This window comes from Stegodyphus dumicola, chromosome X2 (genome assembly GCF_044657685.1).
Source record: "Stegodyphus dumicola isolate Sdum_Otavi_A_Nest chromosome X2, ASM4465768v1".
NCBI lineage: Eukaryota > Metazoa > Arthropoda > Arachnida > Araneae > Eresidae > Stegodyphus > Stegodyphus dumicola.
Window position 1 is genome coordinate 74,067,776 of NC_140781.1, and position 576,716 is coordinate 74,644,491.

Consider the following 576,716-nt stretch of genomic DNA (forward strand, 5'->3'; position numbering starts at 1 on the left):
ACAAAAATTTTATCAACAGATGTAGGGGCTTCCCTTATTTCATAAAACCGCTGAGTATAAAGACCTCTTTTAAACTCCGTGGTCTAAACGCATGGAAAAATTTATCAGTACATAAGATGAGTAACCATAAAATCAACTCTTTCCACACACATACAGATCGTATTTTATTCTCGAGTGTCAAGATGTAGGAACATCTTTTTACTCGACTTCTGATAAGACTCAGTTAGGAGGAGAAAGAGTAGTGCGGAAGGAAGTGTGGGAGGCGGAGAAAGAAAGTCAGGTCCGCGCTAGCGGCGGCGAAAAAAAAGGGGTGTAAGTTCGGTGTCGTTATAAGATGTAGCCGCGGATGGTAAACCGCGGAGTCAGTTTAGCGTGAATGAGTCAATTAAGGTTGTAATTCATATGTGGGTAGGATGTCACATGGGTACCGATGGTTTTCACTCGGATGTTGGGAGTGTCTGAGAGTGCTAATAAGGCTATTACTGTGGATTTGTACTGAATAAAAGAGGTTGACCGCTAATCGTTTAATATACTCTTGAATAAGTTCGATTTAAAGATCTCTGTGAATGTAGATGTTTGGAATATACCAAGGAGCATTGATAATTTCTCGTAGAATTTTATTTTGCAGAATCTGTAATTGTTTAATATTGGTTTTAGCTGCATGTCCCCAGATCAGAGTTGCATAAAGGAGGGCTGGACCGATATAAAATTAATTTGTTTGTAGTAGATAAGTTGCTTTTTCTACCAAGAAGAGGTCGTATAGTAGCTGTGGTGATTTTAAATTTTTGTACTACGGAGCGGAAGTGTGTTCTGAAGGTAAGTTTTTGGTCAAGGGTGACTCCAAGGTATTTGGTTTCATTAATCCAGTCTATTTCTTCGTCAAATATTTCAGGGGGTGGAGGATAGTATTTAATGTTTCCTTTACGGAAAATTATTGCCTTGGTTTTTTTTTTCAGTGTTAATTTTAATCCTCCAAAGGGTGAGCCATTTTTCCAGTTTTATGAGATAGTTTTGGAGTTGGTTTCTTACGGCGATAACTGTGCAGGCTTTAGTAAGTATGGCGGTGTCATCGGCAAAGATTGCAAGATGGACAGAAGGGTCTTTAGGAATGTCTTGTGTATAAATATTAAAAAGGTACGGCGAAAGTGCCGACCCCTGCGGTACACCAGCATTGATTATTCTGGTGGTTGAGTAAGCAGTACGGATTTTGATTCTGAATGTTCTGTTGCTGAGAAACGAGGCTATTAAGCGAATAAAATGATCTGGAAAATTGAGAGTGATTAGTTAGTAAATAAGGCCTCGATGCCATATCCTCTCAAAAGCTTTCGCGATATCGAGGAATATAGCACCGGTCGGAAGCTTGCAGTTGTAGCCTTCAGTGATAATGTTGATAACTCTAAGAAGTTGGTGGCAAGTGCTATGATGATTACGAAAACCGAATTGTTCTTCTGGGAGAAAATTCATGGAAGGGTGAATTTTTTGGATGTGGAAAAGTAGGATTTTCTCAGCAACTTTAGACAGATGGCTAAGTAAACTGATAGGGCGATAGTTCTGTGGGAAGGTTAGATTTTGTTGCGGTTTAGTAAAAACAATTATTATTGTTCGAGATTTGCAAGAACTAACCGTTCTCCTTTCTCCTAATAAACTTAAAATAAAATAACTTTACATATAAAATTCTACAGCGTCATATTTATTTTCAAAATCCATAGAACTACAAGAAACTACAACAAAGATCAGATGATTGCCACTCTTACAGTGATAAACTATGAAAAGAAAAATAACAACTGAGGCTGGGTTCTAACAATACTTCCTTTTGATTGATGACATATACTTAATCAATCAAAACAAAATATAATAAAAAAAATACTGTCCATACAAATATTAAGGCTAAATAGTAAACAAAAGAAAAAAAATAAGTTTTTAAATTTCTACTCTAAAATAACTCAAGTAGTGTTCAGGTTAGAAATCTAGATGGAATTTTAATTTGTCGTCCACTTCTAGTCACGACAGTCTTAATGTCCTTTGGTAAATCTGCAGCTGAATTATTCTTTGGTAATTTTGAGACTAAACTGTCTTCATCCTGAGTCTCAGTTTCATTGCCTCATCTGACTCCAAAGGTAAAGGTATTTCGAGAGGGAATATTCTCTGGATTGGTCGAATTAATTCTCCAGACATGGTTTTGACACGAACTACTCGAATGTTGCCGGTTATTGATACCTCAATGCAAATTATGCGTAACGTTTTCCAAAAGCATAGAGTTTATATGGATATCAATAAATCATGGATTATTTCTCATGTAACTTTCTTAACATTTTTATTCCAGAATTTTTCTTTCACACTGTAGCGTTTCAATAAACATTTGCATGTTTTTATAATTTCACGCGAATGAAAATGATTATTTAACTGCATAAGCTTTGCTGAAAGATAAACGAGAAAACCAAATTCTATCACTTGCGGTCAAGAGAGTGTTTGATGTAATAATTCTTACATATTTTTCTTTGATAGTTTTATTTATTGTCTTTCATTTATGCAATAATACATAGTTTTTTTTTCAAAAATATTTTTCTGTGCCCTATGTCCGCATTTCAATTTCAAGGAATGCGTGCTCCGCGTAGGGTATATAATGCTTAATAAACTCATGATATGACAGAGATCTAAATTCTCTTCTCATTTCTACTGTATGTTTTAAATTTCAACCCCTAAGAAATTTACTCTAGAAATCGTTTTCCATGATTTCATATTTTACACTTATTTATTTATTTTATTCATACTTTAACATTTTCTTTAAGTTTATTTTTTTATCCTGCTAATCTGTTTTTAAATACTTTTCTCAATACTTTTGTAATTAAAATTATTATATTTATTATGATATTTCACATTCATTTGTTTGAATACAATAGATTGCAATAATTAGCTTACAATTTTTGGGTAACATGAAAAACTTCTTAGTAATTCTAATCGTGAAATCATTCCATACCTGCGTTTGTTAAGTAAATCCTTGATTCTTTCCTTTCTGTTTGCATAATTCCTGTTTTTTATTTTTTTATGCTGCTTCATCCCATTTATTTCAGCGTATATATATATCTATGTGAATTTCAAGAATTACATCTGTGAAGACAAATATATTAGGATGGGAATGATAAAAATTCGCTCTGAATTTTGAATGAAATGCTTCACATGCATTCGTTGTCCTTTCCGATGAAATATCAGCGCAAGCCCAAAGTATCGGGGTAAATTTTGCATCCTCATCTAGGTAGTTCTCGGTTATATAATCAGTAAAGCGTGTGATGTTTGCATCCCGTGGTTGCTCTGACATCAGGTCTTCAACGAAGCTATCCGAAACTTCAGTAGCATCCAAAAACGGTAATCCAAATACCAGTCGAAGCCATCAGCCAATTTTTGAATTACCATTCCTATATTGTTGCTGCAATCCGCACTGCTGAAGTTTTCGCCGCCAAGCTTCAGTCGAGTGGAATCTACATCCTGTAATAGACATTTAGGCCACATTTTTCTCACAGCTTCATGGATTGCATATTCAAAAGCTTTCTGTTTAACACCTTTTGAAACAACCTGTCTAGAAATAGTCTTGCAACACTCATGATTGTGACACAGATAAGATTTTGATAACACGTTATTTGTCTTATCAAGATAAAGTGTTGTTTTGAATTTTTTACTTGTACAAGGCCATTTTTGGTACTCTGCTTTGTGATATTCCTTATAAAATTTATGTCCTGAAAAAAGGACGAGAATTTTTCCTCTCTGACTGCGAATAAACTCCATCATAGGTAAATATGCTTAAATAACCCAGTTTTAATTCAAGGTTGAATTTATAACAGAAGTAAACATATTTTTCACTAAGATATTTTTTTCTTTGCTCGAAAGTCAAAGAATAGTTCGGAACAGATTGAAAATTTAGCTATTTAAGGAATGTACACTGACTTCCGGTTGTAGGGGTGAAAAAGGTCAGAGCCAATAGTTGTGCTCATGAAAAGTGCCTTCTAGCCCCACATGTTGTTACAAAGATGAATTTATTGCCTGCAAGAGTATTACGAAACCTTCTGTAAGTCGTCTAAAAATTTCTTTTGTGTTACAGAGCAATTAACAAAAGTAAATCTAAAGCGATGTATAAAAGAAATTATACAAACAGAAAAAGAAACGGTTTTTCAGAGACAATTTAGTGTTTCTCATTCAATTAATTCAGTTCTCACTTCACGACAAGGTAAAAATACATAAAAACTCAAAATATCTGTATTAAAAATTACGAAGTAAATCTTAAAAACTTATTTCCTCGAATAAACTCCAGAAAGGATTAAGCATGATCTTTGTTGTTGCCGAAGCTTAGTTTCTCTAGATTGGCAAAAAATCCACTATTCTGCTAAGTTTAAAATGTAAACAAATATGGCTGCTAGAGTAAAAATAATTAGGTTTTGCCGCACTTAAACACTTTTAAATTGTTGATAAAATATTGCATGCATATTTAATAAAGGCATAAAAACCTTAACCGGAAGATAAGACCAACATAATTCAATCATTTCTAAAGCACAAAATGCGCAATTAACAACATATAAGAATAAAAAAAAATGAGTTCATTCAGCCGAGTAACAAAGTGGGTATATATATATATATATATATATATATAATTTATTTACTTAAGAAATATTGATTATATTATCTCCTAATATAAATTTAGTAGAAGTATCAAAAAAGAGGGAACCCATAGGTAAGAAGTTTAAGTCCGAAAATTGTGTTTTAAAGTAACTTGAATGTATATTATGAAAAAAACGTTTTACGGGGACTTGAATTTAAATCATGAATAATAAAATTTCAATCTTTGAAAAAGAAATTAAAAATTCAAAACAACTAATTATCGCTATTGATCGGAAATTAGTTGACTTTTCAAGGGGAACAAACCAACTCCCATTCAATGAACAATAATTAATAAATGCGAAGGTGTCTCGTCTTTTACTCAAGTAAGAATGATGATGCCAAACTGGCAAATTAAGTTAGGCCAAAATTGTAGTTCCGTGAAGTGATGGGATTTATAACCAAAGCAGAGTACCAAAGAACTCATTCTGAATGAAGCATTTTCGCTAATACACGATTCTTTATAAATTTTGAGTGAAAAGCAATTTATGCAGTAAAATTTACAAAATACTTGAGTAAATGTCCTCCGACACCTTCGCTTTTATGCATGTTAATTCAAGACTATTTGTATAAAAAAAACAGTAGCAATCTTAATTGGAATTTAATTGAAATAAACATGAGAAAATTAAGAAACATAACAATGCTATCTTTGCAAAAACAAATCAAATAAATTGAAATATATATAATAAGAAAGTAAAATGTGAAATGTGCATGAAGATATAGAAGGCCAGAAAATGCATTAGTTAACTTATGTTCTTTCTAGTGGGGATGTCGGTAAAGCGTTTTCTTCTGTGTTTTACTGAGAAGGGGTGTGTGTCCGAAATTCCGTTATTGGCAGCGGGGATACTTTGAATTATTTCAGGCGATGAAACTTGTGAGAAGTAATTTATGGGACGTGGGAGGGACTAGGAATGTTTGAGGGACGTTTGTTGCGGAGTTCTTATGTGAGTGAAAACGTCTGTTAAAATTTTGAATATACTAACTAGTGAATGGAAATTAATTAATTGCTGCCTAATTGTCGTGTCTGAACGAGGAAGAAAATTAGAAAAGGAAAAGTAACTTTTACTGTCAATGAGCTATTTGACAGGCTAAAGATTATGAAATAGGCTCATTAAGATCATTCAATATATATATATATATATATATATATATAATTAAAGAAAGGAGAGTATACTAAAAAAGACCTTTGCGGTCAAGAATTTTGCGCATTGAACTGCAAAAGTTAGAAAAACTAAGTAAAAAGAAAATTCTTAATGCTTCCGCTTAAAAGTCGTTGTGATACTGTGGTTCCGGTGAAAACTTTTTTAACATAAATTAAAATAAAGTGCAATGAAAAGTGAAAATACAAAATAAACGAAATTATCCCTAGAATACTTACAAATAAAAAGCGTATTTAAAACTCAAATCAAATTGGAAGTAATATGTTGATTAAAGTTAAGACAAGCTTTAAACATTTGAATAAAAATACAATTGTGATATAAGACATAAGCAAAAATACAAAAATAATAATAATAATAAAAAGGTAAATGGTAAATTAGCCCAATTTGGATCTCATTATTGACTCTTCAGGGGGAATACATAATGGTTTTCGAATCCAGCTAGTTCCATATCGCGTTTCGTCAAAACAGAAAATTGAAACTGTACTCAAAACTTTTTGAATATTTAACTGAAAAAAATAACCTAGATAAAAACTTTAGTTTCAATTTCTCTGTTTCATTTCCCGACGCGTCCGCTTGTAAAAGTAAATGAAATACACATTAATGGTGTAAGAAAAAACTCTGCATGTTATAGCAGTCCTGTATACAAAATTTCAGCGTTCTGAGGCTACTCGTTTTCGAGTTATGAGAGATACATACACACATACGTACAGACACCATGAAAAAATTTCTTCTAAATCCAATTTAAGTCAGTTTCATAATTCGTTTGGGGAAATAGAGTCCTTTATTCTCTGTCCTTACGTACAGATGTCAGGCAAAAACATCGTTAAATTAGATTCGATAGCTGTCAAAATGGATATTTTCGTTGAAATATGGTACCGAAAATTTTTCTTGAGTACAATACTTCATTTACAAGGAAGTAAAAAGTATAAATTAAAACACCCCGCTAATGTTATTCAGATATTTCCAAGTATATTACACAAACTTTTGCATCAAAATTTTAAATTTTTGGTTAAAAAATAAGGTTTTATTTATTGAGACTGATTGATTATATTAATTTGCAGTACTGTTTATCTAATTCCTTCTTCTAGATAAATTTTACAAAAAACTTCTTATTATGATAATTACAATTTATTTACAATTTATACGTCAGAGTTCCAAACGCATACTCACCAGCGGCCGAGCTCACCAGCGGCCGAGCGGTAAAGTCGCTGAACACTGGTAGTTCGGTCCGAGGTTCGAATCCCGCGAACGGGCTGGCTTCATGGGTGTTATTGTGGTTTTTCCCATGTGTAACGTATATACGAGACAGTTTCCCTTAGAAAGTCCTCCCCGAAGGCATCCCTCCCCTTAGGCAGATAGCCCTAGTGCGCTTTGCCATAATTAAATATAACACACACATACTAATGTTGTTATAATAGATTTCATGTTAAACTTTTTTTTTCTAATTTAACTATTAATTTCTACAAACATTTACATGATTACTTTAATTAGCAAAAAATATTTCTAGCACACTTTGATACGGAATAATCCAGTGATACTGCACGCCAGTGAGCTATAATAAATTTTCCAGTCTAGTTCAGACATCATGACTATTATTGATGTCATTTATAAAAAATACAATTGGTATGCTTTATAATTATTTAATTTATGATAATATTATTATAATATTCCTTGCTGTACTATTGTAATTAATGAAAGATGTTTGTAATGCTAATATGTATGTTTTACTAATACCTTTTATTTGTTAGCTCTCGCATTTATTACTGTTATTCAAGTAATTACCCTGCTTGTTAAATATTCTTTACTTGTTCTTGTGATTGTGATATGTAATTCTATTTCTTTATTTTTATTATCCTCTTGGCTACAAATGGCTTCGAAAAGTAAAATTGTAACCCTGTAGGAAACGGGGGGAAGAAAGTTCTCGTATTTGATTCGCGCAGTTGGAGTACACTCTCTTATATATATACAATTATAAATCAGATTGCGACTTTTAGTCACATGTACTTTAGCTACTCTCACGTATTCATGCTCATTTCAGTTAACGAAGTTCCTCAGTATGTTAAACTGCTCCAGCACCTTCTCAAAATTTTTACGACCATTTATTGCTATGTTCTACTGTGATTTAATTTATCTATAAAGAATACCTTCCCCTTATTACTTGCCACTTCGACATTTTTCGCCTGCGGGCGAGGTGCTAATGCACCCTTACTAAGTAAAATTAAAAAGTTAGCGGGCTTCGGCCTTACTATAGGCAAAAACTCTTATGTAGTTGATACCTAGAAAATGAAAAGGATGATCTTGATCTTGATCTATATACATATATATGACTATCTGCCCCATACATATACATATTTATGACGCAGATAGGTTGTCGTTGGAAGCAGACAAAACAGTTGAATTTAGTGTTGTATATACCCGAACTTTAACTACGGGTTCATTGTGAAAACAAGTTTTGAATTTCTTGAGTTTACCAGGTGACAAAAATGAAGGTACAGGAAGAGCCCCCCCCCCTGAAGTTCACTGCAATTTCCAGTTTTAGGAAATGATTTTATATTGCCACCACATGTCAAATTTTCTCGCAAATACGAAGAGTGAGTTGACTGATGTAAAAATTATTACTTCTACGTGGTTATAAATATTAATTTATTTATATATATCTCATGAAAATGATTCACATTAGAAGAAAATTTTTTAAAAAAATTAAAATCTCTCTTCTTCCTTTCTTTCTATTACGTTTCGTACTTTCGCAGTTTTTTTTTTTTTTTCCTTCTCTCCAGCTTTTAAGATTTGACTTCTAACGCAAATTGATTTCAATAATAGGTTTTACGCATACAATTTTAGGAAATAATATTTAAGTCTCTTTGCTTTGTAGGGTTTATATTTATTTTAACTAACATATATTTTAAGTTTAAGCTATCTTTCCTGTCAAGCCTTTACTTTGCCCTGGAATTGCCAAATGCCAGAGTATGTAAATTTTAGTAGAACGCGCAGAGTATTCAAATTTTCAGCGGAAGTATTTTGAGTTAAATAGAAGGGAAACGAGTTTGTAGGGGTGCTTTCTTGATTCACGAGCGTGAAGGTTGCTAGGTAGAAATTTAAGAACCGCACGTTTCGGCCTGTGTGCCTACTTCGGCAGTTAGTTGAATCTTTCAACTTATTCAGAAAGTTTGCTGAAATCTCAGCTGTATCTTAGAACGCGGTTAAGTTAGTCACGTTTATAGAGCCTCGTAGGTAGTGTCCTCTTCATTTATTCAGCCTGTTATTTATTTTTAGTTGTACTTTCTGATTTTTATTTAACCGCCGGGTCGGCATAGTTTGTGAGCGTCAAGCGAACGCATCTGTAACTTCTAAAGTGGAATAAAAAGGGAGTTAAACCCTTCTTAAGAGTTTGTGTAATTTCCAGTTCATAGCAGTCACTACTACGGTTGCGGGCAAGTTGGGGCCACGCAACACCACATTGGCGCCCGAACACTTTTCGAACTGAAATGGCCAAAAACTGGATGGAAGCTCCGGGACAATTCCAACAACCAGAAATGGCAAGCCAATTGGAAGGATTTGGATACCTGGTCCAGACGATGAGAGCATCAATCAAGCCAAACGTCAATTTCGGCGGAATAAATTCGGTGGCGATATTCTTAGAAGGTCTCGAAAATCATTTCCAGCTATACCCTGTGCCTGAAAGACAAAAAGTTGCCATTGCCACGTCTGCACTAAGAGGACAGGCCTCGTTATGGTGGAAGAATATAGGTAAATTTTTATTAGGGGAATTCGGAGGCCAAACATATACCTTTGAAAATTTCAAAAAATCATTATTAAAGGCCTTTCCCATAGTGAAAGACCGAGCAAAGCTAGAAGCCGAACTGTATAGTTTTTATCAACGTAATATAGAAGAGTTGACGGACTTTATTCTGCGAAAAATTAAGCTGACGGATATGCTGTATGGGAAGAAACCCGACGCGGAGATTATTGAAATAATCTTACCAAGATTGCTACCTGCTGTTCAAGATTACTTCGAAATTCGGAAACTAAGCACCTTGCAGGAACTCTTCGAGTTGGCGGTCAAGTTCCAAAATCGCAGAATAGCGGAAAAAGCTAGAGGGGCATCGTATTCTCAAGGTCTCCGAAGGCAAGCCTCAAATGAACAGACCAGAAACACAAATCGCTCTTATGGGGAAAAGAGCTATCAAGTCGTTGATAGTCGCTGCGAATATTGACCTAACATAGACTCTCATCAGTTGTAGGCCTTTCCACTGGTCATTATAATAGAACGGCCTTTAAAACAAACGTGGATTGTGCTAACATTTCTAGCATGTTTTTCTTAGAATCTATTTAGGCGTTCACTTTTCAAATCATGAAAAAATAAAGGGGGATGAAACAGCAATCAGCTCTTTTACATAAACAAAGAATGTTTTCCCGAAAACTGAAGGGGCCCAATCGAAGCTTTTCATATTGTTATAGGCCAAATAAGAATACTATTCCCTAAAAACTTCCTATAAAGTTTTTTTTTAATTTTCCATAAGTGTTTAGTCTTAAGAAGACTTTTGTGCACATTCGTATTAGATATATTTTATGCATACGTCTAATCAGAGTTATGGCAAGGTTTCGCCGAATAACGTAGAAAACGAGAAGAGCGAAATTAAATTACAAGAAATTAGCTCGTTGAATGTGATGATCGAAATAAAGGCCAGAGTTGAAATATGTTAAAAAAAAACGCTCCAGCTGAAATATCGACTTGAAAAATTCTGCCGCATTAATTCCTAATTACACTTTGGGGATATTTATTGTCCGATGACATTCGCGCTACTCACAAAATCTATACCAGTTTTGTAAATTCCCTTTCATTTCCGGGCCCACCAGCGGCCGAGCGGTAAAGTCGCTGAACACTGGTAGTTCGGTCCCAGGTTCGAATCCCGCGAACGGGCTGGCTGTATGGACGTTTTCGTGGTTTCCCCATGTGTAACGTGCATGCGAGCCAATTTCCCTTAGAAAGTCCTCCACGAAGGCATTCCTTCCCTTAGGCAGATAGCCCTCGGGGCTTTGCCATAATACACAAACACACACCCTTTAATTTCCCGTCAACAGTGCAATGCCGGAGCAAAAAACGTTGAGCGTCTTTCGCATAATTCACTTGCTGTCTAGAATTCTGCAGTAATACTCCCATCTGAAAGATTACAAAATGAAATGAACATACAATGAAAACATTATCAAAAAAGAAGAGAGAAAGCTACTGTCACAAAAATGCAAGAAAGGAAAAGGAACAGTGATAAGGTTTGAATGACGAAGTATTTGATACAATACAAAGGAGAAAAAATAATATACTTTTTTCCTTTTAAACTAAATGAGAATATCGAAAAGAATACTCAAATAAAAAGAAAAAAAGATGCTAATATCACAAAAATGCGAAAAGATTTGGGTTATATATATGTAGTATACAGTTAAAATTGTTACTCGATTTTCATACAAAAATGAAAGCGAATTGCCCATTTGGGCATGAAACAAATGGCCAAAAATTATTTCCGTGTTTAAATTAAAACTGTTAATGAATGCATGTATTTCTAAGCTATATTCAGTTTGAAAAACAAACTAAAACTGATTAGAATATGTGCTGATGTTAGGAGACCTAGTAAATATTTCCTACCAAAGCCTCTTTTTAATATAAGGCAGTGTTTGCAAAAATTCATGTTCCATCATTCCATTATGAAATAGCAACCTCACAGGTTTAACTAGTTTAGGAATAAGAGTCAGCAGAAAATAGAGAAAGTTTCTTTGTATTCGCCAGTATCTTATCTGAAAATTAACAAAGGCGACCTCCCAAAGGAAAGGTTTCAAAAGCCTTTGGCCTTTACAATTCCCAGCTCAAAAGAAGGTGGAAGTGCATTCCTATTACCGGTCTTTTTAAATAAAACATTTCTAAACTTTATAATCTTCCTGGTCTCTAATCTTTCTTACATCATGGTGTAATTGGAAGCATACTCGAGAGCTCAGGGGGTTTGAGTCCTGGCGAGGGTATTGCGCATTTTCACCTTTGATCTTTCCCGTACACCGTTCAGACTAATTTACCCTACGGGCCTTCTATGGCATTTCATTCATTGAGCCGGATATGTTTCCCGTTTACAATCTTTTGAAGCTAAGGGATATTTATAATCAAGGAAATTCTAAGAGATTCCCTGGGCCAAGCAAGTTCCTTGTTTTGGGGTGATGCTCAATAAGTCACTTACATGGTCCCCGTGCATTACATCTATTATCCAGAAGTTTTGAGTTCGTAAAGCCAAACTTATTCTTAATTCTTCGAAACAGTATATTATCTATTGACAACAAGTTACAAGTCCATTCTACGTCCACTTTTGTGTTATGCAAGTCCAGTTTAGGCATATACCAAGAAAACTAAAAGGAAAAGATTGCAAGTCTGCCAAAATACTGTTCTACGATAACTTGTAAATGCTGAAGGGTATGTAAGGAATAATAGAATACATGAAGAGTTAGGCATTGAGTTATTGCGCACTCATTATTATAACTTAGCCAAAAACATTTTGTGAAAGGCAGCAAAATATTGATAATCCCAGTATTAAAATCTGTGATTACAACTATAACAGTTTGGAAAATACGGGTAGGTCTATAGCCCAACTAAATGCATGGATCATGTAATATGCAACTCTAATAATTTGACATATGTCTTTATTTTCATTCCTCTTATCTGCTACACTTCAAATTTTCTGTCTGCATTCTCACTTTTGTGTATGTTACAGATGTATGAATATAATTATTCCAAGTTCATGTCTTAATATTTTATGCTGTGTATGTGATAATTCTTAATGGATTCAATTTGCCCATGTTTGCACTACGTCATTCTTGTCACAGTCACCAGTTTCTCGATTTTTCTGGTCGCATTATTTTAGACAGCAACTCCATTGTTATTAATACGTTAAACAATATTCTTATCTGACATTAACAAACAAAAAAACTATTCGATTTATCTTTCGGTTATTCTATACCACCTTTTCGAAATGATCAAACTGTTCTACAAGCGGTAGAGCCTTGGCTCAGGCACCCTGGTCAAAGAAGCTCTAAGAGATTTTTTTGCCCTGGTGTCTCAAACACCGTTCTACAGAGAAAAGAGAAATTCTAAATGCAAGGTCGCTTAGATTCCAAAAAGTATTCGTCCCCTACTAAACCTTCGCAAAGTTTGCGCGTAATGGTATGGAAGTTTTTATTTAATTAATTAAAATGCAATGAATTATTTATTAATTGGGAATTTGTGTCGATGAGGATCCGTATAAAAATTATTAGTGCGTTTATTAGTTTTGCACAGGAAGGGTTGTGTAAATAATTTTATATAATTATATAAATTAGCATATTATGTGTTCTAAGCAATTTCGTGTTTGAATGTATAAGAACAGAATCAATGTGTAATAAAATAAGTCTGCAGAAAAATTTTTGAACATTCTCTGTACAGCAAACAAATTAAAACTTTCCAGCTTTCCAAATTTTGTGAGAAAACGTTTCGGTGAATTCGAAATAGTTATTCAGTCTGCTTTCAGTGATAATAATTTTTACAAGAGATATTTGGGCAAATTTTTTAAACAACTGATTTTACTTATGTTGCATAAGATATAAGTAAATATTCATTCCAGAATCGAACGCAAGATTAAACTAGGGATTTTTAGTAATCGTACTTTCTCAATTAATCATTATGTTTCTAGTGGTATCTAAAGTAAATTCATTGAGTGAGAAATGCATAAAACATTTGATATTAACCTGCAGTAATAAGTTTTAATACATATGAAATGATTCGTAAAGCTGTATAACTTTTAACAAAATAAAAACCACATGGAACTGACATCATTAACAGTAGATTTTATACAAAATAATTAAATTAATGATTTCGCTTTACTAAAGAAGACTAATCAAGTTACAAGTACAAAATTATTTAAATTACAAGACGATGAAACAGACATAATATTTTTTTTATTACACCAGTGTTATTTTATTTTTAATCAGTTACTGTGTATACTAATTTATTTCTATATAATTCATTATTGTGATCGAATAATCATTAGATATATTTTTAAAATATAAATTAAAGACGTAGCTAAGCACGACTCGGTTACTTAATTTGAAATAAACTTTGCAACTTAAAAGAGAAATCATGGTATATTGTTGCAGTTCTCAGTTTTTGGAACATGTCATTTGCAGCATTTAATTTTGTTAATATGTTAAATCTGTTACTAGTACTCCCATTAAACCAAACTCCAAAAACCATTCTTAATATCAAACGTAAAATTGAATTTATTAATATGAATGATTCTTACAGTTTAGCATAACGTGTATTGCTTTCGTTCACCATAAAAGGCATACCACTTTTCAAGTTGTTACCAACAAATTTTATCGCCTTTTATTATTTTTAAAGAAATTAAATAATGTGTGTGTGTGATTATGGTAAAGCCTCGAGGGCTATCTGCCTAAGGGGAGGGATGCCTTCGTGGAGGACTTTCTAAGGGAAACTGCTCGTATATACGTTACACATGGGGAAAACCACGAAAACGCCCATGCAGCCAGCCCGTTCGTGGGATTCGAACCTCGAGCCGAACTACCAGTGTGCAGCGACTTTACCGCTCGGCCGCTGGTGGGCCGAAATTAAATAATGAAGAATCTGCATGTGTGAATACATGTTTCTTTCACTGTGAAAAAACGGCGGTACCTAGAGCTATCAAATTATGAATAGCGTAGTTATCCACCAGAACACTTGCATCTGGAAGCCCGAATTTGGAATTTCCAATTTGTTTTATTATTTATTTCATATTTAGTAAAACTTTAATGAAATTTTAAGTAACTAACTCAATGGTTTGAAAGCGAGCTCTAATAACGCTGTTTGAAATAAAACATTATCTGCAGCGCGCGAGACAGTTGCCATTTCGAAAAAATGTAAGATATTTATCTTTCAATTTTAATTAACAAACCTGACTGTATAAAAGCAATGCGTTGTCGTTGCGGAAAGTAAAATTCTTTTAGCTTCCATGCGACAGCGTGTTGCCATTCATCAAAGCCTAAGATACTTTCAAATTTAATCCGGAAGATTAGCTAAACAATAAACTAAGTGATTTCTAAGCAATAAACACAGTTCTAGCCTGCGAGCGGCTAGTTTTTAAAGAAACAATATAGCGAACGTAAAAAAATTATGTGGCAGACTCTAACCCTGGATTGGGAATTGATATGTCGTTTTCAAATATGTTTTCATTTCGCTGTTGAATTGAATTTTATATAGCATAAGTGAGATCAACGTGATAGATAATAAATAAACTTAACGGATAAAAAATAATAATGAAAAGACAGAAAAAAAAATTACCCATCTTACTAAGGTAACTAAATGTTGATATGATAAACTTAGAAAAGACTTCAAAAATATAAAAGTGTTGTATTGCCAGCACTTAAAATACTGCATCGGGAATTTTAAACATATGCTTGCTTTTCAGCTTAAAAAAAAATTGTGATTGTCGGTGTTGAACTGTATGTGGCGTAAGTGTGAAGAAAACGATGCTTAATAATAAAGCTAAAAAGAATAACAAAAAAGGGGGGTTAACAGGAGGGAGAGCAACAAATGTGCGGTTAGAGTGAAAAACTCTTACGAGAGCATAAAAAACCTTAGCAAACTCTTTTGGGCGGGAGTTAAAATCTGAAAACTTTCAGATTTTTTTCTTTTCTTTTTTTTAGGGAAGAGTACTATAAACTTATTGAAGGGGGTCCCATGAAAATTTTTTGCATAGTGGCCCAAGAGCTCTAGTTACGCCACTGTTTGTTATCCATTATGTTTTTTATCATGCATACTAACAGGATTTCCCTCACTTAAAGAATTGTAGAAAGCTATGGAAAATACAAAATATATTCAAAAAGTCAGGAAGGGATTTTCCCAGAATGTCAGGAACGTTGAGTACATATAAGACAAACTTTTCAATGTTGATAATTAACTATATATAAAGTAAGATTGTTTCAATCAGTCTCAGCACATTTACGGATTTATTTCATTACATTCATAGAAAATGGTATTTAGTGTTGTACACTTCCTAACAACCGATGAAGTGGCTGTCGTCAAAGCAAATGGGTATCAGATGATAAAAAGACATGTGTTTGGCCATCCTATAAAGAAAGAAGTCACATGGAAAGAGCAGTTCTGGAACACAGAGAACCAGATGCATCCTGGGAGAATTTTGAAATTGGGAGAGAATATTGAGAGTATTTTACAAATGATTTTTAACTCTATTTTTTCATGTTAGTTTAATTGATAAAAAGTTTTCCGAGAGCATAGAATTGAAATAATTTGTTTTCTGAAATGAAACAATTAAATTAAAAAAAAAGCTTTGATGCGTAGGAAAATGTATTTGGCATACTCTAATTTTTCTAAAAAAATATTATTTATTCTTATTTCTAATTAATTGTGCCCATATGACATCAGTTTATGTTTTAATAGTTTTGCTCCGAAATAGATCATGTGTACATTCTTAATTAAGTTTCATTGTAACCCTCTAATATTCAATATTTTTTTTTATTTTGTGAATTTTAATACAACCTCTTACCCATTTATAAACCCCCTTAAACCCCCTTAAAGCTTACCCATTTATAAAATAATGGATCCTCAAAGAGAGACTGAATGAGAGATTTTAGCCTGAGAAACAATATTAATGCCAAATTTAATCCCATTGAGTGAATTTATGAATCAGGCTCCAGAATGTTAACAGTGTGTTTAAATTCATTAAAAAAAACGCCTATATATTTTATTTAAAAATCTGAATAAAAATATAATTTTCAATAATAAGATTTGAGTTTTCTATAAGAAATTTTAAAGTGATAACAATGCCTGTAGAGACAAAAACAACATCATCCTAAATGATAGAAAAGAGGTACTCCACAGGTGGAATGAGCCCTTTAGTAACTTGTTGAATGACCATACACAGGATGGGTCTTTAACCTACACAACTACCTTTGTAAACACCGATAGTACCCCGCCACCATCTTTGGCAGAAGTTCGAGAAGGAATTAAAAAGCTAAAAAATAACAAGGCCCCGGGCCCTGACTTAATTACTTCAGAACTTATTAAAAGTGGTGCAGGTCAAAAAATTGAGGAAATACACCACATCATCGAATCAGTTTGGAACCAAAAAGGTCTACCCCAAGATTGGAAACGGCATCATCTGTCCTATATACAAAAAAGGAGAAATTTTGGAATGTACCAACTACAGGGGAATCAATCTCCTTTGTGTTTTCTACAAACTATTTTACAAAACTTTTTTCCAATATACTAGTAACTTATACAGAAAATATTGTAGGTGATTACCAATGTGGTTTACGCAAAGGAAGATCTACAGAAGAACAAATCTTTAACATTAGGCAAATTTTGGGAAAAAACTAATGAATATGGCATTGCAACGCACCACCTTTTTGTCGATTTTAAAACTGCCTACGATTCAGTAAACAGAAAATATTTAACTGAAGTTATGAGAGAATTTGCAATACGTGAAAAATTTATAAATTTGGTCACCATTACTCTTACTAAGACAAAACTTAGGGCTAAAATCCAGAATAATTTTTCTGAGCCTATTGTTGTTTCAAATGGGCTCAGACAGGGCACTGGCCTGCTTGCTTTTTAACCTTGCCTTCCAAAAAATCACAAAAGATTCCAACATTAATACTCGTAGAACTATATTTAACAAGTCTGTTCAGATTTTTGAGTTTGGCTGACAATATTGACATAGTCGCATGCACTCCCTAGTCACTTAGAGAGGTTTTTACATCTCTAGAGGCTGCAGCCAGCAAAATGCATCTAGCAATCAACCAAAATAAAACTAAATACATGTAGTAATAATAGCAGCCCCTATTTTGAAATTGGAAATTACAAATTTGAAACTGTTAGCAAATTTAAATATTTAGGATCAGAAGTTAATGCTCCTGAATTAATCCCTTCCTGAGGTGGTGTATTTCCTCAATTATTTAATGCCCGAGATCTATAGTAGAGTCACAGATGCTAACCGGTGTTTTTCCGGTCTCAAAAAATACTTGAAGTCTAATTTCACTAGCAGAAAAACGAAGATTTTAATATACAAAAGCTTAATCAGACCCATTCTTACATACTTTGCTGAGACCTGGGCATTGACAGAAAAAGCTAAAAGTATCATTTCTGTCTTTGAAAGAAAAATTTTGAGAAGTATTTTTGGTGGCCTAAAATGTAACAATATCAGGAGAAGAAGAACTAACTCTGAACTCTATAAATCCTTTAAAGAAATAGATATACTAAAATATATAAGGATTCAGAGAATTAAATGGGCAGGACACCTGTACAGAATGGATGAAAATCGAGTAACTAAAAAGATCTCGGCCAGATCATTCGGCACCCGAAAAAGAGGGAGACATAAACTTAGGTGGCTCGACTGTTTGGAAACAGACTCAAGAATTTTAAAAATAACCAAGTGGATGTCCATGGCCAGGGATAGAAGAGCTTGGAATTCGATTCTGAGAAAGGCAAGGACCCATCCTGGGCTGTCTGGCCATTGTAGAAGAAGAAGAACGATTCTAAACATAAAATATGCTATTGAGTTAAAGATAAGACTTTGTCTAATGTGTGTGTGTGTGAGTATGGCAAAGCCTCGAGGGCTATCTGCCTAAGAGGAGGGATGCCTTCGTGGAGGACTTTCTAAGGGAAACTGGCTCGTATACACGTTACACATGGGGAAAACCACGAAAACGCCCATGCAGCCAGCCCGTTCGCGGGATTCGAACCTCGGACCGAACTACCAGTGTTCAGCGACTTTACCGCTCGGCCGCTGGTGGGCCTTTGTCTAATGAAAAATGTATGTATTTTTGTAGCTAATTACGCTACAGTTGAAACTAAGTCCAAAAAGGCTTCGGAGACATTGAATTTAGATACAATTTCGGACTCTGAAACACCGAAACAGAAGCAAAAGAGGCCTAATATATATAGGTATCAGAATGTTGATTCTTCTGATGAAAAATTAAATACAAAAAGAAACAAAACAGAATTACCTCCTGTTAAATTATAAAAAAATCCGTTTCAATTTTCCCCCATGAGGTAGTGAATTAAATTTTACTACACTTTTCTAAGCTTCTTTCTTTATATTAATTGCAGTAGTAAAAGATGTTTTTAATAATTTATTTCAGTTTTTTTTATAATTATTTCGAATTTATAAGTTTAATTTCATTATATTAATTTTGTTTGCTGATTGTTTCTTCCTTTATATAAGTTAAATTTTATTTTGAAATTTTATATTTTAACAATTGCACATTATGAACGTTTGGGCAATTTTGCCTGTTATAAGGTTTTTGTATTTTACATTTGTCTTTTTCTTGGTGGCTTGTGTTTTATGTTATTGCACTTTTTTAAGTTACTGTTTTATAAAAGTTACTAACTTTCAAATTAACAAAATTTCCTCCTTTCAAGAAAATTTTGACTTTTTAATACATTTAATACATTGCGTAACTAATTTTGAATCACGTCAGAAATAATTAGCTAGTTAGTCATTTAATTTTATTTTTCAAGAATATTCAATTCAGAGGCACTTAGCGCTATATTTAATTCCTCAACATTAACTTTGCTTATCAGCTGTTTTTTTCATCTATCTAGATTAATGATTTTTTTTTTAATTTGATAAGTTTACTGAGTCCATATTTGCAAGATTTGGGTGTTATTATTTTTTTTTCTTGTACATTATGTCATTCCTATTTTCCAAGTTATTAATTTAAAAAAAATTTTGAACTTAAAGTTAATAAATTTATTTTCTCTTATTCTTCAAAACTTCTGAAGAAGGTGCGTTTAAAAAAACACTTCAAAACGAGTCTACTCTATTTTGTTATTTATCTACGCAATTTTGAGTCACATCGAAGTAAGTTATATCGTGATAAACACTGATTTCAGATAATTGTAGGTTTTTATCATTATTTTAATTTGTTTCATCAGTGGCTAAATGTTTCATCAGTGGCCACTTTGAAGACTGGGAGTTCCTGTTTAATTAGATACTTGCGCAAATTTAATACTAATAAAGCACATTTAACAACATATAATGACACAATTCTAACTAATCAATGGAAAACCTCTAATACTAATTTAAATTTGAATAAAACACTATGATGAAAAGCTATTCAGATTACTGAAATGTATTCATAAATGTAAAATGTAAATAGAAAGTAATATTTCAAATTAAATTTCTCAATTTGATATTTATATTTACTATATATATATAATTAAATTTAAAAATATTTGGGGAAAAAGTCATTGTAAGATATTTTTGTTTGTGAATCAAAGCAAGAGGCAAGGTTTTTCTTTCAAAATCTTTTTGTTCTACTTAATTTCTTTGACATTCGTATTAAATACATATATAATGTGTATATGTATATATATGTGTAAAACATTTATCTTTACATACATATACACTTGAAGTTAAATTTTTATCATAGTTGCCCTGTAGTCTGTTATCGTGGTAACATATGTGTTGCCATCCCTTCAATGAAATAATTTTTTATACTCCATGACTGTAGCTCATATCAACCTTTATGAGTGCGGTTTATCTTATTGCCGAAATAAAGGGAAATTAGGAAAAACAAATCTCCAGAATCGAATCTATTCTGCAGCACATGTTACCATTGTTTACTAAAGGGGTTACTAATGGGTAACTAAATGGGAAAAAAGCGACACTCACAGCTACTTGAAAAAAACAGAATTTGACATTTTTTGTTTGTAATCTTAAATTAAATAATTTTATGACTATTTCATTCTTTTCAAATATATTTAACTAGACCAGGAGTCGCCAAACTTTTTTGATCATCGCCCCCTATATAATTTTTCGAAATCTCCATAGACCCCCACAATGGTAATTTTCAGGTAATTAAAATAAAACTATATATTAGTCTAAATATTTAATAAATCAGAAACAGTAAGTAAAGTAGCTACAGATTTTTTACTTCTTAATGAGATGAGTGTGCCTGGTGTTTCTTGGCAAGGTTCGCTATATTGGGTTCGAAATTAGTCAATTTTAACCGTAAATCCCCTCGAAGCTCCACATTTAATTTATTTCTGTTTTTAGTTAAAATTGAATTAACGTGACTGAAACCGGCTTCAACCATATACGAACTTGGAAACGCCAGCATAAATGGCTGAGCCATTTCGTAAAGTTTCACATATTTTTGCTTTATATTTATATTAGTCCAAAATTTATGTATTGTCAAATTTTTAATAAGCGTTTTTGCTTAAAGATCGGACAATAGTTCAGCAAGCTCATCTTGTATGTTGATGTCGACGTTATCAATTTGCGCCGAAAATGGCGCCATAACCCAATCAGGGATGTCGATGTTTTCCAAATCAACAAAGCGCAGTTTAAAATCGTCGCTTAATTTTTGAAGATGATTTGTATATATTTCCAAGTCTTCTTCTTTTATTTTTAATTGTTGCAGATTTGAAAAATGCTTATAATCCTTACGATGAAGATCTAAATAAATTTAATTTTACTTGGAAGCCTAACAGTATTGTCCGAGCTTGGATAATTGTTACATCTTTTCCTTGCAGTTTTGTTTGAACGTCATTAAATTTTCCAAATAAGTCTGCTAAATAAAAAATATGGATCTTATTGTTTTGGAGTTCATTGTTTAGAACAGGATTTATTTCGTTCAGAAATTCTGTCGTGGAGTCAAATAAATTGACGAGCCGTTGCAAGCATACACCTCTAGACAACCATCTAACCTCGGTGTGCAGAAGTAATTGGTTAAATAACTCATTGTTTTCCTCACAAAGTTTGGCAAATAATCTTGATTTAAGAGGTTGAGCTTTAATTTGATTAATAGATTTAATACAAAACTGTAAAGCTTCATGTAACTCTGAACTCAGATATTTTGCTACTAAGTTGTGTCTATACAACACACAATGAATAGTACGAATACCGGACACTTTTTCTTTGAGGCATGTAGCAAAACCTCGGTAACGCCCTACAATAGAAGGTGCGCCATCTGTGGCTACTGCTATTATATTTTCAAGCGGAATGTCATATTTATTTAAATATTCTTGTAAACATCTAAAAATTGTCACTCCTTCCCATCGGTTTCAAGATATTTAGCAAATAAAAATTCATCAATGACTTTTCTCCTTTAATTTTACTGAAATATCTAACATACGCCATAAGAATAGCAGAAACGCCAAAAACAGATTCATGAAGTTGTATAGAGAAGTTGCAATTTTAGCTCCGAAACTACTGTGTTTTCTATTTCTTCGGCCATTTCGTCAATACGCCGTTTTACAGAATTTGCACTTAATGGCAAAGACTTTAAAACATTAGTAGAGTCTTTTTTCATCACATTCTCAATGACGCACTTTAATTGCAGGTACTACAATTTCTTCTGCGATTGTGTGGGGTTTTCCCCTCTTTGCTATATTAAGCGAAATCTTGTACGAAGCAATTAATCCTCCTTCATTTTCAGTTTCAGTAGACTGTTTCATAAAACTTTTTAGAGTTGGTCGACATGTGAATTTTTCTTTGAGTTTTTTGAAAAATTCTAATTCTTCATTTTTTTTATCTGAATGAAGCCTTTCAAGATGATCTTTCATTTTTGACGGTTTCATGTATTCATTTCCAAAAGTTTTTTCGCATATAAGACACATAGGAATAGTTTCATTTGTCGGTGAACAAATAAATCCAAATTTTAAGTAATCCAATGAATAATACCGACATTTCTTTTTAGAATACTGAAGCTGTCATTTTTAAATTAGTGTTCTGTAAATAAGTTAAAATTAAGTTGGTATATTATACTAATCCACATTATTAAAGCTTACCTTTTCACAAGTAACAATAATTAAAATTGATATAAAAACTAAACGAATAGTTTTATAGAAACAATAACTAATTATCCAATGGTAGATATAATAGTAGTAATAATGACACTACGAGCATTTAATACTGTTCACAGTTCACAAAGGTAGCTTAAAATGCATATGATATTTGCGTTTGTAGCATCCAGTGTAGAATTGGACAAGCGCACATATGCATCTGACTCATATGCAAGGCTCGTATGGTTTGCGATGGAGACAAAGGGCGAAACAACGACACGATGCGTAACTGCCGTATAAAAAAGAAAAAAAAAAACTAAAAGAACTAAAACCACACACATAAGAAAGTATGTGTGTGTGTGTGTGATTATAGCAAAGCCTCGAGGGCTATCTGCCTAAGGGGAGGGATGCCTTCGTGGAGGACTTTCTAAGGGAAACTGGTTCGTATACACGTTACACATGGGGAAAACCACGAAAGCGCCCATGCAGCTAGCCCGTTCGCGGGATTCGAACCTCGGACCGAACTACCAGTGTTCAGCGACTTTACCGCTCGGCCGCTGGTGGGCCACATAAGAAAGAAAACGGAGTACTGAAGATTCTCTTCGCGCTTAATGAATAAAAAGCCAACGGCAGTGTCGTCGCTCGCCAAGTCTGCGCCAAAGGCTCCTAATTTGTTGATGGGTTCGCCAGCAAGAGACACGGATAAGCCTCAATCGCTCTTCTGGCTACATACTATGAGTCGTGCAAATTACAAACTGGTCACAAGGTCAAGTTGTGACGTCACGGTATACATACGAAAACCCACAAGGAAAAAAGGGGGCAGATTGTTTTCTGATTTATTATTTTATTTTCTATAAAGAATATAATATTAAGTCAATTATAAAAATATTTTAAATTTTTACGTACTAGACCATCATTTCATAATTTAAATAATCATTTTCAAAATCTTCAACACATAATATCTGCTAAAAAAATCCTTTTTCTTAATTCCAATGCATTTTTAGTTCCCATTTTGTAAATGACAGTTCAATTTACAATCGTCTAATTCGTAAAAAAATTTAAATTTATGTAAAATTTTGATTTTTTTAAAAATCAACTCTAATGGCAAAATTTCAAATACTAAATTTTTGTAGCATTATACTATAATACTATTTAAAGATAACATATATTTACAATAAAACAGCGCACCAGCGGCCGAGCGGTAAAGTCGCTGAACACTGCTAGTTCGGTCCGAGGTTCGAATCCCGCGAACGGGCTACCTACATGGGCGTTTTCGTGGTTTTCCCCATTTGTAACGTGTATACGAGCCAGTTTCACATAGAAAGTCCTCCACGAAAGCATCCCTCCCCTTAGTCAGATAGCCCTTGAGGCTTTGCTATAATCACACACACGTACATTAAACCAACCACATAGCATGAAGCAGCATCGCTTTTATTAAAAACTGAGACAATTCATTATTTCTTGATTATTTAGTTTAAAAAAAATATTTTTTTATTTTTTTAGGTGCCTTCAAAGAAAATCGGGCCACCAGAGAGGTATTATAAAATATGTTGAAATGTTATTGAATTATTATAAATCAATGTTATTGAAAATATTGTAAAAGACTGGTTGAACCATGCTTCCTTTCCAGAAAGTATCATAAACAAAAAGTAAAATTTACTACAGAAGGAGCTTTGTAAACAATGGAATAAAACATGTGTGTATTATTTTGTACGAAAGTACTGTAATTAAAATTATTTATTGTTCAGTTTGTTTCATAACTTTCATAAAGACTTGGATTGCTGGAGGATACTTAGCTTAAGCAAATATTCTGTCTTATGCATTACTGAATATGAAAATAATTAGTTTATCGGATTTGAATGCTTGATTCTAGAAGAGAAATTTATTATATGAATATGCAACATGGAAATTGATTTCAATGCATTTCCTTTAATACTTTAAATTTTTCTTTAAAATTTTACGAAATACAAAACTATCAATTTATATATTTCGGAAATTTAATGCTTTCTTAATAGCTGAATTAAATTAAAAGTAAACTGAAAATTTCTGCAATAACCTCTTGAGAGGTCCGCGGTTCGATTCTCGGCGAAGGCGTTGCTAATTTTTCATCGCTCCGGCTTTTCCAACTAACCTAATGTCTCTATAGTGGCACCCGAACTAAAAGGGTGGTGGATGATGAATCTCCACACCCAGGATTTGTCGATTGGGTTCCCTGAAAAACCCCAGTCGCCCTTTAAAAGGAGGAGTATATAAGGCATTTCTCCCATCTTTCTAGCGTGCCTTCGTGGGGTAGTGGTTCTGCACGCTGAGCCAGTATTCCAGAGGTCCGTAGTTTGATTCCCGGCGAAGGCGATTGCAAATTTTTCATCTTGCCTGCTTCCAAAAATACCTAATGTCTCTACAGTGGCGCCCGAACTAAAAGGGTATCGGATGATAATTCTCCTCACCCAGGATTTGGTGATTGGGTACTCTAAAAACCCCAGTCGCCCTCTAAAAGGGGGAGTATATAAGGTATTTCTCCCGCCTTCTTTGCGAGCCTTCGGGATGCGTAATTGAGAGGTCCGCGGTTCGATTCTCGGCAAAGGCGCTGCTAATTTTTCATCTTGCCTGCTTCCCCCCCCCAAAAAATACCTAATGTCTCTACAAACTGTAACAAATCTTGTTTTTATATGTAATTAATAAGTATTGCAAGTAAAATTTTCATGGAAATATAAGGTCTAGATAACATTACATTGGAGGAATGACATATAAATGTAGAGGAAAAAGTGTAAAATTTCATTAATAAATGGCATGTATATAATGAATTAAGAAAATGTAAAAAAATAGCAGAATTTGAGTTTTGATGCATATATAAAGCATGACACATATCTGTAAATGTAACATTTCAAGATCAACTCTTCAAACAAGTAATGTCTTTTCCAGAAAATTGCAGAAATGTAAATTATTATGTGAATTATTATGTAAATTATTATGTGAATTCACAATTTGGAAACTAAGTTTCTGGCACATCAGACGTAAATATTACAAACACAAATATTTCACGTACTGTTGTCCTTCAGAATCTATACATATAGACGGGATGCAGAACGTTCTAGTTAGACGTAACTCAGAACTTTCTATTTAAAAGTGATTCAGAACGTTCTAGTTAGACGTAACTCAGAACTTTCTATTTAAAAGTGATTCAGAACGTTCTAGTTAGACGTAACTCAGAACTTTCTATTTAAAAGTGATTCAGAACGTTCTTTGCAGATTATACAAAAAGTGTTAACAGTACAAGTATTTGACGTGCTATTGCTCGTTATGAACCTGTAATCTATAGACAACATTCAGAACGTCTACTCAAATGTTAAGAGAACGTTCTGCTAGCACGTTATAGAAATTTTCATAGAACGTTCTAGGAACGTTATATAAAATTGTTACTAGTACCACATTTTTACGTTCTAATGTCCATTAACGAATTATATCTTAAATTCAGAACGTTCAGAAATTGTAATTCAGAACGTTTTGCCTGAACGCTAAAGAAACGTTCTGCTAAAACGTTGAAGGAACGTTCTACTAGAAGATTACCGGAACTTCCATAGAACGTTCTAGGGATGTTTTACATAATTGTTAGTAACACCATTTTTTGACGTTTTACTGCCCGTCAGTGGCGTAGCGAGAGGGGGGCAAGGGGGTGTATGATGCCAAGGGCGCCACTCTCAGAGGGGCGCCAAATGGTCTCCAAACAATATTTTCCGGAAAATTTCAGTTTTTATTTTGATCGATTTCTGGAAAATATATTTAAAATTAATAATTATTATAATCTAATTAATTATTTATGTAGAAGAAAAGAAAAGGAAAAGAAAGGAAAAGAAAGGAAAAAGAAAAAGGGAAAGAAGAAAGGAAAGCATAAATTCTGGAGTTAGCAATTGATACTTACGTATGATTTCCCCCTCCAGATTATTAGTCTAAAAAAGAGAAAAAAAAATTGTCCGCCTTTAAACATTACCATTTTGGAATGTCCACACTTCTAAATCAAAAATTTTTTCCTTCCGTATACCCTGCCTCCTGGTGCGACTGCACAGGTTGCAAGTACCGTCGTTTTTTACATTGTGAGAATCATACATTCAAACATGCAGATTCTTCTTCATTATTTAATTTCCTTAAAAATAATACAGAGTGAAATTATTTGGTGGCAACAATTTGAAAAGTGATACGCCGTGAACCAACGCAATACATGTTAAATTGTAAGAATCATTCACTTTAATAAATTTAATTTCAAGTTTAGTTGGGCTTTGGTTTGATGGAAGTGCTAGTAACAGATTCAATATATGAACAAAATTAAACGCTGCGGAATGACGTACTATGAAAATTGCGAACTCCAAATAATATACCATGTTTCCTCTTAACTTGCAAAGTTCATTCAAAATTAAGTACCGGAATCCTGCCTAGTTACTTCTTTGATTTTTACTTAGAAAATGTGTCTATTGATTATTCGATCATAATAACGAATTATATAGAAATACATTAATATAGAAAAAATTACATTATAATAAATAGTTACATGTAATTTCCCCTTCCACCCCATTTTGAGTTGGGATTGCAAAGAGGGAAACCTTGCTTTTAGGGGGTCGCCTTTAATAGTCTTTATGTATATAAGCGGCTAAAGTGTGTGTCGCCGACAGTTTATTGTTGCCACTCGGAAAAATGAGCGCGGAAATTAACGTTTCCGCTGTTTTTAATTAATATCTCAACCGATTAAAGTCGTATGAAGATGGGAACAGTATCGATGGATTCGGAGAATTTTTTGGAATCCGAGGATACGCGTCTCGAATTTCAACTCGGCACCATTCCGTAGATATTCGAGGAAAAAGAATTTGGCAGGTAGCCAAATCCCTCTAATAGGGAAAACACAAGAAAGAAAGTGGAAAATGTAGGGAAAACGTAGAGTAAAAATTAGTTTTTAATTAATATCTCGGCTAAGTCCCAATAAGACGCGAATGGCCAAAATGGCGTGCGACGGACCTGCGGAATACAACGGTGTGCTTTGCTAAGCCCGGGAGCCAGCCGTTTTGGAGGAGATGATGTTATTTCACCCCATATACATATGCAGCTTAAGTGTCTGTTTGTCACCGATAGTTTATTGGTTGCTTGCGTAACTGTACTAGCCAATGGGGTGAAGTTGCCACGGCACAGGGTTGCCGTTTCAATTGAGACGTAGACAATTTCCTGTAAAACTTGCCATTGCTATGACCATCAATAAGTCTCAGGGTCAAACGCTTAAGCGTGTTGGTCTTTTTTTTCCTGAGCCTGCATTTGGACACGGTCAGCTTTATGTTGCCTGTTCAAGAGTTCGTGAAAGAATGGACGTAAAATTAAAAATAATGGATGGTCCTCTGCAAGACGAGCTTGAAAATGATGGAAAGATCTACACAAGAAATGTTGTGTACAAAGAGATCTTTGACATGTGAATTAACATTTTATTGACCTAGCGGTGGCTCTTAAGAAATGTACCGCCAGTGGTTTCCTTCATTGCACTCTACTTTAAGCAATTAAGCAAGTAGAAGGGGGAAACCCCGTGGGGGCAGTAAGCAAAGGGGCGTCCTCGCCGCCTGACCTCGGTAATTCAGTTTAAATCAGCAGACACCTTTGCACAAGTCATTTTAATTACAATTTATAATATCTAGAACAGCGGTCATTTCGTATGACCGCCGGGCGTTCTAGTTTTCAGGTATGAGACTAAGAAATACAAAGGAACGTTTCCTATTTTCTGCTGACTCCTATCCTTGAACAGGGGTAGATCACGAAGCTACTATTCCATAATCGAATGATGGAATATATTAACTTTTGTAAACACTAAATTTAGCTGTTTCATGTGCTTCCAAGGGCTCCTTATCATCGCCATATAGGAAACTGCGTCACTGCACCATACAGGTAGGCGGTCGTTAAAAACTTAAAAAAAGACGAATTCTATTATGTATATATATATAGTATATACTTAAAGATTCTAAAATTGGTGATTTTCGCTTCTTCGTGCATCTTTTACCACGTGCTACGACGGATTACGGGGTTATGCTGTAATGTGAAATTAATGTGATTCTTTGATTTTCGAGCTTGAGATCTTCATTTTTTTGGGTATTTTCAAGCATGGCAGGGAATGATACTTCCCCATGTGTTTCTACTCCTCTGGCTACCGCGATCCTAAATATGGCTTATGAATTAGATAATGAAATTATTGGATATGGAAATGCAACTCTAGGTGACGATTGAACAAATTTAATTACTAAATATGATTTCGGACTTAATGATTATGTTCGTTCTATGCATCTGTGTGAAAGGATCATCTATGATATTAACTCGCGAGGGCAGGAATGTGTTACAACTCTGATATTGGTTGACCACGAGGATACCAGGATTAAAATTGACACCAAGTTCCAAACTACCAGGAAGATTGCCGAAAGACTTTTGGATATTTTGAAAGGTAAGTGCGAATATTACGGCAAATTGAATCCAAATGCCACTAATATTTCATTAACTTATGTTGTGTTAAATAGTATTGAAAATGAGTTAAAAATGCTAATGGTAACTTTAAAAATAATTCTCAAAAGGATATTAATTCTGATGTATATGTTAAATCTCAACCTAAGGCTAAACGAAATTCTAAAAAAGTTTACAAACGTTCTATAAATGATTCAAGGGATGAGGATGGATTTATCCTACCCAGGAACCCCTCACGCCCAGCAAAAATTGTAAAAAGTAATGTTGATGTACCACTTGCTAACAAATTTCAAAAGTTGTCATGCAATAATGCTGAGAATGATGATGTTCAAATTATTGATGGGAATTTGGATAATGATAATATGGATACCCAAACTGGTCCTGCAAATGATAATAATGTTACTGTTCAACCTTCTAAAGTGAGGCCTATCATGGTCAAACCTGATGAAAAATACAGCGACTTCCTAAAAATTCTTAAAGCAGATACTAAGCGAGATTTCGCTGGTAAGGTTAACGGCGAATTTAAAAAAATTTTTTCCAACTACTGAAGATGATCACAGGGAAATTACTAGATACCTAGACATAAAGAAAATTGATCACTATGTTATCCTTACCAAGCACGATGGGCCTATTAAAGTTGTAATAAGGGGTTTGCCAATTGACTGTCCCACTGATGAAATTAAAGATGAATTATCTAATCTTGGTTATACAGTAAGACGTGTAGCCCAAATGCACCGTGTGAAAACAAAAGCACTAATGCTATTATTTCAGGTGCAGCTTGCTAATAATCCTGGGGATGAAAAAGTTTATGATGCAGTTAAGTTCATGGGTTTCTTTGTGAAAATTGTGACATATCAAGCTAATGGAAGTGTTCTGAAGTGTCACAACTGCCAGCACTTCCATCATTCGTCAGAAATATGCAAACTTAAACCGAGGTGTGTAAAGTGCGCTGGTCCGCACAGAACAAATGAGTGTTCAGCCGAGAGGCTAGATACAGTTAGGTGCTGCAATTGTATGCAAATCGGTCATACCGCCAATTATAGGGGGTGTCCGAAATTCCCAGCAAACAACGCAGTTAAAAAAACCTATGTCTTCGAAAAATGAACTGTCTTCTGTTAGTATGGCTGCAAGCCAAAATGTAAACATGCAAAGCAAATCTAATGTTGTTAATGGTGTTTCTCATGCTAATGTTACTAAAAATGTGGAATATGAAATACATAATAAAAATACTAATTTATGTGATAATGTCTAATAAGCAAAATGCTACTAGTAAACAAACTCAAAATGATTTTAGCCTATGTGGTTTTGTTGATATAATGAGATTTTTCAAAGAAATCAGCAATATGTTTAAAGAGCTATCCCTTGGAAGTATTATTCGTAAAGTCACTGACAAATTGGTTGAGTTACGGGCAGCTACTAATGCCATAGACAAACTGTTTGTAATATTTAATATATGTGAAGAAATTTTTGGTTCATTGAATAATGCAAATGAGTAATTCTGTATATAGTTGCTTACAAATTTATACGTGGAATGCTAATGGACTGTCCCGAAAAGTTAATGAGCTTCGGGACTTTGTAAATGAGTACGATCCCGATATTTTCTTCCTACAGGAACACAGACTTGGCCCTGCCACACCAACATATGTGCAAAATTATGCTGCTCATCGGTACAACAGACCTGCTATTGTTATTAATCCTGGAGGAGGAGGCACAGCCCTTCTGATTAAGCGCTCCATCCCTCACTATCCTGTTCCAATTCCACAGCTTTCAGCCATTGAAGCTTCAGCTATCTCACTCACAACAAGCACTTCCGCTACTTACATTTTCGTCTCCACATACATTCCACCTACTCGAAGGCCTCACTTAGTCCTCGCGGACTTACAGGTTCTACTCTCACTTGGGACTCACGTTATTATTGGTGGAGACTTAAACGCTAGAAACAGTGCTTGGAAATGCTGCAAATCAAATGACATAGGACGCGTAATTTTCAACTTAGCCAACTCAGCGAATTTACGAATAGAAGCTCCAGAAACGCCAACACGGTATACTGCCCGTTCATCAGGAATCATTGACTTCTTCCTGCTCAGAAACACCAGCGTTCCGCTGGATGTTTCTGTGCTGGATGAACTCTCATCTGACCATAACCCGGTCAGAATGATTCTGGACATTCGCAGCTATACCTCACCAGACACCAGAGCCTTTACTACTGACTGGCGAAAGTATGCCAAAGCTCTCAATAACATTCAGTACACCATACCCACAATACATACGAGGGATGATATTGATAGCTTTATTCAGACTTTCACAACATCTATTATTAGAGCCCATGCCAACGCTCAGAAAGAGGTTCCCAAAAGACATATCTTCCGAAGCAAGGAGCTAAAGCAGCTGATCAGCCAGCGGAAAGAAGGAAGGAGACGATTTCAACGTACCCTTAACCGGGAAGATAAACAATTATTCAATCGTCTCTCAAATGCTGTCAATTCTCTATTTGACACCCAGGCACAGCAAAGCTGGACCAGATACCTCAATGCACTCTCCACAGATCATAACTCACTGTGGAAAGCCATTAAAAAGTACACGAAATGCTACAATAAAATTCCGCCTCTTAAAGGCCCTCAAAGGACCCATTACACAGAAATTGAGAAAGCAGAACTGTTACCTCAGAATCTGCAAACTCAATTTCGGACAAACAACATTGATGACACTACAACAGAAAACCTTGTTCACCAGTTTCACTCCACCTTCTCAACAAATTCATGCACAGACAACATCATTCCAGCCTTACCGTCAGAGGTATATGCCACCGTCAAAAGACTAAGAAAAGGAAAAGCCCCGGTATTGATGCCATCACAAATAGCATGATCAAGAAATTCCCTGTCAAGACCATCTTCATGCTAACTAAAATCTGCAATAATATCCTCACCTGGCAATACTTTCCTCGGCAGTGGAAAATAGCTAAGATTATACCTATCCTCAAGCCTGGTAAACCTGCGTCGGGACCTGTATCTTATAGACCAATAAGCAATCTTCAGTAAGCAAAATATGTGAAGCTATCATACTCAAAAGAGTCAACGAATTTCTGGACTCCAACAATGTTATTATTCCGCATCAATTCGGGTTCAGACGACATCTCTCCACTACGAACCAACTCTTTTAAGTGGTAGAAACTATTGCAGAGGGAATGGCTAACGGAAAGTGACTGGTGGTTTATTCTTCGACATTGCCAAGGCTTTTGATCGAGTTTGGCTGGATGGCCTCACTTACAAATTACACATCCTGGGCTTTCCGGGCTACATCATAAACATTATTAATTCCTACCTAACAGGTAGACACTTTGTTCTTCACGTCTCTGGCACAAATTAAACAAGCCATGACACCATTGCTGGCGTCCCGCAAGCATCTTTGCTCGGACCTACACGTTTTAATATTTACGTGAACGACATACCTTGCACACACGACACAGCATTAGCTATGTATGCAGACGACACAGCGGTCCTCGCACAAAGTGCATTTTCAGGTCCAGTTATACAACGTTTACAAAATTACATACACACGCTAGAGACTTGGCTCTCCAGGTGGAAGATCCTCGTGAACGTGGAAAAAACAACAACTATTATGTTTGCGAAGAAGACTAACTTCAAAAAAAAAAAACTTATTAAAAAAAGGGGGAAAAAACCCTATTCGAAAGTATCTTTCGGTTATTGTATAATACCTTTCGAAATGATCAAGGGGTAGAGCCTTGGCTCAGGCACCCTGGTGTCTCATACACCATTCTATAGAGAGATTCTAAAGTTAAAAAGTTCATTGGCATGAAAGCAAGGTTATTCCTTAACCAGCGACGTAAATAAGGGTACTCAAAGAATGCTGTCGCATAGGGGCCGAAAGAATTATGGGCTCTTGAATGTCCTGCTGAACTAAGTTTATATGTTTAAACTTAAATGACGGCGGATTTTTTTATAAATACTATACATATAATTTATTTACTAATGGAATATTGAGTATATTATCTCTTTAGATAAAGCTAGTAGAAATGTATCTGAATGATGTAACCTAGAAGCATACAATATGCTCAATATTCCATTAGTAAATAAATTATTATTATATTAATTTGCAGCTATTGCGCAAGTATTAGGAAATTTATTTCGATATCAATGTATTTTAATTAATTAATTCAATCTTTGATATATATATATATACATGAGGCCCGGTGGCGCAGTGGCTAGCGCATCGCGCAGCCCATAACTGGGGACAGACTGTTGTTCTGAATTATTGTGAGAACAGTTCGATAATTTTTTTAGGCTAGCATGTGACAGCAGACGGCAAAAATGAAGGACTCTTGAAGTCCACTAGAATTCCCAGATCTTCCACTTTTAGAAAACAATTTTGCATTGTAGCCACAGGTCAAATTTTTTCGCGAATACAAAAAGAATGTGTTTGCTGAGAGTAAGAATTACTATTTTTCTTGCAAATTGTAGACTTTACACCAATTCTTGTTTTAAAGCTTGTTTATGATATTAATTTATTTACATAAATCTTATGATAATGATTTAATCTCGTATTAAAGTTGTAAAAACTCACTCTTTTTGATTTCAAAAATATTACTAGATCTTACTTAGAATAGATCATGATTCTTAGAATAGAACAGATACTGTTTGCAGTCTCAATATATTTGCCCGATGAAATTTGTTTGCATGTTCTTAGTTAATCAGCTTGGTAGAAGGCTTCAAGCACCTATCAAGTGAAAAGTTCTGTTTGAGGTTTTGAACAAGGAAGATTGACTTTGTTTTTTATATGTACGAGTTTTTCAATTTTATGTAGATTAGGTAGGATTTTTCACATAATTTAAATTTGATTTGTCATTGTTTTACTTGAAATTTCAGGAATTTGATAGGAAACACAAATGTACTTTACAACCTTTACTAGGCTTTTAAACTCCTTTCTTTAATATATATATACACACCCCTTACCCAGTCTTTATTTTCACAATCGTTAGTCATATCTTCTCATTACAGGAGTATTTTAAATGATGAAAAATGTCATTTATGTCATGCTATGTCAAATTTAAAAAGTCATAATTTTCGACAAATAACGAAATTTAACTTTTCATGCGGTCTCCCGGTTCCTATACTTGGGAAAGTTTTATACTCGTTATGAAAAATAAATTAGAAGTAGTTTTACTCCTGTACGACAAATCTGACCGGGATATTTAATTCAAAATTTGCAATTTTTTATGCCAATTTCAACTTGCTTTTAGGGATAGGTTAAGTTAGAATCATTGCAGGAAATAACTTTAAACGAAGTGCTGCAAAAAATGCGTCTAATTTAATAGGCCGTACAAGGAAGTCGTGTGTCCACATCGGATTTTTAACTATTAATCCTGATCTGATAAAAATCATTATCAAAATGAATCTTCGGAAAACCTCGATTGGGGAGGGGCAAGAAAGTTTTTTTGCATAGGGGCTCAAGAGTTCTAGTTACGCCACTGCAAAGAATATGTACATACTTTCTTTGGCCACTGTCCTCAACTGTACTAATATTAGCAATCGTCTAAAAGAGATTTAACACAAAATCCAGACACATCAAAATTAATTAAAAATTCATAGTAGGACAAACTCTAAAAGTAAAAATCAAAATCAAAAGAGGAAAAAATTAAAAGGGGAAAAAATCAAAAGGGGATTTATATGAAAAATATAAAAATAATAATTAATCTCCTTTTACTGAAATTCCAATTCCGAATTCATCAGGGGGATATGAATTAAAGCTTCTATATATTTATGTCACACGTGACGGCATTCCTTGCATACCTTTATTTACGCCACTGCCTCTATGGCTACATGCCTAAATGGCAGGAATACCTTCATGAAGGACTTTCTAAGCTTGTGTGAATTATGTATTCCAAGCTTTAGTTCAGCCATGCTTGATCTGTATATAAGGCACATGGCATATAATCATAAAAAATTAACTTCTTAAGAAGCAGTATATTCCTATCAATCGCTGCATTTCTTAATTTATTATATGAAAATATTCTGAACATTATTAAGTTTTTTTTTTTTAAGTTTTTCACAGTTTATTTTTAAAAGCAACACTTTTTAGCCCAAAGAAGCTTTGTTCCTGAAGGACTATTGTTTTCGTTTTGCGATTTTGTGCTGGTTCACTATAAATGTCCGTTTTCCTTTTCAAACTGTTGCCACCAAATGTTAGACTTCTGCATTATGTTTGAAAAAATTAAATAATGAATAATCTACATAAATGTATGTATATTTCTCGAATTGTGATAAAATAACGGTACATAGAGCTGTCGAATTTTGAATGACGTAATCCTACTGCGAATATGGGCATATGGAAGCCCAAATTTGAAATTTGTTTTATTATCGGTTTCATATTTTGTAAAACTTTAACGAATTTTTGATAAACAAACTCAAGAATTTTAAAGCTAGCAGTGGCAACGTTGTACAGAAAAAAAAAATTTTATCTCCAACGCGCGAGACTCTGTATCGGAAATTCTAAAGGTATGATCAATGTAAAACTATTTTGCGATGTTGCTCTTGAACTGAATTTTATGGTTTAAGTGCGAAGAACGTGATATTTAATAAATAAAAGGTACCAGACAAGATGTTAAAAAAAAAAAAAAAAGTCCCTTTCGACGTAATCTCTTCAGATATTTTTTTTTTTTTTCAACTTTCGTAATATATATAAATTGCTACTTTAGCGTCTGTGAAGTATGACTTTCAATACTGGGCCACATAAAAAACTTCTAACATTTTTATCGGCAGATTTTTTTCACATATAAAAAATTTTACTCCGATATATCTGTTCTGCTTTCCCACTTAGCTACACTTACTACTTTCGTAAATTTTTTGGCATGAGCTACGTATTCACATTATTTTGAGTTTATCAACTTTCTTTATCCAGTTGCATGTGTAGTCTTCCTTTTATTTTTTGTTTATTATCTCTAGCTTTAAAAAAAATATATACTGAACTTGCCTTTTCTATATTTATTATATATTTTTATGAAAATGAGTAGTTAGGCAAAATAATGCATAAGAAAATTTAATGAACATTATATAACATTAGCTTCCTTCTTTCGGTACAGCACTTTACCGGAATTCGCTGTTTGCGAAATTCAGTGCTTTTGATACGGAAAAGTTCTCTTTCAGTGATAAGTTTATTTGTATAAATTTTCTACTGGTAATTCAATTAATTCGAATGTCTTCTGGGTTGATCTTTGGATTATGGTAACTTGGCGATTTTTTGGCGAAAATTTGGCGACCAACTCTGCTACAGCAACCCTCTATTTTTTTTTTCGCCGCCATTTTGTCTTCACGAAGTAAAGACATGTTTCTTTTCTTTTTATTTACTCAACACTTTTTCCAACAATCTGCTATACGAATTACACTTATGCTAGAAATTTTATCTAACAAAACTGCTTAATCATGACAAATATTAACTGCAAAATTGGAAAAAAGTGCAGAATCGCAAACTCCTTGCGCGTTTTTCAGAATAGCACATACACATAAACCATTTACACGTCGACTTATTTTTACTTAAAAAAACATCCCAGAATTGTACAAAAATGGCATTGCACACACTCTTAACTTTATCCATCTACACTGCTATTTTCTCATAAATTACAAAAATTTGCACGAAAATGCAGGAAAATTTTCTTAATCTTTAAACTCGATAAAAAGCACATATATGAAATCACCTGATCGCGAAAAAGTACATACCCTTTTCAAGGATGAACATTTCCACGTATAAAATAAATAAAATATCCAAAAGCTTTTACCTTTAAATTATCTATTATATTATAAACGTCACTAACGAATTTATACGCAAACATTAAAAATAGTTACAAATACTTAGTGTCAAATATTTAAATTATTTCCATACACGTTTACTTCAACTGAAACGTATACCCAATTCCTACAAACATAAAATTCACAAAATAACTACCATTTAATTAAAATATCACTAAACCATGTACACATCGACTAATTTTTACTTAAAAAAAAACCCAGAATTGCACAAAAGGGCATTGCGCACACTCTTCACTATATCCATGTACACTCCTTTTTTCTCATAAATTAGAAAAATTTCACGAAAATGCATGAAAATACTCCACGTATACTACTCAAACGTATTCCAAAATACTACAAATATATAACTCACAAAATCACGATCATTCAATTAAAATATAATTAAATTAAAAAACACTACTTAAAATATAAATAAGCACATACATTAAATTATAAGGATCTTAAGTTTTACTAACGTTTATTTTATTTTAAATCTTTACTATCACTTCTTATTTTCTACTTCTGGCCAGAATTATAAGCATGAAGTTTTTTATGCAAAGTTTGTCTGGCGAACGCCAAGTATTTAAGTTGTGGCCTTTTGCCAAGCGAGAGAGAGGAAGCAGTGAGTCAAAGCAGGCCGCTTACCTCAGAAGTTACTTAGTTGCTGTTTGCCTTCCGGGCCAGAGGTTTTAATCCTCTTGATAAATTTAAACGTATTGTAGTGTTCACAGTCTCTGTACTACATACGCTTCCTGTTAATATAAGGCCAATCTTCCACGTTTATTAGTTTAAAGTTAAATTAGAGTTTAGTTTTATTTTTATACTTTTACGTTAGACCCAAGTGGCGGGTCAGTGTATTCCGAAGTACGGAAGTTATTGTATATAGAGAAAAATAAAGGGTTTTGTATACCCTTCATGTGTATCCTGTCTACTTACCACAATTAGTGAACATAGCTTTAGTAAGCTCTCTGTTCCGACTCAGGTCCTTGTATGTTCCCGAAGAAGGTTAGAAGGAACACTGACCCTGATAGTGGCGCCCAACGAAGAAGAATAACCATGGCCGAGTTTCAAGAAGAACCTGTGCTGCCTGCAGAAACGGCTCAGAATCCAGAAATGCCAGCTGCCGCCCTGGAAGGATTCGGTTACATCGTCCAGACCATGCGCGCTTCGATGAAACCAGAAGCAACGTTTAATGGAAACTCACCGGTAACCAGTTTTTGGAAAAATTGGATGACCACTTCATGCTCTACCCCGTGCACGAGTTTCAAAAAGCTACCTTAGCTACCAGCGCTTTGAGGGGCCAAGCGCTTAACTGGTTCAAATGTATAGGCAGAAGTCTCTTGGGTCAAGCAGGAAGTTCCACCTATACTTACGAAAATTTCAAGACTGTCCTGCTAAAAGCCTTCCCTGTTGTAAGGGATCGTGCGAAATTAGAAACGGAACTTTTCAGTATATATCAACAAAGAATCGAAAACCTCTCGAGCTTTATTTTAAGAAAAATTCACGTTTTCAAACTCTTGTATGGAAACCGTCCGGATCCTGAAATAATTCAAGTGATTTTGCCGAGGTTACTACCCCAAGTGCAAGACTTTATTGAATTAAGAAACCCGACTACACTGGAAAAGTTATTTGAGCTAGCAATCCAGTTTGAAAGTAGAAGAACGGCGGACGTCGAAAGAAGACGCCAGTATCAACAGCGAAACCAATTTGGTACGCCAAGACTACAGCAAACTCAAGCACATGGCTACGGAGAAAAAGCGAATCAGTGGGCAAGGAAACCCGAGCATTCAAAAACAGCCGGCGAACGTCGACAGTTCAATAGCAACCCAGGAAAAAAGTCTCAAGGCCAGGGGAAAAAGAAGGAAAGCACGGAAAGGAAAAATAATTTAAACTAAAACGGATTTCTGCTGACGAGAGGGTGCGGAAATCCGAAGGCCACGAAAACCCCTCTTCCTACAAGTTAAATACAGTAATGGTGAAAAATTTGACTCTTCCGAAGATTGAAGTCTTGGTGAATAATATCCCAGCCACCGCACTCCTGGATACCGGCGCGCAGTGTTCCTGTGTGGCAGAAGAGTTTTTTAGGAAGTATTTTCGCAAATACTGCATATATAATGCGGATAATACGGCAGTGTTAGCGGCGCAAGGAGAAAAATGTAAGTGCGTAGGTAGAGTACCTTTGTATATCTGTATCAAGGACGAACAAATAAAGGTGATGTTTTTTATAGTAAAGAATCTGCAAGCACATTTAATTTTAGGAATAGATTTTCTTTCAGAAGCCCAAGCTACGTTGGATTTTAATGAAGCGTCCCTTAAGCTGACAATTAAACCAGTTCGTACTGAAAACGCTGAACCGCCGATGTTAAAACTTGACCACCTGCCTAATGACGAGCAAGATAGAATCCGACAAGTGGTAAGTGAATTTGCTTCGTTATTTAGTGATATTCCAGGATTTACTCAGGTTACTAACCATAGTATTGACACCGGAGATGCAATGCCAGTTCGCCAAAAACCATACCGGTATGATAAGGATAAGGAAAAATTATAGAATGGCATATTACCGATATGCTACGTAAAAGGATCATAACGCCCATCTCAAGTAGTTATGCTAGCCCGGTGGTTTTATGTAAGAAAAATAATGACTATCCTTTGGAGCATCCAAAAAGGTGGAGATTCGCTATTGATTACCGTAAACTAAATTCCATAACGAAATATCCCGTATATCCGTTACCGATCATAGAAGAAATTTTAAGGAACATAAAATCAACCAAATTTATGACGACTTTAGACTTAACGACTGGTTATTTTCAAATAGGGGTGAGGCCTGAGGACGTGCCTAAGACTGCTTTTATAACCAAGTCTGGCACTTATGCATTTTTGCGTATGCCGTTTGACCTTTCAGGGGCCCCGGCAACATTTCAGCGATGCATGGACATTGTGTTAAGACCTGTTCTTGGAAAGTCCACATTTATCTATTTAGACGATATCATTATTACTAGTGATAATCTCGACCAACATGTACAGGATTTAAGACAGGTGTTTTCTTTATTAAATGAGGCCGGTCTAAAAGTTAATGTCGAAAAGTGCAAATTTGCAGCCCCTGAATTAAAATATTTAGGTTACAAAATATCTCAAAAAGGGATCGAGACAGATGAATCAAAAATAATCGCTGTACAAAAGTATCCGACTCCAAACACGGCAAAGAAGCTCTCTTCTTTTCTAGGACTTTGTTCATATTATAGGTCCTTTATAAAAAATTTTGCAGCTATTGCTGAACCATTGTTAAAATTAAAAAGGAAAAAGGCAAGATTCTCGTGGACGGCCGAAGCCAATAGGGCTTTCGAAAAATTAAAACAAGCATTAACGCAAGCCCCTGTGTTGAAATTTCCTGAAAAGGATGAGAATTTAGAAATTTCAGCGGATGCTTCGGATTATGCGGTAGGAGCGGTACTTTCGCAAAATCAGCAGCCCGTGGCATTTTTTAGCCGAACTTTAAATCAAACACAAAGAAACTATTCCGCGACCGAGAGAGAAGCACTTGCAGTTCTGTTAGCAGTGCAAAAGTTCCGAGTCTATTTTGGAAAGGCGCCGATAACAGTGTACAGTCGGTCACAAAAGTATACGAACACCGGTACCCTATCAGAAAATGACAAAATGGCTTTTTTTTCCCTCTTTCTCTCTGTGTGTCGTGTTATTCCATCCTAGGTTTTCTTCTCCCCCCCATCTTGGAAAAAACTGGAAAAAATTGATCACGATCTCTTTTTGAATGGGGAGATGCCATTTTGAGAAAAAGCTGACGACCCTATCTTGGAGAATGAACATGACCGCTCTACACACCCTTTGTCTCTCTCTCTCTCTCTTTGAATTGGGAAGCCATTTTGGGAAAAATGCAGACGACCCTATCTTGGAGAATGGAAATGAACGCCTCTCCCTCTTTCTTTGAAATGGAAAGCCATTTTAGGACCCTCTATTCTTGGGGAGGGAGAAAAACTGAAGTCTGCACTTCGCTGTCTCTGAAAAGCAGACCCTCTTCTTCTGATCTTGAAGAACTGGAAATGAACGCTCTACACGATCTCTCTTTGAATTCAGAAGGTATTTTGGGACCTTCTAATGTTGGAAAACTGAAATGAACGCTCTACGCATTTTCTCTCTCTCTCTTTCTCTCTCTCTTTGAGATGAGTAGCCATTTTGGAGGATTCTCCACCACCATCCTAACCTTGGAAAACTGAAATGAACGCTCTACACCTTCTCTCTCTCTCTCTCTTTCTCTTTCTCTCTTTCTCTGAAATGGGTAGTCATTTGAAAACTCCCTAACTTTGGAAAAAAACAGAAATGAACGCTCTACACCATCTCTCTTTGAAAATGGGGGGGGTGTCATTTTGAGACCTCCCTCCCCTAAACTTGAAAAAAAAACTGAAATGAACGCTCTACACTTTCTCTCTTTGGACATGGGTAGCCCTTTGGGGACCCTCTCCTCTTGGTATATATATAAAAAAAAAGAACTGAAGTGAAGGCTATACACAATCTCTCTTGGAATGGGATCCATATTTCGGGAAACGTGGATCACCTCATGCTGGAAAACTGAAGTGAACCACCAAGATTGGACTCTATATAATATTTTTTTTTAATTGACATCATGACCCTCCTCCAATTTGTTATTAAAAAAGTTTTTTTTTTGTTTTGGTTTTTCTCCCATTTCCGATGTGATTTCAGAAATGCAATTCCATAACAGTTCAATTTCATTCGAGGTTAAATGATCTAAACAGTCTTTGACCCACCCATCCGTATGATTATTTTCTTCTCCTTCCTGTTGCACCAAATTTTGTAAGTCCATATAATCATTCCATACGGGAAGGGCTGGATCCTCACAAGGCTGTCTTGAAACACTTGGAGTCTCTTTGGGATGAGTGGAGGGATCTAGGATGTCTGGACCCGGCTGCGATTCTACCTCCATGATTTCTGGACCCGTTGGAACTTGTTTACCCGGCTGAAATTCTACCTCTACGATTTCTGGACCCGTTGGAACTTGTGAACCCGGCTGTGATTCTGCCTCTACGATGTCGGGACTTTTTGAAGCTTGTGGACCCGTCTGACATTCTACCTCTACGATGTCGGGACAGGTTGGAGGAGAAGAAGAAGAAGAGGATACTGGAAGAGGTTCTGTCTGTGAGGAGTCCGAAAGAGGTTGCCTGTTGGAACAAGTCGGGGAAGAAGAAGAAGAAGAAGCTTCTGGATTCTGAAGCGGATCTTGCACGCCAGGTAGGTTCCGGTAAGTCGACCGTTTTTTAAGAGGTAATTTTTTTTCTTCCTCCTCATCTTCAATTGTGATGACTTCAATTTCATTCCGTTGCCGGGTCGATTTTGTTTCGGGAAATAACGGTTTGGTCCAGCTCCTCTTATCATCTAAGGAAGGGATGGGTAAAGGTGGCGGAGGGTTTTCTTCTTCTTTTTCTTGAAACATCATCGGCGATTGGAAAGAAATCTCCTCTTTCAATTGTTTCCAAAGCGAGTACGAGCACCGATCGACGAGAAAGAGACTCTTCTGGGTTGTGACGATGAGATATTGCGTTTTCGGGGGAACGACATAGTTTTGAAAAGGTCTTAGAATATATTTCTTATATTTCATCCTGTCGCTGACTTTAAAACTTCTTTCCTTCAGATTGGGGGACGATGATTCGTAATAGGCGAGAGGAGCGGCTGTGGTTTGAACAATATGAACTTCGTCCTCAGCCGTCGTTCTCACTCCAAACGTAAAATATCGTTTCGTGAGAAAAATATTCTTCCACCGAAAACTCGTGCGCGGATCTGTATATCGCCGGTCTGTTTGAATGGGCCGTCTCAAAGCTCGATCCATCCGATTCCAAGAGAAGGGAGATTCCTCTTTCGTTTGTTGCGATTCGAATAAATTTCTGTATATATTCTGAACGAGCAGGTTGGAGGATTCGACATCTTGGTTGAAAGAAACGATCGCTTGATGAGGTGGTAAATGCGGAATAAATGTCGCACAATGACACGCCAAAAAAATTTTCAAGTTGGAGATTTGCTTTAGCGTCTTCAAATCCTCCCCGTTCGAAATCCGTTGAGTTGGAAAAACGTCTAATAGCGACATGGCTCCCAATGGAAAAGAAATGATCTCGCCCAGTACTCTCGCGTTTTTATATATAGACACACACAGACACACATAGAGGCTCTATGACGGCCGTTTTATTTGTTTTTTTTTGTTTCTCTCTCTCCCTTCTCTCCAAGAAATCTTATCTCCATGACCTCTTTTTCTTTTCTTAAAAGATGAATGTGTGTGGGAATGAGGAAGTGAAAGTAATAATTTAATAAACAAAAAATTATCCAACCATGACCTTTTCTTTTTTTTTCAAAGTCATCCTTTCCAATCCAAGGACGTCCAGAGATAGAGGAAGCAGGGAGAGAGGAGGACGAGGGAAGGGAAGGTCACACTCTCTTTCTCTTTATAAATAAAAGGGGAGAGCCCCAAAGTCGTATTTTTGTCCAAGTGGATCATGAGGAGGCATCCCCAGCTCACTACGTGTATTCCTTTCAAATATAAATATGTTGATCTTTCCTTTTATATCATCCAAGGAGTCGTTTACTTGAAAACCTCCGATTTTTCAAAATGTGCGGGTTATCATACCGTGGGGAGTTATCAAAAGATGCGGGACGAATTTTTATCCGACGAAAACGTGTTGATGGCTCGTGACATTCCACCTTTGGATGCACAAATTTTGTTAATGAAACGAGCCAAATATTTTTACACGTCCCACTTTCTAACCGTCTCGCAAATGAATAGGATTATGGATCGTCTTGAGAAGACAAAAGGGATTCTCGTTCATTTTAGTGAATGGTTGCACAAATGTTTGCACGAACCTTTCTCGATCGAGAAGACTTTGAAGAATATCTATTATATTCTTCTCGAGGACTCTCCTCCTTCGTCTCATCTTAAGGAGGCCACGACTTTTGAAAAAATCCTCGAGCAAGAAAAAATAGAATGGTGGAACAACTACCCCATCCCTCTCCCCGAGCATCAAGAGGAGCCTGTTCAGAAGAAAAAGAAAAAACCTTTCCAAAAGCCTATCCTCATCCTCCTTGATAATGATGGGGATGAGGAGAAGGCTGTTCAGATTCCTCTCCGTTTGTCAAAACCCGTCGAGGATGAAAAACCTCTCCCTTCCTCAAAACCCCTTGAGGAAGAGAGACCCCTCGAGAAGGAGAGATCTCTCCCATTGTCAAACCTCCTCGAAGATGAAAAACCTCTCCCTTTCTCAAGACCCCTCGAGAAGGAGGGACCTCTTCCTTTATCAAACCTCCTCGAAGATGAAAAACCTCTCCATTTATCAAGACCCCTCGAAAATGAGGGACCTCTCGATTTGTCAAAACCCCTCGAGGATAAGGGAACCAAAACTTCTCTCTCTTTCGAAGAGGAGGGACCTCTCAATTTGTCAAGACCCCTCGAGAATAAGGGAACCAAAACTTCTCTCTCTTTCGAAGAGGAGGGACCTCTCAATTTGTCAAGACCCCTCGAGAATAAGGGAACCGAAAATCCTCTCCCTTTCTCAAGACTTCTCGAGGAGGAGGAGAAGAGACCGCTCCATGTCTCAAGACAGGACCCCCCTCTATCTCTTGAGGATCCGAGGGAAACGATTCCTATTGAAAAACCATCTATCGACGATCCCCAGAAAAGGTCTTCGGAGGAGATTAGACTTCCATGTAGAAAACGAATCTGCCCCAATCAACATCATCGTCATAATAATAATAATATACCCCCCTCTCAACAACAGAATCCTACAACATTTGCAGATAAATGCATTCAAACCAATCCCTTTATAGTAACCCTTTTGATTGGAGAACCCGTGCATTAGCCTCGAAAAAAAATGAGATTGTAGACTGTTTGTATGACCAGAATGTTAAGCCAATAGATAGGTCTAGCTCAGAATTTTTCTTAAAAGAAAATAAATAAATAATCCAAAGACTATTCGTAAATATAAATGGTAAAGTCTCGAGTCGGCTGGAAAAAAATTTTCAGAGCTGAGAAAAATTCTACAACTCAAAAAAAAAAAAAAAAAAAAAAACTTTTTGTTAATTTTTATCATGTCTTAGACATGATAAAAATTAACGACCCCCTTCCCTTTTCGTCTGGGAATGTTGTCTCACTCTTTTGAAAAACAAATCGTGATTCATTCATGGAATGATTGCCATTAGAGAAAGGATGAGTCATGGTCTATTTTTAGAAAGGGTGAGACATCCTTCCCAGACAAAAAGGGAGGGTCATTAATTTTTATCATGTCTAAGACATGATAAAAATTAACCAAAAGTTTTTTTTTTTTTTTTTTTTTTTTTTTTCATTAGAAAATTTTATCTCAGCTCTGAGAAGTTTTTTTTCTCCCAGCCGATTCGAGACTTTACCATTTGTTTTTAAGAATGATTTCTCCCTGATCTATTATTTCAAAATTCCAAGTTTCGCTTCAGAACCATCTGTGCTGTTGAAGAAGTAACGTGATATATGTATTTTTTTAAATGAATTCTGTCAAGATTGAATTGTGCAGGATCGACCTTGCGAATTTTTTCTCTGTGTCTTTAAATAATAATGATACCGAACCGCTTTTTGTAGAGCGCAATGGAAAAAACCTTTTGTATGGTTAGGACAACTCATGTGTTCGATCCCATTGTATTTGAGAATCTCTTGCGTCGATCCCGAAATGCAATAAATGGATCTTTGCAACCATTTCTCTAAAAACCGCCGTTTCATTTCTCCTCGCACCCAAATCATGGAAAAGGGTTCCGTCAACATCGTTAACACCCATGGAAAATAACTGTACGGAATTTCTCCTTCGTACCACGACAAGCCGTGATAATAATCACTCGCCCACACAGCGGTTCGTTTTTCTTTCTCGGTGAGCATTTGCCATGGAAACGGGGGTTTAAAAACAAATACCCCTCGAGAAGTACCGTCCAATGTGACGTAAGCCAATTCTTTCACAATAAAGGCTCCTTGAGAATACTAGAAACCTTCAAAGTCGAGCACGAGTTCCATGTTTTTTATTTCTTTTTCTTTCTAAGGTGACCTTTATTATTATTATGATGATGGATGTATATTGAGATACGCACGATATTATTCAAAAACAAATATATATACGAATGTGACCTTTCCCAGAATTCATACGACCTGTCACGTGCAACCTTCTCTCTCTATATATATAAAAGAGGAGACGGCGAGAGAACGCTATCCATTTTTTCCTTCAGGACACACAGCGAGAGAGAGAGAGAGAGAGAATTTTGTTTTCTTTTTTTCCTCAATTGAAGAAGATGGACATTTTGAGTGCCAAACCTCTCAAAGATTCCTACATTGTTCTGGACATGGAATACTTTCATTGTTATGATCCAAAGACGGGAGATATATGTTTCATCTTGAAAGAACTGGGCTACATCACTTGCGATTTAACCTTATGCGGATCCATGATTTTTCTCCCTCCTGTCCATTACGATGACTTATCGTCCCGCAATCAAGCTGTGGTCAACCAGACTACAAATAACCGACACGGCCTGCAATGGACCGAGGGTCGTCTTTCCTACGAGCATCTTCCTACAATCCTGAAAATACTGACCGAAAATGTGGAGGTGATCTACGTCAATGGATACGATAAAGCCGAATTTTTCAGCAAGCTCTGCCAGCGATCCGTTTACGAGTTTTACATCCCAGGGAAAACCGAGTGGCGGAACAAGTCGAAATGCACGCGACACCAATATTTCCAAAAGATGATTCATTGTGCCGAGAACAAGGTGAGAAATTTTCGATACCATTTGATGGAGGGTAGTTACGTTTTCCGGAAATTACATTGTTACCCCTCCGAGAGCAAAGCTGTCGAAGACGAAGAGGAGGCGGAAGAATCTCCCCAGGAGAACTCGTGCGACGATGAGGAGGAGGAGGATGAACTTTCTAATAATAATAATAATAATAATAAATGTCTAAGTTGGGATGCTTTAGAGACCCACGAATATTGGTCTCAACCCTTATCTCACCTAGATCTGAAAGAGGATATTCAAGTGTACTCTTTGTGGTCCTCTTCTAAAATTTGGTCTTGGAGAGAACCCTTGAATGTTCATGAATGAAATGGTATGTAAATCCCTAGAGGAAAAAAAATAGAAAAAAGAAGTTCTTTTTTTTTTTGTAATATGTTGATTTCTTTCCAATCCCATTTCTTTTCCATAACTCCACCCCAATCGACGAGAAGAAGAAGAATTTTCCAAGTTACACAAGACGAATCTTCCAAGTTACACAAGACGTAGAAAGATTTCATAAGGATTTATAAATTACACGCTCCCACATGATATATGTATAGAGAGAAAAAGACCCTCTGTTCTCTAGCCAATACGTCAAGAGTTCCCTAAACTAAGAGAGATCATGAGTACCGAGGAAACCTTAGCAGAGCAAGTGGAAAGACTTTCAAAGAGATTAGATGAGTTAAGACGGGATAGATTTACAGTTCCGCCGACTAAAGAGGAAATTATCATCGATTTCAACAAACCGCTGTACTTTCATCCCCTACCCCAAAGAATGAGACGAATGGACTCGCCGTTGAACAGTTCCAATGAGAAACAAAATGTCACTTATTTGAATAGTCAATTTCAACACATGAATATTTCATAAGTATTTTTTTGTTTTTTTCCCTAAAGCGTAGGGAGATCGGATCAGTAGTTTTTCCCTTTTCATCGTCGAAAAAGATTGGGAGGAAAAATCTTTCTCAGCTCTCTCAGAAAAATTTTTCAGCCTTTAAAAAAAAAAAAAAAAAAAACTTTTTGTTAATTTTTATCATGTCTTAGACATGATAAAAATTAACTCTACCCCCCCTTTTGTCTGGGAATGTTGTCTCACACTTTCTAAAAATAGACCATCACTCCCCCTTTCCTAAAGAATAGAATTCCAAGAATGGGATCTGGTCTATTTTTAGAAACGGTGAGACCCTATTCCCAGACAAAAGGCGGGTAGAGTTAATTTTTATCATGTCTAAAGTTCAGGGTCCATCCATCTTCTTATGTGAAACGGTGACCCTGACGAGATCGAGATAAACAAGTCCTGTGAGTTGTTTTGTAATCTTGACGCGATCCAAGAAAGACTTTTTATTTTTTTTTTGAAATAGGCGGGGGGTGGGGAGAGAAAATATTCTCACGACCCTCAGATATCTTTTCATAAATATATTTTTTATCAAAGTGTTTCTTTCATTCCGATCCTTTTAAGAGGTTGGAATGACCCTGACATTTAGATGGGGTCGCGATCCCGACAGATTTCGCGCGAGTATAAAAATGTGTATCCTCCACGAGATTTCTTCAGAGAACAGAAGAAGACGTGAACTGAGCTGGTAAGTCCCTTTGGTCCTATGAATATGGTTATCTATAAACTCGATTTGATTCTTTGTTTCTTTTTTTAATAATCATAATAATCATAACTTCATTTAAAAAGAACTCTCTTCTTAACCCTTTGAAAAGAAAAATGTCTCTTTCAAGACGACGACTCTAAAACGTTTTATTGTTTTTTCCCCCCTTTCTAGATCTTCCCTGTTATACATATATACCTTTTCGATTCTTTTTTTTGCTCCTGTTTGTGGAAGACATCACCGTATTCATCGCCATGGCGTGTTCAGAAAACTTTATCGTGCTCGATCTAGAGGGTTTCCAGTCCTACAACCACAAGAAGGGTGAATTTACCTACGTTTTAAAAGAATTGGGCTATGCGACAAAAGATTTTTTGACCGTGGGATCGTTGACGTTTGCTCCTCCTCACCCCTTCCACCAACTGAAGGAAAAAAACCAAAAGACGAATGCCTGGCTGACGAGAAACCGGCACGGACTTCGTTGGAACGAGGGTCATATTCCCTACAACCATTTAGGACGCATTCTCCAATCGCTCACTCACAGCTTGTCCACGATTTATGTGGTGGGATGTCAGAAAGCTAAATTCTTTGCTAAAGCCTTGGATTATCAAAAACCCGTGACGGAAATTCATGTGCCAGATGGAATCATTTGGAAGTATCGGGAACAATGTGCCCGACATCATCAAAGGAGGAAATATTTCCATTGTGCCGAAAACAACGTGCGCAACTATCGATGGCATATTATGGAAGGAGATTTTCATATCAATCACGTCTATCCAGACGGAACGGAGAAAGAGGAGAGGATTCAGGAGGAAGCAGACAATCCTCTGCAAGCTTTTGATAAGGCCTACGATCAGTTAGAGAAGGATCCGTCCCCAAAAGCGTACGATAACCTCATCCAGAAATGGGATAATCTGTCCTGTTTCCAAGTGATGGAACATCCGGATGAGCATACGCCTTTAAACTTGATGGGCTCTTCTTTGTCGTCAACTTCCTCCAATAACTCGAGGAAGACGGAGGGTTGGGGAGACATACCTGAAAATATTCCCCATTACGATCCAGCAGCCTGTTGGGACGAACCTTCCAAAGAATCTCATGAGACCCCCAAAATATCTTCAGAGGATCCAAAGACAAAATCCACTGAGTGTTGGGACGATGAACGGACGACTCATGCTCTAAAATCCACTAAGACTATGTCCACTGAGTGTTGGGACAATGAACAGACGACTCATGCTCTAAAATCCACTAAGACTATGTCCACTGAGTGTTGGGACAATGAACAGACGACTCGTGCTCCAAAATCTACTGAGACTAAGTCCACTGAATGTTGAGACAATGAACGGACGACCCATGCTCCAAAATCGACTGAGACTATGTCCACTGAGTGTTGGGACGATGAAACCGAAAAGACGACAGAGAATTGGGATGACCGTTCTCAAAAGTATTTGAATTGATATATACATAAACTCAGGAGGAAAAAAATAAAGAAAAGATTTTTAGAAATAAGTAGGGAAAGGTTCTCCGCTTTCCCTATATTTATGGAAATGGACTAAGAAGAGAGAGAGAGAGAGAGAGAGACGAATCAGGAGACCAAAAAAAATGGGTCTTGGAAGGAATGAGTGCAAATGCATTCGATTCCTTCCAAGACCCATTTTTTTTGGGTCCCTCTCTCATCCAATCTTGGAAAAGAACTTTGTCCTATTTTTCTAGGTCCATTCAAAAAGAAATGAATCTATCCATAAATTTTCTTAAAAGAAAAAAAAAACAAAAAGATCCTTTACCTCTTGACGGTCCAAAGTCGAGAATCTTGGAAAAAGTCATCCACTCTCCATCCAGTCAAGCTTCTCTGTAAAAAATCTAGTAGGTGCATCTGCATTCTTGAACACCCGGCAGTTATTATTGGACGCGAAACGTCGAATGCTGAAATAGTTAACAGTGAGCCCATTCTAAAGAAACGGGGATGTTTTATGCATCCAGTCGAGTGCGGAAAAATTTCTGAGAGCCGGAGAAAAATTTCTCTAGCTTTAAAAAAAAAAAAAAAAAAAAAACCTTTTAGTCTAAAAATTGATGTCTTCAAATTTTCAAATAAAACAACTTTATAATCATCTCTCTATGACCTTCACAAACACTCATTTCGTTATCATTTTTTTTTATTTTAGAATTCATCAACCTTGTTCCTCCTCCCCTCTCCCTCTCTCTCTCTCTGAGGAGTCTATATAAACGGATCGCCAGCGAGCTCTTGTTCATATCAGACGAGTGTTTCGCCTTGAGAACGAAAAAAAAAAACACAAAAGCCATGCTGCTCAAACTGGAATATAACGATGACTATTACGTGCACGCGTATGTGGATCTAGGATTCCTGTACTGGAATGCCAAAGATATCTTGACTCTCTTACCTACGAACGTCTCGCATACGACGAGTGTTCTCCAAGTCTTTTTTCCTAATCGACACCATTTTCTTCGACTAGGCGATTTGGACAACTACTCCAAAGAATGGGGTCAACCTAACCAGATTGTCCTCACTTCGAATGAAGCGGCCTTCGTCGCTTCGAAATCCCTGCATAACAAGTCGCTCTTCCCTTGGATGTGTAAAATATTCATGAGACCTCTGACGATAATTGAGGAGGACGGGGAAACGTATATCACCCTCCGAGAGACTGTGCAAGACGAACAAGAAAGGAAAAAGAGTCCTCTCTTTTTCATCACTCAATTCGGGATCCATCATCTCCCCAAAATCATCCAGAGACATCAAGCCTTTGTTGAAAAGTATCAGAAAGACGATGATGGTGATGATGATGATGATGATGATGATGCGATAAGGTCTCCAGTTGCTTAAGGAAGGGGAAACGTTCTCCGCTTTCCCTATACCATAGACTGGAGAGTTGAATCAGGAGATCAAAAAAATGGGTCTTGGAAGGAATGAGTGCATTTCAAAATGCATTCGATTCCTTCCGAGACCCATTTTTTTTGGGCCACTCTCTCTTCCAATATTGGGAGAGAGAGAGAGAGAAAAGAAATTTATCATCTCCTGTCCACCCAAAAAGGAACTATGTATTTTTGTTTTTCTGGATGCGGCTGAATTTGTAGAGGAATCGTCGAGAAACCGGCCCTCAAGCCCATTTTCAGACTATTTCTATACATATTCGGTCATCAAGATGGTCCGGGGACGACTTTGTTTGGACATCATCTCTATATAGATGGTGAAATTTGTATAGCCATTTCTAAAGAATCTCAGAGAAAACTAAAAGCGAGATTGCAAAAAAAGAAATAGCCTCCAGTGAACACAATTCCAACGACAGTGGATAGGAAAAGTGAAGAGTTGAAAGTGAAAGTCGAAAAACGAAATGGGATCGGCTAGGAAAAATTTCTCAGAGCTCAGAAAAAAATTCTGAGAGATGAAAAAAAAAAAAAAAAAAAACTTTTTGTTAATTTTTATCATGTCTTCTAGACATGATAAAAATTAACTCACCCCCTTTTGTCTGGGAATGTTGTCTCCCACTTTCTAAAAATAGACCATGACTCATCCTTTTAAAGAATAGAATTCAAAGAAAAGAGGGGACGACTTTGTCCGGAGACGACTCTGTTTGGACTCAACCATAACGTCATTTTAATATAGTGGAATGTGTGCAGAAATAGTCGGAAAAAGGACTCGAACGCCCGTTTTCAGTATATTCCAATACAAAATTGATTGTCCACAACATAAAAAAAGACATCATTTTTTTCTTGGATAGAGCTCCATTTGTATTGGAATATACTGAAAACCGACTCGAACGCCCGTTTTCAGTATATTCCAATACAAAATAGGGCAGTCCACAACATAAAAAAAAGACATCATTTTTTTCTTAGATGGAGCTCCATCTGTATTAGAATATACTGAAAACCAACGTGAACGCCCGTTTTCAGTATACTCCAATACAAAATTGGCTGTCCACAACATAAAAAAAAGACATCATTTTTTTCTTGGATCGAGCTCCATTTGTATTGGAATATACTGAAAACCGACGTGAACGCCCGTTTTCAGTATATTCCAATACAAAATTGGCAGTCCACAAAATAAAAAAAAGACATCATTTTTTTCTTGGATCGAGCTCCACTTGTATTGGAATATACTGAAAACCGACGTGAACGCCCGTTTTCAGTATATTCCAATACAAAATTGGCAGTCCACAAAATAAAAAAAAGACATAATTTTTTCTTGGATCGAGCTCCACTTGTATTGGAATATACAGAAAACCGACGTGAACGCCCGTTTTCAGTATATTCCAACGAACGCCCGTTTTCAGTATACTCCAATACAAAATTGGCTGTCCACAACATAAAAATAAGACATCATTTTTTTCTTGGATGGAGCTCCACTTGTATTGAAATATACTGAAAACCAACGTCAACGCCCGTTTTCAGTATATTCCAATACAAAATTGGCTGTCCACAAAATAAAAAAAAGACATCATTTTTTTCTTGGATGGAGCTCCACTTGTATTGAAATATACTGAAAACCAACGTGAACGCCCGTTTTCAGTATATTCCAATACAAAATTGGCAGTCCACAAAATAAAAAAAGACATCATTTTTTTCTTGGATGGAGCTCCACTTGTATTGAAATATACTGAAAACCAACGTGAACGCCCGTTTTCAGTATATTCCAATACAAAATTGGCAATCCACAAAATAAAAAAAAGACATCATTTTTTTCTTGGATCGAGCTCCACTTGTATTGGAATATACTGAAAACCGACGTGAACGCCCGTTTTCAGTATATTCCAATACAAATTGGCAATCCACAAAATAAAAAAAAGACATCATTTCTTTCATGGATCGAGCTCTATTTGTATTGGAATATACTGAAAACCGACTCAAACACCCGTTTTCAGTATATTCCAATACAAATTGGCAGTCCACAAAATAAAAAAAAAGACATCATTTCTTTCTTGGATCGAGCTCCATTTGTATAGAAATAGCCTAGAAATCAGTTCGAACGCCCGTTTTCAGTATATTGTAATACAAATGAAATGACATGAAAAATGCAAAAAGAGGAAAAGTAGCCTGCCTACCTTGACGGAAATTCTATTCCAAAAGGGGAAAACTTGTATCCAGGTGGGCCCACAGCACGGCCGGAACTCAAGCGAAACTCGATAGGTTGAAATCGATCCATTAAATAACATTCTTAAAAAACAGTAAAGTTTTATTCTATTCCAAAAGGGGAAAACTTGTATCCAGGTGGGCCCACAGCACGGCCGGAACTCAAGCGAAACTCGACAGGTTGAAATCGATCCATTAAATAACATTCTTAACAAAGAGTAAAATTTTATTCACATCGAGTCGGCTGGGAAAAGTTTCTGAGACATGGAAAAAATTTCTGTGGTTCAAAGTTAGATATAAAAAAAAAAAAAAATACCCCCCTTTTAGTCTGAAAATTTGAAAATTGATGTCTTCAATTTTTGAAAAATTGAAGACATCAATTTTCAGACTTAAAGGGGGGTATTTTTTTTTTTTTTTCAGCCAGAGAAATTTTTCTCCGGCTCTCAGAAATTTTTCCGCACTCGACTGGATGCATAAAACATCCCCGTTTCTTTAAGAATGGGCTCACTGTTAACTATTTCAGCATTCGACGTTTCGCGTCCAATAATAACTGCCGGGTGTTCAAGAATGCAGATGCACCTACTAGATTTTTTACAGAGAAGCTTGACTGGATGGAGTGTGGATGACTTTTTCCAAGATTCTCGACTTTGGACCGTCAAGAGGTTAAGGATCTTTTTGTTTTTTTTCTTTTAAGAAAATTTATGGATAGATTCATTTCTTTTTGAATGAACCTGGAAAAATAGGACAAAGTTCTTTTCCAAGATTGGATGAGAGAGGGACCCAAAAAAATGGGTCTTGGAAGGAATCGAATGCATTTGCACTCATTCCTTCCAAGACCCATTTTTTTTTGGTCTCCTGATTCGTCTCTCTCTCTCTCTCTTCTTAGTCCATTTCCATAAATATAGGGAAAGCGGAGAACCTTTCCCTACTTATTTCTAAAAATCTTTTCTTTATTTTTTTCCTCCTGAGTTTATGTATATATCAATTCAAATACTTTTGAGAACGGTCATCCCAATTCTCTGTCGTCTTTTCGGTTTCATTGTCCCAACACTCAGTGGACATAGTCTCAGTCGATTTTGGAGCATGGGTCGTCCGTTCATTGTCTCAACATTCAGTGGACATAGTCTCAGTAGATTTTGGAGCACGAGTCGTCTGTTCATTGTCCCAACACTCAGTGGACATAGTCTTAGTGGATTTTAGAGCATGAGTCGTCTGTTCATTGTCCCAACACTCAGTGGACATAGTCTTAGTGGATTTTAGAGCATGAGTCGTCCGTTCATCGTCCCAACACTCAGTGGATTTTGTCTTTGGATCCTCTGAAGATATTTTGGGGGTCTCATGAGATTCTTTGGAAGGTTCGTCCCAACAGGCTGCTGGATCGTAATGGGGAATATTTTCAGGTATGTCTCCCCAACCCTCCGTCTTCCTCGAGTTATTGGAGGAAGTTGACGACAAAGAAGAGCCCATCAAGTTTAAAGGCGTATGCTCATCCGGATGTTCCATCACTTGGAAACAGGACAGATTATCCCATTTCTGGATGAGGTTATCGTACGCTTTTGGGGACGGATCCTTCTCTAACTGATCGTAGGCCTTATCAAAAGCTTGCAGAGGATTGTCTGCTTCCTCCTGAATCCTCTCCTCTTTCTCCGTTCCGTCTGGATAGACGTGATTGATATGAAAATCTCCTTCCATAATATGCCATCGATAGTTGCGCACGTTGTTTTCGGCACAATGGAAATATTTCCTCCTTTGATGATGTCGGGCACATTTTTCCCGATACTTCCAAATGATTCCATCTGGCACATGAATTTCCGTCACGGGTTTTTGATAATCCAAGGCTTTAGCAAAGAATTTAGCTTTCTGACATCCCACCACATAAATCGTGGACAAGCTGTGAGTGAGCGATTGGAGAATGCGTCCTAAATGGTTGTAGGGAATATGACCCTCGTTCCAACGAAGTCCGTGCCGGTTTCTCGTCAGCCAGGCATTCGTCTTTTGGTTTTTTTCCTTCAGTTGGTGGAAGGGGTGAGGAGGAGCAAACGTCAACGATCCCACGGTCAAAAAATCTTTTGTCGCATAGCCCAATTCTTTTAAAACGTAGGTAAATTCACCCTTCTTGTGGTTGTAGGACTGGAAACCCTCTAGATCGAGCACGATAAAGTTTTCTGAACACGCCATGGCGATGAATACGGTGATGTCTTCCACAAACAGGAGCAAAAAAAAGAATCGAAAAGGTATATATGTATAACAGGGAAGATCTAGAAAGGGGGGAAAAAACAATAAAACGTTTTAGAGTCGTCGTCTTGAAAGAGACATTTTTCTTTTCAAAGGGTTAAGAAGAGAGTTCTTTTTAAATGAAGTTATGATTATTATGATTATTAAAAAAAGAAACAAAGAATCAAATCGAGTTTATAGATAACCATATTCATAGGACCAAAGGGACTTACCAGCTCAGTTCACGTCTTCTTCTGTTCTCTGAAGAAATCTCGTGGAGGATACACATTTTTATACTCGCGCGAAATCTGTCGGGATCGCGACCCCATCTAAATGTCAGGGTCATTCCAACCTCTTAAAAGGATCGGAATGAAAGAAACACTTTGATAAAAAATATATTTATGAAAAGATATCTGAGGGTCGTGAGAATATTTTCTCTCCCCACCCCCCGCCTATTTGAAAAAAAAAATAAAAAGTCTTTCTTGGATCGCGTCAAGATTACAAAACAACTCACAGGACTTGTTTATCTCGATCTCGTCAGGGTCACCGTTTCACATAAGAAGATGGATGGACCCTGAACTTTAGACATGATAAAAATTAACTCTACCCGCCTTTTGTCTGGGAATAGGGTCTCACCGTTTCTAAAAATAGACCAGATCCCATTCTTGGAATTCTATTCTTTAGGAAAGGGGGAGTGATGGTCTATTTTTAGAAAGTGTGAGACAACATTCCCAGACAAAAGGGGGGGTAGAGTTAATTTTTATCATGTCTAAGACATGATAAAAATTAACAAAAAAAAGTTTTTTTTTTTTTTTTTTTTTTTTTTTTTTTTTAAAGGCTGAAAAATTTTTCTGAGAGAGCTGAGAAAGATTTTTCCTCCCAATCTTTTTCGACGATGAAAAGGGAAAAACTACTGATCCGATCTCCCTACGCTTTAGGGAAAAAAACAAAAAAATACTTATGAAATATTCATGTGTTGAAATTGACTATTCAAATAAGTGACATTTTGTTTCTCATTGGAACTGTTCAACGGCGAGTCCATTCGTCTCATTCTTTGGGGTAGGGGATGAAAGTACAGCGGTTTGTTGAAATCGATGATAATTTCCTCTTTAGTCGGCGGAACTGTAAATCTATCCCGTCTTAACTCTTCTAATCTCTTTGAAAGTCTTTCCACTTGCTCTGCTAAGGTTTCCTCGGTACTCATGATCTCTCTTAGTTTAGGGAAGTCTTGACGTATTGGTTAGAGAACAGAGGGTCTTTTTCTCTCTATACATATATCATGTGGGAGCGTGTAATTTATAAATCCTTATGAAATCTTTCTACGTCTTGTGTAACTTGGAAGATTCGTCTTGTGTAACTTGGAAAATTCTTCTTCTTCTCGTCGATTGGGGTGGAGTTATGGAAAAGAAATGGGATTGGAAAGAAATCAACATATTACAAAAAAAAAAAGAACTTTTTTTTTCTATTTTTTTTCCTCTAGGGATTTACATACCATTTCATTCATGAACATTCAAGGGTTCTCTCCAAGACCAAATTTTAGAAGAGGACCACAAAGAGTACACTTGAATATCCTCTTTCAGATCTAGGTGAGATAAGGGTTGAGACCAATATTCGTGGGTCTCTAAAGCATCCCAACTTAGACATTTATTATTATTATTATTATTATTAGAAAGTTCATCCTCCTCCTCCTCATCGTCGCACGAGTTCTCCTGGGGAGATTCTTCCGCCTCCTCTTCGTCTTCGACAGCTTTGCTCTCGGAGGGGTAACAATGTAATTTCCGGAAAACGTAACTACCCTCCATCAAATGGTATCGAAAATTTCTCACCTTGTTCTCGGCACAATGAATCATCTTTTGGAAATATTGGTGTCGCGTGCATTTCGACTTGTTCCGCCACTCGGTTTTCCCTGGGATGTAAAACTCGTAAACGGATCGCTGGCAGAGCTTGCTGAAAAATTCGGCTTTATCGTATCCATTGACGTAGATCACCTCCACATTTTCGGTCAGTATTTTCAGGATTGTAGGAAGATGCTCGTAGGAAAGACGACCCTCGGTCCATTGCAGGCCGTGTCGGTTATTTGTAGTCTGGTTGACCACAGCTTGATTGCGGGACGATAAGTCATCGTAATGGACAGGAGGGAGAAAAATCATGGATCCGCATAAGGTTAAATCGCAAGTGATGTAGCCCAGTTCTTTCAAGATGAAACATATATCTCCCGTCTTTGGATCATAACAATGAAAGTATTCCATGTCCAGAACAATGTAGGAATCTTTGAGAGGTTTGGCACTCAAAATGTCCATCTTCTTCAATTGAGGAAAAAAAGAAAACAAAATTCTCTCTCTCTCTCTCTCGCTGTGTGTCCTGAAGGAAAAAATGGATAGCGTTCTCTCGCCGTCTCCTCTTTTATATATATAGAGAGAGAAGGTTGCACGTGACAGGTCGTATGAATTCTGGGAAAGGTCACATTCGTATATATATTTGTTTTTGAATAATATCTTGCGTATCTCAATACACATCCATCATCATAATAATAATAAAGGTCACCTTAGAAAGAAAAAGAAATAAAAAACATGGAACTCGTGCTCGACTTTGAAGGTTTCTAGTATTCTCAAGGAGCCTTTATTATGAAAGAATTGGCTTACGTCACATTGGACGGTACTTCTCGAGGGGTATTTGTTTTTAAACCCCCGTTTCCATGGCAAATGCTCACCGAGAAAGAAAAACGAACCGCTGTGTGGGCGAGTGATTATTATCACGGCTTGTCGTGGTACGAAGGAGAAATTCCGTACAGTTATTTTCCATGGGTGTTAACGATGTTGACGGAACCCTTTTCCATGATTTGGGTGCGAGGAGAAATGAAACGGCGGTTTTTAGAGAAATGGTTGCAAAGATCCATTTATTGCATTTCGGGATCGACGCAAGAGATTCTCAAATACAATGGGATCGAACACATGAATTGTCCTAACCATACAAAAGTTTTTTCCATTGCGCTCTACAAAAAGCGGTTCGGTATCATTATTATTTAAAGACACAGAGAAAAAATTCGCAAGGTCGATCCTGCACAATTCAATCTTGACAGAATTCATTTAAAAAAATACATATATCACGTTACTTCTTCAACAGCACAGATGGTTCTGAAGCGAAACTTGGAATTTTGAAATAATAGATCAGGGAGAAATCATTCTTAAAAACAAATGGTAAAGTCTCGAATCGGCTGGGAGAAAAAAAACTTCTCAGAGCTGAGATAAAATTTTCTAATGAAAAAAAAAAAAAACTTTTGGTTAATTTTTATCATGTCTTAGACATGATAAAAATTAATGACCCTCCCTTTTTGTCTGGGAAGGATGTCTCACCCTTTCTAAAAATAGACCATGACTCATCCTTTCTCTAATGGCAATCATTCCATGAATGAATCACGATTTGTTTTTCAAAAGAGTGAGACAACATTCCCAGACGAAAAGGGAAGGGGGTCGTTAATTTTTATCATGTCTAAGACATGATAAAAATTAACAAAAAGTTTTTTTTTTTTTTTTGAGTTGTAGAATTTTTCTCAGCTCTGAAAATTTTTTTCCAGCCGACTCGAGACTTTACCATTTATATTTACGAATAGTCTTTGGATTATTTATTTATTTTCTTTTAAAAAGAAAAATTCTGAGCTAGACCTATCTATTGGCTTAACATTCTGGTCATACAAACAGTCTACAATCTCATTTTTTTTTTCGAGGCTAATGCACGGGTTCTCCAATCAAAAGGGTTACTATAAAGGGATTGGTTTGAATGCATTTATCTGCAAATGTTGTAGGATTCTGTTGTTGAGAGGGGGGTATATTATTATTATTATGATGATGATGTTGATTGGGGCAGATTCGTTTTCTACATGGAAGTCTAATCTCCTCCGAAGACCTTTTCTGGGGATCGCCGATAGATGGTTTTTCAATAGGAATCGTTTCCCTCGGATCCTCAAGAGATAGAGGGGGGTCCTGTCTTGAGACATGGAGCGGTCTCTTCTCCTCCTCCTCGAGAAGTCTTGAGAAAGGGAGAGGATTTTCGGTTCCCTTATTCTCGAGGGGTCTTGACAAATTGAGAGGTCCCTCCTCTTCGAAAGAGAGAGAAGTTTTGGTTCCCTTATTCTCGAGGGGTCTTGACAAATTGAGAGTTCCCTCCTCTTCGAAAGAGAGAGAAGTTTTGGTTCCCTTATCCTCGAGGGGTTTTGACAAATCGAGAGGTCCCTCATTTTCGAGTGGTCTTGATAAATGGAGAGGTTTTTCATCTTCGAGGGGGTTTGATAAAGGAAGAGGTCCCTCCTTCTCGAGGGGTCTTGAGAAAGGGAGAGGTTTTTCAGCTTCGAGGAGGTTTGACAATGGGAGAGATCTCTCCTTCTCGAGGGGTCTCTCTTCCTCAAGGGCTTTTGAGGAAGGGAGAGGTTTTTCATCCTCGACAGGTTTTGACAAACGGAGAGGAATCTGAACAGGCTTCTCCTCATCCCCATCATTATCAAGGAGGATGAGGATAGGCTTTTGGAAAGGTTTTTTCCTTTTCTTCTGAACAGGCTCCTCTTGATGCTCGGGGAGAGGGATGGGGTAGTTGTTCCACCATTCTATTTTTTCTTGCTCGAGGATTTTTTCAAAAGTCGTGGCCTCCTTAAGATGAGACGAAGGAGGAGAGTCCTCGAGAAGAATATAATAGGTATTCTTCCCAGTCTTCTCGATCGAGAGAGGTTCGTGCAAACATTTGTGCAACCATTCACTAAAATGAACGAGAATCCCTTTTGTCTTCTCAAGACGATCCATAATCCTATTCATTTGCGAGACGGTTAGAAAGTGGGACGTGTAAAAATATTTGGCTCGTTTCATTAACAAAATTTGTGCATCCAAAGGTGGAATGTCACGAGCCATCAACACGTTTTCGTCGGATAAAAATTCGTCCCGCATCTTTTGATAACTCCCCACGGTATGATAACCCGCACATTTTGAAAAATCGGAGGTTTTCAAGTAAACGACTCCTTGGATGATATAAAAGGAAAGATCAACATATTTATATTTGAAAGGAATACACGTAGTGAGCTGGGGATGCCTCCTCATGATCCACTTGGACAAAAATACGACTTTGGGGCTCTTCCCTTTTATTTATAAAGAGAAAGAGAGTGTAACCTTCCCTTCCCTCCTCCTCCTCTCTCCCTGCTTCCTCTATCTCTGGACGTCCTTGGATTGGAAACTTCCTCATTCCCACACACATTCACTTCCGCATTCCCACACACATTCATCTTTTAAGAAAAGAAAAAGAGGTCATGGAGATAAGATTTCTTTGAAAGAAGAGAGAGAGAGAAACAAAAAAAAACAAATAAAACGGCCGTCATAGAGCCTCTATGTGTGTCTGTGTGTGTCTATATATAAAACGCGAGAGTACTGGGCGAGATCATTTCTTTTCCATTGGGAGCCATGTCGCTATTAGACGTTTTTCCAACTCAACGGATTTCGAACGGGGAGGATTTGAAGACGCTAAAGCAAATCTCCAACTTGAAAATTTTTTTGGCGTGTCATTGTGCGACATTTATTCCGCATTTACGACCTCATCAAGCGATCGTTTCTTTCAACCAAGATGTCGAATCCTCCAACCTGCTCGTTCAGAATATATACAGAAATTTATTCGAATCGCAACAAACGAAAGAGGAATCTCCCTTCTCTTGGAATCGGATGGATCGAGCTTTGAGACGGCCCATTCAAACAGACCGGCGATATACAGATCCGCGCACGAGTTTTCGGTGGAAGAATATTTTTCTCACGAAACGATATTTTACGTTTGGAGTGAGAACGACGGCTGAGGACGAAGTTCATATTGTTCAAACCACAGCCGCTCCTCTCGCCTATTACGAATCATCGTCCCCCAATCTGAAGGAAAGAAGTTTTAAAGTCAGCGACAGGATGAAATATAAGAAATATATTCTAAGACCTTTTCAAAACTATGTCGTTCCCCCGAAAACGCAATATCTCATCATCACAACCCAGAAGAGTCTCTTTCTCGTCGATCGGTGCTCGTACTCGCTTTGGAAACAATTGAAAGAGGAGATTTCTTTCCAATCGCCGATGATGTTTCAAGAAAAAGAAGAAGAAAACCCTCCGCCACCTTTACCCATCCCTTCCTTAGATGATAAGAGGAGCTGGACCAAACCGTTATTTCCCGAAACAAAATCGACCCGGCAACGGAATGAAATTGAAGTCATCACAATTGAAGATGAGGAGGAAGAAAAAAAATTACCTCTTAAAAAACGGTCGACTTACCGGAACCTACCTGGCGTGCAAGATCCGCTTCAGAATCCAGAAGCTTCTTCTTCTTCTTCTTCCCCGACTTGTTCCAACAGGCAACCTCTTTCGGACTCCTCACAGACAGAACCTCTTCCAGTATCCTCTTCTTCTTCTTCTCCTCCAACCTGTCCCGACATCGTAGAGGTAGAATGTCAGACGGGTCCACAAGCTTCAAAAAGTCCCGACATCGTAGAGGCAGAATCACAGCCGGGTTCACAAGTTCCAACGGGTCCAGAAATCGTAGAGGTAGAATTTCAGCCGGGTAAACAAGTTCCAACGGGTCCAGAAATCATGGAGGTAGAATCGCAGCCGGGTCCAGACATCCTAGATCCCTCCACTCATCCCAAAGAGACTCCAAGTGTTTCAAGACAGCCTTGTGAGGATCCAGCCCTTCCCGTATTGAATGATTATATGGACTTACAAAATTTGGTGCAACAGGAAGGAGAAGAAAATAATCATACGGATGGGTGGGTCAAAAACTGTTTAGATCATTTAACCTCGAACGAAATTGAACTGTTATGGAATTGCATTTCTGAAATCCCATCGGAAATGGGATAAAAACCAAAACAAAAAAAAACTTTTTTAATAACAAATTGGAGGAGGGTCATGATGTCAATTAAAAAAATATTATATAGAGTCCAATCTTGGTGGTTCACTTCAGTTTTCCAGCATGAGGTGATCCACGTTTCCCGAAATATGGATCCCATTCCAAGAGAGATTGTGTATAGCCTTCACTTCAGTTCTTTTTTTTATATATATACCAAGAGGAGAGGGTCCCAAAAGGGCTACCCATGTCCAAAGAGAGAAAGTGTAGAGCGTTCATTTCAGTTTTTTTTTCAAGTTTAGGGGAGGGAGGTCTCAAAATTACACCCCCCCATTTTCAAAGACAGATGGTGTAGAGCGTTCATTTCTGTTTTTTCCAAAGTTAGGGAGTTTTCAAATGACTACCCATTTCAGAGAAAGAGAGAAAGAGAAAGAGAGAGAGAGAGAGAAGATGTAGAGCGTTCATTTCACTTTTCCAAGGTTAGGATCGTGCTGGAGAATCCTCCAAAATGGCTACTCATCTCAAAGAGAGAGAGAGAGAGAGAGAAAATGCGTAGAGCGTTCATTTCAGTTTTCCAACATTAGAAGGTCCCAAAATACCTTCTGAATTCAAAGAGAGATCGTGTAGAGCGTTCATTTCCAGTTCTTCAAGATCAGAAGAAGAGGGTCCGCTTTTCAGAGACAGCGAAGTGCAGACTTCAGTTTTTCTCCCTCCCCAAGAATAGAGGGTCCCAAAATGGCTTTCCATTTCAAAGAAAGAGGGAGAGGCGTTCATTTCCATTCTCCAAGATAGGGTCGTCTGCATTTTTCCCAAAATGGCTTCCCAATTCAAAGAGAGAGAGAGAGAGAGAAAGGGTGTGTAGAGCGGTCATGTTCATTCTCCAAGATAGGGTCGTCAGCTTTTTCTCAAAATGGCATCTCCCCATTCAAAAAGAGATCGTGACCAATTTTTTCCAGTTTTTTCCAAGATGGGGGGGGAGAAGAAAACCTAGGATGGAATAACACGACACACAGAGAGAAAGAGGGGAAAAAAGCCATCTTGTCATTTTCTGATAGGGTACCGGTGTTCGAATACTTTTGTGACCGACTGTACTCTGATCATGCGGCGGTAACTAGATTGTACTCAGGAAAAAATTTATCCCCAAGGTTAATAAGATGGGCACTCAAGCTGCAAGAATATAATCTGGTAATCAAGCATACCCCGGAAAGGAAAATATCGTAGCAGATGCCCTCTCAAGAATTAAAATAGATGAACAAGGGAATACCGTAAAGGTGGCAATGCTCACAGCATATACAATAAATTCCCGAGAAACTGTAATAACTGAACTGGGTAAGGATCCTGAGTTTGGAAGCATTTATGAGTATTTGAAGGATCCTGAAAATTTTAGCCACCAAGATATTGTGGCGATAAGAAATAGGGCGGCCCATTACGAACTAATAGATGGTCTATTATTTTATACAAAAACTACGAATTCCAACAACGAATTTCGACCTGTTATCCCAGCTAGTCTTAGATTAAATATCCTGCAGGAGCTCCATGACAGCCCTTTAGCTTCTCATGCTGGTATTCGAAAAACTATCCAACGCGTACGCGAGGCAGTCTACTTTCCTGAACTGCAAAAGTTAACAAGGGCGGATGTTCAGTCCTGCCCAACATGTCAAGCAGTTAATTATATTAATTTCCGCCCGGCCGGGTTTCTAAATAGTATTAAATCCGAATTTCCAAATGAAATAATTGGCATCGATTTATTGGGCCCTTTCCCAAAAAGTCAGTTAAATAAAAGTCGCTATCTCCTTGTTATGGTTGATCATTATAGTAAATGGACCGAAATTGTTCCCTTATAACGAGCCTCCGCGAAATTAGTTACTGATTCTATTTTAAATAAATATATTTTAAAATACGGGGCGCCCCTAAAAGTTATATCGGATAATGGTCCTCAATTAGTAAGTAATATATTTGAAGACATGTGCCAAAAACTGGACATACGTCATTTAAAAATGGTCCCGTATCGGCCGCAATCAAATATAGCGGAACGGGTAAACAGAAATATAGTGAAAATTATCCGTAGTTATGTTAAAAATTTTCATAAAAGCTGGGATAACTATGTCAATGAATTTGATTTCGCCCTTAGGACCGCAAAAAATGATACAACGGGCAAAACACCTGCTGAGTTATTTCTAGGCAGAAAGATTATAACACCGTTAGATAAATTATTTTATGTGCAACAAAGAGCTCCAGAATTTAAAATGGGTGATATAGAAAAACTAATAAAAGAAGCAAAAAAGAATACGGAAGTAGCACAAAGAAAACAGAAGCTCTATTATGATTTGAAACGACGGGGAGTAACTTATAAAGTAAGGAATGAAGTTTTAAAAATTAAGCATTCACTTTCTTCAGCACCAGAAGATAAAACTGCCAAATTTTTTCAACGATTTGAAGAACCATTTGTTATAGAAAAAATAACTCACGCTGTAGTAGTGTTAAAAGCCAGAAATGGTGAAACCTGTTCCGCAAACATTGATCAAATCAAGCCCTACTTCGATCGTAATAAAATGCAAATCTTTTCAGATCTTTTGCAGGATCCGGCACGGCAGACACCACGGGAACAAGCTCCAGAGGTGGAAAAACGACAAGTACAAGGGCAAGCCAATAAGAGGCATTAGCAAGTGAAAAGAAAATTTCCCCGCGAAAAAATTAAAGGTAACAAGAAAAAGAAGCCGTTCCACCGTCCAGAAAAGAGAGTTCACGAACACCCCCAGAATGAAGGAGAAGGACGACGTATGTGAAGAGAACCAGGAGAAATGACGGCAACTATAACCCGGCTCTAAAACGGAAGATTGCCTCATCCGACTGGACTCTCCGCAGTAAATGTAGCCGAACTGCGGAAGGGCCATCAGCGGCGGAGGAAAAGTTACAAGGAAAATTTGAACGGCCAACAACGAGGTCCAAGCAGGAACACGACAGAAGTTTCCCGGTTCCGCCAAGACCAGCTGCCATCAAACGGCCAAGACCACAAGCAGAGGAGAAAAGGAAGGTATTCAAGGGTGGCCGAACTGGTGAAAAAAGGAAGCTTCCAGAGGAAAGCACTGAAGGGCGAGCCCGTACAGTCGGTCACAAAAGTATTCGAACACCGGTACCCATTCAGAAAATTTACTTTTCCGTTGAGAAACAAAATTGTCTCCAGAGTCCATCTTGGTTCGATAGAAAAAAAAACAAAAGGATGGCTCATGTCCAAAATTGGCTAGGTGTATGAAACAAAATACAACATGACCTATCTGGGTGAGATGGGAAACAAAATGGTTGCTCACGTGATCCATTATTGCGCTCAGAGAAAACTCAAGGTGTGGCTGCGGCTCATCTCGGTTCGCGAAGAGTGAAAACCCAAAACGGTCTGCAGTGTCTATCTTTGTTGGATGAGAAAACAAAAGGATGGCTCATGTCCAATTTATTTAGGTGTGGGAAAAAATATAACGTGACCTATCTGGATGAGATGTCTCCAGCGATCCAGTATAGACTTTTTCCCCATCTGCAATAGGTGACATCTATAAACAATTTTATTGAAATCTCCTCGAAATATAAGAAACAGCTAGCTCGTGAAATTGTAAGGTATTCCCAAAAAATTCCACTTCTTGAAGAAGGAAAAACATCCTAGATGCAGATGAGGTAGAGAGAGAAAAAGCATGTTGCACTATGGAGAGCCCGCACGGTTCTGAACAGAAAAGTCAGCTCGATAACCCAACTTTCGTATATTTATTTTTTAAGTCACTCGAGTTTCGACTTCCCATCCGTGTGTGCTGTGCATTCAACCTGGAGACACATTCCCTGAGCTCTAAGAAAATGTTTCCCAGTACACTCAATCCCTGAAATGGATTAAAAAAATTCTTTCATACATTTTTAAAGCTCAAGAGTGTTAGGTGTCATGGAAAGAACCTTTTTTTTTCCCTGAGCTCTAAGAAAATGTTTCCCAGCAGAATCTATCGCTGAAATGGATTAAAAATAAATTTGTTCCTATATTTTTAAAGCTCAAGAGTGTTAGCTGTCATGGAAAGAGCCTTTTTTTCCCTGAGCTCTGAGAAAATGTTTCCCAGCAGACTCAATCGCTGAAATGGATTAAAAATAAATTCTTTCATACATTTTTAAAGCTTAAGCGTGTTAGCTGTCATGGAAAGAGCCTTTTTTCCCCTGAGCTCTGAGAAAATGTTTCCCAGCAGACTCAATCGCTGAAATGGATTAAAAATAAATTCTTTCATACATTTTTAAAGCTTAAGCGTGTTAGTTCTCATGGAAAGAGCCTTTTTTTCCCCTGAGCTCTGAGAAAATGTTTCCCAGCAGACTCAATCGCTGAAATGGATTAAAAATAAATTCTTTCATACATTTTTAAAGCTTAAGCGTGTTAGTTCTCATGGAAAGAGCCTTTTTTTCCCCTGAGCTCTAAGAAAATGTTTCCCAGTCCACTCAATCGCTGAAATGGATTAAAAATAAATTCTTTCATATATTTTTAAAGCTCAAGCGTGTTAGCTGTCATAGAAAGGGCCTTTTTTTTCCCAGCCCACTCAATCGCTGAAATGGATTAAAAATAACTTCTTTCATACATTTTTAAAGCTCAAGTGTGTTAGCTGTCATAGAGCTGCAGATGAGGTAGAGAGAGAAAAAGCATGTTGCACCATGGAGAGCCCACACGGTTCTGAACAGAAAACGTGGAATACTTTTATAGAAAAGAGTTGAAAGTGAAAGTAAAAGCCGATTGGAAAGTTTTCACTTGGTTGTCGACTGGGAAAAAATTTTCAGAGCTCAGAAAAAAATTATGAGATGTAAAAAAAAAAAAAAAAAAAAAAAAAAAAAACTTTTTGTTAATTTTTATCATGTCTCCCCGACATGATAAAAATTAACCCTACCCCCTTTTGTGTGGGAATGTTGTCTCACTGTTTCTAAAAATCGACCATGACTCATTCTAGGAATTATATGTTTAAGAAAGGATGAGTCATGGTCTTTGGGTTTCTCCATTCCAAAGTAAACAAAGTGAAGACATCAATTTAATAGAAAAAAAGGAAAAGGGTTTTTTTTTTTTTTTTTTTTTTTTTTTTTTAATATTTTTCCCATTCAACAGCCAAGAAATATTTCCAGCCAATACAATTTCATTTTTACTTTCACTTTCAATTCATTTCTTATATCTATAAAAACATTTCATGTTCCTGTTCAGATCAGTGTGGGTTGTTCAACATGCAACATGTCTACTCCATCCCACAACCACGAAAAAAAGATGTTCTTTCATGAGGAATTTTTTTGGCTTTCGAAAACAATGATGACATGATGATTGTAATACATTTGTGTTCTCATGTCCCATGATTGAACTCAGAATTATTTCCAGAACTCTGAGAATTTTTCCTAGTCAGCTCGATGAACCAAATTTCGTATATTTAGTTTTTAAGCCACTCGAGTTTCGACTTCCCATCCGTGTGTGCTGTGCATTCAACCTAGACACACATTCCCTGAGCTCTAAGAAAATGTTTCCCAGCCCACTCAATCGCTGAAATGGATTAAAAAAAATTCTTTCATACATTTTTAAAGCTCAAGCGTGTTAGCTGTCATGGAAAGAACCTTTTTTTCCCTGAGCTCTAAGAAAATGTTTCCCAGCCCACTCAATCGCTGAAATGGATTAAAAATAAATTCGTTCCTATATTTTTAAAGCTCAAGCATGTTAGCTCTCATGAAAAGGGTCTTCTTTTTCCCCAGCCCACTCAATAGCTGAAATGAATTAAAAACAAATTCTTTCACACATTTTTAAACCTCAAGAGTGTTAGCTGTCATGGAAAGAGCCTTTTTTTCCCCTGAGCTCTAAGAAAATGTTTCCCAGTCCACTCAATCGCTTAAATGGATTAAAAACAAATTCTTTCATATATTTTTAAAGCTCAAGCGTGTTAGCTGTCATGGAAAGGGCCTTTTTTTTCCCCAGCCCACTCAATCGCTGAAATGGATTAAAAATAACTTCTTTCATACATTTTTAAAGCTCAAGCGTGTTAGCTGTCATAGAAACTGAAATTTATGTCATGGTTTGTGTCTCACACGTCGTCAACGGTATGGTTTGAGGTGTCTTTCAACATCATGACATCTCCTTTCAACATCATGACATCTCCTTTCAAATAGGATTTTTCTTAAACTATGTTGAAATATTGTTGCATCCAAACCACGGATGGGAAATTCTGATTCATGGATGGATCATCCAATTTCGCTAGAACCTGATAAACGGTTGCTGATGAAATCCAAACGAGGGGTCCTAGCTTTTCAAAAGGGAAACATTTTCCCCTAAACAGAAGAATGATTTCTATTCTGTGAGACATTAAAAAGTGGAAAGAAACTTGTGTTCACAGAAGCTCTTTCTAGAAGAATGTTCCTGGGTCCAGATGAGATAGAGAAAGAGAAAAAGCATGCTGCACCTTGGATAGCCCGCACGGTTCTGAATAGAAAACGTGGAATACTTTTACAGAAAAGCGATGAAAGTGAAAGTAAAAGCCAAATCGTCTTCGCTGAAACATTTTCACTTGGTTGCCGACTGGGAAAAAAATTTCAGAGCTCAGAAAAAAAAATCTGAGATGTAAAAAAAAAAAAAAAAAAAAAAAAAAAAAAAAAAAAAACTTTTTGTTAATTTTTATCATGTCTTTTAGACATGATAAAAATTAACCCTACCCCCCTTTTGTGTGGGAATGTTGTCTCACTGTTTCTAAAAATAGACCATGACTCATTCTAGGAATTATATGTTTTATGTTTTAGAAAGAATGAGTCATAGTCTTTGGGTTTCTCCATTCCAAAGTAAACAAAGTGAAGACATCAATTTAATAGGAAAAAAGAAAGAGTTTTTTTTTTTTTCCAGCTTTGGAAATATTTTTCCCATTCAACAGCCAAAAATATTTCCAGCCAATACAATTTCATTTTTACTTTCACTTTCAGTTCATTTCTTATATCTATAAAAACATTTCATATTTCTGTTCAGATCAGTGTGGGTTGTTCAAGATGCGGCAACTCTACTCCATCCCACAACCAGGAAAAAAAGATGTTCTTTCATGAGGAATTCTTTTGGCTTTCGAAAACAATGATGACATGATGATTGTAATACATTTCTGTTCTCATGTCCCATGCTTGAACTCAGAATTATTTCCAGAACTCTGAGAATTTTTCCTAGTCCACTCGATGACCCAAATTTCGTATATTTATTTAAGCTACTCGAGTTTCGACTACCCATCCGTGTGTGCTGTGCATTCAACCTGGACACACATTCCCTGAGCTCTAAGAAAATTTTTCGAGCCCACTCAATCGCTGAAATGGATTTAAAATAATTTGTTTCATACATTTTTAAAGCTCAAGAGTGTTAGGTGTCATGGAAAGAGCCTTGTTTTTCCCTGAGCTCTAAGAAAATGTTTCCCAGCCCCCTCAATCGCTGAAATGGATTAAAAATAAATTCTTTCATACATTTTTAAAGCTCAAGAGTGTTAGCTGTCATGGAAAGAGCCTTTTTTCCCCTGAGCTCTGAGAAAATGTTTCCCAGCAGACTCAATCGCTGAAATGGATTAAAAATAAATTCTTTCATACATTTTTAAAGCTTAAGCGTGTTAGTTCTCATGGAAAGAGCCTTTTTTTCCCCTGAGCTCTAAGAAAATGTTTCCCAGCCCACTCAATCGCTGAAACGGATCAAAAATAAATTCTTTCATACATTTGTTTTGTCTTTTTCTGTTCTATTCCGTGGGGTTTGAGGAAAATACATTCTCGGTACGCAATCCCCCACCCAGGAAGAACAGAAAATGTTTTAAAAGGAATACCTTGGCCTGACTTTTGAAAAAAACAATGATCACAGGGCTGTTGGGATAAGATTGAGAACCCATGATGATGTTGTGCGATGGGGCTAATCGTTGTTACTTAAACGGATCTTCTTCTAAACATCCAAGATATGATTGTTTACCTAGATGAAAGAAAACAATACTTTTTACCTTTTTTACAAGAAAAGTATCCTCAATAATGTTACTGAAAAGATTAAAGCGATATTTTGTCATGGAACTATTGGACCGCTCGTCTATAGTCATGTTGCACCTTGGACAGCCCGCACGGTTCTGAACAGAAAACGTGGAATACTTATATAGAAAAGAGTTGAAAGTGAAAGTAAATCGCGTTGGCTGGAAACATTTCTGTTGGCTGTCGACTGGGAAAAAAATTCTCAGAGCTCAGAAAAAAATTCTGAGATGAAAGAAAAAAAAAAAAATCTTTTTGTTAATTTTTATCATGTCTTCTAGACATGATAAAAATTAACTCTATTCCCTTTTCTCTGGGAATGTTGTCTCACCCTTTCTAAAAATAGACCATGTATACCAATATACTACAAACGGACTTGAACGCGTCTTCTCAGTATGTAGCTATACAAATTTGAATCTAAAATTAAAAAAAAAAGACATCTTTTTGGGGAAAAGGGAGTAAATTTGTATAGGAATGTACTACAAACGGAATTTAAGGCCTGTTTTCAGTATATAGCTATACAAATTGGAAGGTAAAAAAAAATAAAAAAAAGACATCTTTTTTTTTCGGAGGAGGGAAGGCAGTGAATTTGTATAGGAATATACTACAAACGGACTTTAAAGCCTGTTTTCAGCATATAGCTATACAAATTGGAAGGTTAAAAAAAAATAAAAAAAAGTCATCTTTTTTTTTCGGGGGGGAAGGCAGTGAATTTGTATAGGAATATACTACAAACGGACTTTAAAGCCTGTTTTCAGCATATAGCTATACAAATTGGAAGGTAAAAAATAAATAAACGGGAAATTAAGTGAATTTGTATAGGAATATACTACAAACTGACTTTAATGCCTGTTTTCAGTATATAGCTATACAAATTGGAATGTTAAAAAAAAATAAAAAAAAAGACATCTTTTTTTTTTTCGGGAAATTAAGTGAATTTGTATAGGAATATACTACAAACTGACTTTAATGCCTGTTTTCAGTATATAGCTATACAAATTCGAAGGTAAAAAAAAAATAAAAAAAAGATATCTTTTTTGGGGAAAAGGAGTGAATTTGTATAGAAATATACTACAAGAACATCAATAAAAGAACATAGTGGGTCCAAGAATTGAAACTGAAAGTCCAAAAACGAAATGTTAACGACTGGGAAGAAAATTTTCAAAGCTGAAAAAAGATTTAAAAAAAAAAAAAAAAATACTTCCTTTTTCTTTCTTAATTTGATGTCTTCATTCTTTTGACCTTGTAGAAATAAAAAAAGTGAAGACATCAAATTAAGAAAGAAAAAAGGAAGTTTTTTTTTTTTTTTAATGTGTTAAAATTTTTCCAGAGCTCTGAGAATTTTTCCCAGTCGGTTTCTAGAAGCAACTCGTTAATGTATTTAAACCACTCGCGTTTCAGTTTCAGATCAGTCTGTGCTGTGCACTCAACGTGGATACACGCTTCTCACTCTCCTGGGAAGAGCTTCTGTGAAGGTATGTGAACATTTTTTTCTTACTCTTTTGTATTTCATAGACAACAAATATTTATTGAGTCACCCATTTTATAGAAATGTATTCTTATTTCCTTTCAATACTTTGAGGTAGGGTAATATTTTTCCCCGTGCTACTGTTTTTGCTTTTCAAGGCTAGAAATGTTTTACTCAATAGCTGTTTTTATAGAAAACAGGCTATTATTTCGTATACTGATATATTTTGTGAAACTTTAACAAATCCTTTTCAACAAAGCAAGATCATGTGATCCACAGCTGGCTAGACTCGTCAGTGTAATCGGATCACGATTGTTCCATCCTATACTGATATATTTTGTGAAACTTTAACAAATTCCTTTCAAGAAGCCAAGATCTGGTGATCCACAGCTGGCTAGACCCGTCAGTGTAATTGGATCACGATTGTTCCATCATATACTGATATATTTTGTGAAACTTTAACAAATTCCTTTCAAGAAGCCAAGATCTCGTGATCCACAGCTGACTCCATTAGTCAGGAAAAACGGATCAGGATTTTATCAATCGTATACTGATATATTTTGTGAAACTTTAACAAATCCCTTTCAACAGGGCAAGATCTCGTGATCCATAGCTGGCTAGAGCAGTCAGGATCAATGGATCACGATGGTTCCCTTGTATACTGATATATTTTGTGAAACTTTAACAAGGCAAGATCTCGTGATCCACAGCTGGCTAGACTAGTCAGGATTAACGGATCACGATTTTATCAATCGTATACTGATATATTTTGTGAAACTTCTTTAACAAATCCTTTTCAAGAAAGCAAGATCTCGTCATCCACAGCTGGCTAGAGCAGTCAGTATAATCGGATCACGACTGTTCCCTCGTATACTGATATATTTTGTGAAATTTTAACAAATGACTTTCAAGAAGGCAAGATCTCGTAATCCAGAGCTGACTCAATCAGTCAGGATTAACGGATCACGATTGTTCCACTGTATACTGATATATTTTGTGAACCTTCTTTAACAAATGACTTTCAAGAAGGCAAGATCTCATGATCCACAGCTGACTAGACTTGTCAGAATTAACGGATCACGATTGTTCCATTGTATACTGATATATTTTGTGAAACTTCTTTAACAAATGACTTTCAAGAAGGCAAGATCTCGTGATCCACAGCTGACTAGACCCGTCAGAATTAACGGATCACGATAGTTCCATTGTATACTAATATATTTTGTGGAACTTTAACAAATCCTTTTCAAAAAAGGCAAGGTCTTGTGATCCACAGCTGACTCCATCAGTCAGGATAACGGATCACGATGGTTCCATCTTATACTGATATATATTTTGTGAAACGTTAACAAATGACTTTCAAGAAGGCAAGATCATGTTATTCAATAGAATTGTTCAATCGTATACTGGCATATTCTGATAAAACAACAGAATGATCCAATTTTGAATACGATCCCAATATGTTTTTATAAAATCCATTTCATATTTTGTTAAACGTGAACGACTGACTTTCAAGCTGGCTGCATGGGTGTTTTTTTTCGTGGTTTTTCCCCATGTGTAACGTGAATACGAGCCAGTTTCCCTTCCAAAGTCCTCCACGAAGGCATTTCTTAAGGCAAATAGCCCTCAAATGCTTTACTGTCCTCCGAATCGACTTGACCTCTCTCCAACTTCCACGGTGTCATTTGAACTATCGAGTCGGCTGTTGGAAAAAAATGTCTGACAGCTGAAAACAATTCAGCTCCAGTGTACAGCACAGACTGATTTAAAGCTGAAACGCGAGTGGTTTAAATAGATGAGAACCCTCTATAGAAATAATTTGAATATATCTGGTTTTGTGAATCAAGCCGACTGGGAGAAAATTCTCAGAGCTCAGAAAAAAAATTCTGAGATGTAAAAAAAAAAAAAACTTTTTGTTAATTTTTATCATGTCTTCTAGACATGATAAAAATTAACTCCCTTCTCTTTTTGTCTGGGAATGTTGTCTCACTCTTTCTAAAAATAGATTATGACTCATTCTTGTGGAATTCTGTTGGGATTTTACTTTCGATTGGCTTTTCACTTTGTTTCAATAACTGGGGATAACTGGACATGATCAATAGATAACTGGGGAAGTTATCTATAAAAGCATTCCGCGTTTCACTTCAGATCCGTGTGGGCTGTGGAAGAGGCAACACGTCTCTCTCTTTACCCAAACTCATGATATTCTTTAAGAATTTCTTAGCCATTTGTCAAAGAAGGGGACTATAATTGAAGAATTTATGAATTTGGGAACATGTCACCCATGGCAAATCTAAAATCTTGGAAGTGGATACTGGAAAGCCCCGCTTTGATTATAATTCTGAGTTCTAGCATGGGACATTTTTTAAATCAATAAGCTAAACTATTTTTCTAGTCTCATATTCTCTCGTGACTAGGGTTCCAGATTTGGGTAGAGAGAGACATGTTGCCTCACAAACAGCCCGCACTGTTCTGAACAGAAACGTGGAATGCTTTTATAGAAAAGTGAAGAGTTGAAAGTGAAAGTCGAAAAACGAAATGGGATCGGCTAGGAAAAATTTCTCAGAGCTCAGAAAAAAAATCTGAGATGTAAAAAAAAAAAAAAAAAAAAAAAAACACTTTTTGTTAATTTTTATCACGTCTTCTAGACATGATAAAAGTTAACTCCCTTCTCTTTTTGTCTGGGAATGTTGTCTCCCACATTCTAAAAATAGACCATGACTCATTCTTTCTAAAGAATAGAATTCCAAGAAAAGATTGGATGAGTCATGGTCTATTTTTAGAAAGAGGGAGACAACATTCCGATACAAAAGGGGGGGGTGAGTTAATTTTTATCATGTCTAGAAGTCATGATAAAAATTAACAAAAAGATTTTTTTTTTTTTTTTTTACATCTCAGAATTTTTTTCTGAGCTCTGAAAATATTTTCCCAGCCGATTTCATTTCGTTTTTCGACTTTCACTTTCAACTCTTCTCTTTTCTATAAAAGTATTTCGAGTTTCTGTTCAGAACACTGTGGGCTGTTGAAAAGGTAACACGTCTCCCTCTCTACATTAATGGGGAATCCAAGATGTTCTAAAGAAGAATTCTTTGAGAATCTCTTAAGCTTTCTGAACTTTAGAAGAGCTAGCTGGATATTTCTTCATTTCTTTTTCAAGTATGGGTTCAAAGGATCCTTTTAAATAGTTGCAAGTAAGACGTTGTATCATTTTCTGTTGATCATGAATCTATTAAAAAAATTTCAATGCCTAGTTTTAGGGCTACCTATACCCGGCATGATTCATATGTTTTACTCTACGTTTTAGATGAGACCCTCTCTTAAAAACACTATTTTCCTATTCAAAGTTGAAATGAGTTTCTAAAAGCATGATTCTTTTAAAAAAACATGTGTGTTTGTGTAGGTGTGGTGGGACGGTTAGATTTCTTCTCTTACGAAATAGTCATCTCCACCCTCTCGTGGTCGCTGAAATCTCGTGATGGCTCAAGTGAAAAGAGTTCATTTATTTTGACTCACAACCACGTTATATTTTTTTGGATATCTCCTCCAACGACTCGTGGAACTCTTTTCCCTGAAATGAGGTATGTTTAGCAGTGCACGCCCTCTGAATTGAAGCTCGGAATACTTTGACAAATCCTGTCGAGTGGATTATGAAACCATTTTTAAAGGACCTCAGAGAAACACCCATGAAGACGATACCAACGTGTCGTTTTTCAGAAAGCATGAAGGTGGTTCATGGTGAGAGATGAGATGGTAAAATAGTTTTTTTCTTAGAAAGTTGAAAAAATGGAGAGTAGTAAGACACAGTCTCTTTTTTTCGAAACTGAGTAGGAGGTTCATTTTGAGATGAGCTGGAAAATATTTTCTGAGAGATTTGAAAAAAAATTTTAAAAATAAAAAAATATATATATTATATAATATATATATTATATAATATATATTATAAATACTTTTTGTTCATTTTTATCATGTCTTCGGACATAATAAAAATGAACGACATCTCTCTTTTTTCTTTGAAACCTCTTTCAACCTATCTCGTCCTGTTTCTCAAGTAACATTCCTTTCCTGAAAAGCTAATTTCTTTAGAAACCTAAGACAACTCCTTTCCTGAAAATCTAATTTCTTTAGACACGTAAGACAACAGGTAGAGACATCCTTCGAACCAAAAATGTGAGTAGAGATCCTTTTGAATAATGTCGAATAGACAAAAGACGAGTAGCCATTTCAGTTCTATGCTTTTTCCTAGGGACGATCCACGAAAGGGTCCTCTTTTGTTCACGAAGCGTGGTTCACCCATGAATGAAACACGTAGGCTCGAAACTTTCTAACATCTCTACCTCCACGGTGCAGTTTGAAAGGAAGGTGACCCACCCATCACCCCAGCTATGAAATGAAACGTCAAAACAGTGCACACGTTCTAGAATAAGAACCCTTGTAGACATTTGGAGGCTCTACAGCATAGACTCAACAGAAACAAAACGATAAAAACTTTCATAGATCCCAGAGAGTGGATGCTTAAAAATAAGGTGATGTCTCGTCGATCAAATAAGCTGTAAATAAATGTCTAAGAGCTGTGAAGAATGGATGGCCTACCTTCACAAAAGCTCTTTCTAGGAGGGAAAAGTATGTATCCAAGCAGAATACACAGCACAGACTGATGTTAAGTCGAAACTGGAGTGATTTCAATAGACAAGTATGAATTCGTTCTAATAACCCTTTAGATAGTTCTTGTTTGACTCATCGAGTCGAGGGGGAAAACATTGACGTGTTGCTTTTCCAACAGCCCACACTGTTCTGAACAGAAACGTAGAATGCTTTTATAGATAAAAGAAGAATTGAAAGTGAAAGTAAAAAAACGAAATCGGATCGGCTGGGAAAATTTCTGAGCCAGGAAAAAATTCTGAGAAAAAAAAAAAAAACCTTCCTTTTTTCTTTTTTAATTTGATGTCTTCACTTTTTGACTTTCTACAAGGTCAAAAGAGTGAAGACATCAAATTAATAAAGAAAAAGGAAGAGTTTTTTTTTTTTTTTTTTCAATTTCAGAACTTTTCCTGAGCTCTGAAAAGTTTTTTCCCAGCCGATCCCATTTCGTTTTTTGACTTTCACTTTCAATTCTTCTCTTTTCTATAAAAGTATTCCACGTTTTTGTTCAGAACAGTGTGGGCTGTTGAAAAGGTAACATGTCTCCCTCTCTCTTTACCCAAATCTGGAACCCATGATGATCTTAAGAAGAATTCTTTAAGAATCTCTTACAATTCCTGAATCTTAGACAAGCTGAATGTTTCTTTTTCGTATTTCGAAGCTATTGATGGATCAAAGAAGAAGATTTCAATGGACTGACTTCATCGTTCTAGGATAGAATATTTTTCGAAATCTCTTCCTACTTTCGTCTACACAGAAATGCTTTCAACGAAAGTTAGGTCCTCTTTTACATTTCCTTTTTAAATAGTTGTTCAAAGGGATTTTCGTTCTGCTGATTCAGGTTTCCCGCGCTTCACGCTACCCATCCTCACCCATTCCTAAAGGATCTCAGAGAAAATTGAAAGGGAGATCGCGAAAAAGAAATACCCTCCAGTGAACACAGTTCCAACGACAGTGGATAGATTTTTTCGGTCCTTCCAGAGATATCCCCGGTGACCGATAGGTTGTTCAGCCGCATGGGTGTCACGAAAAGGCACACCATGCCTGTTTCCCTCCCTAAAATGTTTCTTCGGAGAAGGGAAAGTTTTTTTCCCACCCCTTTGGAGATTCCTTTTCCGAATCGATACCCAAACCCATCGGCCAGAAAAATAAATTTTTTTAAGAACTTGCCGTTTCTGAAATATATTACAAATATACGTATTCATTCTAATATTGTTAACAAATTATGCATACATGTATTTTACGAGGTTATTTATTGTTTCTTACAATGCTTCGTGAATCTTACGTAAAGTAGCTTGGAAGAACCGTATTATTATTTCTTTCTTCTAACCTCTTACAACTATATTGTTTAAAGTTTCTAAGGAATTTCTAATACATTGTGTATTTAGCTAAAGCCTGTGACAAGATGAGTTTAACTCCCCAAAACAATTTATATATAGGCAGTTTGAGTTAGCTTGATCCGTGGAAATAATTAGATAATATTTATGTCACGTAAATATTTGCTAACACGTGTTTCGTTTCATTCTTATCATGCTATTTCAACCATTTTGTTTAGCAATGATCCATCTCAAATAAAAAAGATTTGACGAGACACAAATAGTATTTAAAAGATTGATGAAATAACACTAAAGTCTCATGTTGTTGGAATCAGTTAAGAAATTTAGAGTTTACAGACTAGTTCATCCAATTTGTTAACAATATTAGAATGAATACGTATATTTGTAATATATTTCAGAAACGGCAAGTTCTTAAAAAAATTTATTTTTCTGGCCGATGGGTTTGGGTATCGATTCGGAAAAGGAATCTCCAAAGGGGTGGGAAAAAAACTTTCCCTTTTCCGAAGAAACATTTTAGGGAGGGAAACAGGCATGGTGTGCCTTTTCGTGACACCCATGTGGCTGAACAACCTATCGGTCACCGGGGATATACCTGGAAGGACCGAAAAAATCTATCCACTGTCGTTGGAACTGTGTTCACTGGAGGGTATTTCTTTTTCGCGATCTCCCTTTCAATTTTCTCTGAGATCTTTTAGGAATGGGTGAGGATGGGTAGCGTGAAGCGCTGGAAACCTGAATCAGCAGAACGAAAATCCCTTTGAACAACTATTTAAAAAGGAAATGTAAAAGAGGACCTAACTTTCGTTGAAAGCATTTCTGTGTAGACGAAAGTAGGAAGAGATTTCGAAAAATATTCTATCCTAGAACGATGAAGTCAGTCCATTGAAATCTTCTTCTTTGATCCATCAATAGCTTCGAAATACGAAAAAGAAACATTCAGCTTGTCTAAGATTCAGGAATTGTAAGAGATTCTTAAAGAATTCTTCTTAAGATCATCATGGGTTCCAGATTTGGGTAAAGAGAGAGGGAGACATGTTACCTTTTCAACAGCCCACACTGTTCTGAACAAAAACGTGGAATACTTTTATAGAAAAGAGAAGAATTGAAAGTGAAAGTCAAAAAACGAAATGGGATCGGCTGGGAAAAAATTTTTCAGAGCTCAGGAAAAATTCTGAAATTGAAAAAAAAAAAAAAAACTCTTCCTTTTTCTTTATTAATTTGATGTCTTCACTCTTTTGACCTTGTAGAAAGTCAAAAAGTGAAGACATCAAATTAAAAAAAGAAAAAGGAAGGTTTTTTTTTTTTCTCAGAATTTTTTCCTGGCTCAGAAATTTTCCAAGCCGATCCGATTTCGTTTTTTTACTTTCACTTTCAATTCTTCTTTTATCTATAAAAGCATTCTACGTTTCTGTTCAGAACAGTGTGGGCTGTTGGAAAAGCAACACGTCAATGTTTTCCCCCTCGACTCGATGAGTCAAACAAGACCTATCTAAAGGGTTATTAGAACGAATTCAGACTTGTGTATTGAAATCACTCCAGTTTCGACTTAACATCAGTCTGTGCTGTGTATTCTGCTTGGATACATACTTTTCCCTCCTAGAAAAGTAGCTTTTGTGAAGGTAGGCCATCCATTCTTCACAGCTCTTAGACATTTATTTACAGCTTATTTGATCGACGAGACATCACCTTATTTTTAAGCATCCACTCTCTGGGATCTATGAAAGTTTTTATCGTTTTGTTTCTGTTGAGTCTATGCTGTAGAGCCTCCAAATGTCTACAAGTGTTCTTATTCTAGAACGTGTGCACTGTTTTGACGTTTCATTTCATAGCTGGGGTGATGGGTGGGTCACCTTCCTTTCAAACTGCACCGTGGAGGTAGAGATGTTAGAAAGTTTCGAGCCTACGTGTTTCATTCATGGGTGAACCACGCTTCGTGAACAAAAGAGGACCCTTTCGTGGATCGTCCCTAGGAAAAAGCATAGAACTGAAATGGCTACTCGTCTTTTGTCTATTCGACATTATTCAAAAGGATCTCTACTCACTTTTTGGTTCGAAGGATGTCTCTACCTGTTGTCTTACGTGTCTAAAGAAATTAGATTTTCAGGAAAGGAGTTGTCTTAGGTTTCTAAAGAAATTAGCTTTTCAGGAAAGGAATGTTACTTGAGAAACAGGACGAGATAGGTTGAAAGAGGTTTCAAAGAAAAAAGAGAGATGTCGTTCATTTTTATTATGTATGAAGACATGATAAAAATGAACAAAAAGTATTTATAATATATATTATATAATATATATATTTTTTTATTTTTAAATTTTTTTTTTCAAATCTCTCAGAAAATATTTTCCAGCTCATCTCAAAATGACCCTCCTACTCAGTTTCGAAAAAAAGAGACTGTGTCTTACTACTCTCCATTTTTTCAACTTTCTAAGAAAAAAACTATTTTACCATCTCATCTCTCACCATGAACCACCTTCATGCTTTCTGAAAAACGACACGTTGGTATCGTCTTCATGGGTGTTTCTCTGAGGTCCTTTATAAATGGTTTCATAATCCACTCGACAGGATTTGTCAAAGTATTCCGAGCTTCACTTCAGAGGGCGTGCACTGCTAAACATACCTCATTTCAGGGAAAAGAGTTCCACGAGTCGTTGGAGGAGATATCCAAAAAATATAACGTAGTTGTGAGTCAAAATAAATGAACTCTTTTCACTTGAGCCATCACGAGATTTCAGCGACCACGAGAGGGTGGAGATGACTATCTCGTAAGAGAAGAAATCTAACCGTCCCACCACACCTACACAAACACACATGTTTTTTTAAAAGAATCATGCTTTTAGAAACTCATTTCAACTTTGAATAGGAAAATAGTGTTTTTAAGAGAGGGTCTCATCTAAAACGTAGAGTAAAACATATGAATCATGCCGGGTATAGGTAGCCCTAAAACTAGGCATTGAAATTTTTTTAATAGATTCATGATCAACAGAAAATGATACAACGTCTTACTTGCAACTATTTAAAAGAATCCTTTGAACCCATACTTGAAAAAGAAATGAAGAAATATCCAGCTAGCTCTTCTAAAGTTCAGAAAGGTTAAGAGATTCTCAAAGAATTCTTCTTTAGAACATCTTGGATTCCCCATTAATGTAGAGAGGGAGACGTGTTACCTTTTCAACAGCCCACAGTGTTCTGAACAGAAACTCGAAATACTTTTATAGAAAAGAGAAGAGTTGAAAGTGAAAGTCGAAAAACGAAATGAAATCGGCTGGGAAAATATTTTCAGAGCTCAGAAAAAAAATTCTGAGATGTAAAAAAAAAAAAAAATCTTTTTGTTAATTTTTATCATGACTTCTAGACATGATAAAAATTAACTCACCCCCCCTTTTGTATCGGAATGTTGTCTCCCACTTTCTAAAAATAGACCATGACTCATCCAATCTTTTCTTGGAATTCTATTCTTTAGAAAGAATGAGTCATGGTCTATTTTTAGAATGTGGGAGACAACATTCCCAGACAAAAAGAGAAGGGAGTTAATTTTTATCATGTCTAGAAGACATGATAAAAATTAACAAAAAGTTTTTTTTTTTTTTTTTTTTTTTTTTACATCTCAGATTTTTTTTCTGAGCTCTGAGAAATTTTTCCTAGCCGATCCCATTTCGTTTTTCGACTTTCACTTTCAACTCTTCACTTTTCTATAAAAGCATTCCACGTTTCTGTTCAGAACAGTGCGGGCTGTTGATGAGGCAACATGTCTCTCTCTACCCAAATCTGGAACCCTAGTCACGAGAGAATATGAGACTAGAAAAATAGTTTAGCTTATTAATTTAAAAAATGTCTCATGCTAGAACTCAGAATTATAATCAGAGCGGGGCTTTCCAGTATCCACTTCCAAGATTTTAGATTTGCCATGGGTGACATGTTCCCAAATTCATAAATTCTTCAATTATAGTCCCCTTCTTTGACAAATGGCTAAGAAATTCTTAAAGAATATCATGAGTTTGGGTAAAGAGAGAGACGTGTTGCCTCTTCCACAGCCCACACGGATCTGAAGTGAAACGCGGAATAGTTTAGCTTATTGATTTAAAAAATGTCCCATGCTAGAACTCAGAATTATAATCAGAGCGGGGCTTTCCAGTATCCACTTCCAAGATTTTAGATTTGCCATGGGTGACATGTTCCCAAATTCATAAATTCTTCAATTATAGTCCCCTTCTTTGACAAATGGCTAAGAAATTCTTAAAGAATATCATGAGTTTGGGTAAAGAGAGAGACGTGTTGCCTCTTCCACAGCCCACACGGATCTGAAGTGAAACGCGGAATGCTTTTATAGATAACTTCCCCAGTTATCTATTGATCATGTCCAGTTATCCCCAGTTATTGAAACAAAGTGAAAAGCCAATCGAAAGTAAAATCCCAACAGAATTCCACAAGAATGAGTCATAGTCTATTTTTAGAAAGAGTGAGACAACATTCCCAGACAAAAAGAGAAGGGAGTTAATTTTTATCATGTCTAGAAGACATGATAAAAATTAACAAAAAGTTTCTTTTTTTTTTTTTTTCTTTCTTTCTTTCTTTTTTTTTTACATCTCAGAATTTTTTTTCTCAGCTCTGAGAATTTTTTCCCAGTCCACTCGATGATCAAAACAAGACTTCCAAATTGTTTCTAGAAAGATCTCTCACTTAGCTATTTAAACCACTCCAGTTTCAGCTTCAGATCAGTCTGTGCTGGGCAGTTCACCTGGATATAGGCTTTTGGATTACAAAAATGGTTTTTCTCAACTCGCAGAAATTTGTTTCCAACCGACTCGTTTTCACTTTCCCATTCAACTCGTCTCTTATCTATAAAAACATTCCGAGTTTCAATTCAGTTCGGAACGGGCTGTTGGAGATGCAACACAAGATCATTCTCGTCCAAACCTGAAAAATACTTACCTATTAGGAAGATAAAGATACGTAAAAGAATAAGCTGTTACGTTATTATTGATCCCATCTCCTTTTTAGCTTCTTCTCGCATGTGTTTCCGATACTTTGCAATTTTCATAGAACGTTTAATGATGGTATAGGAAGGATTAAAGAGTCGATACGGGAAATACTTTCGGAAGAATCGTTTTAACTTTCTTGAGCAACTATCTAATGATCGAGGGAAAAGTGGGCCGGCAATAACCCAAGCCAAAAATTCATACAAATACCGATTACGTTGATCCCATATATTGGACGATGCCATTTTCTTTTCTGCATAATGTCGTCGAAGATCTGTTTCGTTCAGAAGTTTTAAAATTTCGTTTGCTTTTAAGTCAGTTTCAAGAATGACAAGAATAAATAAAGGCATCTCTTCATATTCATAACGATCTATAACTATTTTTCTAAGTTTTTTTAGGTCATTTAATGTAAGAAGAGGACCTTAACACCTTTTAATATGAATTTCTTTCTAGCGCTCCCTTTTTTCACCGAGCAAACGATACAAAAACACGATTTTATTTTTTATTTTATTATACGATTTCCTCTTTTCCTCAGTCAGATACTTTTCATATTGGTCTAATGCTGTTTTATAATAATACTTTATACCGTCACCATGTTTTCGATACCATTCATAGATTCATTAAAATAAAATTCATACTTAGCTCGTGTTCGTTCCGAAACATTCATACGTTTAATAATGTTTTGACATTCCTCCATTGTCGGACATTGTTTGAATACTGTGTTGTCAGGCTTACGTCTATGTTTAGGAAGACCATTATCCCAACATTTCCATCATCTCATTCGTTGGTATTCATTTTCTTTGAATCGGACGTTTGGATCTTTTCGCCTTTCTCGTTTTCTCCATCGATTTGCTTCTTTTACTCGTTCCAGTGACCAATAATGTTTCAAATATGCTTTTCTTTTTCTTTTCCTTTCAGATAAAGTTGTAGGTTCCTCAGTATCCATCTTGATTCCTACCCTTCATTATTAATAATTATCTATTATTTTTCACTTCGTCTTATATTTTTTAATCTAATCCTATTTTGGCACCTAAAAATTAAATTGATTAAAAAAATATAAGAATTCCATAAAACTTTTAAAATTTCCTTGACCGTAAAATAAAAGAAATCCTAAACTCCTTACCTTTTAAATCTAGTGTGTCTCATAGGACAAACCGGTTTGTCCTATGAGACACACTAGATTTAAAAGGTAAGGAATTTAGGATCTTTTTTATTTTACTAAAAATTGATAAAAAAAGGTTTATACTAGAAGGTTTCAAAATTGTATTAATGATATTAAATTATTATTAATGATTTTTTGAATGGGTGCCAGGATCAGGAGATATTGATAAAGAAATAACTTAATCAATAATATATATGTCTGAAAGATAAATACCATGAAGGGAGGCATAGTTTTTATAATGGCTAGCTTGCTATGTTTAATAATAAATCATGTAAATGGTCAAGCAAATCACTTATCTAATGACAAATAAATAGTAAAGCTGGACAGTATGAAGGAAAGGCATAAACTTACCCCACCTGTAATCAAAGATTTGAAAAGGATGGAATACGTCATCTTCTTTAAGTTGAAGAGATTCAAACCGTTATGTTCCACCTTGAACAGCACGCATAGATTGGAAATCTGAATATTGTTATCAATAACAAGGATCTTGTGTTGCATCTCCAACAGCCCGTTCCGAACTGAATTGAAACTCGGAATGTTTTTATAGATAAGAGACGAGTTGAATGGGAAAGTGAAAACGAGTCGGTTGGAAACAAATTTCTGCGAGTTGAGAAAAACCATTCTTGTATCCAAAAGCCTATATCCAGGTGAACTGCCCAGCACAGACTGATCTGAAGCTGAAACTGGAGTGGTTTAAATAGCTAAGTGAGAGTTCTTTCTAGAAACAATTTGGAAGTCTTGTTTTGATCATCGAGTGGACTGGGAAAAAATTCTCAGAGCTGAGAAAAAAAAATTCTGAGATGTAAAGAATAAAAAAAAAAAAAAAAAAACTTTTTGTTAATTTTTATCATGTCTTCTAGACATGATAAAAATTAACTCCCTTCTCTTTTTGTCTGGGAATGTTGTCTCCCACTTTCTAAAAATAGACCATGACTCATCCAATCTTTTCTTGGAATTCTATTCTTTAGTATTATTTACATCTCAGAATTTTTTTTTTCTGAGCTCTGAGAATTTTTTCCCAGTCGACTCGATGATCAAAATAAGACTTCCAAATTGTTTCTAGAAAGAACTCTCACTTAGCTATTTAAACCACTCGTGTTTCAGCTTCCAATCAGTCTGTGCGGGGCACTCAACGTGGATACACGCTTCTATCTCTCCTGCAAAAAGCTTCTGTGAAGGTATGTTAACGTTTTTTGTTCCACTCTTTTGTGTTTTTGCTTCTCTGACAGGTTTTTCCCCTTCTAGCCGATGTTATTATCCTATTCTATTGATGGTATTTACTATGTTGTTGACTTGTTTACGTTTAAAATATTTTGCGGGGTGAGATTTGAGAGACCAGCTCAATAGATTTGCTTTACCATTTTGTTGATATTGTTTACCACGTTTTTTTATTTGTGGACCGTTTTAATTTCTAAAAAAACCATTGCCCAGCCAACTCGATGGATGAGTCCTTACCCATTTATTCTCTTCGGAATTTCACTTTAGACGGGCTGTTCATTTAGCCTTCTTTAACTGTTTTTTGGAACCCAAGCGTATGTTGTTGTTTTTTCCGAATTTTGAAGAAGAAAATAGTTTCCAACCTATTTTAAAATCCTTTCTAACTTTTTGAAAGAAGATGCGTTTGTAGGTTGTGAGACTAGATACCCTTTTCCATGTTGGAAGAAAAGCGGAACGGCTCTTCTTTTTAATCCGAAACCGACCCCAGTCGAATCTGTCTGCCTTTTCAACCTCTCTAGAGTCCACTCGACAGGTTGTGAGATTGGATGCCCCTTTCCCTCTTGAAAGAAAAGTAGTACGAATATTGTTTCCATCCCGAAAGAAGAATAATCTCCCTCCCATTGAATCCATCTTCCTTTCCAATCTCTCTAGGGTCAGCTCGATTGGTTTCGGGACTCGATGTCAATTGTAAATCCTATCATTTTTGAGATTTGGGGGTTGTAATAGTATCTTCAGAATTCCTAGGAGGAGCTAGGGATGACAGGTCTCCCTGCGTCTTACCGTAGTCAACTGTAAAACCCATCCATTTTGAGATTTCGTGGTTGTAACAGTATAATCAGACAGTCGGTCACAAAAGTATTCGAACACCGGTACCCATTCAGAAAATTTACTTTTCCGTTGAGAAACAAAATTGTCTCCAGAGTCCATCTTGGTTCGATAGGAAAAAAAAAAACAAAAGGATGGCTCATGTCCAAAATTGGCTAGGTGTATGAAACAAAATACAACATGACCTATCTGGGTGAGATGGGAAACAAAATGGTTGCTCACGTGATCCATTATTGCGCTCAGAGAAAACTCAAAGTGTGGCTGCGGCTCATCTCGGTTCGCGAAGAGTGAAAACCCAAAACGGTCTGCAGTGTCTATCTTTGTTGGATGAGAAAACAAAAGGATGGCTCATGTCCAATTTATTTAGGTGTGGGAAAAAATATAACGTGACCTATCTGGATGAGATGTCTCCAGCGATCCAGTATAGACTTTTTCCCCATCTGCAATAGGTGACATCTATAAACAATTTTATTGAAATCTCCTCGAAATATAAGAAACAGCTAGCTCGTGAAATTGTAAGGTATTCCCAAAAAATTCCACTTCTTGAAGAAGGAAAAACATCCTAGATGCAGATGAGGTAGAGAGAGAAAAAGCATGTTGCACTATGGAGAGCCCGCACGGTTCTGAACAGAAAAGTCAGCTCGATAACCCAACTTTCGTATATTTATTTTTTAAGTCACTCGAGTTTAGACTTCCCATCCGTGTGTGCTGTGCATTCAACCTAGAGACACATTCCCTGAGCTCTAAGAAAATGTTTCCCAGTACACTCAATCCCTGAAATGGATTAAAAAAATTCTTTCATACATTTTTAAAGCTCAAGAGTGTTAGGTGTCATGGAAAGAACCTTTTTTTTCCCTGAGCTCTAAGAAAATGTTTCCCAGCAGACTCAATCGCTGAAATGGATTAAAAATAAATTTGTTCCTATATTTTTAAAGCTCAAGAGTGTTAGCTCTCATGGAAAGAGCCTTTTTTTTCCCTGAGCTCTACGAAAATGTTTCCCAGCAGACACAATCGCTGAAATGGATTAAAAATAAATTCTTTCATACATTTTTTAAACCTCAAGAGTGTTAGCTGTCATGGAAAGAGCCTTTTTTTTCCCTGAGCTCTAAGAAAATGTTTCCCAGCAGACTCAAGCGCTGAAATGGATTAAAAATAAATTCTTTCATACATTTTTAAACCTCAAGAGTGTTAGCTGTCATGTAAACAGCCTTTTTTTCCCCTGAGCTCTAAGAAAATGTTTCCCAGCAGACTCAATCGCTGAAATGGATTAAAAATAAATTCTTTCATACATTTTTAAAGCTTAAGCGTGTTAGCTGTCATGGAAAGAGCCTTTTTTCCCCCTGAGCTCTGAGAAAATGTTTCCCAGCAGACTCAATCGCTGAAATGGATGAAAAATAAATTCTTTCCTACATTTTTAAAGCTTAAGCGTGTTAGTTCTCATGGAAAGAGCCTTTTTTCCCCTGAGCTCTGAGAAAATGTTTCCCAGCAGACTCAATCGCTGAAATGGATTAAAAATAAATTTATTCATACATTTTTAAAGCTTAAGCGTGTTAGTTCTCATGGAAAGAGCCTTTTTTTCCCCTGAGCTCTAAGAAAATGTTTCCCAGTCCACTCAATCGCTGAAATGGATTAAAAATAAATTCTTTCATATTTTTAAAGCTCAAGCGTGTTAGCTGTCATAGAAAGGGCCTTTTTTTTCCCAGCCCACTCAATCGCTGAAATGGATTAAAAATAACTTCTTTCATGCATTTTTAAAGCTCAAGCGTGTTAGCTGTCATAGAGCTGCAGATGAGGTAGAGAGAGAAAAAGCATGTTGCACCATGGAGAGCCCACACGGTTCTGAACAGAAAACGTGGAATACTTTTATAGAAAAGAGTTGAAAGTGAAAGTAGAAGCCGATTGGAAAGTTTTCACTTTGTTGCCGACTGGGAAAAAATTTTCAGAGCTCAGAAAAAAATTATGAGATGTAAAAAAAAAAGAAAAAAAAAAAACTTTTTGTTAATTTTTATCATGTCTTCTAGACATGATAAAAATTAACCCTACCCCCTTTTGTGTGGGAATGTTGTCTCACTGTTTCTGAAAATAGACCATGACTCATTCTGGGAATTATATGTTTAAGAAAGAATGAGTCATGGTCTTTGGGTTTCTTTATTCCAAAGTAAACAAAGTGAAGACATCAATTTAATAGAAAAAAAGGAAGAGTTTTTTTTTTTTTAAATATGTTTCCCATTCAACAGCCAAGAAATATTTCCAGCCAATACAATTTCATTTTTACTTTCACTTTCAATTCATTTCTTATATCTATAAAAACATTTCATGTTTCTGTTCAGATCAGTGTGGGTTGTTCAAGATGCAACATCTCTACTCCATCCCACAACCACGAAAAAAAGATGTTCTTTCATGAGGAATTTTTTTGGCTTTCCAAAACAATGATGACATGATGATTGTAATACATTTGTGTTCTCATGTCCCATGATTGAATTCAGAATTATTTCCAGAACTCTGAGAATTTTTCCTAGTCAGCTCGATGAACCAAATTTCGTATATTTATTTTTTAAGCCACTCGAGTTTCGACTTCCCATCCGTGTGTGGTGTGCATTCAACCTAGACACACATTCCCTGAGCTCTAAGAAAATGTTTCCCAGCCCACTCAATCGCTGAAATGGATTTAAAAAAATTCTTTCATACATTTTTAAAGCTCAAGCGTCTTAGCTGTCATGGAAAGAACATTTTTTCCCTGAGCTCTAAGAAAATGTTTCCCAGCCCACTCAATCGCTAAAATGGTTAAAAAATAAATTCGTTCCTATATTTTTAAAGCTCAAGCATGTTAGCTCTCATGAAAAGGGCCTTTTTTTCCCCCAGCCCACTCAATAGCTGAAATGAATTAAAAACAAATTCTTTCATACATTTTTAAACCTCAAGAGTGTTAGCTGTCATGGAAAGAGCCTTTTTTTCCCCTGAGCTCTAAGAAAATGTTTCCCAGTCCACTCAATCGCTGAAATGGATTAAAAACAAATTCTTTCATATATTTTTAAAGCTCAAGCGTGTTAGCTGTCATGGAAAGGGCTTTTTTTTTCCCCAGCCCACTCAATCGCTGAAATGGATTAAAAATAACTTCTTTCATACATTTTTAAAGCTCAAGCGTGTTAGCTGTCATAGAAACTGAAATTTATGTCATGGTTTGTGTCTCACACGTCGTTAACGGTATGGTTTGAGGTGTCTTTCAATATCATGACATCTCCTTTCAAATAGGATTTTTCTTAAACTAAGTTGAAATATTGTTGCATCTAAACCACGGATGGGAAATTCTGATTCATGGATGGATCATCCAATTTCGCTAGAACCTGATAAACGGTTGCTGATGAAATCCAAACGAGGGGTCCTAGCTTTTCAAAAGGGAAACATTTTCCCCTAAACCGAAGAATGATTTCTATTCTGTGAGACATTAAAAAGTGGAAAGAAACTTGTGTTCACAGAAGCTCTTTCTAGAAGAATGTTCCTGGGTCCAGATGAGATACAGAAGGAGAAAAAGCATGCTGCACCTTGGATAGCCCGCACGGTTCTGAATAGAAAACGTGGAATACTTTTATAGAAAAGCGATGAAAGTGAAAGTAAAAGCCAAATCGTCTTCGCTGAAAAATTTTCACTTGGTTGCCGACTGGGAAAAAAATTTCAGAGCTCAGAAAAAAAAATCTGAGATGTAAAAAAAAAAAAAAAAAAAAAAAAAAAAAAACTTTTTGTTAATTTTTATCATGTCTTCTAGACATGATAAAAATTAACCCTACCCCCATTTTCTCTGGGAATGTTGTCTCACCCTTTCTAAAAATAGACCATGTATACCAATATACTACAAACGGACTTGAACGCGTCTTCTGAGTATGTAGCTATACAAATTTGAAGGTAAAATTAAAAAAAAAGACATCTTTTTGGGGAAAAGGGAGTAAATTTGTATAGGAATATACTACAAACGGAATTTAAGGCCTGTTTTCAGTATATAGCTATACAAATTGGAAGGTAAAAAAAAATAAAAAAAAGACATCTTTTTTTTTCGGAGGAGGGAAGGCAGTGAATTTGTATAGGAATATACTGCAAACGGACTTTAAAGCCTGTTTTCAGCATATAGCTATACAAATTGGAAGGTAAAAAAAAATAAAAAAAAAGACATCTTTTTTTTTCGGGGGGAAGGCAGTGAATTTGTATAGGAATATACTACAAACGGACTTTAAAGCCTGTTTTCAGCATACAGCTATACAAATTGGAAGGTAAAAAAAAATAATAAAAAGACATCTTTTTTTTTCGGGGGGGAGGCAGTGAATTTGTATAGGAAAATACTACAAACGGACTTTAAAGCCTGTTTTCAGCATATAGCTATACAAATTGGAAGGTAAAGAAAAATAAAAAAAAAGACATCTTTTTTCTTTCGGGAAATTAAGTGAATTTGTATAGGAATATACTACAGACTGACTTTAATGCCTGTTTTCAGTATATAGCTATACAAATTGGAAGGTAAAAAAAAAATAAAAAAAAGATATCTTTTTTGGGGAAAAGGAGTGAATTTGTATAGAAATATACTACAAGAAAATCAATAAAAGAACATCATGGGTCCAAGAATTGAAACTGAAAGTCCAAAAACGAAATGTTAACGACTGGGAAGAAAATTTTCAAAGCTGAAAAAAGATTTAAAAAAAAAAAATACTTCCTTTTTCTTTCTTAATTTGATGTCTTCATTCTTTTGACCTTGTAGAAATAAAAAAAGTGAAGACATCAAATTAAGAAAGAAAAAGGAAGTTTTTTTTTTTTTTTAATGTGTTAAAATTTTTCCAGAGCTCTGAGAATTTTTCCCAGTCGGTTTCTAGAAGCAACTCGTTAATGTATTTAAACCACTCGCGTTTCAGTTTCAGATCAGTCTGTGCTGTGCACTCAACGTGGATACACGCTTCTCACTCTCCTGGGAAGAGCTTCTGTGAAGGTATGTGAACATTTTTTTCTTACTCTTTTGTATTTCATAGACTACAAATATTTATTGAGTCACCCATTTTATAGAAATGTATTCTTATTTCCTTTCAATACTTTGAGGTAGGGTAATATTTTCCTCCGTGCTACTGTTTTTGCTTTTCAAGGCTAGAAATGTTTTATTCAATAGCTGTTTTTATAGAAAACATGCAATTATTTCGTATACTAATATATTTTGTGAAACTTTAACAAATCCTTTTCAACAAAGCAAGATCATGTGATCCACAGCTGGCTAGACTCGTCAGCGTAATCGGATCACGATTGTTCCATCCTATACTGATATATTTTGTGAAACTTTAACAAATTCCTTTCAAGAAGCCAAGATCTCGTGATCCACAGCTGGCTAGACTCGTCAGTGTAATCGGATCACGATTGTCCCATCCTATACTGATATATTTTGTGAAACTTTAACAAATTAATTTCAAGAAGCCAAGATCTCGTGATCCACAGCTGGCTAGACCCGTCAGTGTAATTGGATCACGATTGTTCCATCCTATACTGATATATTTTGTGAAACTTTGTGAAACAAATTCCTTTCAAGAAGCCAAGATCTCGTGATCCACAGCTGACTCCATTAGTCAGGAAAAACGGATCACGATTTTATCAATCGTATACTGATATATTTTGTGAAACTTTAACAAATCCCTTTCAACAGGGCAAGATCTCGTGATCCATAGCTGGCTAGAGCAGTCAGGATCAATGGATCACGATGGTTCCCTCGTATACTGATATATTTTGTGATACTTTAACAAATCCCTTTCAACAGGGCAAGATCTCGTGATCCATAGCTGGCTAGAGCAGTCAGGATCAATGGATCACGATGGTTCCCTCGTATACTGATATATTTTGTGAAACTTTAACAAGGCAAGATCTCGTGATCCACAGCTGGCTAGACTAGTCAGGATTAACGGATCACGATTTTATCAATCGTATACTGATATATTTTGTGAAACTTCTTTAACAAATCCTTTTCAAGAAAGGAAGATCTCGTGATCCACAGCTGGCTAGAGCAGTCAGTATAATCGGATCACGACTGTTCCCTCGTATACTGATATATTTTGTGAAATTTTAACAAATGACTTTCAAGAAGGCAAGATCTCGTGATCCAGAGCTGACTCAATCAGTCAGGATTAACGGATCACGATTGTTCCATTGTATACTGATATATTTTGTGAAACTTCTTTAACAAATGACTTTCAAGAAGGCAAGATCTCGTGATCCACAGCTGACTAGACCCGTCAGAATTAACGGATCACGATAGTTCCATTGTATACTAATATATTTTGTGGAACTTTAACAAATCCTTTTCAAAAAAGGCAAGGTCTTGTGATCCACAGCTGACTCCATCAGTCAGGATAACGGATCACGATGGTTCCATCTTATACTGATATATATTTTGTGAAACGTTAACAAATGACTTTCAAGAAGGCAAGATCATGTTATTCAATAGAATTGTTCAATCGTATACTGGCATATTCTGATAAAACAACAGAATGATCCAATTTTGAATACGATCCCAATATGTTTATATAAAATCCATTTCATATTTTGTTAAACGTGAAGGACTGACTTTCAAGCTGGCTGCATGGGTGTTTTTTTTTCGTGGTTTTTCCCCATGTGTAACGTGAATACGAGCCAGTTTCCCTTCCAAAGTCCTCCACGAAGGCATTTCTTAAGGCAAATAGCCCTCAAATGCTTTACCGTCCTCCGAATCGACTTGACCTCTCTCCAACTTCCACGGTGTCATTTGAACTATCGAGTCGGCTGTTGGAAAAAAATGTCTGACAGCTGAAAACAATTCAGCTCCAGTGCACAGCGCAGACTGATTTAAAGCTGAAACGCCAGTGGTTTAAATAGATGAGAACCCTCTATAGAAATAATTTGAATATATCTGGTTTTGTGAATCAAGCCGACTGGGAAAAATTCTCAGAGCTCAGAAAAAAATTCTGAGATGTAAAAAAAAAAAAAAAAAAAAAATCTTTTTGTTAATTTTTATCATGTCTTCTAGACATGATAAAAATTAACTCCCTTCTCTTTTTGTCTGGGAATGTTGTCTCACTCTTTCTAAAAATAGACTATGACTCATTCTTGTGGAATTCTGTTGGGATTTTACTTTCGATTGGCTTTTGACTTTGTTTCAATAACTGGGGATAACTGGACATGATCAATAGATAACTGGGGAAGTTATCTATAAAAGCATTCCGCGTTTCACTTCAGATCCGTGTGGGCTGTGGAAGAGGCAACACGTCTTTCTCTTTACCCAAACTCATGATATTCTTTAAGAATTTCTTAGCCATTTGTCAAAGAAGGGGACTCTAATTGAAGAATTTATGAATTTGGGAACATGTCACCCATGGCAAATCTAAAATCTTGGAAGTGGATACTGGAAAGCCCCGCTCTGATTATAATTCTGAGTTCTAGCATGGGACATTTTTTAAATCAATAAGCTAAACTATTCCGCGTTTCACTTCAGATCCGTGTGGGCTGTGGAAGAGGCAACACGTCTCTCTCTTTACCCAAACTCATGATATTCTTTAAGAATTTCTTAGCCATTTGTCAAAGAAGGGGACTATAATTGAAGAATTTATGAATTTGGGAACATGTCACCCATGGCAAATCTAAAATCTTGGAAGTGGATACTGGAAAGCCCCGCTCTGATTATAATTCTGAATTCTAGCATGGGACATTTTTTAAATCAATAAGCTAAACCATTTTTCTAGTCTCATATTCTCTCGTGACTAGGGTTCCAGATTTGGGTAGAGAGAGACATGTTGCCTCATCAACAGCCCGCACTGTTCTGAACAGAAACGTCGAATGCTTTTATAGAAAAGTGAAGAGTTGAAAGTGAAAGTCGAAAAACGAAATGGGATCGGCTAGGAAAAATTTCTCAGAGCTCAGAAAAAAAAAATTCTGAGATGTCAAAAAAAAAAAAAACAATCTTTTTGTTAATTTTTATCACGTCTTCTAGACATGATAAAAATTAACTCCCTTCTCTTTTTGTCTGGGAATGTTGTCTCCCACATTCTAAAAATAGACCATGACTCATTCTTTCTAAAGAATAGAATTCCAAGAAAAGATTGGATGAGTCATGATCTATTTTTAGAAAGTGGGAACAACATTCCCATACAAAAGGGGGGGTGAGTTAATTTAACAAAATAAAAATTAACAAAAAGATTTTTTTTTTTTTTTTTACATCTCAGAATTTTTTTCTGAGCTCTGAAAATATTTTCCCAGCCGATCTCATTTCGTTTTTCGACTTTCACTTTCAACTCTTCTCTTTTCTATAAAAGTATTTCGAGGTTCTGTTCAGAACACTGTGGGCTGTTGAAAAGGTAACACGTTTATTTTTCTGGCCGATGGGTTTGGGTATCGATTCGGAAAAGGAATCTCCAAAGGGGTGGGAAAAAAACTTTCCCTTTTCCGAAGAAACATTTTAGGGAGGGAAACAGGCATGGTGTGCCTTTTCGTGACACCCATGTGGCTGAACAACCTATCGGTCACCGGGGATATCTCTGGAAGGACCGAAAAAATCTATCCACTGTCGTTGGAACTGTGTTCACTGGAGGGTATTTCTTTTTCGCGATCTCCCTTTCAATTTTCTCTGAGATCCTTTAGGAATGGGTGAGGATGGGTAGCGTGAAGCGCGGGAAACCTGAATCAGCAGAACGAAAATCCCTTTGAACAACTATTTAAAAAGGAAATGTAAAAGAGGACCTAACTTTCGTTGAAAGCATTTCTGTGTAGACGAAAGTAGGAAGAGATTTCGAAAAAATATTCTATCCTAGAACGATGAAGTCAGTCCATTGAAATCTTCTTTGATCCATCAATAGCTTCGAAATACGAAAAAGAAACATTCAGCTTGCCTAAGAATCAGGAATTGTAAGAGATTCTTAAAGAATTCTTCTTAAAATCATCATGGGTTCCAGATTTGGGTAAAGAGAGAGGGAGACATGTTACCTTTTCAACAGCCCACACTGTTCTGAACAAAAACGTGGAATACTTTTATAGAAAAGAGAAGAATTGAAAGTGAAAGTCAAAAAACGAAATGGGATCGGCTGGGAAAAAATTTTTCAGAGCTCAGGAAAAATTCTGAAATTGAAAAAAAAAAAAAACTCTTCCTTTTTCTTTATTAATTTGATGTCTTCACTCTTTTGACCTTGTAGAAAGTCAAAAAGTGAAGACATCAAATTAAAAAAGAAAAAAGGAAGGTTTTTTTTTTTTTTTTTTTTTCAATCTCAGAATTTTTTCCCGGCTCAGAAATTTTCCCAGCTGGCCCGATTTCGTTTTTTACTTTCACTTTCAATTCTTCTCTTATCTATAAAAGTATTCTACGTTTCTGTTCAGAACAGTGTGGGCTGTTGGAAAAGCAACACGTCAATGTTTTCCCCCTCGACTCGATGAGTCAAACAAGACCTATCTAAAGTGTTATTAGAACGAATTCATACTTGTTTATTGAAATCACTCCAGTTTCGACTTAACATCAGTCTGTGCTGTGTATTCTGCTTGGATACATACTTTTCTCTCCTAGAAAGAGCTTTTGTGAAGGTAGGCCATCCATTCTTCACAACTCTTAGACATTTATTTACAGCTGATTTGATCGACGAGACATCACCTTATTTTTAAGCATCCAGTCTCTGGGATCTATGAAAGTTTTTATCGTTTTGTTTCTGTTGAGTCTGTGCTGTAGAGCCCCCAAATGTCTACAAGGGTTCTTATTCTAGAACGTGTGCACTGTTTTGACGTTTCATTTCATAGCTGGGGTGATGGGTGGGTCACCTTCCTTTCAAACTGCACCGTGGAGGTAGAGATATTAGAAAGTTTCGAGCTTACGTGTTTAATTCATGGGTTAACCACGGGTCGTGAACAAAAGAGGAACCTTCGTGGATCGTCCCTAGGAAAAAGCATAGAACGGAAATGGCTACTCGTCTTTTGTCTATTCGATATTATTCAAAAGGATCTCTACTCTCTTTTTGGTTCGAAGTATGTCTCTACCTGTTGTCTTAGGTGTCTAAAGAAATTAGCTTTTCAGGAAAGGAGTTGTCTTAGGTTTCTAAAGAAATTAGCTTTTCAGGAAAGAAATGTTACTTGAGAAACATGACGAGATAGGTTGAAAGAGGTTTCAAAGAGAAAAGAGATATGTTGTTCATTTTTATCATGTCTGAAGACATGATAAAAATGAACAAAAAGTATTTATAATATATATTATATAATATATATATTATATACTATATATATTATATAATATATATATTTTTTAATTTTTTAAAAATTTTTTTCAAATCTCTCAGAAAATATTTTCCAGCTCATCTCAAAATGACCCTCCTACTCAGTTTCGAAAAAGAGACTGTGTCTTACTACTCTCTATTTTTTTTTCAAATTTCTAAGAAAAAAAAACATTTTACAGCAACATCTCTCACCATGAGCCTGCTTCATCCTTTCCGAAAAAAAGACACGTTGCTATTGTCTTCATAGGTGTTTCTCTGAGATCCTTTAAAAATGGTTTCAGAATCCACTCGACAGGATTTGTCAAAGTATTCCGAGCTTCAATTCAGAGGGCGTGCACTGCTAAACATACCTGATTTCAGGGAAAAGAGTTCCACGAGTCGTTGGAGGAGATATCCAAAAAAATATAACGTGGTTGTGAGTCAAAATAAACGAACCCTTTTCACTTGAGAGCCATCACGAGATTTCAGTGACCACGAGAGGGTGGAGAAGATATCCAAAACACATCTTGTGGAGATGACTATCTCGTAAGAAAGAAAGCTAACCGTCCCACCACACCTACACAAACACACATGTTTTTTTTAAAAGGATCATGCTTTTGGAAACTCATTTCAACTTTGAATAGGAAAATCATGTTTTTAAGAGAGGGTCTCATCTAAAACGTAGAGTAAAACATATCAATCATGCCGGGTATAGGTAGCCCTAAAATTAGGCATTGAAATTTTTTAATAGATTCATGATCAACAGAAAATGATACAACGTCTTACTTGCAACTTTTTAAAAGAATCCTTTGAACCCATACTTGAAAAAGAAATGAAGAAATATCCAGCTAGCTCTTCAGAAAGGTTAAGAGATTCTCAAAGAATTCTTCTTTAGAACATCTTGGATTCCCAATTTATGTAGAGAGGGAGACGTGTTGCCTTTTCAACAGCCCACAGTGTTCTGAACAGAAACTCGAAATACTTTTATAGAAAAGAGAAGAGTTGAAAGTGAAAGTCGAAAAACGAAATGAGATCGGCTGGGAAAATATTTTCAGAGCTCAGAAAAAAATTCTGAGATGTAAAAAAAAAAAAAAAAATCTTTTTGTTAATTTTTATCATGTCTTCTAGACATGATAAAAATTAACTCACCCCCCCTTTTGTATGGGAATGTTGTTTCCCACTTTCTAAAAATAGACCATGACTCATCCAATCTTTTCTTGGAATTCTATTCTTTAGAAAGAATGAGTCATTGTCTATTTTTAGAATGTGGGAGACAACATTCCCAGACAAAAAGAGAAGGGAGTTAATTTTTATCATGTCTAGAAGACATGATAAAAATTAACAAAAAGATTGTTTTTTTTTTTTTTTTTTTTTTTTTTGACATCTCAGAATTTTTTTTTTCTGAGCTCTGAGAAATTTTTCCTAGCCGATCCCATTTCGTTTTTCGAATTTCACTTTCAACTCTTCACTTTTCTATAAAAGCATTCCACGTTTCTGTTCAGAACAGTGCGGGCTGTTGATGAGGCAACATGTCTCTCTCTACCCAAATCTGGAACCCTAGTCACGAGAGAATATGAGACTAGAAAAATAGTTTAGCTTATTGATGTAAAAAATGTCCCATGCTAGAACTCAGAATTATAATCAGAGCGGGGCTTTCCAGTATCCACTTCCAAGATTTTAGATTTGCCATGGGTGACATGTTCCCAAATTCATAAATTCTTCAATTATAGTCCCCTTCTTTGACAAATGGCTAAGAAATTCTTAAAGAATATCATGAGTTTGGGTAAAGAGAGAGACGTGTTGCCTCTTCACAGCCCACACGGATCTGAAGTGAAACGCGGAATAGTTTAGGTTATTGATTTAAAAAATGTCCCATGCTAGAACTCAGAATTATAATCAGAGCGGGGCTTTCCAGTATCCACTTCCAAGATTTTAGATTTGCCATGGGTGACATGTTCCCAAATTCATAAATTCTTCAATTATAGTCCCCTTCTTTGACAAATGGCTAAGAAATTCTTAAAGAATATCATGAGTTGGGGTAAAGAGAGAGACGTGTTGCCTCTTCCACAGCCCACACGGATCTGAAGTGAAACGCGGAATGCTTTTATAGATAACTTCCCCAGTTATCTATTGATCATGTCCAGTTATCCCCAGTTATTGAAACAAAGTCAAAAGCCAATCGAAAGTAAAATCCCAACAGAATTCCACAAGAATGAGTCATAGTCTATTTTTAGAAAGAGTGAGACAACATTCCCAGACAAAAAGAGAGGGAGTTAATTTTTATTATGTCTAGAAGACATGATAAAAATTAACAAAAAGATTTTTTTTTTTTTACATCTCAGAATTTTTTTTCTGAGCTCTGAGAATTTTTTCCCAGTCGGCTTGATTCACAAAACCAGATATATTCAAATTATTTCTATAGAGGGTTCTCATCTATTTAAACCACTCGCGTTTCAGCTTTAAATCAGTCTGTGCTGTGCACTGGAGCTGAATTGTTTTCAGCTGTCAGACATTTTTTTCCAACAGCCGACTCGATAGTTCAAATGACACCGTGGAAGTTGGAGAGAGGTCAAGACGATTCGGAGGACGGTAAAGCATTTGAGGGCTATTTGCCTTAAGAAATGCCTTCGTGGAGGACTTTGGGAGGGAAACTGGCTCGTATTCACGTTACACATGGGGAAAAACCACGAAAAAAAACACCCATGCAGCCAGCTTGAAAGTCAGTCGTTCACGTTTAACAAAATATGAAATGGATTTTATAGAAACATATTGGGATCGTATTCAAAATTGGATCATTCTGTTGTTTTATCAGAATATGCCAGTATACGATTGAACAATTCTATTGAATAACATGATCTTGCCTTCTTGAAAGTCATTTGTTAACGTTTCACAAAATATATATCAGTATAAGATGGAACCATCGTGATCCGTTATCCTGACTGATGGAGTCAGCTGTGGATCACAAGACCTTGCCTTTTTTGAAAAGGATTTGTTAAAGTTCCACAAAATATATTAGTATACAATGGAACTATCGTGATCCGTTAATTCTGACGGGTCTAGTCAGCTGTGGATCACAAGATCTTGCCTTCTTGAAAGTCATTTGTTAAAGAAGTTTCATAAAATATATCAGTATACAATGGAACAATCGTGATCCGTTAATCCTGACTGATTGAGTCAGCTCTGGATCACGAGATCTTGCCTTCTTGAAAGTCATTTGTTAAAATTTCACAAAATATATCAGTATACGAGGGAACAGTCGTGATCCGATTATACTGACTGCTCTAGCCAGCTGTGGATCACGAGATCTTGCTTTCTTGAAAAGGATTTGTTAAAGAAGTTTCACAAAATATATCAGTATACGATTGATAAAATCGTGATCCGTTAATCCTGACTAGTCTAGCCAGCTGTGGATCACGAGATCTTGCCTTGTTAAAGTTTCACAAAATATATCAGTATACGAGGGAACCATCGTGATCCATTGATCCTGACTGCTCTAGCCAGCTATGGATCACGAGATCTTGCCCTGTTGAAAGGGATTTGTTAAAGTTTCACAAAATATATCAGTATACGAGGGAACCATCGTGATCCATTTATCCTGACTGCTCTAGCCAGCTATGGATCACGAGATCTTGCCCTGTTGAAAGGGATTTGTTAAAGTTTCACAAAATATATCAGTATACGATTGATAAAATCGTGATCCGTTTTTCCTGACTAATGGAGTCAGCTGTGGATCACGAGATCTTGGCTTCTTGAAAGGAATTTGTTAAAGTTTCACAAAATATATCAGTATATGATGGAACAATCGTGATCCAATTACACTGACGAGTCTAGCGAGCTGTGGATCACGAGATCTTGGCTTCTTGAAAGGAATTTGTTAAAGTTTCACAAAATATATCAGTATAGGATGGAACAATCGTGATCCGATTACACTGACGAGTGTAGCCAGCTGTGGATAACGAGATCTTGGCTTCTTGAAAGGAATTTGTTAAAGTTTCACAAAATATATCAGTATAGGATGGAACAATCGTGATCCGATTACACTGACGAGTCTAGCCAGCTGTGGATCACATGAGCTTGCTTTGTTGAAAAGGATTTGTTAAAGTTTCACAAAATATATCAGTATACGAAATAATAGCATGTTTTCTATAAAAACAGCTATTGAGTAAAACATTTCTAGCCTTGAAAAGCAAAAACAGTAGCACGGGGAAAAATATTACCCTACCTCAAAGTATTGAAAGGAAATAAGAATACATTTCTATAAAATGGGTGACTTAATAAATATTTGTAGTCTATGAAATACAAAAGAGTAAGAAAAAAATGTTCACATACCTTCACAGAAGCTCTTCCCAGGAGAGTGAGAAGCGTGTATCCACGTTGAGTGCACAGCACAGATTGATCTGAAACTGAAACGCGAGTGGTTTAAATACATTAACGAGTTGCTTCTAGAAACCGACTGGGAAAAATTCTCAGAGCTCTGGAAAAATTTTAACACATTAAAAAAAAAAAAAACTTCCTTTTTCTTTCTTAATTTGATGTCTTCACTTTTTTTATTTCTACAAGGTCAAAAGAATGAAGACATCAAATTAAGAAAGAAAAAGGAAGTTTTTTTTTTTTTTTTTTTTTTTTAAATCTTTTTTCAGCTTTGAAAATTTTCTTCCCAGTCGTTAACATTTCGTTTTTGGACTTTCAGTTTCAATTCTTGGACCCATGATGTTCTTTTATTGATTTTCTTGTAGTATATTTCTATACAAATTCACTCCTTTTCCCCAAAAAAGATATCTTTTTTTTATTTTTTTTTACCTTCCAATTTGTATAGCTATATACTGAAAACAGGCATTAAAGTCAGTTTGTAGTATATTCCTATACAAATTCACTTAATTTCCCGAAAAAAAAAAGATGTCTTTTTTTTTATTTTTCTTTACCTTCTAATTTGTATAGCTATATGCTGAAAACAGGCTTTAAAGTCCGTTTGTAGTATATTCCTATACAAATTCACTGCCTTCCCCCCGAAAAAAAAAAAGATGTCTTTTTATTATTTTTTTTTACCTTCCAATTTGTATAGCTATATGCTGAAAACAGGCTTTAAAGTCCGTTTGTAGTATATTCCTATACAAATTCACTGCCTTCCCTCCTCCGAAAAAAAAAGATGTCTTTTTTTTATTTTTTTTTACCTTGCAATTTGTATAGCTATATACTGAAAACAGGCCTTAAATTCCGTTTGTAGTATATTCCTATACAAATTTACTCCCTTTTCCCCAAAAAGATGTCTTTTTTTTTTTAATTTTACATTCAAATTTGTATAGCTACATACTGAGAAGACGCGTTCAAGTCCGTTTGTAGTATATTGGTATACATGGTCTATTTTTAGAAAGGGTGAGACAACATTCCCAGAGAAAAGGGAATAGAGTTAATTTTTATCATGTCTAGAAGACATGATAAAAATTAACAAAAAGATTTTTTTTTTTTTTTTTTTCATCTCAGAATTTTTTTCTGAGCTCTGAGAATTTTTTTCCCAGTCGACAGCCAACAGAAATGTTTCCAGCCAACGCGATTTACTTTCACTTTCAACTCTTTTCTATATAAGTATTCCACGTTTTCTGTTCAGAACCGTGCGGGCTGTCCAAGGTGCAACATGACTATAGACGAGCGGTCCAATAGTTCCATGACAAAATATCGCTTTAATCTCTTCAGTAACATTATTGAGGATACTATTCTTGTAAAAAAGAAAAAAAGTATTGTTTTCTTTCATCTAGGTAAACAATCATACCTTGGATGTTTAGAAGAAGATCCGTTTAAGTAAAAACGATTAGCCCCATCGCACAACATCATCATGGGTTCTCAATCTTATCCCAACAGCCCTGTGATCATTGTTTTTTTCAAAAGTCAGCCCAAAGTATTCCTTTTAAAACCTTTTCTGTTCTTCCTGGGTGGGGGATTGCGTGCCGAGAATGTATTTTCCACAAACACCACGGAATAGAACAGAAAAAGACAAAAAAATTCCTCATGAAACCACATCTTTTCTTCCTGGTTGTGAGATGAGGTAGACATGTTGCATCATCCACAACCCACACTGATCTGAACAGAAATGTGGAATGTTTTTATAGATATAAGAAATAAACTGAAAGCGAAAGTAAAAATGAAATCGTGTTGGCTGGAAAGATTTCTTGGCTGTCGAATGGAAAAAAATTTTCAAAGCTTAAAAAAAAAAAAAAAAAAAAAAAACTCTTCCTTTTTTCTATTAATTTGATGTCTTCACTTTGTTTACTTTGGAATGAAGAAACCCAAAGACCATGACTCATCCTTTCTAAAACATATAATTCCTAGAATGAGTCATGGTCTATTTTTAGAAACACTGAGACAACATTCCCACACAAAAGGGGGGTAGGGTTAATTTTTATCATGTCTAGAAGACATGATAAAAATTAACAAAAAAATTTTTTTTTTTTTTTTTTTTTTAATCTCAAATTTTTTTTTAGATTTGAAAAATTTTTCCCAGTCGGCAACCAAGTGAAAATTCTACAGCCAAGACTTTTACTTTCACTTTCAACACTTTTCTATAAAAGTATTCTACGTTTTCTGTTCAGAACTGTGCGGGCTGTCCAAGGTGCAGCATGCTTTTTCTCTCTCTACCTCATCTGGACCCAGGACCACTCTTCTAGAAAAAGCTTCTGTGAACACAAGCTTTTTTCCAATTTTTGACGTCTCACAGAATAGAAATCATTCCTCCATTTAGGGGAAAATGTTTCCCATTTGAAAAGCTAGGACCCCTCGTTTGGATTTCATCGACGGACATTGAAAGATATTTTCCCATGACGAAATCTCTCTATCCCACACCTTCTTCTAAAGTGAAGTTAAAGAGATTTTTCATACCGGGTTTTCAATTTTCACCTCAAATCATACCGTTGACGACGTGTGACACACAAACCGTGACATAAATTTCAGTTTCCATGACAGCTAACAGTCTTGAGGTTTAAACAAATGTATGAAAGAATTTATTTTTGATCCGTTTCAGCGATTGAGTGGGCTGGGAAAAAAAGGCTCTTTCCATGACAGCTAACACGCTAGAGCTTTAAACATGTATGAAAGAATTTATTTTTAATCCATTTCAGCGATTGAGTGGGCTGTGAAAAGAAAAAGCTCTTTCCATGACAGCTAACACGATTGAGCTTTAAACATGTATGAAAGAATTTATTTTTAATCCATTTCAGCGATTGAGTGGGCTGTGAAAAGAAAAAGCTCTTTCCATGACAGCTAACACGATTGAGCTTTAAACATGTATGAAAGAATTTGTTTTTAATCGATTTCAGCGATTGAGTGGGCTGTGAAAAGAAAAAGCTCTTTCCATGACAGCTAACACGCTTGAGCTTTAAACATGTATGAAAGAATTTATTTTTAAACCATTTCAGCGATTGAGTGGGCTGTGAAAAGAAAAAGCTCTTTCCAGGTCCTTTCCATGACAGCTAACACGCTTCAGCTTTAAAAATGTATGAAACAATTTATTTTAAATCCATTTCAGCGAATAAGTGGGCTGTGGAAAGAAAAAGCTCTTTCCATGATACCTAACACTCTTGAGCTTTAAAAATGTATGAAAGAATTTATTTTTAATCCATTTCAGCGGTTGAGGGGGCTGGGAAACATTTTCTTAGAGCTCAGGGAAAAACAAGGCTCTTTCCATGACACCTAACACTCTTGAGCTTTAAAAATGTATAAAACAAATTATTTTAAATCCATTTCAGCGATTGAGTGGGCTCGGAAAATTTTCTTAGAGCTCAGGCAATGTGTGTCCAGGTTGAATGCACAGCACACACGGATGGGTAGTCGAAACTCGAGTAGCTTAAATAAATATACGAAATTTGGGTCATCGAGAGGACTAGGAAAAATTCTCAGAGTTCTGGAAATAATTCTGAGTTCAAGCATGGGAATTACAATCATCATGTCATCATTGTTTTCGAAAGCCAAAAGAATTCCTCATGAAAGAACATCTTTTTTTCCTGGTTGTGGGATGGAGTAGAGTTGCTGCATCTTGAACAACCCACACTGATCTGAACAGAAATATGAAATGTTTTTATAGATATAAGAAATGAACTAAATGTGAAAGTAAAAATGAAATTGTATTGGCTGGAAATATTTCTTGGCTGTTGAATGGGAAAAATATTTCCCAAGCTGGGAAAAAAAAAAAAAATCTCTTTCTTCTTTTCTATTAAATTGATGTCTTCACTTTGTTTACTTTGGAATGGAGAAACCCAAAGACTATGACTCATTCTTTCTAAAACATAAAACATATAATTCCTAGAATGAGTCATGGTCTATTTTTAGAAACAGTGAGACAACATTCCCACACAAAAGGGGGTAGGGTTAATTTTTATCATGTCTAGAAGACATGATAAAAATTAACAAAAAGTTTTTTTTTTTTTTTTTTTTTTTTTTTACATCTCAGATTTTTTTTTCTGAGCTCTGAAATTTTTTTCCCAGTCGGCAACCAAATGAAAATTTTTCAGCGAAGACGATTTGGCTTTTACTTTCACTTTCATCGCTTTTCTATAAAAGTATGCCACGTTTTCTATTCAGAACCGTGCGGGCTATCCAAGGTGCAGCATGCTTTTTCTCTTTCTCTATCTCATCTGGACCCAGGAACATTCTTCTAGAAAGAGCTTCTGTGAACACAAGTTTCTTTCCACTTTTTAATGTCTCACAGAATAGAAATCATTCTTCTGTTTAGGGGAAAATGTTTCCCTTTTGAAAAGCTAGGACCCCTCGTTTAGATTTCATCAGCAACCGTTTATCAGGTTCTAGCGAAATTGGATGATCCATCCATGAATCAGAATTTCCCATCCGTGGTTTGGATGCAACAATATTTCAACATAGTTAAGGAAAAATCCTATTTGAAAGGAGATGTCATGATATTGAAAGACACCTCAAACCATACCGTTGACGACGTGTGAGACACAAACCATGACATAAATTTCAGTTTCTATGACAGCTAACACGCTTGAGCTTTAAAAATGTGTGAAAGAAGTTATTTTTAATCCATTTCAGCGATTGAGTGGGGTGGGGAAAAAAAAGGCCCTTTCCATGACAGCTAACACGCTTGAGCTTTAAAAATATATGAAAGAATTTGTTTTTAATCCATTTCAGCGATTGATTGGACTGGGAAACATTTTCTTAGAGCTCAGGGGAAAAAAAGGCTCTTTCCATGACAGCTAACACTCTTGAGGTTTAAAAATGTATGAAAGAATTTGTTTTTAATTCATTTCAGCTATTGAGTGGGCTGGGGAAAAAAAAGGCCCTTTTCATGAGAGCTAACATGCTTGAGCTTTAAAAATATAGGAACGAATTTATTTTTAATCCATTTCAGCGATTGAGTGGGCTGGGAAACATTTTCTTAGAGCTCAGGGAAAAAAAGGTTCTTTCCATGACAGCTAACACGCTTGAGCTTTAAAAATGTATGAAAGAATTTTTTTTAATCCATTTCAGCGATTGAGTGGGCTGGGAAACATTTTCTTAGAGCTCAGGGAATGTGTGTCTAGGTTGAATGCACAGCACACACGGATGGGAAGTCGAAACTCGAGTGGCTTAAAAAATAAATATACGAAATTTGGTTCATCGAGCTGACTAGGAAAAATTCTCAGAGTTCTGGAAATAATTCTGAGTTCAATCATGGGACATGAGAACACAAATGTATTACAATCATCGTGTCATCATTGTTTTCGAAATCCAAAAAAATTCCTCATGAAAGAAGATCTTTTTTTCGTGGTTGTGGGATGGAGTAGAGATGTTGCATCTTGAACAACCCACACTGATCTGAACAGAAACATGAAATGTTTTTATAGATATAAGAAATGAATTGGAAGTGAAAGTAAAAATGAAATTGTATTGGCTGGAAATATTTCTTGGCTGTTGAATGGGAAAAATATTTCAAAAAAAAAAAAAAACTCTTCCTTTTTTTCTATTAAATTGATGTCTTCACTTTGTTTACTTTGGAATGGAGAAACCCAAAGACCATGACTCATCCTTTCTTAAACATATAATTCCTAGAATGAGTCATGGTCTATTTTTAGAAACAGTGAGACAACATTCCCACACAAAAGGTGGTAGGGTTAATTTTTATCATGTCTAGAAGACATGATAAAAATTAACAAAAAGTTTTTTTTTCTTTTCTTTTTTTTTTACATCTCATAATTTTTTTCTGAGCTCTGAAAATTTTTTCCCAGTCGGCAACCAAGTGAAAACTTTCCAATCGGCTTTTACTTTCACTTTAAACTCTTTTCTATAAAAGTATTCCACGTTTTCTGTTCAGAACCGTGTGGGCTCTCCATGGTGCAACATGCTTTTTCTCTCTCTACCTCATCTGCAGCTCTATGACAGCTAACACGCTTGAGCTTTAAAAATGTATGAAAGAAGTTATTTTTAATCCATTTCAGCGATTGAGTGGGCTGGGAAAAAAAAGGCCCTTTCTATGACAGCTAACACGCTTGAGCTTTAAAAATATATGAAAGAATTTATTTTTAATCCATTTCAGCGATTGAGAGGACTGGGAAACATTTTCTTAGAGCTCAGGGGAAAAAAAGGCTCTTTCCATGAGAACTATACACGCTTAAGCTTTAAAAATGTATGAAATAATTTATTTTTAATCCATTTTAGCGATTGAGTCTGCTGGGAAACATTTTCTCAGAGCTCAGGGAAAAAAAAGGCTCTTTCCATGACAGCTAACATGCTTAAGCTTTAAAAATATATGAAAGAATTTGTTTTTAATCCATTTCAGCGATTGATTGGACTGGGAAACATTTTCTTAGAGCTCAGGGGAAAAAAAGGCTCTTTCCATGACAGCTAACGCTCCTGAGGTTTAAAAATGTATGAAAGAATTTGTTTTTAATTCATTTCAGCTATTGAGTGGGCTGGGGAAAAAAAGGCCCTTTTCATGAGAGCTAACATGCTTGAGCTTTAAAAATATAGGAACGAATTTATTTTTAATCCATTTCAGCGATTGGGTGGGCTGGGAAACATTTTCTTAGAGCTCAGGGAAAAAAAGGTTCTTTCCATGAGAACTATACACGCTTAAGCTTTAAAAATGTATGAAAGAATTTATTTTTAATCCATTTGAGCGATTGAGTCTGCTGGGAAACATTTTCTCAGAGCTCAGGGAAAAAAAAGGCTCTTTCCATGAGAACTAACACGCTTAAGCTTTAAAAATGTATGAAAGAATTTATTTTTAATCCATTTCAGCGATTGAGTCTGCTGGGAAACATTTTCTCAGAGCTCAGGGAAAAAAAAGGCTCTTTCCATGACAGCTAACACGCTTAAGCTTTAAAAATGTATGAAAGAATTTATTTTTAATCCATTTCAGCGATTGAGTCTGCTGGGAAACATTTTCTTAGAGCTCAGGGGAAAAAAAGGCTCTTTCCATGACAGCTAACACCCTTGAATTTAAAAATGTATGAAAGAATTTATTTTTAATCCATTTCAGCGATTGAGTCTGCTGGGAAACATTTTCTTAGAGCTCAGGTAAAAAAAAGGCTCTTTCCATGACAGCTAACACTCTTGAGGTTTAAAAAATGTATGAAAGAATTTATTTTTAATCCATTTCAGCGATTGAGTCTGCTGGGAAACATTTTCTTAGAGCTCAGGGAAAAAAAAGGCTCTTTCCATGACAGCTAACACTCTTGAGGTTTAAAAATGTATGAAAGAATTTATTTTTAATCCATTTCAGCGATTGAGTCTACTGGGAAACATTTTCTTAGAGCTCAGGGAAAAAAAAAGGCTCTTTCCATGACAGCTAACACTCTTGAGCTTTGAAAATATAGGAACAAATTTATTTTTAATCCATTTCAGCGATTGAGTCTGCTGGGAAACATTTTCTTAGAGCTCAGGAAAAAAAAAGGTTCTTTCCATGACACCTAACACTCTTGAGCTTTAAAAATGTATGAAAGAATTTTTTTAATCCATTTCAGGGATTGAGTGTACTGGGAAACATTTTCTTAGAGCTCAGGGAATGTGTCTCCAGGTTGAATGCACAGCACATACGGATGGGAAGTCGAAACTCGAGTGACTTAAAAAATAAATATACGAAAGTTGGGTTATCGAGCTGACTTTTCTGTTCAGAACCGTGCGGGCTCTCCATAGTGCAACATGCTTTTTCTCTCTCTACCTCATCTGCATCTAGGATGTTTTTCCTTCTTCAAGAAGTGGAATTTTTTGGGAATACCTTACAATTTCACGAGCTAGCTGTTTCTTATATTTCGAGGAGATTTCAATAAAATTGTTTATAGATGTCACCTTTTGCAGATGGGGGAAAAGTCTATACTGGATCGCTGGAGACATCTCATCCAGATAGGTCACGTTATATTTTTTCCCACACCTAAATAAATTGGACATGAGCCATCCTTTTGTTTTCTCATCCAACAAAGATAGACACTGCAGACCGTTTTGGGTTTTCACTCTTCGCGAACCGAGATGAGCCGCAGCCACACATTGAGTTTTCTCTGAGCGCAATAATGGATCACGTGAGCAACCATTTTGTTACCCATCTCACCCAGATAGGTCATGTTGTATTTTGTTTCATACACCTAGCCAATTTTGGACATGAGCCATCCTTTTGTTTTTTTTTTCTATCGAACCAAGATGGACTCTGGAGACAATTTTGTTTCTCAACGGAAAAGTAAATTTTCTGAATGGGTACCGGTGTTCGAATACTTTTGTGACCGACTGTACAAGAAGGAGGATAAATCAAACTACTATCTGCAGTACCTTTAAAGACTGGGCCTAGAAAAGATGTCCGAATATTACAAAGATAAGTAAAATTTTATGTTACTTTGCAAAGTTAAGTTAATCTTTCATTCTTACTGCAAGTGGCAGATTTCAAGAAGTTTTACCTCATGCGAGGTCTACCTTTACCGCCAAAAGGGCGAGAAATGAGTTGTGACCGATTTTCGTATTATGTTTTTCAATTACTCGTGCGTAAAACTAAAGTTGATGTATAATAGCGTTGTGTAAAGACTTGAATATTGTAAAAGGTTATTGTATAAATTTTATTTAAAACATTCTAGCAAGAGAGAAGTTTTAGTCTGAAAGACTTTTTGAAATGTAGTATTTCAATGTAGAAAGAATTGGCACTTGCTTTGAAAAGAATAGAAGTTAACAATGTACTACTAATGTATGTTTTCAAATGTGTAAAATTAACGGCATGTTGATATGTTCTTATATACATGTGAACTGTTATTTTAAATGTTAAGAAATACCGTGATATGGTAAAAGTGAAAGTAATGTTAAAAATTTGTTATTCGTGTGACTGTAAAGACTAAATCATGGCGAATATGTGTTAAAGGTTGAATGATGTAGTTAGGCTCTCTGACGCTACACTTTAGAGTTAGCCACTTTTAGAATAGTACCTCAGGGCTTAGAGTTGAAATTAGGCTGTGTTAAGAGGTCTCGTTATGTTGAAATTTAACACGTTAGTGTTTTGATTGTAGGAGGAAGTGTGGCACACGTAGACAGAAACACATTCGTGTTTGGTGTTCTTTTACAACACATGTCAGAGAGCACGGCGAGAGATATTTAAAATAGTCATGAATGAAATAAGAATGTTAAGAGAAGTATAATTGTATATGTTACTTGCCATTTCATTGTGTAACATTTCATCTCTGGAAGGAACCAGAATTGAATAAAAGCTCCTGTTTAGATGCAGTACAGATGAAAAAAAATTGTTGTATATCCTGGGAGCTGCTATTGTAACAAATTTCTTTCTTTTAAATTTCTAGTTTCTAGCGAAGTATGTTTGTAAAAGATTGGCCTCGCGTTAGATTCTAGAGCTAAAAGTTTTCAACAAGGTCGTTTTAGACCTCAGTTTCAAACTAATTAACTCTGGCGGGAAGTATGTAAGGATCTTAAGTTTTACTAACGTTTATTTTATTTTAAATCTTTACTATCACTTCTTATTTTCTACTTCCGGCCAGAATTATAACCGTGAAGGTTTTTATGCAAAGTTTGTCTGGCGAACGCCAAGTATTTAAGTTGTGGCCTTTTGCCAAGCGAGAGAGAGGAAGCAGTGAGTCAAAGCAGGCCGCTTACCTCAGAAGTTACTTAGTTGCTGTTTGCCTTCCGGGCCAGAGGTTTTAATCCTCTTGATAAATTTAAACGTATTGTAGTGTTCACAGTCTCTGTACTACATACGCTTCCTGTTAATATAAGGCCAATCTTCCACGTTTATTAGTTTAAAGTTAAATTAGAGTTTAGTTTTATTTTTATACTTTTACGTTAGACCCCAAGTGGCGGGTCAGTGTATTCCGAAGTACGGAAGTTATTGTATATAGAGAAAAATAAAGGGTTTTGTATACCCTTCATGTGTATCCTGTCTACTTACCACAATTAGTGAACATAGCTTTAGTAAGCTCTCTGTTCCGAGTCAGGTCCTTGTATGTTCCCGAAGAAGGTTAGAAGGAACACTGACCCTGATAGTGGCGCCCAACGAAGAAGAATAACCATGGCCGAGTTTCAAGAAGAACCTGTGCTGCCTGCAGAAACGGCTCAGAATCCAGAAATGCCAGCTGCCGCCCTGGAAGGATTCGATTACATCGTCCAGACCATGCGCGCTTCGATGAAACCAGAAGCAACGTTTAATGGAAACTCACCGGTAACCAGTTTTTGGAAAAATTGGATGACCACTTCATGCTCTACCCCGTGCACGAGTTTCAAAAAGTTACCTTAGCTACCAGCGCTTTGAGGGGCCAAGCGCTTAACTGGTTCAAATGTATAGGCAGAAGTCTCTTGGGTCAAGCAGGAAGTTCCACCTATACTTACGAAAATTTCAAGACTGCCCTGCTAAAAGCCTTCCCTGTTGTAAGGGGTCGTGCGAAATTAGAAACGGAACTTTTCAGTATATATCAACAAAGAATCGAAAACCTCTCGAGCTTTATTTTAAGAAAAATTCACGTTTTCAAACTCTTGTATGGAAACCGTCCGGATCCTGAAATAATTCAAGTGATTTTGCCGAGGTTACTACCCCAAGTGCAAGACTTTATTGAATTAAGAAACCCGACTACACTGGAAAAGTTATTTGAGCTAGCAATCCAGTTTGAAAGTAGAAGAACGGCGGACGTCGAAAGAAGACGCCAGTATCAACAGCGAAACCAATTTGGTACGCCAAGACTACAGCAAACTCAAGCACATGGCTACGGAGAAAAAGCGAATCAGTGGGCAAGGAAACCCGAGCATTCAAAAACAGCCGGCGAACGTCGACAGTTCAATAGCAACCCAGGAAAAAAGTCTCAAGGCCAGGGGAAAAAGAAGGAAAGCACGGAAAGGAAAAATAATTTAAACTAAAACGGATTTCTGCTGACGAGAGGGTGCGGAAATCCGAAGGCCACGAAAACCCCTCTTCCTACAAGTTAAATACAGTAATGGTGAAAAATTTGACTCTTCCGAAGATTGAAGTCTTGGTGAATAATATCCCAGCCACCGCACTCCTGGATACCGGCGCGCAGTGTTTCTGTGTGGCAGAAGAGTTTTTTAGGAAGTATTTTCGCAAATACCGCATATATAATGCGGATAATACGACAGTGTTAGCGGCGCAAGGAGAAAAATGTAAGTGCGTAGGTAGAGTACCTTTGTATATCTGTATCAAGGACGAACAAATAAAGGTGATGTTTTTTATAGTAAAGAATCTGCAAGCACATTTAATTTTAGGAATAGATTTTCTTTCAGAAGCCCAAGCTACGCTGGATTTTAATGAAGCGTCCCTTAAGCTGACAATTAAACCAGTTCGTACTGAAAACGCTGAACCGCCGATGTTAAAACTTGACCACCTGCCTAATGACGAGCAAGATAGAATCCGACAAGTGGTAAGTGAATTTGCTTCGTTATTTAGTGATATTCCAGGATTTACTCAGGTTACTAACCATAGTATTGACACCGGAGATGCAATGCCAGTTCGCTAAAAACCATACCGGTATGATAAGAATAAGGAAAAATTATAGAATGGCATATTACCGATATACTACGTAAAACGATCATAACGCCCATCTCAAGTAGTTATGCTAGCCCGGTGGTTTTATGTAAGAAAAATAATGACTATCCTTTGGAGCATCCAAAAAGGTGGAGATTCGCTATTGATTACCGTAAACTAAATTCCATAACGAAATATCCGGTATATCCGTTACCGATCATAGAAGAAATTTTAAGGAACATAAAATCAACCAAATGTATGACGACTGTAGACTTAACGACTGGTTATTTTCAAATAGGGGTGAGGCCTGGGGACGTGCCTAAGACTGCTTTTATAACCAAGTCTGGCACTTATGCATTTTTGCGTTGGCCGTTTGACCTTTCAGGGGCCCCGGCAACATTTCAGCGATGCATGGACATTGTGTTAAGACCTGTTCTTGGAAAGTCCACATTTATCTATTTAGACGATATCATTATTACTAGTGATAATCTCGACCAACATGTACAGGATTTAAGACAGGTGTTTTCTTTATTAAATGAGGCCGGTCTAAAAGTTAATGTCGAAAAGTGCAAATTTGCAGCCCCTGAATTAAAATATTTAGTTTACAAAATATCTCAAAAAGGGATCGAGACAAATGAATCAAAAATAATCGCTGTACAAAAGTATCCGACTCCAAACACGGCAAAAAAGCTCTCTTCTTTTCTAGGACTTTGTTCATATTATAGGTCCTTTATAAAAAATTTTGCAGCTATTGCTGAACCATTGTTAAAATTAAAAAGGAAAAAGGCAAGATTCTCGTGGACGGCCGAAGCCAATAGTGCTTTCGAAAAATTAAAACAAGCATTAACGCAAGCCCCTGTGTTGAAATTTCCTGAAAAGGATGAGAATTTAGAAATTTCAGCGGATGCTTCGGATTATGCGGTAGGAGCGGTACTTTCGCAAAATCAGCAGCCCGTGGCAATTTTAGCCGAACTTTAAATCAAACACAAAGAAACTATTCCGCGACCGAGAGAGAGGCACTTGCAGTTCTGTTAGCAGTGCAAAAGTTCCGAGTCTATTTTGGAAAGGCGCCGATAACAGTGTACTCTGATCATGCGGCGGTAACTTGATTGTACTCAGGAAAAAATTTATCCCCAAGGTTAATAAGATGGGCACTCAAGCTGCAAGAATATAATCTGGTAATCAAGCATACCCCCGGAAAGGAAAATATCGTAGCAGATGCCCTATCAAGAATTAAAATAGATGAACAAGGGAATACCGTAAAGGTGGCAATGCTCACAGCATATACAATAAATTCCCGAGAAACTGTAATAACTGAACTGGGTAAGGATCCTGAGTTTGGAAGCATTTATGAGTATTTGAAAGATCCTGAAAATTTTAGCCACCAAGATATTGTGGCGATAAGAAATAGGGCGGCCCATTACGAACTAATAGATGGTCTATTATTTTATACAAAAACTACGAATTCCAACAACGAATTTCGACCTGTTATCCCAGCTAGTCTTAGATTAAATATCCTGCAGGAGCTCCATGACAGCCCTTTAGCTTCTCATGCTGGTATTCGAAAAACTATCCAACGCGTACGCGAGGCAGTCTACTTTCCTGAACTGCAAAAGTTAACAAGGGCGTATGTCCAGTCCTGCCCAACATGTCAAGCAGTTAATTATATTAATTTCCGCCCGGCCGGGTTTCTAAATAGTATTAAATCCGAATTTCCAAATGAAATAATTGGCATCGATTTATTGGGCCCTTTCCCAAAAAGTCAGTTAAATAAAAGTCGCTATCTCCTTGTTATGGTTGATCATTTTAGTAAATGGACCGAAATTGTTCCCTTATAACGAGCCTCCGCGAAATTAGTTACTGATTCTATTTTAAATAAATATATTTTAAAATACGGGGTGCCCCTAAAAGTTATATCGGATAATGGTCCTCAATTTGTAAGTAATATATTTGAAGACATGTGCCAAAAACTGGACATACGTCATTTAAAAATGGTCCCGTATCGGCCGCAATCAAATATAGCGGAACGGGTAAACAGAAATATAGTGAAAATTATCCGTAGTTATGTTAAAAATTTTCATAAAAGCTGGGATAACTATGTCAATGAATTTGCTTTCGCCCTTAGGACCGCAAAACATGATACAACGGGCAAAACACCTGCTGAGTTATTTCTAGGCAGAAAGATTATAACACCGTTAGATAAATTATTTTATGTGCAACAAAGAGCTCCAGAATTTAAAATGGGTGATATAGAAAAACTAATAAAAGAAGCAAAAAAGAATACGGAAGTAGCACAAAGAAAACAGAAGCTCTATTATGATTTGAAACGACGGGGAGTAACTTATAAAGTAGGCGATGAAGTTTTAAAAATTAAGCATTCACTTTCTTCAGCACCAGAAGATAAAACTGCCAAATTTTTTCCACGATTTGAAGGACCATATGTTATAGAAAAAATAACTCACGCTGTAGTAGTGTTAAAAGCCAGAAATGGTGAAACCTGTTCCGCAAACATTGATCAAATCAAGCCCTACTTCGATCGTAATAAAATGCAAATCTTTTCAGATCTTTTGCAGGATCCGGCACGGCAGACACCACGGGAACAAGCTCCAGAGGTGGAAAAACGACAAGTACAAGGGCAAGCCAATAAGAGGCATTAGCAAGTGAAAAGAAAATTTCCCCGCGGAAAAATTAAAGGTAACAAGAAAAAGAAGCCGTTCCACCGTCCAGAAAAGAGAGTTCACGAACACCCCCAGAATGAAGGAGAAGGACGACGTATGTGAAGAGAACCAGGAGAAATGACGGCAACTATAACCCGGCTCTAAAACGGAAGATTGACTCATCCGACTGGACTCTCCGCAGTAAATGTAGCCGAACTGCGAAAGGGCCATCAGCGGCGGAGGAAACGTTACAAGGAAAATTTGAACGGCCAACAACGAGGTCCAAGCAGGAACACGACAGAAGTTTCCCGGTTCCGCCAAGACCAGCTGCCATCAAACGGCAAGACCACAAGCAGAGGAGAAAAGGAAGGTATTCAAGGGTGGCCGAACTGGTGAAAAAAGGAAGCTTCCAGAGGAAAGCACTGAAGGGCGAGCCCGTACAAGAAGGAGGATAAATCAAACTACTATCTGCAGTACCTTTAAAGACTGGGCCCAGAAAAGGATGTCCGAATATTACAAAGATAAGTAAAATTTTATGTTACTTTGCAAAGTTAAGTTAATCTTTCATTCTTACTGCAAGTGGCAGATTTCAAGAAGTTTTACCTCATGCGAGGTCTACCTTTACCGCCAAAAGGGCGAGAAATGAGTTGTGACCGATTTTCGTATTATGTTTTTCAATTACTCGTGCGTAAAACTAAAGTTGATGTATAATAGCGTTGTGTAAAGACTTGAATATTGTAAAAGGTTATTGTATAAATTTTATTTAAAACATTCTAGCAAGAGAGAAGTTTTAGTCTGAAAGACTTTTTGAAATGTAGTATTTCAATGTAGAAAGAATTGGCACTTGCTTTGAAAAGAATAGAAGTTAACAATGTACTACTAATGTATGTTTTCAAATGTGTAAAATTAACGGCATGTTGATATGTTCTTATATACATGTGAACTGTTATTTTAAATGTTAAGAAATACCGTGATATGGTAAAAGTGAAAGTAATGTTAAAAATTTGTTATTCGTGTGACTGTAAAGACTAAATCATGGCGAATATGTGTTAAAGGTTGAATGATGTAGTTAGGCTCTCTGACGCTACACTTTAGAGTTAGCCACTTTTAGAATAGTACCTCAGGGCTTAGAGTTGAAATTAGGCTGTGTTAAGAGGTCTCGTTATGTTGAAATTTAACACGTTAGTGTTTTGATTGTAGGAGGAAGTGTGGCACACGTAGACAGAAACACATTCGTGTTTGGTGTTCTTTTACAACACATGTCAGAGAGCACGGCGAGAGATATTTAAAATAGTCATGAATGAAATAAGAATGTTAAGAGAAGTATAATTGTATATGTTACTTGCCATTTCATTGTGTAACATTTCATCTCTGGAAGGAACCAGAATTGAATAAAAGCTCCTGTTTAGATGCAGTACAGATGAAAAAAAATTGTTGTATATCCTGGGAGCTGCTATTGTAACAAATTTCTTTCTTTTAAATTTCTAGTTTCTAGCGAAGTATGTTTGTAAAAGATTGGCCTCGCGTTAGATTCTAGAGCTAAAAGTTTTCAACAAGGTCGTTTTAGACCTCAGTTTCAAACTAATTAACTCTGGCGGGAAGTATGTAAGGATCTTAAGTTTTACTAACGTTTATTTTATTTTAAATCTTTACTATCACTTCTTATTTTCTACTTCCGGCCAGAATTATAACCGTGAAGGTTTTTATGCAAAGTTTGTCTGGCGAACGCCAAGTATTTAAGTTGTGGCCTTTTGCCAAGCGAGAGAGAGGAAGCAGTGAGTCAAAGCAGGCCGCTTACCTCAGAAGTTACTTAGTTGCTGTTTGCCTTCCGGGCCAGAGGTTTTAATCCTCTTGATAAATTTAAACGTATTGTAGTGTTCACAGTCTCTGTACTACATACGCTTCCTGTTAATATAAGGCCAATCTTCCACGTTTATTAGTTTAAAGTTAAATTAGAGTTTAGTTTTATTTTTATACTTTTACGTTAGACCCCAAGTGGCGGGTCAGTGTATTCCGAAGTACGGAAGTTATTGTATATAGAGAAAAATAAAGGGTTTTGTATACCCTTCATGTGTATCCTGTCTACTTACCACAATTAGTGAACATAGCTTTAGTAAGCTCTCTGTTCCGAGTCAGGTCCTTGTATGTTCCCGAAGAAGGTTAGAAGGAACACTGACCCTGATAGTGGCGCCCAACGAAGAAGAATAACCATGGCCGAGTTTCAAGAAGAACCTGTGCTGCCTGCAGAAACGGCTCAGAATCCAGAAATGCCAGCTGCCGCCCTGGAAGGATTCGATTACATCGTCCAGACCATGCGCGCTTCGATGAAACCAGAAGCAACGTTTAATGGAAACTCACCGGTAACCAGTTTTTGGAAAAATTGGATGACCACTTCATGCTCTACCCCGTGCACGAGTTTCAAAAAGTTACCTTAGCTACCAGCGCTTTGAGGGGCCAAGCGCTTAACTGGTTCAAATGTATAGGCAGAAGTCTCTTGGGTCAAGCAGGAAGTTCAACCTATACTTACGAAAATTTCAAGACTGCCCTGCTAAAAGCCTTCCCTGTTGTAAGGGGTCGTGCGAAATTAGAAACGGAACTTTTCAGTATATATCAACAAAGAATCGAAAACCTCTCAAGCTTTATTTTAAGAAAAATTCACGTTTTCAAACTCTTGTATGGAAACCGTCCGGATCCTGAAATAATTCAAGTGATTTTGCCGAGGTTACTACCCCAAGTGCAAGACTTTATTGAATTAAGAAACCCGACTACACTGGAAAAGTTATTTGAGCTAGCAATCCAGTTTGAAAGTAGAAGAACGGCGGACGTCGAAAGAAGACGCCAGTATCAACAGCGAAACCAATTTGGTACGCCAAGACTACAGCAAACTCAAGCACATGGCTACGGAGAAAAAGCGAATCAGTGGGCAAGGAAACCCGAGCATTCAAAAACAGCCGGCGAACGTCGACAGTTCAATAGCAACCCAGGAAAAAAGTCTCAAGGCCAGGGGAAAAAGAAGGAAAGCACGGAAAGGAAAAATAATTTAAACTAAAACGGATTTCTGCTGACGAGAGGGTGCGGAAATCCGAAGGCCACGAAAACCCCTCTTCCTACAAGTTAAATACAGTAATGGTGAAAAATTTGACTCTTCCGAAGATTGAAGTCTTGGTGAATAATATCCCAGCCACCGCACTCCTGGATACCGGCGCGCAGTGTTTCTGTGTGGCAGAAGAGTTTTTTAGGAAGTATTTTCGCAAATACCGCATATATAATGCGGATAATACGACAGTGTTAGCGGCGCAAGGAGAAAAATGTAAGTGCGTAGGTAGAGTACCTTTGTATATCTGTATCAAGGACGAACAAATAAAGGTGATGTTTTTTATAGTAAAGAATCTGCAAGCACATTTAATTTTAGGAATAGATTTTCTTTCAGAAGCCCAAGCTACGCTGGATTTTAATGAAGCGTCCCTTAAGCTGACAATTAAACCAGTTCGTACTGAAAACGCTGAACCGCCGATGTTAAAACTTGACCACCTGCCTAATGACGAGCAAGATAGAATCCGACAAGTGGTAAGTGAATTTGCTTCGTTATTTAGTGATATTCCAGGATTTACTCAGGTTACTAACCATAGTATTGACACCGGAGATGCAATGCCAGTTCGCTAAAAACCATACCGGTATGATAAGAATAAGGAAAAATTATAGAATGGCATATTACCGATATACTACGTAAAACGATCATAACGCCCATCTCAAGTAGTTATGCTAGCCCGGTGGTTTTATGTAAGAAAAATAATGACTATCCTTTGGAGCATCCAAAAAGGTGGAGATTCGCTATTGATTACCGTAAACTAAATTCCATAACGAAATATCCGGTATATCCGTTACCGATCATAGAAGAAATTTTAAGGAACATAAAATCAACCAAATGTATGACGACTGTAGACTTAACGACTGGTTATTTTCAAATAGGGGTGAGGCCTGGGGACGTGCCTAAGACTGCTTTTATAACCAAGTCTGGCACTTATGCATTTTTGCGTTGGCCGTTTGACCTTTCAGGGGCCCCGGCAACATTTCAGCGATGCATGGACATTGTGTTAAGACCTGTTCTTGGAAAGTCCACATTTATCTATTTAGACGATATCATTATTACTAGTGATAATCTCGACCAACATGTACAGGATTTAAGACAGGTGTTTTCTTTATTAAATGAGGCCGGTCTAAAAGTTAATGTCGAAAAGTGCAAATTTGCAGCCCCTGAATTAAAATATTTAGTTTACAAAATATCTCAAAAAGGGATCGAGACAAATGAATCAAAAATAATCGCTGTACAAAAGTATCCGACTCCAAACACGGCAAAAAAGCTCTCTTCTTTTCTAGGACTTTGTTCATATTATAGGTCCTTTATAAAAAATTTTGCAGCTATTGCTGAACCATTGTTAAAATTAAAAAGGAAAAAGGCAAGATTCTCGTGGACGGCCGAAGCCAATAGTGCTTTCGAAAAATTAAAACAAGCATTAACGCAAGCCCCTGTGTTGAAATTTCCTGAAAAGGATGAGAATTTAGAAATTTCAGCGGATGCTTCGGATTATGCGGTAGGAGCGGTACTTTCGCAAAATCAGCAGCCCGTGGCAATTTTAGCCGAACTTTAAATCAAACACAAAGAAACTATTCCGCGACCGAGAGAGAGGCACTTGCAGTTCTGTTAGCAGTGCAAAAGTTCCGAGTCTATTTTGGAAAGGCGCCGATAACAGTGTACTCTGATCATGCGGCGGTAACTTGATTGTACTCAGGAAAAAATTTATCCCCAAGGTTAATAAGATGGGCACTCAAGCTGCAAGAATATAATCTGGTAATCAAGCATACCCCCGGAAAGGAAAATATCGTAGCAGATGCCCTATCAAGAATTAAAATAGATGAACAAGGGAATACCGTAAAGGTGGCAATGCTCACAGCATATACAATAAATTCCCGAGAAACTGTAATAACTGAACTGGGTAAGGATCCTGAGTTTGGAAGCATTTATGAGTATTTGAAAGATCCTGAAAATTTTAGCCACCAAGATATTGTGGCGATAAGAAATAGGGCGGCCCATTACGAACTAATAGATGGTCTATTATTTTATACAAAAACTACGAATTCCAACAACGAATTTCGACCTGTTATCCCAGCTAGTCTTAGATTAAATATCCTGCAGGAGCTCCATGACAGCCCTTTAGCTTCTCATGCTGGTATTCGAAAAACTATCCAACGCGTACGCGAGGCAGTCTACTTTCCTGAACTGCAAAAGTTAACAAGGGCGTATGTCCAGTCCTGCCCAACATGTCAAGCAGTTAATTATATTAATTTCCGCCCGGCCGGGTTTCTAAATAGTATTAAATCCGAATTTCCAAATGAAATAATTGGCATCGATTTATTGGGCCCTTTCCCAAAAAGTCAGTTAAATAAAAGTCGCTATCTCCTTGTTATGGTTGATCATTTTAGTAAATGGACCGAAATTGTTCCCTTATAACGAGCCTCCGCGAAATTAGTTACTGATTCTATTTTAAATAAATATATTTTAAAATACGGGGTGCCCCTAAAAGTTATATCGGATAATGGTCCTCAATTTGTAAGTAATATATTTGAAGACATGTGCCAAAAACTGGGCATACGTCATTTAAAAATGGTCCCGTATCGGCCGCAATCAAATATAGCGGAACGGGTAAACAGAAATATAGTGAAAATTATCCGTAGTTATGTTAAAAATTTTCATAAAAGCTGGGATAACTATGTCAATGAATTTGCTTTCGCCCTTAGGACCGCAAAACATGATACAACGGGCAAAACACCTGCTGAGTTATTTCTAGGCAGAAAGATTATAACACCGTTAGATAAATTATTTTATGTGCAACAAAGAGCTCCAGAATTTAAAATGGGTGATATAGAAAAACTAATAAAAGAAGCAAAAAAGAATACGGAAGTAGCACAAAGAAAACAGAAGCTCTATTATGATTTGAAACGACGGGGAGTAACTTATAAAGTAGGGGATGAAGTTTTAAAAATTAAGCATTCACTTTCTTCAGCACCAGAAGATAAAACTGCCAAATTTTTTCCACGATTTGAAGGACCATATGTTATAGAAAAAATAACTCACGCTGTAGTAGTGTTAAAAGCCAGAAATGGTGAAACCTGTTCCGCAAACATTGATCAAATCAAGCCCTACTTCGATCGTAATAAAATGCAAATCTTTTCAGATCTTTTGCAGGATCCGGCACGGCAGACACCACGGGAACAAGCTCCAGAGGTGGAAAAACGACAAGTACAAGGGCAAGCCAATAAGAGGCATTAGCAAGTGAAAAGAAAATTTCCCCGCGGAAAAATTAAAGGTAACAAGAAAAAGAAGCCGTTCCACCGTCCAGAAAAGAGAGTTCACGAACACCCCCAGAATGAAGGAGAAGGACGACGTATGTGAAGAGAACCAGGAGAAATGACGGCAACTATAACCCGGCTCTAAAACGGAAGATTGACTCATCCGACTGGACTCTCCGCAGTAAATGTAGCCGAACTGCGAAAGGGCCATCAGCGGCGGAGGAAACGTTACAAGGAAAATTTGAACGGCCAACAACGACGTCCAAGCAGGAACACGACAGAAGTTTCCCGGTTCCGCCAAGACCAGCTGCCATCAAACGGCAAGACCACAAGCAGAGGAGAAAAGGAAGGTATTCAAGGGTGGCCGAACTGGTGAAAAAAGGAAGCTTCCAGAGGAAAGCACTGAAGGGCGAGCCCGTACAAGAAGGAGGATAAATCAAACTACTATCTGCAGTACCTTTAAAGACTGGGCCCAGAAAAGGATGTCCGAATATTACAAAGATAAGTAAAATTTTATGTTACTTTGCAAAGTTAAGTTAATCTTTCATTCTTACTGCAAGTGGCAGATTTCAAGAAGTTTTACCTCATGCGAGGTCTACCTTTACCGCCAAAAGGGCGAGAAATGAGTTGTGACCGATTTTCGTATTATGTTTTTCAATTACTCGTGCGTAAAACTAAAGTTGATGTATAATAGCGTTGTGTAAAGACTTGAATATTGTAAAAGGTTATTGTATAAATTTTATTTAAAACATTCTAGCAAGAGAGAAGTTTTAGTCTGAAAGACTTTTTGAAATGTAGTATTTCAATGTAGAAAGAATTGGCACTTGCTTTGAAAAGAATAGAAGTTAACAATGTACTACTAATGTATGTTTTCAAATGTGTAAAATTAACGGCATGTTGATATGTTCTTATATACATGTGAACTGTTATTTTAAATGTTAAGAAATACCGTGATATGGTAAAAGTGAAAGTAATGTTAAAAATTTGTTATTCGTGTGACTGTAAAGACTAAATCATGGCGAATATGTGTTAAAGGTTGAATGATGTAGTTAGGCTCTCTGACGCTACACTTTAGAGTTAGCCACTTTTAGAATAGTACCTCAGGGCTTAGAGTTGAAATTAGGCTGTGTTAAGAGGTCTCGTTATGTTGAAATTTAACACGTTAGTGTTTTGATTGTAGGAGGAAGTGTGGCACACGTAGACAGAAACACATTCGTGTTTGGTGTTCTTTTACAACACATGTCAGAGAGCACGGCGAGAGATATTTAAAATAGTCATGAATGAAATAAGAATGTTAAGAGAAGTATAATTGTATATGTTACTTGCCATTTCATTGTGTAACATTTCATCTCTGGAAGGAACCAGAATTGAATAAAAGCTCCTGTTTAGATGCAGTACAGATGAAAAAAAATTGTTGTATATCCTGGGAGCTGCTATTGTAACAAATTTCTTTCTTTTAAATTTCTAGTTTCTAGCGAAGTATGTTTGTAAAAGATTGGCCTCGCGTTAGATTCTAGAGCTAAAAGTTTTCAACAAGGTCGTTTTAGACCTCAGTTTCAAACTAATTAACTCTGGCGGGAAGTATGTAAGGATCTTAAGTTTTACTAACGTTTATTTTATTTTAAATCTTTACTATCACTTCTTATTTTCTACTTCCGGCCAGAATTATAACCGTGAAGGTTTTTATGCAAAGTTTGTCTGGCGAACGCCAAGTATTTAAGTTGTGGCCTTTTGCCAAGCGAGAGAGAGGAAGCAGTGAGTCAAAGCAGGCCGCTTACCTCAGAAGTTACTTAGTTGCTGTTTGCCTTCCGGGCCAGAGGTTTTAATCCTCTTGATAAATTTAAACGTATTGTAGTGTTCACAGTCTCTGTACTACATACGCTTCCTGTTAATATAAGGCCAATCTTCCACGTTTATTAGTTTAAAGTTAAATTAGAGTTTAGTTTTATTTTTATACTTTTACGTTAGACCCCAAGTGGCGGGTCAGTGTATTCCGAAGTACGGAAGTTATTGTATATAGAGAAAAATAAAGGGTTTTGTATACCCTTCATGTGTATCCTGTCTACTTACCACAATTAGTGAACATAGCTTTAGTAAGCTCTCTGTTCCGAGTCAGGTCCTTGTATGTTCCCGAAGAAGGTTAGAAGGAACACTGACCCTGATAGTGGCGCCCAACGAAGAAGAATAACCATGGCCGAGTTTCAAGAAGAACCTGTGCTGCCTGCAGAAACGGCTCAGAATCCAGAAATGCCAGCTGCCGCCCTGGAAGGATTCGATTACATCGTCCAGACCATGCGCGCTTCGATGAAACCAGAAGCAACGTTTAATGGAAACTCACCGGTAACCAGTTTTTGGAAAAATTGGATGACCACTTCATGCTCTACCCCGTGCACGAGTTTCAAAAAGTTACCTTAGCTACCAGCGCTTTGAGGGGCCAAGCGCTTAACTGGTTCAAATGTATAGGCAGAAGTCTCTTGGGTCAAGCAGGAAGTTCAACCTATACTTACGAAAATTTCAAGACTGCCCTGCTAAAAGCCTTCCCTGTTGTAAGGGGTCGTGCGAAATTAGAAACGGAACTTTTCAGTATATATCAACAAAGAATCGAAAACCTCTCAAGCTTTATTTTAAGAAAAATTCACGTTTTCAAACTCTTGTATGGAAACCGTCCGGATCCTGAAATAATTCAAGTGATTTTGCCGAGGTTACTACCCCAAGTGCAAGACTTTATTGAATTAAGAAACCCGACTACACTGGAAAAGTTATTTGAGCTAGCAATCCAGTTTGAAAGTAGAAGAACGGCGGACGTCGAAAGAAGACGCCAGTATCAACAGCGAAACCAATTTGGTACGCCAAGACTACAGCAAACTCAAGCACATGGCTACGGAGAAAAAGCGAATCAGTGGGCAAGGAAACCCGAGCATTCAAAAACAGCCGGCGAACGTCGACAGTTCAATAGCAACCCAGGAAAAAAGTCTCAAGGCCAGGGGAAAAAGAAGGAAAGCACGGAAAGGAAAAATAATTTAAACTAAAACGGATTTCTGCTGACGAGAGGGTGCGGAAATCCGAAGGCCACGAAAACCCCTCTTCCTACAAGTTAAATACAGTAATGGTGAAAAATTTGACTCTTCCGAAGATTGAAGTCTTGGTGAATAATATCCCAGCCACCGCACTCCTGGATACCGGCGCGCAGTGTTTCTGTGTGGCAGAAGAGTTTTTTAGGAAGTATTTTCGCAAATACCGCATATATAATGCGGATAATACGACAGTGTTAGCGGCGCAAGGAGAAAAATGTAAGTGCGTAGGTAGAGTACCTTTGTATATCTGTATCAAGGACGAACAAATAAAGGTGATGTTTTTTATAGTAAAGAATCTGCAAGCACATTTAATTTTAGGAATAGATTTTCTTTCAGAAGCCCAAGCTACGCTGGATTTTAATGAAGCGTCCCTTAAGCTGACAATTAAACCAGTTCGTACTGAAAACGCTGAACCGCCGATGTTAAAACTTGACCACCTGCCTAATGACGAGCAAGATAGAATCCGACAAGTGGTAAGTGAATTTGCTTCGTTATTTAGTGATATTCCAGGATTTACTCAGGTTACTAACCATAGTATTGACACCGGAGATGCAATGCCAGTTCGCTAAAAACCATACCGGTATGATAAGAATAAGGAAAAATTATAGAATGGCATATTACCGATATACTACGTAAAACGATCATAACGCCCATCTCAAGTAGTTATGCTAGCCCGGTGGTTTTATGTAAGAAAAATAATGACTATCCTTTGGAGCATCCAAAAAGGTGGAGATTCGCTATTGATTACCGTAAACTAAATTCCATAACGAAATATCCGGTATATCCGTTACCGATCATAGAAGAAATTTTAAGGAACATAAAATCAACCAAATGTATGACGACTGTAGACTTAACGACTGGTTATTTTCAAATAGGGGTGAGGCCTGGGGACGTGCCTAAGACTGCTTTTATAACCAAGTCTGGCACTTATGCATTTTTGCGTTGGCCGTTTGACCTTTCAGGGGCCCCGGCAACATTTCAGCGATGCATGGACATTGTGTTAAGACCTGTTCTTGGAAAGTCCACATTTATCTATTTAGACGATATCATTATTACTAGTGATAATCTCGACCAACATGTACAGGATTTAAGACAGGTGTTTTCTTTATTAAATGAGGCCGGTCTAAAAGTTAATGTCGAAAAGTGCAAATTTGCAGCCCCTGAATTAAAATATTTAGTTTACAAAATATCTCAAAAAGGGATCGAGACAAATGAATCAAAAATAATCGCTGTACAAAAGTATCCGACTCCAAACACGGCAAAAAAGCTCTCTTCTTTTCTAGGACTTTGTTCATATTATAGGTCCTTTATAAAAAATTTTGCAGCTATTGCTGAACCATTGTTAAAATTAAAAAGGAAAAAGGCAAGATTCTCGTGGACGGCCGAAGCCAATAGTGCTTTCGAAAAATTAAAACAAGCATTAACGCAAGCCCCTGTGTTGAAATTTCCTGAAAAGGATGAGAATTTAGAAATTTCAGCGGATGCTTCGGATTATGCGGTAGGAGCGGTACTTTCGCAAAATCAGCAGCCCGTGGCAATTTTAGCCGAACTTTAAATCAAACACAAAGAAACTATTCCGCGACCGAGAGAGAGGCACTTGCAGTTCTGTTAGCAGTGCAAAAGTTCCGAGTCTATTTTGGAAAGGCGCCGATAACAGTGTACTCTGATCATGCGGCGGTAACTTGATTGTACTCAGGAAAAAATTTATCCCCAAGGTTAATAAGATGGGCACTCAAGCTGCAAGAATATAATCTGGTAATCAAGCATACCCCCGGAAAGGAAAATATCGTAGCAGATGCCCTATCAAGAATTAAAATAGATGAACAAGGGAATACCGTAAAGGTGGCAATGCTCACAGCATATACAATAAATTCCCGAGAAACTGTAATAACTGAACTGGGTAAGGATCCTGAGTTTGGAAGCATTTATGAGTATTTGAAAGATCCTGAAAATTTTAGCCACCAAGATATTGTGGCGATAAGAAATAGGGCGGCCCATTACGAACTAATAGATGGTCTATTATTTTATACAAAAACTACGAATTCCAACAACGAATTTCGACCTGTTATCCCAGCTAGTCTTAGATTAAATATCCTGCAGGAGCTCCATGACAGCCCTTTAGCTTCTCATGCTGGTATTCGAAAAACTATCCAACGCGTACGCGAGGCAGTCTACTTTCCTGAACTGCAAAAGTTAACAAGGGCGTATGTCCAGTCCTGCCCAACATGTCAAGCAGTTAATTATATTAATTTCCGCCCGGCCGGGTTTCTAAATAGTATTAAATCCGAATTTCCAAATGAAATAATTGGCATCGATTTATTGGGCCCTTTCCCAAAAAGTCAGTTAAATAAAAGTCGCTATCTCCTTGTTATGGTTGATCATTTTAGTAAATGGACCGAAATTGTTCCCTTATAACGAGCCTCCGCGAAATTAGTTACTGATTCTATTTTAAATAAATATATTTTAAAATACGGGGTGCCCCTAAAAGTTATATCGGATAATGGTCCTCAATTTGTAAGTAATATATTTGAAGACATGTGCCAAAAACTGGGCATACGTCATTTAAAAATGGTCCCGTATCGGCCGCAATCAAATATAGCGGAACGGGTAAACAGAAATATAGTGAAAATTATCCGTAGTTATGTTAAAAATTTTCATAAAAGCTGGGATAACTATGTCAATGAATTTGCTTTCGCCCTTAGGACCGCAAAACATGATACAACGGGCAAAACACCTGCTGAGTTATTTCTAGGCAGAAAGATTATAACACCGTTAGATAAATTATTTTATGTGCAACAAAGAGCTCCAGAATTTAAAATGGGTGATATAGAAAAACTAATAAAAGAAGCAAAAAAGAATACGGAAGTAGCACAAAGAAAACAGAAGCTCTATTATGATTTGAAACGACGGGGAGTAACTTATAAAGTAGGGGATGAAGTTTTAAAAATTAAGCATTCACTTTCTTCAGCACCAGAAGATAAAACTGCCAAATTTTTTCCACGATTTGAAGGACCATATGTTATAGAAAAAATAACTCACGCTGTAGTAGTGTTAAAAGCCAGAAATGGTGAAACCTGTTCCGCAAACATTGATCAAATCAAGCCCTACTTCGATCGTAATAAAATGCAAATCTTTTCAGATCTTTTGCAGGATCCGGCACGGCAGACACCACGGGAACAAGCTCCAGAGGTGGAAAAACGACAAGTACAAGGGCAAGCCAATAAGAGGCATTAGCAAGTGAAAAGAAAATTTCCCCGCGGAAAAATTAAAGGTAACAAGAAAAAGAAGCCGTTCCACCGTCCAGAAAAGAGAGTTCACGAACACCCCCAGAATGAAGGAGAAGGACGACGTATGTGAAGAGAACCAGGAGAAATGACGGCAACTATAACCCGGCTCTAAAACGGAAGATTGACTCATCCGACTGGACTCTCCGCAGTAAATGTAGCCGAACTGCGAAAGGGCCATCAGCGGCGGAGGAAACGTTACAAGGAAAATTTGAACGGCCAACAACGAGGTCCAAGCAGGAACACGACAGAAGTTTCCCGGTTCCGCCAAGACCAGCTGCCATCAAACGGCAAGACCACAAGCAGAGGAGAAAAGGAAGGTATTCAAGGGTGGCCGAACTGGTGAAAAAAGGAAGCTTCCAGAGGAAAGCACTGAAGGGCGAGCCCGTACAAGAAGGAGGATAAATCAAACTACTATCTGCAGTACCTTTAAAGACTGGGCCCAGAAAAGGATGTCCGAATATTACAAAGATAAGTAAAATTTTATGTTACTTTGCAAAGTTAAGTTAATCTTTCATTCTTACTGCAAGTGGCAGATTTCAAGAAGTTTTACCTCATGCGAGGTCTACCTTTACCGCCAAAAGGGCGAGAAATGAGTTGTGACCGATTTTCGTATTATGTTTTTCAATTACTCGTGCGTAAAACTAAAGTTGATGTATAATAGCGTTGTGTAAAGACTTGAATATTGTAAAAGGTTATTGTATAAATTTTATTTAAAACATTCTAGCAAGAGAGAAGTTTTAGTCTGAAAGACCTTTTGAAATGTAGTATTTCAATGTAGAAAGAATTGGCACTTGCTTTGAAAAGAATAGAAGTTAACAATGTACTACTAATGTATGTTTTCAAATGTGTAAAATTAACGGCATGTTGATATGTTCTTATATACATGTGAACTGTTATTTTAAATGTTAAGAAATACCGTGATATGGTAAAAGTGAAAGTAATGTTAAAAATTTGTTATTCGTGTGACTGTAAAGACTAAATCATGGCGAATATGTGTTAAAGGTTGAATGATGTAGTTAGGCTCTCTGACGCTACACTTTAGAGTTAGCCACTTTTAGAATAGTACCTCAGGGCTTAGAGTTGAAATTAGGCTGTGTTAAGAGGTCTCGTTATGTTGAAATTTAACACGTTAGTGTTTTGATTGTAGGAGGAAGTGTGGCACACGTAGACAGAAACACATTCGTGTTTGGTGTTCTTTTACAACACATGTCAGAGAGCACGGCGAGAGATATTTAAAATAGTCATGAATGAAATAAGAATGTTAAGAGAAGTATAATTGTATATGTTACTTGCCATTTCATTGTGTAACATTTCATCTCTGGAAGGAACCAGAATTGAATAAAAGCTCCTGTTTAGATGCAGTACAGATGAAAAAAAATTGTTGTATATCCTGGGAGCTGCTATTGTAACAAATTTCTTTCTTTTAAATTTCTAGTTTCTAGCGAAGTATGTTTGTAAAAGATTGGCCTCGCGTTAGATTCTAGAGCTAAAAGTTTTCAACAAGGTCGTTTTAGACCTCAGTTTCAAACTAATTAACTCTGGCGGGAAGTATGTAAGGATCTTAAGTTTTACTAACGTTTATTTTATTTTAAATCTTTACTATCACTTCTTATTTTCTACTTCCGGCCAGAATTATAACCGTGAAGGTTTTTATGCAAAGTTTGTCTGGCGAACGCCAAGTATTTAAGTTGTGGCCTTTTGCCAAGCGAGAGAGAGGAAGCAGTGAGTCAAAGCAGGCCGCTTACCTCAGAAGTTACTTAGTTGCTGTTTGCCTTCCGGGCCAGAGGTTTTAATCCTCTTGATAAATTTAAACGTATTGTAGTGTTCACAGTCTCTGTACTACATACGCTTCCTGTTAATATAAGGCCAATCTTCCACGTTTATTAGTTTAAAGTTAAATTAGAGTTTAGTTTTATTTTTATACTTTTACGTTAGACCCCAAGTGGCGGGTCAGTGTATTCCGAAGTACGGAAGTTATTGTATATAGAGAAAAATAAAGGGTTTTGTATACCCTTCATGTGTATCCTGTCTACTTACCACAATTAGTGAACATAGCTTTAGTAAGCTCTCTGTTCCGAGTCAGGTCCTTGTATGTTCCCGAAGAAGGTTAGAAGGAACATTGACCCTGATAAAATTAATAAAAATTAGATTACAATCCTAATTACTTTAAACTAAATCCTTGCTAATAACAATTTTCCAATAATACCACATTAATTTATTTACTCCTTACATTTAGAACAATGCATAAAAATAATATCCTCAAATGATTAAAAATACTAACTTACCCAATCTTCTTCAGAATCTTCATTACGTGGCTGCAGTACTACTGCTAATTTCTAAATCCGAAATCCAGTAGTCAACTGGAAGTCTATTCACCAAGTAATAAGAAATTAATAAAATTTCACCTATACTTAAACTACTTTCAGCAAACCACGTACCCTTCCTTACACTCCGTTTCACAAAATGTCCATTTTCACCAGATTTCTTGCACCGCCATTTAAACTTAACTGTAATATCCTTCCTTTCACACAATCTCAACTTATTATTATTATCAGATAAACGCATTAAAAATTTAGAATTCGCTTTACATAGCGCTATGCAATCCGAAAATTAATCAACACTATTTCACACAACACACAATGAAGCTTAATACAAAATAATTTTTCCAAACTAACCCCCTTTTCCGATTAAAGAACTGTAATTCGTCCATTAATGTCACATGACATATCTCATGATCTCTCATTTCCCTCACACAAAATAATGCGTAATCGGAACAGTACCTCTCACATTATTACCAAAGTCCTAGGTAGTAACCTTTATCGCCTCCAAAATGTCGCCAAACTACCTGTTACCATATTCCAAAGATTAGCCGTATTCTGTTTCCAGAAGAATTGTTTGGGATTATGCCTAGTGAACTTAAGCGTAAACAGATAATGACATGGACTGTGGCAATAAATAGAGGAAAACAAATGGGAACTTTTATAGCGCGGACACAATCCGCTATTGACAATGTCAAAATAGCTTTTAAAAATGGCACAAAAAAGGTAAAAATTGTTCTGAAAGGAATTGATTCTGGTATCCCGATTGGTAAGTTGTTCAAAAAAGGTTCTATTTTAAACGAAATTACTGATAAAGAAGATAATATTTATATTACGAGAGAGAAAAAAATCATCATTTCCACGAAAAGAATCAAAACTATAGAAAACGTCTGTAAAGTAAAATCCTTGGAAGGTCTCGGAGTAAAGGCCTCTATAATTGAAGATACGTACACAACTAAATATGTAGTTAAAAATGATGATACTCAACTTAGTTTAGAAGACATAGCAGCTGGCCTAGAAGAAAGTGAAATTAAACTTTCATATATTATAAGATTCACTAAGCCAAGGTCGGACGAAAGGTGCCAATAATTCTGATTAAGGAACTTGGTTCCTGTAATCGGTCTGATATCAAAATAGGTCGAATAAATTTTGCGGTAAACAAATATATTGAAAATACCATAATATCCTACAAATGCTGTAATATATGCTACAAGTCGAAACTCTGCAAAAGCAAAGCGAGATATGCGAACTGTGGTAAAAATGACTGCAACGACCCATGTAAAAATAATACCAGTTGTTTTAGATGTGGAGGCGAGCATAAATCTTTAGAAAAATCTTGCCCAAAAATAAATATAAAAAAAAAGGGGAAGTGAACGGTCAGAAGCGTGAACCTGCATTGAAGAAACCTCTCCAGACTTCCAGCTATTCTTCCTGGGCAGAAGCTGTCCAGAAAGAGGAAGATCAAAACTACTAACACCCACACAAATATATATACTAAAGGCTCGGTATCGGAGAAGCCAGGGGAAAATGTTTTAAGTAAGATAGTCGCAACATTAGAAAATCTCGAACGGAAAATTGATTCTCTTTATGTAGATAATTTAAATCTTAAGGAAGTCAATATCAAACTTAAAACTGAAAATACACAACTTAGAAGCTTGTATGAAAACTCCCTAAAACAGATCCAAAAATACAAGGAAGATCTTGAAAAGACCTGCCTTGCATATGAAAATCTTCAAACAGAACATCTAAATTTGAACACTATTCATCAGGCTAGTCCTCTAATATCTTGGAATAATGGGCCAGACATGCTTCAAGAAGAGGAAATTCCTCGAATTGATGATGATACTTTCTAATTTCATGTGTTTTATCATTAGTTGGAATTGTCGAGGTTTCGAGGCGAACTTAAGTTTCTTGACTTCTTTGTTTCTTGGTTAAAACCTTGTGTCTCCAGGAGACCTGGAGTAGGAACATTAGGGTTCCTTTCCTTTCTGGCTAGAATAGTTTTTTAAAGGAAAGAATTTTTCCCAGTAAAGGCGGTGGCCTTGCCATTTTTGTGTTAAAAAATCTACCTGTTTCCAAACTTCCAGATACTGGAATTAAATCTGACATGGAAGTTCTAAGAATCAAAGTGCGTGCTTACGGTAAAACATTTACCATTGCAAATTACTATAGGCCTTCCGGAAGATTTAAACTAGAAGACTCAATGATATTGGATTCCTTTAAGGATCCGTTCACGATCTTGGTTGGCGACTTTAACGCCCGCCATAGAAATTTTGAAGTTAGTATTACATCGCCCAGCGGTCAAAAGCTCATGAATTGGCTAATTGACTCTAATATGATCATTCTAAATAATAAGAAATCTACTCATATTTGTCGTGGCCAAGAAGGAGGAATCCCCGACCTTTGTATGGCAAATGTCAATATTGCGTCCAAGCTGTCGTTCCAGAGACTTGATGATACGGCTCAAAGTGATCATTTCCCTGTGTATCTTAATTTTAATCATAGTTTTAAGAAGAGACCTGGAAAAACTAAAGGCTATACAAATTGGCGAGATGTCAGTCTATCACTGTCACGCTTGCCTGTGAGCCACGCTGGTAATATAGAAGATAAAGCTTATACCTCTGTAATTAACAGCACTATCAAGATACACTCCAGAGAAATCATCTACAAGGTCGAGCCGAAAAACCCATGGTTCAGTTTGGTGGAGTATAAGGGTGCAAACGCCAAATACAAAAGAGAGGTAATAAAAGCAAAACGAAAGTACTGGGCAAAGATTTCCTAGGAATCCAATTCTTGCAAGCAAATCTTTAAAAATGTAAAAAACCTAAAAAAATATCTATTGGTCTCTTCTTTGGAGGTAAATTTTGTGATCACTCACTCCAACGCAGATGTATTAGACAAGGCTGCTCAGGCGGATATTTTCGCGAATATTACAGCGCCAAAGACAGTACTACCCAGTCGGCTCCTATCGACTTTCTTTCGGCTAAAATTGAGCCATTTCCGCCAAAGAATTAATGTACGCACTAAGGAATAGGAAAAACTCCTCTCCGGGTCCCGATGGAACTACTTACAACAGTCTGAGAGTCGCTTCTAGATATACGCAGAAAGCCCTTCTTGAGATGTATAATGAAAGTCTGCAATCGAGCGATATTCCAACAATCTGGAAAACATCCCGGGTTATTCCGATTTTAAAACCGAATAAAAATGGGAGACAGATTGTAAATTACAGGCCAATTTCTTTAACGTCTGTCATTGGGAAAACCCTTGAAAAAATAATCATGCGACGCTTAGAGTGGTGGGCTGACACAGAAAATATTTTTCCTTCAAATATTTATGGCTTTAGAAAAGGCATCAGCATAACTGACTGCCTTAGGGACATTTATGAGTCTATCTGGTCAGCCAGAAGCAAAAATCTGGAAAATTACTTAATTTGCTTAGATATCAAAGGTGCATACGACAATGTGCAACATAAGATTTTGACTGAAAGGCTGGAAAAGATGGGCATGAACACTACCCTGGTGCTTTGGATCTACAATTTTATTACTAATCGTACTATTTTTGTAAAGTCGAGATCTATCCTTTCCGCAGAAAAGCTCATCTCCAAGGGCCTTCCACAAGGAGCCATTTTATCGCCTTTCCTCTACAATTGTTTCATGTTGGAATTTTGTAAACTGAATGATAGGAGCTTTTCATTTACGCTGATGATATCTATGCGCATGTTACTGTTAGGAAGGGCAACCGGTATTCCTGCTTACAAGACACTCTCAAGAAGATCCTTAGCTGGTCTGCTGAAAACAAGGTTGCTTTCTCCTTTTGAGAAATGAACACTAATTGACTTTTCAAGAGGAAGAAAGAAATACTCCTTCCCCATTAGAATAGGTGCTCTCAGTATTGGATGGAAAAAAGAGCATAAAATACTTGGCGTTATTTTCGAACACAACCTCAGTTAGCGAGCACACGAGGCTTATCTAGTTAAAATATTAAATAACACTTTAAACTTGATCAAAATCCTCTCCCACCCAACTCAAGGAATGAGAACAAAAAACTTACTAAAAATCACCCAGCAAATCGTGATTCCCCAACTCATATACGTATGTGAAATCAGGTGGGGAGAATATCTCTCCTCCCAAAATAAGTACGATATATACATCAATAAAGCGATTAGAAAAGCCTTAGGGGTATGTCATTTTGCTCCCAACGACGTTATTAGGAGAATTGCAGCTATTCCGCATTACAATAAGTTAAAAAAATGGTAAAGAACATTATCCATCATAAATAAAAAATTTCGGGGAACCGCTTACTTTTCCCCCGCCACTAAAGGCGGAAGGTTTAAGAAAGAAAGAAAGGATTTAGGAGCTGTTCTTGACAGCTATGAATCTAAATGGATTTTAGATAATAACTTTGTCCGAAAAAAAAAACGGGTTCCGCCTTGGATAAATTTTAGTAAATTCTGTAACACTGATTTAAAGAATCTTCACGATTTTGTCACTGATTATGCTCCTTTATCAAAAATTTGACTGGAGATGTTAAATCAGAAAACGTATGGGGATCAGACGGCTCCAAAAACTTGGACGGAACTGGTTTTGGAATAACAAATCTACAAAATACCATTAACAGAGCCATCAAGATTCTAAGAAATGCTTTTATATACACTGCGGAAGTTTCAGCAGTTTGGTACACTTTGAAATATCTAGCTAACCTTTCCGAAGCGATGATAATTTTCACTGACAGTTTTGCGGCAGTAGAAGCTATTGCCTCCTTCGAAGAATCAAATAACAACATAATTGAGAATATTCGATATGAAATTTACAAAAACATGCCAAATAGTAAGATTATAATTTGTTGGATACCTGGTCACAAAGGCATCGAGATCAACGAAAGGGCATATTTTTTGGCTAAACAGGCGGTAAATTCACGCAATACTCCAATCCTCCCTGTATATACATGGCAGGATATCAAAAAAGAAATTGGGGAAGACAGGGAGGGGGAAATCGATATCATCTGGCAGAATACCAAGTATTATTGTTATTTTAAAAATGTTTTAAATACCAAATACTTGAATATTAATTGGCCCGACTCAAGGAAAATGGAATGTAAAATTAACAAAATCCTCACTCGAAGTATCCTCACGAACTACCTTAAATTCAAGTTAAAACTTTCAAGCACTCCTTTTTTTTATGCGTAATTTGCAAAGTACAAGATGATTTTGAGCACAGACTGAATGAGTGTGAAAAATACAATCATCTAAGGAAACTATATCGCCAAATTCTGCGATAAAGAAAATATTCAATACTTCCTTCCTGCAGAATTAGTTAACAATCTAAGAATTCCGAAGTTGGGTCGTTTACTCGCCAACTTCTTCTAACTTACCGAGCCTCACGGACTGGAGGAAACGGCGTTCGCCAAAGTCCTCACCTCCTTTCTTCTTGCTCAAAGCAAGACTTCTACAGATTGCTACAGATATAACATTACAGAACCAAATCTAGAATGGCTGCTAGAATGTGGAAGGCTATCAAATACTACATTTCAAAGTAAATAATAGAAGCATATATCTATCGTAATTATACGAGAATTTTAATCAGAAATATTTTCGCAAGCATACACATAAAGTTTCAGTACTTAGGTGTCCAAAGCAGAAAAAGTTGTAAAATAATATACTTCCAGAACTAAGTGACAAAAGTAGATAGTTAATTGATACATACGAAGATCATATGAGCGTGAATGTCATATATTAATACATATATGAAATCGGATACAAAGGTAATTGTCCTGCGTTTTCATCATAAATGCACATTACTCGACTTTTAATGCTAATTTAGCTAGTTTAACAGAACGAAATTAGCAATCATTTACCAAACAAATGTAAACAACTTAACCCGGTTTTCAAGTTATATTTTCCTCTTCTCCCTAGCTGCTATTCCAAAGAACGTCTATGCATATTCTTTGCCAATGCCAATGATTAAAAAATTCCTCACATTATATTTACTTCCGTTGGCATAATAAAATGTCGCCGAAGTCCTTAAAGGAGCCAAATTCGCGTCTTTGTCCGCACTTCTATTTTTTTTTAAGTTGCATTGCGCATGCGTAGGAGCCCAAGGCGCTGTAGGCAAAGAATATGTATTGTTTTAGACAAGGAGGTTAGAATAGAAGGAGGGAGGGTTCGCAGTTTCCTCCACTGTCGGGGAATGAAACTCCGCCGAACAAGCGGCGTCCATGTTTGTGACTTCAAAACATTGCATTACGGCAGTGACATGTACGTGTTTCTAAGCTGTTCCGTGCATTTATTTTCCAGTAAAAATATGTTAAATTTATAATGAAATCCCTCGCTATTGTTGAATATTTGTTTTAAAGTAATAAAGATGATATCCATAATTTACTATGTACAGCAAATTATTAAGAAATAGTTCGAAATCTAAATGCATGCGCATAACATTAAAGCCTTTAAAAAATGATGTTTCTGCATATTTCACGAATTTGCTTAGGTTAGAAAATAAATCTTAATAAAATAAAACAGATTTATGTGAATTCATTGATTTCAGTTTATGCGCATTTCATATTTATTAATCTCAAAGAAACTGCCTTTAATTAAGTTGAATTACAGAAATACACCTATATAAGTTTTTGGATACATCTTTCCACATGTTCAATTGTGTAAATATTTTACTTAATTTTATCACTATACTGCCCAGAAATTTGTAAGTTTATGCAAAAAATTTTTAACAACAGAACAGTTTATCTTAACTTAAAAAAATGAATAATAATTAATATATAAAGAAAAGCATTGCTTTATTTAACACCTTTACAATTAATAAAAGTAGTAACAATTGATTTATTACTTTTCATGAAAGTTATAAAACGAATTAAGTAAAACGTTCAAATTATACAATTTAAATCCTACCATATAGCATTGTATCTTAAGGAACGAAGATACCAGCTATAAACAGAAACATTAAAATGTATTTAATAAATTTTGATTATAGTTATATTAAATAACCTATTTTAAGTACTTTTTTTTCACATCTGGAAAGAAAACCACATGACATTGTGATATTTTTGACATAGTTGTCATATTACATAAAAAAAGAAAATTAATACTTACGTGTGAAAAATAATGCCCGGAATTTTTTTCGAGAATCTATTTGTGCATTAATATGCAATACAAGCTGACATGCTTCAAAAAGAAAAGAAAAAAAATGTTGTAATGACAGACTTCCTTGCACAAGTCACGGTGATAACAGGAAGATGGCCGCCAAGCTTCACCGTTTGAGTTGAAACTTCCCTCCTTCTATTCTAACCTCCTTGGTTTTAGACAAGGAGGTTAGCCTCCTTGTTCTAGACGTTCATTGACGAACGAAGAAGGAGAAGGAGAAGAAGCGCGAACGTTGTATTTTGATAGCGATAGGTGCGTGAAGTTGAGCGCTAACTTACTTAATTCATTGATTTCCATTAATTCAAGAAATATGTTTAATATTTTATGCATTTAATAATACAAGCCAATTTTTTTTTTTTTTTTGTTGTAAATTTCAGGTGCGAAGTAGTATTATAGTTCTGGTTTCGTGAAATCTGACTCTGACATCATGCCTTCACGAAAAAAAGCACGACAAGGTACGGATTGTATTGCGTATTAGAAATTTATAATTAAATATTTTTTTAAATTAAATTAAAAAATACTGGGTTTAATCCTAGTATCCGGTGCACACTGGATTATGCTACTTTTGGCGACTTTATGATGAGCAGTAAAAGCGGGACATATACGATGAGTAGTTAACGGGTCATTCAAAGAAAATATATAGTTAAACATAGTATATACTATGTATACACACATAGTATATAGACGTTCTTTGGATCATTTTTGATGTTGGCGATAATTTTCAAAGTCGCGCCAAGGCTGCACCGTATACTAGGATTTTACCAAATACTGTCTTCCAAAAGTGTTTGTACATTTATAGAATTTGCAAAAAAAAGCGCCATAACCCGGAATTGAATTCAAATACAAAGGCCCAGTATTTTTTCATATCATCATCATCTCCATGTGATTTTGAATAAAACTAAACTTTTTAATTTTTAATACATACTTATTTTTTCCTCTAAAATTGATAATGTAAGTAGGCATAGATAAATAGTATACCGCAAAAGTGATAGTATACTGAAACATTTTCGTGAAATATCATAAATAAAATTATCGTCTACCAATTTTTTTATATTTTTGCATTTTGGTGACGTTTAAAAACTGTCTTTATTTTATTGCTTGCTTACTTTGATATATTTTATTGAATGTTTAAGATTGGCTATTCATCGTAAGGAAACAACAAACAGCATTCGAAAATTAATCCTTTTTTTATCAGAAAGTTCGAAATTCAATTGGGGATATTGCTAAATTAGTAAGTTTATAGTATTCAATAGTACCGTATATGATGAAATGCTTTAAAGAAGAAAATCGAATGCAAAATAAAGTAAGATGAGGTCTGTCAAAGAGGATTCAAAGTGATCAGAGATTTATTGTTAGAAAATATGTGAAAAATCCATGTTTGAGTGTTGTAACAATTTCTCCAGAGTTTGCTGAAAAATTTTCTGCTTTAATTTCTCTCAAAACTGTTCGTCGAGTACTCGGATCAGCTGGATTACGCTGCTTGAAGAAAGTTTTTTGAAAGTTTAAAAATTAGTAAGTTTAGGCTTTTCTTATTAAAATTGAGGGTAAATAAGTCCGAAGCATATTGGAATCGTGTTATTTGCAGATGAAAGCAAATTTAAATTTTGGGTTCATTTGGGTGTATAATTGTATGGAAAAAGAAAATGATGAGCTTAATCCCAAGACCTTGGCTGGAACAGTAAAGCAAAGCTGTTGAGGTATTCTTGTGTGAGGGTGCATGTCAGCATCAGGATTAAATAATTTAGTATTTATTGATGGCACAATGAATAGTGCTCTTCATTTAAATATTTTAAAGATAATTTAAAAGTATCTGCCCAAAATTTGAATACTGGAAACAACTTTATTTTTATTAGGATAACAATCCTAAGCCCACAGCCCTCGATGATCATCTTTTGGGTGTCTATAATTGTCCACAAGTTTCGAAAACACCACCTTAGTAACTAGATTTTAACCTAGCAGAACGCATTTGGAAAAAATTAGAGGTTAGAGTATGAAAAGACAACATTAAAACAAAAACCGAAGTAAAAACAGTAATGATGGAAGAACATTCATGCAGGTATTGCAAAAAAACTGTTAAACTCTATGCCCAAATGTTTGAAAGCTGTCATAAATGCTGCAGGATATACTATAAAATACTAACTGACGGGAATGCTACAGTATTTATTAATACGTGCAGATTTCTTTAAAGCGTACGAAGACTTTTGTCAGGTAACTTTTCTATTACTTTTTTAGTATTGATTTTCAAAAGAAAGAGTTCTATTATTTTCATAAAATAATGAATGAAGTTTTGATAAGACAAATTCAGATTGATAGATATTATTAAAAACTTTTCATTTAAAAATATTAACTTTTATTAATGAATAAAGCAATATTTCTCTGAAACTCTAATGTATGAACACTTTTGGGAGCCACTGTAGCTTTTGAAACTATGTTATAAGATGGGCATAGCTAAACTGCTGCTTCAGAACCGCATACAGTTTTTTCCCTCCTTAAATGCGGCTTGGGTTTTAGCAAACAGTAGTTATATTTAATTTATCATTATAACTTGAAACAAAAGTGATGGTACAAGACACCATTTTTAACACTTAGTAATTTCATGTTTTAAATTATATGTATTATAATTTTTAAAAATTTCAAGCTGTTCAAAATTTCTGCGACTGCTTACTAACCATCCTAGTATCTATATTCTAATATATAGTTTTGTAACGCACGCGGCACTTAATAATGTGCCTCACGTCTAACTGAATACACTGGTTCTGAAATTTAGCCTGGAAGGAAATAAATGAGTTTAATGATCCAGTTTGAATTTAACAAATTAATTAAATGTTGGTTTTAATCTCCATATGTTGAACTGATGTCAGTTTTGTAGGAAAATTGAACTGTTATTATTATTTTTTTTTTTCTGTAAAAAGCGTGCTAAACTGGCAGTTTATTTAAAATAATTTTAATTTTTCAAGTAACAGTTTTTATTGTAGAGCCGTTTATTCCCAGTTTCCTTAGTTTTGGAGCAAAGAAAAACCACTAGCTTTGTTCTTCAGTTAACTGTGTTATATAGCATGGTTTGAAAAGCTTTTTAATTACCGTAACAAACACTAACCTGCTTTCTTTCCCTTTTTTTGTTTTTTGTTTGTATCTATTAGAATCATTTGCAACTGCAATCAGAGAGATTTAATTGGGAAAAAAGTGTCATTATCTGAAAAATAATAATAATAATAAAAAAAAAGACAAAGTGTTATCTGGAAATTGTTTTAGTATATCGTGCGAAAGTTTAAAGTTTGGATACTGCAGGAACATACTTTCCTCAAAGACAAGAGAAACAATTATTTATTTATAGTTATGCTAAGTAATTCCATAATTAATAATGATATTCAACAGAATTCTTTAAAAATACCTTCTGTGTAGAAACTGCTGAACTGTTTTGAAAATAGTATTGATGCCTGTTTGTGGCTGTTGTTGAATCAGCTTGCAGTTTTTTTTCAATCCTTATTGTTTTTGAGAATGCATTAGTAAAATGTATTTATGAGTATACAAGTTCAATATAATTATAAAGAGTTTTTTAAGATCCCTGAAAAAAACATTTATGTGTTTGGTTATGAATGAATTGCATGTACCTTTTTTTAACAAACATTAAAAATAAATGATAAACATTAAATAAAACTTAGTTACTTTAGAGTGGGATTATACTAATTATTAAAATTTATAGGAAAGAGGTATTTATACATTAATCCTGCCGACTGTGAAAGTCGGCTACCATTGAACTATGGAAGTTGGCCGAGATCTTATGCAAATTGCACCAATTATTTCATGCTGAAGTCTGAACTGAACTTCTGTCTGCAACTCTTATCTACAATATTGTCACTCTCTGCACAGTCAACCAAATAGCCACTGATTCAGAAGTATTTCCGCTTGTGTTTTTGCTTCCGAAAAGGCCTTTGATTTCTGTTATTTTGTTAGGCCATGTGATTTTGCCAAAAGTTTTGTTTATAATATTCTGAGTACAAACTTCCTGTAGGTGATTGTATCAATCTATTACGACACTAGAGTCCCTCAAACTCGACACAGTATGGGCTGCGAGACCTTTCCGAAAAGTCAAGTTTTACGGAATAAGAGGCGATTTTTTCAGAAGTCGTAATATTTAACTGTAAATTGCTCTAGACATTTGTAGCACAGTATTGAACACAGAAAAGTACAGCATGTAATTAAATTAATGTTGATTTTTTATGGCAAGTTCTAGCATGATAGGAGTCATAAAAAGAGCAAACACCCTAATATAATTGAGTAAAATAACTTGCATACAAAAAATGAAGAAAAAATATTAGTAGTTCTTGGTAGGAAAATATCGTGTGATGGTAGATTGTCTCTCACACTTATTCTACTGTACTGTAGCTTCATCCCTTAGGTGACAGTGGAACAAAATGTCCATACCAGACACATCTTGTTCCTCATAGCATAGAGGCCTTCAGTCCTTTACTATGGGTCATCATTTTAGCTTTTCCATTGCCTTTAATCTCTTAGTTTTCTGATTCATCTTCATTTTTATCTGCATTGTCTTTCACCGGTAAAACTATTTCTTGTATGTTCTAAAATCTCACCATTTTCATCTTGTCCCATTCATTCATCAACATCTTAACTTTTTCGCCGCCAGGAATTTTCTTACATATGTCAACTATTTCAAAATTTTCTGTCTCTTCTCTGTTTTCGTAAAAGTCGTTTCCTGAAATGGTCTAGCAACTTCCAGAAATGAACGAGGCTTATCTGCTTGCTTTTACTCCAAGAATGAGCTATCTATCCAGCATATCTATTTTCTTCAGTTTCTTGATCATATCGCACCCTTTCTCCATGGCTAGGACAAGAGACGAAGGAAGTTTGTGTCTGTGATTTTTCTTCAATGCCTCCGAAACACCCTGGTCCATCAGCTGACACATTGAAGTAATGTAAAGAGGTTATCACATATGGCTACAGTCCCTGCTAGACAGGACTTTTCTAAGAAATGAAATTCTGGTAGCATTCGTTAAAACGGGAGAATTCCTAGGAAGAAAGAGCCCCTCTCGAAGAGAAGTCCTGCCTAACTACGAAAAGGATGTTGCGGCTTGGCAGGATTTTTTAAAACCTCATTGAAATGTCTCAGCTGGACCTCTGTCCCAGGTAGAGATAACCAATTAGATGAAAGTTCTGCTTCTGAAGGATCATGTGATCCGAATTTGAGCGATAATTGATTACTGTTTGGCGTTCCAAGTCTAAGTGAAAATGGTAACCTAGCTATGTGGGTTCTGAGAATTGTCCCGTTCAACGTCAAGTCCCGCGTAGCCGAAACATAATGTGATTGGGACCTAAGAAAGGAGAAACGTGGCTTTTATATCTTTGTCTTGTATCTGTTCTGCATCAGGATAGGATGAGACATTGTCTAGAATGAGAATCATTCTCCTTGGTAGACTTTTTTTATTTTAAATCCTTTCTACTGATTGTACAGACAGGTGCACGTCGTTCTATTGGTCAAAGAATTACGAAAGCGGTAGACATTCCGGTAAACTGTGTGTTCTTTTGCTCCCACCCAATGCAACACACATTTTTCCCCTGTACCAAAGCTGAAACTAAATAAACAACTTTTTTTCCTTATATGGATCGTCAGATGGTGAATCACTCCCAGAATTTGCTTTTCGCCCCTTTCTCTGCATAACATAACCTTTGTGCCCAAGTACAGACAGGTGCACATCATTCTATTGGTCAAAGAATTGCAAAAGTGGTAGAAATTCCGGTAAATTCTGTATTTTTTTGCTCCCACCCAATACTACACACGTTTGAATTTCTATTAAGATTTTAATAATTTACATTCTCGTTCCACATGGTCAGCTCATATTCGCATTTATTATGATTGGTATGTGTGAATCGGTATGTATATGTGTGAATATTTATAATGTATGTACAGTAACTGTTGAAGTATAGATAAACTTCAAAAATGGGTGTGTTTTAACACAGATTAGAATGGCATAAATAAAGTGAAAGTAATCAAATAGTCAAAATAAGTTTTTTTTTTTTTTTTTTTTTTTTGGCCAATGCATTAAACAGTACGCAAGTTGGGTGTTCTCAACTTTCTCCACAAAATCTCGAATATTGAAACCGTTACAGTTCACAGCAAAGCAAGCAACAGACTTTTTTTTTTTTTTTTTGGTCACTTTCCAACCTGGATTGAATAGGACTAAAAGCTTTGTGATCTACCAATCCAAGCAAAGAATAATTCTATTCCGAAAATGTAATGCAGCTTGTTCAAAATTAGAATGAAAAACACCTCATATTGGTAAATCTCTTTATTAATCAATATGAGTGTAGTATGGATATTGCATTGAGTGGCAACATGTCCTGCTCAATGATAAATATGCCACATGGGCGCATTACGGTCCAAATGCCGGCAGCTGTTGATTCTGATTGCGTAACAACACGTGCGGAAGAATTAAGGCTCACGTATTGTGCAATAATGTTTGCCATATTTCGCAGAGATAAAACAGTTTTACTGTGCTTGCTAAGCGGATTATTTTTCAGTTCCATTGGACTATTTTTTATACAATTCACATATCGAAATGTCAAAAGCATTATTTAGCTGAAAAATCTAAAAAACGGCTCCAATCTACCCCTTTTCCTCTTTTACCAGTTACGCTTGACTATCCAGAATTTTCAGATATTTGGCAATTTCCGAGTATGCCGGTTAGTTAAGCTTTTACTTTTAAAGAATTACTGCATGAAGCAATTTCCCGCCTTCTGATTTCAGAAAAGTTTTTTTTTTTTACTTATTTTTACTTAAATTACTTTGCTTGCAATATCTGTTAACTTTCTTAAGCCGGCAGTACAACTGTAGTACCACAAAATTTACTTGCCCTTAAGCCGGCTGTGGTACAACTGCTGTACCAAGCTTTCCGTTCCCCCTTTTAGAGTAATCGCCTATCTTTAGATTCTCTGGGTGGTCTAGTTTTCTCTTCAGAGCAGCCTCTGGCTATGTAATGTTTCCCACTTCTTATCTCTTTGGCTAGGTTTTGGCGAAGACCGTAGGTTTCGTCTCCTGCCAGCGTGCTTGAGAAAAAAACAGATGCTATCTCTCTTTCAATAATTAGAGCTTTTTATCGTGATTTCTGTGTAACTCGCGCTCTTATTCAGTTCTTTATAATGGCACCTTGTTTCAAAGGTGTCAGTCATGACGAAATTAATAAGTTGCTAAGAGATTTAGAAGAGGAAACTTTTGCTGATACAGATTCGGACTGTTCAGATACAGAAGAAATATGTTTTAATCAATCTTTTAATGAAGATAAAGTTGCCGATAACTTAAAAAGCAACGCTAATAATTTGTTTGAATGGAGACAGCCAAGTGAGCATGACAAAGCAAACATGTTGACCTTTACTGGTAAACCTGGCATAAAAACTGAATTTTCGGAAATTCATCTTGCTGTTGATTTTTTTAAGTTATACTTTTCAGATGAATTTTTAAAAATGCTAACCATAGAAACTAATCGATATGCTTCTCAAATCTTAGAGTTGCGGCCAGATATAAGCGGAAAAAGAAAACATGAAACCGACTGGACGCCAATTACATCTGATGAGCTTCAGAAATTTTTTGGATTAGTCTTACTCATGGGACATGTTGAAAAGGACAGCATTCGAGATTATTGGTCCACAGATGATTTAATTGACACACCAATTTTTCGTAAAGTAATGTCAAGAGGCAGATTTTTAATGATTTTAAAATTTTTGCATTTTGAAAACAATAAAGAAAAACCCGATAAAATTATGAATTATGACAGACTGTGGAAAATTCGAAAAGTTTTTGATCATTTAAAAGCAGCGTATAAACAGATTTACAGCCCCACAGAAGAACTCGCGATAGACGAAATTATTGTCAAATTTAAAGGGCGAGTAATATTTAGACAATATATCCCAAAGAAACGCAAGCACTGGGGTATAAAATTATACAAGATCGCTGATAAGGAAGGGTACACCTACGATATGGAAGTTTACCTTGGGAAAGATAAATCTAAGGATCCCAACTTCTCAGCGTCTTATAATGTCGTTAAAGAAATGAGTGGGACTATTAGAGACAAAGGCCATAAATTATTTATGGACAATTTCTTTTCCTCGCCTGAACTTTTCGTTTATTTATTAAATGAAAATAAAATAAATTCATGTGGAACTATTCGTCCGAATAGGAAGCATTTCCCAAAAGATGTAAGCAAAGAAAAATTGAATACAGCAGAAACCACTGTGCGTTTCACAAATGGGATGACAGCTCTACGCTGGAAAGATAAGCGTGACGTTTTCATGCTGTCAAATATGCACAATCCAATGATTATAGCCGATGAGCAGACAAAGCCCGAGATCATAACATGTTACAACAAAAATATGGGCTATGTTGATTTAAGCGATTGCATGGCCAATAGTTATACTTTTGGCAGAAGAACTTTGAAGTGGATGAAAAAACTATTTTTTCATCTACTTGACCTAACAGTGCTAAACACGTACATTCTAAGCAAAATAAGTAATATCGAAAACAATCACAAAGTTTTTCGCATGAATTTGATTAGAGAGCTGATTCATTATTCTGATCTTCAAGTTCATACACTGTCTCCATCAAGTCGAAAAAAACAATGCAAGTATCTATGCTCCCATTTCCCTTTTGATACAAAGAAAAGACGAAGATGTGCTGTTTGTTCTGCAAAAGGTTTACAGCGGAGATCAACTGTCATATGTAAAGCATGTGATGTAGCACTCTGCATAAACTGTTTTGAAGCTTATCACACGTCATTTCAGAAAAACAGTTAAGAAAAACAGCAATAGTTAATTAAATGAAAGCACCTTCCTATAATAGCAAAAACAAAACAAAAAATAATTCATCTTACATCAGAAAACAAAATCAGAATTTAATAGAGCATGTCTCTATTAAAGGCCTTTTTATAAGGGCCAAAAATTTAAAAAAAAAAAAAAAAACTACACTCAGATGATCACAACGAACATAACATTGAATATAAAACTCTGAATTTTTCATGTGAAAACAACTCGGTTTAGATACCGGTGAATGAGCTATCTGTATGATCCTTTAAGTAGTTTTCCCGTTAAAAACGTGAACGTGAGCCAGTTCTGTCAGTCTTTCACGAAACATCACTTTTCAGCAAATTGTACTATTATACTTAATTAAATAATCCGTCTGACGTTTAAGCTTCTTCCCTTATGCCAGTAAATATGGGATTTAGTTACATCGCTACACTCAGTTGTTATGTAGATAAAACTATTAACGATTTCGTTTGGTAACAGATAGTTCAATATAGGTTCAGTACAAGCGAATAAACAGGCTCCATAGGATTCCCCCCCCATGTGTAACGTGATTATAAACCGCTTTCTCTCCAAATGTTCTCGACTAAGGTTACATTTATTAATTCAGAAAAGCAACTCGAGGGCTATCTCTCTATGGGTAGAGATGTTATCGTGGAAGACTTTCTAAGGGAAACTCTCTCGCATTCAAATTATACATTAAGAAAGCCACGAAATCTCTCTTGTTCGTCTGGATTTTAATCCAAGTTGAACTACCAGTGTTTAGTGATTTTACTGCTCTTTCATCTGGTGGATTCCTCCACGATGGCATTCATATTTTGAGGCAACTTATAAGATATTTTCTTCCTCCTTTCTGCATGCCTTCGTGTGTGCCTTCGTGGTGTAACGGTTAGCAGACTTTTCGAGTATTTCGAGAGATCCAGATTCCTGTCCCGACGAAAGCATTGCACATTTTTTCATGTCTTCTGCTTCAAAAAATAACCTAATGACTCTATAGTGATGCATGAACTAAAAGGTGATGGATGATGATTCCTCACCACCGCAATTTAGCTATTGGGTCTCCTAATCACCTGTCGTCCTTTAAAAGGCAAGTATATAAGGTATTTTCTCCCTCCTTCCAGCATGCCTTCACGGTGTAATGGTTAGCACACTTGGCGCATATTTCGAGAGGTCCGGGTTTGAGTCCCGAGGAGGGCATTGCTCATTTTTCACGTCTCCAGTATCAAAATAACCTAATGACTCTAAAAATTAATCTTAGCTTGCTTTAACAACCTCGAGTAAGCAATAAGCATTTCTTTGTTATAATAAACTCCATAAAATAAATAAAAAGGTTTTTCACTTGGCTAATAACATTTGCTAAAGATGCATATATTTTTATATTATGCTTCAAATATCAGCGATCTTGCACTCTGTTTGAGATTTAATGTTCCTAAAGCTCCTTTTACAAAGTAGGCAAAACTACTTTTTTAGTGCTTGCTTTACACTTGAGGCTTAAATCTAATAAGATGTTACTTTGGCCTTTCTTGCTGCCGAGGTCATAAAACTGTTCAGTAATGTTAACTCCGTTCGAACTTCTACTATTATGCATGCAACTTTCTCTCATTTATCCTTTTGTGATTTTCATTCATTCTTAAGTAAATAAAATGGAAAAATCCACATGTAACCAACCTGTTCTCTGGGATTTGATTTGCCTTATTTGGTTCGTTCACTGGATTACACCAAAGCACTCGACAGCTATCTGCTATTGCTCAGTAAAGCTGGCTTGTACGGACGTTACGACAAAAACCATGAAAGCGCCCATGAAGCCTGTGATTCGAACCTGAGAAAACTACCAGTGTTCAGCCACTTTAGAGCTCTCCGCTGGTGGGCCCGTAAAAAATAGACCAAGAAAAATGATTGAAATAACCGATTTAATTTTCTAACCTATATTTATCATTCGGCAATACATAAATTAAAAATTGTAGGTGATTGTAAGTAAACTATATTGCAGTTTTCTCCAATGTTTCATATTACAATTTTACATAGATTTTTCAATGTTTCATTTTACGATTTTACATGGAAATGCAGCACTATGGAATTATTTCTCATGCATTTATTTCGCTCCATTCATCATTCTGATTCTTTATTCTGCCAAAGAGAAGATTTCACACTTAAAAAAAAAAGACACATAAGAGGATACTTTATGAAAAAATTTGTCGGAAACAATTTTCTTAATTTTGCTTTGAAAATATTCCTAGGTAATCGTTTTGATCACTGAAAGAAATATGAAAAACATATTTCCTACACTGTAAATGTCAATAACCTGCATGCCCTTATTCTTTTGAAAGTATAAAAGATTAATCTTTTTTAAAATAAATTAGAAAATTTATTATGTTTATTTATTTTGTATTTATTATTTTATTATGTATATCCATTTCACTTAAAATCAAGAAAAAATCAAGCTTTGGATATAACGATGGTTTTGAACGAAATCCGCCTACTATTGACGAAGAAATTGAAAATTGAAAATTGACGTAGAATTCTTTATACTCATTTAAAACTGTTCTGAAAAATATTTTTGATAAATTTATATTTTCTAAAATTTTAAATCATACATTAAAATTCTACTGAACACATATTAAAAAGAAGCCTAAAAGTGCTATCTCTCTCTCTCTTTCTACGGATACCGCGAAAATGCAAAGATTTAAGAAATTATCTCTTCAGACTTCACTTCACATTGCAGCTATAAAATGGATTGCAGATATGGGTATTCAGAGAATTTTTTAACTGCTAACATAAACAAAATCCAGTTTTATAAAGAAAATTCTCTCTACAGATATACCTCCTTTGCCCGATAGTCCGAAGTAATATTTGTTAAAATTATATAATCAAACGCAACTAATATATCTCTGATTTTCTTTTTTATATTACAATAACGTAATTATGAAAAAAAAAGTTTTAAAGCTTTATTGGTATAAGTTCATCTCAAAATCTAATAGTAATGAATCATATTCTAAACATCTAACAGTAATGAATATTATTAATAAATTCATTATTATTATTTCATTAAATTATTCATTACTGTTATTTTATTAATGAAAATAAATTATCAAATATCACATTTCGACCTGCAGGCATACAAAGCTAGTTCATATTTGTTTTATTTTGTCATATTCTGTTCTCTTTTCCTAATTTCTAGTAAAAGCAAAAAATTTACATAAAATTCACAAATTATTACCGAGATTGATCAGAATTAGTAAATGTTATATAAACATTTTATACATTTTGCTCTTAATAAATAAATGCAGTTTAATTTAAATTAAATCAAAATAAAACTCGAAAAAGCCGCAAATATGGTAAACTATTCCAAACTATTGTCCAGCATGCGACAAACATGTAAATTTTACTGCTTCTATGGAGGGGACAAATGACCACCCTAATGACTTTTCTCATTAGAGGGGGAAACAGTTTTCTGGATCGCGCCGTCCTAAAGGTTATATTATGAGAATTTAAAGCCGATTTTAGAAGGTTAAGGGAAAACTGTTATACAATGAAAATTTAGAAAATGTTCAGAATTTTGATTTAATTTAAATTATTTAAATATTAATAGGATTGGAAAAATAAATTGTATTTATTTTTAGGTGCCAAGTTAATATAATAAATATGGCTTATTATTATTTATTTTTCTCTATTTTGAACTTAACACTATTTTGAACATCATTAAATCTTGTAATATAATTTAGTTCTGGATAGTTTCCCCCCCTCTCATTGTAAACTAGTTCTGTAAATTGAACTGTTATTCAAAATTAAAAAAAAATAATGTAATTGTTTTCCATGGTTGAGTAATTCTCATTCTCTCGTAGTAAATATTGAATTTCTCATATTTTAAATTACAAGTCTCATTTTTCTTTTAATATGAGTTGTATTTAATATGACTGTTATGCAGTTGTGTATATGTAATTAGATAGGTGCTTATTTTTTTTCTTAAAATGTGCTTATAGGTGCTTATTTTTTTTCTTAAAATGTGCTTATAGGTGCTTATTTCTTTTCTTAAAATGTGCTTGAAAAGTGCTTATAGGTGCTTATTTTTTTAACTAAAATGTGGCTGCGAACCCTGAGTGATTAGCTCCATAGAAGAAATTGTGAATACTATTGGTGAGACATTTGCTGCTGTTTCTTCCAGCAGAAACTATTCACCTGCATTTCTCTCTATCAAGCAGCACTCTGAAATAAATCCCATCGCATTTAGCTCTTCCAAATCTGAGCCTTACAATAGAGACTTTACTATGTTCGAATCAAGGAGAGCTTTGTTGCAGACACATAGGTCTTCTCCGGGTCTTGATGGCTTGAATTACGAAATGCTGAAGCATCTGACTGCCCTTCTCACTCTTTTTTAATAGAGTGTGGAAGGAGCATACTTTTCCCAGTGCATGGAGGAGAGCTGTTGTGATTCCTATTGCTAAGCCAGGGAAAGACCCGAGGAATCCCTTGAACTATCGGCCAATTGCCCTTACTAGCTGCATATGAAAACTGTTTGAGAAAATGGTAAACAACCGATTAGTCTATTTCTTGGAGAAGAATAATATAATTTCTTCCTATCGAAGCGGTTTTCACAAGGGAAGATCAATGATAGATAACTTGCTCCTTTCGGAGACATCTATTCGTAAAGCTTTTCTAAGAAGAAATCACCTTGTCTCAATTTTCTTTGATATAGAGAAATCCTATGATAAGGCATGGAGATATGGTATACTTTTTGATCTTCATGATAGTGGCTTGCATGGCAGCCTACCATTTTTTATTCAGAATTTTTTTGAAGCTAGAACTTTTCAACAGAATCGTAGCTAGGGTTTTCAGCACCCAGGGACAACTGAAGATTTCGCGCCGCCTACTGCTTGCCAAGGATGGAAAACATTTAATTCTAAAATGTCGTAACATCATTTTGGCGCCCCTTGGATTCTGCGCCCAGGGACAGATGCCCCCCTTGGCCCCCTCTAGCTACACCCCTGCTTTTCAAGTAAGAATTGGCTCTGTTTTGTCAGAAATTTTCAAACAGAAAGAGGGTGTGCCTCAAGGCTGTATGCTTAGTGTAACCCTGTTCAGCCTAAAAATAAATTCTGTATTAAAACAACTTTCTCCCACCATTTCAGGGTCTTTATATGATGATGATCTACAAATTAGCTGTCGAGGTGCGGATATGAGACATGTAGAGGGGTAGCTCCAGATTACTTTGAACAGGATCTAGGAATGGGCAAACAGACAAGGATTTATGTTTTCGAAACAGAAGACTGTATGCGTGCACTTTTGTAGAAAGCGATGTCTCCATCCTGAGCCTGAATTATACTTCAATGGGTCAGTGATTCCAGTTGCGTTTGAAGTAAAATTTTTAGGGGTGATGTTCGATCGAAAATTGACTTTTCTTCCTCATGTCCTAAACTTGAGAAAGAAGTGTACAAAAATTTTAAACATTTTAAAAGTCCTGGCGAACACCTGGGGTGCAGAGCATTGCTCCATGCTTTGCATTTACAGAGCTCTTGTTCGCTGTTGACAAGGCTACTGCTCGATTGTTTACGGATCCGCTCGGTCTTCAGTGTTGTTAAAACTAGATCCTGTTTATCATCAGGCTGTGCAGATTTGTTCTGGAGCCTTCAGGACATCTCCTGTCCAGAGCCTTTATGTCGACTATTATGAACGATCACTCCGTTTGAGGCATGAGGAGTTGTCTCTTGTACAGTGTTTTAATATATTGTCTCAACCTGACCATCCTTATAAACTGTGTTTACTTGATGATAGCTGTGACCTTTTATTTGAGGCATGTCCATCCAGTGTGCCTTCTTGTCCTGTCAGAGTTAGTCCTCTCATTGAAGAAGTGTCCCTGTCTGATATGTCCCCACAAGCACTGGCTCTTGACCGTTTAAATGAAAGAGAGGTCAATACCAATGTGTTTCAGTACCTGAAAGAAACAGATCTCTATTATTTAATTTGATTTTATCTTGAGATTTTATGCTATATATTTTAATGAATCAGATTTGCTATGATTTTAAATCCAAACTGCATATATCATTATCTGTATCTTTATCAAAATTTCATCCTACCATTTCATTATCATACAACTTGCCTCGATTTTATAAGTGTGCTGTTGTTTTTTAATCCTTTATAATAAATCCTGTGTTTGGTGCATATGGCCTTTAGAGCTTTGTGCCATAAATCTGCTACTACCACCACCTTGTTCCACGTGTTGCTCAAGGATTTTCTTTATTTCAAACCAGAAGTGCACATAAATTTTTGTAATATAATTGGATAGTAGCTTCAGGTTGTCTGTTGGTTCAGTGGCTGATACATAGAGGCAAATAATTCTGTTGGCTGTAGTGATCTATCTTGAATGGACCATCTTCCCAGGACTTCTGTTTGCAAGGTCTGAAGGGGTCTTCCCTGAGGATACTGCCTTAGAAATATCAAGGAAGTATTTTTGGTCAGTACTGAGGTCTTTTCTGTCAATTTTAGATCAACTGGAATAAGGACATAACTTGTCACAGGAAGGGTTTCACAAGTTTATATGGATTTTCCTATTGTTCCAGAAAACTGTTGTGGCCCAGATATGTTTCCTTCAGTCTTCTAGAAAAGATAAATAGGCAATTCATTGGTGTGCAACTAGCATACAAACCAATGCAATTTATGACTTGACAAAGAACTCAAAAAAGATCCACTTCTAGTTGACTCCATCTTAGTCCAACATAAGCAATGACTGATAAAGCAAGATTGACAAAACACACCGAACAACCAACAGATTAACAATTAAAAGTCCTCTAAAGCTCATGAAAGCTACATGATTGCTTGTCCCAAGTTAGAACCAATAGTCAGATAAGAACCCGTTCTGCATCTAGTAGCGTATTTTGTCATCAAGTATGATATTTTAGTGTAGGAAGCAATTTCTCCTGCTAATAATGGCATTTTTTGACAAAACAATTCAGAAAAAAGCATAAAACTGTTAAAGTCAGTACAGATATTCATTTGAGGTGTGTAACCTCAAGATGTCAATATTTTGGGTTAAAATTTGAATACAATTTGTTATAGCCTATTTGGAGCCATATAATTACTTGGGCAATATGAATTAAAAAAAAAAAAAGATTTTTCACTGTACCTTAATGCTCTGCCCTGAGCATAGTCCCTCAAATATTTGACTAACAAACTATTGGCCATTATCTAAAAGCACTTTTACTGCAGCTGCGTGTTTTAGAATTGATAATTATTAATTTTTTCCCTGAATGCTTTTTATAATATATTATTGCCATTTTCATTATTTCATACTACAGTTTTATATCATGTGCAGAGCTTCTTTTTCTTCTGTATTTATGTGTTATGATAATATGTAACATTCCACATGTATTCATAAAATTACAGCACACAGTTTCTGAGAAATCATGCTTTCATGCACCTAAAGATAATTTTGGACATGAGTGTAATTTTTACCAAAATTTTTATATGAGAAAGTATTCAGTTAAAATTTTTTTCTGGCATATTTTATTTAGCTTGATCTTTAGGTGATATGGGGGGGGGGAATATTGCAGTAGCAGTTAATTTATATTCTTGTTCATAAAAATGAAAGTTGGCTTATTAAGAATCAATCAGGGTTACATCAAACGAAAGCATAGATGTTATACGTGTGGTGTGTTATCATAATTGGCACTAAATTAAGCTGCTTGGTGACAGTTTTGTGGTTGACAGGATAATGTGCAAGTACCCTTATGTTCTGTTTAAAATGCACTGGTGCTGTATTGTGCTAGAACATACATGCTGCTGGAACATCTAGAATTTGGCTAAACCTGCTTTCGGGAAAATTGTTGAAGGTATGCCTGGTTCATTTGTTTACTATTGCAACTTCGATAATTCAAGACAAGCAGCTAAGTAAAACGAAATTAAAAATTTTTACCTTGATAAAGTGTAATCCATGCTGCGGATGTAAGGAATACAATCATTATTATTAGCACACACAGAATAACATATTTATTAGGTATTAGAAGAAAAAAATATCTAGTGATTATTACAAGCGTTGTTTACTGTTCATTGCATAACGCGAGAATGAGTCAATATAGAACTGTTTAAATGGGGGGAAAAAAACAGAATATAATTCTAATGGAAGCTTCTTTCTAAAACAAATAATTGGGCAAGTATATTTTATAAACAGAACATTAAAGTGAATTGAGAAATCAGTGATTGTCATCCTGCTAAATAAGGCAATGATGATTATTTGGTTCATTCATTATACCAGAGCATTAGAAAGCATTTAAAATTTTTTATATGTATATTATAATATTCTTTGGAAAAAAGGCATTGCTTTTATTAAATTTATTATTATTAGATTTTGATTAAATTTATTATCATTATTAGATTTTTTAATGTTGCCTTATTTAGTACCTTAAAATAAGATGTATAATTTTAATATTTATTAATTAATGTATAATAGATAGGAGGTTATTATAAAATGAAGTCAATAGTCATTGGCAACTTACTGTAGAGTCCACATAGAGTAAAAATTAGCAAAATTTTTAATCTGTGGTAGTTAAGTCCTAAACATTTTGTGCTTTCATTTGCAAAATTCAGGTAACTACATTCTATGAAAATTTCTTTCTAAAAATTACTGGGCTTGCTGCAAATTAATGACACACGTTAGAATCATTTGCCAAATTGCTGTGTAACTCTTACTTAAATCTATTGCAAATCTTTAAGCAGATAATGGACATGAAAAATGATAAGAGCCAATAAATAAACTGGGTTTGGAATGGTTATGTGGAATTTTAAATTATACATTAAGTATTTTGCTATTAAGAATTTTTATGATATGAAGACCACAGGAAAAGTTTATTTTACATGAAAATATGGTACTTTTCCGTTTCGCTGGCGCAAATCTCGCCAAGCAAACTTTATTGGTGGCAACATACAGTATACACATAAAAAATGTTAGTTCTCAAGAATTTTTTATTTTGAAGGTATAAGCATTTTAATATCATTTAAAATTTTGTATAATGTAAAAGGACATTAATTTTAGCATTTACTATGCTTTTATGGTTCAACATCCTGATTCGCCGGTTCATATCACGTAACCCCAAGTGATCTCATGTCACGTAAACTAAGCTACTATTCTGTCAGTAATTATATACATTAACTTCAAGTTAAATCTTAATTTGGAATACAAGTTTAAATGAAAGAATTATTTGAATTCGTACAAATAGCTTACTCAGAAGTTATGTAAAACCGCAGTGCTTTACTTCGCTAGTGCATTCTCATTAGAATTGATGAATTTAACCTTCGACTTTGCCTTTTCTATATTTTCGCCATCGGAGTGATTGCATCCAAATTGACTTAATGGCTTTAGGCATAATGGCCTTAGTGCATAAATTTGAACTATCTGGTTAAAATTTTATGTAATTGTATGACAGTATTGAAAGAAACAATCAATCTGATAAGAAATGGCTGCGATTTGTTTTGAAAATGAGGCGTAAAAGGTTACGAGCGAGGATATTCCGTTTGGCATCGGTTGTAGCATTATTGGCGACTTTAATGGCCTGTGCCGGCAAAATGGAAAAGTACCAAAAATATATTAGATATGAAGATTACATGAAAAGTTTTTTTTTCTTCTTTATTCCTTCTCTTTGTTCATCTGTTTGCATCGTTGATACTATTTTCCTAAAATTCTGTATCTTTTAAAATTTTTAAGAGGGAATGTATATCTATAATCAGTATTTGGGAAAATGAAACTAGTAATAATCTTTTCTTTTAACACTAGAAGCAGTGACCTTTTTCCCTACCTGGAAGTGCCAATGTCAGTCAGATCGACTGCTCAGTGAATCAAATGCAAATGCTTTATACTTCAGGATACTTTTAATTATTCTTAATTATGCCTGTTTAAGAACATTCTTAAAGAACAACAGATTATTTTAATAAAAAAATTCTTTTATAAATTTCCAATTGCCCGTAATAAAACACCTTTTATATCTTTTTGCAATATTTACGCTAATTTTTCAACACTGGAAGTTCATTTTCCACATGCATAATATGAACAGTTTTTACACACATTGCTTATTTTCTTGTTATTACACAGTCCAGTCTGGCATTGTCATCTGCTTCGAGAGTATTGCTAGAGTTGAAAATTTCCTGTGTATTGTGCTTTTTTTTTTCAATTCAAATGGAGCTCTCTTAATTCCTCTGCTAATTAAAATAAGAAGTTGTGCCTTGTAATACTTTTTACTACTCAACTTTTTGGTAGATAACATAGGAATTATTCCTGCTGAATCTAGCATATTACAGAAAACATGCACGGCCCATCTACGTGAAACAGCTCGAATAGAATATTTATGTATTATCTGGTAAACAACATCAAATCCACATTTTTTTTTTTTCCTTTGAGAACATTCAGACTCCCCGTGCACCACATATGTACAACACGGGGCTTACAAAAGTAAGTTAATTAGAACATTAAAGGTTACATGTATAAATAAACATTAAAAATTACATGCATAAATAAAGTGAACAAAAGCAGAGAACAGCAGTGTGGACTTCACGAAAACAGATAAGTTCACTGGCCAAGTCACTCCGAACATTTTCAAATCATTCTGTAAGCGTAATCTAGGGCCATCAAATGTAGGGCACGAGAAAATCAAATGTTCCACATCCTGAGGAACTCTTTTTGAACATTCACATAAATTGTTTGATCGTAGATTAAAACGAAACAGATAACTTGCAAATTTACCGTGACCAGATAAAAACTGAGACACTTTAAAATTTATCGATTCTCCCCCACATTTGGGGACGTTTCTTCTTATTTTGTGAGTCTACTTTTGCACTCCCCGGATGTAAGGTACTTAGTAGTCGGACATTTTTATTCCTTTTACCATGATAGACCATCAGTGTAGTTTCACCATTCTTTAGCAAAAGTTCTTCAGATAGCAAGGTTTTTGATTTCCTTACTTAATGCTGAATTTGTTTTTGATGTCTTCTTACTTGTGCTCACAGAACTTTTATTTTTCATTTGAAGTCTTTTAGGTAATGGTAGTGAAGAAAAATAATTGTCTGCAGTCAAATTTCTACCTGCATTTATATGAGGCCTTAGAAGATGCATTAGTACGTTTCAAGAAGACTTTCAATTTCATTACTCGATATATCATTTCCAAGATGTGGAAAAGCATTGCGCATAAACTGTAAGTTTGCATCGACTAGCATCCAAAATTCGATACTATATTTATCTGGTTTATTCAGAAAATACTGTATAAACTTGCACCGGGCTTTGAATGGAAATAACTGCTCTTCAATAACTCCTGGCTTATAGCAAATAGCACAGTTCTGTATAAATTTATTCCAAATACAGTACAAAATGTTTAATCCATACGTCCATAATCTGGAATGATCTATAATCCGGACCTCAAGTTTACACATGTGCATATGACCTTTATGCATTCGCATAATACATTTACGCATGTGCATGTAATGTATAACGGATGGTATAAGCTAGGCTAAAATTATCTAATTATCTATTTCAGTTTATGTTGCAGATTGCATTGTTCCTTAATCTTCTAATTGGATCTGGCTTATTATTTTTTGCAGACTGTTAGAGCAATTTTATAAAAAGTAAACTTGAACTTTCGATTATGTCAGAAAGAGTTTCCAATTCTGGAGCTGCCAAAGGATCTACAAAGCGAAAGCATGTTTCGATGTCCCTCAAACAAAAAGTGGAATTGCTGCAAAAAATGTATAAAGGCATGAAGAAAGTGACAGAGAGTTTAGTGGAAACGAAAAAATTTCGATTGACAAGTTAGTCGGTATTCTCGGCACAGCAATTACAGGACTTGAACAGCAGAACTTTGTAACTGAACAAGAAATTATGTCTGTTTATAGAATTAAAGAGAAAGTATTAGCACATAAAACGAAGCAACTTAAAGCACTTACATTGAAAGAAATGTTTAATAAAGTAAACAAATACTAAGCATTTTTTTTTTTGTAAATTTTGATAGCCTTTAGATCATAATTGTTCTTTTTTCATAAATTACGGTTTCATATTTTTAATTTTATAATTTCTGCATGCTATCTTACCAGATTTAAACTGATGATCTATAATCCGGAAAAAAAGCCTAATCCGGAATCGCCGAAGTCCCTACGAGTCTGGATTAAAGACTTTGTACTGTATACGAAAAAAGTGCAAACTTATCACATACTAAATGCTGAATCCTAGTTGACTTCAAGTTAAACCTTAGATATTTCATAATGTCTTGAAAGCGATTGCAAGACATTGTTGCTCATAAAAAAGGCGTATCCCATGTATTCCACAAAAAATCTAATAAATCTCATTGTAACCATATACTCCTGTTGCATAAATACTAGCAACAAAATCAAGCTCTTCTTAAGATATTGTCAGGTTTCTTCATTGTTCAAAACTGCCTCTGCTTCGTGCATCTTTTTAATGTGGTATAATATTGATTCATCCACAAACAACATCCAATTGACACCTTGTCCCCGCCATTTCTTTTTTGCATGTAATGTTGGACCCAGTCTTATTTTGGGCTCCATATTTCCCAGCTATAGTGTGTGAAGCAGATGTTACAGTCCACAAGGTTTCTTTTTCATCTTTTGAGACACATATAGATCCTTCTGCATGGTTTTGAAAAAGATATCCTCTTCCCTGTTCATATCCTGAGCTAAATGAATCATGTTTTTTTGTTTGATCCTCTACCTTCTACAATAGTGGAACCTAAAATAATAAAAAAAGTATTTAAATTTGATAACAAAGTAAAAAATTTGATAACTTCAGAAATTGTCCCAAAAATAATACATAAACATAAATATTTCTTACCTGTTGCAGGGGATGTAGACTCCCCAATTACTGATGACAAAATATTTGTTGCAGAAATTTCAATGGGCTGAATACTTTGGCCCAAGGATTGATCATCCATGCTTTCTTCAGAATCACTAGAATTATTTTTTCCTCGTATTAAGTTTACCAAGTTTTTGTGGAGCCTCGTAATACATATCGTCATCAATTCTATGCTCTTCAGCATCAGATTCATTTTCAGAGAAAGCCTGTAAAAGTTCTACAGTTTCATCTGTGTACTAAGATATCACAATCTTCAAGCTCCCATTACAGTGTGCTTGAAAAAATGGATATGCCATGAACTGACTCAACTACTGCAAACTAATGATTAAAACATTTCACAAAAAGGGTGTGGATCGTTGACAGGGAGGTGGGAAAGATGGAAGTATTTCCTGTTGTAAATAATCAGTGAATGAAAGGCATGTGTAGGGGAGATTTTTTCCAAAGAAAAGTATTTCTCAGCTGGATCATAAGTTGAATCTACCGAGCTTTACTAGCAGTCAATATGACTGCCGGTGGTGCTTCTAGGTATAAGTAATAATAACTTCATTAATTTTAATTTCATTTGATTCATGTTTAGTAACAATAATTTTCAAAATTTTTTAGGAAAATTAAAGAAACTGCGACTTGGGGATTCGGGATAAAATGGCAAAAACAGTCAAAATGACTTCAGTGTGATGTAATTTTCAGTCAAAATGACTTCAGTGTGATGTAATTTTCAGTCAAAATGACTGGCACTTCTAGTGTTAAAATCCTATCTAATTTAAAATCTATTTTAATGAATAATTTGGAGCTCAAGATTTTTGAAAAATAATTTTTTTTGGTGATGCAAGATTTACTTAAAAATTGATTTCCATTAACTAAAAATTATTTTGGATAAGTTCTTGCAGTTTGTATAGCATTAATTTTTATGTATAGATGCAGATATAATGCTACCTGTCAAATCAGCTGAACTAGCAAAGATTCTTGAATCTGGTATTGATTATCCACTCACAATTAATGTCAATCAACTACATGCTAGTGAGTTTAAACTGGGTGATTTTGCTGTAACTATTCAAGGCACTCTACATGACTTAGTGTGTGAAGATCCACTGTACTTCTACTTCAGACGTAATTCATTATTTTGCATGTTAGTTTGGAATGAATACGATAATAATAGTGTTCTGCAGGTAAGCAATCTTAGCTGCATTTGAATCTATGTGATTTATTTTTTATATTTACATGTTTGCTTATTTTTATATTTTAAATACATGTTAGAAATAATGTAAATGTGAATCTCCTGCAGTTTTAATTGGTAATTATAGAGATTTTAGTTGGTAGTTTTATATGGTGAATTCATGTATGTGCACATATTTTATATTCAAATCAAATTTTTATATTCAAATGATTTTAGTATTAGGAAAGTTATCAGTGATTTAGAAATGAATAGCATATGAGTTGTGGTTGCATTGGTTATGTGCACCTTTAGATAAAAATACATATTGCATTTTTTGGAACGATCAGTGGAATAATTTGTATTTTATAATTGGGATATTCAACAAACAAGGTACCCTTTGGCAAAATTCAGACATTTTAACCAAGGTAGCGTGTTAAAGGAAAGAGTCATTTCTAAAATGGCAGTGCAGTTATGAGTTTCATAAAAAAAGCAATCGGTTAAAAAATTAAAAAAGAAAAAACTCAAATAAAAATGAAGCAGGTATAGATTAAAACTTGCATTTCTTTTTTTCCAGTACAATTCTGTTATTAGAACCCTGAAAAATCACCAAACTATTGTTGATGCCTATGATGCTGAAAATAATTATGATAACCGTAACACATGGAAGTAAGTGTAATAGTTAATAACTATTTAAAAATGTTATTCTAATTTAGATAAAAGGTTAAATTCATAATTTTTTTTAGTACAATCCATTAAAAAAATAATAAAACAGCTTAACATAGTTGAAATTAAATGCAGGCTTAAAGTTTTTGATCTCTTCCAATATTGCAGAGAAAAATTTATTCATTTTTTTTTTGGTAAACATCTGCACATAAACTAGAACAAATAAGAACTGAGGTGCTATCGAGAGTGCCCCAGTGATCTTCATAATGCCATTTAGCACTCTCACAGCCGCTCTATTGTTTGTGTTTTCCACCCACTTTCGGCATTTATGAAATCATATTTAACGCTGACAGCAAAGTTTTCAAAGCGGGCATCTCACAATTCATCCAACTTATGTACTTTCTAGCAATCAGCATAAATAATGCTCCCTTCTGTGATATTATCCTTTATAACATCCTATTAAGTTTTTGCCAATCGATTTGGAATGGTGACTAAAAACTTTCCTTTGATTCTAGGCACAATCCGCAAAAAAATCTATTGTGGCGAAAGAACATGTCCAACATTGTTCTTTCTTCGAGTGAAAAGTCTTTCATCTGCTTCTATAATCTTGGCCCACCAGCGGCCGAGCGGTAAAGTCGCTGAACACTGGTAGTTCGGTCCGAGGTTCGAATCCCGCGAACGGGCTGGCTGCATGGGCGTTTTCGTGGTTTTCCCCATGTGTAACGTGTGTACGAGCCAGTTTCCCTTAGAAAATCCTCCACGAAGGCATCCCTCCTCTTAGGCAGATAGCCCTCGAGGCTTTGCCATACTCATACACACGCACTTCTATAATCTTGTCATATCCACTGATTTTCAATATAGGCTGAGCAGTTAAAGCTATGGCATGCACGAAGTGCATGTAGCTGTTCCAATCTGCTATTTTATTATGGTTTCATCTCTAGATGGAATTCACAAAATTCAAGAGATCTCATTTCCTGACACCAGAAATAAAACCTCATAACTGGTTAGAAAGGAGATTTTTGGTCCTTTGAAACAATTTTTGTATTTTTAATCCTTTCTTCTTATTACAGGATTTTCCCCCTGCAGTACCATTTTGTTATAGAAAGTTATAGATGAAACACAATTTCGTCCCGTGGTTTTTCAAGTGATTTGAAAATTAAGCATACAGATATGACGTAACTTGGCAAGTTAAAATATATTTGCATTTACACAAGTTGAAGGAAGATAATGCAACTAAAAGAAAACAAGTTCCCACTCATAAAAACTTGTAATATTTTATTTCTTACAGTGGAATGTAATGATACTTTAATATTGCTAGCAATATATTTTTTAACACTGATTACAAAATAGTCAAGTACAATTTTTGTAAATTAAGTCTACTGGTTGGTCTTTTTTTGAGGCAAACAAATGAATATTGTTTTCATTGAATTTAGATATGCCATTTACTATGCCTTTTTCAATTGAGAGCATGGCTAGAGCACTGAATCTGTCCTCCCTCATAGTGCCATAACTTTAAAAGCTATAAAGATCTTAACTCTTTTTAGAGTTAGGAAGCATATTTCATCTTTAGCAGTGGTCATTGGAATAGTATCGATAATTAGCAGCAGTTTGCAGGTCTCGGAAAGTATTGTCTATGAGTTCTTTTCTTTAATAAATTGTAAAAGACTAATGTCATCAGTCGTATTTCGGAAATCTGATCTTTCGTGAATTACTCCTAGTTCAATTTTCTGACGATTCCTGTATAACACGGAATAAACATCAGTTTTGTTTGATCAAGAATTTGAGTTGGAAATTTTTTTCTTGTACTTCTGAAACTTTGTAGCTTTGAGGAGAGAAACAGCAGAGCAGTGAGAGATAAAACAAAATCTTTTATTTGATATATCTTCAGCTGCTACAGTTCTATTTATATGAATGTTTTCTCTGCTACTCTGTCACTGTGTGTGTTTTCTTCCATTCTTTCTGTAATGACTGCTGGAAAATATATGCTTGCTTTCTAATGAGTGATTGATCAGCTGAGTGTTTTTTGAAGCTGGCTGTATAATGACATAGACATATGGTATAATATTGTGAAACATTGTGAACCAGAACACAAATTCTGCATCTTCTAACATATGATGGATAGCCCCTGCTTGATTTATTGTTACAGCTTGTTTAGATGATGACTATTTTTTTCGTGCATTCATACACTGGATTGATGGTTCGACTCATAAAATTCCATCTAGTAGCTGAACCATGCATCCTTTTCTAAAAGTTTCATCTAGAATAGCAATTCTCTGTATAGAGTTATTGTAAAAGTTAGCAATATTACTCAGATTGAAAAAAAATACTCAAATTTCTTGATTCTGACTGGTTGCTTGCTCAATAATCAAATTGAGTCAGTGTGCCTAGCAATGCACAAATTATTCATTCTTGTGGGTCCGTTGAAGAAAACCTTGAACACCAACATCAAGCTTAAACACCAGCATCATGCTTGGACCATTGTAGCTGTAAGAGCAATTTTGAGGTTTGTCTACAATTTTTTCCAATTTTTGCTTGGATACATTCAGCTGCAGATTTTGCATCATGCTCAGGTAGATTCACAAATTCCCAGAATCTCTCAAATGGGTTGTCTGTTACTTAAAACATATTGAAAACCATAACTGTTTGAGAAGAGGATTACACATTAGTGATTCTTGATTCTGACTGATTGCTTGCTCAATAATCAATTGAGCCAGTGTGCCTAGCAATGCACAAATTAGTCATTCTTGTGGGTCTGTTGAAGAAAAGCTTAAACACCAGCATCATGCTTGGACCATCATAGCTGTAAGAGTAATTTTCAGGTTTGTCTATAACTTTTTTCCAATTTTTGCTTGAGTACATTCAGCTGCAGATTTTGCATCATGCTGAGGTAGATTCACAAATTCCCAGAATCTCTCAAATGGTTGTCTGTTGCTTAAAACATAGTGAAAAACGATAACTGTTTGGGAAGTGTATGACACATCAATAGTTTATTCTGTTGTTGCTTTTGAGATCTTTTTTTTATGTAGTTCTGATAAATAATGAACATTTCAAATTTCTTTTGATGTTCCATTAAAAATAGTGTCAGCAGTGAGATTGTCTTTAACCTTCCAGCACACGCGTATGCGCAAAATTTACAACAAATTCAGTTTTTAATGCACATTTTTTGCGTATAGAAGCTGAGATGTCTGAAGGTCATTTCTATTCCTCTTTTCTACCTTTCCCCACATCATGGAATGTGCCAACAGGAAGTCATTTGATTTTTTTTTTTTTTTTAAACTGGGCTTTTGTGCTACGTGGCAGCTTTTTCATAAAAGTTATGACACGCACATGGTCATGTTTTAAAATTCGGAAAATTTTTTTTTTCAAATACTTTGTAATTTTGTGTTATTAATTCCTGTGTACTATTTTAATTTGAATACATTTGGCTCTGTAAACTTAATATCGGTTTCCATGGCAAAAACATATGTGCAACGAGCTGATTTTGCTCAGATTCTTCAAGAATTATCTGATGATGAAAAGGAAGACAAGGAAACCTTTGAATGGGAGAACAATAGTGATTTCCATTCCTTATTTTCTTTTATTTCTGCTTTTTATAAATAAATAAAAACATTAAAGTTAGTGTCAAGTGGTTTTGTAACCAGTAAGAAGTAAATTTCCTTGCAGAAGTAATGCTAAACTTACTTTTTTCCCTAGCAAGGTGTTTTCCTTTTTTATTGTCTATAGTTGTCTTTGTTGAATATTAAAATTAACTTCGATTTTAAAATATAATTATTAAATAATAAATTAAAAATTTTCTATAATGAAATACATTGCATTTCCATATCACTAACATAAGAACTTAAAAATAATTTACTTATATTTGCATGTGATATCATTTGTATTTTGCAATAATAAGATTAATATTTTATTTCTTAACAAATTTATTATCAATATTTGCTCGTTTCTGTCATTTTTTGTGCCCAAAACTGTAAAATAATGGATGTCGTAAAAAATATGATGCGCGTGCTCATGTAAATTTGCAAAGCGTGCATGCTGGAAGGTTAAGAGCCGAATCAAGTTCTTCTGAGAAGCAGAACCTCTAAAAGATGAAGGCTGAAAACCCCCCGAATTTAATAAATGCTTACGTTCATCATGTCCTTGAAATGCAAGCTCATATGTGTAATATGAATACAAGCAGTTTCCCTCGGAAGGTCCTCCACAATGGCATGAACTCTTAGGCAGATATTTGTTGTGCTTTTGCCATATTCAAAGAACCTAACTAACTTAACCTTTCTGGTTCTAAAATACCATTGACATTAAGTTTTGTTTGAGAAAGTTCACTTAAATGGTTTTGTTCTCTGTTCTGTTCAAGCATTTAGTGTGATTGTTCTGTACTCTGTATGTTGCAAAGCTTCATTCAGTATTCATCGTCATTCACTGTTTTGTTCAAAAATGATTTTTTCTTGGCATTATTACGAATTTTGTATATGTGTAAATTTTAGTAAAATTATATGTAAATTGTACTGCTTTTGTATAAGAGTGAGAAGCTCTGCTTAAAACAGAGTTTACTGGGTCAAATCCATTCAACATTAAGGTAAATGTTGAGATGGTTCCAAGCCGCTGATGTTTTTGCCAACTAATTTTTGCTGCCACGTTAAGCCAAGAATTGCCACATTTGGCAACATTTTGGTCTCATCCCTGTATAGCTGTAACTGATCCAATCCAATAACTGCATCTGACCTTGTGTAACTGTATATGCCTCCAAACAATTTTACGAAATCAAGGGTATTGTAAATTTTTTGGTGGCTGGGGGGAAACTGTATAAGCCCAAAAAGAGCATTGCTCAGTTGAGTTCTTAGAGTGTTGAGAGCACTGTGCGAGTTTACACATTGAGCCTTTTTAGATTGTCTTGTATTTACATTCATAGTAGTTTGAAATGTTAACTACTGATTGTGCTCTTTCATCCCAAGAAGAGCTGTTCATCTAATATTAACCCGTAACAGGGTAGGTGAAAAAGTTGAACATAACAGGGGACGTGCAGTCTCAGAGACCGCACATTATAATATTTTTTTAAAAATCGTCTAATTAAAATATCATCATGATAGTTCACTTAGATGTTCTTTGAACATTTTACTCTGAAAAGAAAATATGTTTTTACACTTTAAAGTGAAATTAAATTTTCCCAGAAAATTTCCCCATAGCCTTAAATTTTTCGATAAAAATCATATGCTGCACTAAATTCTATAAAACTAAAAATAAGAATGCATTTATTTTGAATTAACTATTTTATCTATATTATTTAATATTTAAAGCAAATTTTAACCAGAGAAAATTGTATGTAGCACAATACAGAAAAATTTTGACGGTACCTGAAATATCAGTATCTCACCGATTTTCTGATAGTAAACAATTTAGTTTTCGTCTTCTTTAGCACATTCATTGCATAACTTTTGCATGCATTCTAAACAAACAGGGTCTTGGCAAGATAAACATAAATATGCTGTCTTTCTTTTCTTGCTTGGGGGGCACAGACGACATGGTTTCCTTGATTTAATTTTGCTTCTTTTGTGCACTGCTCCACATCCTTAGACTCAGCTTCTTTTCCTAAAATTCGCTTTATTGTCAGGCGCAATTCTCGATTTATTCTTGGATTTTTCACTCTCGTGTGTAGTAGCGGTAGGACTAATTCTCTCGCTAATTCTTTCAAAAACACCATTCTGGGCATAACAGGGTTTTGGTTATAACCTTGATGCAAAATGTATGCATTTACCGTACTCATATCTACTAACCGGTAGAAAAGAGCCATAGGCCAATGCGTTGTTCTCCTACTACGGGAATGGACAGAACATTTTTCATCTAAAGCATCATCAACACCACCTTTGGTTCTGTTATAAAAACCAATTATTTAAGGTTTCTGTGTTTCCGAGTCTGTTTCTATCGAATGCTGCGATGATGACATCAAAACCACTGCTCGCCTTTTCTTTGGAACAAATGAAATCAAGGTTATGTCCTTAGTAAATCCATACAATGTTGAATTCTCTTTTCTTGACTTACATGGAAGAAAATTTTTCGGAATTTCTTTTTTATTTTTTTTTAACAGTTCCAACGTATGTCAGTCCATTTTTCAACAATTCTGTGGTAAGTTCTATGGAAGAAAACCAATTGTCTGCTGTTACATTCCTGTTCGTATTAAAAATTGGTTTGCTCAAACACAGAACAGCTTGACTTGATTTGCTGAATTTTTTTCAATTCTCTTCTATGCTAATTCCATCAGAGTCTTTTCCACAATAAAGATATGCATTGTAAGCATAATTATTCCGGGCATCAGTCAAACACATAACTTTTAATCCATATTTCACAGGCTTTTGGGACATGTACATTTTAAAGTGACACTTTCCTCTGAATCCAACAAGCATTTCATCAATGCTGACGCCAGTGCCAAATGTGTAAGCTTTCTGGGAGTTACAAATGAATAAATTCGTCACTTCAGAAATAAGTGCTGCCGGATCAGATTTCTTTCGTTCTTCCCTATCATCTGGGTTATCAAATCGCAAATTTGAAAGTAAAAATTTAAAACGTTTCATTGACATAACTGCACGAAAAATATCGTGGCCAGTTCCATCCGTGGTAAATAAACATTCAATATCTTCATGATTGAATTTGAAGACTGATGTGTAAATAAGTAAACCCAAAAGAGCTCTCAGTTCATCAACACAGGTGTAGTCAATTTCACCTTTAATCGGACCACATATATTTTTTATTTTTCTTTCAATTTTTAGATTTGTCCATTTCACAATTATGCTTAAAAGTTCTGTAGTAAAAAGTAGTTGCCATACATTTTTTTGATCTGAATTATCAATTTTTCCGCAAGGTCTTAATCCAGGAAGTCTTACGATATTGTGAGCTGGCCTTCTAAATTTTCGATTTGGTTCAACGGATGACCATTTGAACCGATTTTTTCCATGGTAATATTTTACGGAATTAGTTGTTTCTAGATCAGAGAAATCATTGCTGTCTGCAGAAAATTCAGTCTGTTGAGTGGGCACCTTTCGCAGAAATTTTCTTCACAGTCATCTTCTTCACTAAAATCACTTCCAACTTCATCTAGAATTTTTTTTAGTTCTTCTGCATAACGCGGATCAGAAGGATAAATGAATCTCCGCGGACGTAACTTCAGAGCCATGTGTTCACTACGCCGAAAATTGCAACACTGAGAGGGAGGTGAGGTCTCACAGACCGCTCTAGAAGAATTTCAACAGGTACACTTGCCAAAGCATTCCGATAAGAAGGGGTCAGAAAGAAGGTCAGGAAACGTGAAGCTAGGGGAAGAATCCATTCAATTGGACAAAGCATGAAATAGGGGTGATGGGAGAAACATGTGGCGCGGTCCATCAGACCACACGTCCCCTGTTACGAGTTAAATTTACAATAGCCAGTTCTCAGCGATTTCATGCAGCATCATTTGAGAAGCTTCAAGAAATTCCGTATAAAACTCAAAGATTGTAGAATGAACCTATGCATAAATAGATTGGTCGATTTTCTGAACAGTATCATTAGTGTTTATGGCGATAACATTCTTCGACAAGCACTTTTGCCCTCTCAAATCGGAATTCATACACCATTCTATAATACCTATTTCACTCATGAAAGTTTTACTTTAAGCTGCATCTATTTGGATTTCACTTGCACAGTGAGCTCTTTGATTTGTAAGAAAGAACTAAGTTTCTGAGTAAATAACAATAAACTAAATAACAGAAGATAAATAGAATTTGTGATTAATATACACTGCTGGCCACCATAAATGCAACACCATGAAGGAAGCATGCAAATAACATGAAATTTACAACATGCATTAGTGGAGGTGAGATATGCAAATGATTAGAATTTCAGCACAGATGCACATCACCCACGCTACGTCAAAGCGCTATTTAAGGCTTGGAGTTTTCGACGATTTCAAGTTCGGCAATTGTGTTTTAAAACATTTTACTGTAGTTAAAGCTAACAGAAGAACTGTGCATTGATCTGTTTCAATGTGGTAATAGATATCAGAGAAGATAGCAAGATCCTGTGTCCTTACTTAAAATTCATTTTAAATTGAGTAGACTTTGTTTATATTCCGAGTTCAATTTCTTGAATGTGTTCCTGTACATGAAGTGTTCATGATATTTCCATTATGCGAGGTAAATGTGATGCAATTTCTGCTAAAACATTCTCTTCAAGAGCATTGATTTTAAATGCTTTCCTGAAATTAATTACCTGATTTAGTAACATTAATCTAATAGGTACTAATGTATTAGCTTAACCACCTTAGAAGTTGTTGCTAGATTTTTCGGAATCGGCTGAACTTTGGGAACAACAATGTGCATGACAATTCTTCAGTTTTAACCAGCAACATTGCTATTCCACATGCATTCATTTTGTTGTATTCTGAGTGGAAAAAGTTTTTATAGACAAATTGTAGTATTTTTTGTCTTATGTGCTTGTTGGATTTGCCTGTAATGGAAGAAATTGTGATAAAACTTCTGGGGAAATACTTTGCCAGAAACTGCTAACAGGAATAATTGCTTGAAATCTAATCTTAGTAATAAGTAAATAAAAATAATTGTAATGAAAATAATAAAATAAGTGCCACTGAAATTCCACCAGAAAGGAAAAAAAAAATTTTTTTTAAAGTAGGTTTGTTAATTGGTTTTGAGGAATACCTACTTAAAATGTACAACATGTATGTCTATGTCCTTGGCACAATTTGAAAATTTTTTACAGGTTAAAAAGGTAAAAGTTACTTATTGGGTGCAAGCTTGTGGTTTTCATCACTTTTTTAAGAAAAAAGATGCTCGAACTATTGATATTTATTGTAAGTTGGCAAACATTATCAGCATATGAAAAGGAAGTATACTTTAGGAATTTGCAATGCGCATTTGAATTATTGAGTAAGGATTGCATGATACATTATAAAACAAAGTGCTTACATTCGTCTCAATCATTCTGTCATTTTTTTTCACTTTTTTACCTTTAAAAAATCAAAGAAATGCAGACTCGGCATTGTAAAAAGCTTGGCAACACAGGAGTAACAAGTGTTACTCCTCGTTCCTTTAGAGATTTTGCAGCAGAATTCTGTATTCCTCCAGAAATTACCAGAATTTCTTCCATTGCAGGCTAAGTTCACAAGAGTATATTTTAAAATTAAGGCAAAAAATATTGCAATTTGTTTATGAAAACTGCTGGAATTTGGAATATAGCAAAATGAACATAGTCATGTGAAAAATGCTAAAGTTGGGAGCATGGTTGCCTGAAGAATGGTTAGCACATGTTGCCAGAGTTCGTCACATTCTGAAAATTTGGTGAGTTCTATTAAGGTGGCTGCAGGGAAGTACTATATTTAATTTCTTTTTTATGAAAGGTTAATATTCGTGATTTTTTTTAAAAATTTCTTATTGCTTCCGAGATCGTCGTATTTTAGTTTTATTATTTTTTCTTTAAACAGTGTGTGATATTCTTGCATATATTATTTTAATTCACTTAAAGGGGACAGAGTGAGAGCATTTTAATTTTGTAAATTGATAAAAAAAGTCATTTAATGAAATTTAAATACTAATAAATCTTGGTGAAATATTATCTTGCTAAATGTGTAATATTAGTTAAAAAAAGTGTCAACAGTCTCATTATATGATAAGAAATTCTGTTGTATTTTTGACCACCCTTATAGGGTGCTGTTAAGATTTAGCAATGTAAAATAAAGGTCATCAATAAAATTTGTTAAGCATTCTTTCATTAGTAGACTTTTATAAACATTTATTTATTAAAAATGATTCAAGGAAGAAGTAGAAATTAGTTTAAAATATTTTCAGACTCGATAAATTTGCGAAAGTTGTAAATGATATTCTGGTGTAAAAATGATATGCATATCTTTACTTTTCCATAGGTTTATTAATTTAATTGGCATGCATCAAAAAAGTTTTTTTTTTTCTGCCTTTAAACAGGAAAAATTCGCCTGTGCTACCTGTGATGTGCCACGTGAAGTTTTAGAAAACTTATTGGATAAAAAGGCTTTTCGCATTGTTTTAAATCCTGCAAATGTTCAACTGGCATCATCAACGCTAATACTTGAAGTATATATAACTGATAATGTGATCCTGTCATTAAAATCTCCTTCAGAAATTTTATCTAGCCGCTCAGTCAAAAATGTAAATGGTGCTGTGAAACATTTTAAGAATATAGACTATGTTCGTAAGTAATTTTTTTATATGTTTTGAAATGAGTAATTAAGACTTATTTTTTAAATTTGCTTTTTATAGTGTATGAATGATTTTGCCCTTTTTTTTATTATAACAGTCAGCACAATCCAACAAAGGATGCCTTCATGGAAGATCCCTTTTTAGGGAAATTATCTCGTATCCACCTAAAATAAGGAGAAAACACAAAAATTCCCATGCAGCCAGTCCATTCACCAGAATTTGAAGCCAGGTCAAACTGTTCAGTGACTTTATCACTCAGCTCCTGGTGGGCAAAATTTTGCTTTTAAAGTGTATAGAAAGATTTTGCTTTGTGATCACTGTTGTATTAGGAATTAATATGTGCTGTGAACTTAGTGAATTGAAAAAAAGCTGATTTATGAATGATTTGCCATTAAAATTTTTTTGACACTTTCCTATTATCGAGAACCCTGGTTTCAGCATTGGGTAGACATGAATTTTTTTGTATATTTTTGAGTATACATTTTGACAGTAGCCAACTCATCGATACATATTCTGCACACATGTTTAAATACATGTGGATTTATATGCTGTATACCATCAACTGAATGGTATCTACTAATTGTAGAAATGTAAATGTTGGCCACATATATTTTTAACTTTGTTAAAATTTCTTGTTTCTTATGAAATGTTTCCTTTTTATTGTTATTGGGACTAGAACAGTATTTATACACCTTACAAAGAGACAAATGGTTTTCCCTAACCACTTGACTGGCAAAGCCATATATACATAACCTAGACCAGGGGTTCTCAACCGGTGGTACGCAAGAGAAAAATAGGTGGTATGCAAAGAAGCAAAGTACTTTTAACTATTAAATTGAAAAATTAAAACCCCAATATCCTGATTGAGTTTTTCTCTAACACTTGTAAATTTATGTAATTTTTGTTCTAGAGTGGTGGTAGTATTACTTTATAGTGGTGATACTAAAGGTTTTCAATTTTTTTCCAGATGGTACGCATTAGTCCAAAAAGTTGAGAACCGCTGACCTAGACTATTTTTTGGTGGCATCTTCTTATTGTTGTGTGTATGCATCTTAAAATACATCCTAAAATTTAAGTCAATATTTTAAAAGTGCATAAATCTAGGTATGAAATGCTGGAGGCATTTTAACATTAAAATCAAGAAAATGCCTCTTTCTCATAGCAGTTTCGGACATAAGTGCCAAATGTATGGGTATACATGGGACCTGTGTGATTATACACAGTGCTGTTTGAAATGTGCAAAAAATCATTAGATTGATCAATGTACTACGAATAAAGAAAAACATCTCCTAGTTTGCAGCTTGTGTGGTGATAATCATGTTGTCTCTTATAGAGGTTGTAGTAAAAACCCAGTTAATATTCACAAAAAATAGAGCAAGAAAAAGCACGTGAAGAAATTTAAGAAAAATGCAAACAACCCCCAATTTAAACTTAATGAAGAAGAGTTCCCGAATCTTCCAAGTGCCAAACAACAGGAGATATCGAAACCCGCCTCTGCCTTGTAAACACCAGATGCAGCCAACCAGAATGAACCATAATTTTTTGAATTGATTAAGCAACAATTTAATCAAGTTAAAACTTTCTTCAACCAATTCAAGGTTACAAAAACTATTTAAAAATATTAGAAGTCTGTATGACTGCTTTTGATTACATTTTAAACTTGAATTAGGAATTTTAGGCCCTCAATACAAATTTCAAATTTGATTCCAGCTACAGCGAGCTTTTTAAAAATTTCCTTTAATGCAAACGGCGTTTACCATCAACTGTAGGAACTCATCAACTACTTAAACATCTATAAAACTGACAATGATGATTAATGAGACTCTCTTAAAACCAAGCAATAGGATGAATATTCAAGTCTACAAGTGTTCTGTGTGATGACCATTAACACAATTGAGGAGGTGGCATGTTAGAATAATGCTATATATAAAATCTAATACAGTGCAAAATCCGTAATCCGGACATCCATTATCTGGAATGATCTATAATTCGGACCTCAAAATTACAAACTTTTTCTTTGGTATGCTTTATGCATGCGCATAATGCGTTTAATGTATAACGCATGGTTCAAGCTAGGTTAAAATTATCTTTACTGATTCCAAGGCATTTCAGTTAATGTTGCGGATTGCACTGTTCCTTAATCTTCTAATTGGGTCTGTCTTATTATTTTTTGCAGACTTTTAGAGCAATTTTATGAAAATTAAGCTTGAACTTTCGATTATGTCAAAAAGAGTTTCCAGTTCTGCCAAAGTTCAGAGCTGCCAAAGGATCTACAAAAGTGAAAGCATGTTTCGATGTCCATCAAACAAAAAGTGGAATTGCTGCAAAAAATGGATAAAGGCATATCAGTCTCAAAATTATGCGAGGAGTATGGCATTGGATGACACAAGAAAAAAGAAAAAGGAACTTTTTGAATTTTTTGTGGAAGCATCTTAAACAACTTGCATAAATGTTTAATCAAGTAAACAAATAAATGTTAAGCTTTTTTTCTTTGTAAATTTTGATACCCCTTTAGATCATAATTTTTCTTTATTTCATAAATTACGGTTTAATATTTTTAAATGCATAATTTCTGCATGCCATCATGCTAGATTTAAATTGATGATCTATAATCCGGAAAAACCCTAATCCGGAATCGCCGAAATCCCGACAAGTCCGGATTACGGACTTTGTACCGTATACATCCTAAGTTGCACTTTCAAGACATGGAAAACTCAAGTTGAATTTCGTCAGTTGGCCCTGTAGAAACAGGAGATATAGAACTTTTCCTTCTTTTTGTGCTGTGTACATGAAGCCCAATGTATGTAAGTGTTGTAGTAGTATAACAGATGAAGTATAAGCATAATTATCTATCGATTACACTTGATTAAAGCTATATCATTATATTTTATATTTGGATAAGTTGTGCATAATTCGGAAACTACATAAACTTCCCAAGACAGGAGTAATAAGGCATGCACTAACTTTAAAAATTGAGAATATGTTCAAAATTTTGTCTTGGTAATAGCTGTTTCAAATCTATATTTATGGTTAAATGTAGCTTTTTATAGAAAAGAATCCCTTCTGAGTAAGTGAAATTGGTTTTTTACAGTACTTTCATTTAGGACCGTTATATGTAATTATGAAAATAACAACATAAAACTCAGGAGAAGGTAAATATTTTAAATATGTATTCATGGTTTTGTGGTTTAAAAAATAGATAGTATCGGAGTACTGTCTCAACTGCTGGCCATGAAAATTGCAATAACATGAAGGAAGCAACTGGAAAACCTGAATTAATGATGTATACACCATAGTAGGTCTTGCAGATCATTAGCAATGCTATTAAGTGTACACTTAATAGCCTTGGGTGTTTCATATGAATGTTAGCTCATTAATTGCTTGTGTAGACAATCTTCAGTATGACTCTTGTAAGATGAAGTCAGTTTGCATCTAATTCTAGATGGGGAAAACCATAGCATTGTGTATATTTGGATTCCTGTCAAACTGCTGCCTGCTTTGGTAGGAATCTGACCACTGTCATGTAGTGTGCGCATAATTAATGCATTCAGAAGTAGGATTAATGAAGTTGACACACCTGTGCCCAAAGGACAGACATTTTGTTTACATAGCCAGTATGGATTCTACATCTGCATCAAGCATCCTAGTTGAGGAGTTAAGAGTATTTGTCGCAACAATAAATACCTGTATGTACAGTGTGGTGTCATTTCGGTATTATTTGTAGTAATCATACTATATAAAGAACTGTTTGTGAGAAGACATTGTTTCAATTCACCTGTAACAGTATAACTTAGGCATCTGTGGTTATGATAGTGTGTTTGGCAATGCACATAGATTAGTGTAACATTGACTTTTCTGATAAATTCCAATTCTGTATATAATACTATGACAGAGTTGCCAACTCTCCCGATTTAGGCGAGAGACTCCCGATTTTCGACCGCTGTCCCGCCAACTCAATTTACAATATATTTCTCCCGACTTTTTCTTATTCTGAGAATTTCTCACGATTTTTATGGAACTTGGCTTAATACTTCGTTATATGAACACACGTACACACACACACACACACAAAAAAAAAAAAAAAAAAAAAAGGATTTTGAATGTCGGAAAGCAATTAAACTTTCTCTAGATTATATCTAAAACAAAACCTTGCAAATCAGATGAGGATTTCTGCTTTGCAAGGGACAGCATACGTATCAAGAAACGTCGTTCTCCAAGCTCCACTGCGTGCCATCTGCCATATATTAATCAATGAGCACAAAGCAAGCTCAAGGCTGTTATTTGGAGGTTCTTTAGTTATTTCGTTATCTTGTCCTGAGTCGTGTGAGTACGCCTTTGGGAAATAGTTTTAGAAATTATCATCTTTTGTTATGTCTGCAAGAAAGGTGAAATACTCCTGTACATTTCAAAAATTGTACACAGTTGACTTTCCTTCCATTATTTCCTCAAGGAAATGTAATAAATTTGTGATGTGTACTGTCTGTCGTGATTTTTCGATTTCGCATGGTTGAAGGGGGATGTTCTCAATCATGTGCGTACACAAAAATACAAGGACAACATGAGTTGTTTTGAAAAAAAAAAAAAAAAAAAAAAAAAAAAAAACGAAAAATTTTTCTTCAGAAGAAAAGGACCAAAAAGTTATTAATGCAGAATGTCTGTTCTTTGCCAGTTTACTGGAGCACAACCTGCCACTGAATGCATCAGATAACGCTTCAGCTTTATTTAGAAAAATGTTTCCCCGATAGTGAAATTGCTAAAAAATACTCAAGTGCAAGGACCAAAACAGGTGCAATTATTAAAGAAATATCTTCAGTTATTGATTGCATTAAAACAGCTCCGTTCTGCCTCTCTACGGATGGAAGCAATAATACCAGTTCAAAACTGTTTCCAATTGTTGTTTCTTTTTTAAATTCAGAGTCTTCAGAAATTAAGTGCAATTTACTTTCTGTCCCCACTTTAGAAAGACATTTGACAGGCTTTAATATAACACAGCTAATTATTAAAACTTTAAAAGAAAATGTGGTCCCTCTGGGTAATTGCTTAGCACTTTTTGTCGATAATGCACCAGTAATGGTAGGCTTGAAGACTGGTGTTGCAGGCATCTTAACAAAGGAAAATTCAGATTTGCAGATTATGAGTGCACCTGTCACCTCTTAAATTTAGCAGCTGGGACAGCTTCTTTACCAATAAATGTTGATGAACACATTGTTGATATTTATCATTATCTTGAAAGGAGTTCTAAAAGGAAGGAAAAATTGAAACAGTTCCAACAACTGCATAATACTGAAATAAGAAAAATTTTGAAACAAATGCGTACACGCTGGCTGTCTTTAAAGAAATGCTTATCTAGAATCATCGATCAATGGAACCCACTTCTTGCATTTTTTAAAGAAGTAAATGCTTTGAGAGTTAAGATAAAAGGCTCTATTGAAAGTTATAAAATATCTAAAGTAAATGGAGATCCAGTTACTACTTCCATCGTTAAAAATAGGTTTGAGAATAATAAAGTAATTTCTGCACCATTCAGCTTGCAGTTCTCAAAATAATACTGCAAAATATAAGCATAAAGCTGATACAAATTTCTCTCAAAATAAAAAAAATTGCTCAACACACGAAAGGTTTGCCGATTACTGCGAGTTTAGCTAAGCGTGAATCTGCCACTGTTCATAACATTCTGAATATGAAAGCAAAATCTGCCACTGTTCATAACATTTGTACAAAAACTAATTAAAATGTTTTTTTTTTTTTTTTTTTTTTTTTTGTTGTTGTTTTCTTAAACGATGCAGGTAATAAAAATGTTTTTTTATGTGTAAGGTATTTTTGTGTTGCTTGCAATTAAGAATTAGTAACTACTTAAAGTTAATTCATTATTAAAAACTATTTTTATCATTTAAAAAGTCTTTTTAACATTGTGAAAAATCTCCTGATTTCTTAAACAAATCCCCTGATTTTTGAGTGTCATAGGTTGGTAAGTATCTTATGACATCTGTGTCAACGTATAGTGACATGATCAATTACATTGGCTAAATGCTGATTATATTGGCAGCTTTATTACTATTCTACTTCATAGAAGACATATGCTTTTGCGAAGAACTTTTTGAGAGAAATGGAACTACACCAGAAAAACCATAAAAATGTTATACATTTCTTTTTGTCAGGATTCAAAGCAAAATCAAACTTCAAGTATTTAGTGATCTGATCAGCTTGAGTCTGGTTGGTTTATAAGTTAATGTAAAGATAATTGTTGTTTAGTGCTTAGGATTCCTCATCTTGGTATATAACATATGCATTGGATGAAGGGATCCTCTGATATTGTAATACTGTGGATTGTATTATTCTTCCTTGCAGAATAAAAATATTGCTGATTAGAAACATTGTTGTGATGTCCTTGGATCTTCACAAAATGTCTCTTCATCTTGGAATGGTTTTCTGAAGTAGCAAGTGGCGAAAAAATTTCAGTATATGGGTTTTCATAACATATAATATAAAAGTGCAGCCATTTTCCGTTAAAAAATGAAGAGAGTTTAGAGTTCTTCTCTAATGTGCTTTGCTTTAAACAAATAATCCAATCATATATCTATACCTATTATCAAGTAATTGTTTTGCTTCTAATCTTCCTACAACTCTGAAGGAATCTCCTGAATAATTTTCTCGAGTCATAATTTTGTTTTAAGAACCTTTATTATATTATAAATTCAACCTGAAGGAAACAAAGTACTGTCACAAGTAGTTTCATAGTGGTCCTTACAAGTGCTTATAAGTCTTTATATTTGAAAATAAAATCTAAAAGCCCTGATAGGTGCTTACTTTTTGGTTTTTAGGGCTTATTTTTTGCTTTTAGTGCTTTTTTTTAATGAACACACATTCCCCCCCCCCCCCCCCCGTACCTAAGCCGAAACTAAATAAACAACTTTTCTTAACATAACCTTTGTGCGTGTGAGTACAGACAGGTGCAGGTTCTATTGATCAAAGAATTGCGAAAGCGGTAGAAAATTCCCGAACATTCCGTATTCTTTTGCTCTCACCCAATATTACACACGTTTGAATTTCAAGATTTTTAACAATTTACATTCTCGTTCCGCGTGGTAAGTTCATATTCGCGTTTATTATGATCAGCATGCTTATATTAGGAGCATATGTATGAATATTTATAATAATATATTTGCAGTAACTTCTGAAGTATAGATAAACTTCAAAAACGGGTAAGTGTGTTTTAACACAGATTAAGTTTTCTAAGGAATAATATTCGGAATGTCATAAATAAAGGGAAAGTAATTAAATAGTCAAAATAATATCTTTTCTTTTTTTTTTGGCCAATGCATTATACAATATGGAATTTGGAGGTTCTCTCCTTCTCCGCAAAACCTCGAATATTGAAACCGTTGCAGTTCGCAGCAAAGCAAGCAACGGACTTTTTTTTTGGTCACTTTCCAACCTGGATTGAATAAGACTAAAAGTTCTGCGGTCTACCAAACCAAGCGAAGAACGATTCTATTCCGGAAATTTAACGCAGTCTGTTCAAAATTAGAATAGAAAACATCTCAGATTGGTAAATATCTATTAATTAATATGAGTATCACGACGTGTAATGCTCAATGAGAAATATGCCACATGGGTGCATGACGGTGAAAACCGTACGAAGCAAAGGGGCGTTTTCCTTTAAACGCCCTTCCTTATCTATACTCCAAATACTAGCAGCTGTTGATTCCAATTGTGTAATGTCACGTGCAGGAGAATTAAGGCGCACGTATTGCACAATAACGTTCGCGATATTTTGCAGAGATAAGAGTTTTACTGTGCTTGCTAAGCAAATTATTTTTCAGTTCCATTGGGCTATTATTTTATATGATGCACATATCGAAATATCAAAAGCATCATTTAGCTGAAAAATATAAAGAACAGCCATCCCATTCCTCTTTTACCAGTTACGCTTGATTATCCGAAATTTTCAGATATTCAGCAATTTCGGAGTATGCCAGTTAGTTAAGCTTTTACTGTTAAAGGATGACTCCATGAAGCAATTTCTCGTCTTCTGATTTCAGAAAAGTTACTTTTTTTAACTTATTTTTACCTAAATTACTTTGCTTGCTATATATGTTAAGGGAAAACTGTTATACAATGAAAATTTAGAAAATGTTCAGAATTTTTATTAAAGTTAAATTATTTAAATATTAATATCAGTGGAAAAATAAATTTTATCTCTTTTGAGGTCCCAAGCGAATATAGGAAAGATGGCTTATTATTATTATTTATTTTCTCTATTTTGAACTGAAATTTCATCATTAAATCTTGTAATATAATTTAGTTCTGCATAGTTTTTTTCCTCTCATTGTAATCTAATTCTGTAAATTGAACTGTTATTTAAAATTAAAAAAAAGTGTAATTGTTTTCCATGGTTGAGTGATGCTCATTCTCTCTTAATAAATACTGAATTTCTCGTATTTTAAATTACAAGTCTATTTTTTCTTTTAAGGTTGTGCAGTTGTGTATAATGTAATAAGACAGGTGTTTATTTTCCCCTTAAAATGTGCCTGACAAGGGCCTATTTTTTTAAACTAAAATGTGGCTACAAATCCTGTTAATATATATCTGAAATGTATGAGGAGATAAATGATTACAAATCAGAGCAAAACATCACTTTATTAAGAAGTTGTGGCATGAAAAAGGTTACGAATCAGTAAGTAATATAGCCACCTCTGGCTGCTGTACAAGCCGAAACACAGCATCGTATCAAATAAAATAGGTCACTTATGACCCCCCTTGTGGAAGATCATGTCATAATCTTTGCAACTGGGCAATTAATTCACCAATATTCTAGGAGGGCTGCAGTTGCCTTCCAAGCAAGTCCCAAACAAACTCTATTCGCAAAAGGTCCGGTGACCTGGCAGGCCATGGAAGTATGTCATTCCTTGAAGAAATTGTTGGGAGAGCAGTATATAGATGAGCATTGTTGTGCTAATAAATGCCACCTGGGTGACTTCATTAGCATAGGCAGTACAACCAGCGTTAAAATGTCATCCATGTAACTATGAGCTGTCATAGTGCCTTGAAGGACAATTAGAGGTGATCATGTGCCCCAACAAATTGCTCCCTGCACTGTCACACCTTGTGTAATCACTGTATGCCTCTATAGCAAATGCTTGATTAAACCGCTGGCCTGGCCACCTCCACATGCTTGTGTATTAGTCATCAGCACTGAGACTTAATGAGGATTCATTGCTGAAGATCGCATGCATGCAGTTGGTCACGCTCCAGCTTGCCCGAGTTTGGCAAAATTCTATTTGGCATTGCCAACGGTATGGGGTCAGAGGTAGGCATCTTAATGGACGTCGACAGCATATACAGTCAAAAGTCGTTAATCCGGACTCGTCTGGACTTCGGCGATTCCGGATTATAGATCATCAGTTTAAATCTCGTAAGATGGCATGCAGAAATTCTAAAATTAAAAATATGAAACCGTAATTTATGAAATAAAGAACAATTATGATCTAAAGGGTATCAAAATTTACCAAAAAAATAAAGCTTAATATTTATTTGTTTACTTTATTAAACATTTCTTTCAATGTAAGTTGTTTAAGTTGCTTCGTTTTATGTGATAATACTTTCTCTTTAATTCTATAAACAGACATAATTTCTTGTTCAGTTACAAAGTTTCGCTGTTCAAGTCCCGTTAATTGCTGTGCCGAGAATACCGACTAACTTGTCAATTGAAATTTTTTCATTTTCACTAACCTCTCTGTCACATTCTTCATGTCTTTATCCATTTTTTGCAGCAATTCCACTTTTTGTTTGATGGACATCGAAACATACTTTCGTTTTGTACGATTCTTTTGGAGCTCCAGAATCGGAAATTCTATTTGACATAATCGAAAGTTCAAGTTTACTTTTATAGTATTACTCTTACAGTCTGCAAAAAATAATATGCTGGATCCAATTCGAAAATTAAGGAACAACGCAATCATCAACATTAACTGAAATAGATAATTAGATAATTTTAGCTTTAGTCCATTATACATAAAACGCGCACGCAAAAACGTATTCTGCACTTGCGCACACGCATATGCGCAGACGTAAAAGGTCTTACGCGCACGCGTAAACGCCTATGCGCATGTGTCAATGCGCCGCATGCGCAGAAAGTTTTTAGCTTTGAGATCCAGATTATAGATTATTCCAGATTATGGGTTTCCGAATTAATGACTTTTGACTGTACTAACATCAGCCATTCGTCTCCGAATGGTCTCCCGCGAAACTACTGGATGCTTGGAAGGTGGTAAATGGCGTCAAATCGATGCTAGCTATATTTTTGGTGCAGAAGTTGCTGTTGCTGGATCCTCGTACTCATTTGTGTTTCTGGGATGCCCTGACCTTGCACGACGGTAGACTATCCCTTCCGTGATTCATGTTCGGTGTTGTCGCTCCAATCAAAGGGGCAGCCAATACACCTGTTCAACCTACCTGCTTCTCTGAGGCCTATTATATGCCACTTCTCAAAGTCCAACAACTGTTTGTATTGCCGCCAGTTATGTCTTGGAGGCATCTCTAGTCACAATACCGTCCATCCAAGTCGAAAGATTCGTTTAAATAGCTATGTGGCACGAACAATCAAGCTTTTAAACTCTTCCAACTTTGCATCTCATATGCGCATAGTCATATGCACTTACCCTTGTCTTATTGGCATATCTTACCAGACTACATTCCTGCCGAGTTTCGTGATTGTGGCTCGATTTTTTTCTGGGTGCATATATTTTTTGTGACAGTGTATATTATTCGCTTGTGTTCATCATGATCACTTTAGATTGAGTGATGGAATTAACTTGCACTCATGGGTAATTTCTTTTTGCCCTCTACCACATTGCCCTAATTTATGGATGCATTCTTCTAGCATTAAAATTTCTGTTCTTGTTTTAATTTTGTTCACCTGTATAATATTGGTATCTTTAAAAAACTGAATTTAACTATTTGATGTAGATGCATATCTTCCTTTTGTAATATTTATATGTTTTTCTGTATTTTTCAGAGCTTGAAGACCGTTTGTGTCTTAAACAAAGTGCTCTGAAAATTTTGGATAATATTCAGAACTCCTTTGATCCTAAAAATGAATTGCAGATTTTTAGTCAATATTTAATTCCAAGGTTAAGACACTACCAGAGCCAAGCTGTGCATTGGATGCTTAGACAAGAAGAAGAAATAGTTCATACAGAAATTCATCCACTTTATACAGAACTTGAACTCAAAGAAAATGCAAAATTATATTACCAAAAATATGGTGGATTGTAAGTATTTTACTGGATGTTTCATATTCATGCTGTGAATATTTTTTTGATGAGTTAAATTCCCAAATTAAAAAAAAAAAAAATGAAACAAATTTAAAGAGGATCCAGTTTATGTCTTCATACATGCAAGCTTTCATATTTAATTCAGAATCTTTTCTAATGAATAAAATTCTTTTGCTTCTTAATGTGTAATTTGCAACGAAAAGAAAATTTTTATGAAATGATAAATTTATATCAGTGCATGTCTAATAAAGCTAAGTTAATCTTCACAAGCAGTTGCTTTCAACTTAGACTGTTTGCCGCTTTTGAGAAAATAAAGCTGAGTCTGCTTGTGTAGAAAGATATTATGAGAAAATATTAGTTTCAGAATCGTAGATAAGAATCTGAAATATAAGTAGTTTGGTACTGTAAGAGTATTTTACAGCTTAGCAGAATTTCAGAAATGCTGTTTCAAAGATTCCAGTTGAATGACTAGGAGGGAAAAAAACATAAAATAATAAATAGGAAAAAAGATAGCTTATTATCTTGAGTATGAAGCAGCGATCATATAGAAGTCATTTGAGGCTGGCTGATAGGCAGGCAGCTATTTCTTAAAAATGCTTCTGTGTTCTAAAAGGAGAAGAAAAAGCTTCATTCATGATAGCCTGCATGTATGAATGTAATGTGTTGAATATATTCTGCTCAGAAGATTGTTAATTAGTCTAAATAACAAATCATGAGCTGATTAGTATATCCACTAAGCCTTAAACTTAATTTTAAAATAAACGCTTGTGGAATTGGCTAGAAGTGGAAGAAAATGTGTTAAAATTTTAGCAGGAATACTGAATTTTGCTGCAAAATATCTAAAAGGAACAATGACGAGATACATTTGGTAGCTAGGCCATCTTGCCAAGGTTTTCGCAATGAGAAGACTGCAATTCTCTGCTTTTTTGTTTTTAAGTGAAAACAGTTCACTGTGTACTTGGGGAGAAGAATTAAAAAAAAAATACAGAAGGGTTTTGAGAAGAATGTAATTGTATTATTTGTTTTAATATATCACATAATTTACAATGTGATATATTTAGTAATTGAAGTTTGAATTTTAAATTGCTAAAATGTTTTCTTTTCATATGTTTGTAAGGTTTGCCAACTATAAATATTGATAGTTTGGGAATCTTTAAAATAAATACCCAAAACTGCCAAATTGCACCCGATGAGTGAGTAGCTTTTAGTTTTTAACTGAAAAAAAAATTGTCAAATTTCTCCAAGGTAATTAATATGTAAGTACCAAAAATATTACAGAAAGATTTGGATATTTGTGTTTTATTTTTTAAATGTATCATGTATCAACATTATTTAATAATTAAAATTTATTTTTTAAATTGCTAAAGTATGTTTTCTTTCCATATGTTGATAATATTTGCCAGCTTACGATAAATATCAGTAGTTTGGTAATTAAGAAAGAAAAGAAATAAAACAGAGTAAAACTTAAAATTAGGCAAAACGACAACTTTGTGTTTGGCGTTGATTCAAACACTATCGATTTTGAGTGCAAAAGATACAGGTCCTCCTTTGTCAGAAGCAGAAGATCTCTGCTCATGATCTGCTCTTGAAATTAATAGAGTTTCAGTTAAAATCTACACCATACACAAGGTTATTATTTTGCCTAATTTTAAATTTGGGAATCTTTAAAAAATGCCATGAAAGCCACCAACATGAACCTGATGAATAACTATTACTTTTTCATCTGTAAAAAATTGCCAAAATAAAATAAAGCAAGGTGGTGGTTAATACATTAATACTCTTTGTAGTATTTAATTTGTTGAACCAGTCTGGGTTTCAGATGACACGCAAAAGAAGTGCTCGCGAAACTTCAGCATATGTCAATACTAGCAGGACATACACAGCATGAACTGAATTATGATTTTTTACTGCGTCTGTGGTGTGTGTAAACAGAAATTTGTTACAGCATCTGCTGTTTATGCTTTCTGCTAGTGTTTGTGTTCTAACATGCAAATTTTAAATTTTTTATTATAGATTTTATAGCAGTAAATTATTATATTTGCCCACATTATAATAGATGACCCACAATAGATTAATATTTATTCATCTTCAGTAATACATTAAATTTCTTAAGATTTCATCTGTATATATTTGTACGCTATGTGATTTTTATATTGGTGATATATATAATTATTATAAATACATTGGTGTGAATAATTAAAAGAAAATATTAAAACTCAAGATAACTTGAATAATTGTTTGACTAAGAACATAGAATTTGTGCAAGATCTTTATTTTATTATGCCCGACACTTCTTCAGAATGCAGAATTTTGCAAAAAGAATTTCTGCTTCCCCAAAAATGAAATAAGAACGTATGAACTGTCATAGAAAGTAGGCAGGGAAAATTTGCTGTTACAACATTCTGGACATGCAATGAAAAAATTAATGTGGCATGTGGTCAACCCTGACTGAAATGCAAGCTTTATTGTTATTTTCCATGTTGTCCATTAGATTGTCAGGTAGTTCCTCTGATAATAAAGCGTATTTGTGATTAATAGTGCCGTGAAGCTTTGGTAAAGTGTTAGGTGGGGGTTGCAGCAATGCAAATCGTGATACATCCCATGCATGTTCTTTCCAATTTAAATCCTGAAAATATGCAGACCACTCCATCCATTGGTCTCTGGTCGATCACTAATGTAATATGATAGGGATGAGCATTATCGGTCATTACGATCCTGAATAATTTTATATGGATGAAGAATCTCAACTCTGTATTTAAGCATTCTATAGATGTACTGGGAAGTATATGTAGAGCAGTGCAGCTATTCAAAATTATGCTCGCCAATACCGTATTTTCCATTCTTTCACACGTTTTTAACGTCAGCTGTAGTTTTAAGGTAACTGCTATTTTTTAATGGCTGAAATTTCTCGCAGCTTGATGTTTGATGATGGACCAGGTTATAGTATTTAATGTTCTGTAGTCTTTCTAAATTGGCAAAGTTTTCTTTTTAGGACAGGTAGCGTTTTATTTTAGTCCAGTTTAGTGAAATATATGAGCATGGTTATGAGATTGATTGATGCTGCTGTCAAAATAAGTGTGGAGTCTTCGTAAGCTCCTTGAAAGTCTGCTGCAGTATGTTTATGGTATAATTTATGGTGGCTCAGCGAAACAGTGTAACCTTTTTTGATTAAATAGCATGCAAACTAATCAAAGTATAAATTGGAACAATATAATCTATATTGAGATCGCATTTCTTAATTTGGATTGTGTTGATGCACATAATGGTATCTGCCAAGGAAAGAGATGCATACTTTTCTAATGAAAATTTTTGTTTTTGATACTAGATTGTTTTCATATTGAACTGAAACATATACTTGTTTCTAACATGAGTTAATTTTTTTAATATCAAATTCGATGGAATTAAACATGTGTATAAACATTCATTCATATTGTAATTTTAGCCCGATTCATTAATGTTAAAATAATAGTAAAACTTTAAATTTAATTTTAGAGTTTATTAAAATAATCTAATATATTTCGTTATAATTTGTATTTTTTCACTGTGCAATATATAGTAATCTGAAGCTAAATTTATTTTAAATTGCAGCTTTACGGGGTTACCTAAAATGGCTTGAAGAAACTGTTTAACCCAAAAAGATAGCATACTTACTTTATGAATGTGAGGACATTTGGTGGGATCTATGATTTAGGCTTTATTTCTATTTGGTTAAACCTAGTTCAGTAATGCTGTGCATGAAGAGAAGTCAGTTGGTAATCTGAATCTAGTGAATGACCTCTTTCTATCCTGATGGTAGTGTAAATTACAGGTAGGATGATAATACCAAGTACTGTTAAGCTTGAATTGTGATAGATTTGTTGAGCCTGAGACATATGCACAGGTTGCCTGTCATGAAGTTCTGATCGCTCTCCCCTTGAGTTTATGTGGGGTACACTAGAGAAGGACCTTTATGAATGATTCGACATTTCCTTCACCCATCAAAAGCTTTAGAGAATCATTTATGTTGCTGCTATTGTCAAAATAAGTGTGGAGACTTCATAAACTCATTGAAAGTCTGTTGCAGTGTGTATGCTGTAATTTATGGTGGCAAAGTATCACCTTTCTTTGATCAAATAGCACACAAACTAATCCGAATATAGTATAAATTCGAACAACATCATTTTATATTGGGATAATGTTTCTTAATTTCGATTATGCTGATTCACATAATGTATCTGCCAAGGAGAGAGCTACAGTACAAAGTCTTTAATACGGACTCGTCGGGACTTCGGCAATCCCGGATTATAGATCATAAATTTAAATCTGGTAAGATGGCATGCAGAAATTATAAAATTAAAAATATGAAACCGTAATTTATGAAATAAAGAGCAATTGTGATCTAAAGGGTATCAAAATTTACAAAAAAAGCTTAATATTTATTTGTTTACTTTGTTAAACATTTCTTTCAATGTAAGTTGTTTAAGTTGATTCGTTTTATGTGCTAATACTTTCTCTTTAATTCTATAAACAGACATAATTTCTTGTTCAGTTACAAATTTCTGCTGTTTAAGTCCTGTAATTGCTGTGCCAAGAAATTTGTTGGCCCACCAGCGGCCGAGTGGTAAAGACTCTGAACACTGGTAGTTTAGTCTGAGGTTTGACTCCCGCGAATGGGGTGGCTGCATGGGTGTTTTCGTGGTTTTCCCCATGTGTAACGTGTATACAAGCCAGTTTCCCTTAGGAAGTCCTTCACTAAGGCATCCCTCCCTTTTGGGCAGATAGCCCTAGTGTGCTTTGCCATAATTGAATAATCCTAAACTCTTTTTGACATAATCGAAAGTTCAAGCTTACTTTTTATAAAATTGCTCTAACAGTCTGCAAAAAATAATAAGCTGGAACCAATTAGAAGATTAAGGAACAATGCAATCTGCAACATTAACTGAAATAGATAATTAGATAATTTTAGCCTAGCTTATACCATCCCGTTATACATTAAACGCGCATGCGTAACCATATTATGTGAATGCGTAAAAGTATTATGTGCATGAGTAAACACTACGCATGCGCAGAAAGTTTGTAGCTTCGAGGTCCGGATTATAGATCATTCCTGATTATGGATGTCCGGATTAAAGACTTTGTACTGTATATACTTTTGTGTCTCGTATCCACAATACCCATGTGTGTGTCTGTGTGGGGAATTCCCATGTTGCTAGGTCTCTCACTGGGGATTTGAGCTGGGTCAGATTTAGAAGTGTTCCGTGATTTTATTACCTGGTGGGATCTGAATCATTTCAACAATTAACTTCAATGCCTTCATTGGATCTATAGCTTTATGCAATTTTATAAAATTTTAGTGCAGAACTATCAAAACTAAAAATGCAAAGCAAGCACACTTTTTGCAGTTGTCATTTGTTCTTTAGATTCCAATAAATGTAAATTAATATTCTGTGCTTCCGTTTTAATGTTCTGTCTAAACCTATCTGATTTCATTCCAAGAGAAATTTATTGAATTACTTTTTTCATTTTTTCTTAATCCTTATCTTCTTGAGGAACTATAATATGATTGCAGCAAATTATTGCTGAATTTTTCATACTTCCTCAAATAAGTTTACTTTATTAGTTTCAGTTTTGCTGAAAGAGCCTGTGACCTTCCCATTTTTTCCTTATTAAATCTGCGTAATATCTGTATAAGTGACTGACAAATATTATTTTAAAGCAAATTTTTGAACAATCTGAATATATGTTTCAGAATTCAGCAAAAAGCAAAACAGTGGTCGACGCGAGCTCAAACTTAAATTGGTAAGTGTTAGTATTTTCGTAACACAGAGACGTATATGTCACGAGGGATCCCAAACAGGCAAATTCTTCTGTAAGGAATGGTTAGGTTATTTGATTTGTTGTAGTTCAGTAATATTCTGCTTGTTATAGTTCTGTAATAATTTGTGTGATTTGAAGAACCCAAAGCACACTACTGCTTTCTGTCTAAGGAGAACGATGCCTTTGTGGAGAGACTTTTTATGGAAAATTGACTTGTATTCACATTGCACATGAGAAAAACAGTGAAAACTGCAGTGTATCCTGCAGGTTTGCAAGGCTTTGTGCAGAATGAGTAATTGAAAAAAGAATAGTGGATGTATATATGAAACTTACATAACGATAAGTTGAAAATTTTTGGTAAGATTAGTTTCCCCAGAATTTGAATTTCACATGAGGGTTGATAGAGTCTGCATGAGCTCGTATGTGTGAAATGAAAATGTATATATATCCATTGCATTATGAAGTTCTGTAAAACATGTTGCATTGATTTTTTTCCTTTCTGATTGAAGTTATTTAAAATCATTAATTTTCCTTCGCAGCTTTGTGAAAGAAGAATACACTACTGGGAAGCCATTGGGTGGTATTTTAGCTGATGAAATGGGACTAGGGAAAACAATAGAAATACTTGCTCTCATTTTAAAGCATCCCATACCTGATGCCAGGCTAGAAGCAAATTTGGTTTGTGTTTGTTTATTTAGTGTGATATCTGAAATTTACAGTTTACTGTTGTATTATAGTTTATATTTTTGTACATTATTAATAATAAAAGTATGCATGAAAAGAGTAGCAAAATAATGCAGTGTTTCTTTGTTATACTGAGGTTTGCTGTGTGATTGTTTTGAATATTATTATTCAGCTATAATTTAAAACTACAGTAAAAGCCCAACTGTCTTGCATTCGACTATCCAGAAAGCTCAAATAACTGAAATATTGTAGACTTTTAGAAAAATTTTTGTTCCCCCAAAATTTAGCAAATGGCAGATTTGTATTACTTGCAGAACTCATAATTCTATTAATACATCTCCATCGTTATCAAACAGTGCGATGGAAGGGCTGTCTAAAATTTATCTGACCTTCTGTTGGTAAAAATATATTATTTATGCGACTGGATTATGATCCTAATCCCCTTCATATTAAGCCCGTTGCGCCTTCATACACTTAGCCCATCCATTTCTTCCACTGCCGAAAACACTTCTGGAAGACTTCTTTTGAATGGTGTTCATGTCTGCTGTCGCATTCAGCTTTATCTCTTCTCTACTCTTGAAATGGGATCCTTTAAATGTCATCTTCAATTCTGGAAACAACTGTATATGTGAATACCGTATATGTGAAAAATCTCTGGAGCTATCTCTGGATCAAAGGAGCTATCTCTGGAGTGTAGGGAGGTTGGTGAGCAACAAGAATTCCGTGTTTCGCCAAGAAACTTGAATCAAGTGTAATGAATATGCTGGAGCATTGTCATGATACAACTGCCAGTTTTTTGCCATCTGGTCATTTGCACTGAACTGCATCAAGGAGATGGCAGATAACTTGTTGATGGTACATTTTTGTCACTATTTGACTGTTTAGTGAGTGTTTTTGATGTACAGTTCCATGGATATTAAACAACATAGTTAACAAAACCTAAATTTTGCTACACACCATTTGCCCAATTTTTCTGCCGTGGAGACTCAGGATGCTTCCTTTGCGACAACTGTGCTTTTGTTTCCAAGTCATACCAGTATATTCATGACTCATCTTCAGTTTTCAGAAATTCAGGATACATGCTGGCAGTGTCCACTAGGTCCTGTGCAACATCAAGATGAAGTTCATTCTGTTCTGCCAATAGCAGCTTGGGCACAAATTTCGCAGCCACTCTGTGCATGTTCAAATTAGCATGCACAACTGCATGCAGAAATCATTACTGATTTCAACTTCCTCATATAGTCAGACGATACTCTCTCTTTACCATATTTTCCGCCCTCTCAACAGCAGCTGCAATCCGAGTGATTTGTGGCCTACCATAATGTCAGCCACCCTCCATAGATGTGTCCTTCCTGGTGCTGAAATTTTAATGGCCAGTAGTGTATTTTAATATTTAAAAGCCCCACTTACTAAGGTGTGCTTTTACCAGCGAGAAAAGCCTCTTCGTGAATTCTGACCTCCTGGTAGAACAATAACAGCTTTCTGTTGCAAAGTGATAACATACTCTGATGTACACTGTTGGTTATTAAAATTGCTATGCTTAGAAGGAAAGCAAACAGCTGAGTAATGTTTATTGTACATGTAATCAGTGTAATGGCAAAAACCAGGATTGAATTTTGGGTGGAGAGTGTGCAGAATTCAGTATAGAGAGCTGTCATCTCTGGCAGCAACATCTGTAAACTGGCTGGCCAGCATTGAATTGAGCTTGGATGATGAATGTGTAGGTACATCATTTTATGGGGCCTTAACACTGTTCCAGAGTTCATCAATTATAGTGGCATGCCAGTGTCTTCGTAACTCATGAACGAGATGTTTTCAGTGGGTGAGAGATCTTGAAAGCAACATGCAGTTGTGCATTACCATTTCTGAAATATATATTGTTGCTGAAAGCCATGAACGTAGGATACAGTCACAGGTCTTAAGATGTCAGAAATATAACTGCTGCTATCCATATTATTGGCTATGCGGACATGAGGTGGCCGGGATGTGTACCCAACAGCATTTCACGCCAGTATGCCAGACACTGAGCCAAATGACAGTGATAAATGCAAGCTAGTTAGGTTTGTTATCCTTAATGTCTTCACGCATGAATATGTCCATCATGCTGTATACAGAACTAGGATTCATCTGAAAAGACAACTTGGTGCCACTCTTTTGTCCACTGTCATTTTCCATTGCACCACTGAAGGCATGCATCTTTGTTGCAGTGTCAAGGGAAGCCACAACAATGGCTGCCATGCTGGCAGTCTGTGGTGCTGCAACCATCATCAGTGTTCGTGTGGACACTTGTTATCCTGCATGGGAACCAGGTTACTGACTTGGGGGTGTGTGGCATAGCTATATGATTGTCATCTCGGGCTTTACTTCCCTGGGGCCACTGAGGTCCTTCATGGTGTTCATAATAAATAAATCATATAATAAAGCTTTTACTGTATATGTGAACATTGACTCTACGTAGACCATAATCTTTTATTTAGCTCATATTAACCAATGTAATTTCAGTAGGAGCAATAAAGTATTTGGATACTGGAAAACATAGTGAATTCGCTTTTATAAGATGTGAAGTACCAGTCGCGTGTTCAGGAGTTTGCATGGAAGTCAGTGTTAATTGCAGTAAATTCAAAACCTTTGCCAGTTTTTAAAAAGAGAAACATACATTATTAATTTTTTAAAAAGAGAAATGTTCATTATTTGATGATTCATCATAATAACTTTTATTTTGTAATTTTTTATGAAAGGATTACTTGACTAATAATTTTCTTTTTTATAAATGCCTGTTTACTTGAATCATTAGAAGCCTTAGAAATATAAAATTACTTACTTGTATTTGTCCTTCCAATAGAATCCTTTAATTCTTCACTTGCAGCAGTTTTAATTTGATAATCAATAGTAAACAGTTTTTCAAATAAATTATACTTGTATTTTTATGATCATCGGACGATTCTCAGATGTTGTTGAACTATGTATTTTTGATCAAAAGTCGGTGAAACCTCTCTATGCATTGACTGGTTCAGGAAAAACTTTTCTGCTTTTGTGACGTAGCCATATTTTCAACAGGATCATATTGCACTCAGAAAAATTGCGACATCAGAAGATTCCATCTTTAAATATTACTTTTCTCATCTATATTTTTTCAAATTTCATTAACATTTGTATATGATAAAAATCCATCATAAACAAATTGGCTTAAAAAATAACAATCAAAGCCACTGCCTTAGCATTTTTGTTTCACTGTGTATCTACTTTTTCAGCCTGTGTATATGAAAATGTCTATGTAAATATGTGAGCCATAAGTTATAGAAGTTCGGTTATATTATTCAAATTGTATAAATGTTTGTCATTTTTATACAGACCTGCTGCTAGGACCTTTAAGTTTATTCAGCTGAACTTATTAAAACCGGCCATTTTCAAATGTGCATATTGTGAATAAATGCTCAAAGATTGTTTTGCAAATTTAATTCATTTGTAATGGTAAAAATTTTCCTTTAAATACACTGGTCTAAACATGTTGTAGAAAGGGTATTTTTAAGTAAAAGTGTTTGCATTTTAATTAAAATACAAGCATTTATTATTAATTAAAATACAAATACAAGCATTTATGTTTCAGTAATGCAGTTGTTAAGGAACAATTACAAAGAATATTGCCATTACAAGTAAATGCTGTAAGACAAACATTGTACAGTTATATTAGTCTCCAAAAGTTGTAGTGGACACTAAATTACAATCCAACTTATTTTGTTTTCATCATGTGTAACAGCAAAGAAGTGATTTTTCAATGTGCTATGTACATGGGAAATATATAGTAAATGAGTATACAAATGTAAGCTGCCATTTGGATTTTCATACATTTTATGCACTAAGACTATGCATTTTTTTAATGCAGTATGTGTCGCTATTTACTTAATTGATCCTGTAGAAAAAACTTTGAAAGTTTACTGTTAAATTACATGCTTATTTAATTCTTGTTCCTATTACTATGAAAATTTTTTCACAAGAACAACCCTTTACTTTCAGTGTATATTCAATTCTGACCTAATTCCTTGTTTTACTACAAAGGAGCACTTTATGCTAATGAATATAAATTTAATATATTGAAGTAGTTTTGTTTTGGCATTGATGTCATGAGATTATCCTTTTATTCCAAAATTTAAAGCATTGAATTTGCAGTTTTTTAATGAAAATCGAAAAAAGAATTAATGAAGCATTAGTTCATTTATATGGAGAAAATGCCATTGAAAACTAGCATGTTTTAGTCGAGATTCAAATATAGGGGAGATGTGTCAGACGATATTAACAGAATGTGTAATGTAGTGCTTTCTAAAGAATGATTTAAGTTTGAGGTTGATAGCTAAAGAATTGCATACTTGTCAAGAAAGTGTTTAAAATTTTAACTGAAGAATTAGAGGAAGTTTTCTGCAAAATTTTTTGCCCCACTACATACACACAGTTAACAGTGCATTCCTTGTGAAATTTCTGGCCGAAAATATTTCACCAATTAGATAATCTTGCCTATTCACGTGAATTAGCATTCTACGATTTCTACCTATTTTTAAAATTAGAATCTGTGCTGAATGGGCAAATAACATAACTAATATTCAAGAGAATGGGAGATATGTACATGTCTGCTCTCAGAAATGGGGAAAATGCCATTTTAATGTTTATATATGTAAGGAAGAGTTGTGTAAATGTGTATAGCATCGAATGGGCAAAAATATTGTTAAAGGGACATTCCTGGAATTGTCACATTTTGTAATATTTATAAAAATGATTAATTTTTTGCTTTGTGAGCATTTTTTTTTCTCTTTTTTTCAGGCAGTATTCCTTGACTCTGTATCAAAGAGATCCACTCGTAATACATTACGCCATCACATAGAAAGAGATTTTACTTTTGATAGTTTGTCAGAGATTTATTTCGAATGTGCTTGTGGAGGTTCTTACGAGTCTTCTGATAAGAAGCTGATGGCCCAGTGCAAAAACTGCTCACTTATTCAGCATACTGAATGTATGTTATATAATACAGATGTGTCATCTTATGATTATCTTTGTCCATACTGCTCTGTTGATCCCTCTCAGGTTAGTGTATGTATTTACATTACTTTATATATTTTCTTGTTGAATTATTTTGCTTAATTTTTAGGTACTATGTTAGGAAAAGTTTGACATGTATCAAGATGTGTAAAATTTAGTTTCTAAGCATTTATGTACAAATGGAATTGGTAATTAAAAAAAAAAAAAAAAAAAAAAAAAACATATTAAATTTCAGTATCTATGTTTATGTATTTGTGAAGTGCAAGTTATTTTATTTACTTACATTATTTTAACACTTTTAGAACTGAAGATAGAATTATATTTTGCTGCAGTTGCCATGTTTGCAGATTGGATACACAAATTTCTGTATTGCTTAAAGTCACACCTGTCATAAATTTGTCTCTTTGAAACTGTTGTTTCTTAGCTGAAGTAAAAATTTCTCTCTTTGAAATCAACATCTTCATCCTGGAGATGCAAATATAAGAACTGTTAAAAAAATGAAGCAAATAAAATGTGTAGGAATATATTTGGCATCAAAATTGTTTGTTCTTTTTTTTGTGTGTGTGTGGGGGGGAGTGGAGGCATACTAGCTTTACATGCTGGTAATAAATACTTAATATTTTTAGTAGCTCTACGGGGTGGCAATAAATATTTACATACAAGGTAGTAATAAATATTTAAAACATTCTTCAATTAGAAACTGCTCTAATTCTGCTTTGTCAGAGTTCTGAATAAATAAATAAAAATGCCATGATATGCTGTTAAATCTTCAAATATGGTGTGTATGGTATCTCATGTGATCAGTGAAATATGGAAAAGTGTTTTATTTAAAGTAATTTCTTCAGAAAGAATGTGCAGTATTTTATAAATTTTTCAGAAATTTCAGTATTTGATAAATGATTCAATAGTCAAGATTGGTGGTTCAAAAAATTTTTTTAAGTATTGGTGCAAATTCTTCAGGAAAAGTAAAAATTAATCATGGAGACAAGATTCCATACTAAATCTACAGAAAAAATTGAAATTGCAATGGTGACCTTAATAATTAATGACTTTATAGCTATTACGTATGATAAATATCCTAATATTGATAAATATTTTTGTGCAAAATTAGCATATGGATCCAGCTTGAAATTCAGTGGTAAAATATTGGTTGAAGCACTTAACCAAGGCCTTTCAGAAGCCCAAAGGATGCTGTTAACTGTGCAGAACATTAAAACCCCTGAAGACTGGATAGAAATAACACGAAAACTGTTCCCTGTACCAGTTGCACTGGAGGACGTACCAACTACAAGTAGTAGTCAACAATTTATTACACTTAGACAAAATCCACCTAGCTACTATAGCAAGCTGTTTCAACCACATCAATATCAGTATCAAAATTTCAGAAGTATGCGGCTGCAAACTTTCCAGTATCCATACAGGCCACTTAATTATCAACCAGTTCCTTCTTTAAGTTATGTGCGAAAATCTGAACAGATAAAATGAGTCTATTTTAACCCTCTGAGTGGCGCAGGATTTTAGATCCGTCATGAACACCGATATTTATTAATTGAATTTGTATAATTACTTATTTTAGTCTGTATTTTCATAAACATTCCTTAAGATGATATTTGCATTATTAAAGAAAGTAAGAAAGAAAATATCTTAAATTATAAGCTAATATATGCCAAGTAGCAAAACATCTGAAGACTGGATAAAGCTGGTCATAACGCTCAGAGGGTTAATGTCCAAATTTGACAACAAAATGTACCATCCATTATCAACACAGGTTCCTAGGTAAATAAATGCTATTCCTTACAACATTTTAACTAATAATGCTACTCAAGCAGAAATTATTGCAAATAAACAAGGTATTTTCTTTACTTAATCAGATTTCTGTGGTGAAAATTATTAAAATACCATGTAAAATAGGTAAACTCACTAATGATGTAATATTTTGTGTGAATTCTAGTTTAGATTATTTATTATTGTCCTCATCCCGTGTTTCACTGTTCAAATTAGAACTGGATTTTTATAATTATCAAGTCTACCAGTTCGAATACCAGATGAGTAAAAATGTTAGATAAGTTTTTTTCAAAATAATTTTGTCTGTAAAAGTGATATAAATACTAAAAAAAATCCGGTAAATATTTTGAAAATAGTGGAAATTTTGTATGTGAAAGGGATATTACTACTAAAAAAATCTGCTAATTATTTTGAAAGTAGTAAGAATTGTGATGGTAACTTACAAAAATTGCTGAATAGTTATAATCATATATTTGCTAAAAGTAAATATGATGTTGGTTGTTAATTTTGAACCCTCTAGAGCTGTGTTAACTTCTGAATTACCAATAGCCTATAGACCATATCGAGCATCCCTTAAAGACAATAGTGAAATTAAGAAACAAATACATGAGTTGTTAAACGCTGGTATAATTAAACCTTGTTCTTATGCTACACCTGTAACTTTGGCTTATAAGAAAGATGATCAGGCAAAAACCAGATTGTGTATTGATTAAAGAAAACTTAATCAAATTACAAAAACAGATTCTGAACCAATCCCTAGAATTGACATTGTATTGGCTCAATTAACAAATGAAAACTTTTACTCCACATTGGATTTAGTGTCAGGTTATTGGCATATCAAATTGAATGAAAAAGATACTGAAAAGTTAGCATTTACTACAAATTTTGGACTTTATGAATTTACTAGACTACCTTTTGGTTAGAAGAATTTTCCAGCTGTTTTTCAAATAGTTCATAGACAAATCTTAAACAAATATCAGATTCACTTTGCTTTAAATTATTTTGATAATATTATAATTTTCTCCAAATTTTGATGAACATTTAAACCATCTTCAGATAATATTTGATATATGTGAGAAAGAAAATATAAAATTAAAACAATCTAAATTTAATTTTGCAAAAGAAAAAATAAATTTTCTAGCGTATGAAATTCAAGCAGGTAAAAACCAGTCCAGTAATGCAAATATAGGAGTAATTAAGAAATTGCACTCCCCCTAAAATGTTAAAGAATTGCAAAGATTTTGAGGAAGTATTAATGTATATCATAAATTTGTTGAAAATTATGCAAAATTTAGAGCTCTTTTAACAAATTTACTTAAAAATGATACCCTCTATAAATGGACTGATAAATCTAAAATAGCTTTTCAAAAATTAAAAGATGCAATAATTTCTAGGCCTATCTTAACTTTATTTAATCCAAAATACCCATGTCATGTATTTGTTGATGCATCTAAAGAAGCTGAAGTGCGTAGTTATGCAAGATGGAAGCATACAAAGAGAAAGGTTTTGGTTTGAGTTAAAAAGTTCCAGTTTCCAATTATTATGTCATCAGCGCTGCGCAGGCCATGCAAAAAGGAAAGATCTAGAAATGACACAGTTGAGAGAAGGTATTATGATTTTTAGAACCGAAAAAGAGAATTAAAGAGTTACTGCTAGTAACTCTTTAATTCTCTTTATTATAAATTATAAATTTGATGTACATATTTTTTATCTTACATATATATATGGAGCAAATTATAAGAATGTCTTATATAGCAAATAATTCTTTATGTATGTTATGGCTTCAATTTGCTTTTAATTAATTTATTTTTTAAAATGTAGGAACTCTTACTATCTCGTGGTACTGTTATCATAAGCCCTGCTTCAATTCTGTATCAGTGGCGGCAAGAAATAGCCAAGCACATAAAAGAAAATACATTAAAAGTTTTTGTGTACCGTGGTGTTGACCAGCATAAGTTTATAAATCCTCAGGACCTGGCTGATCACGATATCATTCTAATATCTTATGAAGTACTGAGACGAGAACTAAGCCATCTGAATGTACCTCATGGTAATTATGTCAATTTGTTTAAACATATTTGTTGTTAAATGCATAACATGAAAACTTTTGTATGATAAAGTATCCATACTAAAATCCATTCTTATCTATTTATTAAACAATATGAATTATTATTAAACAATATGAAAGCTCTTGAGAATATGTATTTTTATATTTGGTGCATGCATATTAACTGGTAATTCAGTGGCACCAAGGTAACTCAAAGAATGATGTGGTAGTGAAGATTATTGATTTGGATACCTGGGACCTTGGTTCTCTGTTTTGATTGTGCAAAGTTATCAAAGGTAGGAAATGGTGGAGTAGAGTAGGGTACAGTCTTTTAAAGTAACGATATATCATATTAAGGTGAGTAAAAAAGCAGTTGCTTTGTCAAAAGTAAAATGTCACTAAAACAGAATTAGAATTTAGCTTTGGGAAATGGTATATAGACTTTATATATAGATAGGTATATAGATACTATCTCATACCATAGATCAAAAGGGGTTATTAATGTAACAGAATAGAAGCCTAACTAGCTAGCATTCAGCTAATTAGAAAGCTCAAATAAATGGAATATATAAAATTTTTAGAAACTCTTTTTGAATGAAAAACGAAGTAAATGGTGAAACTTGCAAAACTATCAGAAAGCACATATAGGGCTGTGATTCAGAATAAACAAAAACTGTCATCAAACATTGCAATTTAGCACCAGTAATAGGTAAGTGTGACATCACAATTTAATCAGGATGTTTGCCTTGGGTCTGTGTGTCATATAATTAAATCACCTTTAGGTAGTCACAATGCAAATCTTAAAATCCTAAGGAGAAAGTAGATTGGCAATCTATCCATTCTCAACATTGTGGTGATGTATGGATGTGACGTGTAAAGATGAAAATCAGTGAATTTGCTAATACAGTCAAATACCTAAAATCCGCCAACTCCTGAAATTCGCGTTGCCTCTCAAAATATAAACATTCAGTTTGTAGGTTCCGAAAACCGCAACATTGAGTACAAAATATCGAAGAAAAAATACTTACCGAATAATGATGTCATAATTAACGAATAATAATGAGTTATAATGGAAATACCAACTTAGTGACATCCTGATAAATTTTTTTTCTCCTCTAATCTGCATAGAGGTAAAAAAGCAGAAAATTCACTCGACTCTTCTTTCACGATTCACTTTGTTGTATTTTCTTAGCTTTGTTATTTCACGAGATTGTTTAGTGCTGCCTTTTTTTTTATCCAGATATTTTGTGGATAATTTAAGAATATTTTAAATTTCAGTTCTTTTTAATACAATGACAGATAAGAAATGCATTCATTGTTTTACTGCTTGCAACGTTAAAAAATGTAAACAAGTTGTATTGACTTTAATGCAAAAAGTGCAAATTCTGCATAAGATGGAGGCAATTGCTACTCCTCAGTTTATAGCAGAATTGTATGCAATTGCAACACCATTGTGTATGATTTATGGAAAAATAAAGAAAAGCTGTTGAAGTTTTACAGCAACAGTAATTCTAACACAGGAATCTAAAACCGGAAATCTTTGCATGATGCGAAATTGGCAAACCTCGACGCTGTGTACATATAATACAATGAATATTATAATCAATTTATATATGTAATAATAATTTAATAAATATAATAAATTATTACTGTAATGTATATAATAATTTGATTAAATGTATCTAATACGCCTTATTTATTTTGCACTTTTAGTCTGAATATTATGCTTTATCTTTTCAATCGTGAAATCCGCAAAATCCTAAAATCTGCACAACCCCTGGTCCCAAGCTTTGCGGATTTCTGAACTTCCACTGTATTGACTTTATTGGCTTCAGATTTTATCTATATAAAAAATATTATTAAAAGAAGAACACCTGTTAGAGCAACGTTCATGAAGTGCTACAATTCGTCAATAGCGTCTTTAAATGAACCAGAATTAAAACGTGAAGAAACTGAAGTTAAATTTTCTTCTTTAGAGTGAATTTCTACAGATTTGTCTGAATTAGATGATGAAATTTGTACTGCTTTAATAGAAGCCAAATCTAAATATTTTGATGTTGAATACGAGAAAATTGAAGAATATCAATAAAAATTCGATATAGCTCATATTCATACTAAAACAAGTCTTGATAAACTTTCAATTTTTGTGAACTGCTGGCGATGAATACTGGAAAAAAAATTAAATATCCCCTAAATAGAATTAGTTAAATTTAGCAATGAAGTGAAAGACTGGTTGGCATTTTGCAGTCAGTTCAGTAGAATTCATGATGATGAGTTACCTCTAGAAAGCAATGTAAATGCCATAAAGCAACACTGAGTAATTAAAAGAATTTTGCTTGTGTAATCAAAGTTCTGTACCAGCAAGCACATGCTCAAGAAGGACCTCGACCGGTTGAGTTATGAGATAAAGGTATCAGTCCTGCCGATGAAAGAAAAAGAGTCACTACCTATAGAACATTTAATTGGTGCTCACTATGCTGAGTCTTTACACTTGGAATATCTTTCACTAATCTGGTCTTGTTGCAGTATAGACACTACTTGGCTGGATTGTTATGGGCAAGATAAACAACTGCATTGTATCTCAAAGTACTTCATCTTTGATAACCAGTATGCTAATCCACAGCAATAATTTAGAGAATTTATGAAAATTAGATGCTTTAGGAATTAACTGATCCCTGCGAAGTCTAGTATAGAATTGGAAATGGCTGTATTGGATCACTTTCAAAGGACCCAATCATTAACCCATCACCAGAAAAAATGATGATGTATTTTTGATTGGGCTATATTACCGGCCAATAAAGACACGGCTGAAAGAGATTGCTTTCAACCACACACACACAAAATCCGTTCAGGACCAACATCGTGTAGGTGTGACACAACGATTCCACTCTTACCAGCCCAATGTTGCTTGCACGCGAAGAGCTCCAATCAATCTCTTCAGCCCAGCATCGCATATGCGTAACTTGAAAACAAAGGGATTTTTGTAAAACATTTTTAAATGCCAGTAGATGGTACTAAATGGAAACGTTTTTTACATTGGTTAAGTCATGTGGCTTAACCAATTTACCAAGGAACTTTCATGTATAACCATCAGATTCTGTTCTCTGCTTTTGGTTTTCATATATTTATTGGTGCAAACAAACTGGGAATCACAGTTCGTTAAGTTAAAGGGATACTGGTGTGTTTGTTTATTTCGTTGGGAATTTTGGTTTTTTGTTGTCCTTGTTTTTATTCTTTGGGTTTTTTCGTTATTAGAATATGGATAAGTGCATCTAATGTATGATGCATCTTACTTGCCCTGTAGCGTACTGAATTAAGCCTGAATTGTATTAGTTATTTACTATACCTATGTTTATTTCTTGCACATGCTTAAAACTAATCCGGGTCCTGAAAAAATAAACTCCCACATATACTTAATGCTTTATCTATGGCCAGCGCTAAATACCGCATGGTGCAGTCTCTAGTGTTCTAAATTCTGCTACAAAGTACTTTCCTAAGTTCTAAATTTTCACCATACCTAAACTTTGCATTGCAGTGCTTCCCCTAAATCATAAACTTCTCATCCCTTAATTTTGCTGCTCGGTGCTTCCCCAAATTCCAAAAATTTCATCTTCCCTAAATTCTGCCGCCGCTTCTAGGTTTGTGGTGAATAACATATCATCTTAATTAAAATAGCACTAAATGTAATCTTTTGGCCTATGAGTTTCATTAACAAAATCTATTTTTAGCATATGAAGTTTTTGGTGAATTTTTTCTCGTCAACATTTCTTAGAGCATTTAAAAATCTATAATCATCACCAAGCGTAATGTTAGCATAAAAGGTTGCCAGACTCTTGTTATTGAATTACTAATATATAAAAAAAGTTTAGACATCACTGCATGAGTTATTACTGAAGCTGTCATGTATTGATAAACGTGGTGGTGAAAGCAAAATATAATAAATAATGAATTGCCAGGTCGGCGTCACGGATATAAAATAGTTGAATGTTTCGGTAAGCACGGCGAACAGCAGTAAATGGAACGTTTGAGATGTATGCAAAGCAGACACTCAGCTACGGAGCCAAATTATTAATCTCACAAATTTATGCTTACAGGATTGTTTTTCCATAACGAGGTATTTTATATAGTGCCTAAGTGAAATTAAGAATCGGATTTTTTTAAGTGAAAATCTCCATATGTTTTATTATGGAAGGAAAAATCAAATGCACATACGTAATGCATACAAAAAAAAAAAATAAATAAATAAAAAAAAATAAAAAAATAAAAAAAAAATAAAGGTTGCAGCTTTGAGGTCCAGATTTTACATCATTCCGGATAATGGATGTCCGGATTTCGAACTTTGTACTGTAGTTATATAATTTTAGTATTTTGCAGGTTTAATTTATTTCTATTAATGTGATATTCTCTATATTAATACATATTAAGAATTAGTATATTAAGTGCGTAATTTAGGTTATTATAATTAAAATGCTGATTTTATATGAATTTTGTTTGTACAAGTAGGCTTAACTGCCGAAAATGCGTGGGCTGGTGGTGACGTTCCATTTGTGTTCAGTCCCATGGCTGTGCTTTGTTCTTCACATGCTGGTCCTCAAGGGGTGAAATTAGAAAAATTTGAAGACTATTATAATGCAGTGGTCCAAGATTGGACGTGGTCAAAGCAGTGCTAAGTAATGAAGCTGAGTTGGCGGAATACACTACATTTCAGCTCCACAACCCTGATTGATGACGTGGCAACACTTTTTCATGCACTTTTGACAACTTCCATACTCGGAGAATATAGGATGTCGGCCAGTCCTGTTTTTCACTAGCAACGACATCTGGTGGCCCACAACTTGCTGTCGACTCTCACAGTGTAGAATAACCGTCCAGGATTTGGCGACTGGGTTCCCTAAAAATGCCAGTCACCTTTTAACCCTTTGTGGTGCTCTATACTTTAAAGTCGTAATTTCAACAAAAAAGTTGTATGCAGTCTATCTAAGCCTAAAGGAGTATACAGGTAAAATTTTGTATAAATTGCACTTACCGTTTTAATTCTGTGGGTGTTCCATGAGGTGGAACTCTGCGTCGCCAGAGATTTAAAAGTGCGACTAAGCGAGCATTGCAATGAAGGACGGAAATGAGTAGGAGTGTTTTTATAGTAATGAAAAAACACTGTATTATGGCTGCATACATGGTTTTCTGGATATACCCAACATTTTTGAATAACTATCGATAAAATGAAACAAATATATGTATATACTCAAGCCCTATATACAAAGATATTTACAAAATTTTCGATTTCTTAGCTTTCTGAAATTGTTCAAAGCATGTTGCACCTTTTTGATAGAAGCACAAACCAACTTTCCAGGTTTTGAACACAAAACTTGTTTTGTGCGGCTTTTTGTTCCGTGCAACAGTATGTTTAGAATTCCAAGTAAAACTTGAGGCTGCGTAGAAGAGCCTGGGTAAGATGAATCATCAACCTTCTGATCAAATAAATGAGTTTAATCCGACATATCACAATAGGATTACACAAGTGGTTCAGGAGCATAAATCTCAGTATCGCTGCTATCTTCATGCTCTGAATCATAATAAGAGGGTAATTCACAAAGCAATTTTAGCGCTTCGGAAAGAGTTAGACCTTTCCAAGCCATTAATGGAAAATTAATAATAAAAAATTAACTACAGTTAATACTTAACCGTAAAGAAAAATAAGCTATGAGATATACATACACAAAAAATATCTACACAGTTATTGAAAATAAACGAGAATGAGACTAAAAAGCGATTGCAAAAAATTCGCGCAGCTCCAAGTAAAGATGACTCGAGCTACTGATAAAAATCCCGCCTGAAAATTGCTCTCAAAAATTTCAAGATGACCAAATTAGGGCTTTCATAGCACAAACCACACTTCACCCCTCAAGACTGCTTTGTTTGAATTCATTCCCCCAGAACAGCGTAAAGAGAAAACATATGCAACAGATGTTTTCTCCTAAGACAGATGTTGTGATGCGTAATAGCATGAGATCGCTAAAGGCGCAGTGTTCCTGCTAATGGAACACCCCGTTTTATTCAATGATTCTGCGCATTCTTTTTGTATGAAAAATGTAAAAAAATATAAACCAAATAATATAAAGCACAGCCATCAAAATTATACAGAAATTGTTTTTCAAACAAATTTTTTGTATCAACAAAAAAAATATAGAAAATTACTAGAAAATAAGTGGATTTTAATAACACATCATAAATGAAAATTCTGGGTCTCCTTGTGATATGCTGCCATTGACTACTTAAAAAGAGAAGTTCAAAGTATATTATAAAAGCATTTTTATCCATTTATGATTGAATTTATCGGTTTCAGAAGCGATTCAAGTAGGGTGTTCCATGTAGCAACAAAGGGTTAAAAAGGGGAGTATATAAGGTATTTCTCCTGCCTTCTTAGCATGCTTTCGTAGTGTAGATCTGCAGGCGTGTAATTCAGTGGTCCGTGGTTTTCAATTCCCAGCGAATTCATTGCTCAATTTTCATCTCTCTTGCATCCAAAAAAATCCTAATGTCTCCAGATACTTAACAGAAATCCAGCGGAAGAAAAAAAAAAAAAAAAGACTGAGTTGGGAGGCTGGACTCCTAAACAGTATTAAACAGAAACTTTTAAATTGGGTGAATGATGTATTATTATTGTCCTCGGTAAAGATTCCTAGACAGGGTAACATTAAATGATACTCTGTTGTACAACCTACACACTTTCACTGATGTCTTGAAGAATTCTTATACAGCCGTAGTTTATTTGAAAAGTGAAAGTAAGGTGCAAGTAAATGTGCAACTTCTTCAAGCCAAGTACAGAGTAGCTTTATTAACACTTTCGCATCGAAGTCGCCCGTAACACCCGTTCATTCAGGCTATCGCAAACCGCCCCAACGCCTTATTTATTTTCCACCTAGTGCTTTCCACGTTAGTGTATGGCTCATTGGTTTCGCGAGTTGTTAAGAGACATCTCAATCATTCTTTTGAAGGAACTAAAGGAGACATACAGAAAGCTATTAACGTTCGCAGGTGCAATCTGGCTCTAAGGTGAAACTGCACACAATGGATGAAACCGCTGAAAAACCCCCAAGAGAGAAACAGTCATTTCACTTAAGTAGGTTATTGTTAATGCTGTAACTATCTACCAGGCAGGGGGAAAGGAAAACTATTTCAAGACAAATTCGTAAACACGGGCGTTTTCGATGTTTGATGAAAACAGATTTGGTCGTCTCTCGATGCGAAAGAGTTAAAAAAATGTACAACTCCAGACTTGAGTTACTATCCTGTTTCATTGGAGTTAATTAACTTTATTTGTGGGAAAAAAATTGAGGATTGAGATTTTGATAGAATATTACTAGGCCAATTCTACAACAGCCTTCTATTGGATTAAGAATAATGAGACTTGGGGGAACATTTGGGAAAAACAGGGTTACATAAATATGAAAACTGACCAAAAATGAAGTCTGGCACTATGTTCCAGGAGCCATAAATGCAGCAGATTTATACTCTAGAGCAGTGGTCACCAAACTTATGAAGCTTTTACCATTTTCAAATCCTACTGTGAGCTACCAACCAGAAGAACTACGAATTTTTTTTTTTTTTTTTTTTTTTAATCTTACATTTGTTTACTGCCTATAAACTTGCATTTATAGAAAATATGAAATCACTTTTAATTAAACTGTATATAACGAAAAGAAAATTAAATTGAATTCTACATAAGAAAGAAATCAAAGTGTAGTTAGTAATAAATGAGAAATGTAATAACAGATTATTTATCAGACAGATTAACTTTAATGAGAAAAATATAACACTTTTTTTGTGATCAACAAGGTTATTAATGTTGGAAGAGTAGGTAGGAGCTTCCATTTAAATGCAGTTGTCCAAGTGTTCCATCAGCAAATGTGTTTCTGTACTTACTTTTAATGAATTTAGTACTAGAAAAAGAAATCTCAATACAGATATGTAGAGTTGAAAACTGCCTTCCCTTCTCTCTGCCTAGCATCACATGAGCGGCATAAGCTAATAAGCCCACCAACTTATTTATAGGAATATTTTCAGAGTATGTAAGATCTTTAACTGCTAAAAATATGTCCTTTTCTGTAGTGTGTATTGTTAAATGTATCTTTACCTGAACCTCTCTCATTTCGAAATTATCCAAAACCGTTCTTAAAAAAACATGAAATTGCAGGTAGAAATAGCTGGAACTGTCAAAGTCAGTTTTAAGTTGTGAGGTAATGTCAGAACTCATAACCTCAACCCTTCTTATTACTGTATTTGCAGAAAGTTGTGTAAATTTGATAGCATACCTTAATCACAGTTTTAGTTTTTAAACTATTCAAATAATGCATCTGGAGCTTCTAAAAATGCAGTTTTGGTTATTTCACTGTCTTCGTATGGTTTTTTTTTCTGTGCAATAATATTTCAAACTCGGAATGATGCCTCAATTGTTGCTTTATTATTGTTTAATGGTTTTAAAAAAGTTGATTATTGAGCATTAAGTTAGATTTTAGCTGCCTTCTTTCCTTAGAGCAGATTTAAGAGGAATATACTTTTCAATCCCTGCGTGAACGGTTTTAAAGTAATGTTCGATGTTCACTTTTTCCCCAACTACAGTACATTCCCGATTATCCGCAGAATTGGGTGGCACGGCCGCTGCGGATAACAAAATTGTGGATAATCTGAAAAATGCTCAAAAACGGGTATAGCAAAAGAGAAAATAGTCATTCAAACTTTGAAAAATCGTTTTATGTACAATAAAATATAAAATAAACAGCAGGAAGTTAACTAATGCTTAATATTTTACTATATCACTCAAAACTAACCTAAAATGCATTTTGTTAATGAAAACAGAAAAAATGCTTTGTATACTTACAAGAGGCGTAAAGGATTCACAGAAAAAGTAATACATATGTACTGTTTTAATACTGTAATGTATTATGTAATTACAAATGCATAACTGTGAAAACTTTCTCGGCCAACTCCCAATCGTCTTGTTCTTCCAAATAGCTTAGCAGTCTGTCGACTTGTTGCAAAGCCCCTTCGTGAGTCTTCCGCATCTGCACAGTGTGCTGCTCTTCGCTGTCCTTCATTCTCGGTCTCTCCCCTTGCTTTCTTCACAATTTCGTCATCTGTCAAGCGTTCGAAGTCAGGTTCGTTGACATCATACTCCAACAACTCAATGTTTTCAGCATCGACGTTCTCACCACCCGGAATGTTTTCACCATATCAGCAAAAGTTGCCATGGATGTGCCTACATCTTCATTTTCTTCTTCACAACTCAAAGACGTTAGGTTGTTGTTGGCTTCAACATTAGGCATGAGTTTTCTCCATGATTTTATGAGGGTTGATGGTTTCACTGAGTCCCATGCAGATGCAATATCGTAGATGCTACCAAGATTGTGCAGTGGTTCCAAAACTCTTTCAGATAACCTTCTTCAATTTTGGTCATTAGCAGATTGGTTCGGTATGCTCTCTTCATTGTTGCAATGACTCCTTGGTCCATGGGTTGGATTAGCACAGTAACGTTTGGAGAGAGAAACTTTGCAAAAAATTTGTCCATCAGAAAACTTGTTTCTTGTTGCTGGGTGAGAAGATGCGTTTTTGATCAATAGCACAGCTTTTTCAAGCAGGTTTTTCGATTTAAGATGTTTACGCACTTGAAGAACAAAGATTTGTTTCGGTTCATCCATTCTTTTTTTTTGGGTTAAAGTAATCAACGGGCAAATTTTCTATCCTTGTGCCTTTGAAAGATCTCGGTTATTTTATTTTTTTTTTTTACTTTCCAATGCGAACAAGTCTAAGTTTATGTCCACCGGTAGCATTACTGCAAGACATGATAGTGATCCTTTCCTTGCTGCTTTTATGACCCGCCGCTTTACTTTCACTTTCAAATTCTAAAGTGCGAATGGGAAGACATTTCCACAAAAGTCCCGATTCGTCAGCATTGTAAATTTGTTCAAAAGATAGCTCTTCTTTTAAAACAAATTCTTCAAATTCATGGTGGAAATCGTTGGCTGCATGTTGGTCACCACTAAGTTTCTCCTCATGAAGTCCAGTTTCTCGAATTCCAGGTCGCTGCTTAAAACGAGCCAACCAGCCAGAAGACACATCAAAATTTCCTTTCAGGTATAATAACACAAGAAAGGTTTTTGCCTTCGCCGCAATGATAGGACCATTTACAGGAGTACCCTTTTTTTTCGAACTTTAGCTAACCACTCTGTCAATGCCGTGTCTAGCTCATCAAAGGTAGAACCCTTCGTAGTTTTTCGCATTTTCATTATGGAAGCTCTGTCCGACATTAATGCAAAGTTCACCAGTTTGTCTTTTTGCTTTAGAATGTCACGCACTGTTGTTTCCGATATTCCGTAATCCAATTCCATCTGCTGCCTTGTAGCACCGTTTGCTACTTTGGAAATTAATTCAGTGGCGTAGCAAAGGGGGGGGGGGCAAGGGGTGTATGATGCCCCGGGCGCCGCTCGCAGAGAAGCGCCAGATGGTCTCCAACAAGATTTTCCAGAAAATTTCAATTTTTATTTTGATTGATTTCTGGAAAATATATTTAAAATTAATAATTATTGTAATATAATTAATTACTTATTTTCTTGATTTGTTTGACAAAATGTGTAATAAATTGCTTACAGTACATCAACCAAATATCTCCGCATACAAAATGTTCTTTTTGACCACTTTATTTCTCTAAAACAGAGATATATTTTTATTTTTTTAAACGAAATGTATGTATGACTCCCGTTTTTTATTTTAAAACGATAACGCGACCTTGTCCCGGATTCCTCAAACTTTTCCAGTTTCTAAAAAAAAACGATTCCATAGTCTGGAAATGATATTTTGGGAAACTCGTAACGCTTACGCTACAATGGATAGTGTTTGACTATCCTGTAAACGATTGATGGTCTTCCTATTACCGATTAAACTAAGTAATCTTGCTGAGACATCATATATTCACTGCTACAAAGCATTCGACGTGTGTCAGTTGTTTTTAGTCTCCTACTAAAAAAGAATGTTGTAGGTCGCTCCTTACTCCTTATCTAAAACGCATAGTTTCCGATATCACAGGCTAAATTTGCATATTCCCAACTTAGTAAACGTTATAATTTTCCTTTATAATCTTTTCTATTTCCTTTTGTTAAAAAGGTTGTCGATTATATGTTTATTTAATACCGAACTCGCAATGTCCCCTAATTCTTTTGAGCAGTGTATGTCTGCAAGATGTTATTCCGTAGTAGAAAAGAAACTGAACCTAAAACTCCATTACAGATCTATGGAGAAAATGTTTTTCCAAACCAAAGAGTAGCACTTCAAATACTCCTTACTATTTCATTATCAAATGCTGGCTATGAACGTTTGTACAGCAAATTAAAATAAATTTTGACATATTTACAATCAACAATAGGACAAGATATCCCCTAAGCCATCTAGCATGTTTAAATGTGGAAAGAGAACAATTTTAAATGACCGACTTTGATGAAGTAATTGATAAATTTGCTTCATCCAAGACAAGAAAAATGTATACTTAGTAATTAATTATATTAATGTATTATAATACTATATTTTTATTAATAAATATATCTACTTATATATAATATATGTTAATCTTTTAATTGTTTAAAAACTGATTTTTCCGCCGACACAGATACATTTTCCAAATCCAATGCTAGTGTAGTTAGGTAGTGACTGTTCTTAATATATTTTAGAGTATTTTATGGCAGATTCAGCATTTTATTATTATTTGCATTATTTGCTAATTACGAATATATTCTATACATTATATTACTGTGGTTTTTTTGGGGGGGCGCCAAAAAAGGTATTTTGCCTCGGGCACCAGTTATGCTCGCTACGCCACTGAATTAATTCTAGTTTTTGCGCAATCGTCAACACAACCTTCTTTCGTTTTCCTGACATTTTAAATTGGTAACGAAAAACACAAAACTAAAAGGAACAAGCACTGAACACAATAAAAGATAAGAAATTAACTACGACCAGTTTGCAAACACTATCAGGCTTAAACTAACAATGGCGAGTGGGAGGAAGTGGACGTGTCAGTAAAACGAGAGAGGGCGGTGGAGCGGGCATTGCAAGGGTGAGTAAAAAATCACTTACTCATCAGAGGGGAAGTTTCCGAGAAAGCCTCGGATATTTTTGCCATAAATAAGCACGATATTAGCAAATTGAACGTTTCGCTCAGTTTTGTGAACATTTTTATTTTTGCTTAAAAAAAAAAAAGAAACTTTCTGTGGCAGGCGTATATAATTCACTCCGCAGATAATCCGCCCGCGGATAATCGTGAGTCTACTGTAATACAGTTGCATAGCACAGTAAACACACACATTTGTCGTTTACCTGGGTAAAGAATTAATCAGTTTCATTTCCAAACGAAAGTGATAAGAAGCATTTTGCTTGAACACGCCATCATTATAGTAGACCTAGCTTAGTACTAATGCGTAAATCAAACTATGCAAGCTAGCAAATGTCTAATACACAGCTGAAAAATATAACGTACACAAACTCACACCTATGCAATGAACTATGAGATGAAGCTGACAATGGTAGTGCACGATGGAAACAAGCAGTTGTCATCAGCGTCCCCCTGTTGTCAGCGTCAGCTCAGTTGAGTAGTCAAGGTTAGCCAACTGGAGCATTAATGCGATCTACCAAAAATGTCCCAGCGAGTTACTACAGTGGGACAGAGTGCCAAAGTCCCTCATCCTGGTACTAGGCCTTATCGAGGTTGAGATATACAGACCTGGGAGACCTCTCAGTGGCTCTCCCCCTGTCGTCAGCATCAGCTCAGTTGAGTAGTCAAGGTTAGCCAACTGGAGCATTAATGCGATTTACCAAAAATGTCCCAGCGAGCTACTATGGTGGGACAGAGTGCCAAAGTCCCTCATCCTTGTACTAGGCCTTATCGAAGTTGAGATATACAGACCTTGGAGACCTCTCAGTGGCGGTGCAGACCCCACAGTCCCTGACCAGCCTTATATGTAGCAGCAAGAACGAAAATGTGGATACTTAATACTAAATTCGTCACTTAATCATCTTTGCCTTGGGGCACCACTCCCTCAGCATCGAATAAATTCATCTTGGTGTCTTGCCTTACTCCATCAGTCTTCGTCACTGGGACTCTGAGGGCGAAAACCCCATTGAGAAGGTCGAGAACATCAGACCATATAGCTTCACCACAGCCAGAGGAACAGACATGACAGTACCAGTATGGTCCTTGCCAAGCCTGAACCAACCTAAGTACAATACTCAGGTTCTAGTCCTGTGAAGTCAAATTATATACCGCCCGTGGTTGAGACTGCTTAGGTACAAATCCTAACCAATACTTCCCAGGAATTCTCCTAAGTCAATCCCCGGGTGGTGGTGGAGGGAGCAAGCTACTACAGTAGAAAGTTCGAAATCCGAATGTCCATTATCTGAAATGATCTAAAATCCAGACTTCAAAGCCACTAATAATGTTTTTCTCGTAGTCTTTACGCATGCACATTTGATTTCCCTCCCTCAGCGCATAATAAAATATCGGGAGAGTCCTCATTCTGAAATTCGCTGAGGCACTAAATAAAATACCTTGTAAGTGAAGAAACAATCATTTCAGCATACATTTGTACGATCAGTAATTTGGCTCATTTGCTGCATATCTGCTTGGCACACATCTCAAACTGAAACATTTCCTCTGATCTGATGCCAACCTTGTGAATCATTATTTCTTATACTTTCCTTGCATCACCGCATGTGTATCAACTCATGACAACTTGAGTAATGACTCATGTAGCGATGCCTAAAAAGTTTTATGTTAGTAATTGAATAACAAAGGAGTATGGTAAACTTTTATGTTTATGTTGTTTAAGTATTATATTTTTTCTTACTTTTTTTAAAAGGACTGATGATCTTTTTACTTTCTCTGTTTTTGTTCTACAAAACAAAAATTGACAGACATAGCAAGCACAGACAACTTTCAATCTGTGAAGTGTTAAAAATGGAAGTTCATTGTTAGTTATAACTGTAGATTGGCACCAACAAGCATTATCTCTTTCTTGGGAAACAGACATATGGGAATCCAATACAGGTGAATTAAACCTCACATGTGGAAGACTGCATTATAAGATCCAACGTCTTTTTCGTTTGGCGCGAGTTCTAATATTATTGATTGCTAATGGAAAGATCGTGGGCATATTAGCATCATTGTGAATAGTGGTGAAATTATTAAAAGTATAGTGTAGCTAGTGCTTGTTTGGGTTATTCGTAAAGTATTTCAACCCATAAATGGCTACTAGAAAACGTAAAGTTGATTCAGAGTGTCATAAAAGATAAACCAGCGTGTCTCATCTGCAATGAAGCTTTAGCAGTCTTCAAAGAATACAGTATTTCCCGTCATTTCACATCTAAGCATAAGAATTCCAATTATGAAGCAATGTCCGAATATGAAAGAAAACAAAATGCAGAAAGTCTTTGTATAAAATTATGAGACCGAAATTTTTTTTCAAGAAGGTAAACAGTATCCAAGAAGCAGCTACATATGCAAGTTGCATTGTAGCATACAATATTGTTAAAAATAATTAAGCTCTCATTGATGGGGAGTTCATTAAACAATGCATGCTCCAAGTTTGTGATGTTTTATGTCCAGATGAGAAAAATAATTTTGAGATTGTAAGCTCATCTCGAAAAATGGTGACTTCTAGAATCGAAGACTACGATAACATTTGACACCACAATTAGAGTCAAAGATTGGCCAGTTTAAATTTTGCTTCATAGCTATAGATGAAAGCACTGATATAAATGATGCTGCTCAATTATTATTATTTATAAGAGTTGTTGATGAGAACTTTGGAATTACCAAGGAACTGGCATGCATATGGTCTCTAAAGGGAAGTACAACGGGATGGGATATTTTTGTGAATTTCAGGAAGGGCTTTTAACTTTAAAACTGTCTATAACAAATATATGTAATATTACAACCAATGGAGCACTAAAAATGAGAGGGAAAAAATCTGGATTGCTTGGATTCTTTAATCAAAAATATCCCGGGAACAATGTTGTTTTTCTAACAATCCCAGGAACAATGTCTGTGTAAATCTTGCATTGAATACAAAACCCGTGCTTGATGCCGTCGTGAAGCTTGTAAATTGCATTTTGAGTTTGAATGCAGATTTCAAGACTACAGTGCTATTCAAACAGAATTGTATATTTTTACCATGCCTTTCAAAATGAATTGTGAAGCAGATTTGCAGCTTGAATTAATTGCAGTTGTTTCTAAATATGCCAAAGTTACATTTTACAATTTATTATCAAAAGTAAGTTTCCCAAATTTAATATCTCACGGCCAGAAAATCTGTGATATGTTTGCTTCATCATATATATGTGAACAAGTGTTTTCAACCATGAGTCTTAGAAAGAATTATTTCAGAAGTAGACTAACAGATAAGCATTTAGCCTCATTCCTTAGAATCAGTACATCTCACTTCGAACCTCAATATAAGGAACTTTTAAAAATGAAATCGGAATTTCATTCATCTCATTAACATATTTAAATTGTAATACTTGTATATTGTTATTAAAATTTTAGAAAAATTTCTCTTGGTGTGATAAACTTTTTCTTCTTGATTTTTGGCCTGCGACTGAAAACATTTGCCCATACCTGCTCTAGAGGATGTTCTGTCTACAAATTACTAGACTCCAAATAGTGGGAAGGGCCACATTGTTCGTCATTGGCTGAAGGTAAGTGGCCTTCTGAAAATCCAGTAGGAAATGAAAAGAAAAGGTTTATATTAAACTATGATAATGATATAAATTTATAGATATAAGTTATTTTTCAACATGTACGAAAATTTAAAAATGGTAGCATATGGATACTTAGATTCATCAAGAATGCACTAAATGGTAAGAAAGTAAAGGAAACTGGAGAATGAAAGGTATATGAATTATTTGCAGCAGAGAACACTCTTGTGGAGTTAATAAAACAAGAAGTATTTGATGAAAAAATTGTTACGAAACTGAAATCAATAAGTTTGTTTACAGAAGGAAAAAATATCATGAGAGTCAAAAACAAGCTGACTGAAAGAAAAGATCATGAAGATTTTATCTGGCCTATGCTGCTTCCAAGCTGTCATAAGCTTGTCGAATATATCATTAAAGATACGTGTTAAAAGATTCACCATGACTGTTTACATGTTTTGATGTCCAAGCTAAGAGAAACATTCTGGATACTTAGAACGTAGAAGGACAATTTGAAGCATTATATTTGAATGACTCAAATATTGAAAATGTGAAGCTAAAATATTGTAGAGTGTTTTATTGTCTTTGCCTGAATACAGAGTTTATGATGCTTCTGGTTTTGAGACCTGTGGAGTGGATTTAGCAGGTCATCTATTTAAAAATCAAGACAAGGCCTGTATTATTTTGTTTACTTGTGCAGTGTACAGGGCCATTCACTAGGAACTCATAACCTCTCTTTCAACTTTCAACTTTTAAGTTTTTTTACTTGGATTGCCCAGATTTATTGCAAGAAGAGGACATCCCATGATTATCTACAGTGATAATGGAAGTAATTTTGTAGGAGCCAACAACCTCTTCAAATTCTTAAAAACCGGGATATCATCGAAACTGAAGCTTCAATAAAACAGAATCCAGGGGAAGTTCAACCCTCAGGAGCTCCCTGGTGGAGAGGGTTTTGGGAAGAGTATGATTCCAATTGAGCGTTTTATGTGATTGTGAAGCTGTAGTGAATTCTAGACCACTCGCATATGTATCCGTTGATTCGGACACCCTTATCCTGTTGACCCTAGCAATGTTTCTGGGAGAAACTAGAGAGGTTGGAGTACCTGACTTGGATCATATTGATAAAATTAACGTAACAAAAGGTTAAGACATCAACAAGATTTGAGGGATATTTTGTTTTAATTGTTTCAAATCAAATCGTTTTAGTTTGAAAATTGGAGATATTGTCCTGACTGAAATGGAAGGAAAATAGAGGACATTCTGGTCGATGGCTAAGGTGATTGACATATATACTGGTAAAAAGATGAAATGTCACAGTAGGTCGAGTTAAAACACCTTATGGAGAAATGGCACAAACCCATTAACAAAATTTCCCCCCTCATCTTTGCCATTTGAAGAGGATCTGAAAGAAGGGAAACTTTCTTTGTCTGATCCATCTCTTCATGTCTCATCAATGAAACAAAAAACTGTCATGACAAGAAGCAGAAGGACTATTAAGTTACCTTCGAGATTTCTGAAATGAGCTTTTAAACTAAGTTATTACTTTGAGCTGAGATTACTATTGCATGTTTTGATTATTAATTGTATATTATTAATCAAAAGGTGGGAGGATTGTCATGTAATTACTCTACCTTTAGGTAAATCTGGCGACAAGTGTGACAAAATAATTTTCTTGATGTTATTGGCATCATCGTTTATGCTTAGAATTAATTTTGTTTTAAAAGAAAAAGTAAAATTCTAATGAGAAAGTAAATTTGTAATCTATTCATTCTCAGCACTGTGTAAACCCAATTAATTCTTGATAAACCAGTTCAGATTTTGTGAGGGAGGAAATAAATTAACTGCTATTTATTTGTTTCCCCTCACATTTTTAAAAATTGATTAAGAGTCAGGACTGCCCTAAACAGAAGAGCATGAAGTATTTACTAAGTAGTTATGCAATAAAATATTTAAAAAATTACAGAATCCCTGCATCAAGAAAAGTGTGCTAATGAGCACAATATGTGAAGTAATTTGAAAATGTATAAATATTGGTGATCCACAGTGAAAAATTATGGCAAATGATTTAATATTTTAATATGATGTATCTATAATTTGTGTCTCTTGATTATCTAAGTAAAGTCATCAGCTCTTTCAAACTTCTGCTGGAATTGGCGCATTTTTGGCAGAATCTGTGTCAAATATTTTGGCCAATGACATTTGATAAGCACATGTTTCACTTTCGTATGTTTAAATCTGCTTTTAACAGGGTTGCCATGCTGCCTGGAGAACCGGAAGAAGTCTGGAAATTCTGAAATTATCCAAAAATTTCAGGGAAAAGTCAGGGAATTTAAATATTTTAATCAAAATCTGGAAAAGTCAGGGAATTTCATACGGCGACCCCCCCAAAAAAAGCGAGTTTTGTGCTAACGTTGGAAGCGATCACTTTCTTGGTGAATTAAGGTATTGCATGTGCTTCATTCGGGCAGCTGGCATAGAGCCAATTTTCACAATTCCAATTAGATTGTCTTTTAGAAAGGAAAAGCAAGTTTCCAGTAACCTTGAGAATCGCAGGTGCAGTGCATGTTAAACTAAACAAAATACTTATTCTCATATAAAACAAAATTGGTTCATTCCTACTACAGTACAAAGTCCGTAATCTGGACGTCCAGTATCCGGAATAATCTATAATCCAGACCTCAAAGCCACAAACTTACGCATGCACGCAAAGCCAGTAAAGCGTTGATGCATTTGCGCTTCCGATAGTGAAGAAAGTGACAGAGAGGTTATTAAAAATGAAGAAATTTTGATTGACAAGTTAGTCGGTATTCTTGACACAGCAATTGCAGGATCTGAACAGTGGAACTTTGTAACTGAACAAGGAATTACGTCTATTTATAGAGTTAAAAAAAAGTATTAGCACAAAAAACGATGCAAATTACAGGACTTGAACAGTGGAACTTTGTAACTGAAAAGGAAATTAGGTCTGTTTATAGAACTAAAGAGAAAGTATTAGCACAAGAAATGAAGCAACTTAAACAACTTGCATTGAAAGAACTGTTTAATAAAGTAAACAAATATTAAGCTGTTTTTTTGTAAATTTTGATACCCTTTAGATCAATATTGCTCTTTATTTCATAAATTACGGTTTTCATATTTTTAATTGTATAATTTCTGCGTGCCATCTTACCACATTTAAATTGATGATCTATAATCTGGAAAAACCCCTAATCCGGTATAGCCGAAGTCCCGACGAGTCCAGATTACGGACTTTGTACTGTATATGGTACCATGGAAGTTTGAATCAAAGAATATGTATTGTTAAGAAGGAAAACTTCTCTGAAACAGGAGTGGCTCTGCTGCAACGTAAAGGGAAACAGCTTTGCATGTGCAAAATATGTGCTGCCAAAGCTCGAAGCCGGTGTTGAAGTTCGAAGGTCATGTTATGAAGAGTTCATAAAATGAATATTGTTTAAAATTTCTTTAAACTTTAAAGCAAAAGAAAATATTTTTTCACGGAAGTAAAATAATTAATGGATTAATTATTTTGAGAGAGGGAAAACTTCGAAAATCCGTGTTTAAATTATTGCGAAAAATCAAAGAAACGTTATGTAAAAGAATGTTTCTTCTTAACATGTGTTCCTCAATTTCCTGTACACATCGCTGAGAGAGAAATTCTGACCGCCAGGTTCCGTCACCATATCACTTGGTGATTTCTCCCTCCGGTATCTAGCGGCGCAATCGCATTACGTCTATGGAACCTTTCTTTTTTATATAGACATTGTTCGGTTAGAACACAGAGTATAATGACACAGAGTACTTTGGTTAGAATACGTATCGTTATACTCCGTGGGCTAGAATAACCTCCGTATTCTATTCTAACCTCCATGTACAGTACACACGGTTTTTGGCGACATTATGATGAGAAGTAAACGGGTCATTTTGGTGTTGGCGACAAATTTCAAAATCGTGCCACGCCTTACCATATTCTAAGATTTTACCACAAAATCTTTTAAACCTTTTTTTTTTTTCCTTTTTAATAAATGCCTTATTTGTCATTTTGCAGTAAAACAAAAAAGAATACTAAGCAGTCATCTAGGCTAACCATTAAATATAACTACATTCGCTAAAATATCGTTGATTATTCTAATTTGATTTTAAGTAATTATCTTTATTTTTATCTTATTCATATCGTTTAATGTTGTTTCTTCCCTCTAAATTTATTTATTATTGGTAAATAATACTTTCAAATTTCAGGAAATTTTCTCTGGTAGAATCCTGAAATTAATCCTAGCAGTATGTTGACATACCATCACGAATTTTAATGCACATATTTTTTTGCTTATATATGCTACTGAATAAATATAAAATACCTGAATTTATTTAAAAATATCATTAAATATATTTCTTTCTTTCGTTTAGCTGCAAAATGTGCAAAAAAAGGATATATTTAATCCAGATTAGGCAGATTCAAATCTCAATCTTCAGTGGAGAAAACAATTCACATTATAATTAAAATAGTAATGCTTTGAGGGATTATATATATATGTCATATCTAATTGGCAAATTCTTAGGTAATACCATAATTAATTTACCTCTTAGCACAGCCAACGTGCATTACGAGGTTAGACTGGAATATCATTAAAACACGCCTGGAAAACCTAGAAAAGTTAGGAAATTTCATTCTCTTGTTTGAGTGGTAACCCTGTTTTAATACGTTGAGTCCGGCACCGAATTTGCTGTCCTTTCCGTTCAGCCGGTAACTGGTTGGGTTCGGCTTAGCTGGTTACCTTATCAGGTTCAATGTTCCGTCTTACTTTCTTTGGAAACATGCAAGGACCTGACTCGGAACAGAGAGCTTACTAAAGCTATGTTCAATAACTGTGGGAAGTAGACAGGATACACAAGAAGGATATACAAAACCCTTTATTTTTCTCTCTTTACAATAATTTCCGTACTTTGGAATACAAAGACCCACTACTTGTGGTCTAAACGTAAGAATATAAAAATATAACTAAACGCTAACTTAACTTTGAAATAATAAACGTGGAAGATTGGCCTTATATTAACAGGAAGCCGTATGTAGTACAGAGAACTGTTAACACTACAATACGTTTAAAATTATCAAGAGGATTAAACCTCTGGCCTGGAAGGCAACCAGCAACTGAGTAAAACTTCTAAGGTAAGCGGCCTGCTTCGACTAACTCCTTCCTCTCTCTCGCTTGGCAAAAAGCCACAACTTAAGTACTTGGCGTTCGCCAGACAAATTTTGCATAAATAAGTTAACGCTTTGAATTCTGGCTGGAAGTAGAAAATAAGAAGTGATAGTAAAGATTTAAAATAAAATAAACGTTAGTAAAACTTAAGATCCTTACAACCTTGGTAACAAAGTCGGCTTGATCCAGACTCATAACAAAATGTTACCAAACAGTTGTTACGTATTGTAATATGTGTAAAGCTAAGCCGTATTTTTGTTTATAATGTTTCAATAAATTTTATTAAAACTACATTTTATGACATTTCATCGAGACTATATTTATTTTTTAACTTTAATACTATCGGTGCCCAGGGACCATATGGAAAGTTAATTGAGGGCCGAAGTTGGCCACATTGAAAGTTCACTGCCGGCCACATGGAAAGCTTGACCCTGGGCTCAATATGTTAAAAATATGTTGGCTTTTATATATAAAATTCAGTTTTTTCTTGAAATCATATCATGCTAGTCATATATAAGATGATAGCAAATTAGATGGCTGTTTTTGTAATTTTGAAGTGCAAATTTCTTCTTCCATTCATCTGGCTGCAATTCATGGTAGGATGACTTTATTGATTTTTCACTTTCTGGACAGTAAAGCTTTGGCTGCAAATATAGCTTGAGATTTTAATTTGTGGGCTTAGCAGTTTTATTTTATATTGAATATTTTCTTTTTCTTCTCTTTTTTACTTATCTTTGTACATAAACTGATTTCGAAGCATTCTGATATCCCATGTAACCAGTGATTTCTACTTGTATGTTTTTATTTGTATCATCAGTTACCATCAGTGGTTTGGCTTTTTTTCTAATTTAGTGTGTTAGTATCTGGTATAAAAAAGGGCCCATACTCAGAAGCTTATTAATAATTTGTAGAAAATTTTATTATACAACAAAACAAGGTAAAAGAAAACATTTTCATTGAACTACAGCTATGTAAAAATGCTTTAAACATCTACAGTTTTAATTTGTATTAACAGCAAAATGAATGCCAGTCTTTGAGGCATCAAATATTATAATGCATTGATCAAAACATGGTTGTCACAATTTCACATTAATAAATGGACAGAAAACTAAATGTCTGTCTTGTGTAAACAAACAGCTAATTGTAGTTCAATTCTTTTTGCCAGGTTTCAGCACTTTATAATGACAAAGAGGGGTATCCCATTATATACCATTACCATATTCACTTCTGCTTTTCCCTATCTAACTATTCCTGCATGTTACAGTTTTATTTTTCCTGTTCTTGACAAAATTTGACTGATATTAATTCACTAACCGAAGCAAATAAAATTTACTGCTGTAAATATGGTCTGGCTTCCTTCAACCCAACTTTACTTCATTCTACTCTCTAATGAACCTTTATTACCATCGTTTAGTATTTTTTAGTATTACATTTTCCACAGTATGATTTCTTTAATGCAATAAAATTTCATTGTATGGGAATAAGAATATTTTAAAATGTTCTGTGATATTTTGTGATTCTGAATAAAGTTGATATTTTTTATTTAGTGTTATTAAGCAAAATAAGCACGTGCTTAGGGATTAAATAAAAGAGGTACCATGAAAAGGTTCTCAGAAACTCAGGAAAAGGGCCACCACAAAAAGTTTTCATTGTCGATTTTGCCACGAAATTTACCGCGCAAGCAAATCAAGTCCGGGGAGGAGGGGAAAAGGGAGCAAATTTATGTGCAAGCACCATAACCTTTTAAGTACTTAGGATTAGTTCTGTAAGCCTTAATCTTGTTCTGACCTGAGCTACGGTTTAGGTGCGGTTTAAAATGTTCTGTGATATTTTGTGATTCTGAATAAAGTTGATACTTTCTATTTAGTGTTTAGAAGATCTCAAAGACCAGTAGAAAGTAATATAGACATCATAATAGCTAAGCAGAATGAGGCTGTACCCATTGCTAAAGGAACGTAGTGAATGTAAGTGCATGGTTTCAGTTAGGAGGAAAAACATTTATTGGGACGTTATTGTCATTTAACACCCACCAAAGTTCTTTGTGTGGATTTATACACTGGTACCTAAAACTGTTTTCATTAAATTTGATGTATTTTAATTTATGTGTGTTTTTAATAGATATATTTTTTTCTATATGTAGGAGCATCCAGGCGAGCTTTGCGATACCCACGGAAGTTCTCTGTTATACCATCACCACTTTTAGCTATAAAGTGGTGGCGTATTTGTCTTGACGAAGCACAGATGGTAGAAAGTGTTACTTCTAAAGCAGCTGAAATGGCATTGCAGTTACATACTATCAATCGTTGGTGTGTAACTGGTACTCCAATTCAGAAGTCAGCAAAAGGTTTGTTTAGTAATTTTTAACTATTAATATGTCCTGAAAATTATATGTTAACCCTGTGAGTGGCATGACTGCCTTTATCAGATGAAGTGATTTATTACCATTTTGTATATAGTATCTTGCTATTTGAAATAGTTATCTTTTGTATATTCTTTAATTAGCTAAATATCATTCTGATGAATGAAAATCATGAAAGCAAGAACTAAAGTAAGTGATTACATAAATCAAAGTCAAAAATACGTGTAAATGCAGTTGATCATGTTCTGATCGAGGGTTTAAAATAATGTTTCATTTTTGATGCAAGAATTGTTTCAATATATTTATTGAGCATTTCAAGAGATAGTTCTTTTGATCTTGAACTCTCAATATTTGTGAAAAAATACATATGAATCTGCAAATCTGAAGTTGCATAAATTATGAAAAATTAGCTGTTAAAACACTGAATAGGTAGATACAAGAATGGGCAACAAAACCTAATAAACAGCAATATTTAGTTATGCAGCACTATTTTATAACTTGAAAAATTTCACAATGCTGTTTCCTTGGTTCTGTATAACTCTCTTTCTGAACAGAAATACTAACTAATAATTAAATGCTCATAGAATTTTACTTTACCTGTATCTCTTCATCTATAATTGTTATTTCAGTTATTTTCAGTTAGGGCCTGCTCAAATTTTAAAAAAAAAAAAAAAAATCATGCAGAAAGGACACTTGTTTTGTTAATAGTGATCTGGATGAAATTAAAGGAAAAGAAAGAAACTTAATAATTAAAAAATTGACTCCAAATTCAGTAATTGTAAAAATCATATTTATTAAGTTGGTTCATAGCCCGGTCATATTTGTACTATACAAATGGTACACATTTAGTGTAATTGTCAATAATGCTGATTATTGTTTGTGTAATACAGATATGATTTAGCAAAGAAAAAATCAAAACATTTGTATATTTTACAACAGGTGCAGTTATCAAATTGAATAAAAGTGCTAGTTTGAGAATTGTACACATTTCTATTTGGTATATGAAATGCAAATTCATCTCTGACACAACTGAAAGGTCTTATATATATATATAACAGGGGTGGCCAAGCTTCTTGATAGACCGAGCCATTTTTCAAAATTTGGAATTTTTTGCCAGCCACAATTAAATAACTATTTAAAAGATATGCAAATGAGGTATTAAAATTTTTTTACAGAAATTCTATTTATTGAAAACCTATAAATAAAAGTACAAAATGTGTGTATTGAATTTAAATATTAGAAATTAAACACATTTATTTTACTTCTGTTGATAATTCTTTAAAATTTGGTGAATAACTGGTGACAGCACTTCTCATTAATTCTTTGAGATGCTGGTTAGTTAATACTGATTGGTGTTAGAATTTCACAAATTTTAAAGTGGAATAAAATGATTCAAATAAGTACGTTGTTCACGTTGTGATAATTCACAAGGCAGTCGCATTGTAAGAAAATCCGACGAATGGAACTGTTATGCCGCTGTTTAGGTTCGTTCGCACAGTTTTCGATGAGTTATATCATTCTTTACTTAGACGGAAATAAAATTTGTTACATATTTGTTGACAGTAATTTAAAAGTCATTTTGAAACACTCATGGAACGATAATAATTTTTTAAAATATAATAACACAAAAATGAAAAGGGAACTTGGGTACATTTATCAAGAGCCACGAGTAATCCTTCAAAGAGCCACATATGGCTCGCGAGCTGCAGGTTGGCCACTCTGATATATAAAAGTTGAAAAAAAAATTCTGAATTGTAATGAACTTTATATCTCTTGTACTCATCCCATATTTCTGCATGTTTCATCTATATTTTAAATTACAAATTTTCACCAAGCTTGCATTTAAATTACAAATTTTCACCAAGCTTGCATTTAAATTTTTTTCTTATCTTCAGTTGCAAAGCTGACTTCTTAATCATCTTTCTGTTATTTAACTAAGGTCATGCAAATGTTCAAAACAAAAATGCAGTTAAAAAATTTACGCAGTTTATGCTGTCGTTGATACTGAAATAAAGGCTTCAAGACCGAAATAATGAGAAAATAAGCTTATGAATAATTTGAGATTTGTAAAGAGCTGTGGAAAACATAAGCTTTGATAGGTGCCAAACATATGACTTGGGCTTAAAATCATAAAATTTTTTAAAAAAAGTATAAAGCATGTTGTACTCTTTGCTGTTATTTTCCCAGAAATGGAAATAGAAGGAGGGAACAAAGGCATGAGACCTCACAGTATGATACAGGAGTTGAAAACCAGTTCGTGAATAGCAAAGATGCTTGGAAGAAAAATAAGTGTGGTTTTTTTTCTTCTGCAGAGGATGTTATGTTAACCACTTGCGCTACGACTAAACTTCTCGGTTGTGGTGCTGTCTGCTACAATATAACAAGCGGTAAAGTGTCTCATTTACGCTGCTCCATGTCTGCGAATGCAATCCAGAGCTGTAATTCTAGAAATAAACAATCTCATTGTTAGGCGACATGTGCACCACGTTATTTTCATTTTTGCAATAAATGACTATCGACGTGGTGTTCACGTCGCTCGCGGTTTGAGACGAAAGCATCTCGACGAGCGTGGCACGTCTTTTTAGCGCAAGTGGTTAAGGAAACTAGAAACTAGATGGAGGAGAATTAACTTACACAAAGTGGCATGAAAGGGAAACACAGTCTTATTAAAAGATGAAATTAAAATCTGGAGAGAATTTGAGGACAATACTGGTCTGATAAAAATTGAGTTAGCGAAGAAACTGGGTATTTCTGTGACAGCACTAAAAACTGTTGTCTTTGATAGAAAAAAAAGTTGTCTTGTGTATCCAGTATTCCAGTGAATGGCTACATGTTAATGGAGTTGTCAAAAGAAATAGCACTTCGATTGAATGTGAAGGAAGCTTTTTTATACAACTGAATGGCGGCGTAAATTTAAACTTCGGTGTGGATTCTCATGTTATTATCTCATGTTAAATGGAGAATCAAAAAATGTTTCTGCTATGTCAGTTAAAGAATGGTTCAAGTATATATCCACCAAAATAGATAGATTTGAATTAAAAGACATTTTTAATATTGATGAAAGTGCTGTTTAACTTTATGCCTGCAAAAAACCATAGCCTTCAAAGGTGACCAGGGTCATGAAGCAAAGTAAAGAATTTCTCATTTTTTGTTTTTTTTACATTATGCAAATGCTGATGATACAAAACAAAATAACTCCTTTAGTTGTAGGAAACCCACAAAGACCAAGGTGCATCCAACATGTTAAAACTGTACTAATAGAATATAAATAAGAAAGCATACATGCCTATGGACATTTTTTCAGAATGGCTCAAGGAGACAAAACTGCAAAATTTTACTTTTTTATGGCCCAATGTACCATCTATCCTTAAAAGACAGATTTGTTGCAAAATGTGAAAGTTAAAAAAACATTTTTTAAAATCTTCCCCTGGTGGAAAATTTCCTCAGTGTAGTACAACCTTTAGATTTGAGTGTTATCAAGAATTTAAAAATGTTCTTTAAGAAAAGGTTGATTCAGATAGCCTTTCAAAATGTAAGTACAAAAAATGCACAGAAAAATTTATGTATTCTTAGGCTATGAACATGATTTCATTTGCTTGGACTCAAGTAAAAACACAAATGGGATCTTACAAACCCACACTCAAGTGAAAAAGTCAAAGTTAAACGTAATGATGAAACTGTGATTATGGATGAAAAACACTGAAAGCTCCTGGAATTTCAGTCGAGGAATACATAAACTGTGATACCAGTGTAATGACATTAGATTTGTGTACAGTTGAAGAACTCGCTGAAAACATTTTACCAGATGATCATTTAAGTAGTGGAATGAAGAAGAAATAATCTCACCTTTGTTTCAAAATGCTGTCTACTGCATTGACACCCTCAAAAATTTCTTTGTGTGTAAGAATACAAGAAAAAACATTTCAAGAGCTGAATACTGCTTACGATTCAGAATCAAAACTCATAATTAAGAAACCATTTAAAGACTTTAAAAAAAAGTTAAATTTGGTTTAAATTTCTTGGCGGGGGTTACTTTTTCAGAATGGTAATTCAAATAAAGGTATGACTTGTTCCCTCTCAATTTTACATAATTGCATAGAGAAATTTGCATTCTTATGATATTAAAAATATTAAATTTTTATTAATGTCATTTTTTAAATATTGATTAAAGATAATTGTTTAACTAGTTTAATTGTGTTTAAATATTAATACTAACTAGATATTTATTTAAAATAATTCTGAGTTTATTTGAACATAGTTAATATTTTAAGGAAATTGAAAGTATAATAATAAAAATGCATAAAAGCATTAGTAGGTTAATAGTATCAAAATTGTGCTGCTGGTCCTGAATTAAAATTTCGTTTATACATCTTTTTCATTTATACTTTATTTGTGGATGGTCCTCTGAAGGACATATAAACAGTTTTCCATTGTATATAACAGAGTAAAGACATGAGTATTCAGAAATATGGTATCATTTAAATACAATTGGGTTAAATTACAGTTGCTGAGAGCCTGTTCAGTGCACACTAGCCCGTTACGGCACATAGTAAACCATCCATGTACAGTAAACCCTTGCTGAATGTGAGGGTTACGTGGTTAATGCATTGTGCAACCAGCAAAATCACAGTTTGCAAAGTTAACTTTTTATGTGAAAAATATGTTAGATGTAATTTATATTAAGAAAGCATGTATAATTTAAATAAAACTAAATATCATTATAATTAAAAGGGAAAAACAAAGCAAATGTTAGTCGAAAGGATTTTTATTAATAAGTATGGGATAAAATTATTCTTTTTTGTTTTCGATTGCTCTTTTTTGCTGTTGATTTTTGCTTAGGATTCTGTTTCTATGCCTTTTTTAACAATTTGTGGGGTTTCTTATGAATTAAAGGTACTTTATCATCTTCATTATCACTGCTTTCACTGTCCACTCATATAAAGATCATCCAGTTCTTCATTCGTCATTTCTTGATTAATTCTTTGTCTTCTCTCCTTCTTCCATATCTGAAAATTCTTCACTGCCAGTTGCTTTTGCAATGTGTATAATTTATTTGGTTTCATTTTCAGTTGATGGAAAACCTTTAAAACTGATAGCTCCTAGCCAGAGCTGATGTAGTACATTCATCATTGATGAATGAATGTTGAACCATGTATAAATGAAAATCTGGCATTGCACAAATTAAATGGGCACAATTAAATGTATTAGCCCAATGTGTTAACATATGTAAAATTAAACATTAAAATCACTTCGACAAATCCAGATTTGCAAAGGTACCTGAACTAGAATTATCTTCTTATGTACAGAGGGTTAAGTATGGGTAAAGCAAGAGTGCATTACATATTCAAGTTTATAATGCAATTGATGCATTATGCAGGAAAAAAAAAATTGTAAGCACTGGCAAGAAAGTTTAACGTAGAGAAAAAATGTAAAGCAGGATTTAATCAGAGTGCATTTTTGAGAAAACAAAATTGGTAGTTGTTTGGAAAGTATTTTATCCCTACCTTGAAGCAGATGTACTGAGATATATCCGTGAAATTCGCAAGAATGTATTTCTTATATTTGTTGAAATGATTTAGAGTGAAGCCCAAAAGATTGTTAAAATATGAAAATTCCTGAAAGTTAATTTGATGGAAGTTACCGGCTGAGCAAGATCTTTCATTAAAAAAATGAGCATGTGATTCAGTGTCCAACTTCAATGTTGTAGCAGTTTTCCTACACTTACCAAGTGAAACTACTCACATTTAAGAAACAGTTTATATATAGAAAATTATATAAGCTAAATGATTTATTTTGTTTTTCCTTCTGTGGGTTTTGCATCATTTGTAAATGTTAATTGTGATTATATGAAATACAATGTATTTTATATTTTGCTTTCTCTAATTTCATTCATATAGTTCATAAATATAGTATATAAAAATTAAGAAACTGTTGAGAGAGCTACATGTTTTATTTATTTTAATCCTATCTAACTTCGTTTGTCACTTCTAATGCTTTAATAACATTTTGTTTTTATGTAAATGTATTAAGTGACTAATATGCAGCTGCTGACCTTTGTGTAAAGCCTTAACAATTTGGTATTTAATTTAAAATGTAGATTGAAAATTTAGTCAAACACTCAGTATTTAGGTTAAAATTACATGATGAATTACGACTATTGGAGAAATTAAACAACAAGAATTTGCATTATATTTCTAAATTTCGTAGGACTAGTTTTGATGGTTTTACAAATTTACAAACAAATAGGACCATTGTCTTATTATATTTACATTATATACACTATGTACTATGGCCGTAGAAGAAAGCTGATCTCTCATAATGAACGACTTTACGCTTAGAATTCGGAGACTTAAGTATCTGAACAGCGACGTCGTTCAGCCATTTTAGGACTGTGTGAGGACAATCCCAAGGTGACTGTGATTTCGGAGAGAGACCTTTCTGTTGAATTGCATTCCACAACTGCACCTTGTCTTCCTTTTTTGAATTGGATGTCCTGTAGCTCTCATGTCATATCGGATCATCATCTTCTCCCTCCCCAAGTAGACTTGCTCTTGTGCAAAATTCTGTATCACCTCAAATTATGCCTGAAGATCTTGGATGTACTCCTCGGGCGATGAAGGTTCATTCAGACGGTGACCAAACAGGAGATCACAAGACAGATGAAGGTCACGATTGAAGAGCAATCTGAGATGAGGGATAGCCAGGAATCTCAAGGACAGCACTGCGATAAGACAGTAAAAATTGATGTAACTTCTTGTCCCAGTCCTGTTGGTTTTTGGAAACCACCAAAAAATTAATTATTAATTACCAAAAATTACTTATTAAGGATAGTTCGATTAAACCTCTCTACCATGCCATGTGATTGGAGATGTAAAAGTGTTGTTTGGGTTTTTTAATGCCCAAGTAGCTTGCAGACTTCTTTAATTACAGTCAAGGTAAAATTTCTCCCCTGATCGGAATGCAACTGAGGCACTATGAACCTGGAAATCCAATGTTGTATCATTACCTCTGCTATTGGGACAGCCTCTTGATCAGGAATAGGATATGCTTCAGGCCACTTGGGGAAGTAATGAATGACAAACATAATGTATTTGTCGCCATCAACAGTTTGTGGCAGAGCTCCTAGAATATCAAAGGTGATGTGTTCAAAATGTGTTCCTTGTAACAATGTAGTTTCCTTGGCTGCGTTTCTTGGGTCTTTTTCATCCCGCACAAGCATCACAAGTTTGGCACTACTTTTTCACATTGTCCTTTGTATTACTAAAGAAGGGCTCTCAAAATCTGTGCAAAATCTTCAGACCTCCTGTAGGACTGTTATATAGTTGCAACTAGGAACTACTATGTAGTTCTTATACAACCAAGGAACTAAATACAGGTGCGCGTGGGATCCGTGATCTTGGAAATATCAGCTGCCATCAGAAAGCCTTTCCATTCTCCGGTTTGAATTTCTGGTATAAGGCGATGTTTTGAATGTGGAGCGAGTCCCAGGGAGCCCTGTATTGTTTTGTCATAAGACTAGATCGAAACATCCTGTCAGGTAGGTTTCATGTTTGAAGACTCCATTAAGTCAGTTATGGGTTTAACCCTTTCAGGGGCGGTGGTTTCGCCGTGAAAAGCATTTTCAACATTATTTTTAATTTAGAAAATTTGGTTTTCTTTTCTCAAAACTGCTGCTAAAATTAAATTACTTCTTAAAGCTGATAACAGATGGCAGCAGCAAACCTTTCTGGGCATCCATTAATTGATACGAATCATTCAAAAATAGCTTCTTTTGCACACTACTCTTTTTGACCCATTTTAAAAACAAAAAACTTAAAAATTTTTAATTTTTCCACAATATATTTTATAAGCAGGCATCAATGAGTAATGAAATGTCCTTAGTTCACAAAATAAAGTAATGGAACCCTTTTAATTTTGAATGTTTTCATTGCGGTTTCAGTATGAAACCACCGCCCCTCTAGGACATCGAAGAAAGGATCAGATGACACTGTCGTGAGATTTTTTGCAGTTGTGTTTATTGCTTTCGGATCACTGCTGTAAACAGTTGCACAATATCTTCATTTGAGTTGCTTCAAAGATGAGGATTTATGGAGCTTTTGAGAGAGGGAAAACATTTCTTATTTTTTAGAGACACAGAGCATGCTGAAAAACACTCACAGTTGCGTTTTTATTATGCTTCTCTTAGCGGTCGCTTTTCTCATGCTTCTAGTTCATAGTAAAATAATTGTATGCATCTTAATTTATTTTATTTTTACATATAATTTTCTTAGTTTTAAACATAATTTAAAAAAAATATTTCATAGTTTTATGCAAGTAATTTAGTGCATTATTAGTTACTTTTTGTCTCATACTTTTTTGTTTCCTGTTTTAAATTTTTATTTATAATTAAAAATATGTGTTTATGCAAATATTACTTACTTCATTAGTTGTTCAGTAATTTACTAGTATAATCTGCAATTTGGGTTACGTTCAGATACTTTTCAGCGAAGTAAAGATAAATAAGCAAATGTTTAGTCTTAAATGCTCTAGACGGGCGCTGGTTTCATGGGGAAACCGGTCCTCTTTCCATAAAGGGGGACGAAAATTTTTTTTTTTAAACTCATTTATGTTGTCTATAGGACCATTGCATGTCATTATGCTTACTTTTTCATAACTTTTAAAAAATCATAACATAGTGCCCATGAAAGGGTTAATGTTGCCGTCTTCCAACTGGTCTTTCCTGACTTCATCATCACTCCACTGGTCACGATCAGCTGATGTTGAAGTTCTAACATCTCAGATGACCAGATTAGGCAGCAGTCTAAGAATAGCTTGGTGGACTGCCTCTAATTTCATGGCATACACTAGTGCTTTTTAATTCGTTGTCTGCCATTCGTAGAGCCTGTTGTACTTCAGGATCCCACATGCCATCGATGAAGTACTGCAGGGAGTGGATTTCCCTTGTTTTTCTCGGGCACTCCGAAAAGGCAAGGTGAGAGAGCCTTTCAACATCTGTAGCAAGCTCCGGTCCGTATTTCTGTGGACTTCTGTTGATGGGATTTTAATTGAAGCTTGCTAAAGTCTATTGGGCGCATTGGAGCCAAAGAACGGTTCTAATGTGCCCAATAGATTTTTGAAGTCTAGCCTTTGGTTTTTGGGGAAGGGTCTGAAGGATCTTTGCTGTATCTGCTCTCAGAGAAGCGGCAAGATAACAGGCCTTGGCTTGGGAATCAAATCTATTCATTTCCGACTTATATACTTGGCAGCAGGTCTTATAATCATATGTGGATAGCTTGAGAGGGGGACGAGAAGGCATGGGTAAAAATCTAAAACCATATGAACTTTATAATTGGTTTGTTTTGTTTATAAAAGGAAATTTTATAATTAGTTTTTTGTTCCACGGCAGAAATTCTCTCTTCTATTTGTTCTACTTTATTTTCAATCGTGTTGCTTCACCAACCATAGCCTCAGATTTGCTTTCCATTATGTAGGTAATTTCTCTTTTAAGTTCTTGATCTGCTTCAATCATTCTTGACGAGCTTTCATCTCTCCTTTAATGAATTCTTGCCCCATTTCATCTTTTCTTTGACAGAGTTGATACCCCCTTCCATGTTTCCTTGACCTGCTTTGATCTCCTCTTTGACGGATTTGATGGTCCCTTCCATCTTTTCTTACAATGGGGCAAAGGCAGTCACCAGCTGTTTCAGTTGCTCCTCCGTCGCTCTTGTCACCGGCATTCAATCCCACTTCTGACACCAAAATGTGTTGCATGCATATGGAGTTGTAATGGATTGATTGCCCAAGTCTGATAACATGATAATAAAATTTATTTTCATCAAAAGATATATTTCAAAATTCTTGAATTTTTCACAGAAATATTCGCATCAGACAGCATAATCAGCTGTTGCACTTCAAATTACTAAAAACGTTGAAGGTAACGCAATGAAAGTATATCTAAAGAGAAAGCTAACTCAGATTTATCTCAGTTCATTTGGAATTACAAATCACAACAACAATAAGTAACTAAAAGCAGATGCTCTCTCTTCTTCGCTAAATAGATTTCAACTGGCCTGCGAGATATTTCTAGTCCTTTCTGCTTGTTGAAATAATTGAAATGTAATATCAGGGTAGAATTATGATTACAGCTAATGTACTGGCCAGTTACATTTATTCAGTTACAATACTTATTATGAGGATAGGGGAACTTGGCCAAAATGTCTTTAAATTTGGCAACAAAATAAGTTGATGAAACCGTTGTAAGCCTAGCAATATGTTGTCAAAGTGCCAAGATACGTATTTACTGTATGTTAAATGAACTTGCCCCTATATTCTTACTTTTCTGGCATAGCTTTCTCCTAAAATTTGTATCGTGCAGCATTACCCAGAAAAATGTAGCAATTTTACTTATAATTCTACTAAAATTACCTAAGGACACTTTTACTTATAATTCTACTAAAATTACCTATTTGTAACAATACATACATAAAAACAAAACAAATAAAGAAATGTATGGTCCCAGGCAGCATGCATTCGTAAATTGCATGAGAAAAATATGTGCAATTTACGAATGGCCTTTCATATAAAAAAACGTTGAAATTGAACGTAAAAATATCATAAAAAGTGCCCAGTGGCAATTACTAGATATTTACGTACATTTTGACGTTGTACTATATGTAACTTTTATGTAAAATTTAGGTATATTTACGCGAGAGGCTGCTGTTCATTTGCAACTTTTACGTATAATATACGTAAATTTCACGGATTTACGTATATTTTTAGTAAAAATTTACGTATATTTATTGCATATAAGTAAATCTCAATTTTTTGCTTCACATATGCGTATATATTTAGTAACAATTTACGTAAATCTCCCCAATTTTTTACTGTATATAAACGTATATATTAGGTAGAAATTAAGGTAGATATTCCCCGTATTTTACGGTACAAAAATGTATATATTTGATAGAAATTAACGTAGATATTTCCCGTATTTTACGGTACAAAAACGTATTTATTTGATAGTAATTGACCTAAATCTTCCCTAAGTTTTTTCTTTGCATATGCGAATGACTGGTAAAAATTTCATCCAATGTCTTCTCCACTTTACTGTGTATAAATGCACATTTTTTGGTAAAAAATTTGCATAAATCTCCAATTACCTTTTTACTGCATTTTTTTGTAAAATGTACGTATTTTAATCTCATATTTTTTATAAAAATCTATGCAAAAACTTTCTGCATGCTATGTTTAAAAGGTAAAATATCATTTTTATATCAAACTCTTAAATATCTGCCTTTTAGTTATGTACAGCAATACGGAGTATATATAACTGGAAAATTTAAATGCACTAGTAAATGGGGGAAAAAAAAAAAAAAAATTCTATTCAAAATTACGCAAGACTTAAAGGCTGAAAATCACTTTTAATATTTCATTTCAAAATGACTACAAGATATGCAATAAATTTCATAAACATTAATTCTATGCTTTAAATCAATTAATGCTATCATTTATTTACATTTTTGTTTACTAAATTCATTTCATAAATTTAAATTTAGTAAACAACAACTGTAGCAAACAGTTGTTTACTAAATTCATTTTTGCTAAATAACACTTTAAATAAATTATTTGCTTTTCCGAAGGACATTATCTTATGCCATGTAAATGAATGATAGCTTTGATTTAAAACATAGAATTCAGCTTTACAAAATTTATTGCATATTTTGTAGTCACTTTGAAATGAAATATTAAAAGTGATTTTCAGCCTTTAAGTGTTACGTAATTTTTGAATAGAAATTAATTTTTTTGCATTTAAATTTTCCAATTATCTATATTCCATATTGCTGTACATACCTAAAAGGTGGATATGTAAAAATTTGATGTCAAATTAACATTTTATCTTTTAATCATAATATGCAGAACATTTTTGCATAGATTTATATAAAAAATAGGAGATTAAAATAAGCACATTTTACGAAAAATGCAGTAAAAGGGTAATTGGAGATTTATGCAAATTTTTTACCAAAAATGTGCACACAAATATATACATATTTATTTATTAAAATTTAGTTTATCCCAAACATGTTAAAGAAAATATTAATTTGCATGCAAGTTAATCGAGTAACTTCTGTTTTACTTACACACATAATTATGATATGTAAAAATTTTACATTTATCAGTCAATCTTGCAATGTATTGTAATCTATTATTGTTTTCTTTCTCAGTTTAAAATCTTATAAATATAATAGATCAGTACTAAAATTTCACCTCTACAAAAGAAATGCTTTATCGAGGCATTTTTCAAAAGTTCCCTTTTACAATGGAACTATTAATTTCATAAATAAGTTCATAAAATTATGCAAATTCAAAATTACCTAAATATGTTCTTTATTTTATCTTATATACCAGATAAAATTTTAAAAAGTTAATTTGTTTAGGAATATTGAAGTTTTTAAATATTTATGTCATGCGACTTTTTCTATGACATCATTATAAATGTACATGTTGATGTGGACATACCAATTATTTTTTTCATCACATAGCTGCATGGTATTAAATGATTTAAAAGGAGGCAACTGGTCAAAAGAAACCAATTAGAAGTTGGCTAATTTTTTATTAATTTGTTGTCAAATGCTGTGCATTTTAGATTACGCTCATATGATGACAATGAGTTATTTAAATTATAAAATTAATATGAACATATCCCATATAAATTAACAAGTATCAAGTTGTTTGAAGTATTATGAACTGTAATACTTGCAAAAGAAATACACATGAAATTAATTTAAGAATTAGGTTTATTTTACAGGTATTCGAAAACTGCAATTACTGTTAAACAATAAAAACTAACATTAAATCTGAAGAGCATAATTTTTTCAATAATAAAATTCAACATAGATTTAATTCAGCTTCGCCATATTTGTTCTATATTTCGCTGTCTTTAATATCCTGCTCGATTTTTGTAAAAGTGAATTCTTTGTCACCCAATGTTTTGAGAACAGCTCCTGAACAAGAAAAAGAAAAATTTGTAATAATTTCACACTTCAGATGTTTTCAGTTTTTAAATATAGTTGAAGTATTAAAAGATGCATATAAAATGCACTGAGTATTTCATATTTAAAAATTTACATTTCAGTAATTAAAAATTTAAGTTCATACTATCGCACAGTAAACTTCAATTATATACCTTATACAATGCCTATAACTTCAAGTAAAAAATACCTAAAGATTTGTTTAGAACTGCAAGGTTAAGAAAGTCTTTAATGGCTATATTTGTATTTAACTCATTGACTGGCAATCACGCACCAGCGCGTGATGTTTTGTTATTAGGAAGGAGCCAATCATGTTCCAACGCGTGATGTGGAGTGATGTCTCAGCAGCCAGTAACGCGCTGGCGCGGGAAAATCCTGTACTTGTTATTCATTCTCCAGTTCATTTGGCATTGCATGCAGGGCATTTCTTCTCATATTGACATGGAGTGAAAATTACAAATCGAATAGAAACCACGTATAAATAATCGTGGTTTTAAAATTATTGTTTTATTTTTTATTAAAAAAATAATCTTTTAGTATGAGTTAGAGAGATGATAGTGCAGGGCCTTTGCATCCGAGAAAAAGAAAAGTTCAGTATAAAAAGTCTCTTACGGATGATGAAATAGCAAATCTGTTGGCTGAGCTGTCGGATGAGCACCCGAGCGATTTTAGTTATGACAGTGACGAAGAATTCGTTCCTCCGACTAGTACCCATGATATTTCAGATTCTGATGATGATGAAGAACGAATCGTGCAAGAGTCTGCATGTCAGCAGGATGATTCAACTATGGCAGAAAACGTTATTTGGGAAAACGATTCAACATCAATGAAAAAATTTCCTTTCATAAAATCCGAGTGTTTGCTCCAACCTGTTTCAGGTAACAATCCTATAGATTTCTTTCGTCATTTTTTGACTGATGGTATCTTGGAAGAAATAGTTGCTGAAACTAATGATTAAGCTCATAAAGTACTTTTTCGCAAGAAAAAAAGAAACATTCTCGCATCAATGCTTGGAAGAGCACCACAAAAGAGGAACCCTTGGTATTTGTGGGATTGATCATACATATGGGAACTATACGAATCAACCGTATACAAGATTACTGGAAAACAGATTCACTGTTTGGTTTACTTGCATTTTCAGAAAATATGAGCAGGAATCGGTTTTTGTTGTTACTGAGGGCATTGCACTTCGCAAAAAACCCAGATCAGAATACAGAGCTTCCAAAGGATCGACTGTATAAAGTAAGAGATATGGTGAATTTGTTCAACGCGCCAGTATCTGAAATATATTACCCAGGGCGTGAGATTAGTTTAGATGAATCGATGGTATTGTGGCGTGGACGGCTTATGTTCAGACAGTATATACCAAATAAACGTCACAAATATGGTATCAAGTTGTACATGATCGCAACTCCTGATCGTATAGTTCTGAAATTTATGATATATACAGGCATATTGGATGATTCTGGTGGAAAAGAACATGCAAAAAAAGTAGCTATGAATTTACTCTAGGGAATGCTGGATGTAGGACATAGCATATTTATGGACAATTATTATAACAGCTATGAACTGACAAAATGTCTTGCTGATAGGAAAACTCATTGCACTGGGACAATCAGAAAAAACAGAAAAACATTTCCGAAAGAGGTAAAGAAAAAAAGAAAAACTGAAGAAAGGGCAAACTGTAGCAAAGTATGCTAATGGTGTGATGATTGCAAAGTGGCAGGATAAGAGAGACGTCACTTACATTTCCAATGAATACAGTCAAAAGTCGTTAATTCGGACACCCATAATCCGGACCTCAAAGCTAAAATCTTTCTGCGCATGCGCCGCATAGACGCATGCGCATAGCCATTTTACGCGTGTGCGCAAGACATTTATTGTTGGAAAATATAGCTTATTTTTAAATTTTTTTTGCATCATCTCTCCTCCTTGAAATGTTTATTTAGTTTAGTTTTTATTTTAATATAACATAGTAGTTACTTCTACTTCTTTTTCTTGCTGCCACTGTTTGCATTGAAAACGGACTGTCTCAACCTAATTGAGATGCAAAAACGAAACAATGTTACGTCATCTGAAAAGCCGATTCGTGCCGATAGCTGATTGGTTGCCGTGAGATGACGTCATTCCTACTTCTGCTATAAGTATCTCGCATCGCTCTGGCTCAGCCATTCTAGTTCCTGGTTTACCGGCTGGTGTGTGAGCGGTTTCCAGCCCCTTCCAAAGGATGCCTGCAGTCCGGTGAAAGGATGCCTTGATTCCGGTTTACAAGATAATGGTTCCAGAGTGAAGTTCTTCAGTTCCGGGGGCTGTCCTGTGAGTGACTACCGTAGGCAGCGTCCATGTTTCTTCAAGGAGGGTGGAATTAAGTGCAAATGGCGTTAGGCTGGTTTTAAGTGGTTTCACATTTAAATTTTTCAGGTGTTTTCTTGACCATTGATTATGGACTTATGGAATGGGTAGCCTGCTTTATTTTTAGGTGGCATAGTCACTATTTAGGACCTTTTCATTTTTTTTAAAATTTGTTTGTATAGAATGCCAGTGTTTTGGAGTACAGGTAAAAATATTTGATGAATGATGATTATGTTATGTTTTGCCTAATACTCTAATATTGTTGAAATTTATTTTATGTGTTTTTATTTTTTATTATATTGTTAATAAATTGGTTAAGTTCAAAAATCTTTTATTGTCTTCAATGTCTGCACAACATAACTCAGGGAGCTATCATTGCTACCACTGCTAAATGTTTAATTTCTTTAAACTTTAAACTTTGCTTTAGCATCATTTTGGTTATGGGCCCAGTAGCTCCTGAGTTATTTTTAGTGCAGACTTTTGAAGTTTAAAGTTAATTTAGGACTTAAGAGATTGGGGGGCGGTTTTTGTTAAAATTCAAATATGGCTACTGTTAGTGTGATGCATAATATTGCTAAACTTGATGCATGTAATTATTTTACATGGTCCAAAGATATGAAGTTTGTCTTGAATGAAAAAAATGCATGGCTTTTGGTCAAAGGTGTTGAGAAATGTCCTGATTTAGATGATGTTAAGGGTATTGCAAAAGAAATTATTGCCGACTTTCAAAATAGAAGTCGATTGGCATTATCGTTAATTTATATGAATGTAAGCCCTGAATATAGAAACTTGATATGTGAAATTGATGACCCAGTAGTGGCATGGAATACGCTTGCCAAATATTTCCAGCCAGATTATAGGTCAAGACATATGTCCCTGTTTTCAGAGTTCTTAAATTGCAAAATCAAGCCAAATGAAAGTATTATTTTCTTTTCTTCTAGATTAAAACGAGTAACTGAACAGTTAGCTGATATTAATCAGGCTGTAAGAGACTCATATATATGTTTCCAGTTTCTTAGGTTTCTTCCAGATAAATTTGATCAAGTAGTTCAGAATATTTTGAGGTGGCCAGATGAAAAGTTCATTTTTAAAAATGTTGAACTTGAAATTCTAGCAGAGGAAACGCGTCTTAATTTAAGAGAGATGGATAGGGAAAACTCCAATAAGACTATAGAAGTTCAAAGTACTCACTGTGAACCCAAATTTAAGCAGATTAAAGGGCTCAAGTGTTATAAATGTGGCCGTCCAGGTCATATTCAAAAATACTGTAGAATGAGAGGTAATTTTTCCAGATCACCCTCACCTGCTTCTTCTGTTTCCTCAGCTGTATCTAGTAGTAATAAAACATCTTCTAAGTGTAAGAATAAACCCAAGTTGAGTAAAAGTAATAATTCCCATGCACAGTCCCATTTTATAGCTCAAGCCAATGTTAACAATTTGGAAGAAAATGATGATAGTTGGATCTTTGATACGGCTGCATCTCATCATTTTTGTAAAAATCGTGAATTGTTTGATACTTTTTCTCCTGTGAAAAATGAGAATATGCTAGTAGCTATTGATGGGGTAACTTTTCCAATTCATGGGAAGGGTACTGTTAAAATGAAATTTGGGGATATGGTTATTTTGCTTAAAGATGTGTTATATTCACCTGAACTAAGACGAAATTTAATATCTGGACCTAGGGTGGATATCAATGGAGCAAGATTTTATGGTAAAAATGGGCAAATTAAAGTTACTGATGATGAGAATTCAACTTTGTACAAGGCTAAGTTGATAGGAAGTAACTATCATGTGTTCCCGAAAATAATCAAAAAGGGGGGCAAATCTGTAAAATTTGAGGCATTCGCAGTTCAGAATAATAACAGTGAATTATGGCATGGTCGGTTTGGTCATATAAATTATGATACTATTGTCAGGACTAGTAAGAGACATTCAGTTCGAGGTCTTCCTGTGTTAAAGCACTCACCTAATTTGTTTTGTGAACATTGCCAAATCAATAAGCAAAGACGAATCTCCTATAGACCTTTAGAAGGTATTCAAGTAAAGAGACCGCTTGAAAGGGTTTTCTCTGATGTATGGGGACCTATTAACATTCCAGGTAGGAATGGTGAACGTTATTTCGTTTCCTTTATTGACGAATATTCTCGTTATGTGGTAGTGTACCCCATTGCGGAGAAAAGTCAGGTGTTTGAAGTATTTGAAAGGCATATAGCACGTGCAGAAAGATCTTTGAACCTTAAGTTGAAATACTTTAGGACTGACAATGGGCAAGAATATGATAATGATCAATTCAGGTCATATTGTAATAAAAATGGTGTAAAGCACGAAGTTACAGATGTCTATACTCCAGAACAGAATGGAGTTTGTGAGAGATTTAATCAAACAGCTCTAAATAATGTACGTGCAATCTTACATGATAGTGGAATGAGTTCTGAATTTTGGTCAGATGCAATAATGTATTTTGCATATTCATTTAATAGAATTTGTCATAAGGGCCAAGATAGAACCCCATTCGAATTATACACTAAGCGGAAACCATCAGTACGTCATCTTAAGGCATTTGGAACGATTGCCTATGTGGGAATTCCAAAGGCTAAAAGAAATTCTAAACTCGATCCCAAGGCAACAAAGAGCCGATTGATTGGGTACAGTGTACGAACAAAAGGGTACAAGATTTGGTTGGAAAATGAGCAAAAGGTAGTAGAAACCCTAAATGCTACTTTTAAAGAGTCGATTGGAATGCAGAAAAGTGGCAGTGGAGCTGCACTGGGCACCCTACCTGATTTGGAATCTGAAGAAAGGGTAGAGTTCCAATCTACTGACACTCCAGTTGGCTATTTTCCTGAAATAGAGGAAAGAACCGATACCAATGTACCTTCTTCTACAATTGGCACTGACACTCAATCTACATTGAGACAAGTAACTTGGCTTCGTAAACCTGTTCCAAGGCCAGACGGCACTCGTACGGATGTGTATTATTTTGAGAGGGGGTGTAATCAAAGACTACGATCACCAAATGATGTAGAAAGGTATTGCACTGAACATAATATTCAGTATGATCCTACCTTGTTTGATTTCAAGGGAAGCAATACTTATAGTGGTGAAATCGACCCAACTGGTACTCCTTCAGCGTCGTATACCCGAGATAGCTGACTAGATGTTTCAATTCCAAACACTTATAACCAGGCAATGAAATCCACAGAAAAGATTAAATGGATAGAGGCAATGGAAGAGGAAATGGCCAACATGCGAAAGCATAAGGTATGGCATCTGGTTCCACTTCCTAAAGACAAGACTCCACTAGGTTGCAGGTGGATTTTTAACATTAAACGTGACGAATTTGGAAACATTGTTCGTTTTAAAGCTCGTTTAGTGGCTCAGGGTTATCGGCAAATTAAATACGATACCTATGATGAAACCTACTCTCCTGTAGTCAACTTTTCAGTAATAAGGCTCTTTTTCTCCCTTTTAGTTGCACACCTAGGATGGGCAAATATACAATGTGACGTGAAAAGTGCCTATCTCTACGCTCCTTTATCAGAGGAAATTTACATGTCCCAACCACAGGGTTTTGTAGAGCGAGATAAAGAAACTTTTGTGTGTCGATTAGATAGAGCCTTGTATGGTTTACATCAGAGTGGCCGATTATTGTACTACGAGTTGGATAGAACACTATGTAACCTAGGGTTCATCAAGTTTGAGTGGTGTAATTGTGTCTATCGTTTTAAAGATTTTGTCATTCTGTTGGTTTATGTTGATGATATAGTTGTGTTTGGGAAAAGTGAAGTTCAGGCCAAAAGGATATTAAAAGTCCTGATCACATTTTGATTTGAAAATTTTAGGTAAAACAAGAAAGCTTCTGGGTGTGGAATTTGAATATGAGAAAAATAGTGTTTTAATTCATCAGCAATTATATATAGAAGACATAGTTAATCGATTTAAGTCTTTTAAAATACAAATTACTTCCCTTACTAAAGGTGTGAAATACTCAAAGTCTCAAAGTTCCAGTACACAAGAAGAAATGACTGAAATGATGAATTATCCTTATAGAAATGTTTTGGGATATCTATCGTTTCTTTGCAATCGTACTCGTCCGGATATAGCTTATGCTGTTAATATATTTTCTCAGTTCCAAAGCAATCCTGGTAAGTTTCACTGGGAAGGATTACTTAAACTTTTAGGGTACGTTTCCAATACCAGACAGCACAAACTCAAGCTGGTATGCAAGGAACTGAAGCTCAATATATATTCAGATTCAGATTTTGCTTCAAGCAGGGATGATATGGTGTCTATTGGTGGACAAATAGCTTTGTTGGGAGAATCACCTGTATCTTGGCGTACGTTTAAAGAAAGGGGAGTGAGTTTATCTACTATGGAGGCTGAATTTATCTCCATGACTGAATCAGCAAAAGAATTAGTTTGGTTTAAAAACATTTTGGATGAATGCATTCAGTTTAAAATTGCAAGTAACTATGTTTCGAGGCCAATATTGTTTGCTGATAACATGGCTGCTATATGTTTTACAAAATCACCCATTGAAAACTCAAGGACAAAACATATAGATGTGAAACTATTTTTCATTCGTGATCTATTGAACAGGGAAATTTTTGATTTAAAATATGTTCCAAGTAAAGATAATCTGGCTGATCCCATGACAAAACCGCTGACTAAGTATAATCTGGTAAAATTTTGTGGAACAATTTTCTTATGAAATTTGTTTTTGTGTGTATTTAAATTAAGAGTTTTGTTAATTTGAAAAATATGTTATAAGTCATATATGATGGATATTAGGTAAATGTAAAATTGTATAGTGTAGAATGTTGTATGAGTGACCAGGGCCCTGGGTAAATGTATTGAGCGTATGATCATATATATGACTTTGTATTGTTTTGTAACATGTTGGACTTTCTTGCTACGGTAAAATTTTTGAATAATGGGATAAGATTTTCCCAAAGAAAAATGTTCTTAAAAATTTCTGAATGAAATTGTGATATTTATTTATTCTTGTTTTGAATTTTTGTAAAGATACTGGCATTCGGTTTTTATTTCAGGTCGGAGATGATGATGTGGGGGGCATTTGTTGGAAAATATAGCTTATTTTTAAATTTTTTTTTGCATCATCTCTCCTCCTTGAAATGTTTATTTAGTTTAGTTTTTATTTTAATATAACATAGTAGTTACTTCTACTTCTTTTTCTTGCTGCCACTGTTTGCATTGAAAACGGACTGTCTCAACCTAATTGAGATGCAAAAATGAAACAATGTTACGTCATCTGAAAAGCCGATTCGTGCCGATAGCTGATTGGTTGCCGTGAGATGACGTCATTCCTACTTCTGCTATAAGTATCTCGCATCGCTCTGGCTCAGCCATTCTAGTTCCTGGTTTACCGGCTGGTGTGTGAGCGGTTTCCAGCCCCTTCCAAAGGATGCCTGCAGTCTGGTGAAAGGATGCCTTGATTCCGGTTTACAAGATAATGGTTCCAGAGTGAAGTTCTTCAGTTCCGGGGGCTGTCCTGTGAGTGACTACCGTAGGCAGCGTCCATGTTTCTTCAAGGAGGGTGGAATTAAGTGCAAACGGCGTTAGGCTGGTTTTAAGTGGTTTCACATTAAAATTTTTCAGGTGTTTTCTTGACCATTGATTATGGACTTATGGAATGGGTAGCCTGCTTTAATTTTAGGCGGCATAGTCACTATTTAGGACCTTTTCATTTTTTTTTGAAATTTGTTTGTATAGAATGCCAGTGTTTTGGAGTACAGGTAAAAATATTTGATGAATGATGATTATGTTATGTTTTGCCTAATACTCTAATATTGTTGAAATTTATTTTATGTGTTTTTATTTTTTATTATATTGTTAATAAATTGGTTAAGTTCAAAAATCTTTTATTGTCTTCAATGTCTGCACAACATAACTCAGGGAGCTATCATTGCTACCACTGCTAAATGTTTAATTTCTTTAAACTTTAAACTTTGCTTTAGCATCATTTATGACTGCGCAAATGCGTCTGCTCAAGCGCAGAATACGTTTTCGCATGCACGTTTAATGTATAACGGACGGTATAAGCTAAAATTATCTAATTATCTATTTCAGTTAATGTTGATGATTGTGTTGTTCTTTAATCTTCGAATTGAATCCGGCTTATTATATTTTGCAGACTGTAAGAGCAATTTTATAAAAGTAAGCTTGAACTTTCGATTATGTCAAATCGAATTTCCGATGCTGGAGCTCCCAAAGGATCTAGAAAACGAAAGAATGTTTCGATGTCCATCAAACAAAAAACGAATTGCTACAAAAAATGGATAAAGGCATATCCTTTGTTTATCTAACCGTTTCGAAATCTGTTTATCAATTTCACGCTGCTCTGCGCGGGGGGGGGGGGGGGACGTCGCGGCATGCAATGAACTGGAAGATGATCTGTCAGCACTATCGTTATCTTCAGAGCAGATGTTTTTATTTTATTTGGCTTATAATTCCTTACTAAATGTAGTATTTAATCTCGATGTACTCCGTCTTTGATATGATTTAAATCGAATTCCTCGTCATTATAAATATCACGAATACAAATCGAATAGTTTTCTGGTTGCAATTTTCTAATTTCGGCTAAGCGTAAGGTATGCTTTACGCATGAGCGCATTGAAAGAAATGTTTAATAAAGTAAACAAATAAATATTAGGCTTCTTTTTTTGTAAATTTTGATACCCTTTAGATCATAATTGCTCATTATTTTATAAATTACGGTTTCATATTTTTAATTTTATAATTTCTGCATGCCATCTTACCAGATTTAAACTGATGATCTATAATCCGGAATCGCCGAAGTCCTGACGAGTCCGGATTAAAGACTTTTGACTGTATAAAAATGATATGGTGGAAATAACAAACAAAAAGGTGAAATTAAATCAAAACCTCTACCTGTAATTCAATATAATAAATTTATGGCCGGTATTGATAAGCAAGATCAAATGCTTGTTTATTGTCCTTGTGAGAGAAAAACAATTGGGTGGCCCATGAAAATATTTGTGCATATTTTGCAAATAATGATGAACAATTCCCACTTTATCTATAATAAGTATTTCAATGAAAATACATCACTGTATGACTACCATTTATCTGTGATACGAAGTTTACTAAAACAGCCATCTGTTCTTCGTGCTCCTGTGTGTGATCAGTCTGAATCTGAACATGTGCTGAGTACACGGGAAGAAAAAAAAGAAGGAAAAATTCTAAGAAAGCAATGCAAAAGTTGCTATTTCCAAGGGAAACGTAAAGATACAATATATGTTTGCAAATTTTGTGAAGGATCTCCCGGGTACTGCTTAGATTGTTTAAAGATAATACACAGATAACATTCTAGATGTATCTGTATAACGTCTTTGTAAGTTTCTTGTTATAAATTCCTTTGTAATATGTATAACTGTCTGTAATACATATTGATATAAAAATAATGCGTAATGTCACTTATTTTTTGCATTCCACGCGCCAGCGCGTAATGTGGCATTTCAGGAAAATTTTGACATGTAGTGCCAATCATGCACTGGCACGTAATTAAAAAATTCTTTAATAAAAGGCTTAAATAATACTTATTGATCACATAATTATCTTTTATTAATATTTTTAAATCATATTTCTTATAATAAGTATGTTGGCATCTGGATACAATTTACATCCATATGGGTGGCAATAACTATCAATCTAACTCTAGTAACTGGTAGTCAATGTGTTAAGTACACAAGAAAAAACTTAATTTTCTATTAATTATATTGCATTAGCCTTTCCAATTTTACTCCTACATGTAGTAAAGAATATTTACTTTCTTACAGATAACTTTTCTTAAATAAAGAGTAAGCAGAAAACTAATCACAACACTACATACATATAACAGAATACTTCATAAACATATACATGTCATTAACATACGTATATGCATTAACAGGCTATTTTACACATTTCAATAAACCAGAAACCAATACACAATCAAAAGTATTACCAGTAAATTCCTCCAGAATCAGAATACAAATCTTTAATTATGATAACAATGTCATCTCAGTTTGCAATATAAAATATTTTAAGTTATATTAATTTTAAGTTATATTAATATTTTAAGTTAATATTTGCTTAGAATGCACATGAATGTAGATTCATATGCATTCTAAGCAAACAGAGAGCTGAATAACAATAAAATTATAAATACCATAAAAAAGTTAAAAGCCACGTAGAATGATAGCAAGACTAAATGAAGTCTTCCTTCAAAAATTAATTTAAATTCAAAAATTTGCCTTCCTATTTAACATCTCAAAATAGGGTTACTGCTTTCACTAACTAAATTTCCTGTCTTGGCAAAATAAAAGTTGTCACTTCTGTTGCAGGAAATATTTTCTGCAAACTTTGTATGCAAATAATCCAGTGAAAAAAAATTTAATTATGGCTTGAATATTTTCTTTATTAAATAAATGAAAAATTCCCACGTAATATTAATTTATGATCCATATGAAGCTTTTTACCTCTACTATATCATGCAGCTATTTTAAAATATATACTCTCATATAAAAGCCACAGAATTTTTTTACCACTATTAATATGGTATAAATCATTAATAAATCTTCTAAAAACAGCCAAAAAATTTCTGAATTAGATACCCAAAACATAATTCTACGTAACTGTTAATGTATGCATTTGCTTGCACATACTTAAAATGAATTATACACACAAAAACTTAACATATTAACTTTAATAAATTCTTAATTAGCACGATGTCTCAATTAAGGTAAAATATGAAAGAAATCTACCTGATGGAAAAGTTGTAAAAGATATATTTAAAAACAGCTAATACTGTTTACCTTACACATGGTGGAAATTGAGTAAACTGTATGCAGCTGGATTATTTATTAAGAATAGAAGTTAGATCAAAGTACCAGTTCTGGAAGGCTTTAACCATTTGGGTGCAAAGAAGCATCTCAATTTAAAAAAGAATAAAAGCTAATAGAATTTTATAACTTTTACAATCTAGTACAAATATTAGGCACATAAACAACACTAAATGCCATTATTTACTTGCATATTTTCCTTCTTTGTGTACTTTACTCCTTAATTTTTCAGGATATGATTTAGAAACAGACTTATGGTAAGAATGTATACTGGTAAAAAAAAAAAAATTATTGCTGAAACTGATAAGTCCTTTGAATTATATACTATAGTGCAAAGAGGGATGGAATATGTGACTAAATATAATAAATCAGATTACAATAACATTAAACAACATGAAAAACTGAAAAAAGAAATTTTATTTGAAATTATTTTTTAACTCATGGAAAGACAGACAGTATTTCCAACTTATTAAATTTAATTACACCTTACTTTTGTCAAACAAATATTGGTACTTTTCTGTTTTGTCGGTGCAAGCGATAAAGTCGGCCCAAATGGTACAACTGATGCCAAACGGAATATCCTCGCTGGTAACCTTTTACGTTTCATTTTAAAAACAAGTCTCAGCTATTTCTATCAGTTTGAATGTTTTTTTCAATACTGGGATACAATTACATAGAATTTTTGCCAGATAGTTCAACTTTATGTCCTAAGGCCATTCGCGGTAATTAAATTAGTTAGGATGCAATCACATGCTCACTTGAAAATATAGAAAAGGCAAAATCAAGTTTTAAATTCATCAATTCTAATGAGAATGCACTAGCGAAGTAAAGCACTGTGGTTTTACATAATTTCTGAGTAAGCTATTCATACGAAATGAAATAATTTTTGCATTTAAACTTGTATTCCAAATTAAGATTTAACTTTAAATTAATGTAGATAATTACTGAGAGAATAAAGGTCAGTTTACACCTTTCAGAGCGGCTCGGAGCGAGTAGCTCGTTATGATTACTTTGAAAATGTAAACGTTCACTTCGACGGAGTAGAAACTTAGGGAAGATGACTCAGCGTTTTCGTTTCTACTTTGAACCTGTTGAAAAATTTATCCGGGCAGTTACTCCGAGCAGCGTTCGCAGGGATGCCGTGACAGTGAGTTTTATAATGCCGAGATTAAGCGATAGCCAAACCATGGCACTTTTTAATGCATATACATCTTATGAAGTGTTTTAGGGAACACTTCACTGCTTCATTAAGATGTTGCATACTTCTATAATTATGTGAGCTTATATTCATTTTTCTACTAGCATCCGTACATGAGGATGAAATAAATATATGATATTATAAACTATAAAAATAAAAATGGAATTATGAAAAAATATTTAGATCTGTTTTATTGGGGATATTGAAATTTCTTGCTTTGTATAAAAACATTCTGGGCTATAATTCATTACAATTCAGCTTGGATGTGTGAGTGTACTGAAGGTGTATTAAGGTTTATACAAATTATGATAGATGAATTCTAATCTTCTTAAACTATCCGTTTTAGCATTTTAAAAGTAAAGTATAATCACTATATTTAACCATTATTAATTTTGTTGATATCACTTTGTGTGTTGTCCAGAAACAAAATTTCAGTAGGATCCAAAAGTAAGAATTTGCGATAACTATCTTCCTGTTGGAACTATGTCATAATATATATATTCTTTTACCTGTGGTAATATATGTAATGTGGCCAAGTTTTTTGCTACTTCTTATTTATTTAAGATTTTCTGAATAATTAGGTAGATATTATACAGTTTACTTCTGCCGTGTTAATGGTAGCTTTGAATTCCATGTGTTAATTTTGCATTCTTCTCTAGAAATAACACAGTTCCAGTCAGAACTGTGCATAATTACTTACATGCACAGAGAGCTACTGATTCTGTGGATTCTGGATGAATAAATATATTCTTTCTATTAATAAATAATAAAACACATTATTACTTTTACATTATTTTGTAAATGATTAATTAGGTGTAAATAAACAGTTGTATATAGTAGAAAACTTTGTTAATTTGAATTTTAATAACTGCAGTTGACTAAATAACTTCTCTCAAACTGAGTTTCTTTTAAATTCTTGTATCTGATATGCAATAACGTTTTTGTAACTTTGGACATTCTCGTCCGAAATTCATTTAATAGTTCATTTGATAATCCTAATTCATCGCGGCAAGCTACCCAGTGACGTACCCATTTCCTTTTCTTTTTCTTATTTTTTTTCCCCTCTCAAGAGCAGAAATTAATTCATTTGAAACTGCTTCCTAGACTTCAAGCACTGCAGCCAAAGAACATCTATGTATGTTCAATGCATATTCTTTCCTGCAGCTGCCACATTGGTATCCATTTTGTAAAAAAAGGGAGGCGAGTTGTCAGTCCAGTCTGATTGGTGTAAACAATCTATCACTGTACAGGTCCGTTCACTCGGTTCGAAACACCCGGACAAGCGGCTCGCTACGAGCTGCTCTGACAGATGTAAACTGGCCTTTAGCATAGATAGAGAGTATTAGTGTGGCATAGCTAAGATAGAGAGTATTAGTCCCACACTAGGGACTCTAACATTTGGTGGAAACAGTTTGAAAACTGAAACAGATATGTATAGTGAACCAACGCAAAACGAAAACAATAGTCCTTTAGGGACAAAGCCCCTTTGGACTAATAATAAATTAACAGCTTTTAGCTATTTTTCTTCCCTTAAAAAATAGACATACAGAATATTTTTAGAAAATAACAGTACTTTAAGCATGCATTTTCCACATATTTAACACAATATTCATTCTAGATCTGTTACAACACTGGCAAAGGTACTCCTCTGTTATTAGGACGGGATTCAGCAATGTACAATGAAACCTCGAGATACGAGGGAAATATGAGCAAAATACGAACATTGACTCGAGTAACGAGCAATGAGCCAGGCTGTTGGTATGGGTGGCGCCATTTCCCTATCCGGCTCAACTGAGGGAACAATAGCTTTGATTTAAAACATAGAATTCAGCTTTACAAAATTTATTGCATATTTTGTAGTCACTTTGAAATGAAATATTAAAAGTGATTTTCAGCCTTTAAGTGTTACGTAATTTTTGAATAGAAATTAATTTTTTTGCATTTAAATTTTCCAATTATCTATATTCCGTATTGCTGTACATACCTAAAAGGTGGATATGTAAAAATTTGATATCAAATTAACATTTTATCTTTTAATCATAATATGCAGAACATTTTTGCATAGATTTATATAAAATATATGAGATTAAAATAAGCACATTTTACGAAAAATGCAGTAAAAAGGTAATTGGAGATTTATGCAAATTTTTTACCAAAAATGTGCACTTGTACACAGTAAAGAGGAGAAGACATCGAACCAAATTTTTACCAAAGTCATTCGCATATGCAAAGAAAACATAGGGAAGACTTAGATCAATTATTATCAAATATATAAGTTTTGGTACCGTAAAATACGTGGAATATCTACGTGAATTTCTATCTAAAGTACAATATAGTTAATTACCAAATTCAGTAAACGACTGTAGCGCAAAAGAAAACATCATACATTTAGGTTATTTAAATGAGTGTGCTAAATTTTAAAATTGTTAAATATGGACCAGGAGGGATATTGTAGAAAACCAGGCGGGTTAACTTCTATCTGGATACAAACCCTTTATTAACGCTTTGAAATTTACACTGTGTCAACTCGACTCTAACAAACTTCGCCTCTACTTGGCCGGTATCTGAAAAGCAGTTAATTTAAAATCCAAAGTTGAAATGTTTAACTAGTGCTAAACTAACCTACAGGGCTAAACGAGGTACCGAACTTTGATCCCCTTCTCTATAACTAGCGGCAGAAGATAAATGCATTTAAGCCACTTAAACCAGCAATCAGCAATTGTACGTATGGCAGAGGCTGCTGCTCGAGCCCAATTCTCTAACTTCCCTTCTAAAACCTCAATATTTAAACTTTCCTCCTCAAAGTAGAATTTGTATTCTCGTCACGTGCGCTACCAAATTTAACTATTCTGGCCTGACAGTTTAGGAGAATGAATGCTTATAGTTCAGACTTATATTATAGTCTGAACTAAAATTTAAATTATTAGTTAAAATAAATATAAATCCCTACAACGTAAAATCCAAATTATCCTTTTCAAGAATTTACAGACAGAATAAATATTTAAAAAAATACAGTTTATGATGTCTTGAAGAAGATTAAGTATGTAATCTGCTATAATGCACAAGTATCCCATAAAAGAGCATAAATGACATAATATACTTGCTTGAGTTTTTGCATGTTATTCGTAGTTGAAATAAAAATAAAGGAGCTTTTTTTTTAAATTGCTAATTATGGAGGGTGAGAAATGGATACTGAACAATGTTATAAGAAAAAAGAAATAATTTTTTAAGGAAAAAAAAAAAAAAAAAAACTTTGGTAGCATTAAGAATGGTGCTGTGTCCTACAAAAGTAATGTTTTGTGTATGGTGGGACTACAAAGGAATGGAATATTATAAAATGTTGCCATCAAATTTGGAAATGTAACGTTCGCTAATGACAGTTTTAAATGCAGAAATTGAAGAAAAGTATCAAACTGACCAATGTTCGAGTTGTATTCCATCATGAAAGTCTATGAATGTCTCCCTTCCACTATATTCACTGGAACTTGCCCTCTTGGATTTTGATCTCTTCAAGTCACTTCAAAATTCTGTGAAGGGCATTGATTTAATTTCTTTGGAGACTCAAATAATACGTTGATAACTTTGAATAAAACTAATGACTTTTTTAAAAAAAATAATTTTACATCTGCCTGAAAGATGCTCATTCATAGAATCAAATTATGCTTATGTGATTCAGTGAAAGTTTTATATGTTTTTGTACTGCTTCAGTTGTATTTATCATAAAACTAACTAAATAACTTTTCGGATATTATTTATTGATAAATAAAACTTAGAAACTGCAGAAATTTTAAATAGAAAACTATAGAAATTTTAAATATTTTGATATTTATTTGAATTCAGAGCATTTGACCTAAACTGCACTATTCATTATAGATATCTATGGTTTGCTGCTATTCTTGAAATATGACCCTTATGATAGCAGACAATGGTTTCATGAACTCCTCTGGAAACCTTTGGTTAATGGAAATATTGATCCTATGGTTTCTGTGTTGAACCAGGTAATGTGGCGAACTTCAAAGAAAAATGTCATTGAACAGGTAAGTAAAACGTAAAATGACTCCATTATTATCGAAAATTAATATTTAGATCTTTTAAGATTCAATTTATATATGGAAATTCATTTAGGTGTGCCAAATTTAACAATACTAGAAAGCATTTTATTACATTTATAACTTATAGCCTTAAAGATTAGTTTTGTGTTTACAATGTTTCTGTACAAGGGATGCGATTTTTTGATTGTATAACGTGAATGGGAAGTTCAATCTAGGTTAGAGTCTAGAAGAATGGCCTGGCGATATGGAGCTTTTTGTGGCTTTCCGCTTGTGTAACGTGAATATGATCCAGTTTCACTTAGCAAGCCATTGACGAAAACATTCTTTCCCTGATGACTGCCGTCGTGTGCTTTGCCATATCCAAATACTCTAACCTGATAACTCACTAGCGACATTTTAAACTGAGGCCTTCGATGAAATTTTGTTATTATTTTTTATTTTCTAAAAACTGAGTAATTAAAAAGAATTTTTAATATGTTTTATGTCACGTCTTTTAATTTCCCACACTTTCGTTTGTTTGGGAATTTTAAACACCTCTATGTGTTTCAGTCCTTTTGCTTCTGTTTCCCATTCAATTTTACAATATAGTTAAGAAAAACAGTCAAAAATTTGAATCCTTATGAACCCACACTGAATTTTTTGTCAGAATAAAAATACGAAATGGAAAAATTCATATTTGATGCAATATTTTATTATCATTGCAGACGCGATTGAATTTGACAAAGCAAGTCAGAAATTATTTCAGAATTTGGCCTAGTCAAAAAATAAACAGAAAAGTCAAAATAAGCAGTAACATATAAAAATCAAATGAATATTAATCTGGTATTTAACTTTCAATTCTTAGCTACACAGACGGATGATTTAATGGAATTTGGTAAATATACCCCAGGAATGGAGATTTTCTAACGATGTACTTTTTTAGTTTTCCTTTTAGGCAGCTGAAGAGAAAAACAAAAACTTTACTATAGAAATGATATATATATATAACAAATGGATATTTAATAATTGAAAATACTCGATTGATTGAGGAAAAATTGCACACACAAAGTTCATGATTACCATGAATTTACTTGCAACGCTGTTTCAGACCCACCAGCGGCCGAGCGGTAAAGTCGCTGAACACTGGTAGTTCGGTCCGAGGTTCGAATCCCGCGAACGGGCTGGCTGCATGGGCGTTTTCGTGGTTTTCCGCATGTGTAACGTGTATACGAGCCAGTTTCCCTTAGAAAGTCCTCCACGAAGGCATCCCTCCTCTTAGGCAGATAGCCCTCGAGGCTTTGCCATAATCACACACACACACGCTACGCTGTTTCACATCCAAGAAAAGACCTCGCTACTGGCCATATGGATAAGACCACTGAAAACAAGTAGTTCAACTTTAAGATCTTTTAAATCTTAGCGAAATAACTGACTCATGAGACGTGTTTTTTATATGTAAATACAAGCCACTTTCTCTCCGCCGGCAAAGTCATTACTCCATTAAGGAAAATAAGCTTTGAATACTTTGCTCTGTACAGTTAGCCAACCATCCATGAAATAATTGCAATTTCTTTTTCCTAACCACTGAATATTAAATTTAAATATAATGACTTTTTATCCCAAAAATGTAGATTATTGCTTTCAAAACTATTATTAAAGATATAAAATTTAGACTTTCTTTGCATACTTTTTAAAAATTTATTTTATTTGTAATCATTAGTTTTATTTTATATTCATGCATCTAATGCAATAAAATAATTTGCATTTAATCGTTCATCAGAAGTAGCTTAGAACTGATTTAGTTTTTATTTTTAAAAACTCTTAAAAAAAAGAAAGAGAGAGAGAGACTACATTTCACATTTTCAACATAATGTTTTACAAAATTGCATTTTATCATAATGGAATTTCAGACAATGTCAGTAAATCGTGCTGTAATGCCAGTTTAATTAAATGCTCTTATTAAAAATAAAATTTTGTAAATGTAAATGGCTATTTAGAAATATGAATGTGTTGTAAAAGCATGAACCTAGCACACCTGATACCTATAAATTGAATTTATGGGAATATATTTTTTTTTATATTTTAACACAGTTGTATCATAAAACCATTATTAATTGCATTTGAGAAAAAGTTAGCAAAACAACAGCATGGGTTCAGTAAATGGATTTCGAATACAAACAGATACAGGTCCCTCTTCATCTGAAGCAAAGAAATTTGCCAGTGCAGTGGGACGTGTACCTGTTTTTTCTCAAAAGCGACAGAGTTCTTGACCAAATCTAAGCCAAACAGAATGTTGTTGCTTTTCTAATTTTATGTTTTGCTTCGGCGTGTTTCTCTTCTGTTCATGTTTGACTTGATGCTGCCTATTCAATCAAGGTTTTTCGAAGCTTAATAAATAGCATTTATTATTGGCATGCATTTATTCTATTCTGTGATTTTGAATAAAGCATAGCAATTTTTTAACAGCAGTCATTTGATAAAAAAATATAATGGTAAAATATATACACTCATAATTATGATTTATGAAGTATGTTCACCAACTTACAGGGAATGTTAGAAAAGTAGTTTTAATGGCTTGAGTATAGAGATTGCCTGCAGAAGACGGAGAAAAGTTTGTTATCAATATGCGGCTAATTTATTTGACACATGAAGGAAAAGTGCAGCGATACATCTTAAAGCTAACAGGCATACATACCACGGACAGTAAAATCATTTTATTATTGTAATCAAATGTCACATTTAATATATATAATTAATTAAACTCTTTATTCATCTACCTTTTTAAATTGTTATGCTTTGAGTGCACACTCGTCTTTTAATGGATGAATACACCCACAAGTGGACATCCAAAACTCTAAAATGAATGAGATAAAAATCTAAAAATATGCCATTTTATGAATGGTTGATATTTTATTGCAAATTATTGTTCAGTAACTTAAGAAAATATAATTTTTAATGTGATTAAATTTGAACATAGGATTTACATTTTCGGTATTGCGCACTTTTAGAGAGTAGATCGAAAATTACTAAATATCAGAATTTTTCTTTGTGGAAAGCTCAGAAAATTTCTCAAAAGAAGAAAAATGTCAAAAGTTACAGCTTTTGGAACCTCATTCAGAGGAAGGGACAACTTCCCTGACAGGGCGGGAAATTTTTATTACCCTGAGTCAAAATAAAAAAGAATGGGAAAAAAGGAAGAAAAGAACCCACTGGCAGGGTTTCAAGAAGCCCCGCCCGCTGCATTCAAGGATTCTGACTTCGCCTGGTATTACAGACCAAACACTAAGAGTATCGAAAAGGAAAAATGTAGAAGAAATTGTCTTTAATTTTTCGAAAGATTTTCTAATACTGTGTGAAAGTGAAACTCTTACATTATTCTTTAAACTCTTTCAAAAATTAATTTGATGAATAATGCGTAACAATTTAAAGAATGATGTCTAAGTCTTTTCACTATTATTCTTTTTCTTCTTTTATTCTGTAAATGTAAATAACATGGATAAATAAAATAATCAGTTTGTATAGCTTCTTTTTCAGTAACTTCATCAATTTTGAAATTCTAAATCCCATCACCGAGAAAATAATTCAAGCTTATGGTGTTATTCTTCTATAAAATCACTACAATGCGCTTTTTAATTGCTGTTCCACACCCATATCATTAGATATCGCTTTGAAGTCGCTAATGAAGAAAGTGATTGCAAAAATCTTTTAATCTTGCAATCAAATCCATGAATTCCATTATATAATCAAGGCAATCATCTTTGATGTTTGTTAGAGAATATGTGCAGTGACTGCAGGCATCTTGAAATGTGTTCTAATGTGTTCATTGTTTCTGTGTATGAAAGATAAATCATATTTCTTTTCCTTAATATGTTGATCTCAGTAAACTCTGGATTTTTTACTTTCATAAAAGGAAAAATTCTTTAGAATAATTTTATTTTCAAATGCATAATTCCAAAATCGATTGCAACCAAAGGACATAATAATTCAGTAATTTATTTTGCTTTACCACGATGGAGATGCTTCCAATATCAGTATTAAAAAGGTGAAAAACACTTCGAACACTGTCAAAATTTTCACAGATAAAGAAAGTTTTGTTGCTTTTAATTATTTTTCTTCCTTTCATTTGAAAAGTCCAAAATTTGACTACCCCTTCCATCATCAAACAGAAACAGTAAGCTATAATAAATTTTTTACAATTCATTTACAAGAATTCTACCTTCCTTCGAATAAAAACTTCTTTGATGTTTTCCTCAGAATAGTATAGCACAGTTTAGACACTATGATAGTTAGATTAGGTAATTTAATACGGTATATTTTCTCTTCCTTTCCTCATGCCTTTGTAATGTAACTGGAAGCATTCGCGTATTCAAGAGGTTCAATGTTTGAGACCCGGCCAGGGCAATGAATATTTTTCACTTCTCCAGGATGAATAACCTCAAAGAGACTGAAAGTAACTCAGACTTCTTTAAGAAAAAATATCTCGTGTTTACGTTGCACAAGAGGAAACCATTAAAACTCCCATGTAGCCCACCGTTCACAGGGGTTTGAATCCAGGTCAAACTACTAGTGTCATCGGTATCACCGCTCGGTCGATACTATGAAACTGGAGGAATTTTCAATTTCATATCAATGTCCCAGTTGCATTTTCCTACTTCTTTATAATGAAACTGGAAAGTCGAAATATTTTCTTTATTTTATCCTGTTTTTGTTACAAATATATATTTTTTAATTAAAGATTTATCTATATCATTTTGACATGAATGATAACTTCAAATTTCCGTTTTTTTCTTTAATGCATATCCAATGGATTACAATTTTCTTATCAAAAATTCAGTTCCTGAAACACTTACAAGGCACTAGCGTACGTTTCTTTTAGTCTGAATAATTCCTGAAACAGCTATAAACATTGTGATTAGGTTTGATTGTTTATTTAAATGAACATGAGGAAAGAATATAATTATTTATGAGTTTTCTGTGACATAGCATATGAGGGCTATTTAGCCTATGAGGAGGATTTTCTAAGGTAATTAGCTCATGTTCGCGGCGTTGCTCAAAAGAAAAAGTACGAAAATGACAAGGTAGCCCCATTCGTTATTTAATCTAGTAATACCGAGAAGATGTAATTGAATGCATATTCGTCAAATGGTGACCAGACAAAAGCCCACTAGACGAAAGCGCACACGACAAAAGCCCACAAAAAAGACCCACTGCGCTAATTGCTCACGCGACTAATACCCACACCGATGAAAGCGCACATTGATAAAAGCCCACATAAATATAAGCCCACATAGATATAAGCGCATGCTGATAAAAGCCCACACTACAAAAACCCACACCTATATATATGGTACGTTAAAATTTTCCCTTTTTTCTTCAGCTTCACAAAGCAGATTCATGAATAAAGATGAAATAAAAAAATAAATTAATAACAAATAATTGAACAATTAATTTAAATAGCGGAACACATTTCATTTTTGGGTCTGGCTGAATTAAAAACCTATATGTATATAGAACAGAGAGTCAATCAAAATAATACAATTAAAAACCTATATGTGTATGTGTAACTTTATTTTTATATTTACGCTACAAATGGAAGTGCCCTCGTACAAGTCCGACAAAGGGAGGTGAAAAGGAATACTAGCCACACTGCTTCTTTTAATTCTACAAAATTATAAGGAGTATAAAATGTAGGTAAATTTTCATCATATATAGAGAATAATTTATGAATAATTTAACACTGCAGAAAATTTTGCATATAATGAATTTAATACGGAGAATTAAAGCCGAACTTTCATTTCAACAACAAAAATAAAAGTACCATATTCTATTATGATTAAGAAAGCATTTGTGTGCGCTATCACAAACACTCTTTTAATGGTGAGTTAAAAGCACGGTTTCAAATAATCTAGTTAAATTTTGACAACTTGGATTTTACATAAATTAATTTCTTTCCCACTTGAAATTTCATTCTTAGTCATATTAATTATTTAATTTCTTTCCCACTTGAAATTTCATTCTTAATCATAATAATTATTACTCGTAAAAATTTCCAGAAAGTCATAGCTATTTTGGATTTCCTGAAAATGTGTGCTGTTTTTAAGTGGGCATTTGTCTTGTGGGCTTTTGTCATGCAGATTTCTAACTGGCCGTTGGCTATTCAGGCGGAAAACCATTACATTCCTTTTCTTTTGCCCCCAGCTGTGTGAAAAAGCAATTAAGGAGAGGAGAGCCTTGCTTAATTACTTTATCCCCTATCGAATGGGTGCCAAAGAACGGCCTCAGAAGCATGGAGGTAGCAAAGTTGCCAACTCTCCCAATTTAGGCTGGAGACTTCCGATTTTCGACCGCTCTCCCGCCAAACCGATTTACAATATATTTCTCCAGACTATTTCTTATTCTTAAAATTTCTCACTATTTTTATGCAACTTGGCTTAATACTTTGTTATATCAATAAAAAAAAATCGCTTTTGGACTTCTGAAAGCAATTTAATTTTCTCTACATTATATCTTAAACAAAACCTTGCGAATCAGACAGCTTCTGATACTTTTGATATGCCTGTTTCAGCAGGAATTATATCCCACTATTACTCGCACCTTTACCCTGTTAGGAAAGACATAACATACAGTGCTTCGTAAGAATACCTTGATAAGGGACTGCAGGAAGATTGTGTAGATGTGACCCAGGCCAGTGTAAATGAAGAAGTCATACTTTGAAACTTCAAAATTGGCTGGCAGAAGTTAGGAGTATTTATGGGGGATTCCAATAAATGTGGGTTGCATAGGGCCTTAAATTGATGTCAATTTCTAGGAGCTCGTACTTAAAATTGTCAGAATAATTTACCTCCGCGTTGGTGATGGCTTTCTTGAAAAAATTATTATTTAATTTATTGATGAATAACGCAAGATTTTGGAGTTTAAGGTCTCTGTGCAGCTGTTCATTATGAACGAACCAGGGGGCTCCTGTGATTTTTCGTAAGTAGTTGTTTTGGAAAACCTGCAATTTATTTAATACGGAAGAGGGAACGGAGCACCATGCAGGGGAGGCATATGTAAGGATGGGTCTTAATATTGATGTGTAAATGTGCTTCTTGCGAGCAAGATCCAGTGGTAAGGGGGCGTCAAGAAAGTTTCGGAGCTTCCTAGAGACTCCTATGGCTTTGCCGATGGTCATGGAAATATGAGGACCCCATGTAAGCGAGCCGTTAAAACGAACTCCCAAGTATGTAGCCCCTCTCAATTTGGGCACCGTTTCATTAAAGAGGGTCAGATCTGCATCAGTGGTTTTTCTTCTATGCCGTTCTATCAGTAATAATATAGATTTTGTAGCATTAATGGACGTCCTCCATTTGCGACACCGTTCCTCTATCTCGTGTGTGTGGTTTTGTATTCTGATCATGGCATGTCGTAGATTAAGTGAACTAGAAAGGATGGCGGTGTCGTCCGCGTAGCAGACGGTGATGCAGTTTGTATTTTCAATCATAGGGAAGTCCTTAACATATATGAGATAGCTTCTGCTTTGTGTGTGAGATCATTATACGTATCCAGAAACGTCGTTCTCCAGTTCTCCAATGGGCTTCGAGCTCCACTGCGTGTCAGCTGGCATATATTAGCCTATGAGGACAAAGCAAGTTGTTTGTTTTGGACGTTCTTTAGTTATTTCGTTCATTTTCTCCTGAGTCGTGTGAGTACATGTGCCTTAGGGAAATAGTTTTAGAAATTATCATCATTTGTTACGTCTGCGAGAAAGATGAAATACTCGTGTACGTTTCAAAAATCGTACACAGTTTACTTTCCTTCCATTATTTCCTCAAGCAAATGTAATAAATTTGTGCTGTGTACCGCGTGTCGTTGCGATTTTTCAATTTCGCATGGTGGAAGGGCGGATGTTCTCAAACATGTGCGTACACAAAAACACAAGGATAACATAAGTTGTTTTGGAAAAAAACGAAAAATTAAATTTTTCTTCGGAAACAAAGGACCAAAAAGTTATTAATGCAGAATGTCTGTTCTCTGCCTTATTACTGGAGCACATCCTGCCACTGAATGCATCAGATCACGCTGCTGCTTTATTTGGAGAAATGTTTCCCTGATAGTGAAATCGCTAAGAAATACTGTAGTGCAAGAACCAAAACAGGTGCAATTGTTAAAGAAATGGGTTCGAAAAATAAATCTTCAATTATTGATTGCATTAAAACAGCTCCGTTCTGCAATGGAAGCAATAATACCGATTCAAAACTGTATCCAATTTTTGTTTCATTTTTTAATGCAGAGTCTTCAGAAATTGAGTGCAGTTTACTTTCTGTCCCCACTTTAGAAGGACGTTTGACAGGCTTTAATGTAGCACAGCTAATTATTAAAACCTTAAAAGAAAATGCAGTCCCTCTGGATAATTGCTTAGCACTTGGTGTCGATAACGCACCAGTATTAGTAGGCTTGAAGACTGATGTTGTAGGCATCTTAAGAAAGGAAAATTCAGATTTGCAGATTATGAGGTGCACCTGTCACCTTTTAAATTTAGCAGCTGAAAAGGGGCAGCTTCTTTACCAATAAATGTGGATGAACACATTGTTGATATTTATTATTATCTTGAAAGGAGTTCTAAAAGGAAGGAAAAATTGAAACAGTTCTAACAGCTGCATAACAGCAGTTTACAATTAGAAAACTTGGATGAAGTTATAAAATCAGCTAGAATTGACACCCAGTGGAGTTTAATTGGAAAACTGAAATGTGCTGCTGGAAGTTTAAAATATAGTGAACTGTCTAGAATTGTGTTGGCCATCTTGACAGTTCCCCATAGTAATGCAGAGTGTGAGAGGATTCTCAGTGTTGTTGCGAAAAGGAGGACTAAATTTAGATCTAATCTTAGTGATGACACATTAGAAAAACTTTTATTAGCGAAAGCAAGCCTGCATGGCAATTGCTGTGAACAAAATTATGAAGTTTCTTTCTTAAAGAAAGCAAAATCTGCCACTGTTTGTAACATTTGTACGAAAACTGAGTAAAGTGTCTTTTTTTCCCCCTTAAACAATGCAAGTAATGAAAATGTTTTTTATGTGTAAGGTATTTTTGTGTTGCTTGCATTTAAGAATTAATTACTATTTAAAGTTAATTCATTATTAGAAACTATATTTTTATCATTTAAAAAGTTTTTTTAACATTGCGAAAAATCTCCTGATTTTTTATTGTCATAGGTCTGCAAGTATGAGGTAGGAAGTTTCTTACATCCATGCTGAGAAGGGAGGGGGTGGCAGGAGAGAAATTAAAGGTTGGTCAGGAATAAATTAAAGAGGATTTTAAATGTTTTTTGTTAGTTACTGGAAAATAATAATATCTGAAATTCCGCTTGTAACTGAAGTTAACCCCTATATTGCATTTCTTTAGTCTAGTTCTTGAATAACGTTTTATCTAAGGATTTAGTTAGAATTTCAATTATTTTAAAAATTTCAATATCTGAAAAATGAAAGGAATTAAAAATTTCTTAACCATTTTTAAAGGGATAATTCACTGTTTTTGCAGTAAAACTGCAGAGTGGAAAAATATGCTAGTTCCTGATTCGATGGTGACTCTAACACTTTTTGGATGAACTAATTAAATATGTTTGTTATATCAAAGCAAAGCCATTATTTAAAAGTAAAACTACTGAACTATTTCTAAAAAAATTAAATTATTACATATATTAAAATTTACGTAAAAGTAATATTTTTCATTTTAACTTTCATATGTTTGAAAATGCAACCATATGAAAGTTAAAATGAAAAATATGAAACCATATAAAAGTTAAAATGTTCGAATAATTTTAGTAACAAAGGTTTCTGAATTTAAAAACAAGAGGATTTAAGAACCAAGAGCCCAGCGTTGTAAGAAAAATAATCTTGCACATTAAAGGTAATTTTTATTTCAGTAAAAAATATTATGTTACTCAATTGACTGTAAATGCTTAAAAACAGTTCATTTTAATTTAACGTAATTAATTATGCAAAAACTTTCAATGAAGCAAATTTAAACAGCATTTAGAAACTGAATTTCACTGCAACACTTCTTTTGTGGGTCTTATGCTGTTATTACATGTTGAATATTATTTTGCCTAGATTAAGAAAAAGAAACACATAATATGTAAAAATTTATTATTTAGAAAAACTATCAAATTAAGGTCATTTTCTTCACCTCGAAATGCATTGTTTTCCCTATACAAATTTCGTATTCTGACAGCACAGAAATAGTGGCCACAGAACCTGTAGGAGATATTTCTTATGAGCCTCGTGTGTTGGCGATCAAGTAGAAAAAATGCATAATTATGGAGCTCCATTTTGAAGAATATTTTCCCTTATTGAATGAGTTCAGAAGTTTCTAATATCTTGTTTTCTAGCATGAAATATTTCACCCTTTTTTAAGGTTCTTTCCTAAGAATAATTTATTAAGCAGAAGTTAGTAAGAACAAGTAAGGTATACTTCAAATTTGATGTCTTAGGTTTATTAGGTCTGGCTACCAAATAAATGTTTTTGAATTCAACATCAAATTTTAAACATAATTTTCTTTTAATTTGTGTCTTAACTTTTATTTTCAAAAAACATGCACGTAATCCATCATGTAAGTTTAATATAACAAAAGTTGGTACTTTTCCGTTTTGCCGGCGCAAGCGATAAAGTCGCTAATAATGATGCAACCGATGCCAAACGGAATATTCTCGCTGGTAACCTTTTACGCCTCATTTTCGAAACAAGTCGCAGCTTTTTCTTATCAGATTGATTGTTTCTTTCAATACTGACATATAATTACATAGAATTTTTATCAGATATTTCAGTTTTATGTCCTAGGCCATTTTCGGTAATTAAGTCAATTAGGATGCAATCACAGCGCTTACCCAAAGCCGAAAATATAGAAAAGGTAAAGTCAAGAGTTAAATTCATCAATTCTAATGAGAATGCATTAGCGAAGTAAAGCACTGCAGTTTTACATAATTTCTGAGTAAGCTATTCGTACGAATTGAAATATTTCTTGCATTTAAACTTGTGTTCCAAATTAAGATTTAACTTGAAATTAATGTAGATAATTACTGAGAGCATTAGATTTTTGTAGAGAGTAGTTTACATGAGATGAGATCGCTTGGGGTCACGTGATATGAACCGGCGAATCAGGATGCTGAACCATGAAAGCATAGTAAATTCTTAAATTAATGTCTTTTTACAAATTTATTGTCTTTATTTATCGGTTTTTTTATAAAATTTTAAGTGATATTAAAATGTTTATGCCTTTAAAAAAAGAATTCTTAAAACTAACATTTTTTTTTTAAATATTTTTTATGTGTATACTGTATGTTGTCGTCAATAAAGTCTGCTTGGCGAGATTTGCGCCGGCGAAACGGAAAAGTACCCAAAAGTTAGTATAAGAGAAGTGTGACAAATTAAATTATCTGCGCATTCAGTCGCTATTAAAAACTAATTCTGTCTAGACTTTGGGTTCTCAATCAGGAAATAGCCCTAAGGGGAATTTCACAGTTTCAGAGAGTAATTTAGTCAACCTTTTCTTTACGTATTAAGTATTTAGATTTAGTTTATGAATATAAGAAAGCACTTTTATTCAAACTTTGGTATTTACCAACATGTTTTATACTCGTTTAATTTACATTAAAAATAATCCATATTTAAACAAACGCATATGTACTTTAAAAGTTTTGGGAAGGAGAAGTTGAACGATCTTTTAGCAATGGTGAAAAGGGCACATGAGGGAAAAACTTTTGAGAATCGCTTGTCTGGACTCAGCCAACTTGAATTAAATATAGAATTTTATGCTTTACGGATCTTTAGTTCTTACTGTAGAGTCATTAGGTTTTTTTTTATGCGGGAGACATGAAAAATAAGCAATTTCCTCTTTGAGACTAGAGCCTGTATCTCTCGAATATGAGCCGATTGTACTAACGATTACGCCACAAAGCCATTCTGGAAGTACGGAGAAAATGCCTTATGTACTTCCCCTTTTAAAGACAACTGGGTATTGGGGGACCCAGTCGTCAAATCTTGGTGGAGAAGAGTCATCATTCACCACCTTTTTTTTTTAGTTCAGGTGTAGACTAGAGATGTGAAAAATGAGCAATGCGCTCGCCGGGACTCTAAATTGAACCTCTCGAATACGTGTCGAGTGGGCTGACCATTACACCATGAACGCATGCTGGAAGGAGGGAGAAAATACTATCCTGTTATGTATTATTTCAGCATATACTGTCAATTCTACTTTCTGCTTCGTCACCCGAATGTAAATAAGTTAGTAAGTCAACATGTTTAGGATGCAAATGAGTTAAGAGTATTTAAGGCAAAGCTTTTGAGATTGAAAGGGGATGCAAGAATTGGCTATGTCGACTTCTTCTGTCAAGGTTTAGCCATTTGCGGGCGTTGCATTAAGTGCATCAGTAAGTTAATTGTCTGAGAAAGCCTGTTAGGGTAATCTTGAATTCTTCTATTTAATTTATTACCTTGAAATGTTAAGCTTATTAGTTGTGCTGATACTTTAACAACTCAATATTTTATTGATTGAGTTGTTAAAATATCAACACAACAATTTAAGTATTGTTGTATGGTTGTACTGATACTTTAGCAACTCATTCGTCAATACTGAGTAGCTAAAGTATCAGCATATCTATACAACAATATTTAAATGTAAGCAGTAAAATGCATAAGTATGCAGAATGAAGTAAGCTTTGTAAACAATTTTATAGTGCTAACTTAATTTTGATAGTAAGCACTGATGTAAACAGATCATGTTTGCAAACACGCCTTTAAAGAACATCATCTACATCACGCCTTTATCATCTTCATCACGCCTTTATCTATTGCAATATGTAATGTCCTGAAACATATTATCTTCATTACACCTTTATCTACTGCAATATGTAATATCCTGAAACATGATGCCCGTTCGCATTACAATAAATAATGCCATGAAACTTGCATGTGTACTACAATATTAACTAAATTAAAAATTTTTTTCATCCCTAAATTTTGCTGCTCGGTGTTTTCCTAAAATCTAAAAATTTTCCGCGCCTTTTAATTCTGCTGCTCAGTGCAGCCACTCCTGCTGAGACGTCAGCTCTGGTTTCATTGAGTATCACTTTAAAGCTTACAATTTTTAAAAATTCTTGTAACATGTTTATTATTCTAGTATTTTTGATAGTATATTTCTATGTGTATAACATTAATATTAATTTTATATTGTTAAAATTCTGTCATTAAAACATTTATTGCATATATAACTTTCAATACAATACTGATATGCTTCGGTTAAAACAAATCTCCATTGAATGTTAAGGGGCATTAAATCATTAAAATTCTGAAATTTATTTTGATGATTCTGTTCAATTTGCTGTGTTGTGTATATTCAATTCTAAAATAAAAAGAAAGGAACTTTGAATAAGTACCTTGAATTTATATATTGGCTTCAAACTGCCAAACCAGATTTAAGTGAAGAGTTGCTAATTGATGTCTTATTGATCAATTATTTTTATTCTTCATATCAGATATTGTATAAAGACATAAATTCCAGTTTTATTTTTTATACATGTTGAAAGTATTTCTGTTTTCTTGTCTAATTCGGTAGCGGTATTAAAAATACAAACAAGGCATAAATTTTTGGTGACACAGCAGTATGTGCAGTAACCCCAAAATAACAAGCAAAATTCTCCTCAGTAGGGGGCTTATTAGTGCAGTTGCTCCTGTTGAAAATGCTGGGGGAAAGAAAACCTAATGCGAGCGTATATATGCTTGCTGGGCGCTTAGAAGGAGATTTTGGGTGGACGTATATATGCTTGTTGGCCGCTTAGAGGGTTAAGGACCGAAGACGGAGAGTTACCAAATTCCTTGTGGTGGAAAGAAGGTGAATTTGCCAAGTTTAAGATTTATGCACACTTCCTAGTGTTTTTTGGCATCTCTTCCAAACTTTTTCTTCTGAATGCCACTATAAAATATCATTTAGGATTGGTGGAATTCCAGACCTAAAACCTTCAAAATATAACTAATAAATTCAGAGAAGAATTTTGTGTTGACTTAGTCACGAGTATTAATGAATTGAAATCTCAAACTATACAAGCAGTGAATGAAGCATCATTTGAACTGAGATGTTGGGCTCACACAGAGGGTTTGAATACCGGGAAAGTCAGAGTATACTTAGTTGTAACTGGGATACAGATACTGATAAACTTTACTGCAAGTTGCCATCCAGTTTGCAATTACGTTGTCAAAGATGGGTTAAACATTTAGATCTTGTTGAGAAATGTAGAATTCCTTGGAGGACATTGAATGGAACTTTCAAAACAGCTAGCTTACACATATTTACTGATGCTTCATCTCTAGTGTATGCTTGCTCTGATTTTCTATGCTGTGAAGTAAGGAGAGCAGTAAAGTCTCAACGATTTTGGCAAATGCTCTACAATAGCATCTGTTAAGAGGCTGAAAATTCCATTAATGGAGCTCTTAAGAGCTGCAATGGAAGCTAGAGGTGGGTTTACATTATTTAAGTTTGTTTAAATTTTCTTTGAGGACATACTTTTGGACCAAGATGATAGTTTTGGGATGGGCTACAAGCACAGAGCCACACCATCATTGGAAATCAAGTGAAAGAAATCTTAGAACTAAACAATATAGATGACTGGAGACACATTCCAGGTCAACCAAGGAAACATGACTACCCATACTTGTGACTGGTCAGACCTTCTGCAGAGTCAGTGGTGGGAGGATCCAACCTGGTTGTATGCAGGGGAAGAGCCTTGGCCAATATGGGTATTATCTGTTCCAAAGGAAGCACTTTTGAGTGATGCAAGACAGTTGTCAGAAATCTAGTCACTGAGAAGAAAAAGTTAGCAAAAGATTTTTGTATTGTTCAAGCTGGGAAAAAAAAAAAAAAAAAAAAAAAAAAAAATTCTTCACATAGCTGCTCATGTTTTGAGATTTTGTAACAAGATCAAGGAAAAGTTTAAAAAATTGAAAGATTATATTTCATTTGAAGCGATTAAAAGGGCAGAAATCACTCTTGATAAAAATCATCCAGTCTGAATGGCCTTCAGAAATACAATAATTATGATACAGATTTACATTGAAAATGGAATTCTGAAGGTTTAGACAATCTTCAGTCTCAGACAAGATCAAATAATTTTACACCTGTTATAGATTTATCAGACTATCCTATTCTAGAGAGATTGCTACTGGATGCCTATAGCTGTTTGATGCACACTGGAGTATTAAGAATGCTAACACAATTAGGAAGGATGGAGAGATGTTAGAAAGGTATTACAGCAATGTATATGATGCAAGAAAGTGAATTCCAGAAGTGTTAACCCAGACTCAGCTCCTGTGTCTCCTGACAGAATACAAGTTGTGGTATTTTAAGTAACTGGTGCGGATCTGAGTAGGCCTATTTTTCCATGTGGAGGAAGCAAAGCATGGATAGTACTTTTCACATGCAAGCATGGGCTGTCTCTAGAACAGTTCATCCGGAGCTAATTTCCTCTGTCCACTGAAGCATTTATGTAAGCATTACGGAATTTTTGGGAAAGGAGATTTAAGATATTTTACTCTTTATACTGCTAATGGCACGAACTTTACAGGAGCAGCAAATGCTTTGAAATCTCTAAACTGGGATTTCATTCAGGAGGAATGTCCTTTAATGCAAATGAAATGAATATTCAGCCCCAATCTGCATCTTGGTATGGCGGATTTTGGAAAAGAATGATTCATTGTGTCAGGGACATCCTTCAGAAGTGTTTGGGAAAATCATGTCTCACATATGAAATGTTGACTTTGTTTACACGAAGTTGTTCCGTTAAATTTTATCTTGCTTAAATAAGACAAATATTTATGTTATCTTAAAATTTAAGAAACCACTTTTGTAAAAGTTGCGAAATCTAAATTTTTCCAGTCCATATAGTTATCTTTAATAAAAGTTTGTATCCATTCTAAAAAAAAAAAAAAAACATAAAGTATGACTCCTGTATGAAAAAATTGACTGAGATATTTAATTTTTAAATTGTAGATCATGTTTCTTAAAAATTCGTAAATTGTACAAAAAATTGAAGAACAAAATATTTAAGTTTGTTCATAACTATACATAAAATAGCCTAGAAGTAGTTTTCAACATCGTACAGAATTAATTTCTAGAAAATAGTGGCAGGCTTCAGTATTGGTATGCAGTCAACTCATAAAATCATTTGCATGAATTAGCTGCTTTTTGCATAATTTTGATTCATAGATCCATTTCTGCTATATCTACTCTGTAAGAATTTCCTCAGGCAGGTGAGAGGTGGTAATACCTGTTCAGAATGCATCAGAAGAGGACCACCAATTCTGGTATGTCATGCATGAAAATATCAAATTTTTACAGTAAAGAAAACGACTAGTTTTTAAATTTGGATCAGACATCAATTGTTATTGAGAAAAAAATTTTTTAAAAAAGGGAAGAAGATAAATACCAAAAATGAAAAATAGTTTAATGAATTTTTTGTACGATGAGTAGGTTATGATTCAAAAATAAGACTGCATGATATTAATGATATTTTTCTAGCATTTGGGAACTTAAAAATTCCTTGTGTGAAAATGCTTTTGGCATGCTAAATCTAACAACATAATTTTTTTTAGCTTATACAATACTTCAAGGGAAGGGAAATTCTAAAAAATATCTGAAACCTTGAAATTAAATAATCCAATCAATTTTTGTTGTACTTCAATGCAACATCTTTCATTTTACATGTTCATGTAAGGATAAACTGTCACTAAATGTAGCTATATAGTTCTATGTAAAAAGGTAATTTTTACTAAACTGTTTCTTATTATTTAAAAATAGCATAACATGAATATTTGTTTCATTTAAAACATTTTTGTAAAGTTGTATAAGGAGTTTTATGGGCATGCTATATAGTAAAATGTGTTAAGATGCTTCCATTGTAGAATTTTACGTAGTGCTGCTTTTATCAAGTGATTAGTTCTTCCATCTGTATGTTACATACATTTTTACTAATTTATTACATTATTTATTATATTTTTACTAACTTTATGTGTTATCATATGGTATAATGATATTGTCTTCATGTTATTCTGATTTTAGTACTAGACTGCAAATGAGTATAGAAATTTTAAAAATCCAAATGGGCAGTTTGCAATCTTATTATAAGCTTTAAATTTCTGCATTATAAGAATTTCTAGTTTATGCTTTGTTCTTTATAGAAAATAATTTGTATACTAACAATATTTTTATTACTCTAATAATTTTTATGAACAGTTTAAAATCTATGTGTATTTATTTTATATATTAAAAATTCCATTTACAATTATATGATGTCTGAAATACATATTTTAATGATTTTTCTCCGATTTCAAAACGTAAGTGATAATTTTGTATTTCTGTTCTTTTGTATGTTTTAGCTTGGAATTCCAGTGCAGGAGACAGTTATTCACAAATTGCAGTTATCACAAGTTGAAAAAGTTTTCTACGAGACTCAACGAGAAAAATGCAGAAATGATTTTCTGGAAAATATTAAAAAATATCATTGTGTAGCACATGCTCAACTGAGTAAGATGGATAGGTATATTGTTACTAAGGTAAGAAAAGAATTATTTTAAATTATGTAATTGCATATATGGATGCTAGGAAAGTTATATTTCTGTAAATATTGAATTGAATGTAAGTAATTAAATGGCAGTTCACATTGCTGTCTATTGTTGAATTGAGAAAGACTTGTCACATAGCTTCAATAAAAGCTGCTGCTCTGTATTTACAAGTATATTTATTTCAGGTCGACACAGTGTCATTTAATGGAAATATGGACTGCAGTTGTTTGGCAGTTTTTCTTCCAAACATGCAGTGTGAACTGTAGTTGGCAGAATTAGTACTTCCTCATACTTTCTGCATCTAGCTATTTGATAAACAACTTTGTAAAAAGCTAAATTTTTTTTTTTTCATTTTCAGAAACGTGCTCATCTACTTATATTATGGAACGTGCACTGTTGAATATAAGATAATGTTCAGCAACATACTTTATGAATATATCAATTCAGGATTCTTAATGTGCTCAATATGAAATGCTTTCGAATGTTGTTTAAGTTTGCTAGGTTTAATGATGTCACTTTTCAGGTTTTTTGAACAAATAATACACAGAAGCATTGAATAAAAATTTAAGCATTATTCAAATATTCAGAATTCTTCAGAATATTTTCTTGATTTGCTCTGCTCTTCTGCATCCTTGTTGATACTTCACATTTGTCTGATGTTTATTCATGTCAAATTCATAATCATATATTTGAAAATTTTTGTACCTTAAATTGGAGTTGCTATGCACATTACAGAATGCACTATCAAGTTATGAGCTAAGACTGACTGACAGTATAACATACATATATGCCAAAGAGAACAACAACATGTATTTATGCTGAAGCGAAACACAATATATGTTTATGGCAAAAGATTCAATTCTAGTACATTTGAGACATAGTGGAGCCTCTCATTAAGATACAATAAACCTCAACATATTAGATGCCGTATTTTTAAGTCATTGCAAATCATGTGAAGGAACTGTTTGTCGTGGTGGCAGAGCAAAAGTTGCCGTGGGGACAAAATAGTAAAACAGATTTCAGAACATATCTGTATTTTAACATCATGCCAGTAAAATGGTTGAAAGGGAGCTGCAATTAAATTTGATATGAAAAAAAGTTGAAAAGTTCTCAGGTAGTAAAAGGTGGAAAATTCTGATCTAAATCATATATTTTCTCCAAGAGCTATGTGGTCTTCATCAAGTCACTCAAGAATTACTCCCTGCTTCACACTGTAAATTATTTTAAATGTTAATTTAAAATATTTTTTTTTATGGTAGAATTTTGTTTACTTTGGAGTTTCATTTAAAATAATCATCCAGGGGTGTTCTTAAGAGTGAAAGATGAGTTTTAATCTAAGCACAACACTGCTGATTATGAATAATGTTTTTCATGTGATTGAATATATCACATGCAAAATGTCTGCATTTGTTATTCCAGGATTTATTTGCTTGGTCATTTAAGTGTGAAGGATATGGCTCAGTGAATATTCTTAGAAGACATGACTCCACATTGCTAAAACAACAACTGTATTAACAATTATTCGTGAAAACAGGAAACTTCTGTATGAATACTCGAACCTTCTTACATTCAGTGCTAGTGAGTTTGCTGGTCGTGCCACCGGTTATTATGAAAACAGCATGGAGTTATCTGGCAGCACACACAGTCGAACATAAGACTGCCACAAAATATTGGCGAGGCCACACAGTCACAACACAAAAGGGGCTGATTGCAAAATTCCAATTTAAAATATACATATTCGAATAAAAGTTATACGTTAAGATGTGTGTACAAGAAATACAAGATATATGAATAGTAATATACAAGCTATAATATACTTAAATTCTAATTGAAATATATAACAATACAATGCATATTTTCATAAAATAAAAATAATGAAAAGTTTATAAAATAAGAATTTTAAGCAACTTCCAAACATATGCAAAAGAAATTAAGTATTTATATATTATAACTTTTGGAGCAGACCACAAAAGAAAAAATATTCAGTTATGTTACAGTGACTATGGGTCCACTATGGGTAATTACTTATTTTGCATCAATGTTTGAGTCTTCACAGTCCTTTTTGATGTGGAACCTGAGGAATTACAGGTGTATCTATATGTTCTGACAACATATATGCTGGTTTTAAGCGATCGATTGAAACTAACGTTTTTGTTATTTTACCAACTTAATCTGGGTTATTTTGCTTGTTTGTGAAGGTTTTTTTTTTCATTAATGCAGCCTTCCAATAAACTGTTCAAGGAAGCTAGAACATGCAAAACTCTTAGGACAAAATGTCTGTAAAAGTTAAAAATGCTGAGAAATTTCCTTAACTGAGTTAGAGTTTGGTTTAGGAAAATTTTGAATGGCTTCCACTCTGTCGCGTAAAGGTTTTAAACCTTATTGAGATCATATAGACAAGTAATATCTTTCCAATCAACAGAAACCTTATTGCTATTGAAACAAAACTGAGTTGGACACTAGAAGGTTTGATGCACTACCTTACTTGATACTATCGAGCCTTGCTGCTTAGATCTCGCAGAACTGTGGAATTTGGAGACAGTCGGCGTAAAAGATCAGTCAGTAATGAAGATCAGGGAGAATTTAGATACCGAAACCATGAAATTCTTTTGAGAAAACATCAAAGTAATCAAGGGCAGTAGGTATGAAGTCTGTTTGCCTTGAAAGGAGTCATCAGTTTAGTATCGTCTAACCTGTTCTGTATGGTGCTTAGCAAACATAACTGCCATATCATTGGGTCTGGGTTGAAATCCTGGCGAAGTTATGGAAATTTGTAATTTTCTATATGTAAAGGATGTTGGTCTAAGTTTTTATGGCTTTAATTTTCAACATTCCCTCCAACCTGTTTGGTATGGTGTGTAGAAAAGCTGACTGCCATATTGTGAGGCAAGGAAACCATTCCAACAAAAATACACACACACACATATATATGTATGGGTGGTTTCAGATGTGTGAACGAAATAGATTTTGGCCTTTACCGTTGCGAAAGAGTTAATTGGCGCAATTCTGTTTATAAATTTAAATCCTCTTTTAATTAATTTTTGTATATAATAATTATCAGGAGACCAATATGGTTTACTAATTTAATAATTATGATCTGAAAACGAGTGTACTAGCGGAAAGAAAAATATGTACATGTACGAGGGTAAGTTGAAAAATTATTTTCCCCTGTCGACTGTGGTCAGAGTTGTGTATGAAAGTCAAAAAATAGAATGAGACATTAAAGATATGACATACCTTTATTTTTCCACATAGGTACCAAGTACATTGAGACATTTGTCATATCGCTTGATAAGCTTCAAAAATCCCTCTAGGAAAAAATCAGGGCTTTGCATATGGAAGAAGCATTGAACGACTTCAGTATTGCTTCCAAAGCGCCCGAGATTTTTCTTCAAAGCCGGAAACAGATGGAAGTCACTTGGTGCGAGATCAGGACTGTATGGCGGATGGTGTAGGCGCTCCCAACCAAGAGTTGCAATATGGTTTTGTGTTGCCGTTGCCAAATGTGGTCTGGCATTATCATCCAACAGCAGAACGCCAGATGTGAGAAGGCCAGGCCGCCTTTTCCGAATCGCCTCTTTCAATTTCGACAGGGTGTCACAGCAGCACGTAGCATTGATGGTTCCAACCTCCAAAAGTCTAGCAACAAAACTCCTTGGGCATCCCAGAAAACTGTGAGGAACACTTTACCTTCAGAGGGAGTTGTCTCGAACTTCTTTCGGACAGGTGATGACGTATGTTTCCACTCCATAGATGCGGCCTTCGATTCTGGCGTGAAATGGTGAACCCATGTTTCATCCCCCATCACAATCCGAAACAGAAAGTCATTGCCATCTTCATGGTAATGCACGAGATGTTCCAGGCTGACCCCCATGCGTTGTTCCTTGTGTGTCGAGGTCAATTGTTGGGGCACCCATCGTGCTGACACTTTTCTGTATCGAAGAATGTTGTGGATGATGTTTTGAGCTCACTCATGTGAGATTCCAAGTTCTTCCGCTACTTCATCGATGATGATACGCCGGTTTGCTCTAATCATGTCATCCACCTTCCTGACATTTGCATCTGTAGTGGCCGTTCGCGTCCGTCCAGCTCTCGGTATGTCCTCCACTTGCTGATGTCCATCACTGAATGCGCGACACCATCTCCGCACCATTTGCTTCGACATCACACCTGGCCCATAGACTTTCATGAGGTGGTTGTGAATTTCTGTTCCTGATACTCCACGTGCCCATTCGTAGCGGATAACCACTCTCACTTCCTCCTTTGACCACGAATTCAAAACGCACCTTCTCTCCATACCTACCGGGGCTCAAATGAGAGGCACAACAGCGCCATCTGCTTGATTTGCAGCGACCTCTACCCAATGGTGTATCGGTGACTTGCGCGTCTTCCTGCTGTGTCGCCTTTCGCCCATAGCCGTTCAATGCTTCTTCCATGTGCAAAGCATGAATTTTTCTTGGAGGACTTATTGAAGCTTATCAAGCGATATGACAAATGTCTCAACGTACTCGTACGAGAATAATAAAATCAAGGTATGTCATATCTTTAATGTCTCATTCTATTTTTTGACTTTCATACACAACTCTGACCACAGTCGACAGGGAAAGCTTATTTTTCAACTTACCTACGTATATGTGTTTTTATTTGAAATTTCCATATTCAAATATGTAGTTAGTAAATGCATTCATTTGATCTTTATATAAAGAAAACTTAATCTAAATCTAAGTAGTAAATTTTTGATATTAAACTTTTTATTTTCATATTGCCAAAAGTACTTTTGATAATTTTTAATTCTGCTTTTGAGGATTCAGTTCTTTGAAACTGAGGTTAGCTTCCTCATTCCCATAAGGAAAATGTGAACACTAAGAGATTCCTGCAAGTCATGCATTCAATACTACCATTATCTGATTATCTAAGTTTTTGTCATATTGAAATATCATATTTAGTTAGCATCCTGAGTGAATTTTTTCTTATTTCAATTTCACAGATTATGCTTCCTTTGAAAAACCTTCAACGAGCTTGCTGCCACCATCAACTTGTTCGAGATACTTTTGTAGATGTCCAGAAAAGGTATTTTTTTAAATATGTATTCAAATTTAATGCATATTCTGAACTAATCTCATTTTTAATGATACAAAAATTTGTATGTTTGCAGCAATATATCAATGTCTGCATTGCTTAATCATTTACTTCAGAAGTCACTTTATGAATGTGAGGAGGCTCACAGAGCTGCACTTTGTGCTATGAATGGTAAATATACAGCTTTAGTTTATATTGTATTTAAGTAGTTGTAACTATTATGTAGTTGTTTCATAAATTTTATTTGTACTTAATATACCTTAGAAGATCATCAGTATGTTATAGATGCTACGTTCACCATTGTTTTAAATCGCAACAAAAGCACTATTTTAAGCCAGGGTAAAAAATTTGCCGTTTATGGTGTCCAGTAAAGGGATTAGAAAGTTGTACATATTCATTCCTATATATTTTATTTAATATAGACTGTGTTTGTTGTGTTAAAGCTGGCAGCATTGGGAATGTAGCCCTTGTCAAACCACTGAAAACAGCAGAAAACTGAAATTGATAATTAAGGGCCTCCGTCATGTACCAGTAAGTGCATCCCAATTGCTAAGCTTGTCACCTAACTTTATATACATATTATGATTGCAGATTTAGGAATCTTGAAACAGGATACATATTCACATTTTTACTTGTTGTGCACACCTACTATTTTTTTTTTGTTATAGCTGTATTTCAGTTATTAAAATATACATGTTGCATACCTGTAGGTCTGCGAAACTTTACCAAGCCTGATTGGCGAATTTAGTGAGTTAGATAACTGTAAATAAGGATGCAGTTAGTTCAGCTGCACAGAGCAGACAACCTCAGCAGCTTGCCTGCTTTTTATTGCCCTGAAGCATTCATGTTTTGATATCTAGTATGTTCCGCAAGTATGAAATGGTAACTAGATCTACTTAAAGTTCATAACTTGTGAGTTCTCGCAAAGGCATGAAAATGAACACAAAAGTGAAAGGGTGCAAAAGACCATTTTATTTATCACTTATTGTGAGAACTTAAAAGTAATTTAACACTAAAGTTAAATGGTAAAGGTGTATTACTAGAATACACAATTTAATTTAATCTAACAGGCTGACTCAGAAACCTACACCGGCAGTATACTAACTAGATGGCTAAAATGCATAACCATTACTGAGATTAACAACTGGAGAACAAAATAGCAAATGTTTGCTTCACTAGCAAAATCACACTGTGTCCTAACCTTTTTGTTCCAACAGTTTTTTCACCTACTTTATTTACATATTGCTGAGAAAATGCAAGGATACACAAGAGAATTCTGGAATGGTTAAGACATTTAAATAACTATTTGTGAAAGTAAATAGGCCCCTATGCATGTTATTTATATCCATTAACAGCATAGTATGGTTCTTTCAACAAGTAAGCTTTTAAACTGGATACGTAAATAATTGCATTGCTCAGAAGCTATTTTGCATATAAGCAGTGGCGAGTGATAAAGACCGATATACTGTGTTTGCCTTTAATTGAACTTCAATGCAAGTATATGTATTGAAGCAGTTTTCACTGCCAAGATGCTAGATTAGTTTGTAGGAAAAGTAGTGAAGTATTAAATGGCCAAGATCTATCATCATTGCATGCGAGAAAGTCAGCAAAGAAAACATGGGAGAAACTTCATATTGTATATAAGTCTAAAGGAGCGGTGAATTAAATACTTATCAGGAAACACTTGGAAACCATAAAGCATTTTCATGAATTCCCAATAGAGAAGCATCTCAATGAAATGAAGAAACATTTGGGTTGATTTATGACTATATGGTGAATTAATACAGTAGGTATGGATATAGTAATTTGTATTTTGATTTCTTTTCCATTAGAATTTGAAAATGTAAATGTTGCATTAGATAATCAATATAATTTCAATTTAACTGTAAAGTTTGTTACTGGACCTATAGATATTGAAGCCCTTTACAACGACTCAAAAGATGTATTATCATTCAATGAAAGATACGACTCAGTTATCATTCATTGAAAGAAAATGTTGCATTTTCTGCTAGTCAAAAGGAACTTATCTGCTTTCAGTGTAAAAAGAAAAGGCATTATGCAAAATGGTATAAGAAGATTCTGTTTTAAATGTAGGAAACTTGAACTTCTGCAACATTACTGTGAATCAAAATCATTCACTAAACAAGAAGCATGATCTTTTCAGCGATTTTGTTTGTTGCAGGAGATAACATAAAAGGTTTATCATGGACTCTGAAGCTACTTCTAACTTGTATTCACATACACAGATAATAAAAATAAGCTTTTCTTTATTTCTTCTAAGTTAGGCAGTGGTATGCAATGTGTATTGTGTTTATCTGCTTTAATTGTGAAAGGTAGGGGCAAAATCTCTGGTAAAACATCCGTTGTTGTTCAGATAACTCTAAAAAAAAGTCTCTTTATGTCAGATCTGAATGTTGAATTAATATCAGTGCAAAATATTGAAGCTGCAGGTTTTAATGTAATATTTAAGAATCAAAAGGTGTTCAGTGACAGCAGAAGTAATAGTGTATGTTTTAATTATCATGATAATTATGCCCAATATGTTCGTGATTTTGTACCAGACTATGAAGCTTCATTACTAGCAAAAGAGAGTGATACTGATTTGTGGCGTTTTAGACTTAATCATTATTCCAATCTTGTACTCAAGATGCTGGGATTTTTGTATTTGTAATCATGCTGGGAAGTTTGCATCTACCAAATAGAGTTGCTACACCAAGAAAGGGGGTCAAGGCAAAGATAGATGGAGCCAATGGTTGGAATATATACAGATATATGTGGTCCAGTTACACCAGCTACACAGGCAGGTGACATCATTTAATAGCTGGTATTTCATAATTTATTGAAGTTCACTTGTTGAAAAGGAAAAACCATGTGATAGATGAGCTGAGAACTTTTCTGAAGATAAACCCTTCTGTAAGGATAGTTAGACATGACAATGCCAAAGAATACTTAAACAGTGAACTAATTACATTTGCCATTAAAAAAGGGGTTATAATTGATCCAATTCCTTCCAATACCTTTTGGTAAATGGCTTGGCAAAAAGAGCTAACCAAACCCTGCTAGAAATGGGGTAGGCTCTAATTCTTGAATAAAAAGTTCCAAAATATCTCTTTGCTGTTGCTGCATTAATCACAGTTTATCTTCATAATAGAGTTCCTAATAGCCCTTATTGAAAACTGTACACCGTACATCTAAAAATACAGTAAAAATATTGATTTGAAAAATGTTTAGCTGTGAAACTTGTATGTTAATATTTGGCTGTCATCTAAAGCATCACCTCCACAGGTTAGCAGTTAGGGATGCTGAGTGCTGGTCAGACCTGGAGAAGGCATGGATGTTTGTAAGCACGTAGTGTCTGTGTGGCAAAAGGTCACTCGAAATATACTTGAGTCAGAAGTCCATGAGAGGTGGAAGGTAGAAAAAGGTGAAAACTTTCAGATTGCCACTGGGGTGTTTTCCCATCATAATTTGGGCATATACTTTACAGCCAGCAAAGCCTGGCAAGTTTGCCAAGCGATGATCTTAATACAGTAACAGGGCTTTAATAATAAAAAACGATGGTAATAATAAAAATAAAAATAATAAAAAACAATAAATAAAAATTTAATAATAAAAAAACAATTAATAAAAAAAATGGCCTCCATGCTTTGACATTTTCTGACCTGTCATTAAAAGAAATTTGATGCTAAAGTAAAAGAAAATGCTGTTTGTCTTATATTCTATTATGGTGTATCATTAATAGATCCAGTGACAAAGCACATTTTGATATCCAGAAATATCAAGCTGATTGAAGAAAAGTATATTTCTATGAATCCTAATTTTCTCGAATAGAAACTGAAGATTGAGATCTAAGGTACAGTTGAAAGCACTTCCAAAGATATAAGTGATGAGAATACACCACGTAGTGAGCCAAGTGGAAAATGAAAAACCTGCAAGAAAAGAAAACTGCCAAGCAGACAGCCTGAGCCAGAAGTGAATGAAGCTGCGATTGTTAATCAAGTAACTGTGTCATATGAAGATATTGTTAAAAATATATGTAAATGTGCCAGTCCCAATATTTACTTTATGAGAATTGGCAACAACAGTTTTGTTGTCATTCTATCCCTGTCTGGTGTGCATAGCTGTGGTTGCTTGTTCCCATGTAACCTGATATTCCCAATATATTTTTATTTGTTTGACCTGGACTATGCCATTTCTTTAACCCACGACTAATCTCCATTTTTTATCACGTTATCAGCACGAAAAGCTCAAAAGGAAATGCCATTATGATCCAGGATTGAAGATCGCACCGAAGCCTAACCACGCCGATCGCCGAAGCCTAACCACGTTGTGAATCTGAAGTGAGCTGGATAACCATCCTTTAACGAAGTAAATAAAAATTGTTTTGGTTAATTTAGCTCGATATATTTACTTAAAAAATGACATCTGAAGATTATAAAATGCCGAAACTAAACGGCGATAATTATCACACATGGTGTATATGTTCGCGTGCCGTGCTGGTGCAGAAGAGATGTTGGGAAGCAGTGGAACCCGGATATGGAATTGAAATGAATGAAGCGGAGAGGAAAAAGAATGACGAAGCTCTTACCCTATTATTCCTCATAGTTGAAGATACATTTCTAGATGATATCGGAGATTGTATTAGAGCCAGAGACGCCTGGAACTGTTTAAAAGAAATGCATACAAAATTCGGTTTGCTTCACGTACTGCAGCTTATGAGAGAATTTTTTTAACATAAATATGAAGCCAAATGAGTCTGTCCAATCCTATCTAGCAAGATTAATGGACTTACATAGAAAATTAGCTAATGGTGGATATGAATTCACAGATAGAGAAGTGGCCCTAGTGATGCTGTTGGGACTGCCTAGAAGTTATGAATCGCTTATCCTAAGTTTGGAAAAAGATGAAGCAAATCTGACAACTACAATTGTGAAACCAAGGCTACTCGTAGAAGAGAAACGTATAGTCAGAAATGAGAGTTCAGCCAAAGTGTATCAAGAAGAACAAGCTCTTCACACTAAAAGTTTTGCCACTAACCAAAAGAAGCCTGCATTTGGAAAACCCATGAAGAAGTATGCAGCTAAAAGGCCAAATGAAGAAGAAACTAACAGAGGAAGAAATACTAAATGCTTCAGCTGTGGCCAGTGGGGGCACATATCTAAAAATTGTGAAGAGGCCAAATATCAGAAACAAAACAGCGCCAAAACTGCAGTTGAACTCAAGACAAACATTGCACTTCTGGCAAATGAAGAAAAATCAAGAAAAAGTAATCTGTGGATTTTAGACAGCGGAGCTACAGAACACATGACCTCTGATAAAAGAAAATTCTCAGTCCTTAAGAAGTACACATCTGAAGTTGAAGTTGCTAATTCAGAAAGAATAAAGGTCACTGGAATTGGAAATATTTCATTTTCTGTTGGAGAAGAAGACGGAGAAAAAAACATCACTATTGAAAATGTCCTATATGTTCCAGAACTAGGAGGAAATCTATTATCCATTGGTAGAATTGAAGAAAGAGGCTTAAAAGTAGAATTTGCTGAAGGAAAAGCCAAAGTGATTGATAAGAATGGAGATACTCTTTTATCTGGTGAGAAAAAAGGAAGACTATACATAATCGAAAAAAAGATGGCAACTGCCTACGCTACGAAAACTGAAAGTGGCGACTTGCTGCATCGTAGACTTGGTCATCCACATTCTTGTACAACAAACAATATTGTCCCCATCGACAGAAACCTGAAATCAACAGTATTAGCAAATGAACCTTGCCAGGTTTGTATTCAAGGAAAAATGAAAAGGAAGAAATTTCCAAAAGCCGCTAGTACAAAAGCTAAACACATCCTAGAAGTTATACATTCAGATGTTGTTGGCAAAATTTCCCCCCCTTCCTTTGGAGGCTCAAATTACTTTGTGACTTTCACGGATGAATTTTCTCACTATACCACGGCATTCCCTATGAAAGCCAAAAGTGACGTACTAGAAAAATTTGACGAGTACCGTTGCATGGTAGAAAATCTCCAAAACAGAAAAATCAGATTCTTGAGAAGTGACAATGGTGGGGAATATATAAGTGGAAAGTTTGACAAGTATCTTGCTGCGCATGGGATCCAAAGACAACCAACTGTACCTGACACGCCTCAACAAAATGGTCTGGCTGAAAGACTGAACCAGACATTGATAAACACAACAAGATGCTTGCTTATTGAGTCCGGAGCAGATCACAGGTTTTGGGCTGAAGCAATGGCCACTGCGGCCTATCTCCACAACAAGCGGCCATCTATGGCAATTGATGGCGATATTCCGGAGGAACGATGGTCAGGGTATGGAAGCAAAACAGACCACCTCAGAGTTTTTGGATGCAGAGCCTGGAGCCATGTTCGCTCACACTCAAGAGGAAGCAAGCTTGATCCTAAAGCTACAGAATGTGTTTTCGTGGGATATCCTAAAGGAGTTAAAGGCTACAAATTGTATGATCTGAAGAAGAAACATTTTTTCGTCAGCAGAGATGTCATTTTTGAAGAAAATGTTTTCCCTTTAAAACTGAGCAAGTGTGACAATCCCGCAGAAGAAGCTACCCTTAAAATTCAAGACTTTGAATCAGAATATCCTTTGGACCTACCTGAAACAGAAGCTCGTGACTCATCTCTAGATTATATAACTCCTGATGTAAATAACTTGGATGAAACCAAATGTCCCAATACAGATCCAATTTACCGAAATTCCAAAAGATGTCCAGACATACAGCTTGAAAATACTCCAGATTACAAAGATGAAGGCCAATCAGTTGCTCAAATACAAGACGTTGCTAATAACCTAGACCCTGAAATCGAAGTAGCAGCCAGAAATCCTACCCGTGGAAGTGAGAGAGGTGAAAAAAGAAAAATCAAAATTCCTAAACGTTTCGAAGACTTCTATCTGTACGATGCCCAAGAGGTACAACAATCTGAAGAAAAGGACCCAGTAACCCTAAAAGATGTCCTGAAATCACCCGAAGCTGACATGTGGTTAAAAGCCATGGAGGAAGAAATTCAGAACCTCACTCAAGCTCAAACCTGGGAACTAACTACAAAACCACGAGGAGCTAAGGTAATACCATCCAGATGGTTGTTTCCAGATGAAGAAAAAAGACGAGATTGGGAACCGAGCAAAGTTCAAAGCCAGATTGGTAGCAAAAGGCTATCTGCAAATGCCTGGAGTGGACTTTCAAGACACCTTTTCACCAGTTATCAAACTCAAATCTGTAAGATTATTGCTTGCCGTAGCTGCAGAGAAAAACCTAGAAGTTCACCAAATGGATGTAACAGCTGCATACCTTAATGGAATCCTAGAAGAGGACATATATATGGCACAGCCAGAAGGCTGCATTGAGAAAGGGAAAGAACACCTTGTCTGCCACCTGAAGAAAAGCATCTATGGTCTTCGACAATCAGGACGTGCATGGAATACTTGCTTGAATGACTTCCTGATCCAGTATGGATTGAAAAGGTCAAATGCAGAACCTTGTATTTACTTTTGCCATGAGAACATCATAATTGGAGTTTATGTTGATGACCTCTTGATAGTTGAAAACATGCCAGAGATAAATGAATTCAAGGAAGGCATTAAGAAAAGGTTCAGTGTCAAGGACCTAGGTCCTGCAAGCCAGATCTTATCCATGCGAATATGCAAAGAAGATAATGGGTCATACACACTAGATCAAATCGTTTATGCATCAGAAATCTTAGAAACATTTAAAATGACTGAAGCAAAATGTGCATCCACACCACTGGACCCCAGCATAAAATATAAAAATGTAGATGAACAGCAGTGGGAAGAAATCAAAGAAAACAGCAAGGGAATCCCTTATAGACAAGCTATAGGAAGTCTTCTATATTTGACTTGTGGTACTCGCCCAGACATGGCTTATTCTTCCACTTATATGAGCCAGTTCAATGAAAAACACACGGAAGAACATTGGAGAGGTGTGAAGCACATTCTAAGATACCTAAAGGGAACACGACACAGAAAGTTGAGATTCCAGAAGACAGATGAGCCACTTCAAGTCTACTCAGATGCTGACTGGGGAGGTGACAGAACTGACCGTAAATCTTATAGTGGTTATATAATGCTACTCGCAGGTGCTCCAATCTCATGGTCGAGCAAGAAGCAATCCACAACAGCTTTATCGACGACAGAAGCAGAGTATGTGGCAATGTGTCACACTGCCAAGGAAATCCTATGGATTAAAAATTTGATCAAGGAAATCTGTAGTGAATTAGCTGCTTCACCTCAAAAAGTGCTAGTCGACAACCAGGGAGCAATCTCCTTAGCGAAAAACCATGTTACTTCTGAAAGAAGTAAGCACATTGATATTAAATTTCATTTTCTGAGAGACCTAGTGAAGGAAAATGTGATTATATTTGATCATGTGCGATCCAGCGACAATCTCACTGATCTCCTAACTAAGCAGACCTCAAAAAAACTTTTACATGACATGAACTATGCCGGGACTTGTATGTAAAAATGATCTCCTTTGAAGTTTACGACTGATAGTGTCTGTGTAGAGACTTGACTTAAAATTTCAGAAAGAAGCCTAGATACAAATTTTTCTTAATTGCTTTTATGTAAACATTGTGTTTCCTAGTATAACTTAATATGTGTTCATTTAATGATGTAATTTATAAGTAGAAGTCAATAGTGTTTAAGCATGTAATAGCAGCTACATTGTTTTTCTGTAAATGTGTACAACCACAGCGTGATAAACTTTTGTGGAAGTATGTAAGTATCTTGCAAATAGTGTGACTGGCAAGGGGGCGTGGTAAAAATATATGTAAATGTGCCAGTCCCAATATTTACTTTATGAGAATTGGCAACAACAGTTTTGTTGTCATTCTATCCCTGTCTGGTGTGCATAGCTGTGGTTGCTTGTTCCCATGTAACCTGATATTCCCAATATATTTTTATTTGTTCGACCTGGACTATGTCATTTCTTTAACCCACGACTAATCTCGATTTTTATCAGATATATCTGTGTTACCAGATGATGAACAAAAATTATAGAAGGGCATGTATAGAAATAACAGAGTATGAAGTATAGTGATGTTTGGGTTCTAGAACAATTACAATTTGGGCCACTGCTTAGGCTTAGGTTTATAACTAGTGGTTTCTTTTTAGTGTGTGTGTTGGTGGGGGGGGCTTATGAATTAATTCTACAGGAAGATACTGTATGTATACACATACATGAATATGTAATGCATATTAACCTGTTATTTATGCGTTATTTTACATTTTAAAATTGGAAAATTTACCTGTGGTAAGTATGTAAAAAAAATATTTTCCATTTTCTAAAAATGTAGTATTACTGGCCATATTAAATCTGGTATTTTTATTGGGAGAGCCTTTATTAACAAGCTGTAGTATATGCAGTTATCATATAAGCAGTTGCAGGCATTTAGTCTAATGATTTATTGTATGTATGTATGTATGTATGTATGTATGTATGAAATCTTTCACTGTCATTCTTTAATTTCTAAAAATATTTAAGTTTCATTAGTACTATATTTAGAGACATAGTATACTTTTTTTCCTTTCTTTTTCAACAAGAATTTCTGATACTGTTTTAAGGCAGTGTTTCATGTTGCAGGTTTGGCTGGAATTTATTCATTGCGAGAAGATTATGAGAGTGCTTGCAAAATGTATAAAAAAATATTAGCATCTATTGAAGAATATAGTGCAAATGTTAGAACTGATCCACTTCAGCACATCCATGTATTGTATAATTTTAGTAATTTAATTTTATCTCTTGAAAAGGAAGTAGTGGCTAATACTCCTGGACTTCTCGAAATCCTTCAGAATGTAGACTGTGAAGAAATGAAATCCAAATATAACCTTCTTTGTGAGAACTATGTGCGTAGACATCGAGAGGGACTTCGTAATTATTGGGACCATAATTCTCATGTAAGATGTGATGTTGAGGTAACTTTCCCGTTATTCAAAAATGAAAAAAAAGGATTTACTGAATCAAGTTGGTGGTATGAAATTTTTCAAAGGTTAACTGAGAAAGATAGGCAAACCTTTATAGAGAAAGTAAAGGATATGTTAATAGATGATGCTCAAAATGTCCATGTGAAAGAATTACCATCAGTTGCTCACAGGTTAGTGATTTAAAACTTTAATATATCGTTAAGTTTAAGTACGTACTTGTGTTTTATAATTTTGCATTATGTCAAATAGAATAAAGAGAAATGTTAAAATAAATAATGAAATAGGAACTAGTTTATAATAAAAAAGGAGCTTTTTGCAAAGATTCTTTTTATTAAATCTCACGATTTTAGATAGTTTTCATTTATATTATTCATTATTATTATATTATTACTGCATCTTGACAGTCACCTTTTTTTGCTTACAGTTGTACAGTTTTTAATTTGCTAATGCATGGCTTTTAAAGAAAAAGACATGTATATTCAAAATAAACTATTTCTTTTCAAATTAGCATTGGAGAACTAGTAATTTATTTCAAATTGAAATTCCAAGTAAAAATTTATAGGATCTGACAAAATTTGTTTTTATATCTTATCAGGTGGCTCAAATACACTGAAGGAAAATGAGATCCTAACTTGTGCTAGGTAAACAAAATTTGGGAGGCATGCTTGCACATCTGAAAGATGATGACAGAGTTGCCACGCTACCTGGAAAACCGGAAAAAGTCAGGGAATTCAGAAATTCACCAAAAAATTCAGGGAAAAGTCAGGGAATTTAAGTGTTTCAGTCAAAATCTGGAAAAGTCAGGGAATTTCATACAACGATCCCGCCAAAAAAGGCGAGTTTTGCGCCGACGTCGGAAGAGATCACTTTTTTGGCGAATTGTGTATCACGTGAGTGTCATTCGGGCAGCTGGCATAGAGCCAATTTTCACAGCTTCAATTTGATTGTCTTTTTAGAAAGGCAAAGCAAGTTTCCCGCAACTTTTGGTTTCCAGTAACCTCGAGAATCGCATGTGCAGTGCATGAACTAAAGAAAGTACCTGTTCTCGTATAAAACAAAATGGATCTAGGATAACCATGTAATATAACTATATTCGCTAAAATATCGTTGATTATTCTAATTAAATTTTTAAGTAATTATCTTTATTTTTATGTTATTCATATCATTTAATGTTGCTTCTTTCCTCTAAATTTATTTATTATTAGTAAATAATATTTCCAAATTTCAGGAAATTTTCTCTGGCATAATCCTGAAATTAATTCTAGCAGTATGATGACATCACGAAATTTAATGCACATATTTTTTCCTTATGTATGCTGCGAGATAAATATAAAATAGCTCAATTTAGTAAAAAAATATCATTAAATAGATTTCTTTCTTTCGTTTAGCTGCAGAATGTCTGCAAAAAAAGCCTTATTTTATTCCAGATTGGGCAGATTCTAATCTCAATCTTCAGTGGAGAAAACAACTATTATAATTATATTTGTGTTTTCAAGTGTTAAGGTGCCTTTTAAGAATACACCTCACACAAATTAAATTTACCTAAAATCTAATCTAACTTTTAGCATTGCGTTGTGATTTATAAGAACCGGATTAGATTGAACTGGGGATGATCATGAGTAATAATTAAATAAAACGTACAGTTGTTATCCAATGTATATATCGTAAATTTTATTAAGTTTTTTAAGTGGAAAAGTAAACAAAATTATCAAACAAAGTGTACCAAGTGTAACAAGAATAATTAAGTGTAACAAGAATAATTAAGAATAAATTTCCTCTGGGATTTATTGAATAATTAAGTGAATTTGCTACACGGTACAAGTAATACCATAATTAATTTACCTCTTAGCACAGCCAACGTACATTATGTGGATAGACTGGAATTTTCTCGAAACATACCTGGAAAACCTGGAAAAGTCAGGGAATTTCATTCTCCTGTTTGAGTGGCAACCCTGTGATGTCTATTCAAATTTCACGCTAGATGAATAAGTGTGGCACTAGTATCGCCACAATGAACTTGCAAATCGGAGTTGCTTTATGCATGATGCAAGCTTTGTGTTCTTTATTTATCTTCCAGTTTGGGCATTGTGAGCAAGATCTGGGCCTAGAATGCTTTTAAGGAGATAAAGAATGCAATATCAACTAAGTTTGAACAAGTCCATATGATAAGGCTACTAGAAGGTGGATAGTACTGCAGGATGTCTTAACAGGATGTGAAGAAATGAGATTGGAACACCAATGAGATCACAATCCCTATGCATGTATGTGGGCAGCAGGGATCACAGTAAGGCCGTCTCAGGAAGGCTGGGATCCGTCTGCAATTATGCCACCAGTCAAGGGGAGGACCATCTTAATTGCCACATGTCTGTGGTCCATTGCATTGCATCTGCAGCAGACATTCAAGCTTTATTTTATGCTAGAATAACATAGCAAAGTGTAACAAATTGATTATTTGAGGGACAGCTCTGAGGTGAACATCCTGTAGCAGCCATACCACTAACTCAATCGCTGACATCTGTGACTTTGGTGGTGTGACTAGAGCTCATTCGAGAGCAGATTGGAGATCTGTTTGTGTTCTTAGATGAGACTTGTTTCTGTCTTCATGCTAATGGTGGCTGTATGTTGTTTAGAAGGAAGCCAGACTTGGAACCAACCTGTCTGCAATGTAGACACATCGGACCTGCACCATGAGTTATAGTTTGGGGAGCAATTTCCTGTGACAGCAGGAGCATTCTTGTCCTTATCTCACACGCCTTGACAGTAGTGACAACAGATTTATATGTTAGGCTGGTGACTGCACCAGTTGTGTTGCCATTCCTGAACTACATTCCAACTGGATAACACTCGTCCCCATACTGCTGTTATCACCCAACATGCTCTATAGAGTGTTCATATCTTGCCTTGGCCTAGGAGAGCATTTGATTATCTTCCCATTGAGCACACGTGATATAATTGCATGACAGAATTCAGTGTAATCATTAATTCGCTGGATGTTTGCTGATTTGACTGAAAAACTGCAACAGGCATTTTGCAAAATAACATATGGCAACTGTACAGCAATGCATTCTACGTTGTGCACATATGCATGCTTGCATTCAGTGGTGACTGCAGTGGTTTTTGATTTATCATTATTTGATATTTGAAATGACTCTTTTTGCTCATACTTCCACCTGTGAGCTTGAGAATCAAATAAATATCTTACCTAGACAAATGTTTTGCCTACATTTCATTCCTCTAAACTTATTTCTTGGTGTTGAAATTTCATTTTTCATCAGTGTAGTTGAGACGTGATCAGACACTTAGTGCTGGAAATTTTTAGATCCTGTGTGTCATTTATTAGAATTTAGTGGAGTTGGTAGGGAAAATAATTGACTCCTACTCCTGGAATTTTAATGACTCTGACTTCGACTAGACTCCAACGCCATCATATATGTATGTATATACACATATATGCATGGGTTATAGCTTATTTTTTAATATAAAAGAAGTAATAGATGCTACAGAAATAAAAAAATGATGGCATAGCAAATTATTTATATTAATTAACATTTATTATGAAATAGAAAAACTGGCATTGGTTATTTCTAAGAAATAGTATAGCTTCGGCAAGATCTTCTTTGGTGGAGGCCCATTGATCCGATTTGATAAACTTCAGAGCTGAGAAGAGTCTTCCCACACTAACTTGGAGTAGGAGGGAGAGCTGTTACTGTTAGGCTAACTTCCTTTAACTTTTGAGGATAGATTTGTTATAAGTACTACAGAGGTGTCTTGCAAGTGCAATCATACTTCTCTATTTCTTTAAAGGCTGTGTAGAAATCTTGTTTGTATTTTTTCATTTTTACATCTAAAGGCTTTTGATTTTTTATTTTCATTCGCTGTGCCTTAGCCTTTTCAATATTATCAAAAAACATTTCTCAAAATCTAATTCATCACTGGAAGAGGATGATAGAAAACACAGCTGGATTTATTTCATGAGTTGCACACTAGCATATTATTTTAATTTTTAATTATTTTGAAGTTTGTTGTCTTAGAATATTCTTTTTATAAACTTTTATTTAATTCATTTATGGTATTTGTCAAGAGTTTTTAACGCACTTCCTGATCTATAGAGTTCATATTTTATATGTACATTGTTTATGGATGACAACACAATGTGGTAATTTTTTTTTAATTCGATGTAGATTTTTTTAAAAATGGTTTAAACAATTTTTTGCCTACGTTTATGTGTAAAGGATAAATTAAAAATCTCAGAACTTTAAGGTTTGCAACATTACGTACAGTAGAAAAGTATCATTTAAATGAAATTTGTAACATTATTTTTGGTTTTTAGTGGATTTTAAAAAATTACTGGATTTTTCAACTACTTGACATGTTTGATTTTAACATTTCAACATCTTAAAAATGTATAAAAATAATGTAAAAAGTTTTTGAATTTTTCACAGCTTATAAAATAAATTCTTTGCCTTCTTTTAAAACAGAAACAATGTCATTAATTAGGCAATTTTCTGGACTTTATAAAAAGTACATTAAAATTTGAGACAGGAGGGGAATTCTATTTTTCACTGCCATGTCTCAAAAATAAGAAGACTGATTAGTGTTATAAGAATATTTACAATGAAATCTATCACATTATTTTATAATTTTCCCATTTTATAAAACTGTATACATTATTCTCAGCATTTCATTTTAAAACTAATTTTAAATTTATTATGGTATGTAATATATTCTTTTATGGGACTTTCATGACATCCAAATTTATAAAGATTTCAAATTTTCAGATGTTATAAAAGCAAATTGTTCACCTTCTTTTAAAACTAGAATGAGTAAAAACTTTCTGTAACTTTTAAAAACTGGCTGCATTTTTATAAGCATTTATGTCACTTTCTAATGGTGTTCATCTATGTGGACAAAACTTTGCCATCCATTTTAAACCATTCTCTGAATTCACATACACACACTATAAATGTGACAATAAAATGTGATACAGAAAAATTTCATAATTTGGTTTAGATTTTTTTAAACTTTAATCTTGAAAAATTTTTTTTGCACACATCTTCCTGTAACAAATATATTAAAACTGAGAGTGTTAGTGTTTGCACCATCGGATAGAGTATAGTAAGTTTTTAAGTGAAATTTTTAACATAATGTCTGATTTTTTAGCAAAAGTGCTGGAATTTTTGTATGATTTCACACAGCATTTAGAATGAAAAGAATGATTGTGCATGGTTAAAAAATGGTTTTCCTGTTGGATAGTTTGATTAATAACATTTCATGGAGATGAAAAGTTGAAAATAAAAAAAAAAATCTTAAAAAATAACACAAGCTTTAATTAAAACTTTTAAAATCATTAATGTAATCTATCATTCCAAAATCATCAATGTACTATCAAATAGTTTAATGGCAACAAGATATTAACTAATTCTCTTTACAAAATTCATCTACAGTTTTATATCACAAATAATAAAAGTGTATGTACTAAATAATGAACTTGAATAGCACTGCAGAAAGTATAAGCCAGCATCATTATAGTTTTATCAAGGACACTGTGTACATTTATTTGTAATATGAAATTGCAGATGAATTTTTATCAAGGGAATTAGTATTTTGATCTCATTATACTCCGTTTTTGCAACATATTTTTTCTCCTTTTAGTTCATTATTAATTTTACTAGTTTTACACAAAAGCTTGTTTTTAAAAGCTTTTATTTATTATTTATTGGAAATAAAATATATGCAAAAATAAAGAAATAAAGTAGCAGTTTTTTTATTACATGAAAATTATTGCACACAAAGTATTTAACATATAGTTTGTAACATATTTGAGAACATAGGCTATTTTTATTAACCTGTAAGTAAGAAAACAAATAGTATTTCTGACCATGAGTAAAACCACTGGTTTGTATCATCAATGATATATTATTTTACATGCTTAAAAATTTAGTCTTGGAACATATTCCCATTAGTGGTTGACTCAGTAAAACAGCTGAAGACTGATAGTTTGTCTTGGACTTGAATTCTGGAAAATGGCTACCTGTATGGGTGTTTTCATCGTTTTCTCCATGTGGAATGTGAATATAAGCCAGTTTTCCATAGAAAGCCCTCCATGGAAGCAACCTCTCCTTTATTCAGATAGCACTCATGTTCTTTACTATAACCGATAAAACATATAATCACAAGGCAAACTAATTTATATTTTCTTGAAAGCTTAAATGCAATATAATTTTTATTTTAAGTGATATTATATTGATATAATAAAAGCTTCATCGTGTATAAAGCTTCATAGTTACATATTTTCTCGACTTTGCTTAGTAAGTTTAATTAGTGCATGGTGGAACTTTCTATATTATATTTAATATTTTCTTTATTTTTTGAAGAATGTAATAGAGATATTGGAAATCGCTCACTATTTTATAACTTCTAGGTTCTCTGAAGTGTCTGGATTTATAGTAACATTACTGCGGCTGTCTGAAGAATTATACCGCACTCGAACTGAAGCATCCAATATTGTATATTTGTGTGTAAATAAAATGAATCCAGATTATGTAAACATAGCGAAAAATTGTCATTTGAGACCACTTGGAGGTGTCAAAAAAAAGTAAGGCATTTTTGAATATTTTACAAAATGTATAGTTATTTAACAGTGTTGATATTATGGCCTTTATTTTCTCCTGAGCTAATCAACTTATGATCTTTCATGTATTTTCTTATTCAGTATGTTCATTAAAGTCTAAATCAAAAAAAAAAAAAAAAAAAAAAAAGTTTGAAAATATTTTATTTTAGTTGGATTAAATTTTCAGTGAGCAACTCTTGTAAAAGCTTTTACATTCTATTAGAACTCAAGTTAATTAATTAAAAATAACAAGTTAATTAATTAGAAAAGGCAACTGGAGGTGGGAAATACAAGATGAATGACAACACTTTCCCACCTTTTGTATTGCATACAAACTCTTTAAAGCAATACAAAACATTAACAAAATTATAACAGATTTACATTACAAAACCAAACAATTTTGTATATGACATTGCAAAAGTTAGGATTATTAACAGTTCACAAATTCCAGTCTTTTAGCAGGAATTTACAGATGGCCATATCGAGATTTCTTTCCTTTCTCGAAAACATAAGCCATCATTCGGAGAATTTTCATATAGCTTGAAAGTACAGGAATCTATCTCCAAATCTTTGTTTGTTTCCTGTAGCTAAATTTGTCACAACTGTCTTACGCCATTCTAGAAATGCTTCACCTGGAATCTCTGATACCTCAGAACATGGCAAAGATTCTTTGTCTTTTACAGCCAGCTTCGACCCTCCCACTATAGGCTTTCAGAGTTGCCAACTCTCCCGATATTTGACCGCTCTCCCGCCAACCCGATTTACAATATATTTCTCCCGACTTTTTCCATTTCTTAAAATTTCTCATGATTTTTATGAAACTTGGCTTATGAACAAAAAAAAAGTGACTTTGAACATTTGAAAGCAATTGAATTTTCTCTAGATTATATCTAAAACAAAACCTTGCGAAACAGATAACTTCTGCTTTGTGAGTGAGAAAATATACGTATCCAGAAACGTTGTTCTCCAATGGGCATCGATCTCCAGTGCGTGTCATGTGGCATATATTAGCCAATCAGAACAAAGCAAGCTGTTATTTGGATGTTCTTCAGTTATTTCTTTGATTTTGTCCTCAGTTGTGCCAGTACACGTGCCTTCGGGAAATAGTTTTAGAAATTATCATCTTTTGTTACGCATCCGAGAAAGGTGAAATACTCGAGTATGTTTCAAAAATCGTACAGACTTTCCTTCCATTATTTCCTCAAGCAAATGTAATAAATTTGCGATGTGTACCGCCTGTCGTTGCGATTTTTTTTCAATTTCTCATGGTGGAAGGGAGGATGTTCTCAAACATGTGCGTACACAAAAACACAAGGATAGCATAAGTTGTTTTGGAAAAAAAACGAAAAATTAAATTTTTCTTTCGAAACAAAGGACCAAAAAGTTATTAATGCAGAATGTCTGTTCTCCGCCTTATTACTGGAGCACATCCTGCCACTGAATGCATTGGATCATGCTGCTGCTTTATTTGGAAAAATGTTTCCCCGATAGTGAAATCGCTAAGAAATACTGAAGTGCAAGAACCAAAACAGGTGCAATTGTTAAAGAAATGGTTTGAAAAATAAATCTTCAGTTATTGATTGCATTAAAACAGCTCCATTCTGCAATGGAAGCAATAATACCGATTCAAAACTGTATCCAATTTTTGTTTCATTTTTTAATGCAGAGTCTTCAGAAATTGAGTGCAGTTTACTTTCTGTCCCCACTTTAGAAGGACGTTTGACAGGCTTTAATGTAGCACAGCTAATTATTAAAACCTTAAAAGAAAATGCAGTCCCTCTGGATAATTGCTTAGCACTTGGTGTCGATAACGCACCAGTATTAGTAGGCTTGAAGACTGATGTTGTAGGCATCTTAAGAAAGGAAAATTCAGATTTGCAGATTATGAGGTGCACCTGTCACCTTTTAAATTTAGCAGCTGAAAAGGGGCAGCTTCGTTACCAATAAATGTGGATGAACACATTGTTGATATATATTATTATCTTGAAAGGAGTTCTAAAAGGAAGGAAAAATTGAAGCAGTTCCAACAGCTGCATAACAGCAGTTTACAATTAGAAAACTTGGATGAAGTTATAAAATCAGCTAGAATTGACACCCAGTGGAGTTTAATTGGAAAACTGAAATGTGCTGGTGGAATTTTAAAATATAGTGAACTGTCTAGAATTGTGTTGGCCATCTTGACAGTTCCCCATAGTAATGCAGAGTGTGAGAGGATTCTCAGTGTTGTTGCGAAAAGGAGGACTAAATTTAGATCTAATCTTAGTGATGACACATTAGAAAAACTTTCATTAGCGAAAGCAGGCCTACGTGGCAATTGCTGTGAACAAAATTATGAAGTTTCTTTCCTAAAGAAAACAAAATCTGCCACTGTTTGTAACATTTGTACGAAAACTGAGTAAAGTGTCTTTTTTTTTTTTTTTTTCTTAAACAATGCAAGTAATGAAAATGTTTTTTATGTGTAAGGTATTTTTGTGTTGCTTGCATTTAAGAATTAGTTACTATTTAAAGTTAATTCATTATTAAATACTATATTTTTATCATTTAAAAAGTCTTTTTTAACAGTGTGAAAAATCTCCTGATTTCTTAAAAAAATCTTCTGATTTTTTAGTGTGATAGGTTGGCAAGTATGAGGTAGGAAGTTTCTTACCTCCATGCTGAGAAGGGAGGGGGTGGCAGCTTCTTTACCAATAAATGTGGATGAACACATTGTTGATATTTATTATTACCTTGAAAGGAGTTCTAAAAGGAAGGAAAAATGGAAACAGTTCCAACAGCTGCATAAGAGCAGTTTACAGTTAGAAAACTTGGATGAAGTTAGAAAATCATATAGGATTGACACCCAGTGGAGCTTAATTGGAAAACTGAAAGGTGCTGGTGGAATTTTAAAATATAGTGAACTGTTTAGAATTATGTTGGATATCTTGACAGTTCCCCATAGTAATGCAGAGTGTGAGAGGATTTTTAGTGTTGTTGCAAAAAGGAGGACTAAATTTAGATTTAATATTAGTGATGACACATTAGAAAAGCTTTTATTAGTAAAAGCAGGCCTACATGGCAATTGCTGTGAACAAAATTATGAAGTTTCTTTCTTATAGAAAGCAAAATCTGCCACAGTTTATAACATTTATATGGAAACTGAGTAAAGTGTCTGTTGTTTGGTTTTCTTAAACAATGCAAGTAATAAAATTCAGGGTTCGTAGCTGTCTTTACAAGTGCTTATAATTCCTTATATTTGAAAACAAAATATAAAAGCCCTTATAGGTGCTTACTTTTTCTCTAAAGCGCTTATTTTTTTTGTTTTTAGTGCTTATTTTTTGCTTTTAGTGCTTTTTTTTTTTAACGAATGCACTTTTTTCCACCGTGCCAAAGCCGAAACTGAATAAACAACTTTTCTTCTGTATATGGAACATCAGATGGTGAATCATACTCCCTGAAATAGCTTTTCGCCCCTTTCTCTGCATTAACATAACCTTTAGCAAAGAACGTCTATGTATTCAGCAATGTTTTTGTATGAACAATATACGAAGGCTATCCAGAAAGTAGATTACGTTTTGGAATAAAAAAATAAACAAAGTATAGGAAACAAATTTTATTATATACAGATGAAAGCCACACTCAAATACTACTTTTCTACATAGTCACCATACAAATTAAGGCATTTATCGTAGCGATGTACAAGCTTGGAAATTCCTTCGTCGAAAAATTCGGCCGCCTGCGCCTTCAACCACTTCGTTACCTCTTCTTGCAGCTGTACGTCGTCATCAAAACGCTGCATAGCCAGCCACTTCTTCATTGCTGGGAATAGGTGGAAGTCGCTCGGTGCCAGGTCGGGACTGTACGGCGGATGAGGAAACAACTCCCACTTAAAAGATTCAAGAACTTTACGAGTGACATTTGCCGTGTGGGGCCGGGCGCTGTCGTGAATCAACAAGATCTTAGAGCTCAACATTCCTCTGCGCTTGTTTTGAATTGCTCTTCTGAGTTTTTGGAGAGTTTGGCAATACCTTTGAGAGTTTATTGTAGTGCCTCTTTCTAGGAACTCCACCAAAATTACACCTTTTCTGTCCCAAAAAACAGTCGCCATCATCTTCCTTGCCGACATTGTTTGCATGCATTTCTTGGGTTTTTGGGGAGAACTTGTGTGCCCCCACTGCATTGATTGCAATTTCGTTTCACAGTTCACATGTTTCACCCATGTTTCGTCACCAGTAACGATGCGATCGAGTAAAGAGTCACCATCCTTATGGTAAGCGTCCAAAAAGTTCAACGCTGCAGCCATTCGCTGATTTTTGTGGTCCTCTGTCAAGATTTTTGGAATCCATCTTGCACAAAACTTGTGGTAACCAAGCTTTTCGCTGATGATTTCGTGCAACAAACTTCACGAAATTTGTGGAAAACTCAAAGAAAGTTCCGTTATTGTGAAATTTTGATTTTCACGGACTTTAGCATCGAATTTTTCGAGAAGTTCGGCGGTCACTATGCTGGGTCTCCCACTTCGATCTTCGTCGTGAACATTGGTTCGGCCATTTTGAAATCTTATGACCCACTGACGCACTCCACCTTCAGTGATAATGTTGTCCCCATACACTTCACGAAGTTGCCGATAGATTTCTATCGGTTTACAGTTTTTTGCAGTCAGAAACCTTATTACTGAGCGCACCTCGCAGCTCGCGGGATTTTCAATTAACGCAGACATTTCAAACCGTCACAGTATCTGAACGGAGCACAGCACGAACCTCTCACTAGCACGGCTAGATGCAGACTGAGCTGCGCAACGCTCTGACCCCAAGATGGCCGCGCTAGCCCCGCCCCTAGCAGACACAGACGGAAACGTAATCTACTTCCTGGATGGCCCTCGTAGATTGATTTTGTTCATAAACGCATTTCTCTCTCGTGTTGTTTTTTTATGTGTTCCTGCCTTAACCTGTCACTTTAGACCCTACATTCCTATAAGAAATGGACGTTTTAGTACGCTCCACCACCCCTCCAAGTTTGCCCTATGATCTGTGAAACACCCTGTATATTCTTTGCCTTTGGTGCGCGCGAGTATAGACAGGTGCACGTCGTCATATTGGTCAAAGAATTGCGAAAGCGGTAGGAAATTCCAATGCATTCCATATTCTTTTGCTCCCACCCGATACTACACACGTTTGAATTTCTATCAAGATTTTAATAATTTACATTCTCGTTCCGCTTGGTCGTTCATATTCGCGTTTATTATGATTGGCTTATATTATGAGCATATGTATGAATATTTATAATAATATATTTGCAGTAACTGAAGTATAGATAAACTTCAAAAAATGGATGTATTTTAACACAGATTAGTTTTGTAAAAAAGAATGTTCAGAATGGCATACTTAAAGTAATCGAATAGTCTTTCTTTCTTTCTTTTTTTTTTTTTTTTTGGCAATGCATTATACAGTACGGAGTTGGGGGTTTCTCCCCTTTCTCCGCAAAATCTCGACTATTGAAACTGTTATATGTAATATAAATATAGTTCACAGCAAAGCAAACAGGAATAATTGAATAGGGCTGATAGTTCTGTGGTCTACCAACCCAAGCGAAGAATGATTCTATTCCGGAAATTTAACGCAGTCTGTTCAAAATTAGAATATAAAACCCCCCAGATTGGTAAGTCTCTTTCTCAATCGATCAATATGAGTATTGCAGGGATATCGCGCGGAGCGTGACGTGTCTTGCTCAATGATAAATATGCCACATGGGCGCATGATGGTGAAAACCGGACGAAGCAAAGGGGCGTTTTCTTTTATTTAATTATTTATTCGAGTACCAGCAGCTGTTGATTCTGATTGTGCAGTACCCCGTGCGGAAGAATTAAGGCACACATATTGCGTAATAACATTTGCGATATTTTGCAGAGATAAAAGAGTTTTACTATGCCTGCTAAGTGGATTATTTTTCAGTTCCATTGGGCTATTTTATATGATGCACATATTGAAATGTCAAAAGCATTATTTAGCTGAAAAATCTAAAGAACAGCTACAATCTACCCCCCTTCCAATTTTACCAGTTACACTCCACTATCCGGAATTTCAGATATTTTGCAATTTCCAAGTATGCCGGTTAGTTAAGCTTTTACTGTTAAAGGATGACTACATGAAGCAATTTGCCGTCTTCTGATTTCGTGTAATAAATATGGGTTATTATTATTTATTTTCTCTGTTTTGAACTGAAATTTCATCATTAAATCTTATAATATAATTTAGTTCTGCATAGTTTTTTTCCTCTCACTGTAAACTAGTTCTGTAAATTGAACTGTTACTTAAAATTTTAAAAAAAGAATCTTATTGTTTTCCATGGATGAGTAATGCTCATTCTCTCTTAATAAATACTGAATTTCTCATATTTTAAATTACAAGTCTAATTTTTCTTTTAAGGTTATGCAGTATAATGTAATTAGACAGGTGCTTATTTTTTCTTAAAATATGCTTGAAAAGTGCTTATAGGTGCTTATTTTTTTAACTAAAATATGGCTACGAACCCTGAAAATGTTTTTTTATGTGTAAGTTATTTTTGTGTTGCTTGCATTTAAGAATTAGTTACTATTTAAAGATAATTCATTATTAAAAACTATATTTTTATCATTTAAAAAGTCTTTTTAACATTGTGAGAAATCTCCTGATTTTTGAGTGTCATAGGTTGGCAAGTATTAAAAATTGTAATAATAAATTAATGATAGTTTGAGATACATTTTTTGAACAATATATTTTAATATAAAATCAACAGTCTAGTATTAATTGTGAACCACCACCATCCCTCTTTTTCTTTTTTTAAACATACATACAAGAGAAGCAATGAATAAGAAATGCATACAAGTGTCTGAATTAAAACTGATTAATAATTGAGTCTCATAGGTTGGCAAGTATGGGCTTTTCAGGAAGTCCGACCAATCACAGCACCACATAGCTAGATCGGCAGGGCTGACCTCTCCAGGTATATGGTCTCCAGTCATCTAAATTTGTCAAATCTCTGATCTCCTTTACTCGATTGCCAACGAATGTGTTGCATGGCTCTTTTTTCTTAGTCTAACTTAAAACTACCATTGAATCGGTCCAAAAGTAGGTTTTAGAAGCAGTTCGTAGAATAGAATGTGCAGTTTCTCCTAACCGAGCATCTATAGCTGCTCCCACAAATTCAAGTCATGGAATTGTGGAATTTTTTCATTTTAGCAAGTCGAGCTTTGGCTGCTTTGAGTTTGACTGTCACTTGACCTTTGTGTTCACTTCGTAGAAAGGCACAAGTAGAGTAAGCATAGGCAGAAGCATTTATGAAGATGTGCAGTGTGAAATCATCATAATTTTCAGTAAACAGTCTTTGAGGTAGGTACATTTAGGTACTGCAAACAATACTTCATCCCAGCCTATTTTTCCTCTCTAAGCTTCTTGCATAAGTAACTTTGATAGCAATAACGCTGGAGTAGTAAAGCCAATCGGGTCACAAACACTGTTAATCACATATCACAGTATCCTTTTTCTAGCTGGTTTAGCTTGGGTGCAATTAAAATTTATGGTAAATTGCAAGAAAGTTCGTCGCTGACTACTTTCCAAATCAGATCAAGTACCGTTCACATATTGATCTTCCTTAGAAGCAAACAAGGTTGCCACGCTACCCGGAAAACCGGAAAAAGTCAGGGGATTCGAAAATTGACCAAAAAATTCGGGGAAAAGTCGGGGAATTTCGTACAACGATTCCGCCAAAAAAAGCGAGATTTGTGTCGACGTCGGAAGAGATCACTTTTTTGCCGAACTGTGTGTCGCATGAGTGTCATTTGAGCAGCTCCAATTTGTTTGTCTTTTAGAAAGGCAAAGCAAATTTCTTTCAACTTCAAAAACAAAGAATCGAGATAATCGCATGTGCAGTGCATGTTGAACTAAAGAAAGTACTTATTCTCGTGTAAAACAAAATGTGTTTAATCCTAGTATACGGTACTATAGAGGTTAGAATCAAAGAATATGTATTGTAAAGAAGTAAAACCTCTCTGTAACAGACATGGCTCCGTTCCATCATAGAGGGAAACAGCTGTGCATGCGCGATATATCTTTCGCCAAAGCTCGAAACCGGTGTCGAAGTTCAAAGGTCACATTATCAAGAGTTCATGAATATTGTTTAAAATTTCTTTAAACTCTAAAGGAAAAGAAAATATTTTTTGGGACAAGTAAATTAATTCATGGATTAGTTATTTTGAAGGGGGGAACTATGAGAATACGTTTTTAAATTATTGCAAAAAATTCGACAAGAAACGTTCTTTGATAAAACGTTTCTTCTTGGATTTTTCGCAATAATTCAAAAACGGATTTTTGTAGTTTTCTTTTTTGTCAAAGAACGTTTCTTCTTAACACGTGTTTCTCAATTTCTTGTTCACATCGCGTAGAGGGAAATTCTGGCCGCCAGGTTCTGTCGCCACATCAATTGGCAAATTTTCCCTCCGCTTTCTAGCAGCGTAATAGCATTATATGTATGTAACCTTTTCTTCTTTACATAGACGTTCTTTGGTTAGAATAACCTCCATGTACAGTATACACGAGATTTGGCGACATGATGATGAGCAGTAAACTGGTCAAAATCGTGCCAAGGCTTGCCGTATACTTGGATTTTACCGCAAAATCTTTTTAAACTTTTTTTTTTTTTTCTTTTTAATAAATACTTTATTTGTCATTTTGCAGTAAAATAAAAAAATAGTAATCAGTCATCCAGGCTAACTATATACTCGCGTATAAGTCGACCCCCCCCACTTCGACATAAAAAATTCGTAGAAAATAAGAAACCCGCGTATAAGTCGACCCCCTCCCCACTTCCGAAATCGATCGAGAAACTTTGAAAAAATTTTTTTATGTACTACATTTATTCAAAATCATCTGAGAAGAAAAAGTAAATATACGATAAAAAATACCTTGGTAAATAAACAAAATCAAAATCCTTCAAAGTCCGATTCATGGTCAGATTCGCAAAACATTTCATAGAACTCTTCTGTCGTCATTGGCTCGTCATCATACATATTTTCAGTCTCGAACTCTGTATTGTTACAATCACTACTAGAGCCTTCGTCGTCATTTTCACTTTCAAAGATAGCATCATCTTCCGTGCCGTCTAGTTCGTTGCTAATACAATATTTTTTAAATGATTTTATAATCATTTCAGAGGGTATTTCGTTCCAAGCATCTTTAACCCACTGAGCAATTAATGTAATATCAGGCTTTTTAATGTTGCCTCCCTTTGTAAATGGTTGTCGACCGGAACTAATCCACTCTGCCCAATATTTTCTTACATTTACTTTGAAGGGCTTATTGAGGCAGACATCTAGGGGTTATCGAAACTTACTCTAGTTAAAGTATGAAACTCTGTGATTAGTTCGTCACATAATTTAAGTCATGAAATTACTTCAAGTAAGTGACTTATTTGATAAGTCGTCCAATTTGAGTGCGGGAAGAAAACAACTGCATTATATAAAGAAATTTTTGAACTTCCGATTCTTTTAATTTTTTATGGCCCCGTGTATAAGTCGACCCCCCCACTTTGAAGTCTTTTTTTTTTTTGGTCCAAAATATCTCGACTTATACGCGGGTATATACGGTATGTAATATAACTATATTCGCTAAAATATCGTTGATTATTCTAATATTAATGATTTAATGTTAAATTTATTTATTATTAGTAAATAATATTTCCAAATTTCAGGAAATTTTCTCTGGTGTAATCCTGAAATTAATTCTAGCAGTATAATGACGTACCATCATGAAATTTAATGCACATATTTTTTCCTTATGTATGCTGTGAAATAAATATAAAATACCTCAATTTATTAAAAAAATATTATTAAATAGATTTCTTTCTTTCGTTTAGCTGCAGAATGTCTGCAAAAAAAGCCTTATTTTATTCCAGATTGGCCAGATTTTAATCTCAATCTTCAGTGGAGAAAACAACTCCTATTATAATTATATTTGTGTTTTCAAGTGTTAAGGTGCCTTTTAAGAAGACACCTCACACAAATTAAATTTACCTAAAATCTAAGCTATTTAGCATTGCATTGTAATTTTATATTTGTGTTTTCAAGTGTTAAGGTACCTTTTAAGAAGACACCTCACACAAATTAAATTTGTCTAAAATCTAAGCTAACTATTTAGCATTGCATTGTAATTTATAAGGACCGGATTAACCTCGTATTGAACTGGCGATGATCATGAGTAACAATTAAATAAAACATACAATTGTTATCCAATGTATATATTTTAAATTTTATTAAGCTTCTTAAGTGGAAAAGTAAACAAAATTATCAAACGAATTATACCAAGAATAATTAAGAATAAATGTCACCTGGGATTTAGTGAATAATTAAGTGAATTTGCTACACAACACAAGTAATACCATAATTACAGTACAAAATCAGTAATCTGGACTCGGTGGGACTTAGGCGATTCTGAATTAGGGGTTTTTCCGGATAATATATCCTTGATTTAAATCTGGTAAGATGGCATGCAGAAAATATACAATTAAAAATATGAAACCGTAATTTATGAAATAAAGGGCAATTATGATCTAAAGGGTATGAAAATTTACAGAAAAAAAAAGCTTAATATTGATTTGTTTACCTTATTAAACATTTCTTTCAATGTAAGTTGTTTAAGTTGCTTCGTTTTTTGTGCTAATACTTTCTCTTTAGTTCTATATACAGACCTAATTTCTTTTTCAGTTACAAAGTTCCACTGTTCAAGTCCTGTAATTGCTGTGTTGAGAATACCGAGTAACTTGTCAATCGAAATTTTTTCACTTTCGATAACCTCTCTGTCACTTTCTATTGGAAGCACACATGGGTAAATGCTTTACGTGTGTGCGTAGCAGACGCACGCATTAAACATGCATGCATAAACGCTTTATGTACATGCGTAAGTTTGTGGCTTTGAGGTCCGGATTATAGATCATTCCAGATAATGGACGTCTGGATTACGGACTTTGTACTGTAATTTACCTCTTAGCACAGCGAACGTGCATTATGGGGATAGACTGGAATTTTCTTGAAGCACACATGGAAAAGTCAGGGAATTTCATTCTCCTGGTTGAGTGGCAACCCTGAGCAAAACAGCGCATTTCAAATTTGCCTTCTTATTATTTCTATGGACTGCGATTTCAGTTGTTCCAATTCTTTAGCGTCATTAACACTCGTAACTAAATTGTCCACGTAGAATCCTTCTCTTAACCCTTTCAGGACGGGCGTCCCATCCACGCATCGCGAGAGATTGCATTCAGAGGACGGGTGATGCGTATACGCATTTTAAGCTGGAACGTTTTTCTGAAGGCCGCTAGATGGCATCCTATGTCCATTACTTTTGAAATGAACACAGTTTTAGGTTTCTGACCTTGAGTTTGATATATTCTGCTTGACTTTAGTATTTTACTCATTAGCTCTTACGAGGGTGGGGGGGAGGGAAAGCGTAAACAGAGGTGAGCTCTTTAAATCGCTGCGTTCTAATGAAAACATTGGCATGTCTGATTTATATCCAATTCCTTTTTTTATTCTATTTTTTCCTTTACTGTGTACAGTCTTTTAGGGTTAGTATGTGGAGTATTGTTACATTTGGCATTGCCTTCAGTTATATTTCCGTTTCTTCTCTTTTTATTTCGGAAAGCCTCACCTCCAGTCTATTACGGCGGGAAGGCGCTATTTATCAGAGGAAGAATACCCTCGTATGGTCAATGAACCATTTATTAATGCTGATGAGAGTGATGATTCATTTTCTAAAGAGTTAGAAAGTGATATTTCTCTGTACTTCGAGATTTACCAGTCTTCATTTTAAATTTTGTTACTTCTTACTGTAAATAGTCTTCATTGTGTTGTTTTATTAATTTTAAACTTTATTGATGGATTTTATCAATTAAAATTTTGGAATTATTTGAATAGCACTTCTGAAAATTATTTTGCAAAATAAGCATTTTTTAAGTATATTTTCATGTAAAATAAAGAAAAAACGTTATTATGTGCTAATTTTAACATATGTAAGAGCTGAAGTAATAATCTAAAATGATACCAAAAATTACGATGCTAGAAGCGAAACTTTTTTTTTTTTTGATTTTTTTTTTATAAAATTAGGCTTAGCGATGCAAAACCTCCGTCCTGTACGGTGACTGCCTTCGATTCTCTTCCGTCCCACACGAGTGTCTTAAACAAAGGTGAGCCGTGGCGAAAAGGTTAAATGACCAATTGTGTTCGTGAGGCTGTCTGTCTGGAATTTTTCTCAATCTAGATTTCTCATTAACAAAAAGGGCTGAGGAAATGCTGAAGACTACTCGACAATAATGATAAATTCTTATTTTTGTGCATTCAGCATTTTCCCATCATAAAAATCTTAAGACATCTCTATCTTTGGTTACCAAACATACCTGTAGAAATGTCTGCTTCACATCTGCAATTACACCTGTGGTACCAGAATGGAATCTCAACAGTAGAGTTGGTATTTTATGTGTAAGACTTGGTTCCATACTTAAGCATTCATCGAAGGAGGCAAATCCTGGTTTCTTGAATGAAGCTTCGAAAACTGGGCGAACCTTTGTGGTATTGCTTGATGACTTAATGTCGGGTCTGTGAGGGAGGTAACGGACTTCCTTGGCAAGTTGATCCATTGGAACAGCTTCCATAATGCCTTCTGACTCCCATTATGACATTATCATAGAAGTCCAACATTTTGCAAGCTTAATGTGACAAGGTTAACAACTTGTTTTTTTCTTTCCTGGTCCTAAAATTGTCCAACCCAGTAAGGTCTCAACTGCAGATACTCCTGAAGGTAATACCTCTATTTTTCAAGCCAAAATGCTTCCAATTATATCAGCTCCCAGAAGAACTCGTATAGGTAATGAACCTCTTCCAAAAGTTAGTTTTATTCCTCGAGAAGCAAGCTCAGAAAGCATTTTTCTCTTATGGATGCTTGGCAGGGCTGAGCAAATCCTTGGTTTCCCAAGAAGAGACAATAGGGTCGAATACTTGCGATTTAAGTTTTCTACATTTACCATGTATCTCTTATGCTCAGAAGCAGGAGAAATTCCTCTGCCAAACACTCCTTGAAAAAATATTTCTCTTCCAGAGGGAGAACGGGTTAAGTCTGCTGCTAAATTCTTTTTGATATAGTATCACTGTGATCCATCGTCCAACAATGCTTGAACACAGACTTCCTTGTCTCCATTTCATAGTCTGATCATAATGGTTTTAAGATATATATCATGTTTAGAGGGAAGATTTGTTAGCAATGTTTCTGTAGATTTCTGCTCATTATCGGCCATTCTGTTCTTAGACGAAAATTTTTCCTCGCTAAAATCTGGGCGAAGGAATATGCAATGTGTCCATTGACAAATGAAACATCTTGCATTACTCTCTGACCCTTTCTTGCCATGTGTTCAGACTTAAGGCAAACGATACAGCATCCTTTCCTTATAACTTGTGATTTTTCTGCCCCCATAACTCATCGCAGATAATTTTTGACAGTCTTTACTTAGATGAGGGCAGTCGCAGAAAATACAACTAAATTTTGCTCCAGTTGTGCTTGAAATTAACGCATCCACAGTGGGTTCATCTTCGTGGCTCTTTTCGAATAGCACCATTTCCCCTATCTTTACCAAATCCTTCATGAGCTAATCATATCTTTTCTGATTCGACTTCATGGCATAAAAATCGCATCAGTTTTTCCTGGCATCTCTGACTTGTAGTTTCATGGATATTTTCTGAAATTCTACTCCTTTCTCATGCTTGCAGAACATTTTCTGACAAACATGACTCCCCCAATGGCTGTAAAGCAAATTTTTCTTTTGTGCACCCTAAACTTTCCAATGCTCTTAATTTTGTATAGTCGTATTTTAATTTCAGCTGTTGGATGGCCTTTGGATAATTTTCAGGTATTATTGGGAAATTGGATATTAATCTAGCAGCTCTCGAATCAGGCACCATAGACTGGTATAAATACTGGATTTTGTCTATAGCAGTCAGTTTCTGTGAGTATTAGTGTGTCTTGTATTTTTGAAAAAATATTCCAAAATGTTAAAAATTCTTTGGGATCATGCGAAAACATTTTAAATTTTAATTTAGCCAATTTTAATTTTACCACATCATGCTCTGCAGACCTTTCCAAAAAAGATCCAGAATCTTTACTTAATAGCGTTTCAATCTTTGATTTAAGCTCAAACTAATTATCTTTATCCTCAAAATTGGCTTCATATTCAGCAGCAGCCTCAGTATTTTCTAAAAGTAATGACGAAATGTTATTCTGAATCTCATCTAAATGTAAAAATTTATCTCGTAACTGAGCGTTCAATGCGCACAGCTTTTTGGCATGCTTGGCATCTACTTTCGTAGCCAAACATTGCTTCAACCTATTCACCGTAGCCATAAATGAAGCTCTTAACAACTTTCGTTTTATTTTCAGAGCATCCATATTTATATGTACACTTAAAATGATTCATAATAAATTCTTAATTTCTGTTTATACTGAAGAAATTAAAGTGATTATACTTTCTTAAACTTAAATCACTTTTATCATCATAAACAGAGTATCGTATACTTATAAGTAGTAATTTAAATCATTCGTACCTGTATACTTTTATAATTTCAAATTCTGAATTCTTCAGTTGCAGAACAAAAACTCTGTCCTGTCACCGGACATCACTTAATTATGACTGAAGAAGATCTTTCAATATAAAGAAATCTTATTGGCATCATGTACGTGGAACTAAAAGCAACGTAAACATGGATGAAATTCTGATCTCTCTGTTTTCCCTTTGCCAATTCCACCAACTCAATAACAAGTTAATTAGAAAAGGCAACACGAAGTGGGAAATACAAGATGAGTGACAACAAAATGTATACATCATCTGATAATATAATATGTTTTTTAATGGAGAACCAGAGAGATTTTTCTACAGTTTGTAACCACTAATTAAACAGGAAACAGCATTATGCAATTATCCCACTTCCCCACACCTGCTTAAATGAAGTGCAGAAAATTCTCAGATGTGGGAGTAAGGTCATAAATCTTTTTGGAGACAAGGATGACGCCAAGACGTGATTTGCAGATTTACTGCTACTTCTTAATGCGTCTAAACATTTTGGCAGGGTAATCCTCATTGTAAGTAGGCCTTCACATGAAGCCACGTTGCTTTAATGTCAATTTGATTTTCACAGTTTATTGAATGAGCAAAATTTGCCAAGACTGCTTCTATGATATTATTGAAATGCCTCTTAATTTGTGCTGAACCTATAGGGAGTTGGTTGAAACTCTTTAACATTAAAGCTTTTACTTTATCATAATCCTTTAACTCTTCTTCACTGACAAAATTAAAAATATTCTGTGCCTTTCCCCCTTATATGTTAAATCAATACCTCTGATTTTAACTTGTCTGGAACGTTTCAGTTTCAGAATGCCCTCTCAATTCACTTAACAAATTCAACACTTCCAGTCTCACTGCAATGGGGATAATCAAGGTTTTAATACTTTTGATTAATTGCTTAAGTTAATCCCTAAGCAGTCATTTTCTGACATTCTCACACATTGTATTTTTGCAATTCCTATTTCAGATTCCTTTTGTAACTGAGCCTGCTTTAATTTTTCTAATATATCTTCTACCATTATATTAATTAAAGTTGATGACAGAGTCGCTGTCTTTTTTAAACACATCAAAACTCCATGTAGCTGTATATCTTTGGGCATCCTAATCCCAGTGAGGCTCCCAACATTTTTTGTGATTGTCTTCTCAGAATAGTAAGGAAGAGTGCTTGTAGACATGCACATATTTATTTCTATTTATGTACAATGGGTGTTGAAGACATTCGGTACATGGAATAAGTTGACACAATTGTAACTGATGCCTGCAAGTATCAGTTAAGATTCATTCAAAACTGATGCATGTAAAGTATAACAAAACTATTAATCACAAAATAAAATTTCTCATGTAGCTGTATATCTTTGGGCACGCTAATCTTCCACAGTCCCCCAACCTTTTTCTAAAGTATCTTATCAGAAGTTTAAGGTAGAAACTCAGCTTGTAGACATGCATATATTTATTTCTATTTATGTGCAATGTGTGTTAAAAACATTTGCTATGTGGAAGGAGGAAATGTAATCATAACTGATGCATTTAAAGTCTGTAATATTTAACTCCTGGTATAGATATTAGTCAATCAGTTGAGGCTGTCTGCACACAACTTGCCATCTGGTTCCTTCTGAAACATCTTCTCTGCTATGGCAAACTGTCTGTGGTTCTGATGGGTGTGGCCTCAGCCAGAAGGCAATGACAGACCCATCTTTTGGCAAGGATGGGAGGCATTCCACGAATGTGTTGTTTAGAATTATTCTTCTTGACGTTGAATTAACATTTGCATGAATTTCAACTATTTCCTTTACTTTCAGTATCAATGTATTCTACATTTACCAACTGAACTTTGAGTTACTGATGTGAATTCTTTTATCATCACCTGTGTGTGAGGTAATTGCAAAATCAGTGCAGGGTTTTTGTGTTCCTAGTTCTTGAATTGTTTTCACAGTTTTCAGAGAAGAAATTTCATGTTGTATCATATATTTTTCTGTATCAATGTTTTTATTTTTCATGTATTTTAATGCCTTATGTACTTAAATATGCCTTTTGCCTTCTTGTAACATCTAAAGCTTAGTGTTCTTCATAGTGTTTATCTTTAGATTGTTGTCAGATTTAGTAAATAAGGCATCCTGAATTGGGTATATTTTTTTCACTTTAAATTAATGCTTTTTTACTTTTAGTAACTTTTAATATATTTTACCCAAGCAGTTAATCATGAGATTTCTGTTGTAATCTGAAAGCTCTGAAATATGAAATTTCTTGGTTTGTCTGCCATGTACAGAATCGCTAAGAGTTTTCAGATGTTTATACATAGTTTCATGGAAATTTGCTAAATATTCTTGCATCATTTTATTAGCTAATAATTTTGTTAAAAATTAATTGTTTAAGTCTCGTAAGGTATTTTGGTTGATATATTTTATGGAATTTCATCAAAGCTTCATCTAAAGCTTTACATTTTTTTTTCTTTGTGAAACTTTAAATGGTTCTATGCTGAGAGCAATTATTGCTAAAGCTTTCTGATCGTTTTGACCACCCCCTTTTTAAATTTTCAGCTTTAATTAACTTCCTATTAGTGACTTCTGATGAGCTTTAGTTAAAATAAATTTTACAAATTTCAAAATTTAATATATCAAGCTTTCTGAGTTAGGTGTTATGATTTTTGTTACTTATATTCATTTAAGGCAAGAAGTAATTAATTTTGTGTGTGTTATATTTTCACCATAAAAATGCTGTTTGTTCACTTGCATTAGTAGGACCATTTTTGTGGCCCATAAGGGAAAAGCAGTAGAAAGGGGAACTCTTGACTCGGCAAAGTGGCTGAATGCTATTTTTAGGTGTATAAGGTGATTGTTGGCCAGTCCTCTGTATTGGAGATTTGTCAGAATCTTTTGTCTTTCATATTGGAACTCCGGCATTGCGATGGGATTAGGACAATGTTGATGCCTTGGAAAACCAATACATAAATCACTCACACATCATAGTAACCAAACACAGAAATGAAGAGTGGGAATATTGAAAATTTTGCAGCAGTGGGCATCGAGTGACTAATATCAAATTCAAGCACTTTGCCCACAGCTGCACCTGCTCGTACAGTAGGGCTATATGACATCATTTTTCACTGTAACATAAATAAGAATTGTACGTTTTTGGCAAGATCAACATATTGAACAATTTCTGTCCAAGATCTGTGTCAGCCACTATGGGTGAGAATTTTTTTTTTTTTAATACGTGACATTACTGAATTTGGATATGGCATTTATAATCCCATGCTTTTTCATTTTTTTATTGTAGTAATATTATTTTGAATATTGCAAATGTCATTTTAGTTTTAAATCATTTCCGTGTATTTCTCTCTTTCTCTCTCTCTTTTTTAAAAATATGTTTCAGTATTTATTTCTACATCTGAAAGTAGATGTTTTACCTCATGGTCTGCAAGGTGTTAACTTATTGTTTAATAAATCAGTATGTGATTGAACTATAAATAAAAGATTTAAACAGTTTAAAAATAAACTAGTGGGGCCAGTATAGTATTCAAATAAGAAAAAGTAGCCCAAAATAAAAGTGAAACAAAAATGATTAATGAGTAGAAAATTGGCATTATCTCACTTCTGTAGACATATATGCATTTTCAAAATAGATTTTTTTTATTGATATCCTTTTGGAAAAGTATAAAGGATTCTCTTTTCAGTCATGTATGAAAACTATTTTGTTGTTGTAGAATCCTATTTTATCTAAATTAAATGGGAAGGAGGAGCGTTTTGGATAATTCATGGAAGCAATATTTTTCTTTTGAAGGTAGAAGTAAATATATCTAAAATATTTTTAAGCAATTATTTGTGTCATATTTTATTTTTATCCTTGTATTGGATCACAGTGAACCTTTTTCAAGCTGACCATCTCTGAATGTGACTAGTAAAGCTTTGATATTGAGCATCACCTCTATTATATGAGCACCTCCTTAAAAGACAGTATCATGTGGAACTATGACTGGTTATCTTAGAGAAGTTTTACTGTATTTCTGCTTCTGTTTAATTGTGAACAACGTGATATCTTCCTTTGGATTTTTTCTGCAACATGGCATCTACTGTAAGCTGAGTGTGTAAGAAATCTGACCATAAATTTCTGTAGTTGGCAGTTGTTGTAATGATTATTCATAAAAGTGATTGTACCATTTCAATAACTAATGCCAAAAACCTTTGAAAAGTGAAAACTAAATCCATTTCCGTTATAGCAGCCACTTGTTATTAGGGTATGAAAGGTAATAATGAGCATCAACTGTAATCCAGAAATCAGTAATTTTCCAATTTCAGAAAATCTCTTCCAAATTAATGTTCAATTTCACTGCTTGGATTGACACTGTGCAGAGATGCATTTTCTCTCAGTAAGAAAATTTACTTGAACTATTTTTTTATATAATATATTGTTAATTGCTAGTTTTCAGTAGTTTTGCAACTTTGATGTTAGATGTTTAAATAATACTAAATTTTTAACTAGCATAATTCATCAAGGAATATTAACACTTAAAACTCATGTATTGAGTAGATTTCAGAGATCAGTAATTTTGCTGCAAAAAAATATCCTATGATAATTAATTCATCATAAAATATGTGTTTATCTGTAAAACTGTAACAATGTAAGAAGTTATTTTTATTTCAATTAACACCAAATTTTAGTTAAGTTTAATTGACTAGAATTTTATTCATTCATTTTTTATTTCGTGCAATGAATAGTATAATTTTACTTGTACTCGTAATATGAGGTTTTAATTAGGAAATTACTTTATTGCATAGATGTTTATTATGTCAAGCTGACACAGTTCTGAAGCAATACGAAAGCAAACTTTATCGTGTTGAAGAAGCTAGTAGCAGCAGAAGCAGGAGAAGTGAAACAATAGCAGAACTGGAATCAAGTGTTTCCTTCAAAACACTTCGTCAAGGAAATCATGCTGACAGTGAATTTGAACTAATTTTAAAATTCTTCATGAGTTATTGCCGCCCTTTCAAAGGTATATCATATTCAATGAATGTACTTATTGAAGTGAAAATTATTTAAAGATTTTGCTGGAAGATGTTTTAGTATCTGTTGGATGCTTTTAAGAGCATTTATACATGTTGCATTGTGCATCAGTATCTATTTCTTTATATTCTGTACCAGGGCTGACCAATTTGTTGACTATAAGCTTCTCATTATAATTTTATACTTTTTCTATGCATTGGCAGATCATGTTGTTGTCTGTATTGAAAAAACGTAGAGTACACTCATTTAAAGATTGCCAACCCTATTTTAAATAATTGATAACAAAATGTATGGCATGTAAGAAAATTTTTCTGACACATGAGTGGTTTATAGATGATATCAATTAATGTACTATTAATTACAAAATAAAATGTAGAATGTGCGTACCTAATTTTGCTTTATGTAAAAGTTTTGTTAAAAAATAGTTAACCTGGAAGTTGTGGTCAAGAAATATTTTTTTTCTTGATTCATCAGTCCTATGTAGATGATTCATGTTTTTAGAATTTCCTGATTTCTCCCAAACACTTGTTGCTCTCATTCATGTTAGAGCGTGTACTTCTTGCTGCCAGTAGTCAGTAATAAATCCTTGAATATATGTATAGTACATTTATATAATAAGTTAAAAAAATTATCTTCTTTTGAATAAATTTATAGTTTTATTCAACATTGCCAGTGAAAATAAAACACTAATGTAATCAGTTAATTCCAGATTTGGTAGTCTGAAGTATGTAATGTGATTAATAAAAGCAGTAATAATTTTTGTTTCAAATAATAAAATTATTTTATGTTAGATGCCAGTATGCTGAGATTGTTGTTTAATTATAATAAAGTGTACTAAGGTAGTCTGCTTTTGTAAAAATCTGTCAAAGAGAAATAGGCCAGTATATACGTGAGTTTTAAGGAGCAACCCCATGGAAGCAAACTGTTCAATTGCAGGTAATAGGGCTGAGGTTGAACTACCAGGGTTTCACAGTGACTTTACCACTGTTGGCCTCCAAAAAGATGACATTTTAAAACAAATTATAAATTGTTTGCTAGGGAAAAAGTCAAACAGAATAAAGGAAACATGTGCAATTACATAATTCTGTTTGATTTCAGTTCTAAGCAATTTTCTAGAATGCATATTTATGGTAAGAGCTTAATTTTGCAAATAATGTGGAGGAAGACTTCACATTCAATTACTAAATGCTACGACTCTCTGACTGGCAAGGGCCTAGAATAGTTTTTGGGGATGTCTTAAAGAAAGTATATATACGTGTATAAGGCAACATACACTGGTGTGCAAAAATTAAGGACGAAGTCAAAAAATTAGCATATCAGCTGAACAAAGAGGCAGAGCAGACAGAAAGACCAATCAGGAGATTAAGTAAGGTGATGTACGGTAGCACATTCGCAAATATGCAGGTAGACGTAATGGGGGAGTGTCTGAGTAGTATAAAGCATGTTGTCGGTGTAAGATCAGTATTTCTGGCAAAGAGATTGCACGCCGTATAGCAGTTAAAATCACACCGAGTTGCTGCCTCAGCGAGAAATGGCGAATAATCAATCTGTTAGATGACATCTGGATGCTTTTACCCGAGGTCGAATCATTGAGAAGTTGGAGGAAGGCCGCAGTGTGACAAGTGTGACTGCAGAGTTCGGAATTGCTCACAGCATCGTTTCACGACTTTGGAGACAATTTCAAACTGCAGGAACAGCTATCCGGGGGTTTAGTAGTGGTCGTGCACGAGGAACCACACCCGCAGATAACCGGTATATTGCCTTACAGGCCAGAAGAAACAGGCGGCAGACAGCAGGAGAAATCGCTAGACACACAACACAGGCGACTGGACGACCGTTATCGCGTTTTACCATGGTCAGAAGACTGCATGGTGGTGATCTGTTTGCATGACGCCCTGTATGGTGTGTACCTCTAACGCCTGCCCATCGGAGAAGGCGTTCTCTTATGGTGCTTTGAACACCGGAAATGGAGAGACAATGAATGGGGGCGAGTATTCTTTACAGATGAGAGCAGATTCAGTCTGAGTAGCGATTCTCATCGCATACTCATCTGGAGAGAGCGGGGAAGCCACAATCATCCCTCGAACATCATTGAAAGGGACAGGTATGGAGGTGGCGGTGTTCTTGTTTGGGGAGGCATCATGCTTGGTAGTCGTACAGACCTTCACATCTTCGACACAGGTTCAGTCAACGGGACCCGTTATGGTAACGAGATTCTTCTTCCATATGGGCGTCTTTTTAGAGGTATGGGCGCTATGGGTCCGCAGTTCCTTTTCATAGACGACAATGCACCATGCCATCGCACAGTAGCTGCCGAACAGCTCTTAGAGAGTGAGGATATTGAACGTATGGATTGGCCGGCACGATCTCCGGATCTCAATCCCATCGAGCATGTATGGGATTTTCTAGGCAGACGCTTGGCAGCTCGTACCTTACCACCAGTAACAATTCCGGAGCTTCGATTGGTGCTGCAAGACGAATGGGCAGCAATGCCTCAACAACTCATTGACACCCTCATTCTCAGCATGGGCAGACGCTGTGAAACCTGCCTAGCAGTCAGGGGAGATCATATCCCCTATTAAAGACCGGATGTTTCTTGCTGGACACCCATCACAGGGATGTTTCGGCCTTCAGTCGCATTGCGCTCCATGCTACTTTTTCAATAAAGCTTCTTTTTATAACTCTGATTTCTCTTTAAGTGAGTGTTGCTTACATTACTCATGTTCTTACATATTGGGGATCTTACGGTATTAAATGTGTTGATTTGGAAAGCATTTGTACAAAGTTATATTGAAAAAAAACCATCTCGTCCTTAATTTTTGCACACCAATGTATCTAAGCTATGCAAAATTGGGGATAAAGTACTAAGGGAATTTTATCATTAAAATAAAAAAAAATACATCATTTTCGTGGCTGTGTTTGGAGATATGGGCTTTCTTAATGAAACTCCAGGCTAGTCCAAGAATTAACAAACAAGCTGTTAAAGGCTGTATTAAAAGCATCTTTTTCTGCATATGCTTATTCATTAATGAATAATTAATATTGGTTATCATATGAAGTATTTTTTGAAATTATATGCGAGAATCTCTATTCTAGTTTACTGATTTATTCCATTGAAGTTGTGTAATAAGTAAACATTTTTATTTGAGTTTCGAAATAATAATGCTTTTAGAAAGTAACTATGCACCTGCACAATTACAAATGGGCGTGATTATACAGTGAGATATTTTGCCAAATGATGCGATTCGAGATAATGTTTAATGTAAAAGTTGGTTATAATGTTTTACACATTTGGTTACATTGCAGTTGCTTTGCCTGCATCAATCTGCTTGCTGTCCTTAAGAAGGACAGTGTGTATAGCACATTGTTGCGCATCCTTGCATCTGAACAAGTTAACCCAAGTTTAATATTTTCCATCTGTTGTCAGGACTTTGGAAAAGCGAATATTCCTCATTGAATATGTGTTCCATGATCATGGCCAGTATACACAGAGAATGAAAGAGCAGTACGCTTGTGCCTAATTGAAACAGTGTCAGAGATTTAGGGAAACCGGATCAGTAAGTGATTATCTGTGAAGTGGGAGACCATCAATACTCATTGAAGATAAACTGCTAGACATATCAGTTGCAATACTACATAACCTCAGTAAGTCCATGCAAAAATTGCCACAGCAGGAAAACATTGGTGTTGCAATGGCACATAGGCTCTTCGAAAGAAACTTGGTCTTATCCCAGATAAAGTTCTTTAATGATCATTCACCAGTGACACTGGAAAACGAAGTCAGTTTTGTTGATGCTTTCAACAGTTCTTTTCGAACCATTCTGTTGATATATTGAACTATTTTTTTTTACTGATGAGGCATTGTTCCATTTATGAGGTTACATCCATGCACAGAACTTGCATTGATGATCAAGTAAAAATACACACATACTTCATGAAACTGCACTTTTTAACTCAAAACTCGGCATGTGGTTTGCAATATCCAGAAGAATAGTAGGCTCAATATTCATCAGAGAAACAATCAATTCTTATCATTATTGTCAAGATATCTACAAGCTCATGGAAGAACTAATGGAGGATGAAATTAACAATGCCTGGCTTCAACAAAATGGCACCACCATGCACACAGCTTGTAAGTGTATGAATTTATTGGAACATATTTTCAAAGGTCGAATCATTTCAAAGGGTTTGTAGCCGCCTCGTTCTCCAAACCTAAGCCCTCCAGATTTTAACTACTGAGGTTATGCAAAAGCTGATGTTTATCGACAAAACCCCATCCTCGCTCCCGGAATTGGAAACTGTTATTCCTGACTTCACCAAGAACATTCCACAGACACAACTTGCGAGAGGCATAATTTGTACAACTTAGAGAACATGAAGAGACATTTGCAGACATGGCTGGAGGCTTGTGGTGAATATTTCCAATAATTATTGTGAGGTAAGTGAAATTTTTTATAATTTGTGATTAATTCTCCACCAGCTTATTTATTATCCTCCAGACGCAATTTGATCACTATTCGCGAGCAAGTTGTGTCTAAGACTGCAATTAGTTAACAGTTTTCAACAAGTAGAATTAAGAATTACCACAAGTTTTATTGATGATATTGAGGTTGTTCATGATGTGGAAATAGTTAAGAAAGAATTCTTGGATAGCAAGATTTGTTTCTTCGATCATCTGAAAGCTTTACCAAAAGAGTGCTTTAGTGGGTGAAGCTTTTTAATATTTGAAGTGACCTGTATCTCTTTCCTAAAAATGACCCACTCTTCACAATTAAAAACTTGCTGTGTCAGGTAATACTGGGGAACCACGAGCTTCTGGACCTCAACTGCAAAAACCTGAACTGTCTTATCATTAGAACTCGCACCTGATTCATGCTTCATAATATTAATGCCACTTTTGTTAAAATTATCAAACTAATTCCTACTCAGCCTGAGGCCTTTTGCTTTCTGTCGGCATATCTGGCAATTTACTTACAAAGTTTGTGTACAAGGCTTTTAATTTCTTGCTATGTCAGTCACAGTATCACCTGCTTCTCATTTATCTGTAGAAGCAACTTTTCTACATCTAGAACATATGGCAGTTGGTTTGTTATTCTTGCACTTCTTCCAGTAATATACACGTTTTTCTTATTAATCCATAAGTGAAATGATGAATTGGAAATATATATGCTAAATTTGCCAATTTTTATGCACTGATATGTTTTTGCAATTTAAACTTTGTTATATTAAAGATGTGACTATAGTGAAATTTACTTATGTCATTTTACTCATGTAATATGATTCATATAATTGTTGTTTGCTTTCATCAATTTAAACATTTTTTATTTTTTATTTTTTAAATTTTAGAAGCCAAGCATCGTATTGAAGATGGTGTGAAGGAACTTAAATTGCTTGAAGCTATGAAGAAAGAATTTAAGGTTTACTAAATATTCTTCTCTACTAATCATAACCTTATTAATGAGAGATTATCTTAACATAAATTTTTCTCTTGTTGTATGTCTTAAATTTTTTAAATTGGCATTGTTGGTCAGCCGAGTAGAGAGACCAAAGTTGACAAGCACTGTTATTCCAGCTTGCATATCTGGCAGATGAATGAGTTGGCTGCTTGAGAGTTTCATGATTTTTTTCATGTTCAGTGTAAGTACTAGTCAGTTTTCTTTAAAATATCATCCACAGGGGCATTCCTTCCTATATGCAGAGATGCCTTACTGTTATTTGCTTGAAGCAAGTAATCCAATCCAATCCATATTTGCATAGCATACTTACTATGTTATTAAGTTTTTTTTTAGGAATGTGAATTGAATTTTTCTTTATATCTAGTCATCCACTTTTTCCCAGTTTCATCTGGAACTGGTTCATCCCAGTCAAGTTCAAGTTTCCAAAATTCTTAAAAAATACTTTTCGTTGGTATTATGAAAGGTGCTATCCAATCCAAAGGATCGAATAATTTTACTATCGATGATAATGTAATATGTTTTGTTTAAATATATGGACAATTTAACATCACAGAATAACAGAAAAGGTCATCTTTATTAGGGTCTTATTGCAGACCAAGAACTTTTATGGCTTAGTTTTCTACAATCGTAAAGGTTTTTATCATTAGTTTGACCCTTTATGCTTGGGCTTTCTAGCACTGTTGTTTCATTTTTAGACTATTTGTCGAGTTCAGACTCGCCTTTTCTAAGCACAGGATCCATTTCAATTGCTAGCTCAGAACTCTCTTGAACATTATCAGCATCTGCCAACACATCATCTACATAAAAATCCCTTGGCACTATATATGTGGTTTTAGGAAATCATCACCCACTTTCATCAATTGCTAATTGCTTCAATGCTGTTGTCACTAAGTATGGCACAGAAACAGTTCCATATGTAACAGTATTCAACCGAAAAACTTGCTCGTTACTTCAAATTATCTCTTCAAGAATGAATTTCTTTTGAAATCCCCAATGTTTAGGCAATTTTACCTTGTCAATACAGTTTTTGAAGCTGTTATTGCCACACTATGAAATCAAAGTCTCAAAAGAATATTAAACAGAACATCTTGGGTTCTTGGATCAGCCTTTAAAGTGTCATTTAAAGAAACACCTGATGATTTTGCACTGGCATCAAACACTGTTTTCATTTTTGTTGTTAAGCTTGACTCATTTAACCCTTTGACGCACGGTGTTCGCGCCCTGAAACCATCATTTTCCGAATTTTTTTTCTCCACTTTTTTTCCAAAATTTTTGAGTGAAAATGAATTGATTACTGATCTTTTACATTTAAATAACACAAAATGACTGTAGAATCATATATGTTTTAGGTATTAATACTTCAGATCGGATGCCTTTTAAAATTCGTTTTCATTGAGACAAAAAACTTCCTTTTATTAATATAAACAACTTTAAATTTCAAAAGTTAGTCATTGCAGGTCATAAAAAAAACCTCTGTATGTATGGCATTTGCTATGTGGTTTCAGGGCGCCACCACTGTGCCACTAGAGCATTATGTCACAATGCTTACAATCCTCTAGAGGCTTGGTGGTTGCGCTTTGAAACCACTGGCGTTTGCTTCTCAATGGCATTCACTTGCTTTTCAAATATTAATGTTTATTTTTACCCAGATATAGATAAAGGGCTTTGAAACCACAGAGTTATTTTATTACTAAACAATATATGCACCTGCCCAGAAAAAAGGTCTTTCTTTTCCAAATACTTTTCTCTGACATCAACACACTTGCTCCCCAAGCTAGTATTGTGATTTTATATATTATTTCCTGTGGTTTAAATTTAATGTAAATATACTTTGTTAAAATTAAAAATAGAAATTGCTTAAAAGTTTTATTTAAATTAAAAATATTTTCTGAATATTTTGGGACGAAATACGAATAAAATAAGTATGAATGGGAAACGAACGATCCGTACAAAGCCAGAAAGACCAAGCCCTCCCCCCATTAACATAAAAAACCACAAATTTCATGTGCCAGATGAAAAGAAACTAAATAATGCTGGACATATACCAGTGAAATTTAAATCCAGGCAGTGTACATTTTGTAGCACAAGGAAGAAACCTCATAGAACAAGATGTATGTGCGAAACGTGCAATGTGAGTCGATGCATGTACCAAAGAGACAAAACATGCTTTGAACACTGTCACAAAAAGAAAAAAAAAAGTTCTTTGAAATTAAAAAAAAAAAAAAAAAAAAACTGAGTTCTTTTTTTATCCTTATTTTATTGAGTTTTTTAATCCATTTATCCAAATGTCCTTATTATGTAGGTACTTACATTTTCACTGCTATAGAAAAATTACATAAATGTTTATTTTTTAATTTTTTCTGACGATTTACTTTGTAAAATAATGTAAAAAATTATATATAATTCAATTCTTACATTCATTTTTTTTTTAATCCTTAAATTTCGTCATTTATTGGAAATACGTGCGGAAAACGGTTAAGTTTTTTTTTTCCTATTACATCAGTAAGTTTCAAAGTCCTAGACGCGCGGTGGTTTCATAGTGCGACCACCACCCACAGAACAATGGGCAAGAGTAGATTTTTTTAAATTCATATATTATTTGTCTCTAGGATCATAATATTCAATTTCTAGAGTTTTTAGTTAAAAAAATTATAAAAATAATATCGCACGCATCAAAGGGTTAAGATAAGATAAAATGACGAAGAATAAAACTAATTTACAGTCCAATGATGAATTTGATTACATTACAATAAATATTCTTGCATAAGATTTTTTTATACTGATTATAAATTTCTGGCATTGAAGAATGTTCTTTCTCTACATAATAAAATAATTGAAAAGCCATTTCCTGTGAGTTAACAAAAAACTTTCTCTTAGTTTGAAAAGGAAGCTTAACTGAGTTGCTTCCATGCTAATCATAACTGTAACTTTAGAGAATGAAACTTAACTGTAAGGCATCTGAAGAGCTGTTGCTCCTGCAATAATCCAACCTAGTGTTGAACTCGCAGGAAAAGATAACTTTCTATTCCACTTTATTATGTTTCCATCTATTAATGCTAAAAACACATTTACACCTAATAAAATGCCAACTCTTGCTTGATTTATAAAATAATGGAGCAACTAAAACCAGATCACTAAAATTATCACTAATGTTTTAAGATAAAGACAAAAGAGGGGGGTTGTCATTTATATTTTCTATTATGAAAGAAGTAGTGATTGTCCTTTATGCTGTCTGTTATTAAAGCAGTAGTGGAAACTTTCAATACACTATTCAAACAACAAATCTCCTCCATTACTCATTACTTTGCCTTTAACATGAAATTGAACTATCTTTCCACATACTTTCTAATAATAAATAATCTTTAACTTCCATTGTTCAACAAACATCTGTATTATACTAACTCATGTTCTTCATTATGAACTTTAACAGAGAAAAATAGAACAGAGGATTCCAGAACAGAGGAAAATCATTCTCCTTAGCGTTCAAAGCATTTGCATAGGCAACATTAGATTTTGGTCGTTCTTTTGAATCTGTAGTTAGATCCGAGGGCCCACCAGCGGCCGAGCGGTAAAGTTGCTGAACACTGGTAGTTCGGTCCGAGGTTCGAATCCCGCGAACGGGGTGGCTGCATGGGCGTTTTCGTGATTTTCCCCATGTGTAACGTGTATACGAGCCAGTTTCCCTTAGAAAGTCCTCCACGAAGGCATCCCTCCCCTTAGGCAGATAGCCCTAGTGTGCTTTGCCGTATTCTCAATACACCAACCTGTATTTAGATCTGACCTTTCATAAATTTTAGGAACAAATTGTGTTGGGTGGTGAAGAAAGAAAACATTTGTGGTCTGGTCTTAAATTTTCTATATATAGTACACTGTGATAAGGTTCCCATAATGCTTATATTTATGTACACTTTTACAGTCTTTGTGCATGTTTTAAAGATTGTTGATGCATAAATTATTATTTTTTACATATTCATTTCTTTTTTGCACATCTAACTGATAGCAAATTGTGGTCTTGGTATTAGGTACATTTAGCATTTGCAACTTTGTTATTATTACTCTGATAGCCCTTTCCTTCTGACACTTTACTATTTTGTATTGTCCTTGTGTAATGTATTAAAAATTCGATTAGATCCCTTAATTTAGGGATTTCCTCTGTTTTTGAATGTCTTTCTTTGTCTGTGACACCAGAATCTAGTCTTTACAAAGCAGCACAAATTAATAATACATCACCAAAGTTTTCTATTTTCTGTCATAGCCCCTCCAAGCCACAAACAAGTTTTCCATACTGTACTTATACAGCAATCAAACTTACTGGAGATTCTGGCTTTATGTATATGTATCTGTGAACTCAACCTTAAATTACAGTTATTTAAAGTAATTTTGGTGTTCCATATTTTAACAGTTTAAGGAAAAGTAAAATGTAATATCAGCTTCAGAGCTAAAATAGTTTCCAAAATGTCCACAGATACAATATTTGAAAATGATTAATTTGACCATTGTTATGTTTCTGGTTTTAAAATATGGTTGGCAGCAGGACACTGCTTACAGATTTGGGTAAAAGTATATTTACTGGTACCCCTTGGCAATTTCTGGCAGTACATGGATGCAGAGTTTGTGCATTTCTTTGACTTGTTATTTTGGCTTTGTGTAGTGGCTATTTTTATTCCGCTAGCTCGGTACCCATGTACACATCGACCTATTTTCACTTATAAAAATATCAGAGAATTGCACAGTCTCGGCATTGTGCACTCCCTTGACTTTGTCCTTGTACACACTAATATATTTTTACTTAAAATGTCAAAGGAGCACCCAATTCTACTCTAGAGCTAAACAAAAAATATATAATTTCAATAAACTACATTTTAAATCAAACGGTGAAATAACATAAAAAAAAAAGAAATTCATCTTATAACATCTAAGCACTACACAAATGAAATATCCATTTACCTTATTTGGAAAGTTCCGTGGCACACAAAATTCCTTAACAGCATCCAAAAACTTTCATCAAACCTTCTAATGGAATACATTATGTGGTGACTCTTTGAACCTTTCTTGTGACTAGCCCATTGAAAGCCATCTGAACGATCTTTGTGTTCGACCATATGCATTTCTGTCGTACAAACAGCACACTTATAATTCCATTGAATTGCGTCCTTGTTTATTTTCTAAAAGGTATGGATGTGTCTAAGGATCGGGAGAAATCAATAAAAGAAGCACAGCTAAAATATACACAATTATATATAAATCTGATTTTACAAACTGCTGCACTAAAAGTGTAACAACCTTTTTGAATAACTGGAAGAACACCACGTATCTGCGTTTTAAGATAACATATACAGAGTTGAATTTAAATAGTTTTTTAAGCAAAATAAAAAGTTAGTATAAATAAAGGTTAAAGGCATAAAAATACAGAAACAGTTCACTAAATTTTAATAAAGTAAGCTGTTGAAGATAGAGCCGGATTTATGTATAAGCTACACAAGCTATAGCTTAGGCCCCCCCCCAACTTTCTTGGAGGCCCCGCAAAAATTGAAATATATTATAGCAGACTTATAAAGGGCCTTATATCTGAAGTAGCTTAGGGTCTTATCAAATCTAAATCTGTCTCTGATTTATTCTCTTACTACTGGCAATCAAAGCAACTAATTTTTGCAGTTATGCAAATCTTACTCAGTATGTCAGGTAGGCTACTTGAGAAAGTTTGAATTCAGTCATTTTCAGTATCAAAATCTTCTATAGTCTTCTAATCTGAAAGATGTGCAAAAAGCATTCATATGAATTTGCTTTGTTTTAACTGAGATGGCAAAGCACAGCATGGCTGTCTGCTTAGATGCTTTCATGAAGGACTTTTTAAGTCATAGTATGCATGGGGAGGGGACCCTAAAAAATTGCCAAGCTGTCTGCTGATTTCCCTTGGGTTCAAACCAAGACCGAATTTTTTGGTGTTCAACAGTCATGTCTGCTGAGGCTGGGAGGTCCAAAGTTAATTTAAAATAACAAATGTAAAGTAGAAATGTATCGTTGATTTTTATTAATGCTGCAGTGTATGTCTAAAAAGTAAGTCTTCATCTTACGTTACTGAATTTTTTCATTTTTCACGTTATGCAGTAAAGATGGAAATTTGCTGTGGTAGTTATTTTGCACGTGCATTTCATGTTAAGTGTGCATATACGAGGGCAATCTAAAAAAAAAAGGTCTCCTATTTTTTGGGGACGTAGAGAAAGTTTTAATACGGTTGTTGGCAACACTATTGTGAGTGGTGCCTTCTCCGCTACCACATAAGCACGCAGGTGCTTCGTTCGGATGCTCAGTCTTGGCTTGGCAGCCATTCGAAATGGAGCTCCCGATAAACGTTACCGCCAAGTGCGAAGTGCGCACAGTTATTCAATTTTTGAACGCAAAAGGCGTTAAACCGCTTGAAATTCACCGCCTATTGACAGAAGTGTATGGACAGTCGTGCATGGATGTCAAAAACGTTCGCAAGTGGTGTAGAGAGCTTACAGCCGGTCGTACTGAAATTCATGACGAAGAAAGGAGCGGGAGGCCGTCAATTGCCGACGAGACAATCGTAAAAGTTGAGGAACTCAACTTTCGCGATTGTTGAGTTCGTATTCGTTGAGTTTCGCGATTGTTGAGTTCGTAAAATGCGTAAAGATCGGAGGAGCTCCTGAAGCTCCTCAACGCTTCCTGAAGGGCATGGCGGCAAGCTGGTATGACATGGGCATTGTAAAACTGCCACAGAGTCTACAAAAATGCATCGACCGAAATGGCAATTATGTTGAAAAATAAAGCATTCTGCAATCTTTAAAGTGATGTAGCAATTATAGAAAATAAACGGTTCTTTGTATATCTAAAAATCTAGGAGACCTTTTTTTTTGGGAAGGCCCTCGTATCAATGCAGTAGTCAGTTCTTTACTCCAGTCGTGACTATGTAATAGTGATGCAATTAAGCAAACATTTGGTGGTTCTTATTGTATGGTCAACAGATGTGACATGTATATCGTGTGTTTTTTTTAAGTTATAGGAGATAAATTTACTGTGGTTTCAAATTAGGAAACGTGTGAGTATTCATAGCATGCCATACTTTAACTGATGTAGCAATAAAGATCAGTTATGTATAGATAGCATATTAAATGTAAATAACCATAGAGAAATAGACGTGCTTCGTTTTCCTTTTAGATGATATACCATACATATTGTTTAACTGAAAAGAAATCTAATCTAATCTGTTAAAATCTGCTGTTACTTTTTAAAGCGCTTGATATTATATGCTTCTAAAAATGCTTTTAAATTTGTGATGATTAAAGCTGCCTAAATTGGAAACTCAGTTTTCTGTAAAGCTGAAATTTTTTTAATGTTATATTTATAGTATAAATATACATTTATAGTAATATTTAACATTAAATATGGGTAAATTACTTGTGATACACATATATATGATTTATAAAATTAAATAATTTTTATATTTAGTGATTTTATTCATATATGTTTTCTAGGGTCAGAAACTGTTGAGTAAATTTAAGAAATATTCTTTTTTTACTACCTGTATATTTCAGTTGCATTTAGATCTTGTAAACAGTGGGTCATTATCATCTGTACGAAAATTGTGAAGTTATATATAAATTAACCATATGATTTAATGTTCAAAATGTATACCATCTATGCTATGGGTATGTATAAAACAGTGAAATTTAAAATTTGGCAAGTTCCGTGTTTTTTCTGAGTGATTTTTTATGACATAATTTTTTCTGGCTAGTTTATATTTGATCCAGACCGTTTTTAATCCGTTTGAGATTTGTAATCCAGTTTTTAAACTGATGCTTAATAGAAAAATGTTACCATTTAATTTTGCTCTAAATCTTGAAATGGTATACTACTAAGATTATTCACATGTTAATAACTAATTTTATTTTCTTATGTTTTAAAGCACTATGATAAGAGCTTTGCTTTCCTATTTTTTTTTTTTAAATCAGTATAAAATTTTATTAAAATTATGAAATCAAATTAAATTAACCAAAAAGCATGAAGTAAAATTATAATGCAGAATAATGAATAAATACCAGCTAATGTATATTGCGTCAGAATTAAGTTATAACTAGTTTAATAACCTGAATGACGAGTAAAGTGAATGTAAATCTAATGCTCCTGTTTGGAAGCCCTTAACCGAACTTTAAACAGCATGCATGGAATTTTTAATATGAAATCTAAAATTTAGCTGTTTTATATGTGCATTTGTGGTATACCCAACAGTTATGCTTGTTTAATAATTAATGCAAAGTATTTATGGAATTTCTATATGTAAAATTTTATTAATTAATTGTTGTAAGAGAAACTATTTAATATTATTGCACTGCCACTTCTAACTGCTGTATCTTACTAAATTTTTATTTTATATTTAAAAGTAGTGTTTATTAAAATTCCTAACCCTTTTCAACAGATCCCAATTAGTATTAATTGTCAGAGCTGTATGATATAAATTTTTGTTTAAAATCATTATCTTTAAATATTATTGTATAATCACTGTCCAGAGTAAGATGAGTTTATAGTAGTAAATAAGGGTACTGAGGGATGTAATATAATATTTGAACTGAGGTAATGTAACATGTATTGATGCATAAATTGTTACCAATCGAAAAACTAAATATGTATGACATATTAATACTGTGCATTGAGTCTGTGTTAAATCTTCTCATTTTATCTTTTCTTTTGCATTTTCAAATGCTAGGTCCTGCAAACTGCATGGATTAAGGCTAGTGAATATATGGCTGCCATTGATGAACTAGAAATGGCAAAAATGTCCATGAAAACACTACAACAAACAGAGCCTATGGCCAAGTCTCCTGTTTCTAAACTAATTCCAACTGGAATGGTAATTCTAATTTATTTTGAAAAAAAAAAAAAAAAAAAAAAAGTTCCAATAATTTTTAAACGAATGATGTATTATAATTATTGTCTGATTAAATGTATTTTTCATTTATTAACTCCACAACTGAATTTTCATTTTTAGTATAAGTGTTGTTAACTTAAATGCTTGATTGTAGAAGACACCCTTTTTATTTTAAATTTTTCATTTTATTCATAGAGCTGCACATTTTACTTTTGGAACTTAGTTACAAGAAGAGGAAATAGTGATAAAGATGAAATATTTGCATAAATGTGACTCTCATAATAAATGTTCTAAATATATATATTTATATCTTAAATTTAGCTTATCATGTCCGTAACAGTTTTATAATTCATTTTGATGCAGGGAAACTCCTTTTATGTGTACTGATGTTACCTTACCCTTGTATACTATATTTTCTAACAGATGGTGAGTAATAGTATCAGATCATTTGCAAATAATTTTAGAAACATCATAATTCTGTTCATGGAGATGCTAAAAGCATTCAAACCATGTGTACTTTTATTAAGTACGTGAAGGGGCCCATAAAGTGAAATCAATTTTGCTATTTAATGTCGTTCAGTTAAGTATCCATAATTGTGTAATTGTCTACCTAGCATTATTCGCCACAAAATTCGTAATTAGGTCTTGTCTGTCAGAAGTTCTAAATTATATATTATTCATGTCAGATATTTTATTAAAAATTTTAGCTAGATATACTTTAAAGCATCATTATAAAGCATATTTTTTAAGTAAAGTCTGTAATTCTCCAAAATCAGATCATCAGTATCCTATTAATCAGAATTTGTATTGTGATTTAGTTTTTACTTATTTTGCCTGTGTGGTTTTATACTGAATCTTCATCAAGCTGTTTTTATTTTTATTTATTTATTGTTTTGATTTGGCAGGGATTTGAATCTTCATTGTGCTGTTACAGCTTATAATAATAATATCTAAAACCCTGAAAAGAATCTTTTTTTTTTTTTTTTTTTAGCATTGCTTACTGGTTATCCGATGTTTCAAATTTCTGAAAATAGAATCCATATTGGGATTGTTTGTCATTTCCTTTATAGAAGTCTTAATGATCCTGCATCTTGATTGTTTTTGCAAACATGGAAACTCTGGGGTTTTTTATATTAACTATTAGCTATTTTTATATTAAAACTGGATTATCCAACTCTATAATAGAATAAAAGTCTCCTCAGCTGGGGACCTGAGGTTTTGTTACATTTATATTCAAAGCAGTCTGAACGTATGGAAACAAATTAAAAAAATCATGAAAGCAACTGATTTTTTAAAAATTTTTTATAGAGGAATATACATTAAATATAATTTTTTATGAAATGTAGCTATCAGGAGTTCATGTATTTGTAAAACTTGTCATTTTGACGTGATGAAAAGTACTATTTTCAGTTGAATCGGTGAGTGGGAAAACAGTACTAGTGTAAAGTCAGCCATTTTCAGATAACTGTAAAATGTTACACTAAAAACGTGGAACTAGACATAGAAATGAAAAACGGTACAATTTTCAAGACCTATTATGTTATAGGAGCCAGGCATGGCATTCAAGGAACAGAAAAACTATCTGTCCTGCACCGGTACTATTTTTTTCTTTCAACCTACAGTCCAACTTCTAGATGGCAGTAGTTGTGCAGCACTTCCTGTGGAAAACTAGATTAAAACATTGTATTTTTGTTGATGCTTATTTCTCCATTTTCGCAGTCCATTATTTCTCATGTGAGTGGTGCATTTTATTTTGTTTTTAGATTAGTAAAGTGGTGTTATTACATTTTTGATAGGTTGGAAGTTTCAGTTATGAACAATTGAGAGCCCTGGGACACCTGTTCTAAACAAGAGGGACAGGAAACACAAAGCTGATCTTCACTCATGGAAGAAACAACAGATGGACAAAGCCTGTCTTGAAGGTGCTGCTCATGTCAGCATAAAATGTAAACATGTTCTGGTCAAAGGGCTAGATTGTTCTTGTAAGCATCTCTCCCTGAAAATTTTTTCTGATACGAAAAAGATATCATCATTAATAGATTGTATGAAGGACAACCGAAAAATGAAGAAGACACGTTTTAATCGGGTTAATAAAGAGTAATCCTGTAAAAAGATGATGACCAAGATCTGAAGAGAATGCGAAATCAAGAGTAATTTTCCTTATTTTGCAATGATAGGAAGTGACCACGTTTCTGTTTGCAAACAAGCATTTATGAGCTTGTATAGTGTATCTCATATCCATGTTTAGCGTTTGACAGCCATCCTCTTATCAGGAAAATCTCTGATCGATACCCATGGAAAACGCAATAATAGACCTCGTGCCATTATTAGACAAGTATCTTGTCAAACTCAAAGAACACACTGAGTCATTTCCAACAAAAACTTTGTACTGCTCATCTTAAACAATGAAATATTTACATAGTGGTTTGAATGTTAAGTCTATGCAGTTTTTTTTAAAAACATCCTCATTTGAAAAATTGATTAAATGTAAGTATTGTTTGAAGTATTTTAATGAACATTACGATCTAAAATTTGGAAGGCCTCAAGTGGATGTTTGTTCAGATTGTGAGAATTTATGAGTGAGAATTAAGGATAATATTGTAAATGCTGCTGCGAAAAGGGTTGCTGCAGCTCAGCCAATTGTTTATAAATGTGCTAATAAATTTTATAACAAGCATTTGACATATTGCAAAATTTTGTGAAGAAAATCTACATATGTCAGCTCTATGCTTTGATTTCCTGCAGAATTTACCTTTGCTTGAACTACCTGTTCAAGAACTCTGTTACTATATACAACTGTCGATCAGCACTTTTGAAATCCATAGCATTAAGGATTTCAGGATACTCTTATGCATATAATATGTTATAAATTCATATTAAGGATATGTTATAAGTTCAGAATACTGTTATGTATATCATGAAGGAGAAGCTCACAAAGACCCTAATGAGGTATGTACCTTCTTAATGACTATTAAAATGAAATTACCGAACCTATTTTCAGATGCATGCCCAGGACAGAACCAAAATCACTCATTTGTGAGATTTTTAATGGCTTTGCAGGCAAGCAAACGATTCAAAATTGTATATCATTTTTTCCCTGTTCGAGGACCTTCCTACTACCTTGTGACAGGATTTTGGAATGATTAAAAGGAACATAAGGAAACATAATAGAGTGTATATAAGGAAACATATAGTTGGATTCAAATCTTTTATGTTTCAAATATCGGTTTACAAATTTTTATCATAAAAATATCTGATTTTAAAGAAACCAATCCTGATACTGCAGTTAGTGATAAAACTGCTGTCAAGAAAATACATAGCAAAGCAAATGCCAAAAAACTAATGATGGTCCACGCTTCTTTATTGTTTCCAGTCCTTCTGGCGAATTGCAAAAAAGGTCTCCTTTACTGGTAAGCAAGTATATCCATTCATGCATTGGTGAGCCTAGGAACATAAAGCATCTTCGTTCCAGAGACCTGCTTACTGATACTGTTTGGCCACCTAGTCTGCTTCAATTTTATTTCAAACCCGAACTTGGAGAAGTATCTATATCGGTGTCACCGCACAAAGCACTCAACTTCTGTAGAGACGTGATTTCAGAAATCGACCTTCTCTAGAAGAGTTCATTTCCGAGTTAGCTGACCAAAAGGTTTGTGCTGCTATGCGGATCAAGATGCATAAGGAAAGTTGATTGACAGGAAACAAATGATCCTGATCTTCAGCTTGCTTGATCTGCCAAAGAATATCAAGGTTGGATATCTTAATTACCCCATAAGACCTTATATATTCTAAACCCTATGTGATCCTGCCAATGCCAGCATTTTGTCTATTCCAAGATGTATTGTCATGGCAATGTGATGTGCGCTCAGTGCTCGCTGGTTGGTCACAACGGTGATAATTGCACCACTGCAGCATTGTGTATAAATTGCAAAGGTGACCATCCAGTATATTGTCATTCCTGTCCAAAATGGAAATCGGAAAATGAAATACACACAGCAAAAGTTACTAGGAACATCTCGGATGCTGAAGGCAGAAGGCAGATTCAAAGCACACAGCTTCAAACAAATGTCAAATGCCAGTGCCTTAGAATGGCACATACCATTGCCACCAAAACTTCAATAAGTATGCAGACTCCACCAAATAAAACCCAGTGGATTGCAAGTAAGAAAAAGCAAAATTCAACCCATCCCATACCCCCCCCCCCCCCCGAAAAAAAATAGTAATTCAAAGCAAATCCAAAAATAGTTTCAAAAATAGAAGCCTTAGCAACAGCTTATTTAATGACATGTTATCTGAATCTTAAAATTCAGATAGTATGGAAGTAGAGGAGAGACTAGAAGTTCCCAAGCACATACTTCCATGAAAAACTAAAAAACAGCACAGAAAGAACAAACATCAATTATAAAGGGTACCCCCCTCTTATAGAACTGTCACGTCTTCCATAAAAATTTGCTTGAAATCAAAAGTATGGTCAGTGCTTATTATCCTGGGTGCTTTTCAATACAGGACACAAACCTGAAACGGGAACAAAAAGGAAAACTTTGGAGGTTTTCGTTTGTCAGGATAGGTAATCCTGCATGTCAATGTGCCAGTGGCTCACTGGACTATTCGTCAGATGCTCTTTCTTTGATGACCTCCCTCCAAGTTGTGTTATATGTGCAAATTTTTATGATTTCGGTCGTTTCTCTTTATTTGCCTCCAAATGAGTATGTTGATCAACAACATTTAAATGACCTCATAGAGAAGCTCTGTGTGCCCTTTATCTTAACAGGGGAATTAATGGCTGTACTCTGCTTTGGGTAAGTAAAGACACCAATTCTCGGAGAAGACAAATTGAGCAAATGATCCAAGAGCCTTTGTCTCCTTAATTATGGGCAGGATACATACTTCCATGAATCTACAAGAACATTTCACGCTTCTGTTGCCATTTGGTACCTTTAGTGTTTGGAATCATCTTTACAACAGCGATCATTATCCCATTTTTGTAGCTCTCATATGAGGAGTAGTGGACCCCCATATTGAGATCCCCTTGGTTTATACTTGATAGGGCAGACTGGGAACTCTTCTCTTCTGTTGGAAAGCTCATAGAGGAAATGGTAGATGTGCAGATCGATGGTGCAGTGGAATCGGTTACTAATGCTGTAATTCAGGCAGCTATGCTCTTTATTCATAGAACATCAGGAAAAATGCTACAGTATTCAAAACCATAGTGGAATCATGACTGTCATGAAGCACTGGAAAAACAGAGAAAAGCTTGGGGAATTTTTCATAGATACCTATCCTTTTCGTAGATACTTTGTGAAACATTATAGCATTTAAAAGAGATGCAGCAAATTCACGAAAAGTAAGATGCCAGAAGGTTCCCTGGATTTCATGTGTGTTATCAATAACATAATCCACGCCTAGTAAGCATGCCTAGTAAGGTATCCTCTGCACCTAGGAAGGTTTGGGAATGCGCCGGAAAAGCATGTGGAATATATAAAGATCACTCACTTTCCTTTTTGGAAAAAAAAAAAAAAAAAGATGGCCGAGTGATTAGCACCATAGAAGAAATTGTGGATACTATTTTTGAGACATTTGCTGCTGTTTCTTCCAGCGGAAATTATTCACCTGCATATATAGAAAGAAATGAATAGATAGAAATCTCTGCTTCAAGCAGCACTCTGAGAGATATGCCATCACATTCAACTCTTCCAACTGTGAGCCTTATAATAGAGATTTTACTTGAGCCTTATAATAGAGATTTTACTTTGGTAAGTTAGAGTTTTGCTGCAGACATGTAGGTCTTGTCCGGGTCTTGATGGCATGAATTTATGAATTCTGAAACATCTGTTCAGTAAGTCACTGGCTGCCCTTCTCACTGTTTACAATAGAGTGTGGAAGGAGCAAAATTTTCCCAGTTACATTGAGGAGAGCTGTTACAATTCCTTTAGCTAAGCCAACGAAAGATGAAAGTGAAAAAATGGTAAACAGTCACCTAGTCTACTTCTTGGATAAGAATTTTTTTACATTGGGAAAGTTTATGAGAAGGCGTGGAGATACAGTATATTCATGATCTTTATGACAGACAGTGGCTTGTGTGCCAACCTACCAGTTTTCATTCAGAATTTTTTTATTGCTAGAACTTTAAGTAAGGATTGGCTCTGTTTTGTCTGAAGTATTCGAACTGGAGGAGGGTGTACCTGTGTGCTTAGTGTAATGCTGTTCAGTTTAAATATAAACTCTGTATTAAGAGAACTTTCTCCTACCATTTTAGGATCTTTATATGTTAATGATCTATAAATTAGCTGTTGAGAGGCATACATGAGACATGTAGAGAGGCAATTGCTGATTGCTTGATTGATTGATTGCAGGATCTAGGAATGGTCAGACAAAAAAGGCTTCATGTTTTAGAAACAGAAGTCTTGTCAAACACCTCCTGGAGTGCAGATTGTTGCTCTATACTTCGCTTTACATAGCACTTTTGCGCTCTAGTAAAGCATAAAAGTGTACATGGGTACTATGGCTCAGTTGTTTATGGATCCGCTCGATCTTTCAGTGTTGTTAAAACTATATCCTGTTCATCATGGTTACAGACGAAAACAACGCAAGGCCAAAGCATCGTGGGAGAGAACATCGTGGCCAAAAGAGAGAGGAAAGGTTTAGGGAGCAAATATAGTTTATTCTGAAACTTTATAAAGGGCATACAAATATTAATGTGATGAGGGAAATTGCTACTGCATTTTTAAAAGTTCTTTAATTTAATGTTTTAACTGCAATGTACTGATTCTGAGAAGTGATGCTAAATGCTGATATGTTAGTCTATTTCTAATAGATTTCTTCCTAAGATTCATGGTAAAAAACACTTTTTCCCATATATATAAGGTGAAGTAAACTTAGTTCTAATATTTTAAGCTTGAGATATCAAATTTGGGAAATTTCCTTTTTTTTTTTTTTTTTTTTTTTTTTTTTAAGTTCACACTTACTAAAGTATGTTTCTCACAAAGTTGTGCTTAGAGCATGAGTCGGGTGAAATTTATTTGAGAATGTTTAATTTTTTCCTTCCATTTTGTCTCATTTGGGGCCACTTGTAACATGGATATTTTGAATTTCCTGCACTCTTTCTCTGGCAGGCCATGATATTTAGCACTTTTGCTATCTTCAGAGGCCTTTTCTGTTATTACTAAGTGATTGTGTGTTAAGTATATTCAAGTTTTATTTGTCACTTAGTACCTCCTTGAGGTCAAATCTATGAATTTTTCCTCGTAAATTTTAACACTAGCTTGTATAAGTATTTTGGATAACTGAATTATTGTATTGTGTTGCTGGAAATTGGTAATCTGTGTTTCTTTGCTGTAAGAAATCTACTTTTTATACCTAAGTAGCCATGTTAAATTTTAAATAATTGGTGAAAAATTATTTTTACTAACTGCAGTTGATCTATGTCTTTTATCTGTTTAAGTATTTGTTCTATATTTTTTAGAATATGTAGCAACTGCATTTATTTACCAATTACGCACAATCGTTTCAGATGAGTACATTTATTATTATTTAATGCATATACTGCCACAATAGGAAATGCCTATGACATCAAAGAAGGTAGATATCATAGCATGATTTAATCATGTTTGATACGACAGTGTATGAGAACAAATAAAAGCATAAATATATTTTAGGTTAAAGCCTAAATGTATTGTTATCTACATGTGATTGAAACAGCCACAGTTGCTCAATGAAATGTTTATCAAATGTGCCCATCATGGCAGTGTATACATTAAATATATTAAATTTAAGGCTAGTAAAATAATAATATTAATTTATTTTTTAGTGAGTTCTCAGTGTATGCGAGTGCAATAAATGCTGCTGAATAGGTTTGATATCTTTTGCCTGGGAGAAAAAAAACGTAGGTAAATCTGGGAATGCTTTTGACAGATAAACACAAATCCACTGTACATTCTATTTTAGTTACCGAAACTGGAGTCTGAGATTAAGCAGCATAGAGCCTTTAAAATTTTCATCTCTGTGCAGAAGTCCACTGCAGAGGAATATGAAATGTTGAAGCAAGCATTAGGTGAAGCTGTTTTAGGGCAATTAACAGCATGCCAGTGAAAAAAAAACAATTCAAGATGGACAGTGTCTTGTTTTCAAAGCTGCTTCTGCTAGTTCAGTGAATGCATAATATGCATTCACTGAACTAGCAGTTACTGTAATTGCCAAATTATAGAGTGATGGCAGAGATGTTACCCATTTCTCATGATAACCCATTTACCAGTGTATGTGATCATCTGCCCACAAGCCACAGCTATGTGAGATAGGGCTGATACTGCTAACTCCTGAGCAGAAAAAAGTATAAGATGAGTGTTAGGAAGTTGAGTCTATTTGACGTAGAATAGTAAGGCATAATTAAAATTCATTATTACTACTGAAGAGTGTGGGCTTCATCATTACAGTCCTGAGCATATAATTGTTACTCGCCAATATCATATTATATGACAGTTTTAAAGACTGATTGAGTACCTTTGGTGCAACCAAAAGGAGATGCTTGCATCTGATTGGCACTTATATCAGGATAATGCACACCTTCATGATTCTAATATCATTTTCTAATGTTTGGCTAAAAAAAAAGATTCAGTCTGTGCTTCAGCCTTCATTTATCCAGAACCTAGTTTTGTGTGATTATTTTTTATTCCCTCTTTTAAAATAAGAGCTTTGAGGCCATTGTTTCAATTTATTGATGCCCGTTTTGAAAAAGTGTGAGGTGACTTTAATCATGACTTCAAAAAGTGGATGTAAGTGTTTCAAACCTGGCAGCCCCGTCAAACCAAATATGTAACATTTAGTGGTGCTTGTTTGAGAAAAGACCGTATCAAAATACCTATCAAAATAGATGCTGCCTTATGTGTTTAATGAAAAGTAAATTCATTCTGTTTACTTTCTGTTTACTCTCCCTTTATCTTAAATTAGCCCTCATAGTTTAACTCCTATTTAAATACACTCATGTCTATAAATTAAGGATAATTTGGAGTCACACGGAAATCGAACTCTAAAATAAATATATCACCTGTAAAATCACTACACACATCTTCAAGAATCATATGCAAATTTCAGGAAGTAACCAGATGACACCGATGGTACGTCACAATGACGAGAGTGTAAGAGAGTGATATATAAGGAACACAGGCAAAGAAGTAAAAATGTTTGCAGGCGCTTTATAAGCATTTCAGTGCAATAACCGAATAGTTATGACACAAAGGACGCATTTGGATGTTTTTTACATGGTAGAATTATTGGCCGTCTGGAATGTGGGCGTACCCAACTGGAAGTATCAGATGAACTTGGAATTGCCCAGAGTGTCATCTAAAGGCTTTGGCAACAATTCCAAGATGATGGTAATGTGAGTAGACGTTACAGCACAGGTCACCCCAGAGTTACAATGCCAAAAGGAATAGGCAGAGCACAGCCTCAGACCTGTCTCGTCAGCTCTCTTCAGCCACTGGTACGACAATTTCAAGGCAGACCATGTACAGACGCTTAGGGCTGATTGGTCTATATGCTAGTAGACCTGTCAGATGCGTTCCACTGACTGCAACTCACTGTCACCTGCGGTTAGCCTGGAGCAGAGAGCATGCATTGTGGACACCGCAACAGTGGGCTTGTGTGATGTTTTGCAACGAGTCCAGGTTTAGCTTGCAGTCTGATTCTCGCCAGACTTTCATATGGAGAGCTCCAGGTACCCGTTACCACCAAGAAAACATCATTGAACGACACCGTTACGGTGGTGCAGGAGTACTCGTTTGGGGTGGAATTATTCTGGGTTCCAGAACTTACCTGCATGTTCAAATTGGAACCATGACAAGCCAAATCTATCGGGACGTCATTCTGGAACAACATGTACGTTTGTTTCGGGGCGCCATGGGCGCATAATTTACTTTTATGGATGACAATGCCCGTCCTCACCGTGCAAAGATTGTAAGCGAATGCCTTCAATTGGAGGATGTCACCCGTATGGACTGGCCAGCATTCTCACCGGACTTGAATCCAGTAGAGCACGTGTGGGACATGCTTGGCCGATGAGTTGCAGCCCGTCAACCTCCTCCTACATGTTTACCGGTATTTCGGAGAGCATTGCTTTTTGAGTGGTGTAATATCCCCCGAGATCAGATCGATAATTTGATACTCAGCATGCCTAGGCATTGTACAGACTGTATTGCATCGTCTGGGAGACATACAATGTATTAAAAATCATACCAACTATGTAATATTGGTTTGTTGTAAATAGGTTTTTTTTGTGATTTGCTCCAGGGAGAAAAAATCGCTAATTTTTTTAATAATATCAAACGTATAGCATCTTTGTTTGCTCTTTACCTTTTGTTTAATAAATTAGCTTTACGAATAAGTCAAATTTGTTTTGCTTCTAATTCTTCCTTTGCCTGATTTTGCATTATCCTTAATTTATGGACTGGAGTGTATTAGCAGTAATTTCCTTTTGTCTCTGATTTATACTGCCAAGTGAAAACATACTTTTCAGCTTTAAAAAAATAATAATAATTAGAATTTTTGCCTTCGTAATGGTTATTTTCTCCCATCTGGTAATGAGAGTCCTGCAGTAGGGAGAAAGAGTTAAAAAAAATCTAACTGTAACTAAATTTGGTGATAAACGCTGATTTTACAGATGCACTGATTACCATGAAAAAAAGGGATATTCATTATTTTTATGATGGGTTATTAGCTTTTCAGTACCTGCCACCCGATTTTGTATGTTTGATGACTACTAAAATTTTTACACACTAGTGTTGTAGTAACCCACTTCAGTGCAATAGGGAAACAGTTTTTATCCATAAAGGTTTCAGAAAATTATATACTTAAATTTTTCTTTCCATTAATAAACTTTAGTGTTTTTACGCATGAATAATTTAAATTTAATTAATTTTTCATGCCTGTTTATATAGCTTTTATTAAATTAGGAGCTACTTAAATTCCGATAAAAATGCTTTTTTTATAAAATTATAAAGTTTATTAAAATTACTTTTAATTAATAATTTATGCAATGTTCAAAACTAGATTTTTGGTGTCTTATTTCAGTTTTCTGTAAAGATCCCCCACCCACCCGGGGGTCGACATAGAGAATTATGCAAAGCTACTGCCTAGGATTTTTCCCTAGGCAGTCTCGGCCACAGGGGTATAAAATTTAAAAGCTTGGAGGTTCTGATGGCCCTGAGAAAGGTCATTTATAGGCCGTCCTTGGGGTCTAGCACATCCTGAGCGAGACGGCTCTAGTAGCCAGGGGGGGTGATCGTCGGGTTTCCTGGGTAATGTCCCACTGCGACTTTGCAAAGTGTTCATTACGTGTTTTTGTGCTTGTGAATCTCAATCTAATTGGATTACTAAAGTCAGAGATGAAATGCATATAAAACCTGGCTGCCAAGGTAGGATACTTCCAAATTAACTTAATTGGTTTAACTCCTGAAATATTTGGTTTAACTCCTGAAATATTTGGTTTAACTCCTGAAATATTTATTGGTTTATAGGTACACATTAACCATATAGCACTCAGTAATAGTTCTCTGATAATCTCACTGGAATCCAGTGAACTAATTAAGCGTATTTGCACTCTTGTGTCAGCACCATTTTGGCGCTAAAACTTGTTAGTATAGTTTTACTTGCATTCATAATTGCAATTAACTTTTATTTTATTTACCATAATTGTCTAAATTCCTAATTATAACACACTAGTATTTGATTGTAATTGTACCATATAGCACCTTTGCTTGTGTAACGCAGCAATTTTCTGTCAGCATGTAATTTATAAGTTAGTAATTTTATTATGTCAAAATTATATTATTATGTAGTTAAGTACAGTCAAAAGTCTTTCATCCGGACTCGTCGGGACTTTGGCGATTCCGGATTATCAATTTTTCCGGATTATAGATCATCAGTTTAAATCTGGCATGATGGCATGCAGAAATTATAAAATTAAAAATATGAAACCGTAATTTATGAAATAAAGAGCAATTATGATCTAAAGGGTATCAAAATTTACAAAAAAAAAAAAAAAAAAAAAAAAAAAGAGCTTACTATTTATTTGTTTACTTTATTAAACATTTCTTTCAACCTGCGCATGCTTAAAGCATACATTACACATAGTCGAAATTAGAAAATTGCAACCAGACAACTATTTGACGTGTAATCATGATATTTATAAAAACGAGGAATTTGATTTAAATCATATCAAAGACAAGATGAAATACTATTATCGAGATGAAATATGAAATACTACATTTAGTAAGGAATTATAAGCCCAATAAAATAAAAAAATCTGCCCTGAAGATACGAATAGTGCTGACAGATCAACTTCCAGTTAATTGCGCGCCACGACGTCCCCCCCCCGCCCGCAGAGCAGCGTAAAATTGATAAACAGATTTCGGAATGGTTAGAGAAACTAAGGATATGCCTTTATCCATTTTTTGCAGCAATTCCACTTTTTGTTTGATGGACATCGAAACATGCTTTTGCTTTCTAGATCCTTTGGCAGCTCCAGAATCGGAAATTCTTTTTGACATAATCGAAAGTTCAAGCTTACTTTTATAAAATTGCTCTAACAGCCTGCAAAAAATAATAAGCCGGATCCAATTCGAAGATTAAGAAACAATGCAATCTGCAACATTAACTGAAATAGATAATTAGATAATTTTAGCTTAGCTTATACCGTTGGTTATACATTAAATGCACATGCGTAAATGTATTATGCGCATGGGTAAATGTATTATGCGCATGCGTAAAGGTATTATGCAATGCGTTGACGCATGCGCAGAAAGTTTGTAGCTTTGAGGACCCGGATTATGGACGTCCAGATTAAAGACTTTTGGCTATTATGTAGTTATTAATTTTATTATGTCAAAAGTGATTTATTTTATCTGCAATACGTGTTATTTCAGAAGTAGCCTTGTTTTCTTGTGTTAATTCAGTAACAGCATCTTATTCTTCTTGTGTTAATTGCAATTCAAGCAATTTCTTATTCCATCAGTTTTTCTTCTACCTGCTAAGTGTTTTATTATTTCAGCAAAAGTTTTCTGTCTTTTTGCTAATTGTACTTCAAGCAATCTCAATTACAAGCACCCCTTATTTCCCTACCACTGCCCATTGTATTCCCCACATGTACCATATCCGTTACATATACTTCAATATTTGACAGCTCTCCTAACATTACAACATTACTATCCTCAAATGAAATAACTTACAAGAGAAATTACAACTTTGATTAACGTGTGCACTGTATCGCAAAACAGAAAAGAAGTGGAAAATTTCTTATTTCCCAGGACAAGAGAGTACTGTCTACTCTTGAGGCACTCTGGAGTCTTGCACTCCACAGGTCAGATTGCAAAGTTCAGTTGATTTTTGCTGACGCTGGAATGAGCACTATTAAAGAACCAGCTGTGCATGTGGCAACTAACACCGACGAGAGGAGCACCCTGGACACTTCAACAGCTTTCCCCATTCCTTGTCCTACATACAACTGAAAACCTTTGCAGACGTATTATGATAGTCTAGCAAGCCAAGTTTAATTATACAGCCGAAAGGCAGTATCTTTCAAGTGAACTTGAAAAAGGAACTTCAAAAGAAAGCTCCGATTTCAAAACTTCAGGCGACAGTTGCCAGAACATTGCGTACCAAAAACGGAGGGCTAGAGGTCTTCTGAAAATCCACAGAGGATGTCAACAGGCTTGAGAAATACCTGAAACATGCAAATGTACATGCCGAACTACATAGAAGGCAATGAAGAAAACCACGATGTGCCATTCACAATGTACCAGAGTGGGTCAAGGCCACAAGATATTATCGCTGAACTCAGCAGCGCAGCAAACAATTACAATTAGAGCACAATTAAGCTCAATGCAATTAGAGCACGTTTTAAGCTCAAGGAGAGAAGGTCTAACAGACTTGAATCCTTGAAGTGGATCTTTGAATGTGAGCCTTCCAGTTTTGCTGCCATCATTAGAGTCAAAAAGGGGTCACGGGGTGGAATGTGCACACCATCTCAGAATACCTCGGAATACGACGCTGCTTCAAATGTCAACAGCTGGGACATACTCAAGATGTCTGTAAAAGCAAAAGTAGCTACTGCTCCTGCAGGAACAATCATAGTGTACGGGAGTACGGGAATGTCACTCACAGCATCCTATCTGCATTAACTGCACTGACTCAAATCACAGACACGGCTCCAAATATGATTTCAGGCATCCTGCCTACTCACCGCAATGTCTGGAATACCAACGAGCTGCAAGTTCCATCCGTAACATCACGACATACTAATGGGCCAGGCCGAGTATCCATTCCTGATGGAGAAACCGTTTTACCTCAATCATTTTATGATACTCTCCAAAACTCCCACCCTGCTGCACTGAGCAACAGGAACCTGAATGAGCTGACCACGGATATTGCTGCTGTCAAATTTGTGCGAATAAACTTGCAGAGAGCACAAGCAGCAACGGCTCAACTCGCACAATTCGTAATGGAGCATGAAATTGACTTCATACTCATTCGGAAACCTTATCAGCATGGCAATAGAGTTATCAACTTCCCACTTTCATGGACAGTAATCAATGCTACTGATGAACCCAGAGTCGCCACCATTTACTGCCGCCAAAGATGGATTCCCAATATAATCAGATGTTCAAGAGACGTAATCACTATAGCAATTGAAACAATAAGACTGATCCTATTAATTACTAATGTTTATATTCCCTCCTCCAGCAGACATGCGTGCCTCACTTGATCAGCAACAAGAAATCCTGAAAGAATATCCAAGAGCACATCATCTACTAGCGGGCAATTTCAATGCCCACTTGGAACTGTCGGGTTTCTCAAATACTGATGCTTGAGGACGACAGGTAGAGACTTCATTGCCTGTAATGATATCGTCCTGCATAATGTCCCAGGCAGTCAACCCACATATGAAACAATTTACGGACAGGGTTGGCCAAATTTAACTTTAACAACAGCAGCCTTTCCATCAAAATTCCATTCCTGGATGGTCGATGATACCCCGTCTAACTCGGACCATAAATACATTACGTACAGCATAGGACACCATAATAAAAAATTCTCAATCAAAAGGTACAAACTCGAGCGAAGGACGTTGAAGCTCTTCGCCCAAATGCCATTTGTGATTCGACTTTTTAGATCAAATCTCCAAAGGTACGCTATGTTGCCAACTGGTGGACTAAAAGCCTCACGACTCAAAGGAGTTAAGACCCGTGTTCTTTGCAGAAAGGTGAAGTCTGAGCATAATTCAGAACGCCGAGAAGAACTAAGTATTATCTACAAAAAAGCACACATCCAGTATAAAAAGGCCATTCTACAAGCCAAGCTGTACAGCTGGGGGGTGTTTTGCACAAACAATAAAAATCCCTATGGGATATTGCATAAAATCGCAACAAATGAGGTCTTTGCTTCTCCTATTCACAAGGTCTACGTAAACGGTACCAATAATCCACAACCGACAGAGGAGCATAGGAGCGCGATTGTGGCAACACTCACCAAGATCCTTGATGCAGTCTTTCAAGACGACAATACATTGGACGCTTCCAATCCAGCTTATCTTCTATACTCCACAACAAAAGATGACGTGTCATTCACACAACCTGAAGTCTGCGCTGTTTTGCGAAATCTACCGAGGAATAAAGCCCCAGGGCCCGATTCATTGGACTACAACATTGTCAAGGCGATGCATCAGGCAAAACTAAAGTTTCTTAAAAATTTTTACAGTAAATTGCTGCAACTGCTTTATTTTCCCAAGCTCTTTAAGACAGGGCAAGTTATTCTCTTCCAAAAGAAAGAAAAGGACTCCAACGATCCACCCTCATTCTGGCCCATCTGTCTCCTGCCCACCATAGGGAAAATTTATGAGAAACTTTTAGTTAATAGAATAAAGCACTACTTGGAGATTAAGGGTGAGATAACGGGCTCTCAGTATGGTTTTCGAGAGCAGCGCTCAACTATCCAAGCTCTTAGCGCCATATAAAAGGGAATCTATGACGCAAATCAAACGAACTCGGAAACTAAAACTGCTTGGGCTTATAATCGATGAAAAGGCTGTCCTGGCTGCCTCACCTCAGAGCAGTCCTTGTGAGGACGCACACAATTGCAAATACTTTAAGGGACCTCCAAGGCTCAGACTGGGGCTTTAGATCACATATCCTAAAAATCCTCTATCAGTCCGTTGGGGGAAAAATGGCCCTCTACGGAGCGGCAATCTGGGCAACACCAATGAACGAAAGGAAAATGAAATTGCTCAGTAGTATACAATGCCCCTTTGCTCTGGCTATTACAAAAGGATACCATACATGAGCAACACCGGCAGCCACAATACTGGCAGGACTTTTGCCACTACATATTAGAGCAGCACAAGGAGCAGCAGTAACGACTGTCCTCCAATTACATCTCTGCACCGCTTTTGGACCTCTTTGCTATGATCCAGAGGAGTATAAAACATAACATCTCATAAATGCTAACCATCCTTCACATCATGGAAAAGGGGTTATAGCACACACCACCTGTCAGCACAGCCCTCATGAAGGAAGAAGGCCAGTAAATGTCATCCATGTGTCTAACTACAGAAAAGGACTCTCGACCCACACATCATGGAAAGATGACTCTGACATAAAGTATCTATACTATGTATACACGGATGGTTTAAAAGTTGACAGACAAGTAGGCTGTGGCCTCAGAGTAACTAAGAACAAGGAAATGCTGATAACATGGAAAGGTCATATGGGATGGAATAATTCAGTTTTCCAGACTGAAGCAATTGCGATTTGCAAAGCTATCATGTTAACAAGCCCCCAGTAGGATCCACTATTAATATTCTTACAGACAGTCTCCCGGTCATATATGCCTTACAAAATTTCAGACAGCCTTCTCCTAGCATAGCGGGGATTCAGGGCATGCTGAAGGAGCCTTCGCCGACAACGAATACCCTCATATCTCGTATAAAGGCGAATGCCGGCATTTAAGGTAATGGGAAAGCCGACAGGCTAGCAAAAGAAGCAGCTCACAATATCGATGCTCAAAGCATTATTACCAAACTCCCGTGGTCTCATCTTAAAAAAGTGACAAGGACAGCAGCTCAGCACCAGTGGGAATGGGACACTACCGAACAGAGCAGGAGGACCTATGAATATTACCATAGAGTTTCGCTCGATCGTCTTGAGTCATCCCCACAAATAACGAGATTTGTGACGGGGCACGGGCCTTTTCCCTCCTATTACTATGTTTGTGGCTGCTAAAATTTAAAACTTTGCTGTTTGAAAAAATGAATTAAATGACAAATTAATAGCAATCTCATTACTATAAATGTTTTAATATTGATTATAAACATTTTAGAAAATGCATTATAATTAATCTGTTAAAATTGCTTTGAACATATTTTACGAAGATTTTAAATAAAAGTGTTTAATTTATGTTTATACTAACCAATTGAATAGCTCTAGGCTTTATTTTATATATATATATATGTAATGAAATTCAGCAGTAAATTTTTTAAGAAATCTAAAATCATTTAATGAGCATATAGACAGCTTATATTCTTTAAACTGTGTTTTCTCAGTTTGCATTTTTTCGATAAATCCTTTTATTTAAAATCATAAAACTTGTATAGATATGCCTTAAATTATTTAATATTTTTACTGCTTAATTAAAATGATATACTTTAGAGAAAGAAGAATGGGTTTTGCAAATTACTGAATCATATTTGTTTCAAAGTTTTTTCATAAAAATGTGTTTTTATTTTTTTCTCAGAAACTAATTCATTAATTGCAAAATCGATCCTTAAGGTTATCAAGAACTTTCTAATAAATACAATAAGAAAATATGGGTTAAAATCATGAAAATTGTAGGAGAAGAATGGCATTTTAGTTGTTAAACTTTCCTTCCAAAAATTTTAATTTAAGAAAAATACTGGCAAAAAATCTTTTCTCATCTTAAAGTTATTTTGTCTTACAAAACCATTTAATAACATTCATAAAAGTAGATGAAAGTTCTTGAATAAAAAAATCATTCAAAAGGTACCGAGTCCCCTGTCGAGTTGAAGCCGATATGCCCATCTTTAGTTTTAATTTGAATGGTATTTCTGAAATACCCAGCATCAGATAACCTTGTCTGTACTTGTTTACAAATTTCATATTTCATACGGTTCTATGTAATTTTTTTGGATGGTTTCACATCCTCAAATATCTACCAATGTGAATGTTTCGCTTATAGTATAGCGAGCAGTCAGTTGCATGTTAGCATGTTGTTTATTAAAATTAAGTGAACCGCGCAGTTCAGTATGGGAAATCTCCCCATTTGCCCTACTCTCGAGAGGTAGGACCGTTCTACCTCCAATTCGGAGAGGCAGTTAATGCTTGTTGCCATGTGAATGGGACATGTTGGAAAAACCAGTTTTCGCTACTGGTCAAATCTGCTTTTGTGATCAGGGCTATAGAAACGTTGATTTTACACCAATATTTTATATCCTTGATGCCAATTTGGTGAACCATTATTTATTGTATCTTGCTTTCATTACTGCATGTTTATCAAGACATGAAAACTTGAGTGATGATTCATGCATTGATGCCTAAATAATTTTTTATACTAGTAATTAAATAACGAAAGAGTATTATCCATTTACAAATTTAAGTTAACTATGCTGTTAACTATGTTAACTATGTTAAAATGTTGATGAGGAAAGATTTAACAAAAATTTCTTTCCATGTGCTAAAAATAGATTTTGTTAATGATACTCATATGACAAAATATTATGTTTAGTGCTATTTGAATTAAGAATAACTGATTTGTTATTCACATAAAGCCAGAACCGGACCCAGAGCTCGCATGGGCGCACCGGGGGGCAGAAGAGGAATTAAACAGAAGTTTTTTTCATTGCAATGACAATGTCCCAATCATCAATCAGTAAATGGACGGCGATGGTTCTAAATCCAGAAAGTACAGCTACTGATAGTGAAGAAAGTGACAGAGGTTATTAAAAAAAGAATTTCGATTGACAAGTTTGTCGGAATTCTCGATACAGCAATAACAGTACTTGAGCAATGGGAACTTCGTAACAACAAAAAATTATATGTCTATAGAAAGATAAAAGTATTAACACACACACACACACACACACACAGAGAAAGCAACTTGAACAACTTGCATTGAAAGAAATGTTTAATAAACATCTAAATATTAAGCTCCTTTTTTTTTTTTTTTTTTTTTTTTTTTTTTTTTTTTTTTTGTAAACTTTGATACCTTTTAGATCATAATGCTTTATGATTTCATATTCTTAATTTTATAATTTCTGTATGCCTTCTTGGTAGATTTAAAAGGATCTAATATATGGAAAAATCCAAATCCGAGATCACCGAAGTCCCAACAAGTCCGGATCTCATACTTTGTACTGTATTTTAATTAACGCATTTTTGAAACGAGGGTTTAAAGTAAAAACAGATTAAAAAGAACTTGTGGGCTGGGTGTAGCAGTGCTATGTACTGAATACATCTGAGATGTTAAGTTACAGTTATTTCTTTCGATACTGTTTTTTTTTTTTTTTTTTTTTTTTTTTTTTATATATAATATAATTTGCTTTCATGCTTTGTGTATTTCTGCTAGAAATCAGATGTTTCTAAATCATATCCTAAAAATGCTAGAGAGCATATAGGTGAGGGAAAGCAATGAGTAAACTAATACTATAATGATTATATAATTTTTTATACATTTATTTTTTAAATTATATTTCCTAAATTTGATTTTATTAGAATTAAAAAAGCAAGTTTAGAAACAGAAAACTAATAAGTGAGCAAAAGTTGTAAATTTTAATTGGAAATAAAGCAAAAGTTTTAACGACATCTTTTGAACAACAGCATTGTTAAGTGCAATTTCCTGATGATAACAACATTCACAGTTGCCAGAGCTTATTAACTAAATTATGCATTATTATTTGCTTTCTTTTTTAACAAGAATTTGTAAATTTGAAGTAATTATTATTTACATATTTGTGTGTTTAATTTTATTTGAATTGTATTAATTTTTTCTAACCATTCATCTAAAAGATGTTAAACACTTTACAAAATAAGTGAGGCATTCTTGTAATAGTTGTCCCAAATTATAATATGTTAATATCTATATAAGTTTTAATATTTTTTAGGGTAATGATAATGATGAGATGCAGTTCAAGTCAGATGTTAGCATTTTTGAGAATATCCTGAGAAAGAAACTTGGCCAATTATATTATTTACAAAACTTGAAAAGAGTATGATTCTTTTTCATAGATTTTAGTTCTTTGTCTCAATAGTTAACAGCATTTTTCATAGATGCATGTTAAAAATACTGTCTGTGAGAAATTATGTTTCTAAACATGCAAGTATTGTTTTGTAATTCATTTTAGAGTCATTTGATACTATTTATTGTTACATGATTTGTTGTGAGTGTGTTTTTGAGAAATTGTGGTCAATGATTTAATGTCAAAACTCAAACCTTTGTTATTAACTGGAAAATAATAAACTAATGTGTTGCTGTTGGTTGGAGGTATTATCCCTTAAATGCATGAATTTTTAAAGTAAAAAATTTATTAGAATTGCACATCAACTTGCACAATAATGACCATTACTTCGTTAATGGAGCAACCACACTGAAACTTTCAAAACTATATGCTCAAACAGTATGTATCCAGTTGGTTACTGGATTACTATGCAGTAAGCTAAAATTTGTGTTTTGATTTGATTTACGTGACTAAATATGAGTATGTTGCCAGATGACAACTTTATGCATTTAAGAATTAATTTACAAATTGAACTTGAAAAAAGCATTGTTAATAATATTTTAGTGTAATCTGTTAAACACACGAACATGCTTGCATGCATACACCTGCCCCCCCTCCAAAAAATGAGAATTCAGGCAGCAATACAAGAATGTGTGAAGAATCTGCTAAAATATAAATTGCCTCAGTATCATTAGCTGAATAAATTTGTGAATAATTGGCCACTAATATTTATTGTTAGTTTTTTCCTTGGAATTTGCAACCAAACAACTTTTAGAATGAGCAAAAAATATGTGTGTATAGTAAACCTATTAAAAGAATGTTTGTTGTTTACATGAGTGATGTTTGGTTTAAGATCTAAATCTATTTTCAAACGTAAGTGAGTTAATGATATATTAAAATATGTTCATTAGTCTTAAGAGTCTGTGATACTCTGGCAGCTTATTAGTTTATTTTGACGTGTAAGTGAAAATTTTCTGGCACCTTCATTGGGACCCAAGAGGTATTTGAAATTCTAAAGTATGGGTATAGTTATTAAACCTAAAGATTCACAGAGCTATCTTTATAAAATCTTTCACCGTTTTAGAAGAAATATTGAAATGTGAGGCAGATTCTTCTGAACTACAATCATAGCTTAATGCTTTTGTTTCAAAAGCTGAATATTTCGAAAATATGCACATTTTCTCACCACATGGACTGAAAATGAAGCAGAGTTATATGCCATTGAAGATTGTAGAGGCAAGGTTGTTCGAATCAAAACTAAAGTGAAAGATATTCTTCAGAATCTACAGAATATCAGCACTTCAAATTTGATTGTGATTCAGTCAGTTAATGAGAATTTATGCAAATGTGCATTTAAATTACCAAATCTTGAATTACGAAAATTAGATGGTAAAATTGTAGAATGGCTATTTTTTTAAAGTCGGAAAAAATTAACAAAAATGCTGCAATTTATGACAGTGATAAATTTCATTATTTATTACAAGTAACTGTTGACTTTTTGCATGCAAGCTGAATTATGGAAAGTTTTCCCCCACCAGCTGCTAATTATCCCAAGGCCATAGAATGTTTGAAGATAATGAGTTGCAAATGGAAGTTTATGTAAGAGAGTTGTTGAAATTGGTCCTGAGAAATGCAAATTCTTCTAATCTCTGTAATAACGTATGTGCATTGTTTGATAATTTGAAACCATTAACATCACTACAAATGAATGTGCTGCACTTCTTTTTCCTTAGTTGAAACTTGCTTGCCTGAAGATTTTCTAAGAGCCTATCAAAGAAGTGCAATTTGTCTATGTTCCAGACAAAAATTATAGACTAGGCAGTTTATTAAAATTTTTGACATGAGAAATAGATTCGGAAAAGCACATAAATTTAAATATGGCTGGTTTTGCTTTGCAGAAAGAAATGTCTTATGGAGAGTGCATGCAGCCGAACATAAGACTGTTGCAAATCTATTAAAACTGTTCAAAATCTACCTTCAGCAGCAGTTAGAAAGTCCTCCACGAAGTCATCCCTTCCCTTAGGCAGATAGGCCTAGTGTGCTTTGCCATAATTAAATACACCAACCTTCAGCAGCAGGAAGTTTTTTTATTGCTGATTCTTCTGCTAAGATATGCATGTTTTGCAATGAAAAACATGATTTGTTAAATTGTTTTAAAGGTGGGTGAAAAAATGCTGTTTTCAGAAAGGCAAAAATATTTAAAAGATAAGATAAGGGGCACTGCTTTTGGTGTTTAAAGACTAGTTAAATAAATGTTCTATTAAATTTGCCATATGAATCATAGTAGTAAGAAGCCTGTGTTAAAGTTCGGTGAATCTTGCTAGTGTTAGTAACTAATCACAAGTACTTTTGCGAACCCTGAAAGTGAAATTAGTTGGAAATAACTGTACACGTTGTGTTCGAGCTTTATATGCCGCAGTATAACAAAAATCGTATTTAAGAAAAGACTTAAATTTTACTGTAAGCATTGTACCTCTAGTCAGCAGATTTTGAGCCATGCCCTTTTTGAAAGAAAAGAACCCCTAAAATTTTGCATAATTTCTGAAAAATTACGCTAAAGAGCCTAGATTAGTTGTTCTCAACCTTTTGAGTAATGCTTAACACCTAAACAAAAATTGAAAAACTTTAGTACTACTAGTACATTTTACAATGATTATTTTTCACTTTCTCAATAGCAATTGTCATTTGCACAACCTATAGGCTATTTGTATTAAATTTGAACACATAAAAAATGATAGATTAAAATACTAAAAAATATTAGGTTAAAAATTTGATAAAAAAGATATTGATTACCATTTTTACAATTAAAATTAAATTTTGAAGTTATAATAATTTAATTCTAAACTTTATGGTGAAATTTGGACCTGTTTAAGAGAGAACAATTTCTTTATGTCTGTCTGGTCTTATTTCACTTAGTTTTAACCATAAAATAGGATCCACTTTTAATTTTGTTCTGTATTTATTTTTCAAATATAACATAGAAGAAAATCCTTCACACAAATAGGTTGTGCAAAATGAAATAAAAATTTAATAGCTTTATTTGAAATGCCTTTAATTCTTTTTCCAGTTCAGCCAAAAGTTAACAAGTGTACTATTTTTTAAATCTTCAGTTAGAGTTCGATCATAGGAAATGCCTATCAGTTGTTCTATTTCTTCAGGAAGTTTTTAATTGAGTAGTTAATACTTTGTGTACCATCTATTTTTCTCTTGCATACCATCAGTGCCACTGGTTGAGAATCCTTGGCCTAGATGATAATTTTGCTTTTGTTATTTATGTGCAAGATACAATTTGTGATGCTGTATCTTTTGCCTTAAATGCTGCAAGGTTGAAGAGCTCAAGTCCATGAATATACCATTTTATGACACTGTTGATTCATCAAAGCCTATTCCTCTTTTAATTGATGCAAATGCATCTGGTTGACTTTTCACGGGTACTTTCTTGTGGTATTGTAGCTATAGAAACTTACCTGGGCTGGACACTGATATGGAAAATACGAATGAATGCTGAAAGGGAAAAATGGTGATATGATTGTAACTATGTTTGTGAAAATTGCCAATATTTCTGAACTTTTTCTTTAGACATTTTATGAATATCTCATCCACTCATGGCAAAAGAATGAAAAGGAATTTCTTATGAAGAAATATTTTCAAGAGCATTAATAATTAAGGATAATGGGAGGTGCGAAGTTGCCTTATCATGGATCTTTTGCCTCTCAACCGACAAAGATATAGCAGTAAAAAGAAGTCTCATCTAGAAAGTTAGATGTCACAGATAAACATATTTCTCACCAGCACACACTTTCTCACAGACATGTAGTCAAGGATCATGGTACTACCATAGTGCATCCCGTGTTTGATGCATCTACCAGACAATTTGGATACCCATCTTTGAACCAGTGTCTAGAATCTGGTTCTAATTTATTAGAACTCACTCCAAGTTCCTTCTGAGATTTAGAGAATTTAAATATCATATTATTGCAGATATTGAAAGGCCTTGCAATTGAGTGTTCGGCCAGAGGAATGAAACAATTTGAGATTCTTCTGGTGGAAGGATAGCAACTGTAAAGAAGTTAAAGTAATGCAAATTGCTACTCAGATTGGTCTTTGGTGTAAAGAGCAGCCCTATTCTTTTCTTAGCAGTTCTGGATTATCATTTAGGAAGACATTTTAATGATGTCTGATGTAATCAAAATTATGTTAAGGTTCTTCTTTGTAGTTTCTCTGTTAATAATCTAATAACAAACTTAACTGTATATATATATGTATAAAACAACATATTTGATACATTACCCTTCATTGAGAAGTCTCAAGTCATTCTACGTGAAGGAAATTCAATTTGAAGGGTTGATAGTGCACCAGTGATAATGATCCTCAGCAATTTATTGCTGTGTTAGGAATTCTATGAAATAGAAAAAATTGTATGCTGGTGAAAAGTTTGAACTGGTTAGAGAGCTAGAAATTTTGCAACTTTGTCCAAAAGAATAATTCTCTCATTCACTCATAAAGTATTCAGTCCTGTTGTTTATTATTTCCTGTTTTTCTGATACCTAAATTGTTGTTGCAAAAAAGACGTGAAAAGCAAACATACCTTGGGATACTGAAATCAACGCTAATACGAAAAGGAATTTATGAGCTGATTAAACTCTTTCAAATTTGTTGAAGGAAGTGACTGTATCATGGTGCTTTTTGATTGATCTAAGGAGACAATATTTCTCTGCATGCTTTTCTGCTGCTTGTCGTTCAGCTTTAGCAACAGCTGTTTTCATTTATGTAGAAACATCCAAGAATGTTTTAGTGATTTTTCAACCTAGGTAAGCAGTATTCTAATAATATTAAAAATGTGTGAGTTTTATCTTTATAGTCAGGCTTTTGTTATATTAATATGAACATTGATTTGTATTTGATTACTGTATTATTTTGATTTGATGAAATAACTAATTATTATTTTTTTCCCTAGGCTGAAGGCCATGAAGTGCATCCTTTTGATCAAACTTGTCCTGTTTGTGTAACGAAACTGACGGACACTGTAAGAGTTGCTTTTTTCACTGAATTGTTTTAAAAATGGGAGAATGATCAGATTTCAGCATCAGCTGAGTAAACCTTAACTAAGAAGCCTTGTTAGCTGAATGCATTTTTAGAAATTTATGCAACTTTTAACTTTATCTTCAGCCAAGGAAAAAATGTTCATCCTATGCTCACAGCAACTTTGAACCATATTCTCCGCAAGTACCTATTCTTTGGTTTTTCTTCTGTTGAAAACTGTTTTTTTAACTTTTACATGGGATTACTCAGTTTTTACCCACCAGTGTTTATTTTATCAGTTCTGTATTCTTCTCATCCCCCCCAATTGAATTTCAATTTCGTTTTTGAGAGGGCCTTTCATTTTTTAAGCATTTTAGCAGTATTTTAAGTTTCCTTAAGCATAAGCATTTCACATGTTTAATAAGAATTGATTTTGAGCAAAGGGAAAATAATAATAATAATAATAATAAATAAATAAATAAATAAAAATAAAAATAAATAAATAAATAAATAAATTTTTCCCAAGAGATTAAGCTTTTGTAAATATTTTGAAATTACTATTATTCAAAGTATATATTTAGTATTTATGGAGAATACATTGTTTTATTTTTGTGGATATATAAAATGTATATTTTTCTGCTTTTTATAATACACTTGCAAAAATAATATTTCTTTTAATTTAGTGGTGTGTTCTCCATTGTGGTCATTGCTTTTGTCTGCCTTGTGTTCAGATGGTTGGTAAATATGCTGAAGCACATGCAAAGGATTTAAGTTGTCCTGTTTGCCGGAGCCTAACTCCTCGGTCAGAGATCTATTCCGTTGATCGTCAAGCAGTAAAAGATGATGACGAAACAGAAATAAAAGTATTTATATTCATTTTCTGTAATACAGTACAAAGTCCAAGATCCGGATGTTCAATATCTGCAATGATTTAAAATCCAAACATCAAAGCCACCACCTCACTTTTTTTTTGAGAAATTTTTTGTATGCTCTACCCATGCGCATTTGATTTCCCCCCTACTAAAACATGTGGAGAGTTCCGATTCTTAATTTCACTTTGCACTAAGTAAAGTACCTCGTTATTCAAGAAACATTGATTTTAGCATAAATTTGTGTGATCACTAATTTGTTTCTATAGCTGCATATCTGTTTGCCATACATCTCAAACCAAAACAGTACATAGAAACATCATTGATTTTACACTACTAGTATTTTATATTCCTAATGCCAACCTTGTGAATCCTTATTATATTTTGCTTTCATCACTGCATGTTTATCAACACAGGATAACTTTAATAATAACTCATGCAGTGACGCTTAAATAATTTTTTTTTTTAATCTTAGTAATTTAAAAATAAAGGAGTATGTTGACATTATGCTTGGCAATGATTGCAGATTTAAGTTAAAAGCACCAAGAAAAGTTGACGGAAAAATTTAACAAAAATTTCTTTTCATATGTTAAAAACAGATTTTGTTAATTATACTCGTAGACCAAAAGATTACATTTAGTACTATTTGAATTAAGAATAACTGATTTGTTATTCACATAAATCCAGAACCAACGCCATAGCTCATATGGCCGCACCAGGCTGCAGAATTAAGAAAAGACAAAATTTTTGGATTTTTAGAGAAGCATGGTGCAGAAAAATTAAGGAATGACAAAGTTTTTAGAATTTAGGCAAAGCACTGGGACCCAGAATTTAGGGATGGGAAAAATTTAGCTGGGTAACAGAATTTAGGACTCCTGGAGACTGCATCAGGTGGTAAGATATCCAATGCAGGCCCTCAATATGCCTTAAGTACATGTGCAAATTTATTCATTCACGACTCAGGTAAGCCTTAAGCATGTGCAAAAAATAGATGTTGGTATAATAAATACTAAATTAATATAATTCAGGCTTAACTGCTTCAGCATGTGATAGAAGCAAGATGAAATTTAGCAGAAGAACTTATCTTTCATGGCCAATCTCATGATACATAGCTAGTAATGTAAAGCGGACATTATAAAGCTAGGTTAAAATTATCCTTTACTAATTCCAAGCAATGTCAGTTAATATAGCAGATTGCCCTGTTCCTTAACTTTCTGATTTGATCCAGCTTATTTTTTTTTCATGCTGTTATTACAGCAATTTTATGAAAATTAAAGTTTGAACTTTTGATTATGTCAAAAAGAGTTTCTAATTCTGAAGCTGCAAAAGGATTTACAAAGAGAAAGCATGTTTCAACGTCCATAAAGAAAAGTGGAACTGCTACAAAAATGGATAAAGGTATCAGTCTCAAAACTATATGAGGAGTATGGCATTGGAAAGTCAACTTTTAAGAAAACAAAAAAAAAAAAAAAAAAAAAAAAAAAAAAATGATTTTTTAAAATTTTCGGTGATTTCTACACCAGACACACAATGAATAAGAGGAAAATTATTCGTTGTGCTGGAAGTGACAATCGTTACAAAATAATGATTGAATGGGTCACAGCGACGGCATGCCATTGATGGCTACAGTGCTAATGGCTCAAGCCAAAATCATTTCATGAATGAATGAACTCCAAAACTGAGTGCACATATTCGGCAGGTTGGTTAACCAAAATTAAATTGTTTAAAAATTGCTATGATATAAGGCAATTAAAAATTTCAAGTGATCAAACATTTGCAGATGAATTCATTGAACTCATTAATAGTGAAAAGTTATCTTTGGAACAAATTTACAACACTGGCGAAAGCGGTCTTTTCTGGCAATATGTACCCCAAAATACCTTTGCAACCTCTACAGAAAAGGCTGCAACTGGTCTTGAAGATTCCAAAGCTAAACTAACAATTTTAACATGCCCAAATACTGCAGGAATGCACTAGTGTAAGTTTTTCGTAACCAGAAAAAATACACGAGCTCCAGCATTTAAAGGAACAAAGATTTTCCCCATTAATAGCATGGATGACACAAGCGTTAATGAATGGTCGTTTTAAAATCATTTCATACCCAAGGCTTGGCAACATTTGAATTCGGTTTGTTTACCTGAGGACACAAAAATTGTCTTGATTGTCGACGACTGTTTGGCTCATTCTTCACTTAAAATTTCAGTGAAAGATAATGAATCCATATTGTTTTTTCCTCTAAATTGTATGCCCATCATTCAGCCTATGGATATCGTAACAGCGCACAGGCTGAAATGCAAATATAAAGTTGCATTTTTAAGATCCATGTTAAATTTCTTGAATAATGGCAAGAGTGTTCAAGAATTTTTGAAATATTTTAGCATAAAATCTGCAGTGTGTAGCATCATAAGATCGTGGGTGGATGTGTCTCCAACCTCTTTAAAAAAATGATTGTCACAATTTATGGCCAGCTACCATATTTCATGGTAAGGATGATGAAGATGAGAGCCACTAATTTTAAGGTTTTCGGACATTGCAAACCAAAGGTTGAATTTTCCAGTTAATGTATTTTGTAAAGACATGTGGAGAAGTGGTAAAAAATGAAGATGATATAACAAAAGTTTTTCATTGCAATGCCAATACCCCAATCATTAATCAATTAACGGAAGGCGAAATTTGTATTATGGTTCTAGATCCAGAAGATAGCGCTGGCGATAGTGAAACAAGTAACAGAAAGGTTACTGAAAGCAAAAACATTTTAATGGATAAATTAGTTGGAATTCTCGACACAGCCATTAAGCTCTTGGCACTTGGCAATGGAACTTTGTAACTGAACAAGAAATTACGTCTGTCTATAGAATTAGAAAGAAAGTATTAGCACAAAAATCAAAGCAATATAAACAACTCACATTGAAAGAAATGTTTAATAAAGTAAACAAATAAATATTAAGCCCCCTTTTTTAAAATTTTGACACCCTTTAGATAATAAATGTTTCATTATTTCAGAAATCGCAGTTTCATGTTTTTAATTTCTACATGCTATCTCACTAGATTTAAACTGATAATCTAATGTCCGAAAAAATCCCAAATCCAGAATCGTTGAAGTCCTGATGAGTCCGGATCCTGGACTTCGTACTATATTTCCTTTTTTCACGTTTTTCTCTGTACATGCCAAAGTTCCATTAGTGATTTTATTAGTTTGCTGTATTTTCCATTTACTCAGTGTAATGTAAAAAAATTGTCACCTGAAAATATACCATGTACCGGAAAGTTCTGTCCGTTTTTGGAATAAAACAAAATACAAATTTTTCTTACCGTTAATAAACATATTAAAATAATATAATTGCCCTTCTTATTAATGACTCCTTGCCATCGTGAGGGCAACTTGTGTATCCCATTTTTTGAAAAATGATGTAACTTTTGATACGAAAAATTGAGCTGGTGCTTGTTTGATATCTACTTCATTTTTGAATTTTTTGCCCTTCAAAAAATTTAGTAAGGAGAAAAACAAGTGATATTCAGACGATGCTAAGTCCGGAGAATATGGTGTATGTGACAGAATTTTCCAGCCAAGTTCTGCAATTTTTGATGAGTCCCCTAAGCAGCATGTGGCCTGGCATGATCATGATGCAGTATGATGTCCTTCCTGTTGAATATCGCCATCCTCTTTTCTTGGACCGTTGTCTTAAAAATTGTCTAATTGCTGACAGTACTTCTCCGAATTGAGCTTTTTGTTCAGTTTTAAAAGCTTATAATGTACTGGTCCTCGAATGTCCCACCATATACACAACATTCTCCTTATTCAGAGTCAAATTTGGTTTAGAGGTGGGAGGGCTAGGTTTTTTTTAGGTTCACAATATGCACTTTCCCTTACGAGGTTTCCATGGGTGATCCACTTTTCATTCCCAATTATCATCTGGTTCAAGAAGGGCTTCATTTTGTTTGGAGCAAGCAGAGATATGCATATGACGACTCGATCATCAAAATTTTTCTGACTTTAATTCATGTGGCACCCATCTTGAATATTTCCGCACCAATCCTATCTTCCAAATATGGTTCTTAATGGTTTGCTGAGCTGAATAATCCCTTCTGCGATCTCTGATGTTGTCACGAAAGGATCTTGCTCCAGCATGGTCATAACAACACCGTTGCCGATCAAAGGTGACCGCTCAGAATGTGGCTTATCAGAAAGTTCGAAATCACCTATTTCAAATTAGTTTAACTGTCTTTTGCGCACCTTATCAGAAACTGTACATTTACCAAACACTTTCAATATATTTCTACATGCTTCTGTAGCATTTCTTCCTTGTTGAAATTCGCATAAAATACAGTGGCGTAAATCACTTTCGTCAGTGGTCATGGGTCCACTATCGCTTCACACTTAAGACTAACGTGAATCAACTTTGTTTTAGTTAACTTGCTACTTCAGTATGTATACATTAAGCGGTGAAAATAGTGAGCCGAACATATGGCATATAAACGTATGCTTACATGTGGAAAATTGTTTTCATAAAACGAAAATTGTTTTCATAAGTTTCCCGTAGACCGTATATAATTCACCATAAAAGAATTCAGGCATCGCAATATTTAATTTATAGATTTTGGCTGTGGGGCATTATATAAATATTTTATATTTCTTTATTTTCTAGCAATACTTTTCTTTCAGAATATTTTGATATGCTACAGCTGGATCCAGGGTTGCCATGCTACCTGGAAAACCGGAAAAAGTCAGAGAATTCGAAAATTGACCAAAACATTCAGGGAAATGTCATGGAATTTAAATATTTTAGTCAAAATCTTGACTAAAGTCTGGGAATTTCATACAGCGATTCCCCCCCCCCAAAGAGCGAGTTTTGTGCTGATGTTGGAAGCGATCACTTTCTTAGCGAATTGTGTATCGCGTTAGCATCATTCGGACAGCTGGCATGGAGCCAATTTTCGCAGCTGCAATTAGATTGTCTTTAGAAAAGCAAAGCAAGTTATCAGCAACTTTTGGTTTCCAGTAACCTCAAGAATCGCATGCGCATGTGCAGTGCATGTTGAAGTAAACAAAATACTTATTCTCATATATAACAAAATTGGTTTAATTCTAGAATACGGTAGCATGGAGGTTAGAATCAAAGAATATTTATTTAAGAAGGAAAAACTCTGCAACAGGAGTGGCTCCGTTCCAGTGTAGGAGGAAACAACTGCGAGTGTGCAAAATATCTGTCGCCAAAGCTTGAAGCTGGTGTCAAAGTTCGAAGGTCACATTATCAAGAGTTTATAAAATGAATATTGTTTAAAATTGCTTTAAACTTTAAAGGAAAAGAAAATCTTTTTTCCACACAAGTAAATTAATTAATGGATTATTTAATTTGAGAGGGGAACTAAATCCATGCTTAAATTATTGCAAAAATTTAAAAAAGAATCGTTTTCTCAAAGAACATTTCTTCTTAACACATGTTCCTCAATTTCCTATACACATTGCGGAGAGAAATTCTGGCTGCCAGGTTCCATTGCCAAATCCCTTGGCGAATTTTTCCTTTGCTTTCTAATGGCATAATAGTATTACGTCTGAGGAACCTTTCCTTCTTTACGTAGACGTTCTTTGATTAGAATAACCTCCATGTATGGAATACACGGGATTTGGTGACAATATGATAAGCAGTAAAGGGTCATTTTGGTGTGGGCGACAATTTTCAAAATCGTGCCAAGGCTGTAGCGTCTACTAGGATTTTACTGCAAAACTATTTTTTTCTTTTTGATAAATGCCTTGTCATTTTGCAGTAAAATAAAAAAATATTAATTAGTCATCTAGGCTAACCATTTAATATAACTTTATTTGCTAAAATATCGTTGATTATTTTAATTCAATTTTTAAGTAATTACTTTATTTTTATATTATTCATATCATTTAATGCTGTGTCTTCCCTCTAAATTTATTTATTATTTGTAAATAATACTTACAAATTCCAGAAAAATTTCTCAGACATAATCCTAAAATTAATTCTAGCAGTATGATGACATACCATCACGAAATTTAATGCACATATTTTTTGCTTACGTATGCTGCTAAATAAATAAAAAAATAACCTGAATTTATTTAAATATATCATTAAATAGATTTCTTTCTGTCGCTTAGCTGCAAAATGTCCGCAAAAAAAGACATTTTTTAATCCAGATTAGGTAGACTAATCACACACTTCAGTGGAGAAAACAACTCGTATTATAGTTAATAATAGTAATGCTTTAGGGATTGTATATATATACAGTGCAAAGTCTGTAATCCAGATGTCCATTATCCGGAATGATCTATAATCTGGACCTCAAAGCTACAAACTTACGTATGCGCAATATGCGTTTATGCATGTGCGTTTAACTCAAAAAATGAAGCAACTTAAAGAACTTACATTGAAAAAAAATGTTTAATAAAGTAAACAAATATTAAGCTTTTTTTTGTAAATTTTGATACTTTTTAGATTTATAATGCTCTTTATTTCATAAATTATGGTTTCATATTTTTAATTGTATAATTTTTGCATGCTAACTTACCAGATTTAAATTGAGGATCTGTAATCCGGAAAAACCCTTAATCCGGAATCGCTGAAGCCCCAACAAGTCTGGATTACGGACTTTGTACTGTATTAACTTATATATATATACGTCTTATGTAATTGGCTAATTTTGTGTTTTCAAGTAATACCATAATTAATTTACCTCCTAGCACAGCCAACATGCACTACTTGGGTAGAATGGAATTTTCTTTAAATACACTGGGGAAATTTCATTCTGGAAAATTTCACTTGGGAAATTTTCAGGGAATTTCATTCTCCTGTTTGAGTGGCAACACTGTAGATCACACAATTGTACGCAAAGAGAATTTTTATTTTACTTATTTATTTATTTTATTACACAAAGAGAATTTGTAATGTTACTGCATTCAGTTGTGCAGGCTTTTATACTATGCCGGAATAAATTGCTGTAAACGGAGAACAAAACAGTATTAGTAACAACAATCATCTTTTATAGCAAAATTAATTCATGGCCTCAATAATGAGAATTGTGGGTGATTTTTATATGAGATAACCCACATTTTGTTAGAAGTTAGGCATTATAGATGTGATGCTGTGCTTTTGAAAATTACCTAATGAAAGAATGAGAATTTAGCACTAAACAACGGCATCAATAAGAAATGAATTGATTTTGGAATAGGTAGAACATTCAAATGAAAAAAAATTATACTATTCTTGTACAAAATTGTCCATGTTAATATGAAAATAAAGTAAATTTAAGCAAACTTGACCAAATTTGGACGTACATACTGATCACTGACTGAGGTATATGTATGTAACATAGCCTATAAGGCAAAAACAACATAGCTGATAAGGCAGGAATAAAAAATTCGTCTGAGACCATTGCATTATAATTTGTCTGTGGAAATGAAGAATTTATCTGTGTGAAGATGTTAAATCAAACTGAAGCCTCCCTTGCCCGTAAGGAAAGAATAATGGCCGTAAAAATTGAGAGAAAATGACTGGAAAATATTAATGAAGGAAAAAAAAAGCACACTGAAATTATTCAGTCATATTTATCATTAAGCCAAAAATATTCATTGCTCATTGAACCTAGAATGTAATTTAGTTTAGAAATTTGAATTCACTCTTTTATGTGGGTGCTATGTACACTATATGTTGCAAGATAATATTGCTATACTAAGTAGCTGATGGAATAGTTGGGTAAGTAGGCATATATGCATAGCTTAGCTGTTTCATTCTTATTTTAATGTTCTCCAGTTGTGAGTAATATTATCAAAGGTAATCTTTTGCTCTTAACCCAACATATTATAGAAATTCATAGTTTTTTCACTGGAATAAAATTCATTATTGGCCACTAAGCTGATTGATAACATTCTAATCTCTGCAACGGTGCGGGCCTGCATTTCTGAGAAAGTATTCTGTGTTGGAAAATTTTACCTGTTGTATTGTGCCATTCATTTTTTTAAAGTTTCGTTAAGGTACTGATTTGTCAATGAGAGATATTTCATAACATTCCAGATATAACTTTTGTTTTAACCAAATTTTGTCATCCTTTATAATGTAATAATTTTTTAAAAGTATTTCTGTACTTTATCCTAAATTTATAGAATTCTATGTGAACTGCGCATGGACTGTATTTTCATTCGAATTTTCAATGGTGATAAAAGTATTTTCAATATCTATTACTTATTTTAATCTTCTGTCTTGTATTCATAATTTCATTCACACTTTTTGAATTGATCTTCTTGAATTTCCATTATACCTCATGTATGAAGTTTATTTTACTTTGAAGCATGTCTTTAGAGAGTCTGTTTATATTTTTAGGATTCTGTCTGAGTTTCTAGTAATAGATTTAAATGCAAGTACATGTATTTTCCATGTTATATCCAAAATTTTATGATAAATATTTTATAGGGAAGATATTCCTCAAAAATACATGGTGTGCTAAAGTGTTTGCTTGAAATCAGGAAAAAGAATTCTAAAGCAAAAACTATAGTGTTTTCATCTGTAAGTATTTTATTTTGTAATATTTTGCTCATTTTCATTCAGTTTTGAATTTTTAGTTGTTAATTTTATTCTGGTTATTGATATAATTTTTTAAACATTGCAATTTATTTGGAAATCATATTAAGAGCTACACAAGCAGATATAAAAGTGACATAATTTTTGCAAGTGTTGATACAAAATTGATTGCAATTCATTCAAATTACATGTTTGATGTCTAATAGTTTGTGTAATATATTTAATTTCAGCCTTATTATGATAATAATTACAACCTGAGTATTTGTACAAATTTAAATTAGTCCAAAATTTAATACAGTAGTCATAATGTTTTAGTAAGCAAAAACATGTTTATAAACATGTTTTCACAAATAAGACAAAAAGATTATTAAGTTTGTTTGAATTAAAAGGTATATTAAGTACCAATGTTTTGTAAATATTCATTGCAAATAATGTATTTACTGTGTGTGTGAGGTTTAGAAGGATGAGCTGTTATGATAAGCTTCTTGATTTTCCTTCCTGAAAGCGGTGCAAATGAGAACTGTATAGTTATGGAAGCTGTTTATCAGAGAACTGATTTTCATTAATGTTTAAAATAGACTGCATCTCTTAGATACAATTTGCATAAAGTATTTTGTATTGGAAATTTTCGTGTGACTGCATAATGGCCTTTATGGTCTGAACTTCTGAAAGTTGTATCTGGTACGAATAAAACAAATTACTTCAAATTAGTGATATTTTGTAAGACTTATTTACCATACTTTTTAAACTCTATGCAGCTCGGCTGCCTCCTGCCCATTTAGGCAAGTGACTACTTGTTCAGAAATCTAATACTTGTTCAGAAGAAATAATTTGTTATAAATTGCTGACTAGAAAGGAATGCCGCTGTTGTTAATAAATAAGTTGTTTAAATTTTTTTTTAGACTTTTGTGGATTTTATCATCTTAGAATCAAGTCTTTTGTTTGTAGCCTTCCCCGTTTGTAGCCTTTAAATTGAGGGGTGCATCTTATAATCAGTGGCATGGTACAGATGAAGAACAATTGCAACTGGAAGCTTTTCTGTAAAAAATAAATATCAGTGGTTGTAAATTTTTAACCAGGACTTTTGCTCTGTTAATGTTTTCTTTTTGTTTAGACCATTTTTAATCATTCTTTTGATTTTTGTATTTTGTAAAGTTTGCTAGCAGCTCAGCAGTAAACTATCAAACACTGGTAATTCAAACAGGGTTTAAATCTCAGTAAATAGGCTGGCTGCATAAGAGTTTTAATGGGTTTTTTCATGTGTAATGTGAATACTAACTAGTTTTCTCTAAAACATCCTCCACAAAAGCAGCCCTTTTAGGCAGATAACAAGTGCTTTGATATAATCTAAATTATCTAAAATTTTCACTTTATGTAATTAGTTTTAAATCTGTTTAAAGTTGTGTAAAACATTATTTGTGCTATTATATAATCCATGTTCATAGTTTTGGAATCATCATTGTTTAGTAAGAAAATGAAAGCTGAATATTTCATATTTTCAAAAAAGAAAATTAAAGCTACATTTTAAAAACTGAGACTTACTATTGCTACAAGACAGCTATACTTTGCCAGTAAATTTTTTTTCTTTCCTTTGTTTCATTGATTCATTTTTTGTACTTTTGATGCATTTTGCTTGAGTTTTTTACTTAATAAACTCTAATAATTCATTATAATGTCTTTGCAGTGGAAGGATTTTTTATTTCTTTTAGAAATGGCACTGCGTGAAAATAATATCAAGTGTGTGTCCTTGTGCAACAGGACACCAAATACATTTGAGGTAAATATTGCTGTCAAAATCTTCATTTGAGGTGCAACTACTTAAAATATTTTGTTTACGGAGCTGTCATATCGATTAATAATAGTAATTGAATTCCTGTTTTTGTTCAATTGTTAGCACATTACTTTGTACCTTTATCCTTGTGAACATGTATGAACTATTTCAAATGTCACTGTATTTCACAAAAATGACTAATTTAAAAAATGTCCACATTTTTGTTTAAGTTCTGAAGGAATAGTTTAGTGCATATTAATTACTTCTTTAGTAATCTAATTAGCACAGTTTATAATTAATATGAGTTAGATTAAAATGGCATTTGTATAATTAACTGTTATGTTAGCATCTGTGAAATAGAGATGAATCTTTTGGATTTTGTGAATATATAAAAAAATTGTTAGCTTCCATTCTAGGTTCAACCATGCAGCTCTTAGTGGCAGTATTCTTTGATTTTTTAACCACATAAAAAGTTATGGTTTTTCACATTTAAATTCTGTTCCTTTTTTTTTTTTTTTTTCTTTTGCGTATGTGTGTGTTTGATCAAATTTTTCTTTTACCTGTTCACTTACTTCTTTTTTTTTTTTTTTTTTTTTTTTTTTTTTTTTTTTTTGTGTGTGTGTGTGTGTGTGTGACAGCAGTTGAGTGAAAGATTTAAAAAAAAATTAGCAATGAAATACTTCTGTTTTATTTAAATGTTTATGATTATTTAAGTTAGCACTAACCTGTGTAACTGGGATGGCACCAGGAATTTGCCCTCTACTTCCCTTAAAAATTTTAGTGATATCTTAAAAGTCATAATAATGTTACAGCCTGAGTAAAAACTTTAAGGCCAGTAAAAATTTTTAAGAAAACGTAAAATGAAATAAAAGGGATTCAAATAATATTAATTATTAAAGTTCATTGATAAGAAATAAATGCTATAAACATAATTTGTAAATACATAATTATGAGAAACATGGGGTTATTTACATAGTATTTCTGCCTGAGTAAAAACACCAGTTATTTTTTAAACAAGGCCACCAGTTATTTTTTAAAAATAAATATAATATAATCGTGTAATTACCATTGCAACTACTAGCTTGTGATAACGCTGCAATTTTCATATTTGTCATACATTTCTTCAAAGTATTGGTGATCTTTGTGAAGATGGCGAAGGGTAAGAAGTCAACTGATCGTGAAAGAGGAGAGATCGAAGCTTTGTCTTCAACAGGGATGAGTAGTTGTGCTATTGCAATAAAGATAGGAAGATCAAAGACCGTAGTCAAAATTTTTTTTAAATTGAAAGACAATTATAGTATAAAGAATACTGGGGGAAGATTTAAAGCTTTGTCCTCGCGTGATGAAAGAAGAGTTTCCCAACTTGTATCTACTGGAAAAGTACTCAACCAGGAAACTGATTCCAATGACAGGCTTAAAAGTTTGTCAAAAAACGATTTATAACACAGTTAGAAGGTCTGGAAGGTTCGCTTATACAGCAAAATTGACTAAGCCTCAGTTACTGCAGAGAAACAAAATAGAGCGTTTGAACTTTGGCCAGAAAGTCATGACCTGGGACAACCAATGGATAGAAATTATTTTTTCTGGTGAAAAAAAAAATGGAATTTGGATGGACCAGATGGCTGGAATTTCTACTGGCATGATATAAGAAATGAAAAAGAAATATTCTACAAGCGCCAATTAGGTGGAGGCTCTGTCATGACTTGGGGCTGTTTTGCTGGGATCAATTGCATTCCTTTCAGGTAGAATGAATTCACAAAGATACCAAAATGTCCTAACAAATCATCTTTTGTCAAATGCTGAATGTCTTGCTCGAGAAAACTGGAAATATCAGCAAGACAATGCATCGATCCATTCGAGTAACAGCACAAAAAATTGGTTCCAAGTCAACAATGTTGAAACTGTGAAATGGCCAGCTAGATCACCTGACCTCAACCCAATCGGGAACCTTTGGGGTCACTTAGAAAGAAGAGTTTATGCAAATGGGAGACATTTGACATCAACAAAATAGCTGAAATCTACTATCGAAGATGAATGGTATAAAACCGACCCCCACCCTTTGTCAAAAACTCGTTTCATCCATGAAAACAAGAATATTTGAAGTAATTCGAAGAAATGGCTCCTACACAACCTTCTAAGAATTTGTAATATTTTTCTTATATGTTAATTTCTATGTTGGCCTTAAAGTTTTTACTCATGCTCAAATATTCATCTGTGTGTTCTGTAATATTTTCTAATAATAAAATATTTGTAAATTAATTTGTCTACTTTTTTTACTTTTATTTAAGCTCAATAATTATCAATCAAATGGTATTTTAATTCCTCAGTTTAAATGTTTCCATTTTCTCAAAAATTTTTACTGGCCTTAAAGTTTTTACTCAGGCTGTATGTAAGGCTTTAACATGCCTCATCATAAATTAAAATTTATTTTGTGTTTTTGAAATTTTAGCATAATGTTAAAAATGTTTTCATGTACTTTTCCAACTACAGTATCGTTCAAGCTTCGACAAGAAGTGGTGGGGGCAGACCTGCTGAAAACTACTGTTTAAGTTTGATAAAGTTTTCTTAGCTCTAAAGAGGCCATGATGCAGCAGATAATAAACATTGGAGCTCGGCAGTTCTTGCTCACTTTCTGCATATGACTTAGCAAATCATATTCTTGAAGGAACTCGCAGTAAAGCTTATGCATGTCACGATTTTTATTCAATCTTGTAACTATTTATTGGAGTCTTCTTTCCACTAAAATTCCTGAATTACCTAGAGTAATTAATTATTCTTCCTTGATAAGCATCTTAATGATGAATCTACCTGTACAGTTCTGTTTGTGCGTTTTTTGAAAATGATTCTCATGCAATTATTTTTCTGAACTTCAGAGTCAATCAAGAAAAATTTCTTATTTCCCAAAATTTTCTTAGAGTCATCTGCGATATTTGAATCAGTAGTTAAATAACAACACTGTTTATGGGTATCATGCATTCATGGGTATTTATGGGTATCATGTAATTGGCAATCAAGCCAAGTAAGGGATTTTTGAGTAATAAATTTTCAGATACAAATTTTTGTCATCTTTTTTTATTTGATTAAAAAGTTCAGACCCTAAAATATTACCTATGTTTCCAGGGATATCAAAATTTGGGTAAAGCAGTTTGGCATATTTAAATTTTTGATTTTGGGATCAGGACCCATTGAAGGAGCAAAGTTTGTAATTTTAGGTAAAGCAAGAAAGCTGAAGTAAAAGAAGCATCATTATTGCTAATATAAGCATAATTTATCTTCGTTTTGATACTCATCACATTTCCATTTAGAACATTAACAGGAAACCTTATGTTTGACAAGACCCAGCTCAGTTGTGAATAGGAAGGTCATAAAATGTGACTGAGATGCACTATCAAATATTGTTCTGCTAATGTAATCATTCAGCATTGATTCTCAAACCTTAGCAATGTCTGTAGAAAGCAGAACTGTTTTTGCTTAATATTTTATTCAAAGAAGCAAAAATCGGTACCACTTTAGTTAGGCGGATATTTGTTGATTACTTCTGCCGAGCTAGGATTGTAAATTCTGTGCATATCATGAGCAGCTGCAGCCTCTGAAAGGGAAAGGTTTTTGACTGCAATCATGATGAGATATCCTGGACTGACAAAGTTTTTCTACACAAAGGGTTATTATTTTCAGACGGACACTAGAGATAATTATGCTTTCATTAGCACAAGCTACAAGAATATTTCATTTTGCATAATGCAAGCTTATGTTTGTCACTTAAACTGTTTAAAAAGTGCATGTTTTTTACAATAATGAATCTTTGCTATTGAGTCATTTAGAATGTGCCTTTTTGCACAATATGCATGAATAACTGTTTGATTTTAGTGTGAAATTTGTTTTATTTCAATAAGGAGTTTTTGGGTGTTTCTTTATTATTATTATTTTTTATATAGACTACCTTAGGATTTAAAAAAAAACTACTTTTTTAATATATTGCTTTATATCACTATCAGTTATATTAGAATTAGCTGGAGCAGTTTGTTTTGATTTTTCCCTAATTTTTTTAAACAAAATGTTAAACCTTTAATTTATTTCTTTGATATTAAATAATTCATTTTATTTCATAATAAACATTAAAGCTTCTAAAAAAATAAATGAGAAACATGAAGGTATTAGTTGGACCCTCTCCAGGATTTGAACAATGGTTGTTCTAGTTTCTAATTGGATGTGCTAATAATTTCTTATGCTACAACATTGGGTGCCTTCCTGTGGTAAAGTTGGACCAATTTTAGCTTTAATAGTATTTCTGATTGGGCAAATTGTGAAAGGAGCTATAGCTAAGATTAAAGGGAGGTAGTTCAGAACTACTGCTGTTGGCAGCATGTCCCCCCCCAAGGCATGTTTGTACAGACCTTTAGGATTTTCAAAGTGCAAAACGTGAAAAACCTATGACGTCTCAATGGGATTTCAACCAAGAATTCTCTAGATGGTAGCTAGACATGCTAGCACTTTTACCACAAGAGCAATTATGGGGAAATATGATATTCCCATATGTTTTTCCCCACAAAAAGGCTGACAGAAAGGCATAAGATCTAGTCAACGAAGCTCAAGTATTGATGAATTATTGCCGAGAATATTTTTATTCAGAAATAATTGTAGCTATTAAACAACAAAAGGTGGAAATATCAGCTGTAGGCATTAAGGTGATTGCAGTTTAACGTATTCGGATATTGTGCTTGGATAACCAAAGTTCCACCTGTTTGTATATGAAAACACAGAAAATACTTTGCTTCCTGTGATCAACAATTCAGTTAATAGGATCAAAATAATTATTTGTAAATGTGAAGTCAAGTTCCCTAATAAGATCAGTATAAATTTTATAAATTGGCAAGTGACAGAGAAGTATATCCAAGTAAGGGAATTAATTCACCAAACACGTTGGTTTTGATTTTAATCAACCATTTAAAATTATGCAGGGAAAAAAAAAAAAAAGCAACTGTAGTTTGGCACTTATTTTGAATAATTCTATCGATTTCAAGGGCTTACCGTGCTTCAGCCTTTACCCGTTCTCCATATTCAGCATGATGGGATAATGCTTAGTGACACTGTGAGGTTCCTCCTATCAGCAAATGCCTTCTGAGAGAACTTTTGGGCTAAAAGAAAAACGCAGATAAAGGCATAAAAAGAAAGTCTTAAAATACCATGACATTATTTTACAATGTTGCCATTTCTCAAGAAAAACTGTAAGAAGAGAGAAATATTTATATCATCTCATGAGCAAAGCATGTTCAAGTTCTCGTGATATTCAGTTCAAAAGAATAGAATTGGAGACTGAGATAAAAGTTAGTTTAGGTTTGTTTAAATGTATGTAGCCAAAGATATGTTTTTCTGATTCTGTAATTTGTGATATATTGGTAAATAAAGGATCCTACAATAAATATTTAATTTTGATGCTGCACTCTGTGATATGCGAGTAAATAAAGATCAATGTATAAATATTCAGTGGTATTTTTGAGCTCTGATTCTGAAAATGATGATCTGCAAGAACCTAGATTGCCAAGCAGAAATCAACAGACACTGACTAGCAGATCCATGATCCTGAATCTGGATCCTGGAGAAAGCCTTGATATTTATTTTTTATTTATAAGCATATAACGTCTTGTGCAGCAAGGTAATGTTCAGAATGAATGATGAGCCAAAATTCTTTTGAAAGCTTGGTGGTAAGGTAAAGGGGTGGGAGACACTTGGACTGTTCTTCCCCCTGGATGTTCTTCCTTGAAATTCCAACTGGCGCAAAAGCTTCATAGTTAGTAAGACCTACGAATGCCTAATCGGCCTGTTTTTATATACAGGTGCTGATTTTGCTTCCACCAGTACTTGTTTCCATATTCATCTGAAAATCTATTATGGAGTGCAGGTTAGTTTGCTTGAAAGTGCTTTGAGAGAATGAGTAATGAGGCTATCGATAAGCAAGAAAGATGTTTGGTTTGACTTGAGGCAGAATTAATTCCATGCTAATGAAATGCCTGGCCAGAATGCAGAATAATGCAAACCAGTTGATAACTTCTGTCTTAGATTGTATACTTTTGTAATTATTATTTCTCTGGTGTTTTCCATTGGTGGCAATAAGGTATCTTAATGAGTGCAGCCAGGTAACACTAACTATTCAGTCATACACTATTACTTTATCTGGTGTGCAATATTTGCTTTGAAATCAAAGCCTCATTTTTATATTTATTCATGTTACATTTGTATTGCATTTTTCATTTTACTTTACAGAATTATTTGCCAAGGTTTAAATCTTCATTAGAAGAAAATGTGCTTTTGTTGCCTTTAAAAGTTGGTGCAAATGGTATGAATATCACTGAGGCGACTAATGTGATAATAATTGAGCCAGTGTTAGACTACTCTCAGATTCGCCAAGCAATTGGACGTGTATACCGAATGGGTCAAACAGAGTAAGTAGTGTAATATTATTATGCATCTATTTTAAGGAAAATATTAGTTTATAATTTTCATGTTTCAAAATGTATTTTACCAGTTATATGAAACACTGTTTGAAGGATCACTACAGTACAAAGTCCGAAATCTGGACTTGTCAGGACTTCAGTGATTCCGGATTTGGGATTTTTCTGGATATTAGATCGTCAGTTTAAATCTAGTAAGATGACACTCAGCAGTTTTAAAATTAAAAATATGAAATCATGATTTATGTAATAATGAAGTATTTATGATGTAAAGGGTATCAAAATTTTAAAAAAAGCTTAATATTTATTTGTTTAGCTTATTAAACATTTCTTACAATGTAAGCTGTTTAAGTGCTTCATTTTTTGTGCTAATATTTCTCTTTAATTCTGTAGACAGACATAATCTCTTGTTCAGTTACATTGTTGAAGTAACTGCTGTGTCGAGAATTCCAACTAACCTGTCAGTCGAAATTTTTTCGTTTTCAGTAACTTCTCTGTCGTTCTTCACTATCGGTAGCAGTATTTTCTGGATCTAGAACTATACTACATCTTTCACCATTCATTAATTTGATTGTTTATTGAGAAACATTGTCATCACAATGAAAAACTTCTTTTATATCATCTTTTATTACCGGTTCTCCACATTTCTTTACAAAATCCATTAATTGGAAAATATCACCTTTGTTTTGCGATATCTGAAAACCTTTCAAATTCACCATCATCATCAAATTTACCTGTCGATCACTATACATTTTTGGCTATGCATCATGACCTTGGTGACTAACTACAAGTTGTTCCGTTATATTTTAACGTGCTTCTGTCACGCACTGAGACAAGCGTGAATTATATTAGTTTAGTTATTTATTATACTTATGTATATTTCTTGTATATGCTTAAGGCTTATTAGAGTTCTGAATAAATAAATTCCCACATATACTTAAGCCTTATTGAGAGCCGGCACTAGATATCTTACCGTCTGATGCAGTTGCTGCGGGTCATAAATTCTGCAACCTGGTGCCACCTTACGAGCCCTGGAGCTGGTTCTGGGTTTATGTTAATAATAAAGCAGTTATTCTTAATTCAAATAGGCCTAAATGTAATCTTTGTGTCTGTGAATATCATCAAGAAAATCTATTTTTAGCATACAGAAAGAAATTTTTGTTAAATTTTTCATTGTGAACATTTTTTAGTGCATTGAACTGAAACCTGTAATCATCGCCAAGCGTTATGTCAACATAAAAGGTTACCGTACTCCTTTATTATTCAATTACTAACATAAAAAAATTGTTTAGATATCGCTACATGAGTCATTACTCAAGTTGTCATGTGTTGATAAACATGCGTTGATGAAAGGAAAGTATAATAAATAATGATTTTCCAGGTTGGCGTCAGATCAGCGACTATCTATGTGGAATGTTTCGCTTTGAGATGTCTGCCAAGCAGATATGCAGCAACGGAGTCAAATTACTGATCGTACTTGGTATCTTCAATAATAAGGTATTTTATTTAGTATCGAAGTGAAATTAAGATTCGGGACTCTCCAGATGTTTTATTATGTGTTGAAGAAGAGAATTAAAGGCGCATGCGTAAAGCCTATGAGGAAAATGTTGTGGGTGGTTTTGAGGTCCGGATTTTAGATCATTCTGGATATTGGACGTCCGGATTTCGGACTTTGTGCTGTAGTATATTGTTAATTTTAAAGGTAAATAAAGTATCTTTTTAATATTAACTAATTTTTTATTTTTAGTATTTTAATGTTGTTTTACACTTGTAAGCAAGTGCTGTGCTGTAAGAAAACTTAGAGCCTCCCAAAATGTGAACATGTTGCTATTTGCATGTTTTATGTATTTTTCCTTTCAATTTAGCGGCTGCCAGAGTATAAAATGTTAAGATGTATGCTGCGAATGTAAGAAAAATGTGTGTATGTTTGTCCATAATAAGTAATACTTCTCAGTGACAACTTCCCCCTCCCCCCGGCTAATACATTTTTGTACTCTGACTCAGTTTACTGAGCGGCATCAAAATCTGTTGTGTTACATTTTCCTTTGTTCACTAGGATATTATACATTTAAAGACACAAATCTGCTACAATTCGTGGATATCAAAAACCCTGTTTTTAAAAGAACATGTGTTTAGAATTCCTAATACAACATTAAGTGTTGTACGTTTTTAGCCCTTCTATTCTTGAAACTCACTTTTGCATGGAAAGCTTTTGTTATCTGTTTCATCTTTCAAATAATTGGGTCTTGGCACGGCCAGCTTCCTAAAGTTGTTATATTAAAAAATGATGTTTTTTATAAATAAATTTTTATAGTGTAATTTCATGTGTCCAGCTACAAATTAACAATAAAAAGATAACTGTATTTATTGCTTTTAAATTGCTTAGTTTGTTAATAAATATAGACAAATTTAAAAGAAAAATTAAATACCTTACGCTTCATCAAATGGCAACAAACTGGTGCTTGGAAGATAAAAATATTTTATATTGGGCAGTGACAACTCTTTTCTTTTAAATAACTCAGTTCTTTTATTAAAGTTGGAGGACTTCATTCCTAATCCTTTTGAACTGTGAAGTTTTCTGTGAGATTTGCTTTGCCGAGTGGCAAGACGTTGCTTTAAATACCTGATCAGTGTTACGTATTGTCATACATTAAAAAAAATTCAATCAATTCAATCCAACAGGAAAATCACAAATATTTAAAACCAGAATATATTTAGAATTCTTGATAGAGTGTTAAATGTTGCCAAATATCCAAAATCTTTCTCTCAGCTGCAATAAGATTGTTTGTACTCCAGCATAACTTAATAACTTGTTTGTATACTCAATTAATATTCGAACAATTAAATGATCAAATATAACGATACTTAAAAGTACCAGTTTTTCTAAAAACCGGACTACTAAGGGTGCAAACTCGGCTATGACACCCCTTGCGCACTGTCTTCATAGAACTTCATTGATCCTTTGCATTTCTTCTCGTCTTCTCCTGACCATTCCCCCTTAATCAGCTTGTTAAGTAAAGTTTTGGCCCTTTCTATTGCATCACTAGTTGTAGACATAAACATTTGACTTCTCTTAAGTAGTCACAAAATCTAATTATCCAAACAACCATGTTTAAAAGTTTATAATAGTTAAAGAAGTATAATGGTCAATAATTAAATTTCTTCAGTTCCTTGAATACTTGAGTCATGCAAAATGTTTTCTTTTTCACTCTTGTAAAGCTTCTTCTGGGCAAACCGTGTTCATTACAGGACATGCAATTTCAGGTTTCCTTAACTATGAAGGACCATCCCATCATCTCATTTTCAGTAATTCACATTAAGTGCAAGATCGAAATGGTAAATCTACTGGATTAAGTTCACCAGCTAGTTGTCTGTAGCCGCTGACATCAATCAGTTCTCGAATTTCTGAAACTGTGTTACCAACAAACTTACACTATAAGACAACAACAAAAAACAACAACAACAACAAAAAAAAAAAAGCACCAAGAAGGAGCAATGCAAATTGGATGCAAATACATATGCATACAGGTTTTGATAGAAAATGCAAAATTTTAAAATTGGCAGTCAAGTGATGCTGCAGTGCATCTGGCAGGGTATTTGAGGAGATATTATATTTCAGGTTATAAATGCTGTGCAAATGGCATTCCATACACTCGGGTATACAGTAACTATGCCTTGCATGCAGGTGCACAAACACTATGCTCATGTGTCAGCATTTGAGAGAGGACATGTAGTGGGCTCAAAGTAGCCGGTTGATCTAATTGCCAAATCTCTCGACATTTGGATTGCAGTGATGCCAGTATTAGATGATGTTGGCATGAATGGGTGAACCATGGCCGAACACAAAACCAAGAAGGAAGTGGTCGGCAAAGAGAGACGAGAGAACATGAGGATCGATCAATCATCAGAGTGGCATTCAGAGCCCCAGATTCATCATTACCATTCAACCTATCTGCAACTGGTGCTTTAGTGACTGCAAGGACTATTCATAGGTAGCTCAGAGAAAAAGGACTAAGCTCTTGGTGCCTCTTGCGCCGATTACCATTGACATCTGTACAACAACCAGCCCATTGTTATTGGTGTCAGGCATTTGACCTGAAATGCCACTGACTGGAATAGGATTGTCTTCAATGATGAGTACCACTTTGGATTGAGGCTCGATGACCAGCGAATCTCCAGTGAGGACCAGCCACCACTTTGCATCTAATAGTTCTGTGTCTAAAGGTTCATCAAAGCGGCTTTCGAAAATACTAATAAAATTTATTTACAAGAATATGTAAGAATTTGAAGCAGCTGAAAGTACAGATGCATTATTAGGCATCTATGCCTTCCACGTACTATGCCCATAGAATCCAGCCTGCCACTAACTATTGGAACATACACGTACCCGCCTGCCACTGGCTACTGGAATGTCACAGCATCCTCTAGCCGAATGGCACGGGAAATACATAACACACCCCACCTGAACTCGCTTGAGTTCACTTACCATTGATTTGTAATAAATTTACATTCAAGAACCATTTGAGGCTCACCAGCGGCCGAGCGGTAAAGTCGCTGAACACTGGTAGTTCGGTCCGAGGTTGGAATCCAGAGAATGGGCTGGCTGCATGTGTGTTTTCGTGGTTTTCCCCATGTGTAACGTGTATACGAGCCAGTTTCCCTTAGAAAGTCCTCCACGAAGGCATCCCTCAGGCAGATAGGCCTAGTGTTCTTTGCCGTAATTAAATAAATCAAACCAAACCAAGAACCATTTGAAATTACATGAAAAAAAACACAAATAGAATATTTCATCATTTACAAAGCATCAAAATTGTTCACAATCACTTGATATACAAAACAAATTATATGTTTAACTTCAGAATAAACTTATTCAAATATCCAACTTTACGTACAAGCACAATTAAACTATCATTAATACACAGATAGAACATTAACAGGTTTACAACTCAATTAAACTAACACAATTAAGAATTAATTTCCAAATTATACACAAGTTGTACTGAGCCTTTTATTTTTTTTTCCTTTAGGAGTTTGAATAAGAAGAGAACGAATGTTTCCATCTCTTCCTGGATATAGCTCTAAAATTTTTCTCATCATCCACACATATCGGGGATAACACTCATCATTAATCAAAACAATATTATTCACTTTAAATAAAATTATTTTACCTGGTTGTGAAGAAATATAAGCTGATCTCAGATTAAGTAAATACTCCTTTCTCCACCTGTTCCAAAAATGATTCAAAACCATTTGTTGTTATTTGTATTTCTTTACCAAAGAATTTCTATTAACATTTAAATCTTCATTTTTATGTTTAATTATAGGTAAAGACACTAATCTTTGACCAATGAGAAAATGAGATGGGTTGAGTGGTTCTGAGTGTTCGTTGTACAGATACGTAATAGGCCTGGAATTAACCATAGCTTCAATTTCTGAAAAAACAGTTTCCAATTCTTTCCAAGAAAGAGAGGATCGTCCAACAGTTTTCTTTAAGCAAGTTTTAACCATTCGTATCTGTCTTTCTCAGAAACCTCCCCACCATGGACTTTTTTCAACTATAAAATTCCAAATTATACCTTTAGAAGCAAACATATTTTTAACTTGATCATTATCTTTCTGATTCCACCAATTTTCAGTTCACAATTTGCCTTTTTAAAAGCTTTGGCGTTATCAGAATATATAGTGAAACATAATCCTCAACAAGAAACAAATCGTCGGACTACTAGCAAAGAAAAGAATCAGCGCTTATGTTAAGAACTACCTTTAAGTGAATACCTCTGATCACTGTATAGCTGGATGTAATTAAATGACACTTTGTTGAATTAAAATCATGAACAAAAATGGTCCAGCAAAATCCGGACTGCATATATCAAATGGAGGATTCTCTTGAATTCTGTCAGGCAGTAAAGGGACAGTCACCTGCATTCCAGGTTTCACTTTGAATTGTCTACAAATCAAACAGTTAAACACTTTTTTCACAAATTGACGATCTTTTACAATCCAGAATTGTTCTCTTAAATCTATTAACTTTGCATCAACACCCAAATGTTCCATTTTAGCATGAGAATCACTGATGAGTAGCTTAAGAAATTTATCATTAGATGGAAGAAACCAAGGATGTTTGGCTCTCATATCGTTACTTGAGAACTGCAAATGTCCCTTTAAACAAAGTAAATTATTATCATCAAGTTCAGAATTAAAATTAAATATGTGTGAACTCTTATCGATAGTTCCTTTAGAAAGAAGCTGGAAAACCTCTGTACCGTAATGTTTGAATTGAGTATCCAAAAATGCAAAGCTTGCTCGAGTTCTGAAGCGCATATAGGTCCATGTAGTTTTGTATAATTAGGTTTAGAATTGTGCACAAACTTTTTAATCCACACAGTAATACACAGTAGTCTACCTAGTTTGCTGAAGTTATTAATAGCAGAGGTAAGTTTCCACCGCCTGAACTGGTTACCATGGAATTAACCAGCACAGTCCGTTGTTCTTTCACTATGACCCCTTCGTCACAGATGTCATCAAGATGATGTAGCGAGTCTTGAATAGACCATGAGTGAAGCGGTCTAGACAACCAAACAGGGCCTGACCACCATAGAGAACTTGTAAGGATCCTCCTAGCTGATTCTCCTCTAGTAGTGAAGTCTGCAGGATTGTCAGAGCCACTACAATGGTTCCAACACTCTGCTCTTAAGCCACTCTGTTGGCGACAAATTGTTTCCATTGTTTAGAAGATCCTTTCAACCAATGAAGGACGATTTGAGAGTCACTCGAGAAGAAAATTTGTTTCGCAAAATCAGGGGAGAGACCTTGTAAATAATTTCCTAAACGTGCAGCAAAGAGTACTGCCATTAACTCTAATCTTGCAAGAGTCAGAGTTTTTAAAGGAGCAGGTTTACTTTTTGACATCATAAAGGTCACTTTAATTTGGCCATTGCAATTCACATACCTTAGGGATACAACAAACTGGTATCACAAAACACATGAAGAGAAACTTCATTTATTTATGCACTCTCAAAAAATGTTCTTTCAATAGATAGTGATTCAAGTTCACAAAGTTCAGAACATCAGGTTCTCCATTTATTTTGTAAGTCACTTGGCAAATCTTCATCCCATTTTAGATCGCGTTCCCATATCTCTTGCAGAAGAATTTTCACAGTGATTACAAAGGGACTAATCAGTCCACATGAATCAAATATCTTTGAAATAACTCTCAAAACGTGTCGCTCGGTAATTCTAACATCAATGGAATCCCTAATATCTCTTAAATCTAATTTAATTCTATCCTCAATCGGATCCCACTTCAATCCCAAGAAACCTGTCCCTTGCTCAAAATCAGTATTTTCTTCATATCCGTTTTCATTGCAATATTTATACAATTCCGGACAATTAGTTTTTAATTTCCTCAAATGAAATCCCGCTGCTTTCAATATCTCTATTGCCGTAGAAGTCAACTGATAAGCATCCTGAACGGTATTGCCTCTGTAAGACAGAACATCAACATAAAAAAAAAAAAGAATTTAACATGTCATAACATTTTGGATGATGTTCCTTAAGTTTCTTAATGTGAAATTTTAAAATGCAAGCCAAGGAAAGCTTTTTCTAAATCTCCGCAAAATGCAACGTGATTTTCCCAAAATTTAAGAATTATATCCAATAAATTTGCATAAAGATTAACTCCCGATTCTAGAGACTCATTTAGAGATTTATTATTTCAGGTTGCTTTACTGCTAGTCATAAACAATTCTAACACGAGTTGTTTCCTTGTCAGCCCTAATTACTGCTCTGTGGGGCATATAATATCCTGAGTTTTTATCTTCATTAACACATTTTCCCCGCAATCTGACATTGTAATTGATCCGATATAATTTGTTTATACTGGCACATTGGCTTTAATTCCTTGACAAACCGAGGAGAAATAAAACTTCGATGACTGCCATTGTCTAAAATAACATTAGTTAAGACCGATTTTTTATCAGAACAGGCTCAAACTGCACATGTTTGTAAAAAGGGCTTATTTTACTATGAGACACAGAAATATTCTCAGTTTTTTTATTAGATTTACATTGCAAGTCCATCAAACCAGTTTCACTTTCCACTTGCTACTCACAACCTCTCGTCTTAGCATTAATGAGGTTATTTTTTCTACAAGATGACTCATGATGAAATTTGCTTAAAAAATTTTTACACAATATTTTTGCCTTACATTCGCAAGACGTGATATTTTTTAAAACAACACCAGCACCTACCTTCAATCTTTAACTTATTTATTTCTTGTTCTACATCCAATTTTTTGCATCTTACGGAATCGCAATGACCGTCACAGAATAAGCAAACATTTTTTATTTGTGTATTTAATGCTGAAGCAGTTGATATATTTTTAGGCTTTGAATAGTTTCATTATTATAATTTTGAGAAAAGGATTGTTTTGTAACTTTTGGAAGGATTAATTACAGTGTTGGCAATTTCCCTAGATTCCACTTCATTCCTCAAAAAAGTAATAATTTCTGAAACCTTGCAATTCACTTCCCTGTTTCGTTTCCGGTGAAAATCTAACACCAAATCTTGTGGTAGCAACTTCAATAGTATTGGATTCAATAAATGCCCATATGAACCCTCAGTTACATTTAATGAACAAAAATTTCTTATATTGACTTCTATTTCATCGTATAATTTACACAAACCTTTAACATTACATGAACTTCTCACGGGTTCTAAGCTTAATAATTTAGTCATGTAAGAATTTATAATAGAACCAGTTCTACCAAATCTCTGTTTTAAAAGCTCAAGACATGAGTCATAGTCAGCAGGGCATCCACGAATTCTGTCAATGAATGCCAAGCAGAATAACTGCTTGAATAAGGACCACAGAGGTGTACAAATGTGTTATTGTTTTTCTCAATTTGTGAAGCTCATTCTCTTGAACAAATCATCCAGTTTTTCTGAAATTGTAGTAATTTGTTTTTCTGCACATGTACATCACATTTACCAATTTTCATTCATTCGAATTACTCCTTGGTGCATTTTTTTGTTTTGTGTATTCGAGGGCTTCCTGGTAGCTATTCACACCAGTACCACCATACAGTCTGTCCAAAACTACATTTTTAAAGGTAAATTTATATCATCCAAAATAGACTTTGCTAAGCCTACCACAGTGGCAGCTCCAAGAAGTTCCGTTCAGAGTACAGTTGTCTGGTTCATTGGGGCTGCTACTCGGGCCTTTGCAAATAATAAATGTAGGAATATTCTAGCTTCCGCCTCGCAGTGTAAGAATTCACAAGAAGCACATTCATTTGCAGATGTGTCAGGATACACAGTGTTGCAGCTTCATTTCACCGTGGCAAGAGTAGCAAGAGATAGAGGGTTGACCACTCATTGCATTTTAGTAGTAGATCTCCCAAGAGTGGTTCTACTAAACTAAAAGTACTTAAGAAACTAAAAGCACAAATATTTATTTAAATTCAAATCATACCTTGCTTATTTTATGGTTTCTCCAATTTCTATTGTGGACGCTTATTAATTTGTTGTAAGTCAAGAGAAGTAATGCAGAAGATTCTTGTAGTCATATACTGAATATTTTATTGCATACTGAAGCACTTTTACTTTGAAGGTTTAGACATTTATCACAAGTTACTCACCTTTTCTCCATATTAAAACGCATCATGTAATTATGGATACAGACAAAAACCCAATTCTAAAGTCAGTAACAGTGACTATCGATATGCAACAAATGTTACCTAAAATTTAACATATTTGATAAAAAAATCGGAGAGCAAATTCTGCACAGTTATGTATCAAAATTTGCACTCTTATATGCATTTTTCAGTATTTTATATTGTTATTACACGGGACTTACTAAAAATTAAATAGATATATAAGGAAGATTACTATAAATTATTTGTCTGTAGCATTACGAAAAATTTTTAATTTTTAACAGTTTTATATTTCATTCAAACTGCTTACAGAGTGCAGTGGAAAGCTAGGCATCACTAAAGATTATTATACTCATGTGTGTTTGCTTACACCTTCTCACTTAAAAATCTGCTCGTGTTATTTTTTAGTTGTTTTTTGCTAGTGTATTTATTTAAAATTTATTTGTACATTTCTGTTCTTAACATTTAACAATACAACATTTAACGACATTTGACAAACATTTAATAAGTGTTAATTTAGTTCACAAAGATTGGAAATTTTATTGTTTGCTCAGGTTCTTTGCGGTTTAGCAAGAATTTTGCATTAAAGTACATTGTATATTTGAAATGCTTTTACAGTAATTATTTATTTACAATTATACTTATTATGATTTCATATAAATTTTTAGTTCACATTTTTCAAAAAAATGTAATTATCTAGCTCTCATTTTTTCTATGCACATCAAGGTTAAGCGTAATGAATTTTAATTCATTATAGATTAAATTTTTTGATTCAATTAATTTTGTTTCATTGAAGGGCTTACTTATTTGCTTCATTTAAATTTTATTGTAATATTTTTAACCCATTTTAATTTATTTTTTCAGTTCCATAGTAATTTAATATGTATTATATATATACACTGACTACCAATAAGTATTTGGACACCTATGCAAATGACGATATCTGCGGTCCTAAGGTACGTCACGGACTCCGCCGGTATATATCGTGTAGGAAACAGCATCGGCTTTAGTTGCATGCAAGATGTCTCGCAGATCGGAGCTCTCTGATTTTGAGAAAAGTATAATTATCGGGTATCACAAATGTGGCCTATCCTTAAGGGACATATCTAGCCATCTGAAATACCCAAAATCGACAGTGGCCTATGTGATTAAGAAGTGGAAGGTGAGCGGTGATTGTCGGAATGTGCCCAGAGTCGGCAGACCAACGAAACTGGGAGATAGAGACCGACAAGTGCTATCCAGAGAAATTCGGAAGAACCGCACCCAACGGATGGCCCTCATCCACGAGGAGTTTCAACAGGCATCCGGGAGTATTGTTTCAATGAGTACCATCCATCCTTAAGGAAACACATCTGCTTGGTTTTCATGGTCGTGCTGCTGCCCATAAGCCTTTGATCACAAAGCCCAACCACGCTGCTCGGTTAATGTGGTGCAAAGCACATCGAAATTGGACCGTAGATCAGTGGAAACGGGTTCTTTGGAGTGACAAATCAAGATTCACCCTTTACCGTTCGGATGGCAGGGTCTGGGTCTGGCATCTACCTGGAGAACGTCTCCTACCAGAATGCATTGTGCCAACAGTCAAGTTCGGCGGAGGTGGAATTATGGGCTGGGACCCTTGGTCCCCATTCATGGTAAGCTCAACTCCGATGCCTACTGTACTATTTTGGATGACAGTGTGTTTCCTACGTTGTGGCAGTTTTACGGTTTGGACCCCTGTTACTTTCAGGACGACAATGCCAGTTGTCATGTTTTGACGTTAACCAAGGCTTGGTATGGTGCCAATGGAATTCATCGAATGGACTGGCCTGCCCAGAGACCAGACCTGAACCCTATCGAGAACCTCTGAGACGAGTTGCATCGCCGAATTCAGGGGTACACTACCCGTGCAAAATCGGTGAAGGAACTTCTATGTCTTCTCTAAGCCGAGTGGAAGAAAATACCACTAGCTGTCATACAAAGACTTGTAGAAAGTATGCCCCGGAGGATCCACGCTGTAATTACCTCTCGTGGAGGCTCTATCAACTATTGATTTTGAATAAAGTTAGTTTTTCTTTTCTATCACAGGTGTCCAAATACTTATTGGTAGTCAGTGTATATCACTTGCTTTGGCAGCTATCTTTCACTTGCATCACTGCTTGTTGCTTTAGTCAGAGAAAGAGGCTACGATCGCTGTCTCCATTTTTGTAACAATAATGTCTTTTTTCATTTTCCCCATTTTAATTAGCATTTTTTAAAACATTTTAATAGCATTGTTATGCTATATTAATTACTAGTATATTTATCATACTGCACTTTTTCGTATTTTACGTAGTATATATCTGAAAAATAAAAAGTGGATGAAGCTGAATTCTGGCTGTAAATTGCAGTAGTAACTTGGGTCTTCTATTTAATTTGGTGGTTTCCCTTTTTTCTCCTAATGATGAATCTCTTTTAACTGTTATCTGGCCTTATAAGGGTAATTCTCTTTTTATGAATCAGCTTTCATTCTTAACATCTAAGTCACCATAAAAAATTATATCATTACATACATGTAATTCTGAAGGAATGGGATTAGAAATAAAAATTAGTTAAAATGCACTTCTTTCTGTAATAAATAATGTGAATAAGATGTTAATATAACAAAGGTACAAAAACATATTCACCAGGGTCGCATTCAGAACATATCAAATGTTCTCAAACGCATTCATTCGGAAAACGAGACTGATTTTGCAAATGCTTGAGTTTAGTAATTTTTATAATTAGGGAGCAGCCCAGTGGTAACTAAAAACATTTCATAATCGTTCTTTTATCATTTGTCTTTCTCTCGCCATAATTTAAATGGAAACTTTCAAAAATTTATTGACAACATTCATCCTAGATATGTTAACAATAGAGTTTCTCAAAGAAGGGTGGGATTCTTTGTGAATTGCTTCAACACTATGAGCAGGAGGCTTACTGTTAACTCTTTCGCATCGAGCGAGGGCAAAATCTCTTTTCTCCAAATATCGAAAACGCCCGTGTTTAAGAATTTCTCCTGGAATCCTTTTCCTTCCCCCATGACAAATTGAATAGTACAGCTCTAACAATAACCTAAAGTGAGAACTTTCTTTGACACTTTCACCCTGTGTGAAGTTTCCCCCTTGAGACAGGATTGCAACTTCGGGCATCAAAAGCTAAACACTGACAGTAAACAAAGGAAAGAGAAGGTGCATTAAAATAATGGAACTACTTTTAGTAGCTTCAAAGAATGATCGACATGTCATTTAACAACACCTGAAAGCAATGAGTAATGCAGTAACGTGATGGGGGAAAGCAGTAGGTAGGAAATTATTTGGGCGTTCAGCCGATGTCTGAATGCTCGGGCGTTTGGGGCGATATCGATGCAAAAGAGTTAAAGCAAAACCTAATTTCTTTATATCTTGTCCATTGAAGAAATATTTAGAAATAGGAAAGTATTCATTATGCTTTAATTACTTTTAAAAATTCTGTACATTTACATACAAAATCAGAAAGTTTTCCATAGTAAATGTAGTCTGTGATGTCAAGGAAGGAAAGCATTTAATTGTAATGGTAGTTTAGATGAGATGTAACAAATAATAGTCAAAGGAATAATTTTTGTTTTTTTTATTCATTTTTTTAAAAATTTTTTTATAGCTGCTCCCTCAATTCATTATAAAACCTTTAATTCATATCAGTAAGATACATTGGGAAAATGCTACGAGTTTAAGAAATCTGAATATCTTGCCAAATTCTGCAAATAATAGTATGAAACTGTATTTTACAATCATTATTATATTAGTTAGGATTTTTACTTTACAAAGACTATAGAAATCTTTTGTCAGACCTTTCCACTCAGCATTTGAGCTGGTTTATAAATTTCTGTATTGTAATTTTAAGGAGCTATCATTGAGATTGGATATTTTAAGGTTAATAATTTAGGAAATATTTAATAGTTAATGTATTTCAGTATACTGTATGCATGCTTTAAAATAAACCTCCAGCTGGCATGTAGCAATTCCAAGGGAGTAAAAATTATTACATTTTACTTCTTTACAAAGTTTATTGAATGTAATGTTTATCTCAGTATTGTGTTTTAATGTGTTGAAGATATATATATGTATATTCCTTTTTTATTAACAAAAAGGTACTAATTTCTTTATGAAAGTGGCTATAAAAGCCGGCAACTGATAAACTTGAAAGATGTTATGTGTGAATTCCTGGAATCTGATCATAACAAATTTTTTACCATGCTAGTTGGAGGCAAAATAAGCTTACTTTACGTAAAATGTAGTAGTGAATCATATTTAAAATAGGTGTATCAATGCCTCATTATCCTCACAGGGAGTTTTATAAGCTCTCAAATAAAGGAAGATTGTGTGAATGTCATTTCTATTATCTGTGGCATTTCTATTTAGCCATGGTCTTCTAAATGCATTATTTAGTTTGATATGTAATTGATATGAAAAAATAATAAATTAGAGCATATCACAAGTAAATTTTGAACTATGCAGTTTTACTGCTTTTCCTACTCTTGATAAGGAATATAGGTAGACTCCAAGGGTCATTGCCAAACTTAACATGCTATTCTGTCTACAAACAAGATTTACATAGAAATTTGTGTTTGAAAACGTGATTGCCGACCGCTACAAGGCAATGGTTGCAGACTTACGGGCAAGTGGGAAGCATGATCATTTTAGGCGAGAACATTACAGGAGAAAAATGAATCGATTCACTACTCAGTTCTTTATGGAATGTGACATTTTGTGGAAAGAGTGCTGGATCTGATGGGTGACATTCCAGCAGCTATATGCCAAAACATCCGGTTTCATCATGATGGAGTGCCTATGCATTTTAGCAGCAGTGTGTGGCAATGCTTTGATAGAGCATATCCTGATCGTTGGATTGGCAGAGGCGGACCAATCATATGGCCACCGCTATCCCCCGATCTGACTTCCCTGGATTTCTACCTGTGTGGACACATGAAGTTGATGGTGTATGAGATGACAGAAATATTGGATATGGATCTCATCGCCAGGATCATAGAACTGGTAGCATGTGTCCATGACATATCTGTTTTGAATGTGCCCATGAATCCATGCATCGAAGCTGTGAGGCATGCATTGTGGCTAATGGAAGGATTTTTAACATCATCTGTGATTTAACCATATTAATAAAAGTCATATTAACACCTCTTTTGACATCCTTTCCTTCCCTATATGCTTGCGAACATTGCCCTGTAGCAGTCGCCGTTCACATTTTCGGACACAAGTTCCTATGTAAATCTTATTTGTCATGGTATGAAAGACCAGCATGTTAAGTTTGGCAACAATCTTTTAACACTCTCTGTAGACATCTCCCTTGTGGCAATGATTGCTCATGAATATTCAAAATCTTTTATCTACATAATATTTTAGCACCTAAAAGTGATATTAGATATTTTAAGATTAATTTTGAGTCTTTGGTTCCCCCCTTACTCCTTTGAATGTTTTGCTAAGTTTCTACATATAACATATTTTGTGGAAATATTTACAGATTAGAATTCTGTTAAGTTCTTCCCTTCTTTCTTCTTCAGAAAGGGGGATTACGGAAATTTGCGAAAATATTTTTACTTTTGGAAAAAGAGAGACCTGACTGATTACTTTCAAAATCTTCACCAAACTGCAGTCATTTTTTTGCCTAATTTAAAATTTTACATTGGCATGCTTCTGTTCCATTTATATGAATATATACGAGGGCCATCCAGGAAGTAGATTACGTTTCCGTCTGTGTCCGCTAGGGGCGGGGCTAGCGCGGCCATCTTGGGGTCAGAGCGTTGCGCAGCTCAGTCTGCATCTAGCCGTGCTAGTGAGAGGTTCGTGCTGTGCTCCGTTCAGATACTGTGACGGTTTGAAATGTCTGCGTTAATTGAAAATCCCGCGAGGTGCGCTCAGTAATAAGGTTTCTGACTGCAAAAAACTGTAAACCGATAGAAATCGATCGGCAGCTTCGTGAAGTGTATGGGGACAACATTATCACTGAAGGTGGAGTGCGTCAGTGGGTCATAAGATTTCAAAATGGCCGAACCAATGTTCACGACGAAGATCGAAGTGGGAGACCCAGCATAGTGACCGCCGAACTTCTCGAAAAAGTCGATGCTAAAGTCCGTGAAAATCGAAATTTCACAATAACGGAACTTTCTTTGAGTTTTCCACAAATTTCGCGAAGTTTGTTGCACGAAATCATCAGCGAAAAGCTTGGTTACCACAAGTTTTGTGCAAGATGGATTCCAAAAATCTTGACAGAGGACCACAAAAATCAGCGAATGGCTGCAGCGTTGAACTTTTTGGACGCTTACCATAAGGATGGTGACTCTTTACTCGATCGCATCGTTACTGGTGACGAAACATGGGTGAAACATGTGAACTGTGAAACGAAATTGCAATCAATGCAGTGGGGGCACACAAGTTCTCCCCAAAAACCCAAGAAATGCATGCAAACAATGTCGGCAAGGAAGATGATGGCGACTGTTTTTTGGGACAGAAAAGGTGTAATTTTGGTGGACTTCCTGGAAAGAGGCACTACAATAAACTCTCAAAGGTATTGCCAAACTCTCCAAAAACTCAGAAGAGCAATTCAAAACAAGCGCAGAGGAATGTTGAGCTCTAAGATCTTGTTGATTCACGACAACGCCCGGCCCCACACGGCAAATGTCACTCGTAAAGTTCTTGAATCTTTTAAGTGGGAGTTGTTTCCTCATCCGCCGTACAGTCCCGACCTGGCACCGAGCGACTTCCACCTATTCCCAGCAATGAAGAAGTGGCTGGCTATGCAGCGTTTTGATGACGACGCACAGCTGTAAGAAGAGGTAACGAAGTGGTTGAAGGCGCAGGCGGCCGAATTTTTCGACGAAGGAATTTCCAAGCTCGTACATCGCTACGATAAATGCCTTAATTTGTATGGTGACTATGTAGAAAAGTAGTATTTGAGTGTGGCTTTCATCTGTATATAATAAAATTTGTTTCCTATACTTTGTTTATTTTTTTATTCCAAAACGTAATCTACTTTCTGGATAGCCCTCGTATTAAAATCTGTGATTGTTTTAAATTCAAATAATGTGTGGATTCCTTATATAAGTTGTATACATAAAGAATACATTTTTCTTTCATTATAGGAGAACATTTGTGTATATGTTTTATGTTGCTGATACAGTTGAAGAAAGTATTTTCAACATGAATTCTTCATTCTGTGTTGAAAATGAGATGCTTGAGACTGTGAACGATTTGAAAAAACTATTTGAGTAATGGATATTTTTATATTTGTGATATTAAATATCTGAGTGTTGTAAATCATCTCCCATTACATTCATATCTTGTTCATATCTTGTACAGTGCATTGTGTGTTAAATTCATATAGATTTTAGTGCATTTTAATGCAGAACAGATAAACTGAAGCAGTGATAGGCCTTTAGCTATGAACTAAAGTCATCTCTGTTTAATGAAACTCTTCTGTTTCAATTAATGATTTCTTTTATGATAAGAAAAAATTATCAAGTCTTGTTTGTGGAAGATCCTGTAATCAAATAGTAAAGATTTTATATGTATTTAACATTTATATATGTTCTATTTCTGAAGTACAGTTATTCAACAAAAATATAGCACAAAAGCCGAAATCCGAACGTACAATATCCAAACCACCATTTTTTTTAAATCAAGTTTTAAATGAGGAATATAATACTAAAAAAAAAAGTCCGTGAAAGCAATTTTTCTGTGGACGAACTGAACTTTCATGCATTTGCTGGCTAGGGAATAACAGTATGACCAATAACAATACATTGATTGACATTACCTACAACCACTTTTTTGGCACTTGAGTGGTTGTGGAGTGGGGAGTTACTTCCTTTAATCTGGTCTAAACAATAAATGAAGCTCTAAGAGGTATTTGTTTGAGGAGTGATGTTGCTCATACCTTTTTTTTTTTTTTTTTTCTTGTTTGTTCCTCATACTTTTTTATTGTTGGTTTTTGTACCTTTTTTTGAAAGAATTAGATTCCAAAGAACTTAATTTCAGTTAACTTAGCAAATTGTGCTCTTTGTTAATTTTCTAATTTTCTTCATTATTTCATAAATAACTGATGTTTGATATTTTTAATGTTATAATTTCTACATGTCATTATTAGATTTAAATTGATTATCTAAAATCTGGACCCTCTAAATTCCTGACGATTCCGGATCTCGGGCTTTGTTCTGTACTAAAATTCAAGTGTTTAAAAATGAAAGCTGAAGGATTTAAAACTGAAAAATTGTTTTTTGTATTTTTCTAAAATTAAGATAGTATAATTTTGAAACTGAACTGTTAGTGCAGAGAACTGTTAGCATTTCCCAAACTTGTTGCATGGTTGCCTTTGTTTATTTTAAATATTTCTTTTTAAATGTATAAAATGTATAGTATTTCTAGCTCAGTAAGTTTTTTGTCAGTATCTGAAGATTTATAAATTGTTTATGTAAAAATTCTTTATTGTTACCAATGTGTAATGAAGTAATAAATTAAAGAATGTTACACATTTGTAAATCACAAAAGAATGTCACTGAATTACATTAAAAGATTGAAAAAATCAACATGAAATCATTGTAATTTATTTTTCAACTCACTTTCAGGAAAGGCTGTTAACAATCCCAAATTTTAAAATCTTAATGATAAATATCTAAATGAATTTTTGTCATAAAAGAGTAAAACTTTTTTTTTTTTAAAAAAAAAAGAAGGAATATAATTTTTTACTAATTATGACTGTAGAGACTATGGGACCATATAAAAAGGTAGCTTTTATAACAGTCTGCAATATTAGCAGCTGTGAAAATAAAAACTGCATAAGAAAATTTTTGTCCTTGCCCATCAAGCTTATCCTCATGTTTTAATTAGTGCAAAGTTTAAGCCAGTTGCATTCTTTTGCTTACACATTCACCAAACATGGAAACTTATTATATAGCCACCATATTTCCAGTTTGAAAATCCTAAATGTGAACCTTTTTTTAAGCATTCAGATGTTTGTTGTGATGGGCGATTCCTCTCTGACCATTCTGAACACATTTTTTTTTTTTTTTCTCTCTCTGTTTAAGTGTGTGCGTGACGTGCTGTATTTTTACTGTTAATTGAATCAAAAATTATGGTTAGACATTTTCTTTAAGGATGGCTGAATGTAGTGAATCATTTTTTTGTATTAAAAGTTAATGAAAATATTTCATAAAACTACTTTTAAATATTCATAAAGTACATGCAAAACCTACACGAATTTCATGTTTTAGCTTGAGTTCTATGCTCATAGATTAATGAATAAATCCATTGAATTCCAAAGTCCTGAAACATTTAAATTACCAAACTACAAAAACTTTAAACTTTGAATGTTTGGAAAATAAAGTTGCCATTATCAGCCGCCTTTTTTGAAAATCTATGAATCTGTGGTTATCTGACATGAATATATGTAATTTGGAATTTATATGCCACTGATGTGCAGTCATCATTCTTACTCTTGCTTTCCTTCAGTTCACATAAGGGATACTTAAACTGTAATGTAGAGCTTTCTCTCTTTTTTTCTTGTTTATAAAGCTTTTAAATTCTAAGTAAGCAATCAAGATGCTTTTATTGGGATATTTTGAGTGAAAGAGTTTCAATTATTTGTGAGTACATTCATGAAATTTCATACGTATGCTGCAGAGATTTATTTCAAATAAAATATAAACCTTTATATACAAACGGTTAAAAAGTTTTTTTCTCAGATGCATAAAAGAGACAAATAATTTAATTAAATAATATAAATGCTATGTAATTTGTAAAAAAATAGTTTCATTTTATTTCTTACCTCTTTATATAAGCATATGCATTTAAATAGACCATACTGGGGTGTTATTCTTTCAACATTTAAAAATTTTTAAAATACGGTGTTGAAGTATTTATACATTAAAAGTGTATTACATATTTTGTTTTGGTGAAAAACATGTTTATTCATGAGTGTGAATGTCTACATGTTGTACTCTTTGTACCACTTTTCTTAATTAATGTATAATAATTTCAAAAATATTGAGTAAATGTGATTACAAATTTATGTTGTTATGTTTTAACAGTAAACACTTGCTAAATTGATTAACTCTGTTTATAATGTGTATATGAAAGATTTAATGTTTTATTTTAGCTTGTGCCCTCTTCTCAAGTTGTCTCTGTATATATGTGCATCTTTTTGAATAAATAAAATGTACAAAAATTTTGTATATTGAACTATCAAAGTAAAGTTTTACCTTTCCCAGTTGGCTTTTGTGGTTAATTTATAGCTAGCATTTGTATCATATCTCATTTAGAATTGATAAGCTGTTGGCAAGTATTTATTTTTTTATATTTGTTTTGAATCGTATCAAATTGAAACTTAATTCATAATGTAAATTTATTTGTTTTGATTTGCTTATGAGGCTTGGAAATGGTAAAATGGAGATTGATATGATTGGTAATTGAGGAACACGCTCATACTGAAAAGCTTAGCTTCAAATCATATTGTACACTCTTCATCAATAGGGTTTAAAGGAAGTTTTTCTGCAAAAGTGTAATATAGAAGTAGCTTAGTAAACTATAACAAATGGGTGTATTTTGTGTAGAATAACAAGTTTCGTACAGTCCTTAAAAGTCCTTAATTTTGGCCAAAACCACTAAAAGGCTCTCAGTTTTACTCATGTGACACTTTTTTTTAAACGACTGCCATTTAAAGTGGGAATTAACATTTTGGAAATTTTTCTTTTATTACGCTGCACCAAATTTGGCTACTTATGAACATTTTGCCGATTTCAAAATCAGTTTGTATACAAAATTTTTTATTCAGAGATTTTGATTTTGAAATTTTGACTATTATTTTTGCAAACATAACACTGATAATTATAATAAATGAAAATTGTGTTTAAGAACTAACATTAAAATAAATCATTTTTATTTTCTCTTGCCATATTTTTTAAAGTGACATTACTTTCTATTTGGGTTACATAAAAATATTTGTTTCTGAGAAATAAACAAGACAATAAATGCTATAAACCACAGTTTTGGAAGAGCGTCAGAAAAAAAAATGCTATTGTAATTATTTGAAAATTAATATCATTTATCTCTTATATATATATATATTCATGTTAAGAGTTTTTTCCCATGTAATTGTTTCAGCATATTTACGAGTAAATATGTATCAGTTTTCTGTTGAAAGTTCACTTTATATTTCTTTTTTTTTTTTTTTTTTTTTTTTTTTTTTTTTTTTTCAAAAATTGTCTGGCTTTTTGCTCTTACAGAGTTGGGAGGGATAATTTTTCTTTTAGATTTTAGACCTTGTACCTGAAAAGGTCTAAATGCAAGATTTATAGATTATTATTTTGAAAACAAGATTTCTAGACTTAATATTTCCAGAAAAATGTGATGAAATGAAAAGTGTCTTCATGGTTAACACATAATAGATGTGTTTTATAGGAAATTTGTGATGAATTAGTTATATTTTGGATAATTTTTGGAAGAGCAGCGAAAGGGAAAAGTATTTTAATTTTCTCCTTTTGATCCCAGAAATCTTTAATATGTTTATCTTCTCTTTATTTTCTTATCTTTCCGAGACACAAGCATCAAAGAAAGCAAAAAAATTGAAAACCAACAGTTAATTAAAAGGTTCAGTGCACCATATGTATTTCAATGCCTGTCGTAAATTATAAAAATTTTCTCTAAATTTTGTTGCTCAGTGGTTCAGTTAAATCTAAAAATTCTGCCAACCTTGCTAAGACATGGCTCTTGAATATATATCATTTCATATTTATTTTCAATACTCATATTATTTAAGAAATATGATAAGCAGTTTCTTCTTTACATTCTAAGTACAAGCAGTTCTAATAAAAGTGTTTAATGAAATCTGAAAGTTGTATAATGAAAAGGAAATTCATTGAAAAAGAAATTGGTTTTATAAAGAGAGAGAAAATTATTCTTCAAATCTACATTGTTATAACATTAACAAGTTGAGTGATACAGCAGTAGAATATGCTGCTGTGTTATGTGAAAGAAAATCCTGTTTTTTAATAGGAAAGTTAACGCAGGAATTTAGAGCTAAGAAATAAAGAGTGATATGGGATACCACGAAAGCAATGGTAAATACACTGATGTCCATAAATTAAGGATAATGCAAAATCAGGCAAAGGAAGAGCTAGAAGCAAAATAAATTTGACTTATTTGTAAAGCTTATTTATTAAAGAAACGGTAAAGAGCAAAAAAAGATGCGATATGTTTGATATTATTAAAAAAATTAGCGATTTTTTCTCCCTGGAGCAAATTACAAAAAAAAAAAAAAAAAAAAATACCTATTTACAAATAAACAATATTACATGGTTGGTATGATTGTTAATACATTGTATGTCTCCCAGACGATGCAATACAGTCCGTACAACGCCTAGGCATGCTGAGTGTCAAATTATCGATCTGATCTTGGGGGATATTACACCACTCAAAAAGCAATGCTCTCCGAAGTTCCGGTAGACATGTAGGAGGAGATTGACGGACTGCAACTCATCGGCCAAGCATGTCCCACACGTGCTCTACTGGATTCAAGTCCGGTGAGAATGCTGGCCAGTCCATACGGGTGACATCCTCCGATTGAAGGCATTCGCTTACGATGTTTGCACAGTGAGGACGGGCGTTGTCATCTATAAACACAAATTGTGCGCCCATGCCGCCCCGAAACAAACGTACATGTTGTTCCAGAATGACGTCCCGATAGATTTGGCTTGTCATGGTTCCAATTTGAACACGCAGGTCAGTTCTGGAACCCAGAATAATTCCACCCCAAACGAGAACTCCTGCACCACCGTAACGGTGTCGTTCAATGATGTTTTCTTGGTGGTAACAGGTACCTGGAGCTCTCCATATGAAAGTCTGGCGAGAATCAGACTGCAAGCTAAACCTGGACTCGTCGGAAAACATCACACAAGCCCACTGTTGCGGTGTCCACAATGCATGCTCTCTACTCCAGGCTAACCGCAGGCAACAGTGAGTTGCAGTCAGTGGAACGCATCTGACAGGTCTACTAGCATATAGACCAATCTGCCCTAAGTGTCTGTACATGGTCTGCCTTGAAATTGTCGTACCAGTGGCTGAAGAGAGCTGACAAGACAGGTCTGAGGCTGTGCTCCGCCTGTTTCGTTTGGCAGTAACTGCCAAATACCGGTTCTCATTCGGCGTTGTAACTCTGGGGCGACCTGTGCTGTAACGTCTACTCACATTACCATCATCTTGGAATCGTTGCCAAACCCTGGAGATGACACTCTGGGCAATTCCAAGTTCGTATGATACTTCCAGTTGGGTACGACCACATTTCAGACGGCCGATAATTGTACCACGTAAAAAATCATCCAAATGTGTCCTTTGTGTCATAACTATTTGGTTATTGCACGGAAATGCTTATAAAGCGCCTGCGAACAATTTTACTTCTTTGCCTGTTATTCCTTATATATCACTCTCTTACACTCTCGTCATTGTGATGTACCATCGGTGTCATCTGGTTACTTCCTGAAATTTGCATATGATTCTTGAAGATGTGTGTAGTGATTTTGCAGGTGATATATTTATTTTAGAGTTCGATTTCCGCATGACTCCGGATTATCCTTAATTTATGAACATGAGTGTAGATAAGAGTAAATGAATTAAGCTTACTTCAAATCCTTTTAGAAATAAACAATTTTAATCATTTAAATTTATAATATGATTAATTTGCATTACAATCTAATAGCAAACTAAGTTTCCCCCCCCCCATGCTTACATTAAAACTGTTTTCTCGCAATTTACTTTACAGTTACTATTGGAAAAATATTTCTTTAAATAAGAAATTAGAAGGAAAATATTTCTTTCTTAATATTTCTTCCCTTTTTTTATTTTCTTTTTCTATCAAAAATATTTCTTTCAGGAAAAGAAATAAAATCCATTCGCTATTACAGTATGGCCGATTGCTGCTGCATTCAATTATCACACACGCATCAAAATGCTTTATTTTAAAAAATTTATTCTATAATTAACATGAAAGGAAGTATTTTTTAAATATAAAATATATAACCAAAATTAAACTAATCTATCCTGTATGTGTGATTAATTCGTTTTGCAATTTTTGTCACACAATTACTAATACCTTTTTTCCAATATTACATTGCTGTTATTTTAATTTTGTATGTATATAAGAACTGCTCAGTTTAAATATTCTTCATTCTCAAAAGATTTTGTTCTGTGAAAATAATTAAAAGATAGTAATATTTTCACAATGGAAGTACTAAAGTAAAAATAATCAGTGTAGTTCTCCTACAGTTGAAGTCCCTGTCAAACCAGCGTTTCGGCACATTTTAAATAGAAAACTAATAATAATCAATATTTCTTTTACAATATAAAAATGAGAATGCTATGAACATTATTATTATTAACTTTGCAAAGAAACAATGATTTTTTAATACTATAATAGGTTACAAAAGTACTATTCCATGAACAAACCCTCAGTTTTATAGCATTGTTACTTTATAGCATAATAGAATAATAATACAGTATAATTCTACTAACAAGCCCACCAGCCACCGAGCGGTAGAGTAGCTGAACGCAGGTAGTTTGGTCCGAGGTTCGAATCCCGCGAACGAGCTGGCCGGCGTTTTCGTGGCTTTTCCCATGTGTAACGTGTATATGAGCCAGTTTCCCTTAGAAAGTCCTCACTTAGAAACCAGTTTTAAAACGTATTAAAATTACACACACACACACAAAAAAAAAAAAAAAAAAAAATAAATAAATAAATAAATAAAAAAAAAAAGAAAGAAAAAAATCTGAAAGTCTTCAGATTTTATATTACTCCCAAAGGGACATTTTTTTAACGTTTTGCGTTTTACCTTTATTTATTAAATATCATGTTTTTCGCACTTAAACCATAAAATTCAATTCAGTAGCAATATCATATAATTTGAAAAAAGCATATCTTTAGAATTTCCGATATATAGTCTCGCGAGCTAGAGATGAAAATGTTTTTTTCCGTGCAATGTTGCCATTGCTCGCTTTGAAATCGTTGGGTTTCTTAATCAAAAACTCAGAAATGCTTTACAAAATATGATATATGAAATGGATAATAATACAAATTCCCAGTTCCAAATTTGGGCCTCCAGATGCCTATATTAGGATGGAGGATTACGTTATTCAGTGTTTCATGGCTCTAGGTACCGTTGTTTTATCACAGTGCGAGAAACATTCATACATTCTGCAGATTCCTCATTATTTAATTTCTTTAAATATAATAGAGTGCGATAATACTTGGTGGCAACGATTTGAAAAGTGAAACGCCATTTATCGTGAAACGCCACAAAATGGCAAAACGAAATTAATAGCCCCTTTGAGCTAAAACTTATTTTTAAAAGTATCACACTCGTAGTAGTACAGCTACTGAAAAAAATATTATAAAGCTATTTTATAATTTTATAATTATTATTTTTTTTTTTTTTAAATTTTTATTTTACAGTAGTGTGAATTTCGCGTAATAATGAACGACATTTTTGTGTTCACAGTATTATTCGTAAGGTATTCAACTGTTAGATTTTAAAGTAAACGTAATTCTTGCTGTACACAAATCGAGTAGAAGCTTATCGGATGTCTATATTTGTATTAAATGAAGAAGGTTTATGTGCTTGATAAACTTATTATCTTCTACATTTTTAAAGCGTACAATTACAATTTATATCTATAATTTCAGGAATAGTATAACCTTTCTTTCAGTAGAAATTGCGTTCTTGTTTTCTGAATGTGGCTCCAAATACTCTCTCAGTTCATCGCAAATTAAAATAACTATAAATTTTGGCAATCTGAAATACGCAATGAAAACATCTTTTGGCAGAGCAAAAGCATCAACATATTTTCTATAAATTCCCCACCGATTCAGAGATCTATGACCGTATTCTTCGTTTAAATATGAAAAAAAATCAGCGGCGAAAACACATATAAAGCCATTGTCTACTTAGTACGTCAACTGCACAACCCTGATTGACGACGCGGCAACACTTTTTCACGCGCTTTCAACAACTTCCGTACTCAGAGAATATAGGATGTCGGGCAGACCTGTTTTTTACTAGCAGTGACATCTGGCGGCCTACAACTTGCTGTCGACTCTCGTAGCGTAGGAATAACCGTCCTGGATTGCACTCGAAGACGCGGAGTGGTGTAAATGAGACACTCTACCGCTTGTTATATTGTAGCACACGGCACCGCAACAGTGAAATTTAGTCGTAGCGCAAGTGGTTAAATGTATTTTGTGAAAGGAAGGAATTTGAAGATATTGGTCTGTTTTATAGTTAGATCCTTGGAGGCAGCTGCACTTTTTTCCTTTCATTTGCTTATTCTGCACCTTGTTGAAGTCTGTCAGTATAGTATAGCACTGTAAAAGACAAGCTGTTGATGTTGCATATTGATATTTATTATTATTGGTTTCGGAATTGGGTTTTTATTTTGTATGTGTCCATAACAAGACATATTTTAATGCAGAGAAACTGTTTTGTTAATAATTTCTGATAATAAGAATGTCAGCCTCCTAAGTTAGTAAAAGTGTTTTAGTACGACATAAAATATTTAGTTTTACAACTAAGAAGTAATTTTGTTTCTCTTGAGAAGTTACAATAGTTGGAAAGCACGAATGAGTAGGAGTGGGAGAGCGCAAAGACCATGTAATGGCGATGTGCTGTGTTTTGCAATCTCTCAGCATGTGGCTGCTTGTGTAAATGAATAGAATTATGTTAATAAATCAAAATGTAAATAATTATAAAATATTAGCTGCACCTACGGTTGACGAATTCAAATAAAAAATTCTATTATGCATCTATTCAAACTCTCAAATTCAGATGACTAGAGATTATCGCAGTGATGTTTAGAAAATTTAATGAAAGGTATTTGAATTTTTCTGTTTTAAAGGAACTTGGAATGAAAATTTTATAGCATTTTCTAATTTAAATTTTCATAAGACTAATTAATGGAAGATTCAGTTCAGCAATTAGTAGTCATATAGCTGGAGAATTAAGTTGATACAACAATGACATGTTTTATTATTCTTCAGAGAAAACCTTGGTGGTGACAGTTTGGCTCCTTTAAGATGTGGGTGACATTTTATTATGTCAGGGGAAATAATATAAATATGTGAGGAATAGCAGCTAGGGAGAAGAGGAAAATGTATGGGAAAAAGTGAGATTGAGACGCATTTATTTGGGGGTGGGTAACTGATTGCTGATTTGGTTATTAGTATTGAAAGTCAAGTAATTTGCATTTATAACAAAAACGTAGGGCAGTTACTATTGTTTCTGATTTCATATGTGTATTAATCTACCAAATTTCCGTTCATATGATCTACATATGTATTAAATAACTAGCTGCTCTTGACACCTCTTTCTGGATGTGTGCTATTTTAAGTTTTATGCTATGAATAATTATTGAATATAATTATATTTATATGTATGTGAAAATACTATTTCAGATTAAAATTCTCATATAACTATGATGGAGATATGCTTCTGTTATTTATTTTAGAATGTGGTATTTGATATGCTTCCACATAGCAGCCATTCTAAAATTGGTTCTGTAATGTTATATAATTTCATTAAATGGTTTTATATGCATTATTTTGCCTTACTATTTATTTTTGTAAAGAATATGTAATCAATATAGGGAATGTGTGTTCAGTATATTTTAAAGATATTATTGATAAACAAAAAAATAAAAGGGAAACTACACATGCAACCAGATTTATTCCAGATGACCATATTCTAAAAAAAGTTAATAAATTCTACATGGTGTGCATGCATAGTCCATGCCAAAAAATTCACAGGAGTACTGCTGAGTGGTAAAGCAGAACAAATATATTAATTTAGAAATCAAACAACAAAAATCAGCGTTATATTTTCAAATTTTCACAGGACTACTTTCGATGGTTTTACTGTTTGTTTCCTTTTTTCTAACATATGCCTTATGTTCCTTAATGCAACATTTTAAGGCTCTCTTAGTTTGACCAATGTAAATTAAACCATACTAGCAAGGAATCCTGTAAATACCCCAGGAATTCATATCCGGAATGGGGTCCTTGGGTATGGAACTCGGAATTTTATTGGTGGGAGAATAAACAACCCAAAAGTTAAATTTCTGTAAAATACGTGCAACTTTATAGCTAATGGATGGAAAGAAAGGAATGACAATAGATTTCTTATAATCTCCTAAGAGTGCGCCTTTTGGTGTGTTAAGATGAGAATTTTTTAACTGCTTGATTAATAATGTTGGGTGAGAAACACCTGTCAATAGCTACTGCTTTTAAGTGTAGTTCATCAAGAGACAGTTTGGAGGAGCAAACTTGAAGAGCGCGGAAAACGTAGGAATAAAATGAAGCTAACTTTTGTTTAGTCGGATGACATGATTTGAAGTGTAGTGGAAGGCAAACCGATGAACGTTTATGGTAAACCTTAGTACTGAATTTGGATGTGTCACGTGTGACCAGAATATCAAGGAATGGAAGAGAATTGCATGTCTCAAGTTCAAAAGTGAGCTGAATAGCAAGATCAGTGGAATTCATTGTTCAAAGAACTTTATTTAAATTATCTTTATTACTTTCAAACAGGGTAAAAGTATCGTCTACGAGTGAAACCATACCGGGAAGATTAAAGTTTCAAACAATTTTGATTCATAATAATGCTTGTAGATATCAGCCAGGATGGGACTTCTTATGGCTAATCCCTCAGTTTGCTTGTAATATTTATTTTGGAATGCATTTGTTTCAAATGGAGTTGAGTTAGGGAAATTAGCTCATCAATTTCGATGCGAGAGAAATGAAATTCGCAAAGTCAGGTTTCTACACATCTTAATGCACCAACCACTGGAACATTGGTGAATAATGATTTTACATCAAAAGAAACTATGAGTAAGTTTCTAGGACAAATGCTTTTAACTTTTTTTACAAACTTTATTGAATTTTTTATGATGTAAATGTTATTGCCTAATAGAGTTGAAAATCTAGAAACTAAATATTTAGCCAACGGATACGAGGCAGTGTATAAATTTGATATAGTAGGGCAGAAAGGAATACCATTTTTATGAATTTTGGGAAGAGCAGCAGTTTGGGGTTTTTCACCTAACATTATTAATGAAGCAGTTAAAAATTCTCATCTCAACACGACAAAAGGCACACTCTTGTTATAAGGGATTATAAGAATTCTGTTGTCTTCCCTTCTTTCTATCAATTAGCTATAAAGTTGCATGTATTTTACAGGAATTTAACTTTCGGGGTCATTTATTCTCCCATCAATAAAAATCGGAGTCCCATACTCAAGGACCCCATTCCGGATATGAATTCCTGGGGTATTTACAGGATCACTTGCCAGTGTGGTTTAATTTACATTGGTCAAACTAAGAGTGTGGAGAGAGACTTAAAATTTCGCATTAAGGAGCATGAGACATATGTTAGAAGAAAGGAAACACAGAAGCCCTGCGTTGTTGGTCCAAAAATCACACTTTCAATTTTTCTGCAGCCAAAATTATTTAAAAAAATTCTTTCATTGGTGAATTAGAATTTTCTAGAGGCATTTCACATTAAAAAAAATCTTTCTGTTCCCTAATTCCAGTCCATCTTTGCCTTCATCCTTTAAAGAAGTTATGTTTTAGTTCTCGTTTCATCAACAGATGGCACCAACAGATTTCACTTCCTGTCCAGTCTTTCTTATATTATCTTATCTAATCACTATGTCTTAGCATAGTTCTTGTTATCTTGTTCATTTTCACTTTTGCAGCTGAGGCTGATGGTTCGGTAAAACCACCGAAACTAGTCCTGTGAAAATTTGAAAATATAACGCAGATTTTGTTTGACTTCTAAATTAATACTTGTTCAGCATTTTATTGTATCTTCAGAACAAATATATATTTGTGTAAATTTTTATATATGAAATAAAATCTGTTATTAGTTGCTGATGAAAAAGTAAGAAGTTTTTTTATGGATAGAAATTTACGTAACCCAGTATTGAATATTTGATACTTAAGTGACGCTGAAATTGCAATTTGTATTCTTTATAAAAATAAAAAAGTTTTGCTTTTAAGACTATGATGTAAAAAAACTTCTAAAATCTTAATAATTTTCAGAATTTCTTCGTATAATAAGTTAAGAACTTCAGTGATTGATTGAAATATACTGTTTCTTAGAAGGTAATTTTTTGTTATATTATGTACAGACCAGGCATGGCCAGAATGAGGCTCGGAATTCATTCACATTATAAAAGTAGTTTTACTTTTAAAACACAATTGTTATTTAAAACAGAATTTTTGTTATGTCTTTTTAATAATCACTAATTTAATTTTTTGAAATCACATTGTGTGTATAATAATTTCAAACTATGCCATATTTTCTAGTCTACGATAAGTAAAAACAAAAGGCAAATAACTCCATTATCTGTTACTAACATGTTGATATTACTCTTGAAATGTGTAGTAACTATCAAAACAGCAGAAAAGATAAATGTATTGTACTCTGGTAACACTTGAATTAATAATATACCTCAAATCAAATCTTATGTGCAGTCGTGATTTGCATTAGGAAAAACAAAGCATATATATATATATATAATGATCCAAATTTGCCAGTGAATTAGTTGGCTGATGCAGTAGTGAAGTTGGCCTTGAACGTAATTGTGTGGGCTGAATGCCCACATAATAGAACAAAAAAAAAAAAAAAAAAAAAAAAAAAAAAAGTAACTATACTTTTTCTTTAACTCCAATAGTTTGACAGCTTACTGTCCCATATTTTTATAACTTTTCCATGTTTGTTACCATTACATTACCATCAGGATATTGTATAGGATAAAGTCAAGAAAAATCCCTAATTGTATATTTTCAAATTACTGCATAATTTTTTCTTTATGGTAAACAGAAGTATATCCTTTATTTTCAGTTTATTGTTATTAAAATCTGTTCTTAATTATAATTGATGAAAAATTTAAAACCTGAAGAAAAAGCTTAATTTATTATCTGAAAAAGGTAAAGTGCAGAAAAGTTTACAATTTGTACACCCAAAGAATATATGCTTCTTGGAGTACAGAGCAAAAGCAATGAGTTTTTTTGTTTAATTGTAACATGCAGTTCTTACTGATATGAAGTCTGAAGACTTTAGGAAGAGACATTATTAGCTCTAAGGTACCATTTGTATGGACTGATACAGGAATCAGTTCAAGAACAATCTAACTGCCTGAGCAAATATTCTTAAATCTTTGTGAAACTTTGCCAGTTTTTATGAATCAGCATGTGCAAAAGAGCATTAAACACTAGCAGTTCGTTTCATAGAGTTTCTGGGGTTGGTTTACTTTTTTCAACTCTTCTTAATTTTTAATATATACAAAATTGTGGACACTTTTGGAAATTTTTATGTTTTTGAACTGAAAATGCTTATAGAAAATGTTACGTTTCGCAAAATGCAAACTTGTATATATCATTTTAAAGAGAATTTATTACTGAATTCAATACAAAACACAAAATTCAATTATTTGCAATACAAAAAAAAGTTATATGTACTTTAATATAAATAAAAAACATAGTTATGAAGTGGTTTGTAATGTCTAGCTTTCCTGGCCAATCACTGTTCTTGTTCTGAGAACCAATCAAATGTTAGTAACTTCCAGTAGAAGCTGACATCATGTTTACACTTGAAACAATTCATTATTTTGCTTTGTTCTGTAGAAGGAGGACCTGTTTCTTATACACTGCAATTACAAGTAGGAATTTTTGTAAAAATTTTTAATATTTAGTCAAGAAACAATGACATCAAATAAAAGAGTAGATCGAACACCTAGAAAGAGATGTAATATTATTGTGTTACGAGAAAGTGGTCTTTCCTATGCTGAAATTGCAAGACAGGTGGGTGGTTCAGTGACTACATCTGGAGTCCGAAAGTTTTGTTTACGATATCAGGAGACAAATTCAATAAAAAACAAAGAAGGAAAAGGCCGAAAATGGTGCACCACATCTATTGATGACAGAAGAATAAAAAGACTATGTCTCCAAGATAGAAAAATGCCATCAGCGGCCATCAGAAGTGATCTGAATGATGTTGGTGTTTCTGTCAGTTCAAGAACAATCAGGAGAAGATTAACAGATGTTGGACTGAGAGGTAGAATTCCACGAAAAAAGCCTTATCTTAATTTTCAGCAACGAAAAAAAAAAAAGACTACAGTGGGCAACGGAACACATTAATTGGTCAGATGATCAGTGGTCACAAGTTATATGGAGTGATGAAACTAAGATATCGTTATTCGGTAGTGATGGGCGAAAATATGTAAGACGTAGAATAGGAGAAGAGCTACATGCTGATTGCATTCAAGCAACTGTGAAGAACCCAGTTAGTGTTATGATTTGGTCATGCATTTCAGCAGATGGTATTGGTCGCCTTCATGTCATCGATGGGACACTGAATGCCAGAAAATACACTGACACTATTCTAGAACCAAAACTTCTACCTTCCATCAGAGATCTCTTTTCCAACAATGCTTCGTTTATTTTTCAGCAGGATTCTGCTCCTTGCCACACGGCCCAAATATCGAAAGAGTGGTTTCGTAGAAAGAGCATTAAATTGTTGTCATGGCCAGGAAACAGTCCTGACCTCAATCCTATCGAAAATTTGTGGCACGTTTGAAAACTCTTGTCCGAATGAGACGCCCATCAAATAAAAGGGAACTAATTGAGGCTATAATTGTTTCCTGGCATCATGTAATAACGAAAGGAGAGCTTAAAACTCTTGTCAGCTCAATGAAACGTCGATGTGAAGCTGTAATCAAAAATAAAGGGTACCCTACTAAGTACTGATAATTCACTGCAATCATCACTATCTAATGTATATCGATAACTATTATCGTTTAACTTTTTTTGTATTGCAAATAATTGAATTTTGTGTTTTGTATTGAATTCAATAATAAATTCTCTTTAAAATGATATATACAAGTTTGCATTTTGTGAAACGTAACGTTTTCTATAAGCATACAAAGTTCAAATACATAAAAATTTCCAAAAGTGTCCAAAATTTTGGCCACCACTGTACTCAAAGTTCTGTAAACACAGTATTAAAAATAATTTCCGTGCAATAAAACATTTGTGGATTTATTATTTTTTTTCCCTTGGTTCAAACTAAAGTTGTAACCTGGAAAAGGATAATAAAATGCACAGATTTTGAGAAAATAAATGTTACAGTAGCATGACTAATCTGAAAATGCAAAAGAAGTACAGTACTTTTATATACTTCCTTTCTTCTCGGCCTTCATAAAAAACACAAAAGTACTTCCTACATACATATTTTAGATAAATATTTATGATGAGGTAATGTCTTAGCAAATGAAAATAAAAAGGAAATTACTTTATTTCATCAATTATAAAAGTATCTCAAAGGCATGGCTTTTTTTTTAAAATCAAATTTGTTGTTTACCACATAAAACCATTCAAAGGATACCTGCTATGGAAGAAATACCTGGCTAAAGGATTTTTTAAGGATTATTAAATATGCAGGAAACCAATACTTCCCACTGGTAATACACAAATGTTTTACCAGTGGGAAGTGAATTTAGGTTGTAACTATACTACTTTTCAGAGGTTTTTATCAATTAAAATGTATTTTGAAAAATATTGTAGCGAACTGAGATAACTTTCTTGAAAAATCTAGAAAGTTTCATTGAGGCATTAGCAATTGTCACCTGTTATACACAGTGGTTAAATAACGCTACTAGATATTCAGTAATGATTATTAACTTGTTTAATTAATTATGAGTACACATCCAGTGAATCCTACAACATGCATATTGGGTCAAAATATCACTAACAACAATGACAGTACTACAGTGAATTTTAACTTCTCATGAATTCAATAATCTATATCATTCATTGTAATATTAATGATGTTAAATTAACCAGTTCTATTTTCTAAGTATAATGTTGTAGGTACCTTTATAAAGGATTCGATTTACAAATTCGAAGGCATGGCCCCGTTAGCATTCACAAGTGCACATCTGTGTAGCCACCGAGGGAGTGGCTTCTAGGATAGACCAATAAGCATCCAGCAATATTTCTGTCATGTCACATGACCTTTCGCTCGCTTTAAGAATTAAGCAAGATGGTTGAAAATATTTTGCCACGCAATTTTCTGTACATCGTCTATTTCTTCTGAAAATTGTCATTGCGAAGTTAGATCAAATATAAGCAATTATGAAGATTTCACTACCTGAAAAGAATTTGAATCTGGTTGAAAGAATTTGAAATAAATACAAACACGTGTCGGATACTCCGTAAAAATATTCATGCAAAATATTACTTAATAAGTAATAAATAAGACGAAAGAAATATGTGCAGTTATATATGTAAATAAAAGTCAGCACTTTTTATTTCAGTCTATAAGAAAAAGATGTTATAATAATAGCCAATGCAGACTTTTATTCAAAGTGAACTTCACTAATTTGCATTTAGAGTGTTAAATTTCACATTTAATAACTGCTCACTCTTAAATATACTGTCTACGCAAGAAATATTCATCAAACAGAATGAATTTATCTATTCACAACGAATATATTCAATTTATTCACATATAACTTTTAATGTTAACAATGGATATAATCAGATCATACACAATATGCATTCTGAATCTTACGCTTTCAAAATCAAATGAATGCAAGCACTGAAATAAGAAAACACTAGATTCATTGTAACACTTCCAGTCCTTCTCAGCTCAATAAATAATAATAATAATAAACTATGCACATGAATTCTCTTAATGCACATTTGTTAGTAAATATTCGAGGCTAATTGTAGCCTGAGTCATTTTCTCGGTGTAAAGAGCGATAATATCCCGTGAACATCAATCCAAATATTACAGCGTGATAAAAATCGCGAAAGTGAAATGTCAGCGATTAATTAAACTCATAAAACGAAAGCACCACGAGATTTTCTACTTTTACGCCATACATTTATAACTGCGAAACAAATGCAAATTAAAACGTAAACAACATACGTTCACATTCACAAGAAGATTTAGCGTCACAAGAGCAGTAGAAGTTCATTGGTCCATTTTCGAAACCCCTCCCTCAGTGGCTACGCTGATGTGCACTTGTGAAATATGCGCCCCGTTATGGGGTTTAATGTTTTGAATGTAGCAGATGTCACTGATGCATGTTAATGATATTATTGATGCAAATAATGTACAGTACATTCCCATATAAAGTATTTTGTAAAATAGCCTTGTAATTCAATATTTTTAATTCGATTTTTTAGAACTTTTTAAAGAAAAAAGTACATCACCTTTTTTAATGTTTGTTTTCATGGTTTAGTTTAATATGTACTGTATTAAATAGAAATTTACACATTTTTAAGAAAGAGTTTTTGTTTTTAATCTGAAAGAAACAAAGAAAATGTGAAGTACTTAAAAATACTTATTGAATTTATTCTAAAATTTTATTAATTTACAGATATGTGTCGGTTTAATGCAATTAAATTGTGTATTAATTAATGTAATTAAGTATATGAATAATATGTAGAATTAGAAACTTACTTTCCCCCCAACTGTGAAAGAATTAATTTGTTCCGATGAATCTTCCTTTTGATATTTGCATCTTGACCATCTTAAAAATTAATTTTGAATTGTTTGAAAACTCAGATTATTTTGCTTTTCATAATTTATTATGTAATTATAATCTATAAGTTTAAGTGAAGATGAGAGTTCTTTTTATATCTCTGTAATTAAATAGTCATCAAATAAAATAAATGTTTCAGTAAGTAGAATATTTTAATAAAAAATTATCATTTGAAAATGGAAGATTGATAAAGTTTTGCTTAGTCTTTATTCAAGTAAAAGAATGCTTCAGTAAGTAAAATATTTTAATAAAAAATGATCAGTTGAAAAAGGAAGACATAAAATTTTGATTAGTATTTATTCAAAAATATCACTGTCCTGCAAGAAAAAAAAACCCAAGGCGTGATTTTAAAAAAAGGTATAAAAAGCTGAAATACAAAGTTTTGCATTTCATTCTTCTTGCAATTTTAAAACTTTGCTAAGTAGCCCACCAGCGACTAAGTAAATAAGAAAGCATAATATTGGTAGTTCAACTCTTGTTCAAATCCCAATGAAATCCCTATCTGCATGAGTGTTTGGATATACTTTTCCATACTAAATATCAGTACAAACCAGTTTCCTCTAGAAAGTCCTTCGGGAGCATATATTTCTCCTTAGACAGATAATCTTGTATGTTTTGCCTTATAAATGAATCCAATCTAACCATGATTATCTCTAAAGGGACTGAAATCTCAAGGTGTACCTTTGGATGTTTGTATCTTCCATACTATATACAAGCATGCCACCAGTGGCCAAGTGGTGAAGTCCTTAAATATAGATGGTTTTTAACCCAGATTCAGATCTTTGTGAATGGGCTGGCTGCTTAAAAATATTTGTGGTTTCACTTACGTGTAATGCAATGCAAGCCAGTTCCCTCTAAGAAAGTTCTGCACAAAAACACCACCTTGTGCAGATAACCCTCTTGTTCTGTACAATATACATGATCTTACGTAATTTAGTTTAAACATATCTATTAACAATAGCAGTTTCACTATATTATGTGGTATTAATAAAGAATTATCACCAAAGTTTTTTATAGAATTAAAAATATTCTGCCTCTTTTAACTATTGCTTTTTGTGTGTGTATATCATGTTTTCAGACATAACATAAATGTTTTGATTTTGCATCCTATCCCATGAAGAACAACAAAGTTGTTTAATGTAATGTTGTACAAAGTTGAACAACAAAGTTGATTTGTAATGTTGTTTAATGTTATTTAGGAAAACTTCTACTGATAAAATACTACATACAGAAATATTTTTAAGAATGCTGTTGATTTTTCAGAGACACAGTAACAATTTAACTGGTTATAACCTTAACAGAGCCGAGATGTCGAACAGAAAAAGGAATGCCATTAGAAATGCTCAAATGCCAAATTAAAATATTTGATCATAAAACAAATGTAATTACAGTTAACTGATTTTCGAACTTGAGGACTGATTATGAAGTATAAGTTAAATGTTTAATAAAAGAATTTCATGAAAATAACCAAAATTTGAAGAACAGTGAAAATAGTAGATTTTATTTTACCAAAATAGCTTAGTACAATGATTTTGTCAATGTATTCTTTATGTTTATTTATGGGAAATTAACAGAATGTAACCTATGTTATGAATATAAAGGTAATTTTTTTTTATTTTTAACTATCGCTAATTAAATATAAAACATTTACAAAAGTTTGAATATTTGGTGTATTTGGTGTTTTCATTATTAAGATTAAAAGCCCTTTCTGCCGATTACTTTTATTCATTTATTAAATCTCCTTTTGGTCTTTCTTACACCTTATACGAGTTTCACCCACTTTGGTAATATATATTGTGTGAGAACTCTGGAAAACTTAGCGACTTCTCGTTATGTTTTGGAAATTACAACAGAGGTTTGGAATAGGTGTAAAAAAACCCTTTTATAATCTCAGACAAATTAAAAGAGCGCACAGCTTATTCATACAGAATCAGCCAGCATTTATGGCGTAAATCAAAAGTAACGAAATGAATTATTTGCATTAATATTCAACTAAATAAATTTTAGTTAGTCCGAAGGCTACACAGAAAGAAAATGCACAAATTGTTTCAGATCTAATATTGGCGTGATAAACTAATGGTGAGAAAAATGCAATACTGCAGATAACCTGCTTCCAAGAGAACTAGTAATGTGGTTTTCAAGTAGATTCTACCATCTAAAAAACCTCTTCCTTTCAATACTAGTGCTTTCTACCTCATTCGAATACACTCAAAATTAGCATTCTGGCAGGAAAATGGAAAGGGACAAAGAAAAGCTAATTATTATAAAATAGCTTGTTAATAAAAATAAATGAATACTCTACAACCGGAATTCACGATTTTAATTTAGCCATTTTCATTTTTATGCAGCCTTTATATCGAAATATACATTTGTTTTGGAGGACCTTAGGTCCTACAAATAATAAAAAATAATAATTAAAACCAAACACTGTGTGGAGCATAATGCAGAAACTTGGTGCAAAATTAACATGTAATACATTACTTTGCCCTAGTGTCAATGGTCAGAATCCCATTCTATGTAATAATATATGCATTTGATATTATTAGGTATTGCTAATTAAATTTACATTTAAATACTTCAATGAAATATCAAGAAAATGAGGAAAAATTATGAATACTACTTACTGTATGATATGATTTATTTTAAGTGAGCTAATTAATAAACAAAGACCAAAATATAAAGTTTCACTATTCCTTACGCTGAAGTATACTTCATGCTATTAATATCATCATTAGTTGTAAGGGCAGAACATTTGTGGTCTTCACCTTACAAAATCCATGAGCAACATTGTAGTAATATAGGAAAATTTCATATAATGGCCAGTAGCTGAACTGAATGAAATGAGTATTTTAAATTTATAATTAAACATATTTTAAATTCACTAGAAATTTAGGGTCATATAATGTTTAACTATTTCAAGTTTCGGATGAAACTATTTAAAATGTCTTCTTTTTTTTGGGGGGGGGGGTTGCTTTAACTGCTTATGTGTTACAGATTTCAGCCATATAATCACATAAATAGCATTTAAAGATTAATTTTTTAACCCAAGTAGATTATATTTCCTCATATGAAATTATTGTTCAAAATTTATTCTCTGCCTTACTTATTCATTACACACACACAATATATTCAAATACTAATTAATCATATATTAATACAATATTCAAATACTAATAATTAAATCCTTAAAAAAATGTTCCTCTATTTAAAGGAAAACATTTTAAAATTTCCAATTGAGCAGTATTTTTTTTACCTCAAAATATGTCACTGTTGTATTACTTTTCAAATTCGTTACTTATACATGAATTAAGTAAACTCAAGTATTATTTAGAATCGAGGATTAGTGATATGGGGTGTTTAGAATGCTCAGGGTTTTATGGAAAAGTACTACTGAATGGTAAAAAAAGGTTTATTAAAATTCAAATACAGTAATTCAGTGATGTAATATATACATATAATTAAGATGTACAACAAACAATTATTGCATGAAGTGCATGACAGAGCAAAGAATGAAAACATGTACATGAATTTACAATAATACATTCTGCAAAATAAATAGAATACAGGAATATTCACATAAATTTACAATAATATGAAACAATCAAGTGCTATGAGTAATAATATTACTTAGATTTTTCCTTATAGTTAAATCTTCATTTTCATTGCTCTTTTAATAACTTGTGGTTGGCAATGCACGCATTCTTTAAGCGATAATCTCCGTGGCACTTCATCAAACCCTATATTGTTGAACTAAACATTACCAAATGCTAACTTGTAATGACATTAATGCATGTATCGTAACAAATACGCAATGAATATCAAGAAAATGTTAATGTACCAATATTTCTTGTTTCAGTAGTATCAATTCTTGAAATATCATAAGACATTTCTGATTAAACATTCAATTATACATCTTCCAATTTCAGTGTTATAGTGTGGCACCAAGGTAACTATGCGAGGTACACTAATCCCCTCGAAGATTTCTGATTTACAAAATAATTTTGGCTGTAACTTGTAAAGGCTAAAAACATATTATCAAAAAGATACAATTCTTAATTACATATATTTTGCAGAAATACTTCGGAACTGTTTGAGCTGGTATTCGTGAGAATCCTTAAGTAATTTTTTGAATGCAGAATAATTGAACTGAGAAACAACAGAATGCAGCCAAATTATATCCCTAAGTATTCTGTCATTTCACTTTCTAATGCATGCATAATAGCATTAATTAAGAATTTAATAAAAACATTAAAAATAATTACATGAAGCAAGATCTCTAAAATTTTAAAATTGCATATAATTAAAATCTAGTTTAATATCTGCTATACATTTTTAACTCATCATATTTTCATAAATTTAACTTTACAATCTAAGACTAATTACAATAAAACATTCTTTATGGCAAAAGAATACGAACTTCCAGATTAAATATAATGTATATGTTTCAATATAATGTATATGTAATATGTTTTAAACTATTTCACTTTCATAGATAAAGTTTCATTCATCTCATCAAAATTATTAAATATTTATCAATCTTTTGATCGTCAGTTTCTATTACCTGCTAGTGAGGCAGAATGTATTCTCCAAGACACAAAGAATATGTATTACATACATGTAAAATATAGAAAATATAGTGGCTTTGCTCTGCGCGAGCATGCAACCTATAATTAACTCACTGCAATTTCAGAATTTTACCCTAGACCAGTACTTTCGAGAACATTCTGGCATGTTATATAACCCCTAGTATACATACTGAATACGTGCCATTTTTCGTCAGACTGCTTTTTTCTACCGCTGCTACAAGACCTTGCAGCTGCGCATCCCATCTTGTTCTTTCCTTTGTTAAAACAGTTATGACATAGAGTCTAAATTTAATCTTAATTAGTTTAAATCAATATTGAATATAAAATTTTGAGAATTTCATCTAAAGGCAAAATGATCTGCTATGAGAATTGAATAAAGATGTGGGATCTAAAAAGCTAAATCCTTTTTTGTCGTCATTTTGCAGCCTTCTACTCAGGCATAACAGTGCCGGACTATGATGTAGTTATATCGTCAAGCTTTGGACATTCCTGTGCCTGCCAAAATATTACATGCATACATATGAAAATTATTAATATAAGCTACATAATGTAATCTACTACTATTGTTTTGTCACAGTAATTAAGAATAAAAGTGTGAAATATTGCCATGTCTTGCAAAATATCAACTAAATATGTACACAAGATACGAAATATCAACTAAATCTATACACAAGAATTTTCCATTAAAAATTTCTGTGCAGACCTGATAATCATTATATATACTGCTCTTTGTATAATGTACTTACAGTAAAGCTCCATGTATACAAAATATTTCAAAACACTTGATATTTATTCTGTTGCAGAAGCAGACTGTTTATTTTTAATGTATATAATAATAAGCAAAGATAATATGTGACAAATTTTTCAGTTCTATAATTTTTATATCTAATATACAGTGCACTATTATGCTAATAAGCAATCTTTATTTTCAAATCCTTGCATTATAAGTTGGTGATTATGGATTGTCTATTATTCATCTGATTTCTTATCTGTCATGGCGACTACACTAAGACTGTTAATCAAAGCTCGAATGTATCCCTGCCTCCCGTAATTTTAAAGAAATATTTGAAGGAAAGATAGGTTAAATTACATAATAATTATGCATACTTTGCTTGTGTGTTTACAGTCAAACATAATACTCAACGACTAGTATGCATGAAAAGGCTCAAGTGGAATTTGAATGGCTTCAATAACATATACTGGAAAAGAAAATAAAAGTATTATAAAAATATTGTACCCATTTGGATGGCTTAAATAACAGTTGTGTAATAAAAGAACATTTTAGGTATGATATTAACTAATTATTTTTTTTTTAAATTTTAACTCTTTGACCTTTAAAATGAAGAAGTAATGCTTCTGGTTGACTATGGGTAAAAACCTGAAAAGAAAAAAAAAAAAAAAAAAAAAAAAAAAAAATACACTAAATCTAAGAATGTTTCCAACACTTTCACATATCTGGAAGAAACTAATAAGGTCAACAATGCCTGATTAACTGGATTTGTTGGCAGATGATGATTCAAATCTGAATATAGGAGACATGTAAATAGTATAAAAGCATGCTTAATATCAGTATGCGAGTCATCGTATGTGTCAATGAGTGCCTATTATAAATTAAGTTCAAGTCTTACTCTGAACTATAGTATAAACTAAACTCAATGGCGTAGCTAAGGCTGAGTCAACCTTGCCCAGCCCGGGATCGAGCCCCGAACCTGTAGTGCTGCTGCGCGATGCGCTAGCCACTGCGCCACCGGGCCTCGAACTATTTAGTATGCTTATGCACTAATTTTTGCATTTTTCTTAATTCATATATTTAATTAGCATTATTACAAAATTAAATAATGTCTGTAATAATTGTAAATGAAACAATTATATTTGAAATTTCACCTCTTTCGTAATAACCACAATTGCCTAGTACGTATTCATTAGCAAAGCATACAATTAAATGCTTCATAGTATTATTAACAGTAAGGGTGCTACCACACGTCGGTTTTTTTCAGAAGAACAACTGTTTGGAACAATTTTTCTACTTTGTCACAACAGCTAATCATCATAGATCGCTTTGGGGTTAACACGGGAAACTGGTTCTCCATTAAAAACAAGCTGATAGCTGATTGGTTGAAAACGAACATTTTGCAATTTTTTTTTAAAGGAAGGAAAACGTCGCATGTCTTTCTTTCAATAGTAAACCAGACAGAAAAATTGTCCGAAATAGTTGTTCGTATGAAACAAATGCCGTGTGATAAGTGTCTCAGACATCATTACTTACATCTAACATTCCACTTCCAGAAACAAGGGTCAAAATTTTTCAGCTGCCATTCACTGTGCCAGTGCCTGAAATTAAAATAATTTTATAAAAATCTTTAAAAGGAGGATTCAAGTATAGAAAAAGCTTAGATCATAACTTGGTCATACACACAAAATATATTATTTTTTTAATACCAATAAAATAATATGTTATTCAGTGCTGAATGAATTATTTAACAATAGGAGAGTGTCAATGGTTGTGAAATCACATCATAATATTAAGACAATTTATAAAAATTGAAATAAGGGTTTTTTTATTGTATTTAAATTTTACTGTTTAGTTAAGAATAATTATCTACTAACTGTAATCCATATATTCAACTCTGATACACACTTTCTACAACTTATCTTTGGCTACTATAGTCTGTATAGTCAGCTTGACAGATAGAAGCAAATGATGATTGACAGTCATAATTGTTATCTTGCCTTCCTGGTTTACATGTGCATGTTTTCCTACAACTTGCATGATGACATACATACTTTTCACTGCAGAAATATACAATTTTATGAAGAACTAATTTGCAATAATATATAGCACACATGAAAACAATCCAAGCATACTTTATAATATTAAAGTGAAATGTTATGTAATTATTGATGAAAATTACATACATCAAAATATACTTTATTGTTGACTTTACTATTACTTTCGGATTATTAAAAATCATCATCAATTCCTACATGCTGTACAATCATCTGGCTTTTAAAAATAGAACTTGTTATATTTAATATTTCATCAGGTTTTTCTATTCAATAGATATTTGATAATATAAGGAGTTAAGTAAATTTGAAATAATATTTTATTTTTATCAATTTTTTTACAGTTATACCACAATTCCTTACATTACAAGTTCATTACATTATTTTATATCATATTAACTTCAACCAAAATATTTCAGCACATTTTGAGATAAAAGACCCAAGTACTTTTTTTTTTTTTTTTTTTATTTTTTATTAAAAATTTTAAATCCTTGTGCACCACATAGTATTACACAAGGCTTACAGAGGTAAGTAAAAAAAAACAAACAAACAAATACAACAACACAACACAAAATAAAATAAACTTACAAATTCACAGATGATACGTAAGAGATAAATTTACAGAAAAAAGAGAAAGCCATTTTATGTTGGACAAAAACATGAAGAGGGGGAGGAAATGTAATATTCACAGAGTTTAACTTAGAAATGAGTTCCTTTCGTCCTTCCTTGAGCTTTGAACAATAGAACAACAAATGTTCGACATTTTGCACTCCCCTGAAACTGCATGAACACAAGTCTGTACTAGATAATCTAAATCTCTTCAGATATGAATTGAATTTACCATGTCCAGTTAGAAATTGAGTAACTTCAAAATTGCAGAAAAAGTGTTTATTATTCAGTCTGTGAGGAGTGGAAGGAAAATATAGTTTAGTCAAAGAGGCAGTAGTAGAATTCCTGTATAGTTCATTCCACTCGAGTATTGTATCATCCCTACTTTTGTTCTTGTAAAATGACTTAGGAAGTATCATTGGAGTAATTACTTGAAGATGTGTAGCTTGTTTTGCCAACCAATCAGCCCGTTCATTTCCTACATTGCCAGTGTGGCCACGTACATGAGAAAAGATAACATCAACACTTTTATTATTAAGGTCTTTAAGAAGAGCATGGGAAGTCACAATTAATTTATTATATGAGAAGATATTCCTAAGAAAAAATAAGAATGAAAGAGAATCAGTGCGAATAAGAAATTTAGCACTTAGCGAACAGTTGTTAGATATCCACTTAATTGACTCACTAATGCACAGTAATTCGGCTTGGAAAACACTGCATTCATTGGGAATTCTAAAGAGTTTGTATTCCAGTTCAGAACCATTATGGAAAACGACATAAGCTAATCCAACTCGATTATTAATTTTACTGCCATCTGTATAACACACAACAGGGAAATTATCATCAACAGAATTGTCATAAATGATAGTTTGAATTGGCAAACGATTGTCAGGATGAGGAAGATCTTCAAACAACACCTTGGCATCAAACATAAATTTGCTGATGGTATCTTTAAACTTTTTGTCATTCAAAACATGAAGGTCAATCGGAGGAAATCCTGAAATTGCGAAACAGGCTTCATAGCTAATTCTTCTGTAGCCACGCACAACTCTTAGTAAAATTCTTCTTTGAATTCTGCGAAGTATACGGGAATTAATCTTCTTTTCTAAAGCTGTTCCCCACACTCTAGAAGCATAGCAAATAAAGGGGACAATACCCTGCTTATAAATCGTATCAATAACATTAAATTTTAAACCAAAAGTATTGCAAGAGACACGATTAAGTCCTCTAAGTATATTTTCACACTTATTGGATAAATACATAATATGATTTTTCCAACAAAACTTATGATCAAGAATAACGCCTAAATATTTAATTTCATTCACCGTTTCGAGTAAGGTATTATCCAAGTACAGTTGTTGGTTTGTATAGCTGACATGCTTTCTTTTAATTATCATAGTTTTAGATTTATTAGGATTGAATTCCAATTTCTGTTCTCTGGACCAATTGGAAATAATATTAAGGGTGTTTTGAGCTGTATTAAAGAGAGTAATGGGACACTTCTCTTGAAAGCAAATTAGTAGATCATCAGCAAAAGCAATTGTTTTACAACTCGGACAATGTGAGAGTCTATTGAGTAGATCATTCATAATTAAATTCCACAATAAAGGTCCGGAAACCGAGCCTTGAGGGCAACCTCTTTCCAAAATGCGGGAGGAAGAAACGTGGCCAAGGGAGAGCAATGCAGATCTGTCATGCAGAAAATCTTTAATAAGGTGGTAAATATTACACGGAATACCAGCTTTCCTTAAAAAACAAGTATCCCAGGCCACCAGGCGTGGTCGAAAGCACCTTTGATATCAAGAAACACTAAAACTGTGTGTAAATTTCTTTTCTTACCTTCGTCCACTATGTCTTTTAAGTACAAAAGAGCATCTTCACAACTCTTATGAGGGGTAAAACCAAACTGTGCTTTATTTAGCAGTTTTTTATTATGCAAGAACCAGGTAATTCTATTAACCAACAGTTTTTCTAGGCATTTTCCTAAACTGGGAAGAAGACTAATGCATCTCAAGTTATCTAAATGCGGGATACGAGGACCACTATTCTTAGGGATTAAAACGACATTCGCTGTTTTCCAGCAACGAGGAAATGAACCAAGCCTCAGACAAGTATTGAAGATTTTGGAGAATAAATTTGGAAACATTCTATGAACTTGCTTCAAAATTTCGTTTGAAATAGAATCAAGACCAGGAGCTTTATTGCATTTAAGTTTTTCTATAACACTATTAATTTCTGACATAGTAAATGGAGGATCTGGATTAGCAACATAATTTAACGAAGCTTCAGCCCTAATCATTCTATGAAACGAATTATCCGTGCTAAAATGGTCCGTGGGAAAGCTTCTGTTAAGAACCTCATTAGTAGTTTCTTCAAGCGACTTTGTACAATTACCAGATGGGAGATAAATTCCACTGACTTCAATTCCTTTCATAAAATTTTTTTATACCATTCGTATATATTTTTTTCCAAACATTCCTTTCATTTATACTCATTAGGAATTCTCTCCAAGACTTAAGCTTTGCATCCTGGAACTTTAAACTGTAACTATGCCTTAAGTGAAGATATTTTTGTTTATATACCTCTCTAAGAGTAGGGTTACGATTTCGTTGAAACCTACGTCTAGCAGCGTTAACATGTTTTCTCATACAATCGATTTCAGTAGTCCACCCAAGTACTTTGTATCAGTTTTAGCTGTAATAAAATTACGCTGAAAATACTAATAATTTTCTTCTTGAAGTTTCTTGAAAATGATGTTTCTCTTTTCGAAAAAATTAAAACAGTAAGGAAAGAAATCATTTCTTAAAACATCTTTCTTAATGTTACGCATTATATAGAAATTTAGGAAATGTTAAAAAAAGTTAATGAACTGTATGTGGGTTAAGAAAGATGATACTATGGCATAGTACATAAACATACTTGCACATATAAAACATATCAAATTTACTGAAATGGGAAAATATATAAATACCTGAAGGCAATCTTGCAATAGCATTTGGTTTGGAGCTCTTGCGCTAGCCACTGAGGCATCTGTATTTACGCTGACTTCCTTTACCCATTTTTTGCACTCTTCAATCGAATTTATACGTGATCGCATCACTCAACTTTCCAGTTGTTGGAGCAGTACAGAAAAAAGTCTTATTTTAACACAGTAATTACTTTACATTGCACATATACTCTACGAAGACTTAAACGCTAGATTTGTTTACACTCAGATGGCGGTACATCTACCACATACCGTATTTATCTTCTTTTCAAATCGCGCCAACATAATAATTATGCCAATTTTTTTCCTGGGCATGCGCAGTATGCGACATTCGTTTAACACTGTTCAACTCAATGTGCGGTCTGCCATTACGCTATCGGAGGAATATACTCTAGTATACTTTCCTGTAATTTAATAACTCCAAATCTCTTTAGGTAGACAGTTAAGGAGCTTTGTCTAAATCCAAACAACATCTATTAAAATGCTTTTCTACGTATATATTTAAATACTACCTTAGAAAACGGTGCATTAATTTTTTAATTTTTCTTATTATTTCTTATTAATTTTTAATGTTTCTAATATATTATTAGGCGTATATCTACTGATAGATAAAAATTATGTAAATCAAAATTCTTACTTAAATTTGTTTTGTCCTTTAACTCGTCATTTTAATTTAGGTATTTTCTCCTTGAGCACTAAAAATAATAACTGCTTATAATAAACATCTGTGGACTGCGTCATTTCCTTATTGTTATGGAAATTTCAGCTGCAGTAAGATAGCTTACCCGCAATCCTGGGTTAGGGTTTCCACATTTGGCTCGAAATCCCCCATTTGCTACAAAATCCGCCATATACCATGAACGGAACGAGAACATTCTAGAACGCATTCTTAGCGGTTTCCTTGCGAATGTTCTCGAAGGTAAGTTAAAAGCTATATATACCTTGCCTGTACACGAAGTAGCAGAGTATCTTGAGTTTAGTAGTAGTGACATGAGTTCAGAAGTTACCTTGAGAGTGATCGATCGAGTCGGGAGTTGTACTTTAGTGCTTTGCCGTGAAGCTGTTTTCACCGATGTAGCCTGAAGGCTGTTGTTTCAGCTTGTCTATCGTAGTTTTTCGATGATTCTAAACTTGTCTTTGGAACTCTCCTGTGTAATACTAGCGAATAAATTTTGTTTTGATGCTTCATTATGTGTTATCATCAATTACTCCAAATCCACGAACCCGTAGAACAACAATATTAATCCATGTCAAGTGAGTTCTGTATTATGCTGGTGACGTTTTGTAACCCGAAACTCAATCAGTCACTAATAATTTTAGAGCGCTATTAATCAATCAACCAAACTGCATTGAAGTTGAAACTAATTCATTCTGAAATAAAATGTCGTCCTGACCACCTCGTACTTGCTTTCAGCTTCTGTTGCTCGCTAGACCTGCTAACGCCTGCTCTCTCCAAAAATGTAAAAATAAATTTCTAAAACAGGCTCTCTTGTGGCTATTTTATTTATGTATGTTTGGAGTGAATATGTTTGTGAGTATAAATAAAAAGGAAATGTTCGTAGTTTGGTCACAACGTATCATCATGACTTCAGGTATTTCTATAGTATGCTTTAATATCTGCTCCATTAACGACATTTCTAAATTATTACAAGCAGACACGCGTGCGCACGCACATATATACATGTGTGTATGTGTAAGATTAAAAAATATGTAAATCAGGTTTATAGTTTAATAATAGTCTTTTAATTTGAGTATTTCTGTATTCTAAAAATAATAATAACTTTTCCGAACTACGCCATTTTTAGAGTAATCTACGTCACATAATCTAATCACGTTGATGTAGCTTATTCGAAACTTGAACTCTTCAGAACTGAAACCTTTATTATGTAAACCAAAACCTTTCTCTGAACAGACTGCCATATTGGATAAATGCTCACTTTTAGTTGGAACTTCTGTGCTGCTTGGACGCTATTTCCCTCGCTCTCTTCCTATAGCAGTAGTATTAAAAAAATGTAAATGTTCAGTAAAATAGGCACGATTAGAGTGCCAAGTAAACTGTGGCCACAAATGTGAATTTAAATAAAAATAGAATTTAATCTGTCTCGACTGCCAAGTTTCCTGTTCATTATGGATTAGCATTCTTTTCAATCGAAGCTTTTCATCTTCAATATTTATCTACGCTCTATGCCAAACACCATTTGCTGCTTCTTTCCTCTTTTTTTATTATATATATATATACTATATATGTATAGTAAAAATAGAATACTTTTGATGTTAGAATAACAATCAAACAGACTTTTGATTTTTTTCCTTCCAAAACCGTTTGGCTAATAATTTTTCCAACATATTTTTCAAAAATATCCTTTTTTGATAGGAAACATTGTAAACCGATTCACTGTACATTTATTCATGTTCGTCTTTATTTTATAAGAACATTTATAAGAATTTTCGGAGTGATTGTAAATAAATTTAGGTATATTTAATTATGTTTTTGTTAATAATCATTTTTAATATTATCCTGTTTCCTTGTACATAAATAGGACTGTTTTCATGTATATAAAGAGTATCTCATTTTTAATTCTTCGTTTAATTCTATACGCTTATCAGATTTATTACTATATGACTTTTTTCCCCCAAAATAGTTAATTTTGTAGAGTTAATCACTCAAAATTAAAAAGTTAATCACGCATTAATTTTGTGGAGGTAAATCTTTTCGTATTTTCTATTATATGAAAGTTTCATTCATAATATACCAAATGTTAAAGGCAGTTGTAGGCTAAGTTAATTGGCAAGCACCCGTTGCATTCCTAAAAGTACATTATGCATTTAAGGTTTAGTTTATTAATAACTGCGCTTCGTCGTTTTGTAATGGAGAAGAACCGGGGGTATTCTGCAGATCTTCAGCTTCTCTTCCTCTACTATCAGCCTCTCAAGAGAATTTCGGCTCGCCGTTTATTTTGAGTGCACGCATGGGGAAGGCATGGATGTTTGTAAATTTATAGTGCTTTCGCATTATAAGCGTAAAAATATCCATGCGTATGGTGGCTTATAATATGAAGGTATTATAAGTTTAAACATCCATGCTTTCTCTGCGATCCCAACCAAGACCCTTCGCTACGGTATTCCGCGTCATTAACCATTATCTCGTTTTGGGCAGCCCTATACATACCCCATACCAACTGTGTAGAAACACCAAATTGGTGCTTAATCAGGTGTTTAGATTTTATTTCTTAACGTATACTAAACGTCGAACGAAGTATCTGATAGCATTTTCGCGCGTACGCACTGCGCGCTTAATAGAACTGCACTTGAATATGCGATAGATTCTGATATAAAGATGGAAATATGGACGGTTCATAAAATTAGATTTTGGTAGAGATTCATTAGAAGATAACAAATATACTGGTGGACAAAATTAAGGGTGGAAAACGTTTTCCCACATTCCTTCTAAAATACCAGACAAAACCTAGAGAGTTTATTACCATATAATATCACTGTGGCGCTGAGATGAGTTTATGTGTTCCTGTGCACTTCGCTATGCCAGCATGAAGTATAAAAGTCCGCGTCCTGCAGCTCAGCTCATTCCGCTTTGCAACACAGTAGAGATTTTTATCATCTTTCTTGAATAATCTTGCTGTTTTTAGGTGAAATGAGTACACATCATTACTTAGACAAATGTACGAGATGGAGAATACAGGGCAATTCGAAGCTCAGGTTGCAAGAGAACTGGATGTAACATGAAGTATCATCTCTAATTTGTGGAATCAATTTAAAATCAGCGGGACGGTGTCCAAACGACCAGGACAAGGTCATCCGAGAGCCCTAACGACCAATGACGACTGATATTTGGTACTTTCTGCTAAGCGCCAGAGGACGTCTACATCAGTTTCAAGGAAGACTGTTGCCAGAAGCCTCCATGAGAGAAGACTGTATGCTAGAAAGCCCGCAATTTGCATCCTACTCACTCCCTTCCACAAACACCAACACTAGACACAGCACTAGACACAGAGCTAGACACAGCGCTAGACACAACACCAAGACTAGACACAGCTTCAGTGGGCCAATGTTCTCTTCATGAATGAATACATATTCAGCCTACAACCCGATTCTCGGTGATTATTGATATAACCTGCGACGCGATCCCATCCTAGCAACATCATGGAAAGGGTCTGTCATGGCAGTGGAGGAGTAATGGTCTGGGTAGGGATCACACAAGATACCCACACACCGCTCTATGTGTTTGACACTGGTTCTGTGAATGCCCAGAGGTACAAGCAAAAGATCCTAGAGTCCTATCAAACTGTCCTAGAGAAACTCTTCAGGGGAGCTGTTGGCCCTGAGTTCATTTTATGGAGAACCATTTACGACTACATAGGGCCCACCTGGTTGATCACTACCTGGAAAGCGAGGATACTCACCGAAAGGATTGGCCAGCCAAATCTCCTGACCTAAATCCTAATGAACATGCTTCGGATGCTCCTGAGAGGACTGTTGCGACACGTTAACCTCCACCCAAAACCATTCAGGAGGTAAAAACTGCTTTGGTGGAGGAGTGGGTGAGACTTCCACAGGCACTCCTGAACTCTCTTGTTAACAGCATGTCAACTCTTTGTGCGTGCTGTCGTCTGTCAGAGGCGACTATACACCATACTAGCCACATTTTCACTGCCATCCTTAAACCTCAAGTTTGGACAACATTGGACTCTGGGATATAACTCATGCTAATGAATGGCATTTTCATTGTTGTTTTGTACACATTATTGCCATACAATAAACTATATCCATACCTAAATTAATTTATTTCTATTTAGTATTTCTCAAGATATTTGCGGAAAAGTGTTCCATCTCTTAACTTTGTCCGGAGGTGTATATTGCTGGCTATTAAAATTGATACACCAGGAAGGAAAGCAAATAGCAGAATCTTATTTATTGCACACTGCGAAAAAAAAATCTCAAAGGTTTTTTTCAGATTTTAAATTACGTCCAAAGGGGCGTTTTTTTAACGTTTTGTGTGTTACCTTTATTTATTAAATATCATATTCTTTGCATTTAAACCATAAAATTCAGTTCAACAGCAATGTTGCAAAATAATTTTAAAATGAGCATATCTTTAGAATTTCCGATACACAGTTCCGCGCGCTGGATATAAAAAAAAGGTTCTCCCCCCCCGTAGAGTGTTGCCATTGCTCGTTTTTAAATCTTTGAGTTTGTTAATCAAAAATTCTTTAAAGTTTTCCAAAATATGAAATCGATAATAAAACAAATTCCAAATTTCAAATTTGGGTTTTCAGATGCCCATATTCGCAGTAGGATTACGTCATTCAAAATTGGATGACTCTAGGTTACCGTTATTTTATCACAGTGTGAGAAACATGCATACATTTATGCAGATTCTTCATTATTTAGTTTCTTGAAATATAATACAGGGCGGTAGTATTTGGTGGCAACGATTTGAAAACTGATACAGCCTTTTAAAGTTTTCAACGCAAAATCGCAAAACGAAAGCAATAGTCCTTCAGGCCTCCTTTACACTTGAAAAAAAGGGGTCAGTTCTATATCTCCCGTTCTACTGGGCCGTTTGACGAAAGTCAAATTGCGTTCTTCATGTCTCGAAATCGCGACTTAGAATATGTATTAGATTTATACATAGCATTGCTCTAACATAGGTATTTTGGCACAAAATCGGACTTTTTCCGAAATGACGTATCATTTTTTCCTACGACTCAAATTATGCCAAACTGCCAAATTTTGTAAAAATCGCACGAGTAGTTTTTAAAAAATTAGGCCTCAAAATTTTAGCTCCTCAATGTTAATTGATTTGATATATATTTATTAATATCTCTTTTTTTATATAAAACTTACCCGATTCCTTCTTCCAGAATTGAAAATTTAGGCTTAATCCAAATAAATATAATTCGCGCATTTTTCATGATTTATTTTAAAATTTACATTTTTGAAAATTTTTAAAACATTTTTTGGAAAAAACTTTGTATTATAACCTGTAAAATGTTTAACATCATCTTAAAGTAGATATATTTCTAGGCACGCCTGGAAAAAAATTAGAGTTCCTTATTCAAAATTTTCGAAGATATACATGAATTTACATATTGAGCGCTTTGAAATTTGGCATCTTTTTTTTTTGAGCGATAATAACGCTAAACGATATTATGCACTTTGTTAAAATTATATGAAAGTATGAACGATGACTTTTTCCCTCTCCTGTACAATGCAAAAGACAAAAGAAAAATACAAGGGTGATCAAATGAAAAGGTACGAAACGACACGGTGGGTACATATGTAGACTTTATTCAAAATATACACCATAGGCCTGAGCACAATGATCCCACTGATGAACAAGCTGCAGGATTCCTTGTTCTCAGAATTCTTGTGGCCGTAACGAGACCCAGTCCTTCACAGCGTCCTTGAGTACGTCGTCCGAGTTGAAGCGCTTCCCTTTCAGGTGTTTCTTCAGTGGACCAAACACATGGAAATCGCAGGGCGACATGTTCGGACTGTAAGGCGGATGGTCCAACGTCTCCCACTTGAACTTGGCCAGTTCCATGTGTGTGACCCTGGAGACGTGTGGACGCGCGTTATCATGGAGCAGAACCACACCACCGTAAGCAGCACCGGTCTTTTGTTCTTGATTGACCTGGTCGGAGTGTCTCACAGTACACATTGGAGTTAATGGTTTATCTGTGCTCAAGGAATTCCACAAGTAGCGGACCTTGAACGTCGGAAAAGACGGTGAGCAACACCTTGCCTGCTGACGGCACGGCTTTGAACTTTTCAGGGGGAGGTGACGACGCATGCTCCCATCGCACGCTGTCCCACTTTGTCTCTGGCTCGTAGTGATCGCACCAGATCTCATCACCTGTGACGATCCGCTGCATGAAACGGGGTCTTCTGATACCGAAACAGATGTTGCAGTGCTACCCCATACGCAGTTCCTTTTGCTGGTCGGTGAGCTGCTTCGGAACCCAAGCGGCACACATCTTCCGATATCGCAGCCTGTCGTGAACAATTGTCCATACGTTTCCATAGCTGACATCCACCTTCACCGCCAACATTCGCAATGTGACGCGCCGATCACTTCTCACTAGGTCGTCCACCTTGTCGATGAGATCGCTCGTGATGACAGTGTTTGCCTGGCCTGGTCACGGCCACACCCACACTCTCACAGCCGGCACGAAAACGAGCACTCCATTTTCTGACAGACTTGTCAGAGACACATTTCTCCCCGTAAACTGTCACCATCCGGCGATGAATAGCTACCGGTTTCTCACCTTCCGCTGTCAGAAATCGGATAACACCTCGCTGCTGCTTAGTCGTCGAATTTTGCAACGCAAACGCCATCCTGTCCTCATACGGACTGCCGCATCATTTGGACGCCGCTTTTGGTAAAAGCCTCTGCTCTCTCCTGCGCATGCGGGCGCCCGCGCATACTCCGATCCCAGTCAGAGATCCCAGTCCATTCGCATCCCGAGATGTCTTGCTACGTTCTCCCATGGCGGAATATGCAAATATTTAACTGTTGCGTTTTTACGTCGTTTCGCACCTTTTCATTTGAGGACTCCTTGTAGGTTGTTATAAATTAAATTCGCCAAGTAAATTATTCTTTGACGAAAACTGAAAAAGTACGCAAGGATGAATTTTTGAATTTCTCCGTAAATTTCCCACCAAGTTCTTCAAAATTTAATATTGAGGCATAATTTGAGTCGTAGAATCGAAATACGGAAAATGGCATGTCATTTAAAAAAAAGTCCGATTTTGTGTCAAAATACCTATGTTAGCATAGTGCTATATATAAATCTAATGCATATCCTAAGCCGCGCTTTCGAGACTTTAAAAACACAATTTGAATTTTGTCAATCGGCCCAGTAGAACGGGAGAAATGGAACTGCCCCCTTTTTTTCGCAGTGTACATTTACAATATAATGAGAGAAAGGTATGACTAAATTAACGAGTGATTTGGTTTTCATAACATGCGGAATTAATACACACGGTTGAAAGTCGACACCTCTGGCAGCAAGAACGTCTGTAACCCGACTGGGCATCTAAACGAAAGTAAGCTCTGACAGATACAGGTACTTCTTTCCAGGCAGCTTCAGCCATTAGAAGTAGGAAGTAATAGGAGAGGCTCTAACTGGTTTTCCCCGATCCACTTCTTTGAAGCAGTGGCGATCCTCTCGTGGAGACCAAAACTTTCAGTGACTTATTATCAAGATCAATTGATTTTGAGCTGATCAGATGTAAACATTTTGTAATTACGTCGTAAATATACGTATAAATGTATATATTTTCTTTTTCTACAATATTTCAGAGTTCTAAGTATGTGAAAAGAATGCATTTTAAACAACATTTCATTCTGAACAGAATTAAATGCTATACTTTTCCCAGAACAGTTTAATTTGAATGAAATAGTTTTACAAGTTTTCGTTAATTACATTAGAAAAAAAATAAGGTAATTAGATTTTATTAATAATAACAAAAATTAAGATCAAAGTTTATTACATTACCCACATAGCACAAAAACATCCTCGGGATATCCTCAGGATGTTTCTCGCGGAATATGCGGACATCCTCAAGATATCCCGGAATATCCCCCGAACTTCCTAAACACGTCCTCCTGAGTGCTTAATGTCATATCTTAGTATATCCTCAGGACATCCTAAGTAAGTCCCATCGACAGGGTACGGGATGTTGTCAGAATCTGAAATCTTACTTACTACATCCTTAGGACATCCTACTAACCTCCTAAACAAATCCCATTATATCTTCAGAACATCCTATCTATGTCCTAGCGTATGGGATGTCATTAGGATTTAAAGTCCTACTAGCCACATCCTCAGGACGTCCCGTATTATCTCAGTTTCCTCCTAAACTCATCCTCCCAAGTGCTTATTGTCAGACCCCAGTATATTCTTAGGACATCCTTTCTAGGTCCCATCGACAGCATATGGGATGCTATCAGGATTTGAAATACTAGTTATTATATCCCTTTAACTTCTTAAATGCATACTCCCGACTACTTAATGTCACATCCCAGTATATCCCCAGGATTCTGCACATTCTTTTACATTCCGGTGAAGGTGTTGTGATGACCTAAAACATACTTATTTTCCACAGATGGTCTCAGGTCCACCACCTATGGTTACTATGGAAAAGTAAGAACTGTTGAGAATATTTATACAATTTATTTTTCTGATTTGAATTTTAATTTATTTAATAATTTGTAAATACACTCTATAACAAAAAATGTGACGCACCAAGGAGATGTCCGATGGAGACAAAAATTGGTGGATAGGGAAATTACGTACAGAATCGAAAATAATAAAAATTTCAGAACAATTGAATGATTTATTTCATAGTTGCATACTTACAAATTTACGAGCTCAATAAGGTGTTGACCCACCTCCAGCCTGGACGCAAGCTCCCACACGGCGTAACATAGACTAATAAAGCTCCCAGATAGTCTTCTGCGGTATTTCTTGCCAAATTTGCTCCAGTTGTCGGCTTAGAGCATCAGCATTCCCTGGTAAATCCAGTCGCCTTCCCATCATATCCCAGACATGCTCGATGGAAGAGAGATCTGGCAGGCCAAGGCAGTGTTTGACAGACTTACTGAAAATTATCATAGTGAAAGATAAGGCCAGTGTACTGCAAAAAGAACGGTAGCAAAACAGGTCTGAATATCGTCGACCTACCGTTGTGCTGTAAGTATGCCTCTAATGACGACAGAAGGGGTCCGGCTCTCAAGGAAATGGCACCCCAGTCCATAACTCCTGATTGAGTGCCTGTGTAGTGTGCAATAGTGAAAGCAGGATCAGCACGCTGCTCTGTGCGTCTCCAGACACGTCATCGATGATCGTCACGACACAGTTGGAACCGGGATTCGTCAGCATCATTCCAACCTAATCGAACCAAGCATCACTGTAATCTGGTTCGCAGTGTGCAGGCGTGAGTGGTGGCATAACGGTCGGTACGAGCTCAGATTTCGCTGTATCAGCCGTCTGTGAATGGTCATGGTGGACACTCGTGTGGGGGTCTGATGATCTGATGGTTGATAGCGATGAATCAGGCGCTGTGACAGTTGATCTGACAATCAATCTGTCCTCCCGATCTGTTGTGGCCCTAGGTCGACCGCTACAATCCTGACACTGAAATCTACGATTGTCTACCCATTCTTGCCAGCATATCCTAATCGCCGCATCGCTTCGACTGATATGATGAGCCATTCTCCGATTTGCCCAACCTGCCTCTTTCAATCCAACGATACGACTTCTTTCAAACTCTGATAGTCGCTCGTAATGAGCTAGAATCCTGCGGCAAGGGAATTTTTCAGTCTTTAAAAAGTATCCTAAATCGCAATGCAACAGAAATTTTTAACAATTCCTAGTTCCACTTATGCCGCGAGTAACATACGTTTCGCATGGTTTGTTTCGGTTGTCATGATTTAGTTGCCATAGGCACTGGAGGTGAAATGAATACTGGAGCTATGACCCGGAGGACAACATTAGAGATGGAGAATGGGGTGCGACCAGTTGTCACGTGATCCAAAGAATTCATCTGGTTGGTGAGAGATATTAAGTTCATGATACTGAAAATCAATGATTAAGTTCATGATACTGAAAATCAATGATTATGTACAAAATGAAAGATAAAAAGTATAAAATAATGATAAGATAAGATGCAAAAACCTATATCCGAAGAACTATATACATATTTACAGCAGTCTATGTTCAGAAATGTGTATATGAAGCGAATCAGAAAATAAGTCCCTGGTCACGTGCAGGCTCTGGCAGTTGCTGCTTGATTTGGTTCTTAGCTGCTGAATACACGTAAACATATTTACAGATATGCACAACATTATGTAGGAAAGTCCTGACTTTCACTAAGTGGAAAGGCTGCCAGGGGACGTAAGAATTTATCTTCCGTAAGCACTTGATAGTGGAAGAGTCCGAAATGAATTCATATGCTCACATCGTTGTGCACTATGAAAGAACTTTTTGCAGTCCTGAGAAATCTTACTAAAGGTTCAATTTTTAAATCTCGATGAAGAACATCAATCATTTCTTACGAAGTAATGAGCATTAGTGCATGTTCTTACGAATTTGCTCTAAACCACCCATAATTTTTTAATATCAGCCTGTGTTGCAGCCGCCCAGGCACGTGACGCATAGTCATGATGTCCTTATTATAGAGATGTAGAGAAGTCGCTTTGTAGCTAAGTTTAGCTTGAAGAATTTGCGTATGATTTGATATAGGCATTTCAGGACTTTTAGAGCCTTTTCTTTAACATACGGAATGTGATTTGTCCAGGTTAAATGATCATTTAGTATGATTCCAAGGTATCTTGCCTGGGAAATGCTGGGTACCGGTTCGCCAAATAATATCAGTTATTTCTTGACAGTAAGATGTCTTTTCTTTCTTCTAATAAGTAAAAGCTGTGACTTTTGTGCGTTGATGCAGATTTTACATTTCTATGTAAGGATTTTTATTTTCTCCTCTATGTAAGGAACGTTGCGTTGAAGATTTAGGATAGCATGATTGATAATTTCCGATGTTACTGCCAAAGCTGTATCATCGGCATAGCAGGCGAGGAATGAGCTGTGATTTAATTGCAATTTTGTCTGAGCTGGCTTCCGTAATGGAGTATGGATACAGTTCGTTAGTATATTTACAGCAGAATCAATTCCAGATGGGGTGCGTAGATTGGCGAAATTAATAATTCTGTCGCTCATCAGATTTTGGAATAGCCAGTCCGTACGCTTTATGACGCTGTTTTTGTCTAATCTGAAACGTAAAGGAGCTAAAGTATCGGTCCTACAATCCAAACTTGAGAGACTCCTTTACATATTTTCCTGGCGGTGGAACGTGCATCAGCTACAGATACCTGGAAGGTCCTATTGGTAATAAATGAGTGCATCAGCAGGATAATTTCACGTTCGAAATCAAAGTCAATCAGCTTCGCAATCAGTCCTTCATGACAGACGCGGTCGAAAGCTTTTGCCACGTTCAGCATGAGGACAGCGACATTTAATTTCAAGTGTAATGCAGCACCTGCAAATAAAGTAAGCCTAGTGAGCTGCTTAGTAATTGAAAGGTTTCTCGGAATCCGAACTGTTCCGGTGGGAGTCGATTAAGATGATGTCGCATTCTGTTGAGAATAATTCTTTCACAAATCTTGGCTAAACCAGGCAGCAGGCTGCTGGGCCTGTAGCCATCAGTTTTGGCGTGGACTTTTCCTGGTTTTGGGATCATGACAATTTTGCTGCCTTCCATTGTTGCGGAAAGTAGCAGTTCGTCAGGCAGGCATTGATGATACCGTTTATCTTACAAATTAAGGAATTTGGGAGGTACCTAATTGCTTGATTAGAAATTCCGTCAATTCCATATGCATTCTTGCTTAATTTTTTTAATTATATCCGTAATTTCCGAAGGGTTGGTAAGTTCGATAAGGGTTTTCGCGTGGGATGCATTTAGCCAATCACGAGCTCGGAGGAGTGTGCTAATTTCAAACTCTGAGTCTGACGGTCAGCTATTTGGTTGGAATTGGGATTCAAGGTGTATCGCAAAGCTATCTGCTTTACCTTCATTGGATGCGGCGACTTGGTTGCCATCCATCACGTAAATTTAAATTAATTAACTTATCTTGCCAGACTTCTTTGTAGCTTTATTTAGCCGATTGATTTCTCTCTTTAATGCCGGATCCCAAGTGAAATGAAACCTTTTCCTTAGTCGATTTCTATATTTCATTTTGTCATGGATGCCTTTGGGCAAGCTGTACATATTTTCATTATTTATAATGTCTGAGCTGGCTTCCGTAATGGAGTATGGATACAGTTCGTTAGTATATTTACAGCAGAATCAATTCCAGATGGAGTGCGTAGATTGGCGAAATTAATAATTCTGTCGCTCATCAGATTGTGGAATAGCCAGTCCGTACGCTTTATGACGCTTTTTTTGTCTAGTTTAGGAATAAAAGTAACTGCAGGACTGCAATAATCAGAAGATGATCAGACGACATCTCGTGTTTCACTTCTAGAGCTATTGGGATGGTAGTTGTTGAGAGAATTATGTCTAGAATATCTGATCTTCCCAAGTTTTCCGGCTTGTACGTATACTCATCAGGCGAATGTAAGACGACAGTGTTGTTGAGAAAGTAATCATAGAGGACTTTGTCGTTGGCATTGCTGCGTCGACAGCTCCATGCAACGTGTTTTGAGTTTATATCACCAGCAGCTATTGTGAGGATATAGGATGGTAGTAGAGCGTTGAGAAAATCATCACTGATTTTGTTTTGCGGCGGCTTGTAGGCAGGTGTAAAGTTGATGCTTCTAAATTTTGGAAGCGAGATAGTCACAGTCACTGTTTCACTGTTAAAAGTCCGTGCTTTGCTTTACGAAGCAGGAATTGAAAATTCTTTTGGCATAGATGATAACATGGCTAACATGGCTCTATGGCTGGTACGATCCCATCTATATCGACGAAAGTTGGGGATGCTTATTTTATGGCATGACTGAGCATGGATTTCCGTTACAACTGCAATGTCAATTTTATGCTCTTGAATAAAATTTTGTAGCTCATGGATTTTATTAAGAAGTCCATTGGCGTTCCAAACAGAGAAACGTATGGGAGAGCATGATTTTAAAATATTATCCATGTACGGTCGTTTTTGCAGTGGAGTCTTGAGGTGTTTTTTTATATTCAGAATTTAAATTGAGTAGCAGGGAAATTCCAGATTCCTTCACAAGCTGAAAGAAATTTTTAAGTTCACTCATCATAATTTTTACCACGCTGAAAGACTCAGGGGCTAGTCTCATGGATAGTGCTTGCGCATACAATTTGTTGGTGACAAATCTGTCGGGATATGATTTTTGCTGCGGTGCAGTTGAGGCAGTTTACAGTTTTAAAAACTTTTCACACCCACGAAAGTTTGCAGTGTGTCCTTCTTTTCCACAGTTTGCACAAGTCGGCGGTACATTTTTATCTTTCTTGCATTTAAAGGATTCATGAGCTTGTCCACACTTTACACAGCGGGGCTCATGGTAGCATTTTGCCTGTGAGTAGTGGAGCCCTTTGGGGCAACGATAGCACTGCAAGGGTCCCGCACGTCCTTTGTATTGGATTTTCATGCCGAGTATAAAATGCTCATGGTAAATGTCCTTGCAAAGTTCAAAAATTGGCTAAACGATCAATTAATGACGATCGTGATGAGGATGGCTTTATTCTTCCCAAGAATGCCGCCCGACCATGTAAATTGATCAAATGCAATATTGAAATTCCACTTGAAAATAAATTTGAAAAATTAAGTACTAATGATAATGACATTCAAATTATTGATGCTACTGATAACAATATGGATGTAACTGTAAATGTAAAACTAAATAATTCCAGGCCTATAATGGCAAAACCTGAAATTAAATTCAATGAATTTATGAAAGTGTTAAAAAAAGAAGTTACCTGTGAATTTGCAGGCAAGGTGCAGAGGGACTTTTTAAAAGTTTTTCCTGACACCGAAGACGACCACCGTAACATCACATGATATCTAGATCTGAAAAAAATTTATCATTACGTAATATTGTCCAAAATGTACAAACCAATTAAGGTCGTTCTTCGCGGCATGCCTATTGATTATCCGGTTGAAGATATACATGAAGAACGTATTCAGCTTGGCTACAAAGTTAGACGCGTTGCACAAATGTATCGCATTAAGACAAGAGTCCCCATGCCCTTGTTTCAAGTTCAAATTGAAAATACGCCTGGCGTAGAAAGAATATATGAGATTACAAAATTTTTAGGTTTCTATGTAACTGTAAAAGCATACCAGGTGAATGGAAGTGTTGTGCAGTGTCACAACTGCCAGCACTTCCATCACTCCTCTGACAATTGCAAACTAAAGCCTAGATGTGTAAAATGCGCTGGAGCTCATAAAACTGAAGAATGCTCTAGTAAATTCATAGAAAATGCTCGTTGCTGTAACTGTTTGAAAATGGGTCCCTGTGCGATCTATCGTGGGTGCCCAAAGTTTCCAGTACTTCAGGCTCCTGCTAATAGTAAGAACTCTAATACTAAGGTAAAAACCTTACCCCTGCCGGGGATAAATCTGTTAAAAAAATATCCGTGTTAACCCAGGCAGTTCCTATGCTGATGTTGTTAGCAATCAAAATGTAAAAAAACCTGAGGTTCATGTTAATAATGGTGATAAAACAGCTAAGGAAACTAATACCAGTAATGATAAAAAATGTAAATAGAAAAAATAATAACAAAACTTCAAATGATGTTAGCCTCTCTGGCCTTATCGAAATAGCCAAATTTTTTAAAGATTTTATGAATATGTTCAAGGGCATCTCACTCATGAATGTCCTGCGTAAAATTTCCAACAAAATGCCTGAAATCCAGGCAACCTATAATACTGTAGATAAATTATTTTTATTGTTTGAACTTTTCGAAGAAGTTTTTGGCTGTAATAGTAATACTCTTAATGAATAATGTGTATAATGTGTTGAATATTATTACATGGAACGCGAATGGGTTATGTAAAAAAATTCATGAGTTAAGAGATTTCATAAATGAGTACACTCCTGATATTATGTTCCTACAGGAACACAAGCTTGGCCCTACCTCTCCAATCTTTGTACAGAACTATGCTGTACATAGATCTAACAGAGCTCCAACCACCTCCCGCTCAAGGGCGGCACTGCACTCCTAATAAAACGCTGTATCCCTCACCTACCAGTTAAAATACCACAGCTTTCGGTCATTGAGGCTTCAGCTATTACACTCACAACGAACACTTCCACAACATGCACTTTTGTCTCCACTTACATACCACCAGGACGTAATGTTTCGGCAGTCCTGGCTGACTGACAAATTCTACTTTGTCTTGGAAAACACATCATCATCGGTGGAGACCTTAAATGCACGACACCGCGCGTGGAAATGCTACAACTCAAATTACACTGGACGTGTAATCTTAAACCTAGCCCATACGGCAGGACTGCACATAGCAGCTCCAAAAACCCCAACACGGTACACCACTGGGTCTACTGGGATTACTGATTTCTTCCTGCTCGGAAATACCAGTGTACGACTGGATATTTCCGTGCTGGATGAATTGTTATCAGATCATAACCCGGTTCTCCACATCAGTGGATATACTACATCAGACACCAGAGCCTTTCGCACTGACTGGCAAAATTTGTCAAAGCTCTCAACAACATACGCTACACATTACCCACGATACAGTCGGGGGATAACATTGATAGTTTTATTCAGGAGATCACTCAAAAGATCATCTCTGCACGAGACCAAGCTCAATGTGAAATTACCAGACAAAAAGTCAAATGCAACAAAGAGAGCCCTACTGATAAAGAAGCGCAATGCTGTCAGAAGAAAATTTCAACGCACTCGTAGCAGAGAAGACAAGCAATATTTCAACAGACTCTCAAATGCAGTCAAGTCTCTTACAGATGCACAAGCACAACACAACTGGACCAGCCACCTAAATTCACTTTCAACAGATGCTAACGCACGCACTGTGGAAAGCAATTTCTAGGTACACCAAATACTACAATAAAATTCCGCACCTTTAAAGGCCCTACGAGGATCCACTACGCCGAAACTGAGAAAGCAGAATTGTTAGCACAGCTACTGGAATCTCAGTTTTGCACAAACAACATACATAACACTGCAACAGAAAACCTTGTTCACACCTTTCAGAACAGCCTCACAACAGAAACAAACATAAATAACATCCCTCCAGTTATGCCTTCGGAGGTTGTTGGCTATATCAATAAACTCAAGAAGAAGAAAAGTCCAGGATTACACGGGATCACTAACCACATGCTCAAGAAGCTTCCTATCAAAGTCATTTTCCTGCTATCCAAAGTATTCAACAAAATGCTCCAGTTACAATACTACCCGAGCCCATGGAAAACTTCCAAAGTCATTCCATTTCTGAAACCTGGGAAGCAAGCTACTGACCCGGAAGCATACAGACCCATCAGTCTGCTATCCTCTCTCAGTAAACCCTTCGAGGCAATCATACTCAAAAGGATCAATAACCATCTGGAAAGAAACAACATTATCATCCCAAGCCAATTTGGATTTAAAAAGGACCTAGGTACCACCAACCAGCTCTACAGGGTAGTGGAGCTGATCTCTGATGGACTATCAACTAACAAAGTTACTGGTGGACTGGATTTATTGATATAGCTTTAAAGCATTCGACAGAGTTTGGCTGGAGGCACTTATTTACAAATTACACAACCTGGGATTCCCAAGTTTCATCACTAAGTCCTACCTTACAGGTAGAAATTTTGTCGTTCATGTTTCTGGAACAAATTCTACTAAACATCCTATTAGGGCCGGGGTCCCCTAGGGGTCCCTTTTAGGTCCTACCTACTTCAACATCTACGTGAACGACATCCCTACAACACACAACACAACATTAGCAATGTATGCAGATGACACAGCGATCCTCACACAGAGTGCATTTGCTGGTTCAGTTATCCAACATCTACAAAGTTACATACATGCACTAGAGGTTTGGCTAGTGAAATGGAAAATTCAAGTTAACATCAGCAAGACTCAAGCCATCCTTTTCACCAGAAAGCAAAAATTCAAAAAGAACCTTCACTTTTATGGCAGCTCAATTTCCTGGGCCAAGCAAGTCCCTTACCTTGGGGTGATCCTCAGTAAGACACTGTCATGGAACCACACTTCACAGCTGTTATTCAGAAGTTTCGAGCACGTATCCAGTCTTCCCCTTAATTGCTCGAAACAGTGTATTATCCGTAAATAACAAGTTACTCATTTATAAATCCATTCTGCGTCAATTACTATGCTATGCATGCCCTGTATGGGCCTATTCATGTAATAGATATAAAGGCAAGCTGCAAGTAGCACAGAACGTAACCCTCAAGCAAATAGCCAATGTACAATGGTATATACGTAACAATAGAATCCACGAAGAACTGGGTATTCGCTCCCTTAAGTCCTTCTACTATAAAATTGCTAAGAGATTTCACAGCAAGCAGCTTACAATCAACAACCCTGCCATCAAAATTGCAACTTATGACTATTATGACTTAAACAACAAAAACAAACCACTTGCCATTCTCAATGAATGGATTATGTAATTTCTATCTACTCCTAATCACACCTTACAATATTATGTAAAGCATAGCATAGTAATGTACCCCTTATTTATTGTTATGTATTGCATTGTATACTTACTTATATTCATGTATAATTGCTCTACCTTTCTATGCACTCTATTGTAAAAATATGTATATATTGCTAACCTTCTAATACCAGCATCCTCTCCTCATTTGTTCTTTGCTAATTAAGGGCACCAATATACTTTGCACTTGCTCATGTACTTAACTACCTTGCTTTATACAGTCAGCAGCTGGATGGCTTTCTGATCTTTACAGCTAGAAAAACAAATTCAATATTTAAATATACATATATATATGTATCGCATATCTTTAATTAGCATTCTACCTCATATGAATATCTAAATTAAAATATAATAATTAAATTTAAAAAAAAAAAAACAATTACATCCTGTCAAGAGGATATTTTGTATTTATAATTCGCACTTTTTAAAATGATCTGCAATGGGTAGGGCCTCCGGCCCAGGTACCCTGCTGTACCGAAGCACCGTTCTACCAGGAAGCGAAGCACCGTTCCTCGCTACGTTCAACGCGGTTTAAGGTGGAAAGAAAGATGTGGAAGGTAATGATCTCACCGTTTCGTCGTCTTGTATATTGATTTAGTCTGTTGACGAAATAGCCTTTAGAAAAAATTAAATCATCAGCAATATCCTCAGTTTTTATATATGCAGGCAAGTTGCAGAAAACAGCCTTGATATATTTGCTTTCAGACAGTTCATAACTGTGGAACAGGATTCCTCATCGCGAAGTATTTTCACAACTTGGCAATATATAGTCGGCAGTTTTGTTTGTAGTTTAATTCCATCCTGTATATGCTGTCCATAGCAGTCATGTAGCGATAAATTTTGTCGAGTTAATAGTTCACGAACTTGCATCCAGTTTTTCTGTGGGTCCTTTACCATAATTAAGGGAGGTTTATGTTCTGGTTTATCCTCATTGGTTGACGGTTGAGCGGGCTCAGCGTCTGTGGGAGTTCTATCCATATTTTCTGCTGGCGTAGACATCATAACTATGGTATCCACTTTTGACGAATCAGAGATTGTAGTTGTTCCTTGCTTTCAGATTGGTCGTTTACGTGGCCTCCGTGTGACGTCTCCTCTAGGGCCGCCTTCGTCAGACTCCGAACTATCGTCCAGCGCTTTATATTGTTACGGATTTCGTATTTAAATAGCTAATGTTAGTATAAATATAAATTAAATTGTTTTATTCCCCCTGAAATGCAACGCGCGACGAATATTAAGAGAAAGCTAAGCCGGAAAATTAAAAATACAAGAGCACGTCCATTTAACATTTAATAAGTAAATATCTCTTTTTGATTTCGAGAAATTGCTAGAACAATCTCGTGCGGCCGATTTAAAAAGCTATAAAAGCCAGAGAAAGAGCACATCAGCTCAGTTTTGTTTAGAAAACTGCGGTTGTTCACTGTAGCGAATTCTTGGAGTAGCTTACTTTACGTTTTCCTGTTTTTAATTAAGTTCTGTTGTACGCTTTTAGTAGTTTAAAAGATAACTACTGTGAGATATTGAGACATTGTACGAATATCTGAGGGAGTTTAAGTATTTTTGTTTTATTTGTTATGATAATAATAAATTTTATTAATTTTTCATCGCACTTGTGCATTTAATTCATAACGAAACCGTACGCACGCAACAATTTTTGGTGACAGGAGTGGGATATTGAATGCCAATCCCAAGAGCGATGGAAGAACAGTTAAGGCAGTTCCTGGCAATTTTTGCTTTAAAGAACTTAAGGAAGAGATGAAACATTCTGTTAAAGAGGAGATGAAATCGTGAAAGAGAACATGGATGCTGGCCAAGAAAAGATGGAAGCTGGTTAAGTATCCAGTAAAAAGAAGATGGAAGCCGTTCAAGTAAAGACTGAAGCAGGTCAAGAGGGAATCAAAAGAGAAATAACCTGCGCAATAGAAAATAAATTCGAGGCTATGAAAGACAGAATAGGAACTGTCGAAAATAATTCGGACAAATTTGAAGAAAAGGTTTGTTCTGTCAAAGATCAACTAGAAGAGAGAGTGTCGGCTGTGGTGTAACGAATCGGAGGAAGAGTTTCGGCAGTCCAACAACAAATCGAATAACAAACTGAAGACAGAGTTTCTGCTGTCTTCGCCAAAGAAGTTTACACTTTAAAGAAATTCGTAGCGACGGCAGGGAGCAATTCTAATGGTTTTAAATTTTTACCCATGCCTGCTCGTCCCTCGCTGAAGCTATCTGCATATGCTGGGAAGACCTCTTGGCATGTTTACAAAACGCAATTTTCTATAGTTGCGGATGCGAATGGATGAGATTACCAAGCTAAGGCCTGTCATCTTGCCGCTTTTCTGAGAGCAGACGCAGCAGATACTTTTCAAACTCTCGCAGAAAACCATAAGGCTAGATTTCGAAGCTCTGTCCGGCGCACTGGAGCTGTGCTTTGGGAAAAATGTTTGAAAGATTACAGTAGGTTTCAATTACAATCCCGCCAAGAAAAGCCCACGGAAACACTACAAGAGCTCGCCACAAATGTTGAAAGGCTGTCTCTTCTCTCTTCTCGCCTTTTCTGATTGCCCTACAGAAACAAGAGAAATCCTGTCCCGGCAATACTTTATCGACGGCATTCGGAATCTTGAAATACAGAAAGCTCTACGATGTTAGAGATTGGCGGATGTTAGAGATTTAAAAAGCGCCCTATTGTACGCCATCAAATTCGAGGCACCCCAGCAAGCAATTCATAGAGATCGCCACCCAATCAGAGCTGCTCAAATCCAGGAGCCAAGGGATCAAGTCACTATTCGTCTAGACGATATAAGCAGACAACTCAATGCCATGAGACGAAATGTTAGTGACAAGAATCCGCCCCCTAAAGTGCTGGAGCTGCGGTGCGGTAGCGCACATTCGAAGAAATTGCAGAACTCCCCAGGGCACAGATGTTAAAACAGCTCCTAGCAAGCAGCAGGGAAACTAGATAGTGGCCACCTCGCGGGGCAGAGGTTGCCAGATAATGAAAAGCCCCAGTATAAGGCATTTCAGATTTCTGCAGTGAGAGGCGGCAGTAATGGACTTTTCACAATAGGACATGTTAATGAAGTTCCCTGCAATATGACGATAGATACAGGAGCCAACGTTACCATTACTTGCAACGATTTGGCTCAACAACTGGGAAGCAAACTTATTTGGACGCCGCCCTGCGTTACCCACCAGACTGTGTCAGGCGAGAAGATCGAAATAGACGGAAAAGTAAACGTTAACATCACGTTTGGAAGTGCTACCTACCATCACACAGCACATGTGACAAGGATTACAGACCCTTGCATACACGGATTGGACTTTATAAAGAAATACAATTTTTCCTTGGACTTTAAAAATAACGAACTGCATTCCGTCTCTGATGACATAGTCCTATTCGGAATTAATGATGATGGAATGAAATCTATTCACAAAATTAAAGCTCAAGACGATATCACTATACCCGCAAGAGCAGAGGTTTTAATTCCTGGATCCATAGCCGAAAATAGAAATTTCCGCTACGGCATCATAGAATAAATATCCCAAGAACTGTAACAGCTTAAAAGGAGTACTGGTAGCCTCAACACTTCTCGACCTATCGTTATCCCGGTGAGAGTTGCCAACGTAACTGAAAAAGCGAGAGTTATTAAGAAAGATGAAGTGGTTGTAGTATGTACTCCAGTGACTATCCTTGAAAGAAAGAATAACATCCCAGAATCCGTGTCTTCAAAAAGCATTACACCGGAGTTATTACAGAATGCGCAATGTAACGATGAAGGTAGGAATTCTGCCGATCGTGTCATTAAAGATCTTCAAGGTGTTTTCTCCCGCTCGTCTTCTGATGTGCGTCGAACCAGTTTTACGCGACATATAATCGATACTTGTGATCATCCACCAATCAAGCAACATCCGAGACATCTACCGATTGCTAAACAGGAAGAGGTACGAACACTTTTAAAGCATATGGAAGAAGACGATGTCATCGAGCCTTCAACAAGTCCATGGGCATCTCCCATTGTCAGAAAGAAAGACGGCTCAACAAGATTTTGCGTTGACTATCGTTGGTTGAATGAGGTTACGAAGAAAGACAGTTACACTCTTCCTAAAACTGAAGACATTCTGGACACTCTTTCTGGAAGCAAGTGGTTCTCAACACTTGATTTAAAGAGTGGGTATTGGCAGGTAGAAATACATCCTTATGACCGAGACAAGACGGCATTTACTAAGTGACAAAAACTTTGGCAGTTCAAGGTGATGCCGTTTGGACTGCGTAATGCGCCGGCAACATTCGAACGCCTAATGGACACTTTTTTGAAAGGTCTTTCCTATGGAGCCTGTCTGATATACCTGGATGACAGCATCATCGTCGGAAAGAGTTTTGAAGAACATCTAGAAAATCTTAGAAAGGTGCTTTAGAAACTGAAAGATGCCAATTTAAAGTTGAGTTCGGCGAAATGCATATTATTTAGACAGGAAGTGACTTACCTCGGATATGTGATCTCTGTAGAAGTTGTGTGCACGGATCCTGAAAAGGTGTCAGCCGTTAAAGTTGGAAACGTCCCGAAAATGTCCATCACCTCAGAAGCTTTATAGGGCTTTGCATCTACTATAGGAGATCCGTGAAGGACTTTTCTTCCATCGCAAGACACCTTCACAAGCTGACAGAGAGCAAGCAAAAGCTCTTGTAGACAAAAGAATGCGAGAATGTATTTAACAACCAAAAGGAAGCTTTAACATCTGCTCCAATCCTGCACTTAAAAAATAATAACAATACTTACTTTGGAAACAAGAACACTGCTGTATGAGATAAGAGCAAACTGTTTAATTAACGATGGCCAATAGGCAACGTTGTCGCATATATCTGTCTACAAAAAAATCGCTTGGCGCATGGTATTCTGTAACGAAAAGGATTCAATATTTCATCAATTCCCCGCATCTGTCAATGGAAGGCATACCTTCATGAGAACTTTTTAAGGGAACCTGATTAATTTTTTTGTTACATATGAGAAAAATCATAAAATCTTCCATGCATCCAGCACCTTCACCGGGATTCGAACCTGTATTCAATGATTTTTATCCCTCAGCTACTGGTGGGTTACCTCAACAAGTTAATCAAAATATTTTGAGCAAATTGTTCTTATGGATAATAACAAAGAATATTAGTCATTATACATATATATAACAACATTCGTCGAACAGCCCTGATGGTGTCCTAATAAGCTCATGGGATCAGGTGAGACAGCTGCGAGCGTCATGAAGTTTGCTCATTTAATTTATTACTGAAAACGGGTAATCACGTTCTTGCTATCAAGATTTAGTTCGAAAACGAAATGGTGTTGTTTTCACTGTAGTCAAGCTTTTCGAACTTTGTTACTCACCGACAAAAAGGCTTGAGTGGATCTCCGCTCGTCTACTCTCTCTCGGTCGTGTGTCGAGCCTTGGAAAGCCGAACTGGAGGCCAGTTATCTACCGCACAGCCAGAAGTAATCAGCTATTTCTTATGATATAAAATATTTTGAACTTATTTTCAGAACCTTGACGTCTTTAGAAAAATTAAATTTGTCCTAACAATAACAAAGCGAATTTTGCTGAATACAAAGACAGATGAAGTATATTATTATTCAACGAGAATTTTTTTATTTTTTATTTTTAATTAGAGTAATCAAATATGACATAGTACCAGTGATAGTCATTAGGATCAGTTTTGTAATTCAAATTACTTCAACTGTAATGTTTAATAATGCTAGTACGTAATGACAGGAAAAGAAAGCTGCAGAACAGGAAATGAGATCTCAAGGTTCTGTTACTGAAACTGCAGAAATAAAGATATTAGATAATTATTATTGATTATATGGCTTTTCTCTAAATGAACTTTTAGTTTTAATAATTCTGCTATAAATTTTCAAATAAAGTTAAACTTTTCCGCTCATATTCAAGCACAAACTTTATTTCCCTACAACTCGTATGCCGAACATAGCTTAATCATATACATATTTGCTACTTTATTTATTTACTCTATGGGTTATATTTCTGGGAAGACGAAGTGATGGGTTGATGAGTGTTTGAAACGGAATATTAAATTAACTGCAGTCCTAAAAGAGGTAAAAATCTAAAGTTCTGTATTATGCAGTTATACTAAAGCTTAACGGGACTTATCAAAAGTTTTCTTTCGTGGAAAGAGGCCATGAGGGATTAAAAAAAGGGGTGACATTAAAATCTTTCAACACTGGTCAGGATTGAAATTTTATCAAATGAGCTTGCTGCGTGGAGGGTTTTTTTTTTTTTTTTTTTTTTTTTTTTTTCTTGTGATTTTCTCCCTGTGTAACGTAAACACTAGTAATTTTCTTTTAGAATGTCTTCCATGCAATAGAGCAGTTTGATGTATTGTTGCGTTCTATGGGTTCATGGATTTGGAGTGATTAATGACAGCACGTGATGAAGAATCAAAACACAATTTATTCGTCAGTATTACACAGGACAGTTCCAAAGACGCGTTACAGTTGTCGAAAAACAACGATAAACATGCTGAAACAAGCAGCAACATAGCTTTCGGGCTATAACGGTGAAGACAGCTTCAGGGCAAAGCACTAAACTGGTTTGTGGAAAAAATGTCACCCGGAAAAAAGGGAAAAGGAAAGAAAGTCACCGGATAATAAGGAACGGAAAAAAAGGAACTCTCAAATCTCGCCAAATAATGTCGCCAATCGAAGATGGGGAAAACTTCCAAATTCTAATTTAACCGGCAGGGTTATAGCTAACACCTCTTTACAGAAGGAAGCCAGGACATTGAAGCGAGAGGAAGCTCTGACGTCAACGGCAGTTGTCTGACGAACTTCGCTCCTTCAAACAAGCTGAAAGCCTCGTAGTACTGGCGAGCGATGAACGTGTGGCGATTCTTTTGAATTTTTATATAAATTGTTCTCGTGATGTTATAACTTAACAGGATTAAATACGCGTGCTGCAGCCACATATCGTTAAAATGATCCAAAAGATATTTTTTGAACCTTCGAAGTGAGCTTTAAAGCAGAAATAAATAGACAAGAATTCTGCAAAGCAAAGATGGCAACTAAGGATAAAATGTAAGTTAGATTTTGTTGCATTTTTCATGTTTTTTTTAAGTCTTTACAAGTTTTTTTTATTGATACATTTGTGGTATTTGTTTTCTTTATTAAATTTTAGTTGATTAACAAGCTTATGGTTAATAGATTTAAGTCTTATTGTAATAATTTCAAATAAATATTTTCTTTCAAAGCTAACAATTTTAATCATGAAAATTGTAATATTGACTTTTTTATTTGGGTACAGATAAATGTGAATGAAGTAAAATTTCGCTTAACAGGAAGAATTCTATATGTAGTAGTTATATAAAAGCCAATTTATGTGCCAAAGACAAGGAGCTAACAAATAATAATAGGTTTCATTTTAAAATTTTCATATTGATTTATATAAGTTTGGTATCAATGTATTTAAATTAACTGATTATGTTCGACACTCAGTGTTTTATACTCCTAATTATTTGCCAATGTTATAAATTTCTTTAAATCTAAATAAATCGTAATCATCATGATGAGCTTTCTAGACATTACAAATTACTTAAACAATTATATATGTAATTCAAATTATATTGCCGGCATTTTAAATGGTATTTAGTTATCAAAGTACTCATTTAAATCATAGGGCTTACTGACTTCTGTTACTAAATGTTTACGTATACGTAACTATTATTATGACAACAAGTTAATTTAAAAATGGCATTTTAATTGGTATTTAATTATCAAAGTACTCATTTAAATCATAGGGCTCGTTGACTTCTGTTACTAAATATTAACATATACATAACTATTGTAACGACAATAAGCTAATTTAAAAATATCTTGTTTTATAGGTCTGTGAATTGCATTTTCGAGGAGCTGAAGTGCTACTATGTCTCTGGCATTTTGAAAAAAAAAAAAAAAAAAAAAAAAAAAGATCAATTTACTGATGGATCATCCAAAATGTCATCAAAATCTGCATCAGGAGCCACATGAAAAGCTTTTATGATTACATGAGGAATGAAGTGCACTTAAATTCATGTTTTGATTTTAAAGGAGGAAATTTGTGCAGTATGCGAAAAATTATGCTAAAATTTGCGAAAATACTACTACGAGGGATTACCAGCTTATTATCGCCTTTAGATGATGTGGCATATATATTGCCAGTTAAATCATTAAACACTGAGAATCTGGACCAATAACTTAAAAAAATAATAATTGGCTTAGAAAATATACATTACAGAATTATGATTGTGGTCTGTGAAAATAATTCAATAACTATAAAATTTTAAAACTGCAAGATGCTATTAGGCTGGACAGTTCTGGAGGCCTCACCAAATGAATGTTCACTATTTCGTTAGTATACCACACACCGATGCGTCATCAACTGGGAGATGTGAAGAAATGAGACTCACTTTAGACCCAGTTTATTGATAAACTGAATTTGTTCTTGTGCAGAAAGGGAAATTATTTATTCATAATATTGTTTATTTGTTATAATTTTGCTGATATGGACATCTACTGACTGTTTTATATTTATACGAGTTGAAAAATTCATTTCCTTGCCATTAATTTGTCGTCGTGTAAAAATGTGTCTGGATTGCGATTAACCATGGGCATGCACGCAATCGAATCAGCTTAATGTATTTTCATTTATAGAATAATACACTTCAGAATGTGAACAGTGAACTTTCTTCTGGTGATTATCTTCCTATGATGATGAGTTATTTCTGAGAACTTGGACATCGGTGCTGAGAGCTATTTCTTTAATTCGCAAAAGCCCAAAATCTTATGAACCTGTGTTAGTCATCTTAGAAAGGGTTTACTATGCTTTCTGTCTCTAACTGTAGCAATTTATTGGTAAGAAAAAATTTCGTGTAGTAGAATATAATCCATTTATGCGAGCCCTGTTATAAGAGTAATTTAATATAGAAGCAAAATTATCATTGTATTCAAAATCGCATTTTTCGAGCGAGGTAGTAAGGAGTTCTGACTTTCTTATCGGTTAAATGTTGCAATTACCGATTTTTAACTTGCTAATTTAAGTTTTTTTTTTTTTTTTTTTTTTTTTTTTTTTTTTAAGCCCAAAGGGGCTATTAATCTCAAAACGACATATTGCGTCGTTTCACTTTCTGCGTTGATTCACTTTTCAAACTGTTGCCACAAAATATTATTGCCATGCATTATATTTAAAGAAACTAAATAATGAAAATTCTGCATGAATGCATGAATGTTTCTAGCATTTTCAAAAAAAAAAAAAAAAAAAAAAAAAAAAAAAAAAAGGTACCTAGAGCCATCCAATTTTGAATAACGTAGTCCTGCAACCGAACATGAGCACTCGGAATCCCGAATTTGGAATTTGCTTTATTAGCTATTTCCGATTTTGTAAAACTTTAAGGAATTTTTTATTAACAAACTCATCGATTTCAAAGCGTGCAATGAAAACGCTGTACAAAAAAAAAAAAAAAAAAAAAAAAGTGTATCTGCAGCGCGCGAGACTGTGTATTGGAAATTATTAAATTATGCTCTTTTTAAACATTTTGTGATATTGTTGTTGAATTGAATTTTATGGTTAAGTGCGAAGAACATGATATTTAATAAATAAAGGTACCACACAAAAGGTTAAAAAAACATCCTTTTGAACGTAATATAAAATATGAAAAGATTCAGATTTTCCTTTACTCTCTTTTTTACATCCAAATATAAACTGTAATATTAACAAAACTGATGCGGGTTCCTATTTCCCAAAGGAGTTGAAAATTCATTCATTAAGGGGTAGAGGCTTTCTGCTTTGGAAAGAATGCTTTTAAGGAGTACTTTATAAAGGAATTCTCGTATTTACTTTGGGCACTTGAAAAGCACGTGGACTCTATGCACTTATATCTATAACTTTGGATTACAGTGTCTAATCAACACCTTGAAAGAACAGTAGTGGTACTTACTGGATAAACTGGATCTCCCATTAAGGCTTTTATTTATGGGATCGACATTCCACATCGATACTGCATATGATCGACAAGGCATAACGTCGAGACACTTAGAATCGACAGTGACATACGATCGATAGTTATCAGCATAAACGATATGGTAAAAAAGAAATTTTAATAATGGTATATTAATAAGTAAAAGAATTATTGCACATTTTTTACGTCCACAGAGTCTTCACAAACCTACAGTCGACACCACATACAGTTTGCCAATATATAATCGGCATTTTCATAATAGCCAACCGTGTGTAACCAAGAAAATAAGAATTTGATAAAATTAGCAATTTCTAGGGTAACTGCATAAGGTCGACAACGATGCAAATCGAAACCAGTTATTGAGCTGTTGTTTTGATCGTACACATTACCGATCGTATGCGTCATTTTCTTCGTTACGAAAGAAAGGTTTGAAATATTACAGGGAACTAATATGTGTCCACAAGAGAGAACATTTTTCGTTTATTTCCCAGTTGTTAAAAGTGGGCCACCTGTAACCGAGAGCTGAACTCTGGTGGTTCAGTCTGAATCAATCCCTGCGAATGAGCTGGTTGTATAGACATTTTCAAAGTTTTGTTTTATGTGTAATGTGAATACAAGTCAGCCTCCCTCAGAAAGTTCCCCTTAATGCAACGCTCCCCTAAAGCAGACTCCTGGCAATTTTCTAATAAACATATTAGTATAAAAGTGTATTTTTGTTTCCCAATGGCGTGGTAAAATGAAATAGTCTGCGCTGTAATCATGGCTAATCAATTTACTTTTTAAGTAATGAAATACTGACATGATGTGCCACAGTCGGTTATCGACGGGATGCTATTAACAATAGACAGCCTGCTGTGGCCTATGCAGTTCATTACTGATCGGCTGTTAGAGAGGGAAGACAGAGAATACCACTTTTAAGTTCTAGCTTTCTGAAACATTTTAATTCCAAATACATTACTTGGAAATCATCAGGTGACAGTAATGAATCCCCACCCCACCTCTCCGGAACCTACAAATGAGCACAGCTGAACACATTTCAAACTTTTTCCCATAAGTTCGGCGGATGTTAGGAAACATTCCCATAACTGAGCAATAAGAGAATTTTATGGATGTTATGTTTGAATATATAAATGTTAGCATTAAAGCGTGGAATCCGTTATTTTATAAAGTAACTAGGTATTTCATGAATTACCTCAGATAAAGTACATAAAATTATTGGATTCTACACTTTAACTAGTAATTTTATAGAATAGCGATTGCCAAATCGTTAAAGAATTAGATAAGACCCTTCGTCAAAGTGTTAGTAAATGCCTAATCGTAAGTAAAGATGGTGTTAAAGCGTTAGTAAATGACGAATTGTTAGTAAAGACTGCACGCGAAAGACGCTTTTTTGCCAGCAGGAGTAACTTGCAGGACTACCTAACCTTAATATTTGCATAAGTTGTAAAAATTTAAATATAACTATAGGTTTAGTATAATCTGCTCTTTTTTATCACTATTTAACTAATGTAGTAATAATATTATATTATATGTTCTGTTTTTCTTTATTATTTATAAATTATTCTATCCGTAATATGATATATATTTTTGGAGAGAATTTTACCGCTTACCATTAGTTAATTTATCAAATAACGAACTTATTTTAATCTCAAATTGTTTATTTTTCACTTTAATGGTCTATCATTTGTTAATTATAGTATAACAAAATTGATAAATACTCTATTAACTTTGTTAATAGAGCATTTATCAATTACACACTTAAACCTATTGGCTAGTTATTTTATTAAAAATGAAGTTTTTCTATGAAACAACTGAATTATATGCTTTAAAGGTAACATACATATATTTGTAAAGTTACATCATTAATAACGTCCACTGGTAAGTCAAGATTAATGATGCGAAACTTAGCTGAAAATATCCTATTCCTATTTTCATGGTTTAAAATTTTATCCATTTACGGCGGAATATTTTCAATTATAAAGCGTTCGTGGCAGTTAATAATTATGAATGAAATAAATCCTAATAAGCAGATTTCGTAGCATTGCCCGCTTTTGTATTTGAATACAAATACGAAAGTGTTGCATTAGGTAAATATTTGATTAAAGGTATAATTTACAACTAAGTGAGAACCCAAGAATCAAAAGTAATACTATACAATGTCGCTTCTCAGAAATTATAAGCAGAACAGAATGATTTCTGAAAAATCAATCAAATTTCAAGGTATTCTGAAAATGTTTTCTACAACAAAATTTACTTGACAGAGCCATCACATAAATGCTGCTTATTATTATTAAATCATCATTTTGAGGAGCTTGATTGGATTTCACATTTCGTTTCTATTAATGGCATTTTGTTGTTCACCTTATGTCATTTGGTGATCAAAATATTATTTGGTCTATGTAATAGTACATTAAAATAATTTATTAGACCAAGTTCAGCCTTTTCGGCAAATATTCAGTGATTGCTATAAAACCTGGCCAGAGAACGGGAGACTACTAGACAGGAAAAAAATAAGCAATGAAAAGAGTCACACCGGCAAAAATTATTATCGTATGTACCCCTTAGAATAATTAAAACTGATTTATAGGAATTTAGCAAAACTAAGCTACAGTAACATATCATTGATAAAATTATATCCCAGGAGAAAATATTCATATTATTCATATTATTATATAATGTTCCCTTAAAAAGAATTAGTATTGTCAATTTTTCAAGAAACACAAAATTCACAAGGTTCTGCAAACGAGTACACCATTCAATACTTTGCAAATGAGTCACGCTTGATCAAACAAACCATAGGCTTATACACAACCGTCCAGGAGTAATTTAGTCAGGTATTTTTTTAATGTTAATAAAATATATAATTAGTACTAAATAGGCATAAATTTTAGACCTGATTTTATTTTAATTATGTTATAAGGTATTTCTTCCGCCTTCCTGACGTGCTTTCGTGGTGTAGTGGTCCGCACACTGGGCGCGTATTCCAGAGGCCCGCGGATCGATTCCCAGCGAGAGCGTTGCTCATTTTTCAAGTCTCCTGCTTCTATAAAATATCGAATGTCTCTACAGTGTAAGTAAAGAAATATTCGATATAACAGACATTTAACTTTTTCTTATAGTATAAATTTTGCGTGGCAATAGTTTTGAGCTGGAAATAAGTGTGTGTATTCTGCAGTAAAAATTTACGTTCATTCAATTAATTATTTATGTGTACTGAAAATTGTTTTTTCATTTTATGTAAAATTTATCTGGCGAAACTGAATTTAGAAATTTTCTTTCTTCTGCAGAGATTGGTATATATTTCGTCGAATGCCGTTACAGCACTGCCGTAGCCCAGTGTCCGTTTATTTATACAATGTTCCCATCATCGCATTTTTTGCGATCCTTTTGTGTTAATATATTCAAAAATTAGATAAATTACAGCATTATATTTTACATGAAGCGGATTAAATTGAATACAAATTCAAAATATTTACACGTCTTTTCACTCATATTTCTAGAAATTTTATTTTCATACGGAAAGTTATCAAACACTGATGATCTAACAAGATTGACAGTCATCTGTGTTCTAAATTCTTAAGCACAATACATAATGCAGTTCATCAGCGCTCTAGAGATAGCTTAACACTGATAGTTCGACAGGGGCTCAAATCACAGCAAACAAGCTAGTTGCAAGGTAATTTAGTTATTTCTTCGTGTGTAAAGTAAATACGATCAAGTTTCCCTTTTTCATACTTCGTGAAGTCTTCCACGAAGGCATCCTTTCTCTTAAGCAGACATTCCATGTGCTTTGCCATAATACAAATAACCTAAGAAGAAATAAGGAGAAAATGCAGTAGATACTAGCTATTCAAGGGATAGAACAATTAATAATAGATGCAGAAGAACATTTTTGAAATCATTTCTTGAGTACCAGTTCCCGGGAGTTCTAAATCACAGAGACTTCTTAAATGTTAAATAACTTCAGTGCCTTTAATTGAGTCTGAAAATTGGATTGATGGAGTTGAAGTTATTGAATTTTAAAATTTCCAATTTGTTAGGAAAGACAAATCTTCTGCTCTAGTGCTTTCAACTATTTTAAAAATTCAAAATTTGCAAATCTATGGGGGACGTGCGTGATTAATTACATCAAACGCTTCTAATAATTAACGTAAAAATTATAAAATTGCGGGGACTGTAAATAATCTAAAGATATTTAGAAATACAACAAGATTTGACAGTTGAGGAAAATTGAAAAATATAGTAATTATCATAAAAGATGAACAGAAAATAATTATAATGTAAGAAAGAAAAATTTTCTCCTTTCTTTTTGTTTATTTTCACAATTTAAAAAAAATGAAATAAATCTAAAATTTGGTTACCTAGGGAAATTGCTATAAATTAAGCATAAAACAAATCAGTGCGAGAATGGTTTTGCATATGAAACTCAGACTGCAACACATTTCAACCACTTTTAACCAGATTCAGATGTTAAAAAGTTCCATAATTAAGATCTTATAAGATCTATCTCTACTTTTCCACATACACTAACTTACACTGGTGTGCAAAAATTAAGGACGAAGTCGAAAAATTAGCATATCAGCTGAACGAAGAGGCAGAGCGAACAGAAAGACCAATCAGGAGATTAAGTAAGGTGATGTACGGTAGCACAAGCGCAGATATGCAGGTAGACGTAATGGGGGAGTGTCTGAGTAGTATAAAGCATGTTGTCGGTGTAAGATCAGTATTTCTGGCAAAGAGATTGCACGCCGTATAGCAGTTAAAATCACACCGAGTTGCTGCCTCAGCGAAATGGCGAATAATCAATCTGTTAGACGACATCTGGATGCTTTTACCCGAGGTCGAATCATTGGGAAGTTGGAGGAAGGCCGCAGTGTGACAAGTGTGGCTGCAGAGTCCGGAATTGCTCACAGCATCGTTTCACGACTTTGGAGACAATTTCAAACTACAGGAACAGCTATCCGGGGGTTTCGTAGTGGTCGTCCACGAGGAACCACACCCGCAGATGACCGGTATATTGCCTTACGGGCCAGAAGAAACAGGCGGCAGACAGCGGGAGAAATCGCTAGACACACGACACAGGCGACTGGACGACCGATATCGCGTTTTACCGTGGCCAGAAGACTGCACGGTGGTGGTTTGTTTGCACGACGCCCTGTACGGTGTGTACCTCTAACGCCTGCCCATCGGAGAAGGCGTTCTCTGTGGTGCCGGGAACACCGGAATTGGAGAGACAATGAATGGGGACGAGTACTCTTTACAGATGAGAGCAGATTCAGTTTGAGTAGCGATTCTCATCGCATACTCATCTGGAGAAAGCGGGGAAGCCGCAATCATCCCTCGAACATCATTGAAAGAGACAGGTATGGAGGTGGCGGTGTTCTCGTTTGGGGAGGCATCATGCTTGGTAGTCGTACAGACCTTCACATCTTCGACGCAGGTTCAGTCAACGGGACCCGTTATTGTAACGAGATTCTTCTTCCATATGTGCGTCTTTTTAGAGGCGCTATGGGTCCGCAGTTCCTTTTCATGGACAACAATGCACCATGTCATCGCAGTAGCTGCCGAACAGCTCTTAGAGTGTGAGGATATTGAACGTATGGATTGGCCGGCACGATCTCCGAATCTCAATCCCATCGAGCATGTATGGGATTTTCTAGGCAGACGCTTGGCAGCTCGTACCTTACCACCAGTAACGATTCCGGAGCTTCGATTGGCGCTGCAAGACGAATGGGCAGCAATGCCTCAACAACTCATTGACACCCTCATTCTCAGCATGGGCAGACGCTGTGAAACCTACCTAGCAGTAAGGGGAGATCATATCCCCTATTAAAGACCGGATGTTTCTTGCTGGACACCCATCACAGGGATGTTTCGGCCTTCAGTCGCATTGCGCTCCATGCTACTTTTTTCAATAAAGCTTCTTTTTATCCCTCTGATTTCTCTTTTAGTAAGTGTTGCTTACATTACTCATGTCCTTACATATTGGGGATCTTACGGTATTAAATGTGTTGATTTGGAAAGCTTTTATACAAAGTTATATTGAAAAAAACCGCCTCGTCCTTAATTTTTGCACATTAGTGTAGATCCTACGATGAACCTGGCGAATTTTCGCACAGGCGTGAATTAAATACCAGCACAGAAGAAGGGTGCAAAATAAGCCTCTATTAAATCAAACTAATTTAACAGAAAAGCACGGACTTCGCGCGTTACAAAAGCACCGTTCACTTGCTGCGGTAACTAAACGTAGACTATAATACAAATCAAATCTGAAAAATAAACAAGTGCAAGAACGCACTTTAAAATTACGCCTAAGGGGTGGACTCACAGAAATCTAACCGGCGTGATACTAAACTGGTAAGGCCAAGAGGCCTTTGTGACCGCGAAATAACAACGAAACGTGCGCTTGGCTAGTGAAACACGCTGTGAATAGACTGAGAAAATCCCACGTTTAAATAGCACTTCACTTAAATTTAAACTTACATCCTGGCGAGAGAATGTGAGGGGAAGTTGAGAACAGGAAAACTTAAAATAAATTTGTTACGCAAAATAAGGAAAAGCCTACATTCTCATTCTAAATGCACAAAGTTTAAATCTTGGCATAAAATTAAATAACTGGCATTTAAAGCCCGAATATTGGAAATTATCATAATTAAGAATTTTGAATTTTTGCAATAACATACGTACAAAATAATGATCAACAATTGAATAAAGGCTTTCATATGAATATAATAATCCGAATGGAATGTAAAAGATTATTACTATTCTAATTTATATTGAAAGTTGTTACACGACCATGAAAAATCAATATTATAATTTATAAGGCAGACATGTAGCTGAAATTATTAAATGCCACAAAAATGCAAATATAATGAGACTTTCCTAATGCGATCATTAACGGCTTGAAGTGATTTAGGCCACTTAATAGATGGTTGCATTAGAAAGGCAAATCTACAAAAGCCTGTTTATTTATGTTATAGGAAACACTTTTAGAGTTCGCCGTCATGAGATTCTCTGTACTTATATGTAAAACAGTTACAAATAATATGTCTTACTAAAACGATCTGACATATTTAGGCTTCTAAAATGATGTCAAAAATTCAAAAAAAAAAAAAAAAAAAAAAAAAAGGAAATCTAACAGAAAAAATGCTGATTTGGTTTATTTAAAGCAGTTAACACAGTTTATGATAAATAAAACATTAATTAAAGCATCACAGGCTTCAGTATGAGAAAAGATCATCAAATCAAATTATTTAGGTTATGGCAAAGTACCATAAGATTATCTGCTGAAAGGAATATGGATGCCTTCATGGAGGACTGTTTATAGCGTGGAGTTGATACAAAAATTATTTCATACGTCTGATAAAAACTGACTCGTATTTATGTTAAACATAGAGAAAACCACGAAAATTTCCTTGTAACTGGTACCTGAACACTGGTAGTTCGGTCCGAGGTTCGAATCCCCGAACGGGCTGGCTGCATGGGCATTTTCGTGGTTTTCTCCAAGTGTTATGTGTATACACTATGTATACATTATGTGTATACGAGCAAGTTTCTCTTACAAAGCCCTCCACGAAGACATCCCTCCCTTTAGGTAGATAGCCCTCGTGTGCTTTGCTGTAATTGAATAATTCTAATCCATCCATGTTTCTAGTTGATTTTTGGTATTCTTGGAGGTGATCACCCTAGAAAGATGATGTTCAACGCAAGTATTAAACCCTCTCTAAGATGATCATCTACATTTCTAATTATTTTGCTCTTTGGTGAAAGTGGTCGTCTTAAAGAGATAATACCCGGCACAAGTGTTCATTTCTACTCTGGGAAATTCCTTTGGAAGAGGTCACCATAAAAGAGTTCATTGTACATTAAATGTTTAAATAAATACCACGTGGTTATAGGATCCATTTTAGTTAGATTTTAAAATTTTAATAAAATAAAAAATCTGAAAGGTTTCAGATTTTAAATTACGTCCAAAGAAGCGTTTTCTAAACATTTTGTTAGTTACTTTTATTTATTAAATATCATGTTCTTCGCAATTAAACCATAAAATTCAATTCAAGAGCAGTATCGCAAAATAATTTTAAATTGAGCATATTTTTTAAAATTTCCGATAGACAGTCTCACGCGCTGGAGATAAAAATGTTTTTTTCTGTACAACGTTGCCACTGCTCGCTTTGGAATTCATTCTTGAGTTTGTTAGTCAAAAATTCATTCAAGTTTTATAAAATATGAAATCTATAATAAAACAAATTTCAAATTTCGGCTTCCAGTTACCCATATTCGCAGTAAGATTACGGCATTCAAAATTGGATGGCTCTAGGTACCGTTGTTTTATCACAATGCGAGAAACATGCATACATTTATGCAGATTCTTCATTATTTAATTTCGTCAAATACAGGGCGATAATATTTGGTGGCAACAGTTTGAAAAGTGAAACGGACATTCCGAGTGATTCGACGCAAAATCGCAAAATGAAAACAATAGTACCTCAGGGACAAAGCCCCTTTGGACTAATAATTTTGAAATAAAATTAAACTCTTAAAGGGTATCAGAAACCCCTATACGGACAATGTTAAATTGGCCATTTTCGATGTACCTTTTCTCAAAATCTGCTGTAGATACAAGCTTGAAATTTTTTCAGTAATTAAAGTATACCTATCTGATTATACTGAAATGAGCGTTTGAAGCATTTTGAATTTTAGAGTAAATTACAGAATATTTTGTTAGGCATAGTAAAATTTAGCACTTTTCTCACACACACACACCAAAAAAAAAAAAAAAAAAAAAAAAAAAAATGTTTTTTCTAACTATATTACAAAAAGCTAAATTAAGTAAATATTAGGAAACCTAATAAATAAGCCATAAAAAGTTTAGATACCTGTGAGCAGTAGTTCCTGAGAAAAGATACATCGAGTGTAAAAAAATCACGTTTGGAGAAAAACGCGTTTTTATGTAAAAATCCTCATTGATCAAAGCAGTAGATGACAAATTAAAACTAGATTTTTTTACAGTTCTAACTTTCATAGAGATTAAAGAATGGTATTTTTAGAAAGATAAAAGTGTAGAGAATTTGAAAATGCAAAAATCCGAAATCACAATTTTTTGAAGATTTTGGGGTTCTAACACCCCTTAATTTTTAATAACTGTGATATTCTTGTTTTCAAACTTAAGTGCAAAATTAAACAATTGTTTCATGTGCAGATATGTTACTTTTAATTAAAATCAAATGAGAAAAAAATATGCAAAAATTAATTAGCTAAAAAATTTAGTACTATTCTTATCTCCAACCGTAACTTGAAATTGCATCTACAACTGTTTCTTATATCAAAGCTCAGATGAATTCGTTTTCTATTATGCGTCAATCAATGTTTCACTAAACCGCAGCTTAAAAGGTTGTAACTACATGCGGTGCGAGGAGAGCAATTACTAATGACCTGACAATGACAGATGCTGGACAACCCCGCTGGCTTCCATCGCAAAAGCTTACCCCACTAAACCCTAACAAATCTTCTTGCTTCTACTCGCACATGTTCCCGGTAATCCGAAGTTACGGTTGTTGAGATAAAAATTTTATCACCCAGCTTGGCAATCTTTCTAAACATGCTTTATATATCCCATTGCAAACGAAGGGTAACTTATTTTCCGTTTCCTAATTTCCGGTGCCCTTCTTTCCGTTCCTTATTTTCGGGGGGATATTTTTTCCTACAACCACTAAAATACACCTCCTGACTCGTTCGATCGCTCTCAAGCTAATCTTCGAACTCAGGTCACTACTAATGAACTCAATTCGTATATTATATTATATTACATTGCTTTGCGGGGAAGCTATCTTACCGCAACTGGGCATTTCATAACAGTAGTCAAATGAAAGAAATTAGAAATAAAAAATTATAATTAATTAGAACTGAGAAATGCGCTGTTACAAAATTTACACTGAGACTAAATTTACACACTTTTATAAGTTTCTTATCAACATTAAAAAAAGGAAAACTGGTTTTACTGTTACTGTTTCAGAAAAGTGCGTACATGTTTGCCTTCTCGTATAAAACTTTAAAGCAATGAATACTAATTTCTTTATGCGCTTCAATTCAATAATTTCCTTTAATCGATGTGGTTATCTCGGAAACACATTTCTCCGTTTAAGGTTAGGTTAAGTTAGTTGAATGTAGCAAAGCACATGAGAGCTATCTGTCTAAGAGATAAGATGCCTTCGCTGAGGACTTTTAAAAGAAACTTGCTCGTTTTGCGTTACACATATGAAAAAACAATAAAAACCAACCATGGAGCCAGCTCTTTCTCCTGGTATAAAGCCCGGGTCGAACTCCCAGTATTCAGGGGACTTATATGTCTTACCACTCGGTACCACTCGACTACTGGTGAGGCCTTTGTACATTTAGGATGGTAAACTGACAGCCGATGGAATAAGACTATTGAGCACTAGTAATTCGAAGCGGATTTCTATCACGTCGAACGGTCTTGGGTGCGTGGGAGTTTTCGTGGATTTCGCCATGTGTGAGGTGAATACGCGCCAGTGTTTCTTGGAAAGTCCTTCACCATGGATTTATTTCTTCCTTTAGGCAGATGTCCCTAATATGCTTTATCCACATAAAAGCAGATTTTTCATTTAAGCATAGAAAATTATCTTATATATGCCACGTGGATTGAAGGGGCTTGGAAATATAAATCTACCATATAATTTTTTGTTTCTTTTAATTTAGCAGTTTATTGCTTTTATTTTAACAAAGGGATTTATTTTAACAAAAGGATTTTATTTTAACAAAACAACATTTATTTTAACAAAGGGAAAATAACAGATTCCGAAGATTTTGATCAGAACGGAATGATTAAATATGGTTATGCCAATTACTTCTTGATGTCAATGTCCAAAAATTAAGACCAATGAACCCTACACCCAGATTTTATGAATGGTGATTGAACAGGTTAGTTACATAGAAAGTTTCCGTGGGTTCTGTGGTTGGACAAATTTCCTTTAGAAAGTCCTCTATGAAGTCTTATGGCAGATAACCCTTACGTGTTTTGCGGTAATAACTAATCTAATGAAACGCCTTGATGTCTGGAAGAAAAAAAAAAAAAGATAATGTTATGAATTTCATAATGCAGAAACTTCATTTACTTTTACAGCAGTTGGTTTTAACAAGCTTCCTCAAATGCGTCAGTAACATTCTTCTTGTCCGTTCCTTGAATTCTACTAGTAATGCAACATTAGAATTAAGCGTAAGCAACCCTGAGGTTATTCGTTCCGCTGCTTGTCGTTGCAAGTATGGGTGGGAGGGGAGGCCTATAGCGGATATTCAGCGTAAGAAAGCAACGCAGTGGACTTGGATGTTGAGCAACATGGGCGGGTCACGCTTGACATGGTGCCAGATGATAGTGAAAGGAAAAATGCCCTTCTCGGCAATCATTGTTCTTCGTCACACTGACCTGCGGCCTTGGCTCATGGATTCTTGAGTAGCCGTTTCCTCAGTTATGTTCGAGATTGCGAAGATGATCTTACTGCTCTTAGCATTCCTCCTCCTAGGAGAAAACTTGAGGGCTCAGCAGGTTGACAGGGAAAGAGAGATCACTTCTAGTCAACAAATAGATGGAGGTAAGAAATTTTATTACTGATGAAGATTTTTGCTGGTAAAATGTACAACGTTTTGCCATGCACTGCTATATTTGAATGTCTGAAGCAAATATACCATCAATTTATGAAAAAAAATCGAATTATTAATAATGTTAATTATGATATTGAAGTGATCCCTTAAAATCTTAATACTATTGAATTTTTAGGGTAAGCAAATTTTTATGGTCATAAGAGAAATTCTTTTAAAAATCATTCTGATTTCGCATTGCGCTCAGTAGTTTTCTTAGCTTGTAATTTAAATATGAGTCATTGCACTTTAGAAGTCTTCTTTAAAATACATTCTCTCATAAGAGCATTTGTGTGACTTCTCTAACTGCTATGAATAAGAAATTTATGACTTTGCACTGAAATATGTATCTCTGTGGGTAAAAAGTCAAAATCATGAAAGGAATTGTAAAATGAAAGTCAAAACAATTACAAAGCTAACGTATATTAAGAGAATAAAGGGTACATAAAAATTCACATTAATTACTAAATGCTTATTCTGATAATAACATAAGATATATTATCGAATTCTTCATTCATGGCTCCAAATTTCCAGAGTATGCGAGGGGTGCTTTCGAAGCTCTAGGAATTTAGGTATATATTTTTTATTTCTTCAGTTTTCGTCAGATATTATAATGCAGCTTCAGCATAGTTTCCATTTGAGTAAATACGCTTGTTCCAACGAAAAAATATTTTTAAGTCATTCTCAAAAAAGGCTGTCGTGGTCTCCTCAATCCGCTCAGTTATGACATCGTTAAAATCGCCAATCGAAAAATCGAACGCCCACTAAAGGTTTTTCTCAAATGGAGGAACAGGATACTCTTGTCAGACGCTGAACAATATCCGAAGTTTTTCCATTCTCTTTTCACAGAAAGAAAATAAATACTCCACGGTTGCAAAAATAGCGCTAGGGAAATGAACCTATATCAGTCAAACAACTGTTTCGAACTAAAATAGTATTGCATGGGACAGCTGCGTAAACATGTCAAGACAGAAAATCTGCCAGGATCAAAAATACTCTGTACAAAATGAATCAGTTTTTAGCCAACATGAAACGTCAGAAATAATTTTAAAATTACGTTGAAGACTGTGATCCAGACTGTTATCAATTACTAATTTTCGAATCACTCTTATTAATAATTTCAGCATTCTTATTTATGAATGATGCATTTCCCTTTCACTTGTCCCGAATGGCCGTGCACTTGCTAGTTAAACATTCGCTGGGTATGGCTGAACACATGGGTTACCCAGAGGGTTGCCCAAGGTACACCACAGAGGTTGACTACATTATATGTATGGGAAGGGGGATAGACAGTTACAAGCGCCTAAAAGTTCTGAATTCTCACCGGGAACCAACGCTATGACAGCCGGTTCCTCTAATCAGCATACTGGTCAGAGTGATTTAGCAAAGTAATTAAGATTGTAACAGCTATACATGAAAACACCTCTTTAATCATGATTTGTTATTTTTATTTAATGAATATTTTTCGTAAGCTACAATCACAAATAGAGCTGAATTCTGGAAACGAATGTGAATACACAGATCAATTTATATTATAGAAACAGTTATTATTTTATGCGATAAATATATGATCTTTGAGGATTGCAATAGTATGTTTTCATTGCCGTGAGAAAGTTTAAAAGTAATATTACATAATATACAACGCAGCAATGTGAATCGGCTTATAAGGTCGCATTCTCCCCGTGCGTGCACGGTATGTAAATGGTAGCACGTTTGGATGTCAATCGGAGGATCCGAAGTTCGAATCCTGAAAAAAACATAGCTGATTTTTCACATTTTCTGCTTCCAAAAGATCTGAAATTCTCTATAAATTTCCTTTATCTAGCGTAACTCTTAATCATGCACATTTAGCTTTTTAATATAAACTCAAAAAATAACCTTTTAAAAACAGGAGTTGTTGAAGCCTTAGCTTATTCTTTTTCTTTCCTTATAGAAATCATTATTCATTCCATGCTCATCAGAGCGTTTGTTCACATTAACTGTCTCCGTTTTTTGCATGTATAATTTAAAAACAGAACATTTTTGGGGGCAGAAACTCATCACGTACAGCAGAAAATAACAGAAACAAAGGTCTCTTTACTAATGTAAACAATGTTTTTAAATTGAAAAGAATCTGTAAAATATTACTAGAAAAAATTAGCACAGGAAGAGTGTTGGAAACAGCAATTAAGATATACATGAGGAGAGCCTTATGACTGCATTTAAAAATATTATTACCTTGCTACATGCCCTGTTCAAATCCTGACGGACGAGTTGGCTGCTTGGGTATAGTAAATAAAATGCAGTTTTCTTCAGAAAGTGTTACAAGAAAGCCCTTATGCAGATAGCTTTGCCTTATTCAGACAAAGAGATAAACTCATTCTGTATTAAAATGGATGAAATATTGAATGTGTAATGAAATTTCATCTTGAAATATTCAGAAGTAAAGTCCCAGGAAAAGAAATGGAATTTTATGAAAATGGTTTTAGTTTTCATTCTTTTAGCATGGTGGTTTAATATTATTTTTTCTTTGTAGTTTAAAATGTTACTTAAAAAAATGTAATTTACTTTGTTTTCATTTATATGCTGAGGTAATAATAGCAGTAAAAATAATCAGTTTTCTTAACTACATTTTTATTAAAGGCCTCTGTCCCTTTATCTATTTCTTTATTTTTGAAATTAAGCACTCTTTAAATATTGCCTAAACTGACTCACATTTTGCTTAGAACAATTTGCAGATTTAATAGGATAATAAGTTATTAAGTCTTTTTGTCCTCTATAATTTTGAAGTACTCTTAAACTTATGGTGCCTTAAATCAAGCAGTGTGATCTGTGAGGATATTAGCAGTTTTTGAATTTGGATAAAGGAATTCCAGTATTACGAGGTATTCCCCATAGATTTAAATTTCACATTAAATATGAATTAAGTTCGCATTCTGGAACTTCACATATGAATTAAATTCGCAGCTTAATTGATTATTTCCACCAAATATGCTGGTGAAACACACATGGAAACATAAATATGTTTCTTGTTTTTTCCTTGACTCTCAAAATACTTTTGAGTTATGCGCCCAAAGTATATGTAAGCAGTTTTGATTATACGTGGGTACCTGTCTCTGAAATCTTACATACTTATTATTATTACATACTTATTCACCTAAGGCAATAACATCTCTCCTTCTTCTCTGATAGGTGAAAGAGTATCGTACTCTTTCACTTTCTTTCTTTCTTAATTTGACTATATCGTACACTGCATACGCAGGCAGTTTCAAATTTCACTTATACCATAAATTAAGCAACTAATTGGAATACATCTGAATGAATATTCTTGCCAAATATGAGAATGAAAATGACAAGTAATATAAATGTATATTTCGTTGGTTTTTAGCGAAGAAATTAAATGGTTTGGTTTGGTTTATTAGATGACGGCAAAGCACTCGAGGGCTATCTGCCTTAAGGGAAGGATGCCTTCGTAGAAGACGTTTTAAGGGAAACTGGCTCGTATACACGTTACGCATGGGGAAAACCACGAAAACACCCATGCAGCGAGCCCGTTCGCGGGATTCAAACCTCGGACCGAACTACCAGTGTTCAGCGACGTTACCGCCCGGCCGCTGGTGGGCGAAATTAAATGTATGCGCATTATGCACTGCACACGTAATATAACAATCACTTTTGTTTGCCACGTGCATACTTGTATTAAGTGTACTTTTCTTTCTTCTCAGCTGCTTACGCTTTTAAATATTGCACACTAATTTCTCTAGTGCCCTTTAAAGCGTTTTACTACTTTTCCCACCCTGCTTTTCTTCTAATTTGACTATATCGCATTTCATCATTCAAATGTATTTGACTGAATATTCGTATCAAATACTGGTAAAGGTAACTTGTAATATAAGTATATCTCTCATTTTTCTCTAGAGACATAGTTAATGCACACGCATTATACTGTTACTTAATGCGCATATAATATACAATCATATTTGATAGTGCATACAAATCTATATTATATATACATTTTCTTATTCTCGGTTGCTTATGTTTCTTATTTTCTTTGTTTATTTTCAGTTTATTGTATTCTTATTTCGTCGTTGCCAGTGCTTTCTTGTCTTGTCTTTCTCCTAATTTCATATTATATGAGAACGAAATTTTCTGGGTTGAATTTTATTACTACCTTAGCTTAGGACAACTTCACATCATATACTACACTGACCTACTGAGCAACTTCCGACCTAAGTTAGCCTAAAGGCAACAAACGGAATATATTGCTCAGAGGTAAAACCATTTACTATCTACTGGCCACAACCTTAGGTCGGGGCCACGGGCATTAATTGTCAAAGTCAAATTTCAAAGTTTAAATTTGTACAATATACAGAGTTATTTGGATATATTGCATAAGTTGAAAAAATATATCTGAAGTTGTTATATTAAGATTTTCCAGAATAGTTAAGACAGGAATTGACCAGCCGTCTACAGTAACAAACATGGTAACAATAAATGCAAAACTTTTAAAGTAGAAGATCATAGTTAGATAAATGTCAGTCATATATAATAGAAAAACACAAGTAAATGAACAATAAGGATCAACACCCCGTTCAGAATCTGCACGCTATTGAAATGAAGTATATAGTCATGGAAGAATCAAGTCTGATCTCTAGAGTCCAAGTTAGTGTAAAAGAACATACTTTATGTTCCATAATCCAGTACTAAATGTTTTGTCCAAAGCAAAGTATTGTGCAGTTCATGCAAGATTCAAGTCATATAACTCAGAGGTACTGGAATTTGTATTAAATCATAGTAATAAAATCCAAAAGTTCAATCAAGAAATTTATTGATTCCAGTACAATTAACAGTTTTCATATAATTGTAACAATGAGTTAAAGAACATCAGATATACACAATATATAACAAACATTATGTTTCCATACTTGGTCATAAATGTGCCAGGAGAAAAAACTATTAGTACAATTATATGTTAATCTACACAAGAACAGAGAGCATAATATTGAGAGACATGCATTCATGACGTTGAACAAAAGATTACTTCAGATACAACTAAGTACGTGCTGTACACTTTTTATGCTGTTGCTTTTGAATGAAAAAAAAATGCCATAACGTTTATAAGAAATCAGATGTTACAATTACTAAAATTACAATTGTATTATTTCGTAGGTATGTCATTCCAGATATTCACTGGTTCATATAAGCCAAAGCAAAATTTTATTATGCACAGATTCGAACAAGAATATTTAGCAGTAAGATAGAACATAGTGTAAATATGGAAAGTTCGCGCCAGATATAAGAAGAGATAAACGAAGAAAGTCAATGGCTAAATTAAAGTAATTCTAAGCGCAATAGTCAACACTACATATTATTACACATTATTACATTTGAATTCAAAACCTAGTTATTAATGCAAGTAAGAGATATATGCAAAGATATACAATACTGGTTCAAATAGTACAATATTACTTATTTCATATAAATTTTCCTAGTTACATTAAATTACACAAAACATATTACATATTGTTACATAATGCGTAAGGGAAAGGATGCGTTTTCGGAATACACTTTAAGAGAAACTGACTCGTATTCTTATTATACTTAGAAAGAAATACGGAAGCACCTGTACAGATAGGAGGATTCCAGCCTTAATCTAACTACCGTTGTTCAGCGGTCTTATCCTCTCGGCCATTGATGAGCAACTTTCGCAGAATATTTTGGAAGTATTATCAAGTAGAAAATAGCGATAACTCTGCTTTCGTCGTTCGACTACACAATTTAGGAAGCACGAAAAGCCGTAAAACTGCGATTTAGATACCGAGCTGTCCTCATACTGAAGTTCTATGTGTGTCTTTGAAAAGCCTCTGCCTTTCTAATTTATTTTTACTCTTTCTTTCTACCTTTACATATTTTATTACATGTTAAGTATTGTATTACAATTCATGTTATATTGAAATAGGGTCATAAGCCTGGGCGTTCACTCAATCTTATTTCGGTATCTCTGATGTGCTTTCCCCTGCTAATCTAATACAGTCTTTATTTAGCGTTTTCCTTTCTTTTTCAGTGCTCCCTAGATTAACGCATCGTACATTGCAGATTGAGAACGCCCTAGATTGCATGACTCATGATGATTAAGGTAATAGTGACCAGTACTTGAACAGTCTGAGGATGAAAAGATTGCTATCTCCATTATGAGAATGAATATCCATTTCACTAGTAAATAACTTTGCCGTAATCAATTAATCAAGCAGCATGGCTTATACCAGGTTTTGAAAGATCCATCATCTGCAACAGAAATAAATACACATAAAAATAAGTCCAAAAAGTAATAATCATTTAGAGTATTATCAAAGATAAATTTATTAAAAATTTTGGCAATTGAACTGAAGTAGGACCTTTTTGTTTTTCTAAATTGCATGTATTTTCTGCTGTTATTTGCAGCATGGTACTACTTCTAAATGTCTAAAATCTGTTCAAAATTTTTATTTTAAGTCAGCTTTTCTTAAATGGAATTCTAAAGAATCCTAAGGTTTTAGCATGGGTAACTTAAAATTCAGCAAAAATATTTGTATAATGGAAGAGGAAGAAAGAAAAAAAATGTTTAAGTTTATTTAGACTTTTGTAATATGTCTTCCTGATTGGTATAGTGGTTAACGTAACTGGCTGTTGTATCACTGGGCCTGGGCTTGGATGTTTCTAAGTGTCTAATATCTGTGTGGTATAGGGATGCTTAAAATTTTGGAGAGCTGAAAGTTCTCGAGAGAGGAATGGCACGGAACTTCATAGTTGTCGAGGATGTAAAATCGGTCATCCCCTGTGGTGCGCATTGGAGATTGTTCTCGGTATGAGATGGTTAAATGGCAAATGAGTGTTGGCTCTTCTCCACGAATGCATTAAATTGTAAGGGTCCGCCCATTTGAAAATAAGAAATGAAAATTTTTGTAATTTTTTCATTTATATATTTTGTTCAAAACGCTTTACAAGAATATTTCTTGGAATTTGAATCTATGAGATGAAATGATCTTTTTTTCGAATTTCCTTTGAATTTACCAGAGGTTGGCTCTCAAAACCTTAACTTCCCCAAACGGGCAGGAGTAAGTATTACGGTATTTTTTATTATAATCCCAAACTCCTTTTGTACTACTTTGTACCTTACCTCTTTTTCTTCCGATATTTATGCTAGCTTAATTGTATGAACACATTTTATGATGCGTATCTATGTACATAATTGTGTCATGACAACGTATATAGTCGACTTCGAGGGTTAATGAGGATTTCACATGCAATTTTTCTCCATTAATATTCGTCTTCGGGATCATTGCACATTTTAGATTCGTTCTGAAGCAGTAAATAGCTGGCTTGCTGAAAATAGAAAATTGGGACTTTTTCTAATTATTAAATACCGTGGCAGAAAAGTCAGAGGCCGTTTTTAAGCTCAATGAAGTTTCAAAATTCCAAAACTTAAATGCAGCAGATAATGAAAACTTTTCTCAAACGTCATGGCAGTAAGGATGGCATTCCTACATTTTGAAATCTTTTCAACATACAAAACTGTGAAATATGCACTCCTATTTAATTTAAAATCGTATAAATCAAACAAATAATATCGTTTTCTGTCTTTAAATGTAATGTGGGAAAGTAAAGTCTGCTGATATATCTAGAAAAAGGCGTTTCACATCTTATTGACTTCCAATTGGACATACACTCTTAGACAAAAAAGGAAAAAAAAAAAAAAAAAAAAAACCCGACGTGCCAAGAAGGAGTTATGCGAATGGGACAAAAATCGGTAGAAATGTACAAAAAAACAGATGATTACAGTTTGAGGAAAATTGGATGATTTATTGAAGTGCTTCACAAAGTGAAAACGCGTTTACCCACCTCTGGCCCTTATGCAAGCAGTTATTCGGCTTGGCATCGATTGATAGAGGTTGCGGATATCCTCTTGAGGAATATCGCGCCAAATTCTGTCCAACTGGCGCGTTAGATCGTCAACATCCCGAGGGGGTTGGAGGGAACTGCCTATAATGCTCCCAACGTGCTCAATAGGAGAGAGATCCGGCGACCTTGCTGGCCAAAGTAATGTTCGGCAAGCACTAGGGCAAGCAGTAGAAGCATATGTAGTGTGGGGGCGGGCATTATCTTGCTGAAATGTAAGCCCACGGTGGCGTGACATGAAGGGCAACACAACGGGCCTTAGAACTTCGTCGATGTACCGCTGTGCTGTAAGGTTGCGAAGGATGACAACCAAAGGGATCCAATCAAAGGGATAGACAGTCAGGTTGGTATCACACCGCTGGCCGGGCGTCTCCAGACTCTCCTTCGCTGGTTATCGGGGCTCAGTTCAAAGCGGGACTCATCACTGAAGACTATTCTACTCCAGTCACTGACATTCCAATGCGAATGAGCCCGACACCACTGCAAACGGGCTTGACGTTGTACAGAGGTCAATGATAGACGGCGCAAGGGGCGCCGTAAACTCAGCCCCCTTTCTGTGAGCCATCTATGAAAGGTCCTTGCGGTTACTGAAGCACTAGTTGCACGTACAGTCGATGATAATGATGCATCTGGGGCTGCGAGTGCCGCTCTGACGATTGCTCGATCTTCACGTTTCTCTAGGCCTACCGCTTCTTTCTTGACGTTGTGTGCGGCCATGGTTCACCCATTCCTGCCAACATCGTCTAATAGTGGCATCGCTCCTGCTCAAATGTCAAGCTATTCGCCGATAAGACCAACCGGCTTCTTTGAGACCAACTACACGACCTCTCTCAAATTCTGACATCTGCGCATATCTTTCGAGCACCTGTATGCGAGGCATAGCTACTGTCTACCAGAGTGCACGGAATGAAATTTGTGAACAATTTATGACCTGGAATCGTAATTTCTTCTCTTAAATATCCAGCCAGTTGCGCAGATCAGATGCATTACTGTAGCGACAACCGTTCATTCATTGACAGCCAAAATGTAAAATCTTGCATTTTCCGTCGAAACCTGTTTCATATCAATTTGTGCCCAATTTGCTTTATATCTTCTCGGTAAGTCATTTTTTTTTGTTTGTTTGTTTTTTGTTCTAAGAGTGTATTTATGAGCAAGTGGCTTTTTTACATGCATTCTGACAAAAGCTAACCAGTAAAATACCATTCCTGTATACGAATTCTGATTTTATAAGCCATGTGACATTATGAACAAGTTTGCAGAATGAAAGTTAAATTACACCTTTATCATTGAAAAATATGATAAACGGGTTTCGAATATTAAATTTCTTCCTGTTGCTTGTTTTGCTTATTTTATGTAGTTTTGAATGTTCTGAATACGAATTAAAATTCTTAAAACTGTTCTTCACTTAAAAAAAAAATTTTTTTGAGTTGAAAAAATTTGTTGTTTATCACAATTACGCTATCGAAGTTGACAGGGTTCCAGAGTAAAATTAAATTACAAAATACGGCTTTATATGAGTTTAGCAACAAAGATACAAGTTTGAATGCAGATTTTTAGTTTCTTATTTTTTGTTCCTTCAGTGTATAATAAAGCTAAGCTTAGGCTTGATGGAGAGCTTTTGCACAATATGACGGTAAACCTTTCTTTTGATTTTTTCATTCATTAAGATACCCGAACACTGATTAACTTGCTTGGTAGGATTCTTAATCCTTGAATGGAAGTGTTAATAAATTTAAGTCATTGATGTTTACCCTAACATAAATTCTAACATCTGTCTTTTAGAGATAACGGTAAAAGAAGTTGCAAAAATGGACTTTGTTGTATTGTTTTGATAGATGAAGTCATTTCTTTTTAAACAGAGGGCTGTGTTTCAAATATATATTGATTTAATTATCTGATGTCTGTAAACACTGCATGTTAACAAGTTACCTTCTGTACTCCATCACAAAAACAATTTCTTTTCAAATGTCGGATAAAGAAACTTTTCCGCAAGAGCATGAATAAAGAGATTTAAGTTACACCTAAAATAAATTTATACATTGTAACTTACTTTTAGGTAATGTACTTAGCATGCTCGTATTTATTTAGCATATTATGTTATAGAAAATGAGTACTAATCAAATCACATGAGTCATAAAGTCACAAATAATTTAGAACATTGTTTGACTAGCATTTATTCATTATTCAGTATGGCATGTTTAATGAAAGAAAATTGCAGCAGGATAAATTTGTAATATTTGATTCGTTTTATCTTGATTAATTTTGAGCTCGCTTTTCGTGTTAACAAGATTAAATTTTTAGCTATAGAAAAATACGAAAATACTTAAATGAATTTATTTTACTGAAATTTATTGCGTACAATTAAAACAAACTGAAATTTGTTTCAGAAAGGGATGTTCTAGTATTAAATTCTTAATTATTTAAAGCTTATTGAGTATGAAGTTTAGGACAAGTTAGTTGGTTAATTTATTATCTTAAATAATTAACTTTAATTACAAAGCACTAAAGACCATATAGTTTGAGAATGGATTTATTAGATTTTAGCAAAGGACAATAGAGCTGTTTGCCCAAAGAAAGAGATGCCTTCTTGAAGGACATTCAAAGAGAAAATGGTTTGCATTTACATTACTCACAAGGAAATCCACTAAAACAACCGCGCAGTCAGCATATTTCACTGCCATTTGTGTTCAGCGGTCTTATCTGCTCGACTGTTGAGGGGCGCTAATTAGCTAAAGAGGGGCAGCTCTGTAGAGCCATCTTAAGGTAGCTGGCTAGTATATCCATTAACTCGAAATTATAAAATCATGAGGTGAAAATCACGGAAATACGCATGCAAACAACCAGTTCCGGTGAAAGAACAAGTTATAGTTATTTGCTTGTTTTGTTTAATTAAGGCAAAACACGTGGCTATCTGCTTGAAGGTAGACATGTCCTCATGGAGAAATTCCGAGGGAAACTACCATGATTTCCTTGAAAAGTTGTTACTTAAAATTAAAACTACGGAAGCGGCCACGCAGCCAGCCTATTGCCCAAGATTTGAATCTCAGTCGAATTACTTGCATTCAATCGTATTATCTGCTCAGCTGTTGGTAATCCACGATGAATGAAGTAAATCTGTTTTCAACTTGGACGAATTATGGAACAGAATTATACACCTGAAGTATAACTTAGATACACACCCAGTCTAATGCTTCACAGAAGAACTAATTTGAATAAATGTTCTTATTTTATTAAATCAAAACTGGAACATATATGCACGTCTCTTGCTTGACAGATGATCCAAACACCTGTGACGACGTAACTTAAAGTGACAATTAATTTGAATATTTATGACTAAGTATAGTAACCAAAAGCTATATACAATTGATTTAACGCGAAGTTGGCCCAAACTTCTCACTGGTGTAACAATTTAAATGTTGGCAGCTATAATGCAAAGCCGACGCGTTTAACTCATCAGAACTAACAAAACCTAGTAACGTGGCCTTGAAAAGCAGAAACACGCTCTATCTTACAATTCGAAAAATCTTGGCTTAAATACTCTCGAACCTGATTTGCATTCTTTTAGGAAAACGAGGAAGGAAGTGACAGTAAAGATCTAAATCATAGAATAACAGCGTATTCAAAATAATAAGTCTTAGAATTTAATATTCGAATTCATATTTAAATGTAATATTCCAACTTCCATAGTGATTAATTTTCTCCATAATTTGTACCTTAGACATTTTATAATATCTAATGTACTAATTTGTATTTCCTACCTAATACTATAAGGTATCTCTCGGGCGCCCGAACTAAAAGGGTTGTGGATGATGACTCTCCACAACCAGGATTTGGTGATTGGGTCCCCTAAAAACCCCAGTCGCCCTTTAAAAGGGTGGAGTATATAAAGTATCTCTCTCGCTTTCCTATCGTGCCTTCGTGGTGTAGTGATTCTGCACGTTGGGTCAGTATTCCAGAGGTCCGTGGTTCGATTCCCGGCGAAGGCGGTAGCTAATTTTTCATCTTTCCTGCTTCCAGAAAATATCTAATGTCTCTACAGTATATCTAACTACCAGGGCAAGTAAAAAGTTCTAAATGCCATTAATTTTTCTAAATTTATGCATTTTATTGGGACAAATAAATGTTGTATAACTTATATTTAATAAATCAGAGTTAAAGAAGGACAATAATATCACGGCAGATCACCTAATGAAGTCGTAAAGGATGCATATAGAATCACTTTGAGCTAAAGCACTAACCATTGACTATTCATAGCACCCCTCCTCCCCCCCGAAAAAAAAATAAAAGGCATTCCAAGAAGGAATTTACAATTTTTGAATATATGCGTTGAAACCTGCTCCTTATCTTTTCATTCCCCCCCCCAAAAGCAACTGTGAAATATTTCGAATTTAGTTTTGCCCAAAATATCTGTATCTCTCATTTCTATATTAGTATGTGAGCTTGTATGGTCACGTACAGGTAAGGTTATCATAGTAAATGTTTTAAAAAATTTTGCCGTATTTCAGGTTAACAGTTAGTTTTTGTTTGAAGAGCTGACTGATTGGGATTTTTTTTTTCATTTGCAGTTTTATCAGCCAATATCATTCAGGCGATAAAGTATGTTAAATTAAATTAATATGGAGTGTTTGAAACTAAGAATTCATGAAACTAAAAGCATACATGCTGAAGATTTCTTGCTAACGTAGCATACTAATTCACTATTCAAGTCATTTCATGTAGCATATTAAGTACCTATCTATATTTTACTTATTTAATTGTTTCTCTTTAGTGTTTGTCAACCGAAAAATGAGTTAAAAGGTAATTCCTCTTTAATTAATTACAATAGTTAATAAGCTTTGTTTTTAGGCTATACTGGTTTCCATCTGGGTTAAATAATATTGCCTGTGCTAGATGCCTTTATAAAATGAAATGAAATTTATATCATTCCGACTATTATGTTTTTATGAAAAAAACCTCCAAGATTTTCTACAGAATTCCTGTAGCTTCTCTTTTCAAGTCCACTACAATTTGGGAGTGCCTAAGTGAATAAGACCACTGGACTGTAGTAGTTTCATCCGTATTCGAATGTCTGCAAGCGGGCTGATTGGATAGGTTTTTCTTCATGGTTTTCCTTATGTATAAAGTAAATACAAATCAGTTTCCCTTCGAAGATTTCCTACGAAGGCATCCATCTCGTTAAACAGATAACCCTTGCATATTTAGCCATCATTCATTTAGCAAACAAATAATTCCGCCAGAGCACAAAAAAGGACTGGAGGAATAATGACTAACAATACGAGAAAGCCTCTGGCTCTGGAATGCGTCTTCGCAGTAAAAGATCGAAGCGAGGACTTCTATTAATTCTGTGTAATTAATTTATATTGTTCTGCATATTCAAAAGCTTAGAACATCTTTGCACCTCTCTTTGCAATTTCAAATTATGAAGATAAAAACGCAACTTGAAGCAAGGTCATTTCACCGTTGTTAGCTAATTCATGCATTCCATTATGCTGCTTTTCATTTACGAAATTCAAAATAGTTATTATAACTTCCTAATAAGCTTAAGAACTTCTGGTGTTTGTATAGAACTTTGAACCATGTAAAGTGGCAATAATTCAACGAAACCAATTTGCATGAATTTCCTTGTTAGAAAATATGGGGCTGAATACTTACGATGATAATTTAAACAAATTATTTTATTGCCTTGTTAAGGCGCTTTATTCAACACTAACGGGAACAAATAAAATGATTAATAAAGGAGTGCCTGTTATAATGCTTGGAATGAAATTGCTCACTGATGCAGTAGTTTTTAACTGCTTGTTGACATGCAGGATTGTCAACAAGGACTGGACTCTGGACCTGCTTATTAAAGTGAGATGGTGTATCTGAGTAACTTGACTTTTTATTAACAGAAGTTAAAATCATATGGCAAGGTGCAGTCCAGTTGCGTTAAAAATGTCTGAAAAAGGGTCGAGTTCAGCTCTGACGGTTTCTGCCTCAAATACAGTATAAAGTCTGTAATCCGGACGTCCATTATCCGGAATGATCTATAATTCGGACCTCAAAGCCACAAACTTTTTTTGTATGCTTTACGCATACTCTTTTAATGTTACGCATGCGCGTTTAACGTTTACGCATGCGCGTTTAGTACAAAAAAATGAAGCAACTTACATTGAAAGGAATGTTTAATAAAGTAAACAAATAAATATTAAGCTTTTTTTTTTTGTAAATTTTAATACCATTTAGATCATAATTGCTCTTTATTTCATAAATTACGGTTTCATATTTTTAATTGTATAATTTCTGCATCCCATCTTACCAGATTTAAATTTATGATCTATAATCCGGAAAAACCCTTAATCCGGAATCGCCGAAGTCCCGACGAGTCCGGATTACGGACTTTGTACTGTACTGAGTTGCACGTTAGGAGGTTGGTCGAAAGGTATTCAAGGAACTTATTCGTGAGTGAAAGTGAACGCAACTCGACCAAAAGATGAAAGAAGGGGAAAGCGTTACGTTGGGTAAATCAGTATCCTAAACTAGACAATATTAATCAGAGTGTTGTTCAGAATTAGGAAATTATTTTGAACCAAGACGCTATATTTATCTGTACTTTCAAAAACGTGAACCAATACGCTATATCTGTCCATAATTTTAGCGTAATATTTTATAATTATTTATTACTTAAGCAGGATCCATTATATTCTTACCGTACGGTTTATTGTTCAAAAACGACTGCCTTATTGTCTTCTTATATCAGTTTGCGTCAACCAAATAAAAGTTTTTCATTTTTACAAGGCAGCATATGAAAATAAAATAAAAGAAACTGTAATTAATGATTTTTTTAATATTTTTTTCTGAAAATGCAAATAAAGTATTTACCTAGAGTTTCAAAGGAAAAAAAAAAAAAAAGAAGTTTTACGCTTGTTCGTTGCTCTAAATAGAAATAGGCAAAATATCTTTTTTTCTTACTCTTGATTTCAGCTTGTACTAATATTCAGAAATTACTATTGGACTTCATGACAAGTCAATACTTTTAACTCAATATCACACTGTAGAGTCATTAGGATTCTTTTTGAAGCAGGATATGTGAAAAATGTGCAATGCTCTCTCGCCGGAACGCGAATTTGGACCTCTCGAATACGCGTCGATTGTGCTAATCATTACACCTAGAAAGCATCCTGAAAGGAGGGAGAAAGTAAAGTGTCTTCAACATATTTCATTATGGTTAGGAATAAACGTTTAAGAGACCCAATGTTTTCAGGAAGTGATGGTTGTACTTAGTTATGTAAAACATTTCTTCTGAGCTGCAAGCACTGTAAATACTTCCTACTGAACTTCATTTTGTTACTGTATATAACATATTTAAAGATTTTTGATATGAACGATACTTCCATGAAAATTTATGTTGCCACGTATATGTAATAAAGCAGTCACAAATAACTTCGGAAATCCATATTTGGTTGGCCTGTAACAAAGGGATAACCAACGGATAGGGAAGCAGTTACGAAAGCGCATAACTGTCTGTGAAAATCATCAAAGTTATAAAGGGAATTTAATTATTATTTGAGTCTCTTTGTCCTTTTTACTTTTATTTGAGTCTCTTTATCCTTTGATACTCAAGTAAATAAAAGGGACTCAATTATTATCTGAGTCCCTTTTATTTATTTGAGTATGAACTGATTGATAGAAAGATTCCTTATTCCAATAACTAGCTTTTTCTATCACACTAGTCTAGAAGATATTTTTCAGGCCTGGTTGATCAAACTTTCAAATGCTTTAAATTTTTTACGTTTCGCTTGGTTGTACATCATCTGCATTCAGAAGAAATCATTAGGTAGGTAAGCACACGGCAGGAGAAAGAAAGATCTCAAAGAGAGTTAGAAACCACATCTTATGCGAAAATTATGTTTATGGAGCGGGTACAAATTTTAAGTTAACTTTACTTTGAAAATAATATATAATAGCAGATACACAGCAGAATTCCACTTAACGAAGTTCGAACCTACTTGTGGTTGCCTAACGTAACATTTGTAATTAATGTAATGTAAGTTTTGCTTTGAATACTGCATTAAAGGCGTAGAAAATTCATATTAGGTTTCTCACACATAGGTCTAACATAGATTAAACCTTTTACATGCTGAACGCAAGAACACACTGACTGTATTATTTGATGCTAAGATGGGTAACACTGATGGTACGTTAATGATAAGTTGAATGAAGAATATTAAGGCACAGAAAACCATTATATAACGAAGAAAGGAAATTCATTATTTTATAGAGGAAGTGTTTTTAATAATTAAATAAATTTTAGAAAATTCCAAGGCTAAATTAATTTCTGTAGAAAGATTGGTTTCCGCACCACTTCAAAACGTTCAAATTAAATGTAACCTACAACTCTAAAACAATAAACATTTTTATTCTTTTCATGGAAGCTAGTATTCTACGTTTTACCTATATAACGTGTGAATGTGTATTTTTCATCTTTTACATTAAACATTAAATTAATTAAGCTACGAAAAGATGCTTAAAAGTTTATCGTGCACCATACAATTGGTGAAGATTAATCGGTAAGGTTTAATTTCGAAGTGATAATGGCATTTTGTTTTGATGGAATTTTCAGTTGGGTAGCATTTATTGGTGAACATTAGCTCGGATAATCAGGATTCTGCAACTGTATGATTATTATTAGTAGTCTGGTAACAATAACTGAATAATTATTTGATATTTCTTTATTAATTAATATTTTATTTAATAATAAAACCATTTACTGTAGTGTATAAAAGCTATAAAAATTTCGTAACGTGAAATTAATTAAGAAATTTATGCTTTCCTTCATTATAAATGAAACTGTGAAATGCAAGTTAATCCAAGTTTTTTTTTTTTTTTTTTTTTTTAATCTCTACAAAGGCTCGCTTAATTTTGGACGATTTTGCTTTGTTATAAAAAATTCGTCTACTTAGAAATTTTTTTAACTGAAATTTTATATTTGAAAGTGTTAATTATAAGCTGCTACTTGACAGTTTTGTTTTCATGCAAAATGGCGATTTTAAAGAAGCAGTGGATGGAAGGCTATGTCTATGCTCTTTCCGAAGATACTTATTCGTATCTAGCAGCTATTATAAAACACCGTGAAAGTCATGAGTTTTCGATATCTAAATCTACGATAGATAAAATTATCAACAAGAAAGGAAAAATTGTTCCGAAGGTATATCCAAGGGAAAAAAACGGAATATTTCGAATTTTGCACAAGTAAGATCTTCAGTATTAAAAGAAACTTCGCCAAGTGAAAGGGAAGTAGTAAAATTATTAAAATGCTCAGTGTCATGTGAAAACAAAGTGATTAATGCTGATTTGAATCTTAAAAAGGCGGAAAAACGTAATGTGTAGTGATTTTCTTCGCGACATATCGTCGAACGCAAAACGCTCTTCACAATTCTTTTTCAGAAGCATTTATCTGGGCAAAAATGCAAAAATGTTGTCATAATATATGAATTTTGAATGTATGTAAATGACGGCAATAAAAAGAGATCCATTATTATCATCAAAAAGGAGAACAAAACCTTAAAAACATGGTTCAAAGAATCTAAACAAAAGTTTTTCAAAGGGATTTATGATTGTTGCCGGTTTTTCATATAATGGCAAATTAAAAATAAAGAGAGTGGAGAAAAATTTTAAGATCAATTTTACACATTATCCAATTGAACCATCCTGTTACAGAGATTTAACTTTAAATAATGATTTTATGTATCGTCTTCTTTCTTTCTTTTTTTTTTCTGTCAGAAGACCTGGTCAGTTTGCGAATATAACTGAAAGCGCTTATAATGGAAATGTACTATACGTGAAGGAGAAACTCTGATATAATCCTGTAAAATTATTAAAAATGTGATTTAAACAGGATCTTCAATTTTATAGAATGTTTATCTATCCTAAACAGACTGTGATTCTGTATATGCGTTATATTTTAAGCAGCAGGTCACTAATTAGAATCGTGTGTTAAAAAAATAAGTAAAAGCAAAATCGTACAGTCCATTAATTTTCTACTTATCATGGGATTAAGATTAGGTTTGGTTATTTTTATAAGTTCTTTCTTGCCTTGATTTTTCTCTAAATTTTAGTGATAGTTTTATGAATTCAGAAGATCGATTTTTTAAACTTACATATTTAAAAACCAGACCACTTATGACGAGAATAGCACTGAGATAGTAAATTTCGATTGTACAGATAGTATCAGTTTTTTTAAATGTAAAATATGTATTAATTTTAAGCTACAAAACCGTGTCATTGAAAATTTTAATTTTTTACAATTAAAAATGTTTTTATAGCTTATTTGTTTTAATATTCATGTGATTTTTGGCTTTTTAAAACACAAAGCTTTCGTATTTCTTTCTTTTTCCTTCCCGCTATAGAACATTTTCCTTTCTAACAAAACGTGTATGCTCTCTTTCATTTATCTACAGACTTCTCTGCTGTCAGTTATTTTTCTGTTATCTTAACTGCCAATTTCAGCTTCAGCGCTCGTATATGTGTAGGTAGTCATATTATTTATCGAATGCTACAAATCAAGTTAAATCATTATTTAGAAAGGGAGAGATTGATATTTTATGCCTTTTGCGCATTTTTAAAGTTATTTATAAAATACTGGTTGTAAATGATTTAAGGTTAAATATAGAGATTGAATTATAGTCAGTTACCTATTAACCCGGGTAATACCAGGAACGGCATCCACGAATATGCTAAAGTCACGGTTAATCTGAAAGCAGCAGGGAACGGCGTCAGGTAGTGAAAAGAAGAGCCCATATTATAATTAAATGCAAAATGCTATTGACAAATTAGCTGAAAAATAAGCTTCTTTGGTTACCTTAGCTAAATTAGTGTTCAAAACATAAAGAACACATTGTAAGTCAAGGAAGAATAAACATAACTTAAAAATGAAGAGATTAAGTTATAAATAAATAACTATAACATTACTGCTTTTAATTTAGGCATTTAGATATCCCACGAATTTTTCTTGTCTTTTTTGAATTTTCCATAGAAAGTTTTGTTTCATGACTAGAATATTTCCATTGTTTCGCAAAAAATAAACCTCAAAATACTTTACACATCGCTCGATCAATCCATTGCCCAGTTAATCCGAATGTTTTCTGTGTAATTATGTGCATAATATAAATGTTGTAGCAAAAAGGGAAAATGGATAAATACAGTTGAGAGGTAAACTACACATGAGAGGTATTACCCCTAACTCTAAATTTAACCTGACAAGGGATTACTATGGATCAGTGAACTGGGGGCAACTAAACGTTTTTGATCTTCTTAAGAAATAAAAAAAACAGTTAAAACACATATAGTAGTATAAAGGCATTCTACAATAAACAGTACAGTCAAGAAAATAAATCAACTCATGAAATTGATAAAAAACTTAACTATAGACAATGTTTCGGGTAAAAGAATTGTTATACATTTTTAAACATTAATAATAATCCTAAAACATAATAATAAATTGCGTAAATTTAATGGTAAAGAATGCATTACCACCTGATGCAATAAGCACACTGCATGCAGATAGCGAAAAATTTGCCGCTCTTACACGGTGAGGAAGGATAAAAGGATAAAGATTTTTTTCTTTTGACTTTGCAAGATCAGCTGAGTGCATTCACGCTACATACACGTTTTTCTCTTTGTCTTTTTAATATAGTAGGATTTTGGTGTTTCAAAAGTTCTTTCTGCTTTTCTTTTGTTTTTAAATAATTATTCTTTCTTGTTTCTAATTCTTCCAGTACTTGGTTCAAGGATTTTTCAACTGTAGAAATTGATCTCAATTTCTTTTCTATAGTTTCTCTGCATCTAATGATAAAATAAGACATTGAGTCTAATACTACCTTATTCATTCAATATCATTCAATACTAAGATGGCTAACACTCACGCTAAAAGTAGCATCAGTTTGACTTTGCACATTATTATTCGGCTTTGAATTCCAGTGAATAAATTGTTAGAAAAAGAAAACTAGTTGAGTAAGTTTTGTTGACCAAAAATATTAAGTAAAATATCCTTTTTGGGGAAATATTCGTGGGTATAATTTAAAATAAGTAATACAGATTTGCTGCTTAAGTTTAAGAAAACTGATCTGTGAATTCAAACGGAGAAGCATAGCGTATTGTTTCGAAATCTTTTGTGGTTTTCTTAGTTATTCAAAGGGACAGCAGAAATCTTAGCGATTTAACATCCTGCATTATATAAAACATAGTGATGCGTAACCATCATGATGATGCAGAAGACGGACAATAATCCCATGTTCTGCTAATGCAAATTGTTATTCGCTTGCAAAAATATGTTTTCACGAATTCAAATAGTTGCATGTTTAAAAATATGCAGTAAAATATTAACGTTGTTGCGAGGAGGGGAACTGAATCCTTAATTATTTTCAATTTTGAACTGTATTTAGCAAAGTATTATCATGTTAATTGTTTTATGCCTATAGAAATGATATTTCTTTTTTTTTTACGCTAACATTGTTCATTGCACTTATTCATATTGAAAAAAAAATTAAGGGAATTTTAATATTTCAGGGTAACATCCGGGATACTGTTTAATTTCCAGGAATAAAAAGCAATAAAAGCATGAAATATTCCTGCACGATTCCTGCGAAAGAATTCTAACTAAAACAAGAACTGTATTCCTTTTTACTAAAATACTTTTAAAGAATTTAATTTCTGAATAAGAAAATTACGAAAGAATTAAATTTAATATCAAAATAACTTAATTAAAGCCAATTTCGGATGTACTTTTCATAAAATAACAGAAATATATATCCACTGTTGAAATAACATTGTAAATGCTAATGTTTAACTTCAACTACTGAAATAAACAAATAAAACTTTATAACTTTATGAACTTTCATTTATTAGTATTTGCAGTATTACTCGCACTAGTAGGACATTTAGATTTTGCAGACTCTTTCAAATAAATAATTTTGTTCTAGTGGTTAAAATGATTAGAAACCTTCTCTAACTAGTATTTTATTTTATTTTGAATAATTAGTTTGTATCATCGTAAAATTTATTACAAAATTGCAACAGCAGAGCTTGTTGGCTTACACTCTAAAGGCAAACAAATTGTACCGAAAATCAAGGTTATGTAGTTTTTATGCGAAGTTTAAGCATATATCATTTAGCTGTTTTCTCAAAAGATATGTTTCAAGAAACTGTAACTTTTATTTCAGAAAATGACAGTCTCCTGAGGCGGTGTTTTGATCGATGGGGTTGCTTCTCAATTGGAGAGCCTTTTTTCTCTTCCTTGAGGCCTATTAGTTTATTTCCTATGCATCCAGAGACTATGGACCCACAGTTTCTTCTAGTAACTCGATCTGCACCTGATATTTTCCAGAAAATACGAGCCGGAAACAATGCCAGTTTTGCCCAGTCCTTTTTCGATCCCCTGCGACCAGTGAAAATCATTCTTCATGGCTTTCGCGAAAGCGGATATCAAGACTGGATTAAGGTAGATTTTCTTATTTTCTGTGGTATTATTTGTGAATATGGATTTATTGTGCCAAGTACATATTTTTGCTGCTATGTTTGCTATACACATGCAGTCCATAATGTTGAACATTTGCGCTCCCTCGCTCTCTAAAGATTTAATCTAAACATAAAGGCTGTGGTAAAGAATAATTATCTCAATACTTCAATTATATCAAGAATCAGTTTACTACTTTAGAATTCATCCTTGAATCCTAAATCTAACATGTATTTAGCTAGTCGACATTTGTGTCTTTACTCTTTCAGCTTCAAATAGCGGCACGTCAAAAGATACGAATTACGAACTTAAGCACCGGAAGGAGCCAAGACAGGAGAAAAAGGCTTGGCTTAAACAAATTAACCGAAAACAAGAGAGGAGAAAAGTTTAAAGTTTGATAATGTAGAGGGGCTAGAGTTTATAGCTTACACTAGCCTCTTAAAGATGGCAAGATCAATAATAGATAAGAGGCACGTACTAGATGCGGTATAAACTTAGAAGAATATTTTTTACGAGTTGCTTCTGCTCCAGTGGATATATATTATTCAATAAAGTGTTCACATTTCTTATGAGAAGATCCTTTAAGCTCTTGGGCTTTCATTCCAGGCTAATCAAGCACGCATTCTAGCTTAGTTGCAGTGCTCGTAAGCAATTACATGGGTATTAAAGTCCCGTTCGTATAGGCATAAGAACGTATGAAATGTGTTTTGATTTAATGCGAGAAGTTAAGATAAAAATTTAATAAAAGTAAATAAGAACATGAAACGAACAAGAATTAATTTTCTAAGCAAATATATAAGAAGAGAAATGGATATGCAATTTTAAGGTATTTAATAAGAAGAATGTATAATTTTATTAAAGAAAAGCACGCGTATAATTTTACATTTGTGAACTTATGAAAAATGAAAAACGACTTCTTAAATTATAGTAAATATATTTCTAATAGTTATCCAAGGGAATAAAATGCAGTAAGCTGTATTTCAGCTTACAACACTTTACTAATTGTAACTTACATCTGCTGTGCTTATAAGCTGTATTGTTAGAGTACCTGTATATCTCATATTTGAAAACCTAGTGGCAGAACTTCCATTTCAAAGGCCTTTGTATGCTACTTAATGATTAAAAAATTGGTAATTTTAGAAGAGCGTAAAATTTTGTATTATTTAAATTACTAATTGCTTTTCGTATTATAATAAGTATGGCATCTGAGCAAGAGCTTTCAATTATAGAGAAGTTGCAGGTATGTAAGAAGATCATATCCACGTGGGTATCATGAGATGGGCTTGTAAGTTCTGTCGCTTCTTTTCCACATAAACTAAACTAGATCTTACAATGAACCTGGCGAATTCTCGCCGAGGCGTGAAGATAATACCTGCACAGAAAAAGGGTGAAAATAACTCTTTATTAATTCAACTCAGAACAGAAAGGTATGTACTTCGTGCTTTACAATAACACCGACCACTTGCGGTGGAACTTGAACGTTATAACATAAATCAATTCAAGTCTAAATAGAATAGTGCTGGATTAGAAAGTTAAGTTACGGCTAACTTAGGTTGACTCAACAAAACCTAACAGGCATGACAATTATCTTAAATGGCCAAGGGGCGCACTATCGCAACGGCGAGATAAGCAACTAAACGGGCGTTGGCTAGCAAAAACACGCTCTGACTAAACTCAGAGATTCACCCGTTTAAATACTCACTTCACTTAACTTTAAATTTACATCCTGGCGACGAAATGCGAGAGGAAGTTGAGGAGTTCAGGAACGACAACGAAATTTGAATTAAATGTTCGATAACTAAAGGAAACCTTACAGGCTATCTTCAGCGTGTGTTATAAATTGTTAGTTTGCGCCGTTAGGAAGTTTATCGTTGAAAAGGGAGCCTGGTGGGGGGGGCTTTTATTGACGTCTAGTGAGAACTGTGAAAACATGCCTCAAGAAAATAATCGGGAAGTCGTCTCTTTCAACCGAAGAATTGAGAATTGTCTTAACAGAATTAGAAGCCATAATAAATTCAAGACCGATTACCAATGTGTACAGTAATTCACAGGAGCTATGGCCTTTTCCTTTAAGTCCTTCGCATTTTCTTGTAGGGAAACGTTTAATTTCTTTACCACCGGTAAAATATGTTGCGAATGTTAATGCAGTTATAAATAATATGATAAAGCGATACAACTATCGACAAAATTTGTTAGATCATTACTGGAAAAGATGGAAAAGCGAATATTTGCTAAACTTAAAATCTGCAAACTCTGTAACACCAGCAAAGGTCAAAGGAGACGTTAAAGTGAATGTTGTAGTCTTGATCGGAGACAACAAGTTGCCTAGAAATATGTGGAACTTAGGCAAAACTGGACGTGACGGTAAGATACGATCGTGTAGTGTAAAATTTAAATCTGGTATAGTGAAACGTATCCATTGGAACTTTCAAAATAGACTATATATGCTGATAAAATAAGACAATTTAAACTTTAATATTTCATTTAGAATTCTATATATTATTCTTATTAGTATTATTAGTTATTGTTTTGTTATCTATTATTGAAGTATTTTCATTATGTTTTTTGATATTAATTGTAGTATTGACAATTATTCATTATTGTAATTGATAAATGAGTATTGTATGATATTAATTAGTTATATTTAATTGATGAACTTGCAGTTCATGGGGGGCAGGATGTTATAAATTGATAGTTTGCGCCATTAGGTGGCGCTCCGAACGTCTTGCCTGTGTTGATATTCTATAACTTAGCTTAGTTTTGATGGATGATCGAAGGTGTTAAGCCTAATAACGATGAAGGCGTTTGCCTAACAATAATGCTTGTAGCAATTGTATTATATTGTAAATAAAATGTGTGTATTAATAAGGAGACGGAATGATCACTTACCTCAGGAACTAGTGTTCTCTGATAGTAACCGCAATTAGTTACTACAGCGTGTGATGAGATGGTAGTTGGTTGATTAAATATGGCAACGCACTTGGTAACTTTCTGCTTATCAAAATATAGCTTTGTAAATATAGCTTCCCGAGGGAAACTAGCTAGTATTTACGTTACATACGGGAAAATCCGAAAGCCTCTGTACAGTTTTGCCATACAGGTGGAGAACTTGTGAGGTTTATCTATTTATTTTTAACTAATAGTTCATTTTAAGTTGAAAGACTTTCCTATTACTCTCTTTTCACACACGCTTTTCATGACAGAATGTAAATGAGGTAGCGAGAGTTTATTCAAATCTAAGTAGAAAGAAGTGATATTTAAGCAAGAGCTTCTGAAGTTAGTTTCAGAGCGTGTCTGTTTATTCCAAACCACGTTGTTCTGCGATTATTAGCGACTTGCGTTAGCGGCGTTGAGTGTTCTAGCCATTTTTCTTGTCTCGCCGGTTTACTACAAATCAAAGCTTTTACTGCGCGTTTAAGTATTCTGTGAGCCGTTAAGCTAATCTACCACACCTTGAAATTATTATTTGTTACACATTCTGTTAAGCCAGAAGTGCTTGGTTTATTGCAACCCAAGTTGGATCATTTGTTAATTCTTTTCCCACAAGGCTTTAAGATAATTCTTCAATAGTCCTTTTTAAAGTCTATATTGTTGGCCCAAAAAGACATAGACAAACTAACATCATTTGATGGCTTTAGAAAATCGCACTATTTAAGGTAGACGTTGAATGCGATGAGAATATGCTACTTAATACACGACATTACAAGAAGTAAGCAGTGTTAATTATTTTCAAAGATTCCTTTAATTTTGCAAATTTACGTGATATCTAACAAATGCATTTTGCATTACAAAAAGAGATTTCTTTCTTCCTTTTAACTACTTTTCCCATCAGACAAGTGAGTAAGAAGACCGTTCACAAAGTATCACAAAATGTTTGATAGGTTTAAAGAAGATTTAAATGTATAGTTTTTGTGTACAAAAGTTTTATTCTGAACAGTTTTTTGTATTAGTTTAGACGAAGGTGAAGGCTTTTGTGAAGAAAAAAACTCCTGTATTTAGTAGCATTCATGCTTTGTCTACAAAGCACTTCCTAGTCAACTGTCACGGAGTCTGAGAATGAGTGTAAAGAGCTCTTTTATTGACTTCAACAGCAAAGTTAACAAAAAGTTAACAGAGGGCACACTCATGCTTAGGGAATAGCCAGAATTTATGATTAGAACAAAAGTTAGGAATTTGACTTAACTAAGTAAACATAAGTTAGCTCAACGGCCACTCAGGTAGAGAAACGCGCAAGTTGGCTTTTACTTAAAGCCGGCATGACAAGCCTAATGGCGAGAATAACGCAACGCCACAAAATACAGCTCTCAAAAGAATTAAATTAGCAATGTGGCCTTCGGTAGACGGAACTGATTCCCTTTAAAGCCTTACTTTAAGTCCTACATCCTTTCTACCTGATTTGAGTACACACGAACTAGAAATTTACATTCTGGTAGGAAAATGGGAAACGAGAAGGACAAAAAAGCAAATTAACTTAAAATAACTGGTTAATAAACCTAAAGAAAACCTTATAACCCTTTCATTAATGTCAGAGAAATAGTATTGATATATTACTCGTCCTTCTTGCATTAATGTATATTTGGAACTGCTCAGAGAAATGAATTTAGATTCACTAATAAACAGTGTGAAATCCTTCAAACTTACATAAAATATGCCCGCCGGACTGCACTGAAGTCCGACTGTAGTACTTACTCATTTTTCAGCGAAACTGTAATATCACTCAAGTATACTGGTGTCCAAAGCTAAGCGTAGTTGATATTTATGTGAATATTTAAGGAAATCTAAGTCAGAATGGCGGAAAACGTGATATGCGAGTGTACTACGGTTATACTATAAAAAAACAATGCAAGAGAAGGCTTAATTACTTTTATTCTCCAAAGAAACAGTTTGAAAGAAAATAGGGCAAACTAATAGTTTGTACCTAAGTGAAAAAGAATTAAAATGAAAAGGTCGCTTGGCAGTTTAATAAGCCTCTGTGTGACTGCCTCTGGTAGCTACGAATGCTGCACAATGATTGCCCATATATGCTATGAGAGTATGGATGAGTTGTAGTCTCAAACAGTTCCAAGCATTAAAAAGACTGCTTGAAAAGGCATCAGTTCTTCAGCTCAGTTCTGGAACGGGAGTGGTGGGTGCGGAAGGACTGCAGTTTGTCTCCCGAGCATATTTCACACATTCTCAATAGGATTAAGATCAGTAGAGTGAGTTAGTTACTGCATGCGCTGGGTATTTTAACTTTCAAAGAAGTTGTCAACCAATATTGCAAGGTGACAAGGTGCGTTATCATCCATGAATATGAATGCAAAACCGACAGCTCCTCGAAACAGGGGAATATAAAGCTCAAGGTCTTCGTTCCTGTACCTTTTAGCAGTAGCAGACCTCGTGTCAAAGACATGGAAGTTTGTGTGGCCATCCAAACATTATGCCAGTATTATTTAATTAATATTTACTCACGTTCTTCCACATTTTAAGAATTATGGTTAACATCTGGATACCAGTGTACGTTGAAGCACAAAATAAGATGAGCTTTTTTTTCCATGTAGTTATACAACCTTTGTTGTATAACTACATGGAAATGCTACAAGCATTTCTACCATTGATGCAATATTTAGTTTAGAAGCTAGTAAACCTTACTTTGATGCTAGCTAATGAATCTAAGCCCCTCGTTTCCTCGGAAAAGCAAAATACGCGGGAATGTTTGAGACCTGGAGAAGAAACTATTTATATCAAAATGTAATCCCGTCTGAACGGAAGACTAAATTTAGCACTCCTGACGCACGCTAACATTCAGGAGCTTTAGCTTTACCTGTCTGTTCACTTGAAATGATTTAAAATTCAAAATAAAGGAGAAATTTTATCTGATCGCAAAGACTGCTGTTCAAAATTCTGCTTACTTCTTAATTCATTATTTGTAATTATTAATATATTTTTCTCTTCGGCGTTTCTGATGGTCATCTCGCACTTCTAATTTTTGAAATTAAGCACCGGATAGAGAGTATGTACATTGCTTCAACTTAGAAATAAAGACCATTTTTATTGTCATCATTTGATCTAATATATCGATCCTTCACTGCAGGTTTCTCTTCGATCATGAGGTGTTGTTTCATAAATGTGGGATTAAGCTGTGTCAGCCATGGCGCACCTTTTTAGCTTGGAGTGCTAAAATTTGAAAAAAAAAAAAAAAAAAAAAAAAAAAAAAAAAAAAAAAAACAACCTAGTTTAAATCTGGTGCCGTGTCACCTACAGCATCATCCGTGTAACAATTCCACCAAGAATGCAATCGAACGCACCCGTGGTAAGCGCAACATATGTTGGCATTGACGAGGCTGTTGCAAGAGACAAATAGTTTTGTATTATGCAATTTTTTGTCTTTCCCGATGGCTCTGAAAGTGTGTGATACGTGTCACCCAATATAGGTTCGTTTGCCACTTAAGACACGCGTGTCATAGGTTCGTCATCACTGTCCTATGTGTTACTGAACGGTGCTGCTCAACTTCGGTCGCATTCTGCTAGCTTCTACTCTACCAAAAGTTTTCCATCTATAGTCGTTCATTAAATGAAAGAAGTCTCGTAGTCATATCGTAAAATTTTGCAACCTCAAATGATTTTTCTCATAGGTTTCTGGCACAAATTAATTTTCTGCTCTGGAAAGGCACCTTTATGGCAGTTAAGGGCATGCAAAGATCAGAATGCAGATCTTTTATGGACGATTTAGAGGTTCAACGTTACATATTTACGCAAGATGCACAAGGATTTTGAATTTACAACATTTTATAAAAGTTGTTGTGATAGTTTATTCCATTCCTTAATTTATGGAAATACGTTTATTTCATGGTAAGGTATTTACGGAGTTTCGGTTCATAGATAAATATTTTTAAGAAGATTATAAACTTTCTTCTTTTACTTTTCGACCTAAAGAAAGGACAAATGCCCTTCGTTAGCATAAAAATATCACATAAAAATTCTGAATGAATAAGTAAATCTTCAAGCAGTTTTATTTGAAGAATAAATTAATTTGATTACGTTAATTAAATCATAAGGTATTTACGGAGTTTCGGTTCATAGATAAATATTTTTAAGAAGATTATAAACTTTCTTCTTTTACTTTTCGACCTAAAGAAAGGACAAATGCCCTTCGTTAGCATATAAATATCATATAAAAATTCTGAATGAATAAGTAAATCTTCAAGCAGTTTTATTTGAAGAATAAATTAATTTGATTACGTTAATTAAATCATAAAAGGAACACAAGTCCATACGAAACGAACAGTGCTTTTGGTTACATTATTCTTACATTTCGATAGGAGTCAATGCAAAACAGGAGGTTAATGGCTGTGCATTAAATTTGCTTTTACTACCGAATAATTTACATTTAATGAATGATTCAGCAAAGTTTATATATTCCAGATTAAGTAAAATTATATTATGGACCGTTGTGGATAAAAGTAACTCCCAGGTAATGTGAAATTATCTGCTATCATTACTATTATCACGTTCATTTTTCTTTTACTTTGCAGATTCCATAGGCAGTTTTGTTTTTTGCGCTGATGATTTGTGATAATAATTTGTCTATTATTAAGCGAAAGATGAAAAAAAAAATCAATTTTTTTTGGGGGGGGAAGCATTAATCGGGATTTTTACAGCATTTCTCTATCAAGGTATTCTGAAAAACTTACTATTATTGCATTGTTTTGGGCTTTAAAACCTCAAATTATACTTCCTTGAATAAACTAATTTTTAAAGTGTACCCCTAGAACAAGCACATGGCAAACAATATTCAAAATCAGCGACTCATACGAAGCAAATTTATTGTAAAGTGTAGGAAAATACTTTTGTTTTTAATGTAATTTTAATACATACTTGTGAATTGCGTATGGGGGAACAATGTTCAGATTTAGTTAATTTTGAAAGTACGAATTAAAAAAAGAAGGTTGTATCTGACGAAAGCATGCGTATAAGAAGCAAATAAGGAAAAATACAAGTAAGTAATTAAGCAAGAAAAAGTACATAAACATAAGAAAAGGTATAAATAACATTACAAAATGAAAGTTAATTTACAGCTTTTCCTTCCAAGGTCTCAACTATATGTTTTTCTAATCAAATTTTGAGATAGGCACAGCCCAATTATCGCCTAGGCCTACTACATTCTCTCCTGAGGTCCCAGAATACAGGGACCCCAAATTTTTAGCTTAATCTTAATCCTTTTAGAAAATAAGGAGAGTAGGCATTAGAAGCACTTTGAAAGCTGCATGTAGATTACCTTTAATCGGACCTTGCGAATAAGAATACTTTTAAATTAATACATAACAATATATTCTGTCACAGTATTCAGACCAGCTTTCAATTTTTAAAATTAAACAAATTATTTTACTATTGTTAACAATTTGGATTAGTCGCATAGAAAGTCCCATACGAAAACGATTTCAATAATCTAAAAACTGCTTATCTATTATGAGAATAAACCTCAACCTAATCATTATAAGTGCTTTAATACAAGCAGAAATTTTCCTTTTCAGCTCAGCCAAGAGTAAAAGGGAAACGTTTTGTAATTAACAGAAATCGTTAAAATGGGTTCTTAAACTTCATGTATTGTTACATAGGATACGTAAAATATAAATGTCATTTCTTGAATACGATAACGAAACTTAATTTCATTGGCTGCACTACTAAATGGAAAACAGTTGATGTGCTAATCAATGCGGCCAAGCAGAGTGTAATATACTATTAAAGTAAACAATGAGCCCCATTTTATTAAACTAGCAGTAAAAATGTTTTTCGGGTACTAAAATGTTTATCAGTTAAACTTCCATAATTCAAAGATTAATCATATGGCGCGAACAAGCATTCACATCCTAGTCTAACCTGAAAGCATGAAGCTCAGTTTTAATGTTTTACGCCGCAGCATTTGAATCGCACGCGCACACGAAACAATGCGCTGGTTAAACGCCCACGTTTCAACATCCTGTGTTAAGGGACTCTTTTCCGGTTGGAGTGGTATGTCTGGCTCAACATTCCTGCATTGAATGCGATACATGAATTATGACTGTTAAGAAAGAAATGGAACAAGCTGAGTTCAGAAAATATAAATTCCGAACTTCAAAGGAAAGTACTCTGTAGTAATTGTCTGATATGAATCAGAACGGTGAATGTAAAGTTATGTAACTATTTTCCTCAGTTCTTCCTTCTTCTGAATCAGAAGAATGAAGGAAATGAAAGAGCACCGCAATAAACGGCCTTGAAAATAGTCAACTTTCCTTTTCACTGTTAATCAAGGTTGCGGTTCGAAGAGAAATTTCGAAATATTTCCTTGTGCGTCTTGACCAAGGGTTGGTCTTTTAGAACAAAACAGAAACTTCTTTGAAGAGTTTCTTTGCATTTACCAAAATAAAAAAAAAAATAAATAAAAAGTAATTTCAGGAGAGGACCCTATGTTGGCTTTTCAAGTTCTTTCTTCTTGCAATTTTTCTGAGTAAAGGTATATAAAATTCTCTTTTTATTGTCACCGAAACAACTCACAAAACCGTGTAGTGCAAGTTTTTATGGTATATAACAAAAGAATTTTTATTTACATAATGAATTTAGTTACTGAATAAAAATGATTAGGGTTTCTGTTAAAACAACGTGCGCTTTTGTTTCAGATTAAAGAAACGGCTGATTGTTGTTGCAGTATTTTTGTTAACACCTGGCGATTTTATTTATTTTTTAAAAGGAAAGGGAAAATTTTGAGATATTATAGCCACAGAACTAGATTTCTGATATTTGAATTCCATAACTGATGTACTTGATCTTTTAGTTCTTTTACTCGAATTAAGTAATTACCTAAAATCGAGAGCTATCTCGCTTAAGAGGAGAGATGCCTTTGTTAGATGTATTCTAATGAAAACTAAAATTTTAAATGTAATGGATTTTATGAATATGGCACAACATAAAAACCTCATATAGCCAGCCATTACCGAGAACCGAAACTACAAGGGAATTAAAGATGTTTAGCCCAGATTCAAATGACATTGTTTCTGAGAATTTCAAACATTCAGCTACAAACAATATATCAAATATAAGACAAACTGTCCAAGTTTTATTTAGACATATTCTATGTCACTGTTTAGTTATACAAATTTATAAGGTATAGCAAAATTAGACAACAAAGAAAAAAGAATGGAATCTCTCCATATTTGGTCCAGCGTATATTTTGCGGTCGTTTCCGCAGTAACAGCATCTGATTGTGCATAATAGTGGTTAATTTTTAACAAGGTTTAAGGTGCAACAGTATATTTTAAATGGCCTCTGTATGGAACAAGACGAATGATGTAAGATCCTGGCTCCCGGATTCGTATCACGCCTATTGCATTTGATTCAACACAACAGGAGAACATGGTTAAAAGAACACGATCAACTTTTCTCTTGATATTTTAAAACCATGATATTTACTTCTTTATTTGATGCATATCAAATTTATATAGGTCAAAATGTACGGAAAGTTGGTGATCTGAATCCAGTCAATAATCATCTTCCAGTCAAATCAACAAAAATGCAGGTTCACCTTGTATTTTTTTATGCAGCATTATTATAATTGGTTATTTGTGTGTTGAAACAGAAAAATTTATTTGACTTATAATGTTTATTTATTTATTTATTTATTTTAATGGATCCTTTAAAAAAGTATCCGTTTAAAAAGAAAAAAGATGTTTTGCTCGTGCTGAAATGTTTCTTGTGACCTCCATTCGAATATTTCCGCTAACTTTTATTTTTACAAAGCTGCTAAAGCGTAAAAATTTACATTTCTAGTGAGTTTTTTTATTGCCGGAAAAGTTATACCGTTATTATATCCTAACAGTCCATGGAGAAACATGAGTGAAAGTTCTGTCATTAGTCAAAGACCTTGGGTTACACTCCAATATAACCCAAGGTATAATAACACCCAGCTGTATCATTATATAACGAGTTTTCTAAAATGATCATAATTCATTCTTGAATTACTGTGATTTGTTTATTTAGAGACACGTTTCAGAAGCATGATAATTTAGCGTAACGCCGTATATTAGGTTTAATGCCATTTGAAGAATTTTAAAATCCCTCAATAAAATAATACAGTTTGCGAGATTTGACTTGCTTTGCTATCATAAAGTTAACGTTATCTTTCGAGGAAGCCTGTCGACCTCTTGCACAAGCGTGAAATACAAAGGTAAAATAAACCCTTTATTATTCGTCAAACTCTTAACACAAACGCACGTAGTACTTCGTGCTCACAATAACACCAACGACTTGCGGTAGAACTTAAGAATAATTTAACAATGAATTCAGAGATATATGTAGTAGTGCTGGACTAAGAATTTAGCTTAAGGCTAACTAGGCTGACTCAACAACCTACCAGGCGATATACTTATTAAATGGCCAAAATGCGTATCAGCAACTCAGCGTAACAGCAGCAAGGGCAAAATAGTAACGTGCGCTGGCTGCTAGCGAAATCACGCTCTGAATAAACTACCAGTTTCGTCTGTTTATACTCTCTTCACTGGACTTTAAATTTGTACCCTGGTGAGGAAATGCGAGGGGAAAATTAGATGTTCAAGAAAAAGATACCAAACTTAAAAGAATTTGTTATGCAAACTAAGGGAAACCCTACAAGTTAGCAAAAGGAAATTTCGGAAGATTAATTTACTAGAAGACTGTTTTAGAACAGTACGGGAAAAAAAAAAAAAAAAAAAAAAGATTACTTATTGAAATTAAATAATAAAATTTATTTTAACTTGACTGTGTACCACGAAATATGATTATGTTGTAAGGAAGCATCGCATTCCTCCATCAGTTCTGTTGTGGTGTAAATGGTAATCACTTGGAACTAGCATCAGAAGACACGTGATTCATATCTTAGTGAAGGCACAACTGATTTCTGACGTTTCTTGTTTTCATAAAGCATAGTAATCTGTAAAAGGTCATGTTAGATTAGGCGAATAATTAAGACAAAGCACACGACGACTATCCGCCTAAAAAGAGCGATGCCTCCGCGAAAGTTCTGCTAAGGAAAACTAGCTCATATTCACGTTACACACGGCGGAAATTACGAAATCACCGATGTGGCCAGCCCATTCACCAGAAACCGACCTTGGGCTGAGCTGCATCAATCTTATCCACTCAGGGAAAAAAAAGCGAGCCTACAAAATTTGCGAGTTTATTTGGGTTGGATTAAGTTATGAGATTTCATTTTAGAATTAACCTTATTTATTAACCCCTACAATGGTAGCCGGGCGATTTATTACACTGTCTACATAAATAACAAATGAATCCTAAGAAAGTTAAATAATCTTTTTATTTTAAAATTCATGCGTATCTTTTTTTAGTTAAGATAATGCTTTTTACTTTAAACTTGTGCTTACAATTTGAAGCTCATCAGCTTGCGAGATATGAGTTAACAAAAATGTGAACATAAAATAATTAATTAAATGCTGGAGACTACAATGCAATCTGCGTAGCAAGCGTTGGTTCAAATTACTAATCGCGCGATTGACTTCGGGCAGCAAAATGATTAACATTGGATAACTAAGTAGCAGAGTTGGGTACTACGGTCGGCGTCGCTGTCAAGAGATCTTTGTCCGAACTTTCGAAAATTCTGTCTTAAGTACGTATCTCATTTACCTCCTGGTGAGATCTAACGCAAAAATTAAGTGAATCAGAGAAAAAAAGGGTTAAAATAACCATAAACCTTACAAAGTACTAAGCATTTTTGAATATTTTGAAGCAAGTATATAAAATGAAGTTTTTTTTTTTCTTTCTTCTGAGAATACACTTCAGATGTTCTCTCTGTGGTGCAAATAAACGATTGACGAAAATCCTTTTTAATGAAAATGGAAAAAAAGAAATCATTTTTTTTTCTTGTATTAATGCTCAATAAAAAGCTAGCAGTTTTTCAGAATGGCAATTAATTTTTTTTCTTTACTAAATTTATGCTCTTCGTTTTTCTGTTTCATTCGTAGGAAACGTTCACAGTTAAACAGTATCCAAATTAAACTGATGTTTCTTTTTTTATTTTTAGTTACTAGTTTAGTTTTTCCCGTAATTGTTACTTAAAACCTTGGATTCGAATATTTTTCTAAGTCTCAAAATATTCTTTTGAGTATCATATAAAGCTTGCATATCCTTCCCCTCCCATAAAGAGATAAAGAGAGGACAAAAGATTGCATCAAACGAAGATTGTTTCCTCCAAAGTTGAAGAGATAAATATAGATTTTGAAGCATAATAGATCTCTTGAGGCATAATTATTTAAATACTGAGAGAATGAAAACTTTTGAATGCTCAACATATGGTACGCGGCGCATCTCGAGATCCTCTAGAGTTTTCAGTTTATGAATTTTGAATTATATAAGCTTATTAGATTGAATGCATTCAGTTCAGCCAGTTTCTCTATCCGCATTATCGAAACAATGGACATATTTATCAGAAATCAAAATATTTAGTAAAGAATTCAGATACTGGAAACTTAAAAGATTTTATTTTAAATGCGAATAATTTCAAGAATGTATTCGCATTTAAAATATATTATTTTTAAACTGGCGTTTTTAATATATTGCCGCCTTATGTTTCATTTTACTTCGTATTTTGTTTTGTTTGGTGCAACAGGTGAATGGATGTTGAAATATTGAATTAATCAAGGTTAAAAATTATTCTTTTTAGAATGTCCCTTTCTCTTTTCCAAGAGAAACATTCATGATGCATTTAATATTTAAACCACTGGAGTTTTTTTTTTAATTCTAACTTAAACGTTTACAATTTAGAAATTTTAAGGTCCTAACATTATATACACAACTATGTCCATAAGTACTATAGAGTTGTTAGGTTTTTATGATAATGGAGACGTGAAAAATATACAAATACCCTCACCGAGATTCGAACTTCAGACCTTCCGAATACGCGAAGGGTGTGCTTCAACTTAACACCACGAAGGCATGCGGGAAGGGAGGGAGAAAATAACTTATACTTTTAAAGTTTATTCATAATCGAAGGCATATAAATAACTATGTAGAAATGTATTTTGTTATTTTTTAAAATGAAAGGATCGTGCAAGTAGTGTGAATATATAGTAGAAACAGCATTAGTCGGTGTATTTAATTATGGCAAAGCACACTAGGGCTATCTGCCTAAGGGGAGGGATGCCTTTCGTGGAGGACTTTCTAAGGGAAACTGGCTCGTATATACGTTACACATGGGGAAAACCACGAAAACACCCATGCAGCCAGCCCGTTCGCGGGATTCGAACCTCGGACCGAACTACCAGTGTTCAGCGACTTTACCGCTCGGCCGCTGGTGGGCTAGAAACAGCATTAAGAAGAGATCAAGTGAGCCTGATAACTAAATGGAATGTTAATTGGGCGTCCATGGGGACCGCTTCAAAATGGTGTTTCGTTATAAAAAGGCCAGTACCTTATGCAAGTTGTACACTGCTCAAAAAGACAGAAACCTTTACAAGGGGACATTTATTAGCAATGCCGACACACGTATAAAGCTCGGTTTCAAAAATATTAAAAGTAGTCTTCAAGCAGCTTCTTTTTTTTCAAGTTAGAAATTCTTAAATGTGAAAAATTTAAGGTACAAAAAGTAATGTACAAAATTCTTGCCATTAAACGAGCAGCATTTAATACAAACTGCATAAAAAAATTCAAGTTTCAATCAAAATAACGCGTGTGGCTGGACTCCAGTACTCGTATAGGGTATTCCATGGGCTCATGCAGTTTGCGGGGTGGCGCAGGAATCGGATGCTGAGCAGATGCACGGGGCCTGGCTCCGGGCTCTCGTGGGCCTTCTGACTGTGTCGTTTTTCTAAACATTAGCTAGGCTCAGTGATAACTCAGTCATTAATGGTACTACAGAGGTGCTGGTCTAGCTTCATGTTATATGGGCGTACGGGCACTTTTATGCCCAAGCACCCTTATGAAGTCTTCTACCTTTTAAAACAATGCCCGAGTTGCATGAAAGTATCAGCCTTTTTGTGATGGGCCACTGCTATCTCGTTATAAACACGCCTCCTACAATGATGTAAGTGGAAAGGTGAGTCAGCAAGGCAACGTCCTGCGCATTCCGTCGCATGAACAGAAAATGGAAAACTGTGGGCACTGTAAGTCATTTCCTTTTCATTAAAATTGTATACTTTTCATGCAGCAAATGGAAATCGAGAAAAGATGAATAAGCGAAAATTAATGAAGAAATGTATATTATTTTTTGAATGTCTCTGAGTAGCGCAAACCATTTCCTCAATACATACAATTTTATTTCTTCCTTATTCACTTTTTCAAGGTTATTTTTTCCTTCTTGTGTTATTGAATTTCTCAGAGCATTTCACAATAGCTCATGCATAATATCACGCGAATAAAGGAATCCAAGAAGTATGCTTGAATTCCTTATCAATAAGTAGTATTTATTGATAAATAATTTTGCCACTGAATGCTATTAACTTGTAGAGACATTAGGTATTTTGGAAGCGAGAGAGATGAAAAATTAACAACGCTTTCGCCGGGAATCGAACCGCGGACCTCTGGAATACCGGCCCAGCGCGCAGAACCACTACACCACGAAGGCACGCTAAGAAGGTGGGAGAAATACCTTATAAACTGTATCTTCGATTCTTTATCATTGAATCCAATTAGGTTATTTAATTACTCCAAAGCCTCGAGGACTATCTGCCTATGGGAAGGGATGTCTTCGTGGAGGACTTTCTAAGGCAAAATGGCTCGTATAAACGTTACACACGGGGTAAACCACGAAAACACCCATGCAGCTAGCCCGTTCGTTGAGTCCAATTAACTGACGATTTAATTTCCCCATCACTCAGCGTTACTGATTGATCTATGTATCATGATATGCCAGGCAAGATCAATTAAATAGACCCATTGATCTATTAACTGATCATACCCTGTCAGCGAACGTATTAAAGATACTGTGGATAGGAGATCTTTGATTATAATACCAGCCGGAATTCAACCTATTCAATTATCGAAGCTATTGAGCTTGGTATTATAACAATTTGTTGAGGAGAAAACGAGTAAAAAGTTTTTCTTATTCTCAAGCTTTGCATGAGTAAAAGGTTGGCTTAATTGCTTCACCAGAAAATGGGCGGCTAGTAAAACAGTAAAATGAAAGTCCCATAGAATTTAAATCAAATTTAAAAGTCTCAAGATATATAGTAAAAACTGTCCATAAATCAATATTAGTATTGATGATTGGTTTAGGTTTATTTTATTATGGCAAAGCACACTAGGGCTATCTGCCTAAGGGAAGGGATGCCTTCGTGGAGGACTTTCTATGGGAAACTGGCTCGTATTACACATGGGGAAAACCACGAAAACGCTCATGCAGCCAGCCCGTTCGCGGGGTTCAAACCTCGGACCGAACTACCAGTGTTCAGCGACTTTACCGCTCGGCCGCTGGTGGGCCTAGTATTGATGAAGAGCCAGATAAAATCTTCAAATACAATGATGATTATACGAAATAACATGTAGAATATTACTATTAACATGCTATGCAAATTATCTCTTTTAATGGCAACAACTGGAATACAAATCATTAGCACTTTACAGACTTTCACTACATCTTTATCGTAACATGTTATTTACACAAATGCAACTTGTTATTTACACAAATGCAACAATTTTACTGCCAAGGTATACCACAATTGTTTGTAATCAATCATTCATTTTTAATAATGTACTCATGTATTTGAATTAGTGTTGTCTTAAGGGTTCTCTAGATCATGGTGGACGTGGTGCTATACTAATTAACCGTATGGTAGAGGCATAGTGCCCACATCCCCCGTTCCTTATCCTTATCCTTATGCAAATTATTTAAAAATACTATTATTATTTTTACACTGATAAGGGAAAAATAATAAAAACTGTAAATAATTAAATAAATCTAGGAGAATATCTAAACTGTTCTGGGTGAAACACGCCAAAAAACAAAATCTTCATAAAACCTTTTAAACATTTTAAGTTAACATAAATCAGTTATAAGTTGTATATAAGTAAAAGCTGCCATTAAACAGGATTTTGTGGAATTACTTTTTTCTGAACCTAACCGTTTAATTTTATCTGAGGTATAATTTTTACACTCAGCATTTCACTTTGACTCCTTTTCTCTTTTCCCTGGACAGTAATTTGCTTTTTGCATATTCAGTTAACTCCTCAATGATGGATGTTAACTAATAAATAAATAAAAACATACCCTTACCTTTACCTATCGCTCACATGTACGTATACCGTGTATCCAATATGACCATGCAAGTGAGAAATAAAATACGTACACTTAATATCCTTTTACAGGGTGTTAAAAAAATTACACGAATAAATATCCGCAAAAATATTAACAATAAATTCATGCTCGAATCAAAATCAATGACTTTCAGACTACAGCTATTTTGTTCACATGACATTTTTAGCAAAAATATGTAAAATCTAAGTTTTTATATGCCCCGGTGGTAATCAATAAGAAAATATTTTAATAATTAAATTAGAGAAATGAAATAATATTCCATAGCCATGCTGTAAAAATTGCTTTACGCGTCATTATTAAATTTTTCAACAAATATATGGAAATCATACAAACATATTCCCTAAAACAGTTACGTTTATCAGTGTAATTTAATGTTTAATGTATCAGTGTAACTGTAATTGTTTAATGTAATCTTACAGTTTATCAGTGCACTGGAAACTGGCGATTAATCCCCCTGATCCTTAATTTATACAATGTCTTATATCTTATTTACCTTATGCATGAGTTTAGATCTCCGGTTATCAGTTTTAATGTTTATCGTTGATGAAAGCATTTTAGAGCCATGGATATAAGCGAGTTAAGATCAAATATTTTTATAAAGCGTGTTTTTCAATAATTCAGGAGATCATTAATTTCAGAAGGGAAGGTATGTAATTAGAAGCATCTTTAAGATTCCTTTATGTCAATTAATCAGTTATTTTATGTTCTGAAACTTTAATGTCCCTTCTACCTTCCGTTTTCCCTCCAGAATGCAAATTAGTCCCCGTGTGTTCAAGGTGAGGTTATTTTAGATTGTTAAGACGTAGCATGTTCTGCCTCTCGAGGCCACGTTACTAGGTTGCTCGGTAAGATAAGATTTGCAGTCTTTGAAATTGCATCATAATCCTCGATATTGAAACTCCATGCCATTTAATATGAACCATAGTCGCCTTAAATTAAAATTTATTTTAAAATTCGGCTAGTAGCTTATTTTTACGTCTAATTTGAATTTTACATCTGATAGACTGTAGCACCAAGTGTTTGAAGCACCAAGTACGCCTACTATTCTCCTTAATAAAAGCGTCTTTTACATCCTTCTTAAGTTTCAGTTGCTGTTTTTGACTTAACGATAATTCGCTGCCAGTCTATCTAAAGTTTAGTTACAGTTTATGATTGCCAAAAAGGATTCTAAACTTTATAATCTAATTGAAATTATTATATCATCTGTTTTAGGCATTAAGACAAGTATTTGTTAAAATTCTTACTTAATAATATGTTTAATTTTTGTATGATTTCAGGACTTTATACGGGAACTTCTAACGTCCGATGATTTCAATGTCATTTCTGTTGATTGGCGTTTAGGAGCATCACAGTCATATCCTCAGTCAGCAGCTAACACTAGAGCTCTTGGATTGGTCGTTGCTGATTTTATTGATTATCTCCAGGTAAAGTATTACAACTCCTACAGAAGCGTTCCCTTTTGTAAATATATGACATGCATATTTTGGTATGCTTAAGAATTGTGCTTTGAAAATTAGACGTGCGAGAACTAAAAAACATCACTAGAATTATTTAATCTGTTAATTCCTTTCGGGAAAACATGCGAGGGCTGTTTTACCTGAAAGATGTCTTCTTGGAATACATATAAGTTAAAACGTTACACTTGGAGGAAAACCAAATGTTACTAACTCGTTCAGCAAACTGAACCGATGCAGAAACGCTCTATTTTTGTTTCGAAGCTTCAATCTTTCGAACATTTGAGAACCCAAATCTTTAATCAGATGCTGTTTTAAATTAGTATTGTTGCAAGTTATTTTCTTTCTTTCTTTGAACATTAAATTAGTGTCATCCCCTCATACATTTGTGAGAGTATCTTCCATTTACATTTCAAGCAACAAATGCATAAAATGTTTACTGTATTTAAACATATTGAAGAGCCAATAGTCACCAAATATAATACCAGGCTCTGAAATTGATAGGGTGCAACTTTCGAAACTTAATTTATCTATTTAACAACGAAATTCATCATTGAAGAAATGGCTGATGCCAGTAGACTTAAACTCCTAAGAAATTTTATGCGGTCCGCAAATACATTTAATTATGTATTTTCTGAAAACATGGTGCTTATAATTTTAGAGACATAGACTGAGCTCACGCGCATGACTACTCTTGAAGGAGAAAAGATCGAATAAATAAGTTGGGGCTTTGTGACTGTATGCTTGTACCCGGCGCTACATTCTAGGATAATGGGGGAGAATTTCCCGTATAAACGGAATCAATAAATTTATTTCGCCAGCCGACACCTTGTGGTTCTTCAATATTTTAGTGTTTCCCGTGTTCTGCCTTAGTGGTAAATCAACGTATTAGAATTACCTAAAATGTACGTCTAAAATTTAATATTTAGCTGTCAATACGTTTGAATCGCAAAGTTATAACACCAACAGAGATTTCTTGCAGGTACGAACCTTTAGATTTCAGGTAGAAAATAAACATAAATCTGAATATTTTTCTTTGCGTTATTACTATTATTGTTTATGTATTTTTTCATAAATTATTTTTTTTTAATCTTGAAATTTAAATCTTGTTCTATTAAGAAAGTTTTTAAACTTCGTTAAAAAATTGTTCTGGTCCGTCAGCTGCTTTCGGATCGTGCATTCAGCCCACATACAGTCTGAGTTTGAACCCACATACAGTCTGCGTTTGAACCCACATACAGTCTGAGTTTGAACCCACATACAGTCTGAGTTTGAACCCACATACAGTCTGAGTTTGAACCCACATACAGTCTGAGTTTAAACCCACATACAGTCTGAGTTTGAACCCACTGGTTTAAGGCATTGGGTATTCGTAGTTCCTGACAGGCAGCCTGCATGGAATTTTTGCGATTTTCTATATTGTAACGTAAAATAAACCAACTTCCCTTGGAATGTTCTTGATGCAGGCAGATAGATAGTACTAGACTTTTGATGCGACAGGATATAAGCTTTTTCTGTTCGAAGCAAACTCTATGGCAAATTCAAATGAACTTCAGTTATAATTTTATGTTTTTATTGTTTTCAATAACTTTCAGACTTTTGGAATACAGCATGTGAAAATCTTTTAGATTCCGTATGGATTAACAACATATTAGAGGAAAAACAGAATGAATGCAGTTAATGTGCTAGATTGCTTTCGTTTTACTGAGGTTGTGTTTGGTTATTTGTAGTGCACTCGCTGTTTACATGGATTCCGTTCCTGGATATTTTTAATCAAAGCTGGAAGGGAGTGAAGACCGCTGTTGCCCAAGGTCTATGAGAAAGAAACGGGCTTATTCACTGATGCATCCATATTCCTGAGCTCGTATGTAAAATAACAACAAAAATAACACTGGTTATTTATTAATAAATCTTATTATTATTATACATTATCTGTTTTTGGGGTGTGTGCCTTCATGGTGGACTTTGCAAAGCAAACTTGGCAATAATCACGTCGTACGTAGGAAAAACACCAAAATCCCGTTTAAATCTCATAATCAATCGCCAAGAAAAGAACTTTAAATGATCTTCTAGCGTGTAACCCAGTCGTCCACTACGTTTTTATGAGAAGAAAATTAACAGAAATGAATTATTATGAGATGATAAATGCTCTATCGTAAGCTAATTCTAGATAAGTATTTCAGGACTTTTCTGTGCATATTCTGCAAATGTATAGGATGGGGTAAAATTCAATGTCGAATTTAAAGATTCATTAATTTTTTATTAATGATCCAGTTTTAATGAAGAAACATACATACAATGAATGGCTGATATACTGAAATTTGCTTAAGTAATGAAGATTTCATCTTTACATAAGTAAGTTTGCCGCCTGAAAAACTCAAGTTTTTTCTATTGTGTCTTTCAAAGCAGTAGTGACACCTGAGGCTCTAGCGCTGGGATTTCTGTCTTGCTTATTTCATGATCCGCTCAAGGATACATCATTTGTTCACGCCCACCTTCTTCAGGTTTTCCAAAAGGAAAGCTGAAGTAGAAAGGGACGAAAGTGGCAGCCTGTTAATTTGGCAGTATTTTGAAATTATCAGACAGCCGAAGTTTCAGCAAGCTCATTATAACTTTGATGTGTAAGGCTATCCTGTCGAAACCATAGCTCAAGATGATTTTCTACTGCATAGCGTAAAACGTTTTCTATCTTATCCTTAACACCAGTAACTGTCAAATCCTCGCTAATATACTTATCTGATAGTTTCTTCATTAACTTCACTGTGGCGAATCTTTTAAGACTCAATATGTAGTTGCAATAAAAACTGAACTACTGATAAAACAGTTATCTGACTGTCAAATCTTATTTAAAATTTTAGCCCACTCTGTATTTCGGTATAATAGTTCTCAATAAAAATGCTTATTTTGTCTTAATCTTTTTTATGAATTTTCTTGATCTTCATGCTTTTAAATGTAAGAACTTTTCAAAACACCGGAGTCTTTGAATTCGCATAATGAACCACCTGATTATATTTTCTATGATATCTGAGTTAAAGACGTAGAGTAGGATTCTGGCCTTTTTAGCCCAAAAGCGCATTGGCCTAGAAGGGCTCTTAGTCCCAAAACGGGATTTTGCGTCGAATCACTATAAACGGCTGTACCACTTTTCAAATTGTTGCCAACAAATATTATCACCCTGTATTAATTTAAAGAAATTTAATAAAGAAGAATCTGCATGATATATGTATGTTGCTCGCATTGTGAAAAAATAACGATTGCTGAAAACACAACGATAGCTTTTTTATTATCTATTTCATGTTTTTTAAATAAGTTTTTGATTAAGAAACTCAACGATTTCAGAGTGAGCAGCGGCAACACGCTGTATGGAATAAAATATTTTTATCTTCAGTGTGCGAGACTGTCTATCAGAAATTCTAAAGCTACGTTGTTTTTAAGTATTTTTAACCAAAAGGGGAGTTGGCCCAAATGCTCTCGAAAGGTTAAACACGAGTAAATAAACAAAACCCCCCTTTGGGTGCAATATGAAATCTGAATACTTTCAGACCTTTTTTTGTATGCGTGGGCATTTGTCTTTGTAACACTTTAAAATTATTCTAAAAGAACATTCAAGACTAGTAGGAATTTAATTAGTAAAATTAATGCTAAAAACAAGCAAAATTCAAAACATGTGATGTGCTCGCTATAATTTATTCCAGTATTTGAACAAAAAATTTAAATGATTTTTTAATGTTAAGTAACCTTGATTTTTTTACCTACTTAATAAAGGTTTCTCGGAATTCCAACCAGGAAACAAAAGAGGAAAAAAAATTCACCTGTTGGGTCATTTGATACGGAAAAAATGCCTTATTTTCTCCACCCATTTACTTTCCTTCTAATATCATGTTTTGAATGAGTTTCAAAATTGAAAAAGTAAATGAATTAATTTCTCTTCTGGCCTTCTGAATTCTAATAAAAGATTTCATTTTGCACTTTTTTTTGCTAATCTAAATAGGCAACAGGTTTGTTTCTTGGCCGTAAAACGACTCACACCCGCTGAAAGCACGTATAAAGTTGCCATGGCCATTGTGGTCAGAATGACCTCTTTATATAGCAAAAGGTTTATCAGCCGCTAGAAGTAGTCAAAATGACGTAACAAAATAATGATTAAGAAAAGTAACTGTACTATTTTTCTATAATTCTATACTAATGTGTTCATTGTATCAAAAGAGAATTAACAACCTTATTAATGGCAATCACTACATTCAGTACTAGTACACGATCTGGCATGTTGCTTAACCCAATCCAGACGACCAAGTGAGAATTTCTGTCTCTCTACAATAGTGGACGCTGCATTCTAATTTAAACAACTAATTCTACAGTCCAAATATGAAATTTAATAGATAATTTTTTTATCATGAATCTGTAAAATAATATATCTATAAAATAATATAAGCAGGTAATCGTGAAATACAGTATAAAATAATATAAATATTACAAAGAACATAAACTAATTCACTATGCTACAGTCTTATTTGCTCATTAAAACAGTTTCATTTCAGTATAAAGCACAATTTTCTGTAAGAACATAGTAATGTAAAGCTAAGGATTATTATACTGGATAGGCAATAAAAAATTTTTTCTAATACATTGAATATACACTGGTGTGCAAAAATTAAGGACGAAGTCGAAAAATTAGCATATCAGCTGAACGAAGAGGCGGAGAGGACAGAAAGACCTATCAGGAGATTAAGTAAGGTGATGTACGGTAGCACATGCACAGATATGCAGGTAGACGTAATGGGGGAGTGTCTGAGTAGTATAAAGCATGTTGTCGGTGTAAGATCAGTATTTCTGGCAAAGAGATTTCAAGCCGTATAGCAGTTAAAATCACACCGAGTTGCTGCCTCAGCGAGAAATGGCGAATAATCAATCTGTTAGACGACATCTGGATGCTTTTACCCGAGGTCGAATCATTGGGAAGTTGGAGGAAGGCCGCAGTGTGACAAGTGTGGCTTCAGAGTTCGGAATTGCTCACAGCATCGTTTCACGACTTTGGAGACAATTTCAAACTACAGGAACAGCTATCCGGGGGTTTAGTAGTGATCGTCCACGAGGAACCACACCCGCAGATGACCGGTATATTGCCTTACAGGCCAGAAGAAACAGGCGGCAGACAGCGGGAGAAATCGCTAGACACACGACACAGGCGACTGGACGACCGATATCGCGTTTTACCGTGGCCAGAAGAAATCAGTTACTATCTCTAAATGTATCGCTTTAGTATCTAAATATATGAATTTAGCAATATATACTTTTGCGTGAATACACTTTCTCTGATTTTTATACTTGATGAAGAATGAACCAAAAGAATAAAGCTCACTGGTATTAAATACAAACCTTGTGCTAACATTTTCATGAGGTAAATTTTTCATCAGTTGTTCGCATACAATTAGTTAAACCTTAAAACATGTTACACATTCGAGTACAACATTTCGAGCTCTATCTCGACCTTTAATAACCCAAAATTTACTGCGAACTTGATGCAACAAAGCTTGCGAACCAAAATGCAAATATCTAACATGGTAATACTAAAAAATTAATCTACACTCATGTCCAAAAATTATGGATAATTCGGTGTCACACGGAAATCGAACTCTAAAATAAATATATCACCTGTAAAATCACTACACACATCTTCAAGAATCATATGCAAATTTCAGGAAGTAACCAGATGACACCGATGGTACGTCACAATGACGAGAGTGTAAGAGAGTGATATATAAGGAATACAGGCAAAGAAGCAAAATTGTTCGCAGGCGTTTTATAAGCATTTAGTGCAATAAACGAATAGTTATGACACAAAGGACGTATTTGGATGATTTTTTACGTGGTAGAATTATCGGCGTCTGGAATGTGGGCGTATCCAACTGGAAGTAGGTAGGTAGGTAGGTAGGTGACGGAAGACGGGGACGCCTGGTGGCTACCAGAGATAAACAGGCATGTGTCCCTCGCCTTCCACTATCTAATGGCAACAACTCTCTGTGGCCTCAAGAGTCCACACCGGGAGCTTATTAAGGGTGCAGGAGTTTACATGGCCAAACAGGGGCGACTTATTAACATTGCTTGACTAATTACATAATTACAGGTATGAGACTTGTGGGACGGATTTACAGGTGAGGGGCTCAGAGCTAGGTACTAAATGTATGAAAACACAAAAACATGAAAATGTACAGAAAACACACACGCAGAGGGGAAAAAAAGGGGGGACAGGGATACACTTGATTAACACTGAAGACTTATGACAAATAAAGCACACTTAAAAAATAATAATACACATATACCACATGTCAGATACATATTTGGCCTCATTGATCACATATACTGTACATTGTGGGGTGTGTTTACAGACGAGGGGCCATAAGATGGGAATAACATGTGATTGCTGGACATTGATATGGGGGACACGTAGAGGTCCGGCGAATATATATTTGTGGAGCGCATAGGTTGCTGAGTATATGAGCATGCCGAGCGCGGTGACATGTTAGCAGCAGAGGGTGATATTCATGTTGACTTCTGTTAGTGGCGGACGTTGTGGGATTATGCAGCGTCGCATATGTCTTGGCCCATAGCGGCGAGCTGGTCAATGACCTTACAGATTTTATTGATTGCAGGTTTGTTTTTAATAATGAACCGTTGAAAGGCGTCTGTAGGAGGTGTGGGATGCTTAATGTGGTTGTTTGCTGTGAGTGGGCAAGAGTAGATATAGTGGTCTGGTGATCCAAGTTGGCCGCACACGCAAGCATCTGTAGTGGAGATGTGCCTATAATAATACGCTGGATAGGGGCCATGTCCCGTTATGAACCAGGTGAGTTGGGGTATAGCTATGAGGCGTGATAGAGAGACTTTGGGTAGGAGATTGTAGGTCCGTCGTCCGGTGTCACACGCGTTCCATTCCTCTTGCCATATTTTGAGTAGGTCTTCTTTGAGAAGCCTCTTTAGATGCGATGGTGGTGCACGGATACGGATTTGCTGAACTTCAGAACTGATGGCGGCTTCTTTTCCTAGGGTGTCTGCTGCCTCGTATCCAACTAGACCAGCATGCGCCTTGACCCAGGTGAGGTGAATGCTTTGCTGGTGGTTTACAGAGAGTAGCTTTTGGATTTCGGAGATAATTGGGGAGGTGTGGCTTAAGTTTTGAATCGCCAGGAGTGAAGATTGGCTGTCTGTACAGATGCATGCTTGGTGGTAGCCGTTACTTAGTATGTCGTTGGTGGTGTTGAGGATGGCCAAGGCTTCTGCCTGGAACACACTATTGAAGTGCCGAAGTGCTGCCTTCCAACTGGTATGTTCATCATTTTGGTGGTAGCAAATGTAGGCGCTACCAACTCCGTCTTCAATCTTGGATCCATCGGTGTAGTAGACGTACGTAGCGTTGGGAATACTAGAATTGCTAGTGTTGTCTATGGTGATGCGGAAGTTTCTTCCTTGAATGCCTGGGTGTGGGCGTTGGGTGGGGCGAGGGTTTTCATATAAGGTCGGACTGTGGGTTGTATCGTGGAAGGTGGCGTCTTTGCGTAGTTGCAGGACTCTGGTTATTGTAGCTTCTTGCTTGGCTCTAAGATATAGTGGCGGTATGCCTGCAAGGATGATGGCCGCAGAGGTGGCTGTGGTGTGAAAACCTTTGCACATCATTTGTGCGAAAGGTCTTTGGATGGTCTGTAGCTGTTTACGTTTCCGGCTTTGCATCGGCTTCGCGGCAGCGTACAGGACTATGGGTTCAATCACTGTCGTGTACAAAATCTTGTTAATATAAGGGTTTCGTCCCCAATTTATACCTTGAAATTGACGGGCCTTGCGTGTAATGGCTTGTGTCTTAATTTTGAGTTGCTGTAGATGTGGGATCCATGTAAGGCCTTTGTCCCATATTAAGCCTAAATACTTGAGCTCTTTGACGATTTTTAGATTTTTCTGTTGGAGTTTAATACATGGATTTCTGCTTGGGTTGGTGCCTGGCTTGGGAATGATAAGAGCGGTTGATTTGGCAGTGGAGATGGTTAATTTGAGTTCTTGACAAAGGAAGCTGAATTTTTGTAATATTTGAGTGCTTCTGTGTTCCAATTCGTTTCTGGTGCGACCCTGGATTAGGAACGCAACGTCGTCTGCATGGGCAACTAGTTGTGTATGCTGTGGCCAGTTGGTGGAGATGATGCTGTTGAAAGTTAGATTCCAGAGCACTGGGCCGGCGCAAGATCCTTGCGGGCATCCTCTCTCCTGCTGTTTGATGGTTGTTTCTACAAACGTGGTTTCTGCAATACAAGTCAGTGCGCATGTGGAGGACCGGGCTCGCCAGAGCATTACTTGGAGACATGCCCGCTGACTGAGGGTCTCCACATTAGACTACCAGCCAATAACAGACAGCCGTTCTGTAAATATCTGATAAAGCAACGGCACCTAATTAAAAAGATTGTGCAATTAATGGTCAAATTAGCGGAACTCAATCGGGATTTGTGCCAAATTTAGCTCCGTAACATAAAGCGTATGTTATCCTCAAAATAAAATACCCTATGCAACTATAAGATTTAATGTCAGCAGCAAAAATTATAGACCCGGAATCAATGACAGTATTAAGAAAGTAAATATGTAAATAAATATAATAAGCCCGCGAGTAATACTATATAAATGTGCATGAGTCATACCTTCAACAAGCAATGCAAACAGAAATGTAGAGTGGTGCAAGCAAGCAATGTACAGTGCATCCCCCTCAAAGTACAACGCTATATACATGTAAATATGCTCAATGCAAATGTGTTTATTAAGCAAGCGTGTTAATCAAGTGTGTTTCCAAGTGTACTCCAATTTACTGGCACACAGCACTATCACATATGTACCCGAAAATGTGCACTGTATACTCGAAAATGTGCATATAGTGCACATAGGCCATCCTTAATATAAGAAATCTTATGCAATCATAAGACCCAATGGTATCAGTAAAGATTATAAATCTAGTATTTAAGAGAATACTCAAGAATGTAAATATGTAAATAGATTTCATAAGCATCGCTTGTAATATGTAATATGCTCCGCGTATGTAAATATGTAAATATGATTGATGCAAAAGTATTAATCGAGTGCGTCGCAAATTGATTTCAGCATAAATAGTGCAAATATGTAATTAAGCCTCCTCAGTCTAGCAAGCAACATTACAAGTGATACCTCAATGTGGAAAGAAAGTTATGTAATGGTGTAAATATGTAAATAAGTTTCTATTGATAGCAAGCACCATTACAGGTGCAAAAGCAAACGTTCACAACAGGATATGAATATAAAACTGCAGCAAATAAGGGATGTGAATATAAACTGCAGCAAATAAGTTTAGCAGGAACCCGAGGATGGACGACACTATGAATGTCTCAAAGCTTATAACACATGAACTACTACCAATGAACCGAACTAATAAACAGAAATCCAATGACTGTACTATATGTATCAGTAATTACAGACACTCATATGTAATAATCGAATAACAATGTAACAAACAGAATTATAATGTACTAGAAAGCAATATAATGTGCCAGAAAGCAAAATCTGTATGTAAAACCAGAAAATGCACGTAATCATATGAGTAGCCCTTGTAAGGCCATCTTTATATTAATTCTATGATTTAATAAATACTGGGCCCGGGCGGTAGGATGGAGTGAACTCCCGGGGGCAGTTTTGGTCAGTAGGACCGCCACCGGGGTGAATTAGGCGTTGGGTTTGGGCGCCAGGTGTGGGGCCCTTGTGTGGCTTCAGGGGCTGTTTTAGATAAAGGTGGACGTGGAGCTACACCAATTAACCTATGGTAGAGGGGTGGTGCCCACATCCTCCGTCGCATGTCGCATGTTTGATGGTTGTCCCGTTGTTGTGTGGGACCAGGAGGAAACGAATCTGGAGGTAACTGTCAAATATGCCATAGATGTTACGGGGGCATCGAGATGAGCGGAGAGCTTGTTTAATGGCCGGCCACCAGAGGGTGTCAAAGACACTCTGAAGGTCAATTGAGACAAAGGCCGTGTGAAGCTGTTGTTCTTTGTTATGGTGGATTATCCGTCGAACTTCCTCCAGAGCATGCAGTGTGGAGAGGCCGGAGCGGAAGCCGAACTGCCTGCTGCTTAGGATGCGGTTGTCTTGCAGATGAAAGATGAGTCTTTGTACTATTAGTTTTTCATAGACTTTCCCTAGAGCCGGCAACAGGCAGATCAGTCGGAGAGAGCTTGGGCTTTGGGGATCTTTGATCTTTTTAGTGAAGAAGACTACATGACCAGTTTTAAAGGCGCTTGGGAAGAGCTCATGTTTCAGTAGGTTGTTGAAGAAGTGAAGAAAGAAGATGGGATGTGATTTGTAGGCGACCTTGAGGATGCTATAGTCTAGACCGTCAGGGCCTGGTGCTTTCTTCTTGGGCAGGGTACGATAGATTTGTGTGATTTCTTGCCTGGTGAAGGGAATGTCGTCTTGGGTCATCCGTGCTGCGTGGTTGTTTCTAAGAAGCTTTTGTTCCGGTGAATCATCAGCTGGGTTATCTGAGGGAAAGACGGTGCTCAAGATAATTGCAGCAGTGTTTGAGGTAAGGCTGGTGTTCGAGTTGGCAGTTTGTTGCTGCAAGTAGATTTGGTGGGGTCGAAAAACTTTGCTTGTTGAGATTTTGTGGAGAATTCCGAAGGGATCAGAGTTCTCGCTGCAGAATTTCTTCCAGGTGGTAGTTTTTGCAGTCAGTATGCTTCGTTTGTATCTAGCTCTCTCTTTTCTGAACTGTGTTAGGAAGAAGGCGCGTTCCTCTGGGGTGTCTGCTTTGGTAAGGCGGCGTCTTAGTGCCCGACATTTTTGGCGTTGCTGGCGAAGGTCCTTCGACCACCATGAAAGACCTTGGATTTTCTTGGCTGTGCGGATGGGGAGAGTACTGTCACAGCATTTTTGTAGCTCCTGCGTTAGATGGTTTGTGTACTGGTCGAGGTCTGCGGCGTTGTGGCAGCTCTGCAGTGATGGAAGTTCTCTGCTAAGTAGGTCGTGAAGTTGCCTTTTCAGTGTCTTGATTTTTGCTTTCGGTAGTCTGTAGCGTTTACGTATTGGGATTGTGGTGCTGGTGCTGATACTGAAGTGGATGTATTTGTGATCCGACAGGCTACAATCGTCTGACACCTCCCAGTTTTGCAATAAGTGGCTGGCGTTGTTGCTGGTAAGGGTCAGGTCTGGCCATCCTTTGTTGTAGGTGTTGTCAAACGTAGGGGGGGCATCTATCGAATTGTGAAGGTGGAGGTTGTTGGCGGCTATGTAGTCTTCAAATTCTTGACCTTTCCTATTGATGTCGGTATAGCCCCAGATTGTGTGATGGGCATTAAAGTCACCGCTGCAGATGGTGGGACCGGAAGGGCATTTGAGACTAATTCTGTCCATTGCGGCAGTTGCTTCTGTGATGGTGTCCGCGGGGGAGGAGTAGATGGAGCTGAGGATGAAACTCATGTCTGAAGTTTCGAGGAGGATAGCGACACAGTCTCTTTCTGTTGTTACTATTACGGGAGTCCAAATCGGGTTGCATATTATGATGACTGCTCGTGGGGGCTTGGGTATTTTCGGTCACTTGGATTGTTCTCCAGGAAAGCGGGAAGGAAGCTACTTGGCCGTTCTTGCAATAAGGCTCCTGAATGAGAAGGATGTCGGTATCGTTTTGAATGGCATGTGCTGTTGCTTGTATGGTTGCCGACTTTGCTCGTTGCAAATTTATTTGAATGCACTTGAGGCTGTCTGGAGTTGTGACTGTTAAATTGCATATAACTGGTGGGGAGTGACCTGGCGGCAGATTGTGACACGATCTGGAGCTCTGAAGTGGGAGATTGTAAGCTTGTGCAGAATTTGGGTAAGACTGACTTGGTTGGGGAATGGTAGGATTAGTAGTTGGTGCTGCGTCGAATCCTCTCGATGTACTTCTGGTAGGTTGGACAGGTGGGGTGGTACGCTGGGTGTCCACAAGGGATTGTGCCTTTTGTCTTGTGATTGAAATCTGCGCAGTTGATGCATGTTGGATGGATCGCGGCGCAGTCTTTGACGTTATGTGCGCCGGAGCAGAAGGCGCAGTATTCCTTGTTGTGGCAGTCTTGTTGTAGGTGGCCAAACTCTTGACATCTGTATCAGCGTTTGGTACTGAAATATTCTGTGATCCTGTGCGCATGCCATCCGATGTAGATGCGGCCAGTTTGCATAATTTGTCTGAAGGCAGGTGGTTGGCATTCGGCGATCCACTTGACATTATTATTCTTGTCATTAAGCCGGTGTAATAGTTTGAACGCTGTTTTGTTGAGGCTGAATTTCAATTCTATGATGTTCGCGAGTTCTTCCTTCTGCAGGGAGGTTGGGATATTGTGTATGGCTATGCGCGGGGATCTTGTGACAGGAAACTTTGTTGAGACGAGCTGTTTGCCTTTGTCGCTTTGAAGCGTGGTGGAGAGTTTGGAGAGGTCTGCTTGGGTGGCACACTCAACAGCGATACCTCCGTTCTGTATATGCCGGATCTTGCGCACCTTGATGCCAATCTGCGAAAGGGGAAATTCTTCTGCGAGTTTATGTCGTAGTGTATTGCTCGTGGCTTGTTCTTGTGGGTAGATGAGCAGAGTAGACGGGGGTTGAAATGCGTGGGTCAGAGCCTGAGCGTAGGTTGGATGACAGGCTGGTTGGAGCCTGCTGTTTTGGTTGGTGCTGGCCAATTCAAAGTCCGTAGTATTCCTTGGTGGAGAAGAGACGTGGTCCGTGTTGGTCGCGCAATCTTTTGTTGTCTTTAGATTGGGGCCGCTTAGGGCTAAGGTCTTGAGCGCTTGCAGGAACCGCACTAAAGTTTCTCTTAAGTTGGTTGGCAGTAAGTGCCGGCCGGTTCGTTTAGATGTACAGATTTCGAGGCACTCCTCGTGCAGGGCAGAAATTTTATCTTCGTGAGAGAGAGAGGTGGAGTCTAGGATTGCGTCCAAATTGAGTTTGCTGACGTAGTATGAGGTATCTGTATTTGGCATTTTGTGAAGGAGCACCGTTGCGCTGTGCGCTGCAAGGACCAAGCTTAGAGTCCCTAAATGTGGTAAGCACACTAGGATGCTTGAGAGGTCGTGTCACTAGAGTTGCGCACGCACTATTGCACGCGCAGTTGCTGAAGAGTCCCAGTTGAAGTGCTATATAGTTGGTAGTCACTACTTCGCAAAGTCACAGAGACGATGGCAGACACTGAGGAGTTGTTACATAGTTGGAAGTCACTAAGTCACAGAGTCACTAGTTGACAGTCACTAAAGATTTACAGATGATTAATGTGTGTGGTAAGTTGTGTGCTCATCGATTGCGGGTGTTTGAATGGTATGAAACAGGTATACAGGGAAGAACAATAAATTGCGGGCAATCAATTAAATGTAGCTATACAGATTAAATCAATCATATAACGATAAGAACAATCAATAATAATCTGGATACGGTATAAATCAAATATGAAGGACAAGGAATGGATTAATTCATATATAAGAATCAGATATGGTGAGATTAACCAGAATACAGTCAATTAGGAAGTATTGCTTACTATTATAATTGCTAATGGTTTCAGTAAATCCTGGCCTTTGATATTGAGGACACACATATTTGTACAATTAGTTAGCCAATTAATGCAATGGTTTAGACATTACATTTGTATGCATAATTCTTGAAAATGGCGTTTGTACCGGTAATCCGATCAAAATAAACACTATTTATACAGAAACAGGTAGGCTATACAAAAGACTAAATTGCAAAACTTAACGCTAATTACACAAGGACCAGTCAGATCGTAATTTCAACTATGCAAGAACTAGCTTATGGGAATTCAATTTGCTATATTGAAAAGTTACAAAGCTAATTATTACATAAAAAAATCTTATAATGATTTAATAATGGTAAGGTAATGAAATAAAGCTAATAATACTGGATAGATGAGTTGTGTCCTAATAAACCAATTAAAGTTGTCAGCAAAAGAACTATATTGTCAAAAATACTTAGATGTAATATAAACACATAGATTTAAAATTTGAATGAAAGTAAGCATAATCATTATTAAGGCAATTTGAGAAGAAATTCCAAGATTCTGGGTAAAATTGAGATAATTAAAACTAGCTGACAGCGTAATTAAATGTATGTAAATAGTCGCATACCTTGGCCACAAAACTTCATCTGTTCTTTTGTGCTTGTAAGTATAATGGTAATACAGTAAGGAATACACAAGAAGTTAGAAACACACAAGTAAGCTGAAGAAACACACTGTGTATTGGAATCCAATTAGCGTTGTTGTTGATCGCACAAAGCTGAAACACTGGCACAACACAAGCACAACACTAAAACACGAAGAAAACTCCAGGCACTAATTAATGAGGCACTTAAGTTAAAGTGCACAAATTCGTTAGAAATAGTTATTAAAAAAAACTATAGAAATGACCGATTTTCTCAATTTTTTTCCCCTTTTTTTCCTCTTTTTTTTAAACTTGTGTCGCGCAAACGATGAGATCGACTTTAGACATGGCTCTGTGAAGGTACGATGCTAATTAGTTGAGTAATTGAATTAATTAAAATCTTCAAGTACCTTGTATTGCCGAGGGAGGCAACTTTCTTTGGTTAACAGTCGTTAAGTCCGAAAATTAGGCGGAAAGTTGTAAAAATTCAACTAATTGTCCGATTAACTTGAAATTTAGAATCTTGTGTGATTCAGGCGATGAAAATAACTTCCGTCCTGGTACTATTAAGATCCGATTATAATTAGCAGGGTTATGAAGATAAGTAAAAACTCTCAGTTCCCTTTGTTGCTCTACGACAATTTCAAGGCAGACCGTGTACAGACGCTTAGGGCAGATTGGTCTATATGCTCAGACGACCTGTCAGATGCGTTCCACTTACTGCAACTCACTGTCGCCTGCGGTTAGCCTGGAGTAGAGAGTATGCATTGTGGACACCGCAACAGTGGGCTTGTGTGATGATTTCCGACGAGTCCAGGTTTAGCTTGCGGTCTGATTCTCGCCGGACTTTCATATGGAGAGCTCCAGGTACCCGTTACCACCAAGAAAACATCATTGAACGACACCGTTACGGTGGTGCAGGAGTTCTCGTTTGGGGTGGAATTATTCTGGGTTCCAGAACTGATCTGCATGTTCAAATTGGAACCATGACAAGCCAAATCTATCGGGACGTCATTCTGGAACAACATGTACGTTTGTTTCGGGGCGCCATGGGCGCACAATTTGTGTTTATGGATGACAACGCCCGTCCTCACCGTGCAAACATCGTAAGCGAATGCTTTCAGTCGGAGGATATCACCCGTATGTACTGGCCAGCATTCTCACCGGACTTGAATCCAGTAGAGCACGTGTGGGACATGCTTGGCTGACGAGTTGCAGCCCGTCAACCTCCTTCTACATGTCTACCGGAACTTCGGAGAGCATTGCTTTTTGAGTGGTGTAATATACCCCAAGATCAGATCGATAATTTGATACTCAGCATGCCTAGGCGTTGTACGGACTGTATTGCATCGTCTGGGAGACATACAATGTATTAACAATCATATCAACCCTGTAATATTGGTTTTTTGTAAATAGGTTTTTTTTTGTAATTTGCTCCAGGGAGAAAAATTGCTAATTTTTTTAATAATATCAAACATATAACATCTTTTTTTGCTCTTTACCTTTTGTTTAATAAATAAGCTTTACAAATAAGTCAAATTTGTTTTGCTTCTAACTCTTCCTTTGCCTGATTTTGCATTATCCTTAATTTATGGACATGAGTGTAGTAAATACATTCTATTTTGGAATTACATAAGGAAATTTTTGTTTGAAATTAATTGTAATTGTAATTAAGATTACTATTTGTAAGTCTGCCTTCTACTCTCAGAAGAGAATCATTATCCAGAAATAGACATAAAAATTTTAACTTACTTTTAGAAGAAACAAATTCTTATTTTTAAAGGACAGAATATCCTTGTTAAATTCTTGTAATTGCACATACCTGATCTTGAGTTTCTCAGTGTCATCCAGTTCTTTAACAGTTAGAGGACCTATTAATTTTTTCCCTTTACATTTGACTATAAATCTGCAAACGATAAATATGCAAACGAAAGGGTATCCCAGCTTATTTAGATCAAGGTATAATACAGAAATTGCATGATGAGTTAGTTTCAGGACATTCCGGCATAATGAAAGTTTGCGAAGCTGTCTGTTTTCCAGAGCTATGAAAATTTTTTAGTCAGTATTTCAGGTCTGGACAAATTTACCATGTGGTTGGTATGTTAATTATAGTCCGGAGAGCTAGATTAAAGAGACAGGGCCAGAACTGCCTCGGAGGAGAAACTGAATTTGATAAATAAATAAATTACACTTTAAGTGTTATGATTATAGAAGTCAATAAAGGTAAATTTTCTCATAATGAGATTAAAGTTTAAAAGTTAAAGTAGGAAAAAGAACCCTTTTAGCAGGGAACAAAGAGGTGCTTAAGCTGAATTGCTACGGTTGAAAGAGATAAGAATGTCGGATTACGAGACAAAGAGAGGGTGACCATGAACGAAGCTGCAAGCCAGCGAATTCGCTCAGGCGGGGGTAGCCTCCTGGGAAGGGACGGACAGATTACATCCATTCTTTCTCCGGGATTTGAACCCGGACCCTTCGGTACGGTTTTCAGAGTCACTAACCACTTTCCTATCTGGTGCCGCAGGAATTTATTTTTACTTCTTCCTTCCGTTTCCTATCGGGAATGTAAATTAGAATGGAATATTTAAAATGAGGTTTTATTCTAAGACAGAGCACGTTTCCGCTTATGCATGCGCATGTTACTTTTCTTCCTAGATCTAATAGCTTGACTTTCTCAGCTTTGCATTGTTTACTGCCGATATTTGAGTCTCTACGCCGGTTATGTTCGTGAGCCAATTTCGCTTTAAATTGATTTGTGTAGACTTTGTCTACTAGTTTATTTAAATTTCAATTGAGAGTTATTTTTAAGATATCTCACCGTAAGTTTTGGCTCGGTGCGTAAGCATCATGTGTGGATTTCGTTCGGATAAAAGGGTCCTTTACACCCTTCCCGAGTCTCGGTTGTTAATTTTAGAATTTAACGGTAATTCGCTATCGGTCTACTTAAAGTTTGGATACAGTTTATGATAACCAAGGGGATCAAACTTTATATCTTCATTTTGAAAAAAAAATATATATATATATTCATAAATACTTTTCACAATAATATGCATAGAAATGCTTCTTATTTAATCTCTTAACATTAAAAACCTAAGTTTATACTTCATTTTTAGTTGCTTACAAATGCAATTACGATTTTCTATACGATTTTTGCATGTGAAATAAAGAGTTATCTTCCAGAATTCTCTTCCCGTTATTTGTAACTGATTAGATAAATTTGTTCTGTCAGTATCATTAAAATTAACACAGTCGAAGGAATTTTCTAGTACCAGGTATTTTTAAGCAACTCTGTTTAAATCATTTTTTGTAACACATTAAAAAAAATCCAAACTTTTCGTTTATTGTTGGCAATGTGCTGGAAATTTATAAACAGATGCAAATGCATATCAGTTACAAAAATTGACTGTACCTTAAATTTTATGTAATCCTTCTCCAAAGGCCCAACCCAGTGGCTCATTAAACTTTAGTAAGAATAGCCAAAACCTTAAGTCATTAACTCTATAGTATCACTGAGAACGTTGCCAGGATGCACCGCGGAGCATGGCCGATATTACATACATAAAGAGGAAGAAAGAAATATAGCACATCTACCAACAACTTTTCACGACAACTCCCGGCCGGATCAGGCACACCGCGTTGTGACACCAGCGTCTGTTGCACATGGACCTTATAACAAATAGACTAACCCAAACGGGTTTTCTCCCTCATCTGAGGCGTTGCCGGCTGTCACCTTGATCACATCCGAAGGAGTAGGGACGACTTGCAGAAATTTAACATTGGTTGCCTATTGCAGAGTGTATAATTGTCAAGAAAATGTTGGTTGTAGCGCCTCATTTCCCAAATCAGAATTTCTACATATTTTTATTTTTGAAATTGAGATTGATTTTTAAAAATTTGACATATTTTTGAAGCATAATTAACGTTCCAAATAATTATGAAGCTATTGCATGCTTTCAAGGATGGATATTTTTTTAGCTTTTCCTATGTCGTAAGGAAATTTGTAACTACTTCTTTTAGAAAATAATATTGGAAATCTGAACTAATAGAAAATTTCAAACAAGCAATTTTCTCTTGCAATTTTCGGGGTTTTTGTTAGTGTAAATAAGTAAAAAATATTAAATCTTTAAAAACGAATTTTAGAAAGTTTTGTTTAAGTTTCTAAATTGTGCTGCTTTTTTAATATTGTAGATGAGTATTATAGCACAATTTCTATAAAGGAATTTTATTTCAATTATATTTCATAATACATCATAGTGATAAACACTTTTTGACTACTTAAAAAATTTTATACATTTAATTCTAATATTAAAATTGTATTTAACCGTAAAAATTAATTTTGCTTGTATTTTATAGTGATTATTTTTTTAAATTTATTTTTAGTTCTGCATAAGTTTTTTTTTACTGTTAATTTAATTTATTAGCTCAAAGCGGCGGTAGCCTAGAAAGGCTGTTAGTTTCGAAGCGGCATTTTGCGCTGTTTTACTATAAATGTCCGTGTCTTCTTGCACATTGTTGTTACCAAATATTATCGTCCTGTATTATATGCAAAGAAATTAAATAATGAAGAATCTGCATGAATACATGTACGTTTCTTGCACTGTGACAAAAAAGACAGTATCTAGAGCCATCAAATTTTGAATAATGTAATCCTCCACTCGAACATGGGCATCTGGACGGCCAAATTTCGAATTTGTTTTAATCTATTTCATATTTTGTAAAACGTTAACGAATTTTTAGTTAACAAACTCAACGCGTTCAGAGCAAAACACTGTAAAGAAAATAACAATTTTATCTCCAGTGCAGAAATTCTAAAGATATTCTGTTTTCAAATGGTTGTGGTTTACGGGCGAAGAAAATGATATTCAATAAATATAGGTAGCACACAAAGCTTTAAAAAAGGTTCCCTTTGGGCGTAATATAAAATCTGAGTGCTTCTAGATTTTATTTTATCTTTTTTTTTTTCACTTCATTACGCTCAGAAAATTTTATGCTCCGAATTTTATGAATTATTAAAATAACTAATACACTTTAATGTTAATAATTTTACTTTATTTTTACGCAAAATTAAGTTCATAAATTTTGTGCTTAGAATTTTTACCGTTTTACCAAAGTAAAGATGTTTGTACAAGAATTACGCGTGAAAAAATGCGCGAAAAGGCAGTAAAAAGTGCTTTAATGAGATATATTAAATCCTATTTGGAAAAAACTGTGGCTTTCATAATCTCATCACTATACAATATATCGCATTTAATAATTAAAAAGATTTATGTGATACAAACGCCTAGGTTTCAGTGTTAAAGTAAACCAGATCGTCCCTACTCTTTCTTGCCGACATGTCGGTGACGCGTGCCCCGCCCACTGGGTTAGTCTATCTCTTATAAGGTCCATGCTGTTGCAGCAGCTATGGTGATGGACAATCGCCGTGTGACGGTGGACGAAATAGCCGCAATTCTGAACATTAGTCATGGCTCAGTACTTCAGATTATTCATGACGTGCTTACGTTTTGCGAAGTGCCTGCAAGGTGGATGCCATGGCATTTCACTCCACAACTGAAAGAGCTACGCATTGAGGCTTGCGAGAGAACTTTTGCGGTGCTTTGAAGCAAAAGGTAATGGCTTCCTGGCGAGATTCGTTACAGGGGACAAAACCTGGGTCTACTACCACCAACTCGAAACGAAGAGAGCAAGCAAGGAATGGGACCATTCCTGAACATGACAGTGCTCAACCTCATACGGCTTGTGCAAGAGTTCCAACCATACCTGACCTTCACTTTGATATTCTTCCACATTCGCCATACTCACCAGACCTCGCCCCAAGTGACTGGACGACTTGTAGATAGGATGGAAGGAAAGAAATTTCTTTCCGATGAAGTGGTTCATTATTCGGTCCACGAGCGGCTGTGAACACGACCAGAATTTTTTTCCAGAGCAATCCGTGAGCTTCCTTTGGGTTGGAGAAAGTGTGTTGAACGTCTGAGAGACTAAGTCTAAAAATGATACATTTGTATTCTTCTCTTATTCAATAAGTCATATATAAAAACATTTAATGTTTCCATTTGAGTCATCCCCGTATTATTTAAAAAAAATTCAAACTACAATTATGTTGTATTAAATTAAATAATATTTGGCTGGAATTAAAAATCAAAATATTTATTAACATTGTATTAATTAACCTTAATATATTTGTATAGAGATAGTGCTATTTAATAGCCCTGTCAGAAGAAATTTATTGCATCTTAAATATAAAACTAACTCGAAAAGTGATCGTCGTTGGTTCAATATCAGCAGTCAGCCTTTGCTAATTTCTGTAGCAGAGTAGCTAAAATTATGTTTAATTTTCATATATTATTTGTATCTGTATTTTTGTCCAACTCGTTATATATTATTTAAAAAGTTCTAACAATAATTATGTAATAATAAATGAAGTAATATTTTTCTAAAATTAAAACATGAGATATTTAACAATTTATATTTTCCTTATTTTGTGCAAAATAGGCAGTATCTTGAAATTCTTGAGTGATTCTCCTAGATTTAACTAGTCATAAAAACCGGCAATGACTGTCGAGCTATTCTTTTGAAAACACAAACTAAATTACGCTACATCTGAAAGCATTTTTCTTTTGCCTACTTTACTTAAAATCGGTCTAATTCCATTTCATATACAACGAGAGAAATATTTAACATTGCATATTAAAAAGAGCCAAAAGTTGGTGCGAATATTCATTTTGAATATATCAAATGTAAACTGCGTAGTTTTTTAGTGGTGCAAAACAAATTAAGCAAGTTAGTTCTATATTTTTTAAAACGTCCGCCTTGCAACCGGACTAAACCTGGCATAGAAACTGAGACTTTGAAAAACGATAAGTTTCAGCAGGTTATATCTTCTGAAAACTGATGGTTATTTCAAAAAGAGGAGAAAAAATATGTTGTACGAGAACCGCACAGAATAGCACGCTATGATGTTAAACTTAGCTAAACCAAATATTTCATTACCTCGTGCATGACGTGCGTTGAAAATATTACGTTTCTGGTACAAAAGGACACGCAAGCTTTTGTCAATATTGCCAAACAATTCATATATCATAGTTATAAAAAAAGACCCATTAGAAGAAGATTCCCTATTTGTCGATAAAGTAAACATCTTTTTATTAAATTAGAATGCGAATTAAAATATTCCAAGCCATTTTTACGCCTAATTTTCTTGGCAAACGTGTCATTTGATTTTATAATAACGCGCGGTCGTTTAGATTTCCGCTGTAGGCTGTTATTCCCATGTTTGGTCCTTAGCATTAGAATGTATGTCAAGAATCGAATAATAATGCTTTCAAGGTAATCCGTATAGTTTTCTCCGGTGATTCATCGTTCAGATATTTATTATCTTTATAAAGTGACAGGGAATATATTTAAGTTTGTTCTACACAAGTATTTCTATAGACCATTATTAGATTATTCCTATTTATAAATTATTATTATTATATTTATAGATAGTAATATTCCTATTTAGGCCCAAATCGTTTGTAGAGTGGTTAAGACAGCTGAATACGAGAAGTTCGACGAGGTTTCGATTCCAAGTGAACGAGCTGGCTGCATGATTGGTTTTCGTAATTTCCCCATGTGTAACGTGAATACAATCCAGTTTTCCTTACAAAGTCCTTCACAAAGGCATATCTTCCTTTAAACAGATAGCCTTTGTGAGTCTAGCCATATTAGAATAACTTGAATCTAATACTACATCAATGTCCGAAACTGAAGTAACAAATTCGGTACTTTTCCGTTCGGCCGGCGCAATTTTCCATTTCGCCGGCGCGAGCGATAAAGTTGCCAAAAATGGTACAACCGATGCCAAACCGAATATCCTCGGTCATAACCTTTCACGCCTTTCATGAAGAAAGCACACTAGGGCTATCTGCCTAAGGGGAGGGATGCCTTCGTGGAGGACTTTCTAAGCGAAACTGGCTCGTACACACGTTACACATGGGGAAAACCACGAAAACGCCCATGCAGCCAGCCCGTTCGCGGGATTCGAACCTCGGACCGAACTACCAGTGTTCAGCGACTTTACCGCTCGGCCGCTGGTGAGCCCCAAAATTTCCAGAGCCAGAAATCATAACGATTTGATTAGGTTAATGATAAACACTATGAGAGAGAATTCCCGAGAGTCAGTCAGAGCCAGATTAGGTGAAAAAAAGCAGGTATGCGATAATGCTTGGCAGGTCATTTCGGTTTCTGCGAAATGTTTTATTTAAGTATTTTATGTATGCATGAACATATTTGTGGATGAAAATCACTAAGTAACTGAGAAAAATCTATGCTTATGATATGTCAAAGTTGTTGGAGCAGGTGTTGGTGTAAGTATAAACAAAGTAATTCTTTATCATTTTTCAGTATATCTTCGCATAATCTGAGTAGGTCACAAGACATGAAGAGGTTAGTATTTTCATTAGAAGTTTGATTTAACGAAGTTATAAACCTGCACTAAAAAGTAATTTGTTTTCAATTTTAAGTAGATTACGCTCAGGAGACTGTTATGTTTACAAGAAATGGGAAAGAGTATCATTAGAACTTCTCGCTCCGTCTGGTACGGTTCTTATTTTTCGGTGTTCTTAACTGAGTAGGTATACCAGATTTTCAGCAGAATTTTTCAGGCAACTGGTTAACTTATTTATGTTATCTGAGTGTGGCAAAGCACAACAGAAATACCTTCATAAGGGATGGTTGCCTTTATGGAGGTTTTCTAAGAGAAAGTTGCTCATATACACGTTACACATGGGAAAAATCACGAAACCCATAATGACCCCAGCCCGTTCGCCTTCGATCGAACCCGAGTTGAAATCTGAGTATTCAGCAGCCTTAACCATTCGACCACTAGTGGGGCTTTCAGGCAACTGTGTAAAAAGATTCGTGTACCTTAACATAAGCACATGCACTATAACTATTAACTTCGTTATTCATGTCTTATTCCATGACTGCAGTAACTGTCAATAGCTATGAACGGATTGGTTTATGATCTTGGCCAGACATAATTTCCTACAGCTCCTCTCCTCCTAATTTTAAAATTTTTTTTAAAGCGCTATCATCTGTCGCTGAGCAAATCGAGTGAAGAGACGCCAATATGATATTTGCTCAGGTGATGAAGCTCGCAGAGTCCGGAAACCCCATTGCAATTACTTAGGAGGAAAGGTTTCATGAAGAAAGCCCATTTAGGAAAACAATTTCTGCGGGTGGTATTAATGACAAGCATGAAAAGAAAAATTCCGTGTTCATCTTATGTAATCTTCCTGGTATCCGTTTGATCAATATATACAGAGTATCGCAAAAGTTTAATTTTTAAAATTAATCTCAAACTTTTAAGTGCAATAAGTTGTAAATAATAATTTTCTTTGAAGTATTCGTTTACTTAATCTTTTATATTTCAAATAATCTTTCCAAAAGTAAACTATCGGAGGTACTATTCGGTTTCGAGGGCCGTAAAAAATCGCCAAAATATTGTTGATGCCAATGCTGCTAAAAATAATTGCGGCAACCCTAATAATTGCGGCAAGAAAGGAAGTATAATAGTAAATAACTATTTAAGATTGATGTTTTAATTTAGATGAAAGGTTAATTTCATATAGTAATACTTTTTTATTATTATAATTTATACGAAAAAGGCTAAACATGATTGAATGGAAGCATAAGAGTAAATTATTTCAGCTCATTATTATAATTTATATAAAAATTGCTAAACATAACTGAATGGATGCCTGCATCGCTATTTCGCTCTCGACTTACCGCTAAAGCATAATTTCATCTCGTTGGTTGTTCAAACGTAATTTTCTATAATGAATGATGCCTTTTCTTTGAAAATATTCTCGGTAAAGTGCCGAATCGCTCACTTATTTGTTTGCCGCTTTTTACAAGGGTAAAAACAATTGGATTTTTGTCAATATTCTGTTACTTTTTAAGTGAAAATAGGTCGATGTGTACATAGATAAAGTTAAGGGTGTACGCAGTGCTATTTTGTGCAATTCTAGGATTTTTTTTAAAGTGAAAATAGGTCGATGTGCACGTGGATACCGAGTATGTGCAATTCTTAAAAACGCGTCAAACAGTCGGTGATTCTGCACTTTACCCAAAATTTTATTGCCGAGTTTTCGTCATGGGCAATTCCCAAATTGTTAAATCCATAGAATATCAAAAAAGGATTTAAAATAAAAAAAAGAATTTAAAAATTAAACTAGTATTTCAATGGCGTCTTAAATATAGAACTATATAAACTTACGCAATCTGAAATCAGCGCGTACACTAGATTTGGCACGCTGTTAAATGGGCGCGTTTGCTAGATTTGGCGCTTTTGCGCGTACATTTTCGCTGCACCTTTTTTACGGCCCTCGAAACCGAATAGTACCCTATCGGATTTAAACTGTAATATTTTCTTGTTTGAACAACAACATCTAACGAAAATGGCCGGACATGAAAATCAGAGCCCAATATATAGCATTTTAAAGAACATTTTATTATATTAACTTTCAAAACACAATTTTATATTTCCAACATAGATTGAGATAAAATTTTTTAAAATTATTTATAAGGAATTATGGCAGTCATTTTGCATGCTCTCGTGATGTAAACGGTAGCACGCCTTCCTAGAAAGCGGAAGATCCGCGGTTCGAACCTCGGTGAGGGCATAGTTGATTTTTCATGCTTCTCGATGCTAAAGAATCTAATGCCGCCTGCCTTAAACATGTGGTGGACGATAATTCATCCACACTTGTACTTGGTCCGGTGGTCCAGTTGATTTGTCGCCCTTTAAGTGGAAGAGGATATAAGGGATTATCGCTTTTCCCTGTGCACGCTGTCGTAGTGCAAGTGATAGCATGTTCATCTAACTGAAAGATCCGTGTTCGAATTCTGGCAATGGCATATCTGGCTTTCTGTGTTTTTCGTTTAGAAAAATCCTGATTTCTCTACAGTTTTCGGTGTAAATTTTATTCCTGAATTAATTAAACAGCAGCCAGAATATTACATTCTTAGCAGAATGCTTAGGGGCATTATTTTGATAGAATTCGGAATTCAATTACAGGCTCAGTTTTTATGTTGAGGATTTCAAATTCCATTTTGGTTTGGTTTGGTTTATTTAATTACTGCAAAGCACACTAGGGCTATCTGCCTAAGGGGAGGGATGCCTTCTTGAAGGACTTTCTAAAAGAAACTGGCTCGTATAACAGGTTACACATGGGAAAAATCACGAAAACGCCCATGCAGCCAGCCCGTTCGCGGGATTCGAACCTCAGGACCGAACTACCAGTGTTCAGCGACTTTACCGCTCAGCCGCTGGTGGGCTCAAATTCCATTTTAAAATGCTAGTATGTTTGGTAGTGATCCATTGTACCATTAATAAATATAAGATTACTGTTTTAATAGGGACCATGTATTCTCGTGTCATAACTTCGCTTCTATTATGGTCTACTGTTGAAACTACGCTCAATTTCGGAAATTCTAGTTAATTTTCTTTTGGATCTCATTTAAAAATTAAACCTTCCAATTTCAAGACGTTAGAAAAGATCAGCCGCGAGCAGGGCCGGGTTTAGACTTGATAAGGCCCTAAGCTATTTAAAATATGGGGCCCTTTACAAATCCAGATATTATAGTCAACGCCAAATATGATTTTCGAATACCTAGAGGGTTTTTTTTGGGGGGGGAGGGGGGAAGAAAGCGAGTGCCCTTAGCTATAGCTTGTGTAGCTTATACGTAAATCCTGCACTGGGCGGGAGCAACCGGTGGCCCGCATGTTGCCCGGCTGATTTCTCTTGTGAGGCTCGTTAAAAGCTCAAGCTCAACGGAGTCCGCTTCGTAGCATTAGGGTTCGCGCGCTCAGAGAAGGGACACTGGGAGGTGTTTAATATCGAATTTTATCAACTGACAAAGTTTAAAAATTATTTTATTCTTCAACAAGCGTGTTTTATCTGATAAGAGTGACTAATTAAAAGTGAAAATCTAAACCCTCTATCCGAAGTGCAGTAGAGTATGTCATCAGCTGAAGCGTGTTGCAGCATCTGGGTACGGCTGTCTCATTTTCGGTGACGATGCTCCACCAGTTGCAGTTTACGCGCCACCTACGTAAATTCAAAACTAATCGTCTTTCTTGGTTAGCCAACTATCTTATTTCTTTATGAATCCTCTCAAATATTTTATACAGACGCCCTGTAATAATTGAATTTTAAACACCCGCCAGATCAGTAGACGATGATCACATATTGTACATAGATTATCGCAGATGCCAGCGAGAAGAGAAGAATACTAGGTATTACTGTTTTCTTTTCTATCCCGTGCGTACCAAAATCAGACTAAGTTGTTTTTGTTGGCTTATTTTATCTAAAGAGCAAGCGAGTTGCACACAAGGGCGTGTGCGTTAGACACTGACAGTCGTTCACAATCATATGAACTGCTTATTTCACGATAATTCTTCAAGCTTAATTAAAAGATTTTTTCCAAATTAAAACTTTTTTGTGTTGACTATTTTTTTGATTGTTAGTACGTCATCATAATAAAAATGTAGATAGTTTTTTTTAATTTAAAAACTAACTGCGTCGACCGAAAATTAATTTCTTACAATTTTTTTTATAAACGCTTGCTCTATTTTTACAATTGGAAAAATGTCCTCGAAAACAAAAGAACGACATGTTTGGGTGAAAATTGAAGTCTTAATGAAAAATTGGAATTGGATTATTTTTTCATTCTTCTAAATGGCAAAGCTGTTTGCCATTTATGCTCAGATTCAGTATCCGTGTTAAAAGAATGTTATATTAAATGACAATATGAGACGAAACATGACACAAATTATAAAGTCAACCAAGGCCAAATGCAAAAAGCGAAATTGAATGAATTACAGAAAAGCTTAAACAATAGCAAAATATATTTAAAGATCAAAGTTTTTCATCTGGCGATAGAGTCCTAGGTTCACTGATGCCAATGATTGCGACAGGTAAATGAAACCTGTTTAATGATAAAATCGCTGTTGGAGAATTTATTAATTTCATTGTAAAATATTATCTGCATTATGAAGCGAGGGAGCACGAGCGATGGCTAACATGAAAGTAAGAGTTGCAGGAATATAATTTAATGATATAAAAAACTTGACAGATATATTTGTTAATCATTGCTTAATTCCTCAAAAGAAGCTTTTCGCAAAAACTTTAAATATGCCAGATGTTAAAACGACTGTAATAATCCTTATATATTATCTCGAATCTCAAGTATTAAATCAACGTGAATTTAAAGATTTTTTAAAAGATTTGGAAAGTGATTATGGCGATATAATTTATAATGCAGAAGTACACTTGTTGGGTAGAGGAGCTATGCTAAAAAGAGTATCTAACTTAAAAGATGAAAATAAATTATTTGTGGAAACGCAAAAATACCCATTCGATACAGAATAGATGAGTAGTTTTGCCTTTTGTTTCGGTATAACTAAGCATCTGTATGGCTGAAACATGGAAATTCAAGGAAAAAGTCAGTTTATACATAACAAGCTTGATAAAATTAAAGCTTTTGAAAGCAAACTCAAAATTTGGAAAAACATCTGTTGTCAAACGATACGTCATGTTTTCCATACTTGAAAAAAGAAATTCCTTCAGAAACATAAAAATATGCCAAGCAAATACAAAAACTAATAACTGAATTTGAATCCGGATTTAAAGCATTTAGATCGGAAATAAACGTTTTTACTTTTAATACATTTCCTCGCCATTTAATGTAGATGTGAAAATAGTTCTCTACGAGTTAAAAATGGAATTGGTAGATTTGCAAAACACCATTCATGTGAGGAATTCATTTCAGAACGCGGGCATCAATGTGGGTAGATAATTTTAGAAAAATTTCCAGGATTAGTCATGTATGCAATGCAGATCATGACACGTTTTGTAGTTATTTTCCTCAATGAAAATAATTAGAAGCGACAACCAATTGAGTCTAAATGTCGCACGATTTCAAACCTACGTGCAAGTTGCTATGTCTTCTGTATCTTCAAATCCAGACCAACTGATACGTTTCTTGCATTCGCCTCTAAAAAATATTTTGCCCGTTTAAAAAAAGATTGCTCACTTATGGATTAGATTTATTTCACTAAATATTATCTTCTTCCAGTATTCATAATTATTACTTCTCATTTACGGTGAGAAAGAAAGAATAAGTATTTTATTCTTTCACTGACGTAAATATTTTTCCTTTTTACCCAATCAGGACACCTATTACATGGGATTACTATTTTAATAAACTGTGAATTAACGGGTTTTAAATGCATTCTGCTGAAAGTAGGGGAACAACGCGGTCTTCTGTCACTGAAATCTTTTTGGAGAATATTGTATTCCACAAGACAGCTATGATGGTCTCCCAAATCTTCTTGCACTTTAAACTCTGCTATGTTTATCCAGCAGCGGCCAAAAGTCGGTAAAATCACTGAACATTAGTAGTTCGTTCAGGCTCAAATGCCGGCGAAAGGCCTGGTTGCATGGGAAATTTCGTGTTTTTTCCCATGTGTGCCTTGAATACGATGCAGTTCCTTTCAAAAATGCCTCCAAGAAACCACTTTTCTCTTAGACAAATATACTCCACGTGAGTTACCATAAACCAAATAATAACAATAATGAACCACTTTATCATGTTACAGTAATGATTTATTGCTTCAAAAATTGCTAAATTCTTTAAATTAACCAAATTATCAACATTTCTATAAATGTTTCTCTTGCTAGCTGAAACTTAAGGAATGATTTTATACTTAATCGCATATACTTTCTTAAAGCAACCGGGATAACAAAACGCTGAATAAAATTTATTTAAGGATTCAAGAAGATGTTTTTTTTAAATGTGTAATTTTAGCTTTACAAAGCAATGCCATAAGCATATTTTATTTATTATAAGTGATTTTTGTTGCAGTTTTAATAGTGCCTGATGAGTTTTGCGTTATGATTTTCGCGCTGAAAAGGAAACATTTAAATTAAGATCAATATTTAGTATCAAATGAAAACGTGTAAACGCATACAACAAAGAGAAGGTTTTTTAATTTTGTGAATTAAAGTTTTTAGGCATTATTTTCGGAAACTAAAATGGAACTATGTAGTAAATATTCTGAAACTGTATGGTGGAAATTACATTACCTTTGCAGTGAACTTGAATGGTAAATTTTAGAGCTAGTCTTTCCCTTAGATATTACTTTCACATGACGCTTTGTGCATATCTACAACCTTTTTGCAGTATTTGAATAGCTAAGTGAATCAACAATGACAAAAGTTAGAGTGCTTTAAAATTGTGATCAGTCTGCAAAAATAACGTTTTTTTTTAAATACCTGCAGACTGAGTACTGTAAATTAAAGTTAAAAATCGCCTTTAATTAAATCTTAAGCAGTTACTCTTTGAAGATTTCACTATTGCAATGAATGAAAGTAATATAAAGTTATAAAAATGTTTCATGAATTGAATGGCATTATGATACTAAAATTTCTGATTTTCTGTTACTGTTTATTTTTTCATTTGTTACAAACAAGCCAAATTTCTCTGAACTAATCTTTTCCTTGTTGCTGAAAGAAGATGTTTTACAGTTTTTCCTCTAGACCATTCATAGTCTCATAACTATTACAAATATCAATTTTCGAAACAGTTTTAATGCAAATTTCTGACTGAAAATTTGATTTTCTCCTCACTTGCATCATAGTTTTATCTGCAATTTTTATGCATTTTAGATACATTTTGGATTGCTGTAACGTATCCAGCCTGTCTGTGCAACAAAACATGGTTTTCTTTTCCCTAGTGTTTAAGCATAGATAGTGTTACGAATTTTGTATATATATAAATAGTTTTAGTGAAATTATATTGTAGAGACATTATAGGCTATTAGGATGCAAGAGACATGAAAAATGAGCAGTGCCCTCGCTGGGACTCGAACCTCGGTACTCTCGAACACGCGCCTAGCGTGCTGACCGCGCATGCATGCTAAGATGGCGGGAGAAATACCTTATATACTCCCCCTTTCAAAGGCTGACTGGGGATTAGGGGTCCCTATCGCCAAATCCTGGTGGAGAATCATCATCCATCATCTTCGTCCCTGTTCGGGCGCCACTGTAGAGAAATTAGGTTATTTCGAAGCAGGAGACATGAGAAATGAGCAATGCCCTCGCCGGGACTCGAATCACGGGCCTCTCGAATATGTGCCGAGCGTGCTGAACATTACACCGCGAAGGCATGCTAAGAAGGCTGGAGAAATATTTTATAATATGTGAAACTGTAGTATTTTACGTATAATGTAACATGAAATGCTTGAAAAAAAAGAAGCTCAGGCGGAAAAACAAAATTCCAGGGACAAGTCTGTTTAACCTTGAGGTAAATGGCTATCTCGCCAATTAAGTGAAATATCGCCAAACTTGACGAAGGTTTTTAACAACTAATTTTTGTCGCCAAACTTGGCGACCATTTGGGTCCGGTTCCTGTATAACTATAATTGGTACTGCCATTTATCTCTATATGTAGCTGTAAGCGTACTTATACATTATTTTAATCTTATATGTCTTCCAGTAATTTCGAGAAATGGAAAGTATTAGAGATTTCTTGGCTGCCGGGAAAGCTTTCGGTTTTTTTTTTGTTTTTTTGTTTTATTCAGAGCATTGAGTACTACGGTGTATTGAGATATCTCCGTGTGAGCTTCTCTTCTTTAGATGACTCTCTCTCTTTCTTTGCATTGCGTTTGCTTCTCTCACCTTTCTTTCCTTGTATTGCATTGTGTTTAAAACATTTTTAGTATTTGAAGTGTAACTGCTAATTGAGCTGTGTGATATTGAGGAGAGCTATAAGAATACTTTTGTGGAAAGTTCCTTATAAAGTATTTCTTTCGGTAAAATAAAATTTATCAAGCTATCGTCGGTTCTGTGTGCATTCAATCCATTAGGATTAAGTCTCATGAGTTATTCGTTCAAATACTGTCGTTTAAGCATTCCACACAGAAAATTACCAGTAAGATAGATATATGGAGACCAGTTGGACCAGTATTGCTTCTGCGTCTTATCTAGGCTGAAACTTTAATTACTGTCAAAGTACGATTGAAATTTGACCAAATATTCATTTTGGACAATCAACCAAATTATTTCACAAGAGACTTGTTGTTGGAAAATTGGTGAATCTTATCAATACAATAATTTGTCATGCATTTACTTACAGTAGACAGAATTCATGTAACCGGTAGCAGGAAAGCTTCAGGTAATTATCATCTGACAGATGATTCTATCCAATTAGTACAGTTTTAGGCTTTTAGTTCAACACCAAGTTATGCTATCACAACTGATACCCATGGTCTAAGACTAACGTAGATAGTCCTTCCCCCATCTCAATAATTTATCATGATTTTGTCGATATTGTTGTAGAATACGATAAATATTACATACACAATGGTTTTCATTAATTCACTGTTAGAGAGCTTTACGAATACCCTATATTTTTTATTAGAGATTACTATTTTTTCCAGAGGAATGTATTCTTTAACCTTGTGATAAATATGCTGAGAAGAATTATACTTACTGTACTGACGTAAAATAATAATGTACAGTAAATATGTCTATACTTAACTGTTATACTGAAAGACATGTCTTTCTGGTTATTTTCATTTTATAATAAAAAACTCAAAGCAGATGGCATTTAATGTTTTGGGATGTAAATCGTGTGCGCAGAATATTTGTTTTGTAGATAGAATTCAATGTATATTTATTTCCGTAACTAAGTAACTTTTTCTTTTGCAGCGCAAGTACAGGATTTCGCCTTCTGATGTCCATATCATCGGCTATAACTTAGGTGCACATGCCGCCGGATATGTTGGAGAACAGCTTCCACGATTAGGTAGAATAACAGGTAAGGTAATGCAGCACTGAAAGCTTACGTCTTTAAAGACTTCGGGAAAGCAAAATAGATTTATAGAAAATAAGTATTTTCCCATCTGTGAAGATAATTAAATTGCTTTAGATACTTACGCTCGAGAAAACTAAATACAGGAGCATCATAAATTAAATATTATACTAACCCGAATATCATATTATCTCACATCTTAGACTACCGTACAATTTTTAAGATGTTTCTCAAGGGAAAAAAAACAAGCTTCGGTATAATGTGGCGTAGTGTGTATAATTTTGGTATGTTAAGAATACTCTGCAAGTAAAAAAATATGTGTTATAAGTTCTATACTTTCAAGTTAAACTAAAACGAACGATCTTAAAATCCCCAATTTAGTTCAAACTCTGAGTAGTTATGGAAGATTCTAGGGGGAATATATCTATAGAACAGAAAAGCGCTCTTCTCCAATAAGTGAGGAAATCGACATTAAAAATCTGAGTAACATTATATGTTAAGTTAAACGTCATGTGGAAGCCTCAGTGGTGTACTGGATCATGAGTAAATGGTACAGACAAAAATTCTGTTCAAAGCCGTTACCACGAGCTCTGTTTCTCATATTATTTATTTTAAAGAGCTTATTGATGAAACTTTTCTAAAGGAATGAAAAAAAAGTGATATAATGCAAAAGGTTTGTAAGAAAGTCGTTCCATTTTTTTATTTAATTTTAAAATCTTCAAATTGTAAAATATTTCTATATCAGATACATTGATTAATTGTTGGCTCTTTACTACCTATCTATCTTTTAGAAAATATTTTCTTTAAAATGTCAAGGCTAAGTCATAATTTATGAATATGAATAAAATTTCTTTATCTCTAATTTTAATGTTAACTATGCAAGTTTCAATATGGCTCAAAAAAGCGGAAAAGTCGTTTGATGATATACAAGTATATTCAGTTCAGAATGAATGCTGACTGAATATTCTAGCGAATTCTCCTGGAAAACTTTTGAAATATGACGAAACATTCAGGAAAAACTAATTGAATTTTTTATTAGCATTTTTTGTTTAATTTTTTTTCGTTTAAAATATTTTTTCACGAAAAGAAACCTTTTTTCCAAATAATAAAAAAGATCAAAAGAATGAATAATTTTGGTGGGAGAAAAAACAAAAGAAAGAGAGTAAAAATCGCTAGTAGTAGTGAGATTCTAACTGAAAACTTTCGTCTGAAGCATTTATACATTAAAAACTTCTTATCAGCGATTTCGATAGGCGGAGCTTAAGTGATGCATTCCTTACATAGAACTTCAGCCTAGATTTTCCTGCTTATTTCTTAGCATTGTGTGCCCTATCAATCGCCGAATGGTTAAGACCCTTGAACGCTCGTAGTTGAAATTCGGATTCAAACTCAGGCGAGTCTAGCCGCATGGGAGTTTTTCGGGCTTTTCCATGTGCAATGTTAATACGAGCCAAGTTATCTTAGCAAGTCCTGCAGGAAAGCATTTCGTTTCTTAAGTAGATACTAGCTCTCGTGTGCTATGCCGTATCCAAATAACCCAACCTAATCTTTGAAGTGCGAGCTTTTGTTTCATTAATATAATCACTTTAAGAAGTTCCATAATTACGCTGAAGTTGGGCTAAATTAATAAATTCAAGGTCATGCAAATCTATTCTACGTAAACTAAATAAAAAAAAATTTTATACCTAAAAGTAAGAACAATTTTGATAAGTTATTTTATTTTAATATTGGTATCGGATTATTTAAACTGAATGCAGAAGTATTGTAATTTCTCAGATAAGGATTATTAGAACAGAGAAAAAGGATTTTACTTAACCGTCTTAGCATCCTTAATACGAAAATTTTCATCTAGCTGGTACTGAAAATATTAGGTTATTTTATAATTTTTTGGCAACCACAGTTGCTTGGTATACGTATTCAGCTTGGTAATCTGAAAAATTAGTAATTTCAGGTAGATTTTATTGAGTAAGTGAAGTCGAGTTATTGCATTATCATATCTAAACTATGATCAAGGATATGATAGATCAAGGAGATAATCCTTGATCTTTAAGCCAAACGAGTTTCGTCATTATTATTTTAATGAGTCTTAAAATGAATCACATCATTATAGCTCAAAGTAGCAAAGCTAGACAGTTCACTATTTAGCCATTATATCTGAATGCCTCAATACACACCGTGTCTTTTAAGTCCTTATGTGGCCGTTATCTTCGAAGCCGTTGGCCGACATCCACTTACAAAACTATTTTCATTGACGCAACTAGCATATTTTACCATTTTTAAATTAGAAAAAATAATTATATACAGATTATGGAATCTTTTTATATGATCTCTTGATTCCGTCATTATATTTAAAAGTTTATGCTCATTATAAAAAAACACAGCATACGTAAGATGTTTGACTTAAGTTACAAAAGTTGATCGAGATATTTTATTTCGAAATTAGGGACTTGTAGCACACACTTCGGCTTTCTTAAGGGGTCTGTGAGAAAGTGTATTAGATTAACTCGAGGCTGATGTTTTTCCTTTTAATGCCGCCTGGTGATATTCTTTTGTGATTTACTAACTGTGAAACATTCTTTAATTTAAAGCTTTGTTGCATATGGTAACAAGAAAGAATTTTCATATAAGTAATTTACAAGGTTTCAAAAACTAAAAATACATTCTCATGCAGTTTTATTACTTTAGAATAGTAATTTAATAAAAATTTATTTAATATTTTTTATGCTTAATTTATGTAAATAATGTTATTAATGGACTATATTCGTATAAAAAGCTTGCCATTGTTTTAGAACACGAGATTTATGTATAAGATTCTGTGCTAAGATCTCTTTTTTGGGAAAAAAATTAATTGATTACTATTTCTTACAACCGGTTGCGTAGCTATGCTCGTAGTTAAAACTATGCTATTAATATCAGAATTTTTTTTATAATCTTATATTTAATTTTTAGCTGCATACAAATGCAAACATATCGCTCTTCAGTTCGTGCACGACTCATGCACATAATCTCAGAAATTAATATCTTAGTCCGTTTTTGTCGTACCGAAGTGAAACTTTCGGAACATTATTTTTTAGAAAGAGTATAAACTTTTACTAAACATAATTATAAGGTTCAGGGTCTATATAAAAAGTTAGGTTTCGTAAGTTTTACAAAACTTTTTTTTTTAATTTAAAAATGCGATAACATGAGTATTTTCCTTATCTATAAATTTTTTTATAACCAGAAATCTATGTTTGAAACCAGAGGTTACGAAACTAAAGGCTGCATAAGGAATTTTAAAGACACGGTGCATCACATCCTTATGACCATTGAAAATAGAAAAGTTCTTCAATTTTAGTTTATGGCAATGCTAATTCAAGTGACCCGTAGTAATAACAATAACTTTAGAGCAACTCCAAATTGCTGTTATAAGTGTTAGATCATTATTACCATATTTAAATAATTTGTATACCTACTTTTCACTAGAATTTCCGAAAAATAATCCTTTCTTAAAATTCAAAGCACAATATTGAATTACCTTAAGTTTTACTAGAATATAAAGAAAAATGTTTTCCGGAATAAAATGAAGTGCCCTTCAATGACGATCGATCTTTTGTAAAAACTTAATGAAGAATATCTGCAAATACACAATATTATCCAATTAAATAGTAATCTTGATCTGAAACAACGTTTTCATAATCTGATAGGTTTATAAATGTAAATTTTAAACAAAAATTTATATTTTTATTTAGTTAAAATATATACTGGTTACCTATGTTAAAGATTCGGTTTTGGAGCATATGCTCCTTCACCAGAAATTCTAATGTGATTCCGTAAAATAATTTAAGCAAAAACAGCGCCACGAAAATTTCGCGAACTTTAGCTCTTCATGTCGCAATTATCTCTTTTTTTTATCGCAATAAAATTATTGTCTTCCTCATATTTAAGCTCTGCAAAAGAGCATATATATAGATATATGCATAAAAACTATAATTACTTACATAACATGGATTCGTACCTTCACTTTCTCTCCTTTATTTAGGTCTTGATCCTGCTGGTCCTTATTTTGAAGATACTGATCCCAGGGTTCGTCTTGATCCCAGCGATGCGCTCTTTGTTGATGTCATACACACTGATAATCCAAGAGCTGCAGAAGGTATCTCAGATGTCAGATTCTTCATTTCTATAGCAACGGTTTATTTCGTTATGTATTTACTGGAAGTAATTACAGATTTCAATTCTCTCAGAGGATGCCATACAGATTCTAGAAAAGCAACTAAATTCGTAGCTTTTGAAATAGTGCGTACTTTCTCTTGACGTGATGATAATGTAGTTAATACAATGTGCACTGAGCAGCTTTAAAATTGTGGAAAATGAATCGAAGTTCTAAAATAGAACGAGTAAATGTAATAAATCCGTAAAATGTTTATAAGATTAGGCAGCTTTGGGACAGCGAATAGTTTTATTTCTTTTATGCATGGAAACAAGTTAAAACTTAAATGCATCAGACAGCTTGTAAGAAATTTTCGTTCTCATGGTGTAAGTGATTATCACGTTTAGCCAATTGGATTTGAACTTCAACAAGGGCCGAACTGATTAATTAGGTTTTTTAATTTGAAACACCTAATGAACTTCTACAAGCTTAATTTAGGTTAAAGCTTTATTTAACCTTCTAGAAGTTTAACAAGGTTAAAACTTCTACAAGCTCTGTTTAATTTTTATTTAATCGATCATTTATTGTTAAAAATATATAGTGTACTGTAAACAGGCATACGATGTCCAGTCTTTGCTATAGAATAACAGGAAAAGGGCAGAGGAGAAAATACGCTTTTCTAACTTGAAAACAGGATTTTGGTATTTTTTAAAAAGTATGATATGTTTACGAGTACGTTACATAACTCAAACTTGCATATTTTCGGAACGATTAAAATGCATAAAATATTAAAATGTACCAGAATTACTAGTTGTTAAATAATATAAAATATATATCTTTACGGAAGAGTGTAACCAGACATGTCGCAGCATCTCATTTTTATGGTATTTAAGTAGATTATAAGTATTTTAAATCTGAATTCGGGATTTGATATTGAGTTTTATTTCCTTCTCCAAGTTACCAAGCATTTAAGGTCGGTAACTAAAATGATATTTTTTTTTTTTTTAAATAAAATGCTGCTTTCATTTCTGAATTACAAAAAATGCAAGTGTACCTTGAATTACAAACTTCCAAAGGTGTGAAATAAATGAAATCAAGTAGGGCTTTCATACTTTGACAATTTTTGTCTTGTTATTCCTTTTAGTAAAATCGCATGAAACCATAGACTTTTATATGGATCCTTTTGAAAAAAAACTCTGACTAGCAAGTCCCTTATTTCTTAACTTACTATATATGTTTTTGTTTTATTAAATATAGAAAAATTGACCCCCAAAATTGTGCTAAAACATTTCCTTAAAATTATTAACATATTTCTGTCCTAAGAAAAGAACTGCAAAAAGAATTTCAAGAATCTTATAAATTTGTCAGATACAAAATCACAACTTCTAGCATTTCTACAAAATAAGAATTTAAAACTCATTACTTTCTTTTTGCTTTATGTTTGAAGTAAATGTTATTTCTTAGAAATTCGTGTAATATATGCAGTTATTTCTAGCAACGAATTTAGGGTCTCCAAATATTTTAATAAAAACTCTCTGGTAATTAATACCTCAGGTATCAAGGTGAATTTTTTTAATTTGATTGATTTGATTATGGAAACCGTTTTTATCAATGCATATTTTTATGCGAATTTAATTTTCGTAGGCTTTTTTTTATAAAAGTGTAACATGATTAAAATTGCATTGTCTGAAAGCCTACCTTGTTAATTTATTTTTAATTGGGATTTTTTAATTAGGTTTACGACTGGTAATTTGAGAGACTAGTGGTTTTGAAAACCCTAATTTTTTTTCATAATATTCAATCAGCAGCTTTAGGCAAAAGTCTAGAAACACCTTTCTATGGCGTAAAATGTTTCCGGAATGGAATTTAAATAGTCAATACATGAAATGAATAGGAATTGCTATTTATAGGTGAATAATGAGCATCATTACGCCTTGTTGAAGGCGACCATCTTGAAATTTTTAAATCAGAGAATATCTGGCACCATGCCAGATGTTTCCAGAAAAATAATGGTCAGCCACTGTTTTGATATTGTTGTTAGTTAAGGGGATGTTATTTTTTATAGACCTGTTAATTTTCATTCCAGGTGATTCAGCATAGTACTGACTGTCTTAAAAAGATCTTATATTAATTTGGAAGTCAAACAACAACATCGTTCTTATGCTTGGTGAAACAAACTCCATACCATGAGTATAATGTCACCAGCAGTTTTGTTGGGTTCTGTCCATTATTGTTTTGAATAATTCTATAATCATCTTACTATAAATCTGACTGCTAACCTCACAGTTTATGAAGGAAAGAGCTTTCTTACTTAACTGACATCTTCTTGGAAACAAAAAACTTATGCAAATATTTGCCATTAGATATATGCCATTGTTTGCGTGCAATCGAACTTCGGCTGATATTCGTTACCTGTAACATCTAAACTCTTTTTGCGTATGAGACATGTTGCGAAAGTTGCACCAAATTCAGTGGCAGCTGCCTTCTTCGTTTGAGTATTTCATCTTTTATTTAATGTTTTACACTATGCGTAACAACATATGCGTAATGAGGGCTTTGTTGGAATGCAGACTGTTAGACTCATCGGAAATTTACAGTAGAATTTCTTCCATCACTCATAAAAATTATCTCTGTTCATTTCTGAACAGTTAACCTAATGATGCATGGCATCGAATGAAGAACAAATGAACATTAACGGCTCATTCACGTCCGATTTTTCGATCATTTCCTCCTTAACGAGTGAAGATATTAAAAAATCTAACTGCAGTGCAGTATTTCTGCAGTTTAAAAGGATGTCCTGTATATCCCTTTATAAGGTATTTCTACCACCTTCTTGGCATGCCTTCGTGGTGTGGTGGTCTGCACGCTGGGCGCGTATTCCAGAGGTCCACGGTTCGATTCTCGGCGAAGGCGTTGCTAATTTTTCAAATCTCCTGTTTCCAAACAAATACCTAATGTCTCTACTACGCCTTTTATTATTTAAAGATTTCTGACAAGATTCAGGATGGCCTCCACGATACTTTTAGCACCCAAACGATATCACTTTTTATCATTAGCTACGCTCGATATTTATCTTCGATATCTATTAAGGTATACAAAATAGAAAGGTATTAAAATTTTTATTCTTTCATTGTTTTATATTCCGTATATATACATATAAAAATACTGCGTATTGTTTATGTTATCCTTTTTATTGATAATATCATGTTCTGAGTTCTTGAAGGACGGAAAAGAAATTTCATTTTTAATGATTCCCCTTGCACACATGAAAATATATGAAGATACGCACTCAGTTTGGTTAAGTTTGGTGAATGAAAAATGTCATCAAAAGCCGAAATATCATCAGTTTCGCTGGAGACATGGAAACACTAATTATGTTTGCTCTTTTTCCGCGTACTAATGAAAATTTTCTTCTAAAATCTTTTAATTATTACATAAAATGTGTCAAAATAAATTATTCAAACTATTGTAAATTAAGCATTACGTTCTTATGTGACTTCGCATATATCAAAGACTATTTGCAGCTCTCGAAAATTTCATCGAGAATTATACCTTCTTGTTAGTAATAATACTAATGGCTTGTAGTTACATTAAAGTTTTATAGTTACAGGTATGCTTCAACCTGCAGGCCATGTCGATTTCTATCCCACCCCTGGCTGGCGAAGAACTGGTTGCAATTTACTGGAAGGTAGGAATGTTTTACACAGTTCATATTTTTAATTTATAACTTCTGTATACAATCATTTTTCATTTAGAGAGCTTAACTCTTTAGTTTAATTTTCGAATTACGTAACACGGATGTGAAGTTCCTCGGAATTATTTTTAAGAGTCGTTTGCAGATGTAATTTTGCTTTCTGTAACAAATAACTAAGAATTTTGAAGATATTGCATGTCTAAAAATTGTCAAGCAAGCTCCATGTCTTAACAGTCTTCATTTCTATGTTTGAGATTGTAATCCATCTGGAACTACTAATGCGGCGATTCCCAAAGTTTTCCTGCCCACCAGCGGCCGAGCGGTAAAGTCGCTGAACACTGGTAGTTCGGTCCGAGGTTCGAATCCCGCGAACGGGCTGGCTGCATGTGTAACGTGTATACGAGCCAGTTTCCCTTAGAACGTCCTCCACGAAGGCATCCCTTCCCTTAAGCAAATAGCCCTAGTGTGCTTTGCCATAATTAAATACACCACCCAAAGTTTTCCTACCGACAACACGTTTGATTGTATACTTATGATCTTGCAACGCAATGATTTGGAATTATTATAATTAGTGTTGTTACCATTGCTGCTGCTAATATTATTGCTAGTATACTAACATTCACGTAATTAATGTGAAGTTTGTTCTTGGTGTATTTTTTATGGTGTTTCTAGACATGATACTACGGTTGATTAACCAACTCGGTAATTATCTTAAAGATTGTATCAGCCTGTTCCTCTGTTTAAATTTCAGTATTCTAATTGCAAAAATTTCTATTTCACGACATTATTAAGCTGTAAGGCTACAATGTGTAGACTGCAGTTCCTGCTGCTTTATTTGAGATTGCAAAGTACTAACGCTTCGCATGAATTCAAGAGGTTGGTTTTCATAGTACGATCGCTTTCCAAGTCTCACAACTTTTTTCTGTCCATTTTACGATATTGTACTTATTAGATAAATGAAAAAAAGCACAAAATATGTATTCTAGAAAAAGAAAAGGAAGTAGTGTGTTAATGTAGATTTAAGCACATTAATGCGTTTCATTATCTCTTTGCAGCTAAAACTGAGTTCAACTCATTGATTTGTTTCAGGAATTAAGAGCTTTCGTCGCTGTAAAGCTGTTCATGCTACAGAGCTATTTACGGAGTCTGTAAACATGGATTGTCCATTCTACGGTTATAAATGCGACTCGTACGCAAATTTTTCCAGTGGTCAGTGTGACAGAGGATGTGGACAGGACATGTCGCAATGTGCTCCTATGGGTTACAAGGCGGAGGAATTTCTTCGATTTGCTTCCTCTGAATCTGTGACTATGTTTTTAGAAACTGGTTTAGAGGAGCCTTACTGCCGTAAGTAGTTTTTTCCTTTAAGAGATTTATTTTAACATAAATTAAATTTACTTTTTCTGTTTTCTTGTTTGTGTGTGTAAAAATAAAATTATAAATTTCTATTTCTGTTTATTGCAGTCTGAAACAATAATTTTCGATACCAAGAAAAAACTAATTAAAATACATCAGCAGTTGTATAATCATTTTTAGAACTAAGAAATATCATCAGAACTAAAAAATAAATTAAATAACCCTCTCCAAAAATTATTAGGCAAGCAAAAGATAATCAGTACCTTAGCTATTCTCAGTAAAAGGAAATCAAAGATCTGAATTTATTACAGTTCTAAGGCGTCATGAATATTAGCTCCGGATCTTCCGATTGTTAACCGGACATGCTACCAGTTATACCCCAACAGCACGCACAGGAAAATGAGAACGTTCCTTATGACTACATGTTAGCTATTTCCCCTCCCTCTCAAATGACTAGACATTTGCTCCCCGCGAACAGACTAACCAATTGGACATTTAGCAATTTCATGACGGAGAGCGTTACTCAGGGTGCGTCGCAACCGTGAACACCACAAGACAGAGAAATCTAACTCGCAAAACAACCAAGCCTTGTGCAGGACTGGAACTCGTAGCCTGAAGTTCGTATTAACAGTAATTAACCACTATATTGCATAAGGAATTTTCTGTTTCCTTGCCACATGGCTTAGAGGTGTAATTGGAAGCATGTCTGGCTAGAAATCATAAAGTCTGGAGTTCGAATTCAGGAAGACACACTGTTTATTTTTTATCTTTCCTGCTCCGATATGAGCCTCATGCATCTAAGTCTGTGGTGCAAGGTGTTTGTGTTGATAACTGAAAATCCATTGTAATTCCTGTGTTAGAGATAAAATCCATTCTTATTTTATATGGGCTTCTTTGTTCCTTTCCATATTAAACTGAACTAAATATCATTATATTTTGTGCCTAGACAAAAGCAGAAGAAATTTTTTGATCGAAAATTGTCTAGAATCACTAGGAACTTAGGATATATTGCATGAACAAATTAGTTTCTAAGAATCGTAATTAGATAATGTAGCTATCGTTGAATTTTTAGAATTATAACAGCTTGAAAAATGATTTCTGTTTATCTTGAAAAATTTCACTCCATAAAATATTAGCAGGTAGCTCGTGTTCCATGTAGAAAAAGAAAAATAATGAGTTGAAATCTTAGTGTGTTCAGTGTATCTTACTTTTACTTAAAATAAATGAAACTAATTTAGATGTCTTTTTTTATACTTTTATATCAGGTTATCACTATCATGTAAATGTGCTACTTTCTGGTAAAGAAGATTCTCGAAGGTATAGAAATGAAACAGGACTGTTATTCGTAAGATTAACCGGAACAAAAGGCCGCACAGCTCTACTTCAAGCCACGCCTAAGTGAGTATACTATAGGATGCAAATAACGTGTTACCTGAAATAACAATGTGAAAGGAACTATTACATTAGAAATTAATTATGAAAAATCACCACGAAGTTTTAATTCATAAATATTTCCTTTTTGCCGGTTTGACACTTCTTTTAGTGTTTGTTGTATAGTTTGTTGAATATTATGAAACATATAAAAAGATGTTTTGTTGTTTAACTTCTAAATTAATATATAAAGTGATGTTTTGTTGTTTGACTTTTAAATTAATCTATAAAGAGATTTTAATGTGAACTTCAAAACACACACTGAAAGTGCATCTTTAAAAGTATACTTTATTTAAAGAATCGAAAACATGTTAAAATATCAAAGCTGCAGTTCGTTTCTTTTAAATCACTAATCAATTACTTAAATATGTGTTTCCTGCAATTCTGTCTTGAGTAAAACTGTCACACACTGGGGAAACTAAAATTATTTCGCCTATAAATGTATCCTTAGCGGCCTATCCGCTGAACCAATCGAAATGAAATTTCAAATATTATTTGAAGGTGTGTGTGCTCTAGAGTGTGATAATGTAAAATAAGCTCTCACAATTCCGGTTACAGCGAAAAAATTCCGAAACTTTCGAATGGCAACACCCACTCTTTCCTTCGCAAATTAATCAGCTCATTGAAAAGTTATAAATGGCGTTGGAGCAATACCTGCATGCCGAAATCCGCTGGCGTAAAATGCTAACAAAGAAGTGCAGACCTTATGGCGTAAAATGCTAAATGCATTGTAAGAGACCAAATACAAAAGAGAAAAGGGTCACTGACGCATTTTGCTTAATTCAAGGGACAGAAAGTAGAAGCACCAATCCACTACTTGTGGAAAACCTTCAATAACATTGTGGGAAACTGTTTCTTCAAACGGGTGTTCGAACGTGCTAACAAGATGACACTTACAGGGAAACAACGAGGTGAATTGATAAAGCAGTTTTAGCTGAATGTGGAAAATGCTACCGATGGGGGGAGTACCTCGAGATCAATGCTACCGCGAGTCAAATCGGCGGAATTTGCTGTGACGAGGCCCATGTCCCGTAAAAGCTGTACGTAATTTGGTAAAAAAATTTGAAGAAACGGGATGCACATATGAGAGACCGTGATCCGGACGACCATGTGCTCCTGTTGAAACTGTTGCGGAAGTGCATAATACGGTTACTGCAGATCCATTGCAGACTGCAAGAAGTTTTGCCCGCAATTTGTATGTACCGAAAACCACAATCCTCAAGTTTCTGCTCTCTGTTCTGCAGTTGTTTCCTTATCGATTTCACTGCATACAGATGTTGCAAGTTGGAGACGAGCAATAGCGGGTTCACTTAGCGAATTTTTTCCTCATTAGATATGATGAAAATAGCAGATGGCCGCTGGATATTATAGACGGATGAAGCACATTTCTCCTTTACTAGGGAACGTAAACTCCAAGAAATGGGTTTACTGGGTAGATGAAAATCCTCACGACATGCTACCACCGCTTTTATACGAAGCTAAAGTGGCTGTGCGTTGCGGCATCGCAAACACACATTTCTTCGAAGTTGCCATTTTCACACGTTTTAAATGTGCTTCATCACAAGTGCTCGGTATACAGCAATGGTGCAGAATTACGTAATTCCAGAATTGAAGCAGTGGAATGTCGCTAATGACATTGTATGGATGCTAGATGGTTCTCCTCCACTCGTCGCAAAATGTGTTCGGCAACTGCTGCGGCAGTACTTTGGAGATAGAATCATTTTCTGTAACTATGTAATTTCGTGGCCATCGTGATCACCCGACCTTAATCCGATGGATTCTCGTTCTGGGATTATTTGTAATCTAAGGTGTGCACATGAAATCTACGATATTTATCAGAATTTAAAGATGCCGTAAAATGTCAATTTATAGAGATTCCTTCTGCGACGTTACGTTCGTCATTATTGTCAACAATCTTCCGTATGCAGTTCGTTATCGTCTGCGAAGATAGACACGTTGAAAACTTGCAATCCCTGTAAAAGGTTTTTCCCTTTCTTCTCTTACGTTGTCATTGCTACTTAACAATGCTCTTCTTGGCAAACGTTTTACGCCGGTAATATTTATCATACGCCATTTATTGTTTTTCAGTGCCCTGAGGAATTTGCGCAGGAAAAAAGTGGATGTTGCTATTCGAAAATTTTGAAATTGTTTCACTGGAACCGTAACCGGGAGAGCTGCTCTGTTTTAAATCAAAATCTCGAGCGCATACCTCCAATTAACAATATATGAAATTTCATTTTGATTGGTTGAGCGGGTAGGCCGTTAGGGATTCATATATCGGGGAAGTTTTTCTCATAAATACCCAGTATTTTGTAACTTACCCTTTAAAATGATGTCGCAGATCTATAGCTTTTCAAAAAAGGAGCTGTCAAGTTTATGCCGAACTTTACAATGAAATTTACAACATTTACCGGAAGTAATGTCTGAGGACAGGAAGAAGCTTTGGTCTGAGTAAATATTAACTTGGCTAGTGTGGGGAAACGTTGTTGGTAGTTGCAAATACTTCATGTTGGTTTTATACAAAGTCCTAAAAAAATAAGAAACATGGCAAAACACGGAATGAAACAAAAACTATTCAGCCGTAATGAGTACGTGTCCCCACTGCTCCAACTGCGATATTCACAGGCCTAGTTTAGCCGTGCTCTGACATGCGATGGGAACAAAGAAACGCAAAGCACAGGTCGTCGGGCAAACGGGCCACCTTGATGCAATCGACGCGACATAGTTTCATGTAACCGACGCGACCTAATAGTCAAAGTATTTTAGTCATCGTATACTTATCTAGATAATACGCTCGAATCATAGCCTATGCGGACGATTTTATGCTAGTTGTGGCACGAAGGAGTAACTTCGAAATGAGATCTCAGTACTGTCTTGATCTGTTCTCCCAATGGGCCAGAGCACACAAGCTTCAGATTTTGGCAGAGAAAACTAAAGCTTTATTCATAGGACGCAACAGGCAGCTTAGACGCAATCCAAGCATTAAACTCCATGGAATACCGGTAAAATGTTTCCCCCAATTGAAATATCTTGGGCTATTACTCGACAACAGATTTTCTTGGATGCCACATGTCACGAATCTTAAAACTCGAATTAGCATCCTAAGCAACAACATGAGACGTATGACTTCACATAAATGGGGTATCTCATTTAAGCTACTAAACATTTGGCATACAACCATTACAGAAAGAGTAATAACTTACGGAGCAGCAATCTGGGGTGGTGAACTTACCTATCATATGAGAAGATCGCTCTCTGTTCAGAGACAGCAGCTACGTCAAGTATGCAGGGCCTACCGTCCCACGTCAACACTAGCCCTACAACAACTGGCAGGAATTCCTCCCCTAGATTTGATACTAGAAAAGGAGGCAGCTATCGTAAGGGTTACCAGGCTGGGTCAAACTTCAACACTCTGTGGTCATATTTATAACCACTCGGACTACGAGGAGCAAAACAACTACAATAACTTTCATCCAGCAACTTTTAATCTCTCCGACGGTATCAGCATAAACGGCCAACCAATTCAGAGGAACAGTAATAACCTTTTCACAGATGGCTCCAAAACTGAGAACGGCACGGGCAGCGCCTTCTGTAGACTGGAAAATGGCGTTGTAATATTCGAGTGGAAAAGGAAACTAGGCTTGAACAACTCGGTATACCAAGCAGAGCTTCTAGCTATCAGTGCTGCAATTAGATATGCGAATACATGTCAACAGGAGAAATTCTCCATACTCAGTGATTCGGCATCAAGTCTGGCGGCTATCGCAAGTCAAAACAGCCGGAGTCCTTTGGCATACCGAATTCAGAAACAGCTTCTGACAATGCCTATTTCGCAAAGACCCACTTTAAAATGAGTTACCGCTCACACAGGGATTCAAGGCAATGAAGCCGCTGACCTACTGGCCAAGCAGGCAGCCAATTACGCGGATATATTTGAAAGACCAACTAAACTTCCTTGGTCTCATATTAAGCGAACACCTTTGACAAGTGTGCTACAAAATTGGCAAAATAGATGGACAGAGGCAGAGGTAGGACGAAGGACATTTCGCTTACTGCCAAAAGTTAACATGGAAATAAAGACCCACTGTGCTAGCCTAACACAGTTCTTGACAGGTCATGGATCATTCCCAGTATACTTGAACAGATTTAGAATTAGGGATACTCCTTTCTGCGAATGCGGATAGGAAGGCGACGCGGATTATTATTACTTCCATTGTGTACATACAAGAACCTGGCACTTGAAGAAACCAGCGGACTGTGCCTGGGCAATGTGGACATTTAACACACTCGAAAACAGAGTAGACCTTGATAAAATAGAGAAAATCTCAAGACACTGTCTAAGTAGAAACAACCGTGAAGAATATTATGTTTCAAATGTTCCGAACTTAAAGCAGATAACCAGAATAACGCTTAGTGCCTGCAGTTATCAATATGTAAAAACTGTTATTAGTATGTATTAGTCAACCTTGTTACTTTGGAGTCTTCGTCGCCGTGATGGTATATAATTCTGTTTGGTTCATGTCCGTGATCGGAAGCTATCATAGCGGTGAACTCACTCACTCACTTACTTATCTAGATAAAATTAACGCGAATTGGGTAAACTGTTAGTTACTAAGCAAATAAAATTAAACCTGAACGCTACAAAAGTAAATACAACCAATCTTAACTTTTATTAAAGTAGAATTTGTAGTTATATTCTGAAAGTTAACATAGAATTCACTTGGCAGAAATTTTAATAACTAAAATATTCCAGACATCTAACGAACTAATATTTCAATAATTATAAGGGTCGGACGGCAATTTTTAGTAATCTCTATCACACTATGTTATAAACTCTTCGACAGCTAGTTAGTATTTACCTCCTGAAAACTTCTTTCATATAATTCTAATGCTGATTCTATCGCTGTCAATGGTACGGAAGTTGAAAACCTGATTGAATTTATAACAGTCAAATATTAGTTACAATAAGGTCTTCAGTTTTGTATTTGTCTGAAATTTGTTGTTGACCTCTTCTTTCAGCCGATATTTTCTCAACCTTCTGTCAAGTGTGCCTATATATATATGAAATCTTAAGCGACAGCAAAATAAGTCAACTTTAATCAAAACTGGATTTCACCAGTGGCCGAAGGACTAAAGCTGCTGAATACTGACAGTTCGATCCCAGGCAAGGGGGGGGGTAATTGCAGTGTTTCGCTTCATGATTTTCTTCATGTGTAATGCAAATACAAGCCATTTTTTCTTAGAAAGTTCTCCACGAAGGCACCTCTCTCCTTAGGCAGATTTCCATATTAAAGAAACTAATGAGAACTGGTTAATAATATTAAGTTTATAACCTGATCCTCTGAAAATCGGCTTTCCACCCAATATCTTTTTTCTCAGTTGCTTGACTATAATAGAGTAAACCATGGTAACTCATGATAAACAATTGGTAGCCCATATACCTTATAGTGCAGTGGAGGCTTAGCATAGATTTATTTTATTTTGTGCATTTAAAATTGATTACTCCTAATGTGAAAGTAACCAGAAATGTAATGTTTTAAAATTTCAGACCAGTTGTGTTTTCACGTGACAGTGCCTTGGAGTTTGTGATCAGCTCTGGAAATCTCGGCCGTTTATTACGAGTGGACGCACTCTGGTCTCCATTACGGCCACGTTCTCTGAGCGAGGACGTGCCTTCAATTCAAGTGCACAGTTTTCGCATCACCAATCTCGAAACCAGCTACAGGTAATTCTTCCCATCAAAATAAAATTTTGCATGAAATTTCACTTTCAGAGCTTCAAAACTATACATAATAATGTACTGCAAACTCTGTTTTTCTTTCAAATGCACTGAATCGCAAAATTCGTGTGAGGGAATTCTTAATTACGCATCCATATAAATCCATTCCCAAATATTACTAAATGTGTCACATTTTAATAAGTAAATATTCATAATTTTACAAATTTGTATAAAAATTTATATTAAATATGAGAATTTACTTGCTTTAAATATAACAGTAAATGAATTATTATTTTTTAAAGAAAAGTAAACTAGAATCGCTTAAAAAGAATCAATCATTCTAAAGTCGTAAAATTAATGTACTAGTGACGGTATTTATATGCAATTTGAAATGTGATTTAATTCATTTACTTAAGTTAAAAATCTCTTTTTAAGTGTGATACAAGTCGTTAACTAAAATTCGTAATCCTGGGATCTTGCTGAATGGTTTATTGCTGAAATATGCCTTCAATCAATTATAAGTAAATATAAAGAATGTCAACAACCTTTTCGGCACTTTGTTGTGTGGATCATGAACGAAGAACTCTCATCCTTTTGGACTAAATCCGAGACCATTGGTAAGTGAGGGTAAAATTATTGGATGCTTATTACTTATATTTCATTACTGGAGGAAAAAGTGTTGGGTATATGGAGGTCTGATAGGCAAAATAAGAGAAAATTGAGAAAATGTTTACTTGAAAAATTTTATAAAGGATACAACGTATTTTCAGATACTTCACGAATCTTCACACACTAGTTTCGGTCGTAGTGACGTTTTCGGTCGCGGGTCAAAAATCGAAAAAAAAAAAAAAAAAAAAAAAAAAATAATAATAATAATAATCGCGGGCCAAGATAAATTTTTCTAAAATTTTAAAACCAATATACAATTAAAATATGTTAATAGAATGAATGAAATTGTTATTTCATTTTTAAAAGTTCATTATATTGAGGTTCGAAGTGAGATGTACTGATTCTAAGGAACGAGGCTAAATGCTCATCTCTCAGTCTACTTGTGAAATAATTCTCTCTAAGGTACACAGTTGAAAACACTTGTTCACATATATAAGATGAAGCAAACATAGCACCGATTTTCTGGGCGTGAGATATTAAATTTGGGAAACTCACTTTCGATAATGATTTGTAAAACTCTAACTTTGGCATATTTAGAAACAACTGCTTGAGATGATTGTTAGATTGCAACTCAGTTAATTCAAGTTGCAAATCTGACCTCACTGCTTCACAATTTAGCTTGAAAGGCATGGTAAAAATAGCAATTCTTTTTTAATGGTACTGAAATCTTGAAATCTGGATACTGTTTACCTTCTTGAAAAGTTTTGTCGGCCTGAAAAGTTTTTACAGACTCTCTGCATTTTGTTTTCTTTCATATTCGGACATTGCATCGTAATTGGAATTCTTATGCTTAGATGTGAAATGACGGGAAATGTTATATTCTTTGAAGACTGTTACAACTTCATTGCAGATGAGACCACTGGTTTGCCTTTTACAACTGTAAAAAAATATTTCCAGGTCCATTCATCATTAAAAGCACGGCACTCTGAATCAACTTTACGTTTTTTAGTAGCCATTTTGGGTTTGAAATATTTTACCAATAACCCAAACAAGCACTAGCTACGATATACTTTTAATAATTTCACCACTATTCACAATGATGCTATATGTCTGCAATCTTTCCATACGCAATCAACGATATTAGAACTCGCAGCAAAAGAAAAAGCCGCTGACTGGAGCATAAAATGTGCAGTCTGCCACATGTGAGGTCCAATTCACCTATATTGGATTCCAATATGTCTGCTCCTCGAGAAAGAGATAACCATTTGTTAGCGACAATCTACAGCTGTAACTAATAAAAAAGTTTCGCTTTTAACATTTTACCGATTGAAAGCTATCTGTGCTTGCTATTTCCGTTAATTTATGTTTTGTGGAACAAAAATAGAGAAAGTAAAAATGTCACCAGTCCTTTGAAAAAAAGGAAGAAAAAAATAATATTTAAACAAAGTAGAAAAGGAGATGGATATATAATATATATTTCTTTTAATTTGCTTCGGACCGGCAAATTAAAATTCTATTCGCGGGCCGTAGCTGACGCATCCCTGCTCTAGAGGAATCTTAAGGCAGATATTTTTTACATACATATACTTTTTGAACTAAATGATAGAAGATACACATCTTTTGAACGAGTCTAAAATGGAAATCCCATATTCCAAAGTATATAAAAGGTATATTGATTGCCCGCTTTGTCAGTTTTGACTACTTGTATGATAATATTGTTTACTTCAGCAAATGAGAATGATTCTAGGATTCACTCCATACTATAGCCCAGTGGAGAGAAACATCACCGCTTTCAGAGACTGGTCATACCGAGGAATGGCCCTATACAGTTGAAATATAAGTAATAAGCATCCAATAAAAACTATACAGTTGACGGAGTGACGACACATACAGCATCTAATTTTCAGTGGTTTCAGCAGGGAGTTACAAACGCCTTGAGGACAACGGGAAACATAGCAGGACAATTTATTGATGTCTCAGGAAGATCACATGTCAGTACGAACTGCCGCAGGTACACTGATAGCTTCATAATTTGAAATTCAGAATTTCTTATTCACCACTTTTGGATGTGTAGAGTCACAAAGCACGTTGCAACAAGACAGCCAGAACCCTGAGCTTCATTTTCAGTATTCGCTGTGACGTTTAATACTAACTGAGGGAAGTCGGCCACCGGTGCCTACTCTGGTATCGCCGCCTCGCGAAGCTTGGAATGCATCGGATTAGAAGCGTATTATGTTAAGTGATAAATCAAAGTATTCGCCTATTTTGGTATTGCACTTCATTCTACGTCATTGTGGCGTAGCATACGACCACGACACTTGCCCCTTATCATATAAGAAGCCGCTGCCTATGATACCCGGTCGCCTTTAGTGGTACTTTGCTAAATATTAATGGCTTGACGACTCATCAATGATATGCTGTATTTTATTATGCATGTGGGGCATCTCTTGGAAGACATATTCTGACCACAAGTTGCGTTCTTTAGTGTATATCTCCTTTCTGTCACAATCATCCTTTAGCTTGTCAGACCAATGGATCGTTCCTCGTCGAAAATGATTGGGGCATATTAGGACACCAGTTACGTTCAGTATGCAGTACGCATAAACTTGCTGAGCAGTTACAGAATATTTAGCACCAAATTCCACAGGATAGTGTTCCGATGTTTTTATTAGTATATATCAGGCAAAATAACTGATCCATTACCACCATATAGTACTATTCTGAACTTAGGTATTCTCAGTAAATGACTTCTTGCGTCTGTTCATTGTTGACGCTAAGTCTCATCATCACTGAATATAGTTCCGCCGATAACATCGCAGCAAAAACATCGCGGACGGAAACGTCGGGGAGAAAACAACGCAAGGCGAAAACGTCGTGCTACAAAACATCGTGGGAGAAAACATCGCAAAGAGAAAACATGGCAGTTCTAAAACATCGTGGCACAAAACATCGTCGTCGAAAATAAAGCGGTTCAAAAACTTCGCAGTTTAAAAACATCGTCGTCGAAAATATCGTGGTAAAAAATAAAGTATCTACAAATCATCGCATGACGATAACATCGCAGACATGCTTTTTTTTCAGGTTTTAATAAGAATAAATGGATATTCCCATAATGATTTGTGATATTTCCATAATGATTTGTGAGCGCAAGATGTAAAGAAGGATAATTTTTACTTTCACATTTTTTTATTAACCAATACATTTTTGCTGAAAAAGTAAGAAGGAAACTTAAGCATAGAAGATTAAATGCAACCTATAGATTATACTTTTCGTGAAAAATTACCAGTAAAAACTTTATAAAAAATGATTTATTAATGGCTTTTGTTAGTTAACTATGTGGGTTTAAAATTTTATTAAGTGCTATAAGTTGCATTAATTTTCTATGCTTAAGTTTCCTTCTTATTTTCTCCGCAAACATTTATTAGTTAATAAAAAATATGAAAGTTATCCTTCCTTCCATCTTGCACTCGCAAATCATTATGGGAATATCTATTTACAGTTATTAAAGCCTGAAAAAAGCATGTCTGCGATGTTATCGTCATGCGATGATTTGTAGATACTTTATTTTTTACCACGATACTTTCGAAGACGATGTTTTCTCTTTGCGATGTTTTTTCCCACGATGTTTTGTAGCACGACGTTTTCGCCTTGCGTTGTTTTCTCCGCGACGTTTTCGTCCGCGATATTTTTGCTGCGATGTTTTCAGCTGTAACCAGTTTCTAGAACCTTAAATATTTTTCACATAGAATGCATTATGTGAAAATGTGACGATAAGCGAATTCCTTTTTTCCTTCTTAGAAATATGAGCCTAAAATTCGAAAGCATGTTTGGATGCGTTCAAGAACCTATACATATTGTAGAATTTGAATTTTGACAATTTTTTTAAAGCAGAAGCCAAACTATAATTGTAATGAACTCTTAAGAGTTTTTTAAACAGGGCTTAAATCCTAATATAAAGCTGTGATTAAAAAAGAAAATAATTAGGTAATTTATAAATTCGATTTTTTTAACAAATATTCTTTTTCGGATTTAATCGCAACATTGAATAAAAATAGCATATTATGTAAAATGTTGATATATTATTGTTATTTTATTTCCGAGTAACATTACAGAGATCGTCGTTTTTAACCAAAGCTGACCTTAAAGCCTTTTGGCGCAATTCTTCTTTTTAAGAAAATAAAATTTATCACGTACATCGCTGTAGTATCAGTAATACGTTATTAATTATATATGTATTAACAACACTCAGCAGGACAACTTTGCATGACAGAAAAAAAAAAAAAAAAAAAAAAAAAAAAAAAAAAAAAAAAAAAAAAATTAAAACTATGGAACTTAGAAACGATATTGGTAATAAAAAATACAATAAAAATATCAGTTATTTAAAATGAAAGATAACTGAGAAAATGTCTATTATTTAACATAAAAATTGTTAAAATAAGTTTTCATAAAACATGTATTTATTAAGTGCTTGTTTTCCCTTTAACTTCTGCGTATTAGAACGGCAAGAACTCCAGATAATCAGGTTTCAGTAGTATAATCCATTTATCTTTCTTTCTGTTATTCCTTCACTATTCTGTCTGGTAAACTAATGTTTTTCTTTCAGAGAGATCTTCTGCGGTCGAGCTGAACCAATGGATGCAGAACATGTAATAGTCTTCTTTAGAGGTGGAATTTGTTGAAAGAAAGGGGAGAATGATATTCACTAACTATCCGTCCAGTATTGTAGTTAATGTATTATTTAAGAAATGGATATCTAGCCATCTTAACTTGTAATTTTACAATGTATAAACTGAAGTAAAACTAAACAGACCTTTTGTGATTTTTAGAGCTTAAATTTGCTTGGAAATGGAATTTGTATATGGTTTTGAATTGATACACAATCTCTAATTTTATAATATACATATATCGTCTATATACTGAATATAAGTTTTATATTGTTAAATATATAGTTATAAATAAAAATATTTAAATTTTATAAAATTTTAAAATCCTTAATTGGCTTTTGGGTCTATGTGAAAATGTAATTTCAAGTAATTCAAGACCCAGATTTTGGTGTCTTTTCAGTTTTATAAACCTATTCATCAACGAAAATAAACTAAAAAGAATAGGAAAGCTTGATATATGATGTTTTAGAATATAATCACTAAGCCAATTTAATCGTCAATGAATTGTCTAAGCAACTCATGATTAAGGCATATCAAAAAAACATTTCGCTTTTTTAATATTTAAAATGTGATTTTTTTTCTTCCATTCGAGCACCATTGTTTCATTGGCAAACTGCTTATCCCTTAATGAACGAATAAAAAGTTTTATTATTAAAAGCTGCTCTTTATTAATTTAGTTTAAATCAACTAGGTACATGTTTTTCGGTGAAGGTCAAAGTAAAATAATTAAGATTCTGAAATGAATATGCTTGAAGGTATGTGGAAAAATAATAGTGAAATTATTCGGTATAAAAGTTGAATAAGAATTAAAAAGAAAATCAAGTATTTGTCGGCTGACAGAGATGAAAGATAAATGAAAACTGATTTTTGACTAAAGTAAACAGTGTTTGAATTTTAATAAAAGTTAATGAAAGCAATCACAGTGATATTCAAATGAGTAATGAAAGAGTTAGTATAGAATTTTGCCGTTTAATACGTAATTAATACATAGAAAACTTATAGTACAAAAATAATAATTTAATTTATAATACATGAAACATACATAAAAAATTCATAGCTAAAAGTAATTTTAATTTAAAAGTAACTATAAGCAGCACAAGTCAAAAATATTATGGAGTTTTTTAATTAGCTATTAAACACGTCCGGCATTTTTTAAACAGAATATTAGAAATATTATTAAATTATATTGGAAAATTATATTTTAGTTTAAGAAAGAGATGCAGAAGAAAAACACTGAATATTTTGATAGACTCAAGTTCGTAGATTCAGAAATTAATTTCCGCCCAGAAAACGATCGCGATGTGGAAGATACCATACCTGTCTGTACCATCTGTTTTAAAAGACTATTATTTTAAAATAAATTCTCTTAAATTTTTTAAATGATAATTAATTTCTGCCTATCATCACATTCAAATATTTTCTTCAAGTAGTACATTAATTCTAAGGCCTCCTGTCTGAGTTGGGGGATAGCAAAATTTCTATATCTTTTAGTTTGCTCAAAATTTCCGAAGTATGCTATACATAATGAAAAAGGTACTTCACTAAGTTCTGTATGTAATCTGTCGGAAACTTTTAACGTCATATTTCACTCAAACAATTCTACTTAAAAAGTACTTTTGCTTTACTTTAAACTGAGACTATTGGGATGTTTATTAATGTGTAAAAAGGAAAACAACGAAGAAATGCTATAAATTTACTTTCGCACAAATAGTTGCCCAAAGTTATGCAAAAGAAAACTGATATAATGGGCGCCGAAACTAAAAAGATATTTAACTGACTGGTATACGAAACGATGTAGAAAATAATGCTAAAAAATTAGCTCATTCATTTCGGTTGTCTTCCTGCAGGTAGATATTATACATCAAAATTCTATTTGGAACTCTTTTTTTTGGACAAGGAAAATTTATTCGAAAATGGAATAGAATTATTTGATCAGGATAAAGCACGCTAGGGCTCTATACCTATGGGAAAATAGTATGTCTTAATGGACAGCTTTTTCAATGAAACCGGCTCGTTTCCAAGTTATATATGGGGAAAGACATGAAAGCGCCCAAGTAGCCAGCCCATTTTCAAGGATCTGAGCTCGGGTCGAACTATCAGTGTGCAACGGTCTTGTCCACTCGGCCACTGCTGGGCGGATTCTAAAACGAAACGATCAGTGTTTAACCAGCTGTTTGTTGTTCCGCCTTATGACAATAATTTGTAATATTATGCACATTCAACGTTATTGGTTTTAAATTACAAAACAGAACGTGAACGAAATACTCAAGAAACACTCACATTATAAATTATATTAACGAAACGAATGTACTAATGTATTTAAAATAGAAATTCCTTCACTTTCGTTTAATGACTCCGAAAAAAAAAAGGTCTATAAATGTAATTCTCAGGTCTATAACTTGTCATCTTTCTTCTTCCTTTGGGAGAATGAAATTTTCTTAGAATTTCGCTTTCTTCATTATCATCACTTGAGTAAAAGTATGGCTCTTGAGTGAAACGAGGGCACAAATTCCGGAGAACGAGTGGGGGTTAGTTCCTCGTTGTCTAACATAAATATTATCCGTTTTCCCATATAAAATCCTGCAGGACAGAACATTCCTTGCCTTAAATAGACAGTTCTTGTATCCTTTTCCATATTTAATTAAACCAGCAAGCAAACTCAAAAATTTGCAGCTGTACATTAACATGTACGGTTTGCATTTAAGCACGCAATGTATGTATTCAGTAAGTTTTTCTGAAGTTCTTAATAGTTTCTGCCTAGCTTTCTCTGGAATATTGAAATTTAATTGAGATTCTGGCAAGAATTAAATTTGAATCAATCATACATTGCTCTTATCGTCTTGTACCAATCGTCTTGTATCGTCTTACCAAAAGAAACTGAAATTATATTTTTTATTTAAAATATAGGTTTAATTTCACTTGAAATAGTTTCAGAAAGAAAATATAATTCCCTGAAATTTGGAAATTCTTTGATGAAATAATTTCTTCGGGTGCTCTTAGATTAGAGTTGCATGCAGCCAGGGCCGACGTCAGAGTAGGTGCAACCCTTGCAGCTGCAACATCAGAATTTAAGGGCGGCAGAGTTTCGGAGTTAGAGAGTTTGCAGCGGGCGGCAAAAAATCTAGCGTCGGCCTTGCTCTCGTAATTTTGTCGCAATTCTAAAGCCAGAATTCGTCTTGCATTTTTAAGCAACATTGTGCAGTTTCTTTAATTTTTTTATACTTTGTTTATTAATTGCAGAAACAAGCAATTAAAATAATTAAGCTTTTAATGGTTTCTTCAATTTCCCTTCATTTTATTTTTACACTGTATCATTACTAATTGTTGAAACATCAAAGAGTTCCAATTTCTTCGACCTACGTTTTCTTCAAAGTGTCAGTTTTCGTGAAGAGAAAATTTCGCAATGAAGCCAAATAAGCTTCCGTATCTCTGGTAACGCCTTATCTCAGAGCTCCGAAAGCTATGGTCAACAATCTTAGGTAAGCATAATATGTTTACGAATATGAAGGCATTTAAGGTTAATATATATTTAAATTATCTTTCTATATACTTACTGGAGTCTAGGAAACTGCTGAAAAACGCTATAGGTTGGTATAAGTTGTCTGCTTAATGAATGAATGTAGTTCAGGATGTGATTAAAATCTCAAGTTAATTTAATTGCAAAAGAATTAGATTTATCCAGATGCCCGCAGTTATTCGGAAGTTTAGTTACCTAGGCTACTTGCTTTTCTTGCGATGCCATTTAAAATTAAACTTGCTGATAATTTATGTATTTTTATTTTTTTCCTCTTTAAAAAAACACAAAAGCGTACTACAGAGTAGCATGTATTTTAAGAATATCTAACTAGTTTAGGTTGAATGGGTTTTATTTTTTGTTATAAATAGTAATTTATTATAGTTCAGATGATCTTTCTGTACAAGAAATGGGGAAAATGAATTGTTCCCTTGTGAAGATTCGAACCACAGACTTTCCACTGGCTAGACGGACGTGCTGGCCACTTACACCAACAGAATACAAGCGGGGAATGCCAACATTTCTTACACTCTCTCTCATTTATCGGACAATTATGTATAGGCAAAGTACCATATCCAAGTGGTGATGGGTTGTCGTCCATCACATTTTATTTCCGGCTTCCCTGTGGAGACTCCTAAATTTCTCGGATGAAGAAACATAGGACTGGGTTGGGTAATTGGGATGATGGCAAAGCACTCGACGTCTATCCGTGGAAAGAGTGCCTTCGGGTTATGGGTTACGGGTTATCCAATTATGGCAAAGCACACGAGGGCTATCTGCCTAAAGGGAGGGATGCCTTCGTGGAGGACTTTCTAAGGGAAACTGGCTCATATACACGTTACACATGGGGAAAACCACGAAAACGCCCATGCAGCCAGCCCGTTCGCGGGATTCCAACCTCGGACCGAACTACCAGTGTTCAGCGTCTTTACCGCTCGGCCGCTGGTGGGCAGTACCTTCGGAGGAGTTTCTTTCTGAGGACAATTAACTCGTTTTGAAGCGACACGAGAAGAAAGTCACGAAAGCTACAACACAAACAGATAGCAACTAAACCCGGGTCGAAATACCAGTGTTAAGTGATCTTATTGCTTGGCCGCTGGTGATCTAAAAATTATCGCAACTATGTCGCAGGAGAGATTTGAATTTTGGATCTTCTAGCTATCAGTGAGCACTTCACCAGAAAATACCACAGGGGAAATGAAATTATTCCTTACAAGTAAACGTGCCGTACACGTTGTTTGGCGAAAACATAGCTTGTTAGCATTAATACAAAAACATATAATAATGTATATAAGTCTAACTTTCACTGTTTACTCTGTGAATAATAATTCTTTTCTGTAAACGGAATAAAGAATCATGGTGGCGTTATGTCTTCTTTTTCTTGAGTCAAGGATATTTTTGTCTTATAGTGCGCGGAGAAAAGACGTCTTCAGTATATTTTATATTCTTCATAGTGAATGTTGCGTTGCTTTCCGGTTAACATTCTTTATGTCTAAGAGTAAAGTTCTAATTTCATTTGATTATGAAATGAGATATTTTTACCATGCATTCTTTGATGAAATAAACAAGGTCAAAGCTTTGTAAACCAGCTTGCTGTCTTCTTTCCTGCTATAAATTTTCATGAAATTGTGGTAGAAGTAAAAAGCGATAAGAAAACTATTACAGCAGTTTAAAACATTGTTAATAAGTTACAAAGCGATACTGATAATAATCCACATACGTTTATAAAGAGTTCACCTGTAGTCGAGCGGATGCGACCATTGCCCGGCAGTTTGTTCGGGGCTCAGATCCTCACGAACGGTTTATAGGAGGCTTTCCTCCACTGTAATGTGAACACAAACCAATTTCTTCAAAAATTTCTCTTCTGGTTTTTCCAGTATGTAATATGAATACAAGCCAGTTCCTCTTAAAAAATTCCTCTACGAAGGCCTCCTATCGCATAGGCAGATAGCCCCGAATTGCTTCGCCTTAACCTAACTGAACCATCTAAAATTTTTCCATGAAGGCATCTCCTGATTTTGTCAGATAGCTCTTACGTACTTTGCTGTTTTATCAGCTAATTAATCAATTGATCATCCATTTGGAAAGAGAACGATACAATGGTTGCAGCTAACTTAACACATTTGCCAATACATGCGTCAATACTGCGAGTCATGTACGGCCTTAGATATAATAAACATTGATCACTTCTTCCGAAATTGTAAATATACCTACGTCTAATAATATTGTAAAATAAAAACAATAACATTTAAATCCATCCCATATTTAACCTCGAAGAAACCATTAGAAATAATATTGAGAAATACAGTGACTAATTGGACGAAAAGGGAATTTACATCTTTCGCCACAGCGTTGTCAGAAACGAAAGAAGTAAATGAATCAACCTATTTCAGAACTGTTAATGATACAGATTTATAGATTAGAATTTAATACGTCACTTAACCATCGTATTAAATTCTAATGTAAAACTTTGTTGTAATGAAACTCCATTTTGCTATAATGCTATGTTATTTTACTTGCATTATTTGTTATCCTTTCTGTATCTCTAACACATTCGGTGGCGTTTATGGCTGTTTACTGTGCAAAAGTGGTTTGTTTTTATATTTTTGAGCTGCCTTTGAAGATTGTGTAAGATATTTTGAATCACTTTAGATGTGGGAATTACTGACGAAAGCATGTTGGAAATTCAGGGCTATGTATTTAACATAAAGATAAGAGTGGTATAGTTATATCTTTCTAATGTATTTGTCTTTGTTGTGACATATCTCGCTTGTCTCACAGTAGCATCAGAACGGGTCTATGAATTTTAACATGGCAAAGAGAACAGGGTTACGTTTGTTGTTGGCATGGGCGTTGGTCACCTTATAGATGGCAGTGAGAATTTGCCCTTTTCCGTTCCAGGGTTCAAGGAGAATTTCGAAAAGGACAAAACCGACAGTCTCCCATCCCTCCCTCCCAACCATCACTCCTATCCAAGGGACTCGCCATGAATTCTTAATGCCTCTATTCTGCAAAGAGACTATACGCTTGCAAATATCCAAGCCTTCTCTGGAATTCGATCCCTGGGTAAAGAATACGGTAGCTAGCATTGCTAATCACTACATCGATCAAGACGGCAATATTTGTTTTTTCATTGGTGAAATAGGCCTTTTTAATGGCATTAGTGAATGAAATAATGAAAATTGAAAATCTTTCCTCTGAAAATGATAATTTTGATAATTTGTCAAAATGATATGGCCTCAGGGAGGAATTGAAAGTTTTCACATTGTCCTAGGTGTAAAAAAAAACTTTTATTCACTGAATACCTTTTTAATTCAAGTTAATTAAAATAGCATGATATTTTTACTTCCCGAATACACTCATGAGATGTTTCTGAGAGCTCTTTGTTTTCGTCGAAATTCCAGTTGATCGTTAATTAAAGATAAGTAATAATTTCCTTATAAATTTTTATCTTCCTTGAAGAGATAATTCATTATCTATTGCAATTTGCGTGGGTGTCACTAAGACCAATTCCAAGACATTCCCATTTGTTACTAATGATATTACCGTAATGACATCTAATACAAGAAACAAGCAATATATATTTAATTTATGCAGCAGATTAAAGTAATTAGATAAAGCTATCTGAAAATTTGGTCTGCAGATGCTTACTTCTCCCTCAAAAGCATTGGTTTGTTTTTCTAACATACGTACATGCACATTTAATTACTTATTGGGAAAGTTACCCAGTGAATGCGAAAATGAGACTTTCGCTTGCGTATTTTTGTCCGAGAGTTGTGTATATAGGAAAACTATTTACATATTTAAAAAAGAAATTTAAACCTCGAAGGGCACAAAAAGTAACTCTATATTTGGAGTGGCTTTCACATACTAATTTAGTCATCAAATCTTATTATGGATAAGTAATGAAAAAACATGTAGAACTGAAAGAGTTTATGTCTGTTTAGTTAATTACGACGAAGTATGAGAAAATTATCTACCTAAGCAGAGAAATATTTTCGTCGCGAATATTTAAATATAAACTGGATATTGTGTGCATTACAAATGGGGAAAAGCACAAAAACACCCAAGCAAATTAATCCGTTCACAAGGTCCTGTTTGAATCTGAAATAGGTACAGCTTGAATTATTTTTAGAGCTTCAGCTTTAAAAGAGCTCTTTTAAGATATTGAAGCCTTTGAGTAATTTAATATTATTGTGTATACTAGCCTTAAAAAGGTCTCTAAATGTAAGCCATTGATCTAAACTTCCACTAAAAGTAAAGTTAAATTCGGTAGGCTCAAGGTTAAGACTAACTGAACTAACACTAACAAGGGAGAGAACATTTTCGCTCTAAATCCAAGTAGAGACCATCAGTTGTGTTTTGAACTGTTTAATATTCCTCAACGTAAGTATCAATTTCCCCTTCCTCAGATGTTGCATAAATATTATCAAAAGTGCGAGAAACATCTGCACTTAAACATTAATCAGTTTCTTTTGGAAAAGCTCGATTTTTGTTCCATCTGTATTAGCAATGTCAGAATTTATTTTATATTTCAATTTAGTCAACTTTCCTTTAGCGACTGTTTTCTTTACTAATGATTTCATACCCATTATGGAAAAGGTAAAGATGACTTGTTCTTAATTGCATGGTCATTTATGTATCAGCAACAGTCAGTCGAATCAAAATTCATAAGATTAATACGGAAAACACATACTATACATCAAGCGATGACTAAAAAAGTGCTCTCTGTAGACGTCAAAATACAAGATTCCAGAACGAAATATTGCAAACAAACGTGCGAATCGAAAGTACTCAATAAAAAAAATGGCTATGTGTCATAGCATACGAAATCAAAATTGAGCAACCATGATTATTGTTCGCATAAAATCCTTAGGATCTGCGGGTAGACAGGGCCAAATATGACGATGCGATGCGAAATAACAGTAATAAGCAATGGCCTGCATAAATTTGGGTTTTCTATTCTCAAGAAAAAAATATGTTATGAATAACAGTGAAACACAATTCATATATTCTCGTCGCCAAAGCGCGATCAGGTACGTGATCAACTAAAAATCAACTGTATTCGTAATAGCAGTGCCATCTGTATCAACTTAAATTGAATAATATACGGTTTTCCCAATAGTAGAATTAGTCAAATTATATTATTGTTTCAAAACAATAGTAACAGCTGACTAATTTGTAAGTTTTGAAAAATTTTTCGTTAATACTCAGCTTGCTGTTACCTATTTATCGATTCAATTATTTTTTACCCACCTCAGGAACAAACTTACAGCTGAATCTGAAGTAAGATATCATGACGAAAGAACAGGAAATCATATATTATATATACATACGAATACGTTGAAAACTGCTCAAAGACAATCATTCCGTTAAATTGAATTATACCTTTACGAAAGTAGAAACCTCCATTGTATAATCTCAGCCGGATACTTTATCCATTTTTTTCCTCATCACTTTAGAGAACGTTTCATTTGGCAACAAAGAAAAGAACTACCATTTCATTCAATTTATTTTATTTATATAGTACATTTAGTTAACTCTTTCAGTCCCAGTGATGCCAATTGAAATCATAACATTTACGATTTTTTTCTCTCCCCACCTAAAACCTTCACTGATTCCAAATGAACGCTGTTATAATCTAAATATATTTCCTCACCGAAATATGTATTTTTCCTACCAGTAGATGGATGCACTATCCTTGTTGAAGAATAAAATAATGTTTGTTCAAATGTTACTTTGTTAGGATAAACATGCCAAAATCTGTTTCATTTTTGGGACAATAAACGGAATTAATGGTATCAAATAATATTGCATATCATTTTTTAATGTTTATAAGTAGCATTTTAAATATTTTTAATAAATATTTCTTTCAAAATTTTGGTATTTTTATTTATTGAAAAGTTATGATTCCAAATGGCATCAGTGGAAGTTGAGTACAACTCAACTACAGCGCCGCATTTAGCATTTTTTCTAGGCGGGGCAAAAACTTAAAACTACCGCCCTGACCCATCTTTCTTTAAGTTTCTCTAACAAATTTAATTTTTTTTAAATAAACATAGAAATATATAGGGTTTGAAATAAAATATAAAATTCATTTTATAGTAAGAAATTCTTTATGTGCCATTTTTGTCATAAAAGGAATAGGCAAAAAAAAAAAAAAAAGTTTAGTTTCTTTACTTATTTCAAAGCATAAGAGGAAAGATGCCTTCGATGAGGACTTTCTAAAAGTAACTGGCTGCTATGCAAGTTACGCAAGAGCGAAACTACGGAAACGTCCATGCAGCCAAGCTAATTCGCCAAGATTCTAACACCCGACCGAACTACCCACCTGCCCCACCAGTGGCCGAGCGACAAAGTCGCTGAACACTGGTAGTTCGGTCCGAGGTTCGAATCCCGCGAATGGGCTGGCTGCATGGGCGTTTTCGTGGTTTTCCCCATGTGTAACATGTATACGAGCCAGTTTCCCTTAGAAAGCCCTCCACAAAGGCATCCCTACCCTTAGGCAGATAGCCCTCGAGGTTTTGCCATACACACCATACGAACTACCCAACTACCCAGTGTTCAGACTTTACTGCTCATCCGCTGGTGACCCGACATATATACCAAAAGTTAAATAATTAAAAACTCGAGAGAACCCTTCTAATGCAGTTGCCTCTCCGATACACTGGAATAAACTGGAATAATCAAATTAACATTTTCCCTAAAATAGGACTTTTTGCAGCAGCAATAGGACTCATACTAATAAATGGTACTAATAGAAAACGATTCAATACTAAAACACTAAAATAATTCAGCTCAGTACAAAAATAGGAATCGCAAATTACTAAATAATAAAAAACTTCATTTGAACAAATATAAGCGAATTACAAATGACTAATTCAATGGATTGAATAATTTTATGCCAATTTCTATATACTAACAGTATCTTTAAACTAGCACGTTAAAAATTCGTTTCACGATAACGCCTTTATATAGCCTACTCAAGAACTCTACCATCGTCCTTAGACAGCCCGATAATATAATAAATATTTACATAGTCATTCACACAAAAGACTATTTTGTACTGTAATAATCAAATTTACATTTTCTCTGAAATACGCATTTTTGCAATATTTGCAACAATAACTAGCCAAACTAATGGAAAATGATTCAGTACTAAATACTAAAGCAGTTTAGCATAGTAAAAAAAATAGAAACGACTCATTACTAATTAATATCCTAAACAAATATATACAAGTTACAAATCCCTAATGCAATGAATAATTAAATTCCTTTTTTTCCAATAACATACTTAAGTAAGGTCGTAACGTTCAACCAAATATGCATTCGTAATAAAAATAATCTTTAAGTACGAACAATAGCTTATATAAGCTGGAAGAATAGATGAGCTGATTTATTACGTAACTAACTTTCATTAGCGTAACATTTTATTAGCTGTACGTAACAATAATACGGGCTACTGCTAAAAGGAAAAGGTTAATATTCGTACTTTTTTTCATAATGCATTAATAGTTTTAAGTTCTTGCCTAGCGCTCTTAAAATATTACGGAATTAAAATTTTACTCTGCAAGCATTTTCTTCTGCAAATAAGTCTATGGAATCATCAAAATTAACTTGATGTATTGTTTGATTTTCGATTGCCAGAATTGCGAGACTTGATAAACGTTCCTGGCTTATCGATGATCGCAGATAGTTTTTAATAAGTTTTAATTTGCTAAACTAAAAATACATGTCTGCTATGTTATCATCAGGCGCATGTTTGTAAGTGCCTTATTTTTTACCATAGGATTTTTACCATTTCATAGGATGATGTATTAAAGATGTTTTCTTTTCCCACAATGATTTGCTCTTGCGCTGTTTTTCTCTGCCGCGTTTTTGCCTGTGAAGTTTTTACGTCGATGTTTAGTTTGATGTACACTGCTCAAAAAAAAAAAAAAAAAAAAAAAAAAAAAAAAAAAGGAGAGAGAGAGAGTTCTATATCTCCCGTTCTACCGGGCCGATTCACGAAATTCAAATTGTTTTCTTCATGTCTCGAAAGCGCGTTATATATAACACTATTCGAACATAGGTATTTTGATACAAATTCGGACTTTTTCTGAAATAACATACCAATTTTTTTAAGTATTTCGATTCTACGACCCAAATTATGCCTAAATATTAAATTTTGCAAAATTTGGTGCGAAATTTACGGAGAAATTCAACAATTTATGTTGGCTTTTTTTATTCAGTTTGCGCCAAAATTAGTTCACTTGGCGAACTTCTTAATATGTGGCAACCTATTTTCATTTCCATTTTTACATAGTGCGTGAGAGGAAAAAAAGACTCAATCGTTCCTTCTTTCAAATAATGTTCTTTAATTATAATTGTTATTAATTTTAAGCAATTTTTTTTTCTTTTTCGAATTTTATTTTATTGTTTACGTTGCATAGTTTCTTTCGAATAACTGTTTTAAAAATTTCTATTTACTCATTCGAACTGCGTAGTTTAAATCAAAGGTGCATCGTTTATTTTTTTTTTTTCAAATACTTTTCTTTATGCTATATTTTTAGTCATAGTTACTATTTTAGGTAATTTTTTAAGTTTTAGACTTTTATTTTAATTGTTAGTGTTGCATTGTCTCTTCAGATAATTATTTTTAAATTTTCGACTTATTCATTCGAACCGAGCATTTTAAATTGCAAATAAATTTTCCAGAAATTGATTTTATTTATTTGAATTGCGTTTCTTTCTGGATAATACTTTGTAACCCAGACTACGATGCATTTGAAAACTGCATATATTAAAAGAGAAAATACAGTAAAGCACATTTAACATGCCGTTCAATGTTCCGTTCAGAAAAGATATACAAATAAGAGAGATGTATAACCGACATTTTAACTTAGAATTACTTGCATACACTGCTCTAAACAGTTTTCTTTAAACAGTTTTTCTTCAGGCATTCTGCTTTATTCTTACTCTTTTTCTTCAGGTATTCTGCAAGTATATTAAAAAGCATCCAACTTTTCGAAACATCTTGGTATTTCTGACAATCATTTTAAATAACTTTATCGTCTTCCATTTCATAAAGGCCCACAAACGGCCTAGCAGTAAAGTCGCTGAACACTGGTAGTTCACTCCGGGGTTCGAAACCCGGTAAACGGGCTGGTTGCACGGGCGTTTTCGTGGATTTTCTCATGTGTAACGTGTATGCCAGCTGGTTTCCCTTAGAAAGATCTTCACGAAGGCATCCTTCCCTTCCTTTAGGCAGATAGCCCTGCTTTGCCGTAAATTAATAATCCAATTCAATCCATTTCATCAGTATTTGGTCAGAGGCTTTACCAATCTTTAGAGGTTAGCATTTTAAAGGTATGAGATGAAAGGAAAGGCTGGTTTCATCAAGAGGTTTTGGTTTATTTAATTATGACAAAGCACACTAGGGCTATCTGCCTAAGGGGAGGGATGCCTTCGTGGAGAACTTTCTAAGGGAAACTGGCTCGTATACATGTTACACATGGGGAAACCCACCAAAACGCATATGCAGCCAGCCTGTTCGCAGGATTCGAACCTCGGACCGAACTACCAGTCTAAAACCGAACCATATAGTGTAAAACCAGTCGCTCTTCACTTTAATCTGCAATGATATCGTTTTTATCTTTTCTGTTAACACAAGCTGAATTGATGGTGTTTGCTGGTGTACACGACCAAGTGTTTTCTCTTTGAACACATAAATTCTTTAAAGTATCCTGAAAATATATTCAAAAGCGTCCAACTTTTTTAAACATCTTGGTATGTGTTGACAGCCAAATCTCCCTTCAAATTTTTTCTTACTTTTCTCCCTAATTTTCCTCTTTCCTTCTACAGTTATTTTAACACAAGAAAATTAAGATTTTTCTATTGCTAGGCTTCCATAAATTTTGCATTGTTGTCAGCTTTTTTAAAATATTGTTGCGTGCGTACGGGTTCGTTATGAAATGAATGCACAAGTCCGATGAAAAATGAACAAAAATTTATTATTATCACAACAAAAATGCTTAAATTTTCTCAAATTATCATGCAGAATTACAATATCTCACAGTAGTTATTTTTTAACTACTCAAATATCCAATAGAACGTAATTCAAAACAGCTAAAGAACGCTAATCCACGAATTCGCTACAATCAACAAGAGCAGTTTTCTAAGCAACAACAAACTAAGCAACTGCTACAAACTGAGATGTTTTCCTCCTTTTATAAGATTTTAAAATCACGCGCTAGAATTTTCCAGTACTTTCTCGAAATCAAAAAGAGATATTTATTTATTTAACGCACGCGCTCTTGTATTTTTAATTTTTCCGGCTTAGCTTTCTTTTAATATTCGTCACGCGCTGCACTGCGCGAGAAATAAAACCATTTAATTTATAATTGAACTAACATTAGCTTTTTAAATACTAAATTCATAACACTGTCCCCTTCCCAAGGACTGCACGTCCCGGGCAGTACAATCCCTGGACAGGAAGCTAAACTTACGACTGTGGCATAAATGCAACTGAGGCATAAACATTACATTACAATATCAAACAACATGAACAATAAATGCAATAACTAACTTAAACAAATCAAATACTATCAAATACTAAATACAAAACAAATCAAATACACATTTAAAAACAAAAAAGGACCATGGTCTGATACTATTTACAATTATTTACATTACGTACTATGGCCATAGTAATAAGCTAACCTGTCGTAAGAGTTCGAAGACTCACGGATCCGAACCACGACGTCATTCGTGTTCAGCACTGTATATGGACCATCCGAAGGTGACTGTAATTTAGGACTCAGTCCTTTTCGTTGAATTGGGTTCCACAACCACACCTTGTCTCCTTTGTTGGATCTCTGTCTAGTAGCTCTTGTGTCGCATCTGGTCTTCATTTTCTCCGTCGCCAAGTTGACTCGCTTTCGTGCAGAACGGTGCATCCCCTCAAACAGGGCCTGGGCATCTTGGATGTGTTCCTCAGGCGATGAAGGCGCATCCGTAGGGCGACTAAACAGGCGGTCACAAGGCAGACGAAGGTCTCGACCGAAGAGCTTCTGGGATGGAGAATAGCTGGTAGTCTTGAGTTTCTTTTCGACCCTGGTATGATTTCGGCAGCTTCCCGCGCTCGATCTTTCGGACAAGGCGTCGACATTTCCAGGCAAGGATCCCTTTTGAGGATGGATAGTCATGCCATCAGATGCTGAAAGCAGCTTATTGTTTTTGAAATCTAAGGAAAAATTGTATTTCCTTAAAAAGTCCAATCCGAGTATGCATGGATCTGTAATGTCCGCCACATATGCCGTGTGATGGTAGGCGGCACTTCCAAACGTGATGTTTACGTTTAACTTCCCAGTTATGTCGATCTTGTCACCAGACGCAGTCTGAAGGGTAACACAGGATGGCGTCCAAATAAGTTTATCTTTAAACTGTTCAGCTAAATCTTTCCTAATGATGGTAACATTAGCTCCTGTGTCAATGATCATATTGCAAGGAATTCCATCAATATTCCCATTGATGGACAGTCCGTTATTGTTGAAACTCACTATAGAGATCTTAAGCGCTTTAAAACAGGGTTTTTCATTATCTGGCAACCTCCGTTCCTTGATATGGTCATTAATTTGTTTCCTGCGCCGTTGCTCAGAAATTGTCTCAATTTTCGTACCCTGGGGTGTTCTGCAATTCTTTCGTACGTGGCCTTCAGCTCCACAGTTCCAGCACTTTGGTTTCTTGTCAGTCCTTTTCCTTCCCGTGGCATTTAATTGTCTGTTTAAATCGTATGCCTTATTTTCCGTGCTCTGGCGAGTTCTGCAGTTCCTTCGTAGGTGGCCTTCAACACCGCAATTCCAGCACTTTAGGGTCGGTTTTGTTTCACCACTATTCCGTCTTAAAGCATTCACTGGTCTTGTCAACTCATCCGTTTCATTATCCGTGCCCTGGGGTGTTCTGCAATGCCGTCGTAGGTGACCTTCAGAACCACATCTCCAACATCTTACAGCCACTTTGTTCTCACTGCTACTCCGTATCAAAGCATCGACTTGTCTGGATAAATCATCTAAACGAGCCATCAATTGGTCCCCTGGGTCGTGGACTCGCACAGCTCTGACTGGGTAGCGGTCTCGACGAGTGGCTTGCTGGGCTGCCTCAAATTTCATGGCGTACACTAGAGCACTTTTTAAATCTTTTACATCCGCCATTCGTAGAGCTTTCTGTGTTTCAGTATCTCGGATGCCGTCGATAAAGTATTGCAAGGACAGGATTTCCCTTGTTTCTGTCGGGCATTCCGAAAAGGCGAGATGGGACAGCCTTTCAACATCCGCGGCGAGCTCCTGAAGTGTTTCGGTAGGCTTCTGTTGACGAGATTTTAATTGGAGCCTGCTGTAGTCTTTTAAACACTTCTCCCCAAAGCGCAACTCCAAGGCGCCGGACAGAGCTTCGAAATCTAACCTTTTGTTTTCGGGAAGAGTCTGAAGGATATCCGCTGCGTCGGCTCTTAGAGAAGCGGCGAGATGACAGGCCTTGGCTTGGGAATCCCATCCATTCGCATCCGCCACGATAGAAAATTGTGTCTTATACACCTGCCAGGAGGTCTTCCCATCATATGTGGATAGCTTCAGAGGTGGACGAGCAGGCATTGATAAGAATTTAAAATCATCACTCCTGCTCCCTGCCGACGATACGAATTTCTTTAAAGTATCCATTTCTTTGGCAACTGCAGAAACTCTCTCATCAATTTGTTGTTCGATTTGGTGTTGGACGGCACAAACTCTTCCTTCAATTCGTTCCTCCACAGCAGAAACTCTCCCTTCTATATGTTCTTTTACAGAAGAAACTCTTTCTTCTATTTCTTCTTTCACCGAAGAAACTCTTTCTTCAATATGATCTTTTACGGAAGAAACGTTTTCTTCAATATGTCCAACTTTATTTTCAACTGCGTCAATTCTGCCTTCCATAGCTTCAAATTTATTTTCTATTATGCAAGTAATTTCTCTTTTCATTTCTTCTTGACCAGCTTGAACGGCTTTCATTTCGTCCTTAACGGATTCCTGGCCCAATTTCATTTCCTCTTTAATTTCTTCTTTAAAAGATGTTTGGCCAGCTTCCATCTTTTCTTGTACAGCTTTTATATCTTCCTTAACGGAGTTGACGGCTCCTTCCATCTTTTCTTGGAAAGCAGCAAATGCAGTCATCATTTGCCTGAATTGTTCTTCCATCGCTCTTGTTATTGGCATTCAAATCCCACCGCTGCCACCAAAAATTGTTGCGTGCGTACGGGTTCGTTATGAAATGAATGCACAAGTCCGATGAAAAATGAACAAAAATTTATTATTATCACAACAAAAATGCTTAAATTTTCTCAAATTATCATGCAGAATTACAATATCTCACAGTAGTTATCTTTTAACTACTCAAATATCCAATAGAACGTGATTCAAAACAGCTAAAGAACGCTAATCCACGAATTCGCTACAATCAACAAGAGCAGTTTTCTAAGCAACAACAAACTAAGCAACTGCTACAAACTGAGATGTTTTCCTCCTTTTATAAGATTTTAAAATCACGCGCTAGAATTTTCCAGTACTTTCTCGAAATCAAAAAGAGATATTTATTTATTTAACGCACGCGCTCTTGTATTTTTAATTTTTCCGGCTTAGCTTTCTTTTAATATTCGTCACGCGCTGCACTGCGCGAGAAATAAAACCATTTAATTTATAATTGAACTAACATTAGCTTTTTAAATACTAAATTCGTAACAATATCAATTGCATCAACTGCGTTTCAGCTGAAGACAGCTTTTCATTTTCTAGACATTTTAACTATAAACACAAAGTATAGAGCAAAGTCCAAAGGATAAATATTTTAATTAAAAGGTTTTTTGCTAAATGACAAAGAAATGAAACAGTCCAGAAGTGTTTATTCTGTACCACCGAGTGACCCGATTCTTATATCTGCTGAAACAATCTAAATCATTTTAAATATAATATTTTTTTATACAATCTATAACGCGAGAGAAAAATTAGCTTCTTAAAAAATTCTTTCTAGGAGAATTAATGTAAAAATTTATATATATATATATTTTAAAGCTGGGACAGGACCCAAACTGTCAATGTCCTGTTTGCTTAAAAACATTGTGAAAATAAACATCAAACGAACTTTCTCAGTTTTAGACAATTCAATTTAAATGCAGTTAAAGTAAAGTAGCAGACAATAAAACGCCGAAGATAAAAATTTACTCTTACAAATATTTTTTTAAGTAGAAAGAAGAAAGAGAAATTTTAAAAATATTTAAAAGTTTGAATAATATCATCTATAATTAAAAAAATAGCTTTTCATATAGTATTAATAACTATTTATTACGAATCACTGAGAGAAAAAATTTCATATAATTAATTCACAGTAAAATTTTATTTGAAATTTAAGGTTAAAAATAGCTGTGACAATTCACTGTAAAAAAATCAATAAACCACATTTGGTGTTATTATCGCTCAAAAAAAAGATGCCAAATTTCAAAACGCGAAAATATGCAAATTCGTGTATATCTTAGAAAATTTTGAATAAAAAAGGTCTAATTTTTTGCAGGTATGCTTAGAAATACACCTAAGATGATGGCAAAACATTTATAGGTTACAATTCAAAATTGTTTTCGAAAAATTTATAAAAATTATTTAAAAATAGAAATTAAAAAAGTAAAACACAAAAAATGGGTAAATTTTATTTGGAATGAACGTAAATTTAGAAATGTGAAAGTAAAAATTAAAAACGTTAAATAAAAAACGTTTAATTAAATACGTTTAATAAAAACGAAAGAGATATTAATAAATATTTGCCAAATTCAATTAACATTGAGGAGCTAAAGTTTTGAGAGCTAATATTTTAAAAATTACTCGTACGATTTTTACAAAACTTGGCATTCTGGCATAATTTGAGTCGTAGAATCGAAATATGAAAAAAAATTGGTATGTTATTTCAGAAGAAGTTCGATTTTGTGTCAAAATACCTATGTTAGAATAGTGCTATATATAAATCTAATATATATCCTAAGTCGCGCTTTCGAGACATGGAAAACGCAGTTTGAATTTTGTCAATATGCCCAGTAGAACGGGAGCTATAGCACTGTCCCATTTATTTTTGAGCAGTGTACATCATCAATTTATGCTCTCCGTTTATATATTGTAATCCAAAGTATCATTCATCCATCACTATTCTATAGACAAATTTCATTTAAAGGTTTTATGCTCTGCTATGTCATTAGTGACGTACTTTAGGCTACTTAAATGGCAGTCCACCAGCGGACGAGCGGTAAAGTAACTGAACAGTGGTAGTTCGATCCGAGGTTCGATTCCCGCTGACGAGCTGGCTCCATGGGCGTTTTCGTGGTTTTTCCCATGTGTAATGTGTATAACAGACAGTTTCCCTTAGAAAGTCCTTCACGTAGGCATTACTCCCCTTAGACAAATAGCCCTCGAAGCTTTGTCGTAATCACATAAACCAAACCAAACCTAAACGGCAATGGATGCAAAAGGATCTGCTTTTCAGAACTCCTATTCAAGATACCTGTGTACATAAGGCGTCATACTAAATCGGCGATGCTCCCCAGGTTTGCTATCGGCATTGTCCCGCTATCTCTCCCAGATTTCGCAACGAGAACACTGACTTCCAAAATTTGCCTCTAGGTGTACTCTCAAATGATATAACGTAGTTACTTTACTGTAGGTAGATGTGACTTCCACAACTCCCGCTTTCTGTGTTTAAAAGTTATTTCGTTCTTTAATGCAGTTATTATAAAACTTGTTTAGTTACAAATCGCCAGACTCTTTCTTTTAAGCATTCGCCAGAAATTGCCGAACTAATCGGTCATTTAGATGACTGGTCACCAAGAACATTGTCCATGGCGACTGATATTACATCCAAAAGAAGGGGGATAGATAGTTTCAAACATTCATGTTTTCTCCAGCATCCGAAAACCGGGCCTAACACATGACAACCGATTCTGCTTGTCACCAGACTAATCAAGGCCGCAGATTGACACAAGTTGACCTAAAATATTCACTTTAGAGCTTAAAGTTATATCAAAATTCATGTTGGATAATTTTTTCATGTTTTCCTACTTTAAAGCAGTGTCCGTCAATGAAAGCAAAATTACAGCTAGCCTCAATGCCAGAGATCATTTTCTGTGTTAGGGAGATAGCTCTCATGTGCTTTGCCATACGATCAGTAAATGCGCAGTAGTACACACACGACATAAGTACACCGATTAAATAAACATAGCTGTCATTTGAATTGACAACTATTTTGTTGTCAATTCAAATGAAAAAAAAGTTTCAAAAGAAATTTATCATAAGTGCATTGTTAGACATGAAAAAAATTATAAATGCTTATCGGTGGTATATTGAAGCATTGAAACTGCTGAATAATATACTTCGCACATTTCCTCTGTGTATACAAAGCCTTTCAGAACACTCAATCAAGAATATTGTCAACACAAGTTTGTAAGTTCTTTTCTAATAGCAAATTTTATTTACATCGCTTAAGCTCATGCATTTTTCAAATTTCGTCTAAACATTGACAGATGCTCGAACGTAATGACGCTACTTTTCTCACTATTCTTGAGTCTTTCTTGAATCTGTCGTAAATCTTTGAAGATTATTTTCTCGCAGAGTTCGTAAGTTTCACGGTCTCCACTCTTTTCTCAATGTCTCAACGGCAGAAAAGGAGCTCGTTTATAATTGATATTCTTTCCTAGCTCTGACGAAGGTACACAATAGAGAATTATCTCCATAAATAGACTACTTCAAGATACATTCAAGCATTCAGAAATTGTGAAAGACATATTTCGGTTTTGAACTGCAAAAACATGAAAGGAACTTCGGGAACCTTTACAGGATTCCTATTTTGCTTCCTTTTCTCAATACCAAACAGCACTTTACGGTGTTCTTCTTCGCCTTATCTGTAGTTTTGTAGAAGAGAAAAAGAATAAAATCGAATTTGACGTATTTGGAACTAAAATAAAGAAAAAAATAAAGAAATGATGAATATAAAATTTTTTTTAAAAATCTGAAAGGTTTCAGATTTTAAATTACGTCCAAAGGGGCGTGTTTTTAACGTTTTGTGTGTTACTTTAATTTATTATATATCATGTTCTTTGCACTTAAACCATAAAATTCAGCTCAATAGCAATGTCGCAAAATATTTTAAAAGGAGCATATCTTTAGAATTTCCGATAGACAGTCTCACGCGCTGGAGATAAAAATGTTTTTCCCCCCGTAGAGTGTTGTCATTGCTCGCTTTGAAATCCTTGAGTTTGTTAATCGAAAATTCGTTAAAGGTTTACAAAATATGAAATCGATAATAAAACAAATTCCAAATTTCAAATTTGGTCTTCCACATGCCCATATTTGTAGGAGGATTAGGTCATTCAAAATCCGATGGTTCTATGTACCGTTGTTTTATCAGAATGCGAGAAATATACATACATTTATGCAGATTTTTCATTATTTAATTTCTTAAAACATAATGCAGGACTCTAACATTTGGTGGCAACAGTTTGAAAAGTGAAAAGGACATTTATAGCAAGGAGGTTAGAATAGAAGGAGGGAGGGTTCGCAGTTTCCTCCACTATCGGGGAATGAAACTCCGCCGAACAAGCGGCGTCCATGTTTGTGACTTCAAAACATTGCATTACGGCAGTGACATGTACGTGTTTCTAAGCTGTTCCGTACATTTATTTTCCGATAAAAATATGTTAAATTTATAATGAAATCCCTCGCTATTGTTGAATTTTTGTTTTAAAGTAATAAAGATGATATCCATAATTTACTATGTACAGCAAATTATTAAGAAATAGTTCGAAATCTAAATGCATGCGCATAACATTAAAGCCTTTAAAAAATGATGTTTCTGCATATTTCACGGATTTGCTTAGGTTAGAAAATAAATCTTAATAAAATAAAACAGATTTATGTGAATTCATTGATTTCAGTTTATGCGCATTTCATATTTATTAATCTCAAAGAAACTGCCTTTAATTAAGTTGAATTACAGAAATACACCTATATAAGTTTTTGGATACATCTTTCCACATGTTCGATTGTGTAAATATTTTACTTAATTTTATCACTATACTGCTCAGAAATTTGTAAGTTTATGCAAAAAATTTTTAACAACAGAACAGTTTATCTTAACTTAAAAAAATGAATAATAATTAATATATAAAGAAAAGCATTCCTTTATTTAACACCTTTACAATTAATAAAAATAGTAACAATTGATTTCTTACTTTTCATGAAAGTTATAAAACGAATTAACTAAAACGTTCAAATTATACAATTTAAATCCTACCATATAGCATTGTATCTTAAGGAACGAAGATACCAGCTATAAACAGAAACATTAAAATGTATTTAATATATTTTGATTATAGTTATATTAAATAACCTATTTTAAGTCCTTTTTTTAACATCTGGAAAGAAAACCACATGACATTGTGATATTTTTTGACATAGTTGTCATATTACATAAAAAAAGAAAATGAATACTTACGTGTGAAAAATAATGCCCGGAATTTTTTTCGAGAATCTATTTGTGCATCCATATGCAATACAAGCTGACATGCTTCAAAAAGAAAAGGAAAAAATGTTACAATGACAGACTTCCTTGCACAAGTCACGGTGATAACAGGAAGATGGCCGCCAAGCTTCACCGTTTGAGTTGAACCTTCCCTCCTTCTATTCTAACCTCCTTGATTTATAGTGATTCAACGCAAAATCTCAAAACGAAAATAATAGTCTTCAGGGACAGAGCCCCTTTGGACTAACAAATAAATAAATAAGTAAATAAATGAAAATTTCGGCTGTATATCAAACCTGAATCAATTTATCCAATGTGCAAAGTGCTACATAAACACATTTGAATGTGCAATGTGCAGAATGCTAAATAAGCACATTTGAATGAATTTGTGCAGTGTGCAAAGCGTTAAAGCATTTCCATTTTCTTTCAATGCTTTGAAGACAAATAATTCAAACTCACCGCATTTTAAATAAATATTCTCGACTCTATTTGTTTTCAAGCTTTTGCTCTACTTTTGTTTCTTGGTTTTAGTAATATTTTTCTTCTCTTCCGAGAAAGAAAAAATTCAAAAGTATCCATTGTGGCAAGAGTTATCAATTTTTATCAAGAAAGAAATACATCGACGCTGCTGCTGCAATGGATGGATTAAAAAGGTATCTTTTCAGAATATTAAACAACATTAGAACATTAATAGAACAAAATTTACAACTCTAGTCATGCGCCAGAGCTCCAGCTTTTGTTTCAAATTCGACGTTTTGATGGTCACTGGAAGTTGCCATTTCCTGTTGAATGAACCTTTAATGCAAAATGGCCACTTTTTAATATACAACGCATCACAATAACATCTACGATAAGCTCTAATAAAATAGCCAGATCTAATTTTCAGTGAGTAAATCTTTATAACCATTAATAATTGTCTCACTGGATAATTTATTCTCCTCATCAGACAAAATAATAAAATCTCACAAACTAATTAGATAAATAATAAATCATTATAAATTCAGCTCGAAAGGATTGAACTGGAATAGAATGTACTAAAACACTCGAAAGCCATCTGCTAAAGGAGATAAATAACTTTGTGGAGGACATTCTAAGGCAAACTGGATCATATTTAAAGTTACACATACAGAAAATCCCCATTACGCCAGCCTCTTCGCCGGGATTTGAAGCCGGGTAAAAATATCAGCGTTTCTCTTATGACTTGGCCACTGTTAGGCTCATCATTAGAGGAATTTTAATAAATCTTCTTTTGAAATGCTATTTTAAATTTTGACTATTAGTTAACATTTAAAGTTACAAATAATTCGGCTGAGTGAAGAGATATTCGTTCAAACATACACCTGTCAATATCAAGAAATGATCAAAGAGAAAGATTAACTAATTTTTGGCTATAAAGCAGTATGACACACAGCTCATCTGATAGAAATCTACTTTCAGAACCCAAGAAGCTACATATTATTTACATATAATGTAAAATCAAAGGGACTTTATGTGATTCCTTAAATACGAGTACCTTTACACCTCTTGCTGTAATTACAGTACAAGGTGTTTTCTTCCTTCTTTCTACATGACTTCGTGGTGTAACGGTAGCACACTCAGCGCGTATTCGAGGGATCCAGTTTCGAGTCCCGGTGAGGGTATTGCTCATGTCTCTACAGTGCGCCCGAACTAAAAGGTGGTGGATGATGGTTCTTCACCACCAAGATTTGGCGACTGGGTCCCTTAATCCTCAGTCGCCGTTTAAAAGGGGGAGTATGTAAGGTATTTTCCCCTCTTTTCTTCCTTCCTTCGAGGTGTAACAGTAGCACACTCAGCGCGTATTCGAGGTGTCCAGGTTCGACTATCGGCTAGGGCATTGTACATTTTTCACGTCTCCTACTTCCAAAAAACCTAATGTCTCTACAACAGGAAGACAAATGTAAAATAGGTTTGTAAAAAAGAGCCCATTATCACATTGCTATAAAATCAAAAAATGATATTTTTGGTTAAATTAATTGTTCTTAAACTAAATATATCTTAAATATTTATCTTATTTAGTTTGAAATATTTTTATTATCATTTTAATTGTATCAGCACTTGAAGAAAAAGCATCTACGAGAGTTGCAACATATGGATAGCCTCAAAGAAAAAGGTGAAATGCTTATAAATCTAAAAGCATTTGATTTTATCATTGAGTTCTCTTTTACAAACGAAGTATTCAGGTTTATGACCTTCTGTTTTGATTTTACAGACCTCAAGTCCTTGAAGTTGAGCGCTTTTGACCTCAGTCGAGCAATGTTGCCAAAAAACAGGCAGTAAAGCTTTCTGGGTGCTTTAACCAGTAAGCACAACCAAATTTCTTTATTGTTGTACACGATAAGGAAAAGAATTTGCTTTGACACTGAAGTGGCAGCTCGAAAACCAGAACCTGGCTGTGGCATGTAGGCCCCAAATAAGTACCGAATTAACACCTTATGACTGCTTGATGGGAGGATGCCATCGAGGATCAAGATTTTGTTTTTTCCGTTCATACGAACTCGGATGATTTCAAACAACGCACCACAATAGCTGCTGCAACTGTTGATAATAGACGTGTTGAAACATGTCTGGAAAGAACATGACAACTAAATTTGTATTTGTGTTTTAGTAAAAAATCACGCTAAGAACATTTATCATTATAAACTTCAAGACATATTCTTAACCGTGTAAGTGTTTCAGCCGTATTATTAAAACTCCAATTTTTATAAAACTTTGAAAGCGTCTACATCTTTTATGCTAACCGTGTATTTCCATAGAATTTAACTGTCATGATCAAAGCTACTGCTTATTTTCGTTACTTGTAAATTATGAAAATGTTTTCGATACTAAAGAAGAAAGACAGAAATGCTCTAAGTACAATCTAAGACATTATAGAAATCAAAAGGAATCTTATGACTTGTTGAAAGCAATTATATCACAGCGGGCTCACTGAAGTTTAGCAACATCAACTAAACAGGTATTTCCACTATATTTCAATAACATAAGTAAGCGGAAGAAACCACAGTATTTAAATTTTCTTTATAAATGAAACGCTGTATGCTACTGAAGCGTCCAAGTAAATGGATTTAAAACAAACTATAAAAAAAAATTCGTCACATGTTTAAGGGATGTTGTTCGATTCGCTGATACCAAACGTAGAAATTTAAAAAAGAAATTTTATGTTGGAGAAAGGACAAGGCAGTTTAGGGAAGAAAGTGTTACATCAAAGTTTTTTTCCTACGCTTATATTCTATCTGGTTATGAAAAATTTCATAATTTTGAAAATTTTTAATATACAAAATATATCACGTAAGTGAGTACTTTTAATTTCCAAATAAAAGTATTACTGATAGTAACTTATATGATATTCTGAATATGCCATAGAGAGAATTTAATTTTAAAAGAACTCCAAAATTATTTAAACCGGCCTGAATGGTTCACTGAAATTTAACTCTTCAAATAAATTCTCAAATAAACAGAAGTTTAAAAGGTTTTATTTAAGTCATATAGAAATGGAAAAATGCTTCGGAAATTTATATAATTATTAATTTACGTAATTGTTTTTAATAGACAACTTCGATTTTTTTAAGTCTGTTCTTATTGTAGATTTCTGCATTTTAGCATGTCAATAAAGCGGTTCAGAACAAAGCTAATATTACAGATGGGTGCAAGCACCACTTAAGCACCATTTCGCGTTTTCTAGAAATGGACTGTAGGTCAATAAACTGTAATATCTGCTCTTCTCAACCTGGATGAAACAATCAGTAGTTCCTTTACCATTCATTTTGTTAGCCACACATAGAGCAGGCGAATTCAATTTGAGCTTTTTCTAGGAAAAGAGTACACAGTTCTGACATAGTTGCAGAAGCAAGCGTGCTTAGAAAATCCTCCTCTGATGACTTTCATAAAATACGTTTTAATAAATGCTCTAAGTCGAAGAATGAAATAATTAAATATCTTGCGTTAAATGAAGTTCTTCGTTGAAGTTCCCGAAGATGGGAACATTAATATGGACCTGCTTGTGAAGAAACAATTCTCATAGTAAGGAATAAGCACATTAATTCGCATTACTCTTAGTATGATTAGCGTATATTCATGTCAGGATTAAAAAGACCCTCTTGACTATGTAACTGAGTTTTTAGTAAACGGTTTTTTGAACTAACCTTATCCTAAGGATGCATCAGTTACCCTTCCTAACCATACAGTGCAGGTTGAAGTAAAGGAGGCACCTGTGCACTCAAGTAAGCACATTAAATATCAGCAGGTCTTGTTTCAGGAATTCCGAGGAAGAATGCCCTGTGGTGTGAGCCTAGGGTCTTCCACTCCCTCATCCCTTATCAATCAACCTCTCCAGAGTATTTCGGCTCGCCTTGCATTTTGAGTGCCCTCATGCCGCAGGGACAGTATATGCCTACAAACATCCACATTTTTTTCGAAATTCGAACCCGGGCCCTTCAGTGCGTCATTAAGTGTCATCACTATCTCGTCTGGGCGGCTTCAGAATCTTCAGGTTTCTAACTTACACTCCTTTGCTAAATAATTTTACTTGGCCTCTAGTAAATGAGGCTAGGCGTTAAGTTCCGATGAGTTATCCTAGTAACTGAATGAAGTAAAACACTTTAGATGCATTAGAGGACTTTTTTTTTTTCTGTGTGAACACATATCTGAAAAATTAATAGTCCCTTGCTGGTAATCGAATTCGAGGCTTTTCAGCTGCTAAATGGAAATTCTGATCACTACATGACAAAGACACATGGGAGGAATGCCGTTAATTTCTTAATTATTTTCTATTAACTAGCGACGGGAAGAAAAGGCCACACAAAATCAAGAAAATCAAATTATAGAATATGTTAAGCCTTTTCCCTTGAAGCGGGAAAACGTTTAAAATCAGGTGTGTCTTCTCTGAAAATTAAATCATGGATCTTCCAGCTGCTAAAGGCTGTTACTTTAAATAGGAACTTCAAGGCTATTTTCCACCGCCCGATTTGAGTCGTAATTATATTAACAGCAGCTACAGAAAGAAAGGGCGACTCGTTTAACTCCCCCCCCACTTCATTCGCGTTTAGGGTGTTTCTTTCACGAGAGGCACGAGAATGAAGACTGACTTCAAGTGCTGTCTCAAATGACGTGAAAAATGAATGTTGTGGGATTATGACGACACGGGTTACAATCGCAATTCGGAGGGGGAAAGCTTGCAATAGCATTGAAGTGTCTATTTTAAAATAACAGATTATTGCTAGGTTTGCTAACAACTACAGCATAAAGATACGCAAGGGAGCAGCTCCTTATAGGCCTCCCCCCTTTAAAGAGCGGCTAGAGAAGTGGGAAAAGAACTATTCGGCCAAACTTTAGTGGTGACGAATTATCGTCCATCACATCTCTGAACACCACGGCAGAGACTATAATAATTTTTTTATTCGGTGCACGAAACATGAAAAACCAGTGATTCCCTTCCATGAAATCAAACCACGTAACTTTCAGTTCCTGTTAGGAGCCACCCATTACACCACAAGGACACACTCGGGATTTCTTGTAAGGCTAGGGACGAATAATCATCCGTCATATTTTATCTCCGATGTTGTTATGTGGCCGTAAATGTTTTTGACAGATGTTATGAAAATTCAATAGAGGCCTATCCGGGAATCGAACTCTCATCTTCTACTAAATAGCTACACGTGTTTTGTGCTGTACTAGAAGAAAGCATGGCAATCTAACCATAAAAAAGCATGACACTATACCATAAAAAACGCATGACATCCGGTCATCGATTCTTTTCATGTATGCTTGTGATACAACACGACTTAAGAAGTAATAGCCGAATTTAACATGTTTGCATCATAACTTAGGTTGCTAAATTTAAACTACTAGTAGTTGCTAAATTTATATTAATCCTCACTGGTGAAAAGTAGAACTTAAAATTTCTAACGCAAAAAGTAGATGTTGTTCAGTGTGAACCTCTTTAAGCCGCAATAAACCTGACTGTTAAACAGCATAAATTCAGCAATAAAGTACGTATCACCTTAAAAATTTTATGAAATCACAGTACGAAAATTTCAATCGAGAAATAATGAATCATTCTTCCATTATTTGGTGCCTCGGTTGAACCATTACTTGGTTATATTGAGCCATGAATTGGCAATACGTTGAACCATGAATGGGGAATGTTGAACCATGAGTTAGGAATATGTTGAACCATAAATTTGGAGAGATATTTAACCATGAATTGGGACTCTTTTACACCACGAATTGAGAATACATTAGACCATTAATTATAATTACATTTGCCATTAACTGTAAAGTATAGGATATTATTTGAGAACTTAGAGTGTAAAATTTCATATTAGCAATTTTCTGCTGCTCGTTTTTCTGGTATTTTTTTATTAATTTACTGTTATGGGTATGAATTCTTTTTGCGGTATTTTTTCTTTTTTCATTAAAGCTATGGGTAAACAGTTTGCAACTTCTAAATACCTTTAACAATAATTATTGACAATTTAGCTACCACAGCAATTTGGTTAATTAGCATAAGATTATGACTCAGTTACGAGAGAATGAAAGCATATTATATGTATTGTCACGGTTTTTGTATTGATTTATTTAGTTTGCCATTTTAATAGAATTGTTATTAAATTATTGTTTCATTTCCCAGTGCACGCGACTTATTTGAAGAGAAAGCTACGTCGGAAAAATTAAAAATAGAGGAACACGCGCATTTAAAAAATAGATATCTCGTAATTGTACACTTTTGCTTTTCGGGAGGAATCGAGAAAATACCAGATTATGCTCGTGCTGATTAAAAAGCTTGTAAAAGCGGAATCAAAACCTTTTAATTCGAGTTTTGGTTAGAAAACAGTTGTTGTTTACTGTAGCGAATTCGCGGTGAAATCGTATTAGCTTTCTCTGTTTTGAATTAAGCTCTGTTGAACGTTTGAGTAGTTTAACTACTCAATTTAACTAACTAGTAGTAACCACTGTGAGAATTTTCAATACTGCACAAATATCTGAGGAAATGTAAGCATTTTGTTTTATTTGTTGTGATTTTATTCACTTTTCATCGGACTTGTGTATTCAGTTTATTACGAACCCGTACGGACTCAACAGTATCATTAAATTACATTCTTCCAATATATTAACATATACATAAAACATATTTTTACAATATTGAATGCCTCACGCATCAGTACAAGTAATCTTAAATATAACTGCCCATTTCAACAGCTGAATTTCAATAAAAATTCGTGTTTGATATATATGTACTGTAGAGTAGCTTTTAATTTTCTAACCAGTTATTTTAAGTTAAACGGCTTTCCTATCAAGCCCATTTCATTTTCCTTCCAGAATGCAAATTTTCAGCACGCGCGATATTCAAATTAAGTGAAAAGAAAATATATAAAGGAAGGTTTTGGAGGGGGAAATCAAAGCGCTTTCTGCCTGCTTGAAGACCACGTTGCTGAATTTCCTTCTCTAGCGATTAGAATTCTGCGGCTTTGAGTTACTCTTCCTATTAGGCTTGTTTACGCCGACGCCGGTCAGAGTCAGCTTGCGCCATAGTTAAAATGTGAAGCCGCTAGGCTATACTTCAACTTCATCAATTTTGAATTCATTCATTACCTTTTGATTTAAGTCAAAAATATTGGTTTCTGTAAGCGCGAGTTGGTGCTGACTATTAAACTTTATTTGGGTTAATAAAGGGTTCTCTATACACTTGTTCTGATTTTGTAATACTTTAAAATACTTATTAATAATTCATAAACAGTCTTTCAACGTCGCGTGCATTTTTTGTTAGCAAAGAATGCACGACGTTACAGTACCTTCACTTCTAAATTAAATCGCATCAATTATTATTACTACCTTTGTTATTTAATAACGCCAAATATATCCTGCTTGCATTAGAAAAAGCAGATATAGCATATTCATGCAACGTTCTTAAATCATTCTCATGCAAGTTTCTTAGTTTATTTTACATCCTCATGTGAAAATGTGTAAACAATCAACTTTCTTGTTTATATGTTATATAATTGTTAATTTGAGTGTCATATAATTTTATCATGTTATATAACTGAACTCAAATAATTTATTACAGTTTTTCTTGGCAACATTCTTTGGATTGAATTGGATTATTGTAATTTGGCACAAAACCTGTCAAGGTTATCTGCGCCAGACATATGGTAACAATGCAATTAGTCATTTGTAAAAACTTCCAACTTTCAACTTTAATTTGTAAAAAAAAAAGGTAAAAAGAGACAGATTACAATCTATGACAAAAGCTGATATCTTTTAAAAAACAGGTTAAAGTCTATTATAAAAGCCAATATCTTTTAAAAACAGAAACAAATTACGATGATGTATTTTTTCAATTAAAAACAACAATTAAAATGTTTTTGGTGAAAATAGTTAAAACTCTGGCATTCCACCAAGATATGATGGACTGTCAGATCTGCATTGCAGTTTGGGCAGCTGGGATTCTCTTCTCCCTTCAGAAGATACTCATGGGTCAGGCGACAATGGCCAATTCTCAGTCGAGTCAAGAGGACATCCTCCCTTCTATTAGCCATACATGGCCAGTATCCAATGGTGGTTTTTACATTTCTCAGCTTGTTATATACTTTGTCATCCCATTGCTTCTGCCATTTGCTGAG

General features: G+C 34.6%; 2 protein-coding genes across 4 annotated transcripts; both read left to right on the forward strand.

Annotated features, from left to right (window-relative positions):
* The first annotated feature begins 137,175 nt into the window (after positions 1-137,175).
* On the forward strand, positions 137,176-386,064 carry LOC118199219 (E3 ubiquitin-protein ligase SHPRH). 3 transcript variants are annotated; one of them, XM_085809803.1, is made up of 25 exons: positions 137,176-137,267; positions 137,393-137,470; positions 159,577-159,827; positions 170,437-170,683; positions 181,709-181,964; positions 188,303-188,441; positions 193,260-193,526; positions 197,082-197,310; positions 220,381-220,584; positions 249,894-250,057; positions 267,452-267,628; positions 272,625-272,707; positions 272,793-272,887; positions 282,336-282,846; positions 289,098-289,271; positions 308,669-308,883; positions 314,241-314,311; positions 323,076-323,219; positions 343,396-343,500; positions 348,467-348,535; positions 349,215-349,394; positions 357,830-357,922; positions 359,622-359,714; positions 365,970-366,148; positions 382,943-386,064. In XM_085809803.1, the coding sequence occupies exons 2-25, from the start codon at positions 137,443-137,445 to the stop codon at positions 383,070-383,072; spliced, it is 4,104 nt and encodes a 1,367-aa protein (XP_085665929.1). In that variant the 5' UTR covers positions 137,176-137,267; positions 137,393-137,442; the 3' UTR covers positions 383,073-386,064. The 3 variants fall into 3 exon arrangements, with proteins under 3 accessions (XP_085665929.1, XP_085665930.1, XP_085665931.1); XM_085809804.1 differs by having other exon boundaries at positions 137,178-137,267; positions 193,260-193,520; XM_085809805.1 differs by lacking the exon at positions 159,577-159,827 and adding an exon at positions 160,389-160,480 and having other exon boundaries at positions 137,221-137,267.
* Positions 386,065-451,957: 65,893 nt separating this feature from the next.
* On the forward strand, positions 451,958-546,321 carry LOC118199159 (inactive pancreatic lipase-related protein 1-like). Its single transcript, XM_035370965.2, has 10 exons — positions 451,958-452,198; positions 473,358-473,635; positions 492,182-492,328; positions 524,298-524,406; positions 528,422-528,535; positions 532,137-532,220; positions 533,316-533,573; positions 534,848-534,980; positions 540,562-540,738; positions 545,945-546,321. Exons 1-10 carry the CDS (start codon positions 452,078-452,080, stop codon positions 546,018-546,020), a joined length of 1,497 nt encoding a protein of 498 aa, XP_035226856.1. The 5' UTR covers positions 451,958-452,077; the 3' UTR covers positions 546,021-546,321.
* The last annotated feature ends 30,395 nt before the right edge of the window (positions 546,322-576,716 follow it).

Bases quoted from the DNA above. Each gene is read 5' to 3' on its own strand.
- LOC118199159 (XM_035370965.2), top strand. From the start codon at position 452,078: ATGTTCGAGATTGCGAAGATGATCTTACTGCTCTTAGCATTCCTCCTC. The intron at 452,199-473,357 runs GTAAGAAATTTT...CTTTTATTTCAG, and splicing joins TAGTCAACAAATAGATGGAG to AAAATGACAGTCTCCTGAGG. The intron at 534,981-540,561 runs GTGAGTATACTA...TTAAAATTTCAG, and splicing joins CTACTTCAAGCCACGCCTAA to ACCAGTTGTGTTTTCACGTG.
- LOC118199219 (XM_085809803.1), top strand. From the start codon at position 137,443: ATGCCTTCACGAAAAAAAGCACGACAAG. The intron at 250,058-267,451 runs GTAAGTAAAACG...TGTATGTTTTAG, and splicing joins AGAAAAATGTCATTGAACAG to CTTGGAATTCCAGTGCAGGA. The intron at 366,149-382,942 runs GTAAGTAGTGTA...CTTTCATTATAG, and splicing joins TACCGAATGGGTCAAACAGA to GAGAACATTTGTGTATATGT.